The 547,561-nt window shown below is 38.5% G+C and overlaps 39 protein-coding genes, 1 long non-coding RNA gene, 1 other non-coding gene and 5 pseudogenes across 58 annotated transcripts; 18 read left to right on the top strand and 28 right to left on the bottom strand.

Moving 5' to 3' along the window:
• Positions 1-20,373: 20,373 nt before the first annotated feature.
• On the bottom strand, positions 20,374-25,258 carry LOC122659949 (SRSF protein kinase 3-like). Of its 2 annotated transcripts, XM_043855111.1 has the most exons (4): positions 25,036-25,256; positions 23,315-24,094; positions 20,953-21,000; positions 20,374-20,876 (listed from the first exon to the last, which is right to left on the bottom strand). In XM_043855111.1, the coding sequence occupies exons 1-4, from the start codon at positions 25,213-25,215 to the stop codon at positions 20,568-20,570; spliced, it is 1,317 nt and encodes a 438-aa protein (XP_043711046.1). In that variant the 5' UTR covers positions 25,216-25,256; the 3' UTR covers positions 20,374-20,567. The 2 variants fall into 2 exon arrangements, with proteins under 2 accessions (XP_043711046.1, XP_043711047.1); XM_043855112.1 differs by lacking the exon at positions 20,374-20,876 and having other exon boundaries at positions 20,960-21,247; positions 25,036-25,258.
• A 4,919-nt stretch (positions 25,259-30,177) lies between these two features.
• Positions 30,178-63,048, top strand: LOC122659936 (epidermal growth factor receptor substrate 15-like 1). Its single transcript, XM_043855093.1, is given in 14 exon segments — positions 30,178-30,696; positions 42,112-43,273; positions 45,506-45,730; positions 45,816-46,045; positions 51,124-51,195; positions 52,992-53,063; positions 53,144-53,242; positions 53,423-53,494; positions 53,567-53,681; positions 60,643-60,711; positions 60,965-61,307; positions 61,510-61,636; positions 62,408-62,806; positions 62,808-63,048. Coding segments are annotated over 14 exon segments (3,156 nt in total). The 5' UTR covers positions 30,178-30,549; the 3' UTR covers positions 62,832-63,048.
• A 3,700-nt stretch (positions 63,049-66,748) lies between these two features.
• Positions 66,749-68,054, top strand: LOC122659951 (amino acid transporter AVT3B-like). The gene has a single exon (XM_043855116.1). It carries the CDS (start codon positions 66,774-66,776, stop codon positions 68,034-68,036), a length of 1,263 nt encoding a protein of 420 aa, XP_043711051.1. The 5' UTR covers positions 66,749-66,773; the 3' UTR covers positions 68,037-68,054.
• Positions 68,055-72,297: 4,243 nt separating this feature from the next.
• Positions 72,298-104,686, top strand: LOC122659947 (alpha-1,3-mannosyl-glycoprotein 2-beta-N-acetylglucosaminyltransferase). Of its 4 annotated transcripts, none has more exons than XM_043855107.1 (19): positions 72,298-72,511; positions 74,497-74,547; positions 79,709-79,796; positions 81,736-81,798; positions 96,944-96,978; positions 97,079-97,155; positions 97,254-97,299; positions 97,396-97,458; positions 100,000-100,066; positions 100,158-100,226; positions 100,317-100,386; positions 100,492-100,553; positions 101,404-101,494; positions 101,594-101,687; positions 102,895-102,957; positions 103,053-103,091; positions 103,177-103,347; positions 104,099-104,223; positions 104,373-104,686. In XM_043855107.1, the coding sequence occupies exons 1-18, from the start codon at positions 72,443-72,445 to the stop codon at positions 104,213-104,215; spliced, it is 1,335 nt and encodes a 444-aa protein (XP_043711042.1). In that variant the 5' UTR covers positions 72,298-72,442; the 3' UTR covers positions 104,216-104,223; positions 104,373-104,686. The 4 variants fall into 4 exon arrangements, with proteins under 4 accessions (XP_043711042.1, XP_043711044.1, XP_043711043.1 ...); XM_043855109.1 differs by having other exon boundaries at positions 104,370-104,686; XM_043855108.1 differs by having other exon boundaries at positions 101,404-101,495; positions 101,595-101,687; positions 104,364-104,686.
• A 3,498-nt stretch (positions 104,687-108,184) lies between these two features.
• On the top strand, positions 108,185-114,991 carry LOC122659941 (U-box domain-containing protein 44-like). Its single transcript, XM_043855098.1, has 4 exons — positions 108,185-108,484; positions 109,416-109,984; positions 110,087-110,396; positions 113,055-114,991. Exons 2-4 carry the CDS (start codon positions 109,430-109,432, stop codon positions 114,629-114,631), a joined length of 2,442 nt encoding a protein of 813 aa, XP_043711033.1. The 5' UTR covers positions 108,185-108,484; positions 109,416-109,429; the 3' UTR covers positions 114,632-114,991.
• Positions 114,992-115,719: 728 nt separating this feature from the next.
• Positions 115,720-117,722, bottom strand: LOC122659942 (pentatricopeptide repeat-containing protein At2g17525, mitochondrial). The gene has a single exon (XM_043855099.1). It carries the CDS (start codon positions 117,634-117,636, stop codon positions 115,750-115,752), a length of 1,887 nt encoding a protein of 628 aa, XP_043711034.1. The 5' UTR covers positions 117,637-117,722; the 3' UTR covers positions 115,720-115,749.
• Positions 117,723-118,618: 896 nt separating this feature from the next.
• Positions 118,619-120,789, bottom strand: LOC122659943 (F-box/kelch-repeat protein At5g42350-like). 3 transcript variants are annotated; one of them, XM_043855103.1, is made up of 2 exons: positions 120,601-120,789; positions 118,619-120,567 (listed from the first exon to the last, which is right to left on the bottom strand). In XM_043855103.1, the coding sequence occupies exons 1-2, from the start codon at positions 120,676-120,678 to the stop codon at positions 118,840-118,842; spliced, it is 1,806 nt and encodes a 601-aa protein (XP_043711038.1). In that variant the 5' UTR covers positions 120,679-120,789; the 3' UTR covers positions 118,619-118,839. The 3 variants fall into 3 exon arrangements, with proteins under 3 accessions (XP_043711038.1, XP_043711037.1, XP_043711035.1); XM_043855102.1 differs by having other exon boundaries at positions 118,619-120,571; positions 120,605-120,789; XM_043855100.1 differs by having other exon boundaries at positions 118,619-120,789.
• A 4,422-nt stretch (positions 120,790-125,211) lies between these two features.
• Positions 125,212-132,186, top strand: LOC122659952 (probable protein phosphatase 2C 27). Its single transcript, XM_043855117.1, has 4 exons — positions 125,212-125,614; positions 125,822-126,016; positions 126,472-126,677; positions 131,341-132,186. The coding sequence occupies exons 1-4, from the start codon at positions 125,417-125,419 to the stop codon at positions 131,897-131,899; spliced, it is 1,158 nt and encodes a 385-aa protein (XP_043711052.1). The 5' UTR covers positions 125,212-125,416; the 3' UTR covers positions 131,900-132,186.
• Positions 132,187-135,273: 3,087 nt separating this feature from the next.
• TRNAW-CCA lies at positions 135,274-135,347 on the top strand. Its single transcript has one exon. It is a non-coding gene; the product is annotated as a tRNA-Trp (tRNA).
• Positions 135,348-136,404: 1,057 nt separating this feature from the next.
• Positions 136,405-142,121, top strand: LOC122659939 (glutamate receptor 3.3-like). The gene is made up of 6 exons (XM_043855097.1): positions 136,405-136,932; positions 137,155-138,497; positions 138,588-138,865; positions 140,487-140,518; positions 140,617-141,023; positions 141,588-142,121. Exons 1-6 carry the CDS (start codon positions 136,659-136,661, stop codon positions 142,023-142,025), a joined length of 2,772 nt encoding a protein of 923 aa, XP_043711032.1. The 5' UTR covers positions 136,405-136,658; the 3' UTR covers positions 142,026-142,121.
• A 2,696-nt stretch (positions 142,122-144,817) lies between these two features.
• On the top strand, positions 144,818-149,456 carry LOC122659937 (glutamate receptor 3.6-like). 2 transcript variants are annotated; one of them, XM_043855094.1, is made up of 8 exons: positions 144,818-145,024; positions 145,389-145,706; positions 145,811-147,159; positions 147,253-147,530; positions 147,838-147,869; positions 147,979-148,388; positions 148,687-149,042; positions 149,155-149,456. In XM_043855094.1, exons 2-8 carry the CDS (start codon positions 145,412-145,414, stop codon positions 149,309-149,311), a joined length of 2,877 nt encoding a protein of 958 aa, XP_043711029.1. In that variant the 5' UTR covers positions 144,818-145,024; positions 145,389-145,411; the 3' UTR covers positions 149,312-149,456. The 2 variants fall into 2 exon arrangements, with proteins under 2 accessions (XP_043711029.1, XP_043711030.1); XM_043855095.1 differs by having other exon boundaries at positions 148,687-149,066; positions 149,179-149,456.
• LOC122659957 lies at positions 147,400-162,870 on the bottom strand. The gene is made up of 3 exons (XR_006332587.1): positions 162,857-162,870; positions 159,026-159,028; positions 147,400-147,547 (listed from the first exon to the last, which is right to left on the bottom strand). It is a non-coding gene; the product is annotated as an uncharacterized LOC122659957 (long non-coding RNA).
• LOC122659938 (glutamate receptor 3.2-like) lies at positions 152,502-158,460 on the top strand. Its single transcript, XM_043855096.1, has 7 exons — positions 152,502-152,567; positions 153,019-153,325; positions 153,520-154,865; positions 154,951-155,228; positions 156,237-156,268; positions 156,373-156,767; positions 157,717-158,460. The coding sequence occupies exons 2-7, from the start codon at positions 153,076-153,078 to the stop codon at positions 158,185-158,187; spliced, it is 2,772 nt and encodes a 923-aa protein (XP_043711031.1). The 5' UTR covers positions 152,502-152,567; positions 153,019-153,075; the 3' UTR covers positions 158,188-158,460.
• Positions 161,696-175,969, top strand: LOC122659953 (WD repeat-containing protein 55-like). Its single transcript, XM_043855118.1, has 16 exons — positions 161,696-161,755; positions 161,992-162,153; positions 162,242-162,274; positions 162,450-162,514; positions 162,952-163,039; positions 163,163-163,235; positions 168,249-168,355; positions 170,048-170,090; positions 170,204-170,260; positions 170,942-171,018; positions 171,175-171,223; positions 171,319-171,365; positions 171,663-171,736; positions 172,502-172,557; positions 175,321-175,450; positions 175,659-175,969. The coding sequence occupies exons 2-16, from the start codon at positions 162,059-162,061 to the stop codon at positions 175,730-175,732; spliced, it is 1,068 nt and encodes a 355-aa protein (XP_043711053.1). The 5' UTR covers positions 161,696-161,755; positions 161,992-162,058; the 3' UTR covers positions 175,733-175,969.
• A 1,830-nt stretch (positions 175,970-177,799) lies between these two features.
• LOC122658270 (serine/threonine-protein kinase/endoribonuclease IRE1a-like) lies at positions 177,800-180,503 on the bottom strand. Its single transcript, XM_043853189.1, has 5 exons — positions 179,737-180,503; positions 179,370-179,542; positions 179,021-179,267; positions 178,252-178,552; positions 177,800-177,952 (listed from the first exon to the last, which is right to left on the bottom strand). The coding sequence occupies exons 1-5, from the start codon at positions 180,501-180,503 to the stop codon at positions 177,806-177,808; spliced, it is 1,635 nt and encodes a 544-aa protein (XP_043709124.1). The 3' UTR covers positions 177,800-177,805.
• Positions 180,504-181,975: 1,472 nt separating this feature from the next.
• LOC122658269 (serine/threonine-protein kinase/endoribonuclease IRE1a-like) lies at positions 181,976-185,120 on the bottom strand. Its single transcript, XM_043853188.1, has 5 exons — positions 184,432-185,120; positions 184,067-184,239; positions 183,718-183,964; positions 182,940-183,231; positions 181,976-182,161 (listed from the first exon to the last, which is right to left on the bottom strand). The coding sequence occupies exons 1-5, from the start codon at positions 185,118-185,120 to the stop codon at positions 182,030-182,032; spliced, it is 1,533 nt and encodes a 510-aa protein (XP_043709123.1). The 3' UTR covers positions 181,976-182,029.
• Positions 185,121-187,804: 2,684 nt separating this feature from the next.
• Positions 187,805-191,583, top strand: LOC122658268 (annotated as a pseudogene).
• Positions 191,584-191,684: 101 nt separating this feature from the next.
• On the top strand, positions 191,685-194,041 carry LOC122658263 (annotated as a pseudogene).
• A 4,153-nt stretch (positions 194,042-198,194) lies between these two features.
• Positions 198,195-209,349, bottom strand: LOC122659954 (serine/threonine-protein kinase/endoribonuclease IRE1a-like). The gene is made up of 5 exons (XM_043855119.1): positions 209,132-209,349; positions 200,240-200,412; positions 199,889-200,135; positions 199,115-199,418; positions 198,195-198,397 (listed from the first exon to the last, which is right to left on the bottom strand). Exons 1-5 carry the CDS (start codon positions 209,236-209,238, stop codon positions 198,251-198,253), a joined length of 978 nt encoding a protein of 325 aa, XP_043711054.1. The 5' UTR covers positions 209,239-209,349; the 3' UTR covers positions 198,195-198,250.
• A 6,597-nt stretch (positions 209,350-215,946) lies between these two features.
• LOC122659956 (serine/threonine-protein kinase/endoribonuclease IRE1a-like) lies at positions 215,947-222,923 on the bottom strand. The gene is made up of 7 exons (XM_043855121.1): positions 222,714-222,923; positions 221,638-221,899; positions 219,279-220,747; positions 218,244-218,416; positions 217,895-218,141; positions 217,127-217,430; positions 215,947-216,277 (listed from the first exon to the last, which is right to left on the bottom strand). The coding sequence occupies exons 1-7, from the start codon at positions 222,887-222,889 to the stop codon at positions 216,131-216,133; spliced, it is 2,778 nt and encodes a 925-aa protein (XP_043711056.1). The 5' UTR covers positions 222,890-222,923; the 3' UTR covers positions 215,947-216,130.
• A 1,835-nt stretch (positions 222,924-224,758) lies between these two features.
• Positions 224,759-227,643, bottom strand: LOC122658262 (annotated as a pseudogene).
• Positions 227,644-229,646: 2,003 nt separating this feature from the next.
• Positions 229,647-233,418, bottom strand: LOC122659946 (glyceraldehyde-3-phosphate dehydrogenase B, chloroplastic). Its single transcript, XM_043855106.1, has 9 exons — positions 233,253-233,418; positions 233,021-233,134; positions 231,728-231,889; positions 231,441-231,608; positions 231,107-231,267; positions 230,944-231,005; positions 230,752-230,801; positions 230,135-230,541; positions 229,647-229,920 (listed from the first exon to the last, which is right to left on the bottom strand). The coding sequence occupies exons 1-9, from the start codon at positions 233,352-233,354 to the stop codon at positions 229,785-229,787; spliced, it is 1,362 nt and encodes a 453-aa protein (XP_043711041.1). The 5' UTR covers positions 233,355-233,418; the 3' UTR covers positions 229,647-229,784.
• Positions 233,419-238,191: 4,773 nt separating this feature from the next.
• Positions 238,192-239,582, top strand: LOC122658261. Its single transcript, XM_043853183.1, has 2 exons — positions 238,192-238,284; positions 239,088-239,582. The coding sequence occupies exons 1-2, from the start codon at positions 238,207-238,209 to the stop codon at positions 239,580-239,582; spliced, it is 573 nt and encodes a 190-aa protein (XP_043709118.1). The 5' UTR covers positions 238,192-238,206.
• A 3,215-nt stretch (positions 239,583-242,797) lies between these two features.
• LOC122659950 (protein PIN-LIKES 7-like) lies at positions 242,798-273,434 on the bottom strand. Of its 2 annotated transcripts, none has more exons than XM_043855114.1 (11): positions 273,424-273,434; positions 261,594-261,775; positions 261,410-261,489; positions 261,009-261,133; positions 260,780-260,901; positions 260,436-260,654; positions 260,126-260,239; positions 259,940-260,040; positions 259,637-259,689; positions 259,344-259,529; positions 242,798-243,020 (listed from the first exon to the last, which is right to left on the bottom strand). In XM_043855114.1, exons 2-11 carry the CDS (start codon positions 261,726-261,728, stop codon positions 242,896-242,898), a joined length of 1,260 nt encoding a protein of 419 aa, XP_043711049.1. In that variant the 5' UTR covers positions 261,729-261,775; positions 273,424-273,434; the 3' UTR covers positions 242,798-242,895. The 2 variants fall into 2 exon arrangements, with proteins under 2 accessions (XP_043711049.1, XP_043711048.1); XM_043855113.1 differs by lacking the exon at positions 242,798-243,020 and adding an exon at positions 259,086-259,241.
• On the bottom strand, positions 270,945-283,370 carry LOC122659955. Its single transcript, XM_043855120.1, has 5 exons — positions 283,284-283,370; positions 279,687-279,819; positions 276,669-276,765; positions 276,090-276,176; positions 270,945-271,184 (listed from the first exon to the last, which is right to left on the bottom strand). Exons 1-5 carry the CDS (start codon positions 283,342-283,344, stop codon positions 271,050-271,052), a joined length of 513 nt encoding a protein of 170 aa, XP_043711055.1. The 5' UTR covers positions 283,345-283,370; the 3' UTR covers positions 270,945-271,049.
• A 2,478-nt stretch (positions 283,371-285,848) lies between these two features.
• Positions 285,849-293,936, top strand: LOC122659878 (protein S-acyltransferase 21-like). The gene is made up of 10 exons (XM_043855029.1): positions 285,849-286,031; positions 287,664-287,777; positions 287,859-287,979; positions 288,746-288,951; positions 290,330-290,398; positions 290,791-290,862; positions 290,973-291,101; positions 291,457-291,537; positions 291,637-291,843; positions 292,805-293,936. Exons 1-10 carry the CDS (start codon positions 285,987-285,989, stop codon positions 293,726-293,728), a joined length of 1,968 nt encoding a protein of 655 aa, XP_043710964.1. The 5' UTR covers positions 285,849-285,986; the 3' UTR covers positions 293,729-293,936.
• Positions 293,937-294,333: 397 nt separating this feature from the next.
• LOC122658260 (protein NRT1/ PTR FAMILY 6.2-like) lies at positions 294,334-296,529 on the bottom strand (the record flags this gene model as incomplete). The annotated part of the gene is made up of 4 exons (XM_043853182.1): positions 294,334-294,911; positions 295,073-295,413; positions 295,574-296,109; positions 296,308-296,529. Coding segments are annotated over 4 exons (1,677 nt in total), but the record flags the coding sequence as incomplete, so codon positions are not given.
• Positions 296,530-304,292: 7,763 nt separating this feature from the next.
• Positions 304,293-308,014, bottom strand: LOC122658255 (protein NRT1/ PTR FAMILY 6.2-like). The gene is made up of 5 exons (XM_043853174.1): positions 307,869-308,014; positions 306,329-306,546; positions 305,678-306,219; positions 304,977-305,317; positions 304,293-304,870 (listed from the first exon to the last, which is right to left on the bottom strand). The coding sequence occupies exons 1-5, from the start codon at positions 307,990-307,992 to the stop codon at positions 304,293-304,295; spliced, it is 1,803 nt and encodes a 600-aa protein (XP_043709109.1). The 5' UTR covers positions 307,993-308,014.
• A 3,560-nt stretch (positions 308,015-311,574) lies between these two features.
• On the bottom strand, positions 311,575-314,256 carry LOC122658253 (protein NRT1/ PTR FAMILY 6.2-like). Its single transcript, XM_043853170.1, has 4 exons — positions 314,068-314,256; positions 313,350-313,897; positions 312,407-312,747; positions 311,575-312,149 (listed from the first exon to the last, which is right to left on the bottom strand). The coding sequence occupies exons 1-4, from the start codon at positions 314,254-314,256 to the stop codon at positions 311,575-311,577; spliced, it is 1,653 nt and encodes a 550-aa protein (XP_043709105.1).
• Positions 314,257-322,870: 8,614 nt separating this feature from the next.
• Positions 322,871-325,227, bottom strand: LOC122658248 (protein NRT1/ PTR FAMILY 6.2-like). The gene is made up of 5 exons (XM_043853164.1): positions 325,134-325,227; positions 324,731-324,948; positions 323,991-324,538; positions 323,547-323,887; positions 322,871-323,457 (listed from the first exon to the last, which is right to left on the bottom strand). Exons 1-5 carry the CDS (start codon positions 325,225-325,227, stop codon positions 322,871-322,873), a joined length of 1,788 nt encoding a protein of 595 aa, XP_043709099.1.
• A 5,217-nt stretch (positions 325,228-330,444) lies between these two features.
• On the bottom strand, positions 330,445-332,915 carry LOC122658247 (protein NRT1/ PTR FAMILY 6.2-like). Its single transcript, XM_043853163.1, has 5 exons — positions 332,801-332,915; positions 332,346-332,563; positions 331,574-332,121; positions 331,116-331,456; positions 330,445-331,016 (listed from the first exon to the last, which is right to left on the bottom strand). Exons 1-5 carry the CDS (start codon positions 332,892-332,894, stop codon positions 330,445-330,447), a joined length of 1,773 nt encoding a protein of 590 aa, XP_043709098.1. The 5' UTR covers positions 332,895-332,915.
• A 14,395-nt stretch (positions 332,916-347,310) lies between these two features.
• Positions 347,311-354,091, bottom strand: LOC122658245 (protein NRT1/ PTR FAMILY 6.2-like). Its single transcript, XM_043853162.1, has 6 exons — positions 354,077-354,091; positions 351,596-351,698; positions 349,806-350,023; positions 349,010-349,557; positions 348,227-348,567; positions 347,311-347,897 (listed from the first exon to the last, which is right to left on the bottom strand). The coding sequence occupies exons 1-6, from the start codon at positions 354,089-354,091 to the stop codon at positions 347,311-347,313; spliced, it is 1,812 nt and encodes a 603-aa protein (XP_043709097.1).
• A 3,458-nt stretch (positions 354,092-357,549) lies between these two features.
• On the bottom strand, positions 357,550-359,833 carry LOC122658244 (annotated as a pseudogene).
• Positions 359,834-373,730: 13,897 nt separating this feature from the next.
• Positions 373,731-376,815, bottom strand: LOC122658242 (protein NRT1/ PTR FAMILY 6.2-like). The gene is made up of 5 exons (XM_043853158.1): positions 376,722-376,815; positions 375,663-375,880; positions 375,017-375,564; positions 374,485-374,825; positions 373,731-374,308 (listed from the first exon to the last, which is right to left on the bottom strand). The coding sequence occupies exons 1-5, from the start codon at positions 376,813-376,815 to the stop codon at positions 373,731-373,733; spliced, it is 1,779 nt and encodes a 592-aa protein (XP_043709093.1).
• Positions 376,816-381,657: 4,842 nt separating this feature from the next.
• LOC122658241 (protein NRT1/ PTR FAMILY 6.2-like) lies at positions 381,658-388,983 on the bottom strand. The gene is made up of 6 exons (XM_043853157.1): positions 388,792-388,983; positions 383,803-383,905; positions 383,469-383,686; positions 382,777-383,330; positions 382,334-382,674; positions 381,658-382,238 (listed from the first exon to the last, which is right to left on the bottom strand). The coding sequence occupies exons 1-6, from the start codon at positions 388,981-388,983 to the stop codon at positions 381,658-381,660; spliced, it is 1,989 nt and encodes a 662-aa protein (XP_043709092.1).
• Positions 388,984-390,910: 1,927 nt separating this feature from the next.
• On the bottom strand, positions 390,911-393,977 carry LOC122658240 (protein NRT1/ PTR FAMILY 6.2-like). Its single transcript, XM_043853156.1, has 5 exons — positions 393,884-393,977; positions 392,859-393,076; positions 392,205-392,752; positions 391,665-392,005; positions 390,911-391,488 (listed from the first exon to the last, which is right to left on the bottom strand). Exons 1-5 carry the CDS (start codon positions 393,975-393,977, stop codon positions 390,911-390,913), a joined length of 1,779 nt encoding a protein of 592 aa, XP_043709091.1.
• A 4,808-nt stretch (positions 393,978-398,785) lies between these two features.
• LOC122658239 (protein NRT1/ PTR FAMILY 6.2-like) lies at positions 398,786-401,043 on the bottom strand. The gene is made up of 5 exons (XM_043853154.1): positions 400,950-401,043; positions 400,592-400,809; positions 399,905-400,458; positions 399,462-399,802; positions 398,786-399,366 (listed from the first exon to the last, which is right to left on the bottom strand). Exons 1-5 carry the CDS (start codon positions 401,041-401,043, stop codon positions 398,786-398,788), a joined length of 1,788 nt encoding a protein of 595 aa, XP_043709089.1.
• A 7,129-nt stretch (positions 401,044-408,172) lies between these two features.
• Positions 408,173-411,225, bottom strand: LOC122658238 (protein NRT1/ PTR FAMILY 6.2-like). Its single transcript, XM_043853153.1, has 5 exons — positions 411,132-411,225; positions 410,107-410,324; positions 409,459-410,006; positions 408,927-409,267; positions 408,173-408,750 (listed from the first exon to the last, which is right to left on the bottom strand). The coding sequence occupies exons 1-5, from the start codon at positions 411,223-411,225 to the stop codon at positions 408,173-408,175; spliced, it is 1,779 nt and encodes a 592-aa protein (XP_043709088.1).
• A 4,703-nt stretch (positions 411,226-415,928) lies between these two features.
• On the bottom strand, positions 415,929-424,999 carry LOC122658237 (protein NRT1/ PTR FAMILY 6.2-like). Its single transcript, XM_043853152.1, has 6 exons — positions 424,889-424,999; positions 418,093-418,195; positions 417,735-417,952; positions 417,048-417,601; positions 416,605-416,945; positions 415,929-416,509 (listed from the first exon to the last, which is right to left on the bottom strand). The coding sequence occupies exons 1-6, from the start codon at positions 424,997-424,999 to the stop codon at positions 415,929-415,931; spliced, it is 1,908 nt and encodes a 635-aa protein (XP_043709087.1).
• Positions 425,000-428,727: 3,728 nt separating this feature from the next.
• On the bottom strand, positions 428,728-431,026 carry LOC122658233 (annotated as a pseudogene).
• Positions 431,027-438,406: 7,380 nt separating this feature from the next.
• Positions 438,407-442,576, bottom strand: LOC122658231 (protein NRT1/ PTR FAMILY 6.2-like). The gene is made up of 5 exons (XM_043853147.1): positions 442,468-442,576; positions 441,196-441,413; positions 440,377-440,927; positions 439,387-439,727; positions 438,407-438,987 (listed from the first exon to the last, which is right to left on the bottom strand). The coding sequence occupies exons 1-5, from the start codon at positions 442,574-442,576 to the stop codon at positions 438,407-438,409; spliced, it is 1,800 nt and encodes a 599-aa protein (XP_043709082.1).
• Positions 442,577-458,496: 15,920 nt separating this feature from the next.
• LOC122658694 (MLO-like protein 9) lies at positions 458,497-498,069 on the top strand. 2 transcript variants are annotated; one of them, XR_006332479.1, is made up of 16 exons: positions 458,497-458,749; positions 459,327-459,384; positions 459,571-459,794; positions 462,652-462,768; positions 468,756-468,816; positions 470,028-470,116; positions 475,724-475,798; positions 475,874-475,962; positions 476,053-476,102; positions 476,200-476,240; positions 476,330-476,503; positions 482,928-482,963; positions 483,070-483,137; positions 483,446-483,506; positions 484,017-484,508; positions 498,059-498,069. XR_006332479.1 is itself a non-coding variant. In XM_043853760.1 (15 exons), the coding sequence occupies exons 1-15, from the start codon at positions 458,621-458,623 to the stop codon at positions 484,368-484,370; spliced, it is 1,626 nt and encodes a 541-aa protein (XP_043709695.1). In that variant the 5' UTR covers positions 458,497-458,620; the 3' UTR covers positions 484,371-484,623. The 2 variants fall into 2 exon arrangements, 1 of the variants encoding a protein (XP_043709695.1); XM_043853760.1 differs by lacking the exon at positions 498,059-498,069 and having other exon boundaries at positions 484,017-484,623.
• LOC122658696 (RING-H2 finger protein ATL8-like) lies at positions 485,362-527,067 on the top strand. 3 transcript variants are annotated; one of them, XM_043853769.1, is made up of 4 exons: positions 501,196-501,234; positions 501,301-501,896; positions 507,843-507,849; positions 527,051-527,067. In XM_043853769.1, exon 2 carries the CDS (start codon positions 501,334-501,336, stop codon positions 501,886-501,888), a length of 555 nt encoding a protein of 184 aa, XP_043709704.1. In that variant the 5' UTR covers positions 501,196-501,234; positions 501,301-501,333; the 3' UTR covers positions 501,889-501,896; positions 507,843-507,849; positions 527,051-527,067. The 3 variants fall into 3 exon arrangements, with proteins under 3 accessions (XP_043709705.1, XP_043709704.1, XP_043709703.1); XM_043853770.1 differs by lacking the exons at positions 507,843-507,849; positions 527,051-527,067 and adding an exon at positions 485,362-485,373 and having other exon boundaries at positions 501,199-501,238; positions 501,305-501,957; XM_043853768.1 differs by lacking the exons at positions 507,843-507,849; positions 527,051-527,067 and having other exon boundaries at positions 501,301-501,957.
• LOC122658695 (peptidyl-prolyl cis-trans isomerase FKBP18, chloroplastic) lies at positions 486,324-492,826 on the top strand. Of its 5 annotated transcripts, none has more exons than XM_043853761.1 (6): positions 486,331-486,644; positions 487,347-487,420; positions 487,507-487,593; positions 491,792-491,941; positions 492,062-492,121; positions 492,624-492,826. In XM_043853761.1, exons 1-6 carry the CDS (start codon positions 486,395-486,397, stop codon positions 492,684-492,686), a joined length of 684 nt encoding a protein of 227 aa, XP_043709696.1. In that variant the 5' UTR covers positions 486,331-486,394; the 3' UTR covers positions 492,687-492,826. The 5 variants fall into 5 exon arrangements, with proteins under 5 accessions (XP_043709699.1, XP_043709698.1, XP_043709700.1 ...); XM_043853762.1 differs by having other exon boundaries at positions 486,333-486,644; positions 487,350-487,420; XM_043853764.1 differs by lacking the exon at positions 487,507-487,593 and having other exon boundaries at positions 486,324-486,644.
• LOC122658230 lies at positions 511,335-520,798 on the top strand. Its single transcript, XM_043853145.1, has 7 exons — positions 511,335-511,514; positions 513,523-513,609; positions 515,066-515,275; positions 515,899-515,949; positions 516,312-516,365; positions 516,458-516,604; positions 520,418-520,798. The coding sequence occupies exons 1-7, from the start codon at positions 511,335-511,337 to the stop codon at positions 520,796-520,798; spliced, it is 1,110 nt and encodes a 369-aa protein (XP_043709080.1).
• On the bottom strand, positions 523,749-537,204 carry LOC122658693 (monosaccharide-sensing protein 2-like). Of its 3 annotated transcripts, XM_043853758.1 has the most exons (7): positions 537,170-537,204; positions 536,470-536,852; positions 535,503-535,621; positions 534,619-535,185; positions 528,748-529,712; positions 527,700-527,887; positions 523,749-524,588 (listed from the first exon to the last, which is right to left on the bottom strand). In XM_043853758.1, exons 3-7 carry the CDS (start codon positions 535,579-535,581, stop codon positions 524,147-524,149), a joined length of 2,241 nt encoding a protein of 746 aa, XP_043709693.1. In that variant the 5' UTR covers positions 535,582-535,621; positions 536,470-536,852; positions 537,170-537,204; the 3' UTR covers positions 523,749-524,146. The 3 variants fall into 3 exon arrangements, with proteins under 3 accessions (XP_043709693.1, XP_043709691.1, XP_043709694.1); XM_043853756.1 differs by lacking the exons at positions 536,470-536,852; positions 537,170-537,204 and adding an exon at positions 535,943-536,148; XM_043853759.1 differs by lacking the exons at positions 523,749-524,588; positions 536,470-536,852; positions 537,170-537,204 and adding exons at positions 526,928-527,627; positions 535,943-536,151 and having other exon boundaries at positions 527,669-527,887.
• Between the last annotated feature and the right edge of the window lie 10,357 nt (positions 537,205-547,561).

Genomic DNA, 547,561 nt, shown 5'->3' with positions numbered 1-547,561 from the left:
GTATTCTTCCCATTTCAACATTCATGATTTCATCTATTCCAACAATGACATATGATTCCATCCTGCTCAATCAAGAGATACCAATCTAAACACCATAATTGTTCCAGATTCTCTGTTTGGACATAACTGTGCCTTTCCCAACTCAGAATGCAAGACCCCATTTGTTCCAATTCGAAACATTTGATTCTGGTTATCTCAGATTAAATATACAAGTCTACCATTTCTAAAAGTTCCCAGTTGTTCATCCTAAGACAAGAACTAGAAGAACTGATCCGGGATAACTTCAATTTGTTGAGAGAAAGTTGGGATAGTCATTTGCACCACCGCCACCATCGCGACCAAGAAAGGTGTTGATGTCATCTACCCCTCTCTCGATACCCTCTAGGCGCCAAGTCTGGTCGAAGAGTTGCTTCGTGACCTCATCGAAGCCATCCACCACTCGTAGGTTCAACCGCCTTATGGTCGTCAGAATGTCAATACCTCCCACCTGATGAAGGTATAGGGATTCCTTCTAGGCGAACAATAGGTCTTTGCTCCTCCAATGGACATGTTGATAACGCCGATCAACTGTGCTGCAGAGAAGGCTATAGGAACCCCCTTGACATATGAGACAACCTGATAATTTTGTATGCCCGGGTTCTCGGTGTCCAGATTTGTATAGAAATGGCGAATGAGTTTCAAGTAGTATGGTTCAGGAAGGTTGAGAATGTTGGTCCACCCCAATGCCTCAAATCTCTGCCCCACCTTGTAAGCTTGAGATCATCCAACACTACATCCTGCCCTTCCATTATATTTCTGAAGCGGAAGTAGTCTCGATAAAGCTCTTGGTCCTCTATCTTTTGGAACCATAGTGGATCTAGGACAGTTGGTGCAATTTGTTCTACGCATGTACGTCGTGTTCTTGGAGCCATTGATTGTTTTAACCTGCAGCCAAAAGCCAAGTAGATAGCAAAGTAATACCTTGAATGTTAAGGCCTAAGTAGATGATCAATGTAAGGTTATGGGGTTTAAAACCTAGCCTTTGATTCTTTTTTCAAGGCAATTAAGTTACAGCAGGATTCTTAGGCTAGAAAATTCTGATTTTTTTTTATCAAATTGTGATCTAAGAAGTTGGAGAAAAAGGAAAGGCATGGCCATTATGTGAATGACATGATAAATAATGAAGATTCATAGTCATAATATGCCTAAAAAGTAATATTTTATACAAAATAGTGGGTTCAAGCAAGAAATGGGTTTATTCAATCATGGAGCATGCCTTGAACTTCAAAGAAAATTTTCAGATTTTGTGGTTGAAAGTTTGAATCTTGGGAAACAAGTAAATATGATTTGTGACAACTCAGAGAATGTAAGCTAAGCCCTATCTAGTAAGACCGAATCAAATATGGCAAAAGAGAAGAGGAAAGATTCTAAGGATTTTATCAACAATCATGTATACAAGGAAATATGTTTGAAGATAAGACAATGTGATAATTTTCTATGAGATTTTATGGCATGTAAAAGAATTAGATTTGAACTTGGAGAGTTTTCCCAAAATATTGTGAATTGATAACTTTACCACAATCAAAACCTGAACATAATCCTAGTAAAATTCAACTAGACTTGACAAACATAGCAACAGTCTCTAAAATGCTTGCAAAGACTTGAAAATTTATAAAAGATGCAATAATCAAACAAAGATCCAACAACTTAGTGTCATCGATCAAATAGGACTTGATTTACACCTAAAAACCCTTGTTTCGGCCAATCGGTTTGGTATGAATTTGGTGTACATGGCCATGGGATTACAAGCAAAATCAAGACATGATCACAACTTGAGATGATTCATCCCAAATCCAAGAAAGAGAAAGTAGGAATGGGAAGAAAGCCATATCTTGAACAACTGAGAGTTGAACCTTGAGGCTTAGGATTACAAGAAAACCACCTAAGGGGAGCTTGAACGGAAGTCCCTGTAGAGCTTTTTCTCCCTGCGGTTATGTCCTTTTCTTTGGAGCAAAAAAATGAGTTTTAAAACTCGTGGCTCTGTTTTGTTAAAAATACTACGAATAAACGAATGAACGGATCCACTTGTCGTGAATCCGCTCCGCATAAAACTTTAAATTATCATTTTAAAACTGTGCAGATCAACGAATGGATCCACACTCATGCGTCTATCCATAGATTCGTTTGACTTCAACTCTCTCGGCCTTTGAGACTTCTGAGATCAGACGAACGAACGGATTTGCATTCCACATCTGCCCCGTTAGTCCGCTCTACCTATTTTCACAGAGGAGCCATGAACGCACCCGGAGTGCTGACGTCGCTTGTGAGTCCACCCGATTTCTTTTAAGATTTTGAGCCTATTTTGGAGACCTTTTGACCACACCTATATGTGATGATCATGTGCCTATACCCTAGATCGACCACCCCTATTGTGTGACCCACTTGTGGGGACCACTTAAGTCTAGTTAATACCTTTAAATTGAAAGAGGTTAGGACTTGTACCCGACTGAGCCCGCTAATAAGAACTAGCAGGCATTGGTAATCGCTGTGACTCCTCTCTTACATGAAAGGAGAAAATTTACCTTTGAGGATGAAGACCTTTGACCCTATGAATGTAAGGATTCAAACCTTATGGATAGGAAAACCTAAATCTATGCGGGTAGAGACCCTTAATGGGGTGCGTAGAATCTAAACCTGTGGGTAGGTACTAGGAAAGGAAAGTAATAGGCTGGTTTGGGCTGGTCTATGTGATTGAGCCACGAAGGTCACATGTATTTGGAAGTCACTCATAACACCTCAAGCTAGTGACGACTCTATTTGAACTTTACTTGGTCCATCCAAACCTTGTTTAGACTCATAGAGAAAGTCCTACACCGTGATTTGACTTTCCAAAAAAAAAAAAAAAAGGGGGACTTAGCGAACCGTACCTGAGAACTTCTTGTTCTTGTGAATTGACCTAGATGACAGATATGTCCATAGGGATTTGAATGTAATTATTGAATCTATGCCTACATATTGGTGTGATAAATATATATATAGATATCCCTTAGAACCTTGGATTTGTGTGACTAGAGTGATTCTCTGGTACTACAAGTATGACTTACCTCGACCTTGCTGTGAAACTAGTTGGAGCCCTGACCTTGGTTGACCAAACCTTAGGGTAATGAATAATGAATTTAATGACCGAGTAGGTTAATTTATTGAGACCTGCTTGAAGAGTTGACTTGGACCAAAACTATTAAAGGGTTATTGGTTCTCGAAAGAGGACTGATGTGGACTCTTCCTTGTGGGATAACTGTGTAGTAGGTTTAAAGGTTGTGAAAGCTTAAACTAAAGGATGTAACAAGACCTTCTCCAACGACAGATATGAATGGGGTAATGGATCACCAAATGCGTTCCCTCCGTACTGGGAGTGAACAATAGGAGATTCCATCAATATTCCAAATCATTCTAAAGTTGGGTTAGGTAATGAGACAACCAGATGTGAAAGCCTTCAGAATGTAAACCCTATGTTGGGTCATGGACAGGTTAAATCCTGTAACCCAAGAATGACCAGAGTAGTGAAGGCTAGAGTGGTATCACCTGGTCTGGAAGATCTAGGGAACCTTTGTTCCTTGAGACTTAACTTAGTAGTTGGAACCCTGTTTTCCTAGGGTTATTGTGAACCACACCCCTGTGGTAATGTGACCCTGTAAGGAAAAGAGAATTGTGGAACCTGACTTGCGGTGACATGTAGGCACTGCCTCATCTTGACCCGACCTTTGACTTAGTTTAAGATGTGGGTGACTTGGGATGTTGTTATCCAACAGCCCTTATCACTTGAGACCCTAGCTGCCTCAAATTTCGGGGACGAAATTTCTTGTAAGGTGGGGAGAATGTTATACCCGCACCCCGGGAGTATAATTAATTATTAATTCTTTCCCGTGACGTGTAGTTATCACTGCCACGTATGCCGGTGAGTTGTTCTCACCGGTGGTCAAACCCAGCTATATTGACCATAGTACGAGGTTGCCTGTGGAAACTAGTCGGGACCACGGAGGTTGCACCTTGACGTGTCGGGGTAAGTAGTTGACCAAATTTTGTTGTGTGCTTACTGCCCTCTCAAAGCCCTCAAGTATGGTCCAAAGGCCCGACCTCTTATGGTGGGAACCACCTTCCTACTCGCATCGGAGGCAAGGTTATCGGTCGCCTCCGACCCCGCATCCAATGCCGCTAACAAGGACCCTTGTGGGTGAGACCCTGTGGCTAAGGTGCTATTGGTGCCCCGCCATGTTTGACCCTACCCAAATAGACCCTAGGGTACACTATGAGGCCTTATCCAAACAGGCCATTAATAGTGGTTTTCTATAAGAGAGAGGGGTAAGACTATTCCTTAGTCTTTCTTTTTTCTTTCTCTTTCCTAACCTAATCGTGAAAGGAGAGGAGAGCTTTGAAGAGAGGAGGCGGCAAGGAGGAGAAGGAGGAGAAGGAAGGGAAGAAGAAGAAGGAAACGGCTACTGGGTTTGGAGCTTTAAAGAGGGCACCTCGTGTGTACCTCAAACCAGGTAAGCCAAGTGCCCTTTTCCCCCATTTTTCTCTCTTCCCCCTTGCTCGTTTGAGCTTGGGTGGTTCGTTGGTTGCAGCCCCAAGATGGGGATTTCTTTTTGGAAACCCAAAGGGTTAGCTCGAGCCATGTGTAGTTTCCCCTTGTAGGATGCTATCCCATTTCATTACAACCCTGTAAAGACCTCTATTTGACCTCTTGCTGAATCTATTTGATTCTAAAGCTTCAACCACCAAAGAAAACCCCAAATCTGGATTTTGAGCTTTTGATCCTTTAAACCCCCTTAAATCTTTGAATGTTGGGTGTTTCTAAGACCCAAATAGACTCCAAGACACCCCTCCCTTGTCCCTTGAGGCTTAGAGAACCAAATGGGACAACCCTGGGCTTTTAAAGACCTTGAAATCACACTTGGGTTGCATCGGAGGCAAGACTGCGTGAGTCCGATGTTTGCCTCCGATGTGTCCTGAGCCTGCAGGGAAGGTCGGAGGCAAGGTCGGAGGCAAGCCTGCTGAGTCCGACGTTGCCTCCGATGCAGTTTTTAAGGCTTATAACTTATGTAAACGGTGGGGTTTCTCTATGAGGCCTCCCCTACACTCTCTCACACTCTTATTCACTTCCATAGGCGCCAACATATGTGCAATGGGGTGATTTTGAGCGGGAATCGTTGCGCTTATACAAACTCCATTTGAAGTAATTGGTGAGTGGGTTTGGGTGACTGTTTGAGCTTGTTTACTATTGCTTATTCATGCATTTATGAATTATATTGTGACATTATCATTCAAGCATGATTGCATATTTGCATTTATTCTTATTCGATGATGATGATTTGGATGATATGGATTTGTGTTGGGTTACGGTCGGGAAGTATCGCACCGAACCCCGATACGTGGAATTGTATATTGCATCTCATTCTTGTTCGTATGCGCCGTGTTGTCTGGTACCGGTGTTAGATGGAATGGGACGTTGACACACCCGGATGTACCTCTCAACACGATAGGATTCATGTAGTATATCTGTGGTTAGGCTCAGTTCCCTATGCTACGACCCTTACCAACAGGGGTTTAGGTGTTGGGTAGCCGAGCACCGCTGCTGTGGAGAGTTAGAGAGGCCAGGCCGGGGTAGTAATGGTTATCGGGTCTCGCCTCGGGTGGTGATGACTACGACCGGCGCGGCTCCATAGTAATAATTGAGGTTGCATTGTGGTGAGAATGGAAGGATCCACAATGTCTTCCCGAGTTATTGCGAGAGCATATACCCATTGACTTAGCATTGTGTGTTAGGTGGTAAATGAATTAATAATAGCATGCACCATGGACTATTTGTGATTGTGTGATTGTGCATCCCCTTTTCTCTCTCACTAGCTCGGTGGAGCTAAACCCCGTGTACACATTCTTTTTAGATTTTGATGCAGATGATTACTGTGGAGCCAGAGACCGTGACTGAGGATCATGGCGATGGTTGCCCATGATGATTGTGCCTACGGGCTGTATTGATACTTGGGACTTGTTCCCTTCTTTTGTTTTTTTTTTGGGGGCCACGTGCCTTGTATAAATATTTATTATTATACTTGTTTTGGGGTAGTTATGCTATGGTCATTCGGGATATCCATCCAAACTATTTATGTATCACTTAGCCGTGTGAACATGAGGTAACTACTGTAAACGCTTCCGCTTATTTTATGATCGTTGGAAATGTAATATTCCTTTATCTTTTGCACTCTGATATTATTGTATTGTAATATTGATTTATGACTGTGAGTTGGCCACTGCATCGAGATCCTGGCGGTGAGGTGGGATGACGCGTGTCACCCCAATCATACCCTGATATTGTATTTTATCCCTTGTCGGGATAGGGGTGTGACAAAATCTCCCTGGTGGAATAGCCTTTCCTTGACCCTGGCGTTATAGTACCTGGCAGTACGTTGCTGGTAGGCAACGTTCCTTAGTAGTGCTCTTTCGCGGACTTCATCTATAAAGTCTAGGTTCGCCCGCAGTCCGTCGACATAAGTGCGTTCATTGAAGTGCAGAACCCTATGGGACATAGCGCAGACCTCTACCGGCGCCAATGCTTCAGTGCCATATGCTAGGCAGAATGGGCTCTCTCCTGTGGGCGTCCGCACTGTAGTTCGGTATGCCCACAGGACGCTTGGTAGCTCTTCTACCCACTTGCCTTTGGCTCCTTCTAGCCTTTTCTTGACTCCTTCCAGTAGCGTTCTGTTGGTGACCTCCACCTGACCATTGGCCTGTGGGTATGCTACCGACACAGGCCGATAGTCGATGTTGTAGCGGTGACAGAATGCTTGGAATTTAGGGTTGTTGAATTGTTTCCATTGTCTGAGACGAGGATCCGTGGTACCCCGAACCTATAGATGATGTCGTCGCGGACGAACTTCTCCATCTCTGTCTCTGTTATCTTGGCCAAGGGTTTAGCTTCAACCCACTTGGTGAAGTAGTCGATCGCCACGACCAGGTACTTTCTGTTTCCTGGTGCTGCGGTGAAGTTGCCTAAGATGTCTAGTCCCCACATGGCAAAAGGTATGGGGTTGAGGATTGATGTCGCTTGGTGGCGGGTAGATGGGTCGGGCGAACAAGCGAAACACATTGCTCGCACTTCTTGGCATATTGGATGGCCTCCTCTTGCATTCGTGGCCAGTATAGTCCCTGGCGGAGGATTTTGTAGGCTAGGGCTCGTCCCCCCATGTGGCTTCCACATATCCCCTCATGGACTTCGGCTGGGCGTACTCTCGCCCCCTTGGGTCCTAGGCACCGGAGTAGTGGTGTTGTTGCCCCCGCAGTGCGGACCCCATCTAGGACGGTGTACTTTGCAGCTCTCATCCCGATCTTCCTTGCTTCGGCCTTGTCTTCCGGTAAGACATCGTTCTGGAGGTAGTTGAGTAGAGGGTCCATCCAGCTAGGTCCCTCCGTGATCTCGTTAACCTGCTTTTCCTTATACGTTGGCTCATGCAGGATCTCCACATAGACTGCGCTAGCTAAATTTTGGAGTTCCTCATTGGCTAGCCTGGATAGGGCATCAGCGGCGGCGTTCTCCTCCCTGGGAACTCGAACCATCTCAAACTTCTCGAAACCCTCGATTAATGCTTGAGCGCGTGCTAGGTATGATGCCATCCTCTCATCTTTTGCCTCATACTCTCCATTCACCTGATTCACCACGAGCTGGGAGTCACTCCGGGTGGATAGGTGTGTGACTTGGATGGCCTTGGCCACCCGGAGTCCAGCTAGTAATGCCTCGTACTCTGTTTCATTATTGGATGCTTGGAAGGTGAACCGAAGAGCATATTGGATACGAAATCCCTCGGGGCTGGTTAATATGAGCCCAGCGCCGCTTCCTGCCGCATTGCTCGACCCGTCCACGAACATGTCCCACGATCCGTGATCCTTCTCTTCGGCTCCCCTGTTTGTGACTCGATCTCGATCGGGTACATTCTCGCAATGAAATCTACAAGAGCCTGGCCTTTGATGGCTGTCCTTGGTTGGAACTTGATGTCATGCTCACTTAACTCCACCGCCCATGCTATCAATCGTCCGGAGACGTCCGGCTTGTGCAATATCTTCTTCAAGGGTAGGTCTGTGAGGACTGTGATGGTATGGGCTTGGAAGTATGGTCGTAGCTTCCTGGCTGCCATTACCAATGCATAGGCTACCTTCTCGATCCTAGTGTACCTGGTCTCTGCATCGATCAGGACATGGCTGACGTAGTAGATGGGCCTCTGGACTTTGTCTTCTTCTTTCAGCAGTACTGCGCTGACCGCGACAGGGGTGGTGGCCAGGTAGAGCTGCAACTCTTCATTAGGTTCCGGCGCCCAAGCGGTGGGCTCTCTAGGTACTCCTTCAATTCTCCGAACGCCTTTTGGCACTCTTCCGTCCATGTGAAGTCCTTAGGGCTTCGGAGGTTCTTCAATGTTTTGAAGAATGGTAAGCACTTATCACCTGATCGTGACACGAACCTGGAAAGGGCGGCGACCCTTCCATTCAACCTCTGCACTTCCCGACCGTTCGAGGAGGTGCCATCTCTTGGATGGCCTTGATCTTGGATGGGTTAGCTTCTATTCCACGGATCGAGACCATGAACCCCAGGAATTTTCCCGATGTTACCCCGAAGGCGCACTTTGCAGGGTTTAGCTTCATCCGGTTCCTCCTCGCATCGTGAATGCTTCCTCTAGGTCGGTCAGGTGTTGGTTGGTGTGGATGCTTTTACGAGCATGTCATCCACATATACCTCCATGTTGCGCCCGATCTGCTCCTTGAACATCTTGTTGACCATTCTCTGGTAGGTGGCCCCTGCATTCTTTAACCCGAACGGCATGACGTTGTAGCAGTAGTTCTCTTTGTCCGTCCGGAATGCGGTGTAAGACTCATCCTCCTCATACATGAGGATCTGGTTGTATCCGGAGTAGGCGTCCATGAAACTCAGCATCTCATGGCCGGTGGTGGCGTCGATCAGTAGGTCGATCCGAGGTAGTAGATCCTCATCTTTTGGGCATGCCTTGTTCAAGTCGGTGTAGTCGACACACATCCTCCACTTCCCACTTGGCTTTGGTACCATGACCACGTTGGCGAGCCAGGTTGGGAACTTCTCCTTTCTGATGAACCCTGATCGGCTTAACTTCTCGACCTCCTCCTTGATTGCTGCTTGTCGGTCGAGGGCGAAGTTACGCCACTTCGCCGAACAAAGCTTCCTGGTTGGGTCGACATGTAGTAGTCGGTGTTCCACTATGGAACGTGGTATTCCTGGCATGTCGGAGGTCGACCATGCGAAGACATCCATGTTCGCTTGGAGGAGGTGTCCAAGCCCTTCTTTCTGTTCCTTGCTTAGCAACGAGCCGACCTGAACGACCTTGGAGGGGTCATCCTGGCTGAGGGGCCATGGGATGAGGTCTTCCACTGGCCTTCCCCTTCTCTCTGTCAGTTCATCTCTCTGGTCACTGATCATGCTCTCTAGGAAGAGTGCCATTCCACGTGTGTTGCCATTATTCTTTTTCATGAAGGTGGCGTAGCACTCCCTTGCTTTCTTCTGATCTCCTCGGACTTCGCCTACCCCATTCTCGGTGGGGAACTTCATCTTCAGTGAAGTGGTGATATGACTCCTCTAAGGGTCATGCGTGATGGTCGCCCTAAGAGGCCGTTGAAGGACACCACGGACTTGACTACCATGAAATTTACCATGATGGTTACTTGTTGAGGGTGTACCCCGAAGGTGACGGGTAGCTCTATGGTACCTCTGATGGAGGCGGTGGCACCTGAGAATCCATGGAGATAAGTGGGCTCTGGTTTGAGCTGGTCGTCCCCGAACCCGAACTGTCGATAGGCGTCCAAGGAGAGTACGTCCACAGACGCCCGTGTCTATCAAGACTCGTGCAGTGTCGATTGGCTACCTCCACCTGTGCACTACCAAGGCATCTTCATGCGGGAAGTTTAGTCCTTCCAGGTCTTCACCCGAGAAGGAGATCACCGCCTCAGTCTTGGCTATCTTGCTGGGCTTCTCTGCCACTCCCACGAACCTGGCATGAGCTTTAGCTTTTCTGGTGGACTCTTGCCCTGGTCCTCCAAGTATGGTGAGGATAGGAGGTCCTTTGGTGCCACTAGGTTCTGTGGCATCTCTCCGCACTTCTGGGCTGTCTCTCTCTCGATCTGTTCTTCTTTCTTCTCGTCTCGGCTCCACTCTGTCTCCGTCGCGACCTCTATCTCCTTGGCCTGAGCGGTTGTCACGTCTCCCCTTCACATACTTGTTCAAGCTTCCTGCTTTTACCAGTTGTTCTATCTCTCTCTTCAATTGATAGCACTCCTCTGTGTCGTGCCCATTCTCTTTGTGGAAGAGACAATATTTGTTAGGGTTTCGCTTCTCTAGCGGCTGCTAGCATGGGTCGTGGCCAATGGAGTAGGTCACGGTCCTGGATCTCGCATGAGTATCCGGGACCTGGTGGTGTTCGATGGTGTGAACTCAGGGGTGCTTGCCCTCTCGCTTCTCTCGCGCGGTCTGTCCTCCTAGATGGGCGGTCGCTCTTCTCTTGTCGGCGCTCTGTCCTCGACCTCTTACCCTCTTTGCGGTCATCAGTGCTGGCCTCTTGTTGTCCTCGTGGCTTGGCCTCGATTATTTTTGTTCTAGCTTGTAGTACCTCGGCCATATTTGCAAACTCGTTGCACCGCTCCAGGAGCTCTTTCATAGTCCTGGTCTCGTGACGTGCCAGTCCTTGATCAAGTCCAGGTCCCTAATACCTCGCTAGGGCTGCATGTCGTGTCTGGTCATCCAAGTCTCGAACCTCCAGGGGACTCCTTGGTGAACCTGTAACGTATTCCCCGAGAGATTCCCGGGTTACGTACCACGTTTAGTAGATTGACGGTGGTCTTCTTCGCTTGACGCTGCTTTGGAAACGGGTGACGAATCGTCGCATAGCTCGCGAACGAGCATATAGATCTCGGTCGTAGCCTGAGAACCATGATGTGGCTGCTCCTTGAGGGACGCAGGAATGCCCGACAGGATACCACGTCCGACCCCCATACAGGCGTCATCATGCCATTAAAGTAGTTGATGTGGTCATTAGGGTCGTGGTACCACCGTAGAGTTCAAAGGTGGGTAGTCGAAACCTGGAAGGTAGTGTGGCTGACATGATCTCTGCCGAGAAGGGGTGTTGTCCAGGTATGGAATGTGTCTCGCCTTTGGTCTCGCTTCTTCAACCCTTCCAGCTTCTCATCCAGGTCGCGGAGTCTTTGATCGAGCTCCTCGTCCGCGTCCGCCCACGCCTGGCCGGACGTTCGCTGCGACCTCGTTCACGCTCTCTCCTGGATGTCCCCTCCCGCCTTGAGTGTTGGTAGGATGGGGAATGGTCACGCCGTGATGAATCCTGTCGTGAAGGTGAGGGGCTTTCTTCTCTGTAGGTCCGGCCGTCGTGGTATGTGACTTTCTTCCGTCGTCCGTCGAACACGGACCTCCGGACCGATCTCTCGCGGGCTAGACACCCTCGCCCGGGTGTTGGCGTCCTCCCACGTTCGACCGTGGTGAGAGGTCTCTTGTTCTCCTGGGATGCTGGGAAGGCTCCCCCTGCTGCGGAGTGGGGGTTGCCTGTCGCGCAAGTCTCTCTCGATCTCGCGCCCGGGAGATGATCTCCTAGGGTTTGGCTCTTGTTGAGGTATGGACTCCACCCTTGCTGCGGTGAAGTCCTCCGACGGTGAGATGTCGCACGCTGCGTCGGTATTCTCGAAAGAGTCGTTGTTCACGAGAGATCTGCTGTTGCAGGTCGTTGATCTCGACCCACGTGGCCGGAGCATTGGGGTCGTGTGTCACCTCCACCACCACATCGTTGGCCTCGTCATTGTTGGGCTCGCGATCACGAATCGGTCATTAAGGGGGATCTCCTCCTCCGAGGGGACATGGTCCTGGTCGTTGGCTCTGCGGCGAGAGCCCTCTGGGGGTGGTGATCCATTCCTTGCTCCGTTGTTGGTGGTGGTAGTCTTCCTTCGTGCCATTGAATGAGTATGGAAGCGAGCTAGTAGCTGTAATGGCTAGCGTCGTTCCCACAGACGGCGCCAATCTGTTGCGTCAAGAAATAGTCGAGCTGTCCTGCGAGTGCCGTCACCTGCAAGTGGACCAAAGGGGTCATCAGAGAGAACCGGTGTGGTCCCGGCCTAGGGCTCTCCGATGCCAAAGTTAGATCTCCTGGCGCAAATAGATGAATAGTGATTATTCAGTATGAGTTTAGATGTCCCCTATGGGGTTGTGTACCTTTGCCTTTTATAGTAGCATATGGCGGTGTGGAGAGTCCCCGTTTGATTGATGATTGTGCCGTTGAGTGGATAGAGGCCCTGGGTAACGGGGCTCTATCCTGATTGGCCATCTCCCCGCGGGAGGGAGTGTCCTGGTGGCATCAGGATCCTTGGTGGATAGATATCCGCGTGTGGTGATAACGTCCTTGGTGCTTGAATCCGTCTGGATGACGTGACCTCTAAGGGTCTAGAGTCCTGGTAGTGACATGAGTCTTAGCGATACGATCGGGGTCGTAGATGGGTGGCCCCCACCTCAGGTGCCCATGATGCTGCGCCTGGGTGAGGCCGCGCCCTGGTGAGGAGGCCGCGCCTAGGTGAGGCCGTGAGGAGGCCGCGCCTGGGTGAGGCCGCTCCTGGGTGAGGCTGTGAGGAGGCCGCGCCTGGGTGAGGCCGCGCCCCGGATGTGTGGCCGCGCCCGAGTAGTGGCCGCCCCCGAATGGTGCTGGGACTCCGGTTCGTTCCCCTTGGCTATGGGGCGGGTCGTCTATGACACATGGCAGTCGTTGATTGGCCCTGTGAATATTGGATGTATCACCCGCCCCCTTGAAAAGCAGAAATCCCTCCCTTGTTGATGCTCCAACATGCACTCCCATTGGCCCTCATGTTGGCGCAAGGGCTACATTCACGGATAAAAACTCTTTCCCCTAACAATGTTCGCTTTTGATTCGAACACGAATTAATAATAAAAGAAATGTATTTTATATCTTAAGAGTCCAATCATAATATCAAATCATCGTCCAATGAAAAAGATTGGCATAATCTTTTCATTTTGGAAGGGGGAGAGAAAGGATTATCCATACCGCTGATATGGGGAGAATCTCCACCACCACATCATTTTATTTATGGGGCGCTATTCTTTGTGCCGTAGCACAGGCTACACCCAAGCACATGAGGGTGGGCGCAATGACTACCATGCCTCCCCTAAGTGGTAGGCCCATGTACCTGGGTGTAGCTTGCGCTGCGGCACAGAAAACATTTTTCTTTTATTTATTTATTTATTTTTATAATAACATCACATCAGTGATAGCATGAGAAACAATATCATTCATATACACCTACATAATTAGAAGCATAAACAAAGAGAAAATAATAGATAAGGATGGTCCGTGAGAAAACGTAAAAATAGTAGCAACTAGCAACGTGCAAAACCTTTTCCCTTTATTTGTAACTCTTTCCCAATGTTATAATTAAGCAAACTTCTCATTTCCACCGTCAAAAAGGCATCAATTCTCAATAACGGCTAACAGAGCGACAATTCATGTGAAGGTTCAAGCTCTGAGATGGGACCCTCGCTTTATGGCCCTTTATTCATTGTACATGCACATTTGGTAACTCGCTTGTCCTCACCCGCGATTGGATCCCACCTCAAGAATGGGTTCCACTTGTAGTATCATTATTCTTACAAATATTGAGTGGGTGATCCATAGGATTTCGATCCTTTGCGGTTTAGGGTTGAGCGGCCATTGTGTTGCGTTTAATTCTCAAGTCGCTTTACAAAAAGAACAAAAAAAAAAATTTCTCAAGTCCCCATGTCGATCCAATAGTTGATAGATGAGTTTATTTTAAAATTTAAAATTACCACTTAGGTTTAGAATTCATCTATCAACCATTGGATCGACATGGCAACCTAGGAGTTGAGTACAACATCATGCCCGCTCAATCCCAAGCTGCAGAGGATCCAAATCCGTGGTTCACATGGGTTCTTTATTTTCTCTCTCCTAATTTAAATAAATAGGTTTCATGTATATGATACTTTTTTAAGGATAACCATTGGTGATCTAAGCCCTCAACACACCCTTTTTTGTCTTTCTATTTTGTAGAGGGAGATCTAAGCCCTCAAAACTAAAAGGCCTTATTGATAGACTGATTCATAAGCTTTCTAATTGGGAACTCAATCTCTTTATCGGACAGTTATGGTCAAGTCAGTTCTGCCTTCAATGCCAACCTATCTTATCTCTCATGAGTTGTTTCCTTAGTAGATTTGAAAGAAAGTTGACAAGCTCTAATCACTTTGTTGGTGGGAAGATGAGGGTCATTTAAAAAAATATTTATTTATGGTCCTAAAATACTTTAATTCATAATAAAGCTTTGCTTCTAAAACTAAATTAGCATATGAATAGTAATTAACCATTTACAGCATTGGGTAAAGGTTTTGCAAACACAATACTTTAAAGGATACCATTTCTTAGACTTTCTTCTTTTAAGAAAAAGCTCATGGATTTGGAATAGCATTTCATTGGTAAGACAATATTTGCACATGCAGGTTATTGTGCAAGTGAGTGGGTGAGTGATCAACCTTCGATATCTCGATTGACCCTTGGATCTCCTCTCTTATGGACTTTCACTTTACATGTAATATCTAATCCATTTCTCATGTGTTTGAGCCATGGTTAGCAAAAACAGGAACGGCAAAAAATGGAGTACTACGGTATGGGTTTTAAACGATAAAAGATTGCAAACAGACAGTCAAATAAAACGGTCAAAAAAATGGAAAACGGATAGTACGGATATTAAACATTTATATCTCAAAAAAAGGCGCTATTCTCATATATATTGAGGAATTTTTATTTGAAATATATGCTTCTATTTTCGGTATCTATGCATTGACAGTGAGTTGAAGGTGATACCATGAAAAATGTAACCCTTCGAGTCATCTTTACGCCAGTGAAAGAATCAGGCCGATCAGAGTTCGATAGAGAGATATGGTCAGTTAAGTCTAATGTCTTAAAAAATGCCAAAAAAATAGGAACGTGTTTTAAAAGCATTTAAAACGAGAATGCTTACCGTTTGCCCTTTTTTACCGTATGTTTAGATAGCATACAGCAAAATGCATTTAAAAAGGTAAAAAACGAGAACGTGTTTAAAACAGAGTTTTAAATGCGTTTTTGCTAATAGTACTTTGAGCTATTGAAACGTTCGAGGGAAATGAATCATTACAAAACTAAAATTGTAAAATTTTATAGGAAAAATAATGTTGTCCAAGAGCGTTCTCTTATGTCCTCTCATATAGGATAGTGAATTAATCACCCCACCCCTCCCCTTGGATGCCTATGGACACAATCCGGTTAATCCATGTGCTAGCGCAAGGGCCGTCAACTGTGTAGCCTGGCAACAAACCCCTTTCCAATTTTATAATAATTGTTAATGGTGATTATGTAACTAGCTCTAAGCATTCAAAATGTTGTTTTTATATTTTCTTTATTCTGCAACCATATTTCTTGGATTTGAAAAGAAAATAAATAAATTCATTTGAAACTTTAATTATCATAGATGGTAAAATCCTGAATAAATTATATGATAATAATTGCAATAGAAAAGGCTATAAGAATTTGCTAAAATATGGTTTATGAAAGTGAAACTGATTAAAATTAAAGAGCAATTTAAATGGAGTAGAATAGTGACAAAAAGGATTCATCCATAGATGGTTATGATTATCATATAATTTTTTTTTTTTTTTGAGGGAGGGGGGGTTAAGGCGCTCGGGCAGGGGTAAGGTGGTCATCGCACGTGGCCTTGTGTCTGCATGACACGACTGTTGGGGCAGCCTGTGTCGTACAGGATCTCGATCCTACTCTCTCTTATTTTGATCAACCATGTGGGCCTTCATGTGGATCCCATATAGATGATATCATTTCCTAGCCCCTCATTGGTGTAACATGCAAATTCTTCTTACACTACTCTTGTAGGAAACCTTTTCTATAAAATAATTGGGAAAAAGAATGTTGTTGGTCACGTTTCCTTGCACCCACACACAAGAGGGTGTGAAATGACTGCCACACTCCTCCTATTGGATGCCTTTGTGCGTCCCATCATTGACCCTCACGCTGGTGCAGGGTCAGTGGGCCATGCGATTAAATAGCGAACCTGAATTCCCCAAAATAAAGGGATAAAGAATCTTGCCAGGCTACGTGACTCCTGTGTCCAAACACAATGAGGTCAAAATGACAGCTTTAGCCCCTGTAAAATGCAAAAATCTCATTCTTTATTGATGCCCAACATGTGCTCTCCTCTCATTGTGCAAGGGCCACGCAGCTTGGTAGAATCCTAACCCAAAATAATTTTGTTGTGTCAAGAAATCTCCACCAAGGGTCCTCCTGGGCTCGGACTTGCACAAGAAAACAAGATGGATACCAGAGAGCCGGTTTTCACCAGCGAGGGACTCTCCGATGCCTAAGTCAGATCTCTCTTAGCAACAATTGAGAATAGTAAAGATGGTTTTCAAGGGATTATACCTGAGTATATATAGAGTTGGTGATGAGCCTAGTAGCTCTAGAGAAAGAGAGTCCAAATATGGTAGTTTCTATTCTCTGAGAATATCTCTGAGTGAGATTTTTTTAAGAGATAGATCATCTCTTTCCTTTGTCTCGAGTTCCTCTTTAGTAGTTTTGCATACATGAATGGAGTGTTATGTAGCGTCTGAGGCCGATCCTGACGTTTTCTTCGTGGATCTGGATTTCGGGTATAACCCACTGGATCCACGGTCCTCGCTTCTTGGTGACATGGCACAATCCCATTGGAAAGTTTTATTATTGGTATTATAAATTTGAAAAAAAATAATAAAAAAAAGGAGGTAGCACGTGAAGCAGGTGCGGACTCTCACGTAATTCAAATAAACCCAAATCTCCATTTTAGGTTTTATTTGAGAATGAATGAAGCTAGGGAGGGTTGAATTTTGTTGTGTGTCAAAACAAAAGTCTTAGTTCAGCACCGACCCACGAAGCATGAAAAGGAGCAGAAGAAGACAACGGAGTATAAAAGAGAGAACAGTAGTAGTGTTCAGTCATCAACTTCAAGACATGAATAAAGAAATATTTTTTCTCTTCTTTAGAAGAATAAAGAAAGATGATATTAGTATTTCAAAATAGAGAAAGTTTTCTACCACCACCGTGGGAGTGGGAGTGGGAAGACCTGAAAATGGAGGCCAAGGGTCCGTGGTGGAGTCCACTTTGGAATCATGACTTCCACTCGGGGTCTCTAATGTCTTAGCACCGACTCTCAGTTTCAGCTGATCTTATATGTTTGTTTAACGAGGAGGATGGGGTGAGAATGTGTGAGACTGGGTACCATAATGTAGTGGGTTGAGGAACAAAGGTAAGATTTTTATTTTTTCTATGGATAGTAATCGAAGTTTTTTGTTTTTGTGGAACTTTGGATAGTATAGGGATGAGATTTTCAAGTGGCACGTACAAAACATTTAATGTTGTTTCTTGAGCTATTGTTAGTTCACCATAATAGGTTAAACAAACAAGATTAGGGGTGCGATTTTGAAGTGCCATATTAGCACTTTCCAACCCCAATTCTCCCACCCCACCTAAGTCCCCGTCAAACAAAAAGGGCCTTGGTTTTCGGGTTTGTATTGGGTTTTCATTGATTTTGATCTGGTTTTTAATTTCGATCTAGATCTCAATTGGCCCGTTGTGGTCTGATCTTCAACCAGTGCCATAATGCCCCAAATCAAAATCAGCTCAATAAGGAATCAGTTCAATTTGGGTTTTTTAGTCTGGATCAATCGGTTTAACCAGTTCATTTTAGGGTTTGAAACCCCTGGTTGAAAATTTGTGTTTACGTCTCAGTTTCATAAATCTACGGCTGCGTTTGGTATGCATTTAGAATGCATTCTAGGTCAATTTCACATTCTCAAAAGACAAAAATAATTATTTTTATCATCCGAGAATGTGAATCGACCTAGAATACATTCCAAGAATGCATACCAAACACAACCTAAATTGATCGGCTGAGGACGATCCTAATTCTCACAGTCCAGGAGCAGTCGATTTGCCCTGCACTTCTAGGGTTGAGGACTTGAGGTAGATTCCGGCCTAATCCTGACTAATTTTGAGGGGCAAAATGATCCAATCCATATTGATATCAGTATCGATATCCATATCATATCGACTGAGACCGATATGGGTACTAATACCGATACCTAAGTCCATGGATCAATCCGATCAAGGTGGAGAGAAGGAGAGTCCTTGAAAAAGATGTTGATCTCATCCTTTGTATAACAAGTAGTTCCTTGCCCAATAAGAGTCCTCTCCAAGCCCACGAAGGTTTTAACGTAAGGGTGGCCCAATACACCCATTAGATAGAGAAATGGGTCTGGATAACATGTTTTACTATAGTTAGTCTACCCGCATAGGAGAGAGAAGCGACATTCACTTGTTGGATACGGATTCAGGTTTGGGAGACCCTTCTGTTAAATGTTTGACCCGTAACTCGGGGTCCGTTTTGACTTGGAACGATCTGGCTGATTCCGGTTAACCCTGTTCTGAAACCGGCCGAGTTAGGCCAAATCTGACTTGAATTGAATGGGCTGATTCACCTTACCCTAATGTGCAAGGAAACTGTGAAATATCCTAAGCCCATAGGCTATAGTCCATAACCTGAAGCCCCCACCCCCCCAAAAGACCGGTATTGGAGACCGCAACAATGGTCGCTCCCTTGGAGACCAGATCATCTACTCGAATGTGTATGCTTCACGTATGGTTAGGTTAGGTGATGACATCTATTCTCGTGTATTTTTTAATCCTAAGCTGTTCCAAACCCAATCTAATTAGACATAGGGAGAAGGTTCTCTAAACAAACGGTATAAAGAAGTGAACCAATGAAATACCGTAAAATGGTATCCTACATTCGTGTAAGGTTGTTCCATTACAACCTACTGATCACAGGTTCAAGTCAGAAAACAACCTCTCCGTGAAAAAAAATTGTAAGACTGCGTATCTGATTAATTAAAGAAATAGGCGCACATCGACATCATCTTAACATCATTGTGAGTGTTTTTAAACAGTATTATTGTCCGGAGAATCAATGGTATTATTTTCAGATGCTAATATAGGTGGATCGATCACTCAAATTAATTTTAGATTGCTTCTTATGTTCTCTCTCTCTCCTCTACAAGCTTGCAAGGAAGTTTAATGGGTTCAAATCCTTCCCCCCCCCCCTCCCCTCCCCTCCCCTACCTTTTTTAAACTCTTTTTAGTAATATATTTTGGATTATCTCTTCATCATTGGTCTGAAATATCCTTCTAACCAGATGGAGGAGTGGATGAAGAGATTCTCTCTCCACCCTTCACTTCACAAATCACAAATTCAAACTGGGTTCACTTTTTTTTTTGGGGAGACAAAATAAAACGAGGCAACAAGGCCAACAGATCTCTTCAAGTGAACCAATCAACCAATTAAACCATAGGGTTGCTATGCTCTTGAGCTCGAAAGGGAAATCTAAGCAGTATTAATGTCAGGAGAGAGAGATGGCATTATCACCAGTTTGTGTGAAAGTGAGTGTTACTGTAAATGATTTGAAACGCTAACAGCTAGGGGTGGATCCAGATTGTTTCTACTGCCTTTTTAGTATATCATTTTTTTCAACGAGGATAAATACTATCATTTCACATATGTACTAAAAAATATACATTACAATGACATCTTTTGATAATGAATAATATATCACTTTCAAATTATTTTGAAATCTCTTTTATCCCTTTAACTTAATGAATTTTTAAGAATAAGACAAAAGACAATTAAAAGAAGGTATCAAGTTTGGAGAGTCCCTTTTTCAAAGACCCTTTTAATAAAATTATCAAAATATACTTAATTCATATAGTTCACCTCATACAAGTAAAACCAATATATAATGAGGGTCCGTTTGGATGGTTGGGAGTTAAAAAGTTCCCACCTGTTGAAATTTCCCTGCTTCGGTACAACTCAAACTTCACCATTCTTGTTAAAACGTCTAACATTGAATGTGTATCATGACAATCAATCTAGGTGACAAGATATCCAACTCCCACCAGCATTCCAAATTGCACCACCTGAAACTATGTATATCAGTTTATGACTTTGTTACTTACTCCAATGACTCCCAATTTGCAGCACCTGACCCAATCTAAACCAGGTATTTGAAAACAGTTTGGATTCTTAGGACTCCAAAATCCATATAGAATCAAATAAATGGAAGTGAAGAATCCCTCTTCCTTGTCAAACTCTCACCTCCTCTGAAATCTAAACACACCATCCATATGCCAAGGCTGGTAGTCTCTGCTGATAACAATGTCCACAAATGTCCATTAGTGGGTCAGATACCTGTGCTTCATTAATCCACCTTCCTCCTCACAATATTTCACTACTTACACCTTTAATCAACCAAAAAATTGAATCTTATTGAAACTTTACAGACAAAATTAAATCACAAACAATACCCATACAGGTCACAAGAGGAATTTTGAAAGGAGGCACATGCCAACCCTCCTCCAATCCCTACTCCATTAGATCTTAAGCTTGTTCACCCCAGCTTCCAACTTTTTTACACTAGATTCTCTTTCTTCATCACAATCTGTTGACTTTCTGATATTGAGCCATGGGTGCTGTAGGCAATGCTCAGCAGTTGGCCGCTTCTCTGGTGCAAAATCGAGAAGGGGGCACAGAAACTCGGCAAATTCTTGGGCATCAGAATGGGAGAATTTGTATTTCTCAATCAAAAGTCGATCTACTGGCCAGAATTTCAGTCTCCGGATCCTCTTCAGATCTCCATGTCTGTCGAAGTAGTCTTTTGATCGAGATCCCGCAATAGCTATCTGTTCTCAACACCATGGAAGAAATCATATTATTAAATGGAATAGCATGGAGATGGAAAAATAAAATGTTGCTCACCTTCCGGGGCATCTTTCCGAGAAGTTCCATCATCAGAGCCAGGTGATCCTGAAACCCACCCACAATAGACTCAGTTGAAAGAGGATAAGGTTTCCAAAGTTAAAATTTTCATTTGGGATAACTTATACAACTCGCTCTTTTGGGTACACATTGAGGACCTCACCTATCATGTAATAATTAGACCAACCATTTCACTAAGAACAGCTAATCTATTAGTCCAACTTCTATTGGAATCTTTTTTGAAGTAACCACATTCTGATGGAGAGCTTTTCATCAAAATATTGTTACAAGTAACCTACAGAGCTTATCATAGTCAAGAGAAGAGCCAAGGACACGTTGACAGTTCATCATATCTTGAGCTAGACACATACTCATCCATAGTTGTCATGCTGACTAGGCAATCCAAGGCATTGGAGGGGCACCTAGGTGACAACATGCCTACTTAAGTGTCACTTATGCGCCCACCTAGGATTCACCTAAGCGCCCTAGGCATGCAGTATATGGCTATATGTAATACAGCAATGATAGTTTTATATAATTATGCTTACACGCAACATAGAAGCCATATCAATGCAATATGATATAATTATGCTAGTAATGACTTAATATGAGAAAATCAACATATAATAAACAAAGCATAGCACGTAATATAAGCATATTCATAAAAAATAAAATAAAAAACAATAAACATAAATCAGCATAAACTCGTGAATTGTCAACAAGGTGTGCTATCGCCTTGGACCCAAGAAAGAGCCTAGACACCAGTGACACCTAGACAACTATGTAACTCATCCTTGTAATGCATTACTCTTTATATAGTTTCATTCGGTTATGTTTTGTTAATGAATATGAAGTGGTGCATACACATTTGGTAAATGCATAACAAAAAGGAGAAGGTATTCATACACGGGAGATTCTCCCATCAACTCCATTAAATAGAGGGGGCAGGGGTGTTTATGTCATTTCGGATTGGCATTTATGCCAATCTAACTGCAATTAATGACGGTTGTGCACATGCATGGCCGTGCATGGAAAATTTTGCCTAATAAAAATTAGGGAGAGTGTTTCCTGTCCAGGAGTGTAGCCTACGCTGGCAGGAAACACCCAACCACTGCCCCTGAAAAGGAATCATTCCCACGGGGAACAGAGGTCACTTTAGAGGAGGGGAGGAGTGATATACACACAGTGGTCCAGGAGCTTAGGGTATGCTCCCAGACAGAGAACATTGTCCTCAAAAACTATTACAGCTTTCATCAACATCATATAGGAAGCAAGGATTTAAACTTGGAATTGGAGGTTGGATCTTTCGCTGGCAATACATCCGGATCAGGCGATCTAGAACACTGGAATCAGACAAACCCAGACAATTTTTATTAAAATAATAAAATATCAGCAATCCATTTCTATGCCAGATTAGATCGTCCGAAAAATACAATCTGGATAATCCAATACCCATCTTTAAAACCTTGATATGAAGAGTCAACATCATTTAACAAGAATGCGAGATTTGTCACTCTTTATATCATTTTAATCCCAACTGACATCTCAATCCAAATATCACTATAGTAAAACACAAGTAAATCAATCAAAACATAGAAACATATTTCATGTTCTGTATAATATCTGAGCAATAACCAAAAGTTAATGACACTACTCTGTCTGGATCCTTCTTCCAACTCCCTGATTTTCTTATTATCTTCAGCAATCCTCACTAACCACATCATATCATCAAAGGCATAACAAATACATAAACAACCATTCTCCCAGTGCACACGTCCACACTTTGTTACACAGTGGATCAGTCTACTGGGGAAGAAAAGGTATCTGCATTCCTCAGTTATTTTTCATTTCCTTAATCAAATGCAACATCTTTTAATGGTGTTCATTAGTCCCTCTGGAAGAATACTAATCCCAAGCAAATTTTAGATGACAATGACCAACAAACAACCTGTTCATGACTGGTTCTCGGAGCATTAATTTTGTTATAGTATCAAGGAATCCTAAGCAGAACACCCTACAAAGCTCTAATGCAAATCTGCCCATGATTAACAAACAGAAATGCCAGATTCAAATTTTAAACATTGTATTTGCATGATATTACTGATGTTCCCATCTAAGATTTACCCTTCACCAAATATTTTTAATCAGATTCTCTTTTATAGTCAAGAAGTTCTTATCTTTCTTCCAATACATCTCTTACTGTATCATATTGATTTTTCGGAATGGAGATTTCTAATATGTGCACTACCATCACTAATACTTTTAGTCCTTGTATATAATCCCTTTGGCTACAAGAGCATAAAACATTATCCCTCTCCCATATTGTATTAAATAGAATAGATCAAAGACAAGAATCTCCTACCTCATCATCACTATACCCTTGGCCAATCTTAGGAGCAAACAGCATATCTCCAGTGGCAAGCTCAAAGGCCATGCAAGCGAAAGACCATATATCAACAGGGAAGGAATATCCAGCCCCAAGAATGACCTCAGGAGCCCTATATTGCCTTGTTTGAATATCTTCTGTGAACTGTTTATCAACCCAACATGCATTTCCAAAATCCACTATCTTGCACTTAGAGTTAACCCCATCCATGCTCTTCTCACGCTTTGGAGCACCACCCATTGAAGATCTCCTTTCCGAGATCTTTGCCACTTTCCTCATTGCCGTCCTCTTCAGCTTTCTCTCATCAATATTCACCACAGCCCCTCCATTAGGATTACCCTCAGGCCTCTCAAGGATTGGAGTTAACCCAGATCGAATAGGGTCTTTGGCAGGATCAATGGTGGAGACAAGAAGAACATTTTCAGGCTTTAGGTCTGTATGGATTATATTGAGTTCCCTATGCAAGTAATCAAGACCTAGCAAAATCCATCTGCAGATTTCCCTAACCTTGTTCAATTCAAGGCCACTATAAGAGTTATATCTGATCAACCGGAGCAAACTGTCACCAAGAAACTCAAAAACCATACAAGGGTGCTGGCCATTTGGGCCTGTATGCTTGAAGTGGTCAATTAATCGAACAACGCCTTTTGAATTAGAGGGGTCACCATCAGCTATTGCAGAGAGGATTTCAATCTCATGAAGGGCGGCTTGAGAAAATTCAGCAGCACTTTTCTGGATCTTAAGAGCTACAAATCCCTGCAAAATAAATGAAGCAACTATAAGATTCCACAGTGAATAGAAAATTTGGACAATAAAAGTGTTTCCCACATAGTAGGTAAACGCTAAGAACTCAAAACAAGCCACAAACAGGACAAAATAGAAAAATTAGCAAAATTACAAGAGAAAATCTAAAGATTTTAGAATCATCCAACAATTGGGGAAAATGGCACGCAATAAGACAATTTTAGAATTAAGTTTAGAAGGGAAGATAAAATATTTCCAAACGAAACCATTTGGACGGAGCTCATTAAGAACAAGCAACCCTTCCAAATAATAAAAGTTTCAGAAACAGTGAACGGAAATCCCATATGACATGTGATTCCAATGCACAGCTCAAAAGGAAATGAAAGAAATCAGAAATGATCCAGTTCGCAACGCAAGGAAAATTCGAGAAGTAAAAGAGAGTCTGCGTATGTCAAATGAATAGTAAATTCGCAGAATCACCCATAATAAAAAAAGAACAAAAAAGGCATCCATCTAGAGAAGCATAACTCGATTGGGGGAAGGATCTTTTTATTCATCATTATTATATAACTCGTGGATTTGATACCGCAGACAGGAAAATAGATCGAGAGACGGCAAAACAAAAATGAAATAGATAACGAACGAATAGTTCTGAAATCCAAACAGATAAACAGAATCACATTGAACGGCCCATTCAAGAAAATCAGGTACTTGACAAAGAGAATCAGCAGATGGATTGGGAAAAAGCATACAGGGTGGCATAAAAAATGTGATTGGAAACCTGAAAATCGATGTTAGCACATGATCTTCTGCCGATAACAGACAGTTCTTCCATGATATACATTTATGGGAGAGTGGGGGAGAAGGGAAGAGCGTCAGAAAATCCTATCAAGCAGAATCAAAAGATAAATAAAATAAAAACAGAGACTTTTGAACAACAGAGAAGAACGTACAGAGCATTGGGTGTCGTAAGCAAGCCAAACGGTGGAGAAATTACCCCAACCCAGCTTCCTCTGAGCTATATACCGGCCTCCAGCGAACGGATCTCCGACTCTCACAGCATGATACCCACCTTTCCTGTAAGCGTCGGTTCCCTCGTCTTCTTCTTCCCCCGATGATGGAGAACACGACATCTCTGCTATTAGGAGGTTAAAACAAAAACTCTTATTTCTTCACCTCTCTCTGTCTCTCTCAGTTTCTCCTTCGCTTCTTCCTCTCTTTCGAATCAATCAATCTCTCCTTCCCCACCTTTACGTTGCTATCTGTTGTCGTCGTTGTTATTTTTGGAGGTTTAGAGAGAGAGAATCGAAATTCCACCTGAGAAGGAGAGCGGTATTTGTGGCCTTCAACTTCGATATTTGGCTTTCCTTCCTTTTTCTTCCAAAATGAGTATGAGATCAGAGTGATCACAGACTTTAATGCTTTCTTTGCCTTTTCTAAAGGAAGCCTTCGTCCTCTTTTACCCTTTACGCTATCATGCGCCTATTCTAAGGCTTTGTTTGGTGTGCATTCTCGGAATATAAATGCTCTGGCTATAGAATGCATTCTTAAATCTGATTTTTCTTCAAAGAAGGATTTAAGCCAAATGAGAGCTAATAGGGTACTACCCCATACATCCATAGTTAGGCCAAGTTGATCAAATATAATTCAGAAGGAGGGAGATCGTGTGGAGGCATCCATCAAGGGTGATGTGGTCATTTCACTCTTTCTTTGTCTAAGTGTAGGCTATGCACAACCTTCTTTTTCCCTAAGTAGAGATTCCTTCTCACACCTTCTCTAGTTGGTCTAATGAGTTATATGGTTTATACTGACACTCTCTCTCCTTATACAATATGTGAATTTTATTCCAAATAAAGTTGTCTCTCTTCCTCTCATTAATGCGATTCTCCACTCTGGCATCGTGGAAAACCTTTGCCCTAATTCATAACTCCAAAGCCCAAATGATTTATGGTTTGTTAATAGAAGTAAGATCTCATTTGCAAATTGTGGCACTGGAAGAAGAAATAAAGTAAATGATCCTCAACCAGTGGATTTCATATTACTTGGTGTAGAAAATTTTCCCAAGTGGGGCTGAGTAACTGACACGTAACATTTATAATTGTGTGTCCATTCCCAATCCTATGGGTCCACAAGAAAGATCCAATGTTTATGGGGTTAGTCACAACTCACAACTCACAACAGCCCATTAATCTAACAGTATATCCATTATTGATCCTAGACATTTTTATTAGATATATTTATTCTTATAGGTATGAGCATAAAGTTCAAAAACTACTGAAAAGTCAGCCCAAATTCCCAACCACAACCCGTCCGATCCTCGGATTGCATTATGATGGTAGATCCGAGTGGATGGGCACATGTGGGTCCCATTAAATTGCGGATCGCGAGTACGGATGGTGACTCACAATTCTCCTCTTACCTTCTGAGAGAAGGACCAATCTAACGTGCGCGTATGCGCAAGGACGGCAAATCACACGCAAGTAAGTTCACAACCGACAGACATTTGAGATGATGAGATGATGACGGTTTTTTTTTTTTTTTTTTGGGTGTATGTCAGTATGTGTGTGGGGGATGAACAAATAACTATCTGCTCGTCTAACCCTAAACCAACGCGGGAGCAAATGTGGCAAGGGCATCTGCATTTATTAAAAAATAGGGGTTTCTCTTTTCCATATGTTATATATTGTAACACATATATACATTGTAATATATATGCACTCTAATGTATATATATGTGTGTGTGTGTGTGTGCACATTGTAATATACTACAACAACAACAACAACAAACTCAGTCGGGCTGGGATTGGGATTAGGTTAAGGCTGGCTAGGGTTTAGGGCAGGCTTGGCTCAGCCCAACCCGTTGAGATATCTATTAAAAATATAAATAAAGGGAGCAGATATGTCATTTCATAGGAGAGAGATATACACAAGGAAGTGCTACCGTACACTATGCAATCTGAGAGCATTCTTTCTCTTAAAATACAAATAAGGGGTGGACTTTGTGCAACACACACAAAACCTTTTGCCTAAAAAAATATAAATATAAGGGAAAAAGTCGATAGGCTTTATGGCAACTGTGTCTAGAGTCTAGACACATGAAGGATGAAATGATCACTACGCCCCTTGTGAAATGAAAAATCTCATTCCTATTGGATATCCTCATGCGCACTCTCATTGGCCCGACGCTAGTGCATGGCCTTGCAGCTTAGCAAAGAGCCCTCTCCCATAAATATATAGCTACAAAAAAGAGAGAATTAGAAGTAAAAGGATATAACTATTCTGTTGAAGCTCTTTTGCATAGGCAGTTTGGTTCTATAGTGTTCTATCTCATCAAGAGTGCACTTGGCAAGGGATACAACAGTTTTGACATGCATTCAAGGTTGGGATCATTTTCATAGGTAGGGGAAGCGGATTAGTCATGAAAGTTCTGGTCTATGTGGTTTTATTACATGGTATTTGTGGAAGGTTTGGGATGATTTCGTTCCCCTGATAAGCAATGGTCTCCCTTTGAGGTCATAGTGGCGGCACAAAATGCGCACATAGAATTCCTTCAATCTCAAGCTCGACCAAGAAACCATTGTTTTCCCATTGTCTCATGACCAACTACTAGCGAGTGTGAAGTATGGAAGCCTCCCCCATTGCACTTCTTTAAGCTTACTTCCGATGCTACACGGAAGAAAGAGAACCGAAATTGGGGATTGGTTTTCTGGTTAGGGATCACATGGGTCAAGTTTGTTGTGCAATCTCTGAACCTGTAAGTTTCAACTCAATTTTGATTGGTGAAGCATTGGCAATGAGAATGGGTATGTTGGAAGCAATCCAAGAGTGCTTTGAGCGATTAATATATGGTGGAGATGGAACGTAAAAAAATTGTAAGTTATAGTATATTTTTAGGGAGATTAACATATTGACTTACTTTCTAGTTAGGAAAGTGTTGTGGGATAACAATGTAGTGAAATTCCATTCCATGGTTAATGAAACATTATAATCTAGCGTCAACAATTTCTCTCATAATAGGATGTGTTCGTTGGATAGAAATGGATAGAAAGGAAAATAAAAGAAATATAAACTTAGAAAAGAAATCAAAAGAACATTTTATTTTCTCATTATTTGGTTGTAAAAGAAAATAAAAAAAATACATAAAAAATATGAAGAAAGGAGAGAGAGAGAGAGATGGTTTATGTTAGCGGGGGAGGTGGGTTTTAGGATCAAAAGGCATTGGTTGACGCATTTTTCTTGTCTTAACCCCTTTTTTCTCAACCCATAGGCGAGATTGTTTCGGGTGACGGTGATAGAAAATAGCACAAATTTTTTCTAGGCAATTTCAAAAATTTTAAAATGAAACCTTTTCTTTACCGCTTAACCAACCAAATGGCATGAAATTTTGAAGATTTGAGAAAATTATACAGAAATTGTATGATTTTCTTTTGTTTGCTACCCATTTTGTGACAACCAAACACAGCCTAACTAATGAATAGATACCAATAAAATAATAAAAAAAAAAGAAAATGATATTGTGAGTTGTGATAATTATTTGAGCAAATTATATGCACCCCTCTTGTGTTTGAACCAATTACAAAATAACCCCATAGTTTTAAACATTACATTTAGACCCATGATAGTTTACGGGGTGTTAGTGAGGTGTTAGTTTTAAAAAGGTAAAAAACAATTTTACCCTTTTATATCAGTAACTAAAATGAAATACAATTTTACCCTTATTACATCTTCTCCTCGAAACCTAAAATCCTCAAATCGATTTTTGGGTTTCGCTACACCATCTCCGACGAAGGTACAGTAGACCATTTCTTTCTGGCAAACCTCTCCTTATCCAGCCACTCTCCGAGGAATAACTTTTCCCCTTTGAATCCAGGTCCGTTTCTTTCAAATCTGATTTATAATTGGTGTATGCTCCCAAAAAAAAAATAAAATGCAAATTCAAAACTTAGAACGTGAAATACAAGAGAAGAGGATGCAAATGAGGGTTTTAGAGCAATGGATTACTGAGAGTGGTGAGGGCTTCCATATCTAATGCATTGTTGGTTGGTATGCAATAGTTATTTTCTATTTTCTTTTGATGCCAATATTCTTTCTTGCCTTTATCTGGCTTTCAATTGTATTATCTTGCATCATCATATGCAATGAAAAGAGTTTTGAGCTAGAGGTGAGTACACACTAAAATATATATTTTTTGGCATTACAGTAGTGGATTTAAAAACTTAAGATTATCTGACACTTCATCTTTAAATCTGGAAGGAGCTTCTGTTGCTTGAACAATTTTTTTTTTGTGTGTGTGTGTTGGGGAGGGGGGGGGGGGGGAGAGTACTGCTAGAGCATTATCAAGCATTAGCCTTTCGAGTTAGTGGTATCTGTGGGTGGGAGCTGCCAGTTTTTTCATAAGTAATAACTATTTGGATTTGTAATTCAGTTGAAAGTTTGGATGTAAATGGATGTAGATAAAGTTAGTAGATAATTGTGCCCTTCAGGAACAACTACATGATAAGGTAATGCAAATTGTCGAAGAGGACAGTGGAACAGAGCATAGCCGATTTGTTGATGTTATGGCAACAACAGAGTGGAGCTCCTCCCTTTATTCTCTTCAATATCACCGACGTGTAGAGTTATAGCAGCAACAGAGTGGAGCTCCCTCACTAGCAGATCCCCGGTGATGATAGGAGGTTCGTAGATCATCGAAGAAGAAAGAGATAGATGGAGGAAGATGACAATAGGACGTTGGGTAGGGAATGGATTTGGGTTATGAGTTACGTTTCATAAGGGTAAAATGATCAATGTAAATTACTAAAGGGTAATATGACCATTGTCAAATGTTTAACTACAATCAACAATTTGAATTTAATGAAAAGGGCTTATTTGCAAGCCTAACACTCGTACAAGGAGATCTATGTAAATATCGAAACTACAGGAGTGTTATGTTATTGTTTCAATCACCACGTGGTGCGGGTGCATGTAATTTGCTCTTATTATTTTGGAAGGAAATTAAAGTTAGTTTCCGACCCGCTCCTGGTTAACGGTGTCCGCTACCCGTTCTCTCGATCGATCGAGAAAAGCCTCCGGCGATTCGTTTATAAGGTAAGCTCTTTGTTCTGTAATCTGTATTCTGATTTGCCAAAATACCTGGAAAAATCTACTTCCGCCATTATCTCACTCTATGCTCTCCTCGATCGAGTCATGCGATCACTGAAATCTCGTTTTTTTATTTTTATTTTGGTACCACGAAGAGAGTCATCTCTTTGCTTTCGTGAGCCGTCTCTCGACTGCTGAGATCTGCTAAACCCTCTTATCATTCTCGGCACAGACCATGGAATTTAGGGTTTTGAGTTCTTTCTTTTTCTGATGTCGATTCATTGAGTTTGGCTCTCAATTTTGAATGTTGTGATGTGTGGGCAGTGACTTTTTTTGTTCTGATCTGCGAATTTTGGTGAATTCCGATAACTCTGTATTGGTTGAGAATGGCGGGGCAAAACCAAGCACAAAACGTCGATCTATTCGATACATATTTTAGGAAAGCAGATTTGGATCAGGACGGGAGGATTAGTGGAGCTGAAGCCGTTGCATTCTTTCAAGGTTCAAATTTGCCAAAACAAGTCCTTGCGCAGGTACATACACCCTCCGATACACTGAATTTAAATTTGGTTCAGAAGGTGTAAAGTTTCTTGTCAAATCTAGTTTCGGCTACAATTTTATTTGGAATATGTGCATATTAGAAGGTCAACTTTGAATCTGTGAAGTGAAAGACTGTGACTGGCGAAATTTTTTTCTTAGCTCATGTTGAAATGAATCTTTTTGGAACACAGAAGCGTGCTAATGGGTTGTGTATTCTTTGTTGTAGCATTCCTTGCTTTAACGAGGTAGTTACGGTCCTTGTGGGGGCCTTACCGCAATTCTGGTGCCTCCCACATGTATTGCTTATGTTTACTATTAATCTTTAATTTTTCTGGTTCCATATATATGTTTGTAGAACATATTTCAATGACCTCCCCTAATGACTTCTCCAATAGCACTTGAATATCGGCATCCAGCTTTCCCTGTCAATTGATGTCTCTTAGAATCTTCTACAAGATGACATAAGTGTTTTTCACTCAGCATATAGGAATTTCATTTCATCCCCGCTCTTATACAACATAAATTGGCTTTGAAGTAATATTAACAATTAGTAATCAATACCGTGTTATATTGTTATTCACTAGAGTTCTTTGGGCCAATACACACACACTCACATATCATGTTTATTAAGTCTTCTCAGAAATACGTGTTTGACTTTTAGGAACCACAATTAGCTAGCATACATTGTCAAAAAATAGACTGCTCAATCCATGAGAGATTCATCGAAATTTATGTCTGTACCTACATTTTCCTACTTGCTGGTTGTGTAAGGTACCGTGATGAGTTAGGTTCTTTGAAGACGAGAATTAGGATTCCTCGGTACTTGGAAACTCACAATTTTTTTTGATGAATAGTTGTCTTGGGGTGTTTCTACGCTATCTCTCTTTTTTTTCCCCGCTCTCTTTCCTTTGAGGTGACTACCAAGTTTTTGTTTAGTTTCTAGTCAGCCACCATTCAAAACACACTATATTGTCCCATAATGATGTAGATCAAAACATGAAGAAGAAAAGACCAAAATACTGTTCACATGATCAATGTCACAGCCACATCAAACCAAGTTTATTGGGCCAGGACTGGACCAGCTCGAGCCAGCCTAGCAGGACCAGATCGAGCTAGCCAGCACGCCTCTAGAAGACCCAAGATTGTGCCCCACAATTTTGACAAGGCTGGTCTTTGACCAGTCAAATCCTAGTTGCTTAGTTTATAATTTATTAGTTACTAATTTGATATTTTGATTATTCTTGCATCTTTAGAAGACTGGATTATAAAGCCTTTAGCAGTTTCTAATTCCAGCTAGTTTCTATTTTCAGTCAGTTCCTATTGTCATTAGATGCTAAGTTTTAGTAGTTGCTAATTTCTATTTTCTATTTTTCTAAGCTAGCCTAAGTCATTAAATAGGCAGCCTTTGTAAGAGCTTGACAGTGAATTATCGAATGAAACTTTGAGGGCCATTGCTTGCAATCGGTTATGGGAGAAAATCCCCTGTTTAACAGCTGAGATAGCTGTGGGTGAGAGGCCCAGGACTGTGAAAGTCCAACCCTATCTTTCTATCCATCTTCTTCTACCCTTTTCTTCTTTTATTTTCCAATCAATTAAGTGTTTGATGCTCTGCTGCAACCTATCATCGATCCTACTGTATAGGAGTTCTTACTTGAACTATTTCTACATTACATAATGTCATATTTCTAGAGGAAGCATAGCGTGGTGATGAATTCGGTTATAATGACCAAGGTGTCCAGAATTTAAGAGATACACAGAAAATGGTTTTGAGAATTTGGCAGTTGGAAATTGAAAGTCTTGGCACATAGGTGCTCCATAGTTTCTGGCAATGGACTGCATTGACACTTCTCAATTAGGTCATTGTTTTGGGGATTTTCCCCCTTTTTTGCAATTTATTTTGGGGTGGGGGGTGGGGATGGGGAGGGAGGTGTGTGAGTGCCAAGTTTTTTGTAGCTTAAAGTAATGAACCTATGGAAACATACTACTGACTTGATGACAGAGGACTGCTCATTGTGGGTTTTAGGAGACCTATAGAAAATCTAAAGCAGACACGTCGCATGTGTCGAAAATAGTAAATGGGATTATTAGATTTTTATAGTTGCATTTGAAGTTATCATTCTTATGAGTTATTACTTTATTGATTCATTCTTGGTCCCTTAGGTAATGGGGGTGATGATTAGTAATTATTTACTATGTCTTTGTCCCAGCAATCCTAGGGAAAGTGGATGGTAGTGGAGACTCCAATGTAATTTTATTCTCTCACAAATAAAAAGAATATGGGGTTTGAATAACAAGAAGCTATTGTTTTTAAGGTAAAGGTGCAAAAAGAGCGGAAAACCTCCTCTTGTTTGAGTTGCAAGTGTGTCTATATGAAATAAGGTACTGTTTCCAAAAAAAAAAAAAGACTCTAAAAAGTTACGGGCACTTTACTGCATGACAAAATTTAATATGCTTGAATTACAATTAAAGACATTCTGAAATTGCTTGTCTAGATTGAGCTTCTGTACCTTCGGACGCTTCTGTGGTGGCTGTTGCCTTAATAGCAGTTCCTGAGGATGGGTGATTTTGATGAGTATTTGTGGTTATATGAGTTAAGGATATCCCTATTCACAGCAGACAACATTAACTGGTTCAATGTGCAAGTTACACCCTGTATTTGGCAATTTAAATGATTGTTGGTAATAGCTGATTGGAAGAGGACTTGGTTAAATTTGTCCAGTCTTCGTCTCTCTCTCTAAAAAATAGGAAAGAGGAAAAAAAGTCCAAACTAGTTTATATTTTGCAATATGGCGGCATGCCATCTTTTGCAAAGGAGGTGGATTTGTTTTGGTGAGAGACTTTAGGTGGTTTGTGTTTAAGTTCTTGAAATTGAGACTAATCTTCAAATATGGAATAAGGAAGCTCTGCGTGGATATTGGAATCAGAAGTTAAAATCTTGAGGAAATACTGAGAGCTTGCAGGTTTTAACGAGAGAGGAGCCTTGAAGAAATTGACGTGTTTGATTGTCTGTAGTTCAATAATTTGAGGAGATCATAGAACGTAAAAGATGAGTTGGAGTGAGGAATCTAGGTACAGATGAAAATATGGTTATGCAAAGTTGCAAACACAAATCTTGTTATGGGAAAAGGCTAAGCACACCGCCAGGGTGCCCAGCATATGTCATCCTCTCTCCTCCCCCTTTGGTAAAAACTCCCTTGCCCTCCTGTGTCCAGCCCCGTGATTGGTGTATGCTGCTAGCTTACGGAAAGCTGGTGGCATGCCCAACCCTCTCCCATTTTTTATGTACCAAGAAATTTTTTATATAATGAAACATTTTTGTTGTCATAGAGATATGTCATTGGATGATCAGGTGGGTTTTGGGTTGAAGGGATATTCTCATCCGTCAGATCAGGTACCCGTACCCCTTCCTGCCCCAACACCAATTGTATATTGTAAGCCAAATCATATAAAATCCCATTTACTAATTGGTTTAGATCCCATGTGATGCAGATCTGAAGACTTATTCAAGGAAAAAGAAGACCAAAAGAGGGGGCCAACTTGTGGCCTAGTAGCTACTGTTTTGCTACTGTTTTGTTTGCTGGTTTAAGTGTTTTTATACTTAGTTTAATTACTATGTCCTTTGTCTTGGTTTAGTCTAATTGAACCAGGTTCATTGTCTGGTTCAATTTAAGTTTTTTTCTATTTAAGCTATTAAGTTAGCTTTATTTAATTGTTGGATCCACACCTCTCCACGCATGTGAGAGAGGTTGTGTCTTGTACATCAAATCAGCTAGGAGGATTTCCACTCCTATGCTGATTTGACTTGATCGGCCTATTGGCCTATAAATAAAGCAATTCGTGGGAGGCTCCGCTTCACCTCACGATTTTAGAAACTTGAAGCTATTGCTGCTGCTGTCTTCTGCAACTTGAAGATTGGCCTTGTGTTTGATCAAGGTTGAATGGGTTGTTGGTGTTTCATCCAACAGACGCCTTGCAGAATCCCGGGTGGACCGTTCTTGTGTTCTTGCTCTCCTACTACTTGATGTAGATAAATCACTTGAGGCTTATTTTAGTGGAAATAAGCTTTGGGTTGGGTCATATATGTATTGGGACTTTGATCCCATGGGTCTATAATAGGGGTGCAAGTTTGGCCCTGTCAGCCCGAACCCGCCTTGAGCCCGAACAGGGCCTGGGTTGAGATATCTTGGCCCGGAGGGCGGGTCAGGGCTTGTAATTTCTAACCCTGAGTTAGGGTCAGGTCAGGGTTGAGGCCTCACGCTGAGCTTGGCTTGGCCCGACCCGACCTTGTTTTAAGTTATACTATAAAATATTGTTGGAGAGTATAGATGAAGAAAACCAGAACCGAGAATGGAGGAAGAAGAGAGAAAGAGAAGAAGATGAGGAAGAGGAGAGAACTGTTCAACTTATCAGTCTCCCTCATAATGCTTGTATTTATAATCTCAAATTACAATAGAAAGGGGAACTCCTAATCATGATAGGATTCCAAGTTACAATAGGAAAAGAACTAGAACTAACAACTCAAACGGAAACTAAGACTAACAACTCATAGTAGAATTAGGACTTAACATAATTAGAAACTAGGACTCCAACTAGGACTAGGAAAATAGAAGATACACATATCAACCAAATCACTGTTCACATGAACAGTGCCACATGAACAGTACTTCAACACTCCCCCTCAAGCTGGATTATACAAATAAGTAAAGAAAGAAGATCCAACTTGAACTAAAAGGAAAAAAAAGAACTCCATAATAATACAAACACTCCCCCTCAAGTTGGCGCATACAAGGTATCAATGCCCAACTTTAACAAAATGAGAAGAAACTAAGTTGCAGCAGAATCTAGCTTGACAGATGAATGTAGCTCCCAAATAAACCTTCAAGAACTTGAAATAATTGATCTTCAAAACCTGGACAGACATGATCAGCAAACCGGGACTAGAATTTCTTCCAAAAAAAGGCAGCTTTTAACGATCTTCAATAGCTAACCAATGATGAATCTCAGATTGTCATAATGACATAAAATCTTGAAGTTAAATAACTAGAGCAGCAAGTAGCGGAAACGAGCTGAATTAGGCAGCGGAAAAACACTGTATCAACCCAACTGATAGTTCTCAAATAGGCAACAACCAAATATCTTCAATACTCTTCAATACTTCAATCTCCCCCTTACGGCAAACTCAACCCAAAAACAAAGGATACCCAATGGCAATGGTGGAGAAAACTGATCTTCTATGTTTTGCACCAATGTTCCTGCAAGTTTTGCGTTCTGCAATGTCTGCAGGTGTATTGTACATAATCCCCCCTCACGTGTAGTAGTACACGTGGACAAATAACGGAGATTATGTCAGAGATAGTGCAAAAGTATAAACTTCCAGAATTCTCCTAAGGTGCTATGGGTATGAAAAAAGGAAGGAATGGCAAAATTGTAATTTACCAGAAGTTTCCAAAGGTGTTATGTGAAAATACCAAAGGTATGGGATATGAAGGGAATTAGAATTATTGAAAGAGAAAGGTGTTGGAAAAAAATTGGCATGGCTGTAATTGGATGGAAATCCACTTTTAAATACAATCCAAGTCAAAGGGCAAACTGGTAATAAACCTGAATTTTCAAGGGTCAATTGGGTAGTCAAATAGGAGAATGTATTAAAAAGGTAATGGCAGTTCCGTAAATAACCAGAATTTTGCAAGGGTCCCTTGGTAAATAAGAAAGTAATGGGTCATTTAGGGAATTAGATTTATAAATGGGGGACAGACTTGGAAGGGAAAATAAGTAAGGACTATGAAGTAATTGAAGGCAACAGTAAGGGCAAAAGTGGGGGCAATAATGGGATTCAGAAAACATAATAATAAAGACACCACGTCTGTGGTTGTCTTCAACCTTCAGAACCTGAGACGGTAAAGTGAACAGAGAAGCAGCACTGTGGGGGAGAAAAGGGGCATGATGTTGTTTTCTCTCTTCGATCAGCAAACATAGATAATCACACCAGATTTGAAACCCAGATTCAAAATCAGATTCGAAGGAGCAGCAGATATCAACATCTTACTATAGCAACGCAGAAGAATCACCACCCCTCCAAGAATCAGGTTACTGTTTGTGGATTCTAAGAGAAATAAATCAATTCAAACAAATCTCCAGCATCTGGTTTGAAACCAAGAGCAGCAGTGACACTGGTTAGCTGAGCTTCGATCAAACAATTTTCATTGATCAATTCCCAACAAATTTCAGGCAGAATTCGAGCAGAAAATCAGCACATCAATAGCAACCAGAAAACCAGCAAATCAATTTCAACTCTTCAACCTGAGCAATAAATCAGCAAATAAATTAGCAGCGGAATCGATTCAGGTATTGATCAATCGATAACAATATCAGCAATAATCGAGAGCAAAGAAGGGGTCCCAGTCTCCTTCGATAACTGCATCACAGAGCACAAACCAAATAGCAGCAGAAAATAAATCTTGTGCTGTCGGAAGAATAGAACCCACGAGAGGGGTTTCAGCTGCAGTAAATTTTTTCTTCTTCTTCTTCATAGCTCTGATACCATGTTGGAGAGTATAGATGAAGAAAACCAGAACCGAGAATGGAGGAAGAAGAGAGAAAGAGAAGAAGATGAGGAAGAGGAGAGAACTGTTCAACTTAGCAGTCTCCTTCATAATGCTTGTATTTATAATCTCAAATTACAATAGAAATGGGAACTCCTAATCAGATTAGGAATTCCTAATCATGATAGGATTCCAAGTTACAATAGGAAAAGATCTAGAACTAACAACTCAAACTGAAACTAAGACTAACAACTCACAGTAGAATTAGGACTTGACATAATTAGAAACTAGGACTCCAACTAGGACTAGGAAAATAGAAGATACACATATCAACCAAATCACTGTTCACATGAGCAGTGTCACATGAACAGTACTTCAACACTCCCCCTCAAGCTGGATTATACAAATAAGTAAAGAAAGAAGATCCAACTTGAACGAAAAGGAAAAAAAAGAACTCCATAATAATGCAAACAAATATATATTGATCTAGTATATATTATAAACTTTAAATGTCACCCACATTTTGTTATAGAATATATTATATATGAAGATAATAAGTGATATAAACATTTTATTATAGTGTTTTTTTAAGTAAAATTGAAATTTTTTTCCCCTGTCCAGTCCAGCCCATGCATCTCCCTTCCCCCTCCCCATGATTAGGGCCAATCAAGGTCAGCCCGGCCCGACCCTAAGGGCGGGTCAGGGTTGGATTTTTCAGGCCCTGAGTGAGGGTCGGGTCGGGCCTGGGCCCAGCTAAGGAGACTCAGGGTCGGGCTAGGGTTTTATAAAGTCCGGCCCAACCCGACCCTGTTGCACCCCTAGGTTTATTTTGTAATTAGTCAATTTAATGCGCCTAAAATAGGGGTAGAAAGTAGAAAAACAGGATTTTCTTCATTAGTTTAGTTAGAGTCTTATTTTGAGTCTATTTTCTTTATTATTTCACTTTCTTAGTCAATTTAGGTTACCTTATTAGTTAATGATAGGGTTAGGCCTTTCCTTTTTGGTGTCCAAGTTTATTTTTGAGTTTTCTATATAAGTTTGTAATGGGAGGTCAGCATTGTACACGAATTTTATTAATGAAATATTGGCTTTAGCCTTTGTGAAAATCCTGAGATAGGTTGGGTAAGATGCCCAGGGTTAGATCGCCATTCCCTTCCCCCATTCCCTTTAAAAAAATTGGTTCTTGATTTCAAACCCTAATTTTCGTTAAATTTAGTTCAAGACTGCTACAAGCTTTTGGGAGTTTCTTTACATTTACAATATCATTCAATTGCAGCTCCAATGGCTTCAACAGGTTATTAATTTTGTGGGATTCTTTCTTTTGGTTATCTTTTGAGATTTCATCATTCTTCTCCAACCAATTTTGAGATCCCTCCAACCTAGTTGAAGATATTTGGAATGCTCTCCCCTCTTTCCCTAGCAGATCCTCTAGATCGGGAGATTCTGTGCTGTGGGATCCCTCTCATTCGGGTCTCTTCTCCTCCAATTCGGCCTGGGAGCTCATCAAATCTAGAGGCCCACAGGTCCCCTGGTACAGACTTGTTTGGTTCAAAGGTCGTATTCCCCGCCATAGCTTTTACACTTGGAGAGCCCTCTCTAATTGCCTTCCGACGTAGTCCTTTCTCCTTCTCCGGCAGATCTCAGTTGTGGCCTCTTGTTTTCTTTGCTGGAATGCTCCTGAAGATGTCAACCACCTATTTTTTGAATGCCCCTTCTCTTCCTCTATTTGGTCTGGTATCCTCGCCAAATGCTGGCCCAAAAGTAGAAGAATTCTCTCCTTTCTTCGTGAGTGGCTTTGGGTTGCCTCGGCTTTTGCAGGGAATTCTGTCTGTGATGTTATTGGAAAACTTGCCTTCATCGCCGCAATCTCAGGAAATGGACCTCCAACTCTAGATCATTCAGTCAGATTTGGGGTTCCATCTCCTTTGAAGTTTTAAGCAAAGTTTCTAAGTTTTCCCCTTGCTGTATCCCCTCCCCTAGGAGCAGGCACATTGTTGTATCCTGGGGCCTCCCCCTCTCCCCCCTCCCTCCCTTCCTTGTATGAGGTGCTTTCCCTTGTATTCTTTCATTGTTTCCCCCTTGGGGGTTTCTCTTTTGGTAATGAATATTCATTCACCCAAAAAAAAATATAAAAAATTTTGAGATCCCATTGTTCTCTTGGTTCCCTCATATAATTTTTCCGGCTTTCAAGAGAGAAGTTAAGAATTATTTTTTTAAATCCCATTATTCTCTTTGTCTTTTTTTTTTTTTTTGGGTTTTCTATTTGATCCTACTTGGGATTAGACCTATTCAGGTTCTAGTCTTACATTACTACTGGTGGTTACTTGTTCTTATTCATATTTTCTGATCATAGACATTAACAAGTAAGTGAGTTCGTAGTTTTCTGCGATTCAAACCTAGCTTTTCTAGAAGATCATATACAAAGTTATTGATGTAGATCAATCTGTCCAGGTTCATTCTCCCTTTCTCCCCCCAATCAAACTAGTATTTTTTTCGGAGATATTCATCAGATCTTGTGGGCCTCATTCTGGCCATGGCGTGGAGGAATTTTAGGGGTGGATTTTGACTTGCGTGAGTAGGAATCAATAGAGGAATTTCCAGATTTTTGGGATCCAGTTGGATGTTGCATCGAGGGGTTTCAAGGTGATTATTTCTTCTCTTTAAGAAGAGATTTTGGAAGATCTTTGTGGGCCCCATGGAGTCAGCTTGCGTGTGAAGGGGAATAGAAGTTGTTTACATCTTTATCTACTTCGTTTTTTGGTTTATTTCCATTTTACTGTAATAGCTATTAGTTAGATTTAGTTTCCAATTTCAATTCTCAGTTTTAGAAGTAGTAGTTTCTAATTTATTTGGTTTCTATTTTTGTAAAAGGGGAAGGATTTGTTTTGGATTTGGCAGCCTTTTATGGCTTGTGTATGGGAGGTTCTTTTCTCCCATCAGTTATAGACTTTCTTTATTATAAATATAAGAAAAGGGGGACTATCTCCCGACGATTGGCTGAATAGAAAAAACTGGTTGTTAACCTTGAGTGTGAGGTGAGAGACCTTCCATGCTGTGAGGTGAGAGACCTAGTGGGTGAGATGCCCAGGTGAGAGTGAGAAGCTTGAACCATCTATCCCTTACCCCTTCTTCCCTTTCTTCTTTCTTTATCAATTTCTCTTTATTTCTATTTCCTATCTTGTGTTAAATTTCAACAACTGAGACATATCCAAGTCCGGTTGATGCTGCTGAAATTGCTACGGGTTCTTTGAAGCCTGCTCTGTTACTGGTACATCAAGTGCTGGCTAGAGAAATTGAGAATACACCCTGAGGCCCTGTTATCTGGATTGCTATGGCTGATATCTTAGTGATCCTGCTGTGAAATTTGTTCCTAGTTCGGGACTGGTTCTACATTAGTTATTTTCTAGATTAAGCAAACCAGCCATCCGTTCAATCTGAAATTCTTACCAGACTAGGCTCAGATTTAAATAAAATTCCGTTTTCCTATTTTACCCCTATCCTCCCCCCCCCTCCCAATTAAACCTGCAACTTAGACTTCACAACCCAAACAGCCGATTCTGTTTTCTTACCTACTTAAGCTAGTGAAATTTGATTACACTATATCTGAAATTAGTAACTTAATTCACCCCTTCTGAATCCTAAACCAGTACCTAAAAATTATATTTTACCCTCAATCCTATTGCTATCAGGATTTGACCATAACTTCACTTCTAACCATCTGAATGGGCTGAAACTTTCAGCAACCCCTCTCCCCTATCATCCCTCCACTCGATAGTAACCCTAGGCCTTTTCACCTATCCAATTTTCTGTTACATTAAATCTCCCTATTTTGGAACCTATCCTTTGATTGTTGATCTTGGTTGTGGCTACTGATTTGAATACTCAAACCCGTACTACATTACCACTGGGTAGGTTGAGAATTGCCTTCACTGTGTTATATATTTTTCGCCTAGACGGCTAGACCTGCAGTTGAAGCAAATGGATGCTAAAGTCTTGGGAAGAATCATGGTGTGTTTTTGTTTCTTGAACTGAGGTTGAAAGTAGGAGAGCTCAAGCACAATTACCAGACCAAGGCCTAGATATGTTGTTTCTTTTGTACATGACCTGACCAATAATTCTATAATAACTTGTTATGCTGTGTGGTGATAAATGGTTGGCCCCCTTATATACGTCAATTTTTTGGTGACACTATTGCAATGCATATAAGATGTGATTTATATTAGGCCTGTAAACGGATCGGATTCGGCTCGGATACGGATCGGATGTAATCGGATTCGGATATTTTCTGGTCGAATATGGATACCTCTAAACGGATTCGGATGGATTCGGATGCGGATCGAATTCAGATTTTCGACCATCCGTTTACACCTCTGCCTTGTGTAACCCGAACCTTCCTCCCCCTAGTGGATACAATTCACTCTCAATCCATAGTTTTAGATCATGATTCTCTTTTCCTCATATTCTAGAACCTGTTGAATCTTCAAAAATCCTCAAGATCGTTATTTACTTAATTTTTTATAATTAAGTATTCGGATTCGGATTTTTATCGGAGTATTCGGATTTTTTTCCATGTATCTCTAATCAAATACGGATGCCCCTAAACGGATACAGATGCGGATCAAATTCGGATTTTCGGTTATCCATTTACAACCCTAATTTATATCCTGTATGTTATTGTTATTTGGTCTGTAACAGTGACTATCTTCATGAAGATGGTGTTCTAGGATACATGTTTTATACATTCTTTACCCCGTCATCGTTTTCCAATAATTTCTAGAATTTCTCTGTTGTTTTGCTAAAACCTGGTCAATAAATCTATGGCTTACTTCGAATTGGGTATGTGATATTCATTATCTTTATCTGCAGATATGGATGCATGCCGATCAGAACCGTACTGGTTACCTTGGTAGGACTGAATTCTATAATGCTCTGAAATTGGTAACTGTGGCACAAAGTAAGAGAGAACTAACCCCAGATATTGTGAAGGCGGCATTATATGGTCCAGCTGCAGCTAAAATCCCTGCACCACAGATAAATATTCCAGCCACATCTCCAACACAGCCAAGTTCTATTGCAGCAGCTCCTGCCCCTCAGATGGGTGCACTTGCACCTACTTCATCTCAGAATCCTGGTTTTAGAGGGCCACAGTTATATCCAAATGCTACTATGAATCCACAGTTTCGCCCTTCGCAGGACAATCAGTTCATGAGGCCGCCTCAAGTCATGCCTGTTGGTGCTGCATTACTACCATCACAGGGCATTCCTGGGGGAGGTTCTGTGGCAGGTCCACGCCCACCAAACTCGAATGTCTCAACTGATTGGTTCGGTGGGAGGACTGGTGGATCCCCAATGGGAGCAACCTCACAAACCCCTAGTAGAGGGACTTCTCCCACTGTAGGTCAGGATGGATTTGGTCTGCCATCTTCAGGTTTATCATCTTCGATGCCACCTAGACCACTGGCAAATTCTGGGATTATACCTTCAGTCACATCCAAGCCACAAGATCAGGTCTTTTCATCATTCCAGTCAACGGCTAAGGATTCTAAGGCATTGGTTGTTTCTGGAAATGGATTTGCTTCCAACTCAATTTTTGGAGGAGATGTGTTTTCGGCTTCTCAACCAAAACAAAATACTGCAGCACCTTCATTTTCTGCAGGCAGTGCAGCTATCTCATCTGCCATTGTTCCAGTGCCTTCTGGGCCCCAGCCTTCTGTTAAGCAGGATCCATTTGATACCTTGGGCTCATTATCAACTCAAACTGCAGGTGGTCAACTTCAGCAACCACCATCACTGGTGAAACCAAACCAGCAGGTTTCAACCCAGAGTGCTGCTGCATTTAGTTCATCCGACAGTTTGATGGGACCTGGGAATTCTGCACCGTCCCAGTCACAGCCGTCATGGCCAAAGATGACTCAGTCCAACATTCAGAAGTATACAAAAGTGTTTGTTGAGGTGGACACAGACAGGGATGGTAAAATCACTGGCGAACAGGCCCGTAACCTTTTCTTGAGTTGGAGATTGCCAAGAGGTAGGCATTCATTTATTTTTAGTTTAGCTTTCCTTTTATGCTTTGCATGAAGTGAAATCCAGTTGGTTAAAGTTTTGACCCTTAACTTGTTTCTCATGCAATCTGTTCATGGAAGTCGTGGCAGCGATTTTGTGATGCCTAATCTCTGTTTGAATTCAGATTAGCCTTTTTAATTAATATGGAGCCTGGGCCTTCTGAAGTGTTAGGTTAGGATTCCAAGATAAAACCAGAATCTTAGTGCAGATATAGAGCCAAAATAGGAGATTTTAATATTTCAGATCTGATCAATCTTATGGGGCTGGTGTTCTGGTCGAGTAGCAGTAAAGATGTGGGAATTAAGTCCTCAAAACCTGGTTTCAATCAAACAATTAGATCTGAAGATATAACAATCTGATTGTATTAGCAATTAGTTCCAGAACTTAACCAATCAATCTAGGAGCATTCCAGAAATAGAAACTGATTTATAGAAGCCTGCAGAACTGAAGCATGGAATTAGAAACAAGGCTGATCAGAAATAGTAACTAGAGAAATTTAGTAACAGGTGAGGAATCCTAGCAGTAACTGAAGTTGATTACGTCCAGAACCTTAGAACCTTTTGCCAGCTTAACTGAGATCAGAGGTAGGTATCGAGCTCTTTGTATAATCAACATCAGAAGGCAGACTTGAGGTTAATGTAAGACTGTATATTGAAGATAACAGTCCCAAAATAATCTTCTAACTCCAATGAACTCAGGTGAGTAAACTCAGGCTAGGTAGAAGGAAATAAGCAGTCAAATCTGAGGATAAAGCTTGAACAGGAAGTGGATTTAGATTACTCACAGTAGGGCTTCAAAGTAGAAGCAGCAGCAATTAGGACTCAAAATAATTAGACTGAGGCAGAGAATCCTTAGTTGTCACAGGGGAATTAAATTAGAAACAGCAGCAGGTAGAAAAAAGGGGCACAAACCTTGCTCGAGTGTGGGGGGGGGGGGTGTTGCAGAAGCAGCAACAAAAGCAGGAGAGAGGGGCCACAACAGGGATTGAGTGGTCTTCTCCAAGGGTAAAACAAAGCCCCAAAACCCTGCAGAGAATAGATCCCAGAATAGGAATCAAAAGAAGATCGAGTTCTGCAGAAGAAGCCCCGGTTCAGCAAGGATTCGAATGGTCCAATCAGGCTTGAGAGCAGTTCTTCAGCAGCACATTTATGGAGTCTTCTTGTACAGCAACAGGGACCAGCAGCAGACAAACTCAATAGACTAATGGTCTTCAAGCAGCAGCAGCAGAGAGCAAAAAGACTGAGAAGGAAGAGAGCTCGAGATAGAAGTGGGTGGGAGTTGGGCTTTCTCAGCTCTGGGTCTCTCACCCACAGCTATCTCAGCCGTTGAACAGGGGTTTTCCTCCCATAATCGAGTGCAAGGAATGCCCCCAAAATTATTTCATTAATTCATTGTCAAGCTCTTACAAAGGCTGCCTATTTAATGACTTAGGCTAGCTTACAAAAATAGAAAGTAAAAAGTAGCAACTAATGACAATAGGAACTGACTGAAAATAGAAACTAGCTGAAATTAGAAACTACTAAAGGCTTTATAACATAGTTGTCACGGCGTTGCAGCGACCCGAGGCGGTGGAGAGGGTCCAAATTCAAGACGACACCGACTAAGCGTCCAAGGCACCCAAGTCGACCAAGGTGCCTGGATGCCTAGGTGACGCCTTGACAACTATGCTTTATAATCCAGGCATCCAGCCTTCTAAACATGCAAGAATAATCAAATTAGTAACTAAGCAACTAGGATTTGACTGGTCAAAGACCGGCCTTGTCAAAATCGTGGAGCACAATCTTGGGTCTTCTAGAAGGCCTGCTGGGCTGGCTCGATCTGGTCCTGCTAGGCTGGCTTGAACTGGTCCAGTCCTGGCCCATTAGAACCTGGTTCGATGGGCCAGGTGCTTGGTTTTTCTTCTTCTTCCTTTGGTAATGCTGGCGAGTCATGGGATGTACATCAGAGGTACAAACTGATAACAGAAACTGAATATAGAAACAGCAGTATCAATTGAAAGGAACCGATTGAGAACAGAAACTGAATATGATTCGGCAGTGTTGTACCATAATGTGTTACAAACATTTATTTGTCGTAGACATATTTTTGCATCTTCTGTATATTGTTGGAGGCTTTAGGGACCATTCAATCCTGAATCACTTATTATATTCCTTGTTCACATTCTGCTAATAATACTATTTGTGTTGACACTTGCCAGAGGTCTTAAAGCAAGTGTGGGACTTATCCGATCAAGATAATGATAGCATGCTATCACTGAGAGAGTTCTGTACAGCGCTCTATTTGATGGAACGGTACAGGGAAGGCCGTCCTCTTCCACCTGTGCTTCCAAGCAGTGTCATGTATGACGAGACACTTTTGCGCACCACGGGGTCTGCTGGGCCTGCTGCTGGATATGGACATGCAGCTTGGAGACCTACTCCCGGTATCTATTTGACATATTGATGCACCTCTCTGATATCATTTTCTATGTATTTCTGGATTTTTATATTTTTCAATATGGTGAATAGGTTTGCAACAGCCTGGAATGCCTGGTGCAAGGCCAATATTGCCTGCAGCTAGTGCGAGGCCACCAATGCAGGTTCCTTTCTCTCCTCAAGCTGATGGAGTGATGCGGCAGCCCAATCAACAGAAGTCAAGGGTGCCAGTTTTGGAAAAGCACCTGCTAAACCAACTCAGTAAGGAAGAGAATGCTTCATTAAACTCAGAGTTTCGAGAGGCAGCAGATGCAGATAAAAAGGTTCCCCCCCTCTTCTTTTTCTTGTTCTACGCTTCCACTTACCGTCATTTATTTTAACCATCCTTGTTGCATCTCTTGTTCTTTTTCCCAAGGTTCTAAAACTCGGTCTCGACCAGGTCGAGTTTTCCGAGATCTCAGCGAGACAGTGTATTTTTTTTTTTTAATGTTTCGGAATTATTTTTCAGTGGGCATATGGACATAGTTGGCTCCGAAACTTTAAGGTAAGCTTGTTTTAGGCTTAATAAATATAGGGAAGCAGTTCTCTGTCTGGGAGTGTGGCCTACGCCAGCACTCCCATGTGTCTATCTCTCTCCTTCTCAAAACAAGGGGGCAGAGGTGTCTTTTCACATGGGAAGGAGAGAGATAGACTCATGGGAGTGCTGGCGTAGGCCACATTCCCTACACCAGCACTCCCGGACAGGGAACTTTTTCCCATAAATATATTAAAAGGTTCAAATTGAAGAAAAAAAACACCCAATTTGGTGTTTTGGATTTGCACCTTTGGTTGGCACTTGGCAGTAAAGGCCGAATCCTTAATGTAATATTGCCTATTCTACACATTGTTTGAATGATATGAGACATAATTGGCAAGTAAAACAAGTGAATTATGCACATAATATTGAATAATTATTTAAGAAATAGTTAAAGACTAAAGTTTCTACTACAAACCACAAGAATACAATGAAGTCTTCATAATGCATATTACATAGACACCTTACCATCCTGGTCTTCCACGTGTTAACTCCCAAGTCCCAACAATACAATACTATGACTCTATGAGTACTGAGGAGGTCGAGATTCTCGAAATATTTGAGATTTCATTGAAATTTCTCTGAGATTCTCGAAATATTCGAAATCTTGACCGAGATTTTCGAGATTTGACATTTTATAGTTTCGTATCATATCTTGTCTTGACCAGCTCGAGTTTACCGAGATCTCGGTGAGATTTTGAAGTATGCTTTTTCCTCAATCTTTTGTTTATTTATATATTTCTATTGCAACACATTTCACTGGGTGAAACAAATGCGTGTAGTAATGGCAGTTGACGATCTATCAACAACTGTGGCCAGAGCCAGACAAAATATCTAAAGTAAAATAAAAAATACATAAGTTAATTACACTGTGATGCAGGTGCACTACCTTGGACCGACCCAAACCCATATGGGTATCCAGATGGAGATGAACCGGATCCAGTTTGAGTTTTTGGATCTAGCAGGATTTTAGGAATTTATGTTATTTGGGGAAAAGAATGTCTTTTTTACTTTATTTTATTCTGTTAGCTTTGTAGGATATTCGGTTTCCCAATTCTTCTTAGTTTCCTTATTTGAAATTGTTTCCTGGTTAGAGAGTTAGTAATGTAGTCCTAGGTAGGAGTAATCCCACTAGGAACCAAGGTAATAGGATCTCTTAACAAGGCTGGCCGATTGGGACAGCTTAGGCTAATTAGGGCAGAATTAGGGTTATGGTTAGGGTTTCAACTCAGGGTTTTATTTGGTAATGATGTGCAGAATTTTATGAGTCTAATGGTATAAGTTGGATCAAATTTGGTTGAGGTTGGAATTCTAGGGTTTTGGGTAGGATGCCTTATGAAAATGGACTGTTTGTAAGATCTAGGGTTTAGGGGCAGATTTTAGGAAAAAGGTTTATAGGGTATTAATGGGCAGGTCTAGGGGGTTATTTTGGTATAAAGAAGTTAGGGTTTGGATGAGTTACAAAATTCTGCAATTTAGGGCAGAATTGGATTTAGGGTTTTAGGGTTCTAATGGATCTATGGATTAATGGAAGGGGTGATAATAGGAGTAGATGGAGCTTAGGTTAGAGGATTAGAAGAAGAAGGTTAAATGCTGAATTAATAAACTACTTACTTGAAAGATTAAATCTTCAATGGTAGCAGCTTTGAAGAACTAGAAGAAGGACCTCCCGATCTACAAGATGCAAGGAGTCGATCGGAGTCCACCAATCCCTTCACCTTGATATTACCCACAAGGTAGCCTTGATATTACTCACAAGGTTCACTCAACAGAGCAGAGAGGCAGCTATGGCAGCAAACAAAAGCTTTTTCATTAATCAAATTCGTGTCCAATGCTGGCCTCCCTTACAAACTTATATAGAAGACTCAAAAATAGACTTAGACACTAAAAAGGAATGGCCTAACCTTATCCCTAACCTATTAGACAACTTAAACTGACTAGGAAACTGAAATAGACTCAAAATAAAGTCCTAATGACTTAAAAACAACTTAAACTACTTAAAATAAAAGAAGATTCCCTACTAGCCAATAGGATATAAGAACCTCTTAGCCAATAGGATCACTTCACTTAAATTAGACCAATTGAACAAATTGGATGCAACCAACTTAAACCGGTTCAATTAAAAACACAAAATAAAAACTAAGTATTGGGCTAATCCCGTATGCAACCTTTATACCCCTATTTCAGGCCCACTAAAGTGGCCTAATACATAGAAAACCTTTGGGAACAAAGGCCCAACATATATATATCCCAGCCCTACACTTATTCCCAATGAAACAAGCCCTATTTGATGATGAATCTGCATCAGTTAGTCTTATTTTTAGGAGTCTTTTATTTTTCTTTATATATGATGTAATTCCCCATCAGTGGAAATAGATTTAATAGAATGGAATAGTTGAGTTGTGGTTTGAGTAGCCTGGGGGCTGTGATCAAGTTTTCTCCCCCCCCCCCTCCCTTCTTCTTGTGCATTTTCCCCTCTCCCCTGCAACTCTGATAGCTTCCTCTCAGAATCTTCCCCTTTCCTAACCGGCCCTCCACCAATTTGGTATCAGAGCCGAAGTTCCCATATCCCCCTCTGTCAATCTCTCTCAAGTCTCACCCCATTCTTCTTCTTCTTTCTGTCTCCTCTATTCTGTTACTGTTTTGCCATAAGACCAGCAACAGTGGGAAAAAAAAAAACCCTTTGACTCCAGGGCCACCGCTCCCATTCAATTCCACCCTCTTAGCAAAACCCAACCCACCCTTTTCATCTCACTTTTGCTTTTTAACTTTTATTCTCTGTTTTTCCCCATAGTACCCCTGCCCCACCTTATTCCTTTTCAAATTTTATTGTTCTCCAAGTATATCCACTTCTTACGTCCTTCTTTGCTTTAAGTGTTATTTTTTTCTTTCCAGAATTGCCCCTCCTATTTGTATTCTACTTTGTTTTTTTTTATTGCTTTCCTAGTTTACCCCTCCCCACCAATATGTTACACCAACTTCTGTCTTTTCTTCTATTTAGTTTGCAGCCATTGTTATCCTAAACCCACTACATTATGGAGGTTGATTGATATGATTTGATCCTTTCAATTAGAGATGGTTTCCGTAAATTGCAAACAACACTTCTTGATTTGAAGACCGGTTTTCGGGAGCTTGCTGAAAGTAATAACACCTTCTATAATAAGGTGTCAAGCATGATATAGTCTTCAGAAGGCGGATTAGAGACGGAAGAAAAGGTGGACAACGACATCCGATCAAGGTTGCCATTGAAAAATTGATCGACGGTCCAATTTCAGTCATGAAATCCCATGATCAGATTCCCATCGAAGAAATGTCCTTTGCTAACAACCATCAGAAATGGTTGATCATTAGATACGCTGGATCATCACCCCATCAAAGTCGATATTTGTGGATGATGATTGAATGGTGTTGATTCTCTTGTTTTACGGAACTTGTGGGTGAGTTTTTTCTCAACAATGGGGGAATTGATGCAGGTGCACTACCTTGGACCGACTAAAACCCATACGGATATCTAGATGGAGATGAACCGTGTCCAGTTTGAGTTTTTGGATCTAGTAGGATTTTAGGAATCTATGTTATTTGGGGAAAATACTGTCTTTTATTTTATTTTATTCTGTTAGCTTTGTAGGATATTTGGTTTCCTAATTCTTAGTTTCCTTATTTGAATAGTTTCCTAGTTAGAGAATTAGTCTTATTTTTAGGAGTCTTGTATTTCTCTTTATATATTATGTAGTTCCCCATCGTTGGAGATAGATTGAATAGAATGGAATAGGTAAGTTGTGGTTTGAGTAGCCTGCGGGCTGTGAGCGATTTTTCTCCCCCCTTCTTGTGCGATTTCCCCTCTCCCCTGTGACTCTGTTATCTCCCTCTCACATAACCAAGCACTGTGATTATGAGAATACATATTCCTTACATGATATATTTACATATTGTTTATTTATTGTGTTTTATGCTTCAAAACTGTATTTTGCATGTATCCTAAGCATTTCCATGCATATCTTTAACGCATCTTGCATCTCTCAGATACAATAGGATATGTCTCTTAAAATCACCTTACAATATGATACCTGATACCGATACTGTAACCTTGGTAGCATATGATACGAACGGATGCTCTTAAGCCTGGTTGTAATCCTTCTAGTTGCCATGTTGCTTCTTCTTGGCATTTGCATGTTTCTTCCCCACTGCCCTCTTTTCTCTCTCTCTCTCTCTGACACACATACACACACAGCAGCCTTCCTTTGTGGGTGCAATAGCTACCCTTTTTTATGAAAGCAATTGATGTTTCATTTGTTTGTTTTTTCCCTTCCATTTCTAAATTCTAACAAATATACCAACTTCCAGTCTGTACTTTCTTTTTCCCTGAACAATCCATAGCTAAATATAATTTTCTCCTTTAAATTTGTTTTATTACAATCTAACGGTAATGATATACTGAATCAATATTCTTACATTCCTGTTGCTGAAGGAAATAAGCCAGAAGAGACTTGAGTCTAACTCCAAGCCTGTACTTTTTGATCTTGCTCCTAAGTTGCCTATAATTTCTTTTAGATATTCTTGAAGGTCGGAACAGTTGGAATTTGCGGTGGTTATTGTATTGATAGCGACCTCTTGATAGTGGTTTTCTGTCTTTCAGCTTTCTGTTCAGTATGCCTTTTGTTTAGAGATATGACATGTCTAGCCTTTGGTAAACTTGTAATTGTTCTGCTTTATGTATTGAAAATATTTTCGTATTGGTTCAGCTGATATCTATCTTTGACCAAAAAGAAAAATAAGTTCAGAAAGAACCATCTTAGCCATTTAACTTGACTCTCTTCGTGATGGAAGGTGGAGGAATTGGTGGAGATTATGGGTTATAAAGAGAAGATTGAATTTCACCGCAACAAGATGCAGGAACTTGTGAGTAGTTTCACTTTCTAATTTCAAAACTTCTGTACTTTCTTTTGATCCTTAAATTTTTTTCTTTAGATTGGTGTTGTTCTGTATTTTGAGTTTATTAAAGACGACTTATACATTCTCAGTCAGTGGCATACTTTGCCTGATTTCTCTCCCCCCCCACCCCCCACCCCAAAAAAGAGAGGCATACTTTGCCTGATTCATTTGGGTTTAATTTGTAGAATTTACTTTTCCCCTTTGCTGTAGAGCTGGATGATGGTAGCAAAGTTTCATTAGAGGATCATTTTACTTCTGTATAATATTTACAAGTTGGGTCATTTGGTGCTTGGGCACTGCAGACAACTGAGTGGGCAGTTCTGGTCATTGATTATTTGTTTTCTTGGTTGAATCTGAACCTCTATGGCAAATAATAAAGAAAAAGGATGGGCTGAAGGCTTGGACAGTTGTGCTGCATTTGGTTACACAGAAAGTTGATAAAAGAAGAAAATGAAAAGTGAAGTAAATGAACTAAGAAATGCTCCTTGATTAGTTGTAGAAAGTGGATTATTGAGAAAACTACTGAGAGGGTAACTTTTTCCTGTTTGGTTTTACTTGAAAATTAGGGATAAATTGTGAATTTAAGTTGATGATCTCCATGGCAGTATCTTAAAGATTTAAACTAAAGGGATTGTAATGGGGCAAGTTAAAGGGGTTGAGCAGTCTGGAGTCTGGACTGCGATTCTTTTTTCAGAAGAAAATCAATAAAAATGCAGCTAAATTAATAGCTAAGTGGTAGTTATATAGCATAAGTATATCTTACGATATGTTACTATCCTAGTTAGGCGTGAGGTCTATAGAAGCAAATAAACCATACTGCTTAGTGCTTAACATCTACAGAACACGAGGATGAAAAGAAACAAATGTTGATCGTATTGGTGAAATGTGGAGAGCCAAAAGAAGACAACAAATGTCAATACCTAGTTAGACAGGCAAGGATCATGATTTTGGTTTCGACCATAGTTAGTAAATGTGCGTTTAATGAATTATACGCTTATTAAATGCACATTTATCAACTATAGTCAATCGGTTTGGTAGACACATTTGATATGCAAATTTTAATGTAATATCACCAAGATTTCAATTTGTCCTTCATCAGAATGATAGATGGTGAGTTGGTGATGTGCAAGCAAGAATTGCAGCATTAGAAATTTTTAAGAATCCCAATTGGGAACCACATGGAAACAGCCTCTCTACATAGGAAGGGTAAGTCTGTACTTCTGCCCCTCCCCAGACCCAGTAGTAGCGGGAGCATCGTGCATTGGGTCTAGTATTACTAGTTTGGTTCCTTTTTCATTGACCATCTCTTGGTAAAGTTTGTCGAAGCAGTGAATTGATGCCAAGAATTTGGGCCTTTAAAGCAAAGCATTGGCTGGTCGATGATGTTAATACCCAGGAAAGTTGTGCTTATTATTTATCTCTGAGTTGAAGTCAACTCTAGGTGACCAATTTTCTGTTATGACTGGTCCAAATCAGTTGATCAGGGTGGCAAAATGATTATTGGACCAACTAGTCTTCGGTTGGTTGATGTTTTGAGTAAATTACTATTTGGCATAGTGCCGCATATTGAAAATGAATCAAAATGTTGTCCCTCATTTGTCTGACAAAGTGATAAAACGTTGGGCCTGCTCATAGTATTACACATAGAGAGATCGTGACCGAGAGATCTTGCGATTATCTGTCCGAACAATTAACAGATCACTGTTCAACTTATATTTCATATTATCACATTAATTAATTCTTGTGATTTCATTGTATAATAGGTGTTATACAAAAGCAGATGTGACAATCGACTTAATGAGATCACTGAAAGGGCTTCTGCTGATAAACGTGAGGTATTTTCTTTGGATGCTTGGAGTGGTCATCTTATTAGATTTTTATGTTTATTGGCCTAATGGAAGGAATTTTTGTTCAGGTTGAGGAACTAGCTAAAAAGTATGAAGAGAAGTACAAGCAGGTTGGAGATGTAGCCTCTAAATTAACCATTGAAGAGGCCACTTTTCGTGATGTTCAGGTAGAGGTCCCACCTTTTGTCTTATAAAATAAAAATAAGTAAATTACAAGAAGTGCTGTTTAATTACTCAATATAGTGACTCAAGAAATCGTCCCTGTTGTTTGGGCTTATTTTGTTGTTAGAAAATTATTGTGTTCTAGTTGAGCTTTTTTTTTTACACTGTATTTATTTCATTTGTAGGAGAGGAAAATGGAATTATATCAGGCAATTGTCAAAATGGAGCAAGGTGGTAGTGCTGACGGTATTCTTCAGGTAATTTGGGAATATGACAAGTCCATTTAAACTGTAAAGTTATTTAACTACAATTTGTGTTGTTCTCTACAGGTTCGTGCTGATCGTATCCAGTCAGATCTTGAGGAGTTAGTGAAGGCTTTGAATGAACGGTGCAAGAAATATGGGTTACCTGTTAAGCCTACTGGACTAATTGAGCTTCCTTTGGGTATTAAAACTCTTTCATTGGTCTGGTTTCCTGGATCTTCCCATGATTCAATTTTGTTGGTGATGTGTGTCTTCCTGGAAGCTTGATTAAACCCATTGGGTTTCCAACTCTATATATGCTGCAGGAAGGGGCTTGTATGTGCTCCCCCCCCCCCCGCCCCCTCTCTTATTTTTTTGGGAAGAATAAGTATTTTTCAACCAACTTCTACCGTACCTGATATCTCCATCCTTCAGACGTACTTCAATATTTGTTATCCTATATTTGCATTTAGGTCATGTTTGGATGGGATCCTAACATAGTTGTCAAGGTGGCAAGGCGACCCAAGGCGGCGGAGAGGTGCCTAAGTGCTTAGGCGACAAGGCGCCCGCCAAGGCACCCTCAAGTGTTATTTTTTATTTCCCCCCTTTTCTAAAATTATTTCCTGTGCTACAATATATACTTTATATCATAAAAAATCAACATTAAGCCTCCTCAAGTCATAAAAAATAACATTAAGCCACATAGTCATTAAAAATCAACATTAAACCACATCAAGTCATAAAAATTTAGCATAGAACTAGAAGACAACAGAATTGAAGAACCAAGCTATTGAAAGTTTGAAACAATCAAAACATACATTTGGTTATACTAGTCTCACATTTGGTTTATACTTTTCTTAGAAAATATGATCTTATCTAGAAGTAATTAAATTGCTCTTGATTTAAAGAGATGTTCTTGTTCTCTAAGAAGTTTGACTAGTCAAATGATTTTAGTTTTACATGAGACTTTTTGTATTAGTTAGAGCACAAAACCAACTTTTCAACAAATCCAAAATTGCTTAAATCTGATTTATATTGAAGAAGTTATGTTCTGGTCAAACCTTATTTGGTTTGCGCGAATGTTGTTAATATCACTCTGAATGAAATATTTTTTTATATATCAAAACAAATGAATATTTTACCGCACTCTTGGTTCTTAGCAATGTTTTACCATATTAAGATTTATAGAATTTTTAGATTTGAGAAAAACCCCAGCATTTGAAAGTTGAAAATTTCACCACCCATCGAAAATCCAGTTTTTGTTCTTGAACTGGGGGTTTATTTTTTATCCTTTTGGAATTTGATTTTTTAACTATTTTTACGGGATTCAAATAGAGGGGGTATTTGCTTATTTATGACTACTATCTTAAATAAAAATATTTACTTAAATGATATTTGGCATAAATAAGGGCCAATTCCAGGTTCAATACCAATAAAACCCAGTTCAAGACGCCCTGCAATAAGGCGGTTGTCGCCTAGGCCCCAACAAAACCGCCTGGACACCTAGGTGATGCCTTGAGAACTATGGATCCTAATGACTTTCTTGAATCCAGATTCTTGATTGCATCAGATAATTCTCATGAATGTCACTGATTATGGGATTTAGTAATGATCCAAGAACCAGACGTTTAATATACAATGAAATTAATAAGATTGTATCCTAATGGAAAATTTTAAAAAAAATTGTGACACTTTTATATTATACAGTGAAATTAATAAGATCCTGATCAAATTGTCATTGACTCTTTGTATAAAGACATGCTTTTACTGATGTACAATATATAATTCTGATCAAATTTTCGTTGATTCTTTGTATAAAGACATGCCTTTACCAAAAAAAAAATTGTATAAAGACATGCTTTTACTGATGTACAATATAAAATTCTGCTCAAGTTGGAAGTAGTGTTGAAGCAAATTAGGTGTAATCCTTTGATCATTCCCATCATGTCCTTTTAAGAAATCCTTTTGGGACCTTGCTTTTCCCCTATAACTAATGTTTTTTATTTAAATGTCCTAATTGAATACAGATAAATGTTTGTGCCTCATGCATTTAAAGGATTGTTTGGTAGTTTCTTTTGTTACTTTGTATTCCTTTCTAATTTATGATATCCTTGACATTTCCTCTTCCCCTCTAATGCATATGGTCTAACTTGTCTCATAATTTGTTCTTGATATTTGCGACGATTGTTATCTGATCCACATAGTATAACTGGTACTCAAGCTTTCAATAAGGAGCTTGAGATAATTTTGTTCCTTCCTTTCTGTGCTTTACATGCAGTTTGTTGTTAGTGATCCAAGTCTTGAGCCTGTTTAATGTTTAATTTCCAGCTTAGGTTTTATCTGAAATTTGGGTATTGCATTTTTATTGTTTTTTCCTACTGAAATTTTTAGAGCTTCTATTTTAGGTTCAGGTAATAGGGTGAGTAGTTAATTGAGGGTTCGTATTTGTTAGTGAACTATGTCTTAACATCCCAATGGAATTTGAATTAGAGTGGTGTCATAATTGTTCAATTTTAGTCATGGTCCTCTCCAGTTTGTCGTTGGTTGCCACTTATTTTTCATCAAACAGCTTCTGCTTCATGCTTCTCCTGAACTCTAAATGTAATAATGATTTAAAGCTTTAAAACAGTACTAAAACAGAATCGAAAAACAGAGATATCAAATTCCATATTAGGGAGAACATCAATACTAAGGATCAGGCTGAAAGCCTTGTCGAGTTCCTCTTTAAAAGGGTATTAACTCTGCTGAAAAGTTCAACTGATGGTTCGGTCAGTAGATGGGACAACTTTGCCTTCATGGAAGAAGAATAGCCCTGCTCTCTAGCTGACTGATCCCGTTGATCATATAACTGGGAGGGGGTCATCAGTCAATGTGTCTATCCTGAGAATCCCTCTTTTACTAAGGGGGACACTATCGTCATCCTAATCAAAGTTATCTGAAAGTCATTCCCGTCATGAGGCTGACATCCACCATGGGGTAATCCACCGCCTCTCAGGCCTCCCGAGACCAAGACAAGACCAATGAGTATACCCATATCACTGCCTTACCGCCGGTTGAACGTTGATCCAATGGCTGGATGTGATTATGTGAATTTATGGGAGATTCCTAGTACCACTAGGATAGGGGTAAAACAGTCAAACCAGAGTTTAGATTAAAGAACAAAGTGCAGGAATATTAAACTAAACAGAATATCAATTTATGGTAATAATTTCAGACTGAGCAGAACAGACAATAACTTGTATTGAATTCAAGTTTCAAGACCTTAAAGCGATTCTACTTTATATAGGACTTTATGAAGTAACCAACAGATTTGAAAACTGAAAACAGAATCTGCAGGGGGATATTGTCGACAGAACAGTTCTGAAATAAGAACTGAGATCAGCAACCTAAATCACCTTTGAATCAGCAATCCCAGTGAGAGTAGGATTGATGAATAGCAAGAATGAAATCTGGACATAGTAACAGACAATAGAATTGCAGAACAACACCTTAAAGTAAAATAGAGCAAGAGTAATGGAACCTGGGCTTCCCACCGAAAGGTGTTGACAGGATTCACTACCAATCACAACTTGATTCACACAAGGAAGAGCGTACCACGATAGGCAGCAAAGACAAAGCTTATCATTAATCAAAACTCGTGTACAATGCTGGATCCCCTTACAAACTTATATAGAAGATTCAAACACTAAAAAGGAAAGACCTAACCCAATCCTTGAGTAAGTAGGTAACATAAACTGACTAGGACACCTACTCAAAACAGGTTTGGACTTATAGAATCGTAGTCCAGCTTAATTAAAACACTTAATAACAATTAAATAAACAAATAAAGACACTTACTTAACTATTCCCATATACCTTGTCTCTACCCATATTATATAGGCCCATTAAAGTTGTCCATTACAAACAAATTACAAAACTCATTGGAGCAAAGGCCCAACACATAACGCAACCCAAAGCTTATTTCCGCTAAAATAAGCCCACATCTGTGATTTATCTGCATCACCTCTATGTTTAAGTACACCATTTGTTGTTGTTGGTTGATGAATGGAGGCTTGCTAATTATTGCTTTTAAGCTGAAAATTTCCTATTCATAGCTCATAGGGAGGGTGTCAATTGGGCACCAGAACCGGCCCACCCAATAGCTTATTGGGCCGGTTCTGGATCTATCGATAATTTATTGGTCCGGTTCTGGATCTATTGGTAAGTTATTGGTCTGGTTCTGGATCTACCAATTAAGGTATTGGTCTCTCAAAGGTTCCAGAACTGATAGACCAACTAGGAACCGTTGGAACCAGAACAAATCCACATCCTAACATACATTATATAATTCTTAACTTAAGGTCATTACAGCAAAGTCAAGCCCTTTATTTTTCTAGTTTTTCAATTTTGACTGGTACCTCTTGTCTCATTTACTGTTTTAGCAAAGATTCGGCTGTTAATTTACGAGTCCAGTTGAAAATTCCAACTTAAGAACATGCTTTAAAATAATCCTAATTTATGTGGGTGGTAGTGTTCCTACTTATTTAAGAGGTACTATGAACCAGTTCCGTAGTTTGAGAAAAAAATGATGGTAGGTTGCATATCTTATGTGATTGAAATTAGTTTCTTGTAGTTGTTATAATATTATTGAATATATATAACATGTCTTATGGATTTTTTTTTGGACTGCTTCGAACCGGAACCGGCCCACTCATTAGTTAATGGTCCTAATATTATTGAATATATATAACATGTCTTATGGATTTTTTTTGGACTGCTTCGAACCGGAACCGGCCCACTCATTAGTTAATGGTCCTGGATCTCAGGTTTGGAACCGATTAGCTTATTGTTCGGGTTTTGATCCTAACCCCTTAGGGCCAGAACCATTAAGGAACTGGACTAATAGCCCAGAACCGGACCAATTGACACCCTAGTGACATAGGTCATCTTCAAGTTTTGAGTTTGTGCTTGATGTTAGTGTTACTAGCCACAAAGGACTATCTAAATTGATTCGTTTCTGCTGATAAGCTCCAAGCGCATTGCCAGCTTTAAGTGCTGTAAGAAAATGTTGGAGAAGGCTGTGGGTAAACTCACCCGAGTCCAACCCCAAAAAAACCTGAGATTGGGCTGCATTGTTTTGGATTAAGGGTTGGGATGGGGTTGAGACCTGCATGACCCCTAAAAATCTGAGTGTTGTCCTAGTTGTTAATGGTGCAAGTCATTATAATGGATTATTATGACCTAAAATTTATGTATACATGTGATATTGGCTTGAATTGGTACCTAGTCTAGTATATAGCCACAGACTCTTGAAACCCACCTGAGCCCGACCCATCCTGCAGTGGCAAGAACTGCTAGTTGGCCTTGGGCTGCACAATTTAAAGCTTGAGCTGTGGCTTCTACCTGGTGCCCAGCACTAGAAAGTTTCAGGTTGATCACTGCTTTTCAAATGAAAGAAAACCTTAAATACTTGTTAATCAAAAAATTGAGATGCCCCTCATTATGGTAATCGGTAAATCTGAAACTTTGCCACTTCACATGGAATTCATGGATGGACATGGGTGGGGCCAGGTGATAGAGGACTCTCAACTATCACACTGATCGAATTTCAGTCTGAAACAAGCATAAGAAGTGGTTAAAAAGTGAGTTTAAAATTACTTGATTGCCGTTTCACTATAAAGGAATCTAGTGACACTTTGTAATTCTGTCACTTTGTACGCACGTTTGAGGTATTCACTAGCTTGTTTGGGCTGAAGCTTGACCAGTCAGCTTGGTGTGAAGTCCTCCATAACGTGGGCCCAAGTATAGTTGTCAAACCAGGCTGATTTTCCAGGTGGTATCGAACGCCTTAGTGGTATCGAACCAGGTTTAGCCCTCATTTATGCCTAGTATGATTTGAGTAAATGCTTATTTACTTAAGATACTATTCATAAATAAGAAAATACCCCCTATTTGAATCTAATAAAAATAGTTAAAAAATAAAATTCCAAAAGGATAAAAAGTCAACCCCCCCAGGTCAAGAACAAAAATTGGATTTTCAGCGGTAGGTGAAATTTTCAACTTTTCAATGCTGGGGTTTTTCTCAAATCTAAAATTTCCATATATATATTTATGTGGTAAACCATTGCTAAAAACCAAAAGAGCAGTAAAATAGTTATTTATTTGTTTTGATATCTAAAAAACTATTTTCATTCAGAGCGATTTTGACAACATTCGCGCACTCCAAATAAGGTTTGACCGGAATGTAACTCCTTCAATATAAATCATATTTAAGCAGTCTTGGATTTGTTGAAAAGCTGATTTTGTGCTTTACCTAATGCAAAAGTCTCATGTAAAAATAAAATAATTTGACCAGTCAAACTTCTTAGAGAACCAGAACATTTCTCTAAATCGAGAGTTGTTTAATTACTTATAGATAACAATAAGATCATATACTCTAAGAACAGTATAAACCAAGTGTGAGACTAGGTATACCATGACAATGACTAATTCCAAGAACAATATAAATTAAATGTATGTTTTGATTGTTTCAAACTTCCAATAGCTTGCTTCTTCAATTCTATGATGATTTTTGATGACTTGATGTGACTTAATGTTGATTTTTTATGACTTGATGTGGCTTAATGTTGATTTTTTATGATATAAGGTAGATATGGTAGCATACTAGCATAACTAAATAATGTTAGAAAAAAAGGGAAATAAAAAATAACACTTGGCGCCTTGGTCGTGTAGGCAACGCCTAGGCGGGCGCCTTGTCGTCTAATTGCTTAGGCACCCCTCCACCGCCTGGACAACTATGGGCCCAGCTTTGTCTACCACATGACAAAGCAGTGGCATGTAGACACAGTCTTTATATATATATATATATATATATGTCATTTTTGGACACTGTTGTCTACTTTGTTCTCACTGACCATAGTTAAATCTCGGGATCTGATCGGCCAATGCATCTCGGGAGCAGCAGTGTCTGGCGTAGCCTCCGATACAGAGGTTAACGTCATTGATAGAAATATAACCATAATGGGGCCGGTCAACCATTAGTCCTTTGTGTAGCATGTCAGATGTTGTTCACAGATGCATCTTGTGTGTTTATTTTTATAATACTGGTTTACCTCTTTTTTTCTTCTTAAAGTTTCCCATTCCAATGTCTTCTTCCCCCCTTCCCTCTCCCATTTTCTGTGAAGGATGGCAACCTGGCATTGAGGAGGGAGCAGCTGATTGGGATGAAGATTGGGACAAGTTTGAAGATGAAGGTATGCGAAAATAGTTACGAGATCGAGCAGCTTTCTGATTTAAGAAATCTCCTTGAGTTATGCTCACATTTGATGATATGAGTTGTATAGTCGACTTGTGTCCTTCATGATGAGAAACAATGGGCGATTCTCTTATTCATATTTATACCTTATGCTTTCCTTTCATGTGTTTCAAAAATGCAGAAATAATGTTATATCAATTGTGACAAGTGCAATCTGCATGCTAATTGTGAGGCATCATTTATGCTTTCAGGATTCACATTTGTCCAGGAGCTCACTCTTGATGCTCAGAATACTGTGGCCCCTCCAAAACCGAAATCTGCTTCAGTTTGGAAGGAAAAAGCTTCCTCAGATGAGGGTCTGACCACTTCATCCCCGAATGCTGATACTAAATCAGAGAAGCCTACGAGTACAGTTGACTGGAACACTGAGGGTGGATCTGTTTATGCACACAGTGACGATGGCTCAGCAAGAAGTGCACCTGCCAGTCCCACTGGAAGAAGTACAGTGGAGAGTCCATCTCAAGATTTTGGAGATAACCATTTTGTAAAGAACATTGGTGCAGATGCATCACCCCGTGCTAAAGAAACACATAAGTATGGCACTTTAGTTTTTTGTCTTTCTGTTGCTTTTGGTTTTATCATTTCACAAATAGTTGATAATATACTATTTTTTCCATCTTGGAAAACCAGTTTACCTTTTCCTTGGTAAATTGAGTTTACTATTCCCTTAGTCTTCAGCTTTCGTCAACCCTTATCACTTGTGGATATGATGTAAATACTTTTATTACTTTTGCAGTGATCATGATGATGCTGAATCCGTACTTTCTGTGGACAAAAGTTTTGATGAACCAACGTGGGGTGGTACTTTTGATGCCAATGATGATACAGATTCTGTGTGGGGCTTTAACACGTCTCATACAAAAGTAAGATGACATAACCAGATGTACATTGCCAATTCATCAGAGTATCACTTATAGTGGGTGAGCCTTGGTGCAACGGTTAAGTTGCGCTATTGCAACTTGTTGGTTGAGGGTTCGAAAACCAGCCTCTCCTGCGAAGCAGGGGGTAAGGCTGTGTACATTTGCCCCTCCTAGACCCTGCAGTAGCGGGAGACTCGTACACTGGGACAATATATATATGTAGGAAAATTATGCACAACAAACCCACCACCCCCCCCCCCCCCCCCCAAAAAAAAAAAAAAAAGAAAAAAAAGGTCTCACTAGGGTTCCTTGTGGGGCACTGTTCATTCAGGCTTGCTGAACCCATGAATGGCTAAACCACCCTTCTTGAACCTACTTAAAATTAGCTTGGTCAGTGACTATTGGTTGTTCAATTTGAGATTTCTCATGTTCCCAGTAGTAATAGGACTAAACCTCCATGGGGTCCGTGGGTTGAAAGGGCACATTTGAGAACTGAAACGCGTCAAGTTATTTCATCTATCTCAGCTAATTAACAGAAACAGTTAGTTGTACCTTGGATGTGCAAAACTCGAGTAGTAATAGTAAAAATTCTCTTGACTGACCACCTTCTATTATTCCCATGCTCCAAAGAAGGAAAAGAACAAAAATGCTTGCTTAAGTTATTGACTTATTCTCATTTCCTTGGTACCGAACTAAGGCGTATCTACTTTCTTTGTTGTTAGTGTTTGAACTCCTCATTGATTTGCTTATTCTGATTGAGATGTCCATCTGCAGGATCTGGATCAAGAGAGCCACAGAGACTCATTTTTTCCTGACTTGGGTCTGAACCCAATAAAGACTGAATCCCCACAGGCGGGCAGCATGTTCCAGAAGAAGAGCCTATTTAATTTTGATGACTCTGTTCCTAGCTCACCTCTCTTCAATTCTGGTTATTCCCCAAGGTACAATGAGGGATCAGTGGACCACTCCTTTGATAATCTGTCGAGGTTTGATTCCTTCAGCATGCATGACAGTGGATTTTTCCCTCCACGTGAGACTCTTGCTAGGTTCGACTCTATCCGCAGCACTGCAGATTCCACCTACAGTCGAGATTTTCCATCTTTTGATGATACCGATCCTTTTGGCTCAAGTGGACCATTTAAAAGTTCATCAGAAAATCAAACGCCAAGGAGCTTCAGATAATTGGAGTGCTTTCTAGCCAGGCCATTCGGTGTTAGATTCATATGTATTCTTATATCAGTTTGAGCCTTTTGCAAAGTCTGTTCATGAGAGTTGAGTGGCCTGGGTTTTCATTTACCTTTCCTTTTCTCGGTGTGCTATATATTCTGAGATGATGAGTGGTTGTAGTGTCTTTTGGGGTACATCTCTTGTATTTCTGCAAATCCAATTCGTTTTTTTTTTTTTTGGGGGGGGGGGGTGTTCGTTCTGGGAAAGATTTTTCTATCGCTTTTGTATGTCCTTGGTAATTTTTTATGCATGGGAGTTGATTTTGAACCGGGTTGAAATTCCCTAGTTGGGCTTCTTTGCTTTTTCTTTTTGTATTTAATGGTTTGTGGGAATTTTCATTAAAGAACATCTTGAATAGTACAAGCATTTCTTGGAATGACTTGCAATGGATTCTGAAACTTTTTAGTAGGTAAAAATTGATGTTCAGTTCTGCTGCTGCTATTGAATGTGAGATGGTCGAGCTTACAGGATTGATGGTCGGTTCCTCCGCTGCTTTTGAATGTGTGATGGTGGAGCTTACCGGTTGTACTAAATTTGGAAAGTTCCGATCAGGGTTTCATGAATCGGAATCAGTATGGGGGATCTAGAGCTGGCAATCCATGCTGGGTTTCTAGGGTTTAGACCGATTCTGGTTGGGAAATTAAAGAGAAGAAAAGTGAAATTTACAAATTTAAAAAATAAGGATAATTTACACATATCACCCCTGAAGTTTGACAAAAGTATAGTTTTATCTCCTAGTTTTGGATAATTCTATGTACCCATTGAGTGTACCCCTTGAGGTTTACAAACATTAACAATTAGACCCATTTTGTCAGTTTATGATTGACAACGTTAAAATTGCCCTTGCCAATTGGGTTTCAAAACCCTTTCAACCGTTTAGGGTTTGAAATCCCAAATCCTCCCCTTTGCGTACCTGCAACTCATGATGGTGTTGAAGCTGAGTTTGAGCTTCCATGGCTGGACATTGGATTGATCAATACGTCACGCTTTTCTTACCATTTGTCTCTCTTTCTTACCCTGCAACATGCAGAAGATCGAAGTTCGAGGTTGGTCAGTCTGAAATTTGCAGAGGCGGAAAGAGTATAGACTATAGTTTGCTTCCATGGTTGTTCATCCTTTCTATGATGAATATATATTGTTTGAGTGGTTGGGCTGATAATGGGATTTGCTTAATTTGTTGACCGGCTGAAAACCCAAATCGGATTTGTTTTGTGATCATTGTATTCTCACGAATTTTTATTGTATACGGTTGACTAGGGCTTCTCACAAGAGGAGGGTGGACTTCACTTAGGCAGAGTGTTCGGTCAGGTGTCTCGGGTGGGTTCCACCCTCCTCTTGTGAGAGGCACTAGAGAACCGCATCGGTCAAGGAACCGTAGACGATAACGATTCGTTTTCTCACAGAACATTGTATTTGAACTTCTTGAAGAGACGTATCAGATTCTCGTTCCTTTTTCATTTTATTTTGTGAAAGTGAGTTGAATCAGAATTGTTTTTTTTATTAAATTGGTACTTTGTATTGTCTCTACTTTTTCTGGATTGAGGCGGAGGGATTAATACTTGATAATTAAGAAAGAATGAACAAACAAATTCAAAACCCTGCACAACCCTTTCCTCAAACAATAAGAGGGGGAAAAAAGAAGAAGAAAAAAAAGTACCATTCGTGGGGATCTAACGCCCTTGATCTTCAACTTTGAGACCGCACAGAAGCAAGACCAGTCCTGATATTCGACATCGCTGGAATGGGATTCAGGTCGAACCTTGTTCTCCTGATCTAGAGAAGCATTGGGAAAGGTCTATCAGATGACTCGATCTGTTCGTTTATTTAGTTCTGGAAGCTCCCAATTTTAATAGGTTTTTCCCTTAATGTATGTATAGCCATGGTGATGGTTATGGATATAGACTCCCTTATTATCTAATTTTGTGTATTTAGATACCTGGTGTTCCATACAAAGATACCTGCAACTCGTCTTTCCCAATCGATTTGAAAAGGATTTTTTTGTTTTTTTTTTTACAAAGACAATTTTGTCAGTTCATATGGTATTTTTAATGTTATTAGTCATAAATTGACAGAATGGTTATAAGTGTTAACGTTTGTAAACTTCAGGAATATGTAGAATTATCCAAAATTAAGGGATAAAACTATACTTTCATCAAACTTCAAGGATGGTATATACAAATTACCCATAAAAAAAATTTATAAATGTCCCACGTGATTATATTACTTACACCAAATCGTCCATATTTGATTTAACTCTATTTTGTATCTTAAATCTCTTGGGTTTATATTGTATAATGAATATTAAATTTAAAAAATATCATTATTAAATATGATAAGAAATTGCAATAGTTTATTATGCAATCATGTTCAACAAACAACATCTATGATTGAACTCTCTCACCTGCCACCAACCCCATTTTTTGCCATGTGGTTAACTAACCAGTGTTTTAAACTTTACCTATTATTATACTTCACAAAAAAATACCTATTATTATTATTATAAAAGAAAAAGAAAAAAGGATTCCCAGCTTTCCAGCGTTTTCCAACTAGGGAATTTCAACCTGGTCCTTTTTATATCAACTTGTGCAGTAGAGGTAGGAGAGCTGAGCACGTGCTAAATCCAATAGATCACGATCATTTAAGACCCTAAGATCTACTCTACAGCCTTCCACTTGTCAAATCCAAGAGGTCACGATCATTTAAACACATACACGACCATATGCTTAAGCCATTGGATTAGAATCTTTTTTTGAATCTATTACTTCAAGCGTGTGGGTATAGATCGTCTTAATCTGATAATTCTTGGCAATGCCACTTTCTTTGATACGTGGTGTAAAAAGATCCTGTGGTGGAGATTAGTTTGTACCATTTCATGAACTATAATCCGATTTAGAATATGGATCATCTCAACCCGAATGGATTGTAAAATAAAAAAAAAAAACATATATAAATTTAACAAAAAAAAAAAACCCAAGAAAATGACGAATTTATTTGACTGAACACTCACGTAAAACGTTATACACCGACAGTGTAATCTGTCGATAGTTTAATCAAAACACTAAAGCATCCATGCAAGTAAAGCTCCTAAGAAAAAAACCTAGCACGCTTTTTTTTTTTTGTATTAAAGAGAATCGTAGTATTGGGTTTTAGTTTGGGAAAGAGAAAATCGTTGTTTCAAACTAATCTCCTTCTTTCTATGTTTTTTTTTCTTCAAAAACCACGTTTTTGAGTTTACAATCCACTCGAATTGAGATGATCCATATTCCAAATCGGATTGTGAATCTTGAAATGGTGCAAACTAATCTCCGCCACAGTATTTTTTTACACCAGCACAGTGAAGATGATATTGTCGGGAATTGCCCGATTAAAGAATTGGATGGGATATTTGTCCATATCTATCTACCATTTCACGGGAATACACGTGCGGAATCACGTAAATGATCAATGGTCCCATTGATGATTAGGTAGGTACTCATTTCTTAACAGAGTTAAACTGTAAAAGTAAGACACGTGTATAAAATAAAAAAGAAAAAAGAAAATAAAACCCAGCATCCAAGAGAAAACGGAATCTTGAATAGTTAAACCTTTTATGGCAATTGGTGATGGTTGGAAATTGGAATCCTGGTTCAGTTGGAAAACCATCCCTTAAAAAATGCTGATAAGCTAACAACGTCTCATTTCCCAACTCTGGACTCCTCCCCAGTCCCCACACCCACCTCGCTCTCTCCTCTTCTGCAACTTTTCTCTGTATTATTGGAGAAGAGGATTAACCAAGCAAGATCGTTTTGGGTGTGCAGCGTATAATCGCTCAGGGAGGAGGAAAAATTGGAAATTCAGGAAAATCAAGTTTCTATAGATCCATCTTTCTCTTAAAATTGGTTCTTTCTGTTAGTTAAGGATCAATCAATCAATCATGGTTTTTGAGAAAGGGGGTTCATCTACTGAAGCCCTTTCACCTTTGCCCAGAGAAGAAACACCTCTCTTGGGTAAGGCTTCTCACCTATCTTCCCAACCCAAGACTTTTGCCAATGTCTTCATCGCCATCGTCGGTGCCGGTGTCCTCGGCCTCCCGTATACGTTCAAGAAGACTGGTTGGGCCTTTGGCGTTCTCATGATTGTTGCCGTCTCTATCGCTACCTACCACTGTATGATGCTTCTGGTTTACAGCCGCAGGAAACTTGAATCCCTTCAGGGCTTCTCCAAGATCAATTCTTTCGGTGATTTGGCATTCTCGATCTGTGGGTCTATCGGAAGAATTGCTGCTGATGTCATGATCGTCCTCTCTCAGGCTGGATTCTGTGTTAGCTATCTCATGTTCATCGCCAATACTATGGCCTATGTCTTTAATTCCTCTGGTGATACTGTAATGGGGTTTAAGCCAAAAGCTTTCTACATATGGGCTGGTTTCCCTTTCCAATTGGGTTTGAATTCCATTCCAACCCTGACTCACCTTGCTCCTCTAAGCATCTTCGCAGATGTAGTTGACATTGGAGCGATGGGTATTGTAATGGTCGAAGATGTTCAGATCATCACGAAACAACAACAAGACCTTTTGGCTTTTGGGGGTTGGAATGTTTTATTCTACGGCTTGGGGGTCGCCATTTACGCTTTCGAAGGGGTTGGGATGGTTTTGCCTCTCGAAACAGAGGCTAAGAACAAGGAGAAATTTGGGAGAGTTCTGGGTTTGTCCATGATCTTCATCTGTTTAATGTATGTATCATTTGGAGTTCTGGGTTACTTTGCTTTCGGAGACGAAACCAAGGACATCATCACAACAAACCTAGGGTTCGGTTTGTTAAGCAACTTGGTTCAATTGGGTTTGTGCGTGAATCTGTACTTCACCTTCCCAATTATGATGAATCCAGTGTACGAAGTGTTTGAGAGACGCTTCTTTGAAGGTCGGTATTGTGTGTGGCAGAGATGGTTGGTGGTGCTTCTGGTGAGCTTGGTTGCTCTCTCTGTGCCTAATTTTGCAGATTTCCTCTCATTGGTTGGAAGCAGTGTGTGTGTGATGTTGGGGTTTGTGTTGCCTGCTCTGTTCCATCTGATGGTATTCAAGGACGAAAGAAATTACAGAGGATTGATTTTGGATGCCGTGATATTGATTATAGGTTTGATAATTGTGATTTATGGAACTTGGTCTTCTCTAATGGGGATTTTTTATGCGAGAGACTGAGGAGAGGAAAGGAAGGTAGGCTACTAGGCTTTTTCCCTTTTTCCTCTTTCTTTTTGAATGTTTCCCTCTTAAATTGTCTTGGATATAGATTGTAGATTATGAATTCATTTATTGTTTGATTTGCACAATTCAAGATCAATAAATGTCAATTACCTCTACTTGGTTGTTATGAATCAGAATTCTTTAATATGTCTGCAATTCTGGTTCTGAATCTTCTGATTCTCCAGGACTGGAAGTATCAATTGTTAAGAATAACCTTTTTGAATGATCTTAAGATTGGATGCATGATGCAGGGTGGCTTTCAAGTGTTTCTGCTCGTGTCCAGAGTATTATTTTAAGAACGGATCGTAGCAGATGAATCGATATTTAGTATTTTGATCATAGCAGTAATATGGAATGTATGGAGAGTTTGAACAATTTATAAGAAGCTCATCATTGAGATGGAATGTTTGGTGTACAACTGTTGGAAATACGAGTAGAAGTAGTTGACCATGTATCCATACTTTTGTTTTATTTCTGTGTAGTTTTTCAGATGCTCTGGTTCTGTTTTAGTTCTTGAAGCATCCATATGATTAGATTACCTTAAAAAGGATATGTGCAACTCTTGGTATGTTCTAAAAATCTTGATAGTGATGAGACTGAAAACTACTGGAACAACCTTCACTGTTCATTGTAAATGGGAAAGTGATTATTTGCTTGTCTTGTTTCTTCTTCTAGATTTGTTAGTTCTTGAACTAGCTAAATGATAGAATTACTAACAAAATTAATGGTGACCAGGGAGAATTCCTATGAAAAGAAGTCTCAAAGATATACTTAATTAATCTACTTGCTGTCTAATCCTTCTTTTAGTTTGGTTGGTGCACATCCTGCGGCACAGCAGAGGCCATGTGTGCCATGTGGCCTCTACTGTGCCGCAGGATGTGCACAGCACACCCGCCGGTACTGCAGAGGATCCTAGTTCTACTTGAAATGAGAAAAGAACGAAGAACAGCGGTGACAGAGGGGTTGGTTTCGCCTTTTCTTCTTCTATGATTTGATTACAATCGAATGTGAATAGGCATACCCTATGCCTCAAGTTCAGAGCATAGTTGGAAAATCAGGTTTTTCGACTCGACTGGACTCGTCCCGCTCAAAACCTGGTGACTAGGGCGAGTCAAACCTGGTCAAATCAAGTCGTGTTTATTATTAATTTTTTAATAAAAATACATATATACCCTTCTAAATAGAATTATTTTCACTATATGGGTAGTATAGTAATTGCAATACCCTTGGAGACGTTAGCCTTTGTTCCTTGTTTCGTGTTGCTTGTTCCCTTTCCAATTAAGACTATGGAAGAGTTGGAATGGGGAGAGAGAATGAAAGCATAAAGCCCTTATGGCACATGTCATAAATATCGTAACTAATAGAGTGTGATGTAGATGTGGGCTTGCAACTTGATCGCCACTTAAGTTTTGGAAAATGAGATTTCAATTTTCAAATCGGGTAGGAGAGAATGGAGATTGGACTAAGATTTATTAAATGGTTTTTGGTTAGACCAAATTTAAAAAATGACATGATTCGCTCAGTTTGATGTAACTCGGGGCAAACAACCGAGTCTCTAGTGACTCGGAAATAAATTGATCGAGTCTGATCATTTTTTTAACTTGGTCAAGTCTACATGATTCTTGATCAGGTTTTGTGAGTTTTTAACTTGACTCGGGTGATTCGTCTTAGTCAAAACTTGATTTTCCAACTATAGTCTTTAGAGAGACTTTTCTCATATTTTTGACCTTTTGGAAGTAAGTCTATGCCACTAGATTTGAAGTCGCGGTCTTTGAACCATGAAACTTTTGGTACATGGGGACGGTATGCATATGTCGTAGTCGATGTTGTCAAATGAGATGTCCTTATCAGCATACATTTACACAAAAATGTAGCCGGAACCGGATACCGAATCTGAAACGAATCAAATAAATCAAATCGAATCGAATTAATTTGGTTCAATTTCGGATCAAGCAAGTAAGGTTTTAATTCGGTTCGGTTTCGATACGGCTTCGATGTAAGAACCGTCGGTTCTAACTGAAACCGAACTGAATGACCCAATAACTTAAGGGTAGACTTGGAATTAACAAAATAAGGATATAAGTACAAATAAAAGCAAGAAGGGAAGGGTATATTTTAGGGATGCAAACGGATTGGATTCGACACAGATAGTACTATATCTGCATCCACATCTGATTAGCTTTTGGACGGATTTGGATAGTGCTAAACGGATACAGACATGGATACGGATCGAATATTTTATTCTTTTACATGTAAATATAGCTTTTCGGATAGCCATAGCCTATCCGTATCCGTATCCGTTTAGCTTTTGGATGGATTCGGATAGTGCTAAACAGAGACGAACACGGATACAAAACCGGATTTTGACTATTCATTTACATCTCTAGTGTACTTGAAAGAATGAAGCTATGGTGACAGAAAACACTGTCACCACTTTTCTTCACCCTCATGGTAGAAGAAGAACATCGAGCCAACGGTAACCCATCTCCATCCCTATTGAGATGAATCATCCAAAAGAAGTCCAATCCCTTGAGATTTTAAGAGTTTTCAAACTTATAGATTTATGAAGAGTGCCCAACCACAGTTGAAAATTGAAATAGTTTCCATTCTAGAGAGAAAGAGAGAGAGGACTTTACTTGAAGTGAAGGAATGAAGTTTTATAGAAAAATTAGTTCAATTAGAATGAAACTCATAGAAAGCTTACCGCATATGAAAACTATAGAAGTCTTATAAATGAATCAAAAGCAGGAAGACTTACCAGTAACCCATTTCAAAAGGAAGCACTTCCCACCACTAGAAACGACATCTTGAGGCACCCTGAACATAATAACCAAATTGGAACCATAATCGAAGCGAATCGAACAAGTTCGGATTTGGATCCAATTCCAAAACCGACTCGGTTCTTGGTTCGGTTTCGAATCATACTCTCACTTCATGGAACCAAACCGAAACCAAGCCGATTGACACCCTTAATTTTAACTGAGATTTCCATCTTTGTTGAAATTGAAATAGATAAAATGACCAAAATTTCATTGAAATTTGGCACACACATACACAAGATTTTATTCTTGATTGAAATCAAATATCACCAAAATATCAAAATATGGTTCAATCACATGTCGTATTGTTGGATACAACATCACACCATTATTTAACCTTAGGGAAAAAGAACGTTGCTTGGTCGCACCCCCTACATCCAAACAGGGATGGTGAAATGACCACCTACCCCCATGTTAGATGCTTGGGCATGTTCTCCCATTGCCCCCCCCCCATGATGGTGTAGGAGCCAAACAATCAAGCAGCATTCTCTCTCCCTTAACCTTAAATAGCTTTTAAAAAATAATTTTTTTTATTAGCATCCCTTAAGCTCAATCTTTTGGGTTGTGTCAAGTTTTCTAGAGAGTGAATGATGAGGAAAATCTGGTTGCTGTTTATAGAGAATAGTTGAGGTTAATATTGTTTGACAACAATGATTATGTGTTGTAAATAAATTAATGGATTTTGACTGATCGGTAATCGGGACTACAAAAGTTTTAAAAAAATTTATCTTTATTCTTTATTAAATTCTATCCAACATTCTATCCAACTAGCATGAGAAAGAAAGTATTCTTTTCTTTCCTTTTGCTACCTATTATTTTCATGCCAACTTAAATTCAGAAAATTATCACTTCAATTTGTCTGCCGGTCAATTTTCTCAATTTCCTCTAATAAAGGGAGGTGGACCCTACCCTGGGCAGTGTGTTCGAATAGGAGGTAAGGTGGTCATTTCCACCCCTATTAGATGGAATTGAAGAAATGATTAGGGATGTGGCAGTGATTTTGTGAGCTTTAGTGTCAGGACACAGGGGCAGCGTGTGCTGCACGACCGAGTGTCGTTCTCTTTTCTTTGAAAGTGTAACTGATTTTAAAGAGAAAAAAAAAACCAGAATCAGGGTCCATTTTTTGGTTCGACCTCTGGTTTGGCTTTAAAACACATGATGTCAACAACATGTCCATAGAGTTTCCGAGCCAACTCACCTACCACGTGACAATTAGAAGGTGCCAATGTAGAGATACCTCCCTACAGCATCATCAAAAAAACACCCCTCTTTCATCACGTGACAGGGCACTTTCTGACACTCTTGCCCTTTTGCTACGTTGAGACTTGAGAGAGAATAATTTTATAGATTTGTATCATTCAGAAAAAAATTTCGCTTAGTTACTCAGCTTCGTTCGTATGTTGGTTTTGCTTTGATCCCTGTTCTTCTTCGTGTTCATTGGATTTCCACTTTCCCTTCGAAGTCAACCACCACCGTCGTCTGTTAATTTGATTTATTTGAAAAACCAAACAAAAAACCATTCCTTTGATTATGCTTTGATCCAAAATGGCAAGAAATTTTTGCGATTTTCGGTTTCTTCTCATTCCCGCTGCAGTTGTATTCATCTACATCCAGGTATGAAAACCCCTCCTTTTCTCTTATTGAAATTACTAGAATTGTAGTTCGTTCTGAATTTCTCTTCTACTCGGCTATTTGTTCACTATCTGTGTAACTAATAGCTGAGGAGTTATAATTGTGAGACAGAATCCCAACGACATAGTACAAATGGTAGAAATGTGTTACTTAATCAGGCACAGGAAGCTAACCTTTCCTACTCTTTATCTTCTTTGACCATGTCACGGAGATCATGTCTCCGGGATCTTAGCCCATTATGGTGAAACTTGAATCTTCAATTTGAGGATGCTTCGTTCCATTCTGAGTTTCTTGGTGCTTGTTGCCTGTTACTTTGCCGCTTTATTTTTTCTAGTGACACAGTGATTCTGTATTTTATTTATTTATTTTAAATATCTCTGCTAAATCAGTATAGCAGGGATAGCGATATTAATGTTATATTAGATCTGCTTTGGTCCGAGACTTGTGAGCCGAAAGGTAGGACGTAAATTATGATTGAAATCAGAAGCGCTAATTTACAGAAATTTGAGATGACTGTCTGGAGTTTATTGGTCAATGTTGTTAATAAGAACTTAGCATCCCCCCCCCCCCCTTTTTTTTTTTTCCCCCTCTTTGAACAAAAAAGGAATATGTAAACAACTAGATATTTTATGCAAATTGTGACCACTTGAACCCTAGAATTAGGGTTCAAAAGAGTAGGACTTGCAAGGGTGGAAATCCAGTGACGATAGGACAGAAGTAGAAACCAATAACAGAAATTGGAGGAACTGAAACTGAATTAAAGGAATATGTAAACAACTAGATGGATTGAAAATATTTAACAAAAACAGAATTTCTCAGAAACTGACAATGGGTTGATAGGGTTATTAAAGGAGAACTCTGTTATCTCAGAGGAGACTGGTCTGATGGGCTTGGAACTCAGGTCTGAGTAACCGTAACAACCGGGTCCTTCAGCTAGTAAAATATCTCAGATTTCTCAGCTAATTTGAGGGGTGCAATTGGAATGTTTTCAATAATTAGAAGTTTCTGATTAGTAGCTAAACTCACTCAGATGAAGTAACAATAGTTAATAGAGTATAGATTAGAAACTGAACAATAATATGAGATATGATGCAAAACAGAATCTATTGATGGAAACCAAATACTAAGAAGCCACTCTGAGAAACCAGCAATCCTAATAACAGTAGGATTCTAATGATCTGATATCAAATGCAGAATTTAAAGCCATAAACAGATTCAGGACAGAATCCGATTGTAAAATATGAAATCTGGTTTGAAATATCAGGTGTAATGAATGAGAAACAGAAGATTTCAGTAACTTGAAAGTGAAGAAACTGAACAGGAACAAAGAGTTACTAACCTGAGTTGATGGTGATTCAAAGAAGAAAAGAGGAAAGAAGGAAGGAAGGATGATATGAATCAGATTTCCCTCCTGGAACTAGGCCAACATCTCATCAGCCATTCTTAGTGTCTCACCTAGAAATACTGCATCTCACAGCAAGCCTGAATCTCACAGAGCATAACAGCATAACTCTACTTTAACTAGTTAGAATAAGTGTTCTATATGATTAAAACTCTATGCAACGTAGAAATAGGAGTTCTATTTATACAAGAGACCATCTTATCTTCTACCCATATTTTAGGCCCATTAAAGTGGCCTATTACAAAGGAAAATCCGACTAAAGGTCCAACACATATATAACCATAGTTGGCATGGCATCTAGGCGACCCAAGGCGTTGGAGAGGGTAAAAAATCAAGGCGACATCAACTAGGCGACCAAGGCGACTGGACAACTATGTTTGTATAACCCAACCCAAGGCTTATTTCCACTAAAATAAGCACACATCTGTGTTGTCTGCATCACCTGGACATAGTTTGAGTTCAACAAGTTGGTCTGTTGTCAAACTAAAATAGTTAAGTGTTAGATTGTGTGTGTTTTTTTTTCTATATTGACATTTTACTTTCATTCTTTTGTTTCTCATCCTAGATGCGCCTGTTCACAACTCAATCAGAGTATGCTGATCATCTTGCGGCTGCAGTATGTTTTTACCTCTTAGTTTCAGCTACGCATTCCTGCTTCAGTTTCTGTTTGTTTCCAGGTAAAAACCATGTAAAAGGAAAAATTTCAAGCAAAATCTTCATTTTTATACCAATTCTACCTGAAAATTTTTGTTTTACATGGTTTCTTACCTGGAAAGAAACAAAGACTCAATAGTAAATTTTCTTTTTCTAAGACGAGAAAATGTTTATTCTTTTTTCCTTTTCCACCCCAGAATTCCTATGTAATCCATTTATTTTTAATTATGTTGCGTCACTATTGCTACTAGTCTCTTGATTTTGTTATTTATTTATGTTTTAACGCTTCTCAGATGTCATGTAATTAATATTGCAAAAGGTGGGTAATGTGGAATCCTATGTTACATAAGGGTGAAATAGAGATTCCAGCAATGACCATAATCACAGGGCTTAAGAAACCAGAACTGGAGAATTTTAATATCTCTCAATAGGTGAGTCAGGTTGGGCCAGAACTCTTGTTGAGTACCCTCTTTGGTGCAAGTAACAGTCCCTCAAAGCTGGAACAAAATCCAAAGGCTGGATCAGGGATCTGACCTTGGACAGAAAATAGAAACTTGTCAAATCAGTTTTAGAAACTGAGAAATAATAGTAACTGACAGCAGAAATATAAGGCCAACAAATCCTATTTGGGAATAGCAACTCAAAAGAGAATAGTAAGTGAGAAATACAAAGTAAAGGAAATGAAATTAATAACTACTATACTAAACCAGAGTTAGAAAGTTAGGTACAGTAAGTATTATCAGGTTTAGAAACAGAGAGATTAGTAGTTAACTAAGTATAAACAGCAGTTACTATTTAGGAACAAGAACCAAGGTTAGTAACAAGGTAGACAGATCGATTGAGACAATCTTCCAGCCTACAGAACCAGAAATCGATGGGCTGGGTGTTGTCCAAACTGAACCTGAGCCTGCAACAGAAAAGGGGTCAGAAGTGAAGCATGAAAAGGGATTATGCCGCAAGATACACTAGAAGATACTTTCTATTCCAGATGGGAATCGATGGAAGCTTGAAGGTTGTCCTGCATATTGAGGGTTGATGTCTTGTATTCTGTGGACTGCCTCCGAGGGCCATTAAGTGTGCAGTGCGGCAGTGCTAGGTGGAGATGTCAACACCTGGCAGCTTGGACATTCCAACGGTCCGAACACAACAGAAGTCAATGAGCTCGGACCGTTGGATGTCCGAGCTGCCAGGTGTCGACATCTTCACCTAGCACTGCCGCACTGCCCACTTTTAGGGAATTGGAGAGGATTATTTTCTGAAACAATGTCCTACCGTATGATGGAAACCACTTTATAATCATGTATTAATTCATAAGGTGTGAACTGCGAATCTCATTGTAGACGAAGGAATCCCTTTACAAGACCTTGACAATTTGGTGCATATGAATGTTATCCCTCATAAATGTCTGTTGTTTGAAGAGGAAATGCACAATGCAGATTGCTTCTTCATCGTCATGAGTTAGTGAGATTAGTATGGACGTATATCTTATCCCCTCTTGGTGTTCATTGGGTATTATCAAGTCCCAAATAAATCGATTGCTGAGTAGGACCTGGTCCTTTTGACAAAGGGAAACGATCTCAAGATCCCTTTTGCAATTCTGATTGAGAATTTTTTTATTTTTTTTATTTTTTTATAAATATAGAATCTTGGAGCTGTTTCTGGAAGCATATGGAAGATGATGGCACAATGAGCTTGTTCTGTAATAATTTGATTTAAACAGCAGAAAAGTTGTCCTTTTTGGGGTAGGTTCATCCTTCCATTTCCCCTTCTTGGATCAAGGTAGAGAATTACTGCTGAAACTCAAAGTTGGTAGGATGTAGGAGATACAGGTTATAATAAACCAGAATAGTGGAGTAATCTGGTGCAAGGGGGAGACTGAAGTTTAATTTGGTCATATGAAGGCCTTAGAAACTAGGGAGAATAAAATCAGAGCTTTGTTGCAAGGTCTTTGGTAAAATCCTGGCCAATGTTTCTATTGGTGTTTTAATTGAGTGGAGCCATGAAGATGTTTATTATCATTTAGCATGAAAGCCAAGTCATATCTTATCAGTTGGATTTAGTCATATGCTTTGAGATGGTAGTAACTGGCTTATTCTCTTGCTAAAAGGGATATAAAAATGGTACTTTGTGCATATGGAGCATTGGTTTGTGAAAATTGTATTCGGCAAAATGTAGCCATGGAACCAAATACAAGAAGAGGAGGATGTGCCACATGTGTGTTCTGGGCCCACCAACCAACTAGTCTCCTTGGGAATCACCATTTTTCTAGAACTATATTTCTTGATTAAGGAGTATATAGTAGTACTAATACGATCTAGGAGTTTCAGCAGCCAGATCAACACACAATTCAGGGGTGTTAATGATGATAAGTAAAATGAGTTTAGGTTTATGGAGAAAGTGCCTAGGACCCTAGTTAATCTTCTCTTTTCTCTCGTCTTCTTTTTTTCTACTTACTCCCTAGTTATTGTTTACAACCCTGTAAATATTAATTTTTTGTCCGTTGGTGTTATTTTCTTCTATTTCTTAATACCCTAGCTTCACTGTCTCAATACAAAAATTTTTGTTTTACTTGGTATCTTCTTTGTTTATTTTTTTTTGGATGAATAAAAAATTTCATTACCAAGAAGAGAGAGGACTACACAAACCCCTAGTAAAGGGGAAAGAAAAACAAAAACACAAATACACAAACAGCTCAAACCTCAAACAGGGGGGGTAGAGGGCTGGAGAGAGGAGAGGGGAAGGCCCCAGGATACAACAATATGCCTGTTCCTTGGGGTGTCAGAACAAGAAAATTGGACATCAGAGAGCTTTGCTTTGATATAAAAGAAATGGAGTCCCAAATCTGACGAAGAGGCTAGGAGTTGGAGGTCCATTTCCTGATATTGCGCTCCATCCAGATGTGATTTATGATTGCGCAAAAGGTGAAATTTCCCATTGTGTCACAGATTGAAGATCCAACAAAAGCCATATCAACCCAAATCCACTCTCTTGCAAAAGAAAGAATTCTCCGCCGATGGGGCCAGCATTCGGTAAGGATGCCTTGCCAGATGGAACGGGAGACTGGACAGTCAAAGAAAAGATGGTTGGTGTCTTCCACAACGTTCCAACAAAGGCAGCACTGAAGGGAGACCTGGATGTGCCGATGACGAAGGAAGGACTGCGTAGGAAGGCAATTAGAGAAGGCTCGTCAAGTTGTTAAACAATGTCTAGGAATGTGATGCTTGAACCAAAGAAGCTTCCTCCAAGGAGCCAAAGGACCTCTAGTTCGAATGAGATCCCAAGTAGCTTTCAAGCTGGGTAGACCGGAGCTAGTAGGGCCCAAATAACTCAGTCATCCCTCCTAGTGGGTCTTATAGGAATAGACGATAGAGCGATCCACACAGATTTTAGCACTGGGTGGGAGTATGGAGGGAATCCCAATCATTCTCGGTAATGATATCCGCTACCAAGGATTGCCTGTTTAAACCACAATTATAGATGGCTCTAGGAGAGACTGAGTGCAGAAGAATTCCCATTGGGTGCCAGTGGTCCAGCTAGAGGTAAGTAGAGCTGCCATTACTAATCTGGTAGCGAATGGCTTCGAGGGCTAAAGGTCTAAGAGTCAGGATCTTGCACCAGATCTCTTTGTTGATTTCTTAATATATCTAAATTCGAGTTTCTTTTATCCCTTTCCCCAATCATAGAAAACCTTTACTACTTCCTACCTCATATTCTGTGTAAAGTGTAAACTGAAGACTATTGATTTAGAACTGGCTGGGAATGTTAAGAGAATCTCGGGGGTTGGGCTGATTGAAGAGGAAGCTGGGCTAGATTAAGTAATGGAAAGGGGGATTGTGGGTGTTTTTAAAGGTAATGCCTAATTAATTGGGAGAAACGGAATTAATTAATCGCTTGAACAGAAAAGGATGGATTTAGGGAATGGTTTTTAAATGGTGTAATAGCTGAACCTTACAGTGTGGTTGATGCATTTTGGTTTGACTATCAGATTTAGAAGATCTTCATCTGCAGGAATAAAATATTAGATCTTTGAAGCAAGAAAGAGCTTGAACAATGGCATTTATCTCCCAAGAGAGTAAACAAAAAATTCTTTGTTCAGAATACTATCCATCTCGTTCAAGCAAAATGCTTGGCTACATATTTCCTCTTTTCCTTCATTTCACTCTTCAATCTTGCATAGTTTGGACTCTAGAAGTTCCTTTGTTTCCTAATCAACTGATTCTCTAAGTTTAGAAGATTCTAGTAAGATTCTTAAACTAGACAAAGTCCTATATCAAAAATAATTCTACTACCAAATTCAACTTCTAATTATATATATCTTGCCACAATTTTAGCTACTTTTTGGGAATCCATATGAACTAAGATCACTAATGATTTGGTGCTGGACCAGATCACATGTATTTATGGAACTCCCAGCTCTGATTTGGGTCCCACATGATCTATGTAAGGTGTTTTTGAGGTGGAGCAGACTTGCAAAATTTCGCCTGAGTGTGGCATAACAACAACAAACTCAGCCTTATCCCAACTAAATGGGGTTGGCTACCTGGATCCTTTTCAAAACAAAGTAGGGAAAATTGAGGTCCTCACAAAGGAACACGAAAGTAAGGGGAATGAAGAGTAAAAATGCAGCAGTGAGATAAGAAAAGTGAAAAATGGAAAATGAAAGCAAGAGGAAAGAGGATAGCCCAGAAAATCAGGAAAATCTCAGCTACATGTTGTTGACAACATGGATCCTTGCCCTCCAATAGGCTCTACTTTAATTTAAATTCTCATGCCCTTGAAATGTGTCTGAGCTAAAACCGACATTAGTGAATCATCGTTATTGATATTCTGATTACATTTGTGTCTTTTTGAATGTTCATCATCCCTGCCCCTCCCCCATAAATTTTTATTTTCTTGCTCTCTTTTGATTTAATGGTCATTGTAAAACTTATGCCCTGTAGGAATTTTGAAATTCAGCATGCTATGCAGTTTGCATAATCACTTTTTCCTCTTTCTCTTTACATTGACAATGCTTGCATTTCTGTTATCTTATTGCAAACTTACTGTGAAGAGCATGTCCTACATGCTGTTGTAAGTTTATGGTTACTTACACAATGACACTTGGGTTCATTGAATTTTAACAGGTGGAAGCTGAGAACCATTGCACAAGTCAAATGCGGTTACTTATTGACCAGATAAGCATGCAACAAGGACGAATAGTGGCACTTGAAGGTACGGTCTGTAGCCATGCTTTCTTATGATCTTTAATGGTTGTTATTTCACACTTTTGTTTAATGGTAGGTGTCACTGAAAGCATAGTTCAAAAACTCATTTCGTGACTTTTCGTCTCGGTCGAAATCTCGAATGTTTCGATATTTCGGTCGAGTCGAAACAAAACGCAAGTTTGAATTGAAAAAATGCAATATTTCGAAAATTTCGGTCATCTCGTTTCGGAAATTTCGGTTACTTCGGCATCTTACACCCACAAATGGCCAAGCAAGACTCATAGAAAAAATACCATATTTCGATAATGGTAGGTGTCACTGAAAGCATAGTTCAAAAACTCATTTCGTCTCGGTCGAAATCTCAAATGTTTTGAGTATTTCGGTCGAGTCGAAACGAAACGCAAGTTTGAATTGAAAAAATGCAATATTTCAAAATTTTTGGTCATCTCGTTTCAGAAATTTTGGTTATTTCGGCATTTTACACCCACAAATGGCCAAGCAAGACTTATAGAAAAAATACCATATTTCGATGAAATTTCAGTCAGACCGAAACACCGAACCGAAACGAGATTTTAAACCTTAACTGAAAGTCAGGTTAGGAACAGATTGTAGTTCATGAGATTATGAGGTAAAACATAAGGAGGGTTAAGGACACACGACCTTCAATCTATAGTTGTCCCATAGACACTCAGATGGATCATAGTTGTCACGGCGTCTAGGTGACCCAAGACGCTGGAGAGGGGCCAAAATCAAGGCAACACCAATCACGCGACCTAGGCGTCCAAGGCGCCCAAGGCACCTGGACGCCTTGGCAACTATGGTTACCAGTATTGAGTGTGTGTCTTTAGAAGTTGTGTCCATCTCAACTGGACAACTTTGACTGTATTAACATGTGTCCAGCAATTGGATATGGATGGTTGGATACATTTTACCTCAAGTGAAAACTGTATAATAGTGGACAACTATTTATCACTGCAATTGTTGTCATTAATATTCGTAATATTGCTGCTGCTATTATCATCATTAGTGTTGTTATTGTTGCTATTAGTAGTAGTAGACTGTAACTGTTGTCCTTACCTTTTTTTTTTATGGAAGAAAAAGTATAGCTGCATCCTAGGAATGTGGAATAGAGTTAGGGATTGGGATCAGATTTTCTGTATCGTTTGAGTTGACTTGGAATCGAAAATGGCCTATTTGATCCCAGAGTCCAAACCCTAAATCCGTGGATGTATCAAGGAAGTTTCTGGCTTCATACTATTTCACAGAATCTCTCACTAGTGTGTTTACTGGATGTTAGGCTTTGAATGTTATCTTGTTGGTCTGGTTGCAGACCTACTTGGACTTTAGATGTTTCTGGTTTGTTTTGGTTTTGGCCTACTATGGTCTTGTAGGTTTTTGTTTTCTCATGATCTTGGCTGCTGGCTTTTTCTATTGTCCTGCAGTGGACTCTTACGAATAAACTTTCTTTATTGGCAATAAAACTGCAGTTATTCTTTTTCTAAAAAGAAAGAAAAAGTGAAGTTTCCAAGTAATTTCAGTCTGTATTATTTGCTATTCCTTGGAAGGCCTCGTTACTGTAGAGTGTAGGCTCACCTCCATCTTGGACTCATTAGTTTCTCAAGCAATAACTCCTGCTAATTGGATAAAAGGATTTCTTTGGCAATCTGGTTTGGTTGTCTCATGTTATTTTTTATTTAATAAATCTTATTTGCATAATCCATTATCAGGTGGCAGAAAATATGCTATTGTATTGGTTTGGAATTTCATGTGGAGTTATTCCTACATGGTTGATGAAATAGATTTTTATCTACAATATGTTGTTTACTTCTAGTGGTGATGGCTGATGATGGATGATAGTGGTATTGTGGCCCTATTTTCCTTTTCCTCCTCTTTCAAAGCAAAAACGTAATTTTATTGCTCTAACAATACCATAACTTCAATTGCAGAAGAAAAGAAACGCCTGGACGAAGAGTGTGGGCAATTGAGGACTCTTGTGCAAGATCTTGAAAGTATGTTTTTTATCCATATGATTGTGTCCTTTCCTTATTTTAATGTATGCGCATGAATATGTAATCTCATATAGTCGTATGTTTGTCTAGGAAACTCCATCTTTTAAATGATTCTATTTTTAAACACTTAGGGGCTGTATGGCAACGATTCTGTTCCAAATTTGTATTTTTGAGGCAGAAATATTTTTTTTTCTATTTCTGTTAATTTGAAATACTTCTGAGCCTCCAAAGGCTGCATAGTAAACCATGAAAAAAAAAAATACACCCGTAACAAAAAAAAGAAAAAAGAAACATGTATGTGATGCACTTAACAGAAATATTTCTTATGTTCATACTAAATTACATAAATGCCATTATATATAAATGTTGATTACCTATATATTTGGGAATTTAACCACATAACCAAGTTTGTTCAAATTTACAACTGGCCACATGTCCATACTTAATAATAAAAAAAATTACTAAATCAAATCCATAATTCATTGTTCTAATAATGAGCATAGTCATATTTTTCAGTCTGGAAAAATATCCAAAAACTTATTACAACCCTTTACTGATGTAAAAATAGGTAAACTACAGCTACGGATAGGATCAAAAGCCATATCAAAATGACTGTGGTAATATCAAAAACGAAATAATGGGGCCAGTTACCCCTCAGTGATTGATAAAGAACAGTTTGTTTGAAAGAACTATCACAAACTCCATGATATTCATCTGGCTTGTAGTTTGAAACCCACATAATAGATTTTTTATGATCCTCATTTGCCGGGCATTTATAATACCATCGGCCATAGTTATGATCAGAATGTGCCATCTTCAAGACCATATGGTCTTGAACACATGCACACATAGGTCCTTCCTTTGACATTGTACTGCAAAATTTATAAAGTTAGAGAATTCTTCCATCTCAAAATGCCTACCCAATTGTTCATTAACATCAAACCTGGCAATCAAACTAAATATCAAATTCACAGTTTCTTAAATTTAAGTATCAAATACCATCCAAAAGTACCTTTAAAAAAATATTGTTCATCCACATCATGGTTAAACCAAACTTCATCAAAAAGTACCCAATAAATTCCATATTGTATAACATCAAAGTCATAGTTAAAATCAAGCTTGTATTTCATCCATCCCATATTTCCCTGCCAATTGGTTGGCAATCTTCTTCCTATGGACCTCCGTCTCTCTAGCCCTAACATGTTGGCTGCTTCTAGGAGGTTTGACATCTACCTGCTCATCATCACTCAATCCTTCATCATGTTGTTGTTTCACAGTTGTCCTTACTTGCCTACCACTGCCTCTGTAATCTTGCAGATGTTAACTTTCCCCCTTAAATGGTGTTAAAAAACCTGTAGTAGATGGAAACCCGGAGTCAACCACGTAATACTTGCCTAACAAACAAATTTTTTTTTTGGTGGAAAAAAAAGAAAATTTATAAACTATCAGGAAGGCACATTGGTCCAATAGTCCAGACTACAAGGGATATAGGGGGCATTAGCAAGAAAAAATCTAAACCAGTTAAGCAGAGAAGGATTGGTAAAATGTTTAAAGGAGACATCTGTAGTACGATCTAGAATCTTCAAAAAATAAGTTAGGACTTCTAAAGGCCATGGAGATAGGGATGGAGTTGGAAGAAGTCTAGGTAGCACCTCATTAGAGCACCAAACTTCTTTCAGCTTCAAACCTCTCAAGGTAGCAAAATCTAACCCGTTCAGGATTCCAGTCAACTCTGGTTCCAAAATATGACTGTTTTTACTTCGGCCGGCTGTCAAGAAAAGGAGTTTGCCATCTATCAAAAAACCAAAAGCCCATCCAAATTTACCTATATCTCTGGAATCAAACCTTGCGCATAACAAAACAGGAAAGTCTAATATAGGTAAATCAAACCTAGGAATGGGAAAAACGTTAGAAATAGTCAAATTAGAGGATAATAAGACATCCACTTTATTGAGGGGGGGTGGTAATATTCAAATCCAATAACCACTGGTCAATTCTCTGCAGCACCTAGCCAGGGTTAGGTTTGACAGAATTAAACACACAATTGTTTCTAACATCTCAAATAAAATAGCAAGTAATAATAAAAACAAAAAAAAAACCAAATGAGGGAAGGCTTGTCAAGCTGTTGGCCTAGCAAGGCAGAGATGCAAAAATGTCTGATAAATGGGAATGATATGTATTCAGTCCTCAGACCCAAAGGACCAGCTACCCAGATGTGCTTAACCCAGTCACAAGAGAGGAAGATATGCCAGAGGGTCTCACTACAAGTGCCACAGAGAACACAAATGGGGTCGATCTGAGTCCATTTCGAAATAGAATCCTTAACCGGAATCCCTGCATTTAATACACGCCAGAAGAAAAATTTAAGCTTAGGATGCAGTTTGAGTTTCCAAAAAAATTTCCACCATGCGATAGTAGAGAAATCAGTTAAAGAATTGCTTGAAAGAAAAGAAGCCGCTAGTTTTGTTTTAAAGCAGCCATCCTTAGCCAGAGTGCACCACCAAGAGTCCTGAGAATTAGAGCAAGAGATGTTGAGAATCTTGGTCATTAGGGATGGGACTGTATCCCTGATAAGTTTCTCCTTCCAACGATTATTGGATATGAACAGGTTAACCTTCTCGGGGTAAACCCTTTGAGAGGAGTCTGGGTTAATTGTGAAAGCCGGGATTGAGGGGACCCATGGGTCAGTCCAAAAATAAGTGTCCCTGCCATTACCAATCCTTCTAAAACAGAAGGATCGAAGGGGGCTGTTAAGTGGATCTGAATTAGAACTCTATGCTTGGATGATTAATTCATCCCAATCACATTCTTATTTATAAGAATAATAGAATAGTAAAATATGTACATGAGCAATGTGGGACTAAACCACATAATACAAAACTAATAAAATAACAAAGAAAAGGTCCGGAATACCCCCACGGTATTCTGGCCATATATCTAACACTCCCCTCAAGTTGGAGCATATATATCATGCATGCCCAACTTGACTAAGATAGGATGAAACACTGCACTCGTCCCTTAGTGAACACATCACCACTTGATCGGAGACTTCACAAAAGGAACACAAATGAGGCCGGCCTCAAGCTTCTCCTTGATGAAATGTCGGTCAACCTCCACGTGTTTAGTACGATCATCTGACGGGGTTATGAGCAATGCTAATGGTCGCTTTATTGTCACAATAAAGCATCATGGGAAGATGGATAGCAACACCGATATCCTGTAATAATCCTCTAAGCCACGAAGTTCACAAATTCCTCGGGCCATCGCACGAAACTCGGCTTCAAAGACTGACCTGGCCACAACATTTCGCTTCTTGCTACGCCATGTGATAAGGTTCCCACCAACAAAGGAACAAGAACTAGAGATAGATTTCTGTCGGAGAACCAGCCCAATCGGCATCGATAGGCTTCAATCTTAAGGTGACCCGTGGGAGATAGAAGGATTCTCTTTCCGGAGCGGACTTCAAATACCTCAAAATACGACGGATCGCATCCATATGAGAGGAATAGGGATCATGCATGAACGGCTCACCAAACTCACAAAGAATCGCAATGTCATGTCGTGTGTGAGAAAGGTAAATTAACTGCCCACTAACCGATAAATACCCTTGTCAACAGGCTCACCCTCTTTCTCCCTAAGTTTTGTAGTAGCTTCCATAGGAGTATCCAAGGATGACGACCTAGCAGCCCTGTCGGTCAATAGATCAAGGACATATTTTCTTTGAGAAAGAAAGATGCCCTTTGAAGAGCGAGCAACTTCTATCCCTAGAAAATATTTCGAGAGGACCAAGATCTTTGACCTCAAACTCATGGCCAAGGAGGAGCTTCAAATCCTCGATAGCATCACCATCATTACCAACCACAATATCATCCACATAGACTATGAGAAGAGTTACCTTGTCACCAACTCGTCGATAAACAAAGTGTGATCAGCATTACTCGCCTATAACCCGCTGAAATCATAGCCTTGTGAAATCGCCAAACCATGCCCTAGGTGATGTTTCAGCCCATAAAGTGCACGCTTGATCTGAGACCTTGCCCTTGGTCCTGTCATCGAGAGAAGCTGGTGGAATGTCCATATATACCTCCTCCTCAAGCTCCCCATGGAGGAAGGCATTCTTGACATCTAACGTTGAAGATCCCACCCAAGATTTATAGCACAAGATAATAGCACCGGACGGTGTTGAGCTACGCCACGCGGTGCAAAGGTCTCCGATAGTCAACTCCATAAGTTTGAGTGAACCCCTTTGCAACCAGGCGTGCCTTATATCGATCCACGAACCATGACCTTCGTTTGACCACGAAGACCCATCTACATCCAACTGGTTTCTTTCCGGAGGAAGAGTCACAAGCTCCCATGTATTATTTTTATGTAGTGCTCTCATTTCTTCCAACATTGCTTGCCTTCCACTTTCCATCGTAGATGCTTCCCGCCAAGTTTTAGGAATCAAACAGAAGAAAGAGAAGATACAAAAGCACGAAAAGATGGAGAAAGAGAGCTATAAGAAACAACACGAGATATGGGATGTAAAGTCTAGTCCTAGTACCTTTGCGGTGAGCAATAGGTAGGTCGGAAGAAGAGGGATTACCGGAGATGGAGGATCCGGATCCGGAGCCGGCAATTGGATGGGTATTGGTGCTAAAGTGGATTGCAACGCCCTCTGTTGGTTCGCCCCTCGTGTAGGTGAGTATGTTGGAATTGTCAATTCTCTTCGAAATTCACCAATAGTTCTCCGGGTGGATCGGCTCCCCTGAATAGGAACATTAACAACACTATTTTCTATGGTCTCCCCACTAAAGGATTCCCATTAGGTGAGGGAGGAACAGCGGGAGGAGGTTGGACATCGATCAAAGGAGGTGGCAGCGATTAAAGGAGGCTGGGCAGCGGCTTAAAGGAGGCTGGGCAGCGGCCGTGGGTGCCGTCAAAGGAGGCTGGACAGCGAGCGGAGGAACCTCTAGTGGAGGAATCTCAAAGGGCACATCTTCACTAGAACTCTCCCCTGAAGAGGTGGTGAAGAATAATAAGAAAGGGTCTCATGGAAAACAACATCCATACTTACCAAGGTATGACGGGAAGGGGGATGGTAACACTTATAACCTTTCTGGGTTGAAGAATAACCCAAGAAAATACAACGGAGCCCACGAGGCTCAAGCTTGCCTGGAGATCTGGTATCCTTAGCATAACACACACACCCAAATACTTTGGGAGGGACAATAAAGGAGGAATGGCCCAAGAAAAAGATCGGAGGGGGTGCGGGAATTAAGAACCCAAGAAGGGAGCCTATTGATGAGATAGGCGGAGAACCGCATCCCATCCCAATATTGAGAAGGAACATTCCTCCCAAACATCAAAGCCCGGCCATTTCCAACAAATGGCGGTTTTTCTTTCGCCACACCATTCAAGCAGGGTATCAACACAACTAGTTTGGTGAATAATGCCATGATCAGCCAAATATTTTTGAAATTGTGATTCATAGAACTCGGTTCCATTATCACTTCTCAATATTTGGAGAGTAGCCGGAACCGAGTTTGAATCATCTTATGAAAATCTGAAAACATGAGAAAACCTGATTTTAGTGTGCAAAAGATATACCCAAGTGTTCCGAGAATGACAATCAATAAAAGAGACAAACCAGGCGATGACCGAGAAATAGAGGGCTTCGACTAGGGCCCCAAACATCGAATGGACCAAATTAAAACAAGAAGAACTCCTTTTATTTGAAATAGGATAATTTGAACGTGTCTGTTTGGCGAACACAAGCCTCACAAAAAAGTCATCCTTAGTATGTAGGGTGACCAAACTAGGAAATAAATGAGCTAAAATTCCGAAAGGGGGTGACCTAACCGAGAGTGCCATGGTAAAGTTCGAAGAGACCAAGGAGTTCGATGCGCGGAGAAAGGCAATGGTGGTGGAGAGAAGCGACCGTCATCAAGCGTGTACAAGCCACCATGCACTTTACCCAATCCAATCGTCTTCCCAGAGGCGATCCTCGAAACACACAATGAGATGGAAAAAAAGTGACTTTGCAGTTAAGATCACGAAAATACTACTAATGGAAAGAAGGTTAGTAGTAAAATTAGGAATATGTAAAACAAAGACAAGGGAAGAGAGGAAGTGCGATTGATGAGTCCTTTTCCGGATATTGAAGAAAGGACCCATCGGCCACTTTGACCTTATCTTTCCCGGAAGTGGGAGAATATCTCGTGAAGCAGACTAGAGGAACCGGTCATATGATCTGTAGCTCCGAATCCATGATCCAAGGATGGGAAGCCATAGAAGCACAATGACCTACAAATGGAATACCCGACCGGGCAAAGTGTGAACCCGAAGGAGCCGAGGAATTGGCGAGGCGATGTAGTAGAGGCAGCAGCCGGAAGTCCCGAGCATACGTAGGAGGGCCTGTAGATCATCCTGGGATAGACCAGGTCGATGAGGGAGTTGCGATGCCGATCCCCGATGGGCCTTGGTCTTTGTCTTTATCTTTGTCTTGGCAGCCCTTTTAGCTTCAAAGTCAGCCGGTTTCCCATGAAGTTTCAAGACTTCTCCTTGGTGTGGTAAGGTTTGTGATAGTACTCACAAACAACGAGACCCGTAGTAGAATCACCAAGAGAAGCAATGCCATTAGGTGCAGGGAGTGGCGGGGCAGCAGCTGGAGAGCTGATCTCGTCGATAGGAGGGTGCAACATGGCAGCCCTACGGTTTTCTTCGAGAGGAGACTAGGGCATATGACTGCTCAAGTGTGGGAAAAGGCTTGTGACCCAACACTTGAACCGAATCTGATCATACTCCACATTTAATCCTCGCCAAGAAATCATAAACCCTGATCTTGTCCATGTGTTGCTTATAAGAAGTAATATCCGCAATCGTACTTGGGTGAAAATCGAGAAAATGGTCCAATTGCTTGCCAAAGGCTGCGCAAGGTAGCATAGTATTTGGAGACTGTCAATTCTCCCCGAGTAGTGTGAAGGACCTTCTTCCCGATTTCATATACACGGCATCATTGCCAAGCTGTCCATAAGTGCTCCTGCAAGCAGCCCAAATTTCGAGGTGTATCAAGGAGAAGAAAATTGTGTTGTAGATCTGTAACCATAGAACCAATCAAGTAGGACATAAAAACTCCATTGTTGGCAAGCCACTTGTCTTAAGCAGCCCCAACCTCGGTAGGCATAGCAATGGATCCCCTAATATGACCGTAAGGCCACGGCCAAGCAATGGCAAAGGAGGCGACCTAGACCAAAGTAAGGCCACGGCCAGCAATGGCAAAGGAGGCAGACCTAGACCAAAGTAGGTAATTGGTGCCATCCAACTTGATTGGATTTGGAGAGAAAGTATGATACTCGGTTTGCTGTTTCCATCACCAACATAAGTAGCGATCGAATCCACGAGTCACCCATGGAGACAAGTGAAGAATCCCAAATCGGAGAAGAGGGCTGTTGTGAAGAGAAAACCAAGAACACCTCCAAGTTAAGGGCTGAAACAAGGATGAAAGCCCTCTAATAATGAAGGAATAAGTGTCTCCAAGAATCAGCAACAAGAGCTGAAGAAAACCTTGAGATCGATATTTTCGGGGTTTTGAAAAAAACCCTGAAATTGCTGAAATCGATAAGATGATGTGAGGCCTGAAAAATGACTGTATGAGGCTGAAATTGCAGTCGAAGGACACTTGAACAGATGTGAAGCACTCCTCAAAAAATCAGAATTAACGATAAGTGGAACCCCAAGATCGACAATTGTCGTGGTTTTGAAAAAACCTCGAAAGTGTGAAGAGATATCGATCTTGAGGGCTGGAACTTGATGTAGCTTGATGTAGGTGCTGGAATACTGATCTGCCGCAGGTCCGAAGCTCCAATATAGTGAACAAAATCCTTGTAATATAGTGTGAATCTGTCCAATGAAGGCTGAAGTCTTCAATGTTCGCAGCAAAGGAGGGCAGCACCTTATCGATCAATTCTTCATATCATGAAGTGAGGTAACAAGGAGGGCAGCAGCTGGATCAATAGATCACCTCATCAGTGCTGCCCTATGGGACAAAGAAGAACAATGCAAAACGAGAGGAAAGAAGAGGAGAGAAGAGAACAGAAGAGAGATCGAGAATTAGAGAAGGGGAGGGAATCGTGGATGGTTCTAATTCATAACCTGTTCTGATACCATGTTAAGTGGATCTGAATTAGAACTCTATGCTTGGATGATTAATTCATCCCAAGCACATTCTTATTTATAAGAATAATAGAATAGTAAAATATTTACATGAGCAATGTGGGACTAAACCACATAATACAAAACTAATAAAATAACAAAGAAAAGGTCCAGAATACCCCCCACGGTATTCTGGCCATATATCTAACATGGGCTAATGATCTTAGAGATACTGTTCCAGCACCAAGACCCTTTTTTCAATTTGGTAGAAGGGTCAAAGAGAGAAGTATCAGGGAAATACTTAGCTTTCAAAACCTTAGCCCAAACAGAATGATTCTCAGTTAACAATCTCCATCCCAGCTTGAGAAGAAGGGCCTGGTTTTGGGTTCTAGCCGGGCGAAATCCCAAACCCCCCATATAAGTAGGGGTACACAAGGTTTTCCAAGACATAAGAGAATTTTTCCTATTCATATCATTCCCACCACACCAAAATTTATAGCTGACAGAATCAATTTGCTTGCAGATAATTTTAGGAAAATAGAAACAACTCATAAGATAAGTAGGTAAAGAACTTAACACAGATTTGATAAGAACACTACGTCCTGCAAAAGAGAGATGGTTAGATTTCCAGGAGGAGAGCCTGGAGTTGATTCTGTGCACCAGAGTGGTCAATTGTTTAACCTTAGATCTGTGAGTAAAAAGTTTGGTCCCTAAATAAGTGGATTCATGCTTCATCCCATGGATACCCAAGACCTTACACAATCGAGCTTTCTCAGCCTTAGAAACATTGCTGCTAAAATGCATGCCACTCTTAGTGAAATTAATTTCCTGGCCCGACAGGTCAGAAAAGAGATCCAAAATAGCCTTAACAGTCAGCAAATCTGCAGATGTAGCTCTGCAAAATATAAATACATCGTCAGCAAACAGTAGATGAGTAATCTTAGGAGCCCCCCTAGCCACTTGGATACCCCGGAAGAGGTTGAGGTCCCTATATGCAGCAATCAGTCGAGAGAGGACCTCCATTCCAGTAATGAACAAGTATGGACTCAAGGGGCATCCTTGCCGGATACCTCTCGATCCCTTGAAAAGACCAAAAGGGGACCCTTCAAGCTTCACAGAGAAGGATGTGGATGAAAGAAGCTGCAATAAAAAATCACACCACTGCTGCCCAAAACCAAGGAATTTAAAGATGGCAATAATAAAAGACCATTCCATTTGGTCATAAGCCTTTGACATATCAATTTTAATGGCAACCCACCCCTCCTTCCCTTTTTTATGGTTAAGGTAATGAAAAATTTCGTGGGAAATGATGATATTGTCCGATATTTGTCGTCCCTTGACAAAGGCACCTTGGAAAGGGGAGATAAAGGAAGGGAGGAAGGTTTTCAGTCTATTGGCAATAATCTTAGCAATGATTTTGTAGATAACAGTGCAAAGACTAATAGGCCTGAATTCACTAACGGTACAGGCAGAATCAGTCTTAGGGATAAGACATAGAAGGGTATGGTTTATATCAACAGGAATTGAAAGGGACGAGAAGCAATTGCAAATAAAACTAGAAAGGGGTTCTTTGATCTCCTCCCAAAACTTCTGGAAGAAACAAGCTTGGAATCCATCAATTCTAGGAGCTCTGAGAGGCCCAAGAGAAAACATAATAAGCTTAATTTCATCAAGGGTTGGGGGAAGACATAGGGCATTGGCGACAGAAGCAGGAACACAAGGGGAAAAAAGACATTCAACAAAGCTAGCATCCAACGGGTTAGAAGTAGTGAAGATCTTACAGAAGTGGTCTGCAAAAGCCAAAGCAATGTCCTTCATATTACTCAGCTTATCCCCATTATCCAAAAAAAGGAAGTCAATTTTGCGTCGTCGAGTGTTCTGCTTAGCCATAGCATGGAAACTACTTGTGTTTCTGTCCCCAGAAAGAATGTAATTCTGTCTGGATTTCTGCAACCAAAAGCACTCCTCCGCATCTAGAATCCACTTCAATTTATTGGAACATAGAGAAATGTCATTTATGTGTGAGTGGTACTGCTCTTTCAAACTACCAAATTCAGTGACAAGTTGTCTCTTAAGGGCTTCAAGGTGTCCAAAAACATTTCTGTTCCAGCATTTCAATAAGTTGGAGAAAGAGGTTAAGCGACATGGGAAGGGGTCAGAGGATGGGGTATTCCAGAAAGTTGAACAGAAGGAATGAAAGTCTGGGTGGTGAGTCCAAGCAAGTTGGAAATGAAAGATTTTTCTAAAAGATGTTTTGGTAGGAGAGGTATTGAGGATGATGGGATTATGGTCCGAGCAGATAGATGAACCTTTTTTCAAAGATGCGAGTGGAAAAAAATGAAACCAACTGGGGGAACAAAAGGCCCTATCTAAGCATTCTTTAATAAGATTGGGTGGCTTGCAGCGATTGGTCCAGGTAAAGGGGGAACCACTGAGCTTAATCTCCTCAAGAGAGCAAAGATTGATCAAATCAGAAAGTTGGGAGGATGTGGTAGAGGGATGAAACAGATTGCCACCAAGTTTGTCAGATTGATCTAAAATCTCATTAAAATCCCCTAAAACACAGAAGGTTCCGTTACAGAACAAGTAAAAGCCTGGAGCTTATTCCAAAACACAGCTCGCAATTGGGGGTGTGGGGGGGCATAAATAAAAACACACCAGAAAATACCCAGAAATTTGTCCAGCATTTTAAGACCAAAAAACAGAGAATCATGAACAATGTCCAAAATAGTGACAGACTTTTTCGCAAAAAGACAAAGACCACCTTTTCCTTTTGCATCAGCCGGGCTATCGGAAAAGGTAATCAAATTATAACAGTTGGAGAAACTTGGAATGGAAAGTGCAGTATGGTTGTGGCATTTAGTCTCACAGAGAAAAATAAGGTCAGGATTAAAGATTTTAGCATGTAACCCAGTGCATCGTCGGGAGAAGGCATTGTTAATGCCCCAAATGTTCCAAGAAAATATAATCATAAAGGCGGAATAGATAAAACACAGCAGCACAGGAATATAAAGACAAAACAAAACAAAAACAAACAACAATAAGACAGAACAATATAGTAAACGACAGGACAAAATTAGAAATTCCTTCGAGGGACAAAAGCACGAGAATGGAAGTGAAGATTGAGTAAACATAAGCTAACAGATACACAAATCATAAAAGTGAAGAGAACTAAACAAAAGTGAAAAAAATCAGTGTAGTAAAAGGAAGTGTACCGAGCTCGGAATCAACGGCTCCTGTACTGCTCCAGGGTCTGAGGTCAAGGACGTGCCATCCAGAGACAAAGCATCATCATGGGAAGAGGTTCGGGCTGGTATTTCATTCAACCACTCCTTAACAAGGGAAGTTAAAGCATCGGGGTCAGACACAGCAGCAAGAGAAGACTCGAAGAAATCCTTGATCGAATTGAACGCCGTGGAGAGGTGAGGAGGAACATCCACAGACAGAAACTTGCGTTTTTTACTTGGAGGAGAAACAACGGAGGATCCAACAAAGAAGGTCTTCCCGCCATTAGAAGACATCCAAGAAGGTGCAGGAGAGTGCTTCACACCAGGCGTCACAGAATCGCCCATGGCAGCAGCCGGAGAGGGAGCAAGCAGAGCTTCAACAGAAACGGTATCCGCAAAGAAATCACTCGTCAATGGAAAGGGCTGGAAATCAACAAACAACGAGGAAATAAAAGTGTCCTCACTAGAGGGGCTAGAATCCCTGACTTTAGGGCTAGGTTCCTTGAACACAGCAAGATCACGGTCAGCAAGAAGGTCAATTGGCCCAGACTGGGCATCACCACACACAACGCTAGTAGAGGGAGTTGAAGACAGCAGAGAAGGTTCCAGCATAGGTAGAGGCACCGGCAAAGCAGCAGACGAAGTAGCCAGCACCGGTTCATCTACCTCCATGGAGATAGACAGTCCAGGGCTTAGCGGCAAGCCAAGTTTGTCAGAAGAAGTGATGTCAGGTTCCATCATAGTAACATCCATCACCGAGGAAGAGTGAGCCGTAGTCGAGTTGATGAAGAGGGGTTGTGTAAGGGCCATATCAAAGCTTCCCCATGGGGTACGTCTACCGGACGAAGGCTTAACGAAAGAGCAGTAGTCAGCGACATGGGAAAAGCGACCGCACCGATAACAGATTTTAAACGCCTCATATTTAAAAGACACCGGAAGAGACTCCCCAGATGGCTTACGGATGATCGAAGATAAACAGACTTGTTGTTTGATCCTGAACAGGACCTTCGCACTTCGTCGCCACTGACATGGAGATGAAGATCAAGCAGCTTCCCTATACACGACACAGCCTGTTTGACCGCATCAAAGGAACAGACACCAGAGGGAACATCACAAAGTTGCACCCAGATGGGGAAGAACTTCCTTTCATAAGAATAGCGGTCGTCATCTAACGCATGCTCAACTAGGTTAACCAGTGACCGGCCACACCACCATGGTCCCAGGGCCCAAACATGATCATGCTCCTGACAGGTGTTAAACTCCACCATAAACCCTCCTCTCTCTAACAAACAATGTTAGAACACTTAATTCAATGATAAATATTCATAAACTAAGATAAAGTGCAAGGTGAATAAAAAAATTATTGTGTATTTACCTCTAGGAGGAAGAGGAAACTGTAAGGATGAATTTGCAAGTGCCGCTGTAAATACTTGGCAATCATTGGCGGATCCCTCCCAACCTGCATACACAAAAGTAAATTTCATGTCATGCGAACATGCACACATGACATTCTAGGTTGTGCTTCCCTTTCTTCCTCTCTAAGGTATTTGTTTTTCTAGAGGGACCGAGGCACTAATATGGGTACCATCTATAGCACCAACACAACCCTAATACAGTCAAGAAAGAATATAGATTAAAGGAAAGTAAGTAAAATCAATCCAACTACGTAATACTTGAAAGTACGTTTGACCTTACCTTGAAAAAAGGATATCATGTGGGATTATCTATTATCTTAGACGCAGTACGGTCAAATGATGAAGATTTAATATTCTCCTCACCCAGTTTAAGGATGGCCATCAGTACTCTATTGAAGTACTTACCAATGGTCTCTGGGGAATGTTGGGAATGCTCTGCAATGTCCCTTAACTGATTGTTATGTCCCACACTAACAAACATAGCTAATTGCTTATCAATTCTAACATATCTGCTATCTTCCAACCATCCCCTTTCTCTCATTAGGGAGCAAAGATTGAGGAAGACATGACGCTCCGTCTTATATTGTTGAAAACATCTATCAACATGTCCATTTATGACCTCCCGTACACATCAGGTCCTGTTAATGCATTATCACGGATAGGTTCTCTAGTATATAGGGAGTCATATTCACAAAGTAGTAGCACAGTACAACATGCTATATCTTCCTCATCTGTATCAACATCTTTCAATTGTACACTAGAAACATGATCACTATCATCCAATACTGCATCAATTAAAAAAAAAATTAAAAAAAAAACATGGTCAGAGTATGCATAATAAATATCACCTACAATTCTAAAACACATCCACCTGATTATCATAAAATACAAAGAACTTGTAATTGTATAATAACAGTCATCCATCCCAAACTGTTTAAAACTTTCCACATGATCAACACAAAGTAAAAGAAAAAGGAATTGTATCATTACAGTCATCCATCTCTAATAGCCCTAAAACTTCAAGTTCACCAACAGAAAGAAAAAGAAAAAGTAATTGTATGATTACAGTCATCCATACCACCATCAAAGAAGAGTTTAAAATTCATCTAATACAATCATCCATGAAATTAACATCTAAAGAAAGACAACATTCAAGCATATTCAGAAGTAGGTTCTTCCTGTTGTGGGGGGGGGGGGGGGACACAATTTTGCCTCTCTCCAATTTGAGTCTACCATATTCCTTGACACTGCCTTGGTATATGTTGCATCCCCCACCTTATTGACTCTCTCAAGTACCTCTATGGCCTTAGAAATACTGAATGAATTCTCAGGTGTTGATGTACCAGAAGCACTGCCTTGTCTCTCTATCCTTGACCTACCCATGTCCAGAATACCCCTATATGCCATTGTGAAATCAGAACTTCTGCTCCTCTTTGTATTAGGAGTTCTATCATGACTATGGGTTCTTGTTTGTCTACTAGTTGCAGCTGGTTTTTGGGTTGCAACCGGTGGGCAGCCTTCAATATCAACTCCATCAAGGTCAAAGAGTTATGGTTATCTTCATCCTCTACATTAGACTCAGCTCTTGATACAACAATTTTATCTCCAATCCCTCCCTCTCCTGAGGCATATGTATCCCCAAATGTCATTTCTAGCTCTGGCCACTGTGAAAGACCATACTTCTTGAATTTCAACCAATATGGATTTGCTTGACATAAATAAACACCAATAATTAATACACTTCCCCCAAATTTATCTTGCTGCAGGAAAGGGTGTAGACTTCAGGAGCAGCAGAGGTGACGTGAGGAGTAGCAGAGGAGACCTCAGGAGCAGCAGTGACGGCAAGATGAGCAGAGGTATGGAGGTTGAAGACGAAGAAGGGTTATGGGGCTTCAATCGTGAGAGCCGTGATTTTTTCCAAGTTTTATCGGGTTTTAAAAAGCTTTTTATTTTTGTTTTTAAAAGCTTGGTTTAGATGTTTCTAAAATGGGCTTTATTTCTGTTTTCTTCATTTTAAAAAAAAATACAAAAACGAACCAGCCATCACATACATGTTCTCATCCATTAGTGTTCCAAAAAAATGAAAAAAAAAAAATCTCTAGAAGTGGTTTTTTGAAGTGTTGCCATACAGCCCTTTACTGGTGCAAAAAAAAAAAAATAATAAATTCTACTGTAGATTCACTTTATTATTTAAACTTTTACTAATATTCTCTATGCTAATTAATGCCCTTAAAATTGCACATATACCAATATTATTGATCAACTGCATACTCATGTTTACATATTGGATGGCCAGACTTTATACCTCCTGTCTTAATTCACTACTTCATCTAAATTCTTACAGTGATTAATTATGTCTTGGTGCAGGAAAGGGTGTTCAAAGATTAATTGACAAACTACAGGTAGATGGAATGAAAATTACTTTGTTTTATGGAAATCTTTTTCTCAACTTTTGGAGGATTAAACCTTGCATAATCATCATCCTCCCTTTGTGATCATCAGGTTCCAATAGCAGCTGTTGTGGTTATGGCATGTAACCGCCCAGATTATCTGGAAAGGACAATTGAATCTATCTTGAAGTATGGCTAATGTTAACCATCATTTTTATGTTTCACAGTCAATTGGCTAACAAATCTTCATGTGCTGATTTGATATGTTACCATCTTATTTCTTCTAGGTATCAAATTTCTGTTGCTTCGAAATTTCCACTCTTCATATCCCAGGTATTTTCCGTAAGAATTTGTTTGTATGCAACACATTTTTTGCTATTTTTTTAATTTATGAGAATGATAAAATACATTCTGTAATTTTTTTTTCAGGATGGGTCTAATGAAAGGGTTAAAAGTAAAGCTTTGAGTTACAATCAACTAACATATATGCAGGTAATCATGACTCATGAAGCATTTATACTCCTCAAGGAGGTGCTCCATAGTTTTATGTGTATGTAGGACATAAAGCACGTCATATATGGATTGGATGATGCATCTTGATCCATGTCCCTGAGGAATTCCGATATTATCATCTGGATCTGATGCAGATGGAAAATTGAGATCCTCATCTGACCTGGGATTTTAATGAAACCCAGCCCATTGAACAGCAATTTCTATAAGGGAGAAGTTTTTGCCAAGATGTCCAGTTATATTCACTTAGATTTCTTTGCTTGGTGACTTCTCCCATTTAAGCCATATGGAGTGACAAGGTGGTGGATCTGGACCATCCATTGGATGGGATTCCCTCAGTATCAATCAAGTGCCCAGTTCCCATTCTACCTCAGCTGCATGGCCTATCATGTAGAAACTTTTTCCTTGTAATACCAGCAGTCAAGCTTATACATTTCTGATCAATATGCCTAAGAATAGGAGTTCTTCCGTTTTTTTGTTCTTTTTTTTTTTTTTTTGGGGGGGGGGGGGTTGGGGTAGGGGTAGGGGTAGGATGGGTGGGAGGAGGGGGCAGCGGTGAACTTATTGATTTTCTTTTAATAATTTTGAGAAAAAGGCGTATGAATTGACCTACATGCAAAGATCAGCTGCAAATAAGCTATAATCAAAATCTACTTAAAAAAATCTATTACAAAAACAAGAATCAAGCTGAATACTATTTCCTCTTAAAAGCAGTAACCTTTGTCCGTTTAAACTGAAGAAGAGTAGAGGCCCAAGGACAAAGAGTGCTTTTCACCCAGCTGGCGATTTGGTCAAACAGGTAAATTTGTACTTACAAATGAAGAGGGTCTTGTCTTTGCCGCATCACAAGATATCTTGTGATAAACACTATGTCAGCAGAAGATGCTGTGGCCGATAGGTGAAGCCCTTTTGGGCATGCAACATAGTTATCAAGGTGACGCCTAGACATCCAGGTTCCTTGGTCGTCTTGGGCGCAGTTATGTGGAAGATCCTGGAGTCACATGAATCTTGTATGGGTGACTCATGTAGCAAACCTGTTCCATTTGTATGGAAATATAACCTTGCCTGGTCTAGAGGAAAAATCTCTCATTCAGTCTCTTGGATTGAAAATTTCATCATAAATAGATTCTATAAACCCAAAGACGAGGACATTCAGACAAACTGTCCATTTTATACTTTTAATTTGACTTTTTTCCCCCCATTCTCTGTTATTAGCTCTGCCTTCTTCCTCAACTGTTAAATGCATAAGCTCAACTTTGTCTATTGGCCATCCAATCAACTGTTACAACCTTTCATCCCACATCTGCATCTCTTTCAACAAGAGAATGTTGACTAAATCTAACCAATTATGCTAAGTGATCCAGATCAGAGGCTTAGACATGAATTTTGGAGTTCCTTACACAGTTCTCCCCCCATGCCACATTAAAATGGTTATGAAAAAGGTCTTCCTTAAGGATGCACTTCTTCTACTGTGAGTTGTTGTAATTGTAACACCACAACCAATACAAAAAGAATACAAAAAATATATGATAACTATAGAGTGAGAAAAATAAGTGTTATTTTTACTTAAAAAAAAAAACTGATGAAAATACTAGGAATTGAATCCTTTGATGTCTACTTAGTTACACAGTCCGATCCAAATCCCAAATACTGAATTTTGGGTTTACCACCCCTACTATGCTGGCATTTGTTGAATGTCTCGTATGCTGCGAGGTCGAAGGTTTTTTTACTGCTGTGTCACGCTTCACACCTAACCTGCCTCTTATACACAACTCCTCTTAAAGTGAACCCATGGCTGGCCCTTTATTTCTCCTACCATGACCTTTAAGAAGGGTGGCATTGAAGCGACACCTTCTATCCTGCAAATAAATGGAGAGGGGTTGAGAAGAGGATGTGGCAGTCATCACTGGTCACCAGAAATGGGAGAGAATGGAAGGTTGCCATGGACAGTCCTGACTCCTAATGACAGTTATAGCCAGACAGAAAAGTCACCTTGATTGGACAACTACAGCCATCCAATTTTTAGAGATTGTTCAGGAGATTTCTGTCAACATCCCGAAGTAATAGAATGGGTAAAATATCTTTGGCTAGGATTTTTCTTGAGGTGGGACCATTGGAGAGGTGGCTTCCCGATTCCCAGCCTATTAATGCATGTTCTAGTATTTCAATTTGAATACTTAGATGACACATTTATTCTTTCTGCAGCTGTCTGCTCTGATAAAATAGGTAAGCCTACGAATTGAGGGGCAGACTTGGATTGGAAGCCCATCTTCTATGCCCCTCGGAGGTAGTTTGCAGATGCTCTGAATGAGTTTACCTGGTTAAAACACGAAAAATTTAGAGTTTCCTCCTTTCCATGGGAATGGACAAAAACAAAATGCCAATTTAATGAAATAAAGTTTCAGTAAATGGGCAATGATCACATTGTGGAATGCGGAATAAAATTATGGATGTTTAAAAGGATCATAAATTTGTATTCACTGAAATCAACTTCGGTTAGTTGCTAATTTTAGTTCATTGCAGCACTTGGATCTTCGACCAGTGCAAACTGAAAGGCCAGGAGAGATGATTGCTTATTACAAAATTTCAAGTAAGTATTGGTTTCTTCTTCTAATCTGTTTGTTTGTGTGTGTCTGTGTGGATACAATTATTATTCAACATTGCAAGCATTTGTTTTCCAGGTCATTATAAATGGGCATTGGATGAATTGTTTTACAAGCATAACTTCAGCCGGGTAATCATCTTGGAAGGTGCAGAAATTTGTTCCCGATAGTTATTTTCTTCATCGTATATGCCTTTTTTTACTGTATATTAAACAACAATCTCTTATTGGAAGACAGATGACATGGAGATTGCCCCAGATTTTTTTGACTATTTTGAGGCGACAGCAACTCTACTTGATGACGACAAGTATTTCTCTAGGATGAATTGAAGCTCTTAGCAGTTTGTTTTTTTCTTTTTAACCTTAATGTTCTTGCCAGTTCTTAATGTGTCTTGGTACTCTTATCATGAAAGGACCATTATGGCTGTTTCTTCATGGAACGACAATGGGCAGAAGCAGTTTGTTCATGACCCAGGTATGCCTTGTCTCCTTGACAATAAGAACAATAACAAAGAAGCACTTTTCTCATTTCCATTGTTTTAACAATAGAACAATAGTCCTATGCCAAATTTCTGGAAACAGCCTCTCCGCGAAGCGGGAGTTAAGGCTGTGTGACCCTCCTCAGACCCCGCAGTGGCAGTAGCCTCATGCACTGGGTATGCCCTTTTTTTTTTTTTTTGCAAAAAATTCTCCAGTTGAAATATATCAATATATTTTCCATTTCGACTTCAAAGCATAGACATCGTACTCATGGGATATCAAAGTTATATCTGCAGCCAAGATTTTCTTGACAAAAGGAAACCCCCTCTAGTAAGGATAATTACCTTCTATAGAATTTGAACTTGAACCTCAGGATGGCTTAAAATGCAAAAATGTGTGTCAAGGTGGGAACCCAACTTCTCATGTTCCTGCATCCAGACAGGATGTTAAAATCACTTACTTTAGCACTAGTGACCTTTATGCAGCTTTCTTTTAACTCATGCTAACAGATAAAGAAGTTGGTTCATTTGGAAATTCCACGGAAGATGGATTGAGATTTGCCTGAGATTTTTTCCTCTTCTACCAACCTTTTATGAGTAGATTAGGTTACCTTTTTCTTCGTTTGAAAATCCATCTTTCAGGTGTTGTTATATGCTGTTTATTCAAGAGGTAAAAACCAAGTCCAGTAGTCCACTACTGCTGACCAATTTACATAGGGAATTCTTTCGTTCCACATTCTACATGTTTGCTCTTGTGTATTTCTTTTACCTATCCTACAAAACCGCAAGGCCGCTTGATGAGATTATCTTTTAATTATCTGATCAGCTATTTGATACTTTCTCCAGAAGTTATTTATCGCTCTGATTTCTTTCCTGGTCTCGGATGGATGCTGTCAAAGTCTACATGGGATGAACTTTCACCAAAGTGGCCCAAGGCATATCCTTCTTGCTTTTGCCATGTTTCTTTTTGCCAAGTTGAACTCTTAAATATGTTTTACCATCAATGTTTAAGCATTCTTCCTTGACAAGATTATACCTACTGGGACGACTGGTTGAGGTTGAAACAGAACCACCAAGGTCGACAATTTATCCGTCCAGAAGTGTGCAGGACATACAATTTTGGCGAGCATGTGAGTATATTTGTTCACGATTCATGATTTGGGATTCAAATAATTGTCGTTTTTCACATTCGAACCTTGGGTTTAATAGTGGTAGTTGGTTACTATGAATACTTTATCAATTATTTGCATAAGTAAATTGAATTTGAACCATCTATTGTCACTCTTGTTTATATGTAATTATGCACTCTGCCTTAGTGGGTTCAAGCTACTTCAAACCAGGTTCCTCCTTGAAACAGAAAAGTACTGAGATTACAAATATTAAATTATTTTAAGATGACTGAATATGACTCTCATGTTGGAGTTTTAAAATCTTACCAAATACAGGGATAGCATCATCCTATTTGAACTCTAATTGACCAACAAGAAACAATCTACTCTTTATTTTTTTACAATTTATGCTTACAAAAATTTCTACCCACCCTTGACTTAAAGCTTGCAGCACCAAGAATTATGATCTCATCAAGGTAGAATTTCTTTGTTACTGGCTGCTAAAGACTGTTCTCACTTCAGGTCCTAAGCAATGAGTTCCTGCTTTAGTCTGGGATCTGACAGTCTGGATGACTTTAAGGGAAAATCTTCCTTTGGCAGCTGCTTTGGTTGCAAAGCTCTGTCACAGGCTCAGTGAGTTGAGTAGGCAGGTGGAGGACTAGTCCCAGACAGGTAGCTAGTAATGAGGCCCATCAAGCTTGTATTCCCATCTGTCTTCTGTAGTTGTAGATCCGAAAAAGATTCTCCTAATTACTTCTGGTTCCTAGGGCAAGGTTTAGTCCTTGGCTTCTTCTCTTGTTAATCTTCATGCTAATTCCTATTTTCTAAGAACCTATCTAGTACCTGCACTTAGAGGGTGGGCCTTGGTGAAATGGTAAGGTTGTTCCATTGCGACGTAGTGGTCGCGGGTTTAAGTCGGGAAACAGCCTCTCTGCAAAGCGGGGGTAAGGCTGTGTACATTATGACCCTCCCCAGACCCCACAGTGGCGGGAGCCTCGTGCACTGGGTACACCCTTTGTTTTACCTAGTACCTGCACTTGAAGTAGGCAAAATCATCAATCTCCCTTCCTTCTCTGTGCTTAAATTATGGCTTGCTTTAGAAGCTATTGTGCTTGTTACACACCACAGACGTGCAATTACTTCACTTCAAGTACACCTTCAATCACTTCTTAGCCTTGGACTGGTCAACTCTTTTTTCTCATGACAGCTGCCATGGGATTCTTTGCAGGGATCTAGTATGGGGCAGTTCTTCAAGCAGTATTTGGAGTCCATTAAACTTAATGATGTCCATGTAGGTGAAAGTTATCTTTAAGATTTTGTTCTTTTCCAAGTTCCTGATTCTGGATGTTAATCACATGATTTTGTTTTGGTCCAATCTCTGTGAAGATTGATTGGAAATCAATGGATCTGAGCTACTTGATGGAGGTAAAAACATAAACCGATATAATTACTTGATGTTGTTTGTTTATTATGTATTTGTGCTCAACTGAATTTATTTTCCTTTCAACAGGACAAATATTTAAGGCATTTCGCTGACATGGTGTCAAATGCCAAACCTATCCATGGAACTGATGTTGTACTGAAGGCATATAACATAGATGGTGATGTTCGCATTCCATACAAAGATCAGGATGAATTTGAACATATTGCACGTCAGTTTGGAATTTTTGAAGAATGGAAGGTAACCCCTTTGCATTTCCATTTTTCATTCTTTCTCTAAACGTGGTTAGTGGGTCCTGAATTCTTTTCCAAATGTTTGTTGAATTACTAATTTGGAGCACCCCCATCATAAATATGATTTACCTTTCAGCGATATTTTGATAAGAGAAGGATGGTGCATGGAATTTGTACACGTGGACAGAACCTATTTATTTTGACCCATTTTTACAATGCTAGCATGATCAAGGTGTTGAGCAGTGGGATTTGTCTATAATAAGAAATGTCATTAATTCTCTTTGTAACAGATGTCTCACGTATGTCATTCAATAGTTATAGCCATAATAGGTGGGTTGCAGTACTAGAAATACAAATTGTACAAATACTGGCTGAAGCACATAACCTACTTCATCTTTCTGCTTAAAACAAGGGACATGTTTTGATGAAAGTGTTGTAACCCACGTGAAGATTTGAGCAAGTAAACTTCCTTCTGGTGAAACATGTATTCATCATAACTGAAAAATATGTTTTCTACCCAATGGCCCCTTATACAAAAGAGTTTGGTTTTGATGCTTTGGATAAGTTAGAGACAACTTTGGTACTATACAGTTGTGATGCTTTGCAAAACCACCACTTTGGATGTCCAACCTTGAAAATATTCTTATGGAGTCCCTTCAGAAGAATCTAGCTGTTACCTTGTAATCTTTTGCATCGGTCATGCCTTAAGACTGTAAAATTTTTTTTTTTCTTTTTTTTTCCCCCTTTCGTCTTTCTAGGATGGTATCCCAAGGGCATCGTACAAAGGAGTTGTAGTTTTCCGGTATCAAACTCCTAGGCGTATATTCCTTGTCGGCCCCGATTCTCTCAGGCAGCTTGGGATCAAATCTGCTTGATAGCAAAGGTCAGTGTTCGTCTCTTTTTCTCTTTTTCCATATCAGTATCCGGTTCTGTTTTTTATTTTAGCGAATAGCAATATCAAACGTATCCTTGTCTTTCTCACAAATGGCACAAGTAGCCTAATACTTCTCTTTTTCGCTTAAGGATTAGCAGGATCTTGTTAGGAGGCAAACTAAGAAAGTGGTGGGGTAATATGAAGGATTCCCTGTGAAGATTGACAAACTGAAATTTGAGGTACAGAATCTTCCAGGAAACAAGAGGCAGCTGATATGATGGATGTAAAATCCAGGTAACCCAGATGTACTAGCAATGTACTACTCAAAAGTTCTGCACAGTTGTACTAGTTCAGTTGTACTAGTTGACACCATTTATCTGTAATTCGACTTCAAATAGCTCTGCTCATGCTGGGTATGACATCCTTGTAACTTACATTCAGCAAGAAAATGCTGCCTTTAGTTATCTTTCAATGTATTCTCCTGAATTCTTTGCCCAAAGCATCAGCTTGAGGCCTTAATTGATTATACTGCTCCATGTAGTCACATTTTTGAGCTTTACTACACACAGGAAAAGAGAAAAGACTTTGTAATATTAAATCTTGAAGGAAATGAATGACATTTATATGCCTTTTATTTTTTTTGTTATTTGTTTTTTATATATACATCTGTATGTCTTACATTAATGGCATATTTATATATCATGCATTGAAAATTCCTTTAATGAGTGTGGTTAGACTTCATACTTAAACATGGCTGATATGTATGTGAATGATACAAACTTTCCAATGATACGTCTAGTTGTCTTGTAATTGGGTGACATTTTGCATCACATCGATATGTCATTTTTTTTTGTTTTCCCGTAGAGAGACTGTTCCCGACGTAGTGGTGGAGAGCTGATGGAAGGCAGAGGGTGGAGGTGAAGGCCTTCGAGAATTGGTCATGGTAACACGTCACCCCTTGGTTTTCAAACGAAACTCAAATCACCCCCTGGATTTTAAAAATACTCATCCATCCCCCTTTACAGTAACGGTGTTAGCCTGCTGTTAGTTATTGGTGTGAAAGGATTATTTTACCCTTGTACTAAAACATTAGAATTAAATTTACAATACTATCCTTCAAAATCTATATTTGGATGTCAAGGGTAGTTTAGGGATTTAAATTTATTTATCTGGCTGACATCATCACTTAACATCATAAAACTAACGGTAGGGACTAATTTATCATATTGGGGTCTTATACAAGGGGTAATTTGAGTATTTTCAAAAATCAGGGGGTGATTTGAGTTTCATTTGAAAACTAAGGGGTGACGTGTAATTTATCCTATTATTTATAATATGGTCAAATGTTCTCTGTGTCGTGGGTGCAGAATGCACCCAGACATATGACATGGTCGAAATGAACACCCCATGTGTTTGGGCACAACCTACGCTCTTATGCAGAGAATAAAACGCCCTTATAATATTTAAAAGGGTAAATTACATGTCATCCCTTGGTTTTTAAACGAAACTCAGATCACCCCCTGGTTTTTGAAAAAACTCAAATCATCCTCTCTATAGTAACGGTGTTAGTCTACTGTTAGTTATTGGTGTGAAATGATTATTTTACCCTTGTACTAAAAGATTAGAATTAAATTTACAATACTACCAGTAGGGACTAATTTGTCAACATTGGTCAAGGGTAGTTTAGAAATTTAAATTTATTTAACTAGCTAACATCATCACTTAATAGTATAAAACTAACAGTAGGGATTAATTTGTCATATTGGGGTCTAGATGGTGATTTGAGTTTTTCAAAAGACGGGGTGATCTGAGTTTCATTTGAAAATCAAGATATGACGTGTAATTTACCCTATTTTAAACACGAGATCTCAAATGTAATTTTCTCAAACATAGGGAGGACCCGAAGACAAAAACAAATCAATAGGGTAAAAATATTTTTTTTTTGTGTTAAGTCAAAATGGTAAAAGTCAACTAAATAGAATAGATGAATTAATGACAAGCCAAAAATTACAATTTGGACTAGTGGTGTCACTACCGAAAAACAGAACAGAAAAATTTTTCAATGGTCCACTACCAAAAAAATATAATTCAATGGTCAAAAATCAACAATGCAAAAGAAATGGATGGTCAAAATTTGATAAAAAAAAATCAAAATCAAAAGGCAAAAGTCAACAAAGTATATGAGATGGATCAGTGGTAAGGAAAAATAGCTTGGTTTACCATTCAAATTCCAGACCGTTCTACACGTTTATAGTCATTGTAACTATGGATTGGGTTCCTCTACAATGCATCCCCGAGTTGAACGAGTTCAGATTTGCTATCCACGTGGAGATGAGTGGGGACAGATCTGAACCCTCTATGGGGGTGTGGGATCCATACCCCATGAAGAGATTAGAACTCAAGTTGAACAATGTTCCGCACACCCCCCGAGGTTGATACATGATCGAAATGCCACTTGGATGGCGAGATGGATGGGCACATTTGAGTGTTGTGCATATGCGATAAAGAAAAGGATTTTCAACTTGTGTATCCATCTTGCCTTTCAGTGGCATCTCGGCCACATGTCCACCTCTGGGGTATGCGGTAGAAGAGCTCAATCCAGTACGAACTAGTGAGACGAGAAGTGTTCTAATCCTTATTGTCTAAGACTTGTTTACGTTACTTTAATCGGAGATTAGTAGACTTGGACTTTACTTACGCGTTATTTAGAATCAATGATGTCAACCGCTACATTAAAAAAAAAGGTAAATTACATATCACTCTTTGGTTTTCAATTGAAACTCAGATCACCCCTTGGTTTTTGAAAAAACTCAAATATTTCCCCTCTATAGTAACAATGTTAGTCTGCTGTTAGTTATTGGTGTGAAAGAACTATTTTACCCTTGTACTAAAACATTAGAATTAAATTTACAATACTAACCTTCCTTCATCTTCAACATTGGTCAAGGATAGTTTAAGGATTTAAATTTGTTTAACTGACTGACATCATCACTTAACAGCATAAAACTAACCTTAAGACTAATTTATCATTTTGGGGTCTAAACCAGGCTGATTTGAGTTTTTTCAAAAAATTAGGGGGTGATCAATAATTTACCCTTAAAAAAATGCCAACTTCGATCTTCTATCAGACCATATGGGATTTCTGAGTCTGCATGAAACTTCCCATTTATTGATTGATGGGTTTGAGAAAAAAGATAATGTTTGTGTCGGATTTTAATTTGAGAGGAATAGCTCAATTCTGAAAAATTCCATTAATTTGAGAATTTCTGGTTCTGGTCAATTCTAGAATCATGGGTCCTAAACTCCTAGACTCCTAGCTTAATTTGAAGAAAAAAAAATCCATAATCATGCTTGGTTAATCCTGAAGAAGACATCACCATGAAAGGACTAAAGGAAGTTAAATTGGGACTAATCATCTTTCCAGTGTTCACTTTTACGAACTTTCCAAGCTTTTCGTGCAACAGTGATTCGAGGAGCCATTTTTTAGTTGAAAACTTTAACTCGAGTCGCGATTTGAGAAAAGCTTGACAGTCCTTTGATTGCATTCAAACGCCACTGGTGAATGTTGACCAGAGAGAGAGAGAGAGTGTGTGTGAGAAAAATGCCGGTTGGATTTTGGTTAACCCTTCACAAATGTGAAAACACCCAAATCGCGCCAAGCCGCCATTTCTATCAGTCTTCTGAGTTTTTACAATTTCTGTAAAAATTTTATCAGGTTTGATTTTATTCTTCTTCTTCTTCGTCCAATTTGGGTTCTTTCTCTCATTTATTTATTTATTTTTTTCTTGTAATAGTGACGGCTGAAGCTGGGTGATTTGGATGGTTGTGGCTCCACACCTTCGCTTTCGTCAGTCTTTTACGTCTTCTCTCTCTTTCTCTGGTCTCTAAGTCTATCTATCTATCTGTATCTTAATGTGAATAGAAGACCATGGGATTTAGAGTCAAACCTTCACAATTTCTTTTACTTCAATTGTTTGTTGATTTCTTCTGCACTCACGTCTCCGGCTCTCTTTCTCCCTCTTGTCTTCGTCGCTTCGTCCCCACTGTTTTGGCACCGAAGAGTCGTAGCAGCTCTAGGACCCTAAACTCAACTTTCGAACCCAGTCAACCAAAATCATCACTTGCTTCACGCTCCAACCACTGCATCTTTGGGTGGGTTCTTGTTCGTTCTACACGCGAAGAGCTTGCAGTTATGGCCTACGAATAATACTCATGAATTCAAAATTAGGGTTTTTCGAGACATATCTTCTGATTTGAAGAATATTTCGAGGTATGCTTTGGTCGTTTATACTTATCTTTCATGGGTTTCATGATGCTTTAGTTACGGTTAGGGTTTCTGCAATTCTTCTCCTCTCTCCCCCTCCCCCCCTCTTTTCCCCTTTCACGATTTCTCTGTTTCATTATTCCTCTGTGTAAAGCAGTTCTTCTCCAACGCTAGCTTTAATTAACCTTGGTATCTCACATTTTGGGTTGAAACTGAATTAGATTACTTGCCTTTTGTTATTCTATGGAATTGAATTCTAAGTTGCCTGGATTCCTGTTGCTTTTGATATTTAACCGTGAGTTCCAATTCGGAGTTCGGAGCGGTTTATTAGACCTAATAAGGTTTCTGGTAGGGTGGGTGAGGAAGACACAGATGAGGCACTGTCAGTATATCTTGCAGTATATTACAAAGATCTTGTAATGGCTGTGAAACTTAATCTTCTTATCTAGGATGACCTTCGAGTTGTGTTGCCCATTTAACTGAATTCCTTTCAGTAGGAACGTGGTGCAATATTTGTTTCAAATTAAGCAAGGGGATGATTTCAGTGTTAAGAGTTATGATTAAGTCTTTGACATTGCATACAGCCCAATAAAAAATTAACTATATTTGTTCTCTTAGAAACTAGAGTTCCATATTTTATTTCCCTTCTCTGTCTTTCTGCTTGTTCAGGGAGAACTGAGAAGCCTTAATTATCTTCATCCTTCCATTTAGATTTTTGTATATGTTTCTATAGTCTAGCCGACCCCATTTAGTTGATATAAGGCTGAGTTGAGTTGAGTTGTATATGTTTCTACAGTGGAGGCAAATTGATCAGAAGTGAAGCAAGTGAAATGGGCCATCTAGTGCTTGATGTTTATGGCACTGACAGATATTTTTCTGCACAAATTTGTTAGTATACCTGATCTTGAATGTGTTATATATTTTTTGATTGATGTAGGCATTCCTTTAGAGATGGCTGAAAGCTGGGATGCAAGTTTTGACCCTGGTAGCCAGTCTGATGAGAGCTACCAGTTGGATAGGACACACATTGAGCCTATTTATGATGCATTTGTTTGTCCTCTCACAAAACAAGTAATGCGTGATCCTGTTACCTTAGAAAATGGGCAAACTTTTGAGCGAGAAGCAATTGAAAGGTGGTTCAAGGAATGCAAGGAGAGTGGAAGAAAACTTGTTTGCCCATTGACACAAAAAGAGCTCAAAAGTACTGATCTGAACCCTAGCATGGCTCTACGTAACACAATTGAGGAATGGACAACGAGGAATGACGCTGCACAGCTTGATATTGCTCGCAGAACGCTCTCTCAGGGAAATCCAGAACATGATATTCTGCAGGCCTTGAAGTATATCCAGCACATCTGCCAGAAGAGCAGATCAAATAAACATGTCGTTCGAACTACAGGGCTAATATCAATGATTGTTGACATGTTGAAGAGCAGTAGTCGGAGAGTACGGTGTAAAACTCTAGAAACTCTACGTATTGTTGCAGAAGAGGACTCGGATAATAAGGTTGTCTGCAGGTTGCTGGTTTTCTTTGTAGAGTTCCTTACATCATCACAGAGATGAATATCGGTACTTCCAGTTTTCTCAACAATTTTTCTTCTTTTACAGGAAGTGATGGCTGAAGGAGACACCGTGCGCTCAATTGTTAAATTCTTGTCTCATGAGCAGTCCAAGGAGAGGGAGGAGGCTGTATCTTTGCTATATGAGCTCTCAAAGTCTGAAGTTCTGTGTGAAAAGATTGGTTCTGTCAATGGAGCAATTCTTTTATTAGTTGGGATGACTAGCAGCAATTCAGAGAATGTACCGACTGTTGAGAAAGCAGACAGGACCCTGGAAAATCTGGAGAAGTGTGAGAAAAATGTGTTGCAGATGGCTGAAAATGGTAGATTACAACCTCTTCTTACGCGTATTCTTGAAGGTGCTTCTTCCATCTTTAATCTTTCTCATTTCCTTGCTTCTTGCTCTCCTAAGATGAATCCACACGACTGTACCATGTTTCCAATAACAATTTTGAAAATTTCTTCGCTCTTATTTTTGAAAATTAAAGTGGGACATTAATGTAGCCCAGTCACAAGGAATACTTTGATCGATTCTCAGATTTGCAGGAAATTTCAGAATAATAAAATACAAAATCAAGAAATCGAAGAAGAGAAGAAGAATATAGGGTAGTCCCTCTCAGACTTAGATCTCTCACGGTCTCACCCACGGCCTTTCATCGTATTTTAGTCTCTCACCAATGGCATCTCACCATAAAGCACAAAGCTATTTTTTCCCTCTCAATCTCATTAATCATTTTTGTGTACAAGGTTGTAGCCCCTTACAATCTTATATAGAAGACTTGAAAACAGACTTAAAACATTAAAAAAGAAAAGCCTAACTCAACCCTTAACTAACAAGGTAACATAAACTAAAAAAAGGAAAGAAACGGACTCAAAATAAGACTCTAACTAAACTAATGGAGTAAATTCCGTTTTCCTACTTTCTACCCATTAAATTGGTCCATTACAAAGAAAACCCATGGGATCAAAGGCCCAACACCAACGTAACCCAACCCAAACTTATTTCCAATAAAATAAGGCCTCTAGGTGGCTTGTCTGCATCAATTCTCCCCTGCTTGGAAAAAAAAATCTCGTCCACAAGTTTGGTAGAGATGTTGAATCAGACTTGTACAATCATTCTTCCATGGGAAATAGAATTCAGCAAACCATTGACTCCATCTGTCATCCCTCCATGGCTATGATACCAAATTGGTTGGGGGGAGGGGAGTTAGGTAGGAACAACTCTAAAACCCTCCCGGATAGGATACCAAGTCAAAACCCCACTCAGATTGAAACGCAAAACTTGATTGAAAACTCAAACCTCTTGGAATAACACCAAACTCTAGGAAACAATAGTTAATAGGAAGGATAAGAACCCCCTCAAAAGATGGGAATGATCCGATTAGCAGTTTGGGAGTAATTTGGAAAACCATGATCTTACGAGCGGAGATCCCAGAAAGAGTGAAACTGAAATTAAATCCAATCAAGCCAATGGATTCCCCTCAAACTTGGATCAAGTATGAATCTAGGTAAGACTAATAAAACCCCCAAGATTGAAACTCAATCAGATGGCTAGATATGAAATAATTAGGGAAACAAAATTCTGAATTCCCAAATGTGCAGGTTTAGAGTGCTTTTAAGTAGCAGTCAAATAACAGAACCAAAGGACTCCAAACTCAGGTCGAGTTTAGGTCAGAGGGTGTCCTTTAACTCCTCAAAGTTTCAGGGAAAACAGAAGAGGGTTTTGGGTTTTACAGATCAAACAATAGGTGATGAAATAACTCTGAAAACAGAGCACCCGGTTGAACAATGAACCAGAAATTAAACTCAGATACAGGCTTATGGCCCTGATAATTGGGGGTTGATTATATAGTAAGACAACTCTTAAACTTCTTGAAATCTGGATTCAAACGAGATCAGCAACTAACAATAACAATCAGTGAACTAAAACACAGATTTGTTGGTGGTAAACAGAGTATGGGAGAAGAAGAACTCGAAGAACTAGACCTATCTCAGGTCGGGGTCTCTCAGCCACTGTCTTACAGTCTTTTAAAGCTCAACAACAGTCAGTAATCTCAATTCAATAATCTGTAACTTGGCTGAACAGCCTTACTAAGTATTTACAAGTTCAAAGCAAAACTCCTAATCCAACTCAGAATCTGAAAAACCAACTCCTACCATGAATAGGAGTTATTTCAATGTTGTTGGAATTAAAAATCAACTTAAGTAATATTCCTAACACTACTAGGAATGGAAATAACTTAAACAAGAAAATGAAAAAAAAAAACAAACAACTAAATAGCTCATGCGAGCATAAAGAGAACCAGCCCAACCGGCTGGTATAAATTAGGACCAAATAGGCCCAAAATAGGACCTCGGATCAAGGTCCAACTGCTGCCCTCTTCTTCCTGCAGCTGTAGTGTAACCCTGTATGTCTATCTAGTATCTACATCAGACATATTCACAGATACTCAACTTAGAGATATCACTAATGTATCCCAATCCATTTTTTAATTTGCTTCTAGAATAATTGAAGATGTGACTGCCACGGAATAACACAGTGCCTGTCAGTAGTACTAGTTATCATCCTCTTCTAGTTACTTGTTAAACTGCCTATTCTGCACTTTTATTTCTTAGAAGCCGCACCAAAGAACTGGACCTCGCTCTCCCTGGTTGGGTAGTATTTTATCAGTGTCAGTTTGGATCAAAACATGAGTAACACCTAAATGGTTGTTGCAAAGAAATCATCTGAGTATCATTGAACCACTTGACCAAAAACTAGTTTATTACGAGGGAAAAGTCTCTCTGAGCAAGCAGGCATAGGCTACACCAGTGCTATCTCTCTCCTGACACTCTCTCTCTTCCCCCCTCCCCCCTATGGATGAACCATGTCCTGTGCTTGCCATTGGCTGGATCCCCGACCCTGTCGACTCAGAGAACCCTCTCTCGTTATTAGAATCATGCACTAGAGATATTAATACAGTAAAAATTCTTCCATAGCAATTTCTTTTTCCTCACCACAATGGGAATTGACACAGGTCCCCCTGAAACAAAATTGTCCATGGCTGCATTCCTCGGTGAGCTGGTTCTGGGCAATGATGTCAAACTCCATGTGGCCAAAACTGTTGGATCATCATTGGTCAATATCATGAGAAGTGGCAATGTGCAGTCAAGAGAAGCTGGCCTGAAGGCTCTCAACCAGATTTCATCATGTGAGGCAAGCGCTAAGGTGCTTATAGAAGCGGGGATTCTTCCCCCACTTGTCAAGGATCTCTTCGCTGTTGGTGCTAATCAACTCCCCATGAGGCTGAAAGAGGTCTCTGCAACAGTTTTAGCCAATATTGTGAGCTCAGGTTACGACTTCGACTCCATTCCGCTTGGACCTGTCCATCAGACTCTGGTCTCAGAAGACATAATACATAACCTGCTACATCTCATTAGCAACACTGGTCCTTCCATTGAGTGCAAGCTTCTCCAGGTCCTTGTTGGACTAACTAATTCCCCCACCACAGTTCTGAATGTAGTAGCCGCCATCAAAAGCTCTGGTGCTACCATCAGTTTGATTCAGTTCATTGAAGCTTCACAGAAGGAACTGCGTTTGGCTTCCCTGAAACTCTTAAAGAATCTGTCACCCAACATGGGTCAAGAGCTGGCTGATGCCCTACGTGGTACCGCTGGTCAGCTTGGTACCCTGATCAAAGTCATCTCAGAAAACAATGGGATCACAGAAGAGCAATCAGCTGCCATTGGTCTGTTAGCTGACCTTCCAGAGAGGGACCTGGGTCTAACCAGGCAGTTGTTGGATGAAAGTGCCTTTGAGTTGGTCATATCCAGGGTTTTCAGTATTCGGCATGGATCTACCCGGGGTAGCCGATTTGTGACTCCATTTCTGGAAGGTCTCGTGCAGGTCTTGGCAAGGCTCACGTTTGTCTTAGCTGATGAGCCCAAAGCTCTTGCTCTTGCTCGTGAGCACAATCTTGCTGCATTGTTCACTGATCTGCTTCAGTCAAATGGGCTTGATAAAGTACAGATGGTGTCTGCCATGGCCTTAGAGAACCTCTCGGAAGAGTCCAAGCGCCTGACAGTGCTGCCAGAATTGCCAAAACCGGGATTTTGTGCTTCAATTTTTCCATGTTTTAGCAAGCCGTCAGTGACCACTGGATTGTGTCCTCTCCACCATGGGACCTGTTCAATGAAGGAGACCTTTTGTCTTTTGGAAGGAAAAGCTGTTGGAAAGTTGGTGGCATGTTTAGACCATACAAACGAGAAGGTAGTTGAAGCTGCGCTTGCAGCACTTTGCACGTTGTTAGATGATGATGTCGACATTGAGCAAGGGGTGACGGTTTTGTGTGAGATGGAGGGAATCAAGCCAATACTCGAAGTCTTACGTGAGAAAAGAACTGAGATCCTGAGACAGCGAGCTGTCTGGGCTGTTGAGAGGATTCTGAGGAATGAAGAAATAGCATATGAAATATCTGGTGATCCTAATGTGAGCACTGCACTGGTTGATTCATTCCAACATGGAGACTATCGAACTCGGCAGATTGCTGAGCGTGCTCTAAAGCATGTTGATAAGATACCAAACTTCTCTGGTATATTTCAGAAAATAGGGTAACCTCTCACACATCCCCTCCCACGAAGGGTGGTGATGAATTTAAGGGCCTTTTCTTTTGCAAATTCCGAAAATATACCAGAGGAAATTCAAGGCGTGTTTCTAATTTAAATTGGTGTGCCAACACTCTCGTCATTCCTGGATTCCATCTTTGTCCATATTGATTAGTTTTAGAATTTTCCATCTGGGGGGAAGGGGGCGCTGTTGCAAGTGGCAGGGTAAAAATATGTTCATTTGTTCTTCTTAAGTTGCATTTGTAGAGTTTGCCATGATAATCGTACATATATTGCTGTGCACTAGTTAAGTTGAACTGGTGTCAAAAAGTTGAATTTAATGTTCTGTTTCCACTTGATTGCCTTCAAATTTCAATCACATTTTCAAGACAATATAATGCCAGATACAACGCTAAGCAGGATTCAATCTCTCTATTGATCATAGTGGGGATGTTCTAATGTTAGAACTTAGAACCCCAATGAGGCCATGCCATTGTTGCCAATACATTGTTGAGGTAATGAGGACATCTGGCTTTCTCTCATCTTCAGGATTGTGGCTATATCTCTACACAAGTTGGAGGTTGGCAATCTCCCCAATTTCCACTCTAGCAATCAGATATATGTTCCATCAGTTAATTGAGAAGAAATCTACTTGACAGCAACACAGAGTCTATACAAAAGCCTGCAGTACTGTCCCACTCTTTCAGCTTTCTCTTGTGATTTCCACGAATGTGCAAGATTGAGTGTAAGAGAAGCAACCAGTGTACTTTGGTAACTACACTGCAAAATGATGTACCCACATGGACCATAACTCTATTCAGATTGCAATCAAGTTGGTCGACCATTGCTGAAGAGAACCATAGCAAGTTCTGTTTCTTTGCTGCACTGCCACTTTCTGAGCATTCTCTTGCTGCTCTCCCTTATATATGCAAGATTGCATGAGATCAACAAAGTACTTCCCAGATGCAAATGGTGTAATGTTTTCACCAGAAAACCCAGCATAGGCTCTTGTCTGCCCATTAATGCATCCTTTAGGCGCTATCTGATCTCAATAATAACAGTGATCTGTTCAAATGAATGCAAATTGTCTCTTTCATGAAGAAAAAAAAAAAGGAATGCAATTCGTCTCTAATACTTGACTAAATCTGATAATATGTCATTGCTTTCAATCCATGTTTTCTCTTGAATCGAAGGATGCAGCAAGGAGAGCCATGTAGAATAATCAGGACCAATGCCCTTTTCAACCATTTGCTGAAGAAGCCCTAAAGCTCTCAGGTTATCCCCTTTACTACATAGAGCATCAATCAGAGGATTGTAGCTCCCTGAATCAGGAAGGCATCCTCTCCCAACCATCTCCTCCATGAACTTTAAAGCAAGCCCCACTTTGCCTTGCCTACAGAATCCACTGATGAGAGCATTAAATGTTGATGCAACAGGGAAATAACCATGGCCAACCATCTCATCAATCAGGTTGAATGCTTCTCGTATGTCCCCTTTTTTACATAAACCATCAATTAAGTGCTTGTAGACCAGAGCACTGGGTACACCACCTTCCTTGACCATCTGATCATAGACCCTTTTCCCTTCCTCAAAACTGCTTTCCTCGCAGAACCCCAATATCCTCAAGCTCCTATCAACAGCTCTAGGAAAAGAGCTTTCCATCTTGGTGAGGAAATCAAGTGCTTTGTCCAGGTGGTTTTCCTTATAAAGACCATAGATGATGCTGTTATAAGGACTAATCTGAACCCCAGTTCCCCCTCTACTCTCTTCCATTAGCTCCAAAATCTTGAACCCATCTTCCATCCTACCCCAAGAACACAAGCCCAAGATCAATGTATTGTATGTGACAAAAGTTGGGCTGATCCCATCGTTTCGCATCTCACGACACAAATCAAGGGCTGAATCCAAATTCCCAGAATCACAGAAACCAGATATCAATTCATTGTATGTGTTTGCATTTGGAAGACAGCCCTTGCTCTCCATCTCTTTCAAGAACCGGCATCCAACCTTTGCTTTTCCCAATTTACAAAACCCTCTAATCAAGGTGTTGTAAGCCACAGCATCAGTTTTGCCACCTTTCTCCTCCACTCTTTCCAAAACCTCGACAGCTTCTGTGACACGACCTTCGCTACAGAGGATTTCCACCACTTTTGTGACTGTAACAACATCAGGAACAAATCCCAGATTGAAGCTCTTCTCTAGCAGCACTAATGCTTGAATCAGATCGCCATCCTTACAATATGCCGATATCAAAACGTTAAAAGTAACTTCATTAGGCTCAAACATCACATTCATCAAACTCCTAGCTCTCCCGACCTTCCCATTCTTGCAGAGAGCATGAACCAAAGTATTATAAATCACGATATTCGGTGTGATACCTCGAGATTTCATCAATTGCAGAAGCTTGAAACCATCAGCAATCCTATTCGTCAAACAGAGGCCCTTCATCAAGATTCCATAAGTGTAATCATCCCCTTGAACTCCACATCTCATCATCTTCTTCCTATAAAAGTCCCTCGCTAAATCAATATCTTCCTTAACAAGAACATCCAGTATGGAGTTGAAGATTTTCAAAGATGGTTCTATCTGATATCGAGAAACCAAGTCAAGTACCTTGGTTACTTCGCGAATCATCCGAGCCCGACCAAGTCCTCGAACGATTGTCACGAAGATGTCTTCATCCGGAGGTGAACCAATTGAGCTCGCCATTTCGTCAAGCAGCTCCTTTACAGTTTCAAATCGACGGAAGGCGCATAACTTGTGTATCAAAGCCTTGTAGGTGGATTGGTTGTGGGTGAAATTCGAGATCTTGGCGGCCCATCTGAAGGTTTGAAGGGCTTGGGAGGCCGATTTCTGATCAAAGATGAGATGGGCTATGTGTTGATGCGTCGGGACCGAAACTGATGAACTGGGTCTTGATTGAAATTGGAGGAACAGGAACCGGAACCGGAACCGGAGCCTCAAATGGGCAGCAGAAAAGATGGGAAGGTTCGCAGAAATGGAGATGTTGGGCATGGATTAATGGATGATCAGCTAGGGTTTTGCCAACGGTCGAAGGTCTGGTTTGAGTTCGTTTCTTACAGATAACATTACTGAGTTGAGTTACAATTAAGCAGCTCTCTGACTTCTGAGTCCTGGTTAGTTTATTAAAGGGCGTTTATTTTGCCACGTGGCAGAAGATCAAAAGATCAGGCCTCCCAGGTTAGATAGGTCCCACCAAGAAAAACTATATACACCCAACATCGGATTCGGCTCAGGTAAATGGATTCCATCTGGGTGGTTTGCGCTTTGCAGGAGTACGAGATTGTACATTTGTGGGACCCACCAAACATCATAGACAATGATCGGAAGATCATAACCAATGGATCTTCCTCTGTAGGTTTGAGGGACCAATTCTACGGTTTTTGGGAACGATTCCGTTCTAAATACGGGTTCAATTCGACCCGATTCGAAATTTAAAATTCTTGGGATGGGATGTCATTATCTACAGAATTTGGTTCCTTCTTTTAGCTGAAAGAAATGGTATGTGGGAGCTAACGGTTGGTGTATGGCATGCCTCAATGAAGTGTGGAATTTAAGTTTAATGTGTCAACATATTAGGTTCTTTAGTTTAGCCAATAGAGCTGATTGTTGTTGGACTGAACGCTGAATACCCAATGGCCTGATGGGGAGAATGCTCTACACGGTTCACATTTTACAGACTGATAGCTACAACACATGCAGGATGGCTTGCTGATCAGCCAAACCAGAAACCAATGTGATAGAATTTGGAATTTTGGACTACCATTCCACCAAATTCTTTTGAACAAAGCACCTTGCCTCAAGCTATCAGAAACCTGGCATGAACCCAGAACCCAGAACCCTTCAGGAGCTTTGAAGTGCTGGACTTGAATTTGCTTAGTAAACTGCAGTCCATATTATCATATTACAGCCCAAATTCAGATTTAACAATAAGCACAACCATAAGAAGTTCAAAACCAATGAGAGAGAGAAACTTAAAAATAGAATCAATTTTATTCAGCATTGATCAATTTACATGAAAAGCCAAGGAGGGGAAAGAGTCCTTGTTAAGAATCTGAGTCAAACGCTACAAGCATGAAGTTGCCAAGATACAAAGGTCTACATGGAAAGTTGAAACAACTGATATTAGGAATGTCAAGAATGTCCACTGGATACAGGAACTCTCTGCATGACTTGCATAGTTGATCACCAAGTGTTTCAGAGATGCAGTACAGCCATTGACTTTGTTAAGCATGACGAAGCATCCAGTTCATGTGCCACGTGCTTCTTTGAGATACGAGTCCACTTCAAATCTGAACCAGAGACATCACAAACAGTCAGGAAGTCCAACACTTGACCAAATATCTTGAACATCTCAATCCCAAATATCCAATTCCCGTGGGATACAAATGCACCATTCCAGTCCATGGGAGCATCTGGATGTCTAGATACCTCCTTCCAGTTAAGAAATGTGAGATCTAACTCCCATAGCTTCCTAACAGCTTTATCCCGCCAACCCATATGACAATCCTGCTCGCACCAGGAGACAGAGAGCATGAAGAGGCGACCATTGCATGAAATGAGTTTTGGGAAGTAATCATGAAGACGAGGATGAGGTAACTCAGTCTGGATTCCAACCCAAATACCTCTTTCTAAGTCATAGGCAGCCAGCTTGTCAGTCTCAGAACAAACATAGAACATCCCATTACAAACAACACCAGAACAGACTACTCCAACATATCCAGGCAACCTGGGAATGTCCATCCATTTGTTTGTTACTGGATCAAATATTTCCCCAGAATTCAAAGGCTCATCCCATGCTCCCAGCCCACCTACAGCAATCAGAATAAACCTCCCATCCTCATCCAGGTTGGAGTGACTGCTTTCTTGTTTGACAAACTTGCATGGCTTTCTATTGGATTCTACTGAAGCTTTATCTTCACTAGAAGAATCCCTAAGATGATGTCTTAGTGAAAGCCTGTGAGGATCCTCGTAAACATTAGATACGCCACCTACCCTTGACCTGGACAAGCACTGATCTGGCCGGTTTGACTGGCATCCAAAGATGGGCCAATTAGAACCAACACGGAAAACACCTAAAATGGGAGCTGACCTTGCATGTTTCATTGGTGCTACTTTATGAAACGATCTAGTTAAGGGGGTGAATGCTATTACCCCTCTATGAGTCTTGAATGAAGTCTTATCAACCTTCCCAAAGTTAGTCAAGCTAGAACAACCTCCAACAACGAAAACATCATCTCCAATGCTGGCAACAGAGAAAAGAAACCTTCCTTTCAGAATATGAGCATTAATTTTATGCCATTGATCAAGGGAAGAATCTAGTGCATGTATGTGCCCTGAACAGTAACCATCCTTCACAACACCAAAAAGAAAGACCCATGGGCTACGATACAAACCTTCACGCCTCATCTGCATAAACCGGCGAGTTGTAGTTAGGGATCTCCATTTCTTGCACACAAGGCGAGCAGTCATGAGGGTGCTCAGTGGAAGCCTCGCCAAGCACATTTCTAGAAGATCATCTGGAAGCATAACGTTAATTCCACCATTTAATGGTGACTCTTCAAGTTCTCTGTTTTTTCCACTATTCCTCTTCCAAAACCTCTCTGTCACCCCATACGAGAAGCAATCAATCCTAGTCTCCTCATTGCCACAAATTGCTTGGTGTCTTTTGCCTTCTTCATCTGTTATTGACTTCCTTCTACAAATCACATCCCCAAATTCCTCGCATGTATCAGCACCCACTTTGCAACCACCACCCCTTCCATATAAGCCAATGCATCTTGAAGAAATTCTCCTTTGATATCCTTCTTCCTCCTCATTTCCTCTGTGATTCTTTTTCCCCAATTTCTGGCTAACATTTCTTACAAGGCATTTTGACACAGTGAGAGCCCCGAAATCCTCTCGAACAGATGCTTCCCCAACCACTCCATCAACTACGTTTCTATGATCAGTTCCTCTTCCAGAATCATTGCAGAGGAGAGCATTCTTACCATGAGAACATGATCCCTTGCATTGATTAGTGCCCGCCATCTCCATAGCTCATGAACCCCACACCCTAATCCTTATGTCCGGAAACAAATTCTCTGTTAAATGATAGCAAAGTGGAACACAGGGTCAATTGCAGAGGAGGTATTTAAGATAACAGAAGTAAACATGTGAAACTCCAACAAATAAGAAAACTCTATTTTTCTAAAGTGCAGTGAGTGTGATGACACTCATCCAGTCTTAAAGCATTCATTCAGCAACCAATTTAGTTACCACTTACCAGAACCAGATCGCTAAAACATGGTTAGCAGAGAGGATCTGTTCCAGCCTACCAGACTGAAGAGCGTCACGGTATCGAATGAAATTAATTAATAAAAAAAAACATTCATTTCTAATGTGATTCAACAGCTACAAGTACAATCCAGTGATCGAAGGAAAACGTAAACCAGATTCCAGGAACATAACCTCGAATCTTAATAATAACTGTTCTGGGTCGAATCAAACTACAGTATATCAAGAATCTTAAGTGAAATTCAACATGAAAATTGAAAACTTGCCTTATAGATGGAGAGAGAGGAACCAGATAAGCTTAAAGCTCATATCACCCGATCTGTCCAACTTTCCCTCGGCGAAATTAGGTTCACTCGTTCAATGCTGACGATTGAACTTCATCAGAGTGGAATCAAGTTCCTTCGACAGCTCTGTATGAACATCGAAGGAGAAGAACAGGTAAGGTTTTGCAGAAAATCAGGAGCCGATATCTAGATTGTCTCGTACTCTTCACTCTTATTCATAGCGTCACTCAACTCGGAATACTAAAGCAAAGAATGAAAGCTACCAAAACAATCATTATTGGAGCAAATGGAGCGTCTTTTTCTCTCATTTTTTCCAGGGCAGAACGACCCTGACGAAATTTTGCTGCGACACTTGTAGCAGGAATGTTTCTGCTACAAGACTGGCAGTCAAAGGAAATAGGATCTTAAAGGAATATTTTAGAAAATACTAAAATTTAAGAGGATATTTTTGAAAAGAGGGAAGTGAATCATTCTATTTCCTTGGCTGCTAGCCTTTGTAGCAGGAACATTCTTGCAACAAGTGTAGCAGCAAAATCTTTTCCAGACCGACCCCATGTGAGAGCAACTCCATTCGTTCTGATTAAGAGACTGATCAAGATTCGTCGTTTTGGAACATGTGGTGAACTTTGGATATCATATATTCTGATCTGAGGAATATGAGCAGAAATAGAGTTTATGCTTCATGATGTAGTTTTACTTATTAGTCCCCACATCTGAAGTTATGAAGTACAAGAAGCTTTTGGTTGTTGGGTTCTATCAAACAATTAAAAAAAAAGTAGAAGGAGTTTTTGGTTGGGTTCTTCAACTACTACACTCTATTTTAATGTATTGGGCATTTGGAATATGTTGTTGGTGAAACCAACTCTTAGATGGAAAATGTTGTAATTAAATCAATCACATGTTAAGATTTGTGTTCCACCCCCTCTATGGTTTCCTATATTAGGATTTAGGAGAGAGTTCTCTCCGAAAATGACATAGAGGAACACACCAACGAGATGCGACAAAATAGTATCATATATAGGAGGCACAGTGAATAAGAGTATCATATATATAGACCATATGAATTTTTATTTTTTGATTCTAGACCATATGAATTGTTGGGTTTTTTTTTTTGTTATCAATTTCCCCAATTTATTTTTACCTCTCTTTTCACTTCCTTCTTTTCAAAGGGAAAGAGAACAATACCGGGTGCGCTGCCCTTGCACCCAGACATAGGGGCGGGCAAAATAAACGTTACGAAAAATTTCACCTTTCCATGGTGTGTGGCGGTCATTTCACCCGCCCATAAGGGTAGCGCACCACATGCACCTAGGTAGCGTTCTTTCTCCCATTTTCAAAATATCAATTTTTTTTAATGGAAGCAAAAAAATTAGGAAAGTAGTTTTTTGTCTGGGAGTGTGGCCTACACCAGCACTCCCATGTGTCTATCTCTCTCCTCCTTAAAACAAGGGGGTAGAGGTGTCTTTTCATATGGGGAGGAGAGAGATAGACTCATGGAGTCATGGGAGTGCTGGCGTAGGCCACGCTCCCGAACAGAGAACTTTCTCCCAAAAAATTAATAGGGAAAATAAAAACTACCTAGTAGCATGTGGTGAGAGGCCCCTGTGCTCAGACACAGGGCCTCGCGAAATGGCCGCCCCACCCTTAAGAATTTTCGCCTTTTGATGGGGGCACGACGGTCATTTCACACGGCCCTTGTGCTCAGACACAAGACCTCGTGCAATGGCCGTCCTACCCCCAAAAACTTCCACCTTTCAATGGGGGCATGACGGTCATTTCACACGGCCTATGTACCCGGGTTCGAAACATGAAAACAGTCTCTCCCGTGAAGCAAAAGAAAGGTTGCGCATTGATGAACCAAATTACTATCGACCAGTGAAATGATGACATGTAGAAACATCTAGGATGAGGTCGACCCAAGCTGACCTGAGCCAACCCTCAGATCATCCATCTAGCTCATCACATCTGTCAGATGCTAGGCCAACCCGAGCTGACCTGAGTAGACCCTCAGATCATCCATCAAGATCACCACACCTGCTAGATGCTAGGCCGACCTGATCTGACTTGAGCCGACCCTCAGATCATCCACCCAGATCATCATACCACTTGTTAGGTGCCAGGCCGACCCGAGCTAACCCCAGTAACCTATCTGGTTAAGAAGGGATCACACATTCACACCTTCCGCATGACCTCCAAGCCAATAGGTGTCCAACCTGAAGAGCGCCACATATACAAATCTAGGACACCTCGCAATGGTCTACCATCATAGGATTTATACACGGATCTATCATCCAAATTCTATAAATAGCAACTCCAAGCCAAGTAAAGGGGCCAATTCATTTTCTATTTTATCTACCTTGAAAATTAATTGTTGCAAAAGGTCTAACTTAAGCATCAGAGTTACTTCGTTAGTTCAAGACTGACACTCTGCTAAGCTTTGTTCTTTTGTGTAAGTCAGCTCGGTCACAAGAGAGCTCGGGCAACATGTATATTTGGCATTTGCAAACCCTATAGTAGCAAGAACCTCGTACACTGGGACACTCTTTTTTATCAAGGGATCGATTGATATGATATTGATACAAATTACCTATATCAAGCCGAATCAAATGGTTTTATCCTCAATTTTGAGTTAAAAAAATTTTATTTTTTAGATAAATTTCACCGATACAGATCGACCAGTACCGGTTTTAAAAACCAATGATGTCAAGCTATCGTTTTGGATTGGGCTGGCCACTGGTGGGCCATGTCTGACTTGCCGGACTTGCAGTAGATCCACATCCACCACAACAAACGCGACCTAATCCTCTTCAAGCAAAGTTCGATGACGACCCTAGAGAGGAACCAAAGTAACTGAAATTACAAATATGGGCTGACGATAGTCTTATCTTTCTTCTAATTTGGTAGGCATTTTCGTCATTTCAGGGGACTTCTTTTTTCAATCCTAACAACCAAATGGGAAAAGGGTTACTGGCTTGCCGACTTCTTTACTTTATGCAGAACAATGTGCAGAAAACAGTTTGTTCTCAGCCACAGAATCGCTCCGGTCCAATATAAACAAGCCACGTATTCTGCACGTTGGATTATATTTCGCAGTTAACGGCCGTTAACTGCCCAACTTTACCATCATCGGGAAGAGCGGGAGAAGGACGAGGTAGGAGTACGACGGTAGGATCCACCAATGACAGCATGATACCGTCCATTATCCACAGGCGGAGATCCGACGTCTGGAAAAACGCCAGCTGTACTGTATCATAAACAAAGTCAACAACTCAAAGGCCATCTGGTCACTAAGAAGAATCGGGAGGGGACACGTGTCTGTATCTAGCAACCGGAGAATCTGGGACGTCGATTTCCAATCATGTAAAATGGAGTCAGCCTTTTTTCTTCCTAATCTTTTTCTTTCTTAAAAGCATTCGTTTCTGCGTCTCTCTCTCTGCTTCTATATCTCTTTCTCTCTCTACTTCTCCATTTTCGTCTTCCAGACTTCCAGAGATCTTTTTAGGGTTTCTTCGACGCCTGACAAGAGAATTAAGGCAAGTTTATATAATCTCTGTCGCTGATCCCTTGGAATCTGATGTTGTGGCTATTCGTGTGCTGTTACGGCTGCAAATTTTGAACATTCAGAAATATATTTGTATTGCGTCGTTTCTCTTGAATTATCTGGTTTTTCCTGAAGTTACGGGGTTTGCTTGATTATTTTCGAATTGTTTGAGTTGGATCCGGTGTAATTTTGGTTAGATAACTTTCTAAGGATAACTGGATTTTGTGATACTCTGAATTCGGGAATTAATGAGATTCCTTGATCTGATGGAATTGAAGGATATGGTGTTTATGGCATTTGTTCTTCTAACTACCTTCCTTTTTGGGTCGGATTATATCGGGAATTAGTGAAGAGATCAACAATTTGACTTGTTCCGTTATCAGTCTCAGGGGACTTTGGTTGGGGATCTCCAGGATTGGCTGGGCTGGTTACTTATTAATTTTGTGATGAGATTTCACACGGCTGTTTGATATCTTAAGTTAGTTGAATTTCAATTAATTAAGGTTAAAGTACTTAAGGCTTGTTTTGGGAATCATTTCTTCCCTTCAGTCAAACTGCGGTGGAGTTTGGTGTTTGAGGGTATAACTTATAACAGTCGTCCGGGATTACAGGGTTAGAGAAAGGTCTTCGGGTTTGGCGTTTGTTTGAAGGAAGTGAATGTTTGGGAAGAAACATGGCTGCAGGAACTGATCTTTCGCCCCCATTTACCGTATTAGAAGGTGGGTACAGTAAGGACAATGGGCCTTCCATGGGAGATGAGAATTCCGAGATGTCTGAGAGTTTGAAACAAATGAAGACCGGGAAACCTCCACGGCACCTCTCTGTTATGCGGCATTGTGTGAGCTCTGCTCGGTTGGCCACATCTGAATGGGTGAGTTGTGAGGATTCCTAAATAGCTTTATGCTTTCTTTTCCTTTGAAGTTTTTTTAAAAAAATATATATATTTTCAATATCAATTCCTTCATCTTCATTTTGGGCTGAATCCTGTCTTATCCATATTCATTGCTTCTCTGTCTACGTTTTATGGAATCTCACTACCAATTATTAAAGTAACCTTTCCCTCCAACCTTCTGTCCAGGAACTAGATATTGGCACTGTGGGAATAAAGTCACCATCAGACGCAAAATCTGGGTTTTTACCCATATTTCGTTCTGGAAGCTGTTCTGAGATTGGACCAAAACAGTTCATGGAGGATGAACATACGTGTATAGATAACCTTGTTGAACATCTTGATGCGAACGGGAACTTCCCTTCTCCAGGAGCTTTCTATGGGGTAATTGATTACTTTTATTACAAATTGAGGCATTATGAGTTGGCATTCATCTTCATCTGCTAAGACATTTAAATTGAATCCTGAATTCTTAATTATCTTTTTAGGGTGAACAGTCTCACTATTGTGGTATTAATTCCCTATATGCTAGTTTATTGGGCCGTGGGTTCCTCCTATGTTGGATGCTTAAAAAATGCCCAACCTAATGATTAACCATCCATCTGGGTCTCTTTCTGCACCATTTGGAATGACATTATTGATTCACTTGATGGTTTAAGAATTTATGTGCTATTTTATTTTTGGGCCACATCCAATGCAGTAGGCATCCGTCTAACTTCTGATGATTAGCATTTGCTGGCAAGCCCTCTATATCTCCTTATGCTTGTAATCTTCAGTTGATGGTATCATTTCAATAAATTCTTTTATGTAAGCTAAGGTTTTTTGGTTTATTTTGACAGGTGTTTGATGGGCATGGTGGTTCAGATGCAGCATTATTCATTAGAAAGAACATTCTTAAATTTATAGTTGAAGACTTCCATTTTCCAGCATGCATGGAGAAGGCTATTAAGAGTGCTTTTGTGAGAGCTGACCATGCTTTTGCTGATGCCCATACTCTTGACAGTTCCTCTGGCACCACAGCTCTGACAGCTCTTATTTTTGGAAGGTAAGGACTAGAACTGATTTCCAGCTTCAACTCAACACTCCTCCCCCTGCCCCCCCCCCCCCCCCCACACACACCCTCACTGGGGAAAAAAAAAAAAAGGAAGAAGAAGGAACCCGAGGGTTTTCAGTTTATTATTGCCACAAAGTTTTCATAGAAAATGTGGACATTTGTGGGGCTTCTTGTGAAAGCCAACTTGTAAGATTTTAAGGAAAACTTGATACTTATGATGCAAAGACTGCCATTATGACTGTAGTATCCATCCACATACCTACCAAATTAGCAACAATAACAAGATGATAGGATCCTATCACACAACCAAAAAAACAAAAAACTTTAAAAAAATGGGAGAACTCCCAACACAAAAAGTTTGCATAGTTTGTCCATATTGAATCTATACTCCAGTTAATCTGTGTTGGGCAAGTTCTTATTTGTTATATATCTCCTGCTATATTGGATGGGTATGTACCCCTTGCTACCGCTGCCACATAAAACATCAGTTTTATGGGAATTCATAAAGGATCCCTAATATGGTTATAATCACTTAGGCAAAGTTGTCAAGACGGTGGAAGGGTGCCTAAACACATAGGCGACAAGGCGCCCCCAAGTGTTATTTTTTATTTCCCCCCTTTTCTAACATTATTTAGTATGCTACAATGTATACCATATATCATCAAAAATCAACATTAAGCCTCCTCAAGTCATCAAAAATCAACATTAAGCCACCTCAAGTCATAAAAAATCAACATTAAGTGACATCAAGTCATAAAAAATCAACATCAAGTCATCAAAAATCAATATTAAGCCACATCAAGTCATCAAAATCAACATAGAACTAGAAGACAATAGAACTGAAGAAGCAAGCTTTTGGAAGTTTGAAACAATCAAATCATACATTTAGTTTATACTAGACCCACATTTGGTTTATACTGTTCTTAGGAAATATGATCTTATGTATAAGTAATAAATTGCTCTCAATTTAGAGAAATGTTCTTGCTCTCTAAGACGTTTGACTAGTCAAATGATTTTATTTTTACATGAGACTTTTCGTGTTAGGTAGAGCACAAACCAGCTTTCCAACAAATCCAAAATTGCTTAAATCTGATTTATATTGAAGAAGTTATGTTCTAGTCAAACCTTATTTGGTATGCACGAATGCTGTCAAAATCGCTCTGAATGTATTTTTTTAGATATCAAAACAAATTAATATTTTACCGCACTTTTGGTTTTTAGCAATGTTTTACCATATTAAGATTTAGCCCCCGTTTGTTTAGAGGGGTTTATGGGGTGGGAGAGTTGTGGGATTACTGACGGGTGGGTCCCATGTGTTTGGAAAAGTAAAAGTTGATGGATTACTATAACATTCCATGGGAAAGTTCCAAAATCCCACCTATTTCGTGGTACTTTGTAAAGCCAAGGGGTGGAAAAATTATGGGATTTGCAATGCCATGTCAACAGACAATGATAATGATTATGTTCCCTCCATTATCTCAACATTCCCACCCCCTTGCAAACCAACAACCTGGGGTGGGATTGTTGAAATGCCGTGTCAGCATTTTACCACAACTTTCCCACCCCTTGCAAACTATTCCGCTAAACAAACGGGGCCTTATAGAATTTTTAGATTTGAGAAAAACCCCAGCATTTGAAAGTTGAAAATTTCACCTACTGCCGAAAATCTAGTTTTTGTTCTTGAACTAGGGGTTGACTTTTTATCCTATTGGAATTTATTTTTTAACTACTTTTATTGGATTCAAATAGGGGAATATTTGCTTATTTATGAATAATATCTTAAGTAAATGAAAAGGCCAAGGCGGCGCCTTGACAACTATGCACCTAGGACATTAGGGTTTAGAAACCCACAGAAATTTCCAGAATCGCATGAAAGTAGGAACCAGATTCAAAGAAAACTCAATAACAGAATCAAAGAATCAGATATGATTGAAATTGCGGTCAAATACTACTCTAATATAGGAGTACATACAAAAGTTTCAGCAAGATCAGATGGTCTGATTCTGAAATCTGACAGAATTTCACTCAAAAAAGGAATCTTGTAAGGGCCTATTGATTAGAAGGGTTTTGATGGGGTGGGATTTGAGGGGTAGAATAGTTGTGCGGATTTTCCTAAAAACATGGAATTTTAACTTGTTTGGATATCCTGGGCGGGAGATGGAGTAGACAAAAAAAATATGTCAGAATTTCTTGTCGGCCTACGTATTCTTCCACCCCACTAAATTTTCCAGGGAAAGCGCTACTGTGCGATGCCTGTCTGGCCTGAAGAGGTTGCAGCGGCTGGGCTCAGCCAAGGCTATGGCTTGCTAGAGAGAAAGGAGATGGGATCAGCCAGGGCTATGGTTAACGGTGAGTCTCATCCCCTCTGCTGCTTCATCAAGCCTTCTCTCTCTCTCTCTGCATATCTCTTCCCAACACTTTCCCCCACTCTGCTTCCTCCCTTGAACTTTGGAATGTACCTCGCTAGCGGAGAGAATGAGCAAGCTAGCAACGGATAGATTTTAAAAACCAAATTAAACAAAAAAAATTCAAGTTTTAGTTACAATCTCAATCAATACATCTGTGAATGATCTGCTCAAGCAACAACAAAACCCAAAAGTGGAGGAGGAGGAAGTAAGACTAAGCAAGGGAACCAAAAAGGGAAAATCAAATAAACGCAGCAACCCGTTTCCTGACGAATTGCTTCGCTAAGAGCTCATGAGGAGGGATCCTGAGATCGTCGTCGTCATTGTCTTCATCGTCAGGCCACTGTCATTAACTCTCCTGCAACTATCTCTGTAATCCTTCTTAAGGGTCTTCGACCAGTCCGGCAGCGATGAGGAAGTCACTTCAGCAGATTTCTTCGAGACTCGAACTAGGTATCATCATTTTCTTCAATTCTGGGGGTGATGCTATTGTGTGTGCGTGATTTGAAGTCCAGATTCCGCTTCGTGGAATTTACGTCTCTCTCTGTTTTTATTATTTCATACACACTTCGTCGTCGTCCTCTTTCAGACTCCAAATAATCAATCTGGAACAGAGCATCTTCTCCAAGAACACATGATTCCAGGAATTTATCTCTCGCTTATTTGCTTGCGGTTCGATGGAAACATGGTTCCATCGGAGCTTGCAGTTGCCTTTGGAACGAAGCTGGAGATTATGAGCCCTAGACATTGTGCAAGCAATGGACTCCTTTGCTTCTCTCTCCTCGCCAGTGTCTTCTTCCTCGGCCCTACTCTCTCTCTCACTCCTGCAACCTAACCAAACAACTTTTGGGGTGGAAAAGTTAATTTTCCCTTAATATTACTTTCCCTGTCTTTCACCCCACCTACAGGTGGGTCCCATGCCCGCAAGAATCCCACCCCATACTCCCCATCAAACAACCGGGGGCCTATCAGAATTGTAGAACCAGAATAAGGGAATTTAAATAAATCAACAAAGAAATATCAGAATTAAACCCAAAGCCGGTCGATGGCCTAGAATATTTAGGGGAATATTGTATTAGAATATCAAGCACATCCAATGGTTGGATCATCAGTTAATGAAGAATCCTAATAGAGATAGGATAAGCTCATAACTGATAATTGACAGCAGAAACAGAAACTTTATTTCAGCAACTTAGAAAGATAAAGAAGATGGAAAGGAAAGAGGATATGAACTGGGAATCACCATCCAAGGCCTAGGCTGGAATCACCACCAACCCAGCTGTTGAATCACCACAGAACTTGAGGAATCAAAGCTTTCTTTCGTTGTAAAAATTATGTGGGCTCTTTAAAGCCTTACATTTTTAATAGAAACTGATAACATAATTACAATAGGAAAGAAGAAGTAAAAACAATATAGTTAGCATCCTCTAATTGGAGTTCTTCCTAAATAAAACACTATCCTAACTAAATAGGTAGAATAGGTGTCACACAAGGTTAAAACTCTATCTAAAGTAAGGAAAAGAGTTCTATTTATGGAAGACTGTATCATATCCTTAACAGCCAAGTGAATGACAATTGCTTAATAAAATAAAACAACTCAAACTAGCCTAATAAAGTAAATCCCGTATTCCTACCTCCTACCCATAATTTAGGCCCATTAAAGTGACCTATTACAATGAAAACCGATTGGACCAAAGGCTCAACATGTATAGAACCCAAATCAATGTCTATTTCCACTAAAATATGCCTGCTTTTGCCGATTTATCTGCATCAATCCCAGTCCAAGCAGTGGACTTATCTGGATGCGCATATCCTTTCTGAGTTGGGCAACTGGAATAAGGATTTCTTGTTGACATTCCAATACATGTTGCATGTGTTCTGCTGGCTTGAACCACCATATGTTGGTTGTAGCAAAATTTCTTTTAAACTTGCATGTCATTACAATTCAGTCTAGGTTATTTGTTTCTTTGATTGTCTGCCCTAGTTCCAATTTTCCAAAAGAGCTGGGTTGGACAATTAGTCAGATCATGAAAATATGTCAGCACTATTCTGACCATCATCTTGTTGAGTTCTTGCTCCCTGCTTGTGAGCCAGGAGTGCAGTCTCAAGAGGCACGGTGGTTGTTTAGAAAAACAATACATTGTCTTCTAATTGTTGACTTATTGGTTGGTAATCCCCCCCCCCTCTTCTTTCTGGTGGACAGTACATGAGGTTTATTTGTGATATGACATTTACAATCACCTGTGCAGGAACATCCTGATTGCCAATGTTGGGGATTGTCGAGCTGTGTTAGGTAAACGCGGAAGAGCAATTGAGCTCTCCAAAGATCACAAACCAAATTGTACATCTGAAAGACTAAGAATTGAGAAACTGGGGGGCATCGTGTACGATGGGTATCTTAATGGCCAATTGTCGGTGGCACGGGCCCTTGGAGACTGGCATATGAAGGGTGCCAAGGGGTCAGCATGCCCCTTAAGTGCCGAGCCAGAGTTGCAGGATACCATTCTAACAGAGGAAGATGAGTTCATGATAATGGGCTGTGATGGGCTGTGGGATGTAATGAGCAGCCAGTGTGCAGTGACAATAGCGAGAAAAGAGTTGATGCTTCACAATGACCCGGAAAGATGCTCCAGGGAACTGGTGAGGGAGGCACTAAAGCGTCACACTTGTGATAATCTGACAGTGATTGTGGTTTGTTTCTCCCCTGAACCACCACCTCGGATAGAGATACCTAATTTGCGGGTCCGGAGGAGTATATCAGCTGAAGGGCTGAACTTTCTGAAGGGGGTTTTGGACAGTAATGAGTGATACAAAAGAAGGATGTTTGATGGACTGTATAAAAATTTTAAAGGAAGGAATGGAAGATGAAATGAAGTTCACCACTGGTGGTGGTGTATCTGGATGGGTGGATATGGATTTTTCCAGGCTGATATGCTCCTTGGCCTTGGCTGTATTTTTAGTAAGTCTTCAACCTCATTCATTCAGGGTAATAAAAAATATGTCAAATGTAAAACATTTTTTGGGTTAAGAAAAAGCCTGTGCATCTGAATTAAATTATTTCTGTATGAAATCAATTGAAAAGGCCTTAGCTGTTTAATTGTAGTTCCTTGTTCCATCCAGCAGGTGAAGGTTTCTATGATTCTATCATCCTTCGCCGCTCTCTAACCTGGGAGCTTTCCTGGTGTATGATTGGACTCTTTCTACAATTGACAGATTGGTATAGTATTATACACACGTTCAACAAATTTATATCCCCTTCTAGGAAAGTCTTATGTTCATAAATCTATCTTCAAATCCGTTCTGTAACCTCTTTGTTCCTTCTTTACTTCTGGTGGTAGGGCACCCTCGTCACCTCATCCTGTGATCTAAATCATAAATCCTTCAATCCTTCTGTTATTTTTTCTTGTTGGAGCAGCTTTCCTGGACAGCTTATCCATGAAATCTATGGATTGTAGATCTATTAGTATAGTATATGATTGAGTTTGATTCTGAAACTTAATGCAGGCCAATCCTGACTATTCTCTAGATATTCAGGGGTTGGAAGTTTTACCAACACCCTTCAGACTTGGCATAATTGGGTTTGCAGCTCATAGATAATTGCTATCAACACCTTTCTTATTACATAATTGGGAAGCAGTTTTCTGTCCGGGAGTGTGGCTTACATCAGCACTCCCATGCGTCTATCTCTCTCTTCCTTAAAACAAGGGGACAGAGGTGTCTTTTCACATGGGGAGGAGAAAGATAGACTCATTGGAGTGCTGGTGTAGGCCACACTCCCGGACAGAGATCTGTTCCCCTACATAATTATAGGTGTGCAATCCATAGATTCCATGTTGTTCAGGCCATTTAGGAAAACTTTTGTTTTTCATAGAAAACCTCTTCTAATAACTGAAATATATCATTCATTTATGTTGATCTCCCTTCTTAAAGAAGTAATTAATAGGTTTTCACTTTAAAAAATAATGAATAATTGGGGTGGGGTGGATAAAAATCCTTTGCAGTGCTTAAAATTTTGTGGTGCCTTTGCAGTTCGGGTCTATAAACTCGACATGTGAAAGATGTTTCATCCAACAGTGCGAGCTCGAGCAGATTTGAGTCCTGAATGGTTTTTCCCTACTAACCATTTACGTTACTACCACTGAACAACAAGCCAAACATTGAAAGACATGTTGGCATGGGGTTTCGGCAAGTTTAATTCCATTTTCAATCTTTTTCAATAGAAATTGGTCAGCTTGGCATCCATACCCCAATAGCAAGGTTGAGAAGTCAACCAAGTCACTAGATATGGTGGTTAAATGTACATTATCAACTAACAAAATGCTTCGTGCTTCCCACTTCCCAGTTTATCAAAGTAGGTTTTCTCATTCACCCAGGAGGATCTGACGGTTGAGGTACATTAGCATGCTTCCATCAAATGAGTGAACTTTCCTTATTTTGGACTAAAATTTGACTATTAAAGTGTATGTGAGGTCCTCTATCACCTGGACTAACTCATGTATAACTAAGAGACAAATAGTCTCTACCCAAGAAAAAAAGTGATAAATAATGAAACGTTATACTTCATTAGGCATAGTGAGGCTTAGAAGGACTCATTTTGAAAACCCTCTTTTCCACTGAACTTAAAAAAGACTTTTGGGAATAAGAGGGATCATTATCCTCTCTGGTTCCCTGCCCGGAACAGTTTTCTGGTTCCTCTCATAGGGGGCCTAAAATGATGACCTAACCCCCCGCCCGAACACACTGTCTTAGTGAGGTTAAGTCGTTATTTTCGCCTCCCCATGAGAGGAACTGGACAACCCTACTGGGTAGAGAACTAGACAGGATAAAAATTCGAAATAAGAGGAAATCGAAAGTAAGGGTATCGATATAAAACAAGAATTGATACAGCTAATTAAAATCAAATCAAACCAAACTGAATGTTCAGTTTGGTTTTGAAAAAGTGAAATTTCATTCAGTCTGTTTTGGTGTTTGACTAAAAACCATCATCTTTATATTGAATGGAATAAATTGTAACCCGTGAACCAAACCTAAATCATATTCATAGAAAAAAAAGGATTACATATTCTAAATGCACATACGAAGTTAAACAATCCCTATAAGTAAAAAGTCCCAAAAAACAATAAGAATCATAATCTGCTCACTCTTTCCTTTATTCTTTCCTTCTACTCAAATCAAATCAGCAGATGAATCCAAAATAAAAAACCCTTACATCATCTTATTGGCGAGACATCCATGAAAGGCAAAAATGTCCGCCCTGTTGATGCTTTCTTTCGGATTCCCATCCCAACACGCCAAGAATGCAATTACCAAGCTCCCAATATGGAAATCTTCCCCAAAGAACAAGAAAATGTTTTTTTTTTTGGGTAAAGGTTTAGCAGCCAAGAAAAGAAACCATCTCATGTGCTCACTTTGAGACTTTGATGAGTGTTTCCATATCTTATCCCATTGTTCGTTCTGCTCTGTTATTAATCCATTTACATTTGGAATTACACCTCAATTTCCTTACAATTAATTAAAGTTGTAACAGCACTTGCTACGAACGAATCCGGAAAGTGAGTCTCTCAGACTCTGCATTTACGTTGTTCTTTGTGAACCTCTTCCCCTGTTTAGGCAAATTGGCCGCTACTTCACTTTGCGAGTCACTACTGTCTGCTCCCTTTTCAGCTTTTCCACTGAGACTCAGAGCAGTTTGAGAAAATGGATATCCAAACTTACAAAGAAGGGTCAAGGTAAGCAAACGTAACTTGAGAGTGTTTTGTGCTCTGCCTCTGCCCATGACTAAAGAAGCACTTGACGAAGCCTCTCGGAATTTAATTGATTTATTTATCCCCCTTCTACATGCACAAGAAGAGGGCATTCAGTTACAACCTTACAGGACAATCAAAACAGGGTTGTTTTACCTTTTTTCATCTTTCATGATAGATTGACTAACTTCAGCAAAAACAAAAAAACAATGGCATGAAAACAGTTGGAATAATTACATTAATAGTTGCATTGAAACTTATCTTCGTTCTGAAATTAGTATTGATAGTTATAGCTCCATTTCAAGTGGTAGCGACAATTACAGTGACAATTACATTTATAGTTATATTTGTAGTGAAAGTGGAATCATCAAAACACCAAACCATCCAATGTAAAGACGGTTTTCAGTGCTGGTTATCCAGTTACAGACCAATAAGAAAGTGCTCTTAGTTCAGTTTGGTAGAACGTGGGTCTCCAAAACCCAATGTTGTAAGTTCAAATCCTACAGAGCGTGATTCCGTTATTGTTTGTTAGGTCAATTATAATGAAATAACTTCACTAATTCACTAACTTTCATCAAATACGGCTTTCCATAGAATTCTATATATATCTATGAGATTGAGTATGGAATTCTGTTTACTCACTTGAAATTGAGTATCCGTTTCCCTGTTCATACTATGAGATGAGCATGGTATGATGGCAGTCAGGTAGGTATGCCCCCATTGTCTAGCGGTTTAGGACATCTTTCTTTCAAGGAGGCAGCTAAGTGGTGATTCAACATTGATTCTACATATTGGAACCAAACCAATTTTGGAGCAGCTTTGTGATAATGGAACCAACCAGCAAAAAACATCAATCAAATTCCAAGAGGCTTCGTAAAGTGCTTCTTTAGGAGTTAAACTTCCGTTCGCCCATATTTCAAGAAAAATGATCTCTTGTTTCTGGTTTCTAGGAAAAGCATTTTGTTTCCATCAAGCTGAAACAATATGTCGATAGCTCTTATTCCAATTAAAAAGCATAATCGTAATATTATTATTGTATTATAATTCACCAAACAAAACAAATCGAAATAGAATATTTATTGGAAGAGGTATACCATAAATGAACCATAGTGGAAGAGTAGGAAAAAGATCTTATTGCGCCAGAATCACTTGATTGTATTTAATCGGCAGAATACAGGTATATAAACAGAACTTCTGTTAATTATTCGGACGCCCCAAGTAGTTACGAAATTATATTGATAGCCTACTCGCATCCTAGGCCGTCTGAGAGTTAAATTCGCCTCAATTGTTTATTATTGTTAATAATCGCTTTCCGCTCTCCCGCTTAAGCAACTTGCGTTTCTTTTTCTTTAAAAAAGAAAAAAAGAAAAAGACTTGTCGGTTATTCTTCTCCTTCATCTTCTCCAATTATCTTCCCTTACACGTGAGTGGTCATGTAAGCTGAGATGTTCCTATTGCATTGGAAAACACCTCGTCGCACTGGCTTTGCTATTCAACTATTGTGGGTATTCCTTGCTTTTCTTGTGGGGTTTGTTTAAATGTCTCAGTACGACAAGTGTTGAGTATTTTACAGATGGGGGTTCTCTTTCTTTGGTAATCGGAAATGAAACGAACTTGTTTGATCATGAAATATGAATTCTGTTCATTCAACGTTTAATGTTCAGGGAGATTGGTGCCTGGTTTTTTATGGGTAGTTCTTGATCAGCTCGAATCATTCTCTGTAAGTTGGGTTTTATGGGTAGTTCTGTTCATTCTTCTATGTTTCGGGGAGACAGGGGAAGATATAGCTAGGCTATTATTTCGAACTTCTTAATAACCTTACCATGAAAGTGGCTTGGCCTCTCCTCTTATTACTTTCATATTTCGGAGTGTTCGCGTATGGTACTGCTGGAAAGAACGTTTCTTCAAGTTCAAGACCTTCTGTTGTGAATGTTGGTGCCATTCTCACTTTTAACTCTACCATTGGGAGAGTCGCTAGGATTGCCATGGAGGCAGCTATGGAAGATGTCAATCGCAATTCCAGTGTTCTTAGGGGAACAAAACTGACTATCAATATGGTAGACTCTAATTGCAATGGGTTTCTTGGCTTTGTTGAAGGTACCTCTTTTCTCACACATTTCGCTCGGCCATTATTAATAGGTTTTCTTCTTTTTACATGATAGTCAAATTCTGGTTGCAGATTCTCATACGCATGAGTTCTCTTTAGAATTACTACTCATCTTGTTCGACATTTTTTTTTTGGGTTTCCCTGATTGTTTTTAATGGATAAATATATCCCAACGGACCTAACCCCTGTTGTTACTTAAATGCTGATTATAGGTTTGCAATTCATGGAGACTGAGAGTGTTGCCATCATTGGCCCACAATCTTCTACAATAGCCCATTTGATATCAAATGTTGCAAATGAACTCCAAGTTCCGATGTTGTCATTTGCAGCCACGGATCCCACCCTCAATTCACTTCAATACCCCTTTTTCGTTAGGATGACAAACAGTGATATGTACCAGATGGCTGCTGTGGCTGACATTGTTAATTACTATGGTTGGCGACAGGTCATTGCAATTTTCGTTGATGATGAATACGGAAGGAATGGAATAGCGGCATTAGGTGATAGTCTTGAGGCTAAACGCTGTAAAATTTCTTATAAAGCAGGGATTCCACCCATGATTGGAGTTAGCCATGATAGCATTATGAATATTCTTGTCCAAGTAGCATTGATGGAGTCTCGAGTCATTGTTCTGCACACAAACACTGAGTCAGGTCTCATGGTTCTTTCTGTGGCAAAATATCTAGGAATGATGGGCAATGGGTATGCCTGGATAGCTACTGATTGGATTTCTACCATGTTAGATTCTTTTTCACCTCTCCCTTCAGAGACCATGGTTTTGATGCAAGGAGTTCTTGTGCTGCGTCAACACACAATGGATTCGGAAAGGAAGAGGTCTTTTTCCTCTAGGTGGATCAAGTTGACTGGTGGTTCACTTGGATTAAATTCCTATGGCCTCTATGCTTATGATACTGTATGGTTTCTTGCTCATGCAATTGACGCATTTTTTGATCTGGGTGGGATCATTTCATTTTCTAAAGATTCAAGGTTACAAGATGAGGAGGGTGGTGGTCTCCTGGTTGAATCATTGAGCGTCTTTGATGGAGGAACCATGCTACTGAACAACATATTGCAGACTAGTGTAATGGGTCTAACAGGTCCCATTAAATTTGATTCAGACAGATCTCTATTTCATCCTGCATACGACATCATTAATGTAATTGGAACTGGGTTTCGAAGGATTGGTTTTTGGTCCAACTCTTCTGGATTATCAGTTTTGCCACCAGAAACACTATATATGAAGCAGCCTAATCGTTCTGGTGCAAGCCAACAACTTTACAGTGTTATTTGGCCTGGGGATACATCAACAAAGCCACGTGGTTGGGTTTTCCCAAACAATGGGAAGCGGCTAAGAATAGGGGTGCCTATTCGAGTTGGTTTCAAGGAATTTGTCTCGCATGTGGGGGGCACTGATATCTTCAAGGGTTTCTGCATAGATGTATTTACTGCTGCTATAAACTTGTTACCATATGCTGTTCCTTATGAATTCATTCCCTTCGGTGATGGTCATAAGAACCCAAGTTACTCTGAGCTTGTTAATATGATCACATCAGGTGTAAGTGCAAAATGAGCTCTTCTAATTAATTTTACAGATGCATTGATTTTTGTGCTTCATTTTCTTATTTTTTTACTTTGATTCTTGTAGGAATTCGATGCTGCTGTAGGTGACATTGCAATTGTCACAAACAGGACAAAGCATCTGGATTTTACACAGCCATATGCCGAGTCGGGGCTCGTTGTAGTGGCCCCAATAAGGAAGTTGAACTCAGGTGCTTTGGCTTTCATGCAGCCATTTAGTCCACAGATGTGGTGTGTCACTGGTGCTTTCTTACTTTTTATTGCAGCAGTTGTGTGGATTCTAGAACATAGGATCAATGATGAGTTCAGGGGGCCACCAAAAAAGCAAATAATTACCGTTCTGTGGTGAGTTCTTTGGTGGAATGATCTGCTGATATCAAGACTAACACATTGTAGCTCTCTCTCTCTTCTTCTTGTTGGGGGAGGGGGGTTGCTGTGGGTGTAACTAATTTCTAGTAGTATTATTCACTAGACAACAAATGGTGGAAGTCATGGAGCAGGGAGGAGGTGGGTTTTTCTGATGAATTGAGTTATAATAAGAAGGGTCTATTGCATCCACACATATAAGCGAATTTTCAGTTACCATATTAATTGATTTTTTTGTTTGGCGCAATTTATACTCATGAGAGGCACAGGGAGTGGTTGGCTGATTGATCAAAATAGCTGGCTCTAACTTCTATATTATAGCAGGTTAGTATGTCATGGAAACATTGGACTTTAGAGTTTTAACGTTGGACAAATAAAATGACTTGGACCCATTGTTCTAGTTAATCCATTAGCAAGTGTGTAGGTTTGTTTGGTAAAGAAGCAGCATTTTTTTCAAAAGTTCATGAGAAAGTAGCAATGTCCATGTATAGAAATAGAGAGAGAAGATGGAGGGGAAAATGTAAATTTTAAAATAGATGTGTGATCGTAGAAAATTCACACGTGGATTATGATTTGTGCTAAAAGAATGTGTTTTTTTTTCTGAATTGTTATAAATCTACTGATCGTCATTATTTTGTTTTAAATTTTCTTCTCGGAGGGCTTGTTCACAAGGTTCCATACTTAGTGGAGAACTCTAGCTTTACTTGCACCAGGCTGAGTGTAGAACTACAAATTTTACACATATTGAAGTATGGTCAGTTAACTTGAGGAATAATTTAAATACAAAAGGAGTTCATCAAAGTGCTACTTTGAGAAACTGTTTGGTTTTTATTTTAATTATTTGTATTTATATATCTGAAATGATGACTGCTTTTGAGGTTCTGATAAGATATTCTTGAACTTTTTATTTTTATTTTTGTACAACTAAGACATTGTTGAACTCACTTTTAAAGTAGTAAGAGCTTATAAAATATTTTATTATCTTATGTTAGAAGTTTTTTGTCATAATATTTTTGTTTTACAAGAAAATCAAAAAAGATAAATGACTAAACCAATTGTTTTCTGTCATATTTATAAAAAGCGATTTAGACAGCTGACCTGATTTTAAACCATGTCAACTTATCAAGTTCTGCAATTGGAAGAGCACTTCATTTGATTGCTCAATGTTTTTTTAATTTTTTTTATTAAATTGGTGAAAATACAAAGTGTCTCCCCTGAGATTATGTGGATCATTGAGTGCAATAAAAAACTAAGACTGGTGGATCATCTTCCGAAAAAACTCTTGACTTAAATAGTATAGTCCATCTTAGTGATGTATAACTATTGGGGCAAGAAAACCTTCCTTTACTGCTAAGTGCTAACAGAGCCATGAGAACAAGGAAGTCATTATATTTGATATCACTAGATCTGCAGGTAAGTGTGCTTCATATACTAAAGATACATCAGAATATGGTAATAGCTAGATTGTAGATGGGTTTGTTTTCTTTAATAGGCAGCATTATTCAAGGCATTAGTGTATCACTCTCCGTTTATGTTGAAATTTCTTCTTATTGTCAGAACTCTTGGTGGCTGATGTCATCACTTGTTCATCACCTTGCAGGTTTAGCTTCTCAACTTTATTTTTTTCCCATAGTAAGTTAAACTCAAAATTCCCATCAATCTTCCTGGCTTTGAGGTGGTGTAAGACACTTTTGCAATATTATTGAGTTGGTTTTTTCTTCCTCTTGCAGGGGAGAACACAGTTAGCACCCTCGGTCGTTTTGTGCTGATCATATGGCTTTTTGTAGTTTTGATTATCAACTCAAGCTACACTGCAAGTCTGACCTCCATCCTTACAGTACAGCATCTATCTTCACCAATCAGGGGAATTGAAAGCTTGAGGACAAGTGATGAGCGTATTGGATATCAAGTGGGGTCCTTTGCTGAATATTATTTGACTGAGGAACTCGGTATATCCAAATCTCGTCTCGTTGCTCTTGGCTCACCAGCAGAGTATGCAATTGCACTTCAACGCGGTCCAAAAAAAGATGGTGTTGCTGCTATTGTTGATGAACTTCCATATGTGGAGCTGTTCCTCGCCAGCCAATGCAAATTCAGTATTGAGGGCCCAGAGTTTACCAAGAGCGGGTGGGGATTTGTAAGTACCCAATCCTCAGAAAATCTTCTTAGTTGACATGATGAGTCACAGGCTTATTATTAGAAAAGGAAAATACTAATAGCACTTGAGAGACACATAATGTTATTGCTGAATTTGTGTAATGGAGTTATTCTTGGAAAGGTTGATGGTACCATGAAAACTAATTTAACATTTCAAACACTCAATGAGAAGTCCTTTTGACTGACAAGCCTTTGCAAATCTTCTCATCTCTTGGTTCCTTTTATTTTTTCTTTTTGGAGGGGGGGGGGGGGGTGTTGAGTTTTTATAATTTGCTTAACATTCTTGTACTAAGATATTAATTGACCAGCTTTGTTGGTACTGTGCATTTGTGCCTGATACTTCTCTGGCTCAGGCTCCACTTTGTCTTTGACCAAGTTACATAGGTTCTTAAATTATTTAATGAAGTTGGATTTTATTCCCCCCACCCCCAGCTTCCCTGGTCTTTGTTTGGAGACTACCGCTGTCCAAAAATACAATGTTTATCTGATTTCTCTGTTGTGATTAATGTAGTTAATTGCTGTCTTTTATACTATTTCTTAATAGGCATTCCCACGGGATTCTTCCTTGACCATTGACATGTCAACTGCAATTCTCACATTAGAAGAGAATGGTGATCTCCAAAGGATCCACGACAAGTGGCTGACAAGAAGTGCTTGTAGTTCAGATAACACCGAGCTTGAATCTAGCCAACTTCATTTTCAGAGCTTCTGGGGCCTTTTTCTCATAAGTGGGGCTGCATGTTTTATAGCCCTCATGATATACTTCTTGTTGATAATCCGGAAATTTATTCATCTATTTGCCAAAGAGTCTGATTCTAATGTTGAAGGCAGGTCACGATATAGGCACCTCCAAACATTTGTAACATTAATTGATGAGAAGAAAGATACCTCAAGAAACAGGAGCAAGAGAAGAAAAACAGAGAGATCATCAGTTGAGGATGAGATGGAAAATGTAATGGGGAGAAACCCTGGAAGACCTTAGTGGAAACTCTAGCAAAGGCAGTTAAATTTTTCAATTGGATAAGTTCTAGTTGTGTAATCTTATTTGTGAGTCAGGTCATCTCGTAGTCTTAATTTTGAAGCAAGTATATCTCAAGTAGAATGCATATCAAGCAATCCTTTGCCAAGATTTTTAATATATACCTCTTTTTCTTAGGTTCCATCTTGATAATGTCTACTATGGGAGCCATATTATAACTTCGCTTCCAACAGCAACATCAACTTTTGCAAGGCCAATAAAACAGCATTAGTTCCATGCTGAAATGTGGAATCTGCTTAATTGTTTTTTTCTGAACTTGTACCTCCAAGGGATTCATGGGCTCCCGATCCTGTCTACTTTGCTACACTGTCATATCTTCTCTGCAGCAGCATAGGTGGCACCAAGTATCCATTGGATTGCTCTAGTTCTACACTTCTACCTAGTTTGTGCTCCCTTCTCAGTTTCTTTAGTCTGAGAAGACGAAGACTCTACCAACCTGTCGCCCCAGCAATCCCCTCCAAGGAAACTAAGATCTTCTGGATTTTCTCCACCCTTGGAAGCATATCAGAGTTGCCACGCCCTGGCTTTGATACCATTTGTTAAGACTCTGGTAGAATTTCATCGTTAAAAACTTGCCATTAAAGAAGAGGGTGTCCAAGTCTTTAGAAGCCTTCACATTGGACTACTCATACGATTAGGGATCATTGCTTTTCGCATGGAACCCTGACATGAGTTTCACCAATGCTGATCTCATTCATTGCTTCCTTACCCTTGAATCATATAAAGGTGATACCCTGACAGGTTCATACTACCATTTGATGAGACCCTTGATGTTGGTGTTGAGCTTGCACAAAGCTTCTTCAAAAATGAAAAACTTTTGGAAATATTTATCCATAAAATGCATGTTAACACATGTAACAAGGGGAATAGAATACTTATCTGAACTATAGGCTAAACTCAAGCATCATATATAGTGTCACGAACCTAAAAACATATGGAGAAACTTGAGGAATCAAATTGACAATTCTGATCGTCTATGTGAACGCCAAATACTTCTTCATGTTTTGCCATGAGGAAGATTGATGTGATAAATCTGATTGTTGGGTTTCTAGGGAATGGTCTGAATAGAACACGTATCAAATTAAAGCTTTAAATTCAATCATTTACCCTCCCATCTATTGTCATACCCTCTAGTTTATTTCCATGTACACCTATCGGTGCTCTAACCACTACCAGATCTCTCCTAATTTTTTATATTTTATTTTGCCACCTAGCGAAATCTGTTTGGCCTAAAACTTGACTCATGAGCAAGGGACCTTGAGGTCTACCTATCCACAAAATAAAGCATTGACAAATTTGGGAGGAATCCTCCTTTTAAGAAAAGACAAATAGAACGTTTGGATAAACTGCAACTCAAACATATGCTTAAAACCCTAATGGTGTAATATTTATATCCAGTCTAACAGGGATGGTCTTATACATATTTCATGGAATTTCAATAGTAGTCACATTGGCATTGGCAATGGCAAGTTTGACCCAGTTAGATTGAACCCACCCAAAGCCCATCTTGAGCCCGGCTGAGATTTCCAGGCCCAAGATTTGGATTTAAGTATCATAATTTACATTTTTTATAGACCACTAATTTAATATATTAAATATATAACTATTTTGGTTGAAAAAAATTCACATTTTTATGAAAAATAAATATATAAATGATGAAACAAGGTCAAGCCCAGCCCAACTTGAGCCCACAGGGCTCGACTTGGTCTGAGATATCTCAGCCCAACCTTCAGCCGGGCCGGACTTGAGCAGAGCCTTGGGGACCCTGGGCTGGGCCAGGGTTTCCGAAAAGCTTGCCTTGTCTACTTGTAGCATTTCAACATGAAAAGTCAAGTGGGGCCGAATTTTCTGATGTGAGGTCCATCTTTCTCAAGTTTTGGGGCAAGTCTATGACGGATATAATACAAAAATACTTGAAATAAAGTAAATAAAAATATGAAAAACACAAAAATGAATGATTTGAAATTAGAAGAAAAAAAAAACTCTAAAGAATTATAAATACTTGAAATGCAAAAACAGGCAATAGGATTCGGCCATGCAATTGAATTATGGCCCATAGAAACCATTACATGGTGTCTTCATCTCATTTAATCTTTAAAGGAAGTGTTTCCTACGGGGTAGTGTGGCCTTGTACGCATTGGACCAATGGGAAGAATCCATATCCATGAGATGTGCTCCACACACCCCAAGGTGGTTTCCACTTTTCGCATCCTTTGAATGATGTGAGATTTAACAAAAAAAAAAAAAGGAATGATGTGAGATCGATTCTGGTGGTTAATGTCATTGGAGATGAATTATTTTCCAATGGGAGCATCAAGCAGGTGATCATTTCGAGCTTTTCATAGGGCAAAGTGGTAATTTTCCTTTAGGAATGAACGATATACTCCTCCATTGGAAACATTTCTCTTAGTTTTATTATAAATTATCTATCATTATTGATTTTAGTTTGATTTTAACGGTACGATCAATGCTCAACACCTATGCTTCTCTATGCAATGATAGTGAATGAGAAATGCATGCTGCTACTACACAGTCCTGCAATTATTTCAATTTCCATTTCCATTTGAGTCATTTACTTCCTCCTTGCTCTTACCCATTCACACAGTCTTGTCAAGAACCCACTTGAACCCAGTTGTAATCCCATCATGATTTCGTCAAATTGCTTCCACCACGACCACAAGTGTTTTTTCCATTTTCATATTTCCTTATTCCTACATCCTTCTTCTGCCTCTGCCTCAGCTGCTCTGCTATATCTGTTATTCTCATTCAGTCATGCTAGTCCAATTGCTCCATATTGTGACTACAACTTGAAGTCTTGAACCCTCACTCTGTTTCCAAATGGAAGTTTTAACTTGTAAGTTGTAACCCAATTCTCCACCAACTTGATTCTATTTCCTTCGTCGCTGCTCTGAGTTGGCTTTCTTCTTTCCGATGGAATGTGAGGTGAGTAACTTTTTGGTTTCAAGCGGTTTGGCTTTTGGGTTGTTCTTATTTTGTTAGACTTACTAAATTATAAAAGGAAAATTTCTCAAACTTTGCTCGATTAATGCATCCTCTGTTTATTCTATTAGGAAGTTGGCCAATAATGTGCTCTAGGTACTTGTTGAATGTTGTTACTGGGATTTGGGTTTAAACCTTTTGATTTGAGGGCTTTTTGTGTTCTTTCTTTGCCTTCCCTTTAGTTTTTCCCATTTCTTATTCTTTTCCTTCTCATGGAGGTTTGGTTTAAGGTTTATCTTTTGTTCAAGTTCTCAATTTCTTGTTTTGATTCTGCTCTGCACGCATTTTAGAGACATGTCTTCGTTTTCATATCTGAAACAGGGCATATAATGTCAGTGGTGTCGGCATTAGACTTCACCATGACTATGGTTTGGCTTCTAGTATCACTGGTTTTCTCTTTTGGCGCTCCATCAACTGGGTTTAACAGCAACATTTCTTCAAGACCAGCCGTTGTGCATCTAGGAGCTATTTTGACACTGGATTCTGCCATAGGAAAAGTCGCAAAGGTTGCAATGGAGACTGCGGTAGCAGATGTAAATGCCAATTACAGTATTCTTCGTGGAACCAAACTGGTCCTCACGATGCAGGATGCAAATCATAGTGGATTTCTTGGCATTGTTAAGGGTAATTTTCTCCACATCTTTTGTTTGTTCTCTTTGGAAATCAATTGGATGTGAATCTTGGTTAGGTAATAATCTTTATGTTGCTCATTGATTTTCTTACTACAGCTTTGCAGTTCATGGAGACTGGAATTGTGGCCATCATTGGTCCTCAATCTTCTATTTTAGCCCATGTAATCTCTCATGTTGCAAATGAACTCCAAGTCCCTCTGGTATCCTTCGCAGCGACAGACCCATCACTCTCTTCACTTCAGTACCCTTTTTTTGTGAGAGCAGTGCAAAATGATCTGTTTCAGATGGCTGCAGTTGCTGAGATTGTTGACCGCTACAATTGGAGAGAAGTAACTGCTATCTTCATTGATGATGATTATGGGAGAAATGGGGTAGCAGCATTAGGGGATCAACTTGCTGAGAGACGTTGTAAGATCTCTTATAAGGCAGCTATGAGCCCTGAAATGGGCCGTGATGAGATTGCAGATGTACTGGTTAAGGTAGCCATGATGGAATCACGGGTTCTAATTCTCCACACCTATCCAGAATTGGGTCTCAAGGTATTTGATTTGGCCCATAATCTTGGAATGACAGGAGCTGGATATGTTTGGATAGCTACCAGTTGGCTCTCTACTGTCTTAGATACTGATTCATCCCTCCCCTCAGTTTCCGTGAATTTGATCCAAGGAGTTCTCACCTTGCGTATGCATACACCAGACTCAGAGCAGAAAAGAAAATTTTCCTTTAGATGGAATAAGTTAACCAGGGAAAATAAGAGTGAACATTTTGGGCTGAGTGCTTATGGCCTGTATGCTTATGATACTGTATGGCTGCTAGCTCATGCAATTAATGCATTCTTTGATCAGGGTGGGACTATTTCATTTTCCCAAGATCGGAGGCTGAAGGATGAGCATGGAGGGAATCTGCACCTTGAGGCAATGAGAATTTTTACCGAAGGGAAACTGTTTCTTAAGAACATTCTACAGAGCAATCTGACAGGTCTAACTGGCCCTATTCAGTTTACTTCAGATGGTTCCCTCATTCATCCTGCCTATGAAATCATCAATGTAATTGGCTCTGGTTTTCAAAGAATTGGTTATTGGTCTAACTATTCAGGGTTATCAGTTGTGCCTCCAGAGATGCTCTTCAAGAACCCACGTAGCAGTTTGAGTTCCAATCAACAACTATACAGCGTAATTTGGCCTGGACAAACAATGACAAGGCCTCGTGGATGGGTTTTCCCAGACAATGGAAGGCAGTTAAGAATTGGAGTCCCAAATCGAGTTAGTTATCGTGAATTTGTCTCACAAACAAGAGGAACTGATGTGTTCAAGGGGTACTGCATAGATGTATTCACTGCTGCACTAAGATTGTTACCATATGGTGTTCCATATAAATTCATCCCGTTTGGGGATGGTCGTAAGAACCCAGATTACAATGATCTTGTCAATCTGATTACAACAGATGTGAGTATGCAATATGAACTTCTTCTTCTTCTAACTATAAAATGGTGTATGTATTATTATTTTGACTCAACTCCCTGACCATTCTCTTTGTAGGTCTTTGATGCTGCTATAGGGGACATTGCAATTGTCACAAGCCGTACAAGGATTGTGGATTTTACACAGCCATTTATTGGATCTGGGCTAGTTGTAGTGGCACCTGCTACTAAATCAAACTCTAGTCAGTGGGCTTTCCTGCTGCCATTTACTCCAATGATGTGGTGTGTTACAGGTATATTTTTTCTTGTTGTAGGAGCAGTTGTTTGGATTTTGGAGCATAAGACGAATGATGAGTTCCGTGGCCCTCCTAAAAAGCAAGTTATCACCATTCTATGGTTAGTTCCTTAGAAAACTTACTAATCAAATTTTAGCCTTTTAGAGGTAAACATTTTAAGCATCATGAATGTTATGTTATCTTTGACTACCTAAGCATTTTGAATTAAACTAAGGATCCAAACTTTGTGAATGACTAATGAGTGGATTTCCTGTTTTGGTAATAATTGGAACCAATCAAAAAAACTTATTCTCATATGGAACTGATACATTTTGTAAGCCTGATAACAGTAAACTCTGTAATCTGAATTGCGTATTCCCATCTTCACTACCACACCATCTGATATACCTATGGCTGTCATCTTGCAGGTTTAGTTTCTCAACTATGTTTTTCGCCCATAGTAAGTGAAAATGACAGTGGTTTGTGAATCTCCCCCCCCCCCCCCATACACACCTACCTGGGTGTAAAGGCCTTAAGTTTATGACATTGTAATTTTGTATTCTCGGCAGGAGAGAATACTGTCACTACCCTTGGTCGCATGGTGCTGTTCATTTGGTTATTTGTGGTTCTGATAATCAACTCAAGCTACACAGCCAGCTTGACATCAATCCTTACAGTTCAACAACTATCTTCACCCATCAAAGGGATTGAAAGTTTGATAGCAAGCAATGAGCGTATTGGCTTCCCACGGGGTTCTTATGCCGAAAACTATCTGAGTGAGGTACTTAATATTCCCAAGTCAAGGCTTGTTCCTCTTGGTTCAGCAGCAGAATTTGAGCGAGCTCTTCAAGCTGGTCCCAAGAAGATGGGTGGTATTGCTGCCTTGGTCGATGAGCGTGCATATGTCAAACACTTTCTCTCAACTCGGTGCAAATTCACAATCGTAGGCGAAGAGTTCACCGATTTTGGATGGGGATTTGTAAGTGTTCAACAAATTTCAAAGTTATAATTCATGCTTTCTAGGATAAGAAATTGATTCTTTTGTTTCCCACTTACTGACTTCAGAAATAAATACAACACACAATAAATACAAAGAAGCTATTTAACTACATCAAGAAGTTGAATAATAGGCATATCATCATTTAATGAAAGGACAGGGATGAATAAAAAATGATCTTTTTTCAAAGTAAATCACAAAAAAATCATTAGGAATGTAAACATTTTCTTTCTTGTTTAGTGACATTATTTATGGCCTTCTAATAATTTGATCATGATAGGCCTTCCCGAAGGATTCTACCTTGGCAGTTGAAATGTCAACTGCCATTCTGACTCTATCAGAGAACGGAGATCTCCAAAGGATCCATGACAAGTGGTTGACAAGAAGGGCTTGCAGTTCACAAGGAGCAATGCTTGAATCAGAGCAGCTTCACCTTAGGAGCTTCTGGGGCCTCTATGTCATATGTGGGTTAGCTTGCTTTCTAGCTCTCCTTGTATACTTCATATTGATAATACGCCAGTTCAGCAAGCATTTCTGTGAAGAGCTCAAATCTTCTGATCGATCTAGTTCACGCTCCACAAATCTCCGAATGTTCCTGTCATTTGTTGACGAGAAGGAAAAGACAACAATGATCAGGTCTAAAAGAAGACGATCGGAGAGGTCCTTGAATGCGAATGAGAAGGAAGATGAATCAATGAATGGTTCCAAGAGAAAGGATGCGGAAATGTGTTCAAACAACAAAGATCAGGTCTAAAAGAAGATGGTCAGAGAGGTCTTTGAATGGCAATGAGAAGGAAGATGAATCAATGAATGGGTCCAAGAGAAAGGATGTGGAAATGTGTTCAGACAACAATATTAATGATGGTAATTATCCCAGTTCAAGTATATTGTCAATTTTCTTGTAGATATTCTCTTTATGCACTCTAATTTGTGCTTGTTGTAACATTCCTGAGTTGCAAGTATGGTATGCTGCTCTTGGTTCTGGTTTTGACACATTGTGCTTGGATTGGCAATGATGGTTTCTACTCCACTGTTTGGGAGCAATTTGTTGAAGTTACCATATCAGAATCCTTTCATGGTCAAGCAAGAAAAGCTTTCCATTTAACAGAAACTATGGGGAAAAAATGGATGAGAACTAATGGAGTAGACAAGAGTTTGATGATTGTCAATTTTTCTAAATTGAGGGGAAATGAAACGAGGTGTGGGCTTTTCCAAATTCCCATGTTGCTGTTAGGAACAAAGATTTGAGTGGAATCTTTGAACTCATTCATCTGAATCTCATGATTTTATCCCATTGGAAAGGTTTGCCCTTTTTTTTTTCTCAAACTAGGATCGAGTTTTCCTCAAGCCACGATGAAGGAGGAATTCCTTCATTGATGGCCATCATTGCGCTTGGATGGGTGTTAGAGAAAGTGAAGGGCATTTTTTGTCCTTTATTTTATTAGACAAAAGTGTTAAGAATTAACAACGCAGCAGAACGATGGCAAAAGAAAAACGAAAGAGAATCACACACAAACATAGAACACAACAATTTACGTGGCTCATACAAGATGGGCTACGTCCACGGCCGAGCGATAAACCAGAGTTTCCACTATTCTGTTTAAAAATTTACAAAACCCTCACACACCTTGCCTCACGAGATAACCCCTTATATATAGCGTCTTGTGCATTACAATATAGAGAAACCCTAACTCCCAAATGTACAAAACTGCCCTCCTAGTATAAATGACTCCCAAAAATTCAGCTAGTCTTAGGGAAGAGTGAATAGTACTTTTTGGATTAGACGAAGATCCGGCTTCACCATGATGAAGGAGGAATTCCTTCACCGGTGGCTATCATTGCACTTGGATGGGTGTAAAAGAAAGTGAAGGGCATTTTTCTTTTTTATTTTATTAAACAAAATTCATCAGGAGGGACCGTCCAAATAAGCTTATCTGGGTGATATAATGGGATGACATGAGATAGATAGGTCTAGGATTGAATTAGCTGCACGTCGAATTTCAAGACCTAATTCAATCAAATACTCTCTCTCTCTCTCTTATTTGCATGCATTCTTGTAAGTTTTAGCCATGCGTATATGCCTTTGCACCCCTTCAAGTCCCTAGATTTGCCATTTGACGAACTCGTTTGGGTTCAAACTCGTCACATAGACAAGAAACCTTGAGATCTACCTGTTCACAAAATAAAGCTTTTTGATCTATCATATATGGCAAAAACATAAACCATCCTAAGTAACTTTTCCAACATTGTCTATATTGTGCTTTTAAACATTTTATTTATTTATACTATTGATTGTATAGAAAGAGAGAAAAGAACCTGATTCATTCCAATGTGGAACATCACATACAACTCCAATATCGAGCTTAGAATTATTTAATATTCTTAACAATAAGACAAGAAGCATATTTCAATGTGGATGAAGCAGTGTTTTAAGCAAATCATAAGAAAGGTATCATTTGGCTTATTAAATGACCACTTTGTCTCTACTAAAGAGCTAAAAAAATAATAATAATTTGAAAGTATTCATTTCTTTATTAATTGAGTTTTCATGCCAGTATAGTATTGGGATTAGGATCTTCTCCAGGAAGTAGGGAACGCTCAAGGTGTTGCCAGTCGTTGGGTTGTGTCGCACACATCCCTAGGTGTGCACCATGATGTGTGTGGCACAGCTCAATTGCTGGATGCCCCCTAGTGGCACCCTAGGCGCATGCCTCCCTGTAGACGAGCTAAATTCATAATTTTGATAATATGATAATTTTCTCAAGGGAAGTGAAGAGGGTGAATAAACACCTGTATGATCTAAACCTAAGTATTTGTTCCCTGTCTTCCCTATCATATACTTTGTTAGCTAAAACACATTTTAAACATTTTCTTTTTTTGAGAAAAAGGATCTCTACTTGGTGGTGTTTTCTACGCCGTTTCACAAGCATTGTGAGAAGACGTTTTTTATTATCATTAAAGTAAATTTTTTTTTTTTTGGTAAGACATTAAATTCAAATTCCAAATCATTTTAAATATATCATATAAGAAACATTCTGAAAATTTATCTCCTCCAATTCCCTACCCGACCCAATTCCCCTAGTACCTATAATAAGGGGGTGAACCCCGGACCAGGATCCTCTGCAGTACCGACGGGATGACGGTGCACATCTAACGGCACAACAGAGGCCAAGTGGCACACATGGCCTCTGCTATGCTACCGGATGGGCGGTCCAGCATGCAGAGGATTTTATTTCGCTGAACCCCACCTTGCAAAGTGTTCGGACAATGATAGGGTGGTTATTCCGCCCCCGCCACCCTCTTATTACGGGCACGGGGGAAGTATGCCGGGCTATCTGGAGGGGACAAAGAACGGAGACATTCCTATTCTAATCATCTACAGAATCTACAGTCTACACACACTCCCATATGCAGAGACATGAGAAAGAGGAAAGTTGAATGTCCCGTCATCTCATTTATTGAGGGAGGGTGGGAGTCCCACTAATCTGCGATAACGCTAGTGAAACAACAGAGTCCACAGAAGTTGCCTTCATCAGCAACCCCCAGTACCTTCGCTTCTTCGTCTCAAAGCCCAAAGCCAGACATGAATGAAAATGAGGAATTTGAAATATCCCCTTCCCACCATATCATTTACTCACAGTTTTCAATGTTCTTCATCATCATTATCATCCTTTATTCCCTTCCTCCTCAATCCCTACCTAAATCAAACACCCACCACCACTCAATTCACTATCACCACCACTCAATTCATCATCAAGCCTCCATTAAGGGTTCCATTTTTCAGTACTAGTGCTCTTCCTTTTTCCCACCCAAAATCCCTTATCTCCCAATTTCAACTACGCCCCATTAACAACAAGAGACTGAACAGAAAAGAAAAGCAGTTGGTACCACTTCCATAAGCCCAGTGGGCATTCAATTGCTTCTTTACGACGCATACTTGCTTGTGGGTAGGTTCTCTTCTCTGTCTTCAAGTATCTTTACATTATTATATGGTAAGTGGCCACTGCCCAGTGCAAGCTCTAGACTTCCCTGTAATGTGACCTCAAGCTTTCTTCCTCTTCCTTTTTTATGGTACATGGTTATTCCTTAATGCGTCTTCTCCTTTTTCTAGAACGATTGGACGTTTTCCTTTCTACTCCACCATGATTTTTCCCATTTGAGGTGAGTTTGTACCTTGTTCAGCTCAGCCCGAAAAGAACTTTCACATACATTCCTTCTTTATCCATGGTTTGTATTAAGGAAGGACACCAATAACTTTTTTTGGGCCCCCTAACCTGGAAATCAGAGGCTCAGCCTCAGAGCATGAGATTCTTGTTTCCTTGAGAAGCCCTGTTTAGTCGGATTTGGTTTTTTGTCTCTTTTATTTCCTTGCAATTTTTGTATTATGAGCTAACCAGACTTGATATCTTTCTCTTTTTCTCTTTCCCGCTTGACTAGATTTTTGGGCTCTTAATATTTTCTCTTCTCCCTCTCTCAAACTAACTTGAGGACTGCTTGCTTTGGTTTTCGTTATTCAGATTTCCTGTTTGTGGTGGATCTTGATTGTCCATGTATTTATCATATATTGGTCTTTAGTTTCGTGTCTTATTGTTTTACCCTCTTCTTGGATTAGTTCTATGGCCCCCTGGAAACAGAGCAAATCCTTTGTGTTCTTCCTCATATAATCACCATGAGTGGGCTTTGGATTCTACTGCTGTTGGTTCTCCATTTCGGAGTGTTATCAGATGGGCTTTCAAGACCTGCTGTAGTGAACATTGGATCTATTTTCAGTTTTAATAGCATAAATGGGAAAGTCGCGAAAATTGCTATGCAGGCTGCAGTAGAAGATGTGAATTCTGAACCCAAATTTCTTGGTGGAAGCAAACTACAACTTACATTCCATGACTCCAACTTCAGTGGATTTCTAGGTATCATAGGAGGTATAGTTCCTTGTTCTTCAATTGATTGTTTGTTTACTTTGATACCGTCTGTGTCCCCCCCCCCCCCCCCCCTCTACTTTTTGTTCTCTCTCGCAAGTCGCAAGGCAACATCTTGTTATGGTTCACATCTGTTTGATATGTCTTTCTTTTCATTATTCTAATAGTTGTGCATTCAATTCCTTTATTGATCACAGCTTTAAAATACATGGAGACCGATACTGTGGCCATTATTGGTCCTCAGACTGCAATAATGGCCCATGTAATCTCACATCTTGCCAATGAACTCAAAGTCCCGCTTCTGTCATTCACGGCTCTAGATCCCACTCTCTCTGCTCTTCAGTACCCCTTCTTTGTTCAGACAGCACCCAATGATTTTTTCCAGATGACAGCAATTGCAGATATGGTAAGCTACTATGGTTGGAGGGATGTCATTGCAGTCTTCAACGATGACGACAGTGGGCGCAACGGTATAGCTGCATTAGGCGATAAACTTGCAGAAAGGCGCTGTAAGATTTCTTACAAGGCAGCCCTTCCTCCTGACACGATAGCAACTCGAACTGATATTCAAAATGTTCTGATTAAGTTGTTAGTACTGGAGTCGAGAGTAATCGTTTTACACAGTTACAAACTTTCAGGTCTAATGGTCTTTGAGGTTGCCCACTCTCTTGGAATGATGAGTAGTGGGTATGTGTGGATAGCTACTTCTTGGCTCTCTTCTACTTTAGACTCTATTGCTCCCCTCCCTACAGTAATCAGTGAGACCATCCAAGGAGTTCTCACATTGCGCCCACACACACCAGATTCAGAAAAGAAAAAAGCTTTCTTCTCAAGATGGAGCCAACTGAGTGGTGGCTCTATAGGGTTGAATCCTTATGGTCTTTTTGCTTATGATACTGTATGGATAATTGCTCATGCAATCAAGGTTTTCTTTGAGCAGGGTTGGACCATTTCATTCTCAAATGATTCAAGGTTAACTAATGTAGTAGTAAAAGGTGCTCTGCGTCTCGATGAAATGAGCGTATTTGATGGGGGAGGGCAGTTGCTGAACAATATATTGAATACCAGCATGATGGGTCTTACAGGACCAATTCGATTTACTCCAGATAGATCTCTCATCCATCCTGCATATGATGTCATCAATGTAATTGGAACTGGGTTTCGGCTGATTGGGTACTGGTCTAATTATTCAGGGTTATCTGTTGTGCCTCCAGAAACACTCTACGTGAAGCCACCAAACCGTTCAAGTTCAAGCCAAAACCTATACACTGCAGTGTGGCCTGGGCAGATGACAACGAAGCCTCGTGGATGGGTTTTCCCATACAACGGAAGGCAGTTGAGAATCGGGGTTCCTAACCGAGTTAGTTATTGGCAATATGTCTCTCTAATAAATGATAATGATACGGTTCAAGGTTACTGCATAGATGTATTCCTTGCTGCCCTAAGCCTTCTGCCTTATGGTGTTCCATATAAATTCATTCCATTTGGAAATGGTTTTAATAATCCGAGCTACAGTGAGCTTGTGAATTTGATAACTACAGATGTGAGTGTACTTTTATCCTTTCTCAACGTCAAAAGGATACTGGTAGTTATTTGTTATTTTTCATTCGGTAATTTTGTCTCTACAGGTCTTCGATGCTGTTGTGGGTGACGTTGCGATTGTCACAAACAGAACAAAAGTTGTGGATTTTACTCAGCCATATATTGAATCAGGACTAGTTGTAGTGGTCCCACTCGGGAAGTTGAACTCCAGTGCGTGGGCTTTCCTGAGGCCATTCACTCCAATGATGTGGGCTGTCACAGCAGCCTTTTTCCTTGTTGTGGGTGCGGTTGTGTGGATTCTTGAACACAGAATAAATGATGATTTTCGAGGGCCACCTAGGCAACAGATCGTTACGCTTCTTTGGTATGTATTTGTTCAACTGTTTCTGTTGAATCAAAATGTTTCCTATATCCTCAATTATTGGATGATTGATACAGTGGTTTATGTTGTAGAAATGACCATATGAAACAATTTTTATGAGATAGAAAATACTTTAGGAAAAAGTTGTTCTAGTCTGGCAAGACTTGACAGTGTCTCTAGTCCAGCACCACTCTTGCCACGTGGAAGTGGCAATTTTGACTGTATGGATATCTAGGAAATGGTCTCGATTGGCCACATGCCAAATATCAGTTAAATTCAATCATACACGCTCCTATGTATTGGCATGTTCCCTTTTATTTTCAGCCATCTATATTTTTTTTCTTCAGAAAAGTTCCATTTTTTTCACTAGATTTTCAGAGCTTTAGTTCACCCCTTGGCCAACTCCATTTTGACTGAAACTTTACATGTGAGCAGGGGCCTTTGGGATCTACCTGTCCACAAAATTTCAGCTCTATCCTTTCTGCCACATCGTGGCAAATAGTATTGCCAGACTAAAAAAAAATAACGTTTTTTCCCCTTATTTTTATTTCAGTTTAAAATAATTTTGTTTTATCTCTCTGAAATTGAATTCGAGGATCATTTTCTTGTGTATCTTTTGGTCCTTCCCCATTTTTGTAGATAGAGAGTCTTTCATTGGAGATGGTCCTAATTCTCATGAAGTATATTGATTGATTAGCATGCTCTTTTTCCTTCTCTTTTTGGTTAACTACAAGTCCATAATACCACAGATTCAAATGCTAAAAATCATTAAATTTGTAATGCTTACCTCAATTACTGATCAAACCAGCACAAGATAGATTGCAGATTGAAACTAATAAGTGGATTAAGATACTGTAAAGAAGGTTAATTGTTTATTACTTTTTAGATGGATGATTTGTATCAAAGGAAACATACTGGTGTTGTCTATGTCTGCCCAACCTCATGCAGCCTATGTTTTCCATTGAACACGCCTCAGGATTTTGATATGCCCTTTGTCTTCTCAACATGCAGGTTTAGCTTTTCAACTTGGTTCTTTGCCCACAGTAAGTTAAGCCTCACCGATGGTTTAAGTTCTCTTGAGCAAGGAGTTTCATGACCACACAACCAATTAATCAAGTCCTCCCCCCCTCCCCCTCTTCTTCTGCAGGAGAGAACACTGTCAGCACCCTTGGTCGCTTGGTGCTTATCATATGGCTGTTTGTGGTTCTGATAATCAACTCAAGCTACACTGCAAGTCTGACTTCAATCCTCACTGTGCAACGGCTGTCTTCACCCATCAAAGGAATTGAAAGCTTGATAACAAGCACGGAGCGAATTGGATTCCAAGTTGGATCTTTCGCTGAAAACTACTTGAATGAGGAACTAAATATTCCGAAATCTAGACTTATTGCCCTTAATTCACCAGAAGCCTACGCTACAGCCCTTGAGAGGGGGACTGTTGCTGCTATTGTTGATGAAAGGCCATACATAGATGTCTTCCTTTCAAGCTACTGCAAGTTCTCAGTTGTTGGCCAAGAATTTACCAAAAGCGGGTGGGGATTTGTAAGTATCTGCTGAACAAGGGCACCCAATTTTCTTCCATGAGTAATTATCTTTGATGCATGGTTGCAAACATTTTGTGATAGACAATTAAATCTTGATTTTGATGATTGATCCTCAATGGTGAAAATGATAGGGCCTCCAACAAATTGGCTGAATTGAGTAATATATCAATTCATGTTGGGGGCATCTCAACTTAACAAGTCAATACTAATTCAACCAAGACACCGGATTTCCAACTTCGATATTTTTATCATACTTATGTCTATGTTCACAAGAAATACTTGGATACCAAAAGGAAGAGAACTTATAAGGACAGTAATTGTATAGTTTGAAAGAAATAAAATAAAAAAAAGTGTTACAGGAACCTTATATTGGAAGATTTCAACATTATTCTTTTGAAATTGTTTTATAGTTTACTGTCTTGTTTTTGTATGTTCTTTCTTCTCTTAAACTGCAGTGAAATTGTTACCTTCTTCTAGGTGTAATTTTCATCTCTAGTACTTGCATACACATGTTGAAGTATCAGACATTGTGATAACATTTTCAATTAACTATGCTTGTTTCAAGTTTCAACCACCCCCCCCAATTCTAACCCTCTACCCAACCCCAAAAAACATAGTAATAAAAAACTGGACATTCCCACACCCCCAAAAAAACGTTCTTGTATTTGTTTGACTGGAGCAATATCAGGATCCAGGGTTATATAAGCTAAATTTGACCAAGTTGGTTTATATTCATAACTATCATTGGTTTAGACTGTTAAGTGTTTCCTCATTTGGTTAACATAGTTGATTCTCTCAGGATTGACTTTTTCGTTGACTCTAGCACTTCAAAGAGATTCATATTCTTCACTGTTCTTGGTTTAAACCGTTTAAGTATTTCTTCAGTTAACATGGTTGATGCTTCATAACATATTGAACTTTTCTTTAAACTTTTTGTTTTATTTTAGGCATTTCCAAGAGACTCTCCCCTAGCCATTGACCTATCCACAGCCATTCTGCAACTGTCAGAGAATGGCGATCTTCAAAGGATTCATGACAAGTGGCTGACTGGAAAAACTTGTAGTTCACAGCCAGAGATCCAATCAGATCGGCTTCAGTTGAGGAGTTTCTCGGGTCTCTTTCTCATATGTGGCGTTGCATGCTTTGTTGCACTGTTTATATACTTCGTGTCAATGATACGACGGTTCAGCCGACAGTTTTCTGAAGAATCCCATTCTTCTGGTTCTGGTAGCTCACGATCTGCACGCCTCCAAAGGTTTTTATCATTTGTTGATGAAAAGGAAGAGGAACCAAAGAGCAAATCCAAGAGAAAACAAATGGAGAAATCATCAAGTGTCATTAGTGAGCGAGATGAACAAAGGTATGGATCCAAGAGAGAGGAAATAGACAGCAATATTACGGGCTACACTTTTGCATAATTAATTAGCTGTTCCATCCTTATTGTATAAAGTACTTTCTTACAAGTCAGTTGATCCTTTGTTCAATACAGTTCTCATATGTTGTAAAATCTAGATTAAGTTCTTCCCTTCCCGCGTTACTGGGGTTTAACTTCAGCTGTTTTGAGGTATTTAAATGTCTGTCAAGGTTGGACATTATTTTCTACTGTAACATTGGAGATATAAAGTAACAAAGAAGTTCTCACTATCTAAACATCTTGTCAATACTGTGATATATGATTCAATGGTACAATCGATTTAGTTTTCTTATGTCTCTGTTTGGTTAAACTTTAATCCTATTTTATGGAATAGAAACCAATTTCTAAAAGATTGTTAAAAATCAAAGACCATACTGCTTCTACACATTGAAGCAAGTTAAGGTATCTGCAAAGTCAAAGGATTAAGGCAGTGTTTGGTGTGCATTCTTGGAATGCATTCTAAGTCAATTTTGCATTCTCAGACGATAAAAGTAGTTGTTTTTATCGTCAGAAAATGCGAAATCGAACTGATATGCATTCTTACACAGCCAAAACTTGTTTCGAACAAATCCGTGATAGAGCCATTGATGACAAGGAAAACCAAGGGTTGGACACGGGGTATCATCAATTTTTCCTTCTCCCTGTCTTCATCCCAATACAAAAAACCCAGAAAGATGGAAGAAAGAGTCCAAAATTCAAATCACATAATAAGTTGCTTTGATTGGAATCACAATCAAAACAATGACACACAATAGTTAGCTAAAACTAAAAATCTATATGTTTACACATGTTTGTATCTCTCTCCCTCTCATTCTCTTCTGTAATTGAAATAAAGTTGTTACATTCTTTTAATTGCCACTTGTTTTATTCTCAAAATTATTTAATGCAGGATAAAAAAAGGTTTTAAAAATAAAAAATTGTTTATTGTAACATTTAATGAAATTTTATATGTGAAATGACAGAATTTTGAAAAGAAAAAAAATGTGTAATAATACTAATCTGTCTCAACAAGATTTTTTTTTTTTGATGAATCTGAATTAAGATTCTTATTTTGATTTGAGGAAACATAAGGGTCTTGAGAATTTACACTTTTAGACCCCTTAAATAACTAACTCGTCATTTTATTATAGATTTTTTGGTACCCTCCTTAGTTACAAAGAGATGAACTGTCGAACCCTATTCTAAACCAGGACAGTCAGAGTCAATTAGGGCCAGCTAGGCCCAACCTTGGGCTTTCATGGTTGGACTGGGCTGAGATATCTGATTGGGCTCCGCTAAAGAGACGCAAGGTTAATCTGAAATTTTAAAAAACTTGGTCCAACCCGGGGTTGGTTGCACACTCGTTTTTCTTCCTTTTTCGGATGAATCAAACTTTATTTCAATAATTCAGATATTATAAAAAGAGAAAGAAAATGCCACCTGGTTGTGCAACGCATGCTGCCTTTGCACCCAGACATAGTCACATAGGAGCGGAGTGCGCTAGGCGACCAGATGGCTTGCTTTCTCCGTAATAAAAAAACCCCTCAGAATTGTTGGATATTTCTGAAATCTACCGATTCTAGGGTTTGTTTTTTTCAGACCGATCCAGACGAATTCGAATTCGAATCCGAACCGACATTGACCGATCCCGTCACCGATTCCCAGTTTTAAAACCCTCTGCTGTTCTCCTACGTCCAGGTTTTGCACTTTTGCTCAATGGCATCATCACCAAGTCGGCTCGACCCTCTTCCATCTTCAGAATCCTGTTTCTCCCTTGAGGTTGAGGGAGACCGAGTGACCGATTGAGGTTCGAGGCGAGGACTCGAGGGAGAGACTAACTTACTTTCCCGTCCGGCGGCTTCGGCCACCGCTGCAACGTGTGATGCGGCGGAGAATCCTCTCAGGTAAAGCTTTATTCCATTGCCCCATCTTTTCTTTTGATTCCCCACCCTCCGGTTTCTCAATCCCTCTGCAAGAGTGCAACTTACTGTTCTGTTCCAAATGCTGCAGAAATCTCTCTTCGTATGCACTCTCGCACAGTCGTACTCTCTCAATTCTGAAGTTGAGAGTCTCAACGGAAACAGAAACAGGTTGTTTTGGAACACCTGAACTTTGGAAATCAGGTAAGCGATCTCTCCTCTTCTTATTCGTAGATTGATACACTTTGGTTGGGTTTCCTTTTCCCCTTCTTTTGAGCTTCTCTTCAACGAGTTGAAGAGAAAGACTGCCTGCTCATTTTTTTCTTTAAATTGTGGTTTCAGCTTTCAACTAATGGATACATATTAGTAAACTGTTTGCTTCTGGTTTCGCACTTTCGCTTCCCTTTCTCAAAGGTTGGGGACGAACCGTTTGCTCAGAATGTAAAATGTATTAATTGCGATGATGAACTTTATTATTGAAATAAAAGCGTCTGATGATGATGATCTCCATTAGACTCTAAGGAGGGGGGGGGGGGGAGTCTTAAGCTTTTCTGTAGTGTTGTGTTGAGGCCATTTCATCTCTTAAAAAATGGTCCATAATGAGCAAGCAAAAGAATGCATTCTTAGCCTAATTGTTGTCTACTATTTCTATTGGAGAGCAGTGAATTTATTATTGCGGATGATTCTAGTATCCATGGCTGATCTTAAAATGAGCAAGAAGATGGTGAATGGAATACTGCAAACCTTTCGTGTCAAATTGTCTTCTTTAAAATTGCTTTGATAACTTCTGTGGTACCGCCTTTTGTTTTTTAGTGCTATCTTATGTAGGGCCCATAGGCCACTACCGGGGTAGGGAAGACATAACTTTGCAATGCTGTAAGTTTTGTCTGAATGTTGGTTCCAGTCAACAAAACTGCTGGTTGGCACAAGAGATTACTTGTTTTCCTCCTTTACCTATCTCTCAAACTCAATGTCCACCTTCTACATGAAGAAGGGGGCAGGGCTGAACCAAATTCAGGGGGTGTTTTTTCCAAACGCATTTAGAACGGTCGGCCATAAATTTTCCCGTTTACTCCGGCAACTTTGCAACTGATTTTAGTTTCGAAGACCAGGAAAAATTCAAGGGCCTTTTTTACCCCAAAAAGACGGATTCATGTATTATATGCATTTAGAATGGTCAGTTTTGGTTTTGGGTTATTTCTTTTGGGAGAGGGTTGCGTATGTCACCAACTTTTGGTGAGTTAGCGGCATACACCAATCACAGGGCTGGACACAAGAGAAAAAAAGGGTCTTTTCCAAAAGAGGAGAGAGGATGCTACATGTTGGGCTCCTTGGCAGTGTGCCAGCCTTTTCCCTTTGTTTTTTTTCTATGGATAAATTGGCTGGACCGACGGGCACCTGATAGAACCGACCAATATTTTCCCCTTCATTTCAATAGTAAGTTTAGGTCTTCATCTTTACTCTTCTGCTTCTGCCATTCTGGACTCTAGAGCCCTCGATTGTTCACCATTGCGTTCGCTGTCTTCTCCACCCAAACCTTCTCAGCTCTCAAAAATCCCACCGTGTTTCCGGAATTTTCTTCCTCTATTGACCTGGAACTGAAACAAATCCTCTGTTGACAACCTTTGTGGTGGTAACTGAAACCCATCCTCTGTTCTGAACTTCCATTTGATGGTAGTGAAAGTTTTAGTACAAAGTTTTATTGAATTAAGAACATATTACCATTGGATTTCTAACAATATCTTACTATAAAATAAAATTAGCACAACATGAGCATACCTTGTTTCCTTGTCTCCTGACTCAAGTTATCTCCAACCATACGGGGAGAGTCCTTTGTCAAGCTGATGGTTTAGTGAGACTCTGAACTGAAGTACTTTCAAACAATCTTATGTTTCCATGTGTTGTTGCAGTGATTTGGCAGTGGAAGTTCATTAATCTGTGATAGTTCTATTGAGTTTTGATCTCCAACAAGTTGTAATGGAGATTAATTTGGGAAAACTTCCATTTGATCTCGATTTTCATCCTTCGAGTCCACTTGTCTGTGCAGGTCTGATCAATGGTGACCTACTCCTGTAAGTACAACAAGAAAAATCTCAATTACTTATTTGTGGTTATCTTGATTGAGTTTCTGAAAACTATATTGAATTCATACTGGATCAGGTACCGTTATGCTACAGATTCACAGCCACAAAGGTAAACTGAACCGTCTATCTGATTATGGTCTAATTAGTTTATAGCCAGTTCATCACATACAGTGTGTCTTCATTTTTGCAGACAACACAGTATTCTATGATTTCTATTGGTCTTGCAATTTGATAAAAATCAGGCTCTTATCCTGTTTTTTTGCCCCTTATTCCCATTCTTTTAGGTTGTTGGAAATTCATGCACACTGTGAATCATGTAGAGCTGTTCGATTCATCAATGGAGGCCGTGGTATTTCTATTCATCTTTCTGTTATTTATTTGTTTGACTTAACTTTATATATATATATATATGGAAATCTTGTTGTAACCTTAATTTTTTGCCCATTGTCTTGTTCTCTAAGGTTATTTTAGTCATGCTTAAGAAAGGGTTTTCCAAATAAGTTGAAAGTGACTTATCATTATGTCACTTTCAAAAGCTGTCATTGTCCTAGTGAAATGACAAGATTACCCTGCATAAATTTACTTTTGGGAATAAGACAATGGGTAAAGAAGTAAGGTTACAACTTCTTAGTTCTCCTTCTTGGTGACAACAAGATGCACCCTATATATATGCACTATTTTATTTATTCACACATTCTATTTTTACATGACATGTAAGGTTTAAAACCATTTTATGTTCATTTGTAACTAACTTAAATTTGTTTTGGATTGAATGTATGCATTCAGCGATTCTGACCGGATCTCCAGATTGCTCAATTCTGGCCACAGATGTGGAAACTGGTTCCACCATTGCTCGTCTAGAAGATGCCCATGGGTGTGTTTTATTGATATCATACCAAATTGCCATCCATTTCTTCCTTCTTCAGGCCTTTCCATTTGGTCTTTTGTCTTCTCAACTGCTTGAAAATTGATAATGATGTGTTTTCCTCATAAACAGTGCTGCTGTGAATCGCTTGGTCAACCTGACGGCGACTACTATTGCCTCGGGAGATGATGAGGGTTGTATTAAGGTGCCTTACAATTAATTATATTATAATTTTCCCTTTTGTTATGGATAATGTATTAAGGTGCCTTACATAACTCATATCTCTATTTTCCTTTTATTATGGATTGTGTATTTGAAAATATATTTCTTGATTATGATTAGTATGTTTGTTTTCCCCCCATTGCTTAGAGAGTTATTGGTTTAGTTGTGGTCATATGAGATGTAACTATTACAAAAATGAATGCATTCAATGGAACTTAGGAGTTGCACCGATAGGGGGATGGCAAAAAGTAGGGATAATCCATTGAGATGGTTTGGCCATGTGGAATGGTGACCAATAAACCCTCTGGTGTGAGGTCTGATTCATTTGAATTGGAGGTGTTAAAAGTAAAAGGGGGAGGCTGAAAATGACTTTGTTAAACCGATGATAAAAGACATTATTTATGAGATAATAAAAGATACTGTCCTAGAATTTATCAAAAACAAAATGTTTTTCCTAGAAGAGTGGAATGTTGGAACAGATTTGTGTAGCCAACCTCAGATAGTTGCTATAAAGCTAAAAATTAGTGAATTTAGAGACATGGGGTCAAGCTTGCTAGAAAATGTGGGTTTATTGTATTGAAGATTTACAAATCATCTTTTCTCTACATATTCTTTGTTAGCCAAAAAAAGGTGTTGAGGTAATCTCACAATGCTGCTGGAATGGAGTATTCTTGTATGTCCTTCATGAATGTAAAGATCATACTGGTTAGTGACCCATCTGGACTTGGCTGCCATATTCTTTGTGGCTCTGTTTTGTTCATTAGGTTGGATTTGAGCATTTTGCAAGGAGTTCTTTTCCTTTACCCATGGGGGATTTTTTTTCTCCCCAGTCATTGGGTTCCTTCAGAATATTTGGACCATGTTGGCTGTTTTGAACCTGAATTGACAAAGCTACCTTTGCTGACTAATCTGGTTTGATAGTGTATGGATTAAGCATCCCTTAGGCATTTTTACACACTGATATCCACCCAATAGAGGGCTGTCTTTCCCGGATCTGAAGAGATGTGACTAGTCTGATTAAAATCCCTGAAAACCTGCTTGACAGACCCAGTCAAAACGAACATCTTCGCTCAGTAGGCTGTGGTCATGCTATCAAAATGCAGAGCAGCAGAGTCAACCCTGTAGATAAAATGTCAGTTTGTGTTTTATTTTACATGGTTATGGGTGTGCGATTCAGAATCCAACATGGGCTCAGGTTGTTGGCCTGGACATGGGATGTTGGACAGGGCAAACTCCAAAAATAAGATATGGGAACTTGGAGTGTCATGTGGCATTTATAATTTTGGTATGTTCTAAAATAAGGTTTCTATCAATCTATCATATTAATATCTCTTAAAGTGCTATCAAAGTCATCAAATTATTTATGCATGCATACGTGTGTGTGTGGCAAGACAGTTTGTCATATAAATAAACTTTTACCATACAGTAATTAGATTCTTTGAGTACTTCCCTTTACCATTTACCTCTCTCTCTGTTCTTAGTGTACCCTTTATTTCATTCTCTTTTTTTTTTTTTGCTTCTATTTTCTCTTAATACACCAAGGCAGCAGTCTGTTTTTGATGTTATTGGTGTCCCTATATATTGGACGTGGGTGTTTCTCCTTTGCCAAAGTGATTAGCTAATACCACTTGTATAGCTAAAAGATAGCTATATTTGCATAGCATTTGTCGGTACTTTTACATCTACAGATCATCACCTTGACACATTCTATGTCCTTATCCCATCTGTTGAGTTCATGTTTAGTTTGTTTGCATATGATTGTTGTAGAATCTGTAATATGGAAAAGTTGCTTTAGATGGCCTGTCGAGGCAAGCTTGCTTAGATGACCTGCTGTTTTGCAGTAATGTTTAGGATTCCTATGGTCACAGTGACCATTAGATCATGGTAGGAGGTTATATCCCTTGGATGAGTCACCTGTAAAGTTTCGGGTGCCATTTTTTAAAAGTAAATAACTAATTTATTAGAAGTGAATTGAGTACTACAATCAAGATCAAGGTAATATGCAACTCAGCCCAATGGTACAACCTCAATTTGTAGATTTTATTAATAGGAATAAATTACATAAATAACACTGTAACAGAATAATGATTAGCCTCAGGATAAGTCAACAAGGATAGTCTTATCTAACCAGTCTTAACAGCTGAACAAAGCATCGGCATCTGTATTCACCCTCACCTTCTTTTTCTTATTGATATTCCTAACACTCCTCAAGCTGGAGCATAAATATTATACATACCCAACTTGTACAAGTATCATGAAATTGTAATTTACTCAAGGATTTAGTGAAGAGATATTGGAATGTATATAAGTGGGCGAGCCTTGGCGCAACGGTTAAGTTGCACTATTGCAACCTGTTGGTTGCAGGTTCAAAACTTGGAAACCGCCTCTTCTGCGAAGCAGGGGGTAAGGCTGCGTACATTTGCCCCTCCCAGACCTGCAGTATTGGGAGCCTCGTGCACTGGGTTGCTCCTTATATCGGAATGTAGATTGCTGCTTGATTGTCACAACATAATCATAGGCTTTGGGATCCTCATTTTATTTCTTGAAGATGAGATTTAACCCTCAAATTTGAGTTGAATGAAAGTTTGTTGTGAAAGTGGGTGAGCTGTGATCTCTCACCCTAACCCTCTTGTCTCTCCTTCCTATAGTTCAGTTCATCTTTTTTCTTGGGTTTGTTCTTTCCTCCCTCCTCTTCTACTATTCTTCTTCTTCCTACTCGAGGTTCCCCTGTTTTCTTCTAAGTTTCAGGTATTCTTTGTTACAATATCTGTCAGTTTGTTCTGATTTGTCTATCTCAACCAATTCTGGTTTTGTTATGCGTTCTACGATCATGTTATGTGCTAGTCTCTTGCTGAATTTTTTGGTTTCAGACCAAGGTTCTAAATCTCGTTTCAGTAGGCCATTTCGGCCAGACTAAAATGGGCAAAATACTGAAATTTTGCCGAAATAGTGTATTTTTTGGCAGACTCTTTTGCTTGGCCGTTTTGGTGGGCAAACGGTCTTATTAGGCTCCAATACTTCACGGAAACCTTCTATGTAAACATATGTAAACCTTCATTTTGCAAGAAAAGTCATACAAAGTGGTGTCTTGGGTTTGCATTCTTGGTTGGCAGTATACGTCAAACCCTGTATACGTTTTGGAATATTGCCTGTGGTAGAATGTGGAACAACGATAATCGTAGTTCGAAAACCCATTTTGGTCAGGCCAAAATTACTGAAATGCACTGAAATTGGCAAAATTTCGTTGAAACTATAGTTGTCACGGCGCCTAGGCAAAACAAGGCGGTCGAGGGGTGCAAACATTATGGCGACACCAGCAAGGCGCCAAGGGGCGACCAAGGCACCAATCCTGCAATCCAGGCAAAGCCAGCCTGGATGCCTAGGCGTCTCCTCAACAACTATGGCTGAAACAGTGCATTTTTGTCTATAATGTAGGCATGACCGAAATCTCACCTAAACAGTGCATTTTTGTGTACACTGTAGACATGTTCGAAATGACCGAAATTTCTCTGAAACAGTGTCGATTACTTAATTCGGCTGTTATTTCATCTCGACCCTCGTCAAAATCACCAAAATTTCTGAAATTTCGGTGAGTTTTTGAACTATGACTGTGATTAGAGTCTTTTCAAGGCCTATTGATATCTTTAAAAACCAGTATTGTTTCTTGTTGAGCAAAGGGTGGACTCATGCAATAGTGGAAAGGGATTCAGCAAATGTGATTAGATGGATGACAGTTTCAAGGGAGGCTTCTTGGAAATATGATCACCCAATAAGGCCTATCCGGCAGCTTGTGGCACATGCTAATTTTGAGTTCCAACGGCAGCCAAAGAGTGCAAATAAAGTTGCAGAGTATTGGCTAAGCAAGGAGGTGGTAAGGCCCTGAATCTGTTTTGGGGATTCCATAGTTTCAATCCACAATTGTAATGATTGGGGTTGAGGGTGTGAATTCTCTGAGGAGGTTGCTGGTCTTATTGTTATTATTGTTGTTGGTTTATTCTATATATTCTTTTGTACTACTATGTTGTGCTCCTTTTCATTACTAGAATTTGTTGCTTATCCAAAAAAAAAAAAAAAAAAGCAAGCGAAATTAGGAAGGGATAACCCCTGTTTTTGGGTAGTCCGTAATTTTACCTTGGATTTTCTAAAGGATTATGCCCTGAAAACTGGAAGCATTGTACTTCCAAAAAGAACCATTCTCCAGGTGAGTTGCAAAATATTCCATTCATTATAAAATGTTGATGTTCATAGTGTATATGTAGATTCTTTGTCTCCCGACTAAACTAGAACTCTAAAAATTGTAATCTTGTCCTGGACTTATAGATTCCTAGAATTCTGGACAAAACTGTCCCAAATCAACTTAGATTCCTTAGATCTCAATCTCGGTGTTGAGATAACTTAATAATGTGTGAAATGCCAACAAAAATCATGTAAACAGTTAAGTTTTCACCCTTGTGATAGAGACTTGAAGTAAAAAGAGACAAAACTAGTGCTTAGACTCAAATTGGATTTCTAGAAGAAAAATTAAAATGACCCAAAATTCAAAATTACAATACAGCTAAAAGCATTAAAAAACTAATCCAAAACAAATTCCATATTTATTGGACTCAAATCTAATGACGGAATAAAAAAGTATTGTTGCTGTCCAAAATATGAGAAACCATGAGTTACAAAAATAAAAAACCATTTCACCAAGCTAGCACATCTGCTACATATGTCATCTGTGCCTCTTTGCGTGGTTGTGGCCCACTCCACTCATTGATTTATAATTTTTTCTGTTTGGCTAATTTGCAGAAATTCCTAGAAATGTTTAATAGTGTACTTTGTCCCTGCATCAGCATGACACTTATCATTGTTGTTTTTGTTGCATTAGTAACTATTTTATTTAACTAGTAACTATTTAAATTAGTTGTAGCATGTACTTATGAAGATTGGTCAAGATTGCATTGTAGGGTTTTGTCATTATATCTCATTTTTCTCTCTCAATTTCTTTCTCCAGGTATGGGATACTCGACAGCGTTCCTGTTGTAACTCCTTCAATGCCCATGAAGAATACATTTCCGATATGACCTTTGCCTCTGATTCAATGAAACTTTTGGGAACAAGGTAAATGATGTTTTACTGACTTTTCCCCAATGAAGATGATTCTGTTAAATCAAGGATCAATATTATACTCGCAGTTTTATTTTTTCTAGTTATTTTTTGGTAGAACCAATTTTTGGTGAGCAACATATTTTGATTGTTCAGTGATTTGTGTTTAATTAAATTGTTTGAATGCTAATGTTACCATGAGCGACATCCCCAGCTTGTGCATTGTCCATTGGGTTAAATTGACCAAATTGCGACAATGTAAATAAATCATTAAATCCAAAAAAGTTGCCAAGCATAACAATGTAGCATGTTTCTGTGAAAATGGAGTTGTTAAGTTGGCATGGATGGTGGTTTCTGATTCTATGCTGCTTCACTTCAAAATTTGAGGTTGCGGTTTTCTCAACCATGGCAATTTATGTGGAAGCATCATTGGAAAGAAATTCCATGATCTAATTGATCTTTCCTTACAGAATAACAGACTGAGATTGGAGTTTGGGAGCATAATATTAGAAAAAATTGGATTATTTCGGTCTCTATGTTTTGGGGCTATTTTTGGAAGGTCAAAATTCATCCTTTCAGTGGGGATTTTGGTGTCATTCAAAAGCTTATTCAATTACTTTTCTGATGAAATCAAGATTATACAATTTCGCGCTATGTTTTGAAATTTATGATCGATTTACTAGTATGGCGCCAATCTGTGACAGGATTCCTGTTTTAGTCTAATTAGATAGGAGTTCCATTTAGACTTCATTCTTAAATTGGTATTTTTATTTCTTTAATAAAGGGTTCAAGCACTTATCAGAGTTGCTAATTTGTAATTAGTCTTATTAGGAATTCTTTTTCAGTGTCAGCTAGTCAAACTCATGTGGGGACTTGGGGATTTGTTTATTACCTATATAAAAAGCATTGTAACTGGCATATGTTGGGTGGCATTATTTAGTTGTTTCTTATGGTTAAGAGAATGTGATTCAGGAGCATATGGGGCCCACAAGCACTAGAAGCATGCTTCGGGGGTTTTATGTTTATGGCCTTAGATTCAAAGTACTTGTGTTTTATTGTGTTTGTTTATGTACTGTTACCATTGTCCTCCACGTTCTTTTAAAAGTCATGTGATTGTCATGGGACTAACGTTGAGGGTAAACTAGTCCATTTACGTCATGAGGGCAACAACACCTGGGATAGGCAGCTACTATAAAATAGATAAGGAGACTTTTCTGTTCTGGGAAGTTGAAGAAAGGAGGATGTGCTGTTCTTGGTTCTAGCAAACCTTAGAAGCCCTAATTTTTTTTTTTTTTTTTGGTTGTGTTCCATCAGAATGGATCTCTTCCAAGTAGTCTGGTGGTCAAACCTTAGCTTTGTTCATCATGCATAAGCCTCTTATCTTTTCTCTTTCTTCTTCAATTCTCTATGCTTAATTCTGCAGTTTTAGTTGGACCTGTCACTGGAAGGTTTGTAAGATCTGCCTGCATCAGGAAGTGTCCTACAAATCATAGGTTTGGTGTTTGTCTTCCTCAATGCAGAATGGTTAATTGCTGTGCACTTTTGATTGAAACTAGTCTTCAGTTATTATCATGCCAAATTTGGACAATTTGACATTAACTTATTTTCTGGAGAACTATCTCATACATATGATGTCATTATTTGCTTGCAAATTTTTTAAACAATGTCTAAGAGCGAGTCTAAGACTGTCTTGCTACAATTGTATAGTGGAGATGGGACTCTATCTGTATGCAGTCTTCGAAGAAATAAGGTTAGTTATTTATTTTGACTCTATAAATGTAATAGAATTTATAGGATGCAGACCTTTTCCTTTTCTATCTTTGGAATTTTAGAATCTGCTTATTTCTTAAATGCTAATCATAGGTGCAAACTCGATCCGAGTTCTCTGAAGATGAGCTGCTGTCAGTAGTTCTTATGAAGGTATGTATATACATATTTTCTTTCAACTTGAAGAACTGTTTTTTTTTTTATTCTAGTGTTTTTTGCATAAACACATGACAAGTGTGGTTGGGTAGACTTACAGTCACCCGCATATGTCAACTGGCAATTTGTAATTATTTCTAATTAATTTCTGTTTGAATAGAACTTTGTAGTGCAATTATTAGGTTCTGAACTTGTAATATCTTGATTAAATATATATTACCACAAGTTTGTTGCTCCATATGACTTATCAGAGTAGGAAAAACCGTTATTGCCCCAAGTGAGATATTCCTTCTGGAAAGGGTAGGGCTTAGAAACTGGTGAAAACATGTGCTTTTTTTTGGGAGGGGGGGATGATTCAAAGCTGTGAGTTGGGTATAGGAATCCAACTTATTTTAAGATGGGTTTAGCTTCTTAGGTACTAGAGTTTGAAAATCTGCAATAGTGCCAAACTAGGAAGTGTCTTTGTGTGTTTGGCATGGGTATCAGCAATGTTCCTGAAGTCGGGAGACTTCATCATGTTATAATATCTTTTGATTAATAGTGGAAATTGTGAAAGAGGACATTGAAAAGGAAGGGTTAAAAAAGAAAGAAAAGAAATGAAAGAACTATGCTATGATCAAGTACTTTTCTTCTTTCATGGTGTCTCTCTTATAAGTAGTGTTTTGTTTTTTTGAATAGAATGGTCGCAAAGTTATATGTGGAACTCAATCTGGATCTTTATTACTCTATTCTTGGGGACATTTCAAGGATTGCAGGTATGCTACTGTAAACTGTGCTGATATACTGCGACTGACATTTATTAAGAAATTATATGTTGCATCTATCCATAGTAGTGATTGTTAAGAAGACATTTTGACATTCAATGATCTTCTGAGAAGATGCTTAAATCTCTTATGTTTTTGGATTTGCAGTGACCGATTCATCAAACTTTGTCCAAACTCTGTTGATGCACTACTGAAGGTGATTGAGCTTGTCCATTATTTTCTTCTGTTGCATTTCAAGCTGACTGATGTGCTTTCTAGAAAATAACTAGTAGTGTGCTTTTCATGTGTCAGCTTGATGAAGATAGGGTTATTACCGGGTCAGAGAATGGACTCATCAGGTGAGAAGATTTCTTGTGTAGAAAGTAAAGGGACAGGAAGAAACTGTTGTTGCTGGTATGTGGCCTGCATGCAGGCAGGTGGAAATTGCCATTTACATGGTTCTGCTAGATTTTGATTAACATAAGACCATCTTCAAGCAGGTGGAAATTGCCATTTATGTAGTTCTGCTAGATTTTGATTAACATAAGACCATCTTCCTACATGTTGGCTATGTATATGACACACATATAAGGAGATTTAGTACTCTCTTTTTTTGTTTTTTTATCCCACTACTTAATATCCTAATTCATGTACAGCTTGGTAGGCATCTTACCCAACCAAGTAATTCAACCGGTGGCAGAGCATTCAGAATATCCTGTCGAGCGCCTTGGTATGATCTCTGATCTCTTTCTTTTTGATGAAATCTAGGGCACCCTATTGCCTATGCAGAGCAGCTTCTCACTGCCCACGCACGGTGGATCATTTGTCTTGCTGCTTAGGGAGATATTGATTGAAAATTTTATATATTTCTTTCATCCTAAGCCTGATCTGCATACTATTTATTTTATGATTATTGCCAAAGATCATCTTGTGGAAGTTGTATCCATGAAACTGTATTCTATGTATAAGTCAGGTCACTAGACCTTCTGTTTCTGGGTTTGTAGCTTTGGGAAATGCTGTTAAAAGTGGACTGGACCTCATAGAGTATGTAGGTTGTGGTCGGCAGTCTGAAAGAGAGGGTGGGCCTTGGTGCAACAGTTAAGGTTGCTCCATTGTGACCAAGAGGTCACGGGTTCGAGTCTGGAAACAGCCTCTCTACGAAAGCAGGGTAAGTCTGTGTACATTATGACCCTCCCCAGACCCCGCAGTGGCGGGAGCCTCGTGCACTGGATACGCCCTTTGGTCGGCAGTCTGAAAGAATCAACTGCCACAACTGCTGGTCTGAGCTAAAAAATAATTCCCCAGAAACAGATACCATTGGACATTTCAGTTGGTGGTCTCAATGGCTACTTTTTGTCTGACGCTTTGTGGAAACACAGCTTTGTACCAAGAAACTTATGAAGGGTTGAACTAAAGAAATGATGAGCTTGGCTATCTCGATTCTGACCTTGTACGTGCCTTTAATTTGTGCCTAACTTATTACTTGATTTTGCAGCTTTTTCTTGTGATAGGAAGCTTCTGGGCAGTATTTCACATGATCAAATGTTGAAGGTGTGTGGATGCCTCGCTCTCTCTCTCTGTTCACCAATCAGGCTGTTTAACTTAAATAAAGGCCTTTGGTGATCTTCACTTATATTGAAAATGTGAAAGGACAATTTGACAGTTTTTATAGTGCAAAATATACTATCACTTATATTGAAAATGTGAAAGAACAATTGGATATTGAGGATTTGTTGGGAAATCTAGTAGTTTACGAAAAATACGAGAAAGGGGGCTACAACCAGGGGTTGGGGTGTGGCAAAGGTCATGTGAAAATCATACACAAAGGTAAAATTCATTGCAACACTCCCCCACTCCAACAACCCCCCCCCCCCAAAAAAAAAAAAAAAGAAGAAAAGAAAAGAAAAAGAAAAAGAAAGAAAAATATGTGAGCATCCCAATCATCCGAAATTTAAGAATATTTGTTCAAGTCCGTTAAATAATTTGCTTTATGTACATTTACTTAATTTATCTGGCCTAGTCCACCCTCTTTTAATCATGTTTTCCCATTACTACATTCCCTAATATGGGTTCCCACCACCTATGTACATATTACCCTAAAGGTGGGCCCAAGCTAGGAACCTAATTTATATGTTGTTCTTTCACTAAATATATTTGTCTAAATTTTCAGATTTGACTTCTATTATTTAATTTAGCTATACTTAGATTCTAACACGGAAATTATCTTACTTGAAGCTCATCTCTTTGTTTTTTACTCAAGTCCCTTAATCATGATGTAGTGAGTAGTTTTTTATCTCCCCTAACCGTATCTTTATGTATGTGCATATATATATATATATATATCTTAAGTGATTAGAATCTTAGCATTCTTGGTATTAGAATGTGTACAATTTATATATATATATATCTTAAGTGATTAGAATCTTAGCATTCTTGGTATTAGAATGTGTACAATGTATCTCTTAGGCCCTATTAGTTCACCTATCAAATCCCATAACTTTCTTAATCCAATATACAAGTATTATAGCCATAATTAGGCTTCATGTTGTAACCAAACTAGGTGACAATTTATCTTTAAAAAACTCTGAAATTATTTGCATAATAGTCCATAGATACCTATAACAGCCCTTAGATGATATTATAAATTCATGAATAAGAAGCCCCCATTACCTACACTATTTCGTACATTAGTTTGACATAATCACTTTTTTAGAAGTTAAATAAGGTTCAAACAAGTTACTATGGTTCTCAAAATTCTGCTATATATATACATAAACATATTTGTATCATACAACCAGGCATAACAGACTCTACCTAAAAAAAAAAAAAAAAAAAAAAAAAACAAGGCAGAACAACCCATTTGACATGCTTAAATCAATATGTGAAACCATAATAATAGCAAAAATTCCATTAGGTTATATATATATATATATATAGACACACACACACTGATTCCCAAAACAACATAAATTTTAAAACTCTAGTTCACATTGTGAGAGCATATTATATATTTTTGCATTTCCTAAACCAGAATGTAGGCCCATATAGGAGTCCATTACAAAACATTGCTATAGACCCTAGCTTCTTCATTCTTTCCGTTTCATATTTCTCCTTTTTTTTGGGTTAAACAGTGTCTGATTAGTCACATGGGTGGGAAGACAAAATGGGGTGTCTACATTGGGCATCACCACCCACACACACAAGAGCACAAGAGAGAGGGTTTTCACCAGGCCAGCCAGCCCCCCATCTCTTCTTTTATTCCCCCTAAATTCTCTTTCTCTCTCTCTCTCTCTACTATTTCAGAATTCTTAACCCAAAATACCCCCCAAATTAGAAATGGAGATATTGGAACCTACCTTATTTAAGAATCAAATCCTTCTTGAGCTACTCCTTGGGCCTTCCTCCTTATCCCCTTCTTGATTGCAACAAATAATCTTCAAAAGCTCCAACTTCCTCTCTGAAATTCCCTCTTGTTCTTCTCTTATTTCTCTCTTCTTTCTCTCCTTTCTTTCTTGTCTTTCAAACTTGGTAGTAGAATGAGTAAAGCTCATATAAGCCTTGACTCTCTTCTTGCCTTTGGTAAGTTCCCCCTCCTAGCCCATAGCTCTAATCCCCACAAGCCAATAGTGTTCAAGGGAGCCTTACGCATGTTTTGGAGTTTCCCATGCAACCCTCCATCTAAGTCACATTTACCATGCAACAAGAACCCATTTGAACCAAATTTACCCAAATTTAATCCGTCAACCCAATGCCACTCAAATGAACCCAAATTAAATTAAATGACCCACTAATTGATGTAATTAACCCATTGGTATAACCAACCCATGCCTATAACCTATACATTATTTAAATTTATAAGATATGGGGGGGGGTGTTACAACCTATTGGGAGCTGGGCTGGGTGGTTGGGTGAAACCTGTATTTCGGTCTGATCAGGTCACTTAATACTGAATTGGATGGTTAAGAGAGAGGGGAAGGTGAAGAGTGATTACTTGAAAGGGGGAGGAAGAGGAAATTGTTGGGGGATGGGGTGTAAAATTGTCAAAAAACTTAGGTGGGAGAGGAAGGACACTGTTTGGGTAGTTTTGCAATACCCTCTAGGTGGTTACTTTTGTAAAGTGAATCTCGGTTTTAGGTAATCTAGTGTTTCTTCCCCCCTCCCCTCCAACACACCCCTTCTAAAAAAAAATATTGTGCATGAATTAGTATTGGAACACTATAGCTATGATGTGATATCTCCTTTACCTCAACTGTTACCAGAGATTGAATTTAATAATATTTTGCTATTTTGTTCTATGTATTTTGTTGCATGTAGCTCTGGGATTTGGATGAGTTATTGGAAGGTGGAGCAAATAACCTGGAGAGTGAGGCTTTTGTGGCTGACAGTGACAGTGATAGTGATGAGATGGATGTGGACATTAAGACCCCTCAAAAATCCTCCAAAGGTGTGTCAAGTATCTCACCTTGTCATAAAACAGTGAAAGATTCATTGTTATGTTCTATTTGCGGATACCAGCTATTTGAGATGAATACTAACAAGATTTTCAGCCTCTGAACTGGGGCCGAAATATTTAAAATTTGTTTAATAATGAGGATCATTATTGCTTGTATTGTTGAATGGTATTTGATTTAAAAAAGCCTTGTATTTTGCAGGGACAAAGAAGAAAAACGCAAATAAAGGACATGCTTCTAACAACGCATCCAGCAGTTTCTTTGTGGATATGTAGTGAAATGTCAGGGATTAGTGGTTTCCTCGCAATTTATACTTGCCAGTTAGAAAAGGGAATTTCCATTTTTGGGATATTATACGACATCTATCTATACAAATTTTGACAGTTAGTGAATTCCATTAGCTATTGAACTCTAGTAGTTCAGTTGTGGGGAACCATAGAACCAAGCTCTGCTGGGTGATGCTCTAATTTCAGACACGTAGCCCATGTACTCTATCCTCATGGTAAGTTTCATTCCTGGAAGTTGATATCCATCAAGAGTACAGCTTTGAACAATTGCAGCAAATCAGCATTTGTATTTTAAGTTTGATGGGTCTTCATACAGGAGTAAGAACACAACGGATGGAAGGGAATCACGGTGTTGGACAATGAAGTTTGCCGTGTGGCCAGTCTAGAGATTGCCTGTCTATCCAATGGTTTGTATAGTCAGATCATACCTCCATGGTGTGTGAAATGAGTCTACCACCCATCTGAGCTTTGCCACATGGACCGTCAAAATCTCATTAGTTTTTTCATCTCTCATTTAATGACATGTAACATGTTTCTCCTTTATATGAATCGACACCCATTAAGACTTTTATAAGGTTAGAGCATTGTGTGATTTGGTGAATAAAAGTGGTTTTTGCTCTAATGTAGATAGTCATTTAATTTGCCACTAAAGCATAAAATTAGTTCTAATCATTTTAAATTTTGTGAAAATAAGTGGCAAATGTTCTAACGTAAGCAGTAAACTATTTTACTGCAAAAACATAAAATTCCCCAAATCATAGTATATTTGTGTTCATTACCAGAAAAAAAAAAAATAGTACATTTGTGTTGCTTGTACATATGATTGGGAATATATTTACATATTCAATATTTCGGGCTTATTATTCACAAAGTGTCTCTTCCTTTCATGTATATTTTTCTGTATTTTAATACAATTTAGTCTATAATAAGGAATCAAGACCGAATAGTCAAAAAAAGGTTAAAAAAAAAAAAACCTAGACATTAAGATCGATTAAGAACCAGTTAGTCAAAATAGAAGATAAAAAAATGAATAAACTAACCAAATAAGACCGAATAGTCAAAAAAAGGGAAAAAAAACCCTAGACATTAAGATCGATGAAGAACCAGTTAGTCAAAATAGAAGATAAAAAAAATATGAATAAACTAACCAAATAAGACCGATTGGCCAAAACAAAATGCAAATGTATTGAACTGAGCTGACTAAAACCGATTAGTCAAATCAGATTGAAGATTAAGGCTGTGTTTGGTATGCATTCTTGCTAGATTGATTTTGTATTCTTAGACCATAAAAACAATTATTTTCATCATCCAAGAACACAAAATTGACCGACTATTAACTGGTCTTAATTTTATCTTTAAAGACCGTTTACATAATCAGTTGGTTTCGTTCTTGGGCCATAAGTGCAGGACAGATTAAGGACTGATTGAGATTTGAGACCGACCTATGTGCCCATGCCCACCAGCGGAGGGGGCGGTGCAAAAGCCTTGCCTTAGGAGGCAAAGCAACCGCGAGTGGCCCAGCACACAAGGACCCTTTGGAGGGGGGTGTTAAATACTAAGTAGTCTGGTTGGGGGCGGCTGGATGTCAAACTGATAAATGGAACCCGACATAGTGTTTCTCCAGAAGAGGTAATGAGGGAATCTGTTCATCCACTTGATTCTGACCTTCTAATTGGAATCGAGTGTAGGGTATTTCAGACTGTGACCAAGAAAGAATGGGTTTAAATGATATACTTAGAGTTCAATCATTGCATCACATCCCAATTGGTGGTGAAAGGAGAAACCATTGAGCCTCAAATTCAAACATTTATCCACCCATCTATGTCTATGCATCTCATAGGTGCTCCATGCTGGTTTTGATAGTCCCAGATTTTACAATGCTTGGTCTTGCCTCTTGGCGATTTCCGTTTGGACTGGGAACTTTGACAGAGCAATTAATAAACATTGAGGACGACGAAGCCACTATAGAAAGGCTCAAGCTTGCATAGAAATACAATTACGTTTTTTGTTAACAAATTACATAAACAAATATCCTATATAAAAAAATTTACAAGGTTAAAATTACAACAGACTATCCTTAAAATACTTTGAAAAGCACTCCTCTTCCTTGCAGTATGTGCATACAACTTTATACACTTCAATTAAGAGTCTGGGGAATCGAAGTGAAAAATAATCATCAAACCCTTCAGGAACTGGTCCAAGAATTTCCTGAAACAGACAACAAAACTAGATTTAGTACAACATGAAATAGATAACTTCATGTGAGAAACAAAAAAACGAAATAACTAACACTCAAAGATACTTGACTTCAAAAAATAGACACACATCACAAGCATGGGTTACATTCAAGTGGATTTAGCATTGGCAACCACTAAAACAATCTCTAAAACAAAGATGGATTTAGCATTGGCAACCAAATGGTTGTATATCTATCAAATATCTCAGCTGTGAACAATCAACACAGTTTCACAAAATGAACATATAGTTGTTAGCCTAAGGTAACATACCTGGGTTTCTTTTGGAAGTTCTTGATAATGATTCAACTTGTTTCGCATGAGCCGTAATAGATCACAAGTACTACCAAACTTATATAGCTTGTAATGACCAATATTATTGATAAATACAGCTTCCAACTTTTTATTCCATTTCCCATCAAAAGCAACAGGTGCAACATTTTCTAATGCATTTAGGAGTTCAGATTCAATTCCTCTTTCTATTTGTACCCTATCACTGGTGTCTCGAAGAAATGAGAGCCGCTTCTCAGAACTCCAAAACAAAGGATGGTGCAATACCTCCATCGCCTTAAGCCTAGGGGGAAAAAATTAGAAGAACTAGGTGAATAAAATTAAAAAGAATAATTCATAACCTAAAATCAAAGGAAGCACATAAATGAATTTCTTGCATTGGGATATAACATTTAGTAATTGCCTAAATTGGTGCATTCAGCTAACTGCAATCCTACCAATACGACTGAGCTAAATCAGAATTAAAGGATGGTCCACCTTCTCAGTGCACAAGAAACCAATTCAATGTTCATGTCCATATAATCAGCTATAATTTGATTGGTAAGAAAATAAGGTCTATGAAACAAATCTCTCCTTTTTCATTAGGGGAGGGATGCCAAGAGATTGGGAATTAAAAGAAATTCTATTTAGTTAATTGATCAAATTAGAAGGAATTGGGGATGTCAGGCAGGGAGTGGATTGACTCCTAATAATCTTCATCAATCAGGAGACAATACACTACTGGTTGAAGGGAATAAAACCAAAAGAATACCTCAATGATGGATCGGGGTCTAACAGCCGAAAGAGAAGATCCGTAGCTTCAGGAATATGCTCTACCAGGAAAAGATCCATCTTGTTGTTCTTAATATTTACATTACGTTCAATATGGTCACCAAAAGGATGTCTACCTCCAGTGATGCAAAAGAAGAGGATACAGCCTAAAGTAAATAAATCTACTGCATGTGTTTGACGTCCACGAAGGAGCTGTTCAGGTGCTTGCCAACCTGAAGTACCAGAACCTACAAGTGAATCAGTAGAAGACAGTTAAATATAAAGAGTTAATGAATACCAGATATAAACATGTCCTTACTGTTGAAAGTAAAAAGGTTATTAATAACTACCAGTAGGATTGTGACCCAAGGAAGACTTATCCTTAGCAAGGCGCTTGCTAATACCCATGTCAGAGAGTTTTGCACATAATGATCGATCCTTAACGATCAACACATTTTGAGGTTTCAAGTCTCTATGAATGATTCCTAGGTCATGCAAATGTGCTAGGCCACAAACCACATCCCTGCACCGTAGGTAAATAAGCAAAAGCATGCATGTTCAGAAACAAACCAAACTCATATGGCTAAAGGAAGAGTTTTAAAGCATCATATAGTACTAGTCTGATAAAATGGCAACATAAAACAGTTTAAAGAAAAGGTAATAGAAAATGTGCACATATGCCAGAAAATTGCAGTTGCAAGAGGACTTTCGACCAACCTCATAAGGTTTTGCAAATGGGGTGAAGGATACCCATTCTTCTTCCACAATTCAATATCGTTACTATGTCCTACTGCTGAATCCAACCCAACATTGTACTCATTCACTGAGTTTGTTGCCTGATGCTTATTAAATGTAAGATTTGGAGAAGAATCTGAGTATGTTTGTATCAAATTCCTTAAACTACAAGTACAACGCTCCAGAATAAGATAGATGAAATCTTGGTCATACTTCACTCCATACCATCGAATAATATTTGGATGCTGATCAGATGAAATAAGATGTTGAATCTCTTTACTAACCAATTCATGATGGGTTTTCACAAGACGTTTGACAGCAACAGGACGGCCATGATAAATTCCCTCAAGAACAACAGTACCATTTCTTCCAATGCCAATTTCTTTACTGGATATGAATAGCTGCCCAATCTTACGTCCTCCATCAACGACACCACATCCATCCACATCACCATGATCAAACAATTTTGGAATACGCCATAGAAACAATTTTTTAAAATCCCTCAGTGGGTTGTTATCAATTTTCTCAATGTGTGGAAGCTCATTACTTTCTTGATCGTCACTTTCAGATGATATATGTTTACCATTTTTTTCGTTGCTGGTGTTGCGAATATCATTCGTGCTCACCATGAGCCAATCCGCTAGCCCTGTCCCTCCATCATCAAGAACATCACGAATCACCTTCGTATTTTCTTCATTAACCGCCTGCTTCACGAATTCTGTAGACTGCTCCTTGAAATTGCTATACATCTTCCAATTCCAACGAATTTCCCAGAAAGCAAAAAAAAATTTAGGAGAGAAACGCTACAGCAAAACACCAACCCAAAACCCTAAATAAATTCTCGAGCTGCGATAGGATTTATGTTAGTCAAAATCAAATAACATAATAAAAATTCATAAAGTTGAAGGATTTGAACTCGTGCGATTAGTGGTATTTGCTAATCAGACACAACGAAACCTTCACGCTGACCTGCCCTGAAGATTATCAAAGCAGAATTGAACAATAAGCAGAGAAATAAAAGAAAACAAACCTTGATTTCGTACTCTAAGACTCGAACTCAATAAAGTAAATAGTGGGAGTTGGACACTCTATGCTCTCTAGTCTCTACCTGCTCAGATTACCTCCTGCTACCTAAGATCCACCGGTAATCTTCTTCTTCTGTATTTTTCAGCTATATTATAGCACGAAGTTTCTCAAGTTTTCATGTTTTTTTTGCCTTTTTAAATTAGGCCAAAAAAGAAAGGGTAACAAAATGGATGCTTTGCTTTGACGAACGCAATGGCCCACTCAATTTGAGTCATCTGGCAATTTCCAAACGTATGGAATATATATAATCCATAATAATAAGTCGGGTCGGCAAGACCTTACTGCCAAGACACAATAAGGTAGTATATGACCGTCTTACCCCCACTCGGGCAAGGCGCTCAGGTAGGGGTAAGACGATCATTCCCCACCTTACTGTGTCTTGACAGTAGGGTCCTACTAGGCAACTCGGCAATAGAGGATCAAGATCCGTAAATAGTCCGATTAAGGGTGGCTAGCTGTGTGTGAAACTGATAAATGGACCCTGACCTAGTTTCTCTCCACCCAAGGTAATGAGAGGATCTCTTCATCCACTTGATTTTGACCCACTAAATGGATTGGAGAAGTGTATTTCAGACGGATCTTTGTCGCCTCTAATTTCTTGCCAAGTCCAATTCGCTGTGCCTATAATAGGGGCGAGGGAAGGGCGATGACCACCCTACCCCTGTCCGAGTGGGGTCCACCCCCCTTATTATAGGCACTGGGGATCTAGGCCGGACAGGGAATAGGAGGAGATAATTTTTTGTTTCAGACTGTGATCAAGAAAGACTGGGGTTAATGATACATCTAGAGTTCAATCATAGCGTTACATCACCGGTGGTGGTGAAATGAGAAACCATTGCACCTCAAAATTCAAACATTTATGCTCCCATCTGTCTTTTGGTAGTCAATGCTTGGCCTTGGTGCTTGGCGGCTTTCCCTTTGGACTGACAGAAGAACTTCGACGGAGCCCTTAATAACTCCAGAAATAGTATAGAGGAAAAAGATGATGTCCCATCTGACTATTAATTAGCAGAGCAGACTATTTTGAATGTACAAATAACATTGCAAAGTACGAAGCCTATATAGCCAGGCTCAAGCTTGCATAACTATACAATAACGTTTATTGTTTACAATTTACATCAACAAGAGACATCAGTACGTAAGGACACTTTGACAGTTAGAAACAGGTTAAAATTACAACAGACTATCCTTAAAAATACTTTGAAAAACTCCCCTCTTCCCTGCAATATGTACGTACAACTTTATACACTTCAATTAAGAGTTTTGGGAATCTACGTGAAAAATAACCATTAAACCCTTCAGGAACTGGTCCAAGAATTTCCTGAAACAATCAACAAAACTAGACTTAGTACAACATGAAATAGATAACTTCATGTGAGAAACAAAAAAAATGGAATAACTAACACTCAAAGATACTTGACTTCAAACAAAATAGACACATATCACAGGCATGGGCTACAGTCAGATGGGTTTAGCATTGGTAACCACTGAAATAATCTATAAAACACAGATGGATTAATATGCACCATAAATCAAAATTATCACCGCAGAAAGTTCATTTAACAATAACCCCGATATACTACAAAACCTGAAGTCAAGTTCAACTCTTGGATTGGTTTATAAAGACGAGGTCTTGCAACTCACCATTGACACCAAAGAAACACATGAAATTCAACAGATTCAAATCAAACTTAGATCATCTAGTTCCATACAGAATTCCAGACAGCACAAACCAGTTTGCAACATACGTCCAAGAAAGTAAATGTTGGTCACTATGTAGGTGCTATAAATAATATTTAATAATTATGAAATTCTATGTAATGCCTTATACTACTTAAAATGATGAAGACCACGTACAGATTCGTATATCCATACATACTAACAACATACAAATTTTGGTGGTTCAAGTCATTTTATATCAAAACAGTCTTAGATCCAGTTAATTGGTCTACGATGACAGGTGTACATTAGAAAGGTTTGACAGAAGGCTTATGCAACCAAATGGTTGTATATCTATCAAATATCTGAACAAATCAACTCATCAAAGTCAACAGAGTTTCACAAAATGAACATATAGTTATTAGCCTGAGGTAACATACCTGGATTTCTTTAGGAAGTTCTCGATAATGATTCGACTTGTTTCGCATGAGCCGTAATAGATCACGAGTACTACCAAACTTATATTGCTTGTGGCCAATATGATTGATAAATACAGGTTCCATCTTTTTATTCCATTTCCCACCAAAAGCATCAGGTGCAACATTTTCTAATGCATCTAGGAGTTCAGATTTAATTTCCATTTTTAACCTGTTACTGGTTTCTTGAATAAATGACAGCCGCTTCTCGGAATTCCAAAACAAAGGATGGTGCAATACTTCCATCGCCTTGGGCCTAGAGGAAAAAAATTAGAAGAACCAGGGGAATAAAAATTAAAAAAAGATAATTCATAGCCCAAAATCAAAGATAGAACATAAATGAATTTCTAGCATTGGGATATCACATTTAGTAATTGCCTAAATTGGTGCATTTAGCTAACTGCAATCCAACCAATACGACTGAGCTAAATCAGAATTGAAGGATGGTCCACCTTCTCAGTGCACAAGAAACCAATTCAATGTTCATGACCATACAATCAGATATAATTTGATTTGTAAGAAAATAAGGTCTATGAAACAAATCTCTCCTTTTTCTTTGGGGGAGGGATGCCAAGAGAGTGGGAATTAAAAGAAATTCTATTAAGTTAATTGATCAAATTAGAAGGAATTGGGGATTTCGGGCAGGGATTGGAGTGACTCCTAATAATCTTCATCAATCAGGAGACAATGCACTACTGGCTGAAGGGAATAGAACTCGAACCAAATAGAACCAAAAGAATACCTCAACAATGGATCAGGGTTTAACAGCTGAAAGAGAAGATCCGTAGCTTCAGGAATATGCTCTACCAGGAAAAGATCCATCTTGTTGTTCTTAATATTTACATCACGTTCAATATCGTCACCAAAAGGATGTCTACCTCCCGTGAGGCAAAAGAAGAGGACACAGCCTAAGCTAAATAAATCTACTGCACGTGTTTGGCGTCCACGAAGGAGCTGTTCAGGTGCTTGCCAACCTGAAGTACCACAACCTGCAAGGGAATCAGTAGAAGACAGTCAAATATAAAGAGTTAACCAATACCACATATAAACATGTATTTACTGTTGAAAGTAAAAAGGTTATTAATAACTACCAGTAGGATTGTGACCCAAGGAAGACTTATCCTTAGTAAGGCGCTTGCTAATACCCATGTCAGAGAGTTTTGCACATAATGATTGATACTTTATGATCAACACATTTTGAGGTTTCAAGTCTCTATGAATGATTCCTAGGTCATGCAAATGTGCTAGGCCACAAACCACATCCCTGCACCATAGGTAAATAAACAAAGCATGCATGTTGAGAAACAAACCAAACTCACATGGCTAAAGGAAGAGTTTTAAAGCATCATATAGTAGTAGTCTGATAAGATGACAACATAAAACAGTTTAAAGAAAAGGTAATACAAAATGTGCACAATGACAGAAAATTGCAGTTGGAAGAGGAATTCTGACCAACCTCATAAGATTTAGCAAATGGGGTGAAGGATACCCATTATTCTTCCACAATTCAATATCTTTGCTAAGTTCTACCGCTGAATCCAACCGAACATTGAACTGATCAGTCATTGAGTTTGTTGCCTGATCCTCATTAAATGTAAGATTTGGAGAAGAATCTGAGGATGTTTGAATTAAATCACTTAAATTACAATTACAACGCTCCAGAGAAAGATAGATGAAATCTCGATCATACTCCACTCCATACCATCGAACAATATTTGAATGATGATCAGAATCAATAAGATGTTTAATCTCTTTACCAGCCAATTCATGATGGGTTTTCACAAGACGTTTGACAGCAACAGGACGGCCATTATAAAATCCCTCAAGAACAACAGTACCATTGCTTCCCTTGCCAATTTCTCTGCTGGATATGACTAGCCACCCAATCTTACGTCCATCCACACCACCACTATCAAAAATTTTTGAAAAAGGCTTGAGAAACAATTTTGATAAAGCCCTCCGTAAGTTTTCACCATTTTTCTCAGTGTGTGGATGCTCATTACTTTCTTGATCGTAACTTTCAGATGAACTGGTGTTGCGAGTGTCATTCTCGCTCACCATATGCCAATCCTCTAGCCCTGTCCCTCCATCAATCTCCTCCGCATTATCTTCATGAACCACTTGCTCCTTGAAATTGCTAGACATCTTCCAATACCAACGAATGGCCCAGAAAGCAAAAATACAGCAAAACACCAACCCAAAACCCTAAATGAACTCTCGAGCTGCCATAGTATTTTTATTAGTCAAAATTATATAATATACTCAAAATTCATAAAGTTGCTAATCAGACACAACGAAACCTTCCCGACTGACCTGCCCTGAAGATTATCAAAGCACAATTGGTGAATAAGCAGAATTGAAGGAAAACAAACCTTGATTTCGTGCTTAGAAACTCGCGATCGATCAAGTGAGGTAACTGCTGCAGGTCAAAAAGCTCTTTCGTTAAGTATCATTTCGTTCCTCATCTGGATATGAGCGAGACTCGAAATAGTGGGAGTTGGACACTATGCTCTCTATCTGCGGATTACCTCTTCCTAGCTAAGACCAACAGTAATTTTCCGCTAAATTAAACAATATACTGAAAATTCATAAAGTTGCAGGTTTCGAAATCCCGCGATTAGTGATACTTAGTAATCAGACACAACGAAACCTTCACGACTGGCCTGCCCTGAAGATTATCAAAGTAGAATTGGAGAACAAGCAGAGAAATAAAGGAAAACAAACCTTGATTTCGTGCTTAAGATTCGCGATCGATCAACTGAGGTAGCCGCTGCAGGTCAAAGAGTAGACACAACGAAACCTTCACGCTGACCTGCCCTGAAGATTATCAAAGCAGAATTGAACAATAAGCAATGATCGCGATCGATCAAGTGAGTTAGCTGTTGCAGGTCAAGGAATTCCATGGTTGAGTATCACCTCATTCCTCATTTGCTTGCATATGAGTCAGACTCGAACTCTCATGTTTCCAACTGGGAATCCTTCCGACTCGACTGTATCGATATGAATGATCTTTAATACTTAGATTAACTATAGATGATGTTAATTAGAAAGGGATAATGCCTGTTTTTGGCATATTTGGAAAACAAGGTTTTCCTTGCCTGAAAAAAAAAAAAAAACAAAACAAGGTTCTCTGATTCGACTCGTTTTTCAGAACAAAAAAACACTAGTGACTCAGTCTTGGCGAGTCACGATCTTTTATTTTTAATCCAATAAATATGTATAAATTAATAAAAAAGAATAAAAAAACTATAGAAAAATATGAAAACAAAAAACAGATAGAGTAAAGAATCACATATCAATGTATTTTGAGTTTATACTATAGAACAAGAGAAGGGAGTTGAAGAGTTGAGGGCTTCAGGGCTTGTTACTGTGTTACTCAACCCATTTTCTAAGTGAATTGGTTTTATGATTTTTTTTTTTTTTAAATGATTAAACTCGTCGAGTTTGTCATGACTCGGGTGAAAATACTGAGTCTTATTTGACTCGGATGATTTATGACCTAGTCTTGTCATTTTTTACCTTGACCTTGTCTACACCTCTGTTAGCAAAACCGCTTCATTTTAAATGCGTCCCCGTTTTTTACCTTTTTTAACACGTTCTGCAGTACGTTTTCCAAACATACGGGAAAAAACTGCTAACGACAAGCACACGTTTAAAGCATGTTCCCCTTTTTTTAGTAATTTTTATGAACTTGGATTTGTTAAACAATGACTTACCTAATTAACCATATCTTTCTCTCTCTTGAACTCTGATTGACTTGATTTTTTCACCGACATAAAGATGAATCGAAGGGCTACAGTTCTCATTATAACACCTTCAACTCAAGGTCAATGCATGGACCTTGAAATTGAGCTACAAATAGATGCATCTACTGAAAATGATTTCTAAAGCCATGACCCCCTACTCCAACTAAACATGCATCACTAGACTTCGTTTTTTTACCGTTCTCGTTTTTGCTAATTATGGTGTATACCACTCTTGATCCGGTTTTTCAAAATTTTGACTCAATTTGGGCAACTCGCCCCAGTCAAAACCCAGTTTTCCAACTATGGTTTTGATTGGGGTGTGTCTGAGTCGAGTCGAGTCAAAATTTTGAAAAACCTGGTCAAAAGTTGTGCAAACTAGGTTCGGGTAAAAAATGATGAGACTCATAAATCATCTAAATCAAATAAGACTCGGTATTTTTACTTGAATCATGACAAACTCGATAAGTTTAGTCATTTTTTAAAAAACCAAAAAGCTGGTTCACTTAGAAATTGAGTTGAGTAAAATACTAAATATGTATTCAAACCCAATAAGAAACCCTCAACTCTTCGACTCCCTTCTCTTGTTCAATGGTATAAACTCAAAATGCATTGATATGTGATTGGATTCAGATCTTCTACTGCCAAGAAGCTACCTGCCATCGTCCTGCCTAGGCCTTTGAGAATGACATGTGGCATTATTACAATCCAACGGTCAACTTTAAAATAATTCAAAAGTCACCTGCCTATCTGGTTTATTCTCAGATCAAATCACAACCGACCAACTACAATAGACCAAAACCAACCATTCGACTTGGGTTTCAAAACAAACCTTTGATCTTATCAAATTGGATAACAACGACGAAGTAGGAGTTTGATATCCTGTTTCTTACTTTCTTCCCCACAATCAAACCAATACCCAAAGCAAACAGAGATAAGGCAAAGAGGAAGAAGGCAAGGAAAGAAATTTGGTGTTGGTGACCAACAATTGCCTAGCTCAGTTGGTGAGTCATGGTGCACTTCATGCCCATGCTCGCCAGAAGGTCTCAAGTTCGATCCCTATTCCCAAAAAAAAAAAAAAAAAACAAATTTGGTGTTGGTGATTTGGTTTGAACTCTTTTTGTTATGATGACTGTTCAAGCCCAGCAGTATCCGGAGAATCTGGGTTTTACATTGTGCGGTACCCAGGAATGGTTGGATTCCAGTGGTGAGTTTTATGATTTATATCTCAATCCTCAACAGCAATAGCAGATGCAAGAGGTACAGAATATCAATCTATTGAGAAATTACAATTTGGGTTTTGAAAACAATCCCCTGGTTTCTTCGTCTTCTCAAAGTAACCCTCTATTAATGGAGTTTTCTGAGTCTTTAGCTGCTCAGATTGATAAGCAAGCATTGGAGATTGATTGGTATATTCTATTACAGTTAATAGGACGGATTAATCTCAAGTGGGTTTCTTCATTTTTCCTTCTTGTGATTAATTTTATTGGGTTTCTGATTTTTTTTCTTTCTTTTGTGGGGGTGAAAACAGAATGAGAGACTGCAAGAGCAAAGGAAGCATCAAATGGAGAATGGAATCAAAGAGGGTGAGCTTACTGAGGCAGAAGGACGAAGAGATTGCAAGAGCGGTTAAAAGAACAATGGTGTTGGAAGAATGCTTGTGAAGGACGGAGATGGAGAACCAATCATGGCAGAGAGTCGCAAAAGAGAATGAGGCCATAGTTATAGCGCAAGCCGACCGGTCGATTTTGGTCTATTGTGGCCGGTCGACTGTAGTTAGATTTGAGAATAAACCAAATAGGCAGGTGATTTTTGAATTATTTTAAAGTTGATTGTTGGATTGAAATAATGCCACATGTCACTCTCATAGACCTGGGCAGGTAGCTTCATGGCGGCATAGGATCTGAATCTTATGTGATTCCTTATTTTATCTGATTTTTCCCATATTTTTTTCATGTATTTTTTTTTTTTTTTTTTTTACTAATTTATATATATTTACTGCATTAAAAGTTAGAAACGTAACTCGACTTGACTGGGTTTGACAAGACCGAATCACCAGGTTTTTTTTCTGAAAATCGAGTTGAATAAAAAAACCTGATTTTCCAATTATATTTTTTGGTAGTCCATAGTTATTTTCTATTTTTTTTTTTTGGATCAAAGAAAGGTGGAGTGACGCATCCACCAAGCGATTTTTTTAAAGAGGGAAGAATTGCAAAATATTCCATTCATCATATATTCAAGGAGTATATGCAGATTCTTTATCCCCCGATTAAACTATAACTTTAAAAATTGTAATCTTGTCCTGTGGACTTGTAGATTGCTAGAATTATGGACAAAACTGTCCCAAACTCCCACATCAACTTAGATTCTTTAGATCTCAATCTCGTTGTTAAGATAACTTAATAATGTGTAAAATGTCAACAAAAATCATGTAAACATCTAAGTTTTCGCACTTTCAATCCATGTTTCTCAGTTGTTGTAGTCTTGTGATTCTTATTTCCTCATTCTTTAGAACTTGTTGAATCTTCAAAAACCCTCAAAATTATTAGTTTTTTTATTTATTTTTTATTGTTAATTGAATATCTCGGATCGAAGAAATTTTTTCCCAGATTATTCGAATTTTTTTTCGGATATCCTTAAACGGATATAGATACCACTAAACGAATACGGATGTGAATCGAATTAAGATTTTTGATTATCTGTTTACATCCCTACTTGTAAGTAAAAAGAGACAGAACTAGTGCTTTAGACTCAAATTGGATTTCTAAAAGATAAATTAAGATGACTCAAAAGTCAAAATTACAATACGGCTAAAAGCATTATAAAAACTAATCCAAACAAAATTCCATATTTTTTAGACTCAAATCTAATAATGGAAGAAAAGAGTATTATTGTTGTCCAAAATATATGGGGAGAGAAAACGCTACTTGGTCATGTGGTCGTTGCATCAGTGCGAGGATCAATAAAAGTACACACCCAAACATCTATTATGGGGGCGGGATTTCGCCACCCATGTGTCTAGGTGTAGGGGCGCAATCAAGCAGCCTTCTTTTTCATATGAGAAACCATGAATACAAAAATAAAAACCATTTCACCAAACTACCACATCTACCACATGTCATCTGTGCCTCTTTGTTTGGTATAACCGGTATTGGCCCACTCAACTCACTGATTTATAATTTTTTCCATTAGGCTAATTTGCAGAAATTTCTAGAAAATGTTTGATAGTGTACTTTATCCCTGCATCAGCATTACACTTATCATTGTTGTTTTTGTTGCATTAGTAGCTATTTTAAATTAGCTGTAGCATATAGTAATGGATAATATTGGTCAAGATTGCATTGTAGGGTTCTGTCATTATATCTCGTTTCTCTCTCTCAATTTTCTTTATCCAGGTATGGGACTGTTCCTCATCTCTTCTTGGATTGTTCAATCATCGGAATCAGAATCTCATCGCCGCCATTGCTCACTTGATTGTGACTTCAAAGCAGAATAGTAGAGACAATAACATCAAAATTGCCTTTGTCTGCAATATCAGTTGGAACATATGGACTGCATATTGGGATTTAATTTTCAGGCAGCAGAGTTTCAGGAAGGAAGACATTATCTTAAAAGCAATCAAGGCTGCTAAAAACTTCTTGCCAGCAAGTCGATCCCAGTCTCAGAAAACTAGATTTGTTCGTTGGTTTCCCCCCACCTCGGACATATTCTAAGTTTAATGTGGATGGGGCTAGCAGAGGTAATCCAGAGCAATAGATAGTGAAGGCATTTGTCGGTAATATTGATCAAATTTACTCTTGATTCTTTTTGAAATTTTGATTTTTTTTACCATTTTACCCTTTATCCTTACGGTATCAACAATATGACAAATTTATTCTTAATTCTTTTTAAAATTTTGATTTTTTTTTAAAACTATTTTATCCCTTATCCGTACCATATCATCAATGTGATATCGACATGATTTTAGAATTGGTAAGGTGCAAAACCGGTACCGATCACCCTATATGGGGCGATCCGATACCAACACTTAGAAAGGCAGTTGAGTCTTTGAGACTGCCGACCACAGCCTAAATACTATGAGCCCCACGGTGACCTGACAAAACGAATTCTTTGGCTTTATTCATAATAAAAGAAATACTATGCAGAGCAGATCATGCCTTTTAGGCAATAATGGGGTGCCCTGGATTTCTTCGAAAAGAAAGAGATCAGAGATCGCTTACGTTATTATTAGACGTGAATCTAATAAATATGGAATTTTAATGTATTTATTTTGGATTAGGTTTTTTTAATGCTAATTTTGACTTTGAATCATCTTATACTCTTTTTTCTTCTAGAAATGAAATCCACTAGTTCTGTGTATCCTTCATTCCTTCCTACCTCAACGAGACTCAAAGCTAAATAAAAAGGAATCCAAGTAGAGATCATCCACATGCCACATGGCTTAATGCCATAGCATCCATTTTGTTAATTTTTTTTTGTTTAGTTTTTCGGGGAAGGAAAACATGAAAAACTAGAGAAATTTCTTCGTCTATTTAATTTAAATGGGTGAAATAGAGAAGAAGAAGAAGAAGATTAGTGGTAATGGCTGAAATACAGTCTCTCTCCCTCGTATGCAAGCAAATGAGGATCGAGGATATCGAACTAAACAACTTCTTTACTAGCAGCAGCTATCTCACTTGATCGATCGATCGATCGCGAGTCAAGGTTTGTTTTGCTTTATTTCTGTGCTTATTCTCCAATTCTACTTTGATAATTTTCGGCAGGTCAAGCGAGAAGGTTTCGTTGTGTGTGTGATTAGATTAGCAAGTATTATTTCGAAGCCTGAAACTTATATGAATTTTCAGTATGAATTCGCAGCTCGATAATTTATTTAGGGTTTTGGGTTGGTTTTTTTGATGTAGGGTTTCTCTTCTAAGATTTTTTATTTTTTATTTTTTATTTCTGACCAATTCGTTGGAATCGGAAGATGTCTAGTAATTTCAAGGAGCCTGCGGTGGTTCATGAAGATGATGCAGAGGAGATTCATCCTGTTCTTGATGATGGAGGGACAGAGCCGGAGGATTGGCACATGGTGAGCACGAATGATACTCGCAACTCCAGCTATGAGAAAAATGGTAAACATATCTCATCTGAAAGTGACGATCAAGAAAGTAATGAGCTTGAGAAAAATGATAAAAACCCACTGTGGGATTTTCCAAAATTGTTACTATGGCCTATTTCAAAATTGTTTGATCTTGGTTTCTTTGAAGGACGTAAGATTGGGCAGCTATACATATCCCAGAGAGAAATTGGGATGGGAAGCAATGGTACTGTTGTGTTTGAGGGAATTTATAATGGCCGTCCTGTTGCTGTCAAACGTCTTGTGAAAACCCATCATGAATTGGCTGTTAAAGAGATTAAAAATCTTATTGCATCTGATTACCATCCAAATATTGTTCGATGGTATGGAGTGAAGTATGATCAAGATTTCATCTATCTTTCTCTGGAGCGTTGTAATTGTAATTTAAGTGATTTGATTCAAACATACTCAGACTCTTCTCCAAATCTTCCATTTAATGAGGATCGGGCAACAAACTCAATGAATGATTGGTACAATGTTAGGTTGGATTCAGAAGTAGGACATAACAAGGATATTGAATTATGGAAAAAGAATGGGTATCCTTCACCCCATTTGCTTAATCTTATGAGGTTGGTTGGAATTCCTCTTTCAACTGCAATTTTCTGATTTCTTTTAAACTGTTTTATGTTGCCATCTTATCAGACTACTATCGATCTGATGCTTTAAAACTCATTCCTTTAGACATGTGAGTTTGGTTTGTTTCTGATAATGCATGCTTTTGCTTAATTACCTACGGTGCAGGGATGTGGTTTGTGGCCTAGCACATTTGCATGACCTAGGAATCATTCATAGAGACTTGAAACCTCAAAATGTGTTGATCATTAAGGATCAATCATTATGTGCAAAACTCTCTGACATGGGTATTAGCAAGCGCCTTAATAAGGATAAGTCTTCCTTGGGTCACAATCCTACTGGTAGTTATTAATAACCTTTTTTTTTTACTTCCAACAGTAAATACATGTTTATATGTGGTATTCATGAACTCTTTATATTTAACTATCTTCTACTGATTCACTTGTAGGTTGTGGTACTTCAGGTTGGCAAGCACCTGAACAGCTCCTTCGTGGACGCCAAACACGTGCAGTAGATTTATTTAGCTTAGGCTGTGTCCTCTTCTTTTGCATCACTGGGGGTAGACATCCTTTTGGTGACCATATCGAACGTGATGTAAATATTGTGAAGAACAAGATGGATCTTTCCCTGGTAGAGCATATTCCTGAAGCTATGGATCTTCTCTTTCATCTGTTAAGCCCTGATCCATTATTGAGGTATTCTTTTGGTTCTATTTGTTTTGAGTTCTATTACCTTCAACAAGTAGTGCATTCTCGTTTGATTGATGAAGATTATTAGGAGCCAATCCACTCCCTGCCCAACATCCCCAATTCCCTATAATTTGATCAATTAGCTTAATTGATTTTAAATTCCACTCCCTTGGCATTCCTCTCACAAAGAAAAAGGAGAGATTTGTTTCATAGACCTTATTTGCTTACAAATCAAATTATAGCTGATTGTATGGTCATGAACATTGAATTGGTTTCTTGTGCACTGAGAAGATGGACCATCCTTCAATTCTGATTTAGCTCAGTCGTATTGGTTGGATTGCAGTTAGCTAAATGCACCAATTTAGGCAATTACTAAATGTTATATCCCAATACATGAAATTCATTTATGTGCTTCCTTTGATTTTGGGTTATGAATTATCTTTTTTTAATTTTATTCACCTGTTTCTTCTAATTTTTCCCCCTAGGCCCAAGGCGATGGAGGTATTGCGCCATCCTTTGTTTTGGAGTTCTGAGAAGCGGCTCTCATTTCTTCGAGACACCAGTGTCAGGGTACAAATAGAAAGAGGAATTGAATCTGAACTCCTAAATGCATTATAAAGTGTTGCACTTGTTGCTTTTGGTGGGAAATGGAATGAAAAGATGGAAGCTGTATTCATCAATAATATTGGCCATTATAGGCGATATAAGTTGGTAGTACTTGTGATCTATTACGGCTCATGCGAAACAAGTTGAATCATTATGGAGAGCTTCCTAAAGAAACCCAGGTATGTTACCTCAGGGTAATAACTATATGTTCATTTTGTGAAACTGTGTTAACTTTGATGTGTTGATTGTTCACAGCTGAGATATTTGATAGATATAGAACCATTTGGTTGCATAGGCCTTCTGGTAAACCTTTCTAATGTACACTTGTCAGCCTAGACCAATTGACTGGATCTAAGATTGTGTTGATATCATCAGGGTTATTATTGAATGAACTTTCTTCGGTGATAGTTTTGATTATGGTGCATATTAATCCATCTTTGTTTTAGAGATTGTTTCAGTGGTTACCAATGCTAAAACCACCTGAATGTAGCCCATGCCTGTGATATGTGTCTATTTTGTTTGAAGTCAGGTATCTTTGAGTTTTATTTATTTCATTTTTTTTTTTCTCACATGAAAGGTATCTATTTCATGTTGTACTAAGTTTAGTTTTGTTGTCAGTTTCAGGAATTTCTTGGACTAGTTCCTAAAGGGTTTGATGGTTATTTTTCACTTCGACTCCCCAGACTATTAATTGAAGTGTATAAAGTTGTATGCACATACTGCAGGGAAGAGTGATTTTCAAAGTAATTTTAAGGATAGTCTCTTGTAATTTTAACCTGTTTCTAACTGTCAAAGTGTCCTCACGTACTTATGTTCTACTTGTTAATGTAAATAAACATTATTGTATAGCTATGCAAGCTTAAACTCTCTTACTCTCTTACTCTCTCACTCACACTGCGTCTTTCACCTTTGACTAGTTGCTTTGAGAACTGACTTAGGCATTGGAGGTCTCTGGTCCCCTCTTGTGATCCTCATTTTGGTTGTAGGTCCATCGATCAGATAGCGAACATCTTCCTGCAGTTTTCACCCGCATCACATGCCAATTTGATAACTTCTCCATTTTCACATAAACATGCTACAATATTATGCTTGGCAACTGTTTCGGACTTAATTAGCTATTTACAATGTCGCAATTTGGTCAATTTAACCCAATGGACAATGTACATTGCACACAGCTGGGAATATCGCTCATGGTAACATTAGCATTCAAACAAATTAATTAAAAACAATTCACCGAACAATCAAAATATATTGCTCACCAAAAATTGGTTCTACCAAAAAATAACTAGAGAAAAAAAAACTGTTAAAGTACAATTAGGGCTGCAATAGGGTCATATTTGACGGATCTTTATTCCCTTCAGTTCCCTGCTCAGCCCAGTTCCCCCAGTCCCCCTAACAAGGGAGGCGCAATGACCACCCTTCTCCTGCCCGGGTGGGACCCACCCCCTTATTAGAGGGATTGGGGAACTGAGCCGAGCAGGGGACTGGAAAAGATAATTTTCCCATATTCCACTCCTTGGTTTTGGATACTTGGGAGAGGTCATGTGAAAATCATACACAACCACCCCCCCCCCCCCCTAAAAGAAAAATAAAAATATATGAGCTTCCCAATCATCCAAAATTTAAGAATATTTGTTCAAGTCCGTTAAATAATTTGCTTTACATACATTTATTTAGCCTAGTCCTCCACGTACGTACATAATACCCTTAAGATAGGCCCAAGCAAAAGCTTCTATACCCATTCCATGATATGGCTGAATAAGTGGTTTCAATCTTTTTCTATTCGCTCCACATTCCTTTTCTTTGTGCTCCATGAAGAGGACCAAATGTAACTGTTATAACCTTCTGAGATGAGCCGAAGGGTGTCCCCTTTTGGGTGTCTCACTCATCACAACTCTAGAAGAAACTAAGAAAGCTTACAGAAAGCTTGCGCTTAGGTTCCATCCGGATGTTAACAAGGAGGTTTGTACATTCCTTTTGAATTGTCTTTCTGTCTTGGATTTTGATGCATTTTATAGAAATTCAAGTTTATCCGTTTCTATTTTAATTTATATTTTGTGGATACCTGTATTGAGAAGAGGTGAAATAGGACCGGGTTTTTTAAAACCCCAGTCCAACCCTCAGAACTCTTAGCTCAGCCCAAGCCCAACCCAACCCTAAGGCCGGGCTGAGATATCTCAGCCCAGGCCCAACTCTGTTGAGCTCAGCCCAACCCAGCTCGGCCCTGATTGAACCTGATTGAGCCGGGCTGGGCCAGGTTTGTTTGGCCCTGTATTTGTGTCAAAAATGACACATAATTATTTTTTGACTTTTTTTTTTGACTTTTTTTTATAAGCCAATAGAATGAATATATTATAACACAGGGCTGGGTCGGGCCGAGCTCAGCCAGAGTTCCCAACCCTGGCCTAGCCCGACCTGACCCGGCCCTGACCTCGGGCCTAAAAATTTCAACCCTAACCCACTCTCAGGGTTGAAATATTCAGCCCAGGCCCTATTCGGGCTTAGGACGGGCTCGAGCCGACGGGGTCAAACTTACACCCCTAGTATGGGGTGTTTTGCTATCTGCACCAATACTACTATGAATTAACCCGCCATGTTCTGTGATATTATTTTGTTCTTTTGATGGATATTGGACTGAAACGTGTGCATAATCGAAATATCTGATGGAAACTGAACTGAATAGTTAAAGTTTGTCCATTCAATAACCAAGATAGCCCAGCCCTGGATGCACTCATTGGGCGATGCTCTCCAGGGAGAGGAGCCCAATCCCAAAATCCTCCAAAGGATTATGCTCTACGTGCCATATTATGCTCTATTTGCGGATACCTGCTATTTAAGATGAATACTATTAAGAACTGGGGGCTGAAATATTTGAAATTTGTTTGATAATGAGGATCATTATTGTTAAGAAAGCAACGCCTTGAATGTCGATTTGCAGAAGAAAAACGAAAATTAGAGAAGAACAAGCAACACACAACACCAGAAATTTACGTGGTTTACCCCCAAGATGGGAAGCTACATCCACAGCCGAGCAATAGAACGGATTTCACTATTTTTTATAAATGTTACAAAACCACTCTTTCAGTCCTCTCAGAGATAAGAACATTATATAGAGAAGCCCTAACCCGAAGAAGTACAAGAATACCCCTGAACCCAAAAATTGCCAAACCAGACAGAGTCGGACCAAAACATATCGTATATCCCATAATATACCGTTTTGAAGATCTCAACGAACCCAACACAACTCCCATCCTTTGGCGGGGATGTACGCCATTTTTCGGCAATCCGAGATCGTTTCGTGGCTAAAATGGCCCTCAAAAAATTTCAATCGCACATTTTGAATAAAAAATCAGGCTTCACCAATAAAAATTATTGCTTGTATTGTTGTTTGGCATTGGATTTAGAAAAACCTGCTTGTATTTTTGCAGGAACAAAGAAGAAAACAAGCAAATAAAGGACATGCTTCTAACAACGCATCAAGCAATTTCTTTGTAGATATGTAGTGAAATGTCAGGGATTAGTGCTTTCCTCTCAATTTAAACTTGCCTGTGTGAAAAGGGAATTCCCATTTTTAGGGATATTATACGACATCTATCCATACAAATTTTGACAGTTAAAGTGAATTTCATTAGCTATTAAACCCTTGTAGTTCAGTTCAGTTGAATTGAGTTGAGTTGAGTTGTGGAGAAACATACAACCAAGCTCTGATGGGTGATGGATGATCTAATTTCAGACACATAGCACACATATTTACAGCTCTATTCACATGGTAAGTTTCATCCCTGGAAGTTCATATCCTCAAGAGTAGTACAGCTTTGAACAATTGCAGCAAATCATCATTTGGATTTCAATTTGATGGTTCATCATACAACGGGTGCAGAGGAGTCACGGCGTTGGACCATGAAGCTTGCCATTTGGATTTAAGTTTGATGGCTGAAGGGTAGTTGGATGCTTAAAATTACAACCGTAATTATTTATTGTGAAAAGAATCCCACTATGTCAGAGTGGAGATTTTGTCCCGAGTTGTCTCACATAATGAGCCACGGAATCCATATTGAAACTCTTTCTCCTCAGACAAAATGTGAGCTTCCTATTGAATGAATCATCATCCCCACTCCCGGAGGAGGAGAGATAGACACATGAGAGTATTGGCGTATGCCTCACTCCCGGATAGAGTTCTTTTTCCCTAAATAAATGATATTAAAGATGGTTGAATTCAACGTCCCTAGTGTAGCCTTTTGCATTTTATTTTTACACCCAATGTAGCATTTTGCATTGTATAGACTTTTTTTTCCTGGGGAAAGGAAATATATTGAGTTGGACGTGTAGTAGATGGAATATAAGGCTCCATCAATTATGGAGTGGAAAGTGAAAGTAAAATGAACATTCAGATTAATTAAGAGAAGAGTGACTCACATAACAATACAATTACAGTTATGATTTACAATTTACATAAAACAATACATAATTCAATTACAAGGTGTCTTACAAATGAAACATCTCAATACGTTAGGACACTTCATGACAGCTAGAAGAAGGTTAAAATTAGAAGAGACTATCCTTAAAATACTTTGAAAAGCATTCCTCTTCCCTGCAGTATTTGTATATAACTTTATAGACCTCAATTAAGAGTCTGGGGAATCGACATGAAAAATAACCATCAAATCCTTCAGGAACTGGTCCAAGAATTTCCTTAAAACAGACAATAAAACTAAACTTAGTACAGGCATGGGATACAGTTAGCAACATTCAGGTGGTTTTAACATTGGTAAGTGGTAACCACTGAAACAATCTCTAAAACAAAGATGGATTAATATGCACCATAATCAAAACTATCGGTGAAGAAAGTTCATTCAACAATAACCCCGATGATATACTACAGAACCTGAAGCTAAGTTCCATGTTTTGCATTGGTTTAGAAAGATGAGGTTTTGAATCTCACCACTGACACCAAAGAAACACAAGAAATTCACCAGATTTAAATCAAATTTAGATCATCGATCTAGTTCCATACAGAATTCAAGACAGCACAAACCAGTTTGCAACACACGTCCAAGAAAGTGAATGTTGGTCACAATGTGGATGCAAAAAAGAATATTTAGTAATTATGAAATTCTTTATAATGCCTGATACTACTTGAATGATGAAGACCATGTACTAAATCCTATATGCATGCATACAAACAGGATACAAATTTTGGTCCTTCCAAGTCATTTTATGTCAAAACAATCTTAGATCCAGTCAATTGGTCTAGGATGACAGTGTACATTAGAAAGGTTTAACAGAAGGCTTATGCAACCAAAATTGATTGTATATCTATCAAATAACTCAGCTGTGAACAATCAACACATCAAAGTCAACACAGTTTCACAAAATGAACATTATAGTTATTAGCCTGAGGTAACATACCTGGATTTCTTTTGGTAGTTCTCCATAATGATTCAAAGTGTTTCGCATGGCCCGTAATAGATCACGAATACTACCAAATTTATATTGCCTGTATCGGCAAATATAATTGATGAATACAGCTTCCATCTTTTCATTCCATTTCCCACCCAAAGCAACAGGTGCAACACTTCCTAATGCCTTTAGGAGTCCAGATTTAGTTCCTCTATCTCCTATTTGTAATCTGTCACTGGTGTCTCGAAGAAATGAGAGCCGCTTCTCAGAACTCCAAAGTGAAGGATGGTGCAATACCTGCATCGCCTTGGGCCTAGGAAAAAAATATTAGAAGAACCTCGTGAATAAAATTAAAAAATGAAATTCATAACCCGAAATCAAAGGAAGCACATAAATGAATTTCTTGCATTGGGATATAACATTTAGTAATTGCCTAAATTGGTGCATTCAACTAATTGCAATCCAACCAATACGACAGTGGTAAATCAGAAGGATTGTCCACCTTCTCAGTGCACAAGAAACCAATTCAATGTTCATGACCATACAATCAGTAATAATTTGATTTGTAAGAAAATAACTATGAAACAAATCTCTCCTTTTTCTTTTGGGGAAAGATGCCAAGTGAGTGGGAATTAAATCAATTAAGCTAATTGATCAAATTATAAGGAATTGGGGATGTCGGGCAGGGAGTGGATTGGCGCCTAATAATCTTCATCAATCAAGCGATAATGCACTACCTGTTGAAGGGAATAGAACTCGCAAGAAATAGAACCAAAAGAATACCTCAATAATGGATCAGGGTTTAACAGCTGAAAGAGAAGATCCGTAGCTTCAGGAATATGCTTTACCAGGGAAAGATCCATCTTGTTCTTCACAATATTTATATCACGTTCAAGATGGTCACCAAATGGATGTCTACCTCCAGTGATGCAAAAGAAGATGACACAGCCTAAACTAAATAAATCTACTGCACGTGTTTGGCGTCCATTAAGGAGCTGTTCAGGTGCTTGCCAACCTGAACTACCACTACCTACAAATGAATTCAGTAGAAGACTATCAAATATAAATAGTTAATGAATACCACATATAAACATGCATTTACTGTTGGAGATAAAAAAGGTTATTAATAACTACCAGTAGGATTGTCACCCAAGGAAGTCATATTTTCAGTAAGGCGCTTGCTAATACCCATGTCAGAGAGTTTTGCACATAATGATCGATCCTTTATGATCAACACATTTTGAGGTTTCAAGTCTCTATGAATGATTCCCAGTTCATGCAAATGTGCTAGGCCACAAACCACATCCCTGCACCATAGGTAAATAAGCAAAAGCATGCATGTTCAGAAACAAAACAAACTCACATGGCTAAAGGAAGATTGCAGTTGCAAGAGGACTTTCAACCAACCTCATAATTTTTAGCAAATGGGGTGAAGGATACCCATTCCTTTTCCACAATTCAAAATCGTTGGTAAGTCCTATTGCTGAATCCATCCGAACATTATAGACATTCATTGAGTTTGTTGCCTGATTCTTGTTAAACGTAGGATTTTGAGAAGAATCCAAATATGTTTGAATCAAATCACTTAAACTACAAGTACAACGCTCCAGAGAAAGATAGACGAAATCTTGATCATACTCCACTCCATACCATCGAACAATATTTGGATGCTGATCAGAAGCAATAAGATTTTGAATCTCTCTAACAGCCACTTCATGATGGGTTTTAACAAGACGTTTGACAGCAACAGGACGGCCATTGTAAATTCCCTCAAGAATAACAGTACCATTGCTTCCCTTAGCAATTTCTCTCCTGGATATGAATAGCTGCCCAATCTTACGACCATCCACGACACCACGTCCATCCACACCACAACGATCAAACAATTTTGAAATAGTCCACCGTAACAACTTTGAAATAGCCGTCACTGTATTCTTACCAATTTTCTTTTTGCGAATGCTCACCATGAGTCTATATGCTGGCCCTATCCCTGTCCCTGTCTTTCCATTACTAAGAACAGCATGAATCTCCTCTGCCCGCCGGAGGTACTTGGTGGATATCTGCTTGATCGCTTTCTTAATCTGAGGATCCTTCTCGTACTTCAAATGGGTCTTGAAGTACTCCAAGGCGTTCATGTAAAGAGGAAAAGCCTTGCTGTAATTCCCCGCATCATCTTCACGAACCGCCTGCTTTACCAATTCTATAGCCCGCTCCTTATAATTGCTATACATCTTCTTCCAATTCCAACGAATTGCCCAGAAAGCCCCAATAAAAAACTTAGCTACAGCAAAACACTCCAACACAAAACCCTAAATATTCTCGACCTGTGCACGATAGGATCTATATATAATTAAAATTAAATAATATACTGAAAATTCACAAAGTTGCAGGCTTCGAACTGGCGCGATTGTTGATACTGCAAATCAGACACAATGAAACCCTTCACGCCTGATCTGAGCTGGGCTGACCTTCCCTGAAGATTATCAAAGCAGAACTGGGAGAATAAGCAGAGAAATAAAGGAAAACAGACCTTGATTTCGTGCTTTAGACTCGCGATCGATCGATCAAGCTAGAGGTAGGTGCTGCAGGTCAAAAAGTTCTTCGTTCGGTATCTACTTCATTCCTCGTTTGCATATGAGTGAGACTTGAGACTCTCACCCTCAAGAAATGAGATAGATAGTGAGAGTGGAAAAATTATCACCTTCATTTTGCTGACCGGCTCAGTTACTCAGTTCCTAATAGGGGACCCTCTACCGATCTACTCTATTAATTTTCTTATTGCGGATTACATGCTAGCAGCTAAGAAAAACTTTCTCCAGTAATTTGTGTTGGTTGGCTTTCATTAATACAATGGCCCACTCAATTTGAGCCATGTGGCATGTGCTGTGGCTATTTCCAACAGTACCGATTTGAATGATAAATACTTGGATTAACTAACTATAGATGGATATTTGGATTAATTAATAACTGGCTTGTACAGGATTGTTTGTTTCTATTTCTTTTCAAAAGTCCATATTTATTCCTCTCATCTTTGACTTTTTTTCACTATTCTCTATGGGAATGGATTGTTCCTGTTACAAGGCTACAGCCGAGGAAATGGAATAATTTATTTTCCTTTTGATTTCATAAATATCCTATTAAGTTTATGTATTTTCTAAAATACCCTTTAAGTATTTCATAAATACCCTACATATATAGCAGCAGCAAAATTTCGTCATTCTCTATGACCTAAGGTTTCCCCTTATATAAGTCTGATTTGAGTAGAAAATCTCTGGGCAGATTTTTTTTTTTCCGAGGGAAGAGGGGGTGGGAGGCAACTGGGAGGTCTACCTAATCGGGTTTTAGTAATTGGTATGCCGTTATCAATACGATATCGATCGAACAATTTTACCCATAAATTTCAATAACAATTGGTTTTATTTATAGTTTTACCCTTGATCAGGAATTAGTATATGTATCTGTCTCCATCAATATTGATACAAATTGACCGTATTTGACTGATATCCAATCCGATACCAATTTATTGAACCATGATACATATTCGACTGCCAGGTGGATTGTCACATGCAAAGATAAAGTAAGTTCTTCCATTGCGTAGGGGGCATTAAAGAGAAAAATACAATACTACAGAGCCATAGGAACCTGGGGATTGGAGGGGGAAGGATGGGGTGCAAGAAGGAGAGAGAGGATCCTCGGCAAGAAGAGAACAACCAACTCCATTGGCAGCAATTGCGGAAACTCTAGGGTACCTGGGGATTGGAGGGGGAAGGAAGGAAAGGGGGGTGGGGCGATTGGCAGCAATCGCTAGCGTACATCACTAGAATCATCTATGCCTATAAACCCACGTGCTTAAATGTCGTCGGCTGTGTTTAGTTGCTGCTGATTGGGGAGTAGTAGTAGTAGTGGAGGAGAGGGCGATGAAGCAAGGGAGGGGTGGGGTGGAGCTGGGGCTGGGAGCAGGGTGGAGGGTATTGGTGGCGGAGAGGACGGGTTGGGGTTGCAAGGGGTGCGGCTATGGTGACGTCAGTGATGGTGGTTGGAGTCAAAGTTGGAAGTGGAGGTGAAGGCAGGTCAGGGGTGGGAGTGGAATTGATCAATGGATTAAAATCCTCTTCAGTTCCAAGACATATGCAGCGCGGTGCATTTTGAGGGTGGGATGTCTTCTGCATTTTGAGGGTGGGATGTCTTCCCCTAGCAGGCACAACATCCAATGGTCCGAGCTGAGCTTAATTCAGCCAGTTTTTTTTTTCTTCTCGAGCTCGAGCTCAATTCAGCCATTTTTTTTTTCTCGAACTCAGATCGTTGGATGTCGCATCTGCCAGTTAGCGACATCCCAACCCCAAATTGCACTGCACCGCTCTTTTAAGGAATTGGAGAAGATGTTTTTTTCCTTGATCAGAGGGGTAAATTTGGAAATTTTAATATTTTGAAATAAAACTAACCTAAAAAACACCCCAAAACGACACTTTTCAAAAAATGGATACCCTAAACACCATTTTTCACAAACTTAGGATATCTGTGGTGTAATTTACCCTTTAGAAGTTTACCACCAAAAAAAAAAAATTTACCCTTTAGAAAATTATTTGAGCTCAACGTGTCAAATTCTCCATGTATGTGTATGCATCTTATAGGTGCTCCATGCATCTTTGCCACTTTGGCGATTTCCACTTAGGCTGAAACTTTAAATGTGGCCAAGGGGCCTTTTGGTCTATTTATCCAATCTGACACCAGACATATATTATGTGCAAATCAGGTAAAGTTGCATGGTCCATGATTCCATGTCGACAAGGAAACCTCACCAACCACCCATTTTACGTAACAATACAATTATTTACAATTTACATAAACGATAAATAGTCAATTCCAGGTTGCCAGTGTTATTAAGAAACTTACAAGTGGAACATCTCAGTACTTCAGGGCAATTTATGACAGTTCGAAACAGGAGGTTAAAATTAGAAGAGACCATCCTTAAAATACTTTGAAAAGCATTCCTCTTCCCTGCAGTATGCGCATACAACTTTATACACTTCAATTAAGAGTCTGGGGAATCGACATGAAAAATAACCATCAAATCCTTCAGGAATTGGTCCAAGAATTTCCTGAAACACAACAACAAAATTAAACTGAGCACAACATGAAATATATAAATTTTATGTTAAAAAAAAAAAACAGAAAAGACAGGCAAAAGTTTTCATGCATGATCGTGCATGTGCGTAATCTGAAATAACATAAAAAAACCCCTGCATCCCTTGTTTGATGGGGTTGATGGAAGAATCTCCCGTGTACGAATACCTTCCCCGAAGACATAAATAACACATAAAGAAACTTGGCAAACACTAATTTAGATACTTGATTTCAAACAAAATAGACACATCACACATATCACAGGCATATGCTACATTTAGGTGGCTTTAGTATTGGTAACAGTTGATTGAGGAAAATCTGACTTGTGTCAATGAGACACAGTCAAGGCTTTATTTATAATAGAATAGAAGAGAGTATCTAACCAACCCAAAAAAAAAAAAAAAGAATAGAAGAGAGTACAATTACAGAAATATCCCTATGGACAATTCTACCCTTATACCTATGTTACAATACTTTCCCTCAAGTTGGTGCATAAATGCCACACATGCCCAACTTACACATACTAGGATGAAAAACAGTACTACTAAGACCTTTGGAAAATATATCAGCCAATTGGTCACTAGACTTAACAAAAGGAACACAGATAAGGCCCGATTCCACATGTTTCGTCTGATCATGCTGAATTGAATTGTAAGTCATACTGATGGCTGATTTGCTATTACAGTATAACATCGTAGGAAGAACAACGGGAACACCCAATTCAGTCAAAAGACTTTGGAGACATAAAAGTTCACAAATACCATGGGCCATAGCCCGAAACTTTGCTTTAACACTGGACCAAGCCACCACAGCCTACTTCGTGCTTCTCTAGGTTACCAAGTTGACACCCACGAGTATACAATAGCCGGTTGTTGATCTACGATCACCAGGGGAACCAGCCCAATCTGTATCTATGAAAGTTTCAACTCGTAGATGATCATGGGGAGAGAAACGAACCCCTCATCTTGAAGCATATTTCAAATAGCGCAGAATACGAAGCACAACTTCCATATGTGAGGAGTACGGATCATGCATGTACTAGCTAACAAGACTGACAACATAAGCAATATCTGTCCGAGTATTGCAGAGATAGATTAACCTCCCCACTAATCGTTGATATTGTCCCTTATCCATAGGATTACCAGCCTTGCTCAAAAGATGAGCAATAACATCAAGAGTATATACAGCCTTGCACCCCCAACATACCAATCTTTGATAAGAGATCAAGGGTATATTTGCGCTGAGAGAGGAAAATACCTCTGGTAGAGCGAGCAACTTCAATGCCAAGGAAGTAGCGTAGCTTTCCTAGATCTTTAATTTCAAATTTCTTGCCCAGATAATCCTTGAGATGAAAATTTTCTTCTGTATCATTACCGATGACGACAATAACATCAATATATACAATGAGAAGTGTGATCTTATCACCAAACCACTTGATGAACAAAGTGTGATCCGCATTGCTTTGGGTGTAACCAACATACACCATAGCCGTGGAATCTCCCAAACCAAGCACAGGGAGACTATTTCAACCTATACAATGCACGTTTCAGTTTACACAACTTCCCCTGAGTTTTAGGACATGCAAAACCTGGGGGAATCTCCATATGCACTTCTTCTTCAAGTTCGTCGTCAAGGAAGGTGTTTTTAACATCAAGTTGTTGCAATTCCCATCCCAAATTAACTGCACAAGAGAGGATGACACAAATAGTGTTCATCTTAACAATTGGGGCAAGGGGCAGTTTTGTACTTTTTGGGTTAGAATTTTCTTATATAATGGTGTTATCTATTTGAGAGATGGGTGAGAGAGGGTTTGTATTTTGCTTCACAGATTAGTGGATTTGTAATATTGCTCGGCCGTGGATGTAGCCTTTTTGGGGGTGAACCACGTAAATCTTATCTTGTGCGTGTGTGTTTTTCTCTTTCATTTTGCAATTCTTCTGCAAAATCACCTTTTTTAGCGTTGTTTTTCTAACCGTGGGTGTTGGGTACCATTTAGGGGTAACATCCTTGTCTCTATGCATTAGAGGTTGAATCAGGTTAAAATGTCCTAAGTCATAGGTGTGACTGAAACATCTTTACCATGGGTGCGACCTCTCAATTATATACTGAAAAAATAGTGATGAGTAGATGTTGAAGTCAGTGTGACCATTATTTCATGCACATAGGCAATCTGCCCAAGCACGTATATTTTGTGATGTGGTTGTATGCTTATATTTGGATGTTTGTCTGTAGGATGGGTGTGCACACTGGGTAGACCTTGCCACATGATTTGTATGTGTGCCTATGGTTAAGAAGAATGGTGTATCACACGATATATCGATGCCATCATTGAGGTTCTCCAGCAGTGGTTGATTAACAGTTATAGAGTGTGAGGATCAACTCTTGGCAACATTATGTTCATCAGCTTCAGACAACATTGAGAGACTTCCAACACTAGGCATCATCAACTCTTGGCATCAATATTAGTGACTATGGTTGTGTGTGCCTAAGTTAGGGTTGCTAGACTGTATTGGATGTGACTTAAGGGTGTCCAAGGCAAACTGAAGCCGAACCGAGCCATTTACACCAAAACCGTTAAACCGTTTAAAAAATGGTTCGGTTTTGGTTTTAAAATAGAAACAGTTTAACTAAACGGTTTAAATCGAGACGAACCGTTTAAACCAATGGTAAACTGATTAGAAAACCTTTTAAACTAAAACAAATATTGGTAATATGTAATGGCAATAATTAAGCATTACTGGTAACAATAAATTAGTATTAAATATGTAATGGTACAATAAACAATTATTTAAAGAAAACATACAAGAATTTGATTCATACTTCCATTTTAATTAAAATAAATAAATAAAAGACATGTAATGGAAAATAGCTTTTTGAATAAAAAAAAAAGTTAAAAAACCTTATAAAACCATTTAAAACCAATAAAACCGAAACCGGTTTCATTTTCAACATGTGAAACCATTTAGTAAACGGTTCGTTTTGGTTTTACCTAAAAATACTTGCACTGAACCGTTTAATACCCTTAGGTTGTGTGACAATGCATTTGAGAGGACAACTCTAGCAATTTTGTTGAGTGCCAAGGACACCAACAGGTGAACTAGGAAGAGAACCTGTTGATAGTAAAGTTTTTAGAGTTCTTTGATTCACCTCCCCCTCCTCTCAGTGGTCATCATTGTTCAACAACATGCATACTAACAGGAGAGAAATTTTGGTGGGTCAAATCATTTTATGTCAAAACAATCTTAGATCCAGTCAATTGGTCTAGGATGACAAGTGTACATTAGAAAGGTTTGGCAGAAGGCTTATGCAATCAAATAGTTGTATATCTATCAAATATCTCAGCTGTGAACAATCAACACATCAAAGTCAGCACAGTTTCACAAAATGAACATATAGTAATTAGCCTGAGGTAACATACCTGCATTTCTTTTGAAAGTTCTCCATAATGATTCAACGCGTTTCGCATGAATCGTAGTAGATCACGAGTACTACCAAACTTATATTGCTTGCACCTGTGACTGCTAATATTATTGATGAATACATCTCCCATCTTTTCATCCCATTTCCCACCCAAAGCAACATGTGCAACTCTTTGTAATGCTTTTAGGAGTTCAGATTTATTTCCTCTAGGTTCTATTTTAACCCTGTCACTGGTTTCGCGAAGAAAAGAGAGCCGCTTTCCAGAATTCCAAAACAAAGGATGATGCAATACCTCCATCGCCATGGGCCTAGAAAAAACGATAATTCAAAACCCAAAATCAAAGGAAGCACATAAATGAATTTCTTGCATTGGGATATAACATTTAGTAATTGCCTAAATTAGTGCATTCGGTTAACTGCAATCCAACCAATACGACTGAGCTAAATCAGAATTAAAGGATGGTCCACCTTCTCAGTACACAAGAAACCAATTCAACGTTCATGACCATACAATCAGCTATAATTTGATTTGTAAGATAAGAATGTCTATGAAACAAACCTCTCCTTTTTCATTGGGGGAGGGATGCCACGGGAGTGGGAATTAAAAGAATTTTTTTTTAAGCTAATTGATCAAATTATAAGGAATTGGGGATGTCGGGCAGGGAGTGGATTGGCTCCTAATAATCTTCATCAATCAAGCAAGAATGTACTACTTGTTGAAAGGAATAGAACTTGAAACAAATAGAACCAAAAGAATACCTCAATAATGGATCAGGGTTTAACAGCCGAAAGATAAGATCCCTAGCTTCAGGAATATGCTCTACCAGCAAAAGATCCATCTTGTTCTTCACAATATTGACATCACGTTCAATATGGTTACCAAAAGGATGTCTACCTCCAGTGATGCAAAAGAAGATGACACAGCCTAAGCTAAACAAATCTACTGCATATGTTTGGCGTTTATGAAGGAGCTGTTCAGGTGCTTGCCAACCTGAACTACCACAACCTACAAGTGAATCAGTACAAGAGAGTCAAATATAAAGAGTTAATGAATACAACATATAAACATGTGTGAACTATTGGAAGTAAAAAAAAGTTATTAATAACTACCAGTAGGATTATGACCCAAGGAAGTCATGTCCTCAGTAAGGCGCTTGCTAATACCCATGTCAGAGAGTTTTGCACACAATGATCGATCGTTTATGATCAAAACATTTTGAGGTTTCAAATCTCTATGAATGATTCGCAGTTCATGCAAATGTGCTAGGCCACAAACCACATCCCTGCACCGTAGGTAAATAAGCAAAAGCATGCATGTTCAGAAACAAACCAAACTCACATGGCTAAAGGAAGAGTTTTAATTGCTTAAAGCATCAGATAGTAGTCTGATAAGATTGCAACATAAAACAGTTTAAAGAAAAGGTAATATAAAATGTGCACATATGACAGAAAATTGCAGTTGCAAGAGGACATTCGACCAACCTCATAAGTTTTAGCAAATGGGGTGAAGGATACGCATTGCTTTTCCACAATTCAATATCCTTGCTAAGTCCTGTTGCTGAATCCAACTGAACATTATACTCATTCATTGAGTTTGTTGCTCGATCCTTATCAAATATAGGATTTGGAGAAGAATCTGAGTATGTTTGAATCAAATCACTTAAACTACAATTACAACGCTCCAGAGCAAGATAAAAGAAATCTTGATCAGACTCTTCTCCATACCATCGAACAATATTTTGATGCCGATCAGATGCAATAAGATTTTGAATTTCTTTAAAAGCCACATCATGATGGGTTTTCACAAGACGTTTGACAGCAACAGGACGGCCGTTATAAATTCCCTCAAGAACAATAGTACCATTGCTTCCCTTAGCAATTTCTCTGCTAGATATGTATAACTTCCCAATCTTACGTCCATCCACACCACCATCACACAATTTTGAAATATCCCACAGTGGGTTCTTATCATTTTCCTCAATGTGTGGAAGCTCATTAGTTTCTTGATTGTCACTTTGAGCCGCTGGCCCTGACCCTGTCCCTGTCCCTCCATCATCAAGAACAGCACGAATCTCCTCCACACCACCACGATCAAACAATTTTGAAGCAGGCCACGGTAAAAATTTTGAAATAGCCCACTGTGGGTTTTTATCATTTTTCTCAACGTGTGGAAGCTCATTAGTTTCTTGATCGTCACTTTGAGATGAGATATGTTTACCATTTTTCTTTTCGCGAATGCCCAGCATGTGCCTATCTGCTGGCTCTGTCCCTGTTCCTGTCCCTGTCCCTGTCCCTCCATCATGAAGAACAACACCAATCTCCTCCACAGCACCACTTCCATCCACACCACCACGATCAAACAATTTTGAAATAGGCCACGGCAACAATTTTGAAATAGCCCACGATGGGCTTTTATCATTTTTCTCAATGTGCGGAAGCTCCTTACTTTCTTGATCGTCACTTTGAGATGAGATATGTTTACCAATGCCCGGCATGTGCCTATCCGTTGGCCCTGGCCCTGGCCCTGTCCGCATCCTTCCATCATCAAGAACAACACCAATCTCCTCCACACCACCACGATCAACCAATTTTGAAATAGGCCAAGGTAACAATTTTGAAATAGCCCACGGTGGGTTTTTATCATTTTTCTCAATGTGTCCTGGCCCTGTCCCTGTCCCTCCATCTTCAAGAACAGCACCATCAAGAACAGAACGAAGTTCCTCCGCCGCCCGCCTGAGGTACTCGGTGGATTTCAGAGTGATCGCTTCCTTTGTCTGAGGATTCTTCTCGTATTTCAAATAGGTCTTGAAGTACTCGAAGATGTTATTGATCGTCACTTTGAAGTACGTCCCTGTCCCTGTTCCTCCATCATCAAGAACAGCACGAATCTCCTCCGCCCGCCTAATGTACTCGGTTAATTTCTGAGTGATCGCTTCCTTAATCTGAGGATTATTCTCGTACTTCAAATGGGTCTTGACGTACTCCAAGACGTTCATGTAAAGGAGAAAAGCCTTGCTATAATTCCCTGCATCATCTTCACGAACCGCCTGCTTCACCAATTCTATAGCCTGTTCCTTGTAATTGCTATACATCTTCCAATTCCAACGAATTGCCTAGAAAGCAAAAAATCATAGGAGAGAAAAGCTACAGCAAAACACTCCAACACAAAACCCTAAATATTCTCTAGCTGCGATAAGGATTTACATAGTTAAAATTAAATAATATACTGAAAATTCACTAAGTTGCAGGCTTGGAACTCAAGCGATTGTTGATACTGCAAATCAGTCACAATAAAACAAACCCTTCACGCCTGATCTGACCTGATCTACCCTGAAGATTATCAAAGCAGAACTGGGAGAATAAGCAGAGATATAAAGGAAAACAGACCTTGATATCGTGCTTGAGACTCGCGATCTTCGATCATGCTAGAGGTAGCTTCTGCAGGTCAAAAAGTTCTTTCGTTCTGTATCCACCTCATTCCTCTTTTGCATATGCGTGAGAGTGGGTGGACACTCTATTTCCTGCTAGCAGCTAAAGAATCTTGTGTTGCTTTTTTCACCCAAAAAAATAAAATCTTGTGTTGCTTTTACATATCGGTGTTCTGTATTTTCAGCCGTATTATACACGACGGTCGTTTCTCTAGTCTTCATGTTTTTTTCCCGCTGTATTTTTTTTTTTTTAAAAAAAATTGGTCTATATTTTTGTTTAAAAATTAGGAGGCAAAAAAATAACAAAATGGATGCTTTGCTTGGCTCATTAACCCAATGGCCCACTCAAATTGAGCCAAGTGGCATGTGGTGTGGCGATTTACAACAGTATGGATATGAATGATCCATTCTTGGATTAACTAATTAAAGAATAATCTTAGGGGTGTCAATCGGACGGTTTGGTTTGAGTCGGTTTCGATGTGGGAATGGTGAAATCGAAATCAAACCAATAAGAAAAGTTAGGTTTTGAGTTTACATCGGTTTCTTTTATCAGTTTGTTATCGGATTGGTTTCAAATTCGGCCCAGTTTGGATTTGTTTTATCATACATTTATATAAAATTATAAAAAAATATATATGAATTTTAATGGTTTTGGGTTGTCATTGGTTTTCTTATCGAGGTAGATTGGTTTGATTTCGATTTCTTTTGGTTTTTTGATTTGTTTGGTAATCCCTCAAAACCAATACCAACCCAACAAGATTTCGGCTCGATTTGAGCTAGGCTCTTTCTATTTGGTTCAGACCGGTTTACATTGGTTCGATCCCAACTTTGACACCCCTAACTATAGATGGATATTTTGATAGTCAAAATAAATTGTACATATAATTAACTGGCTTGTATGGTGACCTTGTACCAGACTACAGGAGCCGTTTCCGTCTTCCACAATAAATCTGTTTTCTACTAAAAACAAAAAAGAAAACTGGCTTGTAGTGGATTGTTTGTTTCCATACACTTTCAAAAGTCCATATTTATTCTTCTCATCTTTGACTTTTTCACTATTCTCTATGACCTTAGTTTTCTCAAATAGAATTTTAATTTGAGTTTTTGGTTTTTTTGGGAGGGGAACTGGGGAGGTCTATCTATCGGGGTTTTACTAATCGGTATGCCGATATCGATACAATATCTATCGAACGATTTTATCTATAAACTTCAATAACAATTGATTTTCTTTATAATTTTACCCTTATCACGAATTAGTATCTGTTTCCATCGATATTAATACAAATTGACCGTATTCGACCAATACTTAATCTGATACCGATTTCTTGAACCTTGATACATATTTGACTGCCAGGTGGACTGTCACATGCAAATATAAAGTAAATTCTTTCAAGAACAATACAATACTACAAAGCCATAGGAACCAAGGGATTAGAGGGGGAAGGATGGGGGGTGCAAGAAGGAGAGAGCCTCTCCTCGGCGAGAAGAAAACAACCAACTCCGTTAGTAGCAATTACTGGAACTCTAGGGAACCTGGGGATTGGCAGCAATCGCTAGCGTTCATCACTAGTAGGGATGTAAATGGATAACCGAAATCCGAATCCGAATTCGCATCCGTATTCGTTTAGGGCATCCGTATTCGTTTAGAGATATCCGGAAAATAATCCGAATATTCCGATTAAAATCCGTCCAGAAAAAATCCGAATACTTAATAATAAAAATTAAGTAAATAATGATTTTTAGGGTTTTGAAGATTAAACAAGTTCTAGAATATGATGAAAAGAGAATCATGATCTAAGAGATATGGATTGAGAGAGAATTGTATCCGCTAGGGGGAGGAAGGTCCGGTTACACAAGGCGATATGTAAACGGATGGTGAAAATCGAATCCGATCCGCATCCGAATCCGTTTAGAGGTATCCGTATTCGGCGAGGAAATATCCGGCCCGATCACATCCGATCCTCCGTATCCGATCCGAATCTGATCCGCTTACATCCCTAATCACTAGCATTACCCACCCCTACCCCCAACCCCAACCCAGCCTAAATTCTGAAAACCAAAACCTTAGAATCATCTGTGCCTATATGACCACGTGCTTGAGTGCCTATGTGCCCTGCCTACGTGCTTGAAGTAGGGGGTGTAAAACAAACCGGACCAGTCAAACCGAGCAAATAAATCCAAACCGTCGAACTGATTCCCTATTAGGCCAACTTCGATTTGGAATATTATGAAACTGGTTGAATATCAAACCACACCGGGCAAACTTAAGTAAAAAAGACGGACCAAAGTTGATACAAAACCAATAAATAAAAAAAAATCCATGTTCTTCCATAATCGAACTGAACCCAATTGATAAAAGTCTAATGAGAGTAAACCGAAATAGACCAAAACAGAACTGGAGAGAAACCAAGCCTTCCCTTATCAGGCTAACTTCAGTGGGCCCCATGATATTGTTACATGTTTTCATGCGTTGTTCACATCTAATTAGAACATTGTTTCTACCTCTAACAAGTGGTATAAGAGCTGATGGTTGGCAATCAAAATTGCAATCGTCAATCCTAATAAATATTGAGCACATACATATTTCGAGAAAGGTTAATTTAAGATCAACAAGATGGTGAGATCAATAAAATTCGAGGTAGAGAAATTTGGCAACAAAAATTATTTTAACTTGTGGTAGTGCATAATCAAGGACATCTTGATGTGATAGTGCTTGATTCGACTGTTGGTAGGAGAGAAACCGGAAGGAATATCATCTAAGGAATGGGAAGAACTGGAGATGAAATCAATAAGCACCAGCTACTTGTGTCTTCCAAATAGATAAAGTATCGTGTTTTAAATGAAACCTATACTACTAAATTGTAGAAAATCTTGGAACAATATATGTCTAAGTCCTCCCTAAGAGGGAGTCTTTCAAGGAGGTGGGGCCTTCAAGTGAGTGGATTCTTCGAAAGTATGGAAGAGTAGGAGACTATAAAAAGAAGCGAGTGAAAGAACAAGAGTGGTTACACACCATGGAAGAGAAAGAGAGTGAGTGGTGACTAAGTAAGAAAGGGGAAGAGGGAGGGATGTACAAGGGATTTAGGTTTGGAAATCAAATTACGAGGATTGTATTATATCTCCTCTTTTGTTCTTAGTAGAAGACTAAATTACTCTATGGACGTAGGCGATATTGCCGAATCATGCAAATCTCGTATCTTCTGTATATGTTTGTTTTATTTCTTGTGCTTGTTGTTTTTGCACATACACTTTCGTGTGTCGTATATGATTTTAGTTTTGTGTTGTACATGTTTTCATGTGTTGCTCACATCGGAAGCAGAATGTTGCCTCCAAAACTCCCCCCACCCCCAACAAATATAGCCCACACATTATGCTTCTCCCCCAACACGAAGGGTGCTGCAGCGGCAAAGAAAGAACCAAGGGAAAGAAGGTGACAACACCATCACAATTGTATGTAGTTCTGTCTAGTGTTTCTGATGAGGGCAAAGCTTCCAGATCGGGTTCAGTCAAGCCTTGACGAGACAACAAATGTGGTAATGTAGAACTTCAGCGAAGAAGAGTTTTTGAAGGGGAGAGAGATGCAGAAAGTTGCACAGAACGAAGAGAGAGAGAGGGAGGGAGGGAGGGAGGGTGGTGAAGGAGACCGGAGAGGGAGAGGATAGCAAATATTTTTTTAATTATTATTTTGTTGACCTTTTTTGGCCAATCCAGAAAAGGAGACCAGTGTACCAGAATCCGCTGACCCCAACAGATTCTCACAAATCAGGGATCAGATTGGAATCACAAGAAACTATTCTGATTACTTGAACCTTGGCCCACATCCCTTTCTTTTCTCCTTCTCCTTTTCGGCAAGAGATCAGTGTCTCGTCGAGTAGTCTGCACCAGCATGGGGACAATGAGAGCGCAAGCGATCTATTGTAATGAAAATTTTAATTTTACTAGGGATTGAATGGTAAATTCACATGGTCCCATGTCTGGGTGTGGGAACCCCACAACCAATTAACATTCTTTTTCCCATAAATTAAAAAAGTTCCCTGTTCTGTTCAATTAATGAAACTTACCTGATAAAGAATACGCACATATACTTGCATCATTTAGGGATGCTGTTGCTATTCTGTTCATTGAGTATTCAGAAAATATTGGCTCCGTTTGGTTGCAAAGAGATTTAAAAGAAAGGTAAAGAAAGGAAAGAGAAATTTTTAAAATTTAAAAAAAAAAATTTTGTAATCATTATCCCATGTGATTGTACAAATCATTTAAATTTCTTATCATATCTAATAAAAATACATTTTACATGTCCCATTTATTTTACATTTTAAACAAAAAAGAAATGGATGCAAAGTAAAGTGACTTTTAATAACCAAATATTGAATGATTTGGAGTTAAATATATCGTCACATGGGATAATGATTAAAAAAATTCATTTTTTAAGTTTGAAAATTTCACTTCCCTTCTCTTGAATTCCCCTTGCAACCAAACGGAGCCAATACGAATTGGCCTTGTCCCAAATTTGAGCCTCAAATTGCAACATTTATGCTCCCATCTGTCTATGAGATTCATAGGTACTCCATGCGCGTTTTGAATGTCCCAGATTTTTCAATGCTTTGTCTTACCACTCGGCAATTTCCATTTGGACCTGAAACTTTAAACGTGAGCAAGGGGGCATTTTGGTCTATTTATCCACAATATTTCAGCCCGTCCAATCTGCCACATGACACATATTGTGCGCAAACCAGTTAAAGTTACATGGTCTATGACGACCAGGAAACCTCACAAACCACCCATTTTACATTGAAACAAATGAAACCTCGGTGATAATTAACAAAATTCTTGCTCCTTTCAGCTGTAACTGAATTAGAAGAGCCAGGGAGTAAAATGAACATTCAGATTAATTAAGAGTAATTCACATAACAATACAATTACATTTATTATTTACAGTTTACATAAACAATAAATAGTTAAATACAGGGTGCCTACATTGTTAAGAAACTTACAAGTGGAACATCTCAGTACGTCAGGGCACTTTATGACAACTAGAAGAAGCAGGCTAAAATTAGAACAAACTATCTTTAAAATACTTTGAAAAGCATTCCTCTTCCCTGCAGTATGTGCATATAACTTTATATACCTCAATTAAGAGTTTGGGGAATCGACATGAAAAATAACCATCAAATCCTTCGGGAACTGGTCCAAGAATTTCCTTAAACAAACAATAAAACTAAACTTAGTACAACATGAAATACAACACTTTCATATGAAAAAAAAAAGATGACAGAAATAAATAACACTCAAACATACTTGGCAAACATTAATTAAGATACTTAACTTCAAACAAAATAGGCATATCACAGGCATAGGCTACATTCAGGTGGTTTTTGCATTGTCAAGTGGTAACCACTGAAACAATCTCTAAAACAAAGATGGATTATTATGCACCATAACCAAAACTATCGGTGAAGAAAGTTCGTTCAACAATAGCCCCGATGATATACTACAAAACCTGAAGCCAAGTTCCATGTCTTGCATAGGTTTAGAATAACGAGGTTTTGAGTCTCACTACTGACACCAAAGAAACACGTGAAATTCACTAGATGCAAATCAAATTTTAGATCATCTAGTTCCATACAGAATTCAAGACAGCACAAACCAGTTTACAACACATGCCCAAAAAAGTAATATAGTTGGTCACTTTGTGGGTGCCATAAAGAATATTTAGCAATTATGAAATTTTGTATAATGCCTGATACGACTTAAAATGAAGACCATATACGGATTTGTATATGCATGCATACTAACATGATACAAATTTTGGTCATTCAAGTCATTTTATGTCAAAACAATCTTAGATCCAGTCAATTGGTCTAGGATGACAAGTGTACATCAGAAAAGGTTAGACAGAAAGCTTCTGCAACCAAATGACTATATATCTATAAAATATCTCAGCTGTGAACAATGAACTGGTCCTGGGTTATGTTGTGTGTCATGTGTACATCAAAGTCGGCACAGTTTCACAAAATGAACATATAGTTATTAGCCTGAGGCAACATACCTGAATTTGTTTTGGAAGTTCTCCATAATGATTCAACTTGTTTCGCATGACCCGTAATAGATCACGAGTACTACCAAACTTATATCGCCTGTAACGGCCAATATTATTGATGAATGCAGCTTCCATCTTTTCATCCCATTTCCCACCCAAAGCAACAGGTGCAACACTTTCTAATGCGTTTAGTAGTTCAGATTCAATTCCTCTATCTTCTATTTCTATCCTGTCACTGGTGTCTCGAAGAAATGAGAGCCGTTTCTCAGAATTCCAAAACAAAGGATGGCACAATATCTCCATCGCCTTGGGCCTAGGGGGGACAAAATTAGAAGAACCAGGTGAATAAAATTAAAAAAGATAATTCATAACCCAAAATCAAGGAAGCACATAAATGAATTTCTTGCATTGGGATATAACATTTAGTAATTGCCTAAATTGGTGCATTCAGCTAACTGCAATCCAACCAATACAACTGAGCTAAATCAGACTCAGCGCACAAGAAACCAATTCAATGTTCATGAACATACAATCAGCTATAATTTGATTTGTAAGAAAATAAGGTCTATGAAACAAATCTCTCCTTTTTCTTTGTGAGCGGGATGCCAAGGGAGTGGGAATTAAAAGAAATTCTATTAAGTTAATTGATCAAATTAGAAGGAATTGGGGAGGCTGGGCAAGGAGCGGATTGGCTACTAATAATCTTCATCAATCAGGAGACAATGCACTACTTGTTGAAGGGAATAGAACTCGAACCAAATAGAACCAAAAGAATACCTAAATAATGGATCGGGGTTTAACAGCTGAAGGAGAAGATCCGTAGCTTCAGGAATATGCTCTACCAGGAAAAGATCCATCTTGTTCTTCACAATATTTATATCACGTTCAAGATGGTCACCAAATGGATGTCTACCTCCAGTGATGCAAAAGAAGAGGACACAGCCTAAACTAAATAAATCTACTGCACGTGTTTGGCGTCCATGAAGGAGCTGTTCAGGTGCTTGCCAACCTGAACTACCACTACCTACAAATGAATCAGTAGAAGAAAGTCAAATATAAAGAGTTAATGAATACCACATATAAACATGTGCTTACTGTAGTCAGTAAAAAGGTTATTAATAACTACCAGTAGCACTGTGACCCAAGGAAGACATATCCCCAATAAGGCGCCTGCTAATACCCATGTCAGAAAGTTTTGCACATAATGATCGATCCTTTATGATCAACACATTTTGAGGTTTCAAGTCTCTATGAATGATTCCCAGTTCATGCAAATGTGCTAGGCCACAAACCACATCCCTGCACAATAGGTAAATAAGGAGAAGCATGCATGTTCAGAAACAAACCAAACTCACATGGCTGAAGGATTTTTTTTTTTTTTTTTGGGGGGGGGGGGGGGGGGATGCAATTATTCTATTAAGAACTAGACAAAATATATCTAGAAATAATCCCATCTTGAACAAATAAAAAAAAACCGTAACAAATATTTTTTTTCATAAAAAATCAACAAGCAGCATATGCAGTTTAAAGATATGAATGCAATGGAACTTTGACTATGTATCTGATGCTGTTGAGGCAGCACATCATCTAAAATCTAAGGAGTTCTTGTGGAAAAGATAGATTAAAGAATACTGGGAGCATCTGTTGCCTACCACTCAGGGTGATGTTTTAATGTTAGGGAAGGGCTCAAAGAACTCTTTGGGCAACATAAATAATTCAATGATGAAATTATTTAAAAAGGATGATGTGGGGCTATAATGTTGCATGGGCAAGTGGAAAGTACTAAATATTCTCAATTTGCCCTTATGATAGTCTTCAAGACAACAGCAAGCAAGGGCAAGACAAATCCATTCACCAACCAATCAGGAGAATTTAAAGCATCAGATAGTAATCTTATAAGATGGCAACATAGAACAGCTAAAACAAAAAAGAAATATAAAATATGCACATATGACAGAAAATAACCCTAGGAGAAGTGGTGAGGAAAGATATGCATAGCTTAGGCCTTGTATCTTGTATGACCTCGAATAGAGCTGATTGGAGAGAAAGGATCCATGTAGCCAACCCCATTTAGTTGTGATAAGGCTATGTTATTGTTGTTGTTGTATAAGATATGCACATATGACAGAAAATTGCAGTTGCAAGAGGACTTTCAACTAACCTCATAAGTTTTAGCAGTTGGGGTGAAGGATACCAATTCCTCTTCCACAATTCAATATCCTTGCTAAGTCCTATTGCTGAATCCAACCGAACATTATACTCAGTCATTGAGTTTGTTGCCTGATCCTTATTAAATGTAGAATTTGGAGAAGAATCTGAGTATGTTTGAATCAAATCACTTAAACTACAAGTACAACGCTCCAGAGAAAGATAGACAAAATCTTGATCATACTCCACTCCATACCATCGAACAATATTTGGATGCTGATCAGATGCAATAAGATTTTGAATCTCTTTAAAAGCCACATCATGATGGGTTTTCACAAGACGTTTGACAGCAACAGGACGGCCATTATAAATTCCCTCAAGAACAACAGTACCATTGCTTCCCTTAGCAATTTCCCTGCTGGATATGAATAGCTGCCCAATCTTACGTCCATCCACACCACCATCAGACAATTTTGAAATAGACCACAGGGGGTTCTTATCATTTTCCTCAGTGTGTGGAAGCTCATCAGTTTCTTGATCATCACTTTCAGATGAGACATGTTTACTATTTTTCTCATTGTTGATATAGTTTCCTGGTTTACGAGCTTTCTTCTTTTTAGACCCTACAGTGTGCCCTTTGGAATCCTTCAGCCGCTTATTCATCTTACTTTGTACTCTCGAATGGTACATGACAAAGCCCGCACTGGACAGTACAAGAAGTAGAGATAGAGTGATGAATGGCACAAGTGAACCAGTAACATTGTCAAAATACTTCACCACATCCTGCTTGCCAGTATCATTCATGCTCACCATGTGCCTATCTGCACTACCCATTACTGTGAGACATGTTTTCTCCACTTCACAGTTTTTTTCAACATCATGAGGAGCCCAGTGTGAATCATCGGACTTTGGCAATAAAAATTTATGGCTAGGAACAGGTTGAGGGGGCACCAGACCTTCAAAAGGAGCCTTTGGTAGTTGATCAAATGGAGAAAAGTTTTGTAAGAAATTAGTATCATGAAGTCGGATGACAGAACCCCGTGTCTCAGTATCACCCTGATATTCTAAACCAAGCCTAGTTCTTGTACCATACGGAGCAGCAACAGATGAACTCTCACTTCTTTGACAAGTATCAAGAAGCCCAATTTCAGCAAGTGTCATACTCCACAAGATCTTACCCGAAAATTGAAGCGAAGAAGACTGAATTTCATAATCAGTTCTTGTGATGCAAAGTGGATGTACTGACTTCGGATCCATAGCAATGGGCTTTACCCCTTCCTCCATATCTTGTTTGGATTCAAGGCTTGTCTCTTCATCAATCTTCATTGGTAATGTAGATGGAGCAATCTCATATGTTTTAAGCACAGTTCCATTCTTGGCATCTACAAGAAAAACAGTAGTTCTCTTTGATCCAAGAACGATGCTTCCATCTAATATAATTGGTGTTTTTCCGACGAATTCTTCTGGGGTTCTCCCAAGTCTCTGGATCACAAAATAGAGAAAAACAATCAATAAACAGCTATTAGGCATTTACTGGCAACAGATAGAACTTTTAAGTAAAATCAAACAGGAAAATGATATCCTCCACACAAACAGCATGCTTGCATCAAAGCAAGGACCCAATAAACACTTTAAAGGCCTTTTCAAACAAACAACATTCTCATTAGATGATCTTTATAACCGTCTACTTTGTGAACTTTTTTGGACTTCAAATATTTTATATTGACCATCCAAAAGAATGCAATAGGCCTAATTTTGTACAATCAAAGAAAGAACCACTTAATTTAACCATTTTAATAACTTTTGTTAAAAAGAACTCCATATCTCTGCATCCAAAACCCCTCTAGCTCCCCACCAATACTTGGCTCTTGCCACAAGAACCTTCATTTTTACATAATTAACAATTATTGTGATTTTCGTGTATGAATTGCATCTTTGAAAATTAGGAAAAATTGAGATTTAATGGAAAAGTCAGTTTGTGCTTCTATGTCTGCAATCCATACAAGTTTAGGAATTTGCATTAACTGCCTTTTATGTTGTCAACTATGACTGCCGCAGTTAAAATGCCCAGCTTGCTCAATGCAGATTTAGGCTTGGAATCAAGCATATGAGGCAGGCCCTGAGACTGATAACTCCCACATAAGAGGGTATTATTCGTGTTTGACATATCCTACGTCCCATCTTACAAAATAAGAGAATACAAATCAATCATCAGAGGTTAATAATTTAAAACCATAACGATAATTTGCTAACTAGCCAAGACCAAACCCGTGAACAACTTATGTGAAAGACAAACAGATGACCATGAAATCCTCTTGTCCTGACAAGCATTTGTCAAAGATAACAGTTCATGGAGACAGTATTAATCATACCATTTTTTTACCAGAGCCCCTGTGGTGCACATACAGCTCCCAGTCATCTCCAGAATCAATGAAGAAGTCATAATTTAATCCAGAGGCATTTTCCTTTTCCTTGTCCTTATCGTGGTTAAGAAAAGCCTGATACGAAGAATGAATGGGCGGACCCGACTTAAATGACCAAAGTATCTTTTTAGATTCAATGTCTACGGAATAAATCGTACCATCTGGAGTAGCAACGATTGGAAGGACATCCTCTTGTCCTGTGTCATGTGCACTGATCAAGAGGACAAAAATAAACAATAAGAATAATGACCAAAAAACAACGGTACAAAGTTAGTTGAAAGATCATAAAAGGAAACCAAAACCATTCAGAAATTTTATAAAATTGGAATTCGGAGAAATTACACATATGTTCAATAAATTGAAGGCATTGTGTCAAAAACTTAAGATAAGAGGAATTTTCCATAAACATAGCATAGTCTCAATCAAACATACATTATTCTGCCAAAAAATAAAATAAAGCAATACATTGAAATCACTGTTACGAATACTAACTTTGTGAATATCTTCCATCTACTGGTAAAAATTAATCAGAGACAAAAGGGAGGGGGAGGGGGGGGGGGGGAGAGAGATAGATCGGATCCTTTCCACTTCGAGATGCTGCTGTCAAGAAGGGAATTGGCATTTTTAACAAGAGATTGGACCAAGAGCATTTCCATTCACCAAGTATCTCATGTCCCCCAAAAGGGATTTGATTTGAAGGACTAAAAATCGGAACGAGCAAACAAGTAGGTGGCTGAACTTCAACAGCTGACCAGTTAAAAAAAAAATAGAGACTTGCCAAAGTTTCAAGCAAAACAGTGTGCTTGGATTTGGATTCACGGTTCGCGCTAACTCTCAGGATCAGAACTAAGAAGGTAAATAGCTAAATAGACTGTAAACTTACGAAATCCCAATTCGGTTCTACTCTGTATCCGTATACTATGATCACTATAATTATAACTACCAAATCTATAGAAACACAAACCTTCAATACATTAAAATTAAACTTCACTCCAATTCTCAAAAAAAAAAAAGCCTCTACTCACGATGGAAACGACAGTATAGATCTGGTCCCAGCAAACATTGTGCTATCTAGACCGTCGGCATAAGGATTGGAGATGGCAATCTCTTTGGAATCTAAATCCGGTAGATCTCCCTCAGAAGCGGAAGACCCCGCAAAGAACAACAAACAGCAGAGAATAAAGAGCCAATAGGATTTCATCAGTACGATCGAAACCAGACCCGAAACGAAGAGAAGAAGGGTAGGATCACCGTAATTTATTCGCAAACAAAGACAGAAAAGGAGGATTGGAACGGGGAAGAAGTAGGGTAGAAAATTGAAGAGAAGGGAAGAGGGAAGGAACTTGGAAGATTCCAAACCTGTTCCCTTCCCGTACAATTAGGATATTTAGGGTGTCTGTTTACTCCAAGAACTTAAAAGCTGTCCTTATTGACGATTTTGAGTAGGACAAGTAATGGCACAAAAAACGTTCCTTTTTTCCGGACTACCGTTATCGGATATGGTATCGGTTTGATACCGATTCTGATTGATAGTACAACCAATAGGATAATGACATGTGGCTGAAGATGTAAAATGATTTAAAAAATAATAAAATAATAAAAAAAAAAAATCAATATCGTATCGTCCCAATATATACCAATATGAATCGTCCAATTCAATCAATTTGATACCGATTCCTTAAATCATTGTCCTGCTCATTAGGGTTGTCAATCGATTGGGCCCCATTGATCACTATCAATTTAAGGTTCTACATTGTTTCCGTCTATGAAAGTAGTTGGGTCTCATAGACCAAGATTCTATAATTGGATTCAAGGTAATTGGGTTAATCGAATTTTAGACGGGTTAATTGCTTAATCGGGCTTAAACAAACCATAATTGAACTATAATCGAGCAAATTGGACTTAAACAGATTAATCAGGTTATAAATGATCGATTATCAATCAGAAACAAAATTCGGTCAACCCTAGTTGGGGCTGTCTGGCCACTACCTTGCATCGGAAACACTTGATTATTAATTAGACAGTGTTTCAACCAAGCATGTCTCATGCTCAGGACAATTTAAGATGTTTAAACCATTCATTATTTTTGGGAAATTATTTGACGATCTACTTCGCATTAAGAGCATGAAGAGTGGTTACTCTTTTAAGTTTTAAAGTATCTTGTTACCATCATATCTGGCTAGTGGAAGAAGCAGGTTCAGATCGGGATTGGAATTGGCTAGAATTGATTCAGAATCTGTAGGTATCAGTTTATAAACACCATCATCCTAGTTTTCGAACAGAGTTGATCCGCAGCAGAATTGGTTGGACTTAGAGTCAACTTCGGACAATTCCGACCCAAATTGGTGGAAGATCAACCAGACTTGGCTAATCCGGCCGATTTCTAAATCCTTAGGTGAAATTCAATCCTCCTTTTTCAAATTCCAAACCCTGATCTTCTGGATTTAGGTTCTTTATAGTTTCTCAATCGGTCAATCCAGTCCGGGCAGATTTCAATCAGACCGAATCAGTTATTGGCATATAATGAACCAAACCAAAACCGAACCATTAAGGTGAAGTTCGATTGCTTGTTGCATATTATTACAATCCGATTCAATTTTTGATTTTTTTTCTATTGGTTTCCCATAATGGATTATAAATTTATAATCGATCCAACCCATACAGTTCAGTTCAACTTTTCGATTTCGGATCAGTTTTCAGTTACGATCGGGATTCAATTGACCCAACCAGTTAGGGCTGGAATTTGACAACCCCAGCTATAATAACTTTATAAGCAATAGACCACTATACTTTTTCCTTATCCATGGATCAGAACCAATGTTTAACCAGTGGAATACATCTTACCAATTCATAAAAAATACACACTATATAGGGAATATTAGGAGAGTCACCTCCATTGATACATTTCTCTCTCTCTTTCTCTCTCTCTCTCTATATGGGGCACTGTTCTCTATGCCGTAGTGCAAGCTGCACCCAAGCACATGGGGATGGGCACAATGACCACCCTGCTCCCTTGAATGGCAAACCCATATGCCTGAGTGGGGTGAGGTCTAAACATGTTTAGTCACGAAGCCATGCTATGCTGCTCACTTACAACTCGTCTCTGGACTCAACATTCTCTGTGTACCCAGTGAAAGATGTGTATTCTTTGATGATTGGCTCGTATATTTCAATTCCTTTCAAGTACTGTGCTTGATCAAAGAACTGCATCACAATAAAAAAAAGATTGTAGTTAGAGAACAATAATAGGTCAGCAACATAAATTGCTTAATTTAGCCAAGATAATCAAAGTATAAATAAAATAAAACAAAGCAACTATGTTAAAAATTGACAAATGACACAACTCTGGTTGCTTTTTTTTGTCTTTGTGATCTATAAGAAAGTGTAGTCTTTCATTACATACAAGAAACAGACACTAGCAGTATGTAATGGAGTCTTATATGTTAGCATTTTTTTACCATCGGTTTAAGGGGTGGGAAAGATTTAAACCATTCTATTCTCCTTCGCATTTCTCCACCATCGCAGCATTGCATCTCTCTCTCTCTCTCTCTCTCTCTCTCTCTCTCTCATGTCACCGTATCCAACGCTCCTTCCCGCCGCCCCACCCTCTCCCTCACATAGTTGTTAAGGTGCCTAGGCGAACCAAGGCGATGGAAGGAGGTACAAACTAAGGCGACAAGGCGTCACTTTGACAACTATGCTCCCTCACTCTGCTACCCCACTCTTCCCTCAGACTCTCCCTCTCTTTTTCCTAGCCATCTCCAGCCCCCCCTTCCTCCCCCTCCCTCTCTCCTCTCCCCACACACCAGCCCCTGCCCCTGTCCTGCCAGCATTCTCTCTTCTCTTATGGTTCACATCAACATGACTGAGTACAAGCAACTTCATAAACAGTGTAAAGAATGCTAAACTTACACTTATCTCATGACCAATTATAAAGGAAAGAGGCAAAAAGTAACTGGAAACAAGGACAACAAATTTGACAATTACCTCATTATGGTTATGGAGCAGAATAGGAGTGTTTGTAATGGGAGAAAAGCCAATTGCTGGCAATCCTCGTTGACAGAAGTATCAGCATCTTTAGTGGTTGGGAAAACTTCTGGTTTACCAAGTTTGCCATTAGCTTTCTTTACTGCCATTTCTAAGATTGACCACCATTGATTGGAGTAGTCTGTAGCAGTGAAGATTGGATTCCCATATTTATTTAGGGTAGAGAGACCTTCTGTTTAAACTGCTGCAAGCAAACATGGTCAGAATTGAAAAACTGTGCATCCCAAAATACACCTCTTTCAACAACTCTGATGTTTCAGCTTTCATCCCAAAATAATAAATTAGACTGATAGATGATGATAACTATTAAAGTGGTAGTTATAGCAGTAATTTTCCCTTTTACTCATCTTGTTTACATAAAATATTTGCAAGAGCTCCAAATCAAGTATAAAATGTATAATGGCAAAGGAATCAATAAATAAATACTTCATTCCTACATTTCTAACTTGATTAGAACAGAAACAAGGAAAATCTTTCAAGATCTTCCATACCTCAAATGTCATGTTGCATGAAGCAGGTGCCCATTCCTTAACCATCTTTTTCTGCAACCATTTCTCATCAACAAATAGCGGGAGTCGAATATCAAAACCTGCTTCAGCTTCAGCTTCAGATGGTTGCATATTTATGACGAACCCTGACAAAAGAATTAAAGAATTTATATCAGATTTCTATCTTTCAACAACTCTAACCCCAGAATCCCCATGGTTAAACCTCAATTTCAAATTGAAATCTGCAAATCAGTAAAATAAAATGACATTCCATGAAAAAAAAATTCAAGAACTTATAGTCGAAGATGGTGTTCCAGCCTTCAAGAAGACCATATTCATTGATATGAAATCGCTTTCTTCCTTCCAACCATTCTCTATCTGTAAGACTTGATCAAAACGGAACCTCATCACACTCTGGATGCTCGTCAGTAGGTTCCCAATTGCAGTATTTTCGTAAATCTTTGATCCATGTCTAAGGGCACCAGTAGCCTCAATCACAATTCACAAGCCACCATGGGCTTCTCTCTGCAAAGAAAATACGGTAATTCTCATCCGTTGAAGCAAGCCTATCAGAGTTCGAATCGAAATTTTTAAAATGTAATTCTGAAAAATTTCGCACTTTTTGGACACTTAAATAAGAGAGGGCTTTACCGAGTACGATTCCAACATTTTCGAACTTTTTTACAAAAAAAAAAAAGAAAAAGAATTCTTTCGAACTTCTCAGCATGTCACGACCACCGATTTCCGGCTTCAAGTAGTACCTTAAAATCGACACAAATCAGCCGACTCCGACTACTTCGAAGCTGCAAATTCATCCTCCTTCAGGCTGAAATTCTTAGCTTCAAATCTAAAATGTTCGGAATTCCTTGAGAAAAAGCCTATGGTTCTCTTAAAATGATCTAATACAAATCCTACTCTCACTATCATTTTCCTAATTTCGCACATAGATGTAACACCCGTCCTAACATGCTGGAATCTAGAGTTTTTCAGTCGAAAAATTGCCTCAAGGTACATCATCCCTACACACTTCATGCTCTGCGATCTTTACGATGGTGAGTCCATCAGTAGCCTTAATCACAATTCACAAGCCACCATGGGCTTCTCTCTGCAAAGAAAATACAGTAATTCTCATCCGTTGAAGCAAGCCCTATCAGAGTTCGAATCGAAAATTTTAAAATGTAATTCTGAAAAATTGCACACTTCTTGTAAACTTAAAATAAGAGAGGGCATTTTACCTTCATCGAGTACGATTCCAACATTAATTTTCTTGAATTCTTTCAAATGTTTTTTTTTATTAAAAAAAAAGAAGAATTCTTTCGAACTTCTTAGCACGTCACGACCACCAATTTTTGGCTTCTGGTAGTACCTTAAAATCGACACAGATCAGTCGACCCCGACTACTTCGAAGCTGCAGATTCATCCTCCCTCAGGCTGAAATTCTTAGCCTCAAATCTAAAATGTTCGGAATTCCTTGAGGAAAAGCCTATCGTTCTCTTAAAATGATCTGGTACAAATCCTAATCTCACTATCATTTTCTTGATTTCGCACATGGATGTAACACCCGTCCTAACATGCTGGAATCCATAGTTTTTCAATCGAAAAATGGCCTCAAGGTACATCATCCCTACACACTTCAAGCTCTGCGATTCGCATCCTCTAAGCACCATAAATGGACTCACCATCGTAAATATCGCAGAGCATGAACTGTGTAGGGATGATGTAACTTGAGACAATTTTCCGACTGAAAAACTATAGATTCCAGAGTACGGGTGTTACATCTATGTGCGAAATCAGGAAAAGGATAATGAGATTAGGATTTGTACCACACTATTTTAAAAGAACAATAGGCTTTTCCTCAACGAATTCCGAACATTTTAGATTGAGGCTAAGAATTTCAGCCTAAGGGTACAGCTTCGAAGTAGTCGGGTCGACTGATCTGTGTCGATTTTAAGGTACTACTAGAAGCCGAAAATCGGTGGTCATGACGTGCTGAGAAGTTCGAAAGAATTCTTTTTTTTTTTGTAAAAATGTTCAAAAGAATTCAAGAAAATGAATGTTGGAATCTCACTCGACGAACGTAAAGATCGCATAGTATCAAGTGTGTAGAGATGATGTACTTGAGGCAATTTTTCGACTGAAAAACTCTAGATTCCAGTATGTTAGGACGAGTGTTACATCTATGTACGAAATCAGGAAAATGATAATGAGATTAGGATTTATACCAGACCATTTTAAGACAACGACAAATTTTTCCTCAACGAATTCCGAACATTTTAGATTTGAGGTTAAGAATTTCAACTGAGTGAGGGTGAAATCTGCAACTTCGAAGTAGTCAGTATTCGACTAAGCTGTGTCGATTCAAAGGTACTGTCGAATCTGAAATTATCTTCCATGAATACTCTGGATCTGGCAATGAAATGACGACCGAGGGAAATGTCGTCGAAAGAAGAAGAACAAGAGCAGATCTAGAAAATGGGAAAGAAGAAAATAGAGATCGAAAGGAGTTTCTCCTCCATTCCCTCCATTTTCCCACTTTCACGAGAGTTTAGAGGAAACGTACGGAAGAGATGGAAAATATCAGACCTAATGCTCGCAAGTCTTGGACAGAACGATGCAAGGAACCGAAGTGATTTTCTTGAAGAAGTTGCAGGGGTTTCTTAACTCGTAAGTCAGTTTTTAGAATGTATGGGATAAATGAAAAAGTGAAAGTCCATAATAATTGTGCCCTAGGGATGGTATGGTAATTTTTTCAGAGTTGTTTTCAAGCAGGGCAGTGGAAAAATTGTTCTCTGTCGTACGATTGATAGTGACAAGGAGGGCAGGATTAGGAAGCACACTATCGAGGCAAGGAGAGCATGATTAGGAAGCGCCGAAAACAATCCTCTCTAATTTCTTAAAAGTGTGCAGTGCAGCAATCCGGTGTGTAGATGTTGACATTTGGTAATTCAGTCATCCAACGGTGCCAAGGTCAAGAAGAAAAAAAATTGAAGTCAATGACTTTGGACCATTGGATGTCCGAGATGCCAATTGCCGACATCTCCGCTCTAAACTGTCGCACTACACACTTTTAAGGAATTAGAAAGAATTAAAATCCTAGGAAGCACATCAGATAAATAATACAGAAGGGACAAGTCCACTCAATATATCTGTGACATGGTAGTTCACGTCAAAATCTTCTTGATGGTCTTTGGTAGAATTCATAACATTAGCCGATTTTTCTTGATTTTAACTGAGCATAATTATTTTTCAACAAATGCATTTTGCCTTCAATCAAGCCATTAAAGCGCATGTTTAACGTAAGAGAATGTGTGAAAAGGGTAGGCTTTCTGTTTCTGTTAATTAATTTTAAGACTTAAGAGGAAAGAGGTCCTTGAAATTTGGCTCCGTTCATAGGCTTTTCGTGGAAGTAGCCTCTGAGCTTCCTAATCTTGCAGGTTTATTCTCTTTTTTCTCACCATTTCTCTTCTTACAAAACAAGCATTTAGAGATGAACACTATGAAATGTCCATCAACACATGAAACTAAATTATCTCATTTTCCTAAACAAGGAATATCAATACATCATGCTTCATAGACTTTGCACTCCTCATCAGCTGGGTTTGTCTTGCAAAAGTCCTCCAATGGATCTCCACTTCCTTTCACAGTCATGCCTGGCCACTTGTTTGCCACCAAATGTGCCAAATCGACAACCCGTTGACTGTACAAGAGATGGTCGCTATGTGATTAGTTTTCGATCTTAGAAGGTTTTAGAAAAATTACCGATTTTATGAATCCAAAACATGAACTACAATCTTAAACCACAAAATAGTCCAGTTCAAAATCTAGTTTGTCATTTGGGAAGTTAATGTTAATTTGAAAACCAGGAAAGCATTAATTTGGATATGATCAAATTGCCTGGTTAGTGCTCTCACCTGTATCCCCATTCATTATCATACCAAGCAACCACCTTGACCATGTCATCTCCCATAACCATGGTTAGTGATGAATCAATGGTGGAGGAAACATCTGTGCACCGGAAGTCTATTGATACCAGAGGCACATCACACACTGCCAATACTCCCTTCAATGGACCTTCAGCGGCCTTTCTGAAGGCGGCATTGACATCTTCGGCTGAAATTCCCTTCTTTGCAACATTCACGACGAGGTCAACAACGGAAACATTAGGTGTAGGCACTCGGAGAGCAATCCCATTGAGCTTGCCCTTCAGCTGTGGCAACACTAGGGACACAGCCTTGGCTGCCCCTGTACTTGTTGGCACTATGTTCAGGGCAGCAGCCCTTGCTCGCCTCAAGTCACGGTGGGAGGCATCCAAAAGCCTCTGCGAAAACAATGCAGTAAATTATGGAATGAATAGAAACACACATTAGAAGAGTAATTCACCATCATATTTGACTCAATGTAAGATACTACTAACATAATTTTCCAGTTGAGGTTGAAATATAATGTAAACTTCTGTTTACTCTTTAATGGAAGCTATTTCCCTGTTTTCTATGCCCAAAAAAAAAAAATCTGGAATATCTTGTATTACCTGATCCCCAGTGTATGAATGAGTAGTTGTCATTGTTCCCTTCACAATACCTATAAACAATCAACTGATTAGTAATAGGAAGTTATTAAGAACTCCATAATAGCAAAATCCAAACTTTTTTGTATTCTCAAATTTCTATCAAATTCCAAAAGTGATACTGTTATACAATATTCACTTGTAATGGATGCTTACTAAACTCTTCATCCATGACCTTCACAAAAGGAGCCAGACAATTTGTGGTGCAAGAAGCATTGCTGCAGTTAAGAAAGTATGAATCAACTTAATGTGATAAAAACTAGTGATTTTAAAGGTTCCAGCATAATTGTCTACTGGAATGAAAGTTAGAAACACCAACCTCACAATATTTGCCACTTCATGGTCATAATCCCCTTCGTTAACTCCCACAACGTAGGTTGGAATATCAGCTCCCTTGGCCGGAGCTGTTATAATAACCTTCTTAGCACCAGCTTGTATGTGTTTTCCGGCACCTGGGCCATCAACAAACACCCCTGTTCCCTGTAATTCACAATGAAACCATTCAAAATACAGCAAAGTAAAGGAAGGCAAAGGTTTTCCCATATTTGTTATGACTATGATTTAAGCAACTAATTAGTTAATAAACGAACCAGGTAAAGTTTAAATGGTATTGACAATAACGAGAGAAATTTTGTGGAAAAACAAGGAATTACCTCAATAACAATGTCAATACCCATCTCTGCCCATGGTAGCTTGAGAGGATCCCTGTTTGAGACAACCTTGATCGGCTTACCATCAACAGTGATGGTTTCACTATCCAAGACTTTCACTTCTGCCTTGAAAGTTCCAAGCATTGAATCATATTTGAGGAGGTGGGAAGCCTGCCATAGAAGTTCCACAAACATAATATGAATCTTGGAATTAAGTATATTACAGCAGTGCCAACTCAGCATCTACATGTACACTATGAAAAAATTAATCATGAATTAAACCTTCTTACATTCTTGACACCACCACTGTCATTCACAACAACAACGTCGAGAGGTGAGTCTTTCCGTCCATGCCAACAGCGAAGGAAATTTCGTCCAATGCGTCCAAAGCCATTAATGGCAACCTTCAACTTGGCAACTGTCTCTCCCTTAACAGGGTTAGACCCTGCAGCCTAAAAAATAATCCACCTTATCATTTTGGCTAAAATGTAAGACAAGATAGACATCAGATCAACCGAAGTGAATATCAAGATGAGAACATAATGAATAGGAGCAGGCAACAAGCCTATCTACCCTAATCAAACATCTGAAAATGCCATGTCTATGTGAATTTCAATTCCGGAACTCGAATACATTCACCATTTGGATCCAAATCTTAAGAACATACAAATGGTTCAGTGCCTTATGCAGAATCAAATTCCATCCTACCCCCAACTCCCTTTTATTTCTCTTCCAGGTCAGAAGTCAGTAGCCAACCGATTCCCTTTAATAAGAAACCAAGCAAAGATCCCCAACTCACAAACACTCATAAACAAACCATTCATTCAACCACTCATGAATTCAGTTACAATCTGGCACAAAAATCTTATTCTCCAGAGATCCAATAATATGTTGTTTTTGCAAGAGAGAATGAAAAGCAGCAGTAATTGACAAGCCTCCATGGTTCTCCACATTCAAGAAGAAAAGGGGAAAGAAGAAAGTTGTTATGTGCCTAATGAGGGTTCGATCTAGTGTATGAGCGCTAGATTAGCCCAGCCTAGTATGAGATAGGTTAAAGGGTTTGGGCTTGATTTAATGCGTTCAATCAGCTCTGGAGCTTTTAGCGTATTGATCAAGTACCTAATATTTAGTATCAGAGCTGGGATTAAGAACATATGACAGGTATGCACAATTCATAAAGAATTCAATGCATGAAAAAACTTGAATAGAAACTACAGTTCCAAGGGAACAAATTTCCAAAATAAAAAAAAAAAAAATCATGAATCGGATTACTATCAGATCCTTTTGGTCTCCTTCAAGTTGATTGTTCCCGGCAAAACGCAGGAAATTTTCAATTCAGTTTTTGAAATATGCTAGACTGACGATTGCTGTATAGTGATGTTGTTTTGGTAATTAACAGAAACACCTCACATACACAGGATGACTGGATGACATTGAGATCACATAAGCTCTGAAATTAGCTTTATAACTGAGCCAACGGTCGAAGAAACTAATGGAGAAGAAGATAAAAGCTATCAAACAATCAACAAACCAACCAATTTCCATTCATAATATCAGTAAGAAATCGAAATAGCAAAGCCAACCTTGGGATCAAGTTGGGCAGCAACTGTATCAAAGAAAGACGCTTCTCTGGCATTATGGGCGTAGGTCAAGCAAGTGTTTGATCGAAGTCCAGAGAACTCAGCCACATCGAGCCTCTGCTACAACCCCCCACGAGAAATCAAGGAAATCTTGTTAGAAAACACAATAAAATCTTTATATCTTATGAACCAAAAAAATCAGATGAAGGTGAGAGAGAGAGAGAGAGAGACAAACCTTAGAGGAGCATTGAGCAGGGAAAGTATGGAAGCTCTTGGAAGGAATAAGCCTGGTGTTAGTTGGGATCCTGGAGGAAACAAGAGCTGCATGGGTTGCCATGACTGCAACTAAACGCAGTAATGGAGATCTTCACGCATTACATATACCGTTCAACAGCCCATATAAATTTGAAATTGCATCTTGTTTATGCCATTGATTTGGTTACATGGTTGGAATGAAAGTAAAGCAGTTTGTGGTGAGATTTGAGAAGTGACAATGGGGATATCGTATCTATCATATCATCAGATAAGATAATATTGAACCTGTGGTTCCAACTTCCATACTTCAAAATTTTGAACCACACGTCTGTTACCCTTCTCTGCTACCTCAGTGATGCTAATTTGCAATTACTAAAGTCACCCTTATTGATTTTTTAGTTCCTGGATTGCTGAATTGGGGTGTCAATTGGTCGGTTCGGTCCGGTTTCAGTCGGGCTAAATTGGTTTCCTTGTGGGAATGGATGAATCCGAAACCAAACTGATAAGGGAACATTCAGTGTCGGTCGATTTCGGTTTCGATCACTTTGGATTCCATTTCTTATCGGCTTGATATTGGGTTCAGTCTAGTTTTGGGTTTGGTTTGGATCCGTTTTTCGGTCTCTGATACAGTTCGGTTTTCAGCCAATTCCATAATGCCCAATTCAACACCAAAACCAATAATGAATCGGTTTTGTTCATTTTGGATTTTTCCATTGGTTTGGTCTGGTTTCATCATTTTGGTTCCATTTCTTATCGGCTTGATATTGGGTTCAGTCTAGTTTTGGGTTTGGTTTGGATCCGATTTTCGGTCTCTGATACAGTTCGGTTTTCAGCCAATTCCATAATGCCCAATTCAACACCAAAACCAATAATGAATCGGTTTTGTTCATTTTGGATTTTTCCATTGGTTTGGTCTGGTTTCATCATTTTGGTTCGGACTTGGGTTTGACTCCCTTACTTGTGATGCTCACAAACGTTGGTGATGCAAAATTTGTGATGGCATTGAAGTGTAGTTCATGGAAAAGTTTAGTGATATTAAAGTAAAGAAGCTACCCACATGGCTGGTGCATGGATAATCCGTTATCGTTCAGAGGTTCTCCAGGGTTGTAAGCCTAACAGTTTTAAACTACCCAATCGATGTGGGGACTAAAAGTCTAAAACCCCCATTCCTGGCCATGGAGGGCACTCTCTCCATCAAAGTCGCTCGTTAGTCAATAATAGGTAGGAGTGTAGGACACACGGAAGTAAGACAATGTATAAGTATAATGTAAAGAGTAATTAACTACTATTTATGCTCTTCATGTATGGGAAGAAGATCTGGATTGCAAATGATGGAATGCTGGAAATGAAATGTTCATCTAATCTACATAAGTTTCAAAAAATCATGATGGTAAAATCATCTTATTGTATTGACCTTTTGCATTGACCATTTGTTAGCTGGGAGTTTCCTAGTGAGCATGAAACATGGCTAAATTCGTGGGAAACCAAGATTCATTTATGGATCATTATTTTCTTGCTTTTTTTTTTTATAAAGAAAAATATTATATATATTAAAAAGGAGAGTACATTGTAATGCACAGATTCCTACTGTGTCTTTACAGGGGTAGAGAGTAATATTATCAAAGTTGTCAGCTTTTTCAGCTAAGTCAAAAAAAAAGAGATATTAGGTTCTAGGGTACGGGATACTTGTGAGGAAAAATAAAAAGATGAAAGAATTCTTTATTGCATAGCGATATATGCTGAATTAAAATTTTTTCTTGTTTTGCTCTTTCCCATTCTTGAAGAAGACCAAAGAGTTCTGCTTCCTTTGAATCCTATGCGCGGACACTACCTGCGTCTGTTAAAAAACCTGGTCCATCTATCAAAATGTTAAGTTTGGGTTCAGAAATTCCTATGACCATTAAACCAGCCAGATTCATCATGGTGTTAGTAGGGTGATGAGATCAAAGACGGATTAAAAGTTGGGGGAATGATTCTTGTCTATTTGGTTTCCTTTAAACTTATTTCTTATTTCAGATAACTGACTTACATAGTCAAATTCACATGGGTACCCAACCAAATGGTCCTTGGGTTAGGGATGGGCTCTTCTCTGTTCGACCTCGAAGCCCGACAAATCTGGATTGGGCTCCTCTGCAGCATTGCACAACGGCTGGGCTACTACAATGTGCACACTAGCACACATCCTGACGCTCAATGTGGCAGCCCAACCGTTGGATATGCGCTGCTCACTAACTCATTGTGCCATGCTGCAGAGGAGCTGAATCCAACAAAGTGGGTGCCTAATCTCCGTTATGCATGTAGGCTCACGTACTAGGCCTACCCTAAATGGACCGGCTTGTCACAATCTAGCGGTAGGCCCATGATTGATGACACAGGAGCATAGGTGTGTCAAAAGTTGGCCTGCATTCTTAGGGCTGATCTGAATCGATTGATTAAAGCCTGAGATTGATCTGATTGATTCCTAAACATGCCTGGCTCAAACATCGTCTGATTAATAATCAAGTGTTCCCGATGCAAGGTAGTGGCCAGACGGTCCCTACCAGGATTGACCGAATGTTGTGTCTAATTAATAATCGATCGTGTATAACCTGATGATTAGCCTATTTAAACCCATTTAGTCCGATTATAGCTCGTTTATGATCCGTTAATAACAGCCCAATCAATCAATTAGCCCGTTTAAAACCTGATTAGCCCAATTACTTTGAGGTGATAAAAATTCACGGACACAATGCAGAAACTTAAATTGATAGGGATCGATCAGGCCCAATCGGTTGATTCGTATGGGTATCGAGTCTATCGACAGGGGATGATACAATATTGATTTTGTCTAAGTAATTTATTTTTGGGTTTTTGTCAAATGCCCCCCTGGAAATGCCGGTTTGTCCAAATGCCCCCTTGAAACTTTTCTAATCCTAAACTCCCCCCTATTTTCAATAAATTGTAGCAGTTTGGTCCTGTCCGTTAATTTGGGATGTTAAACGTTAGTTTTAGGGTATGTAATGACCAAAATGCCCTTGTGGCAAAAACCAAAAAAATAAAAATGTAAAGTGACCAAATTGCCCTCATCTTCCCCAAATGGTTTAGGGTTTGAAACTTTCAAACCCTAAACCATTTGGGGAACATGAACCCTAAATCAAACCTCCAAAATTGAAGTTGCAGTGAAGAAATCCACTATCTTCTCTATCTGAAGTTTCAGAAATCAATAACAAAAGAGTTTCTCCTAGCAAAATGCTCACCCAAATCGAACTTAAAAGCTAAACCTGAAATCAAACTTAACTTTATTAAAAGAAAAACCATAAGAACTAAGATTGCCCCAAATCTCTGCCCTTGTTCTTGGAAAGGCTCTCCCACTTTGAATATATAAGATGAAAATTTAAGAAAAAAAACTTTGAAAGTCGGTCTTCACATGGACCTTCTTTGTTTGATTTACATCTTACAAAGGGAAGGGATGTGGTTCGCCACTTCACCATGTCTCTATCTATTTTGGGAAATCTTAGCATTCAATGTCTAGGTGCGACTTTTATGGTGGTTCAACTGCCGCCAGTGGCGATGGTGGTATTATGACAGAACCAAGGAGGCGGAAAAGTTGCCGGCAGTTGGTCCATCGAAGGGTATGGAAGATTGAAAGGCCTTTCTTTTTCCGTTGAACACTTCTTATTAACCATTAAAGGGTTTGCGTTGAGCTTTCTATGAGGGTTTTGATGGATTTCTCGATTGGGATTTGAGCCTTTTTGACTTTAATCGGCACCGACACAAAAATACCTTGCTGGATTTCCTAAATTCGATTGTATATGCCATACAAAGTTACTGTAATTCTTGCAGGATTTTGGTACTGAAATCGGGCTGACAAAGTAAAGAAGAAAGGGAAAAAGAAGTTGAAACTCTTTTTGTTATCTGCTGGAGATTTTTTTTTGGAAATTTTCTTCACTGCAACTTCAATGTTGGAGGTTTGATTTTAGGGTTCATCTTCCCCAAATGGTTTAGGGTTTGATTTTCAGTTTCAAACCCTAAACCATTTCGGGAAGATGAGGGCAATTTGGTCACTTTACATTTTAATTTTTGTTGGTTTTTATCACAAGGGCATTTTGGTCATTACATACCCTAAAACTAACATTTAATGCCCCAAATTAACAGACAGGACCAAAATGCTACAATTTATTGAAATAGGGGGAGTTAGGATTAGAAAAGTTTCAAGGGGGCATTTGGACAAACAGGCATTTCCAGGGGGGCATTTGACAAAAACCCTTTATTTTTTAATCGTTTTTACATCATCAGCCACATGTCATTACCCTATTGGAATTGCTACTGTCATTTGATCCCAAATATCCTAATTATACACGAAGGGAACAGGTTTTTGAAAGCTTCCAAGTTCCTAATTTCCCTCTTCCCGTCTCCTCCCCGTTCCATACCTCCTTTTTATGTCTCTTGTCTGCGAACAAGTTACAGTGATCCTAACCTTCTTCTCTTTGTTTTTGTTTCGGTTCCGGTTTCGATCTTTCTGATGAAATCCTATTGTCTCTTCATTCTCTTCTGTTTGTTGTTCTTTGCGCGGTCTTCCGCTTCTGAGGGAGATCTACCGGAGTCATCGTGAGTAGAGGCTTTCTTTTTCTTTCTTTTTTTGAGAATTGGAGTGAATTTTAAATTTTTTGTGTTTGGGATGTTTGGAAGAAATTAATAAGATATATTTTAGGTTTGTGGGTTTCTATAATTTTGATATGAATTACGCTCATTGACAGTTTTTCTTATATATTTTGGCCTTTTGATCATCAGTGCACATGAAGACACAGGAGGAGGACAAGAAGAGGATGTTCATGTTCTTCCCATAGTTGCTTCTCCAGATGGTACGATTTATTCTGTGGACATTGAATAAAAAAAGATACTCTGGTCGTTTAAGTCTGGTCCACCTATTCATTCTTCATATCAGGAGGCTGTTGATGCCTCTGGATTGGATTACGACTTCTTCGTTGATTCTGGAGATGACTGGGAGCTGTATGTGCACCACAGTAAATCCGGTAAAAAAATGGTAGGTATGCTTAATACTGTCACCATGAACTGTTTATATTTGACAAAATGCTTGTCTCAGGGAAAGATGGTTTGTTTCTTCCTCAACCGTTTGTCAAACACTGAATAATAAATACCCTCCTGATATGTGGGAGTTATCAGTCTCAGGGCCTGCCTCATTTGCTTGATTCCAAGCCTAAATCTGCATTGGGTAAGCTGGGCATTTTAACTGCGGCAATCATAGTTCACAACATCAAATACCTAAACTTGTATGGATTGCAGACATAGATGCACAAAAAACTGACTTTTCCATAAAATTCTCTTAATTTATTATCCTAATTTTCAAAGATGCAATTCATACAAGAAAATCACAATAATTGTTAATTATTATGTACAAATGAAGGTTCTTGTGGCAAGAGAGCTGAGTATTGGTGGAGAACCAGAGGGGTTTTGGGTGTTAGGGATATGGAGTAGTTCTTTTTAACTAAATTTATTTTGAATGATTAAAGTAAGTGGTTCTTGCTTTGTTTGAACAAAAATGGGGCCTATTGCATTCTTTTGGATGGTCAGTATAAGATATTTGAAGTCCAAAAAAGTTTATAAAGTAGACGGTTTTAAAGATCATCTAATGAGAATGCTGTTTGTTTGAAAAGGTTCTATATTGTGTTTACTAGGTCCTTGCTTTGACACAAGCATGCTCTGTTTGGGTGGAGGATGACGTTATTTTACTTAAAAAGTCTTTTTTTTTTCGATCTGTTGCCAGTAAATGCCTAATAGCTGTTTATTGATTGTTTTTCTCTCTTTTGTGATCCAGAGACTTGGGAGAACCCCAGAAGAATTCGTTGGAAAAACACCAATGATATTAGATAGAAGCCTCATTCTTGGATCAAAGAGAACTACTTTTTTTCTTGTAGATGCCAAGACTGGAACTGTGATTTCCACTTATAAGATTGTTCCATCTACATTACCAATGAAGGTTGATGAAGAGAAAATTCTTGTATCGAAGCAAGATATGGAGGAATGGGTATGGCCCGTTGCTATGGATCAGATGTCAGTACATCCACTTTACATCACAAGAACTGATTATGATTTTCAGTCTTTTGCTCCAAGCTTGGATAAGTTATTGTGGAATATGACACTTGCTGAAATTAGGCTTCATGATACTTGTCAAAGAAGTGAGAGTTCACCTGTTGCTGATCCGTATGGTTCAAGAACTAAGCATCAGGATGATATCGAGACACGGTCACTGCATGGAAAAAGGGCTATTGTAGTACGATTTCGTGATACTAATGTCATACAATCTGTCTAATTTTGATCAACTAACCAGAGGCTCATTTTGAAGGTCTGGTGCCCCTGGTGCCCCTCATCAACTTGTTCCAAGCCAGAACATTTTATTGCCAAACTCCGATGATTCACAATGGGCCTCTGCATGATGTTGAAAAAACATCAGAGAGATGAATTGAACGGTTTAGATCTTTCCCAATTCATCTGATGGTAAAAAAATGTTAACATATAAGACTCCATTACATACCGCTAGTGTGTAGATCCTCTTCCCTTTCTTTTATTCAAGGAATGACCACACTTATCACACAAAATGAAACAGCACCCAGAGAGTTGTGTCATTTGTCAAATTTTAACATAGTTGCTTTTGTTTTGTTTTGTTTATACTTTGATTATCATCTAGCTAAGCAATTTAACCTGCCGACCAATTATTGTTCTCTAACTACTACCTTTTTTTACCATGATGGAGTTCTTAAATCAAGCACAGTATTTGAAAGGAATTGAAATATATGAGTCAATCATGAAAGCATACGTATCTGCGACTGAACATGTTTTGGACACATATGTTATCACATCGCTTTCAAAGCGGAGCTCGCTCCTTGACTTGACTAATTTTCGCTTGCTGCTTGCTGGTTTTTCCATAAGGAACGTTAAGTCGAGATACGAGTTGTAAGAGAACAGCATTGAATGGCTCTGTGATTGAACATGTTTTGGCTTCTATTATAATGCAAGAAGGGATAAGGGATAGACCCCACTAGGTAACTGAAATATGTATATATGGAGAGAGAGATGTATCAATGGAGGGTTCTCTCCTATCATTCATTCTCTAGATAGTAGTGTGCATTGATATGAATTTGTAAGATGTATTCCACTGGTTAAACATTGGTTCTGATCTTTGGACAAGTAAAAAGTGGAGTGTTCTAGATAATGTAATTGGTTTAGGTAAAGTTTAAACAGCCAAAGAAGCATTAAGTGATCACCTCTTTCATAACATCTACCAAACAGTTGCATTGGTAGGTGCTATGATATTCTATTGATCGTTAAATCCTCTGGCTGGGCTGCCTATGGGGTTGGCCACAGTCCAATGCCCACAAATTGCCCCCTCAAATTCTAGTCCGTAGTGGTTGGGCCGATTGAATCCTGACCGAAACTGAAAATTGATCCGAAATTGAGAAGACCAATAGAAAAGTTGGAACTGAACTGTATCATTTGGATCGATAATAACCCATTAAAGAAAACCAATAAAAAAATAGAATTGAATCGGATTTTAATTGACTGAAAGCGAACTTCACTTTAATGGTTTGGTTCATTATATACCCAAAACTGAATCAGTCTGACTGAAACCGGATTGAATTGACCAATTGAAATTAAGGTGAACCTAAATCTAAAACATCAGGGATTGTAATTTGGATTTGGAATTTGGAAAGGGAGGATTGGCTTTCTTCACCCAGGGATTTAAAAATCGGATTGGCCAACTCTGGTAGATCCTCCGCCGATTTGGGTCGGAATTGTCTTCTGCTTGAGTCAGTTTTGTCCCAATTATAGCCAATTCAGATCCGAACCTGCTTCTACCATTAGTCAGGTTTCCCGCCAACAGTAATGCAAACCCCGCGACCAAACTCGCTCCTATGGACTGTGGTGAAATCACAAATTTCCTTAAAAAAAAAAAAATAAATAAAAAGTTGTAAAGACTAAAAGACCCTGGCCTTGATTACAACTTTTGAGCCGAGTCTCTACAAACAAGGAGTATAACGGTCATTCCACCCAATGCTAAAGAAATTTTGCCGCCAAGATAAATATTGGTGGCAATTCTTTTTAGTCCAAATCATTTTGAGGTCTTGGTCAGGTGTCCAACGATCCATACAAATCCATACTCCAAACAAGCAGAGGTGATCTGTTTTCGTTGTGGTTGATAACTGGTATTTTGATAATGAGAAAGACAACGTTACCTGGTCGTATGCAGTGTGCGCCTCTGCTGTCGGATAACAGGGCCCATGAAATGAATGTCGCACCCTGAGGGACGCCCTTTTCATGGGGGTGTGGTGGTCATTTCGCCCGACCTGTGTCTTGTGTATTAGTTAATTGTGATTTACACCTTTAGGCAGTTTACTTCTGTAGTAGAGATCTCAGTCTTCCATGATTTCACCATTATGGGCTTGCAGCTGGCTCTGATTAAGAGTTCTTTTATATGGGAATGTCAAACTGGTGAATAGGGATTACAGAAACTGAGTTGGTTAATTTCTTTTTTTGATGTTCATATAGGATGAGGTAATTACCACCCTTCATAGGTTGAATTTTGAACTCCTGTTAGTTACAGAAACTGAGTTGGTTAACTTCTTTGTTTGATCTATCTTTCAGCTCAAACCCTGAAGAAGTAATGTGAGATCATGATAGGAGACCATTCTGTCTCATCTATTCTTACTCAACAATGCCATGTATGGTTTCATGGACACCATCCCTTGAAGTTGAAGGCAGTGTAAGGTATGTGTATACCCAGAATGAATGTTAAAAAAATAAAATAAAAGAAGGGATTATGGAATCTGGACACAATGAAGGGGTTCAGTGCATGAGTTTCGATCTGAGGTGATCCATGCTTTGATGTGTATGTGTGTTGAAGGCTGAAGCTTTAGAAATCAGAATAGGCTTGTAGAATATGCCACCATTGTATTGGAAACAATAATGTCATTTTGGATTTTTTTGGGGGTGGTCGAAAACTGTAAATGAAGGTTTAAAGAATGGATGTGGAATTTCACTCGGTTAAGAAGGGAACTGATGGAGTATGAGAAATCTGAATGGTGGAGCCTTTCAAGCCTCATCTTTTCTGTGGCGTCTAATTCAAAAGCCTGAGTTTCAGGGTGGAGAGGCCCTTTCTAAAGTCATAAGCCCAATAGTCGCATACAACCCGATTGATGTGAGATTAAAACCCCCATTCCTGACCATGGAATTGCACTCATTGCATCAAAAAGAGAAGATGATCAGCCTAGCACGGATTACCTTTGCACCTCATTACAATGACAAGTACTTATCCAGGAAAAAATGTAATTTTCTTTTGTAGAACAGCAATCACTGACAATACAATAGCTTATTCTTTGTATATTTTGACATGTATGCATTAATCAAAGGCACCATAACTGCTACCTATATGCTGCGGCTGTACCCTAACTAAGAGTTTGAGAAAGCTTGACCCAACATGAATTCAATGCAGCCCCTTTACAATCCAGTAGAAGTACGAAATCCAGATCTATGCCTATAGAGTAACTGCTTCAATTGGGAAGAGCTCTCAAAAACTCTGGTCCATCAGAAACTGCTGCTATTATAGCTCTCTCATGCACTAGCACTCTTCAAGACAGAACCCACATGAAGACTGTGGACCAAATTGTGAGGGAAAAAGCTGCAACCAGGTATGTCCAAAGGAATAGGACTGAGCACTCCTCTTGACCCACATCAAATAGCTGGGTCATTGTACCTAAATCACCATCAAATCTTGTTAATCAAATCTTAACACTGATACATATAATCTTGTCAAGTAAAATAAGATGAACCAAATGATTAAAAGGATATTATAAGAAAACGAATTTTTTTTGATGATTACATACCTATATTCATGGCAGGTGGGAGAGTAAATTGTAACATCAAGACGTATCGATACAGTGGGTCTGTCGAGAGAAAACCCAGATCACCAGCAACCTTAACCACTCCCATCCCAATCAGAGGAAGTATTAAGTACCTTACTAAAATTACTCCAATGATGATCAATGGCTTTAACTTTCCTGAGCGTAGACCTGCTTAAACAAACACACATTATAGTAAAGTGTGTTCAAATACAGAATTCAATTCTTCTCCCTTTTCTTTACAGTATTTCATTGGATAGTTTTAAGATCCTTTTACCTTGAATGAGGTTACCACCAAGTATAAGTGTGATGCAAGGAATTGTGCCATCCCTACACAGTTAGATGTTTTGATGTCAATAAAAGAACGAGAATTCATGTGAGATGAGACCAAGTAAAGGAGATGACAATGACTAGCTCAAAGTGATTTCAGTTTCTCTCACTTTGTATAGTTTCTGTGTTGTGTTATAATAGCAGATTACACAAACAGATACAGAGGTGAGATTTTTGTGCTTGAGATACTAGACTTGCAGTTTGATTGTCAATTTAAGAAGATATAGGGTGCAAAGAAATGCAACAAAGAGAGATTGTTTCTGAACTAACAATTAGATACAAAATTTCATCCAAAAAAAAAAAAACAAAAACAATTAGATACAAAAGTGTTACAGCTTTAGGCCTATGGCAGAGTCATGGTTCAGACGAATTTTTTTGGAATTGAACTGTCCTGCTATTTGGACTCATGTACTGAAAGCGAGTAATACATACCCTAGTAATTTAATCGAGTCCTGGATCACTTTAAAAGGAGCAGTTTTACCAACAATAAGATTCCTCAGAAACGGCACACACCCAAAGATGAATCCCGCGATCTGTTAGGATACAAAGAAGTTAAGGTTGTCTCTTCACCTTGGAAGACAGAAAATTAGAACATTTAGTATCTTTAAGAACACTTACTGCAGAAACAGTTGCTGGTGACATCAACTCCTCCACAATTTGGTGGAGATATTCTGTTAGTTTTCCCCTGAATGATATCTTATCCCCGGCTTTCCTAGATGACAGTGCTACAACCTATTTATGGTAATAATTTGAATATTTCAGAAGCAATCAATAAACTTGGGTCTTTCTATTGAATCAAGAACTCATGGGGCATGGGGTCTCACAGGATTGACACAGATCCCAAATTCTTAACATTTTGTTCATAACATTTCCTTTTCATTTCAAGGAATAAGGGGACTTACTTTTTCCTTATCCTCATCAATGGACTTTGTTGATGTCACTTGTATAGATGTCTGATCTTGATCATCTGCCTTGAGAAGGTAGGATTCATTGTTGGCATCAAAATCGTTGTTAGGGTTCCTTGACAGTGATCCCTTGGCTTCTTGAATTGCTTTGTATGTTGATGCAGAACTTTTTATGAGATGGAAAGTGTAAGTCCAAATGTAAAATCCACCAAGCTGCATCATAAGAAAGAAATGCTTGAGCACACTTAAAATTTGAGGCTTTTACTCTTGAGGAAGTCTCAATAGACTTTGGGCGATAGATAATTCATTGAGCCAAATGTTTTCAAAGAAATCACTTTACATTACTTGGGTTACTTCCTAAAATGTAAATTTAACTAATGGATCAACATAACTGGATGATGAACATTATAATTTGGATGACCAGAGAAAAATGATAAATGGGGTTCACCAAGAAGAAAAGAATTGCTTTACCGCCATGGAGAAAGATGCATAGGAGAGTGCCCTAGAGCTGCAAGTATTACGGTCACCAAATGGGTTGCGCTCCTCATTACAGATTGCAGGGACAACTATCAACAGAAGGTTTCCCAAGTTTCCTGATTAAATGAAAATGTTATTGCAAGCAAATAAGGATCCCAAAACATTTGAATTACTCTTAAAGAAAGAACTGAAAAGTACAGTAACTCTAAGGCAACTAATTTACCTGCTGAACACGTTGCAATGATGAGACCTTCTAGATATGGCTCTGGTTTCAATATTTTCACAACAATCCACCCTAGTATTCCTCCAAACAAGAAGATCAAACCCATGTTGATGGGCATGAACCACCTAAAGAAAGAAATGATCAAACATAACAGAGTTAGAGCTAGAATCCAATCAACACTCCATCCAAATTAATGCGCTGGTTTATTGGAGGGTCCAATCCAAAATCGATACCTCCCCTAGTACATGAAAATACCAAGGACCTGAACAAAACTGATGTGAAACTATAACTCTATAACTCCCAATATATATATATATATATATATATATATATTATTATTATTATTTTGATCATTAAGTTTATCTTACCATGTAATGACATCTTCGAGATTAACAGTCTTAGCTAGACTTGCAAACATGAGTGAAGGAGTGAAGATCATGAAAACAATCTGCAATGGCCCAAAAATGTTTATCATCAGAACAGAGATTTCAAATCAAAATTTAAGTATAGTATCAAGTTGGGTATAAGTAGTACTATAAGTAATGTAAAGTAATATACCTTGTTCAAGTATCTTCGAGCATCTGCATTTAAGAGGTTCATGTACTCAGTTGCCATGAAAGCTCCAAGAATGCTAATGAGAAGGACCTGCAACACTGGCATAGCTGCCACCTCTAAGAGTTCAAAAAACCCCATCTTCTCTTCCCTTCTTACTCTTCTGAATCTGCTCCAACAAATGTTGTGGTTTGATCGAGTTGCAGCTGAGACACTTTGTTGGAAACTCTAGCTAGTAGAAGAGTAGGAAAATCCTGAGACAGAAACTCGACTTTTTAGTTTTATTTTTATTTTTATTTTTTTGGTGGCTAAACCTTTTTAGTTAGTTATAACAAAGTCACAAACATAAGATAGGGATAATGTTCTTTGTCCGGGAGCGTAGCATACCCTAGCTCCTCCCTTTGACTATCTCTCTGTTCCTCTTATGAAATGATTTATTTGCCTTTTGTTGTGGAAGGAGAGAGATAGACCATGGAGAGTTAGCATACACTATACTTCCGGAGAGAGAACTCAATCCCATATTATATATAGGGAAATGTCTCTCTGAAGTCTGAACATGAGGCGTGGGGTATGCCTACTCACATTCAATTTTTTATTATATATATTTTTTTTTCTCTTAAAAAAAAACTAAGGGTTCCAAAACGGATTCAAAACTGATTGATTACAATCGAACCGAATCGCACTGTAGAAAAATGATCCGATTTTAAGTTTATAGGTTCTCTTCTTGGTTCGATTTTGATTTGCATTGCAAAACTGCGATTCTAAACTGAATAAGAATCGAAAAAACTGAATAGAAACCAATACCTCTTACTCAAATACTAGTCCATGTATCAATTGAATTAATTATTAATATAATCATTAATTTAATAAACATAATTAGTGCATCATACTTGAAACATAAAGTAAGTAAAATGTCATGGATTAACTATATATTATATTTATTCAAGTATGAATCGAAAACGATGGATGATATTAAAATAGATTAACAAAATTCTATTGTCTAATAGAAGAAATAGTTTATTTATCATGTGAGAGTGAATAAAAACAAAAAATAGTAACACAAAGAATAGGAAAGAAGGAGAGAGAGAGAGGAAAAAAAAAATATGAGGGTACGAAAAAGGATCCCATGCAGAGAACGTGAGAATCTTTTTCGGAGAAGACGTAGAGATGAGATTTAAAAAGAGTGTATGAATGTCTGGACAGAATCAGATCCAGGCTGGCCAAGAGATAAAAGCACATGCCAAGTTTTACCTATGATTTCTAAAACGAAGAATGGTCTGGTTTACAGATAATCAATCCATCCTCCATCTTAGAATACTAACCGGAGAGTTTATTTAAGGGCAATTATTATCACCTACAGGTGGCCCAGAAATTCAGGAGGAATTACCCACCAACCACTGGATCAGGTGAAATTGAATGAAAGTCGAAACAGTGAAAAAAAAGCCTTCTTAGTAGAAGAGGAGAAACTAGAGAGGGGATGGGCCCCACAGTTTCTCAATTTTCGCTTGTCACACTCACACACATACACACAGTGATATAGACAGAGGCACGATCGAGCGCTATGGCCCATGACATCTAGTACTTTGTGCATGAGACACCAGGGGCCGGGGATGGTGATGAGTTACATAACCGTGATGGATTTGACTGAAGAAGATGATCATGATGATAGTGGTCTTATGTCCATACATCAAACATGGAATGTAAAATCTATGAAAATATAAAAATAAAATCTAATGTTTCATACACGAACCATCTTGTAGACTTGGTTTTCCTCCAGCTGTGGTGACAGTTGGAGGATCCAACCCACAATTTAGATCTTCTATTGTTGAGGTGCCTCGTAAAACCCTACCATCAAGACATAGCAAGATGAAAAATGATCATTTTATCTCTGCACTTGAATCCTCCAGCTCAACCAAAATAAGGGTGTTTCGACTGGAGAAGAGCCGGACTTCCCATCTTCCAATCAATAGGAGAAAATAGAAATAATGATGTTACCATGTGATGATGATTAAGGTGATAGCCGTGTGTACTTACATGACCATGCATATATAATTTTTTTAATGTAAACATGTCACGCATATTAAGAAAATAAAGAAGAAAACAAAACAAAAAAAGATATAGAATCTTTACGCCCCATGGCATGTGGTGGTTCAGACAGAATTTCCTCTTTTCTTGGAGAGTTGGTGGCCGACCACAGAGAATGGATCATCGGGACAAAAATCCTCTACATTGAGTTTGAGAAAAGAGAGAAAAAAAAGATAAGAAGTGCAATCCAACTCACATCATTGGATGTTATATCATCTATGTGTCGAGTTTGCAAGACCGCACTGTAATATACTGTCAGATCAGTGCATTGTAGAGGATTTTAATCTTGCTTCATGGAGAATGTACAAGTGAGAGGCAACCACTTGTTCTTTTTGTTTTTATTAATACCCCTCTTCCCATTGTTTAAGGCATCGGTATTGTACCGCATATATCAGACGTTACATATTGGTTTTGCTATCATATTGGTGAAATAGTACAGGGAAAGGATTCAATTCCTCTCCCGGGAGCCTAATGCCTAGGGAGTGCCCAGGGGCATCCAAGGCTTGGGCTGTGCCATACACATCCCGACACACGCCTAGTCAACCATCGGGATGCACAGCCCAACGGCTGGATGCCCCATAGGCACTCCATGGGCGCTGTGCTCCCTAGAGAGGAGCTCAATCCACAAGGAAAGGGTAAAACAGTAAAACAAATCCATTTTAAGAAAAATCAGGAACAAATTTATTCGATACGGCCTGATAAGTGATAACACATTGGTATCATATCGGTTTCTGTGACGAATACCCGATCCAATACCATAGAACTTGGAATGAAATTTATGTATGACCGACAACAGGTTGGATGGATGGAATCTTTCCACCCAAAAAAAAAAGAGTGGATGGAAATGAAAACATGAAAAAACGAGAATTGAGCAAAAGCTGCGGCCTTCAATTATTTGTTTTGATTAAACGCGGGGACTGGTGGGGGTCCAGAATGGAAAAACCAAATTCCACCCTACCACACATTTCTTATGGACTACAAATCCAAAACCAACCAAACTCTCTCTGTTTCTCTCCTCCATTGTTTAACTTGTAAACTGAACTAAGCTTCATAACTTCAGATTCAACAATAAACAACAAACACACAGTAAAGGGGAAAAAAAATTAACAGATTAGGGTAATAAAAAAAGCCTTCTCCTGCCGGGGGATTTACTCCACCACTCTCTAGAACTCCTCACAATCTTCCTTTAAAACAAATTTTTTTCCTTTTCCAAGAATCCAAATAGAAAAAAAAAAAAAAAAGAGAGAGAGAATCAATTCGATCCCCATAACGAATAACTCAGACCTTATCATGCAGAGGAGAAAAGAAAGAAAGAAAGAGAGAGAGAAAGAAAAACGTACTTAATTCCTTATCCAAGCTATTATTCCCAAAACCAAATACCAAAACAAAAAACGCAGCAGAGAAAAACAATATAAGAAGATTAAAAGAAAAGTGAAAGAGACAGAGAGAGAGAGAGAGAGAGAGAGAGAGAGAGGTAGACGAACCTGCGATTGCAATGGAATCCGGAATGAAGAGAGGAGGTGGAGGTGCAGGTGCAGGTGCAGTTGGCGGATGAGCGGAAACAGATATAGGCGGCGGAGAACGGCAAGGAAGAAAGATGGAAAGTAAGGGGAGAACAATGATCCCTGAGATCGATCGATCGATCGATCTACTCGTCTTTCTTCACCACCAGTTCCAACCAATATATCTCTTGTCTCATGTCTAACAATGGGAGAGAGAGAGAGAGAGAGAGACAGAGATAAATGTGAGCAAAAAGAGAGACAGATGCGTAACGATTATATACTGTTTCTCATGAGCCACCCGTCGTAACAGAGAGAGATAAATTATAGAGGAAGGGTAAAAATGTAATATTTATGTATTTATTGTACTTAATTGTTAATGTCCTAAAATTCAATTACAATTCTTATTGTGAAAAAGAAACAGAAGAGGCTAAGGAGGGGGTCTCTTTCACAATGTGATAAATACGAAACCTTTTTTTGAATCCCCTATTTTTAATTAAAACAAAATATGAGTCTGACATGACCTCCTGAAGATCCGACACGTGCACCCCACCTCAGCTAGACCGTTCCAGCTCAGCCCAGTCCAGTTCAGTCCAAATGAGACTCTTCATCATTAACTGACGCCAAACGAATCTATTACCTTTCTCTTATTTGGTTATCTAAAGCATCGCATCCCATTTTTAATTTCTAATTTCAATATAAAAAACCAATATCTATACTCAAAAAGGAATCTTTTGGATCTAGCCTGAACCAATCAACGCCTCTTCTCTCTTATGGAATTATGGACTTCCATAGTAGGAAATCAATTCCCATACTTTTCCAAATTTAAATTGTTTCTCAATGATTATGAACTGAATGACGTCTCCCAGGTAGGGACCGGGACCCACCATGGATATGGAGCGCTTCCCAACCCGCCTCAATTCCCACTTTTATCCGTTGTGACGTTAGCTTTTAAGAGTTATGACGTGTTTTTCTCCCTCTTGTTTTCTAAAATCTTTTTCCGAGGAAGAGAGACTGTTGGTCGTGGAGCCAATAAGATTCCGAGGCATCAACATGAATTAGATTTCTAATTTCATGAGAGATGAGGTGATAATTTTATGTGATCTAATCTATAAGCGTAGGAACTACCCGATCAGGCATCGTCCTTAATTTATCTCATGCAGGAAACAAGTTAATTGTGGAGAGTGTCGTAGACCATGATCAATGAGAGCGTGCACAGAAGCATTAACAGGGTGAGATAATCATTTCGCTCCATCTTATGTTTGGATGTAGTGGTCATGCTCCTGGACAAACTCCTTTTTCCCTTAAATCAAATACCTTCACATGTAACTCTCACAATCTTAGACCTGAACTCAACTCGCTAGTCCAGGTTTGATATGTCAAGTGTTATTCTAATTTTTACCTAATACTCCATTGATTAACAATGTAAGTTGCAACCACTGTTTTATTCTAATTTCAAGGTTGGATTTCTATCATCAACGGAACCAAAATCTTTTTGGGATGTGGGCACTATGGCTGTTAGATGTTTTTTTTATTAATTCCAAGGTTTATTTTCATGCCCGCATGTGCTGGGTGGGATGGGACCAAGGGAGGTCTTGGTGTGTGTGAAGCTTCTTTTTTGTCTTTGGTCCAAATTAGCTTGAATTAATATGGTTTTCCTTTTGCTAACTATGGTTGTGGTTTTCCTGAAGTGAATTCGTGGTTTTGCCATTATAAGTTGGCTAGAGAGTGTTCGAAGTCAGGTTTTGTTAGGAACCTTATCGACAGACATTATTCTCTGTCTAATGTTGAATGTAGTTTTTCGAGCGTTGGACGGGTGTCACCTGACGTCGTCTAGTCCGTCAACAATGCTTCGTTGTGTGCCATCCAAAAAGCTTTGGACACCAGTAATGACTAGTTTTCTGTGTCTTCTATCTTAGAAAGACACATCCTTTAGGCCTCTTATATTCTTTTCTTTTTTTTGGGGTAGATAACAGGGCTATTCATTCACGCGTGCCCAACGCCAACAGAAAAATAGGATACATAAAAAAATACTAAAAAAAGATAGGTAGCATGACTAACAGAAGGTTTGGGTACACAGAACCCAGACCGACGAAGCGGAAAGCGACCCGGTCTCGCATGCCAAAGACTGAGTCATCCAGAGAAGGGGATGGGTGAAAGCCATTGCCCCAGATAAAGCGCTGTCAACACAACAACTGATAAGCTCATGCACTTTCCTGCCAAAAGAAAGGACCCCAAAAGTGTCGAAGAGATCTGCACCATCATGCCCACGAGAGCCGGCATGCTGCCTCGCCGAGAGGAGCTTCGATGAACGGTGATCGGGCCACAAGATATGTACGGCGAGAGAGGTAATAGAGCCGGCCATTTCCATGGCGACACCAACGCCAGAACCGGAGTAACCTGCAAAACTAGAACCTAAAAAAGAAAAAGAAGGTGGTGGAACTCGGCACCACTCAAATAAAAAAGAAAATCCTTCCACACCAAACACCTCGACGTTGCTCACAGCTAGCATTGCCGATACTTCCAACAACTGCAGGGACTGAAACTCCATTAGCATCAGCCACGTCCCCTTGCCTATGAGGCTTCTGTCATCCTTATCACGCAGGTCAAGAGCCCACCCGAAACCATCGGCAAAGATGAAGACGAAGACGCCGCCCCCGCCCCGGTGGAAGTCGAAGAGCACCCTGACGTGGGCAGTGAGTAGGGGAACCACGGCCTTGCGCTTGAAGATCCAGAGAAAACAGAAGGTAACGCTGCCGGAAGGAGAAGGAGAGCTTGTATAGTCTATGCACTTGGGCTCAGCATCATTCCAAACGAACCAGATGCAGAGGAAGATTCCGGCGTTGGTCGGCAGGGCAAGCTTCTGGCATTCCTTGTCCAGATTGAAGAGATCTGTTGACGGAGGGTAGTGGTGCTCGAGAGACAGGTTGCGTTTGGACCTGAGCTCGCCGTTGGAGTCGTCGTTGGCATCGTCGTTGGCTTTAGCATCTTCTTCGCTGGGGGATCCGATGAGCATGGTGAGAAAACGGAATATGCACTAAGGTGGAGAGTTAAACACGCACTGCGGCGGAGAACGAAACACACACTGCGATGGAGAACTAACAAGTATGGCGGCAGAAAAATAAAATCACGCACTCTGCGGCAGACAACAGGAGAAGAGAAAAAAAAAACCTAACCCTTAGGCCTCTTAAATTCACTTCTAAGTGTTCTATAATCTCTCTCTTTCTCTCTCATTTTAGCCCATTGCATACAATTTTGAGAGTTCCATTTATTCCATTGTTGGTTAATTAAGCACAACCTTAGTGTGTTTCGATTTAACCCAATAAATGAGTGCAACAACTACTGAAAACCTTAAGGAATTATTTCATCTTGGAGGTCATTCTACTAGAACCCATATTGCATCATTGGGGGCGACATAATCTTACGGTGAGCGACCCACTAAATGTTCGTGTTTCAAACTCTCATTTCTTCATCGAAAGTTAATTGGTTGAGATAAATTTTATTTTCTCAATTTATTTTCAACAATTGCATACATGAGTTCCACATTAAACGCATTGTAGTGAAAGGAAAATGAGTCGTGTGGATAGCGAATGGGAATGCATCAAACTGCTTGAGAGACATATGGCCTATGCAAAAAAAAATGATACCCTGGAGTAAGGGAACCAAATCCTTAATATTGATATATATATATGCTGCAATTACATTGATTTTTCATCTTATCCTCCCACCCTTGCACTCTTGGGCCATAGCCTAGCGGTTTGACATCAATACAGATTTTCTACGGCGCCTTGCTCATAGCAGCCTGTGCGGCTCAGACAGAGCGTCGCGCATAATGTCCGCCTTACCCTTGCTCGGACAAGGTGCTCAGGCAGAGATGAGGCGGACATTGCATGCGGCGCACTGTCTGGGCCGCACAGACCGCTACGGGCAGCACCGTAGATCACGATCCATATGACATTGCTCAATTAAATGTGTACAAGAGTTTGGTCAATGAATAACTCTTCTGATAATGCACCATAGGTGCTTAGCATATGCACCACTATTATTCGCTTTTCAAGAAGTGTGGCCCTTAGGCCCCTTGTTGAATCCGTGGGTCTTTTTCTTACCTCCTTGTGCGGTCCTGTATCCTCCTAGTGGGGACCTTGAACAAACAAAAAAAAAAAACATCTCATTCCCCGTCGAGAAGCTTTTTAAGGTTGTTTGACCACTTCGTTCCAAGGGAATTATAGGTTTACAATTAAACACGTAAATTATGAGGTTTGTGATGTAACATGGGAAATGAAGAGGAAGGGGCTATGTCCAATGTAAACTACGCCAACCATATAAGACTTTATTTAATCAAATCCAAATCAAACTCAAATTGTATCTTATGATCATGTACATTGGTACAACCAAATATCTAACTAAATACTATTCCAATGTGGCTCTTCTCCCGTCATGGCGGAAGTTGGAGAGTCCAGTCTAATAAAATAAGGAGGATTTTGATCATTTCACAAGTGGGATCTAAGTGGGCCCTCCTGTTTTTGCTGAGCTAGACCCTCCAACTCTTGAGACGGCTGGAGGAGAGTCAGATCCATACTACTCATAGGCTCTCTCTCTGACCGACTGACCCATTTGTTTTTGCAATGTAGTTTATATTTGAGTTGATTTATATAACCAAACATATAAACAAAACAACTAAACAACCAATTATGATAGTCCATGATACAGGGTATATTTGCTAATATTTTATTGCATATTATTGAACCATGTCATTTGCTCTCTCTCCATATCGTCTGTTATATTGCTCCTGCTCCTAATTAGTTCTCTTTTTGACCACGTTTCAGCAATCATTCATAACTTCTACCCAACAAAAAAAAAAAAAAGCGAATCATTCATATCAACATCTGACTCCATAAATTATGGTTATTCTTATAAATATATGTGGTTGGTGAAGCTTGATCTCAACTTAATCCAAGAAATAATAGTGATTCTTCTTCAATTTAGGTTGTTCTGAATTTTTTTTTTGAATTGTTTATATTGGGGACCAATTTTATAATTTTGGGGATTAGGGTTTCTTTATATTGTACTGCGCGAGACGTTATATATAGGAGTTATCTTGTAAAGAGATGTATGTGAGGGTTTTGTAGTTTTCTTCATCTGAATAGTGGAAGCTTTGATTATTCCTAGGCTGTGGAATATAGCTCGTCCTGGATGAACCACGTAAATCTATGTTCTATGTGTGTGAGATCTCTTTTTTCATTTTTCTTTTATAAATCGGTATTCTACTGCGTTGTTGATTCCTAACAATATATTGTGAAACCCTTTAGCTTTATTGTCAATGGTAAGAGTTTATAGAACACATTCTTTGAAAAGTAACATTAACAAAACACTTCTCCATTTCATTTCTTCGACTTTAATTATAGGACCAAGTTTTGCTTAAGACATGGTGAATAGACTCACCACGGGAATTTAGATGCATGAGAAGGTATTTTGGAAAACATACTAAAACCCTTTATAGGGTTTTTGAACCTTAGCATGGTGAGATGAACCCATCCCTTGATGAAGGAAAACTCTCTTTAATTCTATATTATAAATAACATGACATCCATCTTTTCCCCTCCTTAAAAAAAAAACTAATGGGAGTAAAATGAACAATTAGGATCTTTATCCATAGTTGAAGAGTTCATCCCCATCTCACCTTTACAGGCTTTACTCTTTTGTTTTTTTTGTCAATTAATAACCCAGATGTCTTCTATTTTCATTAAAATCACTGTTACAAGTCAAAACAAAAAGTACGTCAACTATTTTTTTTTTGGGAAACAGTTTTTTATACAGGAGTGTGGCCTACGCCAGCATTCCCATGAGTCTATCTCTCTCCTCATTAAAACAAGGGGACAGATGTATCTTTTCACTATCGAATAGAGAACTTTTTCCCCTTTTTTTTTTTAGACCAACGGTACCAAAATTCAATTATTTAAGTTCCATCATTTATATACGACATGAAATGAAAGCCTTAGCCTCACTTTTGTACCTTTTTTATTTTTAGGTTTAAGAGGGAGGGATGCACAGAAAGGGATGCCTCACCATTTGTGTATGGGAATGCACGTGAGGAGGGAGGAGAGAGACAGTGTGTGAGAGGCAGCACTTTTCTTTTTCAATATTTTTTTTGGGTTTTTGTCAAATGCCTCCCTGAAAATGCCCATTTGTCCAAATGCGTCTTTACAATTTTTGTAATTGCAAATACCTCATTACTTTCAATACATTGGAACATTTTGGTCTAATCCGTTAGAATGGGACATTACAAGTTAGTTTTAGGGAATCTAATGACTAAAATACCCTCCTAATTAAAACCCATTAAAATTAAAAAATAAGATAATCAAATTGCCTTCGTCTTCCCCAAAATATTTAGGGTTGAAAATTAAAAATCAAACCCTAAACCATTTGGGGAAGATGAACCCTAAAATCAAGATTTATCTAAAGAATCCAGAATAGATGAACATGGAAGAAAAAGACAATATAATTGACTGAAATTATGAAGCAAATTTGATAAAAAAAATATAAACTTTTATTAGTAAGAAAGGGTTGTCTTCAACCTCTCGACAGAATATAGAGGCGGAAGAACAAAACTTTCTTTGAAAGAGAGAGCTCTCTCCTATGAACATCAATCGGATTTAAATTTGGAATTAGTTAGCCAACCTATAACCTTTTCAAATCCAACCAATTATCTCTTGAACCAGTAGTCTGAGATTTTATTAAAAATCTCTGAACCAGGACCTGGGGGTAAAGCAAGGAACCAGGTCTGTTGTGGGTTTGATCTCATTGTAGGAGATGATTCGAGAAGCAAGCTCGACAGTTTAAGTCGCCTATGAAAGGGTTTTCATCACAATAAATCTCAGACCCAATGGGTTAGAATCCAAGGAGTTATAACAGTGTATGCTAAAGGGTACAGCAGACAACAGGAAGAAATAAGAAAACAGAATATTAATAGGAAAGAGAAAAAGAAGAAGAGATAAAAGAGAATAGATTGTACCTTGGATTGAAGGAAGATGGAAGAGAAGAGAAATAAAGCAGGGAAAAGGGGCAGGAACGATGATGAAGGGACAGGAAAACCGTACGGCCAGTACTTGCGCACAGCAACTCAAGTCAAAATCATTCCATTTGTTTCATGGATTTGTTCTTCATTTTGTCAAATTTGCTTCATAATTTCAGTCACTTATGTTGTCTTTTTCTTTCATGTTCATCTATTTTGGAATCTGTGGATAAAATCTTGATTTTAGGGTTCATCTTCCCCAAATGATTTAGGGTTTGATTTTCAGTTTCAAACCCTAAACGATTTGGGGAAGATGAGGGCAATTTGATCATCTTATTTTTAATTTTAGTGGGTTTTAATCAAAAAAGTATTTTAATCATTAGATTTCCTAAAACTAACCTCTAACGTCACATTCTAACGGATTGGACCAAAATGTTATAATGTTTTAAAAGTAAGGAGATATTTACAATTAGAAAAATTGTAAAGAGGCATTTGGACATATGGGCATTTTCAGGGGAGCATTTGACAAAAACCCTTTTTTGTTAAACGTCAATACAAAATGAAAAATTAATAATCATGAATTATTAACCCTGAAACAAGCACTTTGAAAAGATAATTAATGAAATAATAATAATCTTCTGAATAAGAAGGGGTAGGGTGGAAGACAAGAGAGATCCAATGGGAAGAATTGGAGTAAGAATAAGCTCCCAAACCCAAAGGGAAATATTAGAGAGGAAAAAAGTCAAATTTTGTGTAAAATATAATATGAGGACGTCACATATATTAAATTCTGAAGATACATAACATATATTTCAGCCTTCAAAGAAGACAACTACTTGCTTAGTTCGTTGATGTGTCACTGTGGAGCATAGGATCTTAGGTGTCATGGAAAACCTCTGGATAAATTTTTATTACAAGTTGTAGATTGTAGAGTATGTCTGTTTGGACTTCCTTAATAATTTCTATTTCTTTATTATATAAAAAGATTGAAAAAATGAAAATAGTTTTAATAGGAAAGCATTGCATCTGAACCTAGACATATGAGCACGCAAAATAACCGCCACACCCTAACAAGAATGCAAAATGAGAAATGATGTCCTATTGATGTTTTCTCGCGTATCCCACACGCATAAGAGTCACGCTCCCAACAGAAAACACTTCCCCAAAAAATAACAAAAGGAAAGAAGGGAGTTACAACTAGGGGAGGAGAGTTGGGAATAAGGAAGGACAAGGAAGGATTAGGAAGGAATCATTTAAAGCTTGAATGCTCGATCTTGAGGTCCTGAGTCTCCTGACTTCTTTTGAGTGGGCCCCACTCAAATGTTATCCCAGAAACCCCGGAGGACGAGGATGCCTTGTCTTACACACATAATCACGAAGTGAAGATTGAGGAGCACCACAACCTCATTGCAATGACAGCCTATGAATATATGACAACAAATAATCAAAGAGTGTAATTTCTATTTCAATTTTAATAATTGAATAGATGACAACCCAACTAACAAACGCACATGCCAGACATGTCTCAGCAATTGGAAACCGCCTTTTTGTTCAATCCCCTCGTTAGATTGGAACCCCACCACCTTAAAGATGACTAATCGTCTATATTAATCGATACGTATCGTATTATTACGATCCGATACGATAAAAACTGTATATTTTCTATAAACTATAGAACATGATTTGAGACTCTAAAACATTGCCTAGAGCTCCTGTAAGACATTTTAATTAAATTTTATTTTTTTTTGGTAAAATCAACTTGAATCCTTACTTCTTGCCAAAACAACTTTAGTAATATTAATTATCTTATCATTTACGGATTAAACAATTTGTAATCAAAGATCCAAACTAGATTTACATAAAAAACAATTATTTATTAAAGACAAAAGGTTTTGTGCATGGTCTTGTCCCCCCCCCCTCACAAGAAGGGGTTGGATTGACAAAAAACCCCCTATTGAATGAATTCGTAACCCTGTTCCCTCATGCAACCTCTCCTTAATTAATTTTTTACTCAAATATTGATTTTTAGTGCCATTTTAATTATTATTATTATTTTTTGCCATGGGTCAACAGATTAATAAAAAAACAACCGAAACAATTGCATCAAACAATATTTTTTTTGTAATGATGTGTACATCTAAACCCTAAATCCTTCCAAAATCGAAAATCACATCTTTTTTTTTTTAAATTTCATATTAGTGCATGTGAAAAACATCGTTTATACATAATCAATTGAATGCACTCGTCTCATCATTTCCGTGTTCTACTCTCTATACATGATATATATTTTTTTGGAAAAAGTTTTCTGTGGGAGAGTGTACTGCCCATGCCCAGACCCAGAAGGGGCAAAATGACCTCCCCACCCCCATGAAAGGCAGCAATCCTGCCACCCATGATGCCAATGCGCTCGCCTATGCTCGTGCTCTCATTGGTCCCCTCCCCCTTCCCCCCATAGAGAACACCAACCATAACAAATATAGTTAGATACAGAAATAACTCCCCTATGCTGTGACCTATAGGTAATATAAGCTAATTGAGAAACTAAGGCATTAGCAGGCTATTTATACTACCAAGTCATGGTTTGTGAAATATCAAATCAGAAATTTCTTCTCAATTTCTATTTCTTTGTACATTTTGACATTTATTCCTTAATCAAAGACACCACAACTGCAACCTATATGTTGCTCTACCCTAACCAAGAATTTGAGAAAGCTTGACCCAACATGGATTCAATTCCCCCCTTTACAATCCAATAGGATAAAACTCAAATAAATTTTCAAAACAAAAAAAAAATAGATTTCAATTTATCCATGTCCACAGAGTAATAACTGCTTCAATTTGGGAAGAAACTGCTGCCATTATAGCTCTTCAAGACAAGACCCACATATAAACTGTGGACCAAAATGTAAGGGCAAAGGCTGCAACCAAGTATGACCAAAGGAATAGGAGTGAGCACTCCTCTTGACCCACATCAAACAGCTGAGTCATTGTACCTACATCATCATTAAATTTTCTATTAATCAAGTCTTAACATTGATACATATAATCTTGTCAAGTAATATGGAAAAATGTAATTTTTTTTGATAATTACATACCTATAGTTGTGGCAGGTGGGAGGGTAAATTGTAACATCAGGATATATCGGTAGAGCGGATCTGGCGAAAGGAAGCCCAGATTACCAGCAACCTTAACCAATCCAATCCCAATCAGAGGAAGTATTAAGTACCGCACCAAAATTACTGCAATGATGATCAATGGCTTCAAGTTTGCTGAGCGTAGACCTGCTTAAGCAAACACACATTATAGTAACAGCATGTTTAAATACAGAATTCAAATCTTTTTTTTCTTTCTTTCTCTCTTTGATGAGGTTACCACATTTCATTTTTACCTTTGATGAGGTTACCCCCAAGTATAAGGGTGATACTAGGAATTGTGCCATCCCTACACAGTTAGATGTTTTGATGTCAATAAAAGAATGAAAATTAGGAGATGGCAATGACTAGCTCAAAGTGATTTCAGTTTATCTCTCACTTTGTAAAGTTTCTGTGTTGCATTATAGGTAGCTAACACAAACAGATACAGAGGAGAATACTAAGAGAGATTGTTTTTGAACTAACAATTATATTCAAAACAGAGGAGATATCTTGAGTTTCCTTTTTGGACTAATGTACTGAACGCGAGTAATACATACCCTAGTAATTGGATCGAGTCTTGGATCACTCGCAGAGGAGCAGTTTTACCAATAATAAGATTCCTCAGAAAGGGCACACACCCAAAAATGAATCCCATGATCTGTTAGGATAAGAAGAAGTTAAGGTCATCTCTTTAACTTACAAGACAACAAATTAGAACAGTTAGTATTTTTAAGAACACTTACTGCACCAACAGTTGGTGGTGACATCAACTCCTCCATAATTTCATGGAGAAAATCTGTTAGTTTTCCCCAGATTGACATCTCATCCCCAGCTTTCCCAGATGATTGTGCCACAACCTATTATGAGAATAATTTGAATATTGCAGAAAATAATCAATGAAATTGGGTCTTCATACTGAACCAAGAACTCATGGGGTATGTAAGGTCTCACAGGATTGATAGAGAGGCCAAATTCTTAACATTTTGATCTTAATATTCCCCTTTCATTTTCAAGGAATGAGGAATTAACAATAGAAGTCAGAAGGGGGCTTACACCATTTTCAATATGCTCATCAATGGACTTTGTTGATGTCACTTGTATAGATGTCTGATCTTGATCATCTGCCTTGAGAAGGTAGGATTCATTGTTGGCATCAAAATCGTCGTTAGGCTTCCTTGACAATGATCCCTCGGCTTCTTGAATTGCTTTGTATGTTAATGCAGAACTTCGTACAAGATGGAAAGTGTAAGTCCAAATGTACAATCCTCCAAGCTGCATCATAAGAAAGAAAAGTTCTGAAATGTTTACATTTTCATGGTTAAGTAAACTTGACATTTGAAGTTTTAACCTTTGAGATTAGACTTTAGCTAAATTATTGAGCCAAAGAATTGCCTTACCGCCATGGAGAAAGATACATAGGAGAGTGCCACAGTGCTGCAAATATTACGATCACCAAATGGGCTGCCTTCCTCATCACAGATTGCAGGGACAACTATCAACAGAAGGTTTCCCAAGTTTCCTGATTAAATGAAAATGTTATTGCAAGCAAATAAGGATCCCAAAACATATGAATTACTCTCAAAGAAAGGACTGAAAAATACAGTAACTCTGAGTCAACTAATTTACCTGCTGAACAAGTTGCAATGATGAGACCTTCCAGATATGGTTCTGGTTTCAATATTTTCACAACAATCCATCCAAGTATTCCTCCAAACAAGAAGGTCAAACCCATATTGACAGGCATGAACCACCTAAAGAAATGATCAAACATAATGGAGTTTGAGAATCCAATCAAAACTCCATTAAAATGCAATGGTATGTTGGAGGGTTCAATCCAAGTATAAAGACACCAAGGACCTGAACAAACCGATGTGAGATCATAACTCTGTAACTCCCAACATCTCAATTTATTTGAATAACTGAGAGTTGAGAACAAATCTGAGCTACATCTTGTATAATGATCCTTATTAAAGAGATTATCACCCTTTGGTTCTATGAATTTTACTATTTTGATAAGTTTAGCTTACCATGTAATGATGTCTTGGAGGTTAACAGTCTTAGATAGACTTGCAAAGATGAGTGAAGGAGTGAAGATCATGAAAACAATCTACATTGGCCCAAAATGTTTATCATCAGAACCAGAGATTTCAAATCAAAATTCCAAACAATTAGATTATGAGTAGTGATCGAATGTAATGCAAAGTGTTATACCTTGTTCAAGTATCTTCGAGCATCCGCATGTAAAAGGTTTAAGTACTCGGTTGCCATGAAAGCTCCAAGAATGCTGATGAGAAGAACCTGCAACACTGGCATTGCTGCCACTTCAAGGAGTGTAAAGAACCCCATTCTTTATCTTTTTTCTCCCTTTCTGCTTCTGTTCTTAGTTCTTATTACTGATCTTTCTCTGTTTCTCTGTATCTGCTGTTTGAGTGAGGCTCTTAATTCTTATCGTTGGACTGGTGATTTGAGATGGGTGTGATTTGTATTTCTTCAAATCCTCTGAATCTGCTCCAACTGAAGTTTTGTTTTGATCAAATAGCAGTTGGGGACACTTTATTGAAAAGTCTAGTAGAAGAGTAGGAAAATCCTGAGCAAGCAAGAATAGACAGAAACTCCACTTTTTAGTTGGTTACCACAAAGTTACAAACATGTAATTTAATTGGTAATCATTGATTTAACCTCTTTCAATCTCAGCCATTGAATTTCTTACGTGAGATCTGATGAGACGGTTATCTCTCTCAAGAGAGTCGAACTCATGATCTCCTAGAAGCCTCATTTCATCGATAAGACATCAGCCAACTGAGCAAGTAGTTGTCTGATTTTCATCCTCTCAACTGCGATGTATTGCCTAGTGCACCACACTAAAGAATCTAATCTAAAAACATGGGCAATAACGTCCTTTTATCCTTTCAAGTCTTGGGTGGACGGTTGGATTCTAAGTGTGGTGCACTGCACTGCACTTGAGAGGATAAATTTTCGTAGTTATATTTGACCCTTAAACTTCACCAGAGAGTCTAAGACGCTAGGCCAAGTGGCTATCATCCAAGAAAAAGACATGAACCCCCAAACCAAGTGGTTGGAGAATGGATCATCTGCACATACATGTAGATGTGAGAGGTAACCACTTGTCCTTTTTGTTTTCGTTAATACCCCTCCTCCCCTTGTAAATAGCAAAAATGAGACAATACCTCTCACGCGTACATGCAGAAGAATTGGACTCAAGTGGTTGGCCCATTTTATTGTTTATGATACGATTTAAAAGAGTACTTTACATTTTATGATTGGTTACAACTTCTTGTCCCCGAATTGGTGAACTTATGAAGTTACAGCCTTCTTTTGATTGTCTCTTGTATTATTTTTAAAAATTATTTAATAAAAAACTTAATATAAGGGGAAAAAATTTAAATCTTGAAAGTTTTTTGATGCAGTATTTAATGTAGATTTTATGTGAAACAACAAGATTTACCCTCATTTATCTCTAACGGGCCAAAAAATTAATTTCTTAATTCACCTCTTTGGTTATAAATAAGATTTTGCAATATTTATGATTAATGGGTCTGGTGGGCCTTTAATTCTCCAAGAAAGGAGGAAATTCATTCTAAGTCTCATTTTTGAGGAAAAAAATCCTCTAGAGTGCCCTAATCTGGAGGTGCATTACAGTGTGGATCTGAGAGCTCGACATGTGGAAGATGCAACATCCAACGGTGCCAAGCTCAAGAAGAGAGAAAAGAAAGAGAAAAGACAAAAAAAAAAAAAAAAAAAAAAAACTGTCTTGCATCGAACTTGCACCACTGGATGAAGCTTCTTCCATGTGTCGAGCTCTCAGGGGGCTGCACTGCAGTGCACCACCAGATTCCCGCATTGCAGAGGATTTCGATATTCATAATTATTTCAAAAGGTGGTTTTAATTTGAAAAGGTGTCTGGTATGATTTGCACCATATTTACGTGAAATTGAAACCAATTCAATAGAAATCTTTAAATAATTGAGGAGCTATTTCACCTATTTGAAAAGAAAATTTCAAGTATATAAGGAGGGTAAAAATGTCAACAAAAAATTCAATACGGTGGTTGTTATGCGGCAATACCACCATCGAATTTAGTTTTACTTTCTTGAATTTCTGGGCCACCATAACTAACACATAACTAAACTCCTATGATTAGTCATTTGAGTATTTACCAAAAAAAAAAAATTGATTAGTAAATTGAGCTGGGGCCCGTAGGCCGTAGGGAGGGTGTCTTTAACTAGACCGGTCTTGAAACAATAATTACAGCTTAGCCCATGCACCAACGTGGGGATCAATGGGAGTGCACATCCAAGCATCCAATATGGGGGGTGAGGTTGTCATTTCGTCACCCATATGTCTGGGTGTAGGGGATGCAACTACGCGGCCTTCTTTTTCTCATATTATATATAGGGAAAAGAACGCTACCAGGTTGGTGCAGTGTACGATCCCTGCACCCAGACACAAGAGCCGTGCGAAAAGACCGTACGCACCCCCATGAAAAGTAAAAAATTCTTGAGAGTGCGACGGTAATTTCATGTAGCCTTGTGTTTAGGCGCATGGGCTACATGCCACATGCGACTAGGTAGCATTCTCTTTCCCATATTATATATGGGGAAAAGAACGTTGCTTGATCGTGTGGCTACTAACTGTGCCATTAGCTGGGCCAATGACAACGTGCGAATGAACATCGATCATCAGGGGCGGGTTGGTCTTTTCACGTAAGGCGCAACCAAGCATCATTCTTCTCCCATTATATATTTATATATACCAGGCTGAGCTCAACGAGGCCCGACCCAACTCTACTCAGGGTTTGAAAAATCTCAACCATAGCCCAATCCAGGCCTTGTCGGGCTCACTGGGCCTATATCTTTGTAACTTTTGCCTAGTTGTAATATTTGGGAAAAAGTTCTCTGTCCGAGAGTGTGGCCTACGCCAGCACTCCGATGAGTCTATCTCTCTCCTCCCCATGTGAAAAGACACCTCTACCCCTTTTTTTTAAGGAGGAGAGAGATAGACACCTATGCCACACTCCCGTACAGAAAACTGCTTTCCTTTTTATTTTCTCATCAAAAAAAAAAATAAAAAAAATGTCATCATCTATCTTGGGTCAAAACACCAATGATTGATTAGAAGAAAGAATTAAAAATTCCACATTTCTACTCTCCATATCCCTCTTCTTTTCCGCTTACTTCATTGACGAAGGAGGAAGCAAACAAGGAACATTAATTAGCTGCTCTCTCTGATCAATATTAATAATAACTAATAACAGATTAACAGAGGGTAATAAGAAGCCTTCCTGTACAGAACCTAATCCACCACACTCCAGAACTCCCTTTAATCTTCCTTTAAATTAAAAACAAAAAAAAAAAAAAAATTCCTTTTTTTCCCCTTAATCTTCTTCTTTAGAGGTAGAATGAACCCAAAAGACAAACATAATCAATCTCAGAAAGCTGTACTACTAAAACCAAAACTAAAAAAGAAGAACAAAACAAAACAAAAAAAAAAAAACATAAGAAGATTAGAAGAAGAGTGGGGAGAGAATTAAGAACGAACCTGGAAATGGAATAGAGTGGTGGAGATAGATGAGCCGAAACCGATATGGGCGGAGAAGGTGGAGGAAGAGGGAAGGAGGGACCTTGAGGATGTCTTAGAAGACAATAAGCCATCAGATTTACTCGTCTTTCTTCTTCAGACCCACCCAATTAATAATGTCTCATCTCCTCCTACAATGCCAGACATATATCTGCTGAGACTCTCACAGAGAGAGAGAAGGATGCTTCACGCCATCACGTTTATATAATGTATGAGGCACTCGTAGTAAATACTATAACATATAAGGGCATTAAATGAGAATATTACATGAGCAGCAGTCTGTAGAGAGAGAGAGAAATGTAAATACTCTAAAATTCAATTATTATTATTATTATTATTATTGCAAATAAGCAGAAAACACTCAGGACGTCACTATAAGAATGTGATAAATAAGAAACATCTTTTTTACATAATTTTATGGAGAAATTGAGCGTTAACCCTACGTCTCGAAAGGGGGGAAATGACCGGACCCACCCATGTGAAAGGCGAAAATACCCACCCTATTGATACCTCTACATGTGCACGGCTAGTGGGTCACGCTCCCCATAGAAAACTCTTCCCTTAATTTTATTTAGGAAGAAGGTTAGGTATGTCAGAAGCTTTCGATAAGCTAACGACCGACACTAATCACAGCAGGGGCTGGACAAAAGAGGGCAAGAGGAGAAGGGATCGAAGATGGAAACCACCATGTGGGTCCAACCTCTGGTGTATTCCATCTGTATGCCTTTGACGCATTCTCGTTCGAGAACCTGATCCCAACTCGAGCAAGGGGGTCTTTTCAAAGGAGATGAGAGAATTTGACACATGCTAGTCACCTTGGCGGCATGCCCAAACTACTTCTTTTTATTTTTAAGATAAAAAAGAACATTGTCTAGTCACATGATTTTGCACCAATCACAGGAGCGTGCAAAATTACCACCTCATCCCATGAAATCAAAAATTACATCAATATTGATGCCTTTATACATCATCAATTCCATCATTGTATCTGCACCGGTGCAGGGCAAGGACCTTTATTTGTTTCATTTTTCCAAGTTCCTCTAATAGAGGGGGGGCGGAAATGAACACCCTACCCCAGCTCGAACAAATTGCCTGGGTGGGATCTATCCCCTCTATTAGAGGAACTTGGAAAAATGGAGCGGACAGCAAATGGAGCAGATAAAAATACCTAGGGGCTAGGCCTCTAGTCCAACACGTATATCACACCTCATCTTCTTTTATCTGTCACGAGTCATGACAGTGTAACACCTCAGCCCTTCGTTGGACCCCTTCCACACCAGTCCAGTTCCTGTACCGTCCAAATTAGACTCCCCCATCATTAAAATGACGCCAGACTAATTAATTAAATAAAAACAAAAAAAAAACCTTTCCAATACTTAATTTCTAATAATTTCAAGTTTTCAACATAAAAAACCAAAATTCATACTCAAAAGGGAATCTTTTGGACCTCCAATTGTAGCCTGAACCAATCAAGGCTAGGGTTCCCAAATTTAAATTCTACCTCAATGATTATGAACGGAATGACGTCTACTATTTAGAGATCGGACCCCATGGATATGGACCGTTTTTAAATGGACAATCCATCCGACCCGCCTAAATTCCCACGTTTTCACAGCTAAAGGATGGATAGTGACCATTGGATTAGATTTCAGGTTTTTTTTGTTTTGTTTTGTTTTGTTTTGTTTTGTTTTGGTAAAAAGATTTCAGGTTTATACTCTTATTCGATGAGCTCATATATTGTTGGGGAATGAATGAGCAACTACGGACTACGAAGAAGAAATCAAATAAACAAAGAATTTAATGTGGTTCGGTATGATCGCACGGAATGCCTACATCCATCCAAAAGAATCAGAGATTTTTCACGAAGTCAGAAATTATAATTTTTACATAATTATAATTTTACCCATGTATATGTAATAGATCCAAAACAAGTGTTAAATATATATAAGCCCAATAATAGTTATGTGGACTACTTCCAAGTCCCAACATATATCACCTTTTTGTCTTTTATATTATGGAGAAAAGTGGGAAGCAACCTCTCCACGAAGTAGGGTAAGACTGCATATATTATGACCCTCTCCAGACCCTGCATTGGTAGCAGCCTCGGGCATTGCATACACCATTTTTTATGGAAAAAAAAAATTGTCAGGTCTAGTGATTTTGTGCTAGCATGGGGGCCAATGGGAGTGTACACACAAGCATCCAATAAGGGAGGGCTCATGGGGTCGGGGTGGTCATTTTACCCTCCTTGCATCTTGGTAAAATGCTCTTGATGTTGGCACCAAAGGCTACGTTAACATCTTTTGTTTATTTTTTTTCCCTCTCTTCTTGACAGTCTCCCTATTTACGGGCCTTCACATTATTTGTTAGTCCTCACTTACTCAAAGAACCCTCTTGCTTTCTTATTTATTGAAAAAAATTAACAAGATTGAAGATGGAAGCATTTTCTCCATAATTTGGTGCTAGTTTGCTATTAACATCCATGACAAATATCATTTCATGAGACAAATTTAAATTGGAATTAGGACAAAGTGTGGTTTTTTTTTTTTTTTTTTTGATGAATTATCCAAAACAGTAAAGGATCAATGGGCACTAAATACTCAATCTATAAAATTAAAGAGCAAAAAATCGTTGTCTGGTCATGTAGCCCCTGCACCAACATGGGGGTCAATGAGAGTGTGCATAGGGGCATTAATATAGAATGAATTTTTTTATTTCACGAGGGTGAGATGGGAATTTTGCACGCTCCTGTGTTTGGGCGCAAGATCCACGCAATTAGACAGTGTTCTGTTTCTCAATTAAAAAAAAAAAAAAAAAAAAAAAAAAACAGAAAAGACAAAAATTCCTCCAAGGCAGCATGGAAAGGAATATTTTAACACACCTAAATATATTTTGCAGATGTGTAGCATGAGATTTCTGGCTATTGGATATCTAGAGAATAATATTGATTGGTCATATATTAAATTTCAGAACTTAATTTAAATTCAATCAAATATCTTCCCATGTATTAGCATATATCCTCATATTTTTATTATTGGTGAAGCCTGTTTAATCTAGGAAGTACACTTGAATCTTCCCCAATGAGAAGCTTGTCTGGTCCTCTATGAGCTCTATCACATGGACTAACCCATATACTATCATGTGACAAATAGTGAAGCGTTATACTTTATTAGGCATAATGACAGGGAAAAAGACCTTAATTTCAATTGGATTGAACTTGTACAAGTCAACAAAAGACCTTGAGATCTACCTATCTACAAATTTGGACCCCATCTGAATTGTCACATGACAGATATTCATATGCTTATTTGGAGATTCCTTTCCAAATTGCCAATTAGAGCACCCTCTCCAAAAAATAATAATTATCTATCGATGCAACATGGGTAACCCAATCCCAGCCCAGCTAGTCCAAGTTTGGTATGTCAAGTGATATCAAACTGGTCATTCTAACTTGCACCCTGCCAATTCATTGATTAGCAATGCAAGTTGCAACCACCGTTTATTCTTATTTCAGGGTTGGATTTCTATTATCGACAGAATCAAAATCATTCCGGAATATTGGCACTATGATTCTCACATGGTGTTTTGATTAATATTTAAATTAATTTGATATATGTTGTCTATATCATCATCCAATCATGCGAGGATAAATGTTAATCTAATATAACTTTTCTATAGATAAAATAGAATATCGATTATACATAGTGAAAAGAAATCCGAATGAGTTCCACATTAGACGCAATGTCATGAAGAAAAATAAGTAGTTTGGATATGGATTGTGGAATGCATCAAACCGCTTGAGAGAGATGGACTATGGAGATTACCGTGGAGGGAACCAAATCCTTGATATTGATAAATATACTCCAATTACATTGATGTCATCTTATGGTGTTTACCAAAGAAAAATCAAGAAGCTTAAGGTTGTTTGACCATTAAAAGGGAATTTTAAGTTTACAATTAAACACGTAAATTATGAGGTTTGTGATGTAACTACGGCAGCCAAATTATGACTTTCTTTAATAAAATCCAAATCAAACTGATATTTGTATCTTATGATCATCTATAACTGATAATATAAACAACTACATAAACAATTAAGATAGTCAATGAAGTTACAAGTTATTAGTGGTGGTGGTGGTGGTGGTGGTGGTGGTGGTGGTGGTGGTGGGGGGGGGGGGGGGAGCAACCTAAGAATGAGTCCTGACACCTTTCAATAGGCATTTGCTAAGTTTTTTTTTGTCCCCCTCTCAGCTATCTTGATCATGTAGGACTCATTTGGATTATACCATTTTATATGCTCGTCATTGGTGCAACGTGGCATATTCAGTTCATAATGTTGTAGGGATCCCTCCCCTTTTTGTTAAATACATACTATATTAGTTATATCATCTTAGACTGAGTTTTCCCACATCTATGGTTAAGGAAGAATCCCTTGACCATGGGGGGTTATTATTGTCGGATGGGCATGGGGAGAAGTACACTCGACCCCATACACAAGAGTCTCATTGTATGATCATATCAGTGGTGGAGTGGGGATTCTTCCCACTATACTAGAGAAGGAAATCTTTTGCCTACCATTTTTAGCTAGATTCATGGTTGATGGGGTTGATATGCTTAACAAATCGAATTGTTTATTAAATGATTAATATGGTGCATCTTGTTGTGACTAAGGCTGATAAATGGTGAAGTTTTGATTTAAACGGTTTGATTTGGTATAGTGAGTAGAAACTGAAATTATCCATTTATTAAAGGAAGGTTTCGATTTTCTGATTTTACATAATTTTGGGTTCGATTTTGCGTCCAATTTGAGGTACTAGGTTCATAAATGATCCTTAAACAGTTTCAGTCTCGCTTTTATGACTTTGGAAGTCGAGAAGAAACAAGACGAAGATGGAACGAAGATGTAATAAGTTCATAGACAGTTTATTAAATGGTTCAGTTCATATTCGGTATACCATTGGTTTAACGATTGAACCATTTAATAAACAATTTCATTTTAAAACTAGAACCGAGCCATTTATTAAAACAGTTGGAATGATTCCAATTCAAATGCTTCGATTATGGATTTGGTTTTAACACTCTTAATTGTAATCAAAGAGGTGAATTGAGAAATCGTAACCTTCTTTTAATTACGCACCCTTGTCTTATTCCTCGAAGTTCTTTTAAGTCTAAGGGTAAAAAAAAATAAAAGATTTATGCCATACTAACAAAAAGAGCAAAAAAACCAAGATTACAATTTATTTTTTTACCAACTTTGATTGTAATAAGATTTTATCAAAATTAACAGCAAATTCAGGTCAACTAAATTTAAATAAATCTTATAAACCCATGTCTTCCTAATCATTTAAAGCCAAAGTCATTTTCAACCTTCCTTGTACGCTATCAATTATTTTAACTTGAATCCTTTTTCTTTCTCTCTGGTTTATTTGCTAGTCTTTTATTGCACATAATTGAAGCATTTACTCCCACCATATCGGCACTTATATTGATCCATCTCGTAATGTGTTCGCTTGATGACCTAATTTCCAGTTTTATTCTTATTAGTCTTGGCAATCATTCATACCATCATCTGATTTCGTAAATTATAACCAATCTTATAGATATATTATGAAACCCTTTAGCTTTTAGTGGAAATGTCAACGATATAGAGTTTGTAAAACACGTTTTATTTGATCATATCTTATTATTTTCTTTGAAAAATAACATTGGAAAATCACTTCTCCATTTCATCTCTTCAACTTTAATTCGATGTAGAAACATTACTTCTATCTTTTCTCCTCCTAAAAAATGATAGAACTAAGACTAGTGTGAGTACTGAGTACAATCAAGATGGGAAAGGGCAAGAGATCGCTACTTGGTTGTATGGCTCCTGCACCAGCATGGGACCAATGAGAGCGCATAAGGGAAATATTATGGCAAAAAGGTCTTTAAAAAAATTCACCGCTACAATAAACAAAAGTATTGAAGGTCAACAAGAAAAATAGAGATTACTAGCACCAAAAGTTGCCTTCTGACTATATTAAGATTCAAAATGTTATTGGATACTCTTATAAAATAAATGGCAGGCCTTCAAATAACGGCTTCAATTTCGTCTGAGGCCACGGCCACTCCATTTGGGGTGTCTTCTGCGCGGAGCTGAGATGAAACATCATCAATGGCTGAGTTCAGCTGTGCAATCTTCTCTGTTAATATCTTTCGTGTCTTCTGTTGATGTCAATTGGATTATACAGAGCAATGTCAGTGAATATTTCAAAGGAAGCAAGATTGAACATATGTCATGCAGCAAGACCATAGAAAGTGTTAACTAACAGATATCTGAGATGTTCTTTGCCCTTTAGAGTGCAGAATAGTAACCATAAAAGAGTGAAAACAAAAACATACTTGCCCTATAAATCCTATCTACTTCATATTGGATCTGTTGCGTATGGTGTTTCCAAGGTTATATGCTTGGTGATGAGTGCTGATTATTTTTCCTTTATTCCGACAATGCTATGAATTCATCTTAAGCACCAGGTTTTCAGATTCTTTCCCCTTTTTTTCCCCCTAGGTAAACTGGTTGGTGTAACTACTTTTTAATCATGGGTAGTAAACTGCATTTAGACATCCCAAATACTCCGATGGCATTATGCTTTTCTGCAACGCACTTGGTATAAATGAGTTTAACAAAGCAGGAGTTGGGTTTAACAAGAATGGTTGCAACAGTACTATAAGAAGAGCAATAATCAAGAAAAAGGGGGGGGGGGGAGAGAGAGAGAGAGAGAGAGAGAGAGAGAGAGACATAGGAAATCAGACCAGAGAGTGAAGAATACAAGATAGAAGTTGAACCAGCGAGGGTAAGAGAGAGAGGAACACACATGGCCAAGGCTAAAACAACAGCACCACTTTAAACCATACTTTACTCTGATTCCTAAATAATTAGGGGCCAATCGGGTGGATCTGTTTCGACCAATCAGTCTTTGCAATGTTACCTATAAAATCATCTGCAAACTCGTAGCTAATAGGCTCTGGCCCCTATTGCAGTGTTTTATATCTCCACTTCAGGTGCCTTTTGCCAAGGGGCACCAGATAACAGACAATATCATCTTGGCCCAAGAAATTTTCCATTTCTTAAATCATAAAAAAGGAAAAACTGGTTATGTGTCCATGAAGATTAAGTCTAAAGCATATGATCAATTTGAATGGGGTTTTGTGTTGCTATCCTGAAAATGATGGGCTTTAATAACCGTTGGTGTGATCTTGTATCACTCTGCATTCTTCTTGCTCCTACTCTATTAAGCCAATGGTTCAACCTTTATCATTTTACCGCGTCTAGAGGCCTCCGTCAAGGTGACCCTCTTTCACCCTATCTCAGTAAAGCTTGTTTGGATAAAGGAAGCAAAACTGGTTAAGTTTCCATGAAGATTTAGTCTAAAGCATATGATCAATTTGAATGGGGTTTTGTGTGTGCTATTCTGAAAATGATGGGCTTCAATAACCATTGGTGTGATCTTGTATCACTCTACATTCTTCTTGCTCTTACTCTATTAAGCCAATGGTTCAGCCTTCTATCATTTTACCCCGTCTAGAGGCCTCCGTCAAGGTGACCCTCTTTCACCCTATCTTTTCTCCTAGTTATGGAGGGGTTGTCCCACACCTAATGCCTGCTCAAGAAGATGGTCTTTAAAGGCATCAGAATAGCTTGAACTGCACCAATCATTTCTCATCTATTTTTTACCGATGATTGCTTTATATTTTGTTGAGCCATTGAAAACGAACAAACGATCTCTTATCCAATAAATCTATCCTTGATCTTTTTGAGGACATGTCGGGTCTAATGGTTAATCTTGATAAGAGTTTCCTCCATTTCAGTTCTAATTGCTCTGATTCCATCCGCCAATCCCTTTATAGGCTTCTAGGCTTTAAACAACTTCCTATTGGAGCAAAATATGTGGGTACAAAATTATTTGGGCCTCGGTCTGGGTCATCGTCATTTCAGGATGTTGACAAATTAGAAAGTAAGTTGGCTGGACGGAAAATGAATTTACTCTCACAGGTCGGACGTACCACAATAATTAAATCTGTTCTTTCCTCCATTCCAACTAATCACATGGCTATTCATCATTTCTCCTTTTCTATTTGTCATAAACTTGACTCAATACAAATAGATTTCTGGTGGGGTCATTCCCTGACTATACGCAAGGTTCATACCATCTCCTGGAATGTTGTGTCAACCCAAATCTCAAGGAGGATTGGGTTTTCACCCTTCCATCATCTCTCCAACCCTCTCTACCCTTTACTCCCAAGTTGCTGAATTAAGGGACTCCAATGGTGATTGGAATCTTCCTCTTCTCCCCTATCTCTTTCTCCCTGATATTGTTACCTCTATTATCAAGGTAAAACTTTCATCGGTTGTCACAACGGATGAACTTTTTTGTCCCTTTTCTAAGACTCGGCAATTTTCCACTAGAATTGTTGCTTCTTGTCTAGCTAGTCTTCATTCTAACTGTTTTCCTCCTATCCCTCCATTTCAACCTTCTATTTGGAATCTCTTGTGGAAATTAAAGATGCACCCCAAATTTAAACAATTTCTTTGGAAATGCTGCCATAATGGTCTTCTTACTAGAAGTTACCTAAACAAATTATTTCCTGTAGAGACCAAGTGTTTAATGTGTCATGATGCTGGGGAATCCCTTTGGCATCTAGTTTCTGAATGTTCCTTTTCTCGGCTCATTTGGTTTGTTAGCCCTATTGGTTTGCATATCTCTTCTCTTTCGACTACTTCTTTTTCAGCCCTATTTTCTAATTCTTTTTTTTTAACTTTTCTTTCCAATTATGGTATTAAAAATTTTTTGGAAGTTGGTTCTCTTATTTTATACATTAATTTGGTTGGAAAGAGATCGTATTTTCATGAACAAGATCGCCCAAACCCCCATTGTGTTCTTTCCCATATTTATCAATGGATTGCGACCTTAAATTATAATCCAACATCCTCACATTTTGCAGCATCCTGTCCAGGGCTTGAAGAGTCCACTCCTCCCCTAGTTCTTTATCAACCTTTTTCTATGAAATCAGTCACCCAGATGGACAAACGTTATTACTTACTGATGGGAGTTTTCATCCTGCATCTAAGGAAAGTGGGTGGGCTTCCATCTTATTTCTAAATAAAGAGCTATTTGTTTTCTCTTTGATTATGGTACGCTAAATTCTGCAGATGAAGCAGAAGGGAAGGCAATCGAACAGGGCGTTCGGACAGCAAACCTAACTTTGTGGCTAACGAAAAAGAACTTTTGTATCTGGCCCTGGCAGCTCCTTCATCTTCTATTCTCTACTACTTCTCTTTTTGAGTTTTTTGATTCGGTGATTGTAAATAAGGTTAATCGGGACGTAATTTGGCCAGCACGTGCTTTAGCTAATAGGGCTAGATCTACAAAATCTGCTTATATGGGTGTAGGTAATGTCTCTGAGCACTCTACAAGGTAAACTATTCCATTCTTCAAATCTCTATCCCATCGATGGGTGATGACTTCTTAGTTCTTATAAGACTCCGAAAACATAAAATTAGCAACTAAAAAGAAATAGAAACTGCAGTAAACTAGGTAACTAAATAACAACCAAATCTCCTATGCATACCCAACTTCCCTCAAATAAATATAAGATTGCAAAAAATCCAAATCCCCTACATCATCCTACGGGTAACTGCATCAGATTCCTTCTCCATACAGTTAGATGAGAAACCTAACACATCCTTCCTTTTCTTTCTTCTATTTCCATTCACTTAAGGCCAGATTCTGATTTTCTTTTTCTTTCCATCCTTGGCCATGCAACTTTTAGTTTCTGTTTTTTCTCTTTTACTTCTATTTGGATCTTTAACCATTGTTAGTTTTCTTCCATCTGTATTTTACTGCCAATACACTTTTCAGTTCAATCCATTGGTTCCCTGTTTGATGTCTAACATTGACTGCTGTTCAGCGGTGCTACTACCTTAGTTTCTATTTTCCTACATGTTACTAAGTCTGGTTCACTTGCTATTTCAGTATTACTTAGTTAATAAATCTCTTCCATGATTCTATTTTGGTTATTACTTACTATTCTCTGTTTAGTAGCTAATTTCAGTACTTTCTAAATCTTATTTCCTGTTTTCAGCAACTTGCTATTTTGGTGATCCTTTGATTTATTTAAATCTGACCGTTGGATTGACTCCTAATTTTGCTAAAACATTCTTTATACCAGCTATGTGTTATAGGTGAAGCCTGATCTCAGTCCAGAAAGTGCAGTGGGGATCTTCGGAGGGCCGTTTCGGCTTCGAAAAGTGCCAAAAAGACCTAAAAGTGCATATATCAGCACCGCTGGCCTGACTCCTGTAGAGCTCATCGAGACCTTCAAAATGATATGTATTTTGACATATGTTCAATTCTGGTCCGACCCAAACCGGGTGGTCTTTTTTGGGTGTCTAGGGGCATTTCTGTACTTTTCTGGGTTTGGGCTTCCTATATAGTGTTCTTATCTCGTTGAGACGACGTATATGTGAGATTTGAGGGTTTGTAATATTCTTCAAAGAAGTGGTGAAACCATATTCTATCGCTGGCCGTGGATGTAGCCTACCTTCTTGGGGATGAACAACATAAAATCTTTGTGTTGTTTGTTTGTTCTTCTCTTCTTTTTCGTTTTCTTCTGCAAATCCCATTTCTGGGCGTTGTTTTTCTAACACTATGCCCTTCGACCTGAACTTGAACCAAACCTGATGACCAGCTGTTCTAGATAACTGCTGGTTATTCTAATCCCAACCATTGGATAATTAGATAGCAATTACATGCTTATAACCAACACTATCCTGCTACATGTACAAGTTGTGCACTGTACAAACAAGGTAAGATTTCCCAACCAAAAGCATCATCTTGGAACTGTGGGCAACCAAACTTATCAAAGCTAAAAAAGATCCCAGATCAAAGACAAACAGATCAAAATATTATCTGTGTATCAATTATCACACAAATGTCAGCTTCTCAGAAATGTCTCTACCATAGTCTACCAGCAAGTGGACAAGCATTGAGAACAGAGAAGTGAAAGCTGTATAAAAAATAAAGTGGAGCTCATGTGAAGCTGATGATAAATTAAAGAGGAAGTACTCACCTCCAAAGCTTTTTCTTCATCATATATAAATTTCGGAAGCTTCCTCATCAAATCTTTTCTGTCAGCTCCAGCTAATGCCTTGCTGATCTGTAAGTCAATATGATCTGTCAGCTAGTGCCTGCTTATATCACATGCCTACTTGAGTAATGATACATCATCCAAGCATCCAAACAGTGTATTAATCCACCAGGATGCTGCCTGCAGTTTTAAGCTTGACCATAAAAAGAGTGGGCCCACAATTGGAATATTTGAGGGATGGGCATGTGCAGCAATGGAAGCTTCAGATGATTTACATAAAATTCTAGTCTCCACAATTTATTCAAGTCCTGTATATGGGGCTGAATGCTCCAGTATTTCTATTAAAAAAGCAGACAACTAGAATTGCCCCTAATATAGCAGAGAATTTAATGAAAAGATACCTAAAGGTGAACTAATAACTTACCAATTAGCAGTTCGCAAGAAAATGTTAGAATGAAAAACATATGATTTATAGCATCAGAAATTGCACTAATAAGACCCAACAACATGAACTGAACCCAATGACAACAGATACATATGGCAGATAAACCATAACATTACCTGAGGTGCATATATGCAGCCTAGTGTTCCAACCACTATGCCTCCCAATACGAAGCCACCAATAAAGATACTTGCACTGCTTGATTTTCCACCATCACTGCATTTGCAGAAGAGGTAGGAAATTGCAATAAAAGAATCAGTGTAATTTGTATAAGAGATAAGAAATAACTAATCCTAAAGAAATGAGCAGGAGAAAGAATGTAAGCCAACAACAACAACAACTCAGCCTTATCCCAACTAAATGGGGTCGGCTAAGAAAGAATGTAATCCAAAAAATAATATTTCTGACAGATACTAGATGGAGACTGAGAATAATTTCACCAATAACACATGCAGCACAGCACCAAAAAGTTGATAAAAGGCTAAAAGCTGACCAAACAGGGCATTGGCAGTGTAGCAAAAAAATGTTAAATGAAACTCAAAAGTATTAAGACACAAACAATGTTTGAATGTAAGAAAACCAAAGATATCAGAACCAAATAACATTTATATATTATTTTACATAAATTGAGGAAAAAAGAAAAAAAAATGGACCACACACCACATTTAAGAAGCTCCTTTTTAGAGAAGACAGTTCTTAGCATCCTAAAGTAAGGAAAATTTGACTGTGGCAATACAGCAGGACCAATAAAAATAAATGTATGAATATAGAAATTTATGGTACTTCATTTTTAATTTTGTCTTTTGTGGAAACTTTTGGCCTTCAAAATTGGTAGATATTATGTGAAAGTTTAGGTTCAAGAGAAATATTAGGAAGAACATGAAGTTTTCTGACGAAATTCCATAAAATGTTTATACAGACAATGATTACCTCCCCTTGGACCAAAATATTGTATTGAACAACCATGAAAGTCTTACAAATAAAGGGAGCAGAAGTACTCAGTAAAACCCATGTAAGTTGGCACTCCAAGAACTTCCATAATGGTTTCGAAGTCTTAAAACATAATGCATACAAGTGGTGCCCCAACAACTTTAATTAAATCCAACTACATCACAATGAATCACACAAAATGGGAGCGAAATATTAGCAAAAATCACACGAAATCCTCATAAACTCTATGATGGGGGGGAGATTGAAGAGAAATTAATTGGGAGTTTAATCAGTGAGGTGGTTTGAAGAGGCTTCTTTGCAATACAAAGAGAGGAAAGATAAGATTTAAGAGGATTAGGCTTAGGATTTTGTGAAAAAAAATATAGGAAATAGGTTTAAATATAAGATTTAATGCAGAACCAATTGAAGGGATTGGAGTCCGGCTGCTGGTCTGAAATTGAAGCAAGGAGAAAGAAGGGGTCTCAATATCAACGGGCTCCAATAAGGGTTTCAATGTAAGAACTAAAATGGATGATACATAAAGGTCATATGTAAGGTGCAGTTGGTACAATTTACATATGGGCATTTGAGAAATTCTGTCAGTTTTCTCTTACAAGTCATGGAGTGTTAGCACAACATAGGAAGCCGTGGAATACAGGAACTAAATATTTGATGGTTCCAGGTAACAGGGCTGAAAAGAGGAGAAAAAAGAGGAATCTGGTAGCAGGGACAGTTTTTCTAATAAAAAAATAATGACAATAGTGACAGCAGAAAGTATAATAAAAGAAGATAAATAAGTAGAACTTAAATTCTATTATTATACTTACCAGAGAAGACCTCTAGACCCCTTGAATCCACAAACCACAGAAGAGTTATACAACCCCAAAAGCATGCATAAATTTTCTAGCAGCAGAAAAATAAAATATCCCTCAAAAATGTCTGAACAGAGCAGAAAATCCTTCTAAATAATCTTTGTTTTTGTTTCTCTACTAGGACTCCTAACTAATGAACAGACCTGCGATACCATAGAAAGACACCACAATCCCTTGTGGAAAAAAAATCATTTGCTGAGACGGAAACAAGGATATCAGATTCCTACCAAGATAACTGGAAGTTCCAACCAATAAGAACCCAAATGAACCTAAAAAAAGGATAAAGGCCCAGCAGAAATTACTTGTTTTTCGAGATCCCGCTATAAGTTCTATCCATATACGTTCTGATCGCCAGTTCATACTAGATTAGACACTTGTAGTTTGAAATAAAAGAAGTCAAGATAGAACTTACATACCATGGATGAGACCAAACAAAACCAGACCAAAACAATAAATAGAGACTAAACTTAATCTGGGACTATAATTTGCTCCAAATACGAATTGGGCTCAAAGGTTCCGGAAAATTCGCGACATTTTGGGTTGTTGTGAAGAATTCAACAGTTTAAAAAAAAAAAAAAAACTCTAGAGAAAACCTAAATTAAAACACACATGCACATACACATACAAACACATTGATCCCACATCAAAGAGGAACATCTTGTCTCTCTCAAGTCCCATCTACTCTCCATATAACCCACCAAATTAACCTTTCTTGGGAGCATGTTTGAAAATTTGGATCCGCTACCAAAAGATTTTGGCACTACATTTCATGTTTGTTTCTTCTCTTAAGCCCTTAAAGTATAATTTTGATAAGAACCATATACCTACTTGTGCAGCTCTGGTTACTAAGATCATAACCACTAAAATTTATTAAATCATGTGCATTTTCATATTTTCAGTTGTTTTACTATTTTTCAGACTTAAATTATAATAGCAACAAAATCCAATTTAGTGTACCGGAGCCAACAATTTTAATGCACAAGCAGTGGGTTAACTAAATGAACATGTAGGAAAGACGAAAACATAAATGACTTGAGGAAAGAAACTACCCTAGGAAGTCCTGATTGTCCAATCATTCTGCATGTGAAACTTAAATCAAACAAAATCCAAGTTTTCAATCATAGCTGACATTAATAAAACCAAGTACAATTCTCAATGTTAAAAATTGTGGCCAAATGTGATAGGAACCTAAAACATATCCATATCTGCAACAAACTTGAAATGCAAATCACAGTAAGGCACTGAAAAAAAATAAAAAAATAGAACTATGCAGGGAAACCAAAAAAATAAAAAAGGGAATCCACAAAAATCAATAGGTAAGGAGCAAAATAAGACCTATATGCTGCCTGAACTGTAAATAGCCTTTTATGAGCTGAAAGTTTTTCCTTCCTCTGATGAATAGGAAGAAGAGTTATTCTGCTGGGGCTACCATTCAGAACAAACTGGTCTACTGGCTTCAGAGAGGAACCTAGCAGAGAAATTTGGCAGAGTTTCAGACAGTCAGATCCAAGCAAACCTCCAATTATGAAATCATGATGATCAAAATAAAAGGTAATTATGAGTGCATCACACATTGTTCCAGTTTAGCTCAGATATAAAGCCCAAACACATTTGGAACACCATGCTCCAAGAGCAAGTAATGAGCAGCAGCACCTAGGCTAGTCTCCTAAAGTTCCTTTTATATGTAGATTGGTGTGTCCTTCTTTACATCTTGAGTGAGAAACAATGCCAATTTTTAGGTTTCCTAAGTTTAATTCAAATAACATTTTTCAAAATTTTTCTTCTTTCCATAATTTTCTATTTTGAAACTCAAAACTGAATTCAAGTAAACTCAGGCCTTTCCCCAATTAAAATTGATAAAAATTTCCATGGAATTTTTGAGAACTTCTCGGCGTGACATATATATAAGAATTGAAATTACATTTAGCATACCTAGGTTCTTATGCATAAAAAGGGTGTACCCAATGCATGAGGCTCCCGCCACTAGGGTCTGGGGAGGGTCATAATGTAAGCAGCCTTACCCCCGTTTCGTGGAGAGGCTGTTTCCCGACTCGAACCCGTGACCACTAGGTGGCAATGGAGCAACCTCACGTAGGTTCTTATACATTTTCTATTGTTTTAGGGTCACAGAAATTGTGGAAAACATCATGGTACAAGATCTCGAGATCTCGTTATTATCTCGGTTTCGATGGACCTCGAGACGAGATCACAATCGATACCTAAATACTACAATATCTCGGCCGAGATGTCGGTATCTCACCGAGATCTCGCCAAACATCTTGGTCTCGTTTCAACTCGATTGAACCAGACCAACTTAAGTCTTATAAAATCCCCCCTTGGAGCCGAAATCTCACCTGTCTCGCCTCTGTTGGTTTGTTGTGAAGAGAAAACTCATACAAAGTGAAAGTTTTGTGATCTTTTGGGCAAATCTGACCTCCAACTAAAGATTGAAGCTTCAACATCTCTCTTGGGAGTTGCATTGCATCTCAAGAACACTTTTAGGTAACAATTCCTTCTCAAAAACAATTTTTTTTTACAGAAACATGATCTAACCTTCTTTTATTGACTATGAAATTATTATATGATATACAATGTCCACCGATCTATGGATTGAGCTTGATTCAACAACAACAACATGGTCATTATGATGATCCGTGATGCAGGTTCATCATAGATATTGGCTTATTTCTTTAGAAATAGGCCTAGGGTTGGGTTATATACATGTTGGGCCTCTGTTCCCAAGGATTTTCTATGTATTAGGCCACTTTAATGAGCCTAAACTAGGGGTACATAGGTTGCATACGGGATTAGCCCAATACTTAATTTATTTTTATGTTTTTAATTGAACCGATTTAAATTGGTTGCATCCAATTGGTTCAATTGGTCTAATTTAAGTGAAGTGATCCTATTGGCTAAGAGGTTCTTATATCGTATTGGCTACTAGGGAATCTTCTTTATTTTAAGTAGTTTAAGTTGTTTTAAGTCGTTAGGACTCTATTTTGAGTCTATTTCAGTTTCCTAGTCAGTTTAACTTAGCTAATAGGTTAAGGATTGGATTAGGCCATTCCTTTTTAGTGTCTAAGTCTAATTTTGAGTCTTTTATATAAGGTTCTAAGGGAGCCACGTATTGAATACGAATTTTGATTAATAAAACTCAGCTTTATGCTTGCTGCCTTTGTTGCTGTCTTTGCTCTATCGTGAGTGTGCCTTGTGAGTAATATCAAGGTTGCCTTGTGTGTAATATCAAGGTGAATGGATTGATGGACTCCGATCGACTCCTTGCATCTTGTAGATCGAGAGGTCTTTTCTTCAATTCAAGCTTCTTCAAGCTGCTGCCTTATATCTGCATTACAGTAAGTATCTTGCTGCCCTTTCCTCCCTCTTACACAAACCTGATCTATACTCTTCTTCCATCACTATTAAACCTCACTAAAATCTCCATTAAACCTGCAACTTAATTCTGCCCCTACAGCAGAATTTGAAACCTTATCCAAACCCTAGCCTCTTTACATCATTAGAACCCCCTAAGCCTGCTTATTAAAACCCTATAAGCCTTTTTCCTAGATTCTGCCCCTAGACCCTAGCTCCCACAAACAACCTATTTTCATAAGGCATCCTACCCAAAACCCTAGATTTCCAACTTCATCCAAATCAAACCAAACTTACATTAATAGACTCCTAAAAATCTACACATCATTACCAAATAAAACCCTAGCTCGAAACCCTAACCATAACCCTAATTCTGCCCTAATTAGCCTAAGCTGTCCCAATCAGCCAGCCTTGTTAAGTGATCCTATTACCCTGGCTCCTAGTGGGATTACTCCTACCTAGGACTACATTAATCCGGCCCGATACTCGTTTCAGTACTAGCTTGTATTTATTTAATCTATGTAACTATGTCTCTTTCCAAGTTTTTACAATTATGAACAAACAGTTGAACCATCATTATGTATAATTAAGAAATATGAATATGATGCCTAATGCTTAAATGGTTTATGGTTTGATGTATTTTAATTCTTAATGCTTATTTAAGTTGTTCTCTACTTTAATTAAATAAAATTCTAAATATTGTGTGGAATAGCCTAGGGTAGACCTCACGCATGCCATAGACTACCAACCTGGGTCCGTAGTCAAAGTACCATTTTTGGGTTTGAATTTGTAAAAACTAATGATTCCATTGTGTTTAGAAGGCCTAAAATAGGGTGATCGAATGTCAAGTTTCAAGACCTATCTTGGCCATATGGCCACCGAAACCAACCATCGAGTTGAGAAAAAAAAAAATACAAGATCTTGGTATATCTCGGTTTCGTGGCCTGGCGAAACCAGTGGTCGAAACCGAGATCTAAAACCTTGGAAAACATATCACTGTTTCAATCATTTCATAAGAGATGGAATAACAGAAAAAGGGGAGGGGCAAATCACTCTAAAGTAATGGGCTTGAATAAGGAAATGAGAGATAGTAACAAGTAAAACCTCCCAATCTAAAATACTAGGGATATTAGTTCATTCCACAATCATGTTAGACCTCCAATAGTAGGGGGGGTCTTATTCAACCCACAATGATTACTGCATTTTTACACCAGTTAAATTCACTGTGGGAACTTCTGACACAGTTGGAATCGTCATAAAAATTATTAATGAAAAATCTCCTGCTATCTGAGAATACAGACTTAGAATCCACTACAAAAGCATAACACATACTAAAGAAGTATTCATCACACTTTTGGGTAGGGGAATTCATGTGCAGTTGATGAATCTGCTACATTGTTAAATTACCAACAAAAAAATGACAAGGAAATGGAGCATTAAGAAACGACAAAAACAACCATGAGTTACGAAAAAACTAAATCGGTAGAGAAAAAGATCTCGAAGTAGATCACAGAAACTATCACTGGTAAAGAAATTAAAAACAGAAAGTTAGAGCACAGTTACCATTTAAGGAATGGATTCGAGGATTTCTGTTAGAAACAATCGGGTTGGCGAGAGCAGTCATCGTTGCGTGGTGCTTCAAAGATGGGAAGAGATTTTGGGATCGGGATTCGGGAGAAGGAAAAAATTGGTGTTTTCTTATTTCGGTTCGAGTTTAGTCGATGTTCGATAACATCGATGCTTTTAGATGCACTGCAAGTTCCAATTAAATACTCGTCACCAATGACTGACCAGTGCCGCTTCGAGCCTTATTTTTTGGTGATTTTGGTCCAAGTGATTTATTTTGTCGGAATCCAGCCTGGCCCATTCAGCACTTGGTCCGGTTAGTCTTATAGACTACTTGAAAAACACTCTCTCCCATAATCATAGGGTAGAAATGCTGGACTACGAATCCACGATAGCCCATCACACATGTGGCCCAGTTTGACTTTATGAACCCTCTCCAACACCATTCATTTTTTTTATTTTTTTATTTTTGGCTAAGGATCAGAAAAAATATTAATAATGAATAAAAATAATTACAATTTAAAAGAAGAAATCTGGGCAAGGTAGAAAAACAAAACAAAAAGAGAGAAGGAGATTGGACCCCATCTTCGACAATGCAATCAGGAGAACCAATCAACCTTCAAATTAATTATAAAAGCGGTATCTTGGCATCCCAAACAACGATTCAGCCCCTCTCCAGGGAGCCTTGGGAGTGCCTAGGAGGTATCCAAGGGTTGGGCAGTACCGCATATATCTCGGTACACGCCTAGGAATGTGTGCAACACAACCCAACGGTTGGATGCCCACTGACGTGCTGAGCTCTCCAGAGAGGAACTCATTCCCCCAGACAATCTCTTCTAAAATCTTTCAAGATATGATGGGAAAAAAAATTCATAAAAGGATTGAAGGTTCATATTTCATTCTCTATATAGATAAGAAGTTGGTTATAGGATTAGATTCCCTACAAAAATGGGTAATTTTTCATCTACTAGAGGATAAGAACAAAAGAAGTACAACAAAGGTAAGCTATTCACCTGCACGGCTGCACCAGGATTTCCACAGCGACAGAATCACATTCCACCTAGAGATTTGAAATTCCAAGGCTTCAAGCTCCTTACAATCACCTGATTGAAGCTAGGAATTTTACCTCAAAGTTTGTGCAAAATTTGAAAGGGATCAAAATCAGACCAGCTAACCAGGCTCCTTTTCGAGATGTCATATGGCTTCTTCCACCATGTGGACAACTTCTGTAGGGAGGATAGATAAGGTCAGCTCCAACCAAAAATAGTCCACAAATCTAGATCATATCTCCTTAGCAAATTTGCATTCTAAGAAGACATGATTTATTGATTCCTTCTAAGAACAACATAGCTCACACTGCTTTCATAAAAACAAAAAAAAAAACATAGCTCACACTACGAGACCAATAGTAGTTCTTTATTATTGATGAAGTCAACCGCAGGTAGGTTTTTGTAGAATAATCTCCATCCAAATACAGAGTGTTTAGGGAAGATGATAGAATTCTAAACAATGGAAGACCAAATTATCTAGGGGTTCCTAGCCCTGAGCTCATCTCAAGCTCAAGCAAACTGAGAAAAAACCAAGGAGGACGAGCGCCAGCACAACGATTAGTGTCTCAAGAATCTTGATGGAGGAAGCCTTAAGAAAAACTGATCGTATTTTATCCAAAGTGTGCTATCAAAAAGGATGGCCTGAATTTTCCTTACACCAAGCCAAGGTAGACGATTTGCCAAAAAAAAAAGAAAAAAAAAGAAAAGCCAAAGTGAATATTATGAATCAAATGCATTAAAATAGAATTAAGATCTTCTGTGGTACTGCGGTGTGCAGTGCACATCTTGTGGCACAACAAAGGTCTCGTGGCAGACATGACCTCCGTTGTGCTTACGGCAGAAGATTTTTATACATTAATATATAGCTAGAAAGGTATCAATCGTTTGTAGGTCAAAATTCATTATACCTCCATACCCAAGAGAAAAAAAAAAAGGACCTCTCAAGTTTGCGGACCAATTACAATGTATTGATGAGAATCTTGTTTCTTAAATAGCTGTGAATACCAGTTAGGCCAATTTAAACAACAGCTTTAATTACATACCGTCCACAGGGACCAATTTTGCAGTCGAAATCATTATCATCCTGGAGGAGACTGATGGGATAATTTATGAAGTTTCCATAACTACAGTAATGTTTGATGTTTAAAAAATTTCGAGTTTATAAATGATTGAAAAACCTTATAAATTGGATAAATTATGTGTGGAAACTGGAAACTGGAAACTGGGAAGTGGGAAGTGGGAAGTGGGAAGTTTTTTTTTTTTTTGGTGAACTGGGAAGTGAGATTGATAAAATGCTGGGGAAAAAAATAATGTTAAATAGAGAATATGGTGAAACCATTAGTAGAACACCTTCCTCTGTTTGCACTGCTTCCATGGCTGCCCTAGTGTGATGACTGAAATGAAGTTCATGGGTCGTCTTGAAACGTGTCTTGAGCTTCTGGGTAATGGTCGAAATCTTCCAAAAACTTGCTGGAGCTTGGGTGTGCAGTGATCTGGAGTGAGAAGATGGAGAAGTAAATCAGCTTTTTGATTTAGTAGCTCTTGTATTCTGGGTTAGAGTTAATGTTCTCTCTTCCCTCAGAACGAGCTTTCATGTCATCCTTTAAATGCAAGTGCTGTTAAGGAACACAATTTGACTCGTTTTTCAGTCATGGCGAGGCGACATGGGTGGCAACTCCCAGCTCACACGTTTCAGGTGCGTTGTTCTTTTCTTTTTTGTTTGTTCGGATCAATTTTGGAAATGTGGGTTTTAATAGGGTTCAGGATATTCGGTGATATTGATATGCTCACCCCTCCTGTTCAATGGTTTTGATTCGCTTATTTAACTTTTGCAAGCTCCCAGGATTTTAGAGCGTGATGTACTGTTTTCTTTCTCTCTTTTTTGATTAGTAAATTGTTTGTTTTTTTATTCAGAAATTATTATTCCGCAATTGTTTCTAGGAGAATTCTGCAATGCACGTTCTGCTTTCCTTTTTTTTTAGGGATTCATAAGTTTGTAGTGGTTTGGTTCTTAGAATTGCGTGGCTGTTGGTTTTTGTTCCTCTAATTCCTAGAGTTCCGAAACTCTGTTTTAGAATCTTTTCATTCTTGGTTTTCTTTTCCAAGTGTGCTGTACTTGGTCTACAACTGATGTATGGTGCTACATCACAGCCTACAAGCCCAATGTGAGGAACTAGATGAAAAAGTTTGATAACTCTACCTGGGAGGTCCATCTTATAATTCTTGTCTTTGAGGTGTAGTTCATATTATTTGTTGCAGATGTCTCATAAGAAGCATGGGGCTTCCATTTACATACAAACCTTTCTGTGACCTGTTATTGGAAAACACACCATAAACTCATAAAGGCATTTCCAGGGCACATACACCTGTAGACGAGTCAATTCAGTATAATGTACTTGAATCGATCTCTTGACCTATCATCAGTGGTTATTTAATCCTCAGTTGCTGATGAGCTTGGAAATGAAGTGTTATGATTTCCCATGGAAAGTAATTCGAGCTGATTGTTAACGAAATTTGTCTATGAATAGGATAGTGCCGTATTGGGTTTTATTTTGGAGTGGGGGTGGGAGTAGGGGAATGGGTGGGAAATGACAATGAAGTGGCCCTCCAGGATAAAGTGTTTATGGTTTGTTCATAATAAAAGATTCTGAATCTCAGTGTGCTGCAATGAATGGATTTAGCCAGATTTTGGTGAATGTCTGCGCTTTGGTGGATCTGTAGAACCATCAGCAGCACTATTAATATTCCCGGTGCTTAGTTTGTAATCCTTGTTTCTCGTCAAAGAAGTTGCTTCTTGTTTTTACTAGAGGTCCTTTGCATTAGTTGCAATGACACATCCTTATTACATGTGAGTTGCTCAACACCATGGTCACATTAACTCCATTGCAAGGGAAAAGGATCATGTCAGCATTTACTTGACTGTTTAGAGTACAAATGATATTTGAAATGAGTGATTAATCATTGTTCTTGGTTGCCCTTTTCCATTTAAATTTACTAATATTGGACAATTTTCTATCGGAGAAAAGTTAGCAAGACGTTGGTCCTTTAGTAGTCTGGGAGGGCCAATTCGTTGGTTCTAACACTCTTGTTTCCTGCATCTCACAGTGTTTTACAAATGGGACCATTCTCATGAACTTTTTGACATTCTGTTATTTTGACAGAGTTTGAGAATGTTTTTGGGAGCAGTTCCTGATGTTCATAGTGTTCCCGGCAAATGGAGGGTCCCTACTTATGGGACACCAGGAACTGTCCTTGGAAACATTCCAAAACACAACTTTATTTTCTACAAGAGCTTCTTTTCTCATATTCACCTTTTCTTTCTTTTCAGGTTGTGGCTATAACTGTATTTTTCTTGCTCTCTGTTGCGTACTATTCCTTTTTTGCTCCATTTCTTGGAAGGGACATTTATGAATATGTGGCTATTGGTGTTTATTCTTTCTTGGTAAGTACAATTCTTTCTGGTGAGGATAGTTGCTTTCTGTCTTGCATGTTAACTTTTTGTTATTCTTTAATAATATTTCAGGTTATTTCGGTATTCATTCTATATGTTAGATGCACAACCATTGATCCTGCGGATCCTGGGATACTTATTGGTGGAGAGGGGACATCTGCCTACCGGTCTCACAACAAGAATGATTTGCCTGGTTAGTTGTTTAACATATTCTGATTGAGGAGTTCAAAATTCAGACAGGTTGGGAGATGGGGTCAAATATGAACCCATCAGATAATGATAACACCAACTAGCATGTCCTGAGACAAGGTATAAGATTGTATAGTTACAACTTACAACCACCTGGTAGAGTCAAATCTTGACAGAGATCTCCATGTTGGATCTAGTTTGAGCCACATGGATGACAGATGCAGGCAGGATGGCTTTTGTTCATCTGTGCATGCTGACATGAATATATTTCTGTTCAAGTTATATTATTCTCTGGTAAAAAGCCTTCCTTTGTGTTCCACCTAATTGTGCCACATGGAAGGGTTATATGGCAATTCTGACCATTGGATAGATGATGCATTGATGCATGCTCTTGATTAGCCATGTCAAATTTCAGACCCAAATTCAGTCATTGGCATTTTCTCTTGTATTTTCATTATTAGTTTTCAACCATTTTTCAGAAGTTTCAATTTGGTAGTGGATATTCAAAGCTTTCCCCCCCTCCCATGTGGCCAACTCCGTCTGAAATTTGACAACGTGAGCAGGGGACCTTGAGCCTCCCTGCCCGCAAAATTTGGGTCAACATCCAACATCCAACCTGCCTCATGTCAGATGTCAGGGCTGTTCAGGAATTGCCTTCCAGCTAGGAAACCATTCCTCTCTCTCTCTTGATGAGTAAAGATATGTTTGCTTACATTTTACTTGATTTGTTGTGATTTACATTTCATAAAAACTTCGTGTCGTAGAATTAGGGAATGCTGCTCCAATGGAAGAACATAGCAAGGTAGAAATGAAGAATGGAGAAAGGTCTGTGGGGCATAATTCAAGTTGGTGCTCAAAAATTGGAGGCTTCTTCTGTGGCTTTCTAGTAAAAGAAGATTGCTGGGATGATGAAGATTTTATGCAACAGCAAGCTGGCGAGGAAGTTGCTTTATTTTGCACATTGTGCAAAGCTGAGGTACAGGATATTCTTTCTACTCAAGTGCAGAAGGAAAGGGAAAAAGGAACTTGCTAATTGACATGACCCAATCAAAATTCAGGAAAACTAAAGGGGCATGGTTCTGAACAAGATTCACAATGCTGTATAGGGTACTGATAAAGATCTAGGAACTTGATGACCTTAAGACAGTATATCAAAAAATAAGAACCTCCACTGGGTTCTCACTGAAAACCTGAAAACATAGGTTATTATAACATTAGATTTAAAACCTGAAAAATCCTATCATGAGTTGATCAGGAATGTCCTAATGATCCTGGATTTTGAATATACCTTTTTTTGTAAGTTTTTAAACCTTAGCTGCTAGGTCATTTTATCTTAATGGTTTCTATGGACTTATGACTCTCAATTACTCTTTTCAGGTCTAAATAAAAGTGGTCTTAACATGAAAAATTCATTTTGGTTCATATGATTGATTGTTTTCCATTTAATTGCTTCTGAAGGCTAATTGGTAATCCTATCATGGAGGTGCACCTGATATTTTATTTAAGGCTGGATAGAGATTCATCACTTGATGCCTATCCATTTTATCAATTAGTTGCTGGCCTGGCCTTGACTTCTATTGAGTCTACTTTGAGGCTAAGCTGGTTTGTCGTTTTTTAAATACTCACCATGGTGAGATTCTTCTTATTTAATCTTATTTGGTTTTTTGGTTGTGACTTTTGATTTGATTATTTGGACCTGTAAAACAAAGGCACATTGAGGAATTCATTTTTCCTTGCAGTTGGTTCATTCCCCATTTCATTCCTCATGAAGGCTAGTTAGAATGATATTCTGGAAGTGCCGTGATTTTTGGCAATGAATTTTATTATTAGATAGCATAGCTGCTACCTAATCATATGGTTTTGTTGCCTAAACAATCTCATCTGTAAACAATTTAACAAAAGATTGCTGTCTTTGGAAATCAAATAGAAACTGAAAGTTGACCTCAAAATAAGAGGACTGAAACTGCCTAAAAGGAATAAATTTATAGCAAAAGGTTTTATGGGTGGGCATACGTAGTTGTGCCATTTGGAAGGTTGATGTGGCAATTCCAACTGTTGGATATATAGGGAATGGTTTGGATTGGGCCGTTGTCAAATTTGAGCTTCAAATTCAATCATTTACCCTCCCATGTATGTCTATGCATCCTCTTCATGGACCTGGATTTATTAAGGATTTGTTGCCATGTGGCCAACTCTGTTTGGCTGAAACTTGACATGTGTGGAAGGGATCTTGGGGTTTACCTGCCCACAAAATTTCAGCACCATTGGACCTGCCACGTGGCAAACTAGGTCCCACCCATAAATCCTGTTCCCAGGTCTGTATTACATGGCAGTGACTTTGTTCTTTTCTGTAGGTGCGTAAATTTAGCAAGCATTGCAGAAGTTGTGACAAATGTGTGGATGGTTTTGATCATCATTGCCGGGTATGTAATCAATGCCTATCCTCTAGAACTTGCATCCATGCTCATGGCAGGACCCTCTTTGATGTGTCGCACATTTTTCAGAATTGAATTGATTATAATTATCTGAACTATGATATTCTTTGAGAAAAGAAGGATCTACAAAATGGTCTAGAAGAAAGACCTCAAATCATATGATTGAGATCTTGCAATAAAATGATCTTTTGCCTTGAAATCTTTGCCGAGACATGAGAAATTGGGTCCAAAAACCCGTGTGTACTGCATACCTTGATATTTGATTTATGGTTGCTAGTTGCTACCTCATTGATATTCATACTATGTATTCATCAACATTTTCTCTTTATGCATCGAGATTAATATGGGCATCATAACAACTTTCTGTCTTTTTGGTGCAGTGGTTAAATAACTGTGTGGGGAGGAAAAATTATATCACATTTGTGTGCCTTATGGCAGTGAGCCTTGTTTGGGTAAGTTCTGAGAATAAAATGCTCTTCTAAACTATCCTTTTCAACTTTTCTGACCCTCTTCTCTTTTCCCACTCTTAATTATAGACTTCTTTTTTCTACTGTTGTATCAGCTCATTGTTGAATGTGGAGTAGGAATTGCCGTCCTTGTTCGGTGCTTTGTTGATAGAAAGGGTACTGAAAATCAGATAGTTGAGAGGCTTGGAGTTGGGTTCTCTAGGCCCCCATTTGCTACAGTGGTGGTATGTTGTCCATCAACTTTTGATTTCTCCCCAACTGAATTTCATTTCCTTCAAACTTGGAAGTCGAAAATTTATGGTATGTATCTTGCAGACCATAGTGGAAGTCCACCTACAGCAAAAGGGGTTGCATTGAAATACGGAAGAAAAGCCATGGATTGGAACCCAACTTTCAATGAATTTGATTTAATAAAATTTTCCAGAAAATTAGATTCCCAGATGGCATAATGACATCGTCATCTGGTCAATTTTGTTTATTTGGATGGTAAAATACAAAAAAGATGGAAGAGGAAAGTGTGGGGACACAGGCTTGGCATTTTACAATTTCATTTTTATAATGGAATTCCTCATTTTTCAGGCCCTCTGTACAGCTGTTTCTTTTCTTGCTACCATGCCGTTGGGAGAACTATTCTTTTTCCATATGATTTTGATTCGAAAGGTTTGGTCCTTTAATCCTTTATCTTGTCTTCCATTCCTATAGAAAAGTTCAAGAAAGGCAAGTCTCTGATTTTTTTCCCAGGATTTTCTTTACTTGCAGGGCATTACGACATATGAGTATGTTGTAGCCATGAGGACACAGAGTGAACCACCTGGGCCATCTGTAGATGCAGGGGACCCGCAAAGTCTTCCATCTTCACCTACCAGTTCAGCTGTGACTGCTATAAGTGGACGAAGCTCTCTTGGGCGAGGGTTGCAATATAGAGGTTCTTGGTGCACACCTCCAAGAATCTTTATGGATCATCAGGTACAATATAGTTTACAGTACCATATAAATGCAGATTGATCACTGTCAGCAGTCAGCACTACTGCATTGCAGTGCCCCATTCACCTCAAAATGCACAGAGATGAAACTGTCTTCAATTATCCATTTTCTACAGAGGGGATACATACCAGCAATCTAACGTGCAGACCTTTTTTTTCTGATAGGGAAAAGAAATTAAATTCATTAAAAAGGAGTATGTGTGTATATATATATGAATCATCTATCTTTTATTTACAAATCCTTAGCAGTCCTGTGACATGTCCAATGAGCATCCAACTATGGCAGACTTGGTGATCATGCATATGGTCAAAGTTGAATGATGTAATGATCACCCAATGCTGTTGGTTAGTTTCTTATATTGTAGGTTGCATGTCCTTTGGCTTGGATTCCCTCTATTGACACTGTCAAAGATGTGTGCGACACTTTTTTTACGATTTTTGTTCCCTCTCCATGCCATAGGAGTGGGTTTCTGTCACCGACAAGCCATTCCAGTTCCACCGATATCTGTCATGTGGCAGATTGGTCAATGTTTAAGCTCAGTGGACATGCTGTCATGGGTTAAGTTTCTTGTGCAATCCAACTTTGCCACATGTCAAAATAATGATTTGAGAATTGTTTGAACAGATTTTCCCGTTGAACTGTTGAAGAAATAATAAGTTCAGCCCCCTATATATAGTGGGCCATACAGTTAATCACTAAATTTGACTTTTGGTCCATCTAAAGGATTCCCCATCTATCTGACTGTTCGAATGATCCCTCCAGATGGCAGAAACTCTTAGTGGTGTAGCCATCCGGCATTGTGGTGCTAAAAACCATTTTTTTTTTTTTTTGGTCATATTCATTATCCTGTTGTTATCAGTACTATTTGTAGTGTTATCTATTACCAGTTAATTTTCTAAAAAATTGAATAGATTTCCACCTGTTTGCAATAACTGCCTTACAGGATGAAATCATCCCAAACCTGGGGCCAGGACGTGTACAATCAACAGTTAATCCAGATGTAATTCAGTCATCTGAAAAAGGGAAAAGATTGGCCCAGCGCCCAGTCCGAATCAGTGCTTGGAAACTTGCAAAATTGGATTCTAACGAGGCGATTAGAGCAGCTGCCAAAGCTAGAGCATCATCCTCAGTGCTGCGTCCTGCACATTCTCGTCACCATCCATACGATATAGATCAATTGTCGAGTAGCAATATAAGTGGTAGAAGCAGTCCATTCAGTACTGATCATGGTTACAACAGAGATGCTAAAGTGGGGGCTGTTAAGTTATCCTCACTCAAGAGTTCTTATCCAGCAAGCCAGACCAGCAAGGATGATCTTGAAACATGCACTCATAGTATTAGCAACTTTAGTAGTCCTCACCATACTAACAATCTCATGCCTTCTCCCTTGGAACAGCAAATTTCTAACAGGGAACATTTCAATCCAATATATCAATCATCATCAGATCAATCTCCTTGGTCAGCAAAAGCAAGCATTGGGGATGAGGTTGCTCTCCATGATAGTTTACCTATATCACAGGAACCAATCAGGAAAAACAACAGGTCTACTCAAGAGAACCCTAGATCTTCAGTGGTTTGGGATCAAGAAGCAGGACGTTTTGTGTCCACAACTACTTCTAGAACTATTGGGTCCTCTTTACAGAGACTGGAGCTTCTTAACACTGGTCAGTCAATTTTCTTTGGTGGTCCTCTTGTGAACGAATGGGCAACCAGAGGTTCTAGAAATGGCAGTTCATTGGGGCAAACCAGTTTGGAGAGATCCTCAACCTCAAGTCATCGTCAGAGTAGACCGGAGAGAGGAGGGCAGCTTCCTGTTTTTGTTCCAAGCGATTCTCAGCTAAACCAGTTTTCTTCTAGATTGCCTTGAGGGCTTAATAGAGATACGTCTTCTTTCTTCCCAATATATAATTCATTTAGACCAACATTTCTTTCATTCCTTTTATGCATTGTGGCCATGTCTTGTGCATTAAGAATCTTTGATTAGCTCTAGTTTTTCTACCATCATGTACACATGAGTCAATCTGTCAATACATCTGTTCATATATCCATTGTTAATCATCCTTTGGTTGGGTGCATTTGCTGTGCTTTCAACCATCTTTGTCATCCTTTTCTGCATAGTTTGTTTGCTAATGCATCCATATCTGTCCAATAGTCCACCTTTGGAAGTTTTGCAGCCATGGATCACCTTAACAAAAATTTACTGGGAGGGGGGCTGTTTGGTATGACCAGAAGAATGATCTTTATTGTTTAGGTTTTTTATAATTCCAATTTACTGCAATGACAGTCTCTGTCAAAGTACATCAGTATCCCATACAGGATCTAAAATGGCATTAGTACCCTTGATTAAGTGAGACTAAGAAGTCCTACATGATAGGTTTGAACATTTTGAGAGGTTTGGGAATCTTAACTATAAAAAAATAGGGTTTGATGGCGTGGCCTGTTCATAAAGTTTCAGGCCCATCTTAGGTATTATTAATAATCTTCCTCTGCAGAAGCTGTAGGGGTGCCCTCCATCTGCACAGCATGTTTCTCTTCCTCTTCAGAACTTGAAACAATGATTTCTATTTGTACAGCATTTTTCATCGTCTTCGTATACCATATGGCACAAAGAAGATAGAATACCAAGTTTATGAAGCCTAACACGGCTAGAAGAGCATAGAAATAGTATAATTTCCCATAGTTTACGTTACTGGGTAGCCATGCACGGCCGACTTGGGTTCCTGTCACATTGTTGACTATGGACACCAAGAAGCTACTAACAAAAAATCCAAGCCCCACTGTTGAGAGGAAAAGCCCAGTGCTCATCGACTTCATTCCTTTTGGAGCTCTGGTTATGAAGAAATCAAGCTGACCGCTGTACATGAATGCTTCTCCAAAGCCAACAATGAAGAACTGTGGGATCAATATGACGAAGCTTAGAGGCAAAGTTGTAACATTGCCACCCATAGATCTAACGACAGACATCCGTCTTGTCTCCACGATTGCAGCAACTATCATGGCCACAATTGAAAAGACAATGCCAATGGCTATTCTTTGCAGGTTGGTGAAACCTACAAATTAAAAAGAGTGAAATTAACCATATTAATTTTTTGTTAGAGTTTAAAATGAGTATTTTTGTATAGGCCTTTCAAGATCTAAAGTCTAACTTAAAATTTCATTGACATACATATCCTTTTTATTAATCTCCTATTTTATGATGTTTCACACCTACCATGTTTCCCTTTCCACCTCTTCATAAAGGTAATGATCACCCGGTCGTAAAAAACAGAAGAAACCAATATGCCGGCAATATAGAAAGTATTGAATGATCCCGGCGGGATTTGAAAGTTCCCGATTGATCTATGCATTGTTGAAGCTTGCTCCACAGAGAAGGTGAGCAATTGTGCATGTACAGTCCAAAAAAAGATTGTTGAAGCCCAAACTGGCATTAGTCTAACCACCATTTTCACCTCCTCTATCTTTGTGACTGAACATAGTTTCCAAGGGTTTTTAATCACAGAACCATTAATCTCAGTTTCATTTTTGTCTATGATTGCAGCCTTATCCAAGCAACTGCCAAGAAAAAAAAAAAAAAAACAAAAGAGAAGAGGAAAAAAGGTAGTGTTAGCATAATCTTGCAAATGCAAATCAAACACAAAAAATATAAACTATTTGTTGTTGACTTGTTACTAGAAATGTATCTTTGGCCTGTGACTCTCTGCTAGTTACTTACCAAAGTTGGTCTGTGTGATGGATTCTTGTAGCTTCAGTGGAATCATCATATAAGGTATCAATACTAGGACATTTGAGGTTCCTCTTCCGTAAAGCAGCCACCAAAACCTGGAGAATTTGAACAATGGGGCTTCCCATGCATTTCTTGTACCTGTATTTTCTAGTCCGGGACAAAAATCCCATCAGTCCAATAAAGAATACAATAGAACAAATACCGTATCCCCAACCTCGACTGACATAATCTTGTATGTAGATTTCCACTGTGACACCAAGAAGAGTTCCAAGGCTGATGACAAAATAAAATCTACTAAAAAAGTAATCCATCTTAGATTTTTCCTTCTTATCGTTCTCGTCGAATTGATCAGTTCCAAAACCTGATACATTGGATTTAAGTCCACCCTCTCCGAATGCCATTACGTATAGAGCAGTATTCATAACTCCAAGTTGTAATCCATTGGCCTCTACGCATGTACTTCCGTTGCAAGGGGGTGGTTGTAATCCGGGCACTACGGTCGATACTGCTAAAAGGGCAGCACCCTGCAATGATCATAGTTCATAATAACCACAATGCTTAGACCATACTTGAAGACTAAGGCTACCATGTTCGATTCTAACCATAAAGCTAAAATTCTTAGATGGATGGATCAATAGGTATACGAAGAGATATCCAACGATGTGGGACTATAACTCTATAAATAAAGTTGACTCATTATCTTCTTTGCTATTTCTACTTACCAGTGTTTCAATCATTGTGGAAATGGTAATTGTCCAATACCGGCCTAAGAAACTATCTGCCACGAAACCTCCAACCAAACATAGCATGTATGCTGCACCAGAAAAGTTCGTTACGATATTGGCCGCAGTTGCACTAGGAAGATGCATCGTCCCAACTGCATAAGTCACGAGGTTGGCTGTAATTCCCATTGATGCGAACCTCTCGCATGCCTCAACAACTACACAAGATTTTGGTCATTAGTAAAACAAAGTTTCAACTTGACATTTTTTACAAATTCACTTCGATGATAAATGCTTATGTGTATGTCAAAAACAATTAAGCTTAAAATTGCAAGCTTCATTGTTAAACTAAACTTATGTATGTGCGGAAAAGAAATAGGTAAAATTTCCAAATTGGGTTTTGCAAGTGCCGACCCACTATAGCACAAAATCTCCATAAATCTCTAATTCACATGGAAAAACATAGCTTTAAAAATCCAAAGTCATGGGAGAAGACACAATAATTATAGAGTATCGATTGTAGATCTGCATGAATATACATGGGATGCATGCCAATATATGGAGAGAGTATTTGATTGAATTAGATTATGAAATTTGACATCTATCTATTCCAGACCATGACCTCTCTATCCAATGGTCATAAATTGACTATCTAGGGAATAAAAGAAAGAAATGTACGTACTTAGGATAAGAGCTGCAGACAACCATCCTCCAGTTTTCGACTTGTCAGTTGGTTGTCCCTTGTAGTCTATTGCATAAGTAATTTTCGGATTCATTTTTCCTTTCCTGAGAAGCACATAACAACATTTTTATTAGAAAATAATAAAATTAATTAAACCAGGAGTATTGGTCTAGGTGGTCGAACCGGTTGGTTCATTCAGCATGCAGTCTCTCAAGCAAAACATTTGACTATGATGGTCTAACCACCAAGTTTTCATTTTGTTCCTATGGTTTGGGTCTAGGTTAGTGCAAACCATTGTTTATCCTTGTTCTTTTAATGGTCTACATTCAAAAAATGTTGTAGAGTGATTTTCAACCATTTTCAGGAGGGGAAGGGAAGGAGGGAAGGGGGGGGGGGGAGGAGGCTCGGCGTACTCTCCTTCTTCCAGGAGTAGAATAACGGCCATGCGGTAATTCAGGTGGGATTGAAATGTTTTTTGTATAAATGGAACCCAAAGTTCCCCATTCACTTTGTCAAGTTAGCCTAATCTGAGTTTGCCAAGTGACAAAACAAGGTAAATATTGAAAAAAATTGTGGACTACCAAGGGATTACAATTGGGTGCATGGACATACATGAGAAGATACATTAAATCTTGATCTAAAATTTGATATGTAATTTCCATACCAAGAAGAAGAGAGAGAGACCTGACTCATCCTCACCTTGCTTTTTTGTCTCAACCAAGCCACAGCCCTCCTACAACCTTGCCTTCCTGCTCTCTCTTATACCGGCAAAGAATGGTCTCACATCATCATTAGTACTTCTCTCTTGCTGGCCTCCCAGAGAACCTTAGCTAGCTACTATATTTATATCACTTTACAATGGATAAGAACACAAGGCACACACATATGTACAAAACCCGAAAAATCTACAGTAAAGACAACACAAAATAATATAAAATAAAAATTGGATACCTTAGGATGGTTGATTGTGAGGGATGTTGCATGCTGCATGCTTCATATTTGATTAGAAGTCCACGAATTGGATTGGATTCTTACTGGATTTCTTTACAGAATATTTAGATTTTCATATATATATATATATATATCTATATATATATTTCTTTTATTATTAGGTAAGTGTGGGAGTGATTTTTAACAAAAGTTGATCTGAGATTCTGACAGTGGGCAAACAACCGTTAGATTGATTGGTTGGTGGCATGGCAGTTGAGTGCATCACCCTCCAAGTGGTAAAGGAATCAACTTCTCCTGGTATATTTGGGCAAAATATGACATCTCTCTCTCTCTCTCTCTCTCTCTCTCTCTCTGTAGTTGTAGATTCTCCTTTCTCCTTCATAGTGGTAGATTCTCTTGTAGTTGGTAGTTAAAATCCCATTGTGCAGATAGATAGGATAGGACCCAAAAAAAAAAAAAAAAATCTGGCTGTGGCATGGCTGGAACCGCTTTGAGATTTAGGTCAAAAAACCCTCTCTCTCCTAACAAGGTAGAGAGTAGTAGACACTTAGTGTAACCTTGGTACCGAGCTGTTGTAGTGTGATTTTCCTTTACAATTAATCAAACTTGGTACTTGTCCTGTCATATTATCAACCCTTCTTTTAAAAAACAGTCTTAAATACTCCCTATTTGGATCAAAACTACACATAAGCTTCGCAGGAAACCCCTCTCCCTTGTTTAACACTTTGTCTGCAAACTTACTTGTGTTGTATTTCTTTTTCTTATCATGTAGCTAGATTTGGAAAATTATTCCAATTATTTTTTGAGTGGTTAAACATAAATTTTAGGGTCTTGCATGCCTACTTAATGGCTGAAGTGTTAAGTGTATACCGTACAAATTTGTTAAGTCATATTATGTCTTGCCGACATTGACAAGGGTTTTTTTTTTGGATAAAAAAAAAAAAAAAAAAAACTATACAAAAAAATTCTATATTTTATGTAAAAACTTTTTTTTTTGGAAGAAATATTATGCATATAAAATAAATTTTTTTTTAATCGTATTCAGGAGCGTGGAAGGATGGATAAGTGCATCATTAATTGCTGCGTGCTTCTTATGTGAATAGAAGTCCACATGTTTTATCAATGATTAAAAAAAAAAGAAAAAAAAAAGTCTATGCATTAGATATTAATATTCTAATTAATCAAAAAAATATTACTAACTATTTTTTTGGTAGGAAAAAAATATTACTACCTATGTTTATACTTTTTAGGGTTTTGGTGACGCAAGAACCTTACTGAAAACTGCTGATAAACTGAAACTATTATTGAATAAAACCAAAACTGCCTTTCCCATGACACGACAATTCTGGGTATTTAACAATAGAAAGAAACCGACTTCTAAACAGATAACAATGCGTGGGGCTCTTCTGTAGCGCGATACAAGGTGTAAAGCATCATCCGATGGCCTGGTGTTGGGCTGCGTGCCCAAACATTGCAGTCTGTTGGATGTGTGCTACACACTGTGTTGCGTTTTATAGTAAATATGTGTATTATATGCATATATATATATATATATATATATATATATATATATATATATATATATATCTGAATGTTTTAATGAAAAAAACACCGTATTGCATATAATACTCAGAGTCGGATAAATACACAAATTTAAAGGCCTAACATATTGTACACGAATAATATATGTATTATATGGGTGTAATATGTTTACTTAAATATTAAAAAAAAAAAAAACTACAATCACCCCTGATTTAGACCACAATATGAAAAATTAATCCCTACCGTTAGTTTATGTTGTTAAGTGATGACGTCAGCTAATTAAATAAATTTAAATTCCTAAACTACCTTTGACCAATGTTGAAGATGAAGGAAGGGTAGTATTGTAAATTTAATTCTAATGTTTTAATACAAGGGTAAAATAATCCTTTCATGCCAATAACTAACAACAGACTAACACCGTTACTGTAAGGGGGTGATTTGAATTTTTTCAAAAACCAGGGGGTGATCTGATTTCGTTTAAAAACTAAGGGGTGATGTGTAATTTACCCAACAAAAAATTAAAATCTACCACTTACCAAAACCAAACCCTCGTCTCTTCTCCAGCGGCTGCTTCTCATTCTCCATTCCTCCGTCTCTTCTTCCTCTTCTTGCGCTTTTCAGGCCGGCGATTGTAGCGGTGATTCTTGCGTTCTTCAGGCCGGCGATTGGAGTGGTACTTCTTGCTTTCTTCAGGCCGACGATTGTGCACAGTGGTACTTCTTGCTTTCTTCAAGCCGGCGATTGCAACGGTGCACTTGTAGTGGCAGATTCTTTAAGATATTTTCCTGAAACCTTTTCCCCTCCATTCTTCTCCATCTTTGAGTTTCAAATTTAGGAGTGTTTTTGGGTTTTAAAACACTAGATCTCTGGTCAGAGTCTATCAATCAATGTCGCAGAGACGAGTCGCGGTGTGTGGAAATACTACTTAATTTCTCTCCTCCTCGTGGGGGTGGGTGTGTGAGTGAGTGGTTAAGTGGTGAGGTTTGTTTTCAGAAATTTGCCCTTTCCCTCCATGAATTGTTGTTTGTCGATGTCGTTATATGTACAATTATTAATCGTCAAAAATTTTATATATGAAATGATGCACCTGCTGTTATCCATGCCTTTCTATATTGTCTTTAGTTCTATGTACAATTAAATTGATGGTAATGGAGGTGCTGCAAGAGAGATCTGCCAAAAACAAAAGAACCTAACTTTTTTTTTTTCTATTGATAAATTGGAGTTACATGGTACAGATTTTGTATTTCAACAGAACTTAGGATATAATTCCATTACAAGGAACGTACTGTTGGTTCTTTCAGGTGTTTTCACATTTACAATCTTTTTTAGAATTGTCAAATAGAAAACCTACCAAGAAAAAATCTTTCTACAAAGTAACAGGTTAACAATGATGAGATACATTAACCACAAATAATAATTACAGTCAGTGTACATGTCTATTGCATAGTGAATATATGCCGGTATTTTTGCTCCCGAATTTTTACAAAGTAACCACATTAAATACGTAGCATATTATTGCCGTAGCGTTTTATTGTGTCGGATTTTTTGAAAAATATTATTGCCGTACAGTCCATTTGACTGCCGTACATATCCGTTCCCAAACTTACTAACTATGATTGCGGTACAAAGGATCCAAGTCCGATAACACTTCCTAAATAGTGATATAGTTATTCAGTTCTAATCTATTCCCGGTCAAGAGTATTAGTTTACAATGAAGTGGGGAAAGACCTTGAGCCAGCAATGGTTTGAAACCTATCTAAAACACTGGTTTAAAATAGGCAAAAGCAAGCATGGGGAATCAGGTTGCTCTCCTGGAAAAATAATAGATGGGGCAATTACTATCATTATCCTACACTTAGCCTATATTTATTAAAATTATTATATTTAAATTTTTTTTCTTTCTGAAATTACCCTGCTTTTAAATAGGGGTGTCAATGGGTCGGGTTGGGCCGGGCCTTAAACCCAAACCCGCCCTCAGGGTCAAAAAATCAGGGTCGGGCCCGGGCCGGGCTCAGGGCGGGTTCGGGCGGGTTCGGGCCAGCCGGGCTTTATTGACACCCCTACTTTTAAACCTTTACGTCTCCTTCTACCCTCATGTTTGTAAATATCTAGATTGCCCTTTATATTTAACTTACCATTCTTCTTCTATTTTTTATTATTTTTATCATTACAATAGTAAAAAATAAAACACCCACCCCGCAATCGATTGAAGAAACGCCCCAAACCACACCGAAACCCACCATCCTAGATCGCAGGTCATCGAGTTTCTTCAATCGATTCAGGGTTCGATTCGTGAATCATTCTGGCCCCGCAGTCTTATGGGATTGATTCCATCTCTGCTTTCTACTCTAATTTCCTCGGTTATGGGAGGGATCGTGATCAGCGCTAGTGGGAACGACGACGTAGATCTTACCGGACTGTAATTCTTCAAAGGAATCGAGGGCAGGAATGTAATCGTCGCCGAGGAAACCAAAGAACAAAGTCCACCACCACCATCACTTTCTAAATTTTTCTACCATTTTAGAATTCCAGAAATACAAATCCAGCATCAATCAAGGGCAAAGATCTGATAGAATCTGATCCAGTAAGAACAGCAGTATTTGCTTCCCACTGAAATGAATACAAATTATAACTTGGGAGCATTTTCTCATAACAAAGAAGCTCCTCAATCGATCGGGAACGGAGAAATCTTATTATTATTATTATTTTTTGGTAGAGGGGAACAGAGAAATCCGATGAAAACCATTGCAAAGAATCCTCAAATAGGTAGACTCTGATCAGAGCAAGTTCGCCGGCAGATTGATCAGATTTGCAAGTTATTTTTTTTTTAGACATGGAAGGTAACTGAGACGATGGGTTGAGTTAGCATTTTATTAAGGGCATGGGTAACTTCTTTAAGGGGTTAAAAAGGTAACATCAATCCTATCAAAGTTAGTATGATCAAACCCATAAATAAATGGGGCGCTGTTCTGTGTGTTGCAGCGTAGGTTGAGCCCAGTCATATGGAGGTAAGGGTGTCAATTTAGGACCGAAATTGGGAACCATCCCACTAAAATCCGGTACCGGACCGTCCCATTGTGTTGCAGCGTAGGTTGAGCCCAGTCATATGGAGGTAAGGGTGTCAATTTAGGACCGGAATCGGGAACCATCCCACTAAAACCCGGTACCGGACCGTCCCATTTACTAATGGGAAGGTACTGGTATCTGATTTTGGTACCGAATGATAAATGGGATGGGACGGTTCTGGGACGGGATTCCCAACGGTACCAGTACCAAAATACCAATTAGGTACCGGATGGTACCGAAACGACTAGCACCGTTTAAAAAGAAAGAGTATATAAGATATTTTTTTTAAAAAGAAGAAGAAAAGGTATAAGAATTACGACTCATTAAGGTTTCACTAATTGCCTTTTGAATAAGAAGAGGAACAACAGGTCAACAGCCGTAGCTTGCTTGAAGTCTCTCCTCATAGAACCTGCTACAATGCTACTCCCTCCTCCCTCCTCCCTCAACCAACTACATTTACCAGGTTCTTATTTTTTGCACTATGTACTTCATACCATACTACCATGTGACATGTGTGATAAATAGGGTTTTGTTTGGGAAAATCAAAGAGGAAACACAATGGGATTCTTCCATTTTGTAGGACTTCTCTAGATTTAAAAAAATGAGAAGCTTATTACATGTGATCTTAGGGAGTTTGAAGAAGTAAAATAATGATTTCATAATTTAAGTTGCTTTATAAAAAGCAGTAGACAGCTTAGATTTCATGATAGTGAAAAAATTCCACAACACTAATAAACCCTCCTTGTTAGAAATAATTAAACTTCTTCTCCCTTTTTCTACAGTGCCTAGAACCATTTAAGAACCGGTACCGTCCCGTCCCGCTAGTAATCGGGATTGAGATCTAGGTTTGGTCTCGTTAACTAAATGGAACGGTACTGGGATTGGCACTTTTGGTACCTGTACCGGTACCGGTACCGTCCCGTCGCAAATACCGGGAACCGTCCCAATTGACACATGTATATGGAGGTGGGCACAATGACCATCCTGCCCCCCTGAGTGGCAGGCCCATGTGCCTGGGCGCAGAACATTCTCCCTAAATAAATATAGGGTTTTTGTCAAATGCCTCCCTCAAAATGCCAATTTGTCTAACTGCATCCTTACAACTTTACAATTTACACATGCCCCATACTTTCAAAACATTGTAACACTTTAATCCAATCCGTTAGTTTGGGACATTAGACATTAGTTTCAGGAAATCTAATGATCAAAATACCCTTGTGACAAAAACCCACCAAAATTAAAGAATAAAGTGGTCAAATTGCCCTCATCTTCCCCCAAACGTTTAAAATTTGAAACTAAAAATCAAACCCTAAACCATTTGGGGAAGATGAACCTTAAAATCAATGAAGTTTGTAAAGTAGAAGGTTTGAATAAATATAAAAAATGCAGGGGAGATTCATTCTTGTCTTGTAGACTTGCTGTCAATCCTTTTGTGTATTCAATGTCATAGGGTATTCCTATTATTTTGGACTGAGGATGCGTTGATGGCCTTCACATTTCTTTATGTGGATGACATATCTAGTTGTGCAACCTCTTAGATCGGCTTGAAACTTTGTGAACATCTAGACCCGTTCATTTAAAAAGATTAGAAATATACATTTTGAATGGTAAGAACAACAACAACAACAAAAGGAACTTGCGTTCATTTAAAAAGATTACATTCAAAGACCCAAGGATATGTCACCATGCACACTCAAACAAAAAAAAAGAAAAATTTGATGGAATTACTATTACGTAACACTAATTAACAATCTTCCTGTGCAGAAGTTGTACGGATGCCCTCCATCTGCACAGCATGTTTCTCTTCTTCTTCAGAACTTGAAACAATGCTTTCAATTTGTACATCATTTTTCTTTGTCCTCGTGTACCATATGGCACAATGAACAAAGAATACCAAGTTTATGAAGCTTAACACGGCTAGAAGAGCATAGAAATAGTATAATTTCCCATAGTTTATGTTACTGGTTAGCCATGCACGACCAACTTGGGTTCCTGTAACCTTGTTGACTATGGACACCAACAAGCTGCTAACAAAAAACCCAAGGCCCACAGTCGAAAGGAAAAGCCCAGTGCTCATCGACTTCATTCCTTTTGGAGCTCTGGTTATAAAGAAATCAAGCTGACCGTTGTACATGAATGCTTCTCCCACACCAACAAGGAAGAACTGCGGTATCAATATGCCGAAGTTCAAAGGCAACGTTGTAACATTGCCACCCATAGATTTAGCGACAGATATTCGTCTTGTCTCCACGATTGCAGCAACTATCATGGCTACAATTGAAAAGACAATGCCAATGGCTATTCTTTGCATGTCAATTAAACCTACAAATTAAAATGAGTGAAATTAACGCCATATTAATTTTTTGTTAGAATTGAAAAGAGTGAAATTATCCTCTTAATCTCTTATTTTATGATCTTTCCCACCTACCATGTTTCCCTTTCCATCTCTTCATCATGGTAATTATAATCCGATCGTAAAATACAGAAGAAACCAATATGCCGGCAATATAGAAGGTATTGAATGAGCCTGCAGGGATTTGAAAGTTCCCAATTGATCTATCCATTGTTGAAGCTTGCTCCACAGAGAAGGTAAGCAATTGCGCATGTATGGTCCAAAAAAAGATTGTTGAGGCCCAAACTGGTATTAGTCTAACCATCATTTTCACCTCCTCTACCTTAGTGACTGAACATAGTTTCCAAGGGTTTTGAATCACAGAACCGTTGGTCCCAGATTCTTTTTCATCTATGATTGCAGCCTTGTCCAAGCAACTACCAAAAAAAAAACAAAGAGGCTAGGGTAGTGTTAGCATAATCTTGCAAATGCAAATGAAACAGAAAAAAAAAATACAGAAACAATTTGTTGTTGACTTGTTATTAGAGAAGAAGATAGTTTCCATGTGCAACACATATCTTCTACGGTGCGCTGCCCTGTCTTGCCTATGCTGCGCAGACACAGGGCCATGCGCAATGATTGCCTTACCCCCGCTAGGGTAAGGAGCTCGGGCAGGGGTAAGGCGGTCAATGCGCACCGCCTTGTGTCTGCACAGCAAGACAGGATGGGCAGTGCGCGCCATAGAAGATCTGGATCCTTCCATGTGTCTCTGGTTTGCGACACTCTCTGATACTTACCGAAGTTGGTCTGTGTGATGGATTCTTGCATCTTTGGTGGAGTCATCATATAAGGTATCAATACTTGGACATTTGAGGTTCCTTTTACATACAGAAGCCACCAAAACCTGGAGAATTTGAATAATGGGGCTTCCCATGCATTTCTTGTACCTGTATCTTCTAGTCCGTGACAAAAACGCCATGATACCAACAAAGAATACGATACTACAAATCCCATAACCCCAAGCTCGGCTGACATAGTCTTGTATGTAGATTTCCATTGTGACACCAAGAAGAGTTCCAAGGCTGATAACAAAATAAAATCTACTGAAAAAGTAAGCCATTTGGGATCTTTCCTTTTCATCTTTCGCGTCGAATTGATCAGTTCCAAATCCTGATACATTGGATTTAAGTCCACCCGCTCCCACTGCAACTATGTATAAAGCAATATTCATGACTCCAACTTGTAATCCATTTGCCTCTACACATGTATTACTTCCATTGTTACAAGGAGGTGGTTGTAGTCCTGGCACTATGGTCGATATTGCTAAAAGGGCAACACCCTGCAGTGATCATAGTTCACAACTACAACGTTTAGACCAAACTTGAATCATCTGAGATGAATGGGAAATAAAGTTGCGATTTCCTATCTTCTTTGTTATTTCTACTTACCAGTGTTTCAATCATTGCGGAAATGGAAATTGTCCAATACCGGCCTAAGAAAGTATCTGCCATGAAACCTCCGAACAAAGACACCATATATGTTGCACCAGAAAAGTTCGTTACGATATTGGCCGCAGTTGCACTAGGAAGATGCATTGTCCCAGCTGCATAAGTCACAAGATTGCATGCAATTCCCATTGTTGTGAACCTCTCGCATGCCTCAACAACTACATAAGATGTGGTCATTAGTAAAACAAAGTATCAACTTGGCATTTTTTGCCCTTGGGTTGCTTGTGAGCAGGGAATCTTCACGTACGGGTTGAACGACTCACAGCCGTTCATATGGAATCCAATCTGTGAGGATATTCCATCTGAACGGCTGTGAGTCATTCACGTACGTGAAAATTCACCGGACTCGGGTTGCTTATACCCCTTGGTGAATTGTACAGTTTTTCTTTAATTTCCCTCTTTGCAATAAATTGATATTACCTATAAAAACAAACTTGGCATTTTTTTGCAAATTCACTTTGATGATGCTTATGTGTATGCAAATTAAGCTTATAATTGTAAGTTTCATAGTTACACTTATATGTAGATAAGAAATAGGTAAATTTTCCAAATTGGTTTCTGCTAATGTCGATCAACAATGGCACGAAATATCCATAAACCTCTAATAAAAATTCATATGCATGAAAAATGAAAAGAAAAAACATGAGACTGCATAGGGCTGCAATCCTTTGATTCCAAGAGTATTTATTTCTTTGCGGAGTATTGTACGTGAAACTTCATGCCATAATGGGTTCTTGATAAAAATTTTCATTCACGGATTATTATAGAAAAGGGCATACCCAGTGCACTAGGCTTCTACCACAGATTATTTTTCATCTGATTATTATATACAATTTTAAACATAAGAAAACATATGATGATTGCATAATCCCAAGCCAAGCCAAACAAGGGAAAACTTAAAAGTGCAACCAAAAACTTCCCAATACCAGTATAGAATCCATTAGTAAAGATGAAATTCATGTTTAATGTTGATTTACGGGTGTAATTTTGATATAATTGAGATCCAAATAAAAATCACATGTTATAATATAATAACTTAAAATTAGTTTAGGCGATTTTAATTACTGAAAATGGCATGTTTCAAAACATTTTTCCACATTGCAGGCCATTTAATTTTCTAAGCATACATGAGAAAAACCAACTAAATTCTGGGGAGCCCAATTTCTAAACGTCCGTGGTAATAATCTTTCCTACATACCCAATTTAAAACCCCACAACTACCATGCGACAGATCAAATGGAGCCCTAATTTTGTCAAGAGAGATCCGTATTCATATGTCAAGTTTCAGTCCTACTAGAGTTTGTTACATGGTAAAACATAGCTTTAAAAATCCACAGATTATTATAGAAAATAACAATCTGCAAATACAACAGGTGTGCTAGGAATGTATGAATTAATTTTCCTTAAATTATATTTTTATAATCAACAGAAATACAATATTCAAAGTTGACTATGTAGAGAACAGAAGAAAGAAATGTACTTAGAATAAGAGCTGCAGACAGCCATCCTCTAGTTTTCGTCTTATCAGCAGGTTGCCCCTTGTAGTCTATTGCATAACTAATTTTTGGATTCATTTTCCCTTCCTGAGAAGCACATAACAACATTTTTATTAGAAAATAATAAATTAATTAACTACCACGCGGCATTTTTTCCATTCATTTTTTCATGTTTCGGCCTTATAATCTGAGTTTGCCAAGTAAGAAAACAAGGTATTGAAAAAAATTAAGGACTACCAAGGGATGGACTACAATTGGCTGCATAGACATACATAGGAAGGTATATATATAAAGGGGCGCTGCTCTTTGTGCCGCAGCATAGGCTGCACCCAGGCACATGGGGGTGGGTGCAATGACCACCCTGCCCCCTAAGTGGCAGGCCCATGTGCTTGGGCGGAGCCTGCGCTGCGGCACAGAGAACATTCTCCCATATATGTTTATTATGGGAAAAAGAACTCTATACGGGAGTGTGGTCTATGCCAACACTCCCATTGAGTCTATCTCTCTCCTCCCCATATGAAAAGACACCTTTGCCCCCTTGTTTTGAGGAAGAGAGAGATAGACACATGGGAGTGTTGGCGTAGGCCACACTCTTGGACAGAAAACTGCTTCCCATAGAACATCATATCCAAGGGTTAGAATTTCCATATCACCCAATTTCCATGTGGAAAAAAACATAGAACTTGATGTTCTACTTCAGGTGAGAGTGTGCTAGAATCCCTACTTTGGGTTCAAATTTGACACTTGTTTGTCTCATAACTCTAACCCTAGTTCAACCACTTGGAGATATCATTGAGTAGAAGAAGAAGAGAGAGAGAGAGAGAGAGAGAGAGTCACCTGGTTCATCATCACCTTTTTTTTTTTTTTTTCTTGTCTCAACCAACCCACAGTCCTCCTACAAACGTGCTTTCCTGCTCTCTCTTATTATAGCAAAGAATCTCTCTTACATCACCATCAGTAGTTCTCTTTGCTGGCTTCCCAAAGAACCTTAGCTAGCTACTGTATTTATATCACTTTACAATGGGTTAAGAACACAAGGCACGAAATGGACTGGATTCTTACTTGATTCTTCTATATATGTTGTTAGACTGGTATGAACCATTAATGCTGTTGTAAGTGCGATTTTCCTTGACAATCATGCTGTCGTAGTGTCATATTCCTTGCTGTTATAGTGTGATTACCTTGACAATCGAACTTGGTACTTGTGTGTTAATTCGTCATATTATCAACAACAGATCGAGTAGTTATTTAATTATTTTGGGGAAATTGCCTAGATCTATAATATATGTATATTAAAAAAAAAACAAATTAAGGGAAAAAGATCTCTGTCCCGGAGCCACACTTCGATGAGTCTATCTCTCTCTTCCCTATGTGAAAAGACATTTCTATCCCCTTGTTTTAAGGAGGAGGGAGAGATAGACACATGGTAGTGTTGGCATAGGCCACATTCCCGGACAGAAAACTGTTTACCAAAAATTAATTACAAAACAGGTAAATTTTACTTTGTTTTACGGTAGGGGGTTAAGGTCCATACGATGCTGGTATCCAGGTGAAACTGAATGCACTCACCTGAAACACTATAGAACCTCTCTTCTAAAAAAAATCCTAAATACCCATCTATTTGACGAAGTTTACTATTCTACTCCTACCTTCGCTCGAAATTGCACACGGGCATCGAAGGGAACCCTCTCCCTTGTTTTACACTTTGTCTACAAACTTGTTTTGTAATTTTTTTTCTTATCTCGTAGTCTAGGTAATTACTCTGTTCCTTTTTTCGGAATTTAGAGATAAATTTTAAGGTCCCGCATGCCTACCTGATGGCTAAAGTGCAATTTGGCTCCTCCAGCCATGGCGGGAGCTGGAGGGTACAACCCAACAAAACAAAGGGGTTTTGGTCATTTCACAGGTAGAATCCAATTGCCCCCCCTGTTTTTGCTGGGCTGGACCCTCCAGCTCCCACCACGGCTGGAGGATCTTTATCCCCTCTAGTTCCTGCCCGGCCCGTTTCCCTAGTGCCCCTAACAAGGGGGGCGCAATGACCAACCTACCCCTGCCTAAATACTCAGCTCGGATGAGGTCCACCGCCCCCTTATTAGAGGCACTAGGGATCTAGGCCAGGTAGGGACCTGGAGGAGATAATTTTCTTAGCCAAATCCACTGAAGTGTTAATGTACGCATTGATTTTTTTTTTTTTAAGGATGGAATTAGTGGCATTATTATATTCGTATCCAATTATATTCGGACGGGTTCGGATAATATCCTATCTGTTTTCAGACGGATTCGCATAGTTTCCGGATAGTATTTTTTGAATACGGATTCTCCTAAATGGATATGAATACGGATCGAATATGAATTTTCGACTATCCGTTGACATCTTTACCGTTTTTATGATGAGGGTTAGGGTTGAGACTTGAGAGTTCAACAACTATCCTTTCTTCTACTTTTCAGTCTTTGATTTTCTTATGGTTTTGTACTTTTGATTTTATCTTGTATTTATTTTAATAGATATGTGATTCCATGTATCACATTGCATAAAACAATATATATATATATATATATATATATATATATATAAACAAATAGAAAATCTAGAAAAAGAATCACATTATCTTAGCTTATAAAATTATAAAAATAAGATAATAAAATCCAATAAAATAACTTACAAGGATAGACGAACAAAGAGATATATTTCAGATAATTTATTACCATAGGATTGCTAAACGAATCGAATAATAATTGATCGGATAGTGGATTATCATATTCGTGTCCGATTAATTTCGAACAGATTCAAATTCTCTTAAACAAATACAAACGCAAATCAAATACAATTTTTGAACATCCGTTGACATCCTTAATTTTTTTGCATATAAAACAAAAGACAAATTAATCTCCCTGCAATGTATATTTTTTATTTTTCTTCATATTCAGATATAGACTAGCTGACGCTTTAAAGTTCATAATAACGAAAAAAGAGAGTTCAGGAGCGTGCAAGACTGCAAGGATGGATGAGTGCATCATTGCTGCGTGCTTCATGCCTTCATATATGATTAGAAGTCCACGTGAAGCTTTCCAAGAAGTATGGCCCTGTGGGCCCCCTAGTGACCCCTTGTGGGTCTTTTTCTTGCCTCCTTGTGCGGTGTTAGTAACCTCTAGTGGGAATCTTGCATAAAAAATAAGAAAAAAAAATTGCTTAAGGCTTGATTTTGTATGTCGTCTATTTCAAATTCGTGGGGTGATTTCTATTTTTAGAAATTGTTTGGCTTGACTTTTGCATCATATTTTAGAGAAATAGAAATTAAGCGGAATAGCTGAGGAGCTGTTTTAATTGGAATTTCTAATTCATTTGATTTCACGCTCTTGCTCTTTAATGAGCACATGATTAATTTGATGGGCAAAATAATAATTTCATGTTAAAAATAAAACATCACCCTTCTTCTTCTCCAAATTAATGGTCTCACCACCACCGACCACCCTCATCACTACCACGTACTACCACCACTTCCACGCCATCACCACTACCACCTTTCCCAAAGAAATTAAATATAAGAAATGTATTCTCATAAATTGAATTACCAAATAGATTTATTTATTCATGTCAACCCACGCACCCAAAAACAATACAAATAAGCATAAAACAAATTAAACAGAGACATGTGTTGTTGGATGCTAAGATATCATTCAAAATCTTCCTCAATCTGTAGAAGCTGTAAGGGTGTCGACGTCCTTCATCTGCATGGCATGTTTCTCTTCCTCTTCAGAACTTACAACGATACTCTCTATTTGTGAAGCATCCTTCATTGTCCTTACATACCATACGGCACAAAGAAGATAGAATATAAAGTCTATGACGACTAACCCGGCAATAAGAGCATAGAAATAGTATAGTTTTCCATAGTTTATGTTACTGGTTAGCCATCCAGTGCCAACTTGAGTTCCAGTCACACTATTGATTATGGAGACCATGAAGGAGCTAATAAAAAACCCAAGTCCTATAGTTGAGAGGAAAAGCCCAGTGCTTATCGACTTCATCCCTTTTCGAGATCGGGTTATGAAGAAGTCAAGTTGACCACTATACATGAATGCTTCTGCCACCCCAACAATGAAAAACTGTGGGATCAATATGTAGAATTTTAGAGGCAAAGTTACGACATTCCCACCCACAGATTTAATGACGGAGATCCGTCGTGTCTCCACGATTGAAGCTACTACCATGGCCAAAATGCCAATGACAAACCCGATGGCTATTCTTTGAAAGTTGGTAAAACCTACAAATTAATTAAAATGATCGAGTACGTGAAACCATATTAATTAATTTTGGGTCAGAATTGAAAATAAGTACTCTACTCTTGTATATATATGAGGTGCTGTTCTTTGTGGCGCAACGCAGGCTGTGCCAAGGCACATGAGGGTGGGCGGAATGACCACCCTACCCCACTGCACAAGCTATCCATATACCTGAAGGACGCAGCCTGCGCTGCGGCACAGAGAACATTCTCCCTATATATATATCACACCTACGTACCATGTCTGCCTTTCCACCTCTTCATCAAGGAAATGATCACCTGGTCGTAGAAAATACCACCAACCAATATTCCAAAAATATAGAAGGCATTGAATGAGCCTGGAGGAATTTGAAAGTTCCCAATTGATCTATCTACTGTTGAAGCTTGCTCCACAGAGAAGGTCAACACTTGTGAATGTATGACCCAGAAATAGATTGTGGTGGCCCAAATCGGCAATAACCTAACCATCATTTTCACTTCCTCTACCTTTGTGACTGAACATAGTTTCCAATGGTTTCGAACCACAGAACCGTTACTATCATAGTCATCTTTGTCTATGATTGCAGCCTTGTCGAAGCAACTACAATTAAAAAACAAAAAAAATGTTAATTTGTTGGTGACTCTTAATTGTTATTAATTAGAGATGAAGAAGACAGTTAGTCTAGTAACTCTTCCATGTGTTTGGTCTATATATATATAGGGAGAGAGAGAGGTTTGTGATCGGGTGCAAGTTTGGCCCTGTCGGCCCGAACCCGCCCTGAACCCGAACAGGACCTGGGCTGAGATATTTGGCCTTGAGGGCGGGTTAGGGTTGGAAGTTTCTGACCCTAAGTCAGGGTCGGGTCGGGCTAGGGTTGAGGCCTGGCCTAGCCTGGCCCTATCCTGATTTAAGTTATACTATAAAATATATATTGATATAATATATACATTCTTTCCCCCTCCCCATGATCAGGGCCAATCAGAGTCAACCCAGTCCGATCCTGAGGGCCGGTCAGGATTGAATTTTTCTGGCCCTGAGTCAAAGTCGGATCGGGCCTGGGCCCAACTAAGGGGACTTAGATTTGGACTAGGGTTCTATAAAGCCTGATCCAACCTGACCCAGTTGCAGCCCTACTCTCTCTCTCTCTCTCTCTCTCTATATATATATATATATATATATCTATATACTACTTACATACTTACCGAAGTTGGTCAGTGTGACGGATTCTTGGAGCGGTGTCAGTAGAGTCATCATACAAGGCATCGACGTTGGTAGGATACTGGAGTTTCCTCTTCCGTAGAGCAGCCACCAAAACGTTGAGTATTTGAACAACGGGACTTCCCACGCTTTTCTTGTACCTGTAACTTCTATACCTCGACATATATATAAGAATTCCAATCAAGAAGGCAAAACAGCAAATCCCGTATCCCCAACTTCGGCTCACATAATCTTGTACGTAGACTGCCAAAGTGAAACTGAGTAAAGTTCCAAGGCTGATGATAAAAAAAAATCTACTAAAAAAGTAATCCATCATGGATTTTTCTTTCTTATCCTTCTCATCAAATTGATCTGTTCCAAATCCTGACACATTAGCTTTAAGTCCTCCTTCTCCAACTGCGATCACGTATAGAGCAAGATTTATGAGTCCAACTTGTAATCCATTTGCCTGTATGCATGTATTACTATTAACGTCACAAGGAGGTGGGCGTAGTCCTGGTATTGCACATACTATTGATAAAATCCCAGCACCCTGCATGGAACATACATCCATCCATCCATCCAACATACATACATAAATACATACATATATGTATAGTTAAGTTAATAACCACATTAATCATTGCACGCACGGTCCAGTCTGCGCCGTAGACGATCTGAATAGATAATAATAAGTGTTTAATTTCTTGTATACGTACTTACCGATGCTAAGATGACTGCGGAAATGAGAATTGTCCAATATCGACCCAAGTAAGAATCAGCCACAAAACCACCGACCAAACACAAGACATATCCAGTGCCAAAAAAGTTGGATACCATGTTGGCTCCAGTTGCACTAGGAAGATGCAACGTCCCACTTGTATAAGTCACAAGGTTTCCAGCAATTCCCATTGTTGTGAACCTCTCGCATATCTCAATAACTACGTACACAAGTTTTAATTCACTTTGATAAATAGAAACAAAAATGAAAAAAAATGAAAAAAAAAAAAGAAAAAGAGATTTCATAGGGATAGGGGCTGCAGTCCTTTGATTTCTTTGATTCCGATGGTAGTTATTTTTATTGGGAGGAGTTCATGAAACTTCATGCCACTGTGGGTCATGGTTTTTATTTGAAGAATCAATATCGGATTGGCAGATACGGCTGATTTGTATCAGAAGGGAATGTACGTACCCAGGATAGAAGCTGCAGACAACCATCCTCCAGTTTTCGTCTTGTCAACTGGTTGTCCCTTGTAGTCTATCGGATAAGTAATTTTTGGACTCATTTTCCTCTCCTGAGAAGCATATTATTTTTAATTAAAAAACATTAATAAAGTAGTTAAACATGGACTAATCCAGGTAATTAACAAACATTCTCTCAAGCAAAGCATATGACTATAGTGGTCAAACCACCAAATCTACATTCATCAAGGTGGCAAATTTAGTGATATTTAACAATATTATATGGAAAAAAAATTCATACACAATATCAATTGTTTTAAAAATTTAAAACAAAACAAACAGAACTTATGGGTAGAAAATCATATGAGAAAAAGATAGGGACACTGAAGTGCCAGTACATACTCTGCCTTGTTAGAAGTTCTTTGGACCGACTATAGAGGCTACACAGGCTAACACCTCGCCCGAGGTGGGATCCCATTCTCGTACAAGAACATACCAGAATAAAGGGTGTGAGCCGGCCAGATGGCATCTACCATGAGTGGGTCCCACATGATGGACGCCATTTGGGCGGCTCACACCCATTCTCATACGTTCTCCTACGAGAATTGGATCCCGCCCAGTGTTCATCCTACTCCCACCCCCAAAACAATTGGCGGGTTACAACACTGCCGACGTCCAAAACCGTCTCCATTTAATTTATAGGGATAATGTTCTCAGCACTGGAGGCTCAGGATGTGCCCAGTAGACACATGGGGTGGACAAAATGACCTACTTGTCCTCCTGAATGACCAAAATCCCACCCCCCCTCCCCATGTATTTGGATGTAGCTTGTCTGTGCCCATATGTGCTTCCGGGTAGAGAACATCACCCCTAACTTATAATACTTTAAAGAGAGTAAGGTAACATGAACTTCTGAGTTTTTCTTAACTAATGTATGTTGGGATGCCAAGGGGGTTTCGATGACTGATCCTCCCACCGCAAGGGGGGATCGACCGCCTGCGGCCTCTGGTGGCGCTGCGGGACGTCCTTTGGCTTCGGTTGTTGCGGCAGATCCTCTCACGCATGGGCATACCCCAGAAATTGAAATCAAAACCCCTTCGTTGCACATGGGGTTTTCTGCGATATTCTTCTCTAATGCAGAAATCGCCAAGTCCATTGAACTATTTCAGATGGCCTTGGTGGCTAAATGCGCCTATGGAAGGCCAGCCCTGTTTGACGTCAAGAGAGCACTCCAGGCATCGTTCCATCTTGCAGCAGATGTGCAAATATCCACGCTGGATTCACGCCACTTGCTACTGCGCTTCATCAACCACTCGGATTACGTGCGAGTATGGCTGAAGGACCATCTGATGATCAAGGGTTTCCCCTTCCGTTTCTTCAAGTGGACTCGTTTCTTCAAAGCAGGGACAGAGTCGCTGGTGGTCCCGGTGTGGGTGTCGTTCCCCAACCTGCCGATAAATCTTTACCACGGGAATTTTTTTCGTTCGGTGGCTGGACCGGTTGGAAAAGTGTTGAGAATAGATGGGGCAACGATAGGTTGCACGAGAACAGTTGCGGCTAGAGCTTGCGTTGAGGTCGATGTTCGCTAGGCGCTACCTGATCGGATATGGATTGGCTGCGGCTCGTCGGGGTTCTACCAAAGGGTAGTGTTTGAAAATTTGCCGTCCTTCTGCTTGGCGTGCTCCAAGTTGGGGCATGTTAGAGAGCATTGTCGCAAGGAGATCAAAGAGAGTTTGGTGCAGGCAATTAATCCAGCGGCCGTGGGGAAGAACCAGCAAGGGGTGGGTTTGGAAGGGGTGATAACTGAGGAGAATGCAAAAGCAGTGGTGGTGGTTTCGGACACAGAGGAGGTGGCTTTGAACGTGGGCAAAGGAAAGGCACCATTAGTGCAGAATTCCAGTGAAGGCACAAGTGCTATACAGGTAGGGGAGGTTGGGGTACAGGGAACTGGTAATGCTCCCCAAGTTGCTGCCAAGGGTGGCATTCCACCGCCTTCAATGGTGGTTGTGTGTGGAGGAGATGGTTATCCGGCAGCCGGCCAGCGTGGCAAGGGGATGACACGATTTTCACAAGTTCAAGATTCAAATTTAAATTTTGAAACCGCAGGAAAGAATAGAGGGAAATCGGTTATTGTTGATAATGACTTTGCATTGTTGGCGGACTTGGAGGAGGATACGTTGGACTACAATACTGAAGATATTGGTGTTAATTTGGTAGGGAAAGATTTATCTATCAAAGATATTAATCATTATGATCCCAGTGTGGACTCTCATACAGCTGTAGATGAGGATGATGATTGAGTTGGGAAAGGGCTCTTTATTTTCAAATAAGGAATTTAAAAGTTATGAGGAAGTGGAGGTTGAGGTGGGAAAGGAGTCTTTATGTTCAAATAAGGAGCGCTCATCTCACGTGGGTGGGTCGGAAGGAGTGGACTTGGGCCTAAATATGGGTATGGGTTCTGCTGGTGTATCTGGGGCAGATGTGGGTGGGTCGAAGTATGACCAATTTGAGCATGAGATGCAAGGTGTGTGGACTCAGGTGTTGGGTCGAACAAGGCGTAATGGCCGTAGGAATGCCCCTCGAGGTGGTCGAATGAGTAGCCGTATGGCTACTCCAGGTATTGGTAGAGCTCGTCGTCAAAAGAAGGCAAAGCCTAGTGTTATAGCGGTGGACACTGCAGTAGAACAACCCTTGATTGAAAAGGAGATTTCATCTCCCTTTTCATCAGAGGAGGAGATTCTTTTGGCTCGTGTGGCTTTTGATGGGCTTGGTGTATATACTGGGATCCCCCGAAGATCAAATAGGATAAGGATCCCTTCGGTGCGCCTCGCAGAGCCTCCGTAGGCTTGTTTTATTGTTTCTCTCGGGTTAGCTCTCGCCAATATGGTTAAGGTCTGAGTTCCCCTTGTTTATGTTTTAGCTTTTTTTGCCAGTATTCTGTCATAGGCTTGTTTGACCCCTTTTATATATTTAATAAAATTGCTCTTTTAAAATTAAAAAAAAAAAAAAAAAAAAGGATAACATGAACTTTTGAAAAAGATCGATACTACCTTAAAACAGACAAAGAAAAACAGGAATTGAAACACAAAAAAAGCCAAAGATTTAATTCATTTTGCCAATGGTACTGCAAGTCTGCAACAATGAAATAACAACATATCTTCACTAAGCACAGAACAGAGAGAGAGAGAGAGAGAGAGAGAGAGAGACTTGGCTCTTTGTCTGACCCAGTAATTGAAGAACACCAAGCCTTCCTACACAGTACCTTTCTGCTCTCTCTTGAACCAACAAAGAATCTCTTAAATCATTTCTCTCTTTGCTGATCTCCCCATAGATCCTTAGCTATTGTATTTATATCTCTCAAAATGGTTGAGAACACATAATGGCTGGCACGCACATATGTACCAAAATAAACAATTATCTAATAGCAAAAACAATAACAAAAATCTAATAAAATAAAAATTGGGGACCGTGAGTCATGAACTCATGATTCTGCTTTGGGCTCCTCTGTAGTGCGATATAGTGTGTAGCGCACATTCAACGGTCCTGTGTATTTAAGTACACAACCTAACACTCTACTTGTGTGTTAGGCTGCGTAACAAGACCGATAGATGGTGTGTTACACACTATGTCATGCTATAGAGGACCCGAATCCCATGATTCTTTGTGATAAGTTTGGTAACTATTATATCTAAATTCTCTTGATTTTCTAGCATTAATTAAGTGTGGAAGGGATTTTTTTTTTTTCCACATGTACTCTGCGTAATTGAATTCGATCATATCCTTAATTACTTTCATCAATAACAAGATACAGTTATATATGAATACACATAATGAATCTAGACATGATCTCTAACTAAATACTATCAGTTAACCGTCCTAATTAATTAACAACTTCATATCTAAGAGACGGCATGTGAACGGCCGGACAAAGAGTAGTGATATTATGTGTGGCCAAGTAGTCAGAGTTATCTCTAATAGGCCCTCTCAGGGCCTCAACCTCAACGTCAACGGTGGTTGGCCAACGGTGAGAGCTTGGACTTGAGATGAATGAAGCGTTGACGTTGATGGGATAGACCCTTTGTTAGATGTCAACAACTTGATCAACAGTCGAGATAAGCCGGACAATCAATTGCTTTGAAGCCACCATATCACAAACAAAATGATAGTTTATTTCAATAAATAGTGAGAACCTCACATCGAAAAAAAAACCCATGTCTTGACCTCGGGAGACGTGCCTCTTGCCCGATCTTTCTCTTTGTCTCTTGCTTGTGTCCCCATTTCCAATCCCCTTTTGTCATTAGCCATCCGCTAGTTCAAATTTTTAGCTATTTACCTTTGATCTATATTTCGTGAGGTCCGAAACCATTGCCTTACTCTTTCATATTCCCATTTTGCCATTATATCTTTTTTCATATCCCTTATTATACCCATGTTGTACCGTCGTTCTGTCCGGATGGCAACCAATAGACTTGTAAAATCTCGTAAAATCTCTGAAGACACCGTTACTTTGTCCAAAATTCAAGTTAGAAAGGCCTTCATTGCAGCCATTACTTTGTTTGGAATTCGAATAAGAAAAGTCTTCATTATATTTGTAATTCTACCCAAAATTTTGAATGATGTGAAGCTAATCATTATCCACGCAGACACTGTTAGGGATGTAAATGGATCAAACTCAGCTCGGCTAGGATAATCCTGTTTCCGAATCTGTTTATCAAATCATTATTCGATCGGATTGGATTTAAAATTATTAAATTTGAATTCGATTTTCTAAAAGGAATTCTGAATATTATCTGGTTCAATATTCATTTAATAATAATTATTTTTTTTAACAATTTGAACTTGATAATTAAGACCAACGCCAAAAGGAAGAAGCTTACTGCACCTGCGCAACACCAAATCAAAGCACATTCTGCGTTGGCCTTGGCAGAGCATGATTGTGCATCCAGATTTCACTCCCATTTTATAAAGTCTTGTGGTTGTTGAGTCTCCTTTGTTTTTTCGATGTGGGACAAAAGTATCTCCATATGAGGTGACTAATGACTATCGAGTAAAATACTAAACAATGAAATTCTAAGACTCACAAACCGACAAGGGAAGGTACTACCGTACAAGGGGCTTAAAAGACGATAGTAGATGGAGAAAGAAAGAGTCTATGGGCCCCACTCCTTTGTGTGATATTACAAAACAGAAAATGGATGACAATGATTTTTTTTTTTTTTTTTTTTACCCAAACAGCCTATGATGGTTTAAATTAATAGACGGCCAAGATTCATCTAGAATCCATCAACGATTGAGATTGCTTGTTGTGTTGCTATCTCTATATTAGAGTGGCAGCGCTCTTGCACTGCTACATTTTGCCCATATACTAATATATGAAATTCTGAAGAAAAAAAAAATTGATATAGGGCAACTTTATTGGATAAATACAGATAATTTGATTCCATCTGATAGCTAAACGAATCGAATAATAATCAGTTAGAAACTGGGAATACCATATTCATATCCTTTTTGTTAACGGATGGATTTGGATAGTGATTTTCCTAATATGGATTCTCTTTAACAAATACGAAGCCGGATTGAATAGGGATTTTTGAATATCCGTTTACATCCCTAGTCACTTTCCATTTCGTATCTTTTGAGGTTTTTCTTTGTTTTGTTGGTTTTACTCATTGGTATATATCTCTAGTTTTTCTTTTATTTTGATATAATGTAGATCATCAAAAGCTCATTTTAGTGTACATAATATTTTCTTTAATTTATAAAATAGCATGTTTTATTTCTCTTTCTGATGATCAATGTATTTCAAGTTAGTCTTGCATGTTAGTATATGACATTTCATTGTGGGAGAAAATTTTAAATCAAGCATCCAGTAGGAAGGCTGATTCGACCGAACGAGATGGGGTGCTAATACCTTGTTCTCTCTCTCTCTCTTAGCGAGGACATCATTTTTTGATTTCAAGGCATTTTGGAGCATCAATTTCTGGGTTTAGGGCTCTCTCTCTCTCTCTGTCTCTCTCTGTCTCTGCATTGCCCTGTGAAAAGAACAGTATACCAATAGTTTGTGCAAACCCAAGTTAAGTAGTTAGAAAGAAACTAGTTGACGTAATTACTTGCTTTTAAGAATAGTTGGATTCAACATGTATTAGTCTACTTACCTATGTGTGCTCCAATGGAAGGGTGGTAGGACTACTTCTTTAGGTAGGGCAAAGGAACTTTCTTCATATTGTGTTGCATTATATGTCCCAATCCTGGGTGATGGAGATTTATATTTGCTTGGAGGTTTTAAATAAAAAAAGTGAGGTTGTTCATGGTTTAGTGGTCAACAGGATGCTCTTTTTCCTCAATTGGATCCAAACAGTGTTCTTTAATAAACCTTTACTTGTTTTTCCTATATTGGTAATGAAGAATTTCTATAGTTCGATTTGGTAGGATAGAATTGACCTTTACTTTTCCTTTAAAATTGTTTTTTGTTTAATTAAGCTAATGATTTATTAGGCTAAGCAGGTGTCAGCAGGAACTTCTCTCACTGTTGTCCTGAAATTCTCACAAACATGTTTCAGATATTTCCTATTATGGTAGTGTTGCGTTAATGAATTCATTACTGCCAACATTTTGTGGGAATTACTTTATGTTCTGTGCTATATATCCAGTAATTGTCTTCAGGAACTCTTCTTCTAATTCCATTTAATCAAAAGGAACGCTCATTAAGTGACAATAGATTTGCTTGGTTGATATAATGCTGATTTCTTAACTGTAGAAAGTGTGCCCGAAACTTAACATGATGCTGCCACTGCATTTTAATTTGTAGTCTTACATTGTTGAGGGGGGGGGGGGGGACTGGCCATGTGGGTATACCTTGGCACCAAGTCCTCCCAATAGTTGATATGTACACTACTGTATTTAACCCACTTAGAACTCCAATTTAATTTTTACATTCTAACATTGGGACTGGGCATGTAGCAATAGAATTATTATCTTTGTGTATGCTTGCTCTTTGCTTGAGTTCATGTCTTCTTTTTTTTTTTTTTTCTCCATAAAAGAATGTTGGAGAAGTTGTCTTACATGATTAAGATAGCAAGAAAAATGTTTGTTATGATGGCTTAGTAGCAGGTTAGGTTAGGTTTGATTGCCAGAATGATCCATCATTATCATTTCAATACATGTGAGACACATAAGTGTTACGAAAACAACGCCCAGAATGGCGATTTGCAGAAAGAAAAACGAAAATAGAGAGAGAGCACACAACACACAACACAGAGATTTTACGTGGTTCACCTCCAATTTGGAAGCTACGTCCATGGCCGAGCAGTAGAACAGGTTTCACTATTTCTCTAAAATGTTACAAAACCCTCATAACCCTATCTCAAAGAGATAAGAACAATATATAGGAAAACCCTAACCCCAGAAAGTACACAAATGCCCCTAGCCCAAAAAATGCCAAAAAACCTGGGCCAAACCAAAACATAACACGTGGTGCAAAAGTACTCATTTCGAAGATCTCAAAGAGCCCGACACTAACGACGTGGAGCCCTGCCATTTTTCGGCATTCCGAGTTCGTTTCGAGGCCGAAATGGCCCTCCAAAGATCTCAACCACACTTTCTAGGCCAAATCAGGCTTCACCAACAACAATAAGGAAGGTTTGTGGCAAGGTCCCCATTGGGTATTATCTTTGAAACATGGTTTGTGGCACAGTCTCATGGTTACTTTTGTCAAACTCTATTTGTTGGGTCTTTAGCTCAAATTGGCAGAGCACTTGGAACATGAGCATATCTCAAACATGTTCCACGGGGATGGTGGTTCGAATCCACCGAGATCCTTTTATTCAACTGTTCATAGCATAGTCAGTTATGACAATCATGAGCATTATACAGTAAAAGCGAGAGATCTCATTTTTCACTACCAATCTCATTCTATAGCATCATTGTGTCTTTTAGTATAAACCGTGTAAGTACTGGGCTTCTTATTGTGAGATGCACCTTGAGCTTCTAAGATCTAAGTGTCTAGCCAGGTGCTAGTATATGTAACGATTATGCAGTCGTCAAGGCAAAAAAGTAGGCAGTTTTTTTTTTTAGGTTTGACAAATGATTCACATGACTTGTGTCACGTGGTATATGATTTGGAAATTTTTAAACTGTATGGGTAGATAGTTATTTTTGATTAGCGACATGTTAAATTTGGTGGTCTAATTCAATCAAATGGCACATTGTATTGGATTATTCTTTTTTATATTCCGGTCAGAACAATAACAACAAAAGGAACTTCCGGATAAAAAAATTCCTTTCCAAGACACGGGGATATGTCAACCCACCCCAAAACAAAACAGAAACATGTGTTACTAAGATATCATTCACAATCTTCTTCTGCAGAAGTTGTAAGGGCACCCTTCATCTGCATGGGCATGGCTTGTTTCTCTTCCTCTTCAGAACTTGCAACGATACTCTGTATTTGTGCAGCATCTTTCATTGTCCTTACATACCATATGGCACAAAAAATATAAAATATCATGTCTATAGAGAGTAACCCGGCAATAAGAGCATAGAAATAGTATAGTTTTCCATAGTTTATGTTACTGGTTAGCCATCCAGTGCCAACTTGGTTTCCAGTCACACTGTTAATTATGGACACCATGAAGGAGCTAATAAAAAACCCAAGTCCCACAGTTGAGAGGAAAAGCCCAGTGCTCATCGATTTCATCCCTTTTGGAGATCGGTTTATGAAGAAATCAAGTTGACCACCGTACATGAATGATTCAGCCACGCCAACAAGGAAAAACTGCGGGATCAATATGTAGAATTTTAGAGGCAAAGTTGTTACATTCCCACCCACAGCTTTAACGACGGAGATCCGTCGTGTCTCCACGATTGCAGCAACTACCATGGACAAAATTCCAAACACAAAGCCGATGCCTATTCTTTGCAGATTGGTGAAACCTACAAATGATTACGTGAAACCATATTAAGTAAGTAAGTTTGGGTCAGAAGAATTGAAAATGAGTAGTACTCTTATCACACTTACGTACCATGTTTCCCTTTCCACCTCTTCATCAAGGGAATGATGACCCGATCGTAGAAAGCAGCACCAATCAATATGCCCAAAATATAGAAGGCACTGAATGAGCCTGCTGGGATTTGAAAGTTCCCAATTTTACTATCCATTGTTGAAGCTTGCTCCACAGAGAAGGTCAACACCTGTGAATGTATGGTCCAGAAATAGATTGTGGAGGCCCAAATTGGCAATAGTCTAACCATCATTTTCACCTCCTCTACCCTTGTGACTGAACATAGTTTCCAACGGTTTCGAATCACAGAACCATTAGTCCCATAGTCGTCTTCGTCTATGATTGCAGCTTTGTCCAAGCAACTGCAATTTAAAAAACAAAAAAATGTTTGTTAGGTGATTAGGTGACTCTTGTTATTAGAGATGAAGAAGTTAGTCTATAGTAACTAAATACGTACATACTTACCGAAGCTGGTCTGTGTGATGGATTGTTGGAGTCGTGTTAGTAGAGTCATCATACAAGGAATCAATGTTGGTAGGATACTTGAGTTTCCTCTTCCGTAGGGCAGCTACCAAAACATTGAGAACTTGAACAATGGGACTTCCCACGCATTTCTTGTACCTATAACTTCTATACCGTGACATATATATAAGAGTTCCAAAAAAGAAGGCGAAACAGCAAAGCCCATATCCCCAGCTTCGACTCACATAGTCTTGTACTCCGATTCCCACAGTGACACCAAGTATAGTTCCAAGGCTGATGAGAAAATAAAATCTACTGAAAAAATAATCCATCTTGGATTTTTCTTTCTTATCCTTCTCGTCAAATTGATCTGTTCCAAATCCCGACACATTGGCTTTAAGTCCTCCTTCTCCCACTGCGATCACGTATAGAGCAAGATTTATGATTCCAACTTGTAATCCATTGGCCTCTATGCATGTATTACTATTAACGTCGCAAGGGGGAGGGCGTAGTGATGGCACTGCGCATGCTATTGATAAAATGCCAGCACCCTGCAACATCCATCCATCCATCCATCCAACATACATACATACATATATAGTTAAGTTAATAACCATATTAATTAATTATACAAGAAAATTAATAAGACCTCATAAAATGGAATGTTTCAATCTGAGATGCTATATATATGGAAAATAACTAAAGTTAGACTCTTTTTTTTTTGGTATCTCTTGTATACTTACCGCTGCTAAGGTTATTGCGGAAATGGCAATTGTCCAAAATCGACCCAAGAAACTATCAGCCACAAAACCACCAAGCAAACATAAGATATATCCTGTGCCTGAAAAGTTGGATACCATGTTGGCCGCAATTGAACTAGGAAGATGCAACGTCCCAACTGAATAAGTCACGAGATTGGCTGCAACTCCCATTGTTGTGAACCTCTCGCACATCTCAACAACTACACAAGTTTTGCTCATTAGTAAAACAAAGCAACTTTATGATGCTGCTGATGATAATATTAATAGCAAAAACAATATGAAATAGCATGTAGGAACGTTTTTTTCCCTAAATTATGTTTTTGCAACCTCTGCAAAAAATAGAATTCAAAATTGGCTATACATGGTACAAAAGAAGGGAATGTACCTAGGATAGAAGCTGCACACAACCATCCTCCAGTTCTCGTCTTGTCAACTGGTTGTCCCTTGTAGTCGATCGCGTAAGTAATTTTTGGACTCATTTTCCTCTCCTAAGAAGCGTATTATTTTTAATTAGAAAATAATGAAGTAGCTAAACATGGACTGGTCCAGGTATTAGATCAACAAGCATTCTCTCAACCAAAGCATATGACTATATATGGTGGTCAAGCTACCAAAATTTCTTTTGTTTCTGATGGTCTATTGGGTCCACATTAGTGCAAACTATCATTTTTCCTCGGTGTTTCAACAATCTATATTCATCAAAGAAAGTAGAGTGATATTCAACAATTTTTGGGACCAAGGATGGGCTTGGCACACCCTCACCTCGAAGTAAAATGACATGCTCTCCAATAATTATCATTTAGTAGTTCGGGTGAAGTTAAAATTTTGTTTCTAAATAATATGAATTTGTCAATTGGACAATGTATTAAAAAAATACAAGGACCACCACGACATCAAAATAATAAATAAATAAATAAATAAATGAAGCACTCCATAGAATATGACTATATTTATGAGGATCATTGAATCTCGATATAAAATTTAACAAGTCAAAATCTACATCATTTTCCATACATCGAATAGTCAGATAGTCAAAATATTCACGTCACCCCCTTTCCACGTGACATAAAAAAAAAAATAGGACGTGTTGTTCTACTCCAAGTGAGGATATGCTAGAATCTTTTTTTCAAAAATTTTTGTCATTTTATTCAGCCACATGGCAGAATCCTATTGGTTTAAATTTGACATTGTCTAGGGAAGGTTGGGGCCCACCTAGTAAAATTTGGTTGGCCAAACCCGAACCTATCAACGAAGTGGCAGATGCTGAACTGAGGTTCCACGTCCTCCTCCCAATATATTAGCTAAAGTATGAAACTATAAGTAGATACATGGATCTTTAATTATCTCCTCCAGTTTCCTGTTCGGCCTAGTTTTCCCGTTCCTCTAACATGGGGGGGTTAGAATGATCACTCTACCCTTGTTCGAACACTCTGCCCTAGTGGGGTCCATCACCCCCGATTAGAGGAACTGGAGAACTAGGCCGGGCAAGGAACTGGAGGAGTTAATTTTCCGTAGATATATACAATAATACATGTAAGTACTCCTACCAAAAAAAAAAAAAAATACATGTAAGTACAGTACAGATATTTGCATACTTTGTATATGGCAGCCAGCTCTAAAAGGCAAATTTTCTTAAGGTTCCGTTTGTTTTCATGTAAAGAGATGGAAGAAGCAATTTTATATAAAATCGAATTTTTGTTCTGTTTGTTTTAACTTTTAACACAAAATTGAAAAAAACATGATATTGAAAATTAAGAAATTTTAATATGGAAAAAAAAATTTCTTATACAATATCAATTGCTCTAAAAATTTACAACAAAACAAACAGAACTTAAGGGTAGGAAATCATATGAGAAAGAGTGATAGACATTGAAATGTTAATATACCCTGCCCGTTAGTTCAGAGAACCTTTTGCTTTTCTAAAACATTGTAATTTTAGAAAGAAGTTCTTTGAACTGACTATAGAGGCTACACCAATACCTCTCTTTCTCCCTCCTCTAATGGACTGGTGTTCGTCCTTCCCCCACCCCCGAAATAATTGGTGGATTATAACACCGCCGGTGTCGAGAACCCTCTCCTTTTAATAAAGTGACATGAACTTTGGAAAAAATATCAAAGATCAATACTACCTCGAAACACACAAAAGAAAAACAGAAAAAAAAAAAAAAAAGGCAAAGATTTAATTCAGTTAGCCAATGGTGCCTGCAAGTCTGCAACAATGAAATAACAATCTATGTTGGAGAAAGATCATCACCTGGCTCTTTGTTTCACCCATAAATTTTGAAGAACACCCAATTTGCTTTCTCTTGTACCTTTCTGCTTTCTTTTGTACCCGCAAAGTGTCTCTTACATCACGTCACTTTTTCTATTTGCTGGGCTTCTGTAGAACCATAGCTATTATATTTATAGCTTTCACAATGGTTAAGAACACAAGGCCTGGCACACACATATGTCCAAAACAAACAATTATCTATTCTGAAAACAATTTCTAAAATAAAATAAAATAGAAATCGGAGACTTTGGAATGATTGATCTCTAGTCATGTTGCATGTTTCATGTTTGGTTGGGTTTTTTTTTTCCTTCGCTAAAGGGTTATTGCATTAAGGAAATAGAAAGAAAAAAAAGAAAACAAATCAAGGAAAAGGGCATAGCCCCTTACAACGAAGAAAACAGCTATAAAGAAACCAACCAGGTTGGGCTTGAATCTTTGTGTTAATTATCTTGTCATTCATTATATCCAAATTCCCTTGATTTTCTAGCATTAAGTGTGGAAGGGATTTTTATTCTTTTTCACATGTGTATTGTGCAAATGCTGATCTGAGATCCTGAGTATGGCCACTCTGGAACCACTGTTTAGCTCACTATTGAGATCAGTAGTGGCTTTGGGTGCTACCAAAGTAGGGAATCCGGCTCCTCTCCAGGGAGTGCCCAGGGGGGTATCTAAGGGCTGGGCTGTGTCGCACACGTCCGCTGCGTGTCCAGTCAGTCATCAGGATATATGCGGCATAGCCCAACGGCTGAATGTCCCCTTGGGCACTCCTTGGATGTTGGGCTCCTTGGAGAGGAGCTCAATCGACCAAAGTAGTGAATTAACAAACTGTAATCTTCTTTTATTATCCTCTCTCATACTTCCAAAAGTTATTCACTGCAAGGGAAAAAAAGGGATTTAAGAAAACTGAATTTAATGCGGCATTTAATTTTTTTTTTAAATGAAATAATAGGATTTACCCTCATTGAAAAAAAAAAGTTTGTTTTACTTAAAGAGCAAAAAAGTAAACTAACATTCATGTTATAAAGAACCTTGGTTATAATATGATTTCCCTCATAGTGTTATAGTCATGGTTCTAAGTATCGGTATTGTATCGCCCATTACCGGGTGATACGTACTGGTTTTGCTAGTCACCGATACCGATACCATGCCGATACCATATCGGTAGCATGGTACAAACAAAGGGTAAAATGATCAAAAAAACTCATTTTTTAAGGAGATTCAAGGGTAATTTTGTCCAATACCGTGCACTAAAACCATGGATATAGTTGAAGCTTAAAGTTCATAATAAAGAACAAAGATTAAGAAAATTGTAAACCCTCTTTTAACTGCCTTCAAAAAAACAAAAAACAAAAAAGTTCAAGAGCGTGGAAAGATGGATAAGTGAATCATTGTTGCGTGCTTCATATTTGATTATAAATCCACATGTTTTATAAAAAATGGGGAAAAAGGTCTCTATTTGATGGTGTTTCCTACGCCCTCTCACATGGCATCATGAAATGACGTGAATAAAAGAACTCAACACATTAGACTATACTCTACTTATCAACTTGACATAATAGAATAGAAAATGATAGCAACGTTTACGGTTTTAGGGTCTTCTATGAATCGAATCTATGACTCTGATTCAGCCCTTTGAACTTATCCATATAAACAATCATTTGTTTGGGGTTTTTTTATTTTTTATTTTTAAAGGGTAATCATCTTTATTAAGAAAGGAGGAGTAAAAAATATACAAGCCAACAACAAGTCATATAAACATTTTTTTGGTTGTTAATTAGCATACCCACCTACTTAGTTTGGAAAGATTCAATTATCATTGGACAATTGAAAAGGACTTCTAAACACCATGTAATTTGAGGTTTGACTTCAAAAATTTTATGGTCAAATAAAAGCCTAACTTGATGAAGGAGTGAAATTTAAAATGTGTACGCAGGCTCCGAAATTTTGTGCATGATTAGGAAAATTAAGATATTGTCAGCAATGATTTTTTCTTTGATAAAGGCGGATAGATTCTTAGAAATCAAGTGATCCCACAACACCTTGGAGCCGAATGGCCAATGTAAGGAAAATGTTAGTATCGCATCTAAACCCTTAAAATTGGAAAATTATTTGCTTCATTTTCAGCCCGGTCCATTGGGTTGCTCCTAGCTAGGGTCACCCTAGTCAAGTGTGTCTTAGGTCATGTATGGATGGAGTCGATGGATTATTAATTATGAGATTCGTAGATTCAAAGAAGATTATAAATTTCAAATTGTTGCAGGTTTGAATCCAACAAACTCAGACTCTTATCAAGAATCCTATCATCTAATTAAATTGATTAAAAAAAAAGGGTAATAAAATTTGTTATCCAAAATCTTCTAATGTGACGAGTCTTCCTTGTCTTGTGCTGAGGAGCAAATTAAGTCACTAATGGCGTCATAGGATACTAAGCAAGCTATTAAGAATTATTAATCAGGTCAATGGGTTTCAGTAATCTTATTAGTTGAGTTAATTAGTCTTATCTAGGAGGAGCTGTGGGTGACCTGATCATGACATGATATAATTGTCTAAAAAAATAAAAGAGTAGAAGTCACACAAGGGACGCAAACCACCGGAGGAAATGCATATCATCTGTGTTGCAACTGAAATCTAATCCGATGACGTGGATGTCTTGCAAAATGGCAAAAGACATTGAAGAGATCTGGAGCAGACTTCGAGGGGAGAATCTTTGATGCTTAAGTTAGACTAGAGCGACATATAATCATTTGTAGAAGGATTACGAATTGAATGTTTTTGAGTCATCTAGATATTGTCCAGCTCTTTACCTTAAGCTTTGCCTTCATATTTATTGGAGGAGAGTCGGTGAAGGAGTCCCTTTTTTCGTAATGGGTCGCTCTCTCAATAACAGATGTGTGATAAGAGAGTTTTGAATCTTTTGACGGTTGAGAATTTGTGTAGTCTTCTGCCACGTATCAATCGACTACTAGAGGGGTGTTTTATTTTTTTTTTTTTGTTTTTTTTGTTTTTATGTATATCACGATGTTTAAAAAGAATAATATGGGTGTTTGGATAACACTCTTCTTGCATCACGCCGCCCAAATGTTATATTCAACAAATTCCCTACATTGTTCAGGTTTATCTATAATAAATAGAGAAATGGGAAATGGGGGTTGGTTTTGCTCAATTACAGTATTTTCATAAAATCTCATAAATATTATTAGAATTATAGTACAATTTTTTTTTTTTTTGGCGAGAAGCGCATAGAAGTAGTACATTAATTTCCCATAGTTGATGTTACTGGATTATTGTTTGTGTATTCCAGAAAAAGGAACTCCCTGTTAAGAAAAAACAATTCCTTTCAAAGACAAAGGGATATATATGTCAACCCACCCAAAAACTATACAAATCCAAAACAAAACAGAAACATGTGTTAGTATATAAGATATCAATTACAATCTTCCTCTGTACCCTTCATCTGGATGGGCATGGCTTGTTTCTCCTCCTCTTCAGAACTTGCAACGATACTCTGTATTTGTGCAGCATTTTTCATTGTCCTTACATACCATATGGCGCAAAAAATATATATTATCATGTCTATGAAGAGTAACCCGGCAATAAGAGCATAGAAATAATATAGTTTTCCATAGTTTATGTTACTGGTTAGCCATCCAGTGCCAGCTTGGTTTCCAGTCACACTGTTAATTATGGACACCATGAAGGAACTAATAAAAAATCCAAGTCCCACAGTTGAGAGGAAAAGCCCAGTGCTCATCGACTTCATCCCTTTTGGAGATCGAGTTATGAAGAAGTCAAGTTGACCACTGTACATGAATGATTCTGCCACTCCAACAAGAAAAAACTGTGGGATCAATATGTAGAATTTTAGAGGCAAAGTTGTTACATTCCCACCCACAGCTTTAACGACGGAGATTCGTCGTAACTCCACGATTGCAGCAACTACCATGGAAGAAATTCCAAACACAAAGGCGATGCCCATTCTTTGTAGATTGGTGAAACCTACAAATTAAGTAAGTTTGGGTCAGAATTGAAAATTATTACTCTTGCACTTTATGATCTATATATATATATATATATATATCACACCTACGTACGTACCATGTTTCCCTTTCCACCTCTTCATCCATGGAATGATCACCCGGTCGTAGAAAGCAGCACCAATCAATATGCCCAAAATATAGAAGGTATTGAATGAGCCTGCCGGGATTTGAAAGTTGCCAATTTTACTATCCATTGTTGAAGCTTGCTCCACAGAGAAAGTCAACACCTGTGAATGTATTGTCCAGAAATAGATTGTGGAGACCCAAATTGGCATTAATCTAACCACCATTTTCACTTCCTCTACCCTTGTGACCGAACATAGTTTCCAACGGTTACGAATCACAGAACCATTAGTTCCATAGTCGTTTTCGTCTATGATCGCAGCCTTGTCCAACCAACTGCGCGCGCCAATAAAATAAAATAAAATAAAATAACATAATTAAGGGAAATCAATTTAATTAAAAACAGAAAATGTTTCTATATATACTATAATATGTATGTACGTACATACTTACCGGAGTTGATCTGTGTGATGGAGTCTAGGAACAGTGTCAGTAGTGTCATCATACAAGGTATCAACGTTGGTAGGACACTTGAGTTTCCTCTTCCGTAGAGCAGCCATCAAAACATTGAGAACTTGAACAATGGGGCTTCCCAAGCTTTTCTTGTACCTATATTGCTTAGATCGCGATATATATATAAGTGTTCCAAAAAAGAATGCGAAACAACAAAGTCCGTATCCCCAGCTTCGGCTGACATAGTCTTGTACTCCGATTCCAACAGTGACACCAAGTATAGTTCCAAGGCTGATGACGAAATAAAATCTACTGAAAAAGTAATCCATCTTGGATTTTTCCTTCTTGTCATTCTCGTCGAATTGATCAGTTCCAAATCCTGATACATTGGATTTAAGTCCTCCTTGTCCAATTGCAATCACGTACAGAGCAAGATTCAGAACTCCAACTTGGAATCCATTGGCCTCTATGCATGTACTACTGTTAGCGATGCAAGGGGGTGGGCGTAGTGATGGCACTGCGCATGATATTGATAAAATGGCAGCACCCTGTAGTATTGATGAATATTAATTAATCTTTCTTATATATATAATTAGGGAGAATGTTCTCTATGCCGCAGCACCCTGTAGCATTAATGGATCATATAATATAATAAGGCCATATGACATATATATTTCTACCTGATCGAGATGCATATATATATATGGAAAATAATTAAATTACATGTGACTCACTATATATATTTTCTTTGCTATTTCTAGCTAATACTTACCACCGCTATGATCACTGCCGAAATGGCAATTGTCAAATACCGGCCTAAGTAAGTATCGGCCACGAAACCGCCAACCAAACACAAGAGATATCCTGAGCCAGAAAAGTTCGATACAATGTTGGCCGCAGTTGCACTAGGAAGATGCAAAGTCCCAACTGAATAAGTCACGAGGTTGGCTGCAATTCCCATTGTACTGAACCTCTCGCATGCCTCAACAACTACACAAGTTTTGATCATTAGTAAAACAAAGTACCAATTGGCCATTTTTTTTTTTTTTTCACAAATTCACTTTGTTGTTGAATGCTAATGTGTATGTAAAAGGAAAAGGCTCTTTGAGCCACTAGGGGAGCTAGGATATGTGGGTATGTTTTTTCTTAAATTATGTTTTCGCAACCTTCAGAAATACAATATTTGAAATTGGCAATGAATAACACGGACAAAAGAATGGAATGTACCTAGGATACAAGCCGCAGACAACCATCCTCCAGTTCTCGTCTTGTCAGCTGGTTGTCCCTTGTAGTCTATCGCATAAGTAATTTTGGGACTCATTTTCCTCTGCTAAGAAGTATAAAACAATATTTTTAATTAGAAAACAATAAAGTAAAATGATCCAGGTATTATTCAACAAGCATTATCTCAAGCAAAGCAATTGACTATGATGGTCGAACCACCCAATTTTCATTTATTCGTGCTGGTCCAACTGTTAATTGGGTCAAGGTTAGCGCAAACCATTAATTTTCCTGGTTCTTTTAAATTAAAAGGTCTACATTCATCCAAGACCGTACTGGAGAGGTCGCTAGAAATTAATACCAAATTAAAGATGGGCAACACCAATAATTACTCGTCCTTGGACTGGACCAGGGTATCAAGTCACTAATCTCTAATATTTAGTTGGGGAAGTGTTCTTTGTCTAGAAGCGTGGTTCCTATGTCTTTATGTCTTTATGAGACCTAATCAACTTCTCTCTCTCTTGGTTTAATCTAAGGCTAAAGTATCGGAGATACGTATCCTATGCTACAAAAACACATGGAAATAGTCAATTTATATATAGAAATACACTTTTGGAAAAAAAAAAAAAAAAAACTATATAAATAAGCAATATGTAACATGTATTATATTATGCATAGATAGTAAAATAGAAAACAACATATAACGAGACAAGAAACTTTCACTGATTTAAGTACAAATCCTTACAAATGATCAAATTTGATATGTCAATTAACTTAGTTTTACCTGAATCTATAGATTTATAGCACATAAAAGAATTAAAAACCATGATTTTAATTGTAAACACAAAGATCATATTTTTTTAGAAACGTATATTTTTCCATAAAATCTCCTTCGATTTCTGAAACAAAATCATAGCCTGGTAGTTACATGGGTCTTTAATGGCAGTATCAACATGTATCAATACATATAGATACTCTTACAGAACCCTTTAACATACGTATCAGTCTGTATCGTATCATATCGATCTTTACAATACGTTACAAACCGAGACACTATTTTCTATATAATATATATATATATATATATATATATATATATATATATATATATATATATATATATATCAGTATGTATCGTATTGATCAATATCGATATTGATACATATCGATCAACATTGATACCGATATGTATCCTATCGTATCGATTAATACTTTAAACCATGGTTCAAACTATAAAAGGCAAGAAGGTCATTAAATAAATATATAATCCAATGTTGTTTGAGCTGATGGAGGCAACGCCAACATCAAAACAGACCAAAAAACAATTTATTGAAACAAAGAAAAGCAAAGATAACCATAAGGTAACAATCTATCTTCACCACCACCACCACCACAGAATAAAAATAAAAAGAGAGAAAGAGATCATCACCCGACGCTTTGTCTCACCCACCCACAGCAAATTGTCTCTCTCAAATCAAATCACATTACTTCTCTCTTTAATTGCTTAGCAACTCAGGTATTTATATATCTCTCAAAATGGTTAATTAACAACACAAGGCCTGGCCCGCATATATATATAAATATATAATATCTAAAGCAAAAACAATAGCGTAAATAAAATAAAAAATAAAATAAAAATTGGGGATCTTGGGATGGTTGATTTGTGAGTCATGTTGCATGTTTCATATTTGATTAGAAGTTCACGTATGTGACTTTGATTCTTTCTGGTTTTTTGACATAATATCTAGATTCCTGTACTGTTTTTCTTGCATTTAAGTGTGCAAACGTTAATCTGAGGAGATTCTGAGTGACATACCTAAATATAGTCACCCAATGACATCACGCCATGTCACCATTGTTAGGAATGGTATGATGCATAAATGCCCATTGGGTCATACCAAGGCCTACCCCAACCGACCCGGAATTAAGAGTTCAGTTACATAAGGGCATTGTCCACCACATAGGGATTCACCAATCCCATTCCTAATATGTTGTTGTCGGTTATCACCACATTCCTATAAGGAAACTACCTCTCCACAAGGAATGGGGATATACTCATGCCTCCTACTAACTAGGGGTCACTCTCCCAAAAGGATTCCTCCAGATAATCTCCTACCATGAATAGAAGACTCAAACAACGGGACTCTCCACTATCATCTCCACCTACAGTATGTCGTACAATATCTATATACTTAAGTATAAATCGTAACAGACTTATCTTGATTAATTATTAGTGTTTTATCTGTTGCTAAAGAGACCCGACTTAAGCATCGGAGAAGACCAGCTCTCTTGTGTATACTCTGTTCTTCTGTGTAAGCCACCTCACAAGAGGATCACGTCGATGGTTTCTTGACGCAACATTGAGTGTGTCCTTATTGTTGGAACCACTTCTGGGTCCAAAACACTCCCTTGGCAAGGCAGAGAGTAGACACTAACTGTAAACTTAGCACTGGGTACAATTCTAAGTCATTTTATCAATGGAAGAGGTTTTATTTTAATTTTTTTTCGTCTTTACTTTTATTTTTAGAGATAAGATATATGATGTGTCTTTCTATCTTTGACAAGGTAAATTCTATGGAAAAAAAAAAAACAGATTAATTAGGATCTCTTCTATCGAAGCTTTTGTGCTAGAGGATGGGCATTGGCGCAATGGTAAGTTAGCTCCATTGCCACTTAGTGGTTACGGATTTAAATCAAGAAACAATCTATCTACGAAGCAGAGGTCAAGCCTGCGTTCATATCTACCCCTCTTCAAACTCTACCCCTCGTCAAACTCTATAGTAATGGAAGCCTTGTGCGATTGGTATACCTTTTTTTATAGGATCTAGTTTCTCTCCACCCACCCATTCACCGAAGGGCAGGAGAGGGTAGGAATAGATATTAGGAGGGTAATTTTGAACATACCAAAATCCTAGGAGGGGTTTATGAACCCTAGGTGTTAAGTAAAGATAACAAGAATCTAGAAGATATTATGTCAAGATAAGTAGAATCCAAGAGTATGAAAGGATGATAAGAATCTTTGTTGCGTGCTTCATATTATGTGGAAGTCCACATGGCTTAGAGAAATGAATAAATGATTATATAAAAGAAGGCTACACATACTTGACCATTTCACTCTATGTTACATTAATGGTTCTACCGTGATCTTCTAAATAATAAATAGGAAGCAGTTTTCTGTACGGGAGTGTGGCCTACGCTAGCACTCTCATATGTCTATCTCTCTCCTCCTTAAAATAAGGGGGCAGAGGTGTCTTTTCATATGAGGGAGGAGAGAGATAGACTCATGAGAGTGCTGACATAGGCCACACATCTGGACAGAGATCTTTTTCCCATAATAAACTATCAAATTCTTTTGATGTAGAGAACTTTGACTAATTTTTGCTTAGTCCATGATGAAAGAATTAAAGGAAGGTTCCCTAGATTTTTTTTTTTTCTCTTTTTTATTTTTGGAACTTATAAATTTTAAAATAATTATCCCTTCTACAAAAATGTAGAAATCTCCTTGATTGATTCTTCCCTCTAGGATGTGTAATTAGAATCCAAAAACTAAAAATCTTCTTCTCATTGTTAATTGCAACTTAAAACAATATTCAACTTTGATTAGATAAGAGCACTTTTAGAACACACAAAAATGCATCATTCACCCTATAATTTCCATTCTCAAATTTAATAATTGAAGCCCACAACAAGGGCGATATAGGTGGGGAGGGGACCTACATGTTCCTGGTATGGGATGGAATCTCCACACCAAGCCAATGAGATCACAAAAAGGGATGCATCAGAGTTCATAAATAAGGGGCCCACATATCAAAGAGGAGAGAGTATTTGGGAGGGCACATGATACCAGGACCATGACCACCATTTTTTTTATATTTCGTGTAAGGTGTCTTAGTGCGTTTTTAATTATGATATTTATAGATTCATTGACGATTCTATAGTTCAAATTCTTGCTTGTTATCAAGAATCCTAATCAAGTTTTGTATCTAATCAGACTATTTTAAGTAGATTACGCAATCATGATTAAAAAAGTTTTTCTTCTTTTTTTTTTTGTTTTTCAAATGGAGAGGGTCGGTTCTTTGAACAAGTGACATAGAAAGATGCATCAATGAAGTGCAACAGAATGATTTCATACATGAGAGGATGGAATCTACACACCAAGCCAATGAGATCACAAAAAGGAACGCATCACAATTCGTATATAAGGGGCCCACATATTAGAGAGGAGAGACTGTGTGGGAGGGAAAATGATAACGGGAGCATGCCCACCATTTTTTAAATTTTGTATAAAGTGTCTTAGCCATGTGTTGATGCGTTTTTTTATTATGATATTCATAGATTCATAGACGATTCTAAAGTTCATATTCTTGCTTGTTATCAAGAATCCTAATCAAATTTCGTATCTAATTTCAAAATATAATAAGAATATTTTAAGTAGATTATGCAATCATGATTACAAAAGTTTTTCTTTTTCTTTTTTTTTAATGGAGAGGTCGGTTTTTTGAGTAAGTGGCATAGAAAGGTGCACCAATGAGGTACGATAGAATGATTTTGTACATGAAAGGGCAACAAGGTCATTTCATGGGCAGATTTTAAAAAAAAAAAAAAACAAAGAGAATGTGCTAGCATACCCTACCCTAATGACTCAGGGAATTTTTTCTCCAAGATTAGTATTCGATTTCAATTTGGGAACATTTAGCCAAGATTAGTTTCCAAATTAAAACCTAATCAATGAGATTCCTAGAAAATTCTAAAGTTCAAATTATTGCTTGCTATCGAGAATGTGCGTTCGTGATGATAAAAATTAATTTTTACCAAAAAAAAATTGATAAAAATTAATTCACCCAAATGGGTCTCTCTGTGTGTCTTAACAATTAAAGTTTTGTATCTAATTCCTAAATATAATAAAAGTATTTTTTTAAAAATTAATTTCATTTCATTCCCCTTCCATTCTTTTTTACTTGCAAAAAGATGGAGCCTCACCCATGTTTAATTCATAATGATAAAAATTAATTCACCCAAATGCGAGAGAGAGAGAGAGAGAGAGTCAATCATTGGTATTTAGACACCGTAAAAGGATATTTATGGAAATTAAAAAAAAAGTGTTATTATCTGTTTATACTTGCATGTATCCCTGCATCCTTTTTTCCATTCACCACCTCCTCACCTCTTAAAAGTCCAAAATTAATAAATGAGAGAAGGTTGGGAATGACGCCAATTTTTGATAAGCTAAGAGTATACATCAATCATAGGGCTGAACAAAAGAGGGCAAAGGAACTTTTCTAAAAGGGGAAGAGAGAGGATGACACATGCTGACACCCTTGTGGCGTACCCAACCGTTTATCTTATTAGATTTAAAACATCAACAACTTAGAACTTAGAAGTAACTTGAGTACATGTGAAACAGAAAGATATCAAGAAAATCTAAAAAATCTGATTGGAGAAATGTGTGTTACAGACTGGGAGCTTGAATAAATAGAGAGAGACCAATGTCACTGGAGGCATGCCATACATGCTAAGGTACATAAGATTAATTTATAATATAAAATAATATTCATGAAACATGTGGCAAATTGATTTAGCTTACATATGCAAATTGAATCAAATCAATCGGACATGGAACAAAAAAATTACGGGTTTGACAATAGTTATGGTTCATTTTTGTTTAGAATGATATTTCTGTACAAATCGTGACTTTATGGGGTTTTCGATCTGACCTCCACTTTTAAATTATTAAAACTCAAAATACTAAAAATATAGTCTTTCAAGTCCTATTTCAATTGGTTTTGGAATTAGGTGAATCGTAATTTGTATGAAGGAGATATGTCATAAACATTACCTATTGCGCATAATTTTCAGAATTCCTATTTTGCAGAGGGCATGATTTTAAGGGCGTTTTGAAGGTGGCTTAAAAATAAATTTTGGAGTAGCTCAAAACATGAATTTTTTAGAATTATGTATTTAATTTCATATGCAAAAATAATTAAGGCCATCAGAGTTATACAGAGGGAGTTATGTTTTTTAGATTGAACAAAGGTTTGTCTGCCAGACTCGGAACCGGTTTGACCGGCTACGGGTCAAGTTAAAAAACATGAAAAACTCTAGAGACATGGCAAGGGGGAGAGAGATGGGCGGGGGGGGAAGAAGAATGTGGTGAGGACAAAATCTGTCGGTCAATCGGTGAACGTGTATATTCTAGTGCAAGAATTTGGAATTTTGGACCCCCAATTCGGTGTGCACGTGCGTGGCGAGCGCATGCACGCAGGCATAACCTGCCATGCCATGCCCATGTGTGTGGGCGCATGTGCTGGCCTCATGACGTAACCCTGGCTTTTTTTATTCGTTGGGAGAACCTCTTGGAGAATATGATCAAGGCCCAATTGATTCATGTGGCAACCAAATGGTGAAAATTATCATTTTACCCCTAGTCTATTTCTATTATCAAACTTTTCTGAATAGAACCAAGACTCTTAGGATAGTCTTATTTAACTATTTTGGACTTGTACTCAAAATTTTATCCAATTCTGACATCATTTACAAAAATGATCATTTTGTCTTTATTATTTTTCTCGGTATCTGAACCCACTCAATTTAGGCCCAAACTTTTCGGATAGTCTTATTTGGCTTTTTGTGCTCACACTTGAAATTTTCATTTCTGTGTACCCCTCGATTTCTATGCCATTATTTGATAAATGTGGCCATAGCCACCATACAAATGGAAATTACTCAAAGAGAACTTCATACTGATACGCAACACATCAAAATCGGCTTCACAGATTGAATGTTATTAATGTTTTAATTTCAGCCCTTAAAAGGATTTAAAATTAAGAATAATAATAAAATAAAAGGGTAAATTACATGTCACCCCTTGGTTTTCAAATAAAACCCAAATCATCCCCTGATTTTTTAAAATACTTAAATCACCCCCTTGTATTAGACCTCAATATAACAAATTAGTCCCTACGGTTAGTTTTATGTTGTTAACTGATAATGTCAGTTAGTTAAATAAATTTAAATCCCTAAACTACCCTTGAGGATGAAGGAAAGATAGTATTATAAATTTAATTTTAATATTTTAGTACAAGGGTAAAATAGTCTTTTCACAGCAATAACTAACAGTAGACTAACACCATTACCGTAGAGGGGGATGGATGAGTATTATCAAAAACCAAGGGATGATTTGAGTTTCGTTTGAAAACCAGGGGGTGACATGTAATTTATAACTGGAATTGATTAAACCAATTAACCAAAAACCAATTGATAATCGGTTTCGATTTGGGAACTAAAAACCGATCAATAATCAGCTCAATTTTGGTTTCTATCAATTTCAATATGAACCAAACCGAATGTCTGTGTTGGTGAACGGTCCCCCCTCCTTCTCCTACTTCAATAATCAGTGTAGTTTAAGCATTTTAGAAAGGATGAACTTCTCCCTCCCCCCCTCTTCTCCTATTGGGTCCATTTGTGTCTTTCTAAAGTCCAAATATCTGTGTTGGTGAATGGTTCTCCGGTTGATTTCTTTGCTTCAATTGGAGGGTCTCTCTCCTTGTTTGAAATAGAAGATAGAGAAACAACAAATGGAATTACTCCCTAAATATAAAGATTTGAATTTGTCTCATCTTGTCTACGCCTAACCTATTTCCATCCCTCGGGGTTGTTCTTATTGAAGTCCGCTTGGGAGATCATTAGGACCCAATCCCATAAGGAGGCTTGGTTCCCTAGTGTTTGGTTTCAGTATTGTATTCCCCATCACTCTTTTACGATATGGAGATATATAATGGATGGTCGATCTTCTTAGCAAAGACCAATTGATCAAGAAATTGGCTCCATTTTTTAGTCTTTGTGTTCCCTCTTGAAGGTCAGAAAGATGTCTCTCTAGAGGGCCTGTGGATCGGAAAACCTTTAAAGGGGACGATATTGATTGCATTGCCAAGCTCGCGTTCTATGTGCAATTGCTAATATCTAGAAGTTGACGAACTTTTGGATTTTACGGAATAAAACCCGAAAAAGTAGGCGATAACTTTTAATGAGGTGTTGGCACGGACAAGTATGGTAATGTGGAGATTGTGAGACTAAGAAGTTAGGGTTTGTGAATGTTAACTATTGTTGTCCTTATAATCCAAACTTTCATCCGGGGGAGACCTACACACCAAAGACCAAATAATTGAGTAGCAAGGGAGGTCGGAGCGGACTTAAGTATGTACTCCGAGCAATAGTAGTATGATCTGGGAACTGAGCGAGTAGTTAAGGTGAGTAAATGAATGTAGTTGGCAGTTAATAAATAATTGGATGATCCCCTTACCTCGTATTGGGTTCTCCTATATATAGGATGGACAATGACGACAGAGCAGGCCCTACATTTTGTGGCAGTGAGGAAGCCGAGGTATCATGATGATAGCTCATGATGGCAACTTTGTTCCACTGGCTCTAGCGTGGCGGTACTCCACTTGCTCTGAACTGATCACGAATCGACCACTCATGCATACGCAGCAGGTTGGATTTATGCATACAACCTATAAAACTTATTGTGGGGGTATTAACTACACTAAAAGGCCCCAAAGGTCTGAAAATTTTGCTTGGACATGGTTTAATGCCAGCTAAATCCGGAGTTTGGATTTAATGGATGACTTAGGACTGGGGCCAATAAATGGCCATGTGTCACATGTTAAAAGGATCAAGACCTTGTTAGATATATGGCCAGAATACCGTGGGGGTATTCTGGACCTTTTCTTTGTTATTTTGTTAGTTTTTGTATTATGTGGTTTAGTCCCACATTGCTCATGTACATATTTTACTATTCAATTATTCTTATAAATAAGAATGTGCTTGGGATGGATTAATCATCCAAGCATCGAGTTCTAAATCGGTCCTCTTAACATGGTATCAAAGTCGGATTAGAACTCGAGTTTGCAATCCACGATCTCCTTCCCTCTCTAATTCTCGATCTTTCTCCCTTTCTCTTCTCTTTTCTTCTCTCTTCTTTCCCTTTGTTTCGTTTTCTTTTCTTCTCTCTCTGTCCCATAGGGCAGCAGATCAATGGAGGTGATCAACTGATCCAAACCGCTGCCCTCCCTTTACCTCAGCATCATCCCATGATATGAAGAATTGATCGAGCAGTGCCGCACTCCTGTTGTACTAATATTGAAGACTTCACCTTCATTGACAAGATTCACACTATATTACATAAGGGGATTTTGTTCACTATATTGGGAAGCTTCTGCCTGCGGCAGATCAAGATTCCGGAAAGACCTACATCATGCTACATCGTTCCACTTCTCAAGATCGATATTCTTTCACACTTTCGGTGGTTTTTTCAAAACCCTGACACTTGTCGATCCTGGGGTTCCACTCCATCGGGCTTAATTCATTTTTTGAGGAGTGCTTTCAGCATCTCAACTCAAGTGTACTTCGACTGCAAAATTTCAGTACCTCATTACGCCATTTTCCTGCTGTGCCTCATACTCATCTTATCACGATTTCAAAGAATTTCAGTGGTTTTTTTCAAAACCCCAAAATATCGATTCTCAAGGTTTTCTCTCGTCATTGCCGATTCTTGGAGACACTTATTCCTTTATTATTAGAGGGCTTTCATCCTTGTTTCAGCCCTTAACTTGGAGGTGTTCTTGGCTTTCTCTTCACAATGTACCCTCTTCTCCGATTTGGGATTCTTCACTTGCCTACATGGGTGACTCTATGGATTCGATCGCACTTATGTTGGTGATGGAAACAAAAAACCAGAGTATCATACTTTCTCTCCAAATCCAATCAAGTTGGATGGCACCAATTACCTACTTTGGTCTAGGTCCTGCCTCCTTTGCCATTCTCGTCTGTGGCCTTACCGGTCATATTAGGGGATCCACTCCTATGCCTACCGAGGTTGGGGCTGCTCAAGACAAGTGGCTTGCCAACAATGGAGTTCTTATGTCCTACTTGATTGGTTCTATGGTTACAGATCTACAACACAATTTTCTTCTTCTTGACTGACAATTTCGAAATTTGGGTCGCTTGCAAGGAGACTTATGGGACTTTTGGCAATGATGCCCAGTATATGAAATCGGAAGAAGGTCCTTCACACTACTCAGGGAGAATTGACAGCTCTCCAAATACTATGCTTCCTTGCGCAGCCTTTGGCAACAATTGACCATTTTTCGATTTTCACCCAAGTACAAATTTGCAGATATTACTTCTTATAAGCAACACATGGACAAGATCGGGGTTTATGATTTCTTGGCGAGGATTAAATGTGGAGTATGATCGATTCGGGTTCAAGTGTTGGGTCACAAGCCTTTTCCCACACTTGAACAGTCCTATGCCCTCGCCTCCCTACGAAGAAAACCGTAGGGGCTGCCATGTTGCACCCTCCTATTCTTGACAGATCGCTCTCCAAGCCGCCGCCGCCACTCCTACACCTAGTGGCATTGCTTCTCTTGGTGATTCTACTACAGGTCTTTGTTTGTGAGTACTTGTCACAAACCTTACCACACCAAGGAGAAGTGTTGGAAACTTCATGGGAAACCCGCCGATTTTGAAACTAAAAGGGCCGCCAAGACAAAGATAAAGACAAAGACCAAGGCCCATCAGACCGAGGCTACTTACACGCAACTCCTGCTACTCGACACTGGTCTATCCCGGGATGATCTACAGCCCTCCTTCGTATGCTCAGACTTCACGCTGCTGCTACTACATCAAATCATCTGCCAATTCTCAACTCCTTCAGTTCACACTTTGCCCATCGGTATTCCATTTGTAGGTCATTGTGCTTGTGGCTTCCCATCCTTGGATCATAGATTCGGAGCTCACGATCATATGACCGGTTCCTCTACTGCTTTCATGAGATATTCTCCCACTTCGGGAAAGATAAGGTCAAAGTGGCCGATGGGTCCCTTTCTTCAATATCTCGGAAAAGGACTCATCAACCGCACTTCCTCTCTTCCTTTGTCTTCTGCTTTACATATTCCTAATTTTACTACTAACCTTCTTTCCATTAGTAGTATTACTCGTGATCTTAACTCGCAAAGTCACCTTTTTTCCCTCTCATTGTGTGTTTCAGGATCCGCCTCTGGGAAGACGATTGGATTGGGTAAAGTGCATGGTGGCTTGTACCGCTTGATGACGGTCGCTTCTCCACCACCTTTGCTCTTCTCCGCACGCATCGAACTCCTTGGTCTCTTCCAACTTTACCAAAGGGCACTCTCGGTTAGGTCACCCCCTTTAGGAATTTTAGCTCATTTATTTCCTCGTTTGGTCACCCTACATACTAAGGATGACTTTTTTTTGTGAGGCTTGTGTTCGGCCAAACAGACATACGTTCAAATTATCCTATTTCAAATAAAAGGAGTTCTTCTTGCTTTAATTTGGTACATTCGATGTTTGGGGCCCTAGTCGCAAGCCCTCTATTTCTCGGTCATCGCCGGTTTGTCTCTTTTATTGATTGTCATTCTCGGAACACTTGGGTATATCTTTTGCACACTAAAAATCAGGTTTTCTCATGTTTTCAGTGATTTTCATAAGCCGATTCAAACTCGCCCAGGCTACTCTCCAAATATTGAGAAGTGATAATGGAACCGAGTTTATCAATCACAATTTCAAAAATATTTGGCTGATCATGGCATCATTCACCAAACTAGTTGTGTTGATACCCCGCCTGTAATGGTGTGGCAGATAGGAAAAACCGTCATTTGTTGGAAATGGCCCTGCTTTGATGTTTGGGAGGAATGTTCCTTCTCAATATTGGGGGATGCGAGTTCTCACCGCGCCTATCTTATCAATAGGCTCCCTTCTCGGGTTCTTAATTCCCGTGCCCTCCGATATTTTTTATCGGGTCATTCCTCCTTTATTGTCCCTCCCAAAGTATTTGGGTGTGTGTGTTATGCTAGGGATACAGCATCTCCAGCAAGCTTGAGCCTCGTGGCTCCGTTGTATTTTCTTGGGTTATTCTCCAACCCGTAAAGGTTATAAGTGTTACCATCCCCTTCCCGTCGTACCTTGGTGAGTATGGATGTTGTTTTCCATGAGACCCTTTCTTATTATTCTTCACCACCTCTTCAAGGGGAGAGTTCTAGTGAAGATGTGCCCTTTGAGATTCCCTCCACTAGAGGTTCCTCCGCCGCTGCCCACCTCCTTTGACTCGATGCCCAACCTCCTTTGGATGATGTCCCAACTCCTCCGGCTGTTCCTCCCTCACCTAATGGGAATCCTTTACAGGGGGAGACCATAGAAAATAGTGTTGTTAATGTTCCTCTTCAGGGGGAGCTCACCCGAGAACTATTGGTGCATTTCGAAGAGAATTGACAATTCCAACATACTCACCTACACGAGGAAGAACCAACGAGGCGCTTGCAATCCCCTTTAGCACCAATACCCATCCAATTGCTTCTAGCCCGCATCCAGCATCCTCCATCTCCACGGTAATCCCTCTTCATCCTGACCTACCTATTGCTCACCGCAAAGGTACTAGGACTTGTACTTTACATCCCATATCTCGTGTTGTTTCTTATAGCTCTCTTTCTCCATCTTTTCGTGCTTTTGTATCCTCTCTTTCTTCTTGTTTCGATTCCTAAAACTTGGCAGGAAGCATCTACAGATGGAAAGTGGAAGGCAAAATGTTGGAAGAAATGAGAGCACTACATAAAAATAATACATGGGAGCTTGTGACTCTTCCTCCGGAAAAAACGTTGGATACATGGGAGCTTGTGGTCAAACGAAGCATCTTTCTCGTGATCGGAAAGCTGAAAAACCACGTTGGATGCAGATGGGTCTTCGTGGTCAAACTTATGGAGTTAGATTGAGGTCAGGAGACCTTTGCACCGCGGGCGAAGCTCAACTTACCGTCCAAGTGCTATTATCTGTGCTATAAATCTTAGGGTGGGATCTTCAGCAGCTTAGATGTCAAGAATGCCTTCCTCCATGGGGAGCTTGAGGAGGAGGTATATATGGACATTCCACCAAAGCTTCTCGATGACGAGACCAAGGGCAAGGTCTCAGGATCAAGCGTGCACTTTATGGGTCAAACAATACCTAGGGCATGGTTTGGCAGATTTCACAAGACTATGATTTCAGCGGGTTATAGGCGAGTAATGCCGATCACACTTTGTTTATCGACGAGTTGGTGACAAGGTAACTCTTCTCATAGTCTATGTGGATGATATTGTGGTCACTTTGGTAATGATGGTGATGCTATCGGGATTTGAAGCTCCTCCTTGGCCGTGAATTTGAGGTCAAAGATCTTGGTCCTCCGAAATATTTTCTAGGGATAGAAGTTGCTCGCTCTTCAAAGGGCATCTTTCTTTCTCAACGAAAATATGTCCTTGATCTATTGACTCATGTGACACAGGTTGCTAGGCTCGTCATCCTTCGGGATACTCCTATGGAAGCTACTACAAAACTTAGGAGAAAGAGGGTGAGCCTGTTGACAAGGGTATTTATCGCGGTTAGTGGGCAAGTTAATCTACCTTTCTCACACACGACCCGACATTGCGATTCTTGTGAGTTTGGTGAGCTGATTCATGCATGATCCCTATTCCTCTCATATGGATGCAAAATCGTATTTTTGAGATATTTGAAGTCTGCTCCAGGAAAGGGAATCCTTCTATCTCCCACGGGTCACCTTAATATTGAGGCCTATACCGATGCCGATTGGGCTGGTTCTCCTGACAGAAATCTATCTCCATTCTTGTTCCTTTGTTGGTGGGAACCTTGTCACATGGCGAGCAAGAAGCGAGTAATGTTGTGGCCAGGTCCAGTCTTGGCCGTTTCGTGCGATGGCTCAAGGAATTTGTGAACTCGCGGGCTTAGAGGATTATTACAGGGATATCGGTATTGCTATTCATCTTCCCATGATGCTTTATTGTGACAATAAAGCAGCCATTAGCATTGCTCATAACCCATCGCCAACATGATCGTACTAAACACGTGGAGGTTGACCGACATTTCATCAAGGAGAAGCTTGAGGCCGGCCTCATTTGTGTTCCTTTTGTGAAGTCTATTGATCAACGGCTGATGTGTTCACCAAGGGACTGAGTAGCAAGTCGTTTCATCCTATCTTAGTCAAGTTGGGCATGCATGATATATATGCTCCAACTTGAGGGGGAGTGTTAGATATATGGCCGAATACCGTGGGGGTATTCTGGACCTTTTCTTTGTTATTTTGTTAGTTTTTGTATTATGTGGTTTAGTCCCACATTGCTCATGTACATATTTTACTATTCAATTATTCTTATAAATAAGAATGTGCTTGGGATGGATTAATCATCCAAGCATCGAGTTCTAAATCTGGTCCTCTTAACAGACCTATATACTAAAAAAAAAAAACATGATTAGATCATCTGTAACTATGTCATTATTCTTGGAGTCCTTCAAACATAAGCTATGCACATCAATTTTATTTTCTTTGTCAATAACCCCAAATTTTCATACAATTTGAAGATTACTATTAGTGTATTATATATACTTACCAATTTGAAAGAACAACAAAAAGAAAGATAAAGGGAAGGGGGACAAAGACATGTGTTACTAAGGTATCATTCACAATCTTCCTCTGCAGAAGCTGTAAGGGTTCCCTTCATCTGCATGGGCATGGCTTGTTTCTCCTCCTCTTCAGAACTTGTAACGATGCTCTCTATTTGTGCGACATCTTTCATTGTCCTTACATACCATATAGCACAAAGAAGATAGAATATCAAGTTTATGAAGCTTATCAAAGCCAGAAGAGCGTAGTAATAGTATAGTTTCCCATAATTTATATTACTGGTTAGCCATCCACTACCAACTTGGGTTCCCGTCACCTTGTTGATAATGGACACCAAGAAGGAACTGAAAAAAAACCCAAGTCCAATAGTCGAAAGGAAAAGCCCAGTGCTCATCGACTTCATCCCTTTTGGAGATCTTGTTATGAAGAAGTCAAGTTGACCGCTATACGTGAATGCTTCTCCCAAGCCAACAAGGAAGTATTGCGGGATCAAAATATAGAATTTGAGAGGCAAAGTTTTGACATTGCCACCCACAATTCTAACCACGGATAGCCGTCTTGTCTCCACTATTGAAGCAACTGCCATAGCCGCAATTGAAAAGACCATACCAATGGCTATTCTTTGTAAGTTGGTGAAACCTAAATTTTAATAAAAAAGAGTGAAACCATGTTAATTTTGGCTCAGAATTGAAAAATGATCGAGTACTCTTGTATATGCCTTTTAAGATTTTAAATCTATTAGAGTATCACGAACACAGATCTTCTATGCCGCGCTGCCCTATCCTGCCTGTGCTGCACAGACACAAGGCCGCACACAATGACCGCCTTACCCCCGTTCGGACAAGAAGCTCGGGCAGGGGTAAGGCGGTCAATGCATGCTGCCTTGTGTCTGCGCAGCACGACAGGACAGGCAGCCCACGCTGTAGAAGATCTGGATCCCAGTATCACCAACACAATGTCACACTTACCATGTTTCCCTTTCCACCTCTTCATCAAGGGAATGATTACCCGGTCGTAGAAAGCAGAACCAATCAATATACCCAAAATATAGAAGGTACTGAAAGAGCCTGCTGGGATTTGAAAGTTCCCAATTTTACTATCCATTGTTGCAGCTTGCTCCACAGAAAAAGTGAGCACCTGTGTATGAATACACCAGAAATAGATTGTGGAGGCCCATATTGGCATTAGTCTAACCACCATTTTCACCTCCTCTATCTTTGTGACAGTACATAGCTTCCAACGGTTTCTAATCACCGAACCATTAGTCCCATAGTCATCTTCGTCAATGATTGCAGCCTTGTCCAACCAACTGCAATAAAAATAAAAATAAAAAAAGGTTTGTTAATGGTGAGTATCTTGTTATTAGCAATTTGAATCCTCTACTGCTGAGTTGACTGGCAGGACCAATTCGGATCATCTACGGCGCAATTGTCTGTACCAACCTGTGCGATGTAGACTGGGCCACGCGCACAATGACTGCCTTACCCCCGGTCAGGAAAGGCATTTGGACAGGGGTAAGATGGTCTTTGCACGCACGGCTCAGTCTACGCCACTCAGGCTGCACGCCATAGAGGATTTGAATCCCGACAGGACCCTATTGTCAAGACACAACAAAACGAGGAATGACCGCCTTACCCCTGCCCAAGTGGGGGTATGGCGATCATTTACCTCCTTGTTGTGTCTTGGTAGTAGGATCCTGTCAGGCAGCTCGGCAATAGAGGAATAAGTTTTTATATATACTATGTATTTACCGAAGTTGGTCTGTGTGATGGATTCTTGGAGCAATCTCAGTAGTATCATCATATAAGGTATCAACGTTGTTAGGACATTTGTGTTTCCTCTTCCGTATAGCAGCAACCAAAACAGTGAGAACCTGAACAATGGGGCTTCCCACACATTTTTTGTACCTGTATCTTCTAGTCCGTAACAAATAAAAAATTGTTCCAAAAAAGAATGCGAAACAGCAAAGGCCGTATCCCCAGCTTCGGCTGACATTGTCTTGTACATAGATTGCCACTGATGCACCAAGTAAAGTTCCAAGGCTGATAACAAAATAGAATCTATGGAAAAAATAATCCATCGTAGATTTTTCCTTCTTATCCTTTTCATCGAATTGATCAGTTCCAAATCCTGATACATTTGCTTTAACTCCTCCTTCTCCCAATGCGATCGCGTATAGAGCAACATTTATAATTCCAACTTGGAATCCATTGGCTTCTATACATGTACCATTGTTAACGTTGCATGGGGGTGGGCGTAGTCCTGGCATTGCACATGCCACTGATAAAAGGGCAGAACCCTGCAACATCGATTCATCATATATAGTTAGTTCATAACCACATTAATGAGATTTCTTTAATTAATACTTGTTGATTCTGTTAGCGTTTAGGGTTTAAGCACAAGGTTGTTTAAAGCAATACACCCTGCATATCAAGTTTGGAATAAACAGGTTGCTGCCTCCAGCTAGTATTTATAAGAATGAAAACTAATATGATCATAATAATTTAAGGTGGCCAAACTATCTTCTCTGCTATTTCTTGTACTTACGAGTGCCATGATCAGTGCAGCAATGACAATTGTCCAATACCGGCCTAAGAAACTATCCGCCACGAAACCACCAAACAAACACAACAGAAATGCTGAGCCACCAAAGTTTGATACGATATTGGCCGCAGTTGAACTAGGAAGATACAATGTCCCCGTCAAATAAGTGATGAGATTGCCAGAAATGCTCATTGTTGTGAACCTCTCGCATGCCTCAATAACTACACAAGTTTTAATCATTAGTTAACCAAACTACAAACTTGGCTTCTTTTTATTTTTGGCAAATTCAATTTGATGATGAATGGTTATGTATATGTAAAATTAAGCTTAAGATAAATAAATTTCCAATTTGGATCCTGCTAGGGCCAACCTACTATAACATGAGATCACCATAAACCTCTCACCAAAATAAGAATCACATGTTATAAGATAACAATTTAAAATTAATATAGATGAATATAAATACTCGAAGTGGAATTGAAGTACAACTTTGATGGTTGTAAGAGTAATTGATTAGAAGAGGGGGATAAAAAAAAGGGAAAGAGGGCATATTTTACAACTTTTTTTAAAAAAATTGGGAAAGAGATCTCTGCCTGAGCCTCTAATGCCTTCGCACACGCGCTAGCCAATGGGAGCGCGTGCAGAAGCATCGTCCTGGGTGAGATTTTCGCCTTCCATGGAGGCAGCAAGGTACTTTCGCATGCTTCTGTGTCAAGGCAAAGGTGGCACGCGACCAATTAGCGTTTTTTTTTCCCTTTTAATATATATTGTAGGTCATTGAATTTTTGGGCATACATTGAAAAATCAAACTAAATTATGGAGAGCCCCATTCCTACAAACTTGTGTTAAGAACTTTTCCTACTCTCATTTTAAAAGGAATTTGCCATGGACAAATCAGATGGGGCTCAAAAAATGTGGACAGAAAGATCCTTAAGTTCCTCACATGTCATATTTCACCACTATCTGAGTTTGCCACATGGGAAAACATAGCTTTAAAAATCCAAGGTCATGGGAGAGTGCATAGTAGGTTTTGGACTACCGCAGACATGCATGGAAATACATAGAATGCATGCCAATTAAGGGTGTTAAATGGTTCGGTGGAAGTTTTTTAGGTAAAACCAAAACCCAACTGCTTAATAAACGATTTCGCATGTTGAATTGAAACCGTTTATAACCGGTTTTGATTTAAATGGTTTTATAAGGTTTTAACCCTTTTTTTTTCAAACCGCTACTTTCTTTTACATGTCTTCTAATTTTTTATTGAAATGGATGTATGAATTGATTTATTTTATGTTTTCTTTAATAATTTTTATTTGTACCATTACCTATTTACTAATTATTTGTTGTTATCACTACTGATTAATTATTGCCGTTACGTATTACTAATATTTATTTTGTTTTAAACATTACCATCGGTTTAAACGATTCAGTTCAGCTTAAACCATTTAACTAAACGTTCTCAATTTTAAATCCAAAACTGAACCATTTATTAAATGGTTTCACGGTTTCAATTTCGGTAAACGGTTTCAATTTGATTTTGACATCGTTAATGCCAATACATGTGATTATGTGAAGATAGTTGATTGAATTAGATTCTTAAATTTGATATGTGATTAACCCAGACCATGACCTACGATGGTTCAAATAGCGACACAGTCCACGTGGGCAAACATGTAAGAAAAAAGATTCTACACTGGGTGTGTGAGAACTTTTTTCCTAAATTATGTTTTCGCAACATCTACATATACAATATTCAAAATTAGCTATACATAGCATAGAAGAAGGGAATATACCTAGGATTAAAGCAGCAGACAACCATCCTCCAGTTCTCGTCTTGTCAACTGGTTGTCCCTTGTAGTCTATCGCATAAGTAATTTTTGGACTCATTTTCCTCTCCTGAAAACACATCTAACAATATTTGTCAATTAAAAAAAAGTAAAATAAATAAACCTAGAATGATTTAGGTATTCAACAAGTCTCAAGCAAAGCATTTGACTATGAAAGTCAAACTCAAGGAGCAACAGATAAACTTTGGATTTAAAGAACAAAACGGAAGCCCAACCACTATTACAAGATACAGAATCTATGGAACCATCACAAATGATGATAGGGTGATCTCCAATAGGTAAGGTTTAATATTAAAAGAGAAAAGTGGATGGATCTTTATCCCCTCCAGTTTCCTCTTTGGCCCAATTCCCCAGTGCCTCTAACAAGGGGGGCGCAATGATCACCTTACCCCTGCCCGAAAACTCTGCCCGGGTAGGGTCCACCTCTCTTATTAAAGGCACTGGGGAACTGGGCCAGGCAGAAAACTAGAAGAGATGATTTACAGGGATATAGAAGCATCATGGATAGTGTAGAATCAGTAACCCATTTATAAATTATACAAGCTAGGATCTAATTCAGTTTGGCAATGGTTCCACCTGCAACTATGAAATAACAAACTATCTTTACCACCTTAGAAAGAAGAAGAAGAAGGAGAGAGAGAGAGAGAGAGCTCTTTGTCTCACCTGACGAAAAACACTCAGCCTTCCTACGCAGTACCTTTCTTCTCTCTTGTACCAGAAGCTAGCAAAGAAGATCTCTCACTTCTCCATCACTTCTCTCTTCTGGCCTCTCGCTTAAAACCTTAGCTATTGTATTTATATCTCTCACAATGTTAAAAACACCAGGCATATCTATATATGCCAAAACCAATAATTTTTTTGTTTAATTTTTGGTGCTAGGTCTCCACTAGTGGGTGACAGAGAGGCAAGGAGAAGACCCACAAAGGCATCAACTGGGACCCACAAAGGCCACACATTTTGGAAAGCGATTAGCAACAAGTGGTGTATAAGTTATTGTCAAATTTCAAATTTAGATATTAAGTCAAGATATATAGAATCCAGGAGTGAGGACAGATGGATAACAATCCTAAGAATCATTGTTGCATGCTTCATATTGATTAGAAGTCCACGTGATATTCTAAATTGATAAGTAGTTTTTTGTATGGGAGCACTCCCATGTGTTTATCTCTCTTCTCCTCAAAACAAGGGGGCAGAGATGTCTTTTCATATGGGGAAGAGAGAGATAGACTCATGGGAGTGCTGGTGGCGTAGGCTACATTCCTGGACAGAGTTCTTTTTCCCTTCTAAATTTAAAGGGTTAAAGAACGTTAATCAGTTGCGTTATAGGCGTGGCTCCCAGGCTTAGACACGGTAACCGCCTAATCGCCTTGGAAATGACCACCTTGCCCCCCATGAAAAGACGAAAATCCCATGAAGTAACGCAGTCATTTGCAAGACGGTTAGGCGGTTATGTGTCTAAGTGTGAGAGCCACGCCTAGAGTGCGACTGATTAACATTCGTTTTTCCAAATTTTAAATTATCTAATTAGATATTTTTTCTCTTTTTTATCTTATAAATCTTAAAATAATTATCCCTTCTACCGAAGACATTGAGGAAACATAACTGATGCTTCTTCATATACAAATTAGATGAGGATAGTTGTTAAAAAAAAATTAAACTTTTTTCTTGAGGAGATAGAAGAAATAACCATGATGTACATCATATAGTGGGGAGGGGATCTACATGTTGTCGGTATGGAATGGTAAGGTTCTAAAATTCAAATTCTTGCTTATTATCGAGAATCCTTGAAAGTTTGGTATCAAGTTGTAAAATATAATAATAGTTTTAAGTAGATTACAAAATCATGATTGCAAAAGTTTTTCTTATTTGTTTTAAGTGAGAAGGTTCTATGGGCAAGCGACATATAGAAACTTAGCAATGAGATGTGATGAAATGATTTTTTACTTTTTATATATTCGAGGATAACAAAGATATAAATTCGAGGATAGCAAACTCATTTTACATGAAGAGGAGAGGGTGCCAATGTACCCTTTCGTGGTTGTTCAAGGGTTTTTTTTGCCTAAGATTAGTAACCCATTTCGATTTAAAAATCTTTCTAAAAATTAATTCCCAAATCAATAAAAAGATTTTAAAGTTCAAATTATTGAGAATCTTAACAAAATTTTGTATCTAATTCCAAATATAGATATCAGTTATATGGATTGAAATCCTCTCCTGCGTGGGACAATGTCCAGTGTACATCATCTAGCTGGCAAGGCCTCGATCCACATGCCATTGCACCGGGATGTGTGCGGTAATGTGGATCGAAGCCCCCCAGCCGCACGGGGTGTCCAGCGCTCAAGTGCGCTGGAGAGGATCTCGATCCCAGTTATATCATATATGCTATCCATTATGGAAAAAAAAATAAAATAAAATAAGTGCCATCACCTGCTTGTACGGCATGTTACCCGTACCTGCCCACGTACTTGGAGTTGATCCGGCGTGACACATATCATATGTGTCCCTCCCTTGCCACTTTTCTCAGGTCACCGCTCCTTCAGCTACGGCTACCACTACCTCAAGTCAAGCAAACTGAGCATAAAAATAGAAATCACAGCAAAACCGGTGTCACTGATAGGAGAAATGCGTGTTGCAGCCAGGGAGTATAGAGAGAGCAACGTCACTAAAAACTGATTAATAATCAATTCGATTCTAATTTCAATCAATTCCAATATAAATCGAATCGAATCAAACTTTTTTAAACCAAAACCAACCCAATTAACACCGTTAGACAAAGAGTTGAAATGGGATATTTCTCCCTCGTTACTTTTTCTTTATTTTATTTATTTATTTATTTATTTTTTTTTTTCGTGCTAGAATTTAACCCACTAGGGACAGACCCACAAAGGGGCCAAGACGACAAGGATCCGACTCCTCTCCCGCAAGCCCAGTGCCTAGGGAATGCCCAGTGAGGCATCCAACGGCTGGGCTGTTGAGCGCACACCGGGATGCACATTGGACCCCCACGCAGGTACACATCCCCGTGCACCCCCAGCAGCCCAGCCATTGGATGCCTCACTAGGCAGGGGGCTAGCTGGAGAGGAGTCCAATCCGGACAACAAACCGACAAGGGGCCAGGAATGGCCCACGAAGGTCCAACACTTATTTTAGAAAAGACCTGACTTGTTGCATGCGATAGGGGAGGAGCGGCCTCGAACCCGAGACCAACGTACCCCAGGCACGAGTGCATGACTATGATCAGTGGTCCCTTGTTACTGGAAATTTTCAGAATGGCCATGGGAATATGGGATATTTCTCCCTTTGTAATTCTTTTTTTTCCCTCAAATTTAGTCCACTAAGGGTGACCCATAAGAGACCCACTAGGGACAGACCCACGAAAGAGCTAGGACAACAGATCCACAAGGGGCTAGAAGGGTCCCACGAAGGACCAACACTGGACCTGACTTGCTACAGGCGATAGGAGAGGAGAGGTCTCAAACTCAAGACCAACATACCCAGGAACCACTAGGACCAATGGTCCCTTGTTACTTGAAATATAAAGTCTACTCCCTTCATTTGAGTCCTTCGTGTTGTGTCATATATTACACAGTTTACATACACTTCAAGTTAGAAATTTTGTTTCTACCAAAAAAAAATATTACACTTGTTAAATCACTGTTTCATTATTAAAAAAAATGGATTGTCTAAATACACCTCCATAGGTGTATTTAGAATATTTAGAATTTGACATCTTCACTTGATTGTCTCTTATCTTATTCCCAAAAGTTCTTTAAGGTAAGATTAAAAAACAAAAGGTTTTCGAATATATTTTGAATATAACTTAACATTATGTCATGGGGAAGTGTTCTTAGTCCTGGAGCATGGCTCTTGTGCACACGAGAGCCAATGGGAGAGCACAAGGGGCATCATGTGAGATGTCATTTGTGCATTTCATAGGAGCAGGGGCCGTCATTTCGGCCCCCCATGCGTCTTGGCAGAGGGTGTATACTCCTAGATCTTTTACTGTGGAACTTCAATTGGCCTAATTTTAATGTCAATGGACCCATTTCAAAAATTAGATGGTTTGGACTTGGGATTTTCAAATTTCCAAGTGCATGAGACCTTGGTTGAGGTACATTATATAAGGAAGGGGTTTAGGGTCGACTTGGTCAATTCATGTTGATTCCAATTATTTACTATTTGCTTCTTCTTTTTTGGAAGGGAGGGGGAGGGGAGGGGTTTGTACAGATTTGTTTTTTTATTTTTTGAAACTTTAAAGCAGGAGTTTTTTGTTTTTTTTGGTAAAGTATTGCAGGAGTTAAGGATACTTTAAAATTGGTCGAATTATCTCCTACATGATGTTGAGTCATCAATCCTAATATGAGAAAGCCCAACCCAGCCCAAGCCCATATCATGCTAACGCATCTCAAGTCTCAACCAAACTCAACCCCACCTCACCTCAACCAAGCCCAATCCCATACCGTCTTAACTCAACCTGACCCAGCCCAACCTCACCTTGATCAAGCTCATCCCAGCTCAGGCCAATCTCACCTCAATCCAACTCGTCCCAACCCAGCCCTGGTCATCTCGTTTTTCTGAGAACATAGGTGAAAAACCGCGTCCAATTTGAACTGAAAACGAGTGAGATATCCATGTTTCAGTGAAACCCTAAAAATTAGGGGTATTTTGGTAAATTCCATGTTACTTGGTGACAATACGAAGTTAACAGGGCGATGACATGCATTTCAGGGCGTCAAAATATGGAGTGGGTCACATTTGAGCCGTTGGATCACGCGCATGAGATACAAGCCATTGGATTTGGCGATCTCCGCCTAGTCAAAAACAGGCCTCACATAATTGTCCTGATTGAAATCTACGTGCAGAATGTGGTATGCGCAAGAAACACTGAGAAGGGACTAAAGAGGTGCATGCGATTGACTTCAGCCATCTTCACTCGATAGGGATCGTACAGCAGCGCACAGTATTTTGAGAAATACCGAAACAAGAGCTCAGCAAGTCTCAATTTTGTCATACCTATAAATGACCTGCCACGAGCATATTTTACGTCGGCAACCAGTTTGCCTATATCCAAGCCGCAAAGCCATCAGCATATCGATCCGATGCATGCGAATGTACCAGAATTTGGTACTCCCAGCTAACCACAAGCTCATAAACTGAGTTTTTCATGTTTCACAAGGTTTGTCTTAGAATATCAAGATTCTCACAGAGATAGAAAGTGTTCAGAACGCTGTGACTCACTGTGAGCTACTAGAATAGACATCTATTTTGAGGATAAACTTCCAATGGTTACCTTAAATTCATCCACACTTTCCCAATTTGCTCTGTTTCTGCGCAGTCACATGGGAATCGTCATAACTCCTCCGTCCGATATCAAAATGATGCAAAACCAGCTGAGTTGGGAACCATGACTCGATGATCTACAAGTTCTATTTACAACACTTCTTCCAAATATGACATTAAGCCTTTAGAAATGGGCTAAAAACATCATTTGTATTAAAAAAATTTACAAAAGAAGATTCCAAACACCTAGCAAGGAGCCATGATCGAAGCTAAAAAAGAAACCAATCAACCCAACTAGCCCTTCCCACCTTCGGCATTTCCATCAACTGGAGGAAACTAGGATACTAAATTAAAAAAGATAAAAACAAAAAATTAGCAAACGTGAAACTAAACCGCAGTTTTCCTTAAGCATCCATATGATGATCTTGAATAACCAAAGGAGCCGAGGGAATGTGATCATTGTGGATGACACCTCAAATTATTTGCTTTTCTTTGTTGATAGCTACAATATTTCATGATTACTATTAGTATTACTACGTATCAATAAGAACAACTACAAAAGAAAGATAAGGGGGGTGGGGAGGTGGGAAAGACAATGATCGACATGCGTTGGTTACGTATCATTTACAATCTTCATCTGCAATCGTAAGGGTAGCCTTCATCTGCATCGCATGTTTCTTTTCGTCTTGAGAACTTGTAACGATGCTCTCTATTTGTGAAGAATTTTTCGTTGTCTTCACATACCACATGGCACAAAGAATATAGAATATCAAGTTTATGAAGCTTAATATGGCCAGAAGAGCATAGAAATAATATAGTTTCCCATAGTTTAAGTTACTGGTTAGCCATCCACTGCCAACTTGGGTTCCAGTCACCTGGTTAACTATGGACACCAAGAAGGTGCTGACAAAAAACCCAAGTCCCACAGTGGAGAGAAAAAGCCCAGTGCTCATCGACTTCATCCCTTTTGGAGATCTGGTAATGAAGAAGTCAAGCTGACCGCTGTATGTGAATGATTCTCCCAAACCGACAAGGACGAATTGCGGGATCAATATGTAGAATTGCAAAGGCAAAGTTGTGACATTGCCGCCCATGGGCTCTCGCCACGGCCAACCGTCTTGTTTCCATTATGGAAGCAATTGTCATGGCCAAAATTGAAAAGACCATGCCAATGGCTATTCTTTGAAGGTTGGTGAAGCCTACAACATATTATATAAAAAGAATGAAACAATATTAATTTTGGGTCAAAATTCAAAATGAGTACTTTAAATTCTATCAAACCTACCATGTTTTCCTTTCCACCTCTTCATCAAGGGAATGATCACCCGGTCATAAAATGCAGAACCAATCAATATCCCAGCAATATAGAAGACATTGAAAGAGCTAGCCTGCTGGGATTAGAAAGTTTCCGATTGATCTCTCTAATGTTGAAGCTTGCTCCACTGAGAAGGTGAGAACCTGTGAATGTATGCACCAAAAATAGATTTTGGATGCCCAAATTGGCAATACTCTAACTATCATTTTCACCTCCTCTACCTTTGTGATTGAACATAATTTCCAATTGTTTCGAATCACAGAACCATTAGTCCCATAGTCGTTTTCATCTACGATTGCAGCCTTGTCCAACCAACTGTAATTAATGCAAATGAAACATAACATTAATTAAGAACATACAAAATTGTTCAATTCCTTGTTGACTGTCTTCCTATATATTAGCTAGAGATACAGAAGCTAATAACTTCACCCTCCATATTTCTGATCTGCAGGTCTTACCGAAGTTGGTCCGTGTGAAGGATTCTTGGAGCAGTGTTGGTGGAGTCATCATATAAGGTATTGACGTTGGTAGGACATTTGAGTTTTTTCTTCCGTAGAGCAGCCACCAAAACATTGAGAACTTGAACAATGGGACTTCCCACGCATTTCCTGTACCTGTATCTTCTAGTCCGGATCAGATAAAAAATTGTTCCAAAAAAGAATGCGAAACAACAAAGCCCCTATCTCCAGCTTCGACTGACATTGTCTTGTACATAGATCCCAATTGTGACACTAAGTAAAGACCCAAGGCTGATGACGAAATAAAATCTACTGAAAAAGTAATCCATCATGGGTTTTTCCTTCTTATCATCCTCGTCGAATTGATCAGTTCCAAATCCTGATACATTGGCTTTAAGTCCTCCTTGTCCCAATGCGATCACGTATAGAGCAGTAACCAGAACTCCAACTTGGAATCCATTGGCCTCTACGCATGTACTACTGTTAGGGTTGCAAGGGGGTGGGCGTAGTGATGGCGCTGCGCATGATATTGATAAAAGAGCAGCACCCTGCAACATCAATTGATCATATATATATATATATTGTTCATAACCACATCAATCAATAAGCTTAAATTAATTAAATGACTCATTATCTTCTCAGCTATTTCTAATACTTACAAGTGCTATGATTAGTGAGGAAATTGCAATTGTCCAATATCGGCCTAAGAAACTATCAGCCACGAAACCGCCGAGCAAACACAACATAAATCCTGCGCCATCAAAATTGGATACGCTGTTGGCCGCAGTTGCACTAGGAAGGTGTAACGTCCCAACCGCATAAGTCACCATGTTGGCTGAGATTCCCATTGTTTGTGAACCTCTTGCATGCCTCAAGAACTACGCAAGTTTTGGTCATTAATTAGTAAAACAAAGTTACTACAAATTTGAAGCTAGTTACTACAAATTTGATCACTTGGATGATGATTAATGCCTATGTGTAGGTAAATTAAGCTTAAGATTATAAACCACCGTTATGCACAGAAGAAGGAAATATACCTAGGATAAGAGCCGCGGACAACCATAATCCAGTTTTCGTCTTGTCGGCTGGTTGTCCCTTGTAGTCTACCGCATAAGTAATTTTTGGACTCATTTTTCTCTCCTAAGAAGCATCTAACAATATTTTTAATTAGAAAACAATAAAGTAACTAAGCATGGAATGATTCAAGTATTCAACAGGCATTTTTTCGAGCAAGCATCAGACTATGAAGATCAAACCAACCAATATTCATTTGGTCCAAATGTCGAACTATCAGGTCAAATGATAGTGCAAACAATCATTTTTCCTTGTTCCTTTCCTGACCTACATTCATTAAAGGAGGCAAGGGGATTTCCAACCATTTTTGGGAGTGGGGTTGGACTTGGCATGCCATTGCTCGGGTGTAGAATGGTCAGAAAATAGATTTTCAGGTGATGTTAAATTTTTTTTTAATATATTCAACAACAAAAAATGAAAGAGGCCCAAGTGAGATTGAAATTTTGTGTATAAGTGGAACCAAAGTAATTTATTCATTTATCAAGTTTCAATCTAATCTGAATTCGACAATTGACAAAACAAGGTATTAAAAAAAAGCAAGGACTACAATGACATATAAATAAATAGGGCAAGGGATCTCTACTTGGCCGCATAGTTTGTACACAGTGAACGTGCCTGAGTATCTACCGAGGGGACAAATACATCATTTCACGGTGCCCTATGAGAGGGCATAGGAAACACCACCAAGGAGATCTTTTTCCTAAATAATAAATAAATAAATAAAGGACCACCAAGAGACTATGGTTGGGTGCATGGACGTATATGAGGGAGTATGCCCATATGTAAGAGCATAAATTGAATCACAATATAAAATTTGTCAAGTTATATATATTTATAAAATGGCATAAAACACAAGACATTTTTTGTCGGGCACATGATAAAATGTTTTTGGATTCAAATTTGACTATTGTCTAGGCGAGGGTGGGTCCCACCTTTTTTTTTTTGGGTGAAAGGTTCCACCTTCTAATAGATACATACAGTAATGCATGGAAAGTACTTAAATACATACAGAAAAAATTTTGCTTATAGAGATAAGATATTTGATGTTCTTGCTGCAAGGCTAGCAACCAAGGAAATGGAATAATTCACTTTCCCTTTGGTTTCATAATTAATGCAGCGTTGTAACAGGAATGTTCCTACTACAAGAATCTTGCAAGGGCAGACTATTCAAAGTGATTTGAACCAGCGGTGAAGGTTATGCCAACATGTACACTTTTCTCTCTCTCTCTAAAGAACTGATTTTTTCCCATTTGTGGGTTCCAGACTCCGCCCGCATTGTTCACTCTCTATCACTCTCCTCCCATAATGGATGTAAATATATCATTTCATAAGAAGGAAAGAGATAGACACCGAGAGGTGCTAACATATGCTACACAGACTATTCTTTGTCCCTTGACAGGGATTACTATTTTACAAAGAGAATAAGGTAACATCAACTTTAAAAAAAAATCAAGGTCATGTGCAGTGACCACTTCGAGACAGAAAAAAAAGAAGCAAAGATTTAATTCAGTTTGGCAATGGTGCCTGCAACCATGAAATAACATTCTATATATCTTGACTACAACAAAAAGATAAAGAAAAAGAAGAAGAGAGAGAGAGAGATCATCACCTGGCTCTTCACACTATCACTTAACTTTCTGCTCTCGCTTGTACCAGCAAAGAATCTCTCAAATCATATCACTTCTTCCCTCTTTGCTGGTCTCCTATAGAACCTTAGCTATTCTATTTATATCTCTTCACAATGGTTAAGAACACACAAAGCCTGGCACACACATATGTGCCAAAACCAAAAATTATCTACCACAAAAAATAAAAATTGGGTATCTAGGGAGGGTTGATCATCTGGGGGTCCTGTTGCATGTTTCATATTTGATAAAAAATTCACTTATGGGACTTCATTCTTTGAAGTTTTAATATCTAGATTCCACTGATTTTCTAGAATTTAAGTGTGGAAGGGATTTTTCACATATGTAGTGTACCGTGCAAATACGGATCTGAGATTATGAGTGTGGCCTCTCTCTCTAGGATCTGGGTTGGTTCTGGGTCCACAATATATTCTGCTTAGCAAAGGCAGAGAGTAAGCTGACAGTCAATGTTATAACGATGCTGTTGGGGTGTCTTTCCTTGACAGGTACACTTGGTACATGTCTATGTCATTTATTAACTAACAATGACAGAGGTAGGTTTTTTATTATTATTTTTTTCTTGAAATTTTAGAGATAAGATATTTGATGTGTCCTGCAGTCATTAGCAAGGGAAATTCTACGTGAAAAAAAAATCATTATTAAACCCCAAGGGTTTAGCGTAGCTGGCTTGGAGGGGACATGAGACTCCGTCTCAGGAAGCAAAGTCTCGTGATCAAACCTTCGTCGCTGCATAATTTCTTGGGGCCACCCGCCTGAGGCTCATTAGGGCCCAGAAGCTCCCGATTCGTGCGTGGTGCGGGGGTCATGTACAAGCCCAAGGGGGAATTTAATCGGCCTAAAGTCAGATACCCCTCCTGTCTCCAAAAAAAAAAAAAATCATTATTATTATTTATTTTTTTTGAAAAAATCAGACTAATTAGGCTCCTTGATGTCAAAGATTTTATAGTGTTAGAGGGCAGGGTTCGGCGCAACGGTAAGATTTCTCCATTACGAGTAGTGCTCGCAGATTTGAATCTGGAAAAAATATCTCTGTGAAACTGAATCATACCACCAAAGAATGTTCCAGTTTTGATTTCATAGCTTCTTTTCCCAGTTTGGCTTTGATTTGCACTACAAAACTAACGGTTCTGAATTGAATAAAAGCAAGTACCTCTCACTTGAATACTAACCTATGCATCAATTGGATTAATTTAATAAGCAACAATTGTTGCATCATACTTGAAAGTTGAAATACAAAATAAGCAAAGTGTCTCGTGACTAACTATATAATATTTATTTTCAAATATGAATTGAAATGATGGGTCTTATTAAAACAAATTAACAAAACCTTATCTGCTAATGGAAGAAATAGTTTGATTATCACGTGAGAGTGGAAAAGGAAAATACTGGGAAAACAAAGAACTTGAAAAGAAAAGAAAGACGAGTAACGATGAGATTTTTTTATTTTTTTTTATTTTTTTTTATCACATAGGTGTGAGAAAATATATAGGGTTTAAAAAGTTGAGGTTGTCTTCATTAATGTTTCTCAAAGCCGGCACTACAAACCGCGAGTAAACCAGATATTGAAAATCGAATAAAAATTGATAAAATCAGACCACATGTAAAATGATTCTGATTTTGATTGATTCTTATCTGGTTTAGTTTTCATTTCACCTTGTCAAATGTAAATGACATCGAAACCAAACCGAATAACTGGAATTAGACCGATTGATGCCCCTTAAGAAAGATGGTGTTAATGTACCCTTCGGTGGTGGAGAATAGGGATGTTGGATAATCGAAAATCCGATTCACTCTGGATCTGTATTTGTTTAGGGACATTTCTATTCGTTTAGAGATATCTGGAAAAAAAATCGAAAACTCTAATAAAAATCCGTCTAGAAATAAATTTGAATACTTAATAATAAAAAATTAAGTAAATAATGATCTTGAGGATTTTTTAAGATTCAATAGGTTCTAGAATATGAGGAAAAGAGAATCATGATCTAAGAGATATGGATTGAGAGTGAATTGATTCCGCTAGGGGGAGGAAGATCCGGTTTACAAAAGCTGGAGATGTAAATGGAATAACGGATGATCGAAAATCCGAATTCAAAGAAACTGAATATGTGAGATTCAAAGAAAATTTTAAAGTTAAAATTCTTGATTTCATTATCGAAAAACCTTGCTAAGTTTTTTTTTTTTAAATCTAACTCCAAATATAAGAGGAGCTAGTATTTTTTAAAAAACCAATTTTACTTTCTTTCATGAATCCATTGATCGGATTATTGATGCTCCCGACATCCACAGACTTACAAATCTCTCGAGAGTTCTCGGCCAAGTAATTTTTCTCATGGAAACTAAAGCTAAGGACACAAAGTCTGGTTAGTTTGTGTCGGAAGTTAAAGTACTCAAATTTCTTTTCTATTGTACCCCAAAGGAAAGCTGGAGGTCTAGCTCTGTGGACTAATCGAGTTATGGTGGAAATTTGCTTCTTGATGATCGGATTATTGATGCTCAAATCACCAATCCGGACTCTTCTATCACTTTCATCACAGGGGTATATGGGGACCCGCTTAAGAGCAATAGGCAAAAGGTGTGGGATAAATTAATCTCCATTGGTCACCAAAGGCATGAGCCATGGATTTGCATGGGGATTTCAACTCTTATATGGCTTGGTATGAGAAATGGGGCAATCGCAAAGGGCTAGAGACAAGTGCTAATTTTAGGAATATGATCAATGCTTGCCACCTCATGGATCCGGGAGCTCACGGACCTCAATATACATGGAGTAATAGACGAAGAGGACATGCGGGAATTCGCATCGATTGGACCGAGCACTAGCAAACTATGCTTGGCGTGCAATCCATGGAGACGCCACCGTGTGTATCAAGGCTGCTATTGGGTCCGATCATAATCCACCGCTCATAGATGAAGAGGGAGGTATCTCCTCGGTCCTCGACCCTTCCGGTTCGAGTCCATGTGGCTCCGACACCCGAGATGTCTCAACAGCTGCAAAGAAAGCTTGGGCAATCAAGGGCAAAGGGACTGACTCAATCTCTCCAACAGAAAAATGACAATTGTAAACCTCGTGTTCCAACAAAGGGAACAGAGAAGTGTTTGGAAAGGTGCAAGCTAAGATCCAATCCTTGTTAAAAGAGCTGAAACACTTCAAGACCGCCCAACTAATGAGGCGAATCATGCCAAGGAGGTGGAAATCTCCAAGTTGTTGGAGGAAGAACGCGCGAGGCAAGCGGCGATGTGGCGGCAGAAATCTCGTATTGCTTGGCCGCAAGATGGAGACAAGAACACTGCATTTTTTCATGCTTCAACGCTGATCCGGCGACATGAGAACAAAATACTTAAGCTGCGTCTTTCATCGAGTAATCGGTCCTCTAATGAACATGAAATTTTTACCAAGTTATGGATCATTATAACTCTCTCTACTCTCATCGATCCTATTACCAACCGGCCATTGAGGAGGTTCTCTCGGTGGTCCCTCTATAATTGATCATGACACAAATGCCACCCTCTGCTCCATTCCCACTTTAGAAGAGATCGAAAGCGAGTCTTTGCCATGGGCCCTTTGAAATCCCTGTGCCCCGATGGTCTACCTCCCCTCTTTTACCAACATTTCGGGATATGACCAAGGCCGACATTGTTAGATTCGTAGAGGAATTTTTACCACCGCCTCCCTTCCCCGATATAAATGACACTCTCGTGTGCTTGATCCCCAAAGGTGCAAACCGAAACCATTGATCAATACCGCCCCATAAGCTTATGCAAAGTAATTATGAAATTAGTTACAAAAATTATGGCAACCCGCCCGCAACGATTCTTAACTCGTCATATCCCCTCCCGATCAAGATTTGTCCCGACCGTATGATCTCGTATAATATTTTGACAAAAGATGAGCTGTTTCATTACATTCGGGGAAGAAAGAAAGGGAAGACCAAATTTATTGCCATTAAGATGGACATGAGAAAAGCTTATGACAGCATGAGCTGGACCTTTATTGACAGAATGCATAGAGCTTTGGGCTTTTCGGATCATTGGATATCTATGGTGATGAGTTGCATAACCTCTGTGAGATATCATATGTTAATTAATGGAGCTACTAGAGGCACAATCACCCCTTCCAAAGGCCTCCGACAAGGGGACCCCCTCTCCCCCTCTATCTTCATTATTTGTGCTCAAGCCTTAAGTTGTGTTCTCTCTAGGGCTGAAGCATTGGGTACCATTGCGGCATTAAGATCGAAATCGTCACCCGCTTTCCCATTTGTTATTTGTCGATGATTGTATTCTCTTTTCTAAGGTCAAGTGCAAGAAATCCATACTTTAAAACACTGCATTGATACTTATTGTGTTGCTTGGGACAAGCCATCAACTTGAACAAATCCTTGATTACATACAGCCCCAACACTCCTCCACGTATCAAGAGATGGTTCTCTAAGATCTTGCATATTAAGTATGGCGATGGCCCTAGGAAATATCTAGGTCTCCCAACCGAGTTTGGAGTGTCTAAAGTTCAGCTATTTAGAGAGCTTGGGGAAAGAACCAAGAAGAGACTTCAAGGATGGAAGAACCATCTTCTTTCTCAAGTCGGTAAGGAAGTGTTGTTAAAGGCGTGTTGCTTTTTCAATGAACAATTTACGCCTCTCATTTCAAGCTACCAACCACTCATCACACCCAACTTAAAAAGATGGCTTGGATTTCTATTGGGGTGGCCAAGATGCGAATAAGAAACTCAAGTGGATCTCTTGGAAAAGGATGTGCCTTTCTAAAGAATCGGGGGGCTTGGATTTCGAGATTCTCAATCGCATAACAAAGCTATGCTTGCTAAGGTGGCTCGGTGTGGCAGCAACCAAACACAATGTGGGGAATTTAATGAAGCAAATCTATTTTCCCAAATGCTCCTTTCTTCGAGCAAAAGCAGGTTCAAAACCCTCTTGGGGGTGGAGAAGTATAATTGAAGGGAGAGATGTTCTTAAAGCTGGTCTTCTCTGGGTGGTGGGCAAAGGCAACCAAATACTGATTTGGGATGATAATTGGTTACCTAGTAACCTAGATTTTAAAGTGCAACATCGAAACCTCAAGATTGCCCTCTTATTTGGGTTTCTCAACTTATTGATCCTACCAACATGGTCCGGAAAGAAGAAGAGCTTAATAAATGGTTCCATCCGGATGATATCGGGTGATCTTAGAAGTCCAACTTCCTTTATTTCCAAAAGAGGACATTCAAATTTGGGGTGGTACTCGAAATGGGATATTCACGATTAAATCGCTTATCACTTTTTGTGTAATCAACAAGCTCTCAAAGACAAGCTTAAAGCCTCACCCTCCGGTACTATTATCCCTCAAGTGCCCAAGCCGGTATGGAAATTAATTTGGGGTTGTAAGAGCATTCCCAAGATTAAGACTTTTCTTTGGAAGGCTGCGGTTTTGGCTTAGCAAGGGAAGGCCTCCACCATCGGCGATTACGGTGGACCCACTTGTCATCGATGTAGTGAACCTATTGAATCCATCGATCACATTCTCTTTCAATGTGAGTTTGCTCGGGCGTGGTTCGGCTCCCCTCTTACTATTAACTTTGGATGTGAGAATATGACCTTAGTGGAGTGGATATCTAGTGGACCAAACTTCTCGCTAAGGATAAAGCTAATGGTCATTTAGTCATTAGTCTCTCGCTTCCTTTCTCTCGTTCATTCATCGGAAGCGAGGAATAACTCCATCTTCAATCAAACAACTACCTCTCCTTCAGAGTTTGCTCTATGGCGGTCAAGGCCTATGAGGAATTTTGGAGCTCAAAAGAGATACAGATTGCCAAACCAAGCTTCACCTCATAGCACGCCAACAAACATAAGGTGGACCCCTCCTCCTTACCCCTCTATGAAGTGAATCATGACGCGTCTATTCATGGAGAAGGTAAGCTATCCGGTATTGGCTTTGTTGTAAGAAACTCAATCGACTCTGCACTCGGCGGTATCGGATCCCCTGCATTTCACTACTCCTCTTCAAGGAGAAGCTTTGGCTATTAGGTCTGGATTACTACACGCATTGGGTGATTGCATTGAGGACATCATGGTAGAGTCGACCGCAAAGAATTGTTGGATCTTCTTTCTCGTGGCAAGGATTCCTCTCCTCCCATATACATTCTCCCCATAGTTGAGGACATCGTATACCTGTCTACTATGTTTTGTAAATGCCGCTTGTTTATATTCCAAGGTTAAGCAATGTTGTCGCGATACCTTGGCCAAGAAGGCGTTGTCTATTACGGGTATGACAACTTGGCGGTTTCCTCTTCATGGTTAATCAACCTTTGCAAAGGTGATACCATGTGTAAACCCCGTCCCTCTGAATAAATGCTCAGTTACCAAAAAAAAAAAATTGATGATAAAGGAGAGAGAAAAAATTCTAATCCAATCTTATTAAATGCGATGAGGACCATGAGGCTCCCTTGATAGTGTCATAGGATGAACATAGCAACAGCTGGTTCTGGGACCCATTTGGTCAGGTGATACGGTCCGGACTCCGGACACAAAATCTGTACTCAATGTAGAAGATAAGCATCAAGAACATCACGGCAAAACCAAGAGAGAGAGAGAAAGAATGAAAAGAGAGACCAACGTCACTGGAGGCATGCCGGCTGCAGCTATATTTTCAGAAAACGAAGAGGAAGAGAGAGAGAGAGAGAGAGAGGTGCTGACTGCTGATTACTTGTAGGGTATGGTCTTATGGGACAATACAGATCTTCTACGGTGCCATCGGCTGAGCGGTGCACGTACAGGTCACCCTGCAATGATCGTCTTGCCCCTGTCCGAGCACCTTGCCCGAGCGAAGGTAAGGCGGTTATTGCAAGGCGCCCTGTTTGTGCACTGCTCAGGCCGCTCTGGGCAGGGCGTCATAGAAGGTCTCATGGGACAATACAGATCTTCTACGGCGCGCTATCCTGTCCTGCCTGTGCTGCATAGACATAGGGCCGTGTGTAATGACCGCCTTACCCTTGCTCGGGCAAGGCATTCGGGTAGGGGTAAGGCGGTCAATGCGTGCCGCCTTGTGTCTACGCAGCACGACAGGACGGACAACTTGCGACATAGAAGATCTGGATCCTGATGGGTTTTTTTTTTTTTTTTAGTGAAAAAAAAAAATACTATTAACTAGCCTATCAGAAATAGAAGTAAGCACTCTATCCTTCTTCACTAACTCAATAGTTTTAAAAGTTAAGATACACGTTCTCTATAAGGGAGTGCAGCTGGGCATAGGCAGTGCTCAGACACATGGGACAGGATATGGGTGGGATTTGGGTCATTGGGGGGGGGGGTCATTTCGCCCACCCCCAAGTGTCTGAGTGTACCCTGCCGCCCAGTGCACAGAACTTTAATTTATCCTTTTTATAAATATCGTATTCAAGAAAAATATTAACTCCAAGGCCAAGATGATTGACCTCCCCCCTTAAATCAAGAAATCAAGTTTTCCAAATCAGACTAGACTTCTCCTTCTTCTCAGCCTTGCGCTTTGGCTTTGTAGTCCTTGATAAACTCCTGATTCTGCAATACCATGATTGGTGGACCCCATTCTGCACCCTTGTCATTGGATCCACACTGCCATAATAGATAATCAGTGGTAGATCCCTAACCTGAAGTCTTTGATTTTGAAAAACTTCCACGTGTATACATGTCTATTCAAGGGTTTTTTTTTTTTTTTTGTTGCATAAAACTACATTTCTTTGCCCTTGGGGACATATTGGTAATTTTGCTAGATTTTGGAAAAGAAATTGTATTCTAGCATATCAAAGTGTTTTAAATATGCATGAGCATTTTTTCACCATTTTTCGTTAAAAATAAAAAAAGTGATTTTGTCTGTTATCGCTTTTGCCACTCATGGGTAGTTCGGACATTTGACCACCATTTTGTTATTGCATCTCATGAAACCATTTCCACTCATACCTAATGACATGTTGAGGTTAGGTTTAGGCATTTAAATATTTTCCATGTACTTAGGTTAGGACATCTCAGGGTCTTCCCTACCATTCTTGCCTCCAAGGGCATTTCAGTAATTTTATATGTGATTTTCACCGGAATTTTACAAACGTTTTTCTTATGATTCTTGCATGTTTGAAATTTTATCCAAGCATGATGTTTGTGCAACTCTTGGAATCTAGACGAGCTCTCATGCATTTTTTTGGTATGTTGGCCCCTGGAGGGCATTTCTATCATTTGGTAAATTACAATGCTCAGAGTTTTTGTTATACTTTTCATCATGCTAAACCTAGATTAATGTTTAATCTTTAAAGTTAATTTTAGGACTTTGTCCTTCGAGGTAGGATTTCAACTTAAGATAAAAAACATTAATTAGATTAATTAGGGTTAATAATGTATGTAAATTGACACTTTCTCAATTTAAAGTTGGGAAATTATTAGCGTCACCGCCTGACGTTTGCCTATATTTTAAGACACACCTACTAAGTACCATATTATCAACGCCACCCCCTGCTTTACCAAACTAATTCCACACAGACCCCCTACTGTTAGTTAAGAGCTGTTAAGTGGTGATATTAGCAACTTAATATTTTTTTAAAGACAATTTTGCCTTTCTTAATGGGCTAAGTACCTACTTTACCCTTCTAATTAAAACACCAACAAACCCTTCTTCTTCCTCACACTCACACTCAGTCAACCACTAACAAAAACCTCATCATTACCGAACTCCCATCCTTTTCATGCCTTCTTCTCATTTCTTACCTAGCAACTCATTGACTGAACTCTCCAAACCCAAAACCTATCTCTGATATAATCTATTTCATTTTCTCATGTCTTTTCTCTGAAACCGATCTCACCATACCATCTCTCATTCACCCTCGATCTCCTTTATTCTCTTTCTTCCCCACCCCACCCCATTAACCCTTTCCTTCAGCTCTGAACGATACAATCGTCTGAACCAGTGAAGGCTTGATCAAACAAAAACAAAAAAAAAAAAAAATCTGAGATGGCCATTGGATTTCGATCACAGGGCCTAATCCCATTGGAGTCTGATCAAAAGCAACCATAGGAGTGATCAAAGTGCAGCTGTTGCTATAGTTCAGGCGGTGACCACTTTTATTTATTTATTTTTCTTGTTTAAGGGATTCGGATTACTGAGTTAAGAGTAAAAGAGAAAGATAATTATGTAAAGCAAGGAGACATGGTAACATTTAACAACCCATCACCAGGGTTGTCTTCTTCCTTTCAACACAACCAAAACCAACGGAAACCCATCTCAGCCTCTCAGGTGTGATCGATGAAACTCATGCGATAGGAATTCAATCAAAGTAAAAGTTAAGGGATAAATTCCTAACTTCTAACTCTACCGAATGCAAGAGATGGCAGCCCAAATAAAGGTCAATATAAACTGATATTTTATTCTGCAATAACATATGGCAGTAGGAAAAAAAGATCCCTAAACTTTATTAGAACTTCCAGGTCTTGCAAGCCCTCGAACTGAGGTTCAGTATAATGGGTATAGATTGAAAACCCCAAGTCTAAGACTGAAATGGGTGAACAACAGAAAACAGAGCATGTAAGGTAGTTTCTGAAAACTAGCAGTCGATCAAAGAGTTAGGAAGGGGAAGGGGGAAAGAAAGAAGAAGGGATGGGGTGTGTTTTCAGGGGGTTTGGGTGGTGGGGGCCAACATGGTGGTGGGTTGGATTGCAGCAGGGGGTGGGGGCAGGTGGATGGTTTGAAGAAGAAGAAGAGGAGGAGGGGGCCGGTATGGTATGGTGGTTTGAGTTGCAGCAGGGTGCAAGGCTGGTGGGGTGGTTTGGGTGTGGTTGCAAGAAGAAGAAGAAGAAAAGAGAACGGTGCGGTTTCAGCAAGAAAAACGAAGAGAAGCTGCTGGTGGTAGTATCTCATTTTCTCTTTTAATCTTTTAAGTGAGAGATAAGACAGAGAGATTAACGTAGTTGGGAAAAGAAAAAAAAAAAAAAAGAAAAGAAATAAAGGATAATGGGTATTTTGGTCAAATAAAATTTTGAGGTTAACACGGTTCAAAAATTGGTAATGATTGATATTATGATAGTTAATGAGTGTGCTTTTAAAATATAGGCAACGTCAGGGGGTGACCCTGATAATTTCCCTTTAAAGTTTTGAATGTCGATTCTTACCTCAAACGTTCCGATGAAGGGTATGTATGTAAATTGACACTTTCTCAAAACTCAAAAGCATATGTTAGTCTTCTTCCTCCTCGCCGAGTCCAAGAAACAACTCCACGACTCAGACAAATCGTCTTTTCAACAGTGCTGGTTCTGAGGGATAAAATTTTGGCATCTCTAATCTTCTCTTTCCGACATTCAAGTGCTCCAACTCCTACGATTCCAGTCAGTCACTGGAGACTATCTCCGGCTAGTCAGGTAAAGGCCCTGTCTCTCTCACCTCTCGGCTCTCTCTCTCTCCGAGGTCTTTTACTTACAGAAGGATTCAAAGAGCAAAGAGTTCGCAATTTCGCACATTTTCCCTTACTCTTTGGAACTTCTACAAATCTTTGTTTTGTCTGTAAATTATCACAGAAGTTGTCACGATCGGCATCTTTGTTTCTCTGCAAAATTATTCTGTTTAACATTTGTATTGTCCTTTTGATGGTTTCAGATGCCACAATATTAAGAAATGGAGGCCTCTGTTTTCCTGGAAGCACAGAAAACGAATGAAGAAGCAATGGCATTGACCTCAACCATCGTTTTCATCTCCTCATCGTCTACCCTCATTGAAGGCAAAGCTCCTCGGCACTTGGAATTGGCGTCTTCATATTGATCATCATGCTCTCTGTCTCTTCAATTATAGATAAGTTGGGTCGCCTCCACCCACATCGTTAATCTCTAATTTCTTCCAGTTTCGTTCAAGTCTCACCCTGATTTGAGAAGCCCACCTCCTGTTTGACAATAAACCTCATAGAAGATATATACCGAAGAGGGCTCTGTGAGTAACGATATTTTCTCTCCTCTTTCGTTTCCTTGTTATTCTTACAGAGATATGTGAAAAACTAAAACTCTGTACTACTTACGTCCTCATAGCAATTATCCTCTAGTCACTCTCTCTATTAGTGTGCTTCTCTCTTTCTTTCTTTTTATGCTTTGAAATTTTTACCCTAATTGTACCAAACATATTTTACCTACTAAAGCAAGATGATAAGCTCATTTTCATTGTTAAATATAATTTTTTTTCTGCCCTCATTAGAAGCGATGTAATGACACAGATTGATTGAGTGGAAATTTGAAACCTTTTAGAGGAATCCCATTATTTTGATTTTAGAGGTTTCAATATTTTGTCTGATATTCTAGCTTATAAACCCAATATTAACTATTATATTTATCTTTAAAGAAAGAGTACAACAACTAATTTTTCAAAGACACTTCCATTTGCTCTCATGGATACAGAAAGTATGCATGAAAATCAGATAAAGAATCAGTTCATGCCGATTTTCATCCAGATTGGATCGGAATCAACCGGAATCAGCCCAAAAAATCCTAGAATCGGGCATCAAATCTGAAAACCACCAATCCAATTTAAAAAACCCTAGAATCAACAATTCTGGAATGGCCATAATCAGCATCAATCATTGCTAATTCTGACCCGAAGGGCCGATTCTATCCAATATTTTACATTCAGATTCAGAGATCGAATAAGTCATTGCCAACTCCGATCCGATCGAACAAAACATTTGAATTGGCCCTCAAATCTAAAATCCTGAAAACCCTAGACTCGACCGGAATCGAGTTGATCACGACTGATTCCAATCCAAATTGACAAATTCCACCCAAGGATTTTAAACTTGGAGTCGGACTAAAACAGTCAAACAAGTAAGAATTCTATATCCGATCAGATCTTTCAAAATAGATTGAATTATATGAAATGACACATCTGAATGCATAGAGCTATGGAAGAAACATGATGCTTGACTTGCAGAAGTTAATCCTTATGTTTCTTAACTGTTAATGCTTGTGCCCTTAATCCTTATGTTTTAGATGAAGCTAAGAAAATGTTGGAATGGTTCAGATTGCTGAAAATCTAGATTACAAAGCTTTGAAAGGGGGAAAAAACAGAGTATTGTTGATGGAGAAGATGAAGAGAGTAAAACATAAGAATCACTCTTGGGTTCAGAACTATAAGTACATCAATTTTCTTTTCTTTGTTTATAACTACAATATCTCATATCATGTGATGATTACTATTGGTATTATACATACCAATTTGAAAGAAAAACTATAAAAAGGGAGATAAAGGGGGGAGGTGGGAAAGACAAAGACATGCGTTGGTTGCATATCATTCACAATCTTTCTCTGCAACTGTAAGGGAGTCACATATCATTCACAATCTTTCTCTGCAACTGTAAGGGTGCCAGCCATCTGCATAGCATGTCTCTCTTCCTCTTCAGAATTTGTAATGATGTTCTCTATTTGTGAAGTATTTTTCATTGTCCTCACATACCATATGGCACAAAGAAGATAGAATATCAAGTTTATGAAGCTTAACACAGCTAGAAGAGCATAAAAATAGTATAATTTCCCATAGTTTATGTTACTAGTTAGCCATCCAGTGCCAACTTGGGTTCCAGTCACCTGGTTGACTATGGACACCAAGAAGGTGCTGACAAAAAACCCAAGTCCCACAGTCGAGAGGAAAAGCCCAGTGCTCATCGATTTCATCCCTTTTGGTGATCTGGTTATGAAGAAGTCAAGCTGACCGCTGTACGTGAATGATTCTGCCAAGCCAACAAGGAAGAACTGTGGAATCAATATGTAGAATTGCATAGGCAAAGTTGTTACATTGCCACCCACAACTCTAACCACGGCCAACCGTCTTGTCTCCACGATGGAAGCAACTGTCATGGCCAAAATTGAAAAGACAATGCCAATGGCTATTCTTTGCAGGTTGGTGAAGCCTATAAATTAAAAAGAGTGAAGCCATATTAATTTTGGGTCAGAACTGAAAAGGAATACTCTTGCATGAGTCTTTTAAGATATAAAATCTAAATTACCCTAAAATTTTAATTGATTTATATGAATATTATCCTCTAATAATTAATCTACTATGTACTTCATGGTCTATCACACCTACCATGTTTCCCTTTCCACCTCTTCATCAAGGGAATGATCACCCGGTCGTAGAAAGCAGAACCAATCAATATGCCGGCAATATAGAAGATATTGAAAGATCCTGCAGGGATTAGAAAGTTCCCAATTGATCTCTCTAATGTTGAAGCTTGCTCTATTGAGAAGGTGAGCACCTGCGAATGTATGCACCAGAAATAGATTGTGGAGGCCCAAATTGGCATTAGTCTAACCATCATTTTCACTTCCTCTACCTTTGTGATTGTACAGAGTTTCCAACGGTTTCGAATCACAGAACCATTAGTCCCATAGTCGTTTTCGTCTATGATTGCAGCCTTGTCCAACCAACTGCAATAAAAGAAAATTAGAAGGGTAGAAGTATTAGAATAATCTTGCAAATTAATGCAAATGAAACACAAAATTATTTAGAAATAGAAATTGTTTCTTGTAGACTGTCTTGTTATTAAAGATGAAGAAGATAGTATAGCTTCATGTGTTAGATCTGTAGCTTTGTGACTCTCTATACACTACTTACTTACCGAAGTTGGTCTGTGTGACGGATTATTGGAGTAGCGTTAGTTGAGTCATCATATAAAGCATCAACGTTGCTAGGGCATTTGAGTTTCCTCTTCCTTAGAGCAGCCACCAAAACGTTGAGAAATTGAACAATGGGACTTCCCACACATTTTTTGTACCTATATCTTCTAGTCCGCGACATATATAGAAGTGTTCCAAAAAAGAATGCGAAACAGCAAAGTCCATATCCCCAGCTTCGGCTAACATTGTCTTGTACGTAGATTGCCACGGTGACACTAAGTAAAGACCCAAGGCTGATGACGAAATAAAATCTACTAAAAAAGTAATCCATCTTGGATTTTTCCTTCTTATCATTCTCGTCGAATTGATCAGTTCCAAATCCTGATACATTGGCTTTAAGTCCTCCTTGTCCCAATGCGATCACGTATAGAGCAGCAACCAGAACTCCAACTTGGAATCCATTGGCCTCTACGCATGTACTACTATTAATGTTGCAAGGGGGTGGGCGTAGTCCTGGTATTGCACAAGATATTGATAAAAGGGCAGAACCCTGCAGCATCGATAATTCATATATAGTGAGGAAAAGAGAGAGAGAGAGAGAATAATTAAAGGTGACTCACTATCTTCTTTGATATTTCTAGTACTTACGATTGATATGATGAGTGAGGAAATGATAATTGTCCAATACCGGCCTAAAAAACTATCAGCCACGAAACCGCCGAGCAAACATAAGAGGAATCCTGCGCCACCAAAGTTCGATACGATATTGGCCGCAGTTGCACTAGGAAGATGCAATGTCCCAACCACATAGGTCACCATGTTGGATGCGATCCCCATTGTAGTGAACCTCTCACATGCCTCAAGAACTACACAAGTTTTTGTCATTAATAATCAAAGTACAAATTTGAAATTTTTGCAAATTCACTTCGGTGATAAATTCTTATGTGTATGTCAACTAAGCTTAAGATTGTACGCTTCACTATTATGCTTATGTAGGGATAAGACACAAGTAAATTTTTCAATTTCAATTCAATGGTTTTAATACATTCACCAAAATACCCTCGTGATACCCATATGAAGCCCAATGGTTAATGGATTCTCATTCACTGTGGCTTGAGGAAACTTAGTCCTATATTGTAAGTGATTGAACTTTTGGGAATACATTGGAAGATCAAACTAAATTATGGGGAGCCCCATTCCTACACACCTGTATTAGGAACCTTTGCTACACTCTCACTTTAAAAGACTATTATGTGATAGATCGGCTGGGCTCAAATTTTTGGACAAATAAATCCCTAGGTTCCTTACATGTCATGTTCCACCACTATCAGAGTTTGTCACATGGAAAGCCATATCTTTGAAAGTCTAGGGTGAGTGAGAGTGCATAGTAGTTTTGGAGTATCGTAGACACGCATGGAAATACATGGAATATATGCCAATCTATAAGAAGACATTTGATTGAATTAGATTCTTAAATTTGATACGTGACTAATCTACACCATGAACTCTTTATCAAACTGTTCGAATATACACCATGAACTCTTTATCAAACTGTTCGAATAGCAACACAGTCCACATGGGCAGATTGTAAGTAAAAGGCTCCCACAATGGGCGTGTGGGAACATTTTCTTAAAATTATGTTATCGCAACCTCTGCAAATATAATATTCAAAATTAGGTATGCAGAGCACAAAAGAAGAGATGATACCTAGGATAAGAGCCGCAGTCAACCATCCTCCCGTTATCGTCTTGTCAGCTGGTTGTCCCTTGTAGTCTATCACATAATTAATTTTTGGACTCATTTTTCTCTCCTAAAAAACATATTACATTATTTTAATTAGAAAACAATAAAGTAACGAAACCTGGATGATTCAGGTATTCTCTCAAGCAAAGCATATGACTTTGAAAGTCTCTTCTGTTTTTTTTTGGGGTTCGGATTCTGAGGTCAAGCCTCCCAATTTTCATTTGTTCCCTATGGTCAAAGTATCGGGTCCAATATGAATTTATCAATTGACAAAACAAGGTACTGAAAAAATCAGGGCCTCCCATGACCTAAAACAAATAAGAGGATAAATTGAATTAAAATATAAAATTTGGCATGTGGAAAATCCACATCATTTTCTATATGTCATTTTCTCTCTAGATCCCTACTTAGATAGGATCCACCCAACCCCCATATTAGAGGCACTGGGGAACTGGGTCGGGCAAAAAACTGGAGAAGATAATTTTCCTCCATCCATTGATGGTTCGGACATCTAGCTAGTATTCTCTCCATTTAATTTATAATATTTCATTAAGAGAATAAGATAACAAAAACTTTCAAAAATAAGATCAACAATAGCAATGGTGCCTGCAACCATGAAATAACAATCTATCTTTACTACCACAAAAAGAAGGAGAGAGGGAGAGAGGGAGAGAGAGAGAGAGAGAGCATCAGCTCGGTCTGTCTCACCTAATGAAAAACAAACACAACCTTCTTATGCCGAATCTTTCTCTGCTGTTGCTCTCTCTTGTAGTAGCAAAGAATCGCTCACATCACAACACTGATGCTCTCTTTACTGGCTTTTCCCATAGAACCTTAGCTATTGTATTTATATCTCTCACAATGGTTAAGAACACACAAGGCGTGGCACGCACACATGTGCCAAAATCAACAATTATCTATCGCAAAAACAATAACAAAAATATAATAAATAAAAAAATTTGGGGATCTATGGGTCATGTTGCATGTTTCATATTTGAGTAGAAGTTCTATGTACGGAAAAGTACGGTACTGTTTCTTTGATGTTATCTTGACAAATTACTTTCTAGATTCTACTGATCTTCTAGCCTTTAAGTGTGTAAGGCATGGTTTTAGTGCATGGTATCAGAACGGGTATCGATCAATTCAGAAATCAATACGGTTTCAAATTAGTATCGACATGGATTGGCCGTATCGGACAAATTTACCTCTATTTCTCTTTTTAAAATGGGTTTTTTTATTTATCATTTTATCCCTTGCCTGTACCACATCACTGATACGGTATCGGGATTAATCACTTGCAAAACTAGTATGTATTATCCGATACGAGCGATACGATATCGATACTTCAAACCATGCTTGAAAATCCACGTGGCTTATAAAAATGAATAAATAGATGTATAAAAGAAGGCCACATATATTTGACCAAAATTTTAAATTATTAAATTCTTTCAACCAAGATAACTTTCATTAACTTTTGCATAGTTTCTGTAATAAAAAGAATTAAAGGAAGGAATTTTTTCCTTATAAATCTTAAACTAATTATCCCTTCTACTAATAAATCACTATCTTCAGTAGATTTGTTTCTACCCTATTATATTGAGGGAACACGATTAATGCTTCAAATACAGATTAGATAAAGTAAAGTATAAGAATAAAAAAACTCCTTGATTCTTCCCTTAGGCTGTGTAATTAAAATCTAAAATAAATAAATGAAAATTCTCATCTTCTAATTAATTGCAACTTAAAATAATATTCAACTTTGATTAGATAAGGCCATCTAGAACACATAAAAATGCATTGTTCACCTTGTTTTTTTTCATTCCCAAATTTGATACTTGAAAGACACAACAAGGGGTAGAAGTAATAACCACGGTGTACATCCTACATTGGGGAGGGGATGTACACATTGCTGGTATGCTTATTCCCTAGTTTCCGTCTCTTTATGATCAGAAAAACTCACTCGCAGGGACGGGAGCTGGGTTGGCTCCGTACCAGCGAATCTCCCACGCCAAATCCATGAGATCACGAGAGGGAATGCCTTCGAATGCCTCATAATTCATAATTCATATTCATGGGACCCACATATCAAGGATGAGAGAATATGCTAGTGGGGACATTATACCGGGAGTGTGACCACAATTTTTCCTTATATATTTCATGGGGCACTGTTCTCTGTGCCGCAGCGCAGGCTGCGCCCAGGCACATGGGAGTGGGCGCAATGACCATCTTGTCCCCCTGAGAGGCAGGCCCGTGTGTCTAGGCGCAGCCTACGCTGCGGCACAGAGAACATTCTCCCATATTTCATATAAATGGTCTTAGTAATTTGTGGATGCATTTTTAACTATGACATTCATAGAAGATTCTAAAGTTTAAATTCTTGCTTGTTTTGGAGAATTCTGGATTTTTTTTTTTTTTATTTGATCCCAAAGTAGATTACACAATTATGACTATAAAGATTTTTTTTTAATTTTTTATTTTTACTTTAAAGGAGATGGTTCTTTGAGCGAGCAACATGGATGAGTACACCAATCAGGTGGGAACATTTTCATGCATGGGAAGGCAGCAAGGTCATTTATGTGAAGAAGAAATAGAAAACAAAGAGAAAGAGGGTGCTAATATATCCTGGCAAGGTGATTCAGGGAACTTTTTCCCAAGATTTGCAATTGATTTCAATGTGGAAACCTATTCCCAAGAATTCCCAAATAGAAACTGAATCTGTCATGGAAGATTTTAAAGCTCAAACTCTTGGTTTAACTATGGTATTTTCGTATTGACATCCCTCAATGTGTTAAATAATTTGTAATCTTACATTTTTACCCTTTTAGTATGATAAACAATTTTTTTTCTAATGACGGTAATATTATCGTTTCACATGCCTCCTCGAAAAATGTACATGACAATAACACCTTTTGAAAATAAATCAAGAGGCAATTAGATGAAGATGCCAAATTCTAAAGAAAACTACTGAGGTGTCGTTCAACACTCTCATAATTGAGAATCCTTACAAAGTTTTGTATCTAATTCTAAAGGGAAGTAATTTTCTATCTGGGAGTGTGGCCTACGCTAGCATTCCCATTTGTTTATCCCTCTCTCCTCCTCAAAACAAGAGGACATAGGTGTTATATCATATGGGGAGAAGAGAATAACACTCCTGGGAGTGCTGGTGTAGGCCACACTTCCAAATAGAATTCTTTTTCCCAATTCCAAATAATGCGTTCAAGGCCATAAGGCTACCTTAACTTCCGGTGTGGACCACAATCACTGATGTTGTCATAGGATGAACAAGCAATAGCTGGTTCTGGGTCGCATTGGTCATGGGCATGGTTTTAGTGCATGGTATCGGATCGGATATCGGTCACCTTCAAAACCACTACGATACAGTATCGACACGGATCAACTGTATCAGACAAATTTATCCTTGATTTTCCTTTAAAAATGAATTTTTGATTATTTTACCCTGATTTCTACTGTTCCACGGATATAGTATCAGCCAGGTATCGGTATCGGTATCAATCACCTTCAAAACCATGTTGATCTTTTTAAGTATTTATCCATTTATAAAAATAAAAAAATTAAAAATAAGTGTCATCACCTGTTTGTATGGCATGCTACATGTACTTGCAGATGATCCGGCCCGACACATATCATCTGTATCCCTCACCTTCCGGAAGTCAAAAATCACCAATTTCTAGAGTGAAAAAAATCAACAACTCAGAAGTAAATGAGTAAATGTGGAACACGCATTTCGTTGTTTTGGTTTGTTTATCACTTCGATTCGATAATTCCTCTGACTTTGTTGTTTGCCTATCTACCTTTCATTGATGGGAGATTAATGTTTTTAGAGGGACTTGATTAAAGACTTAAAAGGGTCCAAGGGGTTCCGTGTCTGTGTTAATAGTTGTAACTCTCAAAACAGGTTACAAACAGGAATTTAAAAAAAGGAATCGGTGATGGAAACGGTCACTGCCAATTCCCGATTCAAATCAAATTAGAATCGGTCCAAATAATCCTAGGATCGGCCTGAAACGATAGAAATTGGGGGAATTTTGACCTGAATATTCCGATTCAGCACAGTAGTAATCAGAATCGGTCTCGGCTGATTCCGATACAAATTGGCTGAATCCCGATCCGATTCACTGATTTTTGAAACCTGGGTCACGAAGAAGAAGATGAAGAAAAAGGACCCAAAAAAAAAAAAAAAGTAGGAGAGGAAGGGAGCAGTGAAAAGTTAGGAAATAAATTGCCTCTGATGCTGTTTATGAGCATAGATCATGTGCACGTACCTACAGGTGAACGTACATGTCAGAGCAAATCACATTTTAATTTTGTTTCCATAAAAACCTCTCCTCCCTTTGTAAATAACAAAACTAGGATAGATGGTTGGCTCACACATGTGCGTTCACCTGTTGGTACATGCAGAGGAATCAAACTCGCAATTTTATTGCTGCTTATGTTGACAATTCAAAGTTTAAGAATATATGACTTATTTGCCCTTATTTTGAACAACTATCGAATAATAGATCTAAGGGTTATCTCAAAGATTATAAATTAGGTTAAAGGATTATTTGTTACGGGCCCGGTTAAATTCAAAAAGACCCAAAATATATAAATGGGTCCCAATTAAATTGGATATTATACCCAAAAAATATGATTACATAATTTTTAATTAACCATCTTAATTATTACTTTTTGACATCTTTCATAGATAATCTAAGCCCATCAAATTGCTTTTCATTAGTGATAACAACAATATTTCTTACAATGTGATGATTATTATTGGTATTATACATATCAAATTGAAAGAAAAAACTACAAAAAGGAAGATAAATGAGGGGGGAGGGGGGAGGGGGGAGGGGGGAGGGCGGGAAAGACAAATACATGCGTTGCCGTTGGTTACATATCATTCATAATCTTCCACTGCAGAAGCTGCAAGGGTGCCCTCCTTCTGCATAGCATGTTTCTCTTCCTCCTCAGAACTTGTAATGATGCTCTCAATTTGTGAAGAATTTTTCATTGTCCTCACATACCATATGGCACAAAGAATAAAGAATATCAAGTTTGTGAAGCTTAATATGGCTAGAAGAGCATAGAAAAAGTATAATTTCCCATAGTTTAGGTTACTTGTTAGCCATCCAGTGCCAACTTGGGTTCCAGTCACCTGGTTGACTATGGACACTAAGAAGGTGCTGACAAAAAACCCAAGTCCAACAGTGGAGAGGAAAATCCCAGTACTCATCGACTTCATCCCTTTTGGAGATCTGGTTATGAAGAAGTCAAGTTGACCGCTGTACGTGAATGATTCTGCCAAGCCAACAAGGAAGAACTGCGGAATCAATATGTAAAATTGCATAGGCAAAGTTGTGACATTGCCACCCACAACTCTAACCACGGCTAACCGTCTTGTCTCCACGATAGAAGCAACTGCCATCGCCAAAATTGAAAAGACCATGCCAATGGCTATTCTTTGCAGGTTGGTGAAACCTACAAATTAATTAAAAAGAGTGAACGAAAACCATATTAAGTTTGGGTAATAATTAATAATTAATCTACTCTATATATCACACCTACGTACGTACCATGTTTCCCTTTCCACCTCTTCATCAAGGGAATGATCACCCGGTCGTAGAAAGCAGCACCAATCAATATGCCGGCAATATAGAAGACATTGAAAGAGCCTGCTGGGATGAGAAAGTTCCCGATTGATCTCTCTAATGTATTAGCTTGCTCCACTGAGAAGGTGAGCACCTGTGAATGTATACACCAGAAATATATTGTGGAGGCCCAAATTGGTAATAGTCTAACAATCATTTTCACCTCCTCTACTTTTGTTACTGAACATAGTTTCCAACGGTTTCGAATCACAGAACCATTAGTCCCATAGTCGTTTTCGTCTATGATTGCAGCCTTGTCCATCCAACTGCAATAAAAGGAAAATCGAAAAAAAAAAAAAAAGAAATAGAATGAGTACTAGTTTTAGAATGCACATGAAACACTACTACAAAATTAATTAAGTACTTACCGAAGTTGGTCGGTGTGACGGATTCTTGGAGCAGTACTATCATCAGTAGAGTCATTATATAAGGTATCAACGTTGGTAGGAGATTTGAGTTTACTCTTCCGTAGAGCAGCAACCAAAACATTGAGAACTTGAACAATGGGACTTCCCACACATTTCTTGTACCTGTATTTTCTAGTCCGCAACAAATAAAAAATTGATCCAAAAAAGAATGCGAAACAACAAAGTCCATATCCCCAGCTTCGACTGACATTATCTTGTACATAGATCCCCACCGTGACACTAAGTAAAGACCCAAGGCTGATGACGAAATAAAATCTACTGAAAAAGTAATCCATCTTGGATTTTTCTTTCTTATCATTCTCGTCGAATTGATCAGTTCCAAATCCTGATACATTGGCTTTAATTCCTCCTTGTCCCAATGCGATCACGTATAGAGCAGCAACTAGAACTCCAACTTGGAATCCATTGGCCTCTATGCATGTACTACTGTTAGGGTTGCAAGGGGGTGGGCGTAGTGATGGCAAGGCGCATGATATTGATAAAAGGGCAGATCCCTGCAACATCCATCCATCCATCCATCATATCATATATATATATATAGGTCATAATTAACCACATCAATGTGCTTAATTAATTTGGAAAATAATTAAAGGTGACAATAATATCTTCTCTGCTGTCTCTCTAGTACTTACGATTGCTATGATTAGTGAGGAAATGGCAATTGTCCAATACCGGCCTAAGAAACTATCAGCCACGAAACCGCCGAGCAAACAAAGCATAAATCCTGCACCACCAAAGTTTGATACGATGTTTGCCGCAGTTGCACTAGGAAGATGCAATGTCCCAACCGCATAAATCACCATGTTGGCTGAGATTCCCAATGTTGTGAACCTCTCGCATGCCTCAAGAACTACACAAGTTACAAATTTTGACCTTTTTTGTTAATTTACTTCGATGATGAATGTTTATGTGTATGTAAATTAAGCTTAAGATTGTAAACTTCACAGATCGAAGAAGAGAATATACCTAGGATAAATGCCGCAGACAACCATCCTCCAGCTCTCGTCTTGTCAACTGGTTGTCCCTTGTAATCTACCGCATAAGTGATTTTTGGACTCATTTTTCTCTCCTAAGAAGCATGTAACAATATTTTTAATTAGAAAACATTAAAAAATAACGAGCAACCCAGTGTAGGAGGCTCCCCCTACTGCAGGATTTGAGAGGGGGAAATATACACAGCCTTACCCCCTGCTTCGTAGAAGAGGCTATTTCCAAATTTAATTACGTACAAAACATTAAAGTAATTAAACCTGAAATGATTTAGGGATTCAATCGGCATTCTTTCAAGCAAACCATCTGACTATGAAGGTCAAACCACCGGATATTTTGAGGTCGAATTCTGTTTTTCACTTTCTATAGCTTTGTGCATATAATAAGGGACAAAGATTTAAATTTGTTCGAGAGTGTGGCCTACACCAGCACTCCCATGAGGCTATCTGTCTCTTCCCCATATGAAAAGACTCCTCTGCCCCTTGTTTTGAGGAGGAGAAAGATAGATACATGGGGGAGTGCTGGCGTAGGCTACACTCCCGGACAGAAAATTGTTTCCCATATAATAAACAAGTCAGATAATGTTTTGGTCCATTCTATATTGAAATGGACTATCTCTTTCTCCCTTTATAGGGATTAATATCTCACAAAGAGAATAAGGTAACATCAACTTTGGAAAAAGATTTTATAAAAAAAAAAAACTTCCAAAAAAAATATCAATATCATGTGCAATGACTACCTCGAGACAAGAAAAAGAAAAAAAAAAAAAAAAAGCAAAGATTTAATTCAGTTTGGCAATGGTGCCTGCAACAACTATGAAATAACAATTTATCTTCACTACCACAGAAAAAAGAAGAAGAGAGAGAGAGATCATCACCTGGCTCTTCACACTTCCACTTAAAAATTGAAAAACACACAACCTTCCTACTTTCTACTCTCTCTTGTTCCAGCAAAGAATCTCTTAAATTATATCATTCTCTCTCTTTGCTGGTCTCCCATTGAACCTTAGCTATTCTATTTATATCTCTTCAGAGTGGTCAAGAACACACAAGGCCTGGCACGCACATATGTGCAAAAACCAAAAATTATATACCACAAAAACAATAATAAAAAATAAAAATAAAAATTGGGTATCTAGGGATGGTTGATCATCTGTGGGTCCTGTTGCATGTTTCATATTTGATTAAAAGTTCACTTATGGGACTTTGATTCTTTGAAGTTATGTTGACATAGTATCTAGATTCCTCCCACTTAATTAGTAGCATTAATTTAACTATTTAAGTGTGGAAATGCTAATCTGAGATTCTGAGTGTGACATATATATATATATATATATATAACTGGAATCACTATCGAGGTGTGGGTTGGTTCTGGTGGTTCCAAAATATACTTTGCTTAGCAAGGCAAAGAGTAGGCAGTCCGTGCAACCTTGGTCCTTGGCACTGCGCCTAAGTCATATTATCAATATGGTTTTAGTGCACAGTATCGAAACAGGGATCTCGGTAATCTGTAAAATTGATACGATATCGATATGGTATTGGTCTGTATTAAACAAAATTATTCATGAATTTTTTTTAAAAAATGAGTTTTCTGACCATTTTACCCCTTGTCCGTACTGTGCTATTGATACCACATCGCCACAATATCAATATCCATGACTAGCAAAATTGGTACGAATCACCCGATCTTAGGCGATACAATACCGATACTTAGAACCATAATTATCAAGTACTGACTTATGTGAGATTCAAAATAAAATTTTAAATTAAATTAAAATTCTTGCTTTTATTAGTGATAAAGTGTTATCACTGTGTGTACGGCACGCTCCATGTACTTGCAGGTGATACGGTCTGGACTCCGGATCGGACACATATCATCTGTATCCCCTTTCTTGCCTCTTTTCTTAGGTCCCCCCCCCCCTCACCTTCCGGAAACCAAAAATCAACGATTCAATGTGGAACAGAATGAAGATAAGGATTAAGAAAATCACGGCAAAACCAATGTCAGTGATTGGAGAAATGCGTGTTGCAGACATGGAGCTTAGAGAGAGAGAGAGAGAGAGGGAGAACGCAACTGCACAACGTCACTGGAGGCATGCGGGTTGCAACTATATTTTCAGAAAACAAAGATAGAGCAATTGGATCCTTCTTTCACCAACTCAATAGTTTTAAAAGTTGAAGATAATATATAAAGGATTAAGTTTCAGTCCACCCTTTGAGGACGGTTCACCTACCATCCTAGGGTTTACAAACCCCTCCTAAGGTTTTTGTATGTTCCAGAATACCTTGGTACCTTTTCCTGCCCTCTCTTGCCCTACTGTGAGATCCCATTCACTGTGGGTGGTAGAAAAAACGGTCGAAGAAAAAAAAATAAAAAAAGAAAATCAGGTAACCCTTCCCTCCTATTTCCTTATACTGGTTTAAAATAGATTTTTAGGGCAATTTTGAAATTTTGCTTTCTATTTTATTATTGTTTGGCATGACTCATGAGTACTAATTACTAACCAACTTTGGGGATTAAGTAAACCTTCTCAAAATGGATAAGTAGATCTAAGAAATTGTCACTTAAAATAAATACAAGATAAAATCAAAAGTTAAAAAAAAGGTAAGAAAATCAAAGTCTAAGAAAAGTAGAAGAAATGGTAGTTGCTGAACTCTCAAGTCTCAACCCTAACCCTCATCAACAAAACGGTAAAGATGTCAACAGATAGTCGAAAATTCGTATTCAATCCGCATTCATATCCATTTAGGAGAATCTGTATTAAAAAAATCACTATTCAGAAACTATCTGAATCCGTCTGAAACTAATAGGATATTATCCGAATCTGTCCGAATATAATCGATAGGGATGTAAACGGATCAAATCCAAGCGGATAGTGACATTATCATATTCGTATCCGATTATATTCGGACGGATTAATTAGGATAATATCCTATCGGTTTTTGGACGGATTCGGATAGTTTTCGGATAGTGATTTTTTGAATACAGATTCTCCTAAATGGTTATGAACATGGATCGAATACGAATTTTCGACTATCCGTTGACATCTTTACCTTTTTTATGATGAGGGTTAAGGTTGAGACTTGAGAGTTCAGCAACTACCCTTTCTTCTATTCTTCCTAGCCTTTGATTTTCTTACGTTTTTAATTTTTGATTTTATCTTGTATTTATTTTAATAGATATGTGATTCCATGTATCACATTGCATAAAATAATATATATAAACCAATGGAAAATATAGAAAAAGAATCACATTATTTTAACTTATAAATTTATAAAAATAAGATAACAAAATCCAATAAGGTATCTTAAAAGGATAGACAAACATAGAGATATATTTCAGATATTTTATTACCGTCAGATTATTAAACAAATCGGATAATAATCGGTCGGATAGGGGGATTATCATATCTGTATCCGCTTAATTTCGGACGGATTCGGATTCTCCTAAACGGATACGAACGCGGATCGAAAACAGATTTTCAAATATCCATTGACATCTCTAATAAGCAAATACGGAAACGATAATGCCACTATCCAACCGAATTCGATCTGTTTACATCCTTGATTTTAGAGATCAATTTTAGGGCTACACTGTTTAGAGCCTGTTGAAAGACCGTCCAGAGTTAAACAGGCCCACAACCTAGTAAAGGCCTGATTTTAGGCCTGATTTGGTATATTTCTATTTCAATTTCAGGAGGTGATTTCTATTTCTGAAGTTGTTTGGTTTGATTTTTGCACGTTATTTCAGTGAAATAGAAATTCTGAAATAGCTGAGGAGCTGTTTCAGAATTTCTATTTCATTTGATTTAGGCATTTAGCACTCTTGCTCTTGAATGAGCACAGGGTTAATTTCATGGGTAACATAGTAATTTCATGTTAAAAATAAAACACCACCCTTCTTCTCCTAATGGTCTCACCACCACCACTATTACCTCGTTACCACCACCACCACCACCACCACCACTACTACCCCGCTACCACCACCACCTGTACTACCCCGCTACCACCACCACCGCCACCACTGCCATTGCTACCGCTACCGCCACCACTTACACACCGCCACCACCACCACCTCCACCTCCACTATTTCCACGTCACCACTACCTTGCCACCATCGCAACCACCATCACTGCCACTATCCCATTGCCACCACCACCATCCTTCCCAAATAAATATAGATAATCTATTTTCAGAATATGAACTATCAAATAGATTTTTTTTATTCTTGAAATATTTCATATTGATACAATCAAAAACAATTTCTATTTTTTGACCAAATATCTATTTGTTGACTATTTCAAGAAATCAATCCAAAATTGAAATAGAAATCATACCAAATCAGGCCTTAGTACCCGATTACAGACCGAGATCGATTGATTCGAATCGAACCCGTCCAAGCCCGACCTGATTAGCTTAATGGGCGATCACAATACGGGCTTCAAGCTTGGTTAAGCCGGATTAAACTTGATCGAGACCGACCGAGCCCGACCGATTGACACCCTTCACTTTTTTAAGGTTGAATAGGTCAATTCAATTTAAAGTTTTGACTATCGATCCATACCTCAAAACGTTTGGATGAAGGGTACGTATGTAAATTGATACTTTCTCAAAACTCAAAACCATATGTTAGGCTTCTTCCTCCTCGCCGAGTCAAAGAAACAACTCCACGCTCAAACAAATCGTCTTCCCAACAGTACTGGTTCTCAGGGCTAAAATTTTGGCATCTCTAATCTTCTCTTTCCGGCATTCGAGTGCTCCAACTCCTACAATGCCAGTCAGCCACCGGAGACTATCTCCGGCTGGTCAGGTAAAGGCCCTGTCTCTCTCACCTATCGGCTCTCTCTCTCTCTCTCTCTCTTCGAGGTCTTTTACTTACAGAAGGATTCGAATAGCGAAGAGTTCGTAATTTCGCACATTTTCCCTTACTCTTTGGAACTTCCATAAATCAAATTTTCTTACTGACATATTCTTTAAATCTTTGTTTTGTCTGTAAATTATCACCGAAGTTGTCACGATCGGCATCTTTGATTCTCTGCAAAATTATCTTGTTTAACTTTTGTATTGTCCTTTTGATGCTTTCAGATTCCACAATATTAAGAAATGGAGGCCTCTGTTTTCCTGTAAGCACAGAAGACGAATGAGGAAGCAATGACATTGACCTCAACCATCATTTTCATCTCCTCATTGTCTACCCTCATTGAAAGGCAAAGCTCCTCGGCAGTTCGAATTGTCGTCTTCATAATGATCATCATGCTCTCTGTCTCTTCAATTATAGATAAGTTGTGTCGCCTCCACCCACGTTGTTAATCTCCAATTTCTTCCGTTCTCGTTCAAGTCTCACCCTGATTTGAGAAGCCCACCTCCTGTTTGACAATATACCTCATACAAGATGTATACCCGAAGAGGGCTCTGTGAGTAACTATACTTTCTCTCCTCTTTCGTTTCCTTGTTATTCTTTCACTATTAGTGTGCTTCTCTCGTTCTTTCTTATTATGCTTTCCCCCCCCCCCCCCCCCTTCATTAGAAGCGATGTAATGACGCAGATTGATTGAGTGGAAATTTGAAACCTTTTAGAGGAATCCCATCATTTTGATTGTAGAGGTTTCAATATTTTGTCTGATATTCTAGCTTATAAACCTAATATTAACTATTATATTTACCTTTAAAGAAAAAGAGTACAACAACTAATTTTTCAAAGACACTTCCATTTGCTCTCATGGATACAGAAAGTATGCATGAAATCAGATAAAGAATCAGTTCATGCCGCCCAAAAAATCCTAGAATCGGGCATCAAATCTGAAAACCACCAATCCAATTTAAAAAAACCCTAGAATCAACAATTCTGGAATGGCCATAATCGGCATCAGTCATTGCTAATTCTGATCCAAACCGACCGATTCTATCCAATATTTTACACTCGGAATTAGAGATCGAATAAGTCCTTGCCAACTCCGGTCGGATCGAAATTAGTTACAAAACATTTGAATTGGCCCTCAAATCTAAAATCCTAAAAACCCTAGACTCAACCGGAATCGAGTTTATCACGGCCGATTCCAATCCAAATTGACAAATTCCACCCAAGGAATTTAGACTTGGAGTCGCTTATCGAATCAGTCCTCATCGCTTCGGTTCACTATTGGTCCCAAAACCCTAGAATAAACTCTCAAATCTGAAAAACCTAGCAATTCAGTCCCAAATACCTAGAATCGTCCATTCCATAATGATCAGATCAGTCACTACTAGTTCCGATCGGAATCAACCGATTTGACACCTCTACTGTTCAGTCCACTGGATCCCGAAAAATAAATCAAGTGAGTTATAATTCTGATCCGATCAAAGCTTCCAATATGGACAATTTATTAAGGTATGACCCATCTACAACATCTAAACTAGTACATTCCCACTTGATACGCCTTTTTGGACCCTACAGGGTCCCAATAAATCAGACTAGTAAGAATTCTTGTTCGAATCAATTCTTTCTAATATGGACACATTTATGTGGTAATGGTATGACCTTATTCCAATTGTACAAGTCATCCTATAGGGTTCCCCCAAGTCAGACTAAAACAGTCAAACAAGTAAGAATTCCATATCCGATCAGATCTTTCAAAATAGATTGAATTATATGAAATGACACATCTGAATGCATAGAGCTATGGAAGAAACATGATGCTTAACTTGCAGAAGTTAATCCTTATGTTTCTTAACTGTTAATGCTTGTGCTCTTAATCCTTATGTTTTAGATGAAACTAAGAAAATGTTGGAATGGTTCAGATTGCTGAAAATCTAGATTACAAAGATTTGTAAGGGGTAAAAAACAGAGTATTGTTGATGGAGAAGATGAAGAGAGTAAAACATAAGAATCACTCTTGGGTTCAGAACTATAAGTACATCAATTTTCTTTTCTTTGTTTATAATTACAATATCTCATATCATGTGATGATTACTATTGGTATTATACATACCAATTTGAAAGAAAAACTATAAAAAGGGAGATAAAGGGGGGAGGTGGGATAGACAAAGACATGCGTTGGTTGCATATCATTCACAATCTTTCTCTGCAACTGTAAGGGTGTCACATATCATTCACAATCTTTCTCTGCAACTGTAAGGGTGCCAGCCATCTGCATGGCATGTCTCTCTTCCTCTTCAGAATTTGTAATGATGTTCTCTATTTGTGAAGTATTTTTCATTGTCCTCACATACCATATGGCACAAAGAAGATAGAATATCAAGTTTATGAAGCTTAACACAGCTAGAAGAGCATAAAAATAGTATAATTTCCCATAGTTTATGTTACTAGTTAGCCATCCAGTGCCAACTTGGGTTCCAGTCACCTGGTTGACTATGGACACCAAGAAGGTGCTGACAAAAAACCCAAGTCCCACAGTCGAGAGGAAAAGCCCAGTGCTCATCGATTTCATCCCTTTTGGTGATCTGGTTATGAAGAAGTCAAGCTGACCGCTGTACGTGAATGATTCTGCCAAGCCAACAAGGAAGAACTGTGGAATCAATATGTAGAATTGCATAGGCAAAGTTGTTACTTTGCCACCCACAACTCTAACCACGGCCAACCGTCTTGTCTCCACGATGGAAGCAACTGTCATGGCCAAAATTGAAAAGACAATGCCAATGGCTATTCTTTGCAGGTTGGTGAAGCCTACAAATTAAAAAGAGTGAAGCCATATTAATTTTGGGTCAGAACTGAAAAGGAATACTCTTGCATGAGTCTTTTAAGATATAAAATCTAAATTACCCTAAAATTTTAATTGATTTATATGAATATTATCCTCTAATAATTAATCTACTATGTACTTCATGGTCTATCACACCTACCATGTTTCCCTTTCCACCTCTTCATCAAGGGAATGATCACCCGGTCGTAGAAAGCAGAACCAATCAATATGCCGGCAATATAGAAGATATTGAAAGATCCTGCAGGGATTAGAAAGTTCCCAATTGATCTCTCTAATGTTGAAGCTTGCTCTATTGAGAAGGTGAGCACCTGCGAATGTATGCACCAGAAATAGATTGTGGAGGCCCAAATTGGCATTAGTCTAACCATCATTTTCACTTCCTCTACCTTTGTGATTGTACAGAGTTTCCAACGGTTTCGAATCACAGAACCATTAGTCCCATAGTCGTTTTCGTCTATGATTGCAGCCTTGTCCAACCAACTGCAATAAAAGAAAATTAGAATGGTAGAAGTGTTAGAATAATCTTGCAAATTAACGCAAATGAAACACAAAATTATTTAGAAATTGAAATTGTTTCTTGTAGACTATCTTGTTATTAAAGATGAAGAAGATAGTATAGCTTCATGTGTCTGATCTGTAGCTTAATTTGTGACTCTCTCTCTATATACTACTTACTTACCGAAGTTGGTCTGTGTGACGGATTATTGGAGTAGTGTGTGTTGAGTCATCATATAAAGCATCAACGTTGCTTGGGCATTTGAGTTTCCTCTTCCGTAGAGCAGCCACCAAAACGTTGAGAAATTGAACAATAGGGCTTCCCACACATTTTTTGTACCTATATCTTCTAGTCCGTGACATATATACAAGTGTTCCTAAAAAGAATGCGAAACAGCAAAGCCCGTATCCCCAGCTTCGGCTTACATTGTCTTGTACGTAGATTGCCACGGTGACACTAAGTAAAGACCCAAGGCTGATGACGAAATAAAATCTACTAAAAAAGTAATCCATCTTTGATTTTTCCTTCTTATCATTCTCGTCAAATTGATCAGTTCCAAATCCAGATACATTGGCTTTAAGTCCTCCTTGTCCCAATGCGATCACGTATAGAGCAGCAACCAGAACTCCAACTTGGAATCCATTGGCCTCTACGCATGTACTACTATTAACGTTGCAAGGGGGTGGGCGTAGTCCTGGTATTGCACAAGATATTGATAAAAGGGCAGAACCCTGCAGCATCGATAATTCATATATAGTGAGGAAAAGAGAGAGAGAGAGAGAGAGAGAGAATAATTCAAGGTGACTCACTATCTTCTTTGATATTTCTAGTACTTACGATTGATATGATGAGTGAGGAAATGATAATTGTCCAATACCGGCCTAAAAAACTATCAGCCACGAAACCGCCGAGCAAACATAAGAGGAATCCTGCGCCACCAAAGTTCGATACGATATTGGCCGCAGTTGCACTAGGAAGATGCAATGTCCCAACCACATAGGTCACCATGTTGGATGCGATCCCCATTGTAGTGAACCTCTCACATGCCTCAAGAACTACACAAGTTTTTGTCATTAATAATCAAAGTACAAATTTGAAATTTTTGCAAATTCACTTCGGTGATAAATTCTTATGTGTATGTCAACTAAGCTTAAGATTGTACGCTTCACTATTATGCTTATGTAGGGATAAGACACAAGTAAAATTTTCAATTTCGATTCAATGGTTTTAATACATTCACCAAAATACCCTCGTGATACCCATATGAAGCCCAATGGTTAATGGATTCTCATTCACTGTGGCTTGAGGAAACTTGGTCCTATATTGTAAGTCATTGAACTTTTGAGAATACATGGGAAGATCAAACTAAATTATGGGGAGCCCCATTCCTACACACCTGTATTAGGAACCTTTGCTACACTCTCACTTTAAAAGACTATTATGTGATAGATCGGCAGGGCTCAAATTTTTGGACAAATAAATCCCTAGGTTCCTTACATGTCATGTTCCACCACTATCAGAGTTCGTCACATGGAAAGCCATATCTTTGAAAGTCTAGGGCGAGTGAGAGTGCATAGTAGTTTTGGAGTATCGTAGACATGCATGGAAATACATGGAATGCATGCCAATCTATAAGAAGACATTTGATTGAATTAGATTCTTAAATTTGATATGTGACTAATCTACACCATGAACTCTATATCAAACTGTTCGAATAGCAACACAGTCCACGTGGGCGGATTGTAAGTAAAAGGCTCCCACAATGGGCGTGTGGGAACATTTTCTTAAAATTATGTTATCGCAACCTCTGCAAATATAATATTCAAAATTAGGTATGCATAGCACTAAAGAAGAGACGATACCTAGGATAAGAGCCGCAGTCAACCATCCTCCCGTTCTCGTCTTGTCAGCTGGTTGTCCCTTGTAGTCTATCACATAATTCATTTTTGGATTCATTTTCCTCTCCTAAAAAAGCATATAATATTATTTTAATTAGAAAACAATCAAGTAACGAAACCTGGATGATTTTATAAAATAAAAAAACGAAACCTGGATGATTCAGGTATTCTCCCAAGCAGGTCTTTTTTTTTGGGTACGGATTATGAGGTCAAACCTCCCAATTTTCATTTGTTCCCTATGGTCAAAATATCGGGTCCAATCTGAATTTATCAATTGACAAAACTGAAAAAATCAAAGCCTCCCATGACCTAAAATAATAATAATAAATTAAAAAAATAAATAAGAGGATAAATTGAATCACAATATAAAATTTGGCATGTGGAAATCCACATCATTTTCTATATGTCATTTCCCCTCCAGATCCCTCCCCGGCCCATATCCCCAGTCCTAACAAGGGGGTGCAGTACGTACCCTACCTCTGCTCAGTTAGGGTCCCTCCCCCCCCCCCCCTCCTTTATTAGAGGTACTGGGGAACTGAATCGGACAGGGTCCTAGAGGAGATAATTTTCCTCCATCCATTGGTGGTTTCGGACATCTAGCTAGAATTCTCTCAATTTAATTTATACTATTTCATTAAGAGAATAAATAAGATAACAAAAACTTTCAAACATAAGATCAACAATGGCAATGGTGCCTGCAACCATGAAATAACAATCTATCTTTACTACCACAAAAAGGAGAGAGAGAGAGAGAGATCATCAGCTCGCTCTATCTCACCTAATGGAAAACAAAGACAGCCTTCTTATGCCGAACCTTTCTCTGCTGCTGCTCTCTCTTGTAGTAGCAAAGAATCGCTCACATCACAACACTGATGTTCTCTTTCCTGGCCTTTCCCATAGAACTTTAGCTATTGTATTTATACCTCTCACAATAGTTAAGAACACACAAGGCGTGGCACGCACACATGTGCCCAAATCAACAATTATCTATCGCAAAAACAATAACAAAAATATAATGAAATAAAAAATTGGGGATCTATGGGTCATGTTGCATGTTTCATATTTGAGTAGAAGTTCTATGTACGGAAAACTACGGTACTTGATTCTTTGATGTTATCTTGACATATTACTTTCTAGATTCTACTGGTCTACTAGCATTTAAGTGTTTAAGGCATGCTTTTAGTGCATGGTATCAGAACGAATATCAATCAACTCGGAAACCAATACGGTTTTAAATTGGTATCGACATGGATTGGCCATATCGGACAAATTTGCCTCTATTTCTATTTTTTAAATGGGTTTTTTTTTTACCATTTTATCCCTTGCCTGTACCATATCACTGATACGATATTGGGATCAATCACTTGCAAAACTGGTATGTATTGTCTGATACGAGCGATACTGATACCGATATTAATACCGATACCTCAAACCATGCTTGGAAATTCACGTGGCTTATAAAAATGAATAAATAGATGCATAAAAGAAGGCTACATATATTTGACCAAAATTTTAAATTATCAAATTCTTTCAATCAAGATAACTTTCATTAACTTTTGCATAGTCTGTGATAAAAAGAATTTTCTCCTTATAAATCTTAAAATAATTATCCCTTCTACTAATAAATCACTATCTTCAGTAGATTTGTTTCTACCCTATTATATTGAGGGAACACGATTAATGCTTCAAATACAGATTAGATAAAGTAAAATATAAAAATAAAAATCTCCTTGATTCTTCCCTTAGGCTGTGTAATTAAAATCTAAAAATAAATAAATGAAAATTCTCATCTTCTAATTAATTGCAACTTAAAATAATATTCAACTTTGATTAGATAAGGCCACTTATAACACATAAAAGTGCATTATTCACCTTCTTCTTTTTTCATTCCCAAATTTGATACTTGAAAGACACAACAAGGGTAGAAGTAATAACCATGGTGTACATCCTACATTGGGGAGGGGATCTACACATTGCTGGTATGGAATGGAATCTCCCACGCCAAGTCCATGAGATCACGAGAGGGAATGCCTCATAATTCATATTCATGGGACTCACATATCAAGGAGGAGAGAATATGCTAGTGGGCGCATTATACAGGGAGTGTGACCACAATTTTTCCTTATATATTTCACATAAAGGGTCTTAGTCATTTGTGGATGCATTTTTAATTATGACATTCATAGAAGATTCTAAAGTTCAAATTCTTGCTTATTTCTGAGAATTCTAGAATATTTTTTTTTATCTAATTCCAAAGTAGATTACACAATTATGAATATAAAGTTTTTTTTTTTTTAAAGGAGATAATTCTTTAAGCGAACAACATGGATGAGTACACCAATCAGGTTGGAACGTTAAACCTATTCCCAAGAATTCCCAAATAGAAACTGAATCTGTCATGGAAGATTTTAAAGTTCAAATTCTTGCTTTTCATATTGTATTTTCGTATTGAAATCCCTCAATGTATTAAATAATTTGTAATCTTATTTTTTTGCCCTTTTAGTATGATAAATATTTTTTTCTCAATGACGGTAATATTGTCATTTCACATGCCTACTCGAAAAATGTACATAACAATAGCACCTTTTGAAAATAAGTTAAGAGGGAATTAGATGAAGATGCCGAATTCTAAAGAAAACCAAAGAGGTGTCATTCAACACTACCATAATTGAGAATCCTTACTAAGTTTTGTATTTAATTCTTAAGGGAAGTAATGTTCTATCTGGGAGTGTGGCCTATGCTAGCATTCCCATTTGTTTATCCCTCTCTCCTCCTCAAAACAAGAGGACATAGGTGTTATTTCATATGGGGAGAAGAGAAAAACACTCATGGGAGTGCCAGTGTAGGACACACTTCCAAACAGAACTCTTTTTCCCAATTCCAAATATAATGCGTTGAGGGTCATAAGGTTACCTTGACTTCCGGGGAGTACCACAATCACCTATGTTGTAATAGGTGGAACAAGCAACAGCTGGTTCTGGGACACATTGGTCATGGGCATGGTTTTAGTGCATGGTATCGGATTGGATATCGATCACCTTCAAAACCAATACGATATAGTATCGGCACGGATCAACTGTATCGGACAAATTTACCCTTGATTTTTCTTTAAAAATGAGATTTAGATTATTTTATCCTTGTTTGTACTGTCCCACGGATACAGTATTAGTCAGGTATCGATATCGATCACCTTCAAAACCATGTCGATCTTTTTTAGTATTTATCCATTTATAGAAATAAAAATTAAAAATAAGTGTCTATCACCTGTTTGTATGGCATGCTGCATGTACTTCCGATCCAGAGGATCCGGCCCGACACATATCATCTGTATCCCTCAGCTTCTGGAAGTCAAAAATCACCAACTTCTAGAGTGAAAATCAACAACCCAGAAGTAAATGAGTAAATGTGGAACACGCATTTCGTTGTTTTGGTTTGTTTATCACTTCGATTCGATGATTCCCTCTGACTTCGTTGCATGCCTTTTTACCTTTCTACCTTTCTATCTTTCGTTGATGAGAGATTAAGGTTTTTGGGGGGACTTTATTAAAGACTCGAAGGGTCTAAGGGGTTCCGTGTCTGTGTTAATAGCTGCAACTCTCAAAACAGGTTACAAACAGGAATTTAAAACAAGGAATCGGTCACTGTCAATTCCCGATTCAGATCAAATTAGAATCGATCCAAATAATCCTAGGATCGGCCTGAAATGGCTGAAATTGGGGGAATTTTGACCTGAATATTCCAATTCAGCATGATAGAAGTCAGAATTGACCCCGACTGATTTCGATACAAATTGGCCAAATCCTGATCCAATCCACTGATTTTTGAAACCGGGGTCACGAAGAAGAAGAAGAAGATGAAGAAAAAACAAAAAAAAAAGTAGAGAGAGGAAGGGAGCAGTGAAAAGTCGGTAAATAAATCGATTGTGATAGTTGTTTATTGCTACTTATGTTGGCAATTTAAAGTTTAGGAGTATATGACTTATTTACCCTTATTTTGAACAACTATCGAATGATAGATCTAAGATTCTAAGGTCCCGTTTGGTAACACTTCCGTTCTGATAGAATGTTCTTTTCACAAAAATGCTCTTTTTAGATTTCTTGTTGTGAGAATACTCTCGTAGAAGAGAAACAACGTTTGGTAAAACTGTTACAGAAGTGCTCCACAAACAGGAAAAGAACAGAAACAATGTTTGGCAGACATTTTACAAAAGCACTTCTTTTATGCAAAAAAAATTACGGAAATGTCATTATATTCATTATTAATCCATCATAATTATGATTATATTACTTGTGGATATGTCTGTGCTACTTACGCACAAGACATAAACTATGGAATATGCAAGCAACCTCACAATAATGAAATATGGATGTCAAGAGTGAAAATTTTCAATATAAATTTCAAGAGTGAAAGTTTTCAATATAAATTTATAAACACACTGGTAACGCATTCAAATTCAGAATAATGGGAAACACAAAATACATTGTAATAAACGGTAGAAATTGGGGGAATTTTGACTTGAATGATAGATCTAAGGGTTATCTCAAAGATTATAAATTAGGTTAAAGGATCATTTGCTACGGGCCCGGTTAAATTCAAAAAGACCCAAAATATATAAATGGGTCCCAATTAAATTGGATATTATACCCAAAAAATATGATTACAAAATTTTTAACCATCTTAATTATTATTTTTTGACATCTTTCAAAGATAATCTAAGCCCATCAAATTGCTTTTCTGTATTGATAACAACACAATTTCATACAATGTGATGATTATTATTATTGGTATTATGCATACCATATTGAAAGAACAACTACAGAAAGGAATATAAAAGGGGGGGGGGGGGGTGTTGCCGTTGGTTACATATCATTCATAATCTTCCGCTGCAGAAGCTGTAAGGGTGCCCTCCTTCTGCATAGCATGTTTCTCTTCCTCCTCAGAACTTGTAATGATGCTCTCAATTTGTGAAGAATTTTTCATTGTCCTCACATACCATATGGCACAAAGAATAAAGAATATCAAGTTTGTGAAGCTTAATATGGCTAGAAGAGCATAGAAAAAGTATAATTTCCCATAGTTTAGGTTACTTGTTAGCCATCCAGTGCCAATCTGGGTTCCAGTCACCTGGTTGACTATGGACACCAAGAAGGTGCTAACAAAAAACCCAAGTCCAACAGTCGAGAGAAAAATCCCAGTGCTCATTGACTTCATCCCTTTTGGAGATCTGGTTATGAAGAAGTCAAGTTGGCCGCTGTACGTAAATGATTCTGCCAAGCCAACAAGGAAGAACTGCGGAATCAATATGTAGAATTGCATAGGCAAAGTTGTGACATTGCCACCCACAACTCTAACCACGGCTAACCGTCTTGTCTCCACGATGGAAGCAACTGCCATCGCCAAAATTGAAAAGACCATGCCAATGGCTATTCTTTGCAGGTTGGTGAAACCTACACATTAATTAAAAAGAGTGAATGAAAACCATATTAACTTTGGGTAATAATTAATAATTAATCTACTCTATATATCACACCTACGTACGTACCATGTTTCCCTTTCCACCTCTTCATCAAGGGAATGATCACCCGGTCGTAGAAAGCAGCACCAATCAATATCCCGGCAATATAGAAGACATTGAAAGAGCCTGCTGGGATGAGAAAGTTCCCGATTGATCTCTCTAATGTATTAGCTTGCTCCACTGAGAAGGTGAGCACCTGTGAATGTATACACCAGAAATATATTGTGGAGGCCCAAATTGGTAATAGTCTAACAATCATTTTCACCTCCTCTACTTTTGTTACTGAACATAGTTTCCAACGGTTTCGAATCACAGAACCATTAGTCCCATAGTCGTTTTCGTCTATGATTGCAGCCTTGTCCATCCAACTGCAATAAAAGGAAAATCGAAAAAAAAAAAAAAAGAAATAGAATGAGTACTAGTTTTAGAATGCACATGAAACACTACTACAAAATTAATTATGTACTTACCGAAGTTGGTCGGTGTGACGGATTCTTGGAGCAGTACTATCATCAGTAGAGTCATTATATAAGGTATCAACGTTGGTAGGAGATTTGAGTTTACTCTTCCGTAGAGCAGCAACCAAAACATTGAGAACTTGAACAATGGGACTTCCCACACATTTCTTGTACCTGTATTTTCTAGTCCGCAACAAATAAAAAATTGATCCAAAAAAGAATGCGAAACAACAAAGTCCATATCCCCAGCTTCGACTGACATTATCTTGTACATAGATCCCCACCGTGACACTAAGTAAAGACCCAAGGCTGATGACGAAATAAAATCTACTGAAAAAGTAATCCATCTTGGATTTTTCTTTCTTATCATTCTCGTCGAATTGATCAGTTCCAAATCCTGATACATTGGCTTTAATTCCTCCTTGTCCCAATGCGATCACATATAGAGCAGCAACCAGAACTCCAACTTGGAATCCATTGGCCTCTACACATGTACTACTGTTAGGGTTGCAAGGGGGTGGACGTAGTGATGGCAAGGCGCATGATATTGATAAAAGGGCAGATCCCTGCAACATCCATCCATCCATCCATCGATCATAAATATATAGGTCATAATTAACCACATCAATGTGCTTAATTAATATGGAAAATAATTAAAGGTGACAATAATATCTTCTCTGCTGTTTCTCTAGTACTTACGATTGCTATGATTAGTGAGGAAATGGCAATTGTCCAATACCGGCCTAAGAAACTATCAGCCACGAAACCGCCGAGCAAACAAAGCATAAATCCTGCACCACCAAAATTTGATACGATGTTGGCCGCAGTTGCACTAGGAAGATGCAATGTCCCAACCGCATAAATCACCATGTTGGCTGAGATTCCCAATGTTGTGAACCTCTCGCATGCCTCAAGAACTACACAAGTTTTTTGTCATTTGTAAAACAAACTACAAATTTTGACATTTTTTTGTTAATTTAATTCGATGATGAATGTTTATGTGTATGTAAATTAAGCGTAAGATTGTAAACTTCACAGATCGAAGAAGAGAATATACCTAGGATAAATGCCGCAGACAACCATCCTCCAGCTCTCGTCTTGTCAACTGGTTGTCCCTTGTAATCTACCGCATAAGTGATTTTTGGACTCATTTTTCTCTCCTAAGAAGCATGTAACAATATTTTTAATTAGAAAACACTAAAAAATAACGAGCAACCCAGTGTAGGAGGCTCCCCCTACTGCAGGATTTGAGAGGGGCAAATATACATAGCCTTACCCTCTACTTCGCAAAAGAGGTTGTTTCCAAATTTAATTAGAAGACATTAAAGTAATTAAACCTGAAATGATGTAGGGATTCAACCGGCATTCTTTCAAGCAAACCATCTGACTATGAAGGTCAAACCACCGAATATTTTGAGGTCGACTTCTGTTTTTCACTTTCTATAGCTTTGTGCATATAATAAGGGACAAAGATTTAAATTTGTTCGAGAGTGTGGCCTACACCAGCACTCCCATGAGGCTATCTGTCTCTTCCCCATATGAAAAGACTCCTCTGCCCCTTGTTTTGAGGAGGAGAAAGATAGATACATGGGGGAGTGCTGGCGTAGGCTACACTCCCGGACAGAAAATTGTTTCCCATATAATAAACAAGTCAGATAATGTTTTGGTCCATTCTATATTGAAATGGACTATCTCTTTCTCCCTTTATAGGGATTAATATCTCACAAAGAGAATAAGGTAACATCAACTTTGGAAAAAGATTTTATAAAAAAAAAAAACTTCCAAAAAAAATATCAATATCATGTGCAATGACTACCTCGAGACAAGAAAAAGAAAAAAAAAAAAAAAAGCAAAGATTTAATTCAGTTTGGCAATGGTGCCTGCAACAACTATGAAATAACAATTTATCTTCACTACCACAGAAAAAAGAAGAAGAGAGAGAGAGATCATCACCTGGCTCTTCACACTACCACTTAAAAATTGAAAAACACACAACCTTCCTACTTTCTACTCTCTCTTGTTCCAGCAAAGAATCTCTTAAATTATATCATTCTCTCTCTTTGCTGGTCTCCCATAGAACCTTAGCTATTCTATTTATATCTCTTCAGAGTGGTCAAGAACACACAAGGCCTGGCACGCACATATGTGCAAAAACAAAAATTATATACCACAAAAACAATAATAAAAAATAAAAATAAAAATTGGGTATCTAGGGATGGTTGATCATCTGTGGGTCCTGTTGCATGTTTCATATTTGATTAAAAGTTCACTTATGGGACTTTGATTCTTTGAAGTTATGTTGACATAGTATCTAGATTCCACTGACTTTGTAGAATTTAACTATTTAAGTGTGGAAGGCGTAATTTATTCACAATTAATTATGTACTGTACAAATGCTAATCTGAGATTCTGAGAGTGACATATATGGCTGGAACCACTATTGAGGTGTGGGTTGGTTCTGGCGGGTCCAAAATATACTTTGCTTACCAAGGCAGAGAGTACAGACAGTCCCTGCAACCTTGGCACTGCGGCTAAGTCATATTATTAACATGGTTTTAGTGCACGGTATTGGAACGGGTATCGGTAATCTGCAAAATTGATACTATACCGATATCGTATTGGCCTGTATCAAACAAAATTATCCTTGAATCTTCTTTAAAAAAAGAGTTTTTTTGACCATTTTACCCCTCGTTCGTACAGTGCTATCGATACCACATCAGCACGGTATCAAGCGATACAATACCGATACTTAGAACCATGATTATCAAGGACTAAATTTTTATTTGAAAACCTTTTTCCCAAGAATTCCCAAATCGAAACTGAATATGTGAGATTCAAAATAAAATTTTAAATTAAATTAAAATTCTTGCTTTTATTAGTGATAAAGTGTTATCACTGCGTGTACGGCACGTTCCATGTACTTGCCGGTGATACGGTCCGGACTCCGGATCGGACACATATCATCTGTATCCCCTTTCTTGCCTCTTTTCTCAGGTCCCCCCCCCCCCTCCCCCTCCCGCCCCCTCACCTTCGGGAAGCCAAAAATCAACGACTCAATGTGGAACAAAATGAAGATAAGGATCAAGAAAATCACGGCAAAATCAATATCAGTCATTGGAGAAATGCGTGTTGCAGACATGGAGCTTAGAGAGAGAGAGAGAGAGAGGGAGAACGCAACTGCACAACGTCACTGGAGGCATGCGGGTTGCAACTATATTTTCAGAAAACAAAGAGAGAGAGCAATTTGGATCCTTCTTTCACCAACTCAATAGTTTTAAAAGTTGAAGATAATATATAAAGGATTAAGTTTCAGTCCACCCTTTGAGGACGGTTCACCTACCATCCTAGGGTTTACAAATCCTTCCTAAGATTTTTGTATGTTCCAAAATACCCTCCTTGGTACCTTTTCCTGCCCTCTCCTGCCCTACTGTGAGATCCCATTTACCGTGGGTGGTAGGAAACTCGATCGAAGAAAAAAAACAAAGTAAAGAAAATCAGGTAGCCCTTCCCTCCTATTTCCTTATAGTGGTTTAAAACAGATTTTTAAGGGCAATTTTGAAAATTTGCTTTCTATTTTATTATTATTTGGCATGACTCATGAGTACTAATTACTAACCAACTTTGGGGATTAAGTAAACCTTCTCAAAATGGATAAGTAGATCTAAGAAATTGTCACTTAAAATAAATACAAGATAAAATCAAAAGTTAAAAAAAAGGTAAGAAAATCAAAGTCTAAGAAAAGTAGAAGAAATGGTAGTTGCTGGACTCTCAAGTCTCAACCCTAACCCTCATCAACAAAACGATAAAGATGTCAACAGATAGTCGAAAATTCGTCTTCAATCCGCATTCATATCCATTTAGGAGATTCTGTATTAAAAAAATCACTATTCAGAAACTATCTGAATCCGTCTGAAACTAATAGGATATTATCCGAATCTGTCCGAATATAATCGATAGGATGTAAACGGATCAAATTCAAGCAGATAGTGACATTATCATATTCGTATCCGATTATATTCGGACGGATTAATTAGGATAATATCCTATCGGTTTTTGGACGGATTCGGATAGTTTTCGGATAGTGATTTTTTGAATACAGATTCTCCTAAATGATTATGAACATGGATCGAATACGAATTTTCGACTATCCGTTGACATCTTTACCTTTTTTATGATGAGGGTTAAGGTTGAGACTTGAGAGTTCAGCAACTACCATTTCTTCTATTCTTCTTAGCCTTTGATTTTCTTACGTTTTTAACTTTTGATTTTATCTTCTATTTATTTTAATAGATATGTGATTCCATGTATCACATTGCATAAAACAATATATATAAACCAATGGAAAATATAGAAAAAGAATCACATTATTTTAACTTATAAATTTATAAAATAAGATAACAAAATCCAATAAGGTATCTTAAAAGGATAGACGAACACAGAGATATATTTCAGATATTTTATTACCGTCAGATTATTAAACAAATCGGATAATAATCGGTCGGATAGGGGGATTATCATATTTGTATCCGCTTAATTTCGGACGGATTCGGATTCTCCTAAACGGATACGAACGCGGATCGAAAACAGATTTTCGAATATCCATTGACATCTCTAATAAGTAAATACGGATACGATAATGCCATTATCCAACCGAATTCGATCTATTTACATCCTTGATTTTAGAGATCAATTTTAGGGCTACACTATTTAGAGCCTGTTAAAGACCGTCCAGAGTTAAACAGGCTCACAACCTAGTGAAGGCCTGATTTTAGGCCTGGTTTGGTATATTTCTATTTCAATTTCAGGAGGTGATTTCTATTTCTGAAGTTGTTTGGTTTGATTTTTGCACGTTATTTCAGTGAAATAGAAATTCTGAAATAACTGAGGAGCTGTTTCAGAATTTCTATTTCATTTGATTTAGGCATTTAGCACTCTTGCTCTTGAATGAGCACAGGGTTAATTTCATGGGTAAAATAGTAATTTCATGTTAAAAATAAAACACCACCCTTCTTCTCCTAATGGTTTCACCACCACCACTACTACCTCGTTACCACCACCACCACCACCACCACCACTACTACCCCGCTACCACCACCACCTGTACTACCCTGCTACCACCACCACCGCCACCACTGCCATTGCTACCGCTACCGCCACCACTTCCACGCCGCCGCCGCCACCACCTCCACCTCCACTACTTCCTCGTCACCACTACCCTGCCACCATCGCAACCACCACCACTGCCACTATCCCATTGCCACCACCACCATCCTTCCCAAAGAAATATAGAGAATCTATTTTCAGAATTTGAACTATCAAATAGATTTTTTTTATTCTTGAAATATTTCATATTGATACAACCAAAAACAATTTCTATTTTTTGACCAAATAGCTATTTGTTGACTATTTCAAGAAATCAATCCAAAATTGAAATAAAAATCATACCAAATCCGGCCTTAGTACCCGATTACAGACCGAGACCGATCGATTCGGATCGAACCCGTCCAAGCCCGACCTGATTAGCTTAATGGGTGATCACAATACGGGCTTCAAGCTTGGTTAAGCCGGATTAAACTTGATCGAGACCGACCGAGTCCGACCGATTGACACCCATCACTTTTTTAAGGTTGAATAGGTCAATTCAATTTAAAGTTTTGACTATCGATCCATACCTCAAAACGTTTGGATGAAGGGTACGTATGTAAATTGACACTTTCTCAAAACTCAAAACCATATGTTAGGCTTCTTCCTCCTTGCCGAGTCAAAGAAACAACTCCACGCTCAAACAAATCGTCTTCCCAACAGTATTGGTTCTCAAGGCTAAAATTTTGGCATCTCTAATCTTCTCTTTCTGGCATTCGAGTGCTCCAACTCCTACAATTCCAGTCAGCCACCGGAGACTATCTCCGGCTGGTCAGGTAAAGGCCCTGTCTCTCTCACCTATCGGCTCTCTCTCTCTCTCTCTCTCTCTCTTCGAGGTCTTTTACTTACAGAAGGATTCAAAGAGCGAAGAGTTCGTAATTTCGCACATTTTCCCTTACTCTTTGGAACTTCCATAAATCAAATTTTCTTACTGACATATTCTTTAAATCTTTGTTTTGTCTGTAAATTATCACCGAAGTTGTCACGATCGGCATCTTTGATTCTCTGCAAAATTATCTTGTTTAACTTTTGTATTGTCCTTTTGATGCTTTCAGATTCCACAATATTAAGAAATGGAGGCCTCTGTTTTCCTGTAAGCACAGAAGACGAATGAGGAAGCAATGACATTGACCTCAACCATCATTTTCATCTCCTCATTGTCTACCCTCATTGAAAGGCAAAGCTCCTCGGCAGTTGGAATTGTCGTCTTCATAATGATCATCATGCTCTCTGTCTCTTCAATTATAGATAAGTTGTGTCGCCTCCACCCACGTTGTTAATCTCCAATTTCTTCCGTTCTCGTTCAAGTCTCACCCTGATTTGAGAAGCCCACCTCCTGTTTGACAATATACCTCATATAAGATGTATACCCGAAGAGGGCTCTGTGAGTAACTATACTTTCTCTCCTCTTTCGTTTCCTTCTTGTTCTTTCACTATTAGTGTGCTTCTCTCGTTCTTTCTTATTATGCTTTGAAATTTTTTCCCTAATTGTACCAAACATATTTTACTTTCTAAAGCAAGATGATAAGCTCATTTCCTCCCCCCCCCCCCCCCCCCTCTCATTTTTTCTGCCCTCATTAGAAGCGATGTAATGACGCAGATTGATTGAGTGGAAATTTGAAACCTTTTAGAGGAATCCCATCATTTTGATTGTAGAGGTTTCAATATTTTGTCTGATATTCTAGCTTATAAATCTAATATTAACTATTATATTTACCTTTAAAGAAAAAGAGTACAACAACTGATTTTTCAAAGACACTTCCATTTGCTCTCATGGATACAGAAAGTATGCATGAAACCAGATAAAGAATCAGTTCATGCCGCCCAAAAAATCCTAGAATCGGGCATCAAATCTGAAAACCACCAATCCAATTTAAAAAAACCCTAGAATCAACAATTCTGGAATGGCCATAATCGGCATCAGTCATTGCTAATTCTGATCCAAACTGACCGATTCTATCCAATATTTTACACTCGGAATTAGAGATCGAATAAGTCCTTGCCAACTCCGGTCGGATCGAAATTAGTCACAAAACATTTGAATTGGCCCTCAAATCTAAAATCCTAAAAACCCTAGACTCAACCGGAATCGAGTTTATCACGGCCGATTCCAATCCAAATTGACAAATTCCACCCAAGGATTTTAGACTTGGAGTCGCTTATCGAATCAGTCCTCATCGATTCGGTTCACTATCGGTCCCAAAACCCTAGAATAAACTCTCAAATCTGAAAAACCTAGCAATTCAGTCCCAAATACCTAGAATCGTCCATTCCATAATGATCAGATCAGTCACTACTAGTTCCGATCGGAATCAACCGATTTGACACCTCTACTGTTCAGTCCACTGGATCCCGAAAAATAAATCAAGTGAGTTATAATTCTGATCCGATCAAAGCTTCCAATATGGACAATTTATTAAGGTATGACCCATCTACAACATCTAAACTAGTACATTCCCACTTGATACGCCTTTTTGGACCCTACAGGGTCCCAATAAATCAGACTAGTAAGAATTCTTGTTCGAATCAATTCTTTCTAATATGGACACATTTATGTGGTAATGGTATGACCTTATTCCAATTGTACAAGTCATACTACAGGGTTCCCCGAAGTCAGACTAAAACAGTCAAACAAGTATGAATTCCATATCCGATCAGATCTTTCAAAATAGATTGAATTATATGAAATGACACATCTGAATGCATAGAGCTATGGAAGAAACATGATGCTTAACTTCCAGAAGTTAATCCTTAAGTTTCTTAACTGTTAATGCTTGTGCCCTTAATCCTTATGTTTTAGATGAAGCTAAGAAAATGTTGGAATGGTTCAGATTGCTGAAAATCTAGATTACAAAGCTTTGAAAGGGGGGAAAAACAGAGTATTGTTGATGGAGAAGATGAAGAGAGTAAAACATAAGAATCACTCTTGGGTTCAGAACTATAAGTACATCAATTTTCTTTTCTTTGTTTATAGCTACAATATCTCATATCATGTGATGATTACTATTGGTATTATACATACCAATTTGAAAGAAAAACTATAAAAGGGAGATAAAGGGGGGAGGTGGGAAAGACAAAGACATGCGTTGGTTGCATATCATTCACAATCTTTCTCTGCAACTGTAAGGGTGTCACATATCATTCACAATCTTTCTCTGCAACTGTAAGGGTGCCAGCCATCTGCATGGCATGTTTCTCTTCCTCTTCAGAATTTGTAATGATGTTCTCTATTTGTGAAGTATTTTTCATTGTCCTCACATACCATATGGCACAAAGAAGATAGAATATCAAGTTTATGAAGCTTAACACGGCTAGAAGAGCATAAAAATAGTATAATTTCCCATAGTTTATGTTACTAGTTAGCCATCCAGTGCCAACTTGGGTTCCAGTCACCTGGTTGACTATGGACACCAAGAAGGTGCTGACAAAAAACCCAAGTCCCACAGTCGAGAGGAAAAGCCCAGTGCTCATCGATTTCATCCCTTTTGGTGATCTGGTTATGAAGAAGTCAAGCTGACCGCTGTACGTGAATGATTCTGCCAAGCCAACAAGGAAGAACTGTGGAATCAATATGTAGAATTGCATAGGCAAAGTTGTTACATTGCCACCCACAACTCTAACCACGGCCAACCGTCTTGTCTCCACGATGGAAGCAACTGTCATGGCCAAAATTGAAAAGACAATGCCAATGGCTATTCTTTGCAGGTTGGTGAAGCCTACAAATTAAAAAGAGTGAAGCCATATTAATTTTGGGTCAGAACTGAAAAGGAATACTCTTGCATGAGTCTTTTAAGATATAAAATCTAAATTACCCTAAAATTTTAATTGATTTATATGAATATTATCCTCTAATAATTAATCTGCTATGTACTTCATGGTCTATCACACCTACCATGTTTCCCTTTCCACCTCTTCATCAAGGGAATGATCACCCGGTCGTAGAAAGCAGAACCAATCAATATGCCGGCAATATAGAAGATATTGAAAGATCCTGCAGGGATTAGAAAGTTCCCAATTGATCTCTCTAATGTTGAAGCTTGCTCTATTGAGAAGGTGAGCACCTGCGAATGTATGCACCAGAAATAGATTGTGGAGGCCCAAATTGGCATTAGTCTAACCATCATTTTCACTTCCTCTACCTTTGTGATTGTACAGAGTTTCCAACGGTTTCGAATCACAGAACCATTAGTCCCATAGTCGTTTTCGTCTATGATTGCAGCCTTGTCCAACCAACTGCAATAAAAGAAAATTAGAAAGGTAGAAGTGTTAGAATAATCTTGCAAATTAATGCAAATGAAACACAAAATTATTTAGAAATAGAAATTGTTTCTTGTAGACTGTCTTGTTATTAAAGATGAAGAAGATAGTATAGCTTCATGTGTTAGATCTGTAGCTTTGTGACTCTCTATATACTACTTACTTACCGAAGTTGGTCTGTGTGACGGATTATTGGAGTAGTGTTAGTTGAGTCATCATATAAAGCATCAACGTTGCTAGGGCATTTGAGTTTCCTCTTCCGTAGAGCAGCCACCAAAACGTTTAGAAATTGAACAATGGGACTTCCCACACATTTTTTGTACCTGTATCTTCTAGTCCGTGACATATATAGAAGTGTTCCAAAAAAGAATGCGAAACAGCAAAGTCCATATCCCCAGCTTCGGCTAACATTGTCTTGTACGTAGATTGCCACGGTGACACTAAGTAAAGACCCAAGGCTGATGACGAAATAAAATCTACTAAAAAAGTAATCCATCTTGGATTTTTCCTTCTTATCATTCTCGTCGAATTGATCAGTTCCAAATCCTGATACATTGGCTTTAAGTCCTCCTTGTCCCAATGCGATCACGTATAGAGCAGCAACCAGAACTCCAACTTGGAATCCATTGGCCTCTACGCATGTACTACTATTAATGTTGCAAGGGGGTGGGCGTAGTCCTGGTATTGCACAAGATATTGATAAAAGGGCAGAACCCTGCAGCATCGATAATTCATATATAGTGAGGAAAAGAGAGAGAGAGAGAGAGAATAATTAAAGGTGACTCACTATCTTCTTTGATATTTCTAGTACTTACGATTGATATGATGAGTGAGGAAATGATAATTGTCCAATACCGGCCTAAAAAACTATCAGCCACGAAACCGCCGAGCAAACATAAGAGGAATCCTGCGCCACCAAAGTTCGATACGATATTGGCCGCAGTTGCACTAGGAAGATGCAATGTCCCAACCACATAGGTCACCATGTTGGATGCGATCCCCATTGTAGTGAACCTCTCACATGCCTCAAGAACTACACAAGTTTTTGTCATTAATAATCAAAGTACAAATTTGAAATTTTTGCAAATTCACTTCGGTGATAAATTCTTATGTGTATGTAAACTAAGCTTAAGATTGTAAGTTTCACTATTATGCTTATGTAGGGATAAGACACAAGTAAATTTTTCAATTTCGATTCAAAGGTTTTAATACATTCACCAAAATACCCTCGTGATACCCATATGAAGCCCAATGGTTAATGGATTCTCATTCACTGTGGCTTGAGGAAACTTAGCCCTATATTGTAAGTGATTGAACTTTTGAGAATACATTGGAAGATCAAACTAAATTATGGGGAGCCCCATTCCTACACACCTGTATTAGGAACCTTTGCTACACTCTCACTTTAAAAGACTATTATGTGATAGATCGGCTGGGCTCAAATTTTTGGACAAATAAATCCCTAGGTTCCTTACATGTCATGTTCTACCACTATCAGAGTTTGTCACATGGAAAGCCATATCTTCGAAAGTCTAGGGTGAGTGAGAGTGCATAGTAGTTTTGGAGTATCGTAGACACGCATGGAAATACATGAAATGTATGCCAATCTATAAGAAGATATTTGATTGAATTAGATTCTTAAATTTGATACGTGACTAATCTACACCATGAACTCTTTATCAAACTGTTCGAATAGCAACACAGTCCACGTGGGCAGATTGTAAGTAAAAGGCTCCCACAATGGGCGTGTGGGAACATTTTCTTAAAATTATGTTATCGCAACCTCTGCAAATATAATATTCAAAATTAGGTATGCAGAGCACAAAAGAAGAGATGATACCTAGAATAAGAGCCGCAGTCAACCATCCTCCCGTTATCGTCTTGTCAGCTGGTTGTCCCTTGTAGTCTATCACATAATTAATTTTTGGACTCATTTTTCTCTCCTAAAAAACATATTACATTATTTTAATTAGAAAACAATAAAGTAACGAAACCTGGATGATTCAGGTATTCTCTCAAGCAAAGCATATGACTTTGAAAGTCTCTTCTTTTTTGTTTTTGGGTTCGGATTCTGAGGTCAAGCCTCCCAATTATCATTTGTTCCCTATGGTCAAAGTATCGGGTCCAATATGAATTTATCAATTGACAAAACAAGGTACTGAAAAAATCAGGGCCTCCCATGACCTAAAACAAATAAGAGGATAAATTGAATTAAAATATAAAATTTGGCATGTGGAAAATCCACATCATTTTCTATATGTCATTTTCTCTCTAGATCCCTACTTAGATAGGATCCACCCAACCCCCATATTAGAGGCACTGGGGAACTAAGTCGGGCAAAGAACTGGAGGAGATAATTTTCCTCCATCCATTGGTGGTTTCGGACATCTAGCTAGAATTCTCTCAATTTAATTTATATTATTTCATTAAGAGAATAAGATAACAAAAACTTTCAAAAATAAGATCAAGAATAGCAATGGTGCCTGCAACCATGAAATAACAATCTATCTTTACTACCACAAAAAGAAGGAGAGAGGGAGAGAGGGAGAGAGGGAGAGAGAGAGAGAGAGAGAGCATCAGCTCGCTCTGTCTCACCTAATGAAAAACAAACACAGCCTTCTTATGCCGAACCTTTCTCTCTTGTACTAGCAAAGAATCGCTCACATCACAACACTGCTCTCTTTACTGGCTTTTCCCATAGAACCTTAGCTATTGTATTTATATCTCTCACAATGGTTAAGAACACACAAGGCGTGGCACGCACACATGTGCCAAAATCAACAATTATCTATCCCAAAAACAATAACAAAAATATAATAAAATAAAAAATTGGGGATCTATGGGTCATGTTGCATGTTTCATATTTGAGTAGAAGTTCTATGTACGGAAAACTACGGTATTTGATTCTTTGATGTAATCTTGACATATTACTTTCTAGATTCTACTGGTCTACTAGCATTTAAGTGTTTAAGGCATGCTTTTAGTGCATGGTATCAGAACGAATATCAATCAACTCGGAAACCAATACGGTTTTAAATTGATATCGACATGGATTGGCCATATCGGACAAATTTGCCTCTATTTCTATTTTTTAAACGGGTTTTTTTTTACCATTTTATCCCTTGCCTGTACCATATCACTGATACGATATTGGGATCAATCACTTGCAAAACTGGTATGTATTGTCTGATACGAGCGATACTGATACCGATATTAATACCGATACCTCAAACCATGCTTGGAAATTCACGTGGCTTATAAAAATGAATAAATAGATGCATAAAAGAAGGCTTCATATATTTGACCAAAATTTTAAATTATCAAATTCTTTCAATCAAGATAACTTTCATTAACTTTTGCATAGTCTGTGATAAAAAGAATTTTCTCCTTATAAATCTTAAAATAATTATCCCTTCTACTAATAAATCACTATCTTCAGTAGATTTGTTTCTACCCTATTATATTGAGGGAACACGATTAATGCTTCAAATACAGATTAGATAAAGTAAAATATAAAAATAAAAATCTCCTTGATTCTTCCCTTAGGCTGTGTAATTAAAATCTAAAAATAAATAAATGAAAATTCTCATCTTCTAATTAATTGCAACTTAAAATAATATTCAACTTTGATTAGATAAGGCCACTTATAACACATAAAAGTGCATTATTCACCTTCTTCTTTTTTCATTCCCAAATTTGATACTTGAAAGACACAACAAGGGTAGAAGTAATAACCATGGTGTACATCCTACATTGGGGAGGGGATCTACACATTGCTGGTATGGAATGGAATCTCCCACGCCAAGTCCATGAGATCACGAGAGGGAATGCCTCATAATTCATATTCATGGGACTCACATATCAAGGAGGAGAGAATATGCTAGTGGGCGCATTATACAGGGAGTGTGACCACAATTTTTCCTTATATATTTCATATAAAGGGTCTTAGTCATTTGTGGATGCATTTTTAATTATGACATTCATAGAAGATTCTAAAGTTCAAATTCTTGCTTATTTCTGAGAATTCTAGAATATTTTTTTTTTATCTAATTCCAAAGTAGATTACACAATTATGAATATAAAGTTTTTTTTTTTTAAAGGAGATAATTCTTTAAGCGAACAACATGGATGAGTACACCAATCAGGTTGGAATGTTAAACCTATTCCCAAGAATTCCCAAATAGAAACTGAATCTGTCATGGAAGATTTTAAAGTTCAAATTCTTGCTTTTCATATTGTATTTTCTTATTGAAATCCCTCAATGTATTAAATAATTTGTAATCTTATTTTTTTTCCCTTTTAGTATGATAAATATTTTTTTCTCAATGACGGTAATATTGTCATTTCACATGCCTACTCGAAAAATGTACATAACAATAGCACCTTTTGAAAATAAGTTAAGAGGGAATTAGATGAAGATGCCGAATTCTAAAGAAAACCAAAGAGGTGTCATTCAACACTACCATAATTGAGAATCCTTACTAAGTTTTGTATTTAATTCTTAAGGGAAGTAATGTTCTATCTGGGAGTGTGGCCTATGCTAGCATTCCCATTTGTTTATCCCTCTCTCCTCCTCAAAACAAGAGGACATAGGTGTTATTTCATATGGGGAGAAGAGAAAAACACTCATGGGAGTGCCAGTGTAGGACACACTTCCAAACAGAACTCTTTTTCCCAATTCCAAATATAATGCGTTGAGGGTCATAAGGTTACCTTGACTTCCGGGGAGTACCACAATCACCTATGTTGTAATAGGTGGAACAAGCAACAGCTGGTTCTGGGACACATTGGTCAAGGGCATGGTTTTAGTGCATGGTATCGGATCGGATATCGATCACCTTCAAAACCAATACGATATAGTATCGGCACGGATCAACTGTATCGGACAAATTTACCCTTGATTTTTCTTTAAAAATGAGATTTAGATTATTTTATCCTTGTTTGTACTGTCCCACGGATACAGTATTAGTCAGGTATCGATATCGATCACCTTCAAAACCATGTCGATCTTTTTTAGTATTTATCCATTTATAGAAATAAAAATTAAAAATAAGTGTCTATCACCTGTTTGTATGGCATGCTGCATGTACTTCCGATCCAGAGGATCCGGCCCGACACATATCATCTATATCCCTCAGCTTCTGGAAGTCAAAAATCACCAAATTCTAGAGTGAAAATCAACAACCCAGAAGTAAATGAGTAAATGTGGAACACGCATTTCGTTGTTTTGGTTTGTTTATCACTTCGATTCGATGATTCCCTCTGACTTCGTTGCTTGCCTTTTTACCTTTCTACCTTTCTATCTTTCGTTGATGAGAGATTAAGGTTTTTGGGGGGACTTTATTAAAGACTCGAAGGGTCTAAGGGGTTCCGTGTCTGTGTTAATAGCTGCAACTCTCAAAACAGGTTACAAACAGGAATTTAAAACAAGGAATCGGTCACTGTCAATTCCCGATTCAGATCAAATTAGAATCAATCCAAATAATCCTAGGATCGGCCTGAAATGGCTGAAATTGGGGGAATTTTGACCTGAATATTCCAATTCAGCATGATAGAAATCAGAATTGACCCCGACTGATTTCGATACAAATTGGCCAAATCCTGATCCAATCCACTGATTTTTGAAACCGGGGTCACGAAGAAGAAGAAGAAGATGAAGAAAAAACAAAAAAAAAAAGTAGAGAGAGGAAGGGAGCAGTGAAAAGTCGGTAAATAAATCGATTGTGATAGTTGTTTATTGCTACTTATGTTGGCAATTTAAAGTTTAGGAGTATATGACTTATTTACCCTTATTTTGAACAACTATCGAATGATAGATCTAAGATTCTAAGGTCCCGTTTGGTAACACTTCCGTTCTGAGAGAATGTTCTTTTCACAAAAATGCTCTTTTTAGATTTCTTGCTGTGAGAATACTCTCATAGAAGAGAAACAACGTTTGGTAAAACTGTTACAGAAGTGCTCCACAAACAGGAAAAGAACAGAAACAATGTTTGGCAGACATTTTACAAAATCACTTCTTTTATGCAAAAAAAATTACGGAAATGTCATTATATTCATTATTAATCCATCATAATTATGATTATATTACTTGTGGATATGTCTATGCTACTTACGCACAAGACATAAACTATGGAATATGCAAGCAACCTCACAATAATGAAATATGGTTGTCAAGAGTGAAAGTTTTCAATATAAATTTATAAACACACTGGTAACGCATTCAAATTCAGAATAATGGGAAACACAAAATACATTGTAATAAACGGTAGAAATTGGGGGAATTTTGACTTGAATGATAGATCTAAGGGTTATCTCAAAGATTATAAATTAGGTTAAAGGATTATTTGTTACGGGCCGGTAACATTCAAAAAGACCCAAAATATATAAATGGGTCCCAATTAAATTGGATATTATACCCAAAAAATATGATTACAAAATTTTTAACCATCTTAATTATTATTTTTTGACATCTTTCAAAGATAATCTAAGCCCATCAAATTGCTTTTCTGTATTGATAACAACACAATTTCATACAATGTGATGATTATTATTATTGGTATTATGCATACCATATTGAAAGAACAACTACAGAAAGGAATATAAAAGGGGGGGGGGGGGTGTTGCCGTTGGTTACATATCATTCATAATCTTCCGCTGCAGAAGCTGTAAGGGTGCCCTCCTTCTGCATAGCATGTTTCTCTTCCTCCTCAGAACTTGTAATGATGCTCTCAATTTGTGAAGAATTTTTCATTGTCCTCACATACCATATGGCACAAAGAATAAAGAATATCAAGTTTGTGAAGCTTAATATGGCCAGAAGAGCATAGAAAAAGTATAATTTCCCATAGTTTAGGTTACTTGTTAGCCATCCAGTGCCAATCTGGGTTCCAGTCACCTGGTTGACTATGGACACTAAGAAGGTGCTGACAAAAAACCCAAGTCCAACAGTGGAGAGGAAAATCCCAGTACTCATCGACTTCATCCCTTTTGGAGATCTGGTTATGAAGAAGTCAAGTTGACCGCTGTACGTGAATGATTCTGCCAAGCCAACAAGGAAGAACTGCGGAATCAATATGTAAAATTGCATAGGCAAAGTTGTGACATTGCCACCCACAACTCTAACCACGGCTAACCGTCTTGTCTCCACGATGGAAGCAACTGCCATCGCCAAAATTGAAAAGACCATGCCAATGGCTATTCTTTGCAGGTTGGTGAAACCTACAAATTAATTAAAAAGAGTGAACGAAAACCATATTAAGTTTGGGTAATAATTAATAATTAATCTACTCTATATATCACACCTACGTACGTACCATGTTTCCCTTTCCACCTCTTCATCAAGGGAATGATCACCCGGTCGTAGAAAGCAGCACCAATCAATATTCCGGCAATATAGAAGACATTGAAAGAGCCTGCTGGGATGAGAAAGTTCCCGATTGATCTCTCTAATGTATTAGCTTGCTCCACTGAGAAGGTGAGCACCTGTGAATGTATACACCAGAAATAGATAGTAGAGGCCCAAATTGGCAATAGTCTAACAATCATTTTCACCTCCTCTACTTTTGTTACTGAACATAGTTTCCAACGGTTTCGAATCACAGAACCATTAGTCCCATAGTCGTTTTCGTCTATGATGGCAGCCTTGTCCATCCAACTGCAATAAAAGGAAAATCGAAAAAAAAAAAAAAAGAAATAGAATGAGTACTAGTTTTAGAATGCACATGAAACACTACTACAAAATTAATTAAGTACTTACCGAAGTTGGTCGGTGTGACGGATCCTTGGAGCAGTACTATCATCAGTAGAGTCATTATATAAGGTATCAACGTTGGTAGGAGATTTAAGTTTACTCTTTCGTAGAGCAGCAACCAAAACATTGAGAACTTGAACAATGGGACTTCCCACACATTTCTTGTACCTGTATTTTCTAGTCCGCAACAAATAAAAAATTGATCCAAAAAAGAATGCGAAACAACAAAGTCCATATCCCCAGCTTCGACTGACATTATCTTGTACATAGATCCCCACCGTGACACTAAGTAAAGACCCAAGGCTGATGACGAAATAAAATCTACTGAAAAAGTAATCCATCTTGGATTTTTCTTTCTTATCATTCTCGTCGAATTGATCAGTTCCAAATCCTGATACATTGGCTTTAATTCCTCCTTGTCCCAATGCGATCACGTATAGAGCAGCAACTAGAACTCCAACTTGGAATCCATTGGCCTCTATGCATGTACTACTGTTAGGGTTGCAAGGGGGTGGACGTAGTGATGGCAAGGCGCATGATATTGATAAAAGGGCAGATCCCTGCAACATCCATCCATCCATCCATCGATCATAAATATATAGGTCATAATTAACCACATCAATGTGCTTAATTAATATGGAAAATAATTAAAGGTGACAATAATATCTTCTCTGCTGTTTCTCTAGTACTTACGATTGCTATGATTAGTGAGGAAATGGCAATTGTCCAATACCGGCCTAAGAAACTATCAGCCACGAAACCGCCGAGCAAACAAAGCATAAATCCTGCACCACCAAAATTTGATACGATGTTGGCCGCAGTTGCACTAGGAAGATGCAATGTCCCAACCGCATAAATCACCATGTTGGCTGAGATTCCCAATGTTGTGAACCTCTCGCATGCCTCAAGAACTACACAAGTTTTTTGTCATTTGTAAAACAAACTACAAATTTTGACATTTTTTTGTTAATTTAATTCGATGATGAATGTTTATGTGTATGTAAATTAAGCGTAAGATTGTAAACTTCACAGATCGAAGAAGAGAATATACCTAGGATAAATGCCGCAGACAACCATCCTCCAGCTCTCGTCTTGTCAACTGGTTGTCCCTTGTAATCTACCGCATAAGTGATTTTTGGACTCATTTTTCTCTCCTAAGAAGCATGTAACAATATTTTTAATTAGAAAACATTAAAAAATAACGAGCAACCCAGTGTAGGAGGCTCCCCCTACTGCAGGATTTGAGAGGGGCAAATATACATAGCCTTACCCTCTATTTCGCAGAAGAGGCTGTTTCCAAATTTAATTAGAAGACATTAAAGTAATTAAACCTGAAATGATTTAGGGATTCAACCGGCATTCTTTCAAGCAAACCATCTGACTATGAAGGTCAAACCACCGGATATGTTGAGGTCGAGTTCTGTTTTTCACTTTCTATAGCTTTGTGCATATAATAAGGGACAAAGATCTTTGTCCGAGAGTGTGCCCTACACCAGCACTCCCATGAGGCTATCTGTCTCTTCCCCATATGAAAAGACATCTCTACCCCTTTGTTTTGAGGAGGAGAGAGATAGATACATGGGGGAGTGCTGGCGTAGGCTATACTCCCGGACAGAAAATTGCTTCCCATACAATAAACAAGTCAGATAATGTTTTGGTCCATTCTATATTGAAATGGACTATCTCTTTCTCCCTTTATAGGGATTAATATCTCACAAAGAGAATAAGGTAACATCAACTTTGGAAAAGGATTTTATAAAAAAAAAAACTTCGAAAAAAATATCAATATCATGTGCAATGACTACCTCGAGACAAGAAAAAGAAAAAAAAAAAAAAGCAAAGATTTAATTCAATTTGGCAATGGTGCCTGCAGCAACCATGAAATAACAATTTATCTTCACTACCACAGAAAATAGAAGAAGAGAGAGAGAGATCATCACCTGGCTCTTCACACTACCACTTAAAAATTGAAAAACACACAACCTTCCTACTTTCTACTCTCTCTTGTTCCAGCAAAGAATCTCTTAAATTATATCATTCTCTCTCTTTGCTGGTCTCCCAGAGAACCTTAGCTATTCTATTTATATCTCTTCAGAGTGGTTAAGAACACACAAGGCCTGGCACGCACATATGTGCCAAAACCAAAAATTTACCACAAAAAATATAAATAAAAATAAAAATTGGGTATCTAGGGATGGTTGATCATCTGTGGGTCCTGTTGCATGTTTCATATTTGATTAAAAGTTCACTTATGGGACTTGATTCTTTGAAGTTATGTTAACATAGTATCTAGATTCCACTGACTTTGTAGAATTGTGGAAGGGTTTTTTCACATATATGTACTATGTAAATGCTAATCTGAGATTCTGAGTGTGACATGGCTGGAACCACTATTGAGGTTTGGGTTGGATACTAGAAAGTCACTGAGGCTTTCTTTTACTTGGGGTTGCTTGTAAGGGCTGTGAGCTGTCTTTTTTGAGAGTTGTGGATTTAATATCTTTTGGGTTGAGGTAAGGCAGGTATGTTTCCCCCTTGTATTCTTTTCTATTATTTGTCTGATCTTTAATAAAATCAAAGGAACTGGCCCGGGTCCCAAATAATATTTGAAAAAAAAAAAAAAATAGACAGGCACTACGGCTGTGCCTAGTATGGGATAGATTAAAAAGCTTGATTTAACGTATTCCATCAGCTGTGGAGCTTTTGACGTACCGGTCAAATACCTAGATTATCTTGCACGTTTCAGGTTGGGATGAATCAAAGTTGTTGTAATGTGATTTTTCTTACAATCAAACTCGGTACTTGTCTAAATCACATTAACCTAGTGGTCACGGACTCGAATCGGGAAACAACCTATCTGTGAAGCAGGGTTAAGGCCACATACAAATCTATCCCTCCACAAACCCCATAGTGGAAAGTAGGGTTTTAATAATCGATATCGCTATCGGTATTGATCTTTGTCAATACCGACCCAAATCGGTCTATATTGATCTGGATTGGTAGAAAAAATAGTTTTTTTTATTACATTTTTACCCTTGTTTGTACCAATCCACCAATACGAGTTTGGCCAGGAATCAATATTGGTCTCTAGTAGAGAGTGGAGACTCTCCACTTTTAGTGAAACGAATAAGCCGATCCAGTACCAATTCCTCAAACCATGGTGGCAAGAGCCTTGTATACTAGGTATGCCATCATATGAGATTTTCTTCCTGATACCCCCACAAGGTGTCAAATAATTTGTAATCTTACTTTTTTGTCCTTTCAGTATATCAAGCGATTTTTTCAATGATAGAAAATGCATGACAATGACACATTTTGATAATGATGTAATAATATGTCAGTTTCAATTTTTTTTTAAATCTCTTTTATACCCCTCATCTTAACTATCTTAAAGGACTTTTGAGAATAAAATAAAGGACAATTAAATGAAGGTGTCAAGTTCTAAATACACCTGTAGAGGTGCCATTCGGACTCTCTCTCTCTCTCTCTCTCTCTCTCTCTCTCTCTCTCTCTCTCTCTACCTACTGCATACATATTATTTTGGAATCTGAATATTATGTCAAGATAAATAGAATCCAGGAGTGTGGAAGGATGGATAAAAATATTGTTATGTGCTTCATATTAGATTAGAAATTCATGTGGCTTATAAAAAATGAATAAATAGATATACGAAAGAAGGCTACACATATTTGATAATTTTACTCTATATTACATTGATTCTATCCTGATTTTCTAACTTCTAAATGGGAAGCAGTTTTCTGTCGGGAGTGTGGCCTATGCCAGCACTCCCATGTGTCTATATCTGTCCTCCTCAAAACAAGGGGGGCAGAGGTGTCTTTTCATATGGGGAGGAGAGAGATAGACTCATGGGAGTGCGGGCGTAGGCCACACTTCCGGACAGAGTTCTTTTTCCCCCTTTTAAATTATCAAATTCTTTCAACCTAGAGAAACTTCATTAATTTTTGTATAGTCTTTGATAAAAAATTAAAAAAAAAAATTTTAATGAAAGATTCCCTAGATTTACTCTTTATTTGAGTTTTATGAATCCTAAAGTAAGTATCCTCTTTACTAATAAATCACTACCTAAATAATATTTAGTTAAAATTTTAACCCTATGATATTGAGAAAACATAGATACTTCAGATAAAAAAAAAATCCTTGATTATTTCCCCAAGGCTGTGTAAATAGAATCCAAAAATAAAAATCCTCTTCTCCTAATAATTAATTGCAACTTAAAACAATATTCAACTTTGATTAGATCTCGCACTTAGAACACATAAAAATGCATTGTTCACCCTATTTTTTCATTCCAAAATTTAATACTTGATGGACACAACAAGGGGGATAGAGCAATAACCATAGCGTACATCCGATATTGGGGAGGGGGATCTATTTGCCGCTATGGGATGGAATCTCCCATGTCAGGACAATGAGATCACGAGGAGGGATGCTTCACAATTCATATACAAGGGACCCACATATTAAAGAGGAGAGAGTGTGTGAGAGCGCATGATACCAGGAGTATGACCACCATTTTTCCTTATATATATATATAACTCACATAAAGGGTCTTATTCAAGTGTGGAAACATTTAATTATGAGATTCATAGTCATAGAAGATACTAAAGTTCAAATTCTTGCTTGTTACCAAGAATCCTAACAAAGTTTTGTATCTAATTCCAAAATATAATATGAGTGTTTTAAGTAGAATACATAATCATGATTACAAAAGTTTTTTCTTTTTTTTTGTAAGAGAGAGAGAGTTCAATGAGCAAGCGACATAGACCAACGAGGTGTGACAAAATGGTTTCATACATAGGAGAGCAGCAAGGTCATTTCATGCGAAATTGAGAGAGAATAGATACAGAGGGTGCTACTGTACCGGGTTAGGGAACCTTTCGAAAGATTAGTTCCCAATTCGAAATTGAATACAGATTCATTAAATATTTTAAAGTTCAGGTTCTTTCTTGTAAATAAGATTCCTAGCAAAGGTTTTTTTTCTAATTATTCTAAAATATAGTAAGAATGTCTTTGTCTTCAAACCAAATTTTTTTTCCTGCTTCCTTTCCTTTAACTTACAATAAGATGGAGTTGGTATGGAATGGTATGGATAGAATCTCTCACGCCAAGCCAATGGGACCATGAGAGGGGACTTGTTACAGTTGTATACAAAGGGCCCACATATCAGGGAGGTGAGGTGGAGGCATGATCTAAATTTTATTTATCTTTTAGCTTTGGCCAATTTTTCATTTTTAGTATAATTTCTTTGTTGACCTTAATTAGGAAAAAGGAGAGAGCGCATAATACCAGGAGTGTGCATGGCCACCATTTTTCCTTATATAAATTTCATATAAAGTGTCGTAGTCATGTGTGGATGCACTTTTAATTACGTGATTCATAGAAGATACTAAAGTTCAGATTCTTGCTTGTTATGGAGAATCCTAAACAAGTTTTGCATCTAATTCCAAATTATTATACGAAGAGAAATAAAAGTTTACGCAATCTTGATTATAAAGTTTGAGAAAAAGAACACTAGCCGGTCATGTGGTTCTTGTGTCAGACACATGAGTTTGCAAAAAGACTGCTCAGGCCTTAGTAAAATCGAAAAACTTCATCCAAACCAATGCTTCTCGATGCATTCGCATTAGTCTCTGTGTTGGTGCAAGGGCAACACGTTCGGTTAGCATTCTCTTACCCTTAAAGTTTTTATTTTAAGAGAGAGAGAGAGAGTTTTATGTACAAGCGACATAGAGAAATGCCCAAATGAAACGTGATGGATCGGTTTCATATATAAGAGGTCAGCAAAATCATTTCATGCGACGATCCAAGAAGAGAGAGAGAGAGAGAGAGAGAGGGTGTAAATTTAGAAAAGCAATTCAAAGTCAAATAGTCAATTAACCACTTAACGCTGCTAACCTCATTTGCATGTTTTGTGTTAGAAGATTGATGTCATAAGATCTGCAAAATTTTCAGAAATCGTAAGCACCCAAAAGAACAGTTTGACCAGAGACGAAGATGAATCTGTGGTTTTTATTTATAAAGACTTAACTCCAAAAGTCTTTACAATTAAAACAGAGCCACCGCCTCTGCCTAGCTAGACCCTAATTGCCTTTCAGAACCTCCTAATCTTCTATTGGTTTATTTTCTTTTCTTTTCTCATCGCCCAGTTTCATTTTTCCACAGCTCAAAATTTGGTTAAAGCCACTTATTGGTTCCTGGTAGTGGGAGAGATCTCAGCCTCTCACATCAACTCTACTGTCTTCACTCACATCCTGCGTTCTCGCCGATCTTAACCCTCAAACGAATGAGACGATCAGATCACCATCTCCAGCAACAACCAAAATTCCTTCTCTGTTTCAAGGGAAGTTGCAGTGCTGGGGTCAAGGGAAGTTGTAGTGCTGGGCGGCGGAAGCGAGACAGGGCAAGTGGTAGGGGTGGGACAGGTAAAATAGTGGGGTGCGGAAGGTGGGACTTGGGAGAACCGGAGAGGAGGATTGGGAGAGGGGGTGAACATAGAGCAAATCACATGTTTATTTTGTTTTCATAAATACCCTTCATCCCTTTGTAAATGACAAAAATAAGATAAGTGGTTGCCTCACACATGTACATGCACATGCAAGTGTGTGCAGATGAACCAAACCCGGGGTGTTTGCAATTTGCATGTGAGGGCAAGGATAAATAAGGGTAAAATTGAAAATTAAAAAATTTATTAATCTGATTAATGTAAATTTAGTTTAGATATTCCAAACATAATATGTGAAACGGTGAATACCTCGTTTACCCACCAAAATATAATAAGAGTGTTTTATAACTCAAATTTTCCCCTTCCTTTTTTTTTTTTGGCTTAAAGGGAGCTTAAGCGATGTGTGTAATTCAAATTTGTAGACAACTTCTCAATGGGGGAATATACCACCCACGTTCAAACACAAAGGGGGTAAAATGATCGTCTTGCCCCCATTAAAGGTAGAAATTTCATGCCCTATGATGCCAATGTGCATGTTCTCATTGGCCCTATACAAAAAGGGGCAAAAAATGACCGACCCACTTAAGTGTGTTAAACGGTTCAGTTCGGTTCGATGCAATTTTTTTAGATAAAACCAAAACCCAACCGTTTAATAAATATTTCACATGTTGAAACATAAAAAAACATTAGGGAGAGTTTTCATACACGGTCGTGCTTTCAACCGTTGGATGAACATGATTGTGTATAGTACACGGTTCCTCATCCCCATCCAATGGTTGAAGGCACGGTCGTGTGTTATACACGGCCATGCACGAAAATTTTGCCAAAAAACATTTACTAACGGCTTCAGTTTAATCAATTTATAAGGTTTTTTAGCTTTTTTTATTCAAATATTTATTTTCCATTATATGCCTTTTAATTTTTTTTTATTGAAATGAAAGTATGAATTGAATTCTTGTATATTTTCTTTAAATAATTATTTATTTGTGTCACCATTAATGCTTAATTATTGCCATTACATATTACTAATATTATTTCAATTTAAACGGATTTTCAAACGGTTTACCATCGGTTTAAACGGTTCGATTCAATTTAAATCGTTTAACTAAACAGTTTCAATTTTAAAACCAAAACCAAATCATTTATTAAACGGTTTCATGTTTCAGTGTAAACGGTTCGATTTGGTTTCATTTTGACACCACCTCTAATGTCTTCAGAAATGTCAAGTTTCCGATTTGCCCCTATGTTTACCCTTACCCTCCTCTTTAGAACCCCACCGCCCACCCATCCTCTGCAAAACTGTAAATCTACCTCCACCCTTGCAACTCAGCCCCACCTCCAGACCCTGTTTCATCCCAATTTACCGCTCCACCCTGCACCTTCAGACCAAGTCTCTACCGCTGTAAGCTTTTGCCTCTGCAAACCGGAGCACCCTCAGCGCCCTACAAGCCTCTACCACTACCGCTGCAAACCATACCCAACCCACCGCCCCTGCCATCACCCTGAAATTTCTTCATTAGTTTCTTTTATCATACCTAATCAGATCTAGTCCATATCAAGCATCAAATTATAATTTTATTCTACCAATCCTTACTTGAACCCATCATTAGCAGATCCATCTATTTGATCTGCATTAAATGGTGTTGCCTCTGGAGAATTGATTTGTTTAAAACTGATTGACATTTCCACTATTCTCATTTTCTAGACAAATACTTGAAAGTGAAAAAGGAGTCTCAAATGAAGACCAGATTCTTTAAAACAAGAGTCGTCATCTCTGTCTTCTGCACAAGTCTCAGTGAGTCAACAAGGGCACTTAAAAATAAAGAGGATATGGTGTTTGTTTTTATGGGTTTAATTTATTATATCCTAAATCTATTGGTGTGGATCCATAGGTATAAAATTCGGTTTGGAACCACTTTAAGGTTAATGGGGGGTATACTAGTCTTTTTTATTAAAAAATAAACAAAGATTAAGGTTTTGTATTATAAATACACGGTTGGGATCCCTGTAGTCGCTTGATCTCATTCTCTTATTCTTCTCACCAATGATTTGAGAGGCGCAAGCGAGATAAGAAGATTGTTGAAGATCTGAACCAAAGTTTTGTTCACATTTATCATGGGGAAGTTGAACGATGTCTTCTCCAACATACCAAGGTGCAAGGTACACATCGTTTCACCCGTATTTATCATTCAATTATGTTTTATTTTACTAGAACTTGTTTAGGGTTTCACGAGAAACCCAAAGAGATTCTAACATATGGAAGAACAAATAACAGAACAAATTTTTCCTACTACCAAGGTGCAAGGTATTCATCGTTTCACTCGTATTTATTATTCAGTCGTGTTTTATTTTATTGTATGTAACTTGTTTAGGGTTTCATGAGAAACAACCCAAAGATATTCTTACATATGGAAGAACAAATCATAGAACAAATTTTTCCTGGTGTCCACCATTTTCCTCAACATGGGTCCTGTTTTCCTTCTCAATAGTATCAGTCCTCCCTTTTGCCTCTTTGTTAACAATTTCTCTATTATTAAGCTTCGAATTTTCTCCAGGGTTCTTTTCGAATAATGTTGGATTGACACGAAAGAAAAAATGGAGAAAACACGAAAGGAAATAGGCTATTGATTGAGTCCGGTGAATCTTCACATACGTAAATGACTCGTAGCAGTTCAGATGGAATCCAATCTGTGAGAATATTCTGTCTGAACGATTGTGAATCATTCACGTACATGAAGATTCCCCGCTCACCTATCGATTGGTGTAGATGAGAGAAAATAGGAATAAAAAGGAAGAAAAAATGATTATGTCGTATGGGAGACAAAATAAGATCAGATCTGAAAATCCAGTCAAATCCTTTGATTCAGAAAATTCTGAAAGTTGAAGTACCCTCAGTGGGATGAATCATGGTGATATTTTGATGGAAAAAAACATTCTGAAATTTTCTAAAATGACCCGGACAGGAAAAGCACTATTAGATTGCGAGGCAAATGACTAGGAGGAAGAACAGGGGTTGGGGGTGGGGTTGGGTTGCAGGGGTGGAGGTGGGGCGGTGGATTGGGATGAAGATCAGGGATTGGAGGTGGGTTTACAATCTTGCAGAGAATGGATGGGTAATGGTGTTATAAGAAGAAGAAAAGGAGGAGGGTAAGGGGTAAACATAAGGGCAACAGGGTAATGTTACTTAACCAGGTAAAGGTAATTTGGTCATTATGAATTTATTTCCTCTATGACATCACTTAACAACAGGTCACTTACAAAGTGGGGTCAAGTGTAACAACGTTTGTGAAATACGAGTATTGACCATAATTTTGAAAACACGGGTGTCCCTGAAATTAGGCAAAATTACAAGGGAGACCCATTTAATTTACTCAATATATAATGATTTTTTTTTTTTGGGTCAAAATTTTATAATGATTTTAATTCACACAAATAAAGTCACTTTAGTTGTCGAATACTGCTTGCAGGTTTGAATCCAAATCAGAGTTGCGTTAACCCTCCTATCATCCATTGATCTGAGTGAGAGAGAGAGAGAGAGAGAGGATGTCGGGGGTAGCTCTTCATTTTTTATTCTTTTACAAAAATAAAAATAAAAGATAATCAAATGTATTCTGTTTTTTTTTTATCAACATTCGTGTTCCCTTCATTTTTTTATTCTTTTACCAAAAAAAATAATAATTATAATCAAATGTATTCTGTTTATTTTTATCAACATTCGTGTTCTTTTTGTCTGGTTCAGTATAAAAGAACAAAAAAATGAATCGGTGCTATCAAATATATTTCTTAAAAAAAAAAAAAAAACAGAAAAACTACAAAAAAATTATTTAAAATAAACATTGCAAAATATACCCTAAATGCGTAAGATGTTAAAAGGATGGGGATCTATATACAAATGGGTCCCAACTTTGAGATTATACACACAAAAAATGATTAGATAATTTGTAACCATCTCGTTAGTTTTTAGAGTCCTTCAAACATAAGCTAAGCTAAGGGTGTCAATTTAGGACCGGAATTGGGAATCGTCCCAATATCGTCCTGCTAAAACTCGATACCGGACCGTCCCATTTACTAATGGAATGTTACTAGTATCTGATTTTGGTACCGAATGATAAATGGGACGGGATTCCCAACGGTACCAGTAACGAAATACCAATTAGGTACCCGATGGTACCGCAAGTACTAGTAGCTTGAAGTCTCTCCTCACAGAACCTACTACAGTGCTACTCCCTCCTCCCTCCTCCCTCGACCAACTACATCTACCAAATTCTTCCTTTTTGTACTTCGTACTTCGTACCATACCACCATGTGACATGTGTAATAAATAGAGTTTTGTTTGGGAAAATCAAAGAGGAAAAACAACGGGATTCTTCCATTTTGTAGGACTTCTCTAGATTTAAAAAAATGATAAACTTATTGCATATGATCTTAGGGAGTTTGAAGAAGTAAAACTATGATTTCATAATTTAAGTTGCTTTATAAAAAGCAGTAGACAACTTAGATTTCATGATAGTGAAAAAATTCCACAACACTAATAAATCCGCCTTGTTAGAAACAATTAAACTTCTTCTCCCTTTTTCTACAGTGCCTAGAATCGGTTAAAAATCGGTACCGTCCCGTCCTGCTAGTAATCGGGACTGGGATCTAAGTTTGTTCCCGTTAACTAAATGGGACGGTCCTGGGATTGGCACTTTTAGTACCGGTACCAGTACCGTCCAGTCCCAATTGACACCCTTAAGCTAAGCACATCAATATGCTTCTTCTTTTTTTTTCTTTTTTTTTTTTCCGGTTAAAAGGATCATTTGAATTAAACAAAAAATAGAAAAATGCACAAAAAAAAGATTCCAAACGCCTGGCAAAGAGCAACGATCGAAACTAAAAAAAAAACCAACCAACCCAATTACTAGTCCCTCCCACCTTCAGCATTGCCATCAACACGAGGACACTAGCCCGCTACGTCAGAAAAGATAAAAACAAGAAATTTGCAAACGTGAAACCACGGTCTGTCTTGAGCATCCATATGATGATCTTGAATAACCAAAGGAGGGAATGTGATCATTGTGGAAGACACCTCAAATTATGTGCTTTATTTTGTTGATAACTACAATAATTCATACAATCTCATGATTACTAGTAGTATTATTACGTATCAATAACAACAATTAAAAAATGAAGATAAGGGGGGTGGAGAAGTGGGAAAGACAGAGATCGACATGCGTTGGTTACGTATCATTTACAATCTTCATTTGCAACCGTAAGGGTACCCTTCATCTGCATACCATGTTTCTCTTCGTCTTGAGAACTTGTAACGATGCTCTCTATTTGTGAAGAACTTTTCGTTGTCCTCACATACCAAATGGCACAAAGAATATAGAATATCAAGTTTATGAAGCTTAATATGGCCAGAAGAGCATAGAAATAATATAGTTTCCCATAGTTTAAGTTACTTGTTAGCCATTCGGTGCCAACTTGGGTTCCAGTCACCTGGTTGACTATGGACACCAAGAAGGTGCTGACAAAAAACCCAAGTGCCACAGTCGAGAGAAAAAGCCCTGTGCTCATGGACTTCAACCCTTTTGGAGATCTGGTTATGAAGAAGTCAAGCTGACCGCTGTATGTGAATGATTCTCCCAAACCAACAAGGACGAATTGCGGGATCAATATGTAGAATTGTAAAGGCAAAGTTGTGACATTGCCGCCCACAGCTCTCGCCATGGCCAACCGTCTTGTTTCCATTATGGAAGCAACTGTCATGGCCAAAATTGAAAAGACCATGCCAATGGCTATTCTTTGCAGGTTGGTGAAGCCTACAGATTATATAAAAAGAATGAAACAATATTAATTTTGGGTCAAAATTAAAAAATGAGTACTTTAAATTCTAACTATCACACTTACGTACCATGTTTTCCTTTCCACCTCTTCATCAATGGAATGATCACCCGATCATAAAATGCAGAACCAATCAATATGCCGGCAATATAGAAGACATTGAAAGAGCTAGCCTTCTGGGATTAGAAAGTTTCCGATTGATCTCTCTAATGTTGAAGCTTGCTCCACTGAGAAGGTGAGAACCTGTGAATGTATGCACCAGAAATAGATTGTGGATGCCCAAATTGGCAATACTCTTACTATCATTTTCACCTCCTCTACCTTTGTGATTGAACATAGTTTCCAATTGTTTCGAATCACAGAACCATTAGTTCCATAGTCGTTTTCGTCTACGATTGCAGCCTTGTCCAACCAACTGTAATTAATGCAAATGAAACATAAAATTAGAGATAAAGAAGCTAACTTCAGCCTCAATATTTCTAATCTGCATGCAGGTCTTACCGAAGTTGGTCCGTGTGACGGATTCTTGGAGCAGTGTTGGTAGAGTCATCATATAAGGTATCAACGTTGGTAGGACATTTGAGTTTTTTCTTCCGTAGAGCAGCCACCAAAACATTGAGAACTTGAACAATGGGACTTCCCACACATTTCCTGTACCTGTATCTTCTAGTCCGAATCAGATAAAAAATTATTCCAAAAAAGAATGCGAAACAGCAAAGCCCGTATCCCCAGCTTCGGCTGACATTGTCTTGTACATAGATCCCCACCCCACCGTGACACTAAGTAAAGACCCAAGGCTGATGACGAAATAAAATCTACTAAAAAAGTAATCCATCATGGATTTTTCCTTCTTATCATCCTCGTCGAATTGATCAGTTCCAAATCCTGATACATTGGCTTTAAGTCCTCCTTGTCCCAACGCGATCACGTATAGAGCAGTAACCAGAACTCCAACTTGGAATCCATTGGCCTCTACACATGTACTACTGTTAGGGTTGCAAGGGGGTGGGCGTAGTGATGGCACTGCGCATGATATTGATAAAAAGAGCAACACCTTGCAGCATCAATTGATCATATATAACCACATCAATAAGCTTAAATTAATTAAATGACTCATTATCTGAATTCTCAGCTATTTCTAATACTTACGAGTGCTATGATTAGTGAGGAAATTGCAATTGTCCAATAACGGCCTAAGAAACTATCACCCCCGAAACCGCCAAGCAAACACAACATAAATCCTTAGCCACCAAAATTGGATACGATGTTGGCCGCAGTTGCACTAGGAAGATGCAACGTCCCAACCGCATAAGTCACCATGTTGGCTGAGATTCCCATTGTTGTGAACCTCTCACATGCCTCAAGAACTACACAAGTTTTGGTCATTAATTAGTAAAACAAAGTTACTACAAATTTGAAGCTAGTTAGTTACTACAAATTCGATCGCTTGGATATGATGATTAATGCCTATGTGTAGATAAATTAAGCTTAAGACTATAAACCATTGTTCATAGCACAGAAGAAGGGAATATACCAAAGATAAGAGCCGCGGACAACCATAATCCAGTTTTCGTCTTGTCGGCTGGTTGTCCCTTGTAGTCTATCGCATAAGTAATTTTTGGACTCATTTTTCTCTCCTAAAAAGCATATAACAATATTTTTAATTAGAAAACAATAAAGTAACTAAACCTGTAATGATTCAAGTATTCAAGAGGAAGTCTTTCAAACAAAGCATCTGAAAGAAGAAGAAGAAGAAGAAGAGGAGAAAGAGAGAGATCGTCACCTGACTCTTCACACTGAGCAAAGAGTCTCTCAAATCATATCACTACTTCTCTCTTTGCTGGTCTTCCATAGAACCTTAGCTATTCTATTTATATCTCTCACAATGGTTAAGAACACACAAGGCCTGGCAGACACATTTGTGCTAAAACCAAAAATTACCTGTCACAAAAACACTAACAAAAAAAGGCATATAATAAAATAAAAATTGGGGATCTTGGGAGGGTTGATCATCTGTGGGTCCTGTTGCATGTTTCGTATGGGACTTGATTCTTGTCACTTATCCTGACATAATAATAATATCCTGATTCCGCTGGTTTTCTTGCATTTAAGTGTGGAAGGGATTTTTCACATATGTGTACTGTGCAAATGGGGATTTGATCAGATTAGGAGTGAGCCTTGTCTATGTCAAATTACGGATTACCCAATTGAAGCCTCTACCATTATGTGGATATTAGGCATCTAATTCCTTTCTTTGAGTCTATTTCTTTCTCCTTTGTTGCTAGAGATGATAATGGTTGTGCTACCCTTATTTGGGTTTATGGAAGTCTTCCTTTCTAGAGGATCTCCTCATTATTATACTTTCCACTTTGTCCTCTTATTAGAGGGAGGGATTCTGCACAATAATATGGTTGCTCAATTACAATCTAGTGGTTGTATACTCAAATCGAGAAATAACCTTTTTGCAGAAGCTGGGTTGAGGCTACGTGCATATCTACCCCTCCCCAAACCCGCAGTGGTAAGAACCTTGTGCACTAGGTACCCTCACAAGGTGTCAAATAATTTGTAACCTTATTTTTTTTTTCCAATGATGGTAAAAGTGTCATTTCATATGTGTACTCAAAAAAAACATACATGATAATATCACTTTTTGATATGGGTACTGATATGTCATTTCATGTGAGAGGACGCATGATACTGGGAGTATGGCTAATATTTTTTCTTATGTATATCTGTATTTCATATAAAGGGTCTTGTTCATGTGTGCATGCGTTTTTAATTATGAGATTCATAGAGTCGTAGAAGATACTAAAGGTCAAATTCTTGCTTGTTATTCATGAAAATCCTAACAAGATTTGTATCTAATTCCAAAATATAATAAGAGCATTTTAAGTAGATTACACAATCATGATTACAAAAGGTTTTCTTCTTCTTTTTTTTTAAATGAGAGAGTTATATGAGAAAGCAGTATAGAGGAGTCCACCAATGAGGTGTGACGGAATGTTTTAATCAATTGGAGGGCAGCAAGGTCATTTCATGTGAAAAGCAGAGAAAATATAGAGAAACTGCTAACTACCAGCTTAGGGAACCTTTTCCCAAGGTTATTAATCAGTATCGATTTGGGAACCTTTTCTCAAGGTCAGTTCTCCCCGAAACTGAATATAGATTAATGGAAGATTTTAAAGTTTAGTTTAGATTCTTTCTTGTTATCGGAGAATCCTACCAAGGTTTTGTATATAATTCTAAAATATAATAAGAGTGTTTTTCAAACCTTCTCCCCCCCCCCCCCAGATTCGGCTCCTGTCTTGGCCGGAGCTGGAGCGTCCATCCCATGGAAACCACCTAAAAATAGGGGGTGGGGTGGTCATTTCACATGTGGGGCCCAAGTGGGACCCACCTATGAAATGACCACCCCACCCCTATTTTTACTGTCCTTTAGTTGGGTCAGACGCTCCAGCTCCCGCCACTGCAGGATAGGATCTTTTTCCTCCCCCCCCCCCCCTTCCCTTCCCTTCCCTTCCCTTCCCTTCCCTTGCTTTTACTTGCAATTAGATGGAGTCAATATTGAATGGAATCTTCCACGCCAAGCCAAAGGGATCACGATAGGAATGCTTTACGTAGAGTTCGTGTACAAGGGGCCCACATATCAAGGAGAAGAGAGTGTGTGTGAGGACGCATGATACCGGGAGTGTGTGCAGCCACTATTTTTCTCTATATATAATTCATATAAAATATCTTAGTCATGTGTAGAAGAGTTTTTAATTATGAGATTCATAGAAGATATTAAAGTTCAAATTCTTTTTTGTTATTGAGAATCTAACAAAGTTTTGCAATTCCAAAATATAATAAGATCACAAGTGTTTTAAGTAGAATACTCTTACAATTAAATATTTTTTATTTTTTTAAGAAACATTTGCATGAGCAAGCGGCATAGAGAAGTGCACCAATGAGGTGTGACGGAATAGTTTCAGACATAGGAGGGTAGCAAGGTCATTTTATATGAAGAAGAGAGAAAATAGAGAGAGAGAGATATTGCTTTTGGAACCTTTTTAATTCCCAAGATTAGTTCCCAAATCGAAACTAAATATAGATTCATAGAAGATTTTAAAGTTCGGATTCTTTCTTATTATCGAGAATCCCAACAAAGGTTTGTATTTAATTCCAAAATATAATAAGAATTCTTTTTAAACCAAATTTTACTTTTCTCCCCCTTCCCTTCCTTTTGCTTGCAATAAGATACAATCAATATGGCATAGAATCTCCCACGCCAAACCAATGGAATCACGAGAAGGGATACCTTGATGTTGGTATATATATTACGGAGGTGAGGGTGCGTAAGAGGATACATAATACCAGGGGCATGCATGGTCATTATTTTTCTTTATATATATGTCACATAAAGTGTCTTAGTTATGTGTGGATGCATTTTTAATTATGAGATTCATAGAAGATACAAAAGTATGGTCAAATTCTTGCTTGTTATGGAGAATCCTAACAAAGTTTTGCTTCTAATTCCAAAATATACTAAGAGTTTTATAAATTTTAAATAGATTATGTAATCTTGATTATAAAAGTTTTTTTTTATTATTATTTTTTTAAGAAAGAGTTCTATGAACATACGGCATAAAGGAGTACACCAATGAAGTGACTGATGCCGTCATAGGATCAACACCAATGAAGTTCAACGAAACGGTGAGGACCACAGTGACCGATGCCGTCATAGGATCAGCAAGCAACAGGTGGTGTTGGGATGTATAGAGCTTTGAAGTACCAATACTTGATCCCTGGTCCCCAAGGTCTCTCTCTCTCTCTCTCTCTCTCTCTCCTCTTCAGTAAATGTGGAACAAAAGGAAGATAAGCATCAAGAAAATCATGGCAAAACCAATGTCACCACTTGGAGAAATGCGTGTTGCAGCCATGGAGCTTGTAGACTCAGAGAGACGTCACTGCACACATGCGGGCTGAAGCTATACTTTCAGAAAACGAAGAGTTAGAGAGAGATATTATTAGTAGACGGAGGTAACCAAAACTGTTTACTGAAATCATAAATGGTAAAATAAAGCGATTATTATTCAGTGCTCGGTGAGGTGGTTCTGTCCATGTTCTAGTGATGTTGCTTCTGTTTGTATCTGTTGCACAGGGTTAAATGTTAACGTACGTCAACTGACTCACAGCCGTTCAGAAGCTTGGGCATGCATTCCCATTGGCAACCGCCCTGGTGCGAAGGCCACGAAACCAAACATCGTTCTCTCTCCCAAATTGTTATTACCTACAAATAAAAATGATTAAAACCAAATAAAACGAGTTAATTGAATACCCAAATCGTTAAATTAGATACAATTGATTACGAACCGAGCACCCAAATCAATTACTTCGATTACGAACCTTATGACAAAAAACTAATAACAAATCGAAACTGAGCCGTTAATAAACCATATAATTCGAACTGATTAACCAAAACCGATCAATAATCGGTTCCAATTTGGAATCTAGAAACCGATTAATAAGCGATTCAATTTTGGTTTCTACAAATTCCAACAGTAACCGAATCAAACTACTTTAATCCAGAATCGAACCGATTAACACTATTAGACAAAGCAATGACCTTTAGGGTATGATTTTTATTATCAGCACATTATATAGTTGGCCTAGTCGTAGGTGGAGACGTAGCTTGGATTGAGTGTGGCATTGGATCCTAAGATACTTTAGTGGGAAATCTTGTGTGGACCCTTTGATAAGTGCAGTGCAAGTCTGAAAGCTCGACATGTGGAAGTTGTGGCATCTAACGGTGCTGAGCTCGAGAAAAAAGAAAAAAAAATACCTTACATTGAGCTTGCACTACTGGATGAACCTTCTTCCACATGTCGAGCTCTCAAGCCCAGACTACAGTGCACCGCCAGGCGCCAGATGCCCGCACTGCATTTAATCTCTTTCATTTGATGCCTCCATCTACAACATATGGAGAGAAAGGAATGTGACGTGTGAATTTCGAAGCCTAGTTCTCCTAAATAGATCATAAAGGCTATCATCTTTGATATTCGTGACAAGCTGGACATATCACGGATTGGGCTCCTCTCCTGCAAGCCCAGCGCCTAGGGGGTGCCCAGTGAGACATCCAACGGCTGGGCTACTGAGTGCACATCAACATGCACACCGAACCAAACCCCACGCAAGTACATATCCCCGTGCACACCCAACAGCCCAGCCATTGGATGCCTCCCTGACACTCCCTGGGCGTTGGGCTGGTGAGGAACCGAATTGACTCTTGTTTGGAAAGCCCAAGAAATCGTCACATTGTGCGTTCCTAGGGCCTCCCCATCCGTCTTTCTATCCGGAAACACCGGCACTACATGAGGCTATAGCTTTTTTATGTTCCTCTGTTGCTTGTATTTGGCTTTTGGGCCTTGTTTTTTTTTTCTATTGGCTCTCGTATCCGTGTTTTTGGTTTAGACTTAGTATAATGCTGCCCCTTGTATTTTTTGGGTTTCTTGAATACAATAGTTATTCAACCCCCCAAAAAAAAAAAAAAAAAAAAAATTGGCCAGGTTGGAATTGAAATCAGACAATTTGGATTCTCTATTGTCGAGCTGCCCATCCTGTGCCGTACTGTGTAGACATAGCAAGACATGAAATGACCATCTTACCCCTGCCCAAATGCCTTGCCCGAGTGAGGGTAAGACGGTCATTTCCCGCCTTGCTGTGTCTGCGTAGCATGGCAAGACGGGGCAGCTCAGCGGTAAGGGATTTGGATCAGAAATCGGATGGCTACCAATGCATAATCACTTGGTTCAAGGATGAGAAATATTCAGAATGGCCACGGGTATTTCTCCCTTGTTACTTGATGTACAACGTCTAATCGCTTCATTTGAGTATGTTGTTATATGAGGCTGATCTACACTTTTAGTGAAGAACATCATGCAATTTGAAGATGAACAAATAAAAAAATGCAATCGGCCATGGAAAACTCCAATTCTTTGAATTTTGAGCAATTAAAATTTTAAAAATAATAAAAATTAAATTAATGTTTATATTTGTAATGTTAATCCAACAAACTAAATGTTGATTTTACCAATTTTTTGTGTGGAAAAATCATATTTTTGTCTAATCTTTAATAATCTGAAAAATAAAAAATATTTCCAAAAAAAATTTGTTGGGAAAAAGAATGCTAACCTGGCCAATATCCCCTGCCCCTATACTCACAGGGGTGTGAAATGACCGCCTGCCCCATGGAAAGGCGGAATTCTCATCCTCCATAATGCCTTCGTGCACCCTCTGATTGGCCACCGCACATGTGTAGGCCCTAGAGGCCCGGTTAGCATTCTTTATTCCAAATTTGTAATAGACTGAAAATTTTAAAAAATTTTGCCTATTCATGTACACTTTTTTCCTATTTTATAATTTTAAAAAGTTAGTTTTGGTTTTTTTTTTTTTTTTTTTTTTTTTTGACATAACCCAAATTAAACAAATTGAAAAAAAAATATTATTGCAATTTAAATAATTCAAAAAATGGACATTTTTATTAATTATGTTAAAAAATGAATTTTTTTTAATTGAGTACGATAGTTAGAGATTAATATAGCCTATTATGTGTTAAATATTGAATCTTTGGGCTACTTTTGTAATAACTTATTATTATTATTATTGTTGTTGTTGTTGTTGTTGGGGTAGGGGTTGCGAAAAGGGGTAGGTTTCAAGAGAGAGAGAGGCTTGTTTTGATTTTATCCTTATTACAAATCTCAAATAACATTTTTCCCCTCATTATAAGCACATGTCATCCAAGTGTTTAGCATAAATAGTTGAAACTAATTTTTTTCAAAATGAGTGAAATAGCTCCTCTCCGCTATTTCAGGATTCCTATTGAAATTAATTTCATTTTCATAGATCTAACGGCAAAAATCATACCAAATACCTTCCAAAATTGAGATCACTCCTTGAAATATTTTTGAAGATCATACCAAAAAGAGCCTTAGTTCTAAAGTTTTTCTCAAAAGCTTTACAGCATGTAACATTTTCAATAGGTTACTCTTTGGCCCAAGATCTAGACTACTAGAGAGGCCGTCATGCCCTTGCACCTATAGTAATGTAACCATATATATAAGGGTGTGTGTTGAAGTTAAAGAAGGAGATAGAGAAGATAAGAAGAAAGGAACACAGATTTTTAACGTGGTTCGGTTTCTCAAAACCTACATCCACACAACTAATATTTTCACTGCTTTAATTCTTCACTAATCCTCTCTTTATATAGATGAAGAGGGTTAGGAAATATGGATTTACAAAGATAAGTACAAGGTTGTTGTATCGATCTAGAACTTCTCTTAGTATGATCTTGGAGATTAGGAGAGTTAGGCGATGACTCAAACACCGTGGAGATATCCACAGATCTTGATAATGCTTGGGTTGTTATCATATGGAACAGTTTGATCCTTGCTTATCTTCTTATCACATGCAACGACCTGGCTAGATTTTGATCTTGTGACTGTTGTAGATAAGGCTGAGTTGGATATAGGCTTATCGTTTACAGTGTGAAACGGACAAAAAGGGTAGGACTTCCATCCTCCCATTACACAGTGGGCGTGGGCGTGGGCGTGGATATGGGTGCGATCTTTTTTTTGTTTCAATAATCCATGGGTTTGAGTAAGCATAGAAAAAAAACTGGTGTTCTATGTATGTCTTCCCTTTCTTCTCCATTTCTGCGGGAGATAAGGGATAGGTTTTGTGAGTCGCCAATTATATTAGGCTCTAGGACCCAAAATCTATCTCTCCTTTTCAGGAAAAAAAAAGGTTGACTCTATAATGGCATGGTATGGTTCAGAGAATTTGGGAAAGTGCCAGGTTACGGACTAGAAAAGGTGTTAGACACCTGGTTCACGCAGTAAAAATCGATCTTCCTAAAAAGATATGAGTAGATAATTTGTAACAGTCTCATTACTTTTTGGAGTTCAAACATAAGCCAAACAATATGATGATGACTATTTATTAGTATTATACATACCAATTTGGAGAGAGAAAAAAAAAAGTACAAAAAAGAAGATAGAAAGGGAGGGTGGAAAAAAAAACAAAGACTTGCATTAGTTAGGTATCATTCACAATCTTCCTCTGCAGAAGCTGCAAGGGTGCCCTCCATCTGCATAGCATGTTTCTCTTCTTCTGTGGAGCTTGTAATAATATTTTCTATTTGTACAGTATTTTTCATTGTTCTCTTATACCATAAGGCACAAAAAAGATAGAATACCAAGTTTATGGAGCTTAAGATGGCTAGAAGAGCATAGAAATAGTATAATTTCGCATAGTTTATGTTACTAGGTAGCCATGCATAGCCAACCTGGGTTCCAGTCACCTTATTGATTATAGACACTAGGAAGCTACTAACAAAAAATCCAAGTGCTACAGTTGAAAGGAAAAGCCCAGTGCTAAGTGACTTCATCCCTTTTGGAGATCTGGTTATGAAGAAGTCAAGCTGACCACTATACATGAATGCTTCTCCTAGTCCAACAATGAAGAACTGTGGAATCAATATGCCGCAACTGAAAGGCAAAATTGTGACATTGCCACCTGTAGCTTTAGCGATTGCTATTCGTTTTGTCTCTGCGATTGCAGCAACTATCATGGCCACAATTGAAAAGGCTATGCCAATGGCTATTCTTTGCAAGTTGGAGAAACCTGCAAAAACGAGTGAAACCATGCATATTTTGGGTTAAAAATAAGTCCTGTATAAGCCTTAAAAAATGAGAATGGATCATCTGCACGTACCGACAGGTGAACATAGACCACACGCCATGGATGGGGGGAGATCGACTCTGGTGGTTAAATGTCATTGGAGAGGATCCAAACTCGTGAACGTACATGTGAGAGCCAACCACTTGTTCTATTTTTGCCATTTACAAGGGAAGGAGGGGTTTTAATGAAAACAAAATTAAAATGTGATTGGCTCTCACATGTACATTCACCAGTTGGTACGGCAGAGGAACCAAACTCTTAAATATTTGAATTTAAACTCAAGATTTCATTGACATAAATATCCTTCTAATCTTCTATTTTATTATGATTAATCACACTTACCATGTTCCCCTTTCCACCTCTTCATCAAGGGAATGATCACCCGATCATAGAAAGCAGAAGAAACCAATATGCCAGCAATATAGAAAATATTGAATGAGCCTGCCGGGATTTGAAATTTCCTGATATATCTATCCATTGTTGAAGCTTGCTCCACAGAGAAGGTGAGCAATTGTGCATGTATGGTCCAGAAAAAGATTGTGGAGGCCCAAATTGGCATTAGTCTAGCCATCATTTTCACCTCTTCTACCTTTGTGACTGAACATAGTTTCCAAGGGTTTCGAATCACAGAACCATTAGCCCCATAGTCGTTTTCATCTATGATTGCAGCTCTATCCAAGCAACTGCAATATAAAAAAAATACATATATAGAATGGGAGTGTTAAAACTGAAAGTATTATTTGTTTTTAACTTATTATTGGAGAAGAAAATAGTCTTTGTTATGACAAATTCCATTCCATTCCGACTCAGGAGTTTCTTCTTCAAAGAAATCTGTCAATTCCAAATTATTGTCTTTTCATGTCCTTTCTCCAAGTTTGTTTGGGGTGGCATTCTAAGAAAATATTGGCCTATTCCTAGAGTTATCCTTCCTTGACAAAGAATGGGGTGGATTCAGAAATATTTCAACAGCAAAACTACATGTGACATTCTTGGTAAGTTGACTTTTAATGCAATGATTCATCATATCTAATGGAAATAATATAAAAGAATGTGGACTTCCTCCCCGCATTCTATTGAGAAAATCTGGGACTCCATTACTTTTGAGCTAAAAAATAACATTCTTCACAAATCTCCTATATGCCTAGATACTATTAGAAATAGACATCTTGCTCTGGGTTGGGATCTTCCTCTTGATTCTCCTCCCTCCCCTGTCGCACCCCCCCGCACCTTGCTAGTCTTTGTGGCTTTTGGATTTTATCTTTCTTTTCTTTAGTATATTATCCATTCACCCAAAAGAAAGAAGAAAAAAAAGAGCAAATCTTTGTTACTTACCGAAGTTGGTCTGTGTGATGGATTCTTGTAGCTTCAGTGGAGTCATCGTATAAGGTATCAACATTGCTAGGAAATTTGAGTTTCCTCTTCCATACAGAAGCCACCAAAACATGGAGAATTTGAACAATGGGACTTCCCATGCATTTCTTGTACCTGTAACTTCTAGTACGTGACAAAAATATTATGATACTAACAAAGAATACGATACTGCAAAGCCCATATCCCCAGGTTCGGTTGACATAATCTTCTATGTAGACGAGAACTGTGACACCAAGAAGAGTTCCAAGGCTGATTATGAAATAAAATCTACTGAAAAAGTAAGCCATTTGGGATTTTTCCTTTTCATCTTTATCGTCGAATTGATCAGTTCCAAATCCTGATACACTGGATTTAAGACCACCTTCTCCCAATGCCATCACGTATAGAGCTGTATACATAACTCCAAGTTGTAATCCATTGGCCTCTATACATGTATTACTACTTCCATTAATGTTACAAGGAGGTGGTTGTAGTTCTGGCACTGCGGTCGATATTGCAAAAAGGGCAACACCCTGCAGCATCAATTAACCACAATTCATAACCCAAAAAGCTAGTTTATACCCCTACGGTGCACTGCCCGTAGCGGCCTGAGTGGTGCACAAACAGGGCACGGTGCAATGACTGCCTTATCCCCTGCCTAAGCGTCTGGCCCGAGGGGAGGTAAGGCAGTCATTACACCGCACCTTATTTGTGTGCCGCTCAGACTACTACAGGCAGCGCACCGTAGAAGATCACGATCCATAGATTTCACTATCTTCTTAGCTATATATTTTTACTTACCAGTGTTTGGGTAAGTGTGAAAATGCAAATTGTCCAATATCGGCCTAAGAAAGTATCTGCAAGGAAACCTCCAAACAAACACAATAGAAATGCTGTGCCAGAAAAGTTTGTCACAATGTTGGCAGCAGTTGCGCTAGGAAGATGCAATGTCCCATTTATATAGGTCACGAGGTTGACTCCAATTCCCATTGATGTGAACCTCTCGCAAACCTCAACAACTGGACAATTTGTGTTCATCATTAGCAAAACAAAGTACCAACTTGGTATTTTTTCGCAAATCCACTCTAGTGAAAGCTTATGTGTGTGTAAAGCATAAGATTGTAATCTTCACCGTTATCTTTTATCTGCTCCATTTCCTAGGCAAGTCCATTCCTCAAGTTCCTCTAATAAAGGAGGGGTGGAAATGACCACCCTTATAGCCCTGTGTACCCTCTTTGTACTCATGAAACTTATATATATAATGGTTTGTATTGCTATGTGGCTAACTCCAATTAATCTAAAACTTGATATGTGAATAAGGGACCATGGGGTCGTCCTATCCACAAAATCAGCCTCATCTAAGTTTGTCACATGGTGGAAAAAAATGTCTGTAATGTGGTGACAAGAAGTTAAACCCTAAGATGATAATCAATGTAGGTGAATTTAAATATTCAATTCAAAATGTAAGTGAAATACAACTCATAGTAGTTCTCCAGACCCCAAAAACGGGGGGAGGGGGATAACACAATTTTATCTTCTTTTTTTTTTTCTTTATCATTGTAGGCCATTGAATTTTCTGACATAAATGGGAAAATCCTACTAAATTATGGAAGCCCATTTCCTACAAACCCTTAATAAGAACGTTTCCTACACTCCCATTTTAAAAGTCAACAATTGTCATGTGGCAAATCATATGGGCATACATTTTGAATATTTAAATTTTATGAATAAGTACACACCTAAGCCTCTTACTCACATGTCATGTTGCAACCTTATTGGAATTTGCCACATGGGAAAGTATAGCTTTGAAAATCTAAGGTTATGGGATGTGCACAGTAGCTGTTGGAGTACTATAAACATGCATGGACATACATGGAATATCCGTCAATACATGTGAGAATGTTTGATTAAATTAGACTTTGAAATTTGACATGTGGTTAATTCAAACCATTATCTATCTATTCTATCTGGGCGTTGAGTGTAGAAATATTTTTTCTTTAATTATATTTTCACAACCTTTGCAAATATAGTATTTAAAATTGGCTATGGATAGCATAGAAGAAGGGAATGTACTTAGGATAGAAGCCGCAGACAGCCATCCTCCTGTTCTCGTCTTGTCAACAGGTTGTCCTTTGTAATCTACTGCATAAGTAATTTTTGAACTCATTTTTCTTCCCTGCATGAGAACCATGTAACAATATTTTTAATTAGAAAACAATAAAATAATAATTAAATCAAGACTGGTCCGAATGTGGTCAAATTAGCTAACCCATTCAATAGGAATTTCTCAAGCAAAGCATCTAAGTATGATAGTCAAACCACCCAGTTTTCATCTTATCTATTCTTGGACCAGGATCCTCTGCAGTACTGTTGGATGTGCACCGAGGATTTTAATTCTCTATTCCTGATGGTCAAACTATTGAGTTTGGGTTAGTGCAACTGTCATTTTTCTTTTATTTTTTAAAGGTCCACATTCATCAAAGGGCGCAGAGTGATTTTCAACAATTTTTGGAAATGTGGGTTTTTGGATCTTTATTCCCTCCAGTTCCTGCCCTGCCCAGTTCCCCAATCCCCCTAACAAGGAGGTGCAATGACCACCCTACCCCTACTCGAACACTCTGCCTTGGTGGGGTCCACCCCTCCCCCCCCCCCCCCCTATTAAAGGGACTGGGGAACTGGCCCGGCAGGGAATTGGAGGAGATAATTTTTCGAGGGTTTTGCACTCTCACCAGGAAGTAGAATGACATGCTCTCCAATAATTGTCACGTGGTATTTCAAGTGGGGTTGAAATTTCATGAGCAGGTGCACCCCAAAGTCCTTTGTTCATCTAAAAAGTTTTAAACTAATCTGAGGTTGCCAAGTAACAAAACAAGTTATTGACCCCAAAGTCCTTTGTTCATCTAAAAAGTTTTAAACTAATCTGAGGTTGCCAAGTAACAAAACAAGTTATTGAAAAAATTGAGGGCTACCGAAGGACTACAGTTTGTGCATGGACCTATATGAGAGGATATGCCAAAATATAGAGCGTATAGTGAATCACGATCTGAAATTTGATATGTAGCCAATCTACATCATTTTATGAACATTCATAAGATTTTCCAGATCACCATCCCATATGAAGAAAAAGGCATTTTTTTAAAAAATAAATGGAATAAGATTGCTATAGTTTTCCTTGTACAAATTTCTTTATATTCTTCTCACATAATAAACAATGGGTCTATATTCTCTCTCTCTCTCTCTCTCTCTCTGTCTCTCTCTCTCTCTTATTCTAATCATGTGGGTCCCATGTGAACTCATATGAATTATACCATTTTTAACTCCTCATTGGTGTAGCATTCAGATTCCTTCTTACAGTACTGCCCTTGTAAGAACCCCACTCCCCTAACCCCCCCCCCCCCCCAAAAAAAGCAAGTGATGATCTACTTCTTGGTGAGATAATGCGGATGTTTATCCCCTAGTGCCCGTAACAAGGGGGATGCAATGATTACCCTATCCTTGCTCGAACACTCTGCCAAGGTGGGGTCCACCCCCCTTATTAGAGGGACTAGGGAACTGGGCCGGGCAGGGATTGAAGGAGATAATTTTCTGAGGTAATGCTAGAATCTTTTACCCACTATTCTCCATCACTTTATTTGGGCACACGGTATAATCCTTTTGAATTTAACTTTGGACACTTGAGTAGGGAAGGGTGAGTCTCTCACCTTCCAATAAATTTTGAGAATGGATCATATGCACGTATGTGGAGATGAACTTACATCTGAAAGGCAACCACATGTCTCTTTAGTTTCCATAAATATCCCTCATCCCTTTACTATTGCCTAACTCTCGAAACACTGAAAGTCAAGGATGTAGGAGGGAACAACAGAATTTGTGACCTTAAGTCCAATTCTAAGAAGAAAAGGAATCATTAAAGTGCTAAGTGTTTTTGGTTTGGCTGTTCTGTAGTTCTTGAGTGTCCTTTGGTTGTCCTTTAGTGTCCTCTTCGATTTTCTCTTTTAGTCGATTTTGCCTGGAAGAATACGTTGTTGTTTTAAGGGGTAGGGGGGGGGGGGGAGAAAGATCTATTTTGCTTAGTTGAATGTATTCTTCCTTCACCCACCTCTAAAAAATAGATTTTTTTTGGTAATGACCCTTAAAAATAGATAAGCATTGAAATACAGACTTAGAGAAAAAAACGACAATTGAAGCAGGCACAAAAATTGTTGTCGGGGGATTAGTCGGACCAATGTGTGTGAATACCCTTCATAATCAAAACAAAAAAAAAACAAAAAAAAACCATCAAAGCCTACAGCCATGAAATATCAATAAAGAGAGAGAGAGATCATTAAGTACCTTGCTCTTTGTCTCGGCCAAGAATAGAAGAAAATCCGCAGCTCTCCTACGACCTTACCTTCCTGTTCTTTTTTCTTGTACCAGCAAAGAATTTCTCAAATCATATCATTTCTCTGTTGCTGGCCTCCCATAGAATCTTAGCGGTTGAATTTATATCTCTTACAATGGTAAAGATATCAAGGAAACCGACAAAGTTATAGAAAAAACAACAATTGGAAAAAAATTCGAGGAACTTGGATTGGTTGATATGTGAGACATGTTGCATGCTTCATACTTTGACATAATATTTATGAGGGATAGGGTTTTCCACACTAACACTGTGGGGGAATCTCATATCCTATGTCACATTAATCACAATGCGAGAATTAGCTTCATCGAGTAATGAACCCACATGTTTAGGGAGATGAGAGAGTGTCAATGTGAGACTCACATAATCAGGATGTAAGTGAGTATGGGAAAATATATCCCCACATTGTCGGGTTGGAGATCTCTATCCCATATTTATATTCTAGGAAAGAGAATGCCACCTGATCGTGCCAGATACGTCATCACTACGCCCTGATACAAGGGCGCACGAAATGATCACCGTACCCTTGTAAAAAAGTCTAGCTAGGAGCGTGGAAGGATGGATAAATGTATCTTACTGCGTGCTTCATACTTGATTAGAAGTCCATGTGATTTATAAAAATAAATTAATAAGAGAAGCCTATGGCATTAGAATATATTCCACTTAATCAACTTGACACATAATATATAAACAGTGTTTACACTTTTAGGGTCTAGTTAATAATTAATAGGCTTGAAAGTCTTCTATGAGACTATAATTTGGCCCTTTGAATTCATTCATATAATCATTTTAATCATTTGTTGGTTATTAAATTAGCATATATACCCACCTATATTTTAGAGAGAAGTATTTCTAGTTTATAGAGTTTTTTTTACATTGGCACAAATATCTGCAATTTGGGAGATTGGATAGAGTTGAAATTTTGTGGATACACAGATCCAAAGATCTCTAGCTCACGTGTCAAGTATCAATCAAGACATAGTTAGTCAAGTGGCAAAATAAGGTTTTGAAAATCAAGTAAGAATTAAATTTTTAAAAGGAAATGGAAAGTTGAAAATACAAAGAAATATGTCAATACATGGAAAGGTGTACGGTTAAATCTAAGTTTGAAATTTGATATGTGGTCAATCCGGACTATTTCCAAGATATTCATATGGTCAAGATTGTCATATCAACCTTCCAAGTTCCACCTACCAAAATGGTATTATTCTGCAGATACTCTCTACTCTTGCTGGATTAGAAAAACTTTGGCCATTAAATAGGGTTTTTTTTTTTTTTTGTAATTATGATTTAAGTGGTAAAATATAATTAACAAATTGTGTATAATACATGAATGACACATAATTATCATATTTTTCTAAAATAATATGTACCAAGTAGTTAGACCAGTTTGACCATTTTACTCAATGTTACATTGCCTCTTTTGTGACTTCTGAAATTATTTAGGATGCTAATTACAGATTAAAATTTTCTTCAATTCCTTCATCTTGCGGTGTGCAGTTCAGGCCTGAGAGCTCGACACATGGAAGATGTTTCATCTAACAGTTCAAGCTTGATTAACCCAGTTTTTTTTTTTCTTTTGTTTTCGAACTTGGCACCATTAGATGTCGCATCTTCCACGTGTCGAGCTCTTAGACCCAAACTACAAGACACTGCAAAAGATTTTTTTATTTTTTTTTTTCCGCTAATTACCCACAATAGTCCATACCATGTTATGTGGTCTAAATTTCGAGCAGGTTGTGAGGTCATTTATGAGGTTAGCAAAATGTATGATATACATAGAGGTGTCATCTGGTCTCATCATACCCCAGTCCAAAATCACTCTGATAAAGATTGGTTCAGTTGGATCCAGGTTCTTTGGGTCGATTTTTACCGGTTTGGGTTAGGCTTGACAATCGTACACCTCTATTTTTACCAAAATCCATCACTAGTTCTCTCTATTGGTACCTTTGATCATGAATCACAGGAGGCAGGTTGGGCAGCAGTTGGCTTGGCATTCGTAACAATAAAATTGTTATATTTATAGATTATGGATTTGTAGGTATCGTGTTACGATTGGAAGAACTCACCCTCATAAACCGGTCTATAAGGGGAGGGAACCCAATATCATATATGCCCACATCCAATCTCTTATGAGACCGATGTGGGACTATTGCACATAACATTACCCTACCCTTTAACAGCCGACGTCCTCGTAGGCCCACTCCGGATCAGGTAGCCCTTTCTAGGCGGCTACACTCTGCTCCAGGACCCTTTCCCGGTAGCAGGTAGCCCTTTCCTAGCGGCTCGCACTCTGGCACCAGGTCACCCCTCCCAAGTAGCCAACCACAAAGGATGGGTCAATGAAAACACCAATGTTACGATTGGAAGAACTCACCTTCATAAACCGGTCTACAAGGAGAAGGAACCCAATGTCATATACGCCCACATCCAATCCCTTATGGGACCGATGTGAGACTATTGCACATAACATAGCCCCACAAAGGCTGAAGCAAGGGGGATGTTGCAGGGGATCCGTGGAGCATTGTTGCTAGGCAGCAACACCTTAGAGTTATGAGCCACTAGCCAAAACTTGGTGGACTGGCTTCAAGCAGAGGGTAAGCAGTATTGGCAATGTGAAAATTTCTCAATTCTTTTTGACGTTATGTGTATTTTAATGAAGGGAGAAGCTTCTCTGCCTGACAACATGACCTCTGTGCCCACGCAGCGGCCAATCACAACGCATGGGAACATCAATAGGGATAGAATTTTTCATATTCACCTGGCGTGGGCAGTCATTTTGCCTACCATTGTGTAGGGGCACATGTGCCACACTGTCAAGCAAGGTTCTTTTAACCTTTAAAAATTTTTAACTCTATTATCATTAAGGCAACAATAGGGCCTAGTTGGGTCAGACTTTTTAAAATCCCAACCCAACCCTGAATCCCCTTAGGTAAGTCTAGACCTGCCTTGATCCTGACTCGGAGTCTAAAAATCCCAACCCAGGCCCAACCCTACTGGGATCAGCCTAGACCTACCCTAATTGGGGTGGGCTAGGGCTAGGCCAAGTTGGGCCTAATTGACCCTGACCCTGTTCTGCCAATCAAGGACTGGCTAACCCTGATTGGCCCTGATCCTGTCGGGTTGGTCCTAATTGGCCCTGAAGCTTACCCTGATCCCATTTTGCCATTTGTCTCAAATGTCTACTCAACACCTGTTTTGCCATTTGCCTCATGTCAAATTCTCCTACTAATGCATACAAATTGCAAATAAAACATCTAAGCAGAAGATAGAATCCATACATGTTTCACTTGTGTTCATTAGTTCTAAATTAAATTGGACTTAAAATGCTACACAATAAACATGCCATCATCATCACCAATTCCTGCATGTACCTAAAAGAATCTAAAAGTACATAAACTAATTTGGGCATAAATATACCACAATAAAAATGTCATCCATCATCACCAATTCCTATATGTACTTAAAAGTACATCATGCACAATAGGTAGGCTTCTCTCCCAAGTACATAATCATGCATAATAGGTAGGAATCTCTCCCAATAGTGTATCAGTGAACATTCCATCAGCATCTATCTATCTATCTCAAACTCTCAATTGAGGTGTCAATAATTATCATCAATTCCTGCATAAGGTATATCACCATCACCACCAATCACCATTTTAGATGGACGAATCCTAAAATCCAAAAATATCAACCAAAAGAGAGAAAAATATCAATTACAAGCAAAAATTAAAGAAAATAATAGTTAATAACAAGAAACAATAGTAGTTAACCATTTAAAGATGCATGTCCTTACCTAAAAATACAAAATAGGAAAAGCATATAGTACCATGTTTCAGGTCAAACTTATAACATCATCATCAGTAAGATCTGAAAATATAATTAATGCAATTAAAAGAAATCAGTAAAGATAATTCAATTCATAGCACATGTAATTAGTAATAGTAATGTCATTAGATGATATGCAACAACTTGAAAGCTTGTTACCTGATATAATCTTCTCAAAGTCATCTAAGCTTTCTTCATCATCAGTAAGGATTGGAGTCTGTCGTAGCCAATCCTGTGCACACACCAAGGACTGTACCATATGTGGAGTCAATGAGCTACGAAATCGATCTAGAATCCGACCACCGATATTAAAAACATACTCTGAAGCAACAGCTGAGACAGGAATTGGTAAAATATCTCGAGCCATCTTACTAAGAATGACAAATCTTGAGCTATTAATCTTCCACCAATTCAAGATGTCGAAATCATCTCTATCATCCTTTACTACACCTTCCAACAAATAATGATCCAACTCCGTTCCAACTCCTAAAATCTCATCTTCTTCCAGTTTTTGAAGAAATTTCCTTTTAATACATTTTCTGTAATTTTTTGGTGGAGCATCAATAGATTGAGAAGTTGAAACATCTACCACTGCACTAGGAGATGACTCATGCATTTGGTAATACTTTAAGAGGTGGTTCATGATATTCTTAATATTTCCAATCTTCATATCAATCTCACATTCAGGATACATTTCTGAATAACAAAACTTTACATATTTCATCTTCAAACGGGGATCAAGAACAGATGCAATAACTAAGAAGATGTTAACTTTATCTGTGCTACCCCAATACTTCTTAAATTTTTCCATCACGACCAATGCCATATCACGACACATGGGATCTTCATATTTTGACCATTTTATCAATAGAGACTCAATCACATATACTTCAGAAAAATAATCATTTGATGTGACATGAAGAGATCCAGATAATCTTATGGTGGCACTGTAAAAAACCTCTAAAAATTTGCACAAAACTTTTGCCTTTTCCCAATCTTTTTCACTTGGAACCATATCATTGCAATTCATTTTAAAGTCAAAGTCCTTATCTTCTAGGCATTCAAAAGCCTTTTGAAACTCCAAAGCAGTTTGTAACATGAAATATGTAGAATTCCAACGAGTAGGAACATCTAGACACAAAGTTTCTTCACATTGAATCTTTTCTTGTTCACAACACAACTTAAACAGTTTTGATCTTGCGGGTGAACTCACTACATATCTCACTACAAAACGAACTTTTGTTATGGAATCCCCAAAATATTTGAGACATTTCTTAACAATCGAATTTAGAACACGCGCACAACATCTCACATGAAAGAAATCACCATTTTTCTTGGTTAACATCCTCTTTAAATTCTGAATTGTCACATCATTATTACATACATTATCCAGAGTAATAGCGGATAATTTCTCCAAACCCCAGTCTAATAGACATAACTCAATAACATTACTAATAATTTCACCAGTCTGTGGTGATGGAACTATGCATAAGTTAATGATCCTCTTTTGCAATTTCCAATCTTGATCAATATAATGTGCTGTGAGGCACATATAATTAAGGTTTTCGAGTGAAGTCCACATGTCTGTAGTAAGGCAAACACGTGGATTAATTCTCTTGATCACATCTTTCAACTTCTTTTTCTCCTCCACATATAATGCAAAACAATCTTTTACCAAAGTTGTATGTGACAAAAGATTGAACCTAGGTTGCAAAGTCTTACAAAATCTTTTAAAATCCTCTCGCTCTACAAATTTAAAAGGCAATCCATCTACAATAATCATACGGACAAGCTCCTTTCGCCAAAGTTCTTGGTCAAACTTCAAAGCTCCAAATTCTTCATTATAATTCTACCCAAAAAAAAAAATCGTCATTACAATAATTATAAGTACATTTTATTGCTCTTGAATCATCAGGAGGTTTAATCTTGGAAAAATGATCCCACACACTACTTAACCCTATTGCTTTGGGATTAGAAGATACCTCAGAGGAAGTAGTTCGATCTGTAGATGTCTTGGAGATTGACTCATTTAGTCGATCTATTGAATTTGAGACAGCGTTTTCCTCCATTGACATCTGTATAAATTCAAAAAAAATATACATGTAAGAACTTTGAAGTGATAATCTTGTTAGCAAGAAACCAAGATGCTAATTGAAAAATTCAACAAGTCAAGCCACATTTAGTCAAACGACTAAGCAAGTCTACATACACATGTCAAGGCACATTTCAGTTACAGCAAGAATGAAAACATAATTGGGAGAGAAAGAATGAAAATACACATACACATTTCAGTTACTGCAAGAATGAAAACATAATTGGGTGAGAAAGAATGAAAATACACATATAATTAGGTCACCAAATCAAATAATTTGACTTCACTTTATACCTTCATGTTGAATGTGAGAACTTTGTTAAAAAGAATGAAAGTAAACACAATTGGGTTGTTTTACAAGAAATCTGTGAGGGAGGTTGGTTTTTTAATGAAACTAGTTTTATCTAGATGGTGGGTATGGTTTTTTTAATGAAACCCTGTCTGAAAACCCCTCCAAAAGGGTATCACATAGTTAACAACTAATTTGAATACTCCACACATGCTACATCTCACTACACTCAAGAACTAAAAGAAACAGATAATCTGTCTTCAGAAGGGAAGATCTCTCATAAGACATAACATTAGCAAGCATTGCAACAGCCTGCACAAGCATTTAAAGCAGCAAAGCAACTCCCCATGAGACTCCTTACTATTTTCTTGTTTCTCACAGCAATGTTAGCAAGCCATAAACCTCAGATTTTATAAAAATAAAAAATTATCTCTAATTTTAACAATTTTGCAATCTATATTTCTTAAAAATATCTATAAATATATGAACTACTTGATCTTTTGTATACTAAACACAAAAAACATCAACCACTTTTACTAGATTAGGATTCAGCAACATAAATTCATAATGAACAAAAGCATCTCGAGTTCCACGGTATACATGTAAAGAGATCAATCCCCAAACTACCACATATATTGAATCATTGCACTTTTCTTCCATAATTGTAAACGACAGTTTGACATACTTTAATCAACATGAATAGATAAAGTAAATAGCAGACAGTCAGACATCAATTTCCCTCAAAGAGGATTCTAAAGATTAATCCACAGATGTCCACATTGAGGCACAGAGACTAATGAATCTAGCCATAAAGCATTCTATTCAATTCAAGCAAGATTAATAAATGAAATTTCCTTTGATAGCTTGCAAAATTCCCCTCCCAAATAAAGCGGCGACTTCCAAATAACTTTTCACGGGTAAAAAGCATCTAGATAAACTGGGTTTCATTAAAAAAAAAAATACGTCTTCTTCAACCTCTCTCTCCATCCAAAAGCTCAGGTGTGCATCTCAAACAAGGTTTGTCTATTTGAAAAAAAAAAATCAGTTCAACTATCTGAAACAGGTGTTTGTCTTTTTTTTTTTTTTCAAGTTGAAACACTTGAACTAATGCACTATGAATACGGTTATGTGGTTCTCTTTTGGTGCATTCTCTCTGTTCCAAGCATGAAGAGGTATGAACAGTGAAAGGAATATAAGAAGAGCAGCATGGCGAAGAGGATTTCCAAATGTCTAAAAGATATTTTCTTCCATCGGTTATTCTTCTGCTTATTCTTCGATTCAAGCCTTGACATTTGCCAGATTCCACTGTTCTACCTCTTACCACACACCCAGCAGGGGGGTTTCAGGACGCTGGCGCGCACTGGGGGTGTTTCAGGTGCTCTAAATCAAAGAGGCAAAGACAGACAGAGAGAGAGAGAGAGAGAGAGAGAGAGAAGATACCTATGTTGCCGGAACTTGCAGAGCGGGTTGAATGCTGGATGATGACTTGAAGGGTTTAGCCGTTGGACTTGGGAGAGAATCAGTGAACAAAGACGAGAGGGTGACGCAATGAAAGTGTGAAAAGAAATTGTTTAATTGAAATTGGGGAGATGAAACCCTAAAACTAAGGAAAAAGTTACTATTAAAAAAAGGGTTTTTGTCAAATGCCCCCCTGAAAATTCCCATTTGTCCAAATGCCCCCTTATAATTTTTCAAATCCTAAACTCCCCCCTATTTTCAACAAATTGTAGCATATTGGTCCAGTCCGTTAATTTGGGACGTTAGACGTTAGTTTTAAGGAGTGTAATGACCAAAATGCCTTTGTGACCAAAACCAACAAAAATTAAAAAGTAAAGTGACCAAATTGCCCTCATCTTCCCCAAATGGTTTAGGGTTTGAAACTGAAAATCAAACCCTAAACCATTTGGGGAAGATGAATCCCAAAACGGTTAGGGTTTGAACCCATCTGGAAAGCAAGGGATCAGAAGAACAAAATGGTGGATTCCGAGACCACATCATTGCTTGTAAGTTATTGTTGATTTGAAGATCAAACCAGACCTTGCAGCTGGTTATTTTCTCTGTTCCTGCTGCTAGTCCGAGTGTACTGATCTCTGCAAACTGAAGGCCTTTGCTGCTGAAATTTTGGGATTGCAATATCCCCCTAAGGAGTCACACTCGACCACATTTGAAGGAGATCTGACCTCAGATCTGGGAGATATTAAAATCTCCCATCACTGCCTGCGGCTGACTTGTCCCCAAGTTTTCCTCTGCTGCAACTTTGAAGAGCTGTATCTTAGCAATAACCTATTGGAATTGGGTGATATTTGGAGCCTAGGACCTTCACATAGAAACCAACACTCTACCTGAAGTAGGTTGTCTTTGGATCACTGCAAGGACTGATGCCAGATTTCTCCTTTAGTGATCTAAATTAGGGAAGTTTTGCAACTGCAGTTCTAGCCATCAATTGAACCTGATATTTGAAGAGCTGATTCACCATATCATTCTTTCCATTTGATGGTAACTTCCTCCCTAATCCATTGACTGATACTGTGGTATTTAATTCCAAGTTTAAATCTGAAAATAGACTCTGTTCTGAGCATGCGATAGTTTAATGGGATATGTCGAGTGAAATATGCTTCATAAACGAAAGTGCTTTCTCCATTTACAGTGAAATTTATTCATTTTTCACGGTTTATCTTTATGCATTTGGGAGAAGAGCCAGAACCTACAAAGCTTACAAATTTTGTTAGATGACATCTGTTGGTTACTTGGTTGCCTCCATGGATTTAAAAGTTCCCAATTTTGAGCGCCCAGTATCGTATCCAATTTCATGTGTTGATATTATAAATCCCAACTCTCTTGGGGAAGATGAGGGCAATTTGGTCTATTTATTCTCTAATTTTGATGGGTTTTTATTAGAGGGGCATTTTGGTCATTATATTTCCTAAAACTACGTCTAACGGACTGAACCAAAATGCTACAATTTATTAAAATAGGGAGAAGTTTAGGATTATAAAAGTTATAAGGGGGTATTTGAACAAATGGGCATTTTGAGGGGAGGCATTTGACAAAAACCCTTAAAAAAAAGTGGAAAGTTTTCATACTGAGTAAGCCGTGTGGTGAGAGGGTCTCTCACAAAGAATTGTAAAAGTCATAAATCCTCACCCATCATACAAAAAATCTTTTCCCTAAAAAAAAAAATTTTTTTTGGGTAGAAAACCTTAAAAAAAATAAAGATTTAAAAATTTATATAAAAGAGAAAGAACGGTAACTTTTTTAAATGTAAAGATTCTATTCTCGTCCGGTCTTGTGTCTGGGTGTAGGGGCCATACACCACACTCGATCGGGTAGCATTCTCTTTCCCATATAGTAATGATGGTAACATCAGGCCGAGCTCAACCTTGGCCTAACCTGACTCTGATCTCGAGCTGAAAAATGGAATCCTAAGTCCCTAACCTGTCCCTAAAGTTGAAAAATCCAACTCAAGCTCTGTTCGGGGATCAAGATAGGCCAAAGTTGGTTAGGGCTCACAAATCCAAACTTGCACCCCTAATCATTCTCACTAAAAAAATCTTGAACTACTATTGGCTTAGCTCATCACCTCACCATCAAGGCTCCCACTAAGAAGATGAAAGCTCATTGGATGTTATTTTTTTTGTTGGACTAAGTTTCCTTCCACTCATAGAGGACGGTTCACCCATCATGCTAGGGTTCTTCTTCTTTTTTTTTTTTTGATAGAAAGAAACTCATTTATTAGCGCAAGAAGATCGCAAGGTGTCTAACTTACAGGTATTAGACAACCAAGAGGTGGACTCAAGCCAAACTGTCATACTCGCATAGGACAAGGCATTCCTAGCTAGGGAGTCAGCCACATTAATTGTTAATCTCCCTGAGAATTACAAAAAATGAAATAAGAAGAAAGGTGAATTATGTCCTGTATGGTGTTTGATTCTTCAATAAGACGAGGAAGCTTAGTGTTGATCAGCAGGTTGAAAAGCTCCAAATTGTCCATTTCAACTTCCAAATGAAGATTCTCATTAAAAAAAATTCCAAATAAAGAATGCCTCCACAGATCCCTAACTGTTGTTGCTTCACCTTGGAGGACTAAGGAGAAGTTGAAGGGTTCCGATAGAGTAGAAATAATACCTCCTCTTGAATGCCGAATAATAAAGCCTATTCCTCCCTTTCCTTTTTGAAAAGTGGCATCAGAATTTAGCTTTGAGAAGTTTCTTTTGAGAGGTGACCAAGAGAGAGGAGGGGGCATTAAGCCAAGATAAACGGAGGTTGCAAGCAGGTTTTTGAGGCTTCGAATAGGAACAAAACTCATCAAATTCATATTCTGCCTTTTGAAAAACTTCCATTGGAGTCCAAGCTTTCCCACCAAAGATAAGCACAAACCCTTCCTAGGGTTTTATTATGTTCCAAAATACCCTCCCGATACCCTTTCCCACCCTCTCTCAGCCTCATGGTGAATGCGATTCCATTCACCAAGGGTGGAGAAAAACTCAGTCTTTTTTATTTTTGCTTTAATTTTAATTTGTTTAATTAAAAATGGGAAAAAGTACTCCGAAAGACCACGTGGCCACTGCACTCACATACACAAAAGGGGGCGAAATGACCACCCCATTCCCATGAAGGGTGGTAATGACTGCCCAATCAATGCCTCCACACATGCTCCAATTGGCCCTCATGTCGACGCAACAACCACATTGCCTTTTGGAGAACCATCTCCCCTCAGGAAAAAAAAATGGTCAAATGTTCTCTGTGCTGAGGCCGCAGGCTACGCCCAGACACATGGGATGAGCGAAATGACCATCCTGCCCCCTGAATGGCAGGCCCATGTGTCTAGGTGCAGGTTGCACTGCGGCACAGAGAACATCAACCCAAAAAAAATATATATGGGAAAAGATTCTCTGAGCCATTAGGGTAGGGTACGCTAGTACCTCTTGTGTGTGTCTCCTCCTCACATTAAATGACATTACTACCCTCTAATATATGATACAATTTTATCACACCTCCTTGGTTCCTCCTCACCCAAAAGATTTATATATAAATACATACACTTGGACCAGTGTGTACACTATATTCCCATTTTGGGCTTGTGTTGTTTCTTACTATGGAAACAGATCCTCTATCGGGCGTTGCCCTGTCCTGCTTGTGCTGCGCAGACATAGGACCGCACGCAATGACCGCCTTACACCAGCTAAAGCATGCCGTATAAGGTCTAGATCCTTCTTGTGACCAACTGATCTTTTTTTTTTTTTTGGGAAAATTACGACTCCCTCCCCTGTACTTTGCCCTAATTACACGTTCCTCCCCTTGGTTTTCCCACCTTACATTTTGACCTCTTATGGCTGACGGTGTTAGGGTGTTGTTAGTTAATGGTTTGAAAAGACAATATTACCTTTTACTAACAAATTAAAACTGCATTTCCAATTCTACCCTTTTCATTATCTTCAGCCTAAAACACCTCTATCTTTCCTCCTCCACCGCCAGCAGCACTACCACTGTCACCGTGGATGGTGATATACGAGGGTCTAACCACCTACCAATGAAACTCAAATTTGATATTAACCAATTAATGACCAAACAGAAAGCTCATATTTAAGGATCCCAAAAGATGGTTTCATGAGAGCTTGCACCAGAAACCGGAAACATCTTCTCTAGATCAAGCTCATTCCATGGTTTCAGATTGATTTCTGAAATTATTAATTATCTGTCCAGCAGTTTTTTCTTCATACTTTGTGTTATTATTGCCCTCCAAGGACACCTACTTCGATCCAGTTTTGGAGCTCATCTGGGCTGTGGTCTTTTGGCAATAAGAAATCTCCATCTCAGTCTGGTGGTACCCTGTTTTTTTGGCCTATTTCTCTTAAGAACAAAAGCACATTTCAGAAATTCACAGGTGCATAATTGAACCAATTGTATCAAGAATCTTGATTCAAGACCAGATGGGAAGAAATTCTAAGTTACCGAACTACTACAGAAAACCATCTATAAAAACCCCTCACCTAAAACCCCTTCCTGAAACACTCATTACTAGCTTAAACCCCTACCTGAAACACCTACTTGAAACACCTCCTTGAAACCCCCATTATTGCACTGTTGATTTCTGAAACCCCATTACTAGCTTCAAACCCCACCTAAAACATCTCCTTGAAACCCCTATTACTGCACTGCTGATTCCTGAAACCCCAAAGGGTATCGGCAGCGCACTTCACCGAAGCAGCTCCTCTCCATGAACCCATACTTGCCAATCCACCTCCTTGAAACTCCGTGCTCGCATCCCACCTGACCTTGCGGGTCCATGGTGACCTGCAAATTCGGGAACTAAAAATAAAAAATAAAGCTGTTTCATATGCGTAACGGGTGTTTGACTGAACAGAGCTTGAAGAAGACGAGAACTCCTCTGTTATCAATGATGATATTTGTTTGAAAAACAAAAGAAACCCCTTGTTTTAGTCTTTCATATGCGCAACAGGGGTCTTGGATGGGTTCTTTCATGGGTTATTTTTTGGCCAGCTCTGGCATTCAATGAACAACAACAGAGGTGGGGGTGAGGCCGTGAGGGAGGGACGAGGATAAGTGGCGGGGGTGGGGAGTTGCAGAGGGCAGAGAGTGAGTACCTTCTGATCGTCGACGATTTTAGGTTAGGAGGTTGCAAGAAAAGGGGTTGTAGGAGGAGGAGGAGGGTAAAAGGGTTACCTACGGTTAGGGTTTAGTGAAGCGTAGAGGAAGAGATGGAGGAACTCCATTTTTGTTCTCCCCGGAGTTTGCAGGAGAAGGGGCTGGAGGAGGAGGAAGAAGAAGAAGAAGAAGAAGTAGAAGAAGAAAAAAAAGAAAAAGAAGGTAAAAGGGTCTATTAATATGAATCCAGGTTAATTTGGGGATTAAATCAAAAGGGTAAATGGGTCATCTCACAAGGATCCAGGGTTAGTTTGGGAATTATGAAAAATTTTACTATGTCACATCAGCACTTAACTTAACAGACGGACGCTAACGACAGGAGTGTAATAGTAATTTTCTTAAAAGTAGAGGGGAGGGGTATGTAAGGTGGGAAAACCAAGAAGAAAAACGTATAATTAGGTCAAAGTACAGGGGAGGAGATGTAATTTTCCCTATTGTTTTGTGGGTTTGATGGAACGACCAACTGATCGTTGATCTGCGTAGATTTTGGACAGTAGGGAGGCTTTTAGACCACAGCCTGCCAAACAAAATGCCTACTAACACTCCTCCTGTTACCCAGGTTGGCTTTGTAATGGCAGATTTAGCACTTATTCCTCCACCACTACCGCGTAAACCAAATTACTACCTCACAGGGCCCAAGACTAGCTACTGTCTACCGTTACGGTCTTACGGAGGAGATCGAAAATCTTCAAAACCGCCGATATCCAGAATCAATCTTCCGAGAAACGCATTGGGGTTTTTCTTTTCAAGTTTTTGGCACTGAAGGCCATGAGAGAGATGAAATCATGAAACCGTGTTTTATGTTTTCTTCTCTCTCGAATCGAAAACCGTCAATAAATGCACGTTATTCTCGACATTGCTGAAGAAGCCCACGTAAAAAATTTCGTTGCAGAGATAGGTGTTCTCTTTCTATCTCCTTTCCTTGCGAAAACTTGTTCTGGTTCTAATCATGGCAGGAGGGGAAGATACTCACGCAAGAGAGCTCGATCAGACACCCACTTGGGCCGTTTCCATTGTTTGTGCCGTTATCGTTATTATCTCTATACTTCTAGAAAAGGTTCTTCACAGGGTTGGAGAGGTGAGCATTTCTTAAACGTTTAATTGACATTATATGGCTCTTCTCTGTTTTTATTTTAACTCCCCTTGTTTTTGGATCATGAATTGGATCTATTATGAGGAAAACATTGGGTTTTTATTTTCTTTTGTTTGATTTCTTTCTTCGTTTCTGTCTTTCCTTCTTCTTATTCATTACTTGGGTTTCCATGAAAGAGATAATTGGTTTTACATTTTTACTGTTCTGTCTTAATTCAGCTAGAACACAGTATGCACCACGAGATAAGCAGGAAAACAAAACGCATTTCTTGTTGTTTTGTCTTTTCTCCATTTTATGGCCCCCTGGTTTGGAGGGCTAAAAAGGGGAAGATTAATTTGGGTATTAAATTTCGTTGAAAAATAATTTCCATTAATCTTCAAACCTTTGAAGTGCATATTACTCCTTCCTCCTCCCCCCCTCCTCAATCCCTCTCTTTCAGCTTTATCAACATTTCATGGGATTTTACTTGACAACATCTCCAATAACGTGTATAAACTTCAAATGATGTTCACTTGGGTCCTCTGCCCCTACTTACTGGTTATTAATGGTCTTTTGATTTCAGTGGTTTACAAAAAGACACAAGATGGCTCTGTATGAAGCTCTTGAGAAAGTTAAAGCTGGTAAAAGCGCAATTTGTGCTTCTTCACAATAATATATGTCTTGGGGTAAAATTTAAAAGAACGAAAAAAATGAGGAAAGGAAGAAATATTTCAATTTGTCCTGTTTCTCTTCAATTGTTGAGGTTTTTTAGAACCATACAGCAGTAACCAAGTAGTTTTCCCTCCTTTTCCCCTTAATTTTTGCAGAGCTGATGGTTCTCGGTTTCATTTCTTTGCTTTTAACATTCGGCCAGAGCTACATTGCCAGAATATGCATTCCCTTAAAGTTTGCAGATACAATGTTGCCTTGCCCCAATACGACAAAGCACAAGCACGAGGGTACACAAGAGAAGGGGGAACCTCATCGGAGGCTTTTATGGAATGAACACAGATTCTTAGCTGGTGGCGGTGGACCTGTCAAATGCAAACCAGTAAGTGCAACTTGGATGGCATATTTTTTTGGATACAGAATTTGTGTTGCTTGTTTGATATCAGAGTGGTATCGAGATGACACATGCTATCCACATTCCTATTTATAAGATGAAAAATCAAGGTTCTGGAACATGGATAGAGCTAAAGTTTGTTCCAGAATTTCATAATGTGGCTGAATTTCATTCTTGAATGGATAATCTGTTCATGCTTTTGATTACATTTTCAACAATACAATGAATTTTGGAATTCCACTACCCAACTCTCTTCCCACCTATTCGCTTAATTAGCATCTATAGAATTGTAAGATATAAATGCAAGAAACCTGTCATGTAGTTTTGAAGAAAATTTTCCAGTTTTTGTTCTGAGAAAATGCTTAATCTGGATGCGCTAGTTCCTAGAATATCAGGGTGCTTGGGAAGTACATGCTCCAAAACTCCAAAAAGACCAGTTACCAGTTCAGGTTTGTCCTTTTAGGTAGTGGAATATATTTTTACCACTTGACGAGGAACGAACTGAGGACTACACAGGTTACCCAAGCTTAGGAATGGCTTAACAATTTGTCTTCAAAAGAATGGTTGCATTGCTTAAGGTTTTCAGTGCTCTTGAAGGACATTGGTCGTTACTTTCTTCTTCTTGTGTTTCCAGTTGAGTTTTGGTTTTCTTGTTGAGGCACGCATTAGCCCTTAAAAGGTTTAGAGTTTGGGAGCTGCAGAACTCACGACTCTATTAGAAAGTAGAATTACCAACTTTTACATGAATTTGGAAGAACTGAAGCAGTACGAGACAGAATAACCAATAACATATTAAAGTGTGAGTATTGCTTCAGGTCATAGAAATTTTCAGCTCTATGGATGTAATCAACTGACTAAAATAAGCACAAAAACTTTTAGTGTCCATGCACCACATGCTCAGAAATTTTAAGCATATGATGAGGCCATGGGAGTGCTGAAGAATTCTCCCACTTCAACCACTTGTCTACCTGTATTTCATCAAACCCAGAGTCCCAGCTGCAGTAACGATTCCATAAATTTTCTCATTATGATCCATTGATTATAACCACAGATCAACTATGTTGTTGTTGATGATGATAATACTTTTTTCCTTGAGTTCAAATGGAAAATCAATCATGCTTCTATAGTCAGTTTGGCCAGTGCATGTGACCCTTCAATGGTTTCTACAATTAGATAATCATTCTACACTAGAGTAAAATGGTTTTTCAAACAACAGTTACTTCTATTGGATAATCAATGATAGTCTTTCATGTAGTTCAAATGGAACACAAATCATGACCACAGTCAGGTTGGCCACTCATGGGATCCTTTGATGGAGTGCAGAAATGTAGAATTACATAATTAATCTACACCAGATTAAAATGGGGTTCTCTTATAATGATTTTTAATATTAGAAAATCATTGAACACTTGATTGAAATGGTTGGACAAAATTCCAACTATCAACACTAATTAATGACCCACTATTCTATCAGAACCAAAGGGGGGGGGTTGAATATCTTTAAATTTATAAATCCTCAACAAGAAGACATCCCTTATTTCATGCTGTCCTCTCCAATCATGAAGTTCAATAGATCTGACTGTGAATGTTATCAAAATTGACTCAAGAACAATTGTTAATGTAAATAGATTTTCAATTATGATCAATATATGGTAGAGGGAACCTTGAAAGGCAGTGTGGTCCCTGCGCAATGGGAGTGTGCGTGGAAGCATCAACAGCGGCGGGATTTCCGCCTTCCATGAGGGGCAGGGTGGTCATTTTGTGCTCCTCTGTGTCTGGGTGCAGGGGCCACGCTGCCTTTCAGGGTTCTTTTTCCCAATATTTATTTACTTTCAATATATATATATATTTATTTATTTATAATTTATTTGCATCTTTGAACCAATGGCCGTAGTCATCTTTTGAGTAGTTTTCTCAAGAGATTTAGAAGGAACTAATCCTTCATTTTACAGTTCATATCTGCACCTGAATCAAGGCAATAGTTTTGAAGCTATATTCTCTTTGGACAACAATTGTGAGTAAAACATACCATCGATGCGATGTTTCTTTACATATATATATAACTTAGAGCATGATCAGCAGTTAACAGCTGTGCACTATCAAATTTAAGCAAGAACACCAAAATAATCACAATAAAAGAGAGGAATAAAAGATGTACTCAACGAGGCAAAGGGTGAACAAAGGCCATTGATTTTGCTTTCTTGGTGTTCTTGATTGATTTAGTTCATAACACAGTTCAACCACTGGAGTTCTGACTCAGTGACTCTCCTCGCATTCATAGCTCTAACACTTCAGCCTCATTTAAAATAGAATTCTCTTAGCAAAGTTGTTAGCTAATTGTAGCAGGCCATTATTAAGAAACTCAAGCATGACTCAAGCATGACAACTATGACTCAATTCCTTTGCAAGTTCTCCTACTGTTGTTTCACCAGCGGTAAACTCGACCACTGGGAGAGAGTGTTCATATTCTTCTATTTGATTAATCACTTTTTTTTGGTCATCAGTTTTGAAGATGATGGTTATAGATTGCCTTTTGTCAATATTCTACTTGTGTTGTAAATGAATATTTTTTTGTGCTTTAAATGCTTCACATTTTATTATGATTATGGAAAATTTTCTTTGAGCGGATGGCAGAGGGTACATTAGCACCCTCTCTCTCCTCCTCACATGAATTGACCTCTCTGCCCACTATGTATGAAACCATTTTGTCGCTCTTCACTGGTGCGCTCCTCTATGCTGCTTGCTCAAAGAACCCTTTGCCTTATAATTATTAATGAATAAATGTGATTTCTGTCATGTAATTGCATCTTTTTCATACTATATCTAACTTGGTCCCTATCGACAGGGTTATGAGCCGCTTATCTCTGTCAACGGATTACATCAATTGCACATCTTCATATTCTTCTTAGCGGTCTTTCATGTAATATACAGTGCAATAACAATGATGCTTGGAAGATTGAAGGTGGGTAGAAATATGAAAGTAGTTTTATTCTCATTTTCTAATACTTAGCACATGAGAATAATAAACAAGCACATGGAGTGCAAGTGGTTAGGGTTCTCCTTTTTATGTGTTCTTCCTGTTAGGGTTCACCTTTTGATGTGTTCCTTCCAGTTCCAGGTAATCACATATTGTTAAAGTTAATTGCTGTTTCAACTGTTTTCTATTACTGCATGGGGTATTTTGTAATTTTTTATATTTCAGGGGCATAGGAGTAATTACTGATAAACCAGGGGATTTATTGTAATTAGTTATAATTATCATGTTATAAATATAGCCTTGAGCAGACGATTAGGAAAATAATGGAAAATAACACCCTAATCGACCAGCTTCTGTTTTCATCCATTTTTTCTCCTCTTTCTTCCTCTTCTTCTCTTGATCTACGCAAGTAATGGTTAGTGCATTCTATTTCTGTCACATGGTATCAGAGCACCATTGACCGGTTATCTGCTGTTTTTCATTCTGGTTTGAGTGTCCTTAAAGAAAATCGTGTTCCCTTGTTCGATGAATACAAAAATGAGGGATTTCATGTGAGCATCGTTATTAGTCTTCAATCAAACCTCTGTGATATGATCTTATTCTTATCAGTTTTCTGCTATTTTGGTCCGATTTCGTGAATCATTGTGGAAGTTTAATTCTTGAATGGGTCATCTTCCTCTGTTGGAATCAGTCCAAACTTTGTAGACTTGCGCTATTGTCTCTAGTGGTTTGATCTTAATTTCAGGATTATCATACCTAGTTTGCTGCAGTTCTTTAAAAATCCTTGTTCAAGAAAGGATATGTCAAGAAGTCCACTTCCACTTGTCAGAACTCCGTGAAATTTTGCGGACGTATTCTCCTCATAGAGTAAGATACTCGACCAAAATTTTAGGGCAATTAGACAAATTTACCCCTTGCAATTTCACAGCCTTACTTCTCTGCGATTTTGGAGGTTTTTTTTTGCTTCCCACGGTTTGGTTTTCTTCTAATCTGTAGCTTCTGATTTTGGCTTGTGTGATCCTAAGTGGATTTTCAATATTGTTGTCGTTTATGGTCAGAGATCCAGTTATGTTTATTTATTTGTTTATAATCTACGATTGTGATCTGTCTGCCATTTTTTTGTCTGCTTTGTGATTTGACCTTTTTGTGATCTGTTTTTGGTGCTGAACCTACCTTTGCTCTGCTATAATGGGCGACTTTAAACCCTTTCTGGATTCTGTTAATGTCCAAATTACTGCTGCCAAGCTAAATGGTGTATCTAATAATTCATTATGGGCACAAGCTGTGGGAGTTTATATTAATGCCAAAAGCAAATTGAAGTATTTAATGTCAACACCTCCTTCTGCTGATTCAAAGATTGATGATTGGATGCCTGAAAATGATACATTATTAGTCTGGTTATGTAACAGTATGGAGAGGGTGGGCTTTGGTACAACGGTAAAGGTTGCTCCATTGTGACCAATTGGTCATGGTTTTGAATCTGGAAACAGACTTTCTATGGAAGCAGGGGTAAGACCATTATGACCCTACCCAGACCTCCACAGTGACGGGAACCTCGTGCATTGGGTACGCTCTCTTTTTGTTTTTTAATATAAATGTAACAGTATGAATTTGTCTATTAGTGCGAATGTTATGTTCCATACAACAACCAAAGGAGTTTTGGATGATTTAAAGGGAGTTTTTCTTAAGATAAAAATATGTTGCGAGTACATCATCTCTATGAGAAGATATTTAATTTCAAGCAAGGTGACAAGTCTGTTGGGAGAAATGGAGAATACTATAGTGCACTTAAAGGTATATGGGAGGATTTGAATATCTACCAACCTCATACTACTGATTTGGACTTGTTGAAAACTCAACGTGCTGAGTTTAAGTGGCCAAAAATTTTTCTGGTTTGAATTATGATTTACAGCTTGTCGAAAGTTTGTTCCTTGCTGGTGAAAAACTTCCTTCTATGACTGAAGCATTCTGGCCGTGTCCAGCATATTTTATCAATGTATCTGCCTCCGTCACTAAATTTGAATCACCCATAGTTGTCAAGGCTTCACATAGGCGTCCAAGCGCCTTGTTTGCATCACATTGCGTCCAGATTCACTCTAATGCCTTGGGTTACCTAGACATTGTGATAACTATGGAACACCTCCTTCTTTAAAGGAGCGTGTTGCTTTGGTGGCTAACAATGGTGATCGTGGTCGTGGTTCTGGATTCACTGGAAGAGGTCGTGGTTCAGGGGAAGGTCGAGGACGTGGACTTTGTGGTTGTGGAGGCGAACTTACTCAGGTTTTCTGACAGTGTACGTACTATGGTAAGAATAATCAGACAGTTGATATGTGTTGGGAGAAGTATAGTAAACCTCAATAAGTGATGCAATATGCCAATACATCAGTGATTGATGGAAATTCTGACTTGATGTCATCCAAAGACATTAGTCTTGCTTCATCTGGATCTGATCGATCGGTTACTGTGTCTCATGATGGTTATCGCTAATTATTGAAACGAGTTCAACAGCTTGAGACTCAGTCATCCACCGCTTCATCCATTACTACATTAGCTCATACAAGTATTGTTGTCCTTCTCGTTCTTCATTCCCCTGTCCCTTAGGTTATTGATTTTAGGTGTTTCCTCTCATATGGTTGATAAATTGAATGTGTTCTTAATTTCAAATTATCCTTGCTGATGGCTCTTTTACCCAAGATTTTGGTAATGTTGTAGTTTCTCCTTCTTCCTCCTTATCTTTATCATATGTACTTCATGTACCTCGGTTACCTTTAAATTTACTTTTGTTAGCCAACTTACCTAGGCATAAAATTGTGCTGTTACTTTCTGTCCTTATTGTGTCTTTCAGGATCTCTAGACAAGGAAGACGCTGGCCTGGAGGGTGTGAGAAGGATGGTTTATACTACCTTGATGGTGTCTCCTTCTCTAAAGCTGCTTCTACTACTTTTAGTAGTGCTTCTCTTATTCACTAGTATTATTGTTTGAGACACTTGTCATTTCCAAGCTTCACAAATGGTTCCCAGTTGCAAATCTATTTCGCACATTGAGTGTGAGGCTTGTGAATTTAGCAAGCATCGTCGCACATTCTTTCCTTCTTGTACTGTCTCTAAGAGTCGGTCCTTGTTCTCTTTAGCAAGCATCATTGCACCTCTTTGAGAGTAGGTCTGATTGTTCTTATTTTGTTACCTTTGTGGACGACTATTCTTGATAACTAGGTTGTTTTTGTTTTTTATCGCTCTGACTTGTCTATTTTTCAAATAATTTTTATAATGAAATAAAAACTCATTGTGTTTGCTTTAAAATTTTTCATTCTGATAATGCTCTTAAGTATACTCAGCGCCTTGGGGAATCCTATTGTTCCTTCTGTTAATCAAGGAGTGAATTAGTATTTTTATCTTCTCGAAGGTGGCCCTGGTGCCTAGCAGTTATGAGTTCTCTCCATCCTTTTTTATCCTCTTTAGATTTCTTTTATAGCTTGATTCAGCCGTAGGGATAGGCCGTTGTTTTTGTAGTGGAGTTTTTTTCATCTTTCTTCTTTATTATTCTTTCCTTCGATTTTTTGGGGGAAAGAATTCTTGGACTATCATTGAATACATTAATCATTTACAAAAAAAAAAAAAAAAAAAAAAAAAAAAAGTTAGATTTCTGAATGAACATATAAGATCGGACTTGGTAGTAGCCCCGATCGATGACAAACGAGCTTAAAGCTCACTTTGTTGCTAAGGGATATACTTAGACACATATAGGATTGATTACTTTGAGACATTTTCTCTTGTGGGCCGTTTGAACTCTATTCATGTTCTTATTTCTCTAGCTATTAATATTGATTGGCTATTATTTTTGCTTGACATAAAGAATGCATTTTTGAATAGTGATTTTCTTAAAGAAATCTATATGAAGCAACCTTTTGGGTATGTTGCTTAGGGGGAGAATGCACAAAAAGCATATAAGCTTTGTAAAGCACTTATGGGCAGCCACCAAGAGCTTGGTTTGATAAATTAGCAAAGTTGTTATTGGTTTATGGGTTGACACAGTACTACTCTGATGACTGTGTTTGTTTGTCGTTAGGGTTCCAAAGTGATTTTGTTTGTTGTTTATGTTGATAATATCTGGTATTGATGGTGTCAAGACCTACTTATGGCAACACTTTTAGATGAAGGACTTGGGTGCTTTCAGATATTTTTTGGGAATTAAGGTTGTTGGGAGAAAGAAGGGTATTAGTCTGTCTCAAATTAAGTATGTGTTTGATATTCTGTCTGAGACTAGCATGTTAGGTTCTAAACTTGTTGATACCCCCCTATGGATCCTCATCAGAAACTTGGGGTTTGTGATGATAAAGAATTTGCAGACAAGCATCAATATAGAAGATTGGTTGGTGAACTCATCTACCTTACAGTGATTAGGCCTGGCCTATCATTTGCAGTTGGTGTTATAAGCTAGTTCGTGGAAAAACCCAAGCAGTCTTACTGGGGGGAGCATGTCATATTTTGAGATAACTTAAGGGTGCTCTAGGAAAGGGTCTCATTTATACACCTTATAACCATATTGCTTTTGTTGGTTATTCTGATGCTGACTGGGCAGGTGCTAAATGCAATAGTTGGTCGACCATTGGTTATTGTACGTTTAGTGATGGTAATCTTGTTATTTGGAGGAGTAAGAAACAAAACAGTGGCTAGGTCTAGTGTTGAAGTTGAGTATAGAGCCGTGGCACGTACTCTAGCTGAATTAATGTGGTTAAAGTCACTTTCTAGTCAAGAAGTTTGTTAATATGTATTGTGATAATCAGGCAACTATCTACATTGCTAGTAATCCTGTCTTTCATGAATGGACCAAGCATATTGAAGTTGACTATCATTTTGTGAGAGATGCTGTGATGCGGGAGTTGATCTCCCCTCCATTTGTCAATCCTACTAATCAACTTGGTGGCTTGTTAACCAAGGCTTTGTTTCGGATTGTGTTTCTTCAAGGTTGTTCCAATATGGGCATGGGAGATTTATTTTCCAACTTGAGGGGGAGTGTTAAAGCTATTTGTTGGTTTTACTGTTTTCTATTACTGCATGCGGGTATTTTGTAATTTTATTTATATTTCAGGGGCATATGAGTAATTACTCATAGTCCATGGGCTTTCTTGTAATTAATTAATATAGGCTTAAGCAGTCAATTAGTAAAAAAACACACTAACCGACCAGCTTCTTTTTTCTTCTTTCTTTTCTACTCGTCTTTCTTCTTACCTCTCGTTCTTCCTCTTCTCTTGATCAAAGCAGGTACTGTTTAGTACACTTCTGTTTCTGTCTCACATTTTGAAATGTTAATCTGATTATTTGACCATAGTGTACAATCTATCTCTATTGGTTGCAAGCTTTGGCGCAACAGTTAAGTTACGCTATTGCCACCTATTGGTTGTGGGTTCAAAACTTGGAAACAGACTCTCCTGCGAAGCAGGGGGGTAAGACTGCGTACTTTTTCCCTCCCAGACCCTGCAGTATTAGGAGCCTCGTGCACTGGGACACTTTTTTTTTAATGTACAATCTATCCCCATTCTTCTGGATAGTCAAGAAAATTTGGTAACCTGTCCAGACTCCAGAAAGTTCTGATGCTATTGATTTTAGACCTAGAAGATGTAATAGATCGATCCATTTGAAATGATTAGTCCCAGCAGCTTCGTATGCCCTGATGGGATTGTAAAAATCATATCTGGACCTGGCTGTTGCCAGTCCAGGCCAGCTTTTTTCACCTCAACTGCTGTCTGCTAATTTATGCTAAGAAACCAGGCTGTATTTAGGCCCAAGGTTGGTCCAAACTCAAAATTGAATTGAAATTTAAGCAGAGTCTGATACAGCATCAGTTGACCTACTGATAATGGTATTAGAGACCTGGTCTCTTGGGCATATGCTGTTTCCAAGCCTGCAGTGCTGACAGATCCTATCTTGAATACAATATACATAATGCTTGCTAACAATAACTGTTTGATGCAGATTCGTGGATGGAAAGAATGGGAAAGGGGAACTTCATCGCTTGACTATGAATTTTCCAATGGTACTTTTTCAATGCCAGTCAACTTTTTTGTGTGGGACAAACTGAGAGTCACAATTAGAACATAGAAATGGGGTTTGACAAATAGAAACAGGTTTGGGTGAGGGAATTTTAATCTAAGATTAAGGGCTTCTGTTTTTTGGATTATATAGGGAAATCTCTGATAGAGAGCTAGGTAGTTATTTGGGAAATCCCTGATAGAGAGTTAGATGGTTATAAATTTATAGAGTTGGTTGAGAAACTGATTACTATTGAACGGAATTCTCAGGGGGAAAACTGGAACTTGAAATAGATATCTATATTTCAACCTCAAGAATCAGAAATAGAGTCAAGAATTTAGAAACTTATCTGAAACTCTGCTAACATGAAAATAAAGGCATTAAGATTGTTAGAGATGTTAAATCTCTCTCAATGAAGTCAACTCCACGTAAGATACATAGATTAAGATCCCATAAGAAAGCTATTGATTGATTGAGATTATTACATTTATTACCAAAACTAATATTTATTGCAAAGTCCAGACCATAGTTATTAACAAATAGTGGTGGTTTGCAACAATGGCATAAGACACTCAAAAATGAAGAATTTTGTACCCTGACTTAACTATAAGAAAACTTGACAAATTCTACTTTTGAACAAACTTCTAAAACTCAAATATAACTACTAATAAATCTTTCTGGAGAAAATAAATTCCAAAATGCTGGGGTTCTGGATAGAGATCTGTAACTTGATCTCGTGTTTAGCCAACCTTGCAAACATTTCTTTCTAGATTCAATTTAAATTACCAGAGATAATGAAATATGGTTGTCTAGAGATTATCTTTTTGGGGTGCTTCATGGCCACACCATATAAGACTATATGGAGTGTAAGTGAGACTCCTGGAACAGACACTATGCTCGAGTAGTAAATTTGCATGAGTACAACCTGGAGGAGCCCTTAGGCATGACATCATTGTAATGCCAAATCTGCGGACTATGGCGGACTATAGTACATCGTGGAAGAGGAACTTCAATATTTGGGCTTTGGCTACTCTTTGCCAGCTTAACTCCTTTGTTACTTTTAATTCCTATTCCTTGAATTTGAGGTTTTTGGTTCAGTTTCTTGGAGTAGGAGGCCATTTTCTTTCACCATCATGTTGTTGTTGTTGGTTTTTCTTTTTTCTTTTTCCCCGGCAACTTCTTTAAAGCTGAACTATGTATATCCTGATTATGCAGATCCATCAAGATTCAGGCTTACTCATGAGACATCTTTCGTGAAAGCTCATACCAGCTTCTGGCTGAAGACTCCGTTCTTCTTTTACTTTGTAAGAAATATGTCATTTACCTTCTCAATATCCTTGTAGTTTTCCTGCTTTTACTAATTACTGGAATTTATTCAAATAAAGCAAAGTAATAAGTAAACTACTTGGAAGGATGTAACAATGTGCCATTAGGTCCTTGCTTTATTTTCATTCTGTTCTTTATATTTTTTTTCTTCTTTGTATTTCTAACAAGCCATAATTAGTATCCATCCAAACTAATTTGGCACTAGAGCCAACTGATCCAATAGAGCTCCCTGTATCTCAATTTGAGAGTCTAAGAGGGAGAAGCTTCAACCAATCTAATGTTTTTTCTGAGATTGGAAGCAAATATTCAAGGTTTCATCTGCTTTCTCAATGTCCAATTCATATTGTGAATGGGAACTCTCTCCCTCTGTCTATTAGCCAGCCACAAGGCCCACAACAAAGTCTCAATTAAGACCACCATTGTCTCACTTTGTTGGTATATAATGTAACAGCCCAATGGGCAGTGTATAAGACTTATCTGAAAAGTATTTCACCAAGAAGTCCTTGTGCTGGTTGATGTAGAAACTCACAGCACCAAAGTAATCCTTTGATGCAGGCATGTGTGGCCGACCCTGATCAGCTGTCTTCTTAAATGGACCATAGCCATGCTCTTAGAGGATCAGCCCGGATCCAAGCTCAAAAGACTCAAGCCCAACCCAAGTCCAAATCTGTCCAAAATATAATCCAGAATTATGCCTGTTCAGAAGTGTCAACTTCAAGGGCATGTTCGGGTTATATAAAGTGATATCTTGAGAAAACAAAGCATGAAAGTTGTATTCCTTCAAGTCCTCTATCAAATGACTTTGGAATCACCTCAGTCCGAGTTGTATTGAAGGAGTTATGCATTTTTTACCAAACATGCGCAGTCCAATACACCTACCCAAGTTCCAATCCACTTCTTAGACTAAGTCACACCTTGGACCTAGCCCAACCCCCTAGACGGCCTCCCTTGGACCTAGCCCAAACCCCTAGCGAGCCTACATGTGAACCTAACCCTTGACTAAGGACCCCCTCCTAGTTGGCCTCGTTTGAGTGGGAGACTCTTCATCTCCTTAGAGTGGTTCTTCAATTCTTGAGTGCAAGATGATGTGGCAGCTCATCCTTCAAAGATTCTCTTGGTCTACACAACTTCAACTACACTTCCAAAGTCCTTCTTGAAGGCTACATTATCTCTTGAAGATTACAAAATCTCTCTTGAAGGCTACAAAGTCTCTCTTGAAACATGCTTTAAGGCAAGAAGAATATTTGAATTGACTATTTTTTAGTAGTTTTTTTTTTTTTTTTTTTTTTTTTAATAATTATGTTTGTAATCAATCTCCATAGTTTTCACGGAGCCTTGGCGACCCAAGGCGTTGGAGAGGGACCAAAAGCAAGGCGACACCAACAAGGCGACCAAGGCACCCAAGTCGACCAAGGCGCTTGGATGCCTAGGCGACGCCTTGACAACTATGTCAATCTCAGCCATAGAAAAATCAAGGGTTTAGATGTCGCATTACCATTGAGGGATTCCTTTGTTTTCCTATTAAAGGACAACCTATTCTCATTGTAATGATAGCTACGAAATGATATTTTGTTGAAGGTTGCTCCAAGCATTTCTCTTGAACCTAGTAGTGTTCACCCCAGAAACTTTGAATGATTTTCTCTCCTTCCTAGAAGAGTAGGAATTTTGTTCTTCACTTGAATCCTAGAAGGGTTGCAAGACCTCGTTGGAGCTGCAATTGTCCTAGAAGAGTTGCATTTCAAAACCATATCTATCCATATCCAATTCTTTTTATTTTCATAATTATGTTCTTGTTCGTGCACCAACTTCATGAGACATTTCGAGCACCATACATTGTGTTACTATGAATACATTTTTCATCAAAGTTATAGGACCGTGAGTCCTTGTTCATTAGGCTTTGGATTCAAGTCATTCCGATTTATATTAAGCAAGATATACTCATTTTTTTTGAGGTCGCGCGTTTCTGAAAATTTTTGTATCCAAGCTTTCTTTAAAGCTTGTTTTATCTTCTCTCGATCCGAGTTCAACAATCTCCTTTGGGGGCTTGCATCATCCTTCTTGAATCAAGAAGAGATGACAATGGAGTTGAGTCGTATCAGAATGATAGTCCATAAGGTTTTAAATACCCCAAATTGTACAAACCGGGTTGACTGTGCGTTTATACCTCCAAGATAAAACAACTCCCTAATCACATAAGGTGCACTCCTAAATGTGATTACACAACACACAGGAGCGCAAATGCTATACTTAGTAATACACCACTGACTTTGGTAAATAGAGAACAGGAACACTAACTACAAAAGACACTTCCAGAAAACAAGAATATTGGTTACAGTATGCCTCTCAGAGAACAGTAAGTACTGACTGTATTGGAGACAGAATCCCTCTCAGTGTGCACTTTCAGAGAATAAGCATTTTCAGTATGTTCTACACAATACATAAGAAATTTTAGATTGTCTGCTATATATGTAGACCTTGTGCCTTTATATATCTGTACATATACAGAAGTGGCTGTACGTGTACATATACACACACGTATAGGTGCCTATACAGGTTTAAACAATAAATAAGTGCCTATACAGGTGTGTTTTTACGTATGGGTGTCTATATGTAGTAATTTGAATTTGGAGCCAAAACTAACAATGTATAAAAGATATAAGTTGAGTTACACCCGTACCAGGCCAAGGCCGGGCCTGGCTAGGCTCAGCTCGGCGCGCGTGTTGTGAAAAGGCACCCCGGACGCAAACCGGACATCTCCAAGGAGGGATACTTTCCTTTTGAACCCACATCCCTTATAAGTCCCATTAATACTTATAAGCTAGACCTTACTCTTGTTTGTGAGCAATGTGGGACTAAACTAAAAGGGTTTCCTTTAGTTCATAACAACTCTACAAGGGCAAAACTTATGGCTAATAGACTTAGAGCTTTTCTGCCACGTTTTCTCTCCCCATTTCAGGGGGCTTTCATTCCTGAAACACAAATTAGTGATAATATTGTGATTGCCCAAGAAATTTTCTGGTTTCTAAAGCATAAAAGGAGGGTTAAGGCTGGTTTTGTGGCTATAAAGTTAGACATGGCAAAGGCCTATGATAGGGTGGAATGGACTTTGATCGATCACCTTGCCAAGTTCATTGGTTTCCCTGACTGGTGGATTAAGTTAGTTAACACTCTTATCTCAACCACCTCTTTCTCTATGAAAGTTAATGGCAGCCCTTTTGGTTTTTTTTGCCCTTCCAGGGGCCATAGACAAGGGTGCCCTTTGAGTCCTTACCTTTTTTTGTTTACTATGGAAGTCCTCTCCCGTATCCTATAGGCTAGCTGTGAGGCAAGGCTCTTTAAGGGAATTAGAGTTGCTAGGGGAGCACCTGAGATTTCCCACCTGTTATTTGCTAATGACACTTTCATTTTCTGCCGCAACACGGAGGAAGATATCCTCTCCATTAAAGCTGCCCTGGACTTTTTCTCTGACCTAACTGGTCAAGAAATTAACTTTTCCAAGAGTGAGGTACACTTTAGTCGGAACACTGCACCGGACAGGAAAAGGTCTATCTGTACAATTCTGAAAATGAAAGAGATGAATCCCTCTTCCAAATATTTGGGGACAAATCTGTTTCACTCTCGCTCTAGGGTTAGGGACCTTTCCCCCATTATTCTGAGAGTCCAAAATAAGCTGACTACCTGGAAGGCTAATTGCCTTTCTTATGGTGGTAGGAAATTTTTTATCCAATCTGTCTTGGCTTCAATCCCGTCTTTCCAAATGTCATGTTTTCTGTTCCCTAAGAAATGTTGCTCTAAACTTGACTCCATTTGCCTTAATTTTTGGCAGAATGGGACCTCTAGTCATAAACGGACCACCCTCATTAGTTGGGACAAGATTTGCAGACCTCCCTCCCTTGGAGGTCTTGGTCTACGAAAATCCCTTAACCACAATAGGGCCTTAATTTTAAAGCTTGGGTGGCGTCTGATCACTGAGGAACACTCTTTATGGGCTCAAGTCCTAAGAAGGAGATATTTTCCTAATCGATCTATCTTTGACCTCAAAACCTTAAAGAAAAAGGGGACTTGGATTTGGAACAGCCTGGCTACCCTTCTTCCAATCCTCAAACAAATTGTTTGGAAAAAAATAGGGAATGGGTGCACCACTTTTTGCTGGGAGGACCCGTGGGTACCTACTATACCCATGCACTGCCTCCCCCATACTTTTCGGACTACCTCGATCTGCTAGGTAAGCGATCTTGTTATTAACTCACACTAGCATCTACCTTTACTTACCAATTTTTTTCTTATGGGCTTCGCTTCTGAAATTTCTAAAGTGTGCATTTCAGACTCTGAGGATCAGTGGAAATGCTCCTTGACAAAAACTGGGACGTTCTCCACTCGACAGGCTGCCTCTTACCTGCATTCCCATTTTCATAATGACCAGATTGTTTCCAAATGGTGGCGTTTTTTCTGGAAGCTTAAAATTCCTCCGAAATTTAAGTTGTTTTTTTGGCGTGTCTTACATGTAGGTTTACCTGTCAAGGATACTATCGCGCACTGGTTGCCGATCGAGCCTACATGTTATCTCTGTGGTGCTCGTGATGAAACCCAATGGCATCTTTTTATATCTTGTGAATGGACTAAGCGTATCTGGGCATCTGGGCCCCTCGGGCTGAGAACTGAGGACCTTAGCAGCCCCTCTTTGGCACATCTTTGTGCTTCCCTCCTCAATTCTAAAGCCCTGGATTTGAACTCTGCTTCTTGGTTTTTTTCTATTGTTATTTTAACTTGCTATTTCATATGGTTTGTAAGAAACAAGGTATCCCTTGGATTAGCCCCAGCTAATCCACACTTGGTTTTATCAAATGTTAACCGCTGGATGTACTATTTAGATCTCACTCCCTCTAATTTGTATACACTCACTATGGACCACCACCAATCTACACATTGCACTCTACTTTTCACACACCAGTTGTCTAACGACGATATGCACTTCCCTGTTCTCTGCTGCGCAGGCCTTTCTAAACCATCAATGGGACTAACCGGATGGGGGTATTGCTTTTTGTTAGATGGCAAGAGTGTTTTAGCATCTGCAGGATTTTCGTGTTCATCTAACCCAAAGGAAGCTGAGCTGATAGGAATCTTGCAGGGGTGGAAACACGCTCTCAAGGAGGGGATACATTTAAAAGAAATTTGGGTTACTAGTTTTAGCCTTAGTCTAATTTTGCAATCAGGACATACGTCTAGAGTACCTTGGTCACTTCTTTCTCCTTATGTTGAACTAGCAGAACTAACTTCGAACTTTACCACTGTACGTATATCTCACAAGCACAATCACTGGACTGCAGCCTTGAAATCTTATACTCAGGCTTCAGTTAGGACCAAATCTCACTCTACACCTTTTTTGTACGATGTACATGCGTTTATTCACCAACACACTTCTTTTCCTCTAGAATTTATAAAACCAACACACTTCTTTTCCTCTAGAATTTTTAATGTTGTTTGGACAGTTCTTGTATTTGGGATTTTGTGTTAATATTTTCATTAGATAATGCTTCTTAAAATATCCATCTCTTACCAAAAGGAAATATATCCATCTCTTGCAGGTTTGCTTTTTCCGACAATTTTTCAGGTCTGTTCGTAAGGCTGACTATTTGGCTATGCGCCATGGATTCGTCACGGTAAGTTTGTTCAACTCGTTTTCAGAAGCCATCTTTTTATTTTATCATTAGTTTCTGATTATAATATTCATGTAGGTTCATTTGGCTCCAGGAAGTAAGTTTGACTTCCAAAAGTATATTAAAAGGTCTCTAGAAGATGATTTCAAGGTAGTTGTGGGAATCAGGTAAAGTGTTATTATTTTACGGTTTTCTCAAGTCAATCTTGCTTATATTCTTGTTGTATTCTTCTGACACACAAACACTATGTGTTGCAGTCCTGTGCTATGGGCTTCGGTTGTGTTCTTTTTGCTGCTTAATGTTGAAAGTGAGTCACCTCTACACTCTATTCCAAGTTAACATTTCAAGTTATCAAATTCAAATAGAATTGGATCTTCTCCAATGATTCATTTCATCTTTTTCAGGATGGCAGGCATTGTTCTGGGATTCTATAATTCCTGTAGTTGTAAGCATTTGATACACTGAATCATTTGTTGTTATCACTATTCTTCAGTTTGATTACAAAGTAAACTATGATAATTGATATGGCTGCAGGTAATCTTAGCAGTTGGAACAAAGCTTCAATCAATCATAATACAAATGGCTCTTGAAATCCAAGAAAGACATGCAGTGGTTCAGGGAATTCCTCTTGTCAAAGTCAGTGACAAGCACTTTTGGTTTAGCAGGCCTAAGTTAGTTCTTTTTCTCATCCATTTCGTTCTATTTCAGGTAAAAAAAAATGCTTTGTGTCTTTATAAATGATACTATCTAAAATAGAGGTCAAGTAATGTAATACTAGTCCATCAATCATTATACAGCAGATGTAGGGGTGATGGATTCAATCTAACGTCATCATAAATTTCAGAATTCTACCCACGACAGGGTCGTAGAGGTGCACAACCAGCAGACCAAGGTCTGCGTTATTCCCCGAACCAGTGTTCAGATCAGCCCCAAATTACTAGTATAACTAGGTCTCCTCAAGTCCAACTTCTCAAAGTACGGCTCCCATCCAATGGTTGGATTTGGAATTGTAATAGTTTCACTGAAATAGCAACCATGATTTCAAAATTAGAAACTAAGCAATATCTTCATATGAACACAACAGTTCAACACCAAATTAACATCAATTCCTCATCTCAACACATAGATCATGATATCTAGAAACCACATAAAACCGATGGCCAGATTTCACAAAAACCAAAAACTCACAGAACAGAAACTAATTGTAAAAATTAGACCTGAATTATCTCACAATCGGCAGGCCTGATATGGCTGAATTTCAGGTCGAAGGCAGTGCTGGAATAGCTCTTAAACTTTTCAAAACTCCAGTCCAGTCCGATGGCTAAATTTGGTCCTAACAAGCCTTCAAAATTGCAGTTAAACAACCACTCAACAGGAACCGTAAGTCTCTTGTAATCCTAGAAAAACTTCAACTCTCAATAAGACAACAATATCCCAACATAAGATCCATAAACAGTCAATGATTAAGAGAGATAAATCAGTTCTAGCACTTACTTGATGTACAGGACAGAATGGAAGAATAGAAACAAGTAAAAGAATGAAGATATGAATGAGCCTCTCACTCCACCTTGCTAGTCTCTCACCAGCTCCACTTGCATCTCCCTAGGGATCTCTGTTTCTCACAGAATTCTTACATCACACAAGGAAGAACAGCACAATCCATAAAGTTTTTTATTTTTTGGTCTAAATCGCGGGGTAGGTCTTCCCCTTCTTTCTTATTAATAGTTTTAGAAATAGAACAATGTAGAACCTCCTTGCGTGGCCTAGGAGATTCCTTACAAACTTAGACTTCCTCAAATTAGAAACTTCTACAAATTGAAACTATTATGAAATGAAACATATCCCATATCTCTTGCAACTTAGCCAATAGGAACAATACAAAGATGTAGTAACTAATACCAAGCATAATGGAAACTAATTAAAATAAAAGCTACTAAACCCACACACAAGGACTAACTGAGATCCAGTAAAAAGGGCGTACCCAGTGCATGAGGCTCCCGCCGCTGTAGGGTCTGGGGAGGGTCATAAGGTACGCAGCCTTACCCCCACTTCGCGGAGAGGCTCTTTCCCAACTTGAAACCGCGACCACTAGGTCGCAATGGAGCAACCATACTGTTGTGCCAAGGCCCACAATGGTAAATCTGGCCCACGAAAGTGGATCAAGAGCTGGGTCTAAGGGCCTAGGTTGGCTGGCTGGACCTTTCTTCTTTTCCACCTCCTTTAATCTACATCAAGGGGTAGTATTGGAATGCTATATTCTAAAATATAATACTTTGTACAAAATATATAATTGAGATAACAAGTAAACAATTTGTTTAGACAATTGAAAAGTGAACTATGATCCTTAAAAGGGCGTACCCAGTGCACAAGGCTCCCGCCACTGCGGGGCCTAGGGAGGGTCATAATGTACGCAGTCTTACCCCCGCTTCGCAGAGAGGCTGTTTCCCGACTTGAACCCGCGATCACTAGGTCACAATTGAGCAACCTCACCGTTGCGCCGAGGTCCACCCTATTATTCCAAACTAAAATATTCCAACTGAAAAGTGAACTATGATCCTAGGATCTAAAAATATGATAAAACTGACAATCCCAAATTAAAATAAAGTATAATAAGTTGAAAAGCCTAAAATCTTATTCCAAACTAAAATATTAAAGCCAAATTTTTTTTCCGCAAGATTCATGACAAAACAGATCAAAATGCTGTTTAGCAAACCAATCAAACAACCCCATATAAATTTTGGCCCCTTCTCAAAATTTTGTTTGTCCAATGCTCCAATTAAACACCCAAAAGTATGCTGGACAGAAATTGAGTCCTTTATATGGTTCTTGAATAAGCATCAATTTACATCTTGAAGTCTATGACCTAGGCGCACTGCTATATTTTCGGTAGACTGTCCATATGAACACCTGAAATATTCAGTACAAAACGAAACAAGGGCTGTCTATCCAACCAATCCAACAATCCCGTATAACTTTTAACCCCTGTTCAACATTTTGTTGGTCCCATGCTCCAAATAGACACCCAAGATGCCCCATAAGAAATCAACTGCTTCCGACACTCCTTGAACTACATCAATGTGTCTCTATGCTGAGGTGGAACCAATCACCTAGGCAACCAAGTGTACTTGTGAGTGACGGATCTCATCCCTCATATATACTACAAGGAAAAGAACTTGTGATGCAGATAAAAAAGGACAAAAGAAGAAAGGCGCCGCAGGCCAGCAGACCAGAACTTGACCAAGAAACTAATCCAATTGAATGGATCACCTGATGAATCTGTCCAGTTTCTGATCTTAGATCCCTGATCACAACAGGAATCTCTCCAGTCCAAATTGGGGGGGGGGACTTCTTAGAAGTTAGAAGCCTTTTTTTTTTTTTTATGGTTATTATCTGTTATTAGTCGAGCTGGATTAGGTGTCTATGAACCCGGACCTGTTTTCAAGCCGTTTTCTTTGTAGGACTCTACAAACGCAGCCATCAATCTGGAGTTTTGAGTGAGTTAATATTTATTTTTCTTTCTTGTCCTGTCCAGGAATAGTACTAGCCTTTCCTATTATGAGTCTGAATCAGTCTAGCACTAGCCTTTCTATAAATGAAAAGCTACGCTGATATTCTGGTTATGTGGATTTCAGGCCATACTCTCATGGATTCTGAGTGGTGTACAAACTGAAACCCATCCATGATGCAAAAAACAAACGTAACAAAAGAAAGAACAATCAAACAACCACTACACAAGAATATATGTGGTTCGGCAAGGTTCCTACATCCACGGTGAAATGAGAGTGGCTTCACTAGCAATAGAGAATAGGGTTACAAGCTCTCTTCCTCTCACCTCTCTGTTTACAAAGAATTCCTCTTAACCTTAATGACCCTCCATTGCTACCAATTTAAAGGGAAAACATAAAGATACAATTTCCGAAATTACCCCCATGTAAATCCTAAAAATTTTTCTCAAGGCTTGCTGCCCCCAAACCCCCGCACGGACCTCTAGGCCTCAAGCCCTTCTGGATTTTAACAGCCCTTTCGAGGCGGCCTACTACTCAAACCACAGAATACAAGACATCAATCCTCAATCATCTCCACTTTAGCTTAAATTCTGTAAAGCTCCCATTAAGATAACTTGTAGTTGTCTTCATCCCCATACTCCATAAAGGTACACAACCGTACCCCAGTCATAAAGGGGTGCATGAGTGCATCCCTCACTCTCAATAGTGAGCAACATAATCAAGTCCAAGCAAAGCTTGAACTTCTCTGTAGTGACTGGTTTGGTGAGAATATTTGCAAGATTGTCATTTGTATGGATTTTCTTCAAGTGAATGCTTCCTTCTGACACAAGCTCCATGATTTTATGAAACCTCACATCAATGTGCTTTATCCTTACATGAAACACTTAATGAGTTGATTCTTTGCAGGATGAATGGAACTCTGACTATCACAGTGCAACACCTTACCTGCTAGCATAGGACACCAGAGACATCTTCTTTATCTCCTCATCTGTAGTAGGACATTGCATTTTAGATAACTTGAAGTGGTTAGTCAATGGAGTGCTAATGGGCCTAACATTTTCCATGTTGAAACGTTCCAACACCTTTTCAACATACCACTTCTGAATTATCCAAAGTTTACCTCCGCTCCTGTCTCTATGGATCTCGATATCTAGGATCCTTTTAACAGCATCTAGATCCTTCATATCAAACTCAACACTCAACATGGGCTTAAGAGAGATAAATCATGTGTATTCTTGGCAGCAATGAGCATGTCATCAACATAAAGCATCAAAAGAGAAAGAATTATCATCATATACTTTAAAGCTCACACAACAGTTTTACTCACTTCTTAAATAGCTGATCTGCACCATAAAGGAGTCAAAGTGCTTGTACCCCTGCCCAGGAGATTGCTTGAGGCTATAGAGAAATCACTTCGGCATGTAAACATAAGCTTCCTTTCCCTGCACTTTGAAATCTTCAATTGCTCCATGAAAATCTGTTCCTCCAATTCACCATGAAGAAATGCCGTCTTCACATCAACCTGTTCATCTATAAATCAGACATGGCTATTAAAGCCAGTAGTACCTATATTGAAGTGTGTTTTACCACTAAGCAGAATATTTCATTATAGTCCACTCCCTCCTTTTGAGCATAGCTCTTATCTACAAGTCTACCCTTGAATCTTTCATACTCCTTTTCTGATGCTGCTTTTTCTTACAAAAGACCCATGTGCACCCAATCACCTTTCTTCCCTTAGGTCTCCCAAGTCTTGTTCTTTTATACATCTCCTCCATCATGGTTGTCATCCATTTATCACTCTGCACATCACTTAAGAGTGTCCTAGAAGGAAGAGGGATCACTCATAACAACTATGAGGACATATGCTACCATGTCCTCAAACCCGTATCTCACTGGTGCTTTGTGAGTACGCTACCCTTTTCCTTTTGCCACTTTGTCGAGTTCACCTTCTGACTCTTGTTGTTATGGTAAGTTTTTGGATGATTCTTCTTTTTTTTATGTTTCTAACTCATCTAACTCCACATGCACTACAGATCTTTCATTATCATTTTCATCTGCTTGTAGTCTTCCTTTTGATTTCAGTGTGAGATTCATCAAGCACAACGTCCTAAGCTTGAATCCCTTCACACCATTCTCATCTCCAAGAAAGATGCATTGTTTAGACTTCAAATGTAACTTGGAATGTAGCCCTCTCTGCACATGCACATAGGCGATCAAAGGCATTGGAGAGGGTGCAAAATCAAGCCGATACCAACTAGGCGAAAGGCGTCCAAGGCGCCTGGACACCTTGACAACTATGATTTTAGCTTTCCTGTACACACCTCCTGTGGAATCTTGCAATTAAATGTTGTATATGGTGACCTGTCGATGCCATGTTCACTGCTTCTACCCAAATACTTTTCTTCAGCCCTACATTCAATCTCATACTACGAGCCCTTTCTAGAAGAGTCATTTTCATCCTCTTAGCCACTCCATTTTCTTGTGGAGCATCTGACATGGTGATGACATGGTGATGAGAAATCCCTTCATCAATCCTCAACAAGCATTACTGATGTGGATTCGGAAGTGAGACTCTAGTCGGTTCCAAGCCTGTAGATTGGGTGGATTCCTAATATGGTTCTTATATTGTTTCTACTTCAAATTTCAGATCACCAATTTCTTGGACTTTCATACCCAATTTCTATATTCTATTAGAAATCTCAGATTCATGTTTGCTATTGATTTGAGTTCTGTTTTGAGTTTACTGCTGAAATATTATGCCAATACTAAAACCATCAGTTTACCTTTCTGGCATTTGATTCTAGTTACATGTTTTCATAATCTTATATTATAATCGATTTCAAGTTCCCTAATTGAACTATACTTCCTACAATTCTGGTTTTCTGAGTCTGATTTCTATTATTCTGTTTACTAATTAATCCCTGATTATTGCTCTAATCGAATTCTGGTTTATGCCTTAAGGCTTAAACCCTGATATCGATTCTACATACTAGTTGTGGTGGTTCAACGAGGAACAACAATCCAATGGCAAAGCTCTACCCCTGTCAATCAGACTGGTTTTAATTGAGTCATTAATTTTTTTTCCAATTCTGGTTTTGTTTCTTATCCTTGCGGTTCTGGAATTTCCTTGGTTTTTAAGCCCTAACCTGTTAGGAGTATGTTAATCCTTATTACTTGTTTACTACCAATTTATCATTAAAAATGCAAATTATACACTAGACTGAATTTGACCTTTTTGCCTTTAATTTTCTCTTGTAATCTACTTTGGAAACACAATTTTTCTTAGGGCAATTCCAGAAGATACCATCTTTGTTTTGGTACAGAACTTTAGATATGTGTTAAGGGATTGGGACCTAGTGATGAATTCAACATCGGACATCTTTTGAGTTGGAATGCTAAGTAGCTCTAGTGTTTTAGAATCAACTGATGGGGGATCTCCATGGTGATAGCATAGTAGGTCTCAACCTCCTTAAATTATACACCACATGAATGCACCGGGCAAAGAGATGACTAGATTCTTTTCTCGGTTTACTTCCTCTATCTTAATCTGAGGCTGAGTTTTGTTCTTGTTATGGTGTAAGTTTTGAGATGTTTAGACGGGCTGATGATCTTTTCTCTTTATGCAGAATGCATTTCAAATAACACATATCTTGTGGATATGGGTAATGAATGTTCCTTTTCTTTGCTGTTGGCATTTGTATCTGTGGTACCAGTTTTGTGGAAGTTTGCTTGAGGTTAAGCTTGACTGAATTATTTCCTTTATTGCAGTATGAGTTTGGGATGAATTCCTGCTTCCATGAGGATGTGTCGCTTGTAATTGTAAGAATTGCTCTAGGGTAAGACTCAGTTTCATAATGTGGTGTCTAGCTTGGAAATACTTTTGTGAGAATATCTGGAAATTTGAAGTATCAGTACTTGTCTTTAAACTACATGTACCTCAGAAATACTTTTGTGAGAATATCTGGGCATTTGACCTCCTCACAGACCCACCTGTACGGTGGATGTGGTGTGCATGCAATTTGGTTATGAACAGCCACTTGAGGGGCTCTATTAAATGAGTTTTGCACGTATGAAGAACCTGATTTTATTGTCCGAATTATATTAGTATCGAAGTTTGTCTGAAATTAATTATTGTATGGTGCAGGGTCGGAGTCCAGGTTTTGTGTAGTTACATTATCCTACCCCTCTATGCCCTCGTAACTCAGGTATGGAGGAGATTAAAGTTACTCCTGTTGAATGTGATTCAAATTTAAAATGTTTTCAAATTACAGGGATCTTCATGAATGGTAGTAGAGTTTCTCAGTAATTAATTAAAGGGAGAATGTTTTCTGTGCCGGGGCTGCAGGCTGTGCCCAGACACAGAGGGGTGGGCAAAATGACCACCCTGCCCCCCTGAATGGCAGGCCCATGTGTCTGGGCGCAGGCTGCACTGCAGCACAGAGAACATCAGCCCTTAATTAAATTAAATATTGGACAGACTGTAATATTCCAACAGATCCTGTGAATCGTGTCTAATAATTTAAATAAGCCTTAAGTTAATCCCCTGGGATACCTTTTGCTTCCACTTGGTCTCATTATGTTGATGCACTGATTTTATGGATCAATTCCATGCATTAATGTTTTCCTTGTGAATTGTAACAGTTCGTTAATAATTACAAAGTTAGAAGGTTAGATGTGATTGGTTTCTGTAATCATTATATTATGGGAATGTGCAGATGGGATCAACTATGAAGAAGTCGATATTCGATGATCAGACAAACAAGGCACTTAAGAAGTGGCACATGACTGCCGTAAAGAAGAAGAATGAGGTAAAGGCTGGACATTCCCCTACTGCATCACCTCTGCAGTCCCCGGTCCCCCAGTTCAAGACCACCGGGCCCTCTCCATACTCAGATCATGAAGTATCTAAAATGGAAGTTGAAACATCACCCAAATCATCAGCAGCCAACCTGATTGCTGATGTGGACAATGGTGGTCCACGGTCTGGAACAAGGGAACAGCAGCACCGTGATGGAGAACGCCGTAATGGAGATGACTTACCCTTTGGCAAGGTTGACCTATTAAGTTGATGAAGATGATGATGATTATGACAATACTCTGTTCTCATACCTGTGTCAGAGGTGGTTGTGGTGGTATCAGTTTTCTAAGAGTAAATATGATGTACATAGCATGTCTCGGGATATGGCTCAGCTGAACTCCAGCCACTTGTATTGTACATGTGACATGCTTGCTCATTGTGAATAGTTGTTGGCCTATACTTCTCTTCAAATTAAATGCCTTTTCTTATCAATCAGTGAAAACAAGTAGCTGTAAGTAGTTGCAAATGTTTGTTTCTAATGCGACTATAGATTGGATTTGTTTAAAAAGAGAAGGATTCTCAAACTGACAATTTAAGGTGGGAGAGGGAAGAGAGAGAGTGTTGGTGTGGGACTCACATAGTGAGTGGATGTGGGAAAACATCCACACTATTCACTATTGGTGTGGGGATCTTTTAACCTTGTCTAAAGGGATGTACTCAGAATGCATATGGATATACTTTTGGATAAAGGAAACTAATAACTGTATGAGGAAATATATATTTGTAGATCCCATACGGATGTGCACACAAATGTTTGTTTGTTTTTTTTTTTTAAATATGGTTCATTCAGGAATAGGGTTGAATTAGCCCTGCCAAACATGATTTGAATCGGTCCCAGAAACCCTAGAATCGACCACTCTAGAACATCCAGAAGATTTTAATTTTGATTTTTGAAACGATGGTTTCACTTTTTTTTTTTTTTTTTATAGAAAAGAAGGATATTCATTCATGCGCGTCCAACGCCAAACAAAGGAAAACAAAATACATAAGACAAATAGAGAGAATGATAATCACAAGGTATGGATATATGGAATCCAAAACCAAGGAGTGGAGATTGACTCAGTATCACATGCCATTGATTGGGTCATCTAGAGTAGGGGATGGATTACAACCATATCCCTAGAGAGAAAGTTGCAGACACAGCTAAAGATAAGCGCATGCACATACGTGCCAATAGAGGGGGACTCATACATGCCGAACAGACCAACACCAAACTTCCCATGCGTGCTGACATGCTGCCATAGTCTACTTTCAAACAGACTTGCTAGATCGGCAAAGGTCTGCTGGATCGATGAGTGGAGCTTCGATAGACAGCAAAAAAAAACCATCTGAAACACTGCCACAGCCTACTTTCGAACAAATCTGCAAGGATCTGCTGGATCGGCGAGTGGAGATTCGTTTGACGACAGGAGAGGTATGGTGAAGGTTGAGCGGCGGCTGGAGCTTCTGAGTCAATTATAAACTCAGTGCCACCTGGGACATCATCACCTGCAAACAGACAAACAAGGAAAACGGAGAAGACGGGACAGTGATGATCCTTGAACAGAGCGGTGGATGTGTAGTCATCATCATCGGCATCGTCGCCCACGATTCCATGGATCATGGTGGATAGAGAAGAGAAAAATTACACATACAAACGACGGAGAAAAGACAAGCACAAATAGTGGAGAAATAGCACGCCAAAAACGACGAAGAAAAAACACGTACAACGGCGGAGAAAAACGTGCATAAGCGATGAAGAAGGGGTTTCATTCGAGAAATCAGGAAACCGTCCGATGATAGAATCAACAAAACCCCAAGAAATGCTTCGATTTCCATGAGACAAAATTAGTAAACGACGGTTGTTCCCATACCGGAATGCATCATTGGAGAGGATCTGAGAGTGAGGAAGCAAGGGTTTCGTCACCACGCCATTGGATCAGCGACCAATGAAACTCATTGCGATGGCGCTAGTGGTTTCACTTAAAATTGTTTTAATCGTGGTTGTTATAACCGTGATTCGAAGTAGCGGCTTATGAGTTGCTAAAGCGGACCCTCTCAACATTTTAGTATTTTACAGGTGAAATCCGATACTTTCTGTGATCACTTTGCAGTAAAGCTGCGTAAAACTTTTTTATGGTAATTTCATATTGGTCCCATCGATGGGAGAGAGAATTGGAGATAGATATGATATCTTTAGTTGAAGGACAGGGAAGACCTGAAGAAGTAGTATAAACTATAATTCCAACAACGGCCATGGCTTGTGTGCCGAGCTTTGAAGGGTGGCCCGGCAATATACTTTCTTGTTCGAAACCCTCAGCTAACTCAAAGCAACACCCAAACCAGAACCAAGTAAGATTAGTAGCTCTTCCAATACCCATTTCAAGAAGATCTGCTCTTCTGACGACCCTTTTGCCTCTCAACCTGATTTTCCTCTCCCCACCCTCACTGGCCAGGGAGAGAAGGAACAGAAAAACTATCCCGCTTGAGGACTACATGACTAGCTGTTAGCTCTCTCTCTCTCTCTCTCTCTCTCTCTCTCTCTCTGTTATTGCGTAGATGCTTCATGGTGGGTTTATGCTTTGGTTGATAGTGATGTGAATTCTCATATTTGAAGACATACCCATCTCGAATTTTGTTTCAGAAATTTGGTGTCCTATTTTGTCTGTTTAATTTGTTTCTTCTCATGAAATGTGTGGGTCTTCAATCCTTTCCGTGTGGATTAGATTCTGAATTCTGTTCTGGGTACTCAAATTCTTTACGCAACATTTATGTATTTCCCAATCCTCCACCTGGATGATACCTAGTTACAAGTTACAACTAGAAGTATGCATCATTTCTTGGGAATCTGTAATCACATTTTCATAATCAATCATTTTGAATCCCGTTTTCATTAAATAATTATAAATTACTTTTACTGTGGTCCAAGAAGTGTGGCATCTTCTGATTTTTAAGGTGAAACTGCAACTAGTATAAGCTGATTTACTCCTTGTAATCAGATGCGAACCCAAGAAGCGGATAGAGCACGCATGCAGTATCATATTCTCGAGTATTGCATCATGACAAACCCAGATATTTTTGCATAAATGGATGGATTTCCATAATTAATATTTAATTATTTAGCAACTGATTTATTCAGACATTGCATATACTATTCATGGATTTTCTGTCATTAATTATCAAATTTGTAACAATTGAACTTTTCAAGCAGCCAATGGACTGAAGTACTATGACCTTGCTGAGGGTAGGGGTCCGATTGCTGAGAAAGGATCAACAGTCCAGGTTTCCTCAGTAACAAATATAAAATCTCCTAGTCTCATATGTTTCAGTGAATCTTACATAATTTTCCTTGATTTATGTCTCAACAGGTACACTTTGACTGTATATATCGTGGTATTACAGCAGTTTCTAGTCGAGAATCTAAACTTTTAGCTGGAAACCGGATCATTGCACAGGTTATCAATCTTTTATTTGATTCGCAAAACCTTATCTGAACTGTTTGGGGGCTTGAGCTATATAAATATTGATATGCTTTTGTAAAATATTGAAACTGGTATGTGAGCTAGATGTTAGAAAATGAAGGAAAAAAGTCTCTTTAAAACATAGGTTTTATGATAAAATATGGACTTAACAGTGTTGTGTTGCAACCAAGAGATCACAAGTTGGAGCTTCATTATATATAGTGCTGGGAACTCACAGGGGATTGGATCCCTGGCTTATACAATATCACCTCTAAAATTAATGATTAATGCTTATGACGAAGGGAGTTGAACCACTCCAAAACCCTTTTGATTCTGTCCAACTCCACAATTTCAGTTTCATGTTTCTGTATTAAATTTTTCTTGGTTAATCCATAAGTTCAAGGGCCTACAGAGAAAATGGATCTGTAACCTTTTTCCTCTCCTCCATTTGTTTCTAAAATTTAAAGGACCCTATGGAAACCATGTGGTATAAATTAATTTCATTTTATTTTATTCTTTCGAATAGTATTTAAACATGAGTGCATAGTCTATAATGGATTCCTAAATGGGAATGTTGAGAAGGGAAAGAAATGCATTTTATTTCTAGAAACACTATGATTTATAGAGATAATGGGTATGGTGCTACAGAGCTGTTAACTGTCAGTTCGGAATCTCACAGACACATATCAGAACCACATATTGGCCTAAATAACTTCCTGATGTCCAAAAGGCTGTTGATAGCTTGATAGCAGGTTCTGTTAAATGACTCTCCTTGAAATGAGTTGATGTACCATAGAATCATGTCCTTATATATGGATTTGGCATAAAAATGCCGGTGGAATTCATTCCAAATGGTATGGGAAATAGAATTATTGTGTTGTAGTATTATTGTTTCCATACATCAATTAGTAAATAGGATGTTTATCCAAGGTGAAACTCCCTACTTTAGCTCGCTTCCATTTCCTATATAGAACATGAGTTCTACCACTAAGTTGTCACACTATGGTTCCAGCCAAATGACCTTGTATATTTGATTACTTGATGGCAGCTCTGCATTGTTTTTCTCTTCCCTTTGATCTCCATATTGTACTGACCAAGAAAAGAATCTAAATATTGTAAACAAGGCTTAACATCCATTTTTTATCAACTAGGAACCTATTTTTTCATAATCTTGGTTGTAAGCAAACATTAACTCCCCGTCCCCCCAAAAAAATGTGAATATCCTGCTCTCAATCTTAAATGTGGTTTCGGTTTTGGTATCAGCCCAGGGAGTTGTCCTCTTAAGGGTGAACACACACACAGCCACACAGAACATGGGCACACACACACACACTTGTACATGTGTATGTATGCGTGTTTGTTGTAAGATGTAATAGCCAATAGGTACTTTGGGGGGGGGGGGGGAAAGGCACGCAAGAAGGCATTTGTGCCTTTGCACGGTTCAGCGTAGGGAGGCTTCTCTCCATGGGACTTCTAATTCTACCACATGGTAGGATGATGTGGCAATTTTGAACCGTTGGATAGGGGATCCTCTTGATGGTCATATGTCAAAATTCAGACTCAAACTCAACCATATACCCCCTTGTATTGGTATGCATACCATATATGTCCATGCACGTGGGGTCCGTACTCGGACCAGTACTGTGCACTCTTCCATTCCCTTGAAATTTTGACACCCTGTATTGCGACTTGGTAAAATCTGTTTGAGCTGAAACTGGACATATGAGCAGGGGACCTTCAGGCTTACCTGTCCACAAAATTTGGACCCCATCCAATCATGCTAGTTGGCAAAACAAACCGTGAAGAGAAGGCTCTCTTCACAGCCGTGAAGAAACCTTTTGCCCATAAAAAAAACACAGTATTCTTATAATTGTATCTTGATGTTGTATCAATACACTAACGTATTTTCAGCCCGCAGGCTCCACTGTTGCTTGTACATGCTCTTTATTTGGGGCTATATGTGTTTACCATTCCGTGTTTAGACCTCTATTGAGTATGTAATCTGAAGTCAGTATAAACTTCATTCAAGTGCCACTTGAATCCCTTTCTTTGACTCCCTCTGTCACAAATGAGATCGACAACTTCAATTCTTGATTTGGACCTCCTTCTATATCAAATTAAAGTATTAGTCTGTGTTGATATTTTTAGCCATTCCTCCTATATATATAATTTTCTCTTGTATTTATCAAAATTGATAATCTATTAAAGCCTGAGTTGATATACACAAGCACTTTTTAACTTCTCTGGAATTCAATCCTCTCCCTCTGCGGATTTAGTATTATTGGCAATAACAATGTACTCCTTTTGTTCTCACAGCTCAGATGGTCTCAGGAACTTGTTATGGGAGTTTTAACTTTGAAGTAATTCACCTCAAGTTGATATCGACCACTCAACACAGATTGAAATATAAAACCTTAACACAATTCTCTTCCAGATCCCTTACCGTTAAAAAAAGAAGAAAATAAAAAACATTCTAGGTTTAAGGCAAACTAAAATAGCCAAAACTTTGAGTTAGGAAACTTGGATAAGACACTGTCAATCTGTAAACAGATTTAATAAAACAGAATTGTTGCAAGTTGCAAACAAACTTGAGAACAGAGATCAATTATCACAAATGTATGTTGAAAATTGAACCAATGTGAGGAAGAAATCAGTCCTGTGAACCAGATGATTCTGGTTGTGATACTGAATATATGCTCTTCTCTCAAGTCAAAAGCTTCTGATCTTCAGCGACTTATGGCCTTCATAGACTATCTTAATCTTTGTTTTTTCGTGGACGAGGCTGGGTTTGGTCTTCTTTCTTCAAAAGAACTCCTTTGTTTCTTTTCTGATTCTCTGCTAGTGAACTTAGGAATTTCAGTATTTGTAAACTCATTACCTGGACCTCTTTATATAAATATTGGTCATAGGTAGATCAACTCCACTCAGCTCAACTCTATGTGGAGATGGCTACCTGTTTTGTTATTCAACTCTTTTAATTGCCATGCTTGTTGTTGAGCCATAGCCATTCATCTTTTCTCATCACTTAAGTCCTTTTCAACTACCCCTTGCTCTTTTCAACTCCCCTATTCAGCATCATGTCACTTCTCCTTACTGGAGCCCACAGTCTCAATGGCCTCTGTTGCAAATGCCCATACCACATCAAATGCCACTCCAATTTATCTCCAATGGGAGCCAATCCTATATCACCTCAAATTTTTTTCATTTCTTATTTTTTTCTTTTTTAGTATTTTTTTTCATCCACCTCAATATCCTCATCCCTGTCTCAGCTCCTAGGTAGATGTACTCAAATGCTCATGCACTGTCCATGCACAGTCCAATCCCCAACAAGTTCAAGGCCATTGTACTGGCTTTCCGAGATTGTCCCATTTTAGAGTGCAATCAAGAGCCAGTTGTGCGAAGTGCAACATCAAGCGTCTTTGTCCATGCTCATTTATTTAAGCAGGAAAGTTTGCAATAAAGATCCTCACTGGACTGCCACGTATGAGAGAAGCACGAGTAAAGGATTAAGTGAGATACACACTTTTTTTTTTGGAAGGGGGTGCGAAGGAGTGAAATGAGAACTTCACCCATAATATACTGCTAATTCGAAGCTCAGACAAAGAAAGAAGGTTAATTCAGGCATCCACCACTGTAAAATACGTACCCAAACCTTTAGCAAAGATTCTAAAACTATCACTATTTGATCTTATGCTAGGGTTAATTCAGTGTGCTGCAGTTTGACCCAATCGTAATGACAAAAATGTTGGGAAAAGGCTTAGTTGAGTGGAGTTGTAAGGAGTGAAATGAGCATTTGCAAATTCCTTCACTTATATAACTCTGATGTGAGAATAAGAACCAGGAAAAAAGAGTGAGCTTGTTTGTCTTCTCGTATGTGTTCAGATTAGTCACATAAGTGATACCCACATTAACTGACCCAATTACATATGTATAAGGACACAAGACAAATGTTTTAGTTTAAAATATTTTTGAAAATCCTTTAGTTTGAAATATCACAACTGTTTTGTCCTGTTCCTATTTACTGTTTTAATTATTAATATTTACCAGTAAGGTTATTTAAATTGTACCTGCCTTGGGTCTGAACTGCTTCTACTTGGTATTCACGTCTTATTGAATGAAACCAGATGACTTATCCATGTGATACTTTCAAAAAATAAAGTTATCAACATGTAATTCCTCCTTTTTTAAGTAGCCATATGAGTTCAAGGTCGGAGCTCCTCCAGGCAAAGAGCGAAAGCGTGAATTTGTGGACAACCCAAATGGCTTGTTTTCTGCTCAGGCTGCACCAAAACCCCCACCTGCTATGTACTCAATAACTGAAGGGATGAAAGTAGGAGGGAAGGTGAGAAAGCTTCCTGGTATATCTGTTTCTAGCTAAGCAATCAACTTTTCCCCGCATTTTTTATATCTCTATTCTGGTTGACTTTGCAATTTGGCGCTTCTTAAAACTCTCATTGTGCAGAGGACTGTCATTGTGCCTCCAGAGGCTGGGTATGGCCAAAGGGGAATGAACGAAATCCCGGTAAATGCCTCATTCTGGATCCATACTTAAATGGGAGGGGTAAAAAAAGAATGAAAAGAAGTGGGTTGATGAAGTTACCTCCAATTAATGCCCTGCATTGGTCACTCCAGCATATTGCCAAATCATGATCAAAGAGTGATTGGTTCACCAGGAACTCTCTCTATGCTGGGTTGGTTTTTGCTGGAGAAATATTAAGGGGCATAAAAGTGGAGGTGAATCCGTCCCACTGCAATCATGAATTGGAGTGTGGGGAGTCCTTACTATGTTTATATGACTCTCCTCATAAACTAACCTAGAATATGGTTCAACCATGAATCTTCTAATTTGGAAGCCTCTAGTAAACTTAAGAATACATGCTTTCTCACATGTTTTATTCATGTTCGTCCATTTGTATTTCATACAGATGCATTCATACTTTTGAGTCCAAATAATTGGAAAAGAAATTTTTTCAAAAAAAATAGAATCCATTCTTGCTATATGTAGCTGCATGTCTATTTTGCAGCCTGGAGCTACCTTTGAACTGAATGTGGAGCTTCTACGTGTTGCACCACCAAATTCGTCCTAGCTCATGATGGGTAATCCGGTTATGGGGGGTATTGTCAAATTTTACTCCCTACTTACCTTATGTTCTTTTTGTAAGAGGATGAATTCTTATAGCGATTTTTTTTCAATGGAATAACACAGTTTCATCATTAAGTTTTTTTTTTAAGTTCCCCCCTCATTTTTCCTTGATTTCTGGTTTGCTCATTGTTTGTATCATCTTTTTCTTTTGTTGGGCCTGCTGTATCAGGTATTGTATTTAGTTTGCACCTGGGTCTTACTTTTCCTGTTTCTTGAGCGATACTAGGTAGAAGGGTTCATCAATACCTACAGGTCAGTAGCCCAAGTTGGTTTTTGAACATCTTTTTTCTCCCTCCCCCCTCCCCGTCTCTTTTTATCGTGGGCTTTCTTCTAAACAGAAGGTTGTCCACTACAACTGCAATGGCACATATTGCCAACTGGAAGCACTCATATTTTTTTTTTTTGGCTTGTTAATTACTTGTGATGCTTTATCCTGACCTAGAATTGCTGCTTGTGCAGGATTGACAGTGAAAACTTTCATATTGGACCAATCTGGCCACAAACAGTTTTAATTTGTTTAGGAATTGAATTTGTGGTACAAAGATAATTGGGCATGAGCTCGTGATCGTGAGAAATGTGTCTGTTGGGTTATCTCGACGGCGGGACTGCCATTAGTATTTCCAATCTGATGGCCTGAAATGCGGAGGCTGGTGTTTATTGGAAACATTTTCTTTCTTTTTTGTGACACTCTAGGATGGGAAAATGGCATTTATATCTGTATATTTGACCTTGGTTGGCTAGTTAGGTACTAAATGGATGGAATTCTTGTAAACAATCCTCTTGGTTGTGAGAGTTAACCAGGGAGATACAGCAGGGAATCACTGTAACTTCAATACAGACCAAACCTTCCTTTCTGTAAGAATCTATTGGCATCACCTAATATTTTTAAGATAGAACACCAACTGATTGAGCCACCCGTGTCATCGTAGTTGTTCTCATTTCTAAAATATGTACTTTGCCCCCAACAAACATGGAGAGGGGGGCAAAATGACCACCCCACCCCCATGAAAAGCGGAAATTACAACCCTATTGCTGCTTCCTTGTGCTCCCATAACCCGGTCATTCAAAGGCCAAGCTCCCCCACACAGAAATCTTCCCCATATAGTACCAGCATGGAAGATGGAGGAGAGAGAGACTGAGAGGGTCATGTACTCATGTCCATGTGTGTACACCATGGTTCTAAGTATCGGTATCATATCGCCCATATCGGGTGATACGTAAAGATGTTTAGGTTTTGCTAGTCACTGATATCGATACCGTATCAATAGCACGATACGGATAAGGGGTAAAATGGTTAGAAAACTCATTTTTAAGGAATTTTAAGGGTATTTTTGTTCGATACAACTGATCTAGGCCAATATTGTATTGGTATCGTATCGATTTTGTGTGTTGCTGATACCCGTTTTGATACCGTGCACTAAAACCATGGTGTACACTGTAGAGTTGGCTGGCCTGGTGTGGTGACGGTTAAAGGATAACTTGATGTGGTTAAGTGGACATTGGCAAAATGGACGGGAATGACTTCCTTTCCATTTCCCTCATTTTGGTTTTGAAAATTTTGGTGGCTTTATAAGAAGGTACAATGACCCATTATTTTAGCAGTTGGTGTGAAAGCGGTTCTAAATGATGCCCAACTCAGCATCTCCTAGCTGGAAACTGGTTTGGATTCGGTATCGATGTTGGTAATTGGTATTGGCAGACTGATACGAGTTGGACAATTTTGTCTCTCAAGGTTTTGAAACCATTTTGTTTTTACTTACCCTCAATATTTTTTTTTGGAAAAAAAGAACTCTGGCTGAGAGAATCAACTACGCCAGTACTCCTATGAGTCTGTCTCTCTCCTCATATGAAAAATACACCTATGCTCCTTTGTTTTGAGGAGAGAAAGAGAGACACATGGGAGTGTTGGCGTAAGCCACTCCCGAACAAAAAAACTACTTTCCTAATTTCTTTTTTAAATCGATCTGACCAGGTATCAGCTACCGATTCCAAAATCCATGGTTACAACCAAAATATAGGGATGTACTGGGTACCAACATTGTAGATTTTCAAAACTTTATAGGAGAGAGTTTTCTTTCACCGCTCAGAAAGTGTTCAACCACCATCCTAGGGTCCTAAAACATTCCCCTTTTTCCCATTGGACAAAGTCGATAATACCCTCCCCTATTACGTGATACTCTCTCCCACTCATCTGAAAGTTGCGGTCAAAGATTCCTTCCCCTTCACCATGGCTTAAGAAAAACTCAATCCTACTTAATGTCTTAGCTAGGAGAGCAATCACTTAATTCTTCAAACAAAATCAGATGTATCACATCATCTTATAGGAAATGTATTTTCGAATGGTCATTTTAACTTAGTAAAAGCTAGGATGATTATATTTATCATAAGCCGTTGAAGGATTAAACTAAAAACCTTCAAGAATTAAATCGTGATAACTCCTCAAGTACATGAAAGCACCAAAGACCCAAACAAACTAATATATGACTATAACTCTATAACTTCCGACATCCCAATATTAAAACCTTAAGACAGATAATAGAGGGATCTGGGCTTTGATACCCAATTAGAGGATTCAACCCAAAACCTTCAGGTATTAAATGGAGTCATGGAGATTACTCGTCAAATATATGAACGCCACCAAGAATCGAACAAATCAATGTAAGAATATAACTCTGTTAACTCCCAACATCTCAACATACACAAAAGAGGAGCTATGTGATAATCTCTAAGCTAAAAATACTAATGCAACTCTTGCAGCATGTTGCAGCCACAAGAGCTTATGATGCTCAAGTTCTTGAAGCCACTGCAACAGCAATGGAAATCAAAAAGATCGAAATCAGGACTTAGAACTTCCATGTTTATTGTTACCATGTGCGCTTCAATCTATGTGCTTTAGTTTGATTCCCTTCCAACCAAAAAAAAAAAAAAGAAATGGGTTTGCCTTTCTTTCTTCTTCTTTTAAGATATAATTTAAGATTAATGGTGGAAGGTTATGTTTGGTGAAAATACTATCTATTAGGTGGGTTGAAACAGAGGTTCCTACTTCATTCCTACCCTGGAGACGACGGTCAAAATGTTGACTTGGACCTGGACCTTGACTTACCAATCCTAAATCCTAATGGGTCAGATCAGATTGGAGAAATTGATAGGTAGGAATCAATGGAGGGAAAACGTCTCACTCTCACCTGACCTAATCTTTGATATGAAAATGACTCTCAGCAGAGCAGAGAGATGGCAAGATTCCTTATCTAATTTATATAAAAAGCCATGGTGGGTGGGAATCTTTAGTATTGCTTCTCCTCTTTCCTATTTGGACATCTTATGTGTCATCTTTCTCCTCCTTATCATATCATTGGCTTCTTCTTTTTCCTACCTACCTACCTACCTATACTACTATCAAGTTAGTTTTCTTAACAAAAAGAGGGTAAACTAAAGGATCATTGTTCCACTCCACTCCACTCCACTCCACTCCACTCTACTTAAAGGAAAAGAAGCGCAGAAAGAAGAAATAAGAAGAGCCCCAAAAGCTTTATTTTTACATGAAAATTTAGAACCGTTAGTTCACTCTCTTTCTCTGTGTGAAAAAGGGTTTTTTTTTTTTTAATAAAAATATATACTACTAGGGACGCGTGTGCGGTGTGTTATCGATGCTCAGATAGTGTTTGTCGAAAAGCCGCATAAAATCACGAGGGAAGAGTAAAACCATCTCTTTCTCTCTGTGGTGTTTGTAGTGGAAACCATGTGATTGTGATTTGATGGTGGGTGGCCGAGGTTTCTGCAGCACCTAATGTCCTATTCCCCTTTCTAAGTCTTAAGGAACTTCCGAGGTTGGTTCAACTTTACCATCCGTTCCTTACATAACCCCACTCCACTATCCACTCATGGCGCCCTTTTCTTCTTCTTCGTCCTTTTCTTCCTTTCTTTCTTACCTCTTTTCCTTTACTTAATTTGCTTCTTCTTCTCAATTATTTGGTTACTTCTGGTTACAGTTTGTCAAGCTGCAATTGGTGGGATCAGTTCCACATTTTTGAGACCCAATAGGTTGGTGTGGTGTCTCCATGGAGAGCCTGAGATGGTGGAGTGTGAAAGAGAGTCGATTCACTTTTAAGTAAATATCTCCCTGATCCACCACTTCCTCTCTTGGGAAAGCAAATCATAAAGACTTTGAAGCCCTGACCCCTATTCACTTCTCAGTATCTAATCAAGAGAGAAAAAAAAAAAAAAAAACTCTGTCCGGGAGTGTGACCTACGCCAGCACTCCCATGAGTCTATCTCTCTCCTCCCCATGTGAAAAAATACCTCTACCCCCTTGTTTTAATGAGAAGAGAGATAGACACATGGGAGTACCGACGTAGGCCACATTCCCGTACAAAAAACTACTTCCCAAAAAAAAAATTGGAAGAGGGTTCTCTGAGCCGGCGGCATTGATATGATTAAGGAACGTAGGATCTGAATAAATTCAGTCCAAATTCATTTATAGAATGCAGAAACCAACTAGAACCGAATATAGGAATCAAATACAGACCAAAGCAGGTTCAGTTTGAGTATCAAAGTTCAAAACCGAATTCGTATTTGGTTTACACTAATATTTCCTCTGGACCATACCAAAACTGAACCGCATACTTAGAACCGAACCGATTGACATATCATTTTAAGGTGATTGAGTCCTTGTTTTATTAACCATGACTCCATGAGCATTCTCTACCAAACTCATATTGTGACAATGCTGGTGTGATTTCATTTCAGGCCGGGACCGTCCATTAAGTGGCGGATTCCATGGAGTATTAGTTTGGTAGATCATCCTTAAAATGTGATTAAATATTTATCCTCGTTCCTGAGTCCCAACTATTTGAAATGGTTTGTTTGTTTGTTTTCAATAGTTTTCATGCATGGTTGTGTAAATGTACGGCCTGCATTGAATATAGTTGGATGCGCGAAATGATCAAAGACCCCACCCCCTATAAAATAGGTTGGATGGTGGAATCTCCCGTGCACAAGTCTTGTCCCTCTTTTTTAACCTTTTAATAAATACTTGGAATGGGGTATTAATCCTCCTTGGGCCCTTTCTTTTTTGCATCCATTTTCAATTAACCTGAGTTGGGATTGAAAAATCAAAAAATCAAAATTGGATCGGTCGATCCAGTTCAGTCGATTCACACCCAAAATCTAGGGCTAGGGTAGATTCCATCTTATTCTTTGCGATTCTGAACCGAATGATTCGGCTTGGAATCGACCAGAACCGATCCGACTACCAATTCTTTGTTTAATAACACTAGATATGAGGCCTTCTTGCCTCTTTTCCTTTTCCTTTTGTAGACTTGTTTTGTTTCAATTACAAGTATTTTATGATAATTGTATACAAAAAAAATTGTATAGAAATAAACAACATATTTTATTAAAATGCAATACAAAATTGTACAGAATAATTTTTTAGGGAAAGAATAGTGCTTGGTTGCGTGGTTTTTGTGCCTAGGCACAGGAGTTCATGAATATACCGTCTCGTCCCCTGTGAAATAAAAAAACTCATCCATGTTGATATCTTTGTATGCACTCTTATTGGCTGATTGGCCCCAAAACTGATCCATGGACTACATGACCAAGCAGTGATTTCTTGCCCTGTTTTTTTGGATGTTATTCCCAAGGCAAACTGATACTATCTTGGTCAATCATACATAATCATCAATGGAGGATGCTAGCCCTATCACATGGTTGTAATATTTTCCTCAATTAACTATGTCCACGCATGATGTCTATCATGTGTTAAAAGGCTATCTTCATTACTACGTAAGAATCATGTAGAAAAGAAAAAACAAATTAGTACAATTTTATTTTTTTTATTTAATTTACTTGCGAATTTTCTTTTACCTGAGGACATCCAATAAGGGTGAGATTTTTTATTTCATATGGAGCGAAAGTAGTCATTTCTCCCTTGTTTGGACAAATTCCATTCTATATCCGAATCTGAAAGACAAGACGAAATTTGATGTTTCGAACTCATCACGGTATATGAACAAATTTTCAATTCAAATTAAGACGTGATTCTCACCAATCAATAGCTAGGATTTTTAGTTATTGACCAAGCAAAATGAAAGAAGCCTCCCCCCTTTACAGCACCTAACAACGCATCTTCACAGACCAAGAACTACGAGATCACCCCTTTCATTATGAGGTGATGGAGGGATCGTACCATTTGAGCCTTTTTTTTTTATGCTTTTTCGAAGGTCTGGAGAAAGCTGCAATAAATGACGAGGGAGTTGTTTATTGATAGGCACGACCCAAAGGAACCGTTGAAGTCTGACCATAAAAATGAATTGTGCAGGAATCCATAGCTCCTTTTTCTTTTTCTACTTCCCCATTATTGGATTGCAAAAATTTCGATGATTCGATAAAGGGAAAAAGACAGATTCGTTATAAAACAGTTTCTAAAAAAAATAAAAGAAATTGTCTAGTTGTATATACAAACAAGATTCACAAATTCCTACATGACAGATTAAATGTCAAAAAACCCTACGATTCAGTTTATTATTCATTAAATAATAAAATAGATATATATCTATAATATTATTGAATCGTTTCATTCGCGAGGAGCTGGATGAGAAGAAACTCTTTGGGCACACGCACCACACAGCCTGCCAATCTTCTTTTTCCCAAAATAATAAATGCAATTTCTATTTTCTATGGAAACAATCAAAGCCTTAATTGGAAAATGTCATCAAGAAACTGAACCAGCCACATAATTCCAACAATAACATAGGTTGCAGAGGGCAGTTGGTAACGCAGCTACCTTAAGGCTAGTACAGCAAAGCCTAGCTAAACCCAAAGGTTTCGAGTTCAAGACTTTTTGTTCCTTGTCTAGTCTAGGATCCCCTCCCACCACCCCCCATTAAATTAAAAGTACAGGATACAGGATAATTAAAAATCCTCACCTCCAAATCGAGTCCGGTGAATCTTCACGTACGTGAGTGTACGTGAACGACTCACAGTCATTCGGATGGAATATTCTCACAGATTGAATTCCATCTGAACGACTCACAATCGTTCACGTACGCTCACATATGTGAAGATTCCCCGCTCACCTCCAAATCTTACTTATTTGCACATCACATGCCAAATGGCTAGAATTGGGTGGGCAATTATGCTAAGCAAAGAAAAATACCAGTTCTAGTACTTTTTTGCCTTAATTTTTCAACATCTCTAATAGCTAAAATATCCCACTATCCATTATAAGACAAAGAAAAAGAAGAAGAAGAGAGATGAGGGAGAGACGGAAGATAAGAAAATCGTGCATATATAATGCCACATTATGATTCCAAGCGAAGACCTTAAGTCTTGATGTGAACTTTTCCAATCTTGCCACCTTCCAACCCTCTTCCACTTTCCCCTTACTTGGTACGAATTTAGCTTTTCAACTCCCACTCATTCCTCTTCCCATTCCTTTCTTCTCTGTTGTGTTCGTTGTGATAAACAAGTTTTATTACCTTTTTCAAAGTCATGTTTGGGTTTTGGAAGTTGAGGTTCTTGCTTTGGAAAAAAAACTACCTAACTTTGTTAGTAAGACTAATTATCTGTCTTGCCATAAAGATAAGTATAAGACTATAAGTGGATCAATATGATAGGTCTACACTACACTCTCCTATGTCATTTTTCTAATTTAAGCCTTACTCAAGAATGAAAATTTTCTTATAAGAACTAAGTTTCCCTTCACCTACGATGAATGGGTGTCGAGAGGGTATTTTGGAACAAACAAAACTCTAGGAGGGATTTGTAAACCCTAGAATGGAAGGTGAACCGTCCTCTATGGGTAAATAAAAACTTTGTCAAAAAAAAAAAACCCAATGTCTCTCCACCCACATTGAAGGGATTTACCAACAAATTGTTTGATCAGCCTCTTAAATACAACCGACTCGTTTGATCGTATATTTCATTCACCATGGATGAAGGAGAATTTTTTGAAAAAAAATTCTCTACTTAGTGGTGTTTCCTACACTCTATCACAGGCACCATGAGATGATACCTCTGCCCCCTACGTAGATACTTAGGCCCAAAGAAAAATTACCAATGTTAATGTCGTTTTCCACTTGCGGGATATCCCCTTTTTTTTTTTCCTAAAAAGGATGATGAGGATAGTTTGGTAAATAGAGGTCGACCTTTTCCCTGCAGCGATCGGTACTTTATGAGAGAGAATCTCTTAATAAAAGAAAAATAATTGTTCGGTAACTGTTTGACAAAAAACCCAACTGGCAGATCCTCTCAATTACTTTGGATGTCATTTAATTATCATTGTTTTTCTCTCACTTAAAAACAAAAAATCTCAGCTTTCTCCATAATCACACCTTCTCTTTCTGTTAACCCAAAAACAAAGAAAAATGTTTATTTCCTTTAAAAACTAAACTGTTTCCCTATAAAAACAGCTTCACTACTCTGTACTCAGTACTAATTGACTTCACTGCGTACACCAAAATAAAAATATTACGTTAAGAAACCTCAAATTCCTCTTCCCTTTTCTCTTCCTCTGCTCCTGTCCCTCTCCCCTTCTCTCTCTCTCTCTCTCTCTCTCTCTCTCTCTCTTTCTCCTCTAGTATTGACTGAGTATGCCGTCAAGATACCTCACCAGTGTCAATTCCTCGTCGGTGATGGCAGCAGAACCGCCGGACGCCGTTGACGTGGACTCGGACTTTGTAGTCATCTTGGCTGCCCTTTTGTGTGCCCTAATTTGTGTGGTCGGACTCGTAGCAGTAGCTCGCTGCGCGTGGCTCCGACGGGTTTCAGGTACTTCGTCCGGAACCGGACGGTCGCAGCCGCAGGCTTTGGCTAATAAAGGACTGAAGAAGAAGATTCTTCGTGCACTCCCCAAGCTTACCTTCAACGGCGATGTCAACGGAAAGCTGGCAGACTGCGTCATATGCTTGACGGAATTCGTGAACGGAGATGAGATCCGAGTTCTTCCGCAGTGCGGCCATGTCTTCCATGTCGGATGTATAGATATGTGGCTTGGATCACACTCATCATGTCCATCTTGCCGCCAGATTCTTGTCGTCGCTCGATGTCAGAAATGCGGCGGTTTACCGGCGACTTCCACCGGCGATGTTGACACAGAAGCCGGATTGAAGGCCAGAGAAGATGATGTCAATAGGTTTTTACCTTAATATCATCTCTTTGCTTCTCTATATTTGTATAATCATCTTCTTCTTCTTCCCCACCTCCCCCTCTAATTAGGGTTCCAAAGTTTAAATTTTTCTCTTTTTTTTTTTCTGGGTTTTCTTCTACTTTGATTTTTAATTTCCCTTGTAATGTTAGGCATATATATATATATTTTTTATCTATCTGAAAATATAGTGAGCTTAAATCAGACAACAACTCTGATCTACAGATTTCTTAATTGTTTTTCCTTTAATTAACTACCTTACGAATTCGTGCCCAAAAAAAAAAAAAACTACCTTACAAATGCAAGGACTTGAGCAATGAGCAGGAATCCTGTCACTCCCTTCCTGGCTAAGGTTTGGGTTTTTGTCTTTGTGGGGTAAGGGGTGGGTCATAGACTAATAGGTGTGGGGTAGGGGTAGGGATGGGGATGGTATTTACTTGGCTGTTATCACGGTGAACACACATGGCGCATGTTAGGCGCAATTTCAGGTTTGATTGGCGATTTTGGAATTTTCTCTATTGGGAGTTCCGCATGCGCCAAACAATAACGTCTTTGTCCCTGTAATTAATCATACTAACCCTTTTTCATAATTTTATTAACAGTAAGAGTTAATGCAATTAATACCATAATTAGAGAGAGGGAGGGGGGGGGGGGGGGTATGAGTCATCCCCAATCCCATCACCTTATCCTTTTCTTGAAAGTTGTTTTCACTTGTTGGGTCTCCGACTCTCCTTCTGAACTGTCCATTTATTAACACAGGAAATCAGAAACGCCCCTCTGTCTTCCTTTTATCACTTTGAGTGATTATTTTATGCTTTTGCCTCTAGGCTGCTCCACCAACAACCTCCCTCCCCGTCCTAGGGATCGTTATCCTCTTCTGTTAAAGCACGGTGTTATACTGCATCATGCGGCGTTGCAGAGGTCATGTGGCACAACAGGCCCCACGTGGTGCATATAGTCTCTGCAGCCACCGTACGATGCCGTACAGAACCATGCTGTAACAAAAGAGGATAAATTCCCAAGTCCCAATCGTAAAATCTATCTGCTAATCGATATCAAAGGCAAAAAGGTAAAACAGTAAAAAAAACAAATCCTTTCTTTTAAAGAAACCCAATGGTAAACTTATCCGATACTGCCAATCCGTGCCAATACCAAGGGATGCTGAGACGGTTACAACTGGTACAGTCAATAAGGCAAGTAAAACATGGTATAAAGGATTAAGAAGTCAATTAAAAATTTGGGCAAGAGATCTCTACTTGGTCGCTTGGTCTCTACACAAGCGTTTGGCTCAATGGATGAGCATGTTGAGGTATCTATCCAAAGGACAGAGGCATCATCTCACAGTGCCCTGTGAGAGGGCATAGGAAACACCAACAAATAGAGTTCTTTTTCTCTAAAATTTTATAAAAATAAGTATTGGCATAATAATAGTAATCACTAAATCCATGGTCCCAACCACCTAAAAATTTGAAACTTATTCAATTATTTATTTTAATTATTCATTCAAAAGACTTGTAGTTCTTGTTAGTTTAACTGTATTTTTTTTTACCATTGTTTTGATTAAAAGAAGGAAAAATGTTTAAAAATGAATACCAAGAAACATTTGTGGCCAATTCTAAAAGAAGTTGCAAGAACCAACATTAATGGGGATGGGGCCACACATTTCTGATTTGAATCAGGTAATTATTCTGTGTCCAGTCCTATTATTTTAAAGCATACAACCACTTCTTTCCCTAAAAAAAAAAAGTCATGTGAAACTTTGTTTGGTTGCAAGGAAAATTATACAAAAGATAAATAAAATTTTTAAACCTAATAAATAAACTTTTGTAATCATTATTTCATATGGTCATGTAACTCATGTTAGTAACTCCGAATCATTTCATATTGGGTTCTTAAATATTACTTTAGTTTGCATTTAAATTCCTTAGATTTGAAATGTAAAATAAGAATTATATTTAAAAAATATTATTATTAAATATGATAAGAAACTTGAGTAATTTATACAATCATATTGGATAATAATTACAAAAAACTTTAATTTTAGATTTTAAAATTTTATTTCTTTAAGAATCAATTTCTGTTACAACCAAATGGAGCTTTTTTTTTGTTTGGTAGAAACCAAATGGAGCCTAAGGAAGGAGGGAAGGATAAGAAATTGAAAATCGATCCCAACTCCTCCTTTACAAACTATTCTCACTAAAGCATCCTGAGTTCTATTCTTCATTGAGCTCCATCGATCAAGCTTCTTCTGAGAATTATGTTTGGATTTTGAATTTCATAAACCAGGTGCTATCGATGTGAAGTTGGATTGGGACTCAGAGGCATATATATGAATTTAACCCCACCCCAAAAAATATGCATTTGATAACACCTGCCCATGTTCTTCCTGGATCATTGCCCTTAAGCTTTAACGACAACACGTAAGGATTTTTTTCTCAAGGGATTTAGTTAAGGGTGTTTAACGGTTCGGCTTCGGTCAAACGGTTTAGTTCGGTTCGGTTTTCGCTGCTTGAGGGTAGAAACTGTAACCAGACCGTTTAACGAAACGGTCTTATAATCAAAACCTGAACCGTTTGGTAAACGGTTTCGGTTAAAAGGTTTTTAAACGGTTTCTATTAAATAGTTTTTAAATGGTTTTACACGGTTTCGGTTAGACGGATTACTAGATGGTTTCATAAACCATTTACTAAGTCTAATTTACATTGGTTACGTGCTGCATTTTTTAATAGAAAATGGGGGTCTTTGGCAGTGCACATAACCATTAAGGAAGTCGTATATAAAAATTAAGAATGAAATAGGAACAATGGAAGCCATGGTTAGACCTTCAAAATACAGAAACCCAGAAGCACATAACAGTACAAATCAATAGCTCCCCTGAAACTGGGGTTTTTAAACGATTAGATGGTTTGGTTATAATCGATTTTAATTGGATTACATGATTTGAAACCGTTGGATTAATTGATCTAAACTGAACCGAACCGATTAAATAAACGATATCATTTCTAAAACCATAACCGGACCATTTAACTAAACGGCTTGCCAGTTTCGATTTGATTTTGACTCCCTTAGATTTAGTTATATGTTCCCTTTTAGCCTTTAGACTGTTCCTCATTTATGTTTTTCTTCATATTGGTGAAGAGAATCTAGCTATTGGGATATCATTATTCACCCGACCCTCTGTGGCATGAAGCCTAAACTGTTCCAAGAGTCTCATCCAACCATTAGAACCTATGGGACTACAGCAATGAGATAGGCATCATTGAGGGGAGGGGCATTCTCGACCTTCTTCTAATAAGGAGAGTAATAATGGGCTAATGATCCATTTAGCAGTGGATGAAACCTTTTTTTCAATAGAACAAAAAATTTCCCCTTACTCTGCCATAGTAGGACCTGTTTGTTTGACTCCAAAAAAGGACCTGGCTCTCCTCTAGTCATGGCGGGAGCTGGAGGATCCAACCTAGCAAATATAGGGGGATTTTTGGTCATTTCATAGGGGAAGGGCGCCTATGAAATGACCCAAACACCCCTGTTTTTGCTGGGCTGGATCCTCCAGCTCCCACCACAACTGGAGGAGAACCGAATACGAAAAAAAAAATGGGTGAAACCCATTTGTAATGAGGTGAGGGGACGGGAAAGGAAAGGAAAGGGAAGGGTGAGAAAGTGATTTTGTGGGATCCATATTAATAAAATAACCAATTCCCTCCCTTCCCCATAAAATCCTACCTAGAAGGGTGGGATTTTAGAAAGCAATGTGGGAAATTTTCCTTAATAGGAAAATTGAAAGAAAGGGAGGCAAAACTGTCAAACCCAAAAACTAAAATTTCGTAATTGTTACCCCACATGGTTATATCACTAACTTCGAATCTTTTCATAGTTGACTATTTAATTTCACTCTACTCTGCATTCAAAACCATTAAATTTAAAAAGAAAAATAAAAATTACATCAGAAAAACATCCTTACTGAATATCATCACCTACTGAGTGGATGGATGATGGATCCAATGCCAGGAGACAAGTTCATAGCGAAACCAGCTTGGTTGGGAAGGTTTAGACAGTTCACTAAACCTAAGCATCCGAAACTTTTTTTGGGTTGGTGGTTGAATGGATCATACATTATTGGGCAATGGGTGGGGAATGTGAACACCCAATTGGGTTTGTTTCAACTCTCAACTAATTAAAGCACCAAACTAGACATCACATCTTTGGATCCTTATAAAGATTATGCTCTTCTTGTTGCTCCCCGTACATTCAATTGTTTTTCTTTCTCAGGGACTTTACTGACTACTGAGGGCACATCTACTGTGTTCCCATGTGATATGGAGAGAGAAGCAATATTTTAAGGTGTTAATTAAGGGTTTTTTTTTGTTTCAGTTTCAGGTCGATTTCTTATCAATTTTTTGCTATCCGTTTGTGATCGGGTTCGATCTAACCTGTCCAATTTTCTGATTTACATATAAACATAAAGAAAAGTAATGGGAAAATCTTGGTTTTGGGGTTTTCAGTTTCTTATCTAACTATCAGTCTAGTCTCAGTTTTTATCTTATTTGGTTGGTATGGTTTCGGTTTTTACTGGTTTCGAAAATATTGTGTTATGCGTTTAATGGGGCTCAACTTAGTGTATGAGCATTAGATTGGATCAGCATAATATGAGATAGGTTGTAGGATTTGATTTAACGCGTTCATAGCTCTGAAGTTTTTTATGTATCGATCAAATATCTAATATATCCACAATGTTGATGCTTTTGCAAATACGCTCTCCTCACAGAGAATTTTTCCCCTATTTTTCTTTAAAAAAAATAATTAAATTTTAAAATGAAAAAGAAAAAAGGAATATTGGGAATGAGTCGTATCCGGCAAGAGTTCAATTGGTGGTAGTTTTATATGCTTGTCTTGTTCTGGTCAAAGACATTTTGGGAACTTAAGGTTTGTCCTTTCATTATTCATCACAAAAAAAAAAAGAATAGTTTTGTGGTGGAGAGCAATGGCCTTAGCTTTTCCGTGTCCAGTCTCTAAGAGTCAAGACAACAGCTTAGGCCTTAGGGGATCTTCAAAATATGCTGGCGCCTGACTGGTTTTATCTTCTCACCTTAATATAAGGTCCCAGATGCTAAAGTTGTTCATAATTTAATTTTGGGGTTTTTTTTTTTTTTTTTTTTTTTTTTTTTTTTTTTTTGTTTGTAATCTTTCAAGGTTTAAATAATTTATATTTTTTCTCTTATAAATAATTAATAAACAGGCAAGAGATCGCCACCTCGCTGTGAATTGATGTATAGTGCTTGGGCCAATGAGAACATGCAAAGGGCATGTACATGGATGTGATTTTTTATTTCATAGAGAACAGATTGATATTTTTATGCACCATGCGATCAAGCAACATTCTTTTTCACGAGCGAATTGTTAGGTTATCAGTTGCCAAATGCTAATTGTCACTTGATAGTACATTTGCATGGAGAGGGGACCACACACAATCTGTTTAACAGATTTTATTGTGCCAAAAATCATACACAAAGTACTTTAAGATTTGATTTGAATCCCTTTTAAGTGGACCTCCTTTTAAAATTTTTTATGTTTCCTATAAAAAAAAAAAAAAAGAGGGGCATCGTTCTCTGTGTGGAACGTAGGGGTCACGTCGTACGCACCAGCCAATAAGGGCTCGTGCTGTGGCACATTTGACAGCGGAATTTCCGCTATACATGAGGAACATGACGGTCATTCTGCCTCCCGCTGTGTGTGGGTGTGGCCCCTACATCCCACTCAGAAACATTTTCCCAAAAAAAATCAATGAAATAAAATGAATTGCTTGCTTCAAAATGGATTCATAATACCCATTGATTCAGTCACATAAATATGAAACCTCTAAACAAAGACATATAGTGAAATGAATTGGCATTGCTATGTGACTGACTTGACTTTAGCTATCTTCCACAAAGTTATGACATGGTTTTTCAAGAAAAAGGGGGAAAAAATATTTTGAAGGTCTCCCTTTCCTTTCTTTCTCCTCATGTTGAGGGACAAATTTTGATTTTTGTCATTTAAGGACTCACTTCTATGCAATGGAAGAGAAAATAGCATTTTGCACTCTAGCTAATTAATAACATCCATGTTTCCTCCCCATGAAATTCCAACCTCACTCTTTCTCGCTCGAGTAATAATTAAAATAAAATTAAAAGAATGTCTAAATGACATCTTTATAGGTGTATTTATAATTTGACACAGAAGTGTAAAAGCGTTTTCAAAGATAGTTTGAAAATGATATAATAATTGTCATGCACATCTGTTGCGTACACAACTACACATGTGAAATAATACTATTATCCTTCTTAGAAAAAATTTATGTCTTACTAAAATGACAAAAAAAAATTATAAATTATTTAATACATTAAGGATTATTAATAAGAAAAACGAAGAAAAACCCCCTAGAAAAGATGGTTAAAGTCATAGATTAACGGATTCGGCTCCTTTCTTTAGAGGGCATTTGCTCAATGAGTGCCCAATGAAACATCCAACGGCATCGCCCAATGAATGCCCAATCCCAAATTAGCGACGTTACAGTCCACATGGCATGGCATATAGGAAAAATTGCTATAACGGGCAAGTAGGAACTTTTTTTCCTGGTTGTTATTCCTTTGTTATTCTTCAAGGAACATATTAAAGGGTAGATTAGAAAAACAATAATACAAGTAGTTGTTGTCTCATCAAACGGATTGATTAATGACATAAATCAAGAAAGTTAATGGAGGATATTTTAGTGGGTCTTCTCTTAATATATTGTATGGTTCCGGACCTCCGGTGTTCATGGATTTGTACTTTGTGGGCCATGATAGTATTACTTTGAAATACTTAATACAATGTAACTTGTCTAATTGCAAATTAAAAATTTGATTAGCTTTTTATATTTGACTTATATATCCCAACATGAGACCCACTTCTTGTAGGCCATAGAAAAAAGTTTTATTCTTTCACTAAAGATCAATATTGGTAGTATCCTTTCATCATAATAATAAATAAAAACAACTTTGGTGAATCCTAAAGATACACGAGATCTGATTCCTCTCATTTCCCATTTTGACTATTGATTTCCTTTTATTAAAATGGAAGGTCCATTGAGAATTTTCATTCTTCTGTATAAGAAATGATGACAAATATAAATTGGGTAGAAGTTTTACATTATGTTGAGTAACGGTTTGTATATAGGGAACCTCATTTGGTGTAATCACTGTGATGAGAGAGAGTATCAATGTAGGTCCGTTGGTTGATAGTGAGAGAATGTGGGAAGGAATCCCCATACTGGCATCATGGAGATCTTTTTCAAAATAAATTGTTACCAAATTTGTAAAATTTTCACTTTTTACATGTCTTGATTGCCATATGTTGCTTTTCACAAACACATGAAGGATGAAATTCATGCACTACCACCACTCCAATTTATATTGCTTTAAGATATTTATAGACCTAAAAAAATTTAATGTTTGTAAACCATCAGATAGTAAAATAAAAAGATCTCAAGGCTACGCTTTCTTGTTGTTCATTGAAATTTAATCCACTGACAATCAGTCCAAATTTTTATCTTCGGCCTTGCATCTCTGCTTGTGTGTTGCTTGTAGTCTTCATGGTAATTCCTTGATTTCCGCATCATGTGAGCTGCCAAAAAAGCAAAGAAGATAGTGGTTTCTTGGTCTGCCCTTATGCATGCAAGAGGTTTGTTTTTTTTTTTTTTTTTTTGAGGGAGAATATTTTCAAACTAAAAGTCAGGAATAAAGAAACATGCTGTGAGTATCTAGTTTAACAAATGAACTGCTACCAAAGCTGAGGGAGATGATACAATTTCGACTTAGATCTCTCTGTCTCTCTTTCTCTCTCTTAGCATCCAACCAATAAGAGCTCTTCCAGGCCCTCTGGTGAGGTCTTTTCCTAAGTGATGGACATCAGGCATCTTAGAGCCATAAAATTATATGGGTCTATTTGAATGACACATCTATATGTGTATTTAGAACATTTAATATTCTTTTGATTGTCCCTTGTTTAATTCACAAAAGTTCTTTAAGTTTAAAAAAAAATTCAAAATAATTTGAAAGTGTACTTACTATTATGTTTTTTATTTTTATTTTTTATGAGATACTTATTTTCAAGAGCTGTTATTATTTCACACACTTTTCCAGTAATGTAAAATGATGGAATTTTACCTTTATTGAAAGAGAATTTGTGTTATACAAAAGGATAAAAATACAAATTGTTTAACATCTTAAAAAAAAATATCAATAAGAAAAGGGAAAGGGGTTTGCTGTCATGTTGCATGGCCCCTACACCAGCGTAGGGCCAATGGGAGCATGCGTGCTGGTGTCCAAAGGGAGGGTGGGGTGGTCCTTTTCACTGCCCCATGTGAGGGGGGGGGGTGCTGCCTGGCATTTTTTACCCGAAAAAAATTTAAAAAAACATTTCCACCCTAGCCTATCTGGATGTGTAATGGTCAGAATTGCAGATTTCAGCAAGTCCAAGCCCAAAACACGGATTTCACCAAGCCCAATGAGAAGGTCCAGTTAGACCAGCAGGCCTAAGTAGCACTGTAGTAGAGCCGAAAGGGTGTTTGGGAGGATTTTAATCCTCTCCAGCACCCTCATCTGCTAGTGAGGTGCAGTGAGGGGTTGACTGCATGACACGTGGATTATTACAAATCCAATAGCTGGATGCTTCTCTTCTTTTAGATTCAACCGTTGAATTTGAAATAATCCACGTGTCATGCAGCCAGCCACTCACTACACCTCACTGGCAGACGAGGGTACTGGAGAGGATTAAAATCCGTGTTTGGAATGGAGAGGACATGAGGACTAACTCATGCCAATTTTACAATGCATCGGCTTGGCAATGGAACTAGCGCCGCCGATTGTAGCGAATTTGCCTCATAGTATTATGCTTGCATCCAAACACACCCCTTAAAGAGTCTGCATTGGCTGGTTGTGTGAAAAAATCCTCTCTAACGTGCATCGGACGGCTGGAGATTTTTCGGCATGCGCAACCAATGGACAGATCCAGTCGTTCGATGCGCGTTGCACTCACTAGCAAGCTGAATTTTTTTTCTATCCGGTTCCTTGCCCGGTATGGTGGTCCAGTTCCTTTCATAAAAAAGTGAAAATGACGTTTTAACCTCCCTCAGACAGTGTGTTTAAGCAAGGGGTTAGATCGTCATTTACCACCCCCTCTGAGCAGTTGAGCACACACTAGCGAGGCGAGAGTACGAGTCGTAGACGGTTAAGAACATTCTCTACTGAAAATTAATTCTTTCGCCTTTATATAAAGTAAAGACAGTTGCCATCTTAACTCGTTCCTATATTTGGAATGGAAGAGAAAATACTATTTACTGCATACAACACTTTCATACTATATAGTCTATATATACATACATACATTGCATACACTGCTAATTAAAGTATAACGGAGCTCCTGAGAATCATGGCTATCTTGAGGGGTTTGATTGTGGAAATCACTTTGGTTCTCTTCATGATATATTTGGTTTTTCGCTCCAGTAGAGTGGTAGGAGGTACAAGTATTTCTAGTCAAGAAGAAGATGAAGATCTGGAATTGGAGAGACAACTAAAGCTTCTTAACAAGCCACCAGTGAAGTCTATCAAGGTATGTGTTTGGACCAAAGATTTCTCCACTATTTCAAAAAACAAAATTGGATTGGTTGAAACAATCGTTTTAGATCGAAATCAGTCATGATCGATCTTAATTCTGGATGTTCTGGAACAACCAATTTTAGGGTTTTTGGATCGGATCACCATATTCTAGTTGAAGGGACCGATTTGACCTCGAAAGTTTAATATGCTTGGATTTCTCTCTTCTTAATTTGACCAAGTTCTTATACTGACTTTAAATTGTCTTTCCCAATATAATTCTTCTTCAAATGATTAATGTCATTGGAAATTCCTTAGGGTTTGGTTAGATATCTTCAATACCCCAAAAGGAATTGGAATAATTCCATGGAGTGTTAGTTTTGGACTTCTGTTTCAGCTTAGTTTGGAAATGGATCGTCTGCACGTACATCTTAGAGTCAATCACATGTTTCTTTTGTTTTCATTAATACCCCTCCTCCCCTTGTAAATGGCAAAAATAGTATATGTGGTTGCTTCTCACATGTAGTACGTGCAGAGGAACCAAACTCACCTACTTCCCCTAAAAATATTTTGGGCCTCAGGTTGGGCTTAGGTTGACAACGTTTCATGCACCCATAGGCTACTCTGCCAAAGTACAAGCTCAAGAAAAACCAAACAAAACCCAAGCCTCCTTACACACCTGTAACACGATAAAAGGTAGGGATGTCAAACGGTTGGTCTGGTTTAGTTTATTTTTTCCAATATTTGGTCTAGATGATCGGTTCAATCGGTTTATGTCTCTTAGTGGTTTCTAAAAACCAAAAACCAACCGGAATTACGTGAGTCTCGGGCATGGCATAGTGGCCTATCCAATTTTTTCACGTGGTGAATGATTTTCAATTGTATGGATGGGTACGGTCCATCCTAGATTATCCATATGTACCATGGTCTTGCTTATATTCAATGGCCCATTGATCTGGCTCCTCTATTTCATTTTGGGGAAAAGAACTGGTCGTGTCGCTTCTGCACCTAGACACGGGCACAAAATGACCGTCTTACCTCATGGACCTCATGGACCTCATGGAAAGGTGGATATCTCATCCCCTAAGATACTTGTGCGTAGGGCTGCAACAGGGTCGAGTTCGGCCGGGCTTTATAGAACCCTAGTCTAATCCTGAGTCTCCTTAGCTGGGCTCAGGCCAGACCCGATCCTGACTCAGGGCTTGAAAAATCCAACCCTAACCCGCCCTCAGGGTCGGGCCGGGTTGATCCTGATTGGTCCTAATCATGGGAAGGGGGAAGGAAATGCATGGGCTGGAATGGGCCAGGAGAAAATTATCAATTTTACATAAAATAACACTATAATAAAGTATATCATATCACTTATTGTTTTTATATATAATATATAATATACTAAAATGAGGGTGACGTTTAAAGTTTGTAATCTATGTATTATATCAATACATATTTTATAGCATAACTTAAACAGGGTCGGGCTGGGCCGGGCAGGGCCAGGCTTAGCCCGAGGCCTCAACCCTGGCCCAACCCAACCCTAACTCAGGACTAGAAATTTTCAGTCCTGACCCACCCTCAGGGCCAAATATCTCAGCCTAGACCTTGTTCGGGCTCAAGGCAGGTTCGGGCCGACAGGCCAAACTAACACCCCTAGTTGCATATGCTCTCATTGCACAGGGCAACGCGACCAGGTAACATTCTCTTGCTATTTTTACAGCTTATGCATTTAAACTTTCTCCTTATTTGTGTTTGGGATAATTTTTCTTCCCAACGCGCTCTGTTCCAGTTCTGCAGAATTATCGCAGTATGGCAGTATTAGTAGGGTTGTAAATTGGCTTTCTCTGTCCTGATGAGCCAAATCTCACGCAGAGGCCTATAGTCTGAATCAGGCTTGCTCGCCCAGGGAGTGGCCCTTCTGGTACTTAGGTGGTTTTGCTTTGTACAGGGAAATGTTCAAGTTCACCAAGAGGGTGAGAGAGAGAGAGAGAAAGAGAGATGAGATATAACAGAAGTTTTTACATTCTCTGCAGACTGATTATGGAGATATTTATGATTGCGTGGATATCAAGAAGCAACCAGCGTTCGATCATCCCTTACTGAAAAGTCATACTATTCAGGTATCATTTTCAACTCTCTTACCATCCATTACCATTCCTCGTTGATTCATCTTGGTTAGTGCATTAAGTTAACAATACACACCGTTTGTAACCATTTCAGTTGTGCAAATTTATTGTTTGGTGATTGTGATAGTCCTGATTAACACCTCGTCTTTGTCATAATAAGAACTAGAAGAAATTGTTTTTTTTTTTCATCTGGAAACTATTATCTGGAGTAGTGTTGTTTTTTGCTAGAAAGTAATAAGACAGAATTTGAGGCATGTTAAACCAGCATAATAGTTTTTTGGATTTAAGTACTCTCTAAATCTATTTAGTTCTGATATACCTGATAAATGGTGTAGTTATTTTGCATAGGAGTGGTCTTGTCTACTTTTGGAGCCCTTGCACAGAATGGTAGGATCTGCTTTACATTTTGATTGTGGCTTTCTTTCTCCATCTTATAAGTATCTTTGTAGAATGGTATGAGGGCATCTTCAACATTCTAATCTTCTTATTTGGATTTTCCAATTAGACCATAATTTTGGAGGGTCCAACCCAAACCCTTAAGGCATTAGGTGGAGAGAGACTATATAACTCCCAACACTACGTGTATGCAGAATGAGACATCACCTAATATGTGGAAAGATAACGCAAGGGAAAGAACCGAGGAACCAAGGGTTTTGATTCCATGTTGGAGAATATGGGATAGTCCATAAATAAACCACTGAGAGATGTCGAACCCAAAAGATTGAGTTATTAGGTGGAGAGGCCCAACTAATATATGAAGTCATCTAAGTTCCCAGAGTTAGCCGATGAGGAATTATTCACAACACTTCCCCTAATCTGTTACCCCTCTTTTGGGTGGCAATACACAATTAAGCATGACATTTGTGACCGTTCTTTCAGGTGATTGTACATAAACGTTTAATTAAAATCATAGGCATGATGCTCTGATACCATGTACCATGTTAAATACATTGGGAAACCCCACAAAATACCACTTGGAGGGGCAATAGGTGGAGAGAGCTCTTCAAGTATATGAAGGTATCAAGGACCTGAACAAATCGATGGAGAACTATAACTCTATAACTCCCAACAATAATAAAGGGGAGGTGGTTCAACTGCTGTAGACTATTCTAAGTTTTTCTTTAAGCCTCTTCCTTGGAACTTCTAAGGTCGTGGCTTACTCTCTTGTGGTTGAAAGTCAGATCTTGTTGTAGTTGGAATGCAATTAAGTGGAACAAATTCAAGAAAAGAAGAAACCAAATCAGTCCCTTTTGATCAATACATTACTTGTATTTATTGGATAAGGAAATGCAAAACTTTGATCAGGATTCTAAAAGGCTTCATTAAATGGGTAGCAATGAACCTTAATTTTGTGAAAATGTTTTAACCCCCCCCCCCCCCCCCCCAAAAAAAAAAAAAAAAGAAGTGTTGTGGATTCAACCGTGCTCAGTAATTTAAATATTTGTCACAGATGAAGCCCAGCTCCTTACCAAAAGGGATGATGAATAAAGAATCGTTAAAAATTAAACCTTCAGAAATTGGGTTCAAGAGTAATGGATGTCCACCAGGTACAGTCATCATTCGGAGGACTCAAAAGGAAGATTTAATAAGGGCCAGATCTCTAGTAAGAAGAAATCCTGGAAATACTCATCAACTTACAAAAGAATCTCCTGGATATCATGTAAGTCATGCTTTATCAAAGTATTTCAGTTTACTTAATTTCATCGTTTAATAACATGTAATTGTCTCTGAAACATTTTACCTCGGCATTTTTTTGCTGATTCTATTTAAGAGGTTTTGCATAGTAAAGAACATAGTTATAACAAACTGAATTGGCAAGGGATCTAGTTTTACAAATGGGTGCCATCTCATTCCCCACTACCTTGATGGAAGGAGTGGTTAAAGGAGATGGTTGTATGGTAACAAACAGATCCTGGCTTTGCAGGACAAGGACCAGATTGCAGAGGGTAGGTCTGAGGTTTTTCCCTTCTCTCTATGTATTATTCTGTTTATTGTATCTTCTTTTCTTTCTTTTCTTCTCCTTATAATGAGGTGTAGGTCTGAGGTTTTCACCTTATATCTAGCAACTGCAAATCATTGCATCTATTTCTTTCCACTTATCCAGTTGATATTCATTCTATCAGTTTGCTTAGGATTTCCTCTGTTTAGGGTCCAGTCTGATCATTCTCTGCATCAATGTTTTACAATATCAATGCTAAAATAATTGACTAGTGAACCTTCAATTTTGTTGTCCTGCCCTTTAAATGATTTTAGTAATTAACTTATTAATTCTCTCTTCCTCAGTTTGCAGCTGTTATGCTACAGATACCAGATACAAAGTATTATGGTGCCTATGTATACTTCACCTTATATGAACCAAAGGGTTTCAGCCAATCAATTTAGTGAAGCGGTATTATTTGTTGAAAATGGGCCTGTAGATACAATCAACAGTATTCAGGTTGGATGGACAGTAAGTTATCTCAACAACCACATTCATCTGTCATATAGCAAATCAATGCTTTCGTTTTTATCTTTGCCCTTTTCTTTTCTATCAACTTATTAGTTAAACACCAAAATGGCCGTGGTCCTAATGAGTAAATAAGACATTCATATAATGATTCTTGGCATTAGAGGATTAATTTAGGCTACAATACAGTTGCCTTGCTCATCTTTGGAAATTCTAATAATTCCACTTTTCAAATTTTTGGGTTTCTTAGGTAAATCCAAAATTATTCGGTGACAGTCGATGTCGACTATTTTCTTATTGGACTGTAAGCTCTGAAACCTCCATTGATGTTTTCAACCTATCAAGTAGTATAGATGCATTTCCCTTCACATATTTTCTTCATTTCTGTGTGTGCAGGCTGATGGATTTCACAATACAGGTTGCTTTAATCTCCTCTGTTCAGGTTTTGTACAAGTCAGCAGTGAGATAACCTTTGGTTCAACCTTCAGTAACATTTCTACTGCTGGGGGCCCACAATTTGAACAAGATTGGTTAGTGTTCAAGGTACGTACATTATGATACTTTACCATTGAAACTTTATTTGGTTGCTTTATAAGGCTTCACCAGTTCAAGTAGATCCTAATTTCAGGGTTTTTCTTTTTTATGAAATCCTAATTTAAGATATCAATCTTTCATGAAGTAGAAAAATTCATTGAGATTGCAGCTATGGGTGCAATTTGGGCCTGAAAAACCCAAGCCCAAAGTTTGGCCTGCACAATTGTTTCCAGGGTTGGGCTGAGATTTTCATCCCAGCGGCTGGACTGGGTTGGGTTAGGGTTGAGGCCTCAGGCTTGGCTCGGTGTGAGCCTAATTTACATGCAAATATTATTGCACAACACCCAAATAGATATGTGAAATGTTTTCAGGAGAAATATATCTCCTACACAAAGCTCGAAAGCCGCTTATTGATTTCTTTAATTCTAACTTTACCCTTTTTGTGCATGGATAGTATAGTGTCCATCAAACGAATGTTCCATAAATTAAACTCAATTGATGATTCAGCCATAAGGAGCCTAGCAAGCCATGAGCTAGTTAGTTCAGTTTCCAAATCTTTTAAAAACTGCGCCTACATGTCATCTACTCTAATAAGATTCCTTCAATTAGATGATTGAACGGCTTTACGAAGTCTCTTCTTATTTTTGCATTATCTGTACTCTCTTCCAATGGGCACATAGGCTTTGAACTTCTTTTCCTTGTTCTTCAATATGCCGAAGATGGAAAGAGGTAGTGGGTCTACAGCATAATTGGCACTTCTTCCTCTATCTGTAAAGGATGAAATTGGAATAAGAGAAGCCTCCTTAACGTTATCAATGGTGGCCAATAAGCTTTGTATGGAAAAGAGTTTCTTTTAAATTTAAAGCCACCACTAATATTCAGAAGCGTGCAGTTTGGCAATCTTTTTCTCCAATTTGAATGTTGAGTATATTTTCATTATTTTTAGCACTTAACCTAGGGTTTTATGTCAGATAACGAGAGAAAAGGGTGAGAGAAGAGAAAGTGCCCACTCTATCTTCCAATTTCCCCAATGTGTTTTTTGATTCTACTGGTTTTTATCTCCTTACCCTTTAGTCATCACATCAATTTTTTTTTGTAGTCAGGGCCATTTGTAGGAGCTCAAAACTTGTCCCTTGTATGTGTATCAATTGAAAGCTTATTCAGTTAGTTTAAGCTGTTGTACGAAAGTTATGATCAATTTACTAGCTCGGTGTTAGGCTGTCATAGGAATTCTTTTTTATTGGCAGATTTGTAGTTAATTGGAAGTTTACTTTTAATTTCTACTTTAGAGTTTGTCTTTTTCCCATTTCATTTGAAAAGTACTGATCGAAGTTCTTTATTTTATCAATAGAGTTGAAATTGTGGTTTGGAGTCTTAGGTTCCAAATTAGGAAAGAAATTTTAGATTTGGATTTTAGTTACTTAGGTGGGGTTTGATACTCCACAATTCTATTTTCTAGATTTTAGCAAGTCCTACTAGGAATTAATTAGAAAAGAATTACCAAATCTCAAAGCATTGCTGCTTATATAAAGGGCAGGGGTGACCAAATCAGATGAAGATTTTCTTGATTTTGCTTTAGTGAATTAAAGTGGAGTTATTTCTTGCTTTTTGCTCTTGTGATTGTAGCCCTTGAATTTTAGCTAGTTGGTGCTTGTAACACACCCTTGGTGTTTTGTAGCCTATGTCCTCTACTTCTTTTCCTTTCTTACTTTACTTTATATTTGTATTGTTGTATAGTTGAACCCATTACAATACTTAAGCCTCATGAGCTTTATAAATCTTGACCTAATTCACCCCAAAAAAAAAAAATTTCTTGAACTACATACATAGCCTGTTCAATTTAGTACTGATTTCTGTTTGGAGATTATTGTGTATAAATCATAAAGATGCTGTTGTTTAGGCCTACAGGGACAAAACTTTCTTGCTGCCTTACATCATAGTCCTGCATTTTTTATTCTCATTAAACGGTTTACAATGAGACGTCCAGAAAACTAAAAGATCCTTTGCTTTGATTACTCCTCCGATGCACTTGAACCAGTTACAATTCTTTGTTCTATAGAAAGCATATTATGTGGTAATTGTTGGACCGATATGTAACCCAAGAGGGGGTGGATTGGCTGATGCGGAGAATGATATGAAAATTTGAAAATCTTTTACCCAAATCAAAGGAATGTTGCTGTTGTAAGGAACTATAATTAACAAAAGTGAGAATAGGGGAAAGAGACAGAGATAGAGACAATATGATTTAAAGTGGTTTCGCAATCTTGCCTACATCCAGTACCAAGTCATACACACTCGGACTTTCCACCATGTTATCAATTTCCAAATGACATTGATCAAGCCTTCTCAAAATTGTTTTTCTGGGATCACAATAAACCCTTGCATGTAGTTTTCCACATGGCTCACTACAAACCTTCGGTTGTTTTCCCAGGTCACAACAAACCAAGTTTTTCGGCTAACACTTGTAGATACCTTTTCTCTAACTACAACTGTTTGAAGAGTGTTTGAGTGCTCCCACTCAAGATACAAAGTCTCTCTAAGGCAAAAATATAAAATTGAAAACTCAAAGATAAACCTGTAAAAGGTAGAATAAGGAAGTTAAAAGTGCAAATATATGATTCTCTATAAACTCTTAAACCAATACTAAAAAAAGTGTAAAATGTGAGCAAGAGTCTTGCAGAAAGATGTCCCAAAGTCCCCTACTTATAAGCCAACCAAAAGCCTTAAAAAACTAGCCGTTGGAGTTCCTAATGGTCATATTTTTAGACCAGAAGAATGTCCGTCCACTCCCGTGGACATCCATTGAACAGGGAAAGTTTTCTGGCCTTTTCAGCACGGGTGTGCGTCCTCCCGCGGACGACCGTCACTGCTCTGCCTCTCAAACAATGAATAATGAAATGGTAATATCTTTCTCGTCTAAGCTCCGATTGATCTGATACTTGAACCATATGAAAGAAGACTCAGATAGATACAAATTTAATGTTTTGAGATTGGATTTAAGCCTCTATTGTGAACCTTATAATCTAAGATTTGATTCCATTTAGGCTTAGGTGACTTAAAGTTAAGTCCTTAGGGGTATAGGTGATTGAGGATCAATTACAAACTTAGGAATGTAAAATGCATAACTCCTAAGTCTTCACAATGCAAAGGTTGAGCACTTGTAGAAGGTGTCCTTGGCCATTGAAGCTTTGAGGTGCTTTTCTCTTGGTCTTTCTGAAGTGAAGCTTAATCTTCAAGTAGGCTCTTCAACTAAATGCCACCCATGTTGTCCAAAGATTGAATTGATCTTCCATTGAGATATTTGCTTGACAACAAACTTCACCTTGCTCTTCATGTTTGATTGGGCTTTCTCTTGATCCAAATTTTCTTTGATGCATGATAGTCCACTTGGATACTTGGGATTTTATAGATCCTTATACATTCACACACATGTTGGTAATCCATGGACCATCATCTCATTATAAGTTTCATCACCAAATCCGAAGGTAGAATAATTAGACACTCATATGTCAATAGTAATGCTATTTTGAACTCTCAATTGTATTGCTTTTATTTTTCCTTTATACAACTCATATAATGGGGCCCTTGATATGGCAGTGTGATCATCCATATTCTAGTTGGCATTCATTTCTGTTTTTTGTTGCACTTAGATGCTCTATCATAGTCTTTTGTGAATCCACAGACACCTGCCTATTCAATATTTCCTAAATTTCCTTTCTGTTTTCATAGTAGTTTTATTTTAGGACACATCCAATTACTAGTCTTCCCCCCATATCTTGTAAAGATGTTCTCCGGACTCATTGAACTTGTATTTTGTGTTAGGATCCAAAATCTGGTAATTGGTGGCTTGTATTTGAACATAACTATATTGGATATTGGCCATCAAACATCTTCACTACCTTAACTTACTTTGCAAATACAATAACAGCCGGTGGAGAGGTTTTTAGCCCCACAAACGAACCTAGCCCTCCTTTGGGGAGTGGCCATCTACCAGAAGCACTCAACCTTAAATCTACTGCTCTTGCTAGAAGGTTACAAATCGTCAACAAGAGCAATCAAATTGTGGATCCTAATTATGATGATTTTCGCCCTTTTGCGGATAATCCTAAATGCTATAATGTGATACGAGCTATTCCTTGGGCTCAGACTGCTTGGAAAAATTCCTTCTTATTTGGGGGACCAGGTGGTGCTTGTGGGGTGTGATACATCAGTAGTTGGTATGCTAAAGGAAGCTTTTCTGTTTCGACATTGAACTATTATTGTGTTTAAATAATGTAGATTGCAGCGACTCTTGTAGTGTGTTTCTTGATTTTCAGTTTTCATTGAGTCTTTTAATGTGTTATTTGATTTCAGTTTTCATATATGACTAGTTTCTATGAAAGCACAGATCTTAATCCTTTCCTTCACTACATTTATAGGGATTTTCTTATAATACCGTTCAAGATGTCAAATAATTTATAACCTTATTTTTTTGCTGCCTTGATACTATTTACTATTCCTGCAATGACAATAGAATTTTTTTCATTTCAGACGTATACTTGAAAAACATGCAAGACCATGATAGCTATTGAGAATCACCATAACCTACAAGTGGGTTTTCCAACGGTTAGAAAAACTGTCACCAATTACCCATGGTTTTAGGAATTGGTATTTGATCGGCCATCTGTATTGGTATTGGTATTGGATTGGATGTATTGGTGTGAATTCATATCGTTTGGTATCAGATTAAAAGGTGACATTTTTTGAAATTGTAACTGATTCAGACTGATACCAGATACAATACCATGCACTAAACCTATGGTTTCGCCCCTCAAAATACCGATGCAGGGTTGTTTTGGATCATTTTGCCCTTTCTTGTTTTGATACAACCGATATGATATCAATCAGATATCTAACCGATACCAATACCAATACGGATCCATCCGAAATGGCCGATCTGATCCTATTACCAAAAACCATGACTGCGAGGCTGAGGAGAGAGGAAGAGTGATCTGGCCAATCTAAGTATCTAACCTCTGCATATATTTTTTGTTAAAAAGGTCATGAATCAAATTTGAACCTCAAAATTATCCATTTACCCTCGCGTCTAAATATTCCTGTATACACCTACTTTGTAGTCCTAGATTTTTTTTTTTATTTTGCCATTTGGCAAGTTTGACACACATCGACAAATTATAATTCCATCGGACCGGTCACATGGCAAATCTTGGTATATGCCAAGGAGAATTTTTCCTCCACATCTATAAAGCAAAATCAGACCCCTTTTTTTATTACAAGCATAGTTGAAAAATCAGGTATTCTAGACTCGTCTTTCAGAAAAATCTGGTGACTTGGCCTTGTCAAAATAGTTGTATTTTTCATCCAAGAATGCATATCAAACACAGCTTCGGCTTTATGTTTTTTTTTTAAATGACTAAACTCGTCAAGTTTTGTCTTGACTTGGGTAAAAATATCACATCTTATTTTTATTATTTTTTTATTTTATAACGAGAAGTATCCACACACATTGGCCTGACTAATCCCTTGGCAACAGGACAGCCACTGTGCCTACTATCGCACGAAACCTCCGTCACAGCGGCCAATTGGCTTGAGACTGAGTGATGGTTGACCCAAGGTGGGGGCAATGGAAATCAAACTTAGGATGCCCAAGTTTATGGCTCGCCCCAGATCGCCACTGAGCCAAAACCTTCTTATTTGACTCAAATGTTATGACCCAGTCTCATCATTTTTTTTACTCTGGCTTAATCTACACGACTCTTAACCAAGTTTTCCAAAATTTTGACTCGACTTGGTGGCTGGTCCAAAACCCAATTTTCCAACTATTTTACAGCTAATAAATGAAGGATTTATTTCTGAAAAACATGAAACATTTGTCTTATTGTAACCATGTTTGGCTACATTTAAATTGTAACCAGCTTGTAATGTGGCTTACATGAGGGGGTCCATGTGGTAAAAGATACCACACTTTTATTATTCCAATTCCAACTCAATAAAAAAATTAAAAGTGGTGGTTTACAAGTGAGAAGAGTTCCACAAGATTAGTTTACCAAATAAAAAAGTTCCACAAGATTGCAAAAAAACCGTTTAATGTGAGAATATTGTCACTATGGACTTGGTATCACTCTAATTATGTATTAGTTGCCATTTGCCAAGTAAGATGAGGTCCAATATATTGCCACAATTGCCCCTAGCGGCCCAGCCTCCCTAGCTCAATTGGCATATTCATTTTCTTGCAATTGCATTTTTTTTTCAACTTTTGAAGTGTCAACAAGTTTCACAGATAAGGTCAAAATATGGTAAACTTGGAATGTTGCCATGTGGCAATTTGAGTGGGACTTAAATTTTGTGGACAAATAGATCCAATTGACACTGATCAATACATGTGGAAGCTGGTCAAAGATTGGGTTGGATCCGCCGATCCAGAATGGAATTGACGGCCATTGAACTGGTCCCTGATCCCCCCCCCCCCCCATCTAAATCCTTGGCCACAAGCTTGAAGCACCAAGCAGCCAAGGGGCCAACCGCCAACTAAAGACGTGCCTGTGTCTGTGTTGTTAACCACCTCAATCCATGCTCGTCAAAAAGAATATGCAGCATAAGCTGCATTCAGCTGTACATCCAACTCAAAGAACACTGAGGATAGAACTCCTTCCAGGGAGAGACATCGATGGGGGGATTGTTACCAGCTCAAGAAAGCGCGACCAGGCAGTCGATGTCTGTCGGTGTGGTCTGATGCTGAGCATTCTCTTCTCTGCTCAACCAGAAGGATTCGAAAGAATGGCCTTTAGTTCTTTTTCCTTTGCTTTAGATACACAATATGAAGGTTATGTACAGCGGACTATGTACAACTGGATGTAACTTTAAGAGCAGAATACAATGGTTATATGCTGGAAGGACCTGCAAAGGGATTCAAGACTTCATACAGCAAACTGTGTAAGAGATCTACATCAACAAGCAATGAATTATATGGTCTTAACTGCATTACATTCTTTAGAACAACCATTTCTAGTCTCTGAAGGGAAGTCAACTGATGATCAGCTTATGTTCACCTTGGACCAAAGCGATCTATCAGCTTTTAAGAATCAAAATGTTCTTCTTGCAACCATTCTTGACTTTTATTCTTAACGCTATAGTTCTCCAACCAACCTATCTGAAGAGCACAAATTTTGCACTCCAATATACATACATATACACCATCATGTAATGGACTCAAAGTCAAATATGCCTTCAAAACAAAAATAACAGATCACAAAAGGAGGAAAAATGTGATGCCGCTGAAAGAAATCAAGGTCTCTTTCTCTCAAAACTCCTCGAAGAGAAGGGAAGAACACAACCAAACTTTCAAAACACTAATTACTTCAATTACCCAACTCCATCCATTAGATGCTTACCTCTTCCTTTCCAAGTAATCACGACCACAACCAGCAGTCTTATCATTTTAAATCCATATGGCACATGCAATCTCCAGGTTGCATCAGTATAGCAACTTCAACCAGCTCAGAATGCCAAAAACTAGCACCAATTAAGCTTCCCAACCTCCTGATTATTAAACTACTCATTCTTGGCAGCAACCTGTTTTGCACCAACAGCAAAGAATTCTGTGATAACCTCAAGAGGCATGCCCTTGGTTTCTGGAACTTTCAAGAAGACGAATACCCATGAGATACAGCATACAGCAGCATAGATACCAAAGACACCTGCGAGCCCAATGGAGGTGAGCATGACTGGGAGTGTGTAGGTAACAATGATATCACATATCCAAAATGTAAGTGCACAGATGGCAATGCAGAGTCCACGGACTCGGGTGGGGAAGATCTCTGAGCAGAGGGTGTTGGGAATCGGACCAAATGCCATGACAAAGCAGCAGAAGTAGACAATAACACAGACAGTTGAAATTACAGCGTGGACGATGGTACCCAGGCTCACAAGATTACCAATGACAAGAATGATGAGTGACACTATCAAGACAGGAATCGTAGTCAGTAGCAGCGTCCTGCAATAAGGAGAAATTAGAGAACAAGATATTGAATGCACCCTTAAGCAGCATGTGATAACTTTTTTTTATCTATTTTTGGGTGGATTAAAAAAATAATAAAAATAAAACATGTGAAAGAGGTTCCTTGTTGAAAAGTACATGATGAGAAAATAAAATAATCCATATCCAATACCAACCTTGATAGTCTATATCATGCGCTTTAAATTTGTACTAAATGCTTTAAGATACCAATATATAAAGTAGCTAGTGAGACTTAACCCCCCCCCCCCCTAAAAAAATTGTGAGAAACATAACAAAACTATAGGAAAATGGACTCTGTCCAAGAGCATGGTTCTTGCACCCATATACAAAATGGGGAGAAAAGACCATCCTGCCCCCCCCCGCATGAAAGGCTGAAATCCCCCCTTGTTGATGCCTCTGCGCGTGCTCCCATTGGCCCCCGTGCTGGCACAGGAACCACGCTCCCGGAAAGAGAACGTGTTCCCAAAAAATATATTTCCACTACATATATTTGCTATTATAATATATTTAAAAAATAGTTCAAATGAAAAATTTTAAGAAATATGCTACCAAAATATAGATCAGACCTGTGTATATCCAGTGTAGATTGGTTCAATTCATTCCACTCTTCTATTCTTTTGTTCAATCTTTTTTTCCATCTGGGTTTCATGTCTTAGTTAATATATCTTTTTCTTTTTTTTGGGGGGGGGGGGAAGGGGGGAGGGAGGAATACATAGGAGAAAGGCGGGGTTATACAAAACCTCGAGCCCTAGGAAGAAGGGTCACGAGGCTGAAAAAGAGATACAGGTAGTCCCTGGAGACAACAATACGCATATTCGAGTCAACAAGAGATCTGTGGGGTAACATGTGAAGCCTGAAGCTAACATCAAAGAAGATGGCTTTCCAAATCATGTCAAGAGAGCGAGAGTTGGAAGTCCATCTTCGAAGATTCCACTTCATCCAGATGTGAGAGATAACGGCACCGAACACAAGCTTACCTGCAATATCACAAATAGTGCTATCGGAGAAGGACATATCCATCCACAGCCACTCCGTAGAGAAGGGTAAAGGTCTCCTACTATGGGGCCAACAAGAAGCCAAGGTTTTTTTCCAAACAGAAGAGGTAAAGGGGCAAGAGAAGAAAAGGTGATCGATGTACTCAATACCATTCCAACAAAGTATACAGGAGGGGGGAAACAGGAAACTGGCGGTGGAGGAGAAAAGATTGGGTGGGGAGGCATTGGTTAAAGACTCTCCAAATAGTGAAACTATGGTAGGGGATGTGACCTTTGAACCACACAAGGTTATGCCAAGGGACGGAGGGGGCGTGGAGTCTAATAGAATTCCAAGCAGATCACAAGCTTAGGGAGGGGAGCCATAGGATCATGTCAGATGAAGAGGATTGGGGGAAGGGAGGGGAGAGAGGCCCAGATCGAGAAGAGAGGGAGGGGACAAAGAACCATGGGAGATAATGGAGGCGACCTAGGCATGTTTAGGGATACCAGAAGAGTACACCGAACGGGCACCAACAATGGAAAAGAGGACTGTCACTGATTGAGCTAGAGGGAGGTAGATGTCCCATCAACGATCCTAGAGATGGTAGCTCTGAGGCTAGAGAATGGAGGAAGAGGATTTTGCGCTAGACCTAGGAGGAGTCAGCAAGATGGGGGGCTGTCCAAATGGAATCTTTTTTGAGAAGGTAGGAATAGATCCAATTGACCCACATGGGGTCATGCTTGGGAGAGATTTTCCAAAGCAACTTGAGTGTACCTGCAATATTGGAATCACAAATTCTATGCAAGCCTAGGCCACCCTCCATTTTAGGGAGGCAAGTAGCAGCCCAACTTAGGGGGTGGAGAAATTTGGAGGATTCTTTTCCTTTCCAGAGGAAGGCACAGAATAAGGATTCCATGGCTTTGATGGTGGATTTAGGAAGCCCATAGATGTCACACCAGCAGATATAAGAGGATTGGAGAACTGATCTAATCAACTCAACCCTCCCAAAATAGGAAAGGAGTTTTCCCTTCCAGATCTGGAGCCTTTTACGAATGAGGTCAAGCATAAGGGTACAATGATGACCAGTCAACCTAGTGGGGATCAAGGGAAGACCAAGGTACTTGACTGGGAGGGTACCAAGGGAGAAACTCGTTAGTTGATATATCTTTATGTTAACCATAATTATAAATGCCTAATGGCCGATGACTGGAAATTTCATGCATCAAAATTTTCACTAAAATACATAATTCCTGCAAGAACTGGTTTCACTCGTTACAGTTGGTCTATCTCAATGGGCAAACATCCAAATCTAAAAACATGTAAAAAGTAATGAAATTTAAAACCAAATAGTTAAAGAAGCAAGAAAATAAGATTATTACCACCAATCTCATTAAGACAAAATTGTAAAAGTTAAGGAGAGTGCTTTCCGACGCACATTGCTCATCACATGACACATGGCAGGGATCCCTTCCTTGCATCGGCCCCATGCAATATAGGGTTGCCCCACTGCATGTCACGGATCCTGGCTGTGTGTCATCTAGCACAGCATTGGCCTAGAATGAATATTTTGTTGTCATAAATGAAAGAGCATAATCAAAATCAGTTGCTGAAAAACAGAAAGAGTTATTCATTAATTACAAAAATGGAAAGTCATGCAACAAAGACCACTTACTGCACCAATAAAAGAAGAGACAGTGTTGCAAGTCAAAGGTATTGAAAGGTGAAAGGGAGGCATTTATATAAATCAATATATGAGTAGGAAAGAGGGTTTACAGTTTAATCAATCATATCTTGAGGAAATGGTTTTAATTATCATTGATCTTTTTTTTTCTTTTCTTTTCTTTTCTTTTTTTTTTGAAAAAGGAAAATTATTCTTCCTGGATTTTCAAATAATTGAACCATTCAATGATGAAAATTCAAACATTTTGGGAATTTAGAGCTCAGACGGTCAGACTGAAAGCATGGTTTACTTTGGATACTGGTTCCAGCACTCTGCCAATCAAAACTAGTATACTTTGAAGCACCCAAAAAGAATCCAACAATATCCTTTGTTCAGGAAGGAAATAGCAGCTCCTGTCACTTGGGGGCGGGAGGAGGGGAGGAGTGGTCTACCTTCTTCCAGTGATATCCATAAGCCTCATGGCAACAGCTATACATGGAAGCATCAAGAGGGTTGTGAAAGCACTAATTAGTAGAGATGCAGAGGTTGAACTGAGGCCCAAGTCTGAAAGTAGAACTTCAACACCAGCCTCCTCAAGAATCTGAGGGGTGTAGTACAGAACCCCATTTATGCCTGAAAACTGCATTGGCAAAATATTGGACATAAAACTCTTATCAGGAAAGCATAGCATAAGAATAAAATTTAGGCAATTGTCCTACCAACAAACAAAGAAAGAAGCCCCAACTTTCATACTTCCAAATCCATTTAAAGTGGGGAGAAAAATTTAAGATCACATGAAGTAATGAAAGGTAAGCATAAACGTTAGGTAGTAATGGAGCAGACCTTTCATACAGTAAGCCAAATTAAATGTGTACACCTACTTCAATTGTTAAACACCCAAAAAGGGAAAATTTTTTGGCAACAAATCAAAATCCTGGACTGTAATAGAAGACGAATATGATTTTTTTTAACACAAAAATTATAAGTGGAAGTATCGGCCAAATTGTCAAACATTCAAGGAAAAAAATAACAACGAAAAGAGAAATAAGTAAATTTGAAAGAGACTTCAAAAAAATTGACTACAAATATTAGAGATGACGCGCCTAACCAATACATTTTGCATACATCCTGAGATGGCAAGACATTTTTCTCAAAGGTGAACCCAATAGAATTTTGGCTTTCAATCTGTGCTGATGATATAAAAGTTATGTGCAGCAGTTGCCTAGCCACGATTCATCAAGGCAACAGGGGCAAAAATAGGGGAACGTATATCAAGTGATACTTTATCAGCCTCCACTCCTCAAACTTGAAAGTTAAAACCAATTCAAGTTTTAGGAATCGAAATAAGTACTTGCACAATGGGACAGAAAAAGTCCACACACAATCCACTGTGGAAGATTATATAAGTTAGAAATAGTCCAACTGATTCACCATACTTTTTTATGCAACACGAAAAGTCAAGTGGAAGAGTAGAGTACTACAGTAGAAACTGTTTCTTACCTGTTGAAGTATTTGAATCCCTACCCCAACAATTAATGCATGCTTGATTCCCGGCTCTAAAAGATCACCCCATCTTGGCCCTTTTGCAGCAGTTTCAGATGGGTGAACCATAGCTGGTCCAACTGGATGCTGCTCTATAAGCTCCTTGGAGTACAGAGCAGGCTGGCTTACTAGAGCAGCAGCCTGAATGAATTCACCACCTTCAGGAATATCGCCGCCAGGAAGTGAAACAAGAGAGCCACGCCGGGACCCAGGGACACCCTCCTGGTGTAAATAAATCCTCTTGAATCCCCCTTCCTTCTTTCCATCTTCACCTTCCCTCTCAGACCATTTCCATGCCAACTGCCAACCACCACCGATACCCATACTGCTGCCCGCCTCCCCAGCATTTCCTTGCATGAGACTGCTGTGGCGTCTCATGCTTAAACTGCTACCATGGGACGCAGGAGGTGGCACCAAGTCCTTACCTTCCATGCTTGTTGTCTGACGTGAGATCAACGGGGTCTGCAAATTGTCATCAGAATCATCACCACCAGCATCAGACGCATAGTCATCACCATCCCTATGCTGGCTCTCCTCATCCCACTGTTCATTTTTGTCTTGCTGCCCTGCCACACTCAACATACTACCAAAGTTTGGAAAGAGCATGCTTCGCATGCTTCCCATCTCAGGTAACTTCTCATGGACACTGCCAAAGAGAGTGACCAGAGGGTCCATAAGGGGTACACTCTGGTTCTCCATGCTCCCATGGCGGGACACAAGACCAAGAGTACTCTGCCGAGTCTGCCCAGTGACGGGTCTGGCAACCCAAGAAAGGCCTTCTTCCGGCCCATATAACTTGATCTGGTCCTTCTGAGCTGTTGGGTCATGTTCATCAGTTAGATCCTCGGCTGGGCCTATTATATACTCTTCTATTGAAGTTTCACCTCCAACTCCAAGGCCTTCAACCAGCAAAGCCATTTCACCTGTAGATCAAAGGGGCTTTAGTACCTTTCCATTATGCATCAGTCATAAAATTCTTAAAAAATAGAATGAAATAAAATTTTCAGAGAATCTATGAGTACATCAAGAAACAAGTAAACATACTTCTGGGATATGGGTGAAAAGATGGTCGATAAAACTTAAAATACCAAAAAAAAAAAAAAAAAAAAGACTGAATGTTGAAGGCAATATTCCAAGAAAAATGATTGATTTACTGTTTTGGTTCGGATATTCCAATTACAATTGGTTTCTATGTTGAGATATAGGTTTCTAAAAGAGGACCTATATAAAGAATTGCTTTTAATTTTTGCAAGTGGAATTTCTATCATAATTACATTACATCATATCATATAACATAGAAAGTCCATTTAAATTTTCAATACAGAATTATGGAACTATATTATGGATTAAAAATTGACATGAGCTGTTCTGAAAATAATATTTACCAACTAAATGTAACTTTGGATTGCATCCAGATAAAAAATTGAAGACAGCCATGTTCAAAACAGCAAAGGTTCTGTCTATTTACTCTTTCTATTGGCAGTGTATAAGAGATATATGATAAAAAGACTCAGAAGGAAGAGAAAAGGAATAAAATAAAATACAAATGGAAAAGGGAGGAAAGAAAAAGATTAAGAAAGCCTCAATAATCATTTAAGAAAGAAACAATGTGGTTTTACCTTAAAGCATTCTAAACTTCGACTAAAAGTGAAACAAAAAACCCGAGAACAAAAATAACAAGAGATAAAGTATGAAAGATGTCAGCATTATTATGGAGTTCTTTTTTTCTTTAGTTCAAGCTGGATCTTCTTTCTTTACTTATTTGTATAATCCAACTTGAGGGGGAGTGTTGGAATACGTACTCCGGAATACCGTGGGGGTATTCTGGTCTTTATGGAGTAATTTTATTCTTCTTATATTATTTGGTATTCCTAGTTATAATGGGAATTCCTAATAATATAAGAAGAATAAAATTACCCCAAAAAGACCAGAATAACCCCACGGTATTCCAGAGTACATATTCCAACACTCCCCCTCAAGCTGGATTATACAAATAAGTAAAGAAAGAAGATCCAGCTTGAACTAAAGAAAAAAAGAACTCCATAATAATGCTAACAGCTCTGATACCATGTTAGAAGCCACGAAATATAATGCTTGAGTGTCATAATCGATCACCCAGCCCCTTTATTTATAGTACACAGAATTACACCTTATTCCTAGTCTAATTAGGAATGAAACTTACTCTTAATCAAAGTAGGAATGACTCCTAATCAAAATAGGACTAACTTCCTTACCTATTCCTATTAGGAATTCCCATTATAACTAGGAATACCAATATAATATAAGAATAAAATTACCCCAAAAGACCAGAATACCCCCAAGGTATTCCGGAGTACATATTCCAACACTCCCCCTCAAGCTGGATTATACAAATAAGTAAAGAAAGAAGATCCAGCTTGAACTAAAGAAAAAAAGAACTCCATAATAATGCTAACAAAAGACATTCTTTCTCAATAGAATTTTGCAAGGCGGAAGGGGATATTGCCTGCCACTAATTTTAACTAAGAAACACTGACAATATTTTGCTCTCCATGCTACAAACTTTCCTCCTTGCCGCTTTCCAATATTTAAGCTCCCTTAACATTTAAACATGCAAAAATCTGTTCAAATTGGGTAATAAATACAATCTGGTAATGAATGCAGGGAGAAATGTAAAAAACTTCATGAAAAACTATTGCTTATTTGCAAGTTGGATATTTATCAACACCCCCCCCCCCCCCAAAACAAAAAAAAAAGATTGCAAGATTGACAAACAATTCACGAAAGCCAAAAAATGGGAAAAAGGGCAATCATAGTGGGGCAGAGGAAAGTGCCCTTTCATTTAGGAGAAGCTATACTTACTCCTTTCCTATCAATTAACTGCACTACTACTTCTGTCCAATCTTATCCTTGCTTTTCAGTAGTTCTAAGGCCAACGGAAGGAATCTGACTGATAATTGCTCAGCCTTAAGGTCCAGGAATTTCTTTGATATTGTTACAGATGGTGTTGAAGTACTGTTCATGTGACACTGTTCACATTAACAGTGATTTGGTTGCTATGTGTATCTTCTATTTTCCTAGTCCTAGTTGGAGTCCTAGTTTCTAATTATGTCAAGTCCTAATTCTACTGTGAGTTGTTAGTCTTAGTTTCAGTTTGAGTTGTTAATTCTAGTTCTTTTCCTATTGTAACTTGGAATCCTATCATGATTAGGAATTCCTAATCTGATTAGGAGTTCCCCTTTCTATTGTAATTTGAGATTATAAATACAAGCATTATGAGGGAGACTGATAAGTTTAACAGTTCTCTCCTCTTCCTCATCTTTTCTTCTCTCTCAAGTTACTGGTTACAAGTCCTAGGTTTTCTACATGGTATCAGAGCTCATGGTTTGAAGTTACCCTAGGTTATTATCGTCTTGCCGGTTTGAGAGTCGTGTAAGGTCTCTGGTGTGGTGAGCAGCCACCGTCACCGCTGCTGCATGTTTATAGATATTCAGTTTTTTGTTTGATTTTTGTTGCTATGCCTATCGATTAAAAGTTCGAAGCCTTGTTTATGTGTCGGTTTCTTGCCGCTGTTCCTTTTTGAGGACTGGTTCAAAGGTGGAAGAAGAAGGACATCCACCTGCAATTTTCTGCTGGCTGTGTCCTTTGTCTGGGGATGGGGCTGCTATTACTGCCCTTTTATTTTTGTTATCATGGAGTGATTCTGTTGGAGAAGATGACTGCTGTTGTGTGAATCGAACCAACATCTGAAGAACCTCTGTTCGTTGAAAGTGCTGTCCTCTTTAGAAGAAAAAGGTCCTGCTGATTTACATATTGATTTCCTGCTGGGCTGGTTGCGGTGTTTGGTGCTCTGGTTGTATGGTGTTTGCAGCAGCTGTGGTTTTCTTCTTCCCTTTGGACTACTACTCTTCCCTACTTTACCGTACCGTCGGTTCGAAGACGAAGGTTTCTCGGTTCGACTAGGTCCTCTCCTCCTGAGAAGCTAGTGAACAGAGAAGAAGGTGTTCTTTTCCTATTGTAACTTGGAATCCTATCATGATTAGGAATTCCTAATCTGATTAGGAGTTCCCCTTTCTATTGTAATTTGAGATTATAAATACAAACATTATGAGGGAGACTGATAAGTTTAACAGTTCTCTCCTCTTCCTCATCTTTTCTTCTCTCTCAAGTTACTGGTTACAGGTCTTAGGTTTTCTACAGATGGCTTTCTAACTCTAAAGTTTCAATTGATGGTATTCTTTAGCATTCTTGAGGGCCTTGGTATATCGTGCTTCAGTGTTTTTTAGGAACTTTATATGCTTTTGTTTGACTTCAAAGTTTTGTAAATCACTTCACTAAACAGCCTCCCTAATGTGAGACCATCCTAATTAAAGTTATACTCGAGTAAGTGATGGGTCCACTAATGTATTTATTCCATTCCAACTTTAATCAAGGGTAATGCAATTGAATTTTCTCATCCCAATGAATCTTTTCACACTCACTATAGGTGATATAATCTTGTAAGGATTTTGCTGATATAAATATTTGCTATGCATCCAAGACGAGGATTATTCTATTGAATGACAATCCCCCAAGATATTGAAAACATTAATACCTTCGAAGTTCTTAGTTGCAAAAAAAAAAAACAAGTGAGTTGCTAGTTTCCAACAGTCTCCTACTTCTCTTTTAGAATACTCGACCAAAATCAATAGCTCAATAAAAGCTCAATATCAGCATAAAGTTAAAAAAATTTCATTCATAGATTTCCCATTTCTAATACATATAGTAGATTAAAGGAAAATGTACATGAATGTACTAGTTAGTATTGCACTTCATAGGAGCAATAAGGGACCCCCAAATCCCTTAAGTACAACAACAACAACATAACCTTATCTCAACTAAATGGGGTCACCGACATGGATCTTTGCTCTCCAATCAGCTTTATTCGAAATCATACATGATAAAAAAATACTCCAAAGCAGGTTAAAGGGATACATGGAAACATTGGCTACAAAGAACTCCAAAGCTGTAGCACCAAACCTTAAATCAGAGAGGGATACACCTCCAATACATCTTCCAAAAAATAAAACGGGAAAATAAGAAAATTCAATCACTCTAAGCCTTAGAAATTTCAGAAGTTAAAATAATTATGCAATGAGGGAGAAATTGAACCTTTAATGCCATCGCATCCTTGGAATGATAGCAATTAAAAGGGTGTTTTAGGTGCAAACAATAAACCCATGATACAACCTACAGTATATCATTACTAGACTTTTCTGGGTAAGGTCTAGTCCACCCACCCCAAGGTCGGATGTATCCTCTTTTTATTATTTAACAACATTTGCTAGGGCTGCCTTGGGTCATGAACTCCCCAGGTTCCCAAAAAAAAATAGTACACCATTACTACTAGCAATGATTTCTAAGAACATACAGATTTTGCATGATTTGATTTAAATAGCCCTTCCTACTTCCTAGTGCATCAAGGTTTTTAGAACCGGAAAGAAGCAGGAAAGAGGAAAAAGCATTTGAGCAATAGCTCGTAGTCATTCTGTGTTGTCTTCTTCTTCTTCTTCCTTTTTGTTTTTAATGCCTAAACTATGTCTATGAAATTTGGATGCTGCTCTTATATGCAATCCTACTCACATGCTCTCTCTATATAGTGTCAAAAACCACATGATCACATTAATTCACACAACTATATATACATACAACATTGAAACTACTATAATTATTGTTTTCCCTTGGTTGACAGATAGGTGCAAATAATTTAAAATGTTAGCTTAAATCATCCATGCCAAAATGCAAAGAGAATAAGTTCTACAGCGGAATACAGGGAATAGTTGACTAATTAGAAACAGCTCTTAAACAAACCTGAGACATCTTCCCACCCACGTAACCTCTGCAATACGCGTTTAGCTTCAACCATCCGCCCTTTACTCACAAGCCAACGTGGAGATTCAGGCAAAAAAAATACTGTCAAAGCAAAATAAGCAAGAGAAGGAATAGAAAGAACCCCAAGCATCAACCTCCAGCTTGGTGAGTCCATCAGTGACATCCCAAAAACCATACAATATGACAGAAACATTCCACCAGAACCAGTGAACTGTGGAAGCGTGTTTAATAATCCCCTTATTTCAGGCGGGGCTGTCTCAGATATATAGATAGGAACAAGAGTGACCGCCAGACCAATTCCAAATCCATCCAAAAGTCTTGCCAAGAGAAGGATATAAACATTTGGAGACCATAACATTACCAGACCACTAACAAAATAGAGAACTGATGACATTATCAGCATTGGACGCCGACCAAACATATCTGAGACGACTCCAGAGAATGTTGTAATAACTACAGCACCAATTAGTGACATAGCCACAATAAGCCCTTCCAATGTTGTGTCACTTTCCAAATCAAATTCTTCCTTTATGTAAAGAATAGCCCCTGCAGAAATCAAAATTAATTCTCAATTTAGTGTCTAACTTCAACTTGACTATCTTCTTCCCTAAAGAGAAGGATAATCATGGAAGAAAGTAAGAATCAGGAAGGAAACAGAAAAACTTCCATGGCCAAACCAGAAAGCACATTCAACGAGAATGAAGAGAGAGTGTACAAAAAACTCCATCCCCCCCCCCCCCCGCCCCCTTTCAATGTACTAAACCAGCCACTACAGTCTCACGGTTTCCCTATCCTAACAGCTTTAGAAATTTAAAAGATCACTAAACCGTTACTTTCAGAACAAAGAAGTGACAGATGTTCACCAGCAATTGTTGCATTATCCCATCCCTGTAACATATTCCCCATCGTAGCAGCTATGGCTACAAGCACAGCACCCCTCATCTTTCCTGCAGTTTATTGCTCCTAACCGCTACAGAATGACCTGCAAGAGAGAAATACAGATCAGCAATGATTTAGTGTAATTCAACCATATTGGACACTTATAACAACATCTATCAATAAATGGATTCTCATTATCTGGGCACAGTTGCGACAACTTCACTGTGGGATCAGCACAAGCATGCCCACCAGTCCCAGAAAAAGAAATGAAACAAACTAAATTGATTAAAAAGACAATGGAAAGAGATAAAGTAATCACCAAAACTAAAATCTATATTGGACAGGGAACCACGAATCAGAAACTAATCAGTGCATTATAACTGATCATAAATGTCCACCGAACACAACAGAACTTGTCGATCACCTTTTGAGAAGAAAAGCGAGTCCCAACCGCTTCAGTGACTGCGAATCCGAATATCAGACAAGGAAAAATCCATATAAAGTAGTATCACGTTGGTGCCTATGAAACCGTTGCGACGGTGAACCCGGGATTCGATACAACAAGCTGCCTCTTTGACGGGATCCACATATCAGACAAAACTCTACTGAAAAACAATTCTATCTAGGCAAGCGAAACAGTATAAGTTGGAAAACCAAAGATAAGTTTTCCCAACACCTGCATCTCTCACGTCAGCCTCCGGCCCTCCACAGATCATCGATATCAGTCACGGAGTGTAGCTAAAGCTCAACTGCGAAGCGAACCACCAAAAATCAATCACCAGACACACTTGAGGTGCACCGAAGTCGAGAAACTTTGAATTCAGGGTTGTCGGGAGTTCGATAATTCCTCACGCTCGACAACACAGAAATACGAACTCTATCGAACTCTATGTTCAAGAAAATTCCAGAATTTTCAACTCGAAACAAGTACAGAGTTATAGGAAGCCTTACAATGGTGAAATTTTCCAGCTCTATACTGGAAACCGATCGAAATCTTTAGAATCTCCAATTCTATTCTCAAAGCTGCAAAAGATAACTGGATTTCCTCTTCCTTATTAAGACGACGACGAATCCTCAATCTCCAGTCTCCGAACCTCCACAGGCCACACTTCCAAGAACACTGCCACAACTAAGAAGTTTCTCAATTGAAACAGTTACAGATCTCCTTTGTAGAAATGATTCGACAAGGTTAACTCTTAATAAACTTGGTCTCACTACCGGTCCAAACCTGTCGAGAACCTCCCGAAATTCCAAGCTGTAAATACTCAATGCACTGTAATTTTTCCAGAATCTTTAGATTTACATCGATCGTAACAGATAAAACCTTTCCTTTTCTACAAGGAAGAAAAAACAGACCAAAGATCGTTAATTGCTAATTCTTTTTTCTACTACTTTGAATTGTTAAAACACAGATTACCGAATCACGAAACCTACAGTTATTACCGTATAATAATAGTAATAATAAGAATGATTAGCACCATTAAATTTCGATAAAGTTTCAAATTCGAATAGTTAAAACAAAACAAGAAAATTGAAGTTAAAGATTTTTGAGTTTCTACAGTGAAATTTCTTCAAAAAGACAGAAAACACCATTTCTGGTTTTGGTGAATCTGTGAATCTATCTGTCAATGGATGTAACGCATCGACTTACCAGTTTCAATCCAAGACCAGAAGCTACGGACGAAGAACGTGCCTTCAGTGATCTTTTCCACTGCCACACTTTTTATAGGAACCATATATTTGAATATCTGGGAGCACAGAGAGACTGAGAGAGACGACACAGGGTTCAAATTCACTCATTAAAGAGCTTTTGGATTTGGAGAGCTTTCAATGGGGGCGGGGGGGGGGGGGGTGGGAATGGTTGATCCAGAGTTCCAGACTCCCCCAAAGCTTTTTTGTAATTACGAACATGCCCTTCGCTTATTTGTTTTTGGACAAAAAGGGTACAAAAATGTCCGTCAAAAGTGGCACAGAAAGTTTATTATAAATACAAGCATAGGGAATTTTTATCGTCTCCTGTTACAGCACCGTGCTGTAACACATCGTGTGGCGGCTGCAGAGGTCATGTGTATCATGTGGGACCCATTGTGCCATATGACTTCTGTAGTATCGCACGATACGTTACTACACCGTGTTGTAATAGGAGAAGATAACGATTCGGCTTTGATTTGGTTCCGTTTATACGTTGGGTTAGTGAATTAGGATAAGTGGGTCCCACTTAATTTCCAGATTCCCCCAAAGGTTTTTTATAATTACAAATATGCCTTTCGCTTATTTGTTTTTGGACAAAAAGGGTACAAAAATGTCCGTCAAAAGTGGCACAGAAAGTTGATTACAAATACAAGCATAGGGAATTTTTATCGTCTCCTGTTACAGCACCGTGCTGTAACACATCGTGTGGCGGCTGCAGAGGTCATGTGTATCATGTGGGACCCATTGTGCCATATGACTTCTGTAGTATCGCACGATACGTTACTGCACCGTGTTGTAATAGGAGAAGATAACGATTCGGCTTTGATTTGGTTCCGCTTATACAGACGTTGGGTTAGTGAATTAGGATAAGTGGGTCCCACTTAATTAAGATGGGCTAAATAGTGCCCACTGGAATGTTAACAAAATTTCTTATGCAGTCACTGTTTAATCAACACGTGGAATTGTCTTAACATATTACGTAGCGCTCATATATTGTGTGATTGTAGGTTGAACTTGAAGGCGAAGTGTGAACTACCACCTTCCCATCTCCAACTACAAGTCCTCTTTAATTAGTCTCCAACACCAACTCAATTACCACATGCAGATGCAGATGCAGCTCAACCATGGGTCTCCATCTCCTCTATGACTTTTTTTTTTTTCACAATTTGTGTGTTCTATTCCGAACTCCTATAAGATCCAAATAATGTGAATTAACTGAATGGAGGACAAAAGAGCACATGCATCATTCATTGATTATTCTTTTTTTGGTAAGTATTCATTGATTATTCTTATATAATTGTATTTGATGAGTATAGCTGGATTCCGCTCCTATGGAGCGTGGGATGCAATACAAATCTTGTAGTGCGGTACCAAAGCTTACCATGTGGATGAGCTCCTATTTAAATGGCACGGATCATTAAAATAAATAGAAATAAACTTAACAGATACGGACCGATCTAAATCAGTATTGACAGAGACCGATATCAACATTGATACCCATTACTAAAATCCTGCAACCAACTACAGCTCAAAAAATAAATGGAATGCCTCAGAATTGTTTCACCCCCACCCTTTCCTCTTCTTTATTTCATTTTTATTATTTCAATTTTTAGATATGTGGAACCTTAATTTTTTTTTAAATGAGAAATTATTAGTAAGTGAGGTCTTTTTTGTTTGTTTCTTTGGTGACAAAGCCTAATTCTTGTTTTTTTTTTCTTCACAAAGGAACAAGGGACCATGCAAATTCAACTTAAGGCCAAAACTGCAACCATAAATAATATATATTCTATTACACCAAACAACAATAATAATTTCAACTTTCATGACAAGTTTTTGTGATCCGTTGGTGAGTGTTCCTTAAATAGAGTTTTCGGTGTTTTTGTTTTACATTTTCCTTAATAAAGAGTAAAGCCAATATCACACAGTATTAAATTTGAATTATTTTCTATTAGGTTTTGGCTTTCCTTTGATATTCTTTGTTTCATTTCTTGCAACCTTAAATTAGTTTATTTTACCCACAAAAAAAAAAACCTTTCAATTAGTTTAAGGATGTCAAGATCCAATCCCTTTCTTAATATACATGGATGGGTCACTAGGTAATCTTTTGTATGCTTACAATCTTCTTCATTTGCGACAATCTAATTAAAGAATCGATCTATTCTTTCAATTGAGATTAACTATTAATTAAGCTTCTCTTATTAGATTAATTATTGCAAATTTATAATCTCACTACTTGTGTTTTTTAAGCATGCTATGATTCAAATAATGACATGCCATTCACCTAGAATGAAAGGCTGGGAAGGATTGTATATCTCAATTTGGAGTGACCTTATATGAAAACAACAAAAAACAGTACCAGTTGCCAAATAAGACATAATACATATATATATATATATATATAGAGAGAGAGAGAGGGGATTTAGTAATTGGTATTGGGATTCCTATTGGTCCGTGCTGATACTTGGTACAGGTCAGCTGTATTTGAATCGATTTTAGATAATAAAAAAAAAAGTCTTTTACTTAAAATCTTCACATTTTAGTTGATTCACCAATATCATGTGGATATACTGTCACACCCCCATTTCGACAAAGGATATAATATAATATAAGGGGTGACTAGGACGATGCGTGTCATCCCATTAAGCTACCAAGATCACTGACACAGTATCCCAACGCACAATCATAATCAATATTAAAGTCATATAATATCGAAGTGCGGAAAGGGAATATTACATTCCAAAAGATCAATAGTTTTACGGAAGCGTATAAAATCAAATAGTTACAAGATGTTCAAAGGCTAAATGATAAATACTGTAATTAATATATTTCCCAAGACCATCTAATAACTATCAACAAGGGCATAACAGTAAATATTTATACATGGGTTTTAAACCCTAAAATAACAAAAGGGGAACAAGTCTCAAGTATCCTCACGCCGTAGGCGCAATCGTCACAAGGACACCCGTCGTCATGTTCCTCAAACACAGCTTCCGGCTCCTCCGTACCTGCACCATAATCTAAAAAATGTGTACACGAGAGGGTTAGTTCCACTGAGCCAGTGAGGGGATGGGGATGCACAACACACAGATCACATATTCCAATGATGCATGCATATGTTAAATAAATTTTTCACCTATCATCACAACTAAGTCAAAGGTATATGCTACTGTGACAACTCGGGTAACACTGTGGGTCACTGCTATCATCATCACAATGAAACCTCAATTGTCACATGAGGGCCTACACCGGACAATGCTACCAAAACATCCCAGTGGCAAGCGCCTTGATAACCATCACTACCATGACTAACTCTCTCTCACACCACAGAATCCGGGCTTTGGTTATCCAATACCTAAACCCCTGTTGGTAAGAGTCGTAGCATAAAAGTATAAAAGTCCTAACCGCAGATATACTACATGCAAGTCCTATCGTCCCGAGAGGTATTCCGGACACATCAACTTTTCATCTGGTTTAGCACCCGGGTACCAGCACAGCACGGCGCATAAAGTTCAATATGACATTCAATCAAAGGTATTATATATGTATTCCGGGGTTCCGGCACCGGCATTCACCAACACCGTAATCCAATAAAGAATGAAAAGCAACCACAACATCATCATATCAATCATTTAATAAAGTATGCAAAATGCAAAATCATGCTTAATAAAATATACTAATAGCATGGTACATATGAAATTAATAATAATAGCAAGCCCAAACAAACCAAACTCACTCACCCTAGGTGTTATATCCCGAAATTATGAGATGTCGTCGCGGTTAAGTAGCACGTTACAAAATGGGAGATTAAACCTAGTGAAAGAGTGAGAATAGGGTTAATTATGTCAAAGAGGAGAGTTCCCAAAAGGTCCCCCCACAAATTACCTAAGTTGTAGATTTTAAAGGTAGGGTGATTTTATGGGTGGTTTCATGCCCGAACCTAAAACCACATTTAAATCCAACCTTAATAGGGCTTAGGAAGGATTCTACTAGGTGCGGTTTTATGGATGGTTTCACCTCAGATATGAAACCGCACCTAAAATCAACTTTAACCGAACGCTTCTTAAGAGGATGGTCTTAGGGTGGTTGCAGGGGCGGTTTCTCGTAGGTCTTAAAACCGCAGGTAAAATCACATGTCTCCAAACCCCAAAATCAAAAGATTCTTCACCAAGGCTTCCATTTTCAAGTAGATTGGAGGAAAGGAAACACCAAGAGATATTCCTCCTTGGCACATTAGGGTCCTAAGACCTCATTAGGCCTATGCATCCCAATGATTCAACAAAGGGAAGCAAAAAGAGCTTCATTTAAGGCATAATAGGGTAGAAACCCTAGGTCTTTCCATTGGGATGGAATTGGGAGCTTTAAGGTTAGCCAAAGGAGTAAGATAGCTCTACTATGATCATGGCCATGAGTTCACATCGATCCTTAGGTCTCAAAATAAGCCTTAGATCGATTCTCTCCCATCTCCCAACCCCAAAATCCAAAATAAAAAAGGAAGAAGGCCTTAAAGGCTTACCTTCCTCACGGAATTGGTACCCACGTTGAGGCTCCAAGAAGCAAGATCCTCAAGCCTCCTATCAAGCTCATCCACACATCTTCTTCCTTCTCTTCTTCCTCCACGTTTTAGGCTTGGTGGAGAAGTAATGAGAAATAAAAACCATTTAGTCTATTTAAGGTAAGTGATGCTTTAGAGTCCATTTGGTTGAGTACTAATAGAATAAAACTCATTTTTTATTCAACAAGTCAAATGGATCAAGTAGGTTGAATAGGTCAATCCAAGTTAAATGGGTCATTAAGCCAAATAGGTACTTTAAGTTAAATGGGTCACCCATTAGTTCTAAATAGGAAAGAAGTCTATTAAAGGGGTCTATTAAAGGGTGGGATCCACGTAATAATGGAACACAAGTTCCTCACACGTTTCTCGAGGTAAGTGAGACCCACAAATAAAATATTTTCAACTCAACTAAAATAGTTCGGGCTGTCCAAATCTCAACCCGTACTTCGAGGACACCAAAGAAATGGGTAAATAAATAAGTCAAAGGCTAGAACTTACTTCTCTATTGCCATGGTGCGTCACCCATGACCCCGAATAGTTTCCTCCATAGGCAAACCTGTATCATGGTCAATAATTTTGTAGGTGGGTTTGACCATCATCAAGAACAGATCACCAGCATACATGACAGCGGTATCTACACGTCATGAGGGAGAAATAATAATTAATTATAATCCGGGGTGCAGGTATAACATATACTGATACGAACAATATAATACCAATACCTAAATCCTGGAGAGAGAGAGAAATAAATAGAATTGATTGAATGACACCTCAATAGTGTATTTAGAACATGTAATCTTCTTTTGATAGCCCTTTTGTATTATTAAACAAATAAGTGTTTGAATGACATTTTCATAGGTGTATTTAGATCTTGACACATTCTTTTAGTTGTCATTTGTCTTATTCGCAAACATTCTTATAGATAGATGGTATACATGGATTTTTCAAAATAATTTGAAAACAACATCATTGTCATTATCAAAAGGTTTAATTGTCATACACATTTTTTTAGAATACATTTGAAATGATATTGTTATTTTCTTTTCTTTTCTTTTCTTTTTTTGATAAAAAGATATTAGTATTCTCATTGGAAAAAAAATTTGTGCATTTTACTAAAAAGGTAAAAAAAAATAAGATTACAAATTATTAGACATTTTGAAGAGGTGTCAGTAAGGAAATACCTTTAATTTTTTTTAAGTAAAAGATAAAAATTCATTTTCAAAACAATTTGAAAGTTACTTATCATCGTGCCATTCTTAAAATCGATCATTGTCTCACACATTTTTTGAGTGTATAAATGAAATAATAGGATTTTACCCGCATTGAGAAAAAACAATGCAAATAACAACTTGATAAATATTTCAACAAATTTCAATGAAGCCTACAAAAAGATACAACACATTATACTCTTAGTACATTATTGTTTAAGGGAAAAAGGTTTCTTCACGCCGGATGTTGATTTCCACATCGACATGCCCTATATTTTTTACCATTGAATATTCAAAGCATGTTGTGGATTGGTCATATGTTAAATTTCATACCAAAAGTTAATATACACTCTAATATGCATGCATAACCGCCCATATATGGCCATGCACTCCTACTTGTAGTCCTATGCCCACACGTGTTATTCTTATATATTTCAACTTTTGATTTTACCCCTTGGCAAAATCAAATTGATATGACAATTAACATTTAAGTAGCGAGTATTGAAGTCCACTAGTCCACTAATTTTAAGCCTCATTCCAACTACCCACATGATAGTTATAGATGGTCATGCAACAAGTGTGGTGTTCTACTCTCCCTTTGTTTAAAAAGAATTATTATATATATCAAAACATATCTAAGATCAATTCTATATTTTTTTTAATGAGATTGATATAGAAGCACAATTTTCATTAAAAATAGCTCATAAAAATAATATGTATATTGTTTATTTTTTATTTTTATGTCTAAATTTTTTTGGTTGAGAGATAATCTACTTTTGGGTAATACACGACAACCACAAAATAAGGTGTTTAAGCTATAGTATTGAGAGGATAAACTAAAGTATGTTTTTATTTGGAAATGAAAGACTAATAAACAAAACATATTCCTTGTTGACGATATTGGATGAGTTGTTTGTTTATAATTTTATCATGTATTTTCTAGAATGATACATTTTTATCTATTAAACTCTCAGATAAATGTAACATAAATAAAAATATTTATAAATTAAAAATAAATTTAATATTATCAGTCAAGTAATACTATATCATCGAGATGATTAAAGAAATTATAAAAATGGCAAGTGTTGCAAGTTTTTATAAAAATAAGAGTTTCCAATTGAATGGAGGGCCCTCTTATTGTCAACAATTATAAATCAATAACTCAAAAAAAAAAATGTAATAATGTTTCATATAGCGGATTTGATTACTCAAGGTTTTTTTTTTACTTATCTTGTATTTATCTTTTCATTGATAATACTATATTACAAATATTAGAATATGTTTTACAAACATAAGGAAACCCCAGAGTATAAAGGTGAACATACCATTTGTATGATTATTTTAGAAGCAAAATTGTTTTTGTCTTTCATGTATTTTACATCACATTTAATAATTCTTTTATATATATATAATAATAATAAACCATTTCTTCTTTTGATATTTAATTATGGTACTTCACAAGCCTACCAAAAGTTAGTTATAACAAATATTATGTAATATTTGAAAATAAAATATTCTTTCATTATGATCATGAAGTAATAGCTTTCAACTACCCTCCCCCCCCCGCAGTTAATTAGATCTTAAATAGCCTTTTTAGAGATTAAAAAAAGGGATTGTCTGATTGATACCTCTTTAGATGTATTTAGAACATGTAACCTTCTTTTAGTTTCCTTTTGTCCAGTTCCCAAAAGTTCTTTAAGTCGCAGGTAAAATGGGGTTTTCGAATAATTGAAAGAGCAAAAAAATAAGGTTACAAGACACCTTAAGAGGTGTCAATAAGAAAATTCCTTAAAAAAACTCTCCTTTAATGATTTCATCAAGATAGATTTATATAAGCATGTTTCTAAAAGTATATTTATGTCCATTACATAAGATATAAGGGCAAGAGATCACTGCTAGATCGTGTAAACCTTGTACCAGTGTAGGGGTCAATAAGAGTACGCACAAGAGCATCAACACAGGTGAGATTTTTTATTTCAGAAAGAGTTGGGCAGTAATTTCATGCCCTTTTGTGTCTAGGCCCAGGAACCATGCGATCAAGCAACATTTGTAAAAGGCAAAAGAGAAAGGACCAAAAACTAGAGAAAAGAAAGAAAAATAGCTAACAAGAATAAGAGCATTTAATTCTCAAAAGAGGAGAAAAGGAAATAGATAGACATACTGTTACAACTTGGCTTTTTCGACCCGAACCCTAACCCGAATCCGATGGTAGGTCTAGAATCCGAAGTGACAATCTTGTATACATTTTGGAGTATTGCTTTGATGTTCGAAAGAGTAGAAGATGAAGAAGGAATCTTGGTGGTAACCTGTCGTCTACCGACAAAATGACGCGTACCTCCCCCATGTAATTTCAAAATTTACAATCTAATGTATAAATCATGGAAAGCGATCCTAACCATGTTTTGGGTATTGGGGCATGAAAACATCGTTGGAAATGTGTTAATACGTGAAACCACCAAAGCTTGAGGTGTTCCGACACTTGGACCACATATAAAACACTCTGGTGGATCCCTCTGGTCAACCACTTATATCAACCAAAGTACTGTTACTGAAGATTCTTGTCTCGGGAGTGCGGGACCCGGTGCCTTGAGTCGGGGATTTTGCCGTCGCGTCCCATTTAGCTTGTTAAAATGTTTCTCCAACAACGTTGGTACGTGGGACCCGTTTAATAAACCTTCGTACACAAATGCGATTAAATAATCATTTTTAATTAAATAGAGATAAGATTTAGGAGACCGACTAATACACTTATACAAAAATAGAACCTCTCCCACTATTTCACTTCTCTACAGCCCTATACGATAGAAGCAAAGAGAAGAAAAGAGAAACAAAGAAGAGGAAGAAGAAGAGAAGAAGAGGGGGAAGAACTTGGTATTCTCTTTTCAGATTTAGAGGTAAGAGTCTCTATCTCTCTCTTCCATCTTGCTGTATAGCCTATAGCTGAATTGCTGAACATATTCTCTTACTTAATTGCTTTGTCTAAGCTTAATAGGATCAAGCTTGAAATCAGTCCTCCCTTTCCCTAAGTTCCTAATTGAAATTCAACTAATCAACTCTTTCTAAAGCTTAAGACTTAACTGTTTTCAAGATGCAAAATTCATATGAACTACTACCCAGTAGTAATCCTTGATAATCTCTTAGAAATCTATGGAATTAGAGCTAAAACACCTCATACATGTTTGATTCAAAGCTTCTAACTTATGCTTGATTCCATTTTAGAATTTTTCTCAATTATTCTTTGATCTACATTGTAGGATTTATTCTTAAAGTCAAACCCAGGCATACATGGCTAAATCCTTATGGTTGGAATCAAAATCCATTGCATACACCCAACCTCAACTCAATTTAACAAATTACCCATTTCCCAAACCTATACTTAGGTTCAATTTGAATAATCTTTGACCTAGACACCATCCCTGTTTTCAATTGGATAAATCCAAGCCAAAACTCCCTTCTAAAATCCTATTTTTCTTTTAAATTTCGTTTGTTGTTTATCTATGGTGGAAGTCACTGGTCAACCAAAGACATAGATCAGAGTTACTGAAATGTGTTTCTTAACTTCAGATCTATTCCGAATCGATCTTAACTTATCTTGAAATCTCAGTATCATTAGAATATCACTTAGCATGCATGTTTAGTTAATAATTTTTAGAAAACTAACTCTCGAATCGATTTTCCCTTGCTATTTGTCTCTGGTGGAAGTTACTGGTCAGTCAGAGACACAGACCGGTGTTTGTTGTCAGGTGTTTTCTTAACTCCCAACCTATTCCAAATTAACCTTAACCTATCTTGGGATTTTAGTAATATTAGAATATCATCTAACATGTATGTTTGGTTGATAAATATTAGAACCTAACTTTTAGGTCAATTTTTGTTTACTGTTTGTCTCTGGTTGGAAGTTACTGGTCAACCATAGACACAGACCAGTGTTGCTGTCAGGTGTTTTCTTGACTCCAAACCTATTTTAACTTAATCCTAACCTATCCTAAGACTCCAGTAACATTAGGACACCACCTAACATATATGTTTGATTGATAAATAATAGGATATAACTTTTGGGTCATCGAGCATATCGACAATCGATGTGAGAATCAATCCGACTACACAAACTCAACCATAGCAAGGTGAGTGGGGATAGGCCTTGATATTATTTTGGCGTGTTTATCATTTTAGATTAATTATCAGGAACCGTGCATTTGTGTGAAATTATTCTTGTTAGAATTTGTCTTTTGTGATTATGAATTTGTGGAATTATGATGAAATGTGGAATATGTTTAAAGGAGTGAATTGTATGTTAGAATAGATGTCGTAGACGGCTTGAAAACGAGAGGTATGGTGTATCGTAGTACGGGATGCGGGAGCACTGTACACCTCGTACTATGTCATTTAGTCTGCATATGGCTAGGGACGTCATTCCTTAGTACTACAATTCTTACCAACAGGGGTTCAAGTATTGGGTGATCATAGCTCCCTGTTGCTGAGGAGTGTGTGGAACACCGGGGTGGGGTCCAGGCTATGATTATCGGGGTCTACCCATGGGAGGATCTGGGGATTACTACTGGTGTGGGCTCCATGCAACAATTGAGGTTAC

The sequence above is a fragment of the Telopea speciosissima genome, chromosome 4, assembly GCF_018873765.1.
Source record: "Telopea speciosissima isolate NSW1024214 ecotype Mountain lineage chromosome 4, Tspe_v1, whole genome shotgun sequence".
Lineage (NCBI taxonomy): Eukaryota > Viridiplantae > Streptophyta > Magnoliopsida > Proteales > Proteaceae > Telopea > Telopea speciosissima.
Note: the sequence above shows the minus strand (reverse complement) of the source record. Positions and strands in the feature narration are given on the sequence as shown.

Excerpts from the sequence above, each read along its gene's own strand:
- LOC122658696 (XM_043853769.1), top strand. The coding sequence starts at position 501,334 with ATGCCGTCAAGATACCTCACCAGTGTCAATTCCTCGTCGGTGATGGCA.
- LOC122659939 (XM_043855097.1), top strand. The coding sequence starts at position 136,659 with ATGAAAGTGGCTTGGCCTCTCCTCTTATTACTTTCATATTTCGGAGTG. Across the intron at positions 136,933-137,154 it reads GTTTCTTGGCTTTGTTGAAG|GTTTGCAATTCATGGAGACT; the intron begins GTACCTCTTTTC and ends TGCTGATTATAG. Across the intron at positions 138,498-138,587 it reads TTAATATGATCACATCAGGT|GAATTCGATGCTGCTGTAGG; the intron begins GTAAGTGCAAAA and ends TGATTCTTGTAG.
- LOC122658261 (XM_043853183.1), top strand. The coding sequence starts at position 238,207 with ATGCCTCTGGATTGGATTACGACTTCTTCGTTGATTCTGGAGATGACT. Across the intron at positions 238,285-239,087 it reads TGTGCACCACAGTAAATCCG|AGACTTGGGAGAACCCCAGA; the intron begins GTAAAAAAATGG and ends TTTGTGATCCAG.
- LOC122658253 (XM_043853170.1), bottom strand. The coding sequence starts at position 314,256 with ATGGGAATTGCTGGAAACCTTGTGACTTATACAAGTGGGACGTTGCAT. Across the intron at positions 313,898-314,067 it reads CCGCAGTCATCTTAGCATCG|GGTGCTGGGATTTTATCAAT; the intron begins GTAAGTACGTAT and ends TGTTCCATGCAG. Across the intron at positions 312,748-313,349 it reads CGTCACACTGACCAACTTCG|TTGCTTCGACAAGGCTGCAA; the intron begins GTAAGTATGTAA and ends TTTTAATTGTAG.
- LOC122658241 (XM_043853157.1), bottom strand. The coding sequence starts at position 388,983 with ATGTCATTGCTTCCTCATTCGTCTTCTGTGCTTACAGGAAAACAGAGG. Across the intron at positions 383,906-388,791 it reads AACAAAGATTTAAAGAATAT|GAGAGAAAAATGAGTCCAAA; the intron begins GTCAGTAAGAAA and ends CATGCTTCTTAG. Across the intron at positions 382,239-382,333 it reads GAGGTGGAAAGGGAAACATG|GTTTCACCAACCTGCAAAGA; the intron begins GTACGTACGTAG and ends ATTAATTTGTAG.
- LOC122658240 (XM_043853156.1), bottom strand. The coding sequence starts at position 393,977 with ATGAATCCAAAAATGAATTATGTGATAGACTACAAGGGACAACCAGCT. Across the intron at positions 393,077-393,883 it reads GACTGCGGCTCTTATCCTAG|TTCTTGAGGCATGTGAGAGG; the intron begins GTATCGTCTCTT and ends AAACTTGTGTAG. Across the intron at positions 392,006-392,204 it reads CGTCACACAGACCAACTTCG|TTGGTTGGACAAGGCTGCAA; the intron begins GTAAGTAAGTAG and ends CTTTTATTGCAG.
- LOC122659937 (XM_043855094.1), top strand. The coding sequence starts at position 145,412 with ATGTCAGTGGTGTCGGCATTAGACTTCACCATGACTATGGTTTGGCTT. Across the intron at positions 147,160-147,252 it reads TCAATCTGATTACAACAGAT|GTCTTTGATGCTGCTATAGG; the intron begins GTGAGTATGCAA and ends TTCTCTTTGTAG. Across the intron at positions 147,531-147,837 it reads CAAGTTATCACCATTCTATG|GTTTAGTTTCTCAACTATGT; the intron begins GTTAGTTCCTTA and ends GTCATCTTGCAG.
- LOC122658694 (XM_043853760.1), top strand. The coding sequence starts at position 458,621 with ATGGCAGGAGGGGAAGATACTCACGCAAGAGAGCTCGATCAGACACCC. Across the intron at positions 468,817-470,027 it reads TGACTATGAATTTTCCAATG|ATCCATCAAGATTCAGGCTT; the intron begins GTACTTTTTCAA and ends CTGATTATGCAG. Across the intron at positions 476,504-482,927 it reads TCCATTTCGTTCTATTTCAG|AATGCATTTCAAATAACACA; the intron begins GTAAAAAAAAAT and ends CTCTTTATGCAG.
- LOC122659955 (XM_043855120.1), bottom strand. The coding sequence starts at position 283,344 with ATGACTGCTCTCGCCAACCCGATTGTTTCTAACAGAAATCCTCGAATC. Across the intron at positions 276,177-276,668 it reads GCTGCATATATGCACCTCAG|ATCAGCAAGGCATTAGCTGG; the intron begins GTAATGTTATGG and ends ATTGACTTACAG. Across the intron at positions 271,185-276,089 it reads ATGAAGAAAAAGCTTTGGAG|AAGACACGAAAGATATTAAC; the intron begins GTGAGTACTTCC and ends TGACATCAACAG.
- LOC122658245 (XM_043853162.1), bottom strand. Across the intron at positions 350,024-351,595 it reads GTCTGCTGCTTTAATCCTAG|TTATTGAGGCATGCGAGAGG; the intron begins GTATATTCCCTT and ends AAACTTGTGTAG. Across the intron at positions 349,558-349,805 it reads CTGCACTGATCATGGCACTC|GGTTCTGCCCTTTTATCAGT; the intron begins GTAAGTACAAGA and ends TCGATGTTGCAG.
- LOC122659954 (XM_043855119.1), bottom strand. The coding sequence starts at position 209,238 with ATGAATGAGTATAATGTTCAGTTGGATTCAGCAACAGGACTTAGCAAG. Across the intron at positions 199,419-199,888 it reads AACCCTGATCCATTATTGAG|GCCCAAGGCGATGCAGGTAT; the intron begins GTATTCTTTTGG and ends TTTTTTTCCTAG. Across the intron at positions 198,398-199,114 it reads AACTACCAAAAGAAATCCAG|GAAATTCTTGGACCAGTTCC; the intron begins GTATGTTACCTC and ends GTCTGTTTTAAG.
- LOC122659878 (XM_043855029.1), top strand. The coding sequence starts at position 285,987 with ATGGCGAGGCGACATGGGTGGCAACTCCCAGCTCACACGTTTCAG. Across the intron at positions 291,102-291,456 it reads CCCCATTTGCTACAGTGGTG|GCCCTCTGTACAGCTGTTTC; the intron begins GTATGTTGTCCA and ends CTCATTTTTCAG. Across the intron at positions 291,538-291,636 it reads ATATGATTTTGATTCGAAAG|GGCATTACGACATATGAGTA; the intron begins GTTTGGTCCTTT and ends CTTTACTTGCAG.
- LOC122658230 (XM_043853145.1), top strand. The coding sequence starts at position 511,335 with ATGGCTATCTTGAGGGGTTTGATTGTGGAAATCACTTTGGTTCTCTTC. Across the intron at positions 515,276-515,898 it reads AAGAATCTCCTGGATATCAT|TTTGCAGCTGTTATGCTACA; the intron begins GTAAGTCATGCT and ends TCTCTTCCTCAG. Across the intron at positions 516,366-516,457 it reads GACTATTTTCTTATTGGACT|GCTGATGGATTTCACAATAC; the intron begins GTAAGCTCTGAA and ends CTGTGTGTGCAG.
- LOC122659953 (XM_043855118.1), top strand. The coding sequence starts at position 162,059 with ATGGAGATTAATTTGGGAAAACTTCCATTTGATCTCGATTTTCATCCT. Across the intron at positions 170,091-170,203 it reads GCAGTCTTCGAAGAAATAAG|GTGCAAACTCGATCCGAGTT; the intron begins GTTAGTTATTTA and ends TGCTAATCATAG. Across the intron at positions 172,558-175,320 it reads CACATGATCAAATGTTGAAG|CTCTGGGATTTGGATGAGTT; the intron begins GTGTGTGGATGC and ends TGTTGCATGTAG.
- LOC122659949 (XM_043855111.1), bottom strand. The coding sequence starts at position 25,215 with ATGTCGTGTTCTCCATCATCGGGGGAAGAAGAAGACGAGGGAACCGAC. Across the intron at positions 21,001-23,314 it reads AAGGGTATAGTGATGATGAG|GATCACCTGGCTCTGATGAT; the intron begins GTAGGAGATTCT and ends GGTGGGTTTCAG. Across the intron at positions 20,877-20,952 it reads TCGGAAAGATGCCCCGGAAG|ATAGCTATTGCGGGATCTCG; the intron begins GTGAGCAACATT and ends TGTTGAGAACAG.
- LOC122659951 (XM_043855116.1), top strand. The coding sequence starts at position 66,774 with ATGGTTTTTGAGAAAGGGGGTTCATCTACTGAAGCCCTTTCACCTTTG.
- LOC122658237 (XM_043853152.1), bottom strand. The coding sequence starts at position 424,999 with ATGGCAGGGGCGGTGGGTTGGGTATGGTTTGCAGCGGTAGTGGTAGAG. Across the intron at positions 418,196-424,888 it reads CTTACAGCGGTAGAGACTTG|GAGAGAAAAATGAGTCCAAA; the intron begins GTCTGAAGGTGC and ends CATGCTTCTTAG. Across the intron at positions 417,953-418,092 it reads GTCTGCGGCATTTATCCTAG|TTCTTGAGGCATGCGAGAGG; the intron begins GTATATTCTCTT and ends AAACTTGTGTAG.
- LOC122659941 (XM_043855098.1), top strand. The coding sequence starts at position 109,430 with ATGGCTGAAAGCTGGGATGCAAGTTTTGACCCTGGTAGCCAGTCTGAT. Across the intron at positions 109,985-110,086 it reads AAGAGGACTCGGATAATAAG|GAAGTGATGGCTGAAGGAGA; the intron begins GTTGTCTGCAGG and ends CTTCTTTTACAG. Across the intron at positions 110,397-113,054 it reads TCTTACGCGTATTCTTGAAG|GTCCCCCTGAAACAAAATTG; the intron begins GTGCTTCTTCCA and ends GAATTGACACAG.
- LOC122658270 (XM_043853189.1), bottom strand. The coding sequence starts at position 180,503 with ATGTATAGCAATTTCAAGGAGCAGTCTACAGAATTCGTGAAGCAGGCG. Across the intron at positions 179,268-179,369 it reads CTTGGGTCACAATCCTACTG|GTTCTGGTACTTCAGGTTGG; the intron begins GTAGTTATTAAT and ends ATTCACTTGTAG. Across the intron at positions 177,953-178,251 it reads AACTTCCAAAAGAAACCCAG|GAAATTCTTGGACCAGTTCC; the intron begins GTATGTTACCTT and ends TGTCTGTTTCAG.
- LOC122659952 (XM_043855117.1), top strand. The coding sequence starts at position 125,417 with ATGGCTGCAGGAACTGATCTTTCGCCCCCATTTACCGTATTAGAAGGT. Across the intron at positions 125,615-125,821 it reads GGTTGGCCACATCTGAATGG|GAACTAGATATTGGCACTGT; the intron begins GTGAGTTGTGAG and ends CCTTCTGTCCAG. Across the intron at positions 126,678-131,340 it reads ACAGCTCTTATTTTTGGAAG|GAACATCCTGATTGCCAATG; the intron begins GTAAGGACTAGA and ends TCACCTGTGCAG.
- LOC122659943 (XM_043855100.1), bottom strand. The coding sequence starts at position 120,678 with ATGGAGATGGCGGGCACTAATCAATGCAAGGGATCATGTTCTCATGGT.
- LOC122658238 (XM_043853153.1), bottom strand. The coding sequence starts at position 411,225 with ATGAGTCCAAAAATTAATTATGTGATAGACTACAAGGGACAACCAGCT. Across the intron at positions 410,325-411,131 it reads GACTGCGGCTCTTATTCTAG|TTCTTGAGGCATGTGAGAGG; the intron begins GTATCATCTCTT and ends AAACTTGTGTAG. Across the intron at positions 408,751-408,926 it reads GAGGTGGAAAGGGAAACATG|GCTTCACCAACCTGCAAAGA; the intron begins GTAGGTGTGATA and ends TTTAATTTGTAG.
- LOC122659942 (XM_043855099.1), bottom strand. The coding sequence starts at position 117,636 with ATGCCCAACATCTCCATTTCTGCGAACCTTCCCATCTTTTCTGCTGCC.
- LOC122658269 (XM_043853188.1), bottom strand. The coding sequence starts at position 185,120 with ATGTCTAGCAATTTCAAGGAGCAAGTGGTTCATGAAGATAATGCGGAG. Across the intron at positions 183,232-183,717 it reads AACCCTGATCCATTGTTGAG|GCCCAAGGCGATGGAAGTAT; the intron begins GTATTCTTTTGG and ends TTTTTCCTCTAG. Across the intron at positions 182,162-182,939 it reads AACTTCCTAAAGAAATCCAG|GAAATTCTTGGACCAGTTCC; the intron begins GTATGTTACCTC and ends TGATTGTTTCAG.
- LOC122658255 (XM_043853174.1), bottom strand. The coding sequence starts at position 307,992 with ATGTTGTTATGTGCTTCTCAGGAAGGGAAAATGAATCCAAAAATTAGT. Across the intron at positions 306,220-306,328 it reads CCGCAATGATTGAAACACTG|GGTGTTGCCCTTTTAGCAAT; the intron begins GTAAGTAGAAAT and ends TGATCACTGCAG. Across the intron at positions 305,318-305,677 it reads CATCACACAGACCAACTTCG|TTGCTTGGACAAGGCTGCAA; the intron begins GTAAGTATCAGA and ends TTTTTTTGGTAG.
- LOC122658695 (XM_043853761.1), top strand. The coding sequence starts at position 486,395 with ATGGCTTGTGTGCCGAGCTTTGAAGGGTGGCCCGGCAATATACTTTCT. Across the intron at positions 486,645-487,346 it reads TGAGGACTACATGACTAGCT|CAGCCAATGGACTGAAGTAC; the intron begins GTTAGCTCTCTC and ends GAACTTTTCAAG. Across the intron at positions 487,421-487,506 it reads AGAAAGGATCAACAGTCCAG|GTACACTTTGACTGTATATA; the intron begins GTTTCCTCAGTA and ends ATGTCTCAACAG.
- LOC122658693 (XM_043853758.1), bottom strand. The coding sequence starts at position 535,581 with ATGAGGGGTGCTGTGCTTGTAGCCATAGCTGCTACGATGGGGAATATG. Across the intron at positions 527,888-528,747 it reads GGATTCAAATACTTCAACAG|TTTTCAGGCATAAATGGGGT; the intron begins GTAAGAAACAGT and ends TTGCCAATGCAG. Across the intron at positions 524,589-527,699 it reads ATGGATATCACTGGAAGAAG|GACGCTGCTACTGACTACGA; the intron begins GTAGACCACTCC and ends TCCTTATTGCAG.
- LOC122658239 (XM_043853154.1), bottom strand. The coding sequence starts at position 401,043 with ATGAGTCCAAAAATCACTTATGCGGTAGATTACAAGGGACAACCAGTT. Across the intron at positions 400,459-400,591 it reads CCTCACTAATCATAGCAATC|GGATCTGCCCTTTTATCAAT; the intron begins GTAAGTACTAGA and ends TGGATGTTGCAG. Across the intron at positions 399,367-399,461 it reads GAGGTGGAAAGGGAAACATG|GTTTCACCAACCTGCAAAGA; the intron begins GTACGTACGTAG and ends ATTAATGTGTAG.
- LOC122659946 (XM_043855106.1), bottom strand. The coding sequence starts at position 233,354 with ATGGCAACCCATGCAGCTCTTGTTTCCTCCAGGATCCCAACTAACACC. Across the intron at positions 231,890-233,020 it reads CTGCCCAACTTGATCCCAAG|GCTGCAGGGTCTAACCCTGT; the intron begins GTTGGCTTTGCT and ends ATTATTTTTTAG. Across the intron at positions 230,542-230,751 it reads ATTCATACACTGGGGATCAG|AGGCTTTTGGATGCCTCCCA; the intron begins GTAATACAAGAT and ends TTGTTTTCGCAG.
- LOC122658248 (XM_043853164.1), bottom strand. The coding sequence starts at position 325,227 with ATGAGTCCAAAAATTACTTACGCGATCGACTACAAGGGACAACCAGTT. Across the intron at positions 324,949-325,133 it reads GTGTGCAGCTTCTATCCTAG|TTGTTGAGATGTGCGAGAGG; the intron begins GTACATTCCCTT and ends AAACTTGTGTAG. Across the intron at positions 323,458-323,546 it reads GAGGTGGAAAGGGAAACATG|GTTTCACCAATCTGCAAAGA; the intron begins GTACGTAAGTGT and ends AATCATTTGTAG.
- LOC122659950 (XM_043855114.1), bottom strand. The coding sequence starts at position 261,728 with ATGGGGTTCTTTACACTCCTTGAAGTGGCAGCAATGCCAGTGTTGCAG. Across the intron at positions 260,902-261,008 it reads CATTGCAACTTGTTCAGCAG|GAAACTTGGGAAACCTTCTG; the intron begins GTAAATTAGTTG and ends TCATTTAATCAG. Across the intron at positions 260,655-260,779 it reads ATGTATCTTTCTCCATGGCG|CTTGGAGGATTGTACATTTG; the intron begins GTAAGGCAATTC and ends CTTATGATGCAG.
- LOC122658242 (XM_043853158.1), bottom strand. The coding sequence starts at position 376,815 with ATGAGTCCAAAAATTAATTATGTGATAGACTACAAGGGACAACCAGCT. Across the intron at positions 375,881-376,721 it reads GACTGCGGCTCTTATCCTAG|TTCTTGAGGCATGTGAGAGG; the intron begins GTATCATCTCTT and ends AAACTTGTGTAG. Across the intron at positions 375,565-375,662 it reads CCTCACTCATCATATCAATC|GGTTCTGCCCTTTTATCAAT; the intron begins GTAAGTACTAGA and ends TCGATGCTGCAG.
- LOC122658231 (XM_043853147.1), bottom strand. The coding sequence starts at position 442,576 with ATGCAGGGAAGAAAAATGAGTTCAAAAATTACTTATGCAGTAGATTAC. Across the intron at positions 441,414-442,467 it reads GTCTGCGGCTTCTATCCTAA|TTGTTGAGGTTTGCGAGAGG; the intron begins GTACATTCCCTT and ends CAAATTGTCCAG. Across the intron at positions 438,988-439,386 it reads GAGGTGGAAAGGGGAACATG|GTTTCTCCAACTTGCAAAGA; the intron begins GTAAGTGTGATT and ends TCGTTTTTGCAG.
- LOC122659947 (XM_043855107.1), top strand. The coding sequence starts at position 72,443 with ATGGCAAGAAATTTTTGCGATTTTCGGTTTCTTCTCATTCCCGCTGCA. Across the intron at positions 74,548-79,708 it reads CTGATCATCTTGCGGCTGCA|GTGGAAGCTGAGAACCATTG; the intron begins GTATGTTTTTAC and ends GAATTTTAACAG. Across the intron at positions 97,459-99,999 it reads ATCAACTAACATATATGCAG|CACTTGGATCTTCGACCAGT; the intron begins GTAATCATGACT and ends AGTTCATTGCAG.
- LOC122659938 (XM_043855096.1), top strand. The coding sequence starts at position 153,076 with ATGAGTGGGCTTTGGATTCTACTGCTGTTGGTTCTCCATTTCGGAGTG. Across the intron at positions 154,866-154,950 it reads TGAATTTGATAACTACAGAT|GTCTTCGATGCTGTTGTGGG; the intron begins GTGAGTGTACTT and ends TTGTCTCTACAG. Across the intron at positions 156,269-156,372 it reads AACTTGGTTCTTTGCCCACA|GAGAGAACACTGTCAGCACC; the intron begins GTAAGTTAAGCC and ends CTTCTTCTGCAG.
- LOC122658247 (XM_043853163.1), bottom strand. The coding sequence starts at position 332,894 with ATGAGTCCCAAAATTACTTATGCGATAGACTACAAGGGACAACCAGCT. Across the intron at positions 332,564-332,800 it reads GTCTGCGGCTTGTATCCTAG|TTGTTGAGGCATGCGAGAGG; the intron begins GTACATTCCATT and ends AAACTTGTGTAG. Across the intron at positions 331,457-331,573 it reads CATCACACAGATCAACTCCG|TTGGTTGGACAAGGCTGCGA; the intron begins GTAAGTATGTAC and ends TGGCGCGCGCAG.
- LOC122659956 (XM_043855121.1), bottom strand. The coding sequence starts at position 222,889 with ATGAAATCCTATTGGCTCTTTATTCTCTGCTGTTTGTTGTTCTTTGCG. Across the intron at positions 218,142-218,243 it reads CTTGGGTCACAGTGCTACTG|GTAGTGGTAGTTCAGGTTGG; the intron begins GTAGTTATTAAT and ends ATTCATTTGTAG. Across the intron at positions 216,278-217,126 it reads AACTTCCAAAACAAATTCAG|GAAATTCTTGGACCAGTTCC; the intron begins GTATGTTGCCTC and ends TGTTTGTTTAAG.